At 36.7% G+C, this 576,716-nt stretch overlaps 3 protein-coding genes, 1 long non-coding RNA gene, 1 other non-coding gene and 3 pseudogenes across 16 annotated transcripts; 3 read left to right on the top strand and 5 right to left on the bottom strand.

The window, feature by feature from the left end:
• Positions 1 to 303: 303 nt before the first annotated feature.
• On the top strand, positions 304 to 60,930 carry C17H2orf74 (chromosome 17 C2orf74 homolog). Of its 6 annotated transcripts, none has more exons than XM_077134317.1 (5): positions 58,615 to 58,807; positions 58,907 to 59,119; positions 59,320 to 59,427; positions 59,526 to 59,703; positions 60,529 to 60,930. In XM_077134317.1, exons 2-5 carry the CDS (start codon positions 59,004 to 59,006, stop codon positions 60,691 to 60,693), a joined length of 567 nt encoding a protein of 188 aa, XP_076990432.1. In that variant the 5' UTR covers positions 58,615 to 58,807; positions 58,907 to 59,003; the 3' UTR covers positions 60,694 to 60,930. The 6 variants fall into 6 exon arrangements, with proteins under 6 accessions (XP_076990437.1, XP_076990434.1, XP_076990432.1 ...); XM_077134318.1 differs by having other exon boundaries at positions 58,616 to 58,807; positions 58,907 to 59,098; XM_077134322.1 differs by lacking the exons at positions 58,615 to 58,807; positions 58,907 to 59,119 and adding an exon at positions 304 to 395.
• LOC143661672 (zinc finger protein 148 pseudogene) lies at positions 23,946 to 27,370 on the bottom strand (annotated as a pseudogene).
• A 46,661-nt stretch (positions 60,931 to 107,591) lies between the features above and the next one.
• USP34 (ubiquitin specific peptidase 34) lies at positions 107,592 to 425,861 on the bottom strand. 7 transcript variants are annotated; one of them, XM_077134325.1, is made up of 83 exons: positions 425,710 to 425,833; positions 422,141 to 422,239; positions 361,518 to 361,605; positions 352,995 to 353,124; positions 351,340 to 351,760; positions 335,237 to 335,287; positions 334,916 to 335,065; positions 328,796 to 328,863; positions 325,670 to 325,862; positions 324,281 to 324,342; positions 296,521 to 296,602; positions 296,340 to 296,432; positions 286,547 to 286,672; positions 286,245 to 286,374; positions 285,541 to 285,576; positions 285,058 to 285,188; positions 284,125 to 284,768; positions 281,648 to 281,862; positions 279,197 to 279,312; positions 278,976 to 279,103; positions 260,617 to 260,706; positions 258,424 to 258,519; positions 257,118 to 257,200; positions 253,985 to 254,139; positions 252,859 to 252,972; positions 251,295 to 251,394; positions 251,011 to 251,170; positions 248,239 to 248,365; positions 247,994 to 248,141; positions 243,844 to 243,944; positions 243,412 to 243,621; positions 231,681 to 231,806; positions 217,754 to 217,876; positions 217,524 to 217,607; positions 216,953 to 217,039; positions 201,136 to 201,336; positions 198,427 to 198,509; positions 195,544 to 195,584; positions 195,285 to 195,409; positions 194,163 to 194,315; positions 193,744 to 193,848; positions 191,620 to 191,675; positions 191,398 to 191,518; positions 170,372 to 170,555; positions 169,790 to 169,950; positions 166,949 to 167,014; positions 165,529 to 165,675; positions 165,387 to 165,443; positions 165,216 to 165,293; positions 164,784 to 164,878; positions 160,295 to 160,467; positions 158,069 to 158,222; positions 156,970 to 157,048; positions 154,730 to 154,783; positions 154,514 to 154,609; positions 151,146 to 151,210; positions 150,975 to 151,050; positions 150,850 to 150,897; positions 150,671 to 150,736; positions 144,523 to 144,603; positions 142,596 to 142,681; positions 141,921 to 142,089; positions 141,742 to 141,816; positions 140,967 to 141,118; positions 137,996 to 138,044; positions 137,804 to 137,908; positions 137,680 to 137,724; positions 136,917 to 137,021; positions 135,722 to 135,869; positions 131,771 to 132,405; positions 129,334 to 129,491; positions 127,817 to 127,895; positions 126,939 to 127,034; positions 126,117 to 126,243; positions 124,324 to 124,431; positions 122,932 to 123,036; positions 122,690 to 122,814; positions 121,561 to 121,684; positions 112,978 to 113,057; positions 110,334 to 110,474; positions 110,096 to 110,239; positions 109,037 to 109,196; positions 107,592 to 108,832 (listed from the first exon to the last, which is right to left on the bottom strand). In XM_077134325.1, exons 3-83 carry the CDS (start codon positions 361,582 to 361,584, stop codon positions 108,225 to 108,227), a joined length of 10,836 nt encoding a protein of 3,611 aa, XP_076990440.1. In that variant the 5' UTR covers positions 361,585 to 361,605; positions 422,141 to 422,239; positions 425,710 to 425,833; the 3' UTR covers positions 107,592 to 108,224. The 7 variants fall into 7 exon arrangements, with proteins under 7 accessions (XP_076990440.1, XP_076990439.1, XP_076990443.1 ...); XM_077134324.1 differs by lacking the exon at positions 422,141 to 422,239 and having other exon boundaries at positions 425,710 to 425,844; XM_077134328.1 differs by lacking the exons at positions 352,995 to 353,124; positions 422,141 to 422,239 and having other exon boundaries at positions 425,710 to 425,861.
• On the bottom strand, positions 129,683 to 129,785 carry LOC143661861 (U6 spliceosomal RNA). The gene has a single exon (XR_013164898.1). It is a non-coding gene; the product is annotated as a U6 spliceosomal RNA (small nuclear RNA).
• Positions 184,794 to 189,642, top strand: LOC143661673 (DNA mismatch repair protein Msh6-like; annotated as a pseudogene).
• On the bottom strand, positions 212,420 to 216,172 carry LOC143660874 (tyrosine-protein kinase Yes pseudogene; annotated as a pseudogene).
• Positions 425,862 to 426,249: 388 nt separating the features above from the next.
• LOC143660875 (uncharacterized) lies at positions 426,250 to 480,133 on the top strand. The gene is made up of 3 exons (XR_013164290.1): positions 426,250 to 426,443; positions 470,679 to 470,799; positions 474,519 to 480,133. It is a non-coding gene; the product is annotated as an uncharacterized LOC143660875 (long non-coding RNA).
• A 28,480-nt stretch (positions 480,134 to 508,613) lies between these two features.
• Positions 508,614 to 555,103, bottom strand: XPO1 (exportin 1). The gene is made up of 25 exons (XM_077134330.1): positions 554,282 to 555,103; positions 550,811 to 550,942; positions 546,103 to 546,204; positions 542,570 to 542,642; positions 525,418 to 525,479; positions 525,151 to 525,195; positions 523,834 to 524,015; positions 522,878 to 522,926; positions 522,676 to 522,795; positions 521,265 to 521,393; positions 520,054 to 520,212; positions 518,662 to 518,859; positions 518,092 to 518,230; positions 517,733 to 517,914; positions 517,494 to 517,650; positions 517,251 to 517,414; positions 516,858 to 516,992; positions 516,344 to 516,527; positions 516,074 to 516,180; positions 513,060 to 513,254; positions 512,053 to 512,221; positions 511,266 to 511,400; positions 511,023 to 511,182; positions 510,843 to 510,939; positions 508,614 to 509,651 (listed from the first exon to the last, which is right to left on the bottom strand). The coding sequence occupies exons 2-25, from the start codon at positions 550,934 to 550,936 to the stop codon at positions 509,505 to 509,507; spliced, it is 3,216 nt and encodes a 1,071-aa protein (XP_076990445.1). The 5' UTR covers positions 550,937 to 550,942; positions 554,282 to 555,103; the 3' UTR covers positions 508,614 to 509,504.
• Between the last annotated feature and the right edge of the window lie 21,613 nt (positions 555,104 to 576,716).

Genomic DNA, 576,716 nt, shown 5'->3' on the forward strand with positions numbered 1-576,716 from the left:
CAGGAAGATGCTTTGTCGCTGTTGCAAGTATCGGAATTCCTTTTTCAAATCAAGACTGTGCCTCAGGACACTTTCGGACGGTTGGGGTCCAGAGCAGAGGCCGCAGCACCCTACGGCCACTAGGAGATGGCCCCCTAGAGCGAGGTCTTCCAGGAGCGTGGGTTTATGAGCATGCGCAACAAGTTACCCGTGAGAACTAAGGCGAGCTCTTTAGAGCATGCGCACTCAGATTTTCGGTTAGTAATCCAGCGAGCATGTGCACATCGATAGACATGCTAGCTCCGTGGTGGCAGACGAAGCACTTTGGCGCATGCGCTGTTGGGTCATGGGTCCTGGTGAGGTCGTCGGAAATCTTTTTGTATCTGTTGTTGGCGGGATTTGTGGAAGAAAGGCTGGTATGTTTGCTTTCATAATAGAAGCTTTAAGATCTTTTTTCCTCTTTAATCTTTATTTTTTCAAATACAAATATATTACATATTCGTTGTAAAATATCTAACAATTCACAAGCAGCAACCCAATAGAAGAAAATAACCAAAGGACTTGAGAACAGAGTTCACAGAAAAACAGCTACAAAAAGATCTTAAGCATACGAAAAAATGTCCAGCTTCAATTGTAATAAGCGAAATGCAAATTAGAACTGCCTAAGATACTATGTTTTACTCAATAGATTGGCAAACATTCATACTTTTAGCAAGATACTCTGTGTAGGAGGATGTGAGGAAACAGTCTTCCAGTGCTGTTTGGAGAGCAGAATGTTAGAACTTCTAGTGGTTATCAAAACCACAACTGCATTCATACTTTGCTCCAGCAATCCCATTTCTGGGAATTTTTCCTACAGATACACTTGTTTACACGAAAATGTTGTCTGTATGGTTAATGATTGTAATACCAATAGATTAGAAGCTACCCAAGTGTCCGTCGGGGGACTGATTTTTAAAACTATGATACATATGCACATTGGAGTATTATGTAATTTTGAAAAATAGTGAGAAAGTTCCCAAATACCGACATGGACAGATGTCCACGATATCATACTAAGTTGAAAAAGCCTAGGTAGAGAACAGTGTTTAAGCACCTTGCATTGGTGATGAACATTTGTTACAATTGATGATAGCATTTTATTAAAATTGTTTTATGTTTTTTAACAGTAGTAGCCAGCATTTATTGAGAGATTCTATGTCCTAGGCATTGTGTGAAGCAATTTACATGGATTACCTCATTTAAAAAACATCCAATACATAGTCCTCTGAAATGTCTTATTATATATTTTTTAATTAGTATAGTTGTAAAGGTTTACAGAAAAATCATGTGCAAAATATGGCATTCCCATTCCTGGAGAATAATCCATGTGCACTTGAGAAGAATGTGTATTCTGTTTTGTTGGCTGAAGTGTTCTATAAATGTCTGTTAGATCTACTTTGATTAGTGTAAGTCTGTTTAGTGTAGTCCTTGCTTCCTTATTGATCTTCTGACTAGATGTTCTGTCCATTATTGAAAATGGTGTGTTAAAGCCTCCTGCTATTAATATAGAACTGCCTATTTCTCTCTTCAAATCTATCTGTATTTGCTTCAAATCTATCTGTATTTGCTCTGTTGTCAGGTACATATATATTTATAATTGTTACATCTTCCTGTTGAATTGTCCCCTTTATCAGTATATGGTGACCATCTTTGTCCCTTACGACTGTTTTATATATAAAACTGTTTATATATAAAACTGTTTTATATATAAGATATCTTGTATATAAAAGATATAATCTCTTTTATCTAATATTACTATAGACATGCAACTCTCTTTTGTGTGTGTGTGTGTGTGTGTGTGTGTGTGTGTGTGTGTGTGTATGTGCATGGTCTGGGCATCGGACCTGGGTCTCCTGCACGGTAGGCGAGCATTCTACCACTGAACTACCCGTGCTTCCTCCAGCTCTCTTTTAATGACTACTTGCATGGTTTACTTTTTCCATACTTTCACATTCAGTCTACTTGTATCTTTGAATTTAAGATGCGTGTCTTGCAGATAGCATATTGTGGGTCATGTTTTTTATCCATTCTGCCAATCTCTGTCTTTTGAGTGGAGAGTTTAATCTATTTACATTTAAAGTCACCACTCATAATATGGGATTTTCTTCTGCCATTTTGCTGTTTAGCCTTTGTAAGTTTTATACTCTTTTTATCCCTCATTTCAGTTAATGCCAGCTTTTATATTTATATGATTTTTTGTGTTGCACCATATTGAGTGTCTTCTCTTTTCTATCTGGGTATTCTTTTCATGTATTTTCCTTGTGGTTACCATAGGGTTAAAATTTACCATCCTAAATATATAACAATCATATTTGGTTTGATACAAACTTAACTTCAGTAACATGAGTATATACTTTTCCTGTAATCCTCTGTCCCCCCACCGTTTTTTGTACTTGTTATTTCTTATATCACTGTACATTGTATGTCCAAAATCATAGACTTATCATTACTTTTTTATGCATTTACATTTTAGCACCTGTAAGCAGTAAGAAGAAGTGTTACATACTAAAGAATACACTACAATAATACTGGCATTTATAATTACCCAAATAGTTACCTTTATAGCATATCTTTATTTCTTTATTCCTGTTTGAACCACTGTCCGTGTCCTTTCCTTTCCATGTGAAGAACTCCCAGGACAGTTCTAGAAGTGATGAACTCCCTCAGCTTTTGTTATCTGAAAATGTCTTAATCTCGCCCTGATTTTTTTTTAAATAGTCTCCCTCATTTTTAATGAAGTCTCATTGGATATAAAACTCTTTGCTGGCCGATGTTTTCTTTAAGCACTTTCCTATTTCAACTCACTGCCATGGTTTCTGATAAGTAATTGGCACTCAATCTAATTGAGATTCCCTTGAACATAACACCTTGCTTTTCTCTTGCAGTTTTCTGAACTCTCTCCTTGTGCTTTGCATTCAATAGCATAATCAGTATATGATAGGATATATTTTTTCTTCATGTTTATCCTGTTTGGTGTTCTCTGAGCTTCTTGGATGTGTATATTCATGTCTTTTGCTAAGTTTGGAAAGTTCTCTGTCATTATTTATTTGACTATTCCTTTTGCTCCTTTTCTCCTGGGACTCCCATAACATGTATACTGATGTGCTTGATGGTGTCCAATAGCTGTCTTTGACTGTTTTTGCTTTTAATATTTCTTGTTTCTTTCTGCCTCTCGGCCTAACTTATTTCAAGTGTCTTGTCTTTGAGTTTTCTGACTCTTTCTTCTGCCAGCGCCATACTGCTCTTGAAACTCTCCTGGGTATTTTCATTTCAGTTATTGTGGCCTTCAACTCCAGTAGTTCTGTTTGGTTCCTTTGGAAAAATTTGGTGTCTTTACTAGACTCTCATATTGTCCATTCATTGTTTTCCTAATATCCTGTGGTCCTTTCTCTATACTTTCCTTCATCTTAAGTATTTTTAAGATCATTTCTTTTTTTTTTTTTTACATGGGCAGGCACCGGGAATCGAACCCAGGTCCTCTGGCATGGCAGGAAAGCATTCTTGCATTCTTGCCTGCTGAGCCACCGTGGCCTGCCCAGATCATTTCTTTAGAGGCCTTTTTTATTGTCTACGTGTCTTCATTGGTGTTTTCTGTGTTTTTATCCTCTTCCTTTGGATGGGCCATCATTTCTTATCTCTATGTTTGTCTTGTACTCTTTTGTTGCACAGTGTACATTTTAATATTTAAAAATGTTAGCTGTAGGGTTTATTTCCTGAGATGTCTGTTTCCTGGTTTTGTAACCAGCTGGTGATAAGACAGAGATTTTCTTGAGCATCAGCCCTCCTATCAGGAAGGCTTTTCCAAGGTAAATGCAATGTGCATGATTTTCCCTGTCTTTCTGGACTTTTGTTGCATCCTGGGCTTTTGCTTTTTATTTGTTTTGTAGTTCCCCTGTTTACAGAATTTGGTTGCCCCTGTTTTCCAGGAGACAAACCTTCCTCTCTCAGTATTTGAAGCTAGCAGATCTTTTCCCAGACTGTCCACCTCTATAGTTTTTATAATCATTGTCTTTAGCTGCTTTTGTCTGGAGGACAAATTCTGGGAGGAGGGCTCACCAAAGAGGACTTTCCAAAGTCAGTATTTCCTATCCAAAACAGGGCCAAGGACCCAAGAAAGGTGCACAGATTGGGTCCTACATGCCCTGAGCTTTCCTGGCCTGCCCAGCAAGTGCAGCCCTTCAGTTAACTATCTCCCAACAGCCCTAAGAAAATGCAGCGTCCTTGAGTTTTTAATGCCACTGCCTCTGCCTCTGTCTGGAGTGTGTTGAAACAATGGCTACCCTCAAACCCAGGCCTCCAGAGATCCGAATTCACTAATCAAAAGCCATGATCAGTAAATGGCTACCCCCACCTCTGGTCTTAAGGGAGAGGTTTTTTTTAATGTCCCTTTCTGTTACCAGTGAGTTATCCCGGAATTGGATCCCTCACTTTTGGTGGCCTGCCATGGGTGTGGGGGTGAGTGCCAGTAGCCACCACAAGGATAGAGCGACTTGCTGTTCTTTACCATAATTTATCAGCCTCTTTCTCCTGCTCTTCCCTGAATGTTATACAGTGCTGTTTTGGCCTCCAGAATTTCAAAATAGTTATTTCAGACAGTTCCTGCCTGTTTAATAGTTGTTCTGGTGGAACAACAGAGTACTAGAGCTCCCTATTCCACCCGCATTCCCACAATCTTCCACCCATTTCTTCCTTTTTTGCTAGCTCTGACATCTGACATTGGTCTTTCCATCCTCCTGATTTTCTCCTTCTATTCTTGGATTCCTTTTGTTTTTTAGTTGAGGTTTTTTTCTTTTCTTTCTTTCTTTTTTTTTTTTTTGTATGCTCTATGGTGGGGGTCACATTTCATTCTTTTTCCTAGTGAGTATCCCATTATTGCAGCACCGTGTGTTGATTTTTTTTTTTTTTTATTTGGCGGTGGTGGGGGCAGTGCCCGGGCTAGGAACTGAACCTGGGTCTCTCACATGGTAGGTGAGGATTGTACCGCTGAACTGCCCTTGCACACCCCCTTTTTCTTTAAATATAGGTGATGTTTTGCAAGATTGTGTTTGAATTTATTTTTCTTTGCATAATCCTAGGAATCATAAATCATGCTGGGTCTGCCATCTTGCCACATCAAAATGGGTCTGAATCTAAAGATCACTTTGACATTTGATGTGGTTTTGTACATTTGGCGTAGTTTTTCCAGAATTAATGTCTTAGGTTCTCTTGCCTTCCCACTGTGAAGAATATCTATCACCCTTTTTTCTGCTAAAACAGTAGGTTGGTCATGAGCTTCCTGGTCTATATACTTGCTGTGATGGTGAACAGCAGTGGTGACAGTGGGCATCCTTGTCTTGTTCCTGGTCTTAGGGGGAAAGCTTTCAGTCTTCCACCATTGAGTACAGTTTTAGCTGTGGGTCTTTCATATATACCCTTTATCACGTTGAGGAAGTTTCCATCTATTCTTAGTTTTCTAAGTGTTTTTGTAAAGTGGTGCTGGATCTTATTAAATGCCTGTTCTTATCTATTGAGAGAATCGTGTGGGTATTTTTCTTCATTCTATTAATGTGCTGTATTGCATTAATTGACTTTCTTATGTTGAACCATGCTTGCATACCTGGAATAAATGTCACTTGATTGTGGTATATAATCCTTTTAATGTGCTGTTGTAGTCTGTTGGTCAGTGTTTTATTGAGAGTTTTCACATTTTTATTCATAAGGGCTACTGGGCTATGATTTTCTTGTCTTATGTCTTTTTCTGTCTTTGGTGTTAGGATGAAACTGGCCACATAGAAGGAGTTAAGAAGTGTTCCCTTCTCTTCAAAATTTTTGGAAGCATTTGAGCAGGATTGGTGTTAATTCTTGGAATTTTTGGTAAAATTCAGCAGTAAAGCCATCTTTTTTGGGAGAGGTTTTTAATGACAAGTTCAGCCTCCATACTTGTTATTGGTCTATGAGGTCTTCTGTTTCTTCTTGAGTCAGTTTATGTAATTTGTGTGTGTTTCAGTTTGTTAGAGTTGCTGGAATGCAATATACCTGATATAGAATGGCTTTTTAAAAGGGAATTTATTAAATTGCAAGTTTACAGTTCTAAGGCCATAGAAATGTCCAAACTAAGGCATCCAGAAAAAGATACCTTAACTCCAGAGAAAGGGCTGAAGAAGTTTGGGGTTGCTGTCTTAGCTGGGAATGTACATGGCAAAGATGTGTGCTGCCTTTCTCTCCTCATTTCAAAGGACTCTCCAGGGGGCGTTTTCCTTCTGTATTTCAAAGGTCTCTGACTGTATGGGCTCTGTTGACACTGAAGCTTTTTCCAAAATGGTTCCCTTTAAAGGGCTCAGTTAGCAACCCCACTTTGAATGGATGGAGACTCATCTCCATGGAAACCATCTAATCAAAATTATGACCCACAGTTGGGTGGGTCACATCTCCATGGAAACAATAAAAAGGATCCTACCCAGCAATATTGAATGAGGATTAAAGAACATGGTTTTTCTGTGGTACCCAGTAGTTTCAAACCAGTACAGTAAGTTTCTAGGAATTTGTCCATTTCATCTAGGCTATCTAGTTTGTTTTCATACAGTTGTTCCATAGTACTTTAAAAATCCTTTTTATTCGTGTGGGGGTTGGTAGTAATGTTCCCCCCTTTCATTTCTCAATTAAAAGAAATACTCCACTATAAGCAACATATTTCATTTTGCCCTGTGCATCACAGCAACACATGGTGAGGACATTGGCTTCCTGGCTATTGGAATGATTTAAATGAAGGCAAACATTGTTCTTCAGGATAATAATTATAGGACTGTTGACAATAACATTAAATTTAATTTTATAATTGCCTCCATTTTAGAACTTGTTTCCCAGTGTTTGCTATTATATATGTTTCTCATTTGTGCTAAGAACACATTCTTGTCATTTCAGTTCAGCTTCCCCAATAGAGGATCACTTAGGGCCTAGCTGCATTTGACTGACCTCCATTTTTTTTCCTTGGCCAAGATTCCTTCAAGGCTTCAGCCCCACTTTCCTTGTATTGACTAGTCAAGGCCACATATCCCCTGGTATGTCACTTAATTGTGTTCAAACTGAACATCCTTATCTTCTCCCCCAAACCTCCCCCCTTCCTGGACTCCCTTTTTACTTGACTGTGTCACCATCACCAAGTTCCACAAGCTTGAAATATTAGTATCAGCTTTTTCTCCTTCCTTTCCTTTTTTCCCCCAAAAATCCCATTAGATCTACCTTAAGAGCATTTTCCAAATCAAGTGTCTTCTTTCCATTCATACTGTCAACCTCCTTATTTATCTCCTCATCACCAGTCTCTCCGCCTGTGTAGATGGGGTTTCATAGGAAATATACTCTGAGATGGAGATTTGTAGGCAGGAAGTTTGTTGGGGAATACTCTTGGAAACAACACTGAGGAAGTGAGGGAAGCAAATTCTGACAGAAGGAGAAGTTGAACTGTGATGTCATTGCACTTAATTAAGATGAGAGAGTTGGGTCTTTGTACCCTTTCCTTGTCTGGTTTTGTGGATGTGGGATGCCCATAGGACATCACTGCGATGGAGGCAGCTCTTCTGCCAAGAGTAATTTCTGGAAAGGGATCATCTGTGAACCATCAGTAGGTAGTACTCCCAGCATCTGGAAGAATGAGTGCCTCTGTCCTGTATTGAGAATCTGGCCAGTACCCCAAAGGATCTATATACCCAACTTTAACCAACCTCTACTCTGATACCAGTATTATCTTCTTGACAATAAATCATGATATCTCCAATGCCACATCCTTTGATTGGTCCTCTGCTTTTTGTAACTGTAATGTACCCCAGAAAAGCTATGTTCTTCTAATCCAATCTCATGGGTGCAGACCTATTGTGGATGGGACCTTTTGATGAGGTTGTTTCCTTGGAGATGTGACTCACCTAAGTCAAGGTGGGTCTTAATCCTTGTGCTGGTTTGAAAACATGTATGTACCCTAGAAAAGCCATGTTTTAATCATAATCCCAATTTGTAAAGACAGCCATTTCTTCTAATCCCTATTCAGTATTATAAATTTGGAACTGTAATTAGATCATCTCCCTGGAGATGTGATTTAATCAAGAGTGGTTGTTAAACTGGATTGGTTGAGGCATGTCTCCATCCATTTGGGTGGGTCTTGATTAGTTACTGGAGGCCTTTGAGAGAAAGAGATAAAAGAGAAAGCATTTTGGAGAATGAGATATTCAGAGAGAGCAGAGAAGAATGAGCCATGAGAAGCAGAGAACCCATAAGCCGGCGACCTTTGGAGATGAAGAAGGAAAGTGCCTGCCAGGGAGCTTCATGAAATAGGAAGCCAAGAGAGAAAGTTAGCAGATGATGCCTTGCTCTCCATGTGCCCTTCCAGCTGAGAGAGAAACTGACTGTGTTTGCCATGTGCCTTCTCACTTGAGAGAAGAACCCTGAACTTCATCGGCCTTCTTGAACCAAGTATCTTTCCCTGGATGCCTTTAATTGGACATTTCTATAGACTTGTTATAATTGGGATATTTTCTTGGCCTTAGAACTGTAAACTAGCAACTTATTAAATTCCCCTTTTTAAAAGCCATTCTTTTTCTGGAATATTGCATTCCGGCAGCTAACAAACTAGAACAATCCTTTTATTGGAGTCTTTTATAAAGTGAATAAAATATCAACAACTCTCCTTATTTTCAGAATGCTTAGGATGTGTCTGACGAGAAAAAACTGTTTTGTTGTGATTGAAGATATTTTGATATTGTGTAACTGTTTCAGGGAGGAAGTGTTGATGGAAACTCCAAGACCCCTTTAGTTTAACAATTGTATAGAGAACACAAGATAAGAGACATCCAATTCCATTTTCATAAAACAGGACCATAGTGCTCTGCTTTTAAAAGTCTGGGTTAGGTTCCAGGTCAAGATGGCGGCTTAACAATGTGTGCGTTTTAGTTCGTCCTCCAGAACAACTACTAAATAACTAAAAAACAGTATACAACAGCTCCTGGGGCCACGTCAGTGACCAGACACACAGCATACCCCAGTCTGAACCAGCTGGACCAGCTGCGAGCACCCCCCGAACCGTGAGTTCCCAAAGCTGCGGCGGCCAGTGCCCCTACCCCACAGGTCGCTTCCCAGAGGGGAAAGGAAAGGACTTCACCAGCAGCAGGGAATGGGCAAAATCAAATGCCAATTGTGGAACTAATTAACAAATTCTGACTACTAAAAATAGGCCCCCAGCTTAGGTGAACCTGATCAAAGTTGCTCATTTTTGCCCGGGTACCAAGGGGGCAGGACTGACAGATAAAGGGGGGGGAAGAAGGAAACAGGTTTTTGTGGCTGTGTATCTACAAAGGCTTACCTGCCTCAGGATACAGCGGCAGGACCTTTCAGGCTGCAACTGCCCCAGGCATAGGCAGAAGTGAGCTCTTTTGGGGGCTTATCTGGAGCTTGTGCCTTCCCCAGGGGAGGGGTGAAGCCCCACCCAGGTGGAATTCCTCTCTCAAGGAATTCAGACCCCAGGGCTTGGTAATTTGAAGCCATTAAAACCAGCCTACAACCTCTCCTCTGTCTCCACCACGCCCGCAGCAGGGAGAGTCTGGCAAAGTTAAAGGTCATCTTATGCTGATGGGACCTGCAGTCAGACAAGCGCCACATATTGGGCAGGATGCGAAAAACAGAGCCCAGAGACTTCACAGGAAAGTCTTTCAACCTGCTGGGTCTCACCCTCAGGGAAAACCAACACAAGTGACTCTTTCCTCCTGATAGGAGGCCAGTTTGGTTTGGAAAAAATCTGGCTGGGGTCTATAATATCTAAGTACACCCTCCTAAGTGTGTGTGTGGGGGAAAGACACCACACAATAAGGGCAAGAAACAAGAAAACAAGAACTGAAAAATTCTCCTCTGTTAAACAAAACTTAAGCTAAAGGTCCAGATAAAGCTGAGCAGAATGTCAAAGAACAGATAGACAACAGATTCATCCAGCAAGAAAACCCTAGATAAAAGAAGTGAAAGGAATCTCCAGAATAAACTAATTAAGGTAATTAAATGCCTAGATGCCAGCAAAAAATAACAAATCACACTAGGAAAACTGAAGATATGGTCCAGTCAAAGGAACAAACCAACAATTCAAATGACATACAGGAGCTAAAACAATTCAGAATGTACGAACAGACATGGAAAACCTCATCAAAAACCAAATCAATGAATTGAGGGAGGATGTAAAGAAGGCAAGGAAAGAACAAAAAGAAGAAACTGAAAGTCTGAAAAAACAAATCACAGAACTTATGGGAGAGAAAGACAGTAGAAGAGATGAAAAAACAATGGAAACCTACAATGGTAGATTTCGAGAGACAGAACATAGGATTTCAAAACTAGAGGATGGAACATCTGAAATCCGACAAGAAACAGAAACTATAGGGAAAAAATGGAAAAATATGAGCAGAGACTCAGGGAATTGAAAAACAATATGGAGCGCACCAATATACGTGTTGTGGGTGTCCCAGAAGGAGAAGAGAAGGGAAAAGGAGGAGAAAAACTAATGGAGGAAATTATCACTGAAAATTTCCCAACTCTTATGAAAGACTTAAAATTAGAGATCCAAGAAGTACCATGTACCCCAAAGAGAATAGATCCAAATAGACATACTCCAAGACATTTAATAATCAGAATGTCAGAGGTCAAAGAGAAAGAGAGAATCTTGAAAGCAGCAAGAGAAAAGCAATCCATCACATACAAGGGAAGCCCAATAAGACTATGTGCAGCTCTCTCAGCAGAAACCATGGAGGCGAGAACACAGTGGGATAATATATTTAAATTATTAAAAGAGAAAAACTGCCAACCAAGAATTCTATATCCAGCAAAACTGTCCTTCAAAAATGAGGGAGAAATTAAAACATTTTTAGACAAAAAATCACTGAGAGAATTTGTGACCAAGAGACCAGCTCTGCAAGAAATACTAAAGTGAACACTAGAGACAGATACGAAGACATAAGAGAGAGGTGTGGAGAAGAGTGTAGAAAGGAAGACTACGAGTAAAGGTAAAAAGAAGGAAAATTAGATATGACATATAAAATCCAGAAGGCAAAATAGTAGAAGAAAGTACTACCCATGCAGTAATAACACTGAATGTTAATGGATTAAACTCTCCAATCAAAAGACACAGTCTGGCAAAATGGATTAAAAGACAGGACCCATCTATATGCTGTCTCTACTCAAAGGACACGAGGCCAAGGACACAAATGGACATTTGCACACCAATGTTTATAGCAGCATTATTAACAATAACTAAGAGATGGAAACAGCCAAAATGTCCATCAACAGACAGTTAACTAAACAAACTGTGACATTTACATAAGATGGAATATTATGCAGCTGTAAGACAGAATAAAGTTATGAAGTATGTAACAACATGCATGGACCTTAAGGACATTATGCTGAGTGTGATTAGCCAGAAGCAAAAGGACAAATACTGTATGGTCTCACTGATATGAACTGACATTGGTGAATAAACTTGGAATATTTCCTTGGTAACAGACCATCAGGAAATAGAAATAGGGTGAGATATTGGGTAATTGCACCTGAAGGGATACAGGTTGTGCAACAGGACTGAATATAAAAACTCAGAAATGGACAGCACAGTACTACCTAACTGTAATGTAATTATGTTAAAACACTGAGTGAAGCTGCATATGAGAATGATAGAGGGAAGAGGGCTGGGGACATAAATGAAATCAGAAAGAAAGATAGATAGTAAAGATGGAAAGGGTATAATCCAGGAATGCCTAGAGTGTATAATAATAGTGAAATGCACAATGTACAAATTTTAAAAATAGTTTTGCATAAGGAAGAACAAAGGAATGTCATTATTGCAGGGTGCTGAAAACAGATGATAATTAATACTTTAAAATGCCACCTTATGTGAGAGACTAAAGCAAAAAATGTTTATTTGGTACAAAATTTATATTTTGACTAGAGCATTTCCTAATAAAACTCATCTAGATAGTTTGATTGAATGTCATAAGTACTTGGAATCTCAGGTAGCACATGAGATTTTGTTGGTTTGTCCAGAGTAATGCCCCGATGAATCCCAGAGTGATTTGTTCAGTGACTGGAAAAGTATTTGCAAGCCCCCTTTGGGGAATGGTGACAGTGGGGAGAAATTCAACTTCCCCAAGTTGAATTCTTGATATTCTCACAAGCAGTGTGGACAACCAAAGCTATAGGCTGAGCCCCCAGTCTTGGGGTTTGTTCGTATGAAACTTAACCCCACAAAAGATAGGTCAAGTCTACTTAAAATTTAGGCCTAAGGAGACTTCCGGAGAAGATGGCGGCTTAGTAAGACGCGCAGATCTGAGTTCCTCCTCCAGAACAGCTACTAGGGGAGTAGAAACGATACAGAACAGCTCCCAGAGCCACGACAGAGATCAAAAAGACAGCGTACCCCATCCTGGAACGGCTGACTGTCTGGGAGAACCAGCTCCAGTGAGATCGCTGAGGGGCGCGGGGTTCCCCGGGCGGGGCAGCAAAAGCGGCCGGAGTCCATCCCTTCTTCCTTCCCGAGCCAGCTGGCAGAATTGGGCAGGCGGTCCCCTCAAGCCGTGGCAGCTGGCGCCCCCACCACACGCGGCCTCCCGGACCAACTGAGAGAATTGGATCGGAAATCCCCAGGCCGCAGAGAACGGTGACGGGGGGGGGGTCCCTTCCAAACACGTGACTCCCTGGTCCAGCTGGGAACAGTGCACTTTCCCGGGCCACGGCAGCTGGCGCCCTCCCACCACGCTTGGCGCCCCAGACCGACTAAAAAATTCGGACGGGTGCTCTCACGGGCTGCGGAGGCCGGCGACCCTCCCCGCGTTCAGACCCCCAGGCCGGCTGGCACTCTTCCAAGCCGCGTCGGCTGGTGAACCCCCCCCCCCCACGGCGAGAGTTTTCCAAATTAAAGGACCCACAGCACCTTTTAATGGTGGGACCCGCAGACAAACGTGTGCCACGAGTACCACCTACTGGGCAGGATAAGAAAAACAGATCCCAGAAATTTCACAGAAAAATCTTTCAACCTGTTCGGTCCAACACCCAGGGAAATCTGACTAAATGCCCAGATGGAAGCAGAAGATAACCGGATCACGCTCAAAAAATTGAAAATATGGCCCAGTCAAAGGAACAAACCAATAGTTCAAATGAGATACAGGAGCTGAGACAACTAATGCTAAATATACGAACAGAAATGGAAAACCTCTTCAAAAACGATTTCGATAAATTGAGGGAGGACGTGAAGAAGACATGGGCTGAACAAAAAGAAGAAATAGAACAACTGAAAAAACAAATCACAGAACTTATGGAAGTGAAGGATAAAGTAGAAAAGATGGAAAAAACAATGGATACCTACAATGATAGATTTAAAGAGAAAGAAGATAGAATTAGTGATTTGGAGGATGGAACATCTGAATTCCAAAAGGAAACAGAAACTATTGGGAAAAGAATGGAAAAATTTGAACAGGGTATCAGGGAACTCAAGGACAATATGAACCGCACAAATATATGTGTTGTGGGTGTCCCAGAAGGAGAAGAGAAGGGAAAAGGTGGAGAAAAACTAATGGAAGAAATTATCACTGAAAATTTCCCAACTCTTATGAAAAACCTAAAATTACAGATCCAAGAAGTGCAGCGCACCCCAAAGAGATTAGACCCAAATAGGCGTTCTCCAAGACACTTACTAGTTAGAATGTCAGAGGTCAAAGAAAAGAGAGGATCTTGAAAGCAGCAAAAGAAAAATAATCCATCACATACAAGGGAAACCCAATAAGACTATGTGTAGATTTCTCAGCAGAAACCATGGAAGCCAGAAGACAGTGGGATGATATATTTAAATTCCTAAAAGAGAAAAACTGCCAACCAAGACTCCTATATCCAGCAAAATTGTCCTTCAAAAATGAGGGAGAAATTAAAACATTCTCAGACAAAAAGTCACTGAGAGAATTTGTGACCAAGTGACCAGCTCTGCAAGAAATACTAAAGGGAGCGCTGGAGTCAGATATGAAAAGACAGAAGAGACAGGTATGGAGTAGAGTGTAGAAAGAAGGAAAGTCAGATATGATATATATAATACAAAAGGCAAAATGTTAGAGGAAAATATTATCCAAACAGTAATAACACTAAATGTTAATGGACTGAATTCCCCAATCAAAAGACATAGACTGACAGAATGGATTAAAAAACAGGATCCTTCCATATGCTGTCTACAGGAAACACATCTTAGACCCAAAGATAAACATAGGTTGAAAGTGAAAGGTTGGGAAAAGATATTTCATGCAAATAAAAACCAGAAAAGAGCAGGAGTGGCTATACTAATATCCAACAAAATAGACATCAAATGTAAATCAGTTAAAAGAGACAAAGAAGGACACTATCTACTAATAAAAGGAACAATTAAACAAGAAGACCCAACAATCATAAATATTTACGCACCGAACCAAAATGCCCCAAAATACGTGAGGAATACACTGCAAACACTGAAAAGGGAAATAGACACATATACCATAATAGTTGGAGACTTCAATTCCCCACTCTCATCAATGGACAGAACATCTAGACAGAGGATCAATAAAGAAATAGAGAATTTGAATATTACTATAAATGAGCTAGACTTAATAGACATTTATAGGACATTACATCCCACAACAGCAGGATACACCTTTTTCTCAAGTGCTTATGGATCATTCTCAAAGATAGACCATATGCTGGGTCACAAAGCAAGTCTTAACAAATTTAAAAAGATTGAAATCATACACAACACTTTCTCGGATCATAAAGGAATGAAGTTGGAAATCAATAATAGGCAGAGTGCCAAAAAATTCACAAATACGTGGAGGCTCAACAACACACTCTTAAACAAGTGGGTCAAAGAAGAAATTGCAAGAGAAATTAGTAAATACCTAGAGGCGAATGAAAATGAAAACACAACATATCAAAACTTATGGGATGCAGCAAAGGCAGTGCTAAGAGGGAAATTTATTGCCCTAAATGCCTATATCAGAAAAGAAGAAAAGGCAAAAATGCAGGAATTAACTGTCCACTTGGAAGAACTGGAGAAAGAACAGCAAACTAATCCCAAAGCAAGCAAAAGGAAAGAAATAACAAAGATTAGAGCAGAAATAAATGAAATTGAAAACATGAAAACAATAGAGAAAATCAATAAGGCCAGAAGTTGGTTCTATGAGAAAATCAATAAGATTGATGGGCCCTTAGCAAGATTGACAAAAAGAAGAAGAGAAAGGATGCAAATAAATAAGATCAGAAATGGAAGAGGAGACATAACTACTGACCTCACAGAAATAAAGGAGGTAATAACAGGATACTATGAACAACTTTAAGCTAATAAATACAACAATTTAGATGAAATGGATGAGTTCCTGGAAAGACATGAACAACCAACTTTGACTCAAGAAGAAATATATGACCTCAACAAACCAATCACAAGTAAAGAAATTGAAATAGTCATTCAAAAGCTTCCTGAAAAGAAAAGTCCAGGACCAGACGGCTTCACATGTGAATTCTATCAAACATTCCAGAAAGAATTAGTACCAACTCTCCTCAAACTCTTCAAAAAAATCGAAGTGAAGGGAAAACTACCAAATTCATTCTACGAAGCCAACATCACCCTCATACCAAAACCAGGCAAAGATATTACAAAAAAAGAAAACTACAAACCAATCTCTCTAATGAACATAGATGCAAAAATCCTCAATAAAATTCTAGCAAATCGTATCCAACAACACATTAAAAGAATTATACATCATGACCAAGTAGGATTCATCCCAGGTATGCAAGGATGGTTCAACATAAGAAAATCAATTAATGTAATACACCATATCAACAAATCAAAGCAGAAAAATCACATGATCATCTCAATTGATGCAGAGAAGGCATCTGACAAGATTCAACATCCTTTCCTGTTGAAAACACTTCAAAAGATAGGAATACAAGGGAACTTCCTTAAAATGATAGAGGGAATATATGAAAAACCCACAGCTAATGTCATCCTCAATGGGGAAAAATTTAAAACTTTCCCCCTAAGATCAGGAACAAGACAAGGATGTCCACTATCACCACTATTATTCAACATTGTGTTGGAGGTTCTAGCCAGAGCAATTAGACAAGAAAAAGAAATACAAGGCATCAAAATTGGAAAGGAAGAAGTAAAACTATCACTGTTTGCAGACTATATGATACTATACGTCGAAAACCCGGAAAAATCCACAACAAAACTACTAGAGCTGAGAATAAACTTGAAATATGTCATTGGTAACAGAGTTCAGCAGGAGTTAAAACAGGGTAAGATAATGGGTAATTGGAGCTGAAGGGATACAGACTGTGCAACAGGACTAGATACAAAAACTCAAAAATGGACAGCACAATAATACCTAATTGTAAAGTAATCATGTTAAAACACTGAATGAAGCTGCATCTGAGCTATAGGTTTTTGTTTTGTTTTGTTTTGTTTTGTTTTGATTTTACTATTATTGCTTTTATTTTTTTCTCTATATTAACATTCTATATCTTTTTCGGTTATGTTGCTAGTTCTTCTAAACCAATGCAAATGTACTAAGAAATGATGATCATGCATCTATGTGATGATGTTAAGAATTAATGATTGCATGTGTAGAATGGTATGATCTCTAAATGTTGGGTTAATTTCTTTTTTTCCGTTAATTAAAAAAAAAAAAAAGAGAAGGGATAATTGGAGATGAAGGGATACAGACTGTACAACGGGACTGGATATAAAAACTCAGAAATGGACAGCACAATACTACCCAATTGTAATGCAATTATGTTAAAACACTGAATGAAGCTGCATGTGAGGTATAGGTTTTTTGTTTTTGTTTTTTTTGTTTTTTTTTTCTATTATTGTTTTAATTCTTATTCTGTTGTCTTTTTATTTCTTTTTCTAAATCGATGCAAATGTACTAAGAAATGATGAATATGCAACTATGTGATGTTATTAAGAATTACTGATTGTACATGTAGATTGGAATGATTTCTAATTGTTTTGTTAATTCTTTTTTTAATTAATAAAAAAAAATTAAAAAAAAAAAAACTACTAGAGCTAATAAATGAGTACAGCAAAGTAGCAGGTTACAAGATCAACATTCAAAAATCTGTAGCATTACTATGCACCAGTAATGAACAAGCTGAGGGGGAAATCAAGAAACGAATCCCATTTACAATTGCAACTAAAAGAATAAAATACCTAGGAATAAATTTAACTAAAGAGACAAAAAACCTATATAAAGAAAACTACAAAAAACTGTTAAAAGAAATCACAGAAGACTTAAATAGATGGAAGGGCATACCGTGTTCATGGATTGGAAGACTAAATATAGTTAAGATGTCAATCCTACCTAAATTGATTTGCAGATTCAATGCAATACCAATCAAAATCCCAACAACTTATTTTTCAGACATAGAAAAACCAATAAGCAAATTTATCTGGAAGGGAAGGGTGCCCCGAATTGCTAAAAACATCTTGAGGAAAAAAAACGAAGCTGGAGGTCTTGCGCTGCCTGACTTTAAGGCGTATTATGAAGCCACAGTGGTCAAAACAGCATGGTACTGGCATAAAGATAGATATATCGACCAATGGAATCGAATAGAGTGCTCAGATATAGACCCTCTCATCTATGGACATTTGATCTTTGATAAGGCAATCAAGCCAACTCACCTGGGACAGAACAGTCTCTTCAATAAATGGTGCCTAGAGAACTGGATATCCATGTGCAAAAGAATGAAAGAAGACCCATATCTCACACCGTATACAAAAGTTAACTCAAAATGGATCAAAGAACTAAACATTAGGTCTAAGACCATAAAACAGTTAGAGAAAAATGTTGGGAGATATCTTATGAAACTTACAATTTGAGGCGGTTTATGGACCTTAAACCTAAAGCAAGAGCACTGAAGAAGGAAATAAATAAATGGGAGCTCCTCAAAATTAAACAGTTTTGTGCATCAAAGAACTTTATCAAGAAAGTAGAAAGACAGCCTACACAATGGGAGACAGTATTTGGAAATGACATATCAGATAAAGGTCTAGTATCCAGAATTTATAATGAGATTATTCAACTCAACAACAAAAAGACAGCCAACCCAATTATAAAATGGGAAAAAGACTTGAACAGATGCCTATCAGAAAAGGAAATACAAATGGCCAAAAGGCACATGAAGAGATGCTCATTGTCCCTGGCCATTAGAGAAATGCAAATCAAAACCACAATGAGATATCATCTCACACCCACCAGAATGGCCATTATCAACAAAACAGAAAATGACAAGTGCTGGAGAGGATGCGGTGAAAAAGGCACACTTATCCACTGTTGGTGGGAATGTCAAATGGTGTAACCACTGTAGAAGGCAGTTTGGCAGTTCCTCAAAAAGCTGAATATAGAATTGCCATACGACCCAGCAATACCATTGCTGGGAATCTACTCAAAGGACTTAAGGACAAAGACACAAATGGATATGTGCACACCAATGTTTATAGCAGCGTTATTTACAATTGCAAAGAGATGGAAACAGCCAAAATGTCCATCAACAGACTAGTGGCTAAACAAACTGTGGTATATACATTCGATGGAATATTATGCAGCTTTAAGAGAGGATAAACTTATGAAGCATGTAATAACATGGATGGACCTAGAGAACATTATGCTGAGTGAGTCTAGCCAAAAACTAAAAGACAAATACTGTATGGTCCCACTGATGTGAACCAAGATTCGAGAATAAGCTTGGAATATGTCCTTGGTAACAGAGTCCAGCAGGAGTTAGAAACAGGGTAAGATAATGGGTAATTGGAGCTGAAGGGATGCAGACTGTGCAGCAGGACTAGATACAAAAACTCAAAAATGGACAGCACAATAATACCTAATTGTAAAGTAATCATGTTAAAACACTGAATGAAGCTACATCTGAGCTATAGGTTTTTTTGTTTGTTTGTTTTGTTTTGTTTTTTACTATTATTATTACTTTTATTTTTTTTCTCTATATTAACATTCTAGATCTTTTTCTGTTGTGTTGCTAGTTCTTCTAAACCAATGCAAATGTACTAAGAAATGATGATCATGCATCTATGTGATGAGAATTGCTGATTGCATATGTAGAATGGTATGATTTCTAAATGTTGGGTTAATTTCTTTTTTTCCATTAATAAAAAAAAATTCAAATAAACATTACTTTAAAAATCAAAAAAAAAAAATTTAGTCCTTAGAGTCACCCCCAAGAGAGCCTCTTTTGTTGCTCAGATGTGGCCTCTCTCTCCAGCCAAGATGACGAGCAGTCTCACCACCCTCCCTCTCTCTGTGTGGGACATGATTCCCAGGGGTGTGGACCTTCCTGGCAACATGGGACAGAGATCCGGGAATGAGCTGAGACTCAGCATCAAGGGACTGAGAAAAACCCTAGAATGAGCTGAAAATTAACATCAAGGAATTGAGAGAACCTTCTCAACCAAAGGGGAAAGAGTGAAATGAGACTAAATGTCAGTGGCTGAGAGATTCCAAACAGAGTTGAGAGGTTATCCTGGAGGTTGTTTTTATGCATTAAGTAGATATCACCTTGTTGTTCAAGAAGTAGCAGAGAGGCTGAACGGAACTGCCTGAAAATGTAGAGCTGTGTTCCAGTAGCCATGTTTCTTGATGATGATTGAACAATGATATAGCTTTCACGATGAGACTCTGTGAATGTGAAAACCTTACGTCTGATGCTCCTTTTAGCTACTATATCAACAGAAGAGTAGAACATATGGAATAAAAATAATAGGGGAGGGCAAATGTTAAAATAAATTTAGTTTGAAATGCTAGTGGTAAATGGAAGCGAGGGGTAAGGGGTATGGTATTATAATCTTATTTTTTCTCTGTTTATCATTTTATTTCTTTTTCTAAATTGATGCAGATGTTCTAAAAAATGATGAATATGCAACTATGTGATGGTATTAAGAGTTACTGATTGTATATGTAGAATGGAATGATATCTTATTGTTTTGTTTGTTGTTAATTTTTTTTAATTAGTAAAAAAAGTTAAAAAAAAAAGTCTGGGCTAGGAGGTAGGGCAGGATGGTGGCATAGGGAAGTATGGAATTTAATTAGTCCTCCAGAGCAGCTAGCAAATAGCAACTGTCTGAACAACTGTTTTGGGGGACATCTGAGACTGGACACACATTGTGCACCAGTTTGGAACAGGTGGAAGGGCTGAGATCACACCACAGAACTGTAAGTTAAGCCCCGAAATTGTGGAGGCTGGCACCCCTTTCTAGTGGCACTGCAGGCTGTGTTGGAGACAATTTCCCATGGGAGAAAGGAGTTTCTACTAGGAGCAAGGTAAAGTAGCTCAACCAAGCTCCAGTTGCAGTTTTGATTAACAAATGTAGACTCTTGAATATAAATTCCAAGCACAGATAAACCCAGAGCAAGCAGAAGAGGAACCTTGAGGTCTCTCCTGGAAGAGAGGAGGTGAGGCTGTTGAAATAAAAACAAAAATAAATGGATCTTTTAGAATCAGCAGAGCTCAGAATACTAGGAAAGGGCTGTGCCCCAAGAAAAGAGGTACATAGAGCTGGGTACCAATTCCGGCTCTTAACTGGTGAAACTTGGGGACTGGAGACTGCCTCTGAAAATGGATTTCTTATTTTTATTTTTTTAAACTATTCTAAGTATCTCATTAGAGAAAGCCTCAAGACATTTTCAATTGTTGGCATTGATCCATGCAAGGGCAAAGTTAAGATAGATCTGCGATATGCAGTAGCTAGTCAAGTGAAGGAGATGATTCCCTAAAGGGTGTATCTTCCCCAAGAAAAGGGGTGGGGGTGGGCAGCACAGCTCAAGTGGTAGCCCTCATTCAGAGAATTCAGAACCCAGGAGCTGCAAAAGAGAAACAGCTTAAGCCCACATACTACCTCAGCCTCTGTCTCAACCATGACCCTGGCAGGGATAGGGTCTGCTGAGAATTCAAGGCATCACACCATTTTATGTCAGTGGTGAGCTGCAGGATGACAAGTGTCACCTGATGAGCAGGATAGGAAAAACAGAGTCTAGAAGCTTCTCAGGGAAGTCTGACAACCTTCTGGGTCTCATCCTCAGGGAAGCTCGATACTGATTATATCCTCCTCTTGAGAACTGGCCCTGCCTGGTCTGAGAAAATATGATTTGTGGCTATCATATTTGGGGAGAGCCTCCTCAAAAAGAAGATTTCAAATAGACAGAGTGAAAACTAGGAAAACGAGCTAAAAAAAATTTGATCGGTTAAATAGAATCTATGTTAGAAGTCTAGAATAAATTGAACTGATTTCCAAAGAACAGATAGAGAACAAAGCCAACAAATAAGAGAATCCTAGGTAAAAAAGTGAAAATGATTTCCAGAATAAACTAATCAGGGAAATCAGATACCTAGATACCAGAAAAAACATTACAAGTCATACTAGGAAAAAGGAATATATGGCCCAGTCAAAGGAATAAACTACACTTCAAACAAAATACAGGAGTTGAAACAACGAATTAAAGATGTTCAAGCAAACATGCTAAATCTCATCAAAAATCAAACCAGTGAGTTGAGGGAAGATATGGCAAAAGAAATGAAAGACAGAAAGAAAACATTTGACAACCAAAAAAAGAAGAACTTGAAAGCTTGAAAACCAAATGGCAGAACTTATGGGAATGAAAGACACAATAGAAGAGATGAAAAACACAGTAGAGACTTTCAATAGCAGATTTGAAGAGGCAGAAGAAAGGATTAGTGAACTAGAAGACAGGACATCTGAAATGTTACACACAAAAGAACAGATAGGGTAAAGAATGGAAAAATATGAGGAGGGTTCTCAGGGAACTGAATGACAACATGAAGTGCACAAATATATGTGTTACAGGTGCCCCAGAAAGAGAAGAGAAGGGAAAAGGAGCAGAAAGAATAATGAAGAAAATAATCACTTAAAATTTCCCATCTCTATACTCATATGGAAAAAGAATGAAATGTGACCCCTGCCATAAAAGCATACAAAAAAAATTCCCATCTCTTATGAAAGACATAAAATTACAGATCTAAGAAGTACAGTATGCCTTAAACAGAATAGATCTGAATAGACCTACTCCAAGACACTTACTAATCAATTTCTCAAATGCCAAAGAGAAAGAGAGAATTCTGAAACCAGCAAGAGAATAGCAATCCATCACATATAAGGGAAGCTCAAAAAGACTATCTGTGGATTTCTCAGCAAACCCATGGAGGTGAGAAGGCAGTGATATGACATATGTATTTTTTAAGGATAAAATCTGTAGTTTATAAAAAGATTTTGAAATGCAACGAAAAGTTTCTGATCACTCATCTAGCATCTAGCTGAAAAAGAAATTAAACACTTTTGGTTTGTAAATTGTAATGAGCAGTGTACATTAAAAAGTAACTCAAGATAAAATAAGCAACTAAAATGCCATTTCTTTAGTTTCTCTGGATACTGTTTAACTATCCAATCTATCAAGATTCTAGAAAGAGAAGGATTAAACCATATTTTATAGCTTCACAAATACCCCAATTTCCTTTTATTGCCCAAAATTAAAATTGTCAATTATGAGATGATTATAACACAACCATATCAAACTTAAAAATGTAATTTTTTTGTTGAGAAATAAAAAATACCAAATAGATTCTAAGGGCTCTATGTTAAATGAAGTATATATGTAAAGTAAAATACAGTTAAGGTTTAAATGTGGAATATACATTTTGTGTAAGTATTACGTTCTTGGGAATGTAATCTACAGAATATTTTTAACTAAAATTTCAAAACCATGATATCTGCACATAAAAAATCATAAAAAAATCTAGATTCAACTTTACAAAGAAACTGACACTGATATACATACTTCCATAGAGAAGTAGATGCTTCAACAGTTGTGCATTTTGGTAAAAGTTTTTAAAGTATGTGTATTTTTTAAGTAATTAGGCTTTTAAATAGTGGAGTCTTAGACCAACAGATTTTTATTACTTTTTTCCTTAAAGAAAACCCACACATAACTATAATGCAAAATTAAAAATCAAGGGTATGTGGCATATCATTCTTTTTAAAAAGTGGGTTCTTGATTTCTTTTTCCCACTGTAAGGCACACTAACTTATTTAAGCCATAATCTCTTGATATTTAAACTTTTAAGTTCACTTTGTCTGTAAAATATACTCAGATTCCCTGCTGAAGTGCAGTGTCTATGCAGAAAAACTTGTAAACAGTATGAGTAAATTTCACACAATTACTGATCTCCTAAGAATGTACAGTTGCATCAATTAGGAAACAATTGTGCAAATGACTTTTTTTCCTTTATAACTTGGTGTAGGTAGAATAGCAAGTTTCTGATCTAAAACAAGTGAAGCATTACTTCAATGTGACAACACGTAAGGCAGTTCAAAGAATGCTGACTAACCAAACAAAATGCAGTTATTAGATTATTTTGCTATTCATGTCAGCACAATTTGATATAACTCATTGCTTTAAAAACTGTACAGCACTCCACCTTTCATAGAGTAACCCACTCTTGATTAATTTGTTCTAAAGTGCCAGTATTATATACATGGTTTTGTTTTTTTTTTTTTGTTTTTAGCAAAAGTCTGGCCAGTTTTGGCATCAGATGAAGATGACGTCCCAGCTCTATTTCATTTACATTCACCAAGTGAAATTCTGGAAATTCAGCACTTGTCCCTAAGTCCCTGAAGGTTCATCTGTCCATTGGCAGTGCTATATTGAGTAGCTGTTCCAGCTCTTGATCCATGATATGGAGCACAAAATGGCTGTTCAAAGGAGCTTATTTGGTAAGCTTGGTGAACAGGCTGAACCTCAACTTTCTTCTGAGAAGTCACTTGATCCAAAAAGTCCTGTGTTGATGTGGCAGAAGCATGCCTTATCTCATCACCTGCAAGGGAAATGAGTGTTGTGAATCACCACTATTAGTCCAAAGTGAAACTTACCTGGAGAATTCCACTAAGGTATCGAAAGCTATTGATGGGCATGGCTGCATAGACTTGCTTGTCCATGGAAGAGAATGCTGGCTGATTTGGAAGGATCTGGTTATCAGCCACAAAGTTAAGACTTGAGCTATTCAAATAGGCATCATTTTGGCTAGTTCTGTCCAACGTGTGCTGTAGAGACTTTGAGTATTCCTGCAACAGGTTGGCTTTATCTGATGAGATGCTTGGGAGCTTGATCCAAGTTCTTCTGACTGTTTGACCTCAGACACTTCTTCTGAAGAATTTATTGATATGCTCGAAAAAGCAACACTGAATGATATCTCATGCTGTCCTTTAGCTTTATGGGACTAAAGATCCAACAGAGTTTGCAGTACCTCATCTGGAATAACATTTTTGTTATGATTACTCTTAATCTCCACATTCAGTGCCTGTGAATCTAATATAGATGCTGTGATACTTTTATCAATGACACTATTTATGCTTGTGTTATAGAAAACTGAGAAGCTATGGTATCCACATTCCGTGCATACTCCCTACTCTTATTACTTGTTGCTTAAAGAAATCGCTTCTTTTTCAAAAATTACACAGCATCATCATAATTAGTACCATTATACACAGGTTTACTGGTATAATGGTACTTGCAAGTTATCAACCTGACCATTGTCAGCATTGTCTTCTGAGTTCAGCAAAGCTTGTTTATCCATCAGTTCAAAAGCTCATTTTGGAACTTTGCTATCTTCATATATGGATAAAGGTTTGATTTTGTTCCAGTGGCTGCTTCAGACTTCTCTTACTATTGATCTTTTTGAGAACCAACTTAGGTGGGTGTATTTCTCCTGATGCATCTTTTAAATGCGATATCCCAACCAAAGAATGTGGCATTTCAACAGAATATTCTGCTACTATATAGTTATCTTTCACTTTAGTACCTGAAGAATAAAGAAATAGAAAATCATTTTTGTCTTTATTCAGGTCAGATTTGTCCATAGCACTCTCTTTGTCCAACCTGGTTGATTTTTTTTCTGTTTTCTGCCTTTTTTTTTTTGGCAGTAAGTTATCTTTTTATGATGGAGAAAAGCCAGAATCTTCCTCAGATGTCAGAAGGCCACCTTTTTGTATGTGTGTGTGTGTGTGTGTGTGTGTGTGTGTGTGTGTGTGTGTGTGTGTGAAACCAAAGGGAAAGATGTTTATTTGGTGCAGGATTTATATTTTGGGTAGTACATTATCTAATTTAACTTGTAATTTGGTCAGTTTTTTTAAACACCATAATTAAATGGAATCTTGAATAGGGCGTGAGATCCTGTTGGTGTGTACAGGTTAATGTGATGCCCTGATATATCCCAGAGTAATTTGGGCAGATAATAAAAAAGTATTTGCAAAATTCCCTTGAAGGACTGGGAAGAAAGGAGGAAATATTCAACTTCCCCACCTGCGGAATTCCTGATATTCCCGCAAGCAGTGGGGACAACCAATTCAATAGGCTGAACCCTTGATCTTGGGGTTCACCCCTATGAAACTTATTCCTGCAGAGAAAAGCTTTTTATAATTATGCCTAAGAGTCATCCCAGAGAACCTCTTTTATTGCTTAGATGTGGCCTCTCTCTCTAAGCCATTTGGCAGGTGAACTCACTGCCCTCCCCCCTACCTGGGACACGACTCCCAGGGGTGTAAATCTCCCTGGCAACATGGAACAGGACTCTGGGGGATGAGCCGGGATCCAGCATCATGGGATTGAAAAAGCCTTCTTGATCAAAAAGGGGAAGAGGGAAATGAGACAAAATAAAGTTTCAGTGGCTGAGAGATTTCAAACAAAGTCGAGAGGTTATCCTGGAGCTTATTCTTACACATTATATAGCTATCCCTTTTTGGTTTGTGCTGTGTTGGAGTGGTTAGAGAGAAGTACCTGAAACTGTAGAGCTGTGTTCCAGTAGCCTTGATTCTTGAAGACGATTGTATAAACCATATAGCTTTTATAATGTGACCATGTGATTGTGAAAACCTTGTGGCTGATGCTCCCTTTATCCAGCATATGGACAGATGAGTGAAAAAATAAGGATAAAAATAAATAAATAATAGGGTGGGATAAAGTGTAAAAAATTGGGTAGATTGAAATACTAGTGGTCAGTGAGAGGCAGGGGTAGAGGTGTGGGACGTATGAGTTTTGTTTTGTTTTGTTTTTAATTTTTATTTCTTTTTCTGGAGTGTTGCAAATGTTCTAAAAATGGTCATGGTGATGAATACACAACTATGTGATGATTCTGTGAGCCATTGAGTATACTATGTATGGAGTGTATGTATCTGAAGATTTCTCAATAAAAATATTTTTTAAAAATACAATTAAAAATATATCTCCATGAAGGCCAAGCCTGACATTCCATAAGTTTATAAAAGAGGATAACAGAGATGAAATTTAGTTAATTCCAGAAGTGAAGGCCACCTTTGATGGCATGTCTGTTTAGTTTCTCTTCAGGATTTTTATGAAACATATGTTCATATTTCAATGCATGATCTGTTCTGGAAAAATTCTGTAAACAGTATTCTTACTGGTAAGGTTTTTCTCCACTATGAGTTCTCTTATGTCTTTCTATATGATATTTTTAAATGAATCGATTACCACATTCATCACAGCAAAATGGTTTTGTACCAGTATGAATCTTCTAATGTCTCTGTAGCAGGTACTGTATGAATGGAGACAGCGTTGCAGTGCTCACAAACATGAGATTTAGTGGTTTTCAAACAAAGTGATCCATCCTCATTTATTGTAACGATTTTTCCAGGAGAATATTGTGTTTCCACTTCTTTTTCTGTAAATCTACAGGCTCTCTGATTTGTTTTTTGTCTTTTATCGGTTGTTCAGATACATCAGTAAAAGTAATTTCCTGCTTTATATTAAGTGCGTACTGTAGTCCTTGAAGAAGCCTTTCGTGTGTTTCCATCTGCTCTTCATCATTTTTCACTGTCTTTTCATGGACCATAAGTTCATCATCTGCTATCATGTCTTGCTGTCTCATTTCACTTTCTTGTAACACTTCGTCTGCAGCTAGGATTTCCTGGTGAGCATACTCCAATCTTGAACACTGATTCCTGCAGTTCCCCAGACACAATAGCCTGCCCAGGCACTCCACCCATTACAACCATTGTCCTGGAAGACTGTGCTTTGTCTATATCTCCACATTTAAGAAACAATCCTTCCAGTTTGTCTTCAGTGTTTGTGCTTAACTATAATTGCTTGAGACTAAGATTAAAAATGAAGATTTCAAGGAAGGAACTGCTGTAAACTCAAAAAAGAAATCATGGCTGAATTGCCACCTTTCATAATCTTCAAAACCCCACAATATCACCTTAATCACTTATGCCATCAAATTCTTCTACAAAGTATGTCAGGAAAATGCCCATCCCATCGGATCATTTAGCTGAGTTTTCAAGGTGTTGATTCCTCTCTCACAGGCGGGTACAGAATCCTTCAGTTACCACCTGTGGGTGGTGGCAGCTCCTGCCTTTCTAGGGGCCTTGATAGGAGGGGAAGGGAGGGGAGAATTTTTGTGGTGGCAACTTTGGCAACAGCTCCCACACTGCGCCTTTCTCCTTTTCCCACCTTCTTCAGTATGACATATTTAAGATACCGAAAGAGAAAAATTGCCAACCAAGAATTCTATATCCAGCAAAACTGTCTCTCAGAAATGAGGGAGATGAAAATATTTTCAAACAGACAGACACAGAGAGTTTGTGAATAAGCAGCCTGCTTTACAAGAGGCAGATAGGAAAAGATAGTAGAGAGAGGTTTGGAGCAGTGTGTGGAAAAGAAGACTGTCAGTAAGGGTACAGAATAAAGTCATGATGCATGCAACAACATGGATGAACCTTGAGGACATTATGTTGAGTGGAATTAGCCAGAAACAAAAGGACGAATACTGTATGGTCTCACTAATATATGCTAACATTAATGAGCGAACTTTGAGAATTAAAGTTGAGAGCACAGGCTTTCAGGAGATAGAAAGAGGGTAGAGATTGGGCATTTGCTGCTGAAGGAGCACAGAATATTCAACGTGACTGATTAGTGAAGATTCAGAAATGAATACCACAATACTGTCTGAGGGCAGCACAATATTGAAAGTACACTGAACAAAGCTGAATGTGAGTATGGTTGAGGGAGGAGGGCTGGGGGCATGTATGATACCAAAAGAAAAGGTAGGATAAAAACTGAGACAGGGAGGGCCAAGATGGCGGCTTAGCAATGTACTTGTTTTAGTTTGTCCTCCAGAACAATTACTAAGTAACCAGAAACAGTACAGAACAGCTCCTGGGGCCATAAGAGTGACCGGACACACAGTGTACCCCAGTCTGGACCAGCTGGATGGGCTGCGAGCCTCCCCAGAACCATGAGTTCCCCAAGATGCAGCAGCTGGTGCCCCTCCCCCGCAGGCTGTTTCCAGAGGGGAAAGGAAAGAGACTTTACCAGCAGCAGGGGCTGAGCCCAACCAAAAGCCAATTGTGGAATTAACTAACAAATTCTGACTACTAAAAATAGGCCCCCAGCTCAGGTGAACCTGGTCAAAGTGGAGGTCGCTCATTTTTGCCCCAGCGCCAAAGGGACAGGGCTGACAGTAAAAGAAAAGAAACAGAGGATTTTGTGGCTGTGTTTCTACAAAGGCTTAACTGCCTTTGGATACAGCAGCAGCACTTCTCAGGCTGCAACTGCCCAGGCATAGGCAGAAACAAGCTCAATTGAGGGCTTGTCTGGAGCCTATGCCTTCACCAGGGGAGGGGTGAAGCCCAACTCAGGTGGAATCCCTCTCTCAAGGAATTCAGATGCCAGGGCTTGGTAATTTGAAGCCATTAAAACCAGCCTACAACCTCTCCTCTGTCTCCACCAAGCCCCCAGCAGGGAGATTCTGCCAAAGTTAAAGGTACTGCATCACCTTATGCTGGTGGGACCTGCAGGCACACAAGCACACATACTGGGCAGGATAAGAAAAACAGAGTCCAGAGACTACACAGTAAAGTCTTTCAACCTGCTGGGTCTCACCCTCAGGGAAAACCAATGCAGGTGACTCTTTCCTCCTGATAGGAGGCCAGTTTGGTCTGGGAAAATCCGGCTGGGGTCTATAATACCTATGTAGACTCTCCTAAGGGTGAGAGGACAAAGGCACCATACAAGCAGGGCATGAAACAAGAACTGAAAAATTCTCCTCCATTAAACAAAACCTAAGCTAGAGGTCCAGAAAAAGCTGAACTGAATGTGAAAGAACAGATAGACAACAAATTCATCCAGCAAGAAAACCCTACATAAAAGAAGTGAAAGCAATCTCCAGAATAAACTAATTAAGGTAATTAAATGGCTAGATGACAGCAAAAAATAAAAAATCACACTAGGAAAATAGAAGATATGGCCCAAAGGAACAAACCAACAATTCAAATGACATACAGGAGCTGAAACAATTAATTCAGAATATACGAACAGACATGGAAAACCTCATCAAAAACCAAATCAGTGGATTGAGAAAGGATATAAAGAAGGTAAGGGAGAAATCAAAAGTCTGAAAAAACAAATCACAGAACTTATGGGAATAAGAGGCACAGCAGAAGAGATGAAAAAACAATGGAAACCTACAATGGTAGATTTCAAGAGGCAGAGGTTACAATTAGTGAACTGGAGGATGGAACATATGAAATCCAAAAAGAAACAAACTATGGGGAAAAGAATGGAAAATTTTGAGCAGGGCCTCAGGAAATTGAATGATAATATGAAGCACGCAAATATACATGTTGTGGGTGTCCCAGAAGGAGAAGAGAAGGGAAAAGAAGGAGAAAAACTAATGGAAGAAATTATCACTGAAAATTTCCCAACTCTTATGAAAGACCTAAAATTACAGATCCAAGAAGTGCAGCGCACCCCAAAGGGAATAGATCCAAATAGGCATTCTCCAAGACACTTACTAGTTAGAATGTCAGAGGTCAAAGAGAAAGAGAGGATCTTGAAAGCAGCAAGAGAAAAACAATCCGTCACATACAAGGGAAACCCAATAAGACTATGTGTAGATTTCTCAGCAGAAACCATGGAGGCTAGAAGACAGTGGGATGATATATTTAATTTACTAAAAGAGAAAAACTGCCAACCAAGAATTCTATATCCAGCAAAATTGTCCTTCAAAAATGAGGGAGAAATTAAAACATTTTCAGACAAAAAGTCACTGAGAGATTTTGTGACCAAGAGACCAGCTCTGCAAAAAATACTAAAGGGAGCACTAGAGTCAAATATGAAAAGACAGAATAGAGAGGTGTGGAGAAGAGTGTAGAAAGAAGGAAAGTCAGATATGATATATATAATACAAAAGGCAAAATGGTAGAGGAAAGTATTACCCAAACAGTAATAACACAAAAGTTAATGGACTGAATTCCCCAATCAAAAGACATAGACTGGCAGAATGGATTAAAAAACAGGATCCTTCTATATGCTGTCTACAGGAAACACATCTTAGACCCAAAGATAAACATAGGTTGAAAGTGAAAGGTTGGGAAGATATTTCATGCAAATAACAACCAGAAAAGAGCAGGAGTAGCTATACTAATATCCAACAAAGTAGACTTCAAATGTAAAACAGTTAAAAGAGACAAAGAAGGACACTATCTACTAATAAAAGGAACAATTCAACAAGAAGACATAACAATCATAAATATTTATGCACCAAATCAGAATGCCCTAAAATACGTGACACTGCAAATACTGAAAAGGGAAATAGACACATATACCATAATAGATGGAGACTTCAATTCCCCACTCTCATCAATGGACATAACATCTAGACAGAGGATCAATAAAGAAACAGATAATTTGAATATTACAATAAATGAGCTAGACTTAACAGACATTTATAGGACATTACACCCCACAAAAGCAGGATACACCTTTTTCTCAAGTGCTCATGGATCAGTCTCAAAGATAGACCATATGCTGGGTCACAAAGCAAGTCTTAACAAATTTAAAAAGATTGAAATCATACACAACACTTTCTCAGATCATAAAGGAATGAAGTTGGAAATCAATAATAGGCAGAGTGACAGAAAATTCACAAATACGTGGAGGCTCAACAACACACTCTTAAACAACCAGTGGGTCAAGGAAGAAATTACAGGAGAAATTAGCAGATATCTCGAGGCGAATGAAAATGAAAACACAACATATCAAAACCTATGGGACGCAGCAAAGGCAGTGCTAAGAGGGAAATTTATTGCCCTAAATGCCTATATCAGAAAAGAAGAAAGGGCAAAAATTCGGGAATTAACTGTCCACTTGGAAGAACTGGAGAAAGAACAGCAAACTAATCCCAAAGCAAGCAAAAGGAAAGAAATAACAAAGATTAGAGCAGAAATAAATGAAATTGAGAACATGAAGACAATAGAGAAGATCAATAAGACCAGATGTTGGTTCTATGAGAAAATCAACAAGATTGATGGGCCCTTAGCAAGATTGACAAAAAGAAGAAGAGAGAGGACGCAAATAAATAGGATCAGAAGTGGAAGAGGAGACATAACCACTGACCTCACAGAAATAAAGGAGGTAATAACAGGATACTATGAACAACTTTATGCTAATAAATACAACAATGTAGATGAAATGGACAAGTTCCTAGAGGCATGAACAACCAACTTTGACTCAAGAAGAAATAGACAACCTCAACAAACCAATCACAAGTAAAGAAATTGAATCAGCCATTCAAAAGCTTCCCAAAAAGAAAAGTCCAGGACCAGATGGCTTCACATGTGAATTCTATCAAACATTCCAGAAAGAATTAGTACCAACCCTGCTCAAACTCTTCAAAAAAATTGAAGTGGAGGGAAAACTACCTAATTCATTCTATGAAGCCAACATCACCCTCATACCAAAACCAGGCAAAGATATTACAAAAAAAGAAAACTATAGACCAATCTCTCTAATGAACATAGATGCAAAAATCCTCAACAACAGGACTTCCGGAGAAGATGGTGGCTTAGTAAGATGCACGGATCTTAGTTCCTCCTCCAGAACAGCTACTAGGGGAGTAGAAACGATACAGAACAGCTCCCAGAGCCACGACAGAGATCAAAAAGACAGCGTACCCCATCCTGGAATGGCTGACTGGCTGAGAGAACCTGCTCCGGTGAGATCGCCGAGGGGCGCGGGCTTCACCGGGCGGAGCGGCAAGTGGCTGGAGTTCCTCCCTTCCCCCTTCCTGGGCCGGCTGGGAGAATTGCACAGGTGGTCCCCTCAAACCGCGGTGGCTGGCGCCCAGAACACACGCGACCCCCCGGACCAACTGAGAGAATTGGATCGGAAATCCCCAGGCCGCGGAGAACGGTGACGGGGGGCCCCTTCCAAACACGTGACTCCCCGGGAACGGTGCACTCTCCCGGGCGGGCCGCAGTGGCTGGCGCCCTCCTGCCACGCTTGGAGCCCCGGGCCGACTAGGAAATTCGGACGGGCGCTCTCCCGGGCTGCGGCGGCCGGCGACCCTCCCCGCGTTTGGACCCTGGGCCGGCTGGCACTCTTCCAAGCCGCTTTGGCTGGTGAACGTCCAGGACGGCGAGAGTTTTCCAAAGTTAAAGGACCCACAGCACCTTTTACTGGTGGGACCTGCAGACAAACGTGTGCCACGAGCACCACCTACTGGGCAGGATAAGAACAACAGATCCCTGAGATTTCACAGAAAAATCTTCCAAATTGTTGGGTCGAGCACCCAGGGAAACCTGACTAAATGCCCAGACACCAGCAGAAGATAACGGATCACGCTCAAAAAATTGAAAATATGGCCCAGTCAAAGGAACAAACCAATAGTTCAAATGAGATACAGGAGCTGAGACAACTAATGCTGAATATATGAACAGAAATGGAAAACATCTTCAAAAACGAAATCGATAAATGGAGGGAGGACATGAAGAAGACATGGGCTGAACAAAAAGAAGAAATAGAACAACTGAAAAAACAAATTGCAGAACTTATGGAAGTGAAGGATAAAGTAGAAAAGATGGAAAAAACAATGGATACCTACAATGATAGATTTAAAGAGACAGAAGAGAGAATTAGTGATTTGGAGGATGGAACATCTGAATTCCAAAAAGAAAAAGAAATTATCGGGAAAAGAATGGAAAAATTTGAACAGGGTATCAGGGAACTCAAGGACAATATGAACCGCACAAATATACGTGTTGTGGGTGTCCCAGAAGGAGAAGAGAAGGGAAAAGGTGGAGAAAAACTAATGGAAGAAATTATCACTGAAAATTTCCCAACTCTTATGAAAGACCTAAAATTACAGATCCAAGAAGTGCAGCGCACCCCAAAGAGATTAGACCCAAATAGGCATTCCCCAAGACACTTATTAGTTAGAATGTCAGAGGTCAAAGAGAAAGAGAGGATCCTGAATGCAGCAAGAGAAAAACAATCCATCACATAGACGGGAAACCCAATAAGACTATGTGTAGATTTCTCAGCAGAAACCATGGAAGCTAGAAGACAGTGGGATGATATATTTAATTTACTAAAAGAGAAAAACTGCCAACCAAGACTCCTATATCCAGCAAAATTATCCTTCAAAAATGAGGGAGAAATTAAAACATTCTCAGACAAAAAGTCACTGAGAGAATTTGTGACCAAGAGACAAGCTCTGCAAAAAATACTAAAGGGAGCACTAGAGTCAAATATGAAAAGACAGAATAGAGAGGTGTGGAGAAGAGTTTAGAAAGAAGGAAAGTCAGATATGATATATATAATACAAAAGGCAAAATGGTAGAGGAAAGTATTACCCAAACAGTAATAACACAAAAGTTAATGGACTGATTTCCCCAATCAAAAGACATAGACTGGCAGAATGGATTAAAAAACAGGATCCTTCTATATGCTGTCTACAGGAAACACATCTTAGACCCAAAGATAAACATAGGTTGAAAGTGAAAGGTTGGGAAAAGATATTTCATGCAAATAACAACCAGAAAAGAGCAGGAGTAGCTATACTAATATCCAACAAAGTAGACTTCAAATGTAAAACAGTTAAAAGAGACAAAGAAGGACACTATCTACTAATAAAAGGAACAATTCAACAAGAAGACATAACAATCATAAATATTTATGCACCGAACCAGAATACCCCCAAAATATGTGAGGAATACACTGCAAACACTGAAAAGGGAAATAGACACATATACCATAATAGTTGGAGACTTCAATTCCCCACTCTCATCAATGGACAGAACATCTAGACAGAGGATCAATAAAGAAATAGAGAATCTGAATATTACCATAAATGAGCTAGACTTAACAGACATTTATAGGACATTACATCCCACAACAGCAGGATACACCTTTTTCTCAAGTGCTCATGGATCAGTCTCAAAGATAGACCATATGCTGGGTCACAAAGCAAGTCTTAACAAATTTAAAAAGATTGAAATCATACACAACACTTTCTCAGATCATAAAGGAATGAAGTTGGAAATCAATAATAGGCCGAGTGACAGAGTATCCACAAAAACGTGGAGGCTCAACAACACACTCTTAAACAACGAGTGGGTCAAAGAAGAAATTGCAGGAGAAATTAGTAGATATCTCGAGGCGAATGAAAATGAAAACACAACATATCAAAACTTATGGGATGCAGCAAAGGCAGTGCTAAGAGGGAAATTTATTGCCCTAAATGCCTATATCAGAAAAGAAGAAAAGGCAAAAATTCAGGAATTAACTGTCCACTTGGAAGAACTGGAGAAAGAACAGTAAACTAATCCCAAAGCAAGCAAAAGGAAAGAAATAACAAAGATTAGAGCAGAAATAAATGAAATTGAAAACGTGAAAACAATAGAGAAAATCAATAAGACCAGAAGTTGGTTCTATGAGAAAATCAATAAGATTGATGGGCCCTTAGTAAGATTGACAAAAAGAAGAAGAGAGAGGATGCAAATAAATGAGATCAGAAATGGAAGAGGAGACATAACTACTGACCTCACAGAAATAAAGGAGGTAATAACAGGATACTATGAACAAATTTAAGCTAATAAATACAACAATTTAGATGAAATGGACGGGTTCCTGGAAAGACTTGAACAACCAATTTGACTCAAGAAGAAATAGATGACCTCAACAAACCAATCACAAGTAAAGAAATTGAATTAGTCATTCAAAAGCTTCCTAAAAAGAAAAGTCCAGGACCAGACGGCTTCACATGTGAATTCTATCAAACATTCCAGAAAGAATTAGTACCAACTCTCCTCAAACTCTTCAAAAAAATTGAAGTGGAGGGAAAACTACCTAATTCATTCTATGAAGCCAACATCACCCTCATACCAAAACCAGGCAAAGATATTACAAAAAAAGAAAACTACAGACCAATCTCTCTAATGAATATAGAGCAAAAATCCTCAATAAAATTCTAGCAAATCGTATCCAACAACACATTAAATGAATTATACATCATGACCAAATAGGATTCATCCCAGGTATGCAAGGATGGTTCAACATAAGAAAATCAATTAATGTAATACACCATATCAACAAATCAAAGCAGAAAAATCACATGATCATCTCAATTGATGCAGAGAAGGCATCTGACAAGATTCAACATCCTTTCCTGTTGAAAACACTTCAAAAGATAGGAATACAAGGGAACTTCCTTAAAATGATAGAGGGAATATATGAAAAACCCACAGCTAATGTCATCCTCAATGGGGAAAAATTTAAAACTTTCCCCCTAAGATCAGGAACAAGACAAGGATGTCCACTATCACCACTATTATTCAACATTGTGTTGGAGGTTCTAGCCAGAGCAATTAGACAAGAAAAAGAAATACAAGGCATCAAAATTGGAAAGGAAGAAGTAAAACTATCACTGTTTGCAGACTATATGATACTATACATCGAAAACCCGGAAAAATCCACAACAAAACTACTAGAGCTAATAAATGAGTACAGCAAAGTAGCAGGTTACAAGATCAACATTCAAAAATCTGTAGCATTACTATGCACCAGTAATGAACAAGCTGAGGGGGAAATCAAGAAACGAATCCCATTTACAATTGCAACTAAAAGAATAAAATACCTAGGAATAAATTTAACTAAAGAGACAAAAAACCTATATAAAGAAAACTACAAAAAACTGTTAAAAGAAATCACAGAAGACTTAAATAGATGGAAGGGCATACCGTGTTCATGGATTGGAAGACTAAATATAGTTAAGATGTCAATCCTACCTAAATTGATTTGCAGATTCAATGCAATACCAATCAAAATCCCAACAACTTATTTTTCAGAAATAGAAAAACCAATAAGCAACTTTATCTGGAAGGGCAGGGTGCCCCGAATTGCTAAAAACATCTTGAGGAAAAAAAACGAAGCTGGAGGTCTCGCGCTGCCTGACTTTAAGGCGTATTATGAAGCCACAGTGGTCAAAACAGCATGGTATTGGCATAAAGATAGATATATCGACCAATGGAATCGAATAGAGTGCTCAGATATAGACCCTCTCATCTATGGACATTTGATCTTTGATAAGGCAATCAAGCCAACTCACCTGGGACAGAACAGTCTCTTCAATAAATGGTGCCTAGAGAACTGGATATCCATGTGCAAAAGAATGAAAGAAGACCCATATCTCACACCCTACACAAAAGTTAACTCAAAATGGATCAAAGAACTAAACATTAGGTCTAAGACCATAAAACAGTTAGAGAAAAATGTTGGGAGATATCTTATGAAACTTACAATTGGAGGCGGTTTTATGGACCTTAAACCTAAAGCAAGAGCACTGAAGAAAGAAATAAATAAATGGGAGCTCCTCAAAATTAAACAGTTTTGTGCATCAAAGAACTTTATCAAGAAAGTAGAAAGATAGCCTACACAATGGGAGACAATATTTGGAAATGACATATCAGATAAAGGTCTAGTATCCAGAATTTATAATGAGATTATTCAACTCAACAACAAAAAGACAGCCAACCCAATTATAAAATGGGAAAAAGACTTGAACAGATGCCTATCAGAAAAGGAAATACAAATGGCCAAAAGGCACATGAAGAGATGCTCAATGTCCCTGGCCATTAGAGAAATGCAAATCAAAACCACAATGAGATATCATCTCACACCCACCAGAATGGCCATTATCAACAAAACAGAAAATGACAAGTGCTGGAGAGGATGCGGTGAAAAAGGCACACTTATCCACTGTTGGTGGGAATGTCAAATGGTGCAACCACTGTGGAAGGCAGTTTGGCGGTTCCTCAAAAAGCTGAATATAGAATTGCCATATGACCCAGCAATACCATTGCTAGGTATCTACTCAGAGGACTTAAGGGCAAAGACACAAACGGACATTTGCACACCAATGTGCAAATTGAAAAAAATTGAAAAAAAGAACTCATACATAGCATACCCCTCACCCCTCATTGACCACTAGTATTTCCATCTATGCAATTTATTTTAACCTTTGTACCACCTATTATTCATTTATTCTTTATCCGTGTTTTTTGCTTATCTTTCCTACCCTGTGTAAAAGAGGCATCAGACACCAGCATTATTAACAATTGCAAAGAGATGGAAACAGCCAAAATGTCCATCAACAGATGAGTGGCTAAACAAACTGTGGTATATACATACGATAGAATATTATGCAGCTTTAAGACAGAATAAACTTATGAAGCATGTAATAACATGGATGGACCTAGAGAACATTATGCTGAGTGAGACTAGCCAAAAGCTAAAGGACAAATACTGTATGGTCCCACTGATGTGAACCGACATTAGAGAATAATCTTGGAATATGTCATTGGTAACAGAGACCATCAGGAGTTAAAAACAGGGTAATATAATGTGTAATTGGAGCTGAAGGGATACAGACTGTGCTACAGGACTGGATACAAAAACTCAGAAATGGACAGCACAATAATACCTGATAGTAATGTAATTATGTTAAAACACTGAATGAAGCTGCATCTGAGGTATAGTTTTATTTTATTTTATTTTTTATTTTTTCGCTATTATCGTTTGATTTCTTTTTCTGTTGTCTATTTCTTTTTCTGAATCGATGCAAATGTACTAAGAAATGATGATCATACATCTATGTGATGATATTAAGAATTACTGATTGTATATGTAGAATTGTATGATTTCTAAATGTTGTGTTAGTTAATTTTTTTAATTAATAAAAAAAAAGAAGTGCAGTTCTGATACTGCTACATGAATGAACCCAGTTACATGGCCCAAATGAATCAGGTTGGATTTTAATCCGAATTAATAGAGTCCTTTAAAAGTAGAAGGAAATTCAGACGTAGAGAAAAAAATGCTTCTGGAAGAAGCCAAACGTTAACAGAATCTGAGAAGAAAGAAGTCATCACCATGTATACTGTCATGTAATAGAAAAGCCAAGGACTAAGGATTGCTGGCAGCCAGCCACAGTCCTTCTGGCAGAAATATCACCTGGCTGATGCCTTAATTTTGGACTTCTCCTAGCCTCAAAGCTGTGAGCCAGTAAATTCCCATTGTTTAACTCAACCCATGTATAGTATTTGTTTTAGTGGCTTGGAAATGAAAATACCCTCTATTAGCAGCATCCCCAGGCAGAGAAAATGCCCCAACCTCTAAGGCTTGAGCTTCCAAAATAAAACACTAAAAGAAGTCCTCATCTGCCTCAATAGTGGTTCCTATTGCTTATATGGGAAATGGGTTGCTCTGAGGATTGGAGGTGAGGAAGGGCCCTGGGAAAGATGTAATGTGCAAAAGCTCAGTCTGTGCAAATCCTGGGCACACCTTTTTTAAAAAAAATATTTTTATTGATAAATCTTCACACATATACGTTCCATACATGATTTTCAATCAGTGGCTCACAGTATCATCACATAGTTGTATATTCAAAATCATGATCATTTTTTAGAACATTTGTATCACTCCAGAAAAATAAAAAGGGAAAAAGAAAGAACTCATACATACCATACCCCTCACCCCTCATTGACCACTAGTATTTCCATCTATGCAATTTATTTTAACCTTTGTACCACCTATTATTCATTTATTCTTTATCCATGTTTTTTGCTCATCTTTCTTACCCTGGATAAAAGAGGCATCAGACACCAGGTTTTCACAATCACACAGTTACATTGTAAAAGCTATATCATTATACAATCATCTTCAAGAATCAAGGTTCTGGAACACAGCTCAATAGTTTCAGGTACTTCAGCCACTCCAATAAACCATAAACTAAAAAGGGATATCTATATAATGTATAAGGATAATCTTCAGGATAACCTCTCGACTCTGTTTGAAGTCTCTCAGCCACTGAAGCTGTATTTTGTCTCATTTCTGTCTTCCCCCTTTTGGTCAAGAAGGCTTTCTCAATCCTTGATGCTGAGTTCTGGCTCATCCCAGGAGTTCTATTCCATGTTGCCAAAGAGATTTACACCCCTGGAGATCATATCCCATGTAGTGGAGAGGGCACTGAGTTCATCTGCTGAGTTGGTTTAGAGTGAGAAGCCATATCTGAGCAACATGAGAGGTTCTCTGGGGGTGACTTTTTGGCCTAATTTTAAGTATACTTAGCCTATCCTTTGCAGGAGCAAATTTCATAGAGGTGAACCCCAGATTGAGAGCTTGACCCATTGATTTGGTTTTCCCTGGGACCACCTTCTCCTTCAAGATGGGCTGGAATGTGGCATCATCTCTTCCCTGGGTGGGAATCAGGAGATTGGGATGCCTCTGAGAAATGGGCAGCCTGGACCAGCTTTCAGACATTTCCCAGACATTTCAGGAACATGTGGACCTATCTGTTTCAAAGTCTTTGGAATTTGATCCTTACTAACCACATAGCTTGAGGTAAAGGTGGAAGATTCCCAAATACATGGCAAAATCATTCTCCTTTGCCCGTCCAGGTATGTATTCCCTTCATAAACAAGAAAGGTGGTAAGGAATGGAAGCACTGCAATGAAGCGACACTAACTGGACAGTGGCTGAACCCTCAACTCAACATTCTTTCATCTTTGCAAAGCCTGTGTGGCATTCCCCTAAGTGTGCCATGGGGTGGGTGTCTGCATGAGTGTATTAGTTTGTTAAACTGCCAGAATGCAATATATCAGAAACGGAATAGTTTTTAAAAAGGGACCTTAATAAGTTACAAGTTTATAGTTCTAAAGAAGTGAAAGTGTTCATATTAAGACACCAACAAGAGGTTACCTTCACTCAAGAAAAGTTGATGGCTTTTCTGAACATTTCTGTCAGCTAGGAAGGCACATTGCTGGCATTGGCTGGTCCCTTACTCCTGTGCTCCATTGCTTTCAGCCTCTGTTACTGTTGGGGCTCCTCACTTTGCTTCTCTGGGGCTGGTTTTCATCTCTTGGCTTTCCTTGGTTCTATCCAGGTTCTGGCTTACTTAACGTCTCTTGGGAAATCACATGGAAACATTTGCTGGGCTCCAAGCATCTCCAAACATATGTGTCTCTGTTCTCCAAGTATTGGCATCTGTGTCAGCTCTGCTCTGAGGTTTCTACAAAATGTCTCCCCTTTTAAAGAGCTCAGTAAACTAAACAAGGCCCACCTTGAACGGGCAGAGTCACATCTCTATCTAATCTAAAGGTCACATCCACAATTGGGCATGTCACAACTCCATGAAGATCATCTATTCAATAGTTCCCACCTACAATATTGAATCACGATTAACAGAAAAGGCTGCCCCCACAAGTTTGAATCAAGATTAAACATGGCTTTTCTGGGGTACATAATACTTTCAGACTGGCACAATGAGTGCGGTGGCTTTTGGAGTTGAAGTCAGGAATGTATTAACCTAATTTGGGGTGGTTACAATATAATATTAATAGTTCTTCTGTTTCTGATACTTTCTCAATGACATTTCAGTCCCAGATGAATAGATGTTAGCCATAAGGGTCCACCAACGCTTATGCAGTAAATTTTCAGGTGCTTATTCTGAACTGTGGCGTTCGTGGATTAAAGTCCATTTCCTTTCTAGGAGAAGGGCCGTCTTGGTGTCACTACACCTGCCAAAGGCAGTGTTTCCTGTTCTTTAGCTCAGTGTAACTGGTTCCATGAGAATAATAGAATAATGAATGGATTGCCTAAAAACTTTGCCAAGATATAATGACTTCCTGAAGTTTTTAAATGCCTTCTACACGAGAAAGTTAAGTGTGAATCATAAAGCAAGGGCTTTTCAACAGGCAAACCTTTCTCTTGTGTCAAAATTGGACTGAACTATCAGTCATTTAGCTTGGTGTTTACTATCTTTTTTTCTTTCATCCTCTAGTGATAACTGACAGGTTTTGGCCATTAACGCAGAAGAAAAAAACCATTTAAATCCACGTGCCTGTTAAATATCACCACTCAATGTTAATCGGTTTCAATAACTTTCACTTGGCAAAAACCTGAAATACCTCCAAAAAGCCCCCTAGCTGTAGTAGGAAAAGGGGACGACATTGTTTGATGACAGAGAAAAGGCACCTATTTCATTTCACCTGTCATTGAAGGCTGCAGAAAACCTGTTTAATGCCCAAAAGCACGTTCAGGTCATGGTTGGTGGGCTTGCTGGCTGTCCTGTGAGTCACTTGGATGAGGAATTGAGGGTCAGAAAGGGAGGCCACACAATGCTGGTGCTGGTCAGGAATCTTGGGTTACAAGGGACACAAACTACTCAAATCAGCTAATCCAAAAAGGATATTTATTGGTTCACACATCTGCAAGTCCAGCATCCAGTTCACAACTGAAAGTCAAGTCTTCAGGGGGGTTAGATGAATCATTTGTAATTTGTCTCTCTCCATCTCCCTTAGTGCTGCTTTCTTCTGTGCTATAGTTCCCGCAAATGTCTTGACATGGGGACTGAGTGAGCTGATTTAGATCACCTATCAACCCCTGAACTGTGGACTGTCAGTCATCCAGGCCTGCAGTGCATGCCCAATGCTGGCCTCCAGATCCAGGCAGCTGTGACTTTTGAGTCCCCTCAATGTTTTGTCTTGATTCTGTAGTTCAAGGATCATGTTTCTGTCAGAGGATCTCACCATATCTTATGGCCTCAGGGTGGTGGTTGGAGATTCACATGTACCAAGACCCATTTGGAACAAAAGTTGCTGCCACCCCTGTCACCAGAAGTGCGCACCTCTGGCCACCAAAGCAGCCTAGAGGCAGGATGTAGTGGCAGGACTGCTTACCCCAGGAAGAGTCAAGGTCTGGCCTAAACATAACTGATGTCAGGTGTTCCAGAAAAGCTCCCTTGCCTCCAAGGAGAATTCCCCATCTGCTGGCTGACACCTGAAATGCTACCTTCATTGTCTTGCTTTAATTTTAAGCACATGTTAAGATACAAATGTCCCTGAGAATAGAAACACTTTGTTTTATTGGGCATTCTTGGTATGAAGGACTAGAAAACAGGTTTCAGTAACAGTAGGGAGTTGAAATTTCAGGGTTCTGGGAGTGTGAAGTCAAGGAATAAGTGGGGATGGAGGGATGAAACAACAGAATATGGAAGACTTTGCCAATTTCCACCATGCCTGGGGCTAGAGCTGGACCAGGCAAGGGTTGGGGTGGAGGTGGATGACACCGTGTGTTCTATATGATTTGAGAGCTCAGAGAAAGCAAAGTTGGAAGGAAGCCCAGTAGATGGTGATGACATCATGAAAGAGCAGTCCAAGAAGCAAATCTTGAAAAATGTGTGGGCGGGGATGGCAAAGGGCTAAGGTCTGGAGGAGGACATTCACAGTGGGGTAAACAATTTGAGCAAATGGCTGGTGATCGAAATAGAATCTCTCTGTGCTATATTTGTTGTTCTTTTCTAATGTCTGCTATGTACACAGCCATATTACAGATGGTTTCCTTTCTTTTGTTCCACAAATAAATTTTGAGCACTGTCTGTGTGCCAGGTACTGTGTTAGGCCTAGATCCATGTAAGGCTCCATGACCTCCCAGAGCTTATAGTCCAGTGCATTGAAAATATAATTCAGAGACCATTTTTCAGATTTATATGAACTATACATAGAAATTCAAGATATTGATTTCCTAGCCACATTTGGTGAATGCCCTTAGGACAGAGTCATATCAGCCCCCCTCACTTGTTGCTACTGCTGTAACTTATTGAAGGTCTCTTGTCTCAGAATATGTGTAGTAAACTATCCTGGAGAAAGAACCAATTAGCAGCCCATGCATTCTAGTCCAGCGCTACTCCCCACTACTCAAATTCATGGTTGGGGATGGGCTCTTTTGTTTGTTTGTTTGAGGTGTGATGGTCACAAGTAGAGAGTGTAAAGTGCACTCATCTTAAGTAGACAGTTTGATGAGGTTTGTGCATAGATATATAGGTACAGGCCTATATCTATGTATATCTATTACACCCCTAGATCAAGATAGAAAATATTTACAACTCTCTAGAAAGATCCTTTATGTCCTCACCCTCCTTGGTCAACCTCTCACCCCAGATAACCACTACCCTAACTTATTTCACCGTCAAGTGGTTTGCTGATACATAAAATGCATAAATGCATCATACAGTGTATTAGTTGGTTCTGTTTATCCAGAACCAACAGGAGATATCTGTAAATATAAGATTTATAAAAGTGCCTTACGCAACTGTGGGTATGCAAGGGTACCAAATCCATAGGGCTGGCTGCAAGACTGGTGACTCTGATGAAAGGTTTCAATGAACTTCATAGAAGAGGCTCACTGGCTGAAGAAGGAAGGGAAATTCTCTCTTCTCCCTTAAAAGTCTTCAACTGATTGGATCAAACCAAATTGATTGGATTATCTTGCTTGTGGAAGACACTCCCTTAATTGGTCATGGATGAGGACACTCCACAAACAGGGTCAGATGAAAGATTTTTCAAAAATAAATGTGCCCTTGTGTAAAAAAATAGCAGACCACTGCTACAAGCTTGGCCCCTGGCTGGCATCTAGAAACTTCAGCTTTGGGAGGGTTCCCATCATCTACTGATAAGAGTAGCTCATTGTGCATTAGTTGTTTATACAAACAATATGGGTCATACTGAATGCCTACTTTCCTTCTGGGAATTTTGGTAGGTGCCAGGCTGAAGCTGTCTGTCTAGTAGTACCCAGTAAAAAACCTCAGCTTCTGAATGAGTCACTGATGAACTTCCCTGGTTGGCAACATTTCACACATGTTGTCACAACTTGTTGCTGAGGAGCAAATTCCAGAACTTTACTCAGGTCCCCATCATCAGTCATCATTAGCACCCCACCTGACAGTGCTTCTCTTTGCTCTTGCTACCTGGCTTGCTGCTTACCCTTAGGACAAGAACCCCACCCCACCCCCACTTGTCACACCTCAGCTCCTCTCTGGTGTATCTTCAACACATGATCACAGCCATCTCTCAGACCCAAGTCCTGCCCTTTTCTCTCCATTGGGGCTTCTGTAGCTGGGGTCCAGCAAGAGGATCTGACCATCAGGCTCCCACCTTACCTTACTCACTGGCAGGTGTGGCCAGCCCTCTGCTGGCTCCCTTAAGCTTTCAAGCTTCCCCTCCCACACAATTTGGTGGCTTCTTACTTCAGGTCCTGCAAGTGGGGTACAAATCTTTTTCCAATATTTTCAATTACATTACAGCTTAGTAACAGGACAGTATAGCATGATCTGCATGACATGTAAGGCCTCCCGAGCCAATGAGGCCTGTCCCAGAAGCTGCTGTGTCCTGAGGGGAGGCTCTGAGGCTGCCAGACTGTCTCTGCTGGTTGTCCTGCCCCATTCAACACTGTTTTCAGGGACTGGAAAGCATCCTAGAATAGCTGCTCTGATCATGTCTGTGATGGTTAAATTCGTGTGTCAGCTTGACCAGGTTATGGTGCCATTTTTGGTCAAACAAGTACTGACCTGATTGTTACTGTGAGAACATTCCATGGACTTAAATAATCTGTAAATTGGTTGCATCTATGGCTGATTACATCTACTATCCACTGAGGAGATTTCCTTTAACAATGAGAGAAGTCTCATCTAATCAGTTGAAGACTTTAAAAGAAAAAGTAATTATTTCAGCAGTCAAAAGAATTTTCGTCTCAACTTCACCCAACCAGTTTCTCCTGGGAAATTCACTGAAAACTTTTATCAGAGTTCCCAGATTGTGACCTCTACAGAATTTGGATTTGCCCATCCTCAAAGTTGCATGAGACAATTCTTATTAAAAATCTCATAATATATGCAGGTATCTCCTGTCACTTCTCTTTCCCTAGAGAACCCTGACAAAGACAATATCTGTCAATAACAAAGAGGAAAGGGAGTGACCACATCAGAAAGCAGAGTCAGGGTCCAAATGCCTCCTTAGACCCTTTAGACTGAAGAAAAGGGCCCAAAATAACAAGAGAGAAATTAAGAGGGATAAATGTTCTGTCCAGAAAACCCTCAAATAAATGCCAATCATCATTGTGGCACAACCGCCAAAAGCAGTTTTTCTCTTAACTGAGGAGCTGTTAAAAGTTGTGTTAAGGATCCAAGATGGTGGCTTAGTAAGGTACATGCGTCTTAGTTCCTCCGACTCCAAATCAACTAATAGGTGAACAGAAACAGTACAGAACAGCTGCCAGGGCTACAGCAGGGAATGGACACACAGCGTAACCCAGTCTGGACTGGCTAGTCTGACTGCGAAACTCGGCTGCGGTGAGATCCCCGAGCGACGCGCGATTTCCCAAGCAGCTGCAGCTGCGGCGGTCCGAGCTTATCCATCCTTCCTTCCTGGGCCGGCTGAGAGTCTCGGAGAGGCAAGCTTCCCAGCCAAGGCGGCCGGCACCACACTTTTGCGGGCGGCTTCGAGTCTCGGCTTCGAGTCCGTGGCTACGAGTCTCGGATCAGAGGGCTATCCAAAGTCTGGACTGGCTAGTCTGACTGCGAGACTCGGCTGCGGTGAGACCCCGAGCAGGGCGTGATTTCCCGAGCAGCCGCAGCTGTGGCGGTCCGAGCTACTCCCTCCCTCCTTCCCGGGTCGGCTGAGAGTATCAGAGAAGCAAGTTTCCCAAGCTGAGCCAGGTGGCGCCCCTCTTTTGCGGGCGGCTTCGAATCTCGGCTTTGACTCCGTGGCTATGAATCTCGGATCAGAGGGCTATCCAAAGTCTGGGCTGGCTAGTCTGACTGCGAGACTCGGCTGCGGTGAGACCCCCGAGCGGCGTGCGATTTCCCGATCAGTGGCAGCTGCGGCGGTCCGAGCTACTCCCTCCCTCCTTCCCGGGCCAGCTGAGAGTCTCGGAGAGGCAAGTTTCCCAAGCCGAGGTGGCCGGCGCCCCTCTTTTGCGGGCGGCTTCGAGTCTCGGTTTCGAGTCCGCAGATACAAGTCTCGGATCGGAGTGCTATACAAGCCGCGGTGGCCCCCCCCCACGGGAGGATTCCTGGTCTGGTGGGGAATCCCCCAGGCCTGCTGCGGCCCACGACCAGCCACAGGGTCCCCTCAAGCTGCGGCAGCTGACGCCCCCACTACGCGCGGCCCCTGAACCAACGGAGAGAATTGGATCCAAAATCCCCAGGCTGCGGAGATCAGTGACTGGGGGAGACCCATTCCAAACACTTGAGACAAACGTGTGCCACGTGCGCCACCTACTGGGCAAGATAAGAAAAACAGATCCCAGAGATTTCACAGAAAGATCTTACGACCTTGCTGGGTCCGACACCCAGAGAAATCTGAATAAATGCCCAGATGCCAGCAGCAGAAGATAACTGTCCACGCTCAAAAGATTGAGAATATGGCCCAGTCAAAGGAACAAACCAATAGTTCAAATGAGATACAGGAGCTGAGACAACTAATGCTGAATATACGAACAGAAATGGAAAACATCTTCAAAAACGAAATCAATAAATGGAGGGAGGACATGAGGAGGACATGGGCTGAATATAAAGAAGAAATAGAAAAACTGAAAGAACAAATCACAGAACTTATGGAAGTGAAGGATAAAGTAGCAAAGATGGAAAAAATAATGGATACTTACAATGATAGATTTAAAGAGACAGAAGATAGAATTAGTGATTTGGAGGATGGAACATCTGAATTCCAAAAAGAAAAAGAAATTATCGGGAAAAGAATGGAAAAATTTGAACAGGGTATCAGGGAACTCAAAGACAATATGAACCGCACAAATATACGTGTTGTGGGTATCCCAGAAAGAGAAGAGAAGGGAAAAGGAGGAGAAAAACTAATGGAAGAAATTATCACTGAAAATTTCCCAACTCTTATGAAAGACCTAAAATTACAGATCCAAGAAGTGCAGCGCACCCCAAAGAGATTAGACCCAAATAGGCGTTCTCCAAGACACTTACTAGTTAGAATGTCAGAGGTCAAAGAGAAAGAGAGGATCTTGAAAGCAGCAAGAGAAAAACAATCCATCACATACAAGGCAAACCCAATAAGACTATGTGTAGACTTCTCAGCAGAAACCATGGAAGCTAGAAGACAGTGGGATGATATATTTAAATTCCTAAAAGAGAAAAACTGCCAACCAAGACTCCTATATCCAGCAAAATTGTCCTTCAAAAATGAGGGAGGAATTAAAACATTTATAGACAAAAAGTCACTGAGAGAATTTGTGACCAAGAGACCAGCTCTGCAAGAAATACTAAAGGGAGCACTAGAGTCAGATATGAAAAGACAGAAGAGAGAGGTATGGAGAAGAGTGTAGAAAGAAGGAAAGTCAGATATGATATATATAATACAAAAGGCAAAATGTTAGAGGAAAATATTATCCAAACAGTAATAACACTAAATGTCAATGGACTGAATTCCCCAATCAAAAGACATAGATTGGCAGAATGGATTAAAAAACAGGATCCTTCTATATGCTGTCTACAGGAAACACATCTTAGACCCAAAGATAAACATAGGTTGAAAGTGAGAGGTTGGGAAAAGATATTTCATGCAAATAACAACCAGAAAAGAGCAGGAGTGGCTATACTAATATCCAACAAAGTAGACTTCAAATGTAAAACAGTTAAAAGAGACAAAGAAGGACACTATATACTAATAAAAGGAACAATTACACAAGAAGACATAACAATCATAAATATTTACACACCGAACCAGAATGCCCCAAAATACGTGAGGAATACACTGCAAACACTGAAAAGGGAAATAGACTCATATACCATAATAGTTGGAGACTTAAACTCACCACTCTCATCAAGGGACAGAACATCTAGACAGAGGATCAACAAAGAAATAGAGAATCTGAATATTACTATAAATGAACTAGACTTAATAGACATTTATAGGACATTACATCCCACAACAGCAGGACACACCTTTTTCTCAAGTGCTCATGGATCATTCTCAAAGATAGACTATATGCTGGGTCACAAAGCAAGTCTTAACAAATTTAAAAAGATTGAAATCATACACAACACTTTCTCGAACCATAAAGGAATGATGTTGGAAATCCATAATAGGCAGAGTGCCAGAAAATTCACATATATGTGGAGGCTCAATAACACACTCCTAAACAACGAGTGGGTCAAAGAAGAAATTGCTAGAGAAATTAGCAAATACCTCAAGGTGAATGAAAATGAAAACACAACATATCAAAACTTATGGGACGCAGCAAAGGCAGTGCTAAGAGGGAAATTTATTGCTCTAAATGCCTATATCAGAAAAGAAGAAAAGGCAAAAATTCAGGAATTAACTATCCATTTGGAAGAACTGGAAAAAGAACAGCAAGCTAACCCCAAAGCAAGCAAAAGGAAAGAAATAACAAAGATTAGAGCACAAATAAATGAAATTGAAAACATGAAAACAATAGAGAAAATCAATAAGGCCAGAAGTTGGTTCTATGAGAAAATCAATAAGATTGATTGGCCCTTAGCAAGATTGACAAAAAGAAGAACAGAGAGGATACAAATAAATGAGATCAGAAATGGAAGAGGACACATAACTACTGACCTCACAGAAATAAAGGAGGAAATAACAGGATACTATGAACAACTTTACGCTAATAAATACAACAATTTAGAGGAAATGGACGGGTTCCTGGAAAGACATGAACAACCAACTTTGACTCAAGAAGACAGAGGTGACCTCAACAAACCAACCACAAGTAAAGAAATTGAATCAGTCATTCAAAAGCTTCCTAAAAAGAAAAGTCCAGGATCAGATGGCTTCACATCTGAATTCTATCAAACATTCCAGAAAGAATTAGTACCAACTCTCCTCAAACTCTTCAAAAAAATCGAAGCGGAGGGAAAACTACCTAATTCATTCTATGAAGCCAACATTACCCTCATACCAAAACCAGGCAAAGATATTACAAGAAAAGAAAACTACAGACCAATCTCTCTAATGAATATAGATGCAAAAATCCTCAATAAAATTCTAGCAAATCGTATCCAACAACACATTAAAAGAATTATTCATCATGACCAAGTAGGATTCATCCCAGGTATGCAAGGATGGTTCAACATAAGAAAATCAATTAATGTAATACACCATATCAACAAATCAAAGCAGAAAAATCACATGATCATCTCAATTGATGCAGAGAAGGCATTCGACAAGATTCAACATCCTTTCCTGTTGAAAACACTTCAAAAGATAGGAATACAAGGGAACTTCCTTAAAATGATAGAGGGAATATATGAAAAACCCACAGCTAATATCATCCTCAGTGGGGAAAAATTGAAAACTTTCCCCCTAAGATCAGGAACAAGACAAGGATGTCCACTATCACCACTATTATTCAACATTGTGTTGGAGGTTTTAGCAGAGCAATTAGACAAGAAAAAGAAAAACAAGGCATCCAAATTGGAAAGGAAGAAGTAAAACTATCACTGTTTGCAGACGATATGATACTATACGTCGAAAACCCGGAAAAATCCACAACAAAACTACTAGAGCTAATAAATGAGTACAGCAAAGTAGCAGGTTACAAGATCAACATTCAAAAATCTGTAGCATTTCTATACACTAGCAATGAACAAGCAGAGGGGGAAATCAAGAAACAAATCCCATTTACAATTGCAACTAAAAGAATAAAATACCTAGGAATAAATTTAACTAAAGAGACAAAAAACCTATATAAAGAAAACTACAAAAAACTGCTAAAAGAAATCACAGAAGACCTAAACAGATGGAAGGGCATACCGTGTTCTTGGATTGGAAGACTAAATATAGTTAAGATGTCAATCCTACCTAAATTGATTTGCAGATTCAATGCAATACCAATCAAAATCCCTACAACTTATTTTTCAGAAATAGAAAAACCAATAAGCAAATTTATCTGGAAGGGCAGGGTGCCCCGAAGTGCTAAAAACATCTTGATGAAAAAAAACGAAGCTGGAGGTCTTGCACTGCCTGACTTTAAGGCATATTATGAAGCCACAGTGGTCAAAACAGCATGGTATTGGCATAAAGATAGATATATCGACCAATGGAATCGAATAGAATGCTCAGATATAGACCCTCTCATCTATGGACATTTGATCTTTGATAAGGCAGTCAAGCCAACTCACCTGGGACAGAACAGTCTCTTCAATAAATGGTGCCTAGAGAACTGGATATCCATATGCAAAAGAATGAAAGAAGACCCATATCTCACACCCTACACAAAAGTTAACTCAAAATGGATCAAAGATCTAAACATTAGGTCTAAGACCATAAAACAGTTAGAGGAAAATGTAGGGATATATCTTATGAATCTTACAATTGGAGGCGGTTTTATGGACCTTACACCTAAAGCAAGAGCACTGAAGAAGGAAATAAATAAATGGGAACTCCTCAAAATTAAACACTTTTGTGCATAAAGAACTTCATCAAGAAAGTAGAAAGACAGCCTACACAATGGGAATCAATATTTGGAAATGACATATCAGATAAAGGTCTAGTATCCAGAATTTATAATGAGATTGTTCAACTCAACAACAAAAAGATAGCCAACCCAATTACAAAATGGGAAAAAGACTTGAATAGACACCTCTCAGAGGAGGAAATACAAATGGCCAAAAGACAGATGAAGAGATGCTCAATGTCCCTGGCCATTAGAGAAATGCAAATCAAAACCACAATGAGATATCATCTCACACCCACCAGAATGGCCATTATCAACAAAACAGAAAATGACCAGTGCTGGAGAGGATGCGGTGAAAGAGGCACACTTATCCACTGTTGGTGGGAATGTCAAATGGTGCAACCACTGTGGAATGCAGTTTGGTGGTTCCTCAAAAAGCTGAATATAGAATTGCCATACGACCCAGCAATACCATTGCTGGGAATCTACTCAATGGAATTAAGGGCAAAAACTCAAACGGACATTTGCACACAAATGCTTATAGCAGCGTTATTTACAATTGCAAAGAGATGGAAACAGCCAAAATGTCCATCAACAGACGAGTGGCTAAACAAACTGTGGTATATACATACGATGGAATATTATGCAGCTTAAGGCAGGATAAACTTATGAAGCATGTAATAACATGGATGGACCTAGAGAACATTATGCTGAGTGAGTCTAGCCAAAAACTAAAAGACAAATACTGTATGGTCCCAATGATGTGAATCGACACTCGAGAATAAACTTGGAATATGTCATTGGTAACAGAGTTCAGCAGGAGTTAGAAACAGGGTAAGATAATGGGTAATTGGAGCTGATGGAATACAGACTGTGCAATAGGACTAGATACAAAAACTCAAAAATGGACAGCACAATAATACCTAATTGTAAAGTAATCATGTTAAAATACTGAATGAAGCTGCATCCGAGCTATAGGTTTTTGTTTTGTTTTGTTCTTATTATTACTACTTTTATTTTTTTTCTCTATATTAACATTCTATATCTTTTTCAGTTATATTGCTAGTTCTTCTAAACCGATGCAAATGTACTAAGAAACGATGATCATGCATCTATGTGATGATGTTAAGAATTACTGGTTGCATATGTAGAATGGTATGATTTCTAAAAAAAAAAAAATAATGATCAGCACAATACTGCCTAATTATAAAGTAATTATGTTGGAACGCTGAATGAAGCTGCATCTGAGTTATAGTTTTTGTTTTTTTTTCTCTTATATATTTTTGTACTTTTTATTTTTATTTTTGTTTTCTCTCTGTGTTATCAATTTATTTCTTTTTCTGTTGTCTTGCTATTTCTTTCTCTAAATCGATGCATATGTACTGAGAAATGATGACCATACACCTATGTGATGATATTAAGAATTACTGATTGCATATGTAGAATGGAATGATTTCTAAATGTTGTGTTAGTTAATTTTTTTATTAATAAAAAAATAAAATAAAATAAAATAAAAAGTTGTGTTAATGTGCTTCTCTCTCATGTTTATTTTAATTTATTTTATTTATTAAACATACTAACATACAAACACAAACATTCTTATCATATGATCATTTCATTCTATATATATAATCAGTAAATCACAATATGTCATGCTATTTTTTTAACATGCCTCCCAGCCCCACTATTTTGACAGAGACACACATTTTATTATTACAGCAGAAAACAAAAAAGAAAGTTAACCCTCAACTTTTAATACCCAAAATAGTATTTTTTAGTTCACTGCAAAACAATAGTCTTGGAAACATGACTTTGTCACAAGAAGAATGCTTCTTCAAATTCTAAACCCTTTCTCTTTACACATCAAGATGTAAGCCTAGGACTTCTGGGTCAAGATGGTGGCTTAACAACGTGCACATTTAGTTCGTCCTCCAGAACAACTACTAAATTACCAGAAACAGTACAGAACAGCTCCCGGAGCCACGATAGTGACCAGACACACAGCATACCCCAGTCTGGACCAGCTGGACTGGCTGCGAGCACCCCCAGTTCCATAAGTTCCCTAAGCCGTGGTGGCAGGCACCCCTTCCCAAGGGCCGCTTCCCAGAGGGGAAAGGAGAGGACTTTACCAGCAGCAGGGACTGGGCACAATCAAACGCCACTTGTGGAACTAATTAACACATTCTGACTACTAAAAATAGGCCCCCAGCTTAGGTGAACCTGATCAAAGCAGAGGTTGCTCATTTTTGCCCTGGCGCCAAGGGGGCAGGACTGACAGAAAAAGGGGGGGAAAAAAAGAAGGAAACAGAGGTTTTTGTGGCTGTGTATCTACAAAGGCTTGACTGCCTCTGGATACAGCGGCAGGACTTTTCAGGCTGCAACTGCCCCAGGCATAGGCAGAAGTGAGCTCTTTAGGGGGCTTGTCTGGAGCCTGTGCCTTCCCCAGGGGAGGGGTGAAGCCCAACTCAGGTGGAATCCCTCCATCAAGGAATTCAGACACCAGGGCTTGGTAATTTGAAGCCATTAAAACCAGCCTACAACCTCTTCTCTGTCTCCACCATGCCCCCAGCAGGGAGAGTCTGCCAAAGTTAAAGGTACCGCATCATCTTATGCTGGTGGGACCTGCAGTCAGACAAGCGCCACACACAAGGAAGGATAAGAAAAACAGTCCAGAGACTTCACAGGAAAGTCTTTCAACCTGCTGGGTCTCACCCTCAGGGAAAACTGACACAGGTGACTCTTTCCTCCTAATAGGAGGCCAGTTTGGACTGGGAAAATCTGGCTGGGGTCTATAATATCTAAGTAGACCCTCCTAAGTGTGTGGGGGGGGAAGGCACCACACAAGCAGGGCAAGAAACAAGAAAACAAGAACTGAAAAATTCTCCTCTGTTAAACAAAACTTAAGCTAAAGGTCCAGATAAAGCTGAATGGAATGTCAAAGAACAGATAGACAACAAATTCATCCAGCAAGAAAACCCTAGATAAAAGAAGTGAAAGCAATCTTCAGAATAAACTAATTAAGGTAATTAAATGCCTAGACACCAGCAAAAAATAACAAATCACACTAGGGAAATTGAAGATATGGCCCAGTCAAAGGAACAAACCAACAATTCAAATGACATACAGGAGCTGAAACAATTAATTCAGAATGTACGAACAGACATGGAAAACCTCATCAAAAACCAAATCAATGAATTGAGGGAGGATATAAAGAAGGCAAGGAAAAAACAAAAAGAAGAAACTGAAAGTCTGAAAAAACAAATCACAGAACTTACGGGAATGAAAGACACAGTAGAAGAGATGAAACAAACAATGGAAACCTACAATGGTAGATTTCGAGAGACAGAACATAGGATTTCAAAACTAGAGGATGGAACATCTGAAATCCGACAAGAAACAGAACTATAGGGAAAAAATGGAAAAATATGAGCAGGGACTCAGGGAATTGAAGGACAATATGAAGCTCATGAATATACGTGTTGTGGGTGTCCCAGAAGGAGAAGAGAAGGGAAAAGGAGGAGAAAAACTAATGGAGGAAATTATCACTGAAAATTTCACAACTCTTATGAAAGACTTAAAATTACAGATCCAAGAAGTGTCGCGTACCCCAAAGAGAATAGATCCAAATAGAGATACTCCAAGACATTTAATAATCAGAATGTCAGAGGTCAAAGAGAAAGAGAGGCTCTTGAAAGCAGCAAGAGAAAAACAATCCATCACATACAAGGGAAGCCCAATAAGACTATGCACAGATCTCTCAGCAGAAACCGTGGAGGAGAGAAGACAGTGGGATAATATATTTAAATTATTAAAAGAGAAAAACTGCCAACCAGGAATTCTATATCCAGCAAAATTGTCCTTCAAAAATGAGGGAGAAATTAAAACATTTTCAGACAAAAAGTCACTGAGAGAATTTGTGACCAAGAGACCAGCTCTGCCAGAAATACTAAAGGAAACACTAGAGATAGATATGAAGACAGAAGAGAGAGGTGTGGAGAAGAGTGTAGAAAGGAAGACTATGAGTAAAGGTAAAAAGAAGGAAAATTAAATATGACATATAAGATCCAGAAGGCAAAATAGTACAAGAAAGTACTACCCATGAAGTAATAACACTGAATGTTAATGGATTAAACTCTCCAATCAAAAGACATAGTCTGGCAGAATGGATTAAAAAACAGGACCCATCTATATGCTGTCTCTAATCAAAGGACATGAGGCCAAGGACACAAATGCACATTTACACACCAATGTTTATAGCAGCATTATTAACAATAACTAAGAGATGGAAACAGCCAAAATGTCCATCAACAGACAGTTAACTAAACAAACTGTGACATTTACATAAGATGGAATATTATGCAGCTGTAAGACAGAATAAAGTTATGAAGTATGTAACAACATGAATGGACCTTAGGGACATTATGCTGAGTGTGATCAGCCAGAAACAAAAGGACAAATACTGTATGGTCTCACTGATATGAACTGACATTAGTGAATAAACTTGGAATATTTCCTTGGTAACAGAGACCATCAGGAGATAGAAATAGGGTAAGATATTGGGTAATTGGCGCTGAAGGGATACAGGTTGTGCAACAGGACTGAATATAAAAACTCAGAAATGGACAGCACAATATTACCTAACTGTAATACAATTATGTTAAAATACTGAATGAAGCTGCATGTGAGAATGATAGAGGGAGAAGGGCTGGGGCACAAATGAAATCATAAAGAAAGATAGATGATAAAGATTGAGATGCTATAATCTAGGAATGCCTAGAGTGTATAATGATAGTGACTAAATGCACAAATTTAAAAATGTTTTTGCATGAGGAAGAACAGAAGAATGTCATTACTGCAGTGTGCTGAAAATAGATGGTAATTAATATTTTAAAATTTCAACTAATGTGTGAGACTAAAGCAAAAAATGTTTATTTGGTACAAATCTATACTTTAACTAGTGCATCTCTTAATATAACTTATGTAGATAGTTGATTGAACACCTTAAGTACATGGAACTTTGTATAGGACATGAGATTTTGTTGGTTTGTCCAGGTGATGCCCTGATGAATCCCAGAGTAATTTGATCAGTGAGTGGAAAAGTATTTGCAAAGTCCCCTTTGGGGAATGGTGAGAACGGGGGAAAACTCAACTTCCCCAAGTTGAACTCTTGATATTCTCACAAGTAGTGTGGACAACCAAAGCTATAGGCTGAGCCCCCAGTCTTGGGGTTTGTTCATATGAAACTTAACACCACAGGGGACAGGTCAAGCCTACAGAAAATTAAGCCTAAGAGTCACCCCCAAGAGAACCTCTTTTGTTGCTCAGATGTGGCCTCTCTCTCCAGCCAACACAGCAAGCAGACTCACCACCCTCCCCCTGTCTACGTGGGACATGGCTACCAGGGGTGTGGATCTTCCTGGCAGCGTGGGACAGAAATCCCAGAATGAGCTGAGATTCAGCATCAAGGGATTGAGAAAAACTCTAGAATGAGCTGAGACCCAGCATCAAGGGACTGAGAAACCCTTCTTGACCAAAAGGGGGAAGAGTGAAATGAGACAAAGTCTCAATGGCTGAGAGGTTCCAAACAGAGTTGAGAGGTTATCCTGGAGGTTATTCTTATGCATTAAGTAGATATCACCTTGTTATCCAAGATGTAATGAAGAGGCTGGAGGGAACTGCCTGAAAATGTAGAGCTGTGTTCCAGTAGCCATGTTTCTTGATGATGATTGTATAATGATATAGCTTTCACAATGTGACTGTGTGATTGTGAAAACCTTGTGTCTGATGCTCCTTTTATCTACCTTGTCAACAGATGAGAGGAACATATGGAATAAAAATAAATAATAGGGGGAATAAATGTTAAAATAGATTTAGTTTGAAATGCTAGTGATCAATGAAAAGGATCAGTAAGGGGTATGGCCTATAAATTTTTTTTTTCTGTTTGTTATATTTTTCTGTTGTCTTTTTATTTCTTTTTCTGAATTGATGCTAATGTTCTGGGAAATGATCATGATGATGAATATGCAACTATGTGATGATATTGTGAATTGCTGAGTGTATTCGTTGGGAATGTTTGTTTCTTGTAATTTTTTTTAACTAATAAAAATTTTTTAAAAAATAAATAGATAAATAATAGGGGGAACAAATGTTAAAATAAATTTAGTAGATTAAAATGCTGGTGAGCAATGAAAGGAAGGGGTAAGGAGTATGGTATTTATGAATTTTTTTTCTGTTTTCTTTTGATTTCTTTTTCTGAATTGATGCAACTGCTCTACGAAATGATTATGCTGATGAACATGCAATTATGTGATAAAAAAAGAATGTTCATATTGTATGTTGATTGGTTTTATTGATAAAATTTTTTTAAAAAGATGTAAACCTGGTGGACTCAGGGTTTTACTCTAAGCAATAATGTAGAGAGGAAGGGGCTATGACATGAGGGGAGATTCAGTAAGATAGGAAAGAGGAGGAAAAAAGTCATTTAAGATCTGAGAACAGAGAAGTTAGTCACATAAGAGATCTCACTTTCATTGCCCTCTAAGTTCAAAACTCAGGAATGGAAGGAATGGAAGGGGTTGTGCCCCCCCCCACACACACACACACACATGGTCTGGAGGAGTCCTCAAGTGGCTGGGAGAATTCCTGAAGGCAGCAGGGAAAGACAGCAAGCTTTGAGGTCAGTAGCATGTAGAAAGCTACCGAGATGGCTTTGTTTCCTGGTGGGATGCAGAGGTGCTGAGAGCCCCAGGAGAGACCTGGAGCTAGGAAAAACTTGTCAAGGGTGGTCTTGTTGAGACCAGAGGTGATGGTGGCAATGGCAGCTGTTGGAGTCAGCATGTCTAACTCTGTTAAGAGGAGATGAAGGAGGGGCACCACTGAGGAGGTGACCTTTGGGCAAGTCTTGAAAGATGAATGGGAATGCCCCAGGTGGCTAAGGCACTCCAGGCAGTGGGGAGTGTGTGCAAAAGCCATGGTGTGATGTAGCATGAGAGCTGGGTGCACGTTAGGGAGCAGAGAGGTTGCACCGGAAACTAGAGCCTGGGGGCCAAGCTAAGACATTGCAGAAGGGAGCACATTTGGGCTTTTAATGTCTTGATTTGACAGTAATGTGGGGTAAGCTGTAAGATGGGTAAAACAGACATTGAATCTTCTCTCTCTCTCTCACACACACACATACACACATATACACAAACACACACACACAGAGTCAACATTTACAGAGTAGTACAATAGCCCTGGCTCAGTGGAGCACCCAAAGATCTTAAAGAAAACACAGTCCCGGTCCTTCTGGAGGCAAGCCAATGTTCCTGCAGCCCAAAGATCCCCAGGACTCACTTTGTAAAGTCTTCAGATGTGGCTGGCAGCAGCTGCCTATACTCTATTTCTCTCCTTTTCTTCTCAGAAAATCACAGCTTCACACACACTTCCCCCTGGTTCAGAGCACCCTCTTCTTTCATGGGCATCACTCACTTTTCTGAAGTGAGATCAAGGATAGGAGCCTTCTTCACTCTGATAATTTTGCCCTGCTTCTGTCTCCTTAGCTGTGGTGTTTAGAGCCACCTGTTTCCTTGTATGTCCAGCAAGTGAATCTAGTGAAGTGAGGTTAGAAAGCCATAGACAATTTAGCCTGGAGAGAATGTGATTTGGAGATAAGTTGGTTACTGACTTTAGGGCTAGAGAGGGATTTTCTAGGAAGGAAGTGGACCAATTGAAAGAAGCAGTAAGAGAAATAGGGTTAGATTAAGAAAGAAAAGATAGTATTTGGAGAGAAGGAAGATTGTACAGAGAATGCCAAAGATGGTGCCATGCGCCTCCACCCTGGATCTCTGGGAGGAGAGGACAGACAAGTGACAGCACAGAGAGCTCAGCACTCAATTCTCCTCCCTCCAGCTGATAGGTGTGTTGGTGGGCCTGTGAAGGCTCTCCAACTCAATGGTTCCATGATTCTGTGATGTCACTGAAGAGAGAAGAATGGGGAGTTGGGCTCAGCTCCAGCTGCTCGATTCCTCTCTCCTCTGGATTCTGATAGTTTTTGGGATGAGGGGAGGTGAGCTGAGTGATCGCACGTGTCCCAGCTCAGTCTCCCCTCTGGCCACCTCAGCCCCCACCACATTTATGGAGAGGAATTAGCCAGTGTGAGTCAATTCCACTCAAACAAGCAGAACATCTTTCATGAAACTTGCACTTTTCAAAAGGACAACAATGAAAACGGCCTTTTATTCTTTTGTTTCTAGAAAATTTAAAGAACAAGAGAACCACATTCAAACTGAGTTAGAAAGGAATATTTGGACAATCTGCAATTGTGACAGTGGAGCTCGTCTAGCTAACCCTATGAGAACTGAAACCACAGCATTCACTTTCTTCATCCTTCTTCTGTTTTGCTTCATTTGCATCTTCCTTTTATTGGTGGTTTTTTTATATAAATGGTATAAATCCATGCTGATAAAGTAGGATCAGTTTTCAAGTTACACTAGCAAATGCCTCTAGAAATAATGCAAAACAATTTAAAATAGCAGAGCATATAGTAATGCTGTAGCTATCTAGTTTTTCTATTTCAGAGTTTTAGAAATGCTAATTTTTGGTTTAGAAATGAAGTTCCCACCAAACCTTAAAATTAGGATCTTTCTTTTCTATATCTTTTTTTCAGTTTCAGCGCCAAGAAAGAGATAGCAAAAATTTCTTGTACAGATGTTAATGGAGGTAAAGATTGTCCAGATGCTAAAGTGGAGACGGACAATTCAAACGACCAAGCAAAGTAAGTCTGTATCTTAGGATGTGAGGAAAAGCCATTTCTATGTATGATAATGGTGACTGAGATGCATGAAATTTTGAGCCTGCTGCTTTATTTTCCAGGACTATCCTCATGCAAATAAGGGACATGAATCCGCCGGTGAGGCCTGGCATTCTCGTCCAGAGACGGAGTAAGGACATGCTGGACAGATCCTTAGAAAATAAGGAGGACCTGGAGGCAACAGGAGAAGAGGAAGACAAAGCAAAAGAAAGGGAAGACGCTGAGGATGCTGATCAAGAGGTGATATGCTTTTCTACTCTGAAAGGGCAGTTTAAATAGAATTTAGATCGAAAAGGAAATAAATCACTCTAATAGGCATGATAATAAGGGATGGTATTCCTGTAACTTAGACTTATACCTGGAATAAGTCCAACATCCACAATTTCCTAGCCTGTAAGTTCATATTATTAAATGCATATACCAAGGCTACCTAGAAACTTGCTCCTCCTTCATTCGAACGTCTGTGTTTTTGTGTTTAATAATTCCCCTTCATTTTTTTTTTTCTTAGAATCCTAGTATCTTAGAGCTGGAAAGACCTGGGATATTTCTAGGGATCCAACTTTGTCATGTTACAAACAAGAAAATGAGATGAATTCTTCAAGGTCACTCAGTTTCACCATGGCCAGGCTCAGGGCAGACTCTGTGTCCCTCATCTAGCTCAGGGCTCCTTCTGTAGCAGCATTCAGACATTTCCAGGCCTTCTGGAGCTCCATATTTGGGGTCTCCAAATAAGAACAACTCATGTACTCTCCCACTGCATGAGCCCTGGTTCCTTACTGAGGAATAACAATCATCCAGGTGGCTCTGGGTTTGACCAAGATATCTTTATAATGACCACCTCGTAGAATAACACATGCCACCAAATGTGATTTGAATGTGGCCATGCATGCTTTTATAATCACAGGGATCGGTGATTATGACAAATTAACACTGCTTCCCTATATCATTCAGAAATACTTTTTCTGCTTCTCACCAACATAATCTGCATTTGACCTATGTTTTTAACATTAGGGCTTGTTGAAATCTTAAATTGATTTTTTATATTTTTGTCCCATTCTCTTGCAGGGTGATTACATGCCAAAGTCAGACACAGGTGCTCCTGAATTTGTTGAAAACCAAAAACGACCCCTAAAAGGAGTGACGTTTTCTAGGGAGGTAATTGTTGTGGATCTTGGGAAGGAATACCCTACACCTCAAAGCTTTACTCGAGAACATAAAGAGAGAAAATGAAGCTTGAAAAAGGCTGAAAGTGAAAGAAATGCAACCTTGAACTAACAATGAAATGACTGGGGGGTACAAAATCATGTTGAAACCACAGAATAATTGGAATTAAGCAAATACAAAATAGTATTTTACATTTGTGCTGAAAAAAGTGGGCTAGGCACAAAATTCTGTAAGTAGAATACTCAGATTGAATATAGACTTTTCAAAAACTCAAATCTGAGTTCAATAAAAAAATTGATCATATTAAGTGTCCTTAAAACTCTGTCTATTCAAGCTCTGTTCTAACATGTGAATAAAGTTAGATGTTTGCTAGATAAATCATATTCAAGATCCCAAGCATTCATGACCAAATAACATTTTTCTATCATCATGGAAACTTCCAATAGCTAAGGTCTTCTACTACATAATCCACTTTGAACTCTGCCCTGAAACCTTTCTTGTGCTGCTTTTTAAAAGACTAATACCAAAGCAAAACCACAAAACTCCCTCCACCAACAAACATAACCTGCTTCTTTAGCAAGTCCTGAGGTTGTACTTGATTCTTGATTTCAGTGGCTTAAATTTTGCTATCTGAATGTGGAATGTGACAGTAAAGACCAGCATGATATCATCCACACCAACAAACATAGGTCAACTGTGCATTTTTTGCAAGAGTCTATGAAAGGGATAAAAAGCAAAGCATAGCATTTGATTCAGGGACCTAGAACAGCATCATGTATATAGTATATACTCAATAAATGTTTGTAGAATGAGTGGGAGAATGTGATAAAGATAATGTGGAATATGTAACTGCTAAATGACACCCTTTGAAGGGAGAAGGCTCCATAGCCCACTGTGAGAAGAAGGAAGGGTTTAACCAAAGGGTAGGATTAAATAACAAAGACAGAAGGATGAGTATATTTCAGCTGGGGAAAGTCACAAGGCAAAGCAAAGGGGTGAGGCGTGTTGAGTTTGATGGGCATCAGTTTGCTGGAGCTGAAAGTTGCTGTTGAGGAATGTTGGGAGGTAACAGTGAAGTGCAGTGAGAAGTCAGAGTTAGGCCATTCTTGGGATCCCAGGCTAGGTGTATGGGGTGGAGAATGAATTAGAGAAGTCTGAACCAAGGCTGGAAATGAGGGAGTTGCAGAAATATTCTTTTGGGGTCCATGAGGTCTTTATGAGTATTTAAGATTTTTTTTTGCTTTCTATCTTTAAAATTTTAATAAAGTTTAGATGTATCTAAATGTCCATATTTGGCTCTGTATTCCAATATGATTTTACAGTTTCATTGTCCATATCTGTGTGTGTATATAGAGAACGAAGTATTGCTTCATCACATGCTGATGAGAAAAGCCAGAGGAAGTTTTATTACATAAACGACACATCTATGTCAAAGTGAAAGACAAGTTCTTTATAATTAACTATGGTAACCAAAGTTTTGCAAATGTCGAAACAGGAACTAGGAAAATTGGAAAAATTGGCCATTATGCCCATAATGATATATGCACACAGAATTCCAGAAAACTGTTGGTGCCATGAATACAATGTAAGCAGCTGAGTAGTCAACAGCATGACATCTCTGGCACTAAATATCATTTGAATTCCACTGGTTGGGTGATTTTCTTTGTATTTGATTTGCAAGTTTGTTCTGGTTTTAGAGTTGGACAAGAGCTTTAAGGATAAGGAATTGATATCTAGTTTTATGTTTCTGCACATTTTTAAAAAACACTATAACAAAAAATTGCTGGCAACACTTGGAGAGAATCCACAAGGACTCTCCATCCAGGATTAGGTCATTGAAGAGTAGCCATCAATAGATAATTGGAGATGGTGATCACAACAATTTAGATTTGAAAGGTTAAGAGCTAGTACACGGAGGTGCAGTTGGAAAGCAATGAAACATGAAGGAAAAGTGAAGCACATCAATTCCTGGTTAGATGTGGTAGGAATGGAAGGAGTACACTGGGATGACTTTGGATAACTGAAAAATATCTAGAATAGTCAAATCCAGAGAAGTGACTAAATTGGGGGAAAGGACTAGGTGGTTTTTAGTTCTGTTGAATTTAAGGTATTGGCCAGAAATTCAACTGAAGGTACCCACTGAGCAATAAAAGCTGCAGGAATCCTTGTTTCCAGTGCCTAAGCTGTGACTCCTGAGAAAAGTTGAGCATTTCCTTCTCAATGCCCTTTGGTATTTCTCTTGAAGAAAAGGATCAAGCTCACCACTTTACCTCTTTAATTAGCTGTTGATCCAGAGACTTTCTTCAAAAGACTACCCCAAGCAGGATACACCATCCAAAAGCCAAAAGGGAAAAATTTGATAAATTGTACTATTTTTTTTAAAAAAAGCTTCTGTATAGCATAAAATAATATAAAGTCAAAACACCAGCCACAAACCAGGTAGGCCTACTTTAAAAAAAAAAAACTTTATATTGAAATAATTTCAAACTTACAGAAAAGTTGCAAGAATAGTACCCCAAATGCGTCAGATTCTTCAGTTAATGCCTCATCACATTTACCTCTCTTTCTCTATATTTGTATTCATATTTTTGAAGTATATGAAAGTACTTCAGCGCATATTTTCTAAAACCTCAGACATTTTTTCACACATAACTCCAGTAACAACTGTCAAAAATTAGGAAATTAACATTGATTGCCATCTAATCTACAGACCCCATTCAAAATTTGCTAGTTGTCCCAATAATATTCTTTCTAGGACAAGGATCCTATTCAGTATAATGCTTCCCATTTCATTGTCACTTCTCTTTAGTCTCCTTCAATTTGGAATAGTTCCTCAGTGTTTCTTTTTAACTTTTCTGCACTTGATGCTTTTGAAGATCACAGGCCAGTTATTTAGTAGCCTGTTCCTCACTTTAAGGCTTGTCTGATATTTCTTCATCATCAGGGATTTAGGTCATGCACCGTTGGCAGAAGTATTCCAGGTGTGGTCCTAGGTTCTCAGTACTTTATATCAGGAGGCACATGCTGTCCGTTTATCCCATAACTGTTGATGTTAATTTAAATGTTATCACTTGGTTAATAAGATATGTATCAGGTTTCTCCATTGTGAAGTTAAGTACTTTTTATTTATTAATAATATCAGTTGGCATTTTACTGTCAAGTTGCCTTTTCCCTCCTCTCCCCTTTATTCATTCATTCATCCATTCATTTAATATATTAGTATGGACTCTTGAATTTTTGTTTTATTCAGTGGGTCACAATCCCTTACACTTATTACTTATTTTGATACTCAGATGCTCCAGATGTGGTCACTGGGGCCCCTCTAAGTTGGCTTTTGGACCATTTAGGCGTATCTCCATTATTCCTTGAGCTTGGCCTGACCACTAATCCAGATGTTCCAAGATCATGTTGTACTTTCGCTATCCAGCTCTGGAATCAGCTGTTTCTTTAGTGGATAATAGTTTCAAAAACCAAGATGTAGACACTAGGTGTATTAATTTCTTCTGTGTTATCATTGTTTCTAGACTTTCTTTTTTTTAATTAATTTTTAAATTAAAAAATATATAACAACAAACAAATGCAAAAATGAAACAAACAAAAAGCATGATTAACTTTTGATCATTCCGTTCTACATATATAATCAATAACCCACAATATCATCATATAGTTGCATATTTATCATCATGATAATTTCTTAGAACATTTGTATCAATTCGGAAAAAGAAATAAAAAGACAGCAGAAAAAAATTAATACATACCATATCCTTTACCCATCCCTTTCATTGATCACTAGCATTTCAGTCTAAATTTATTTTAACATTTGTTCCCCCTACTATTTATTTTTATTCCATATGCTCTACTTGTCTGTTGACAAGGTAGATAAAAGGAGCATCAGACACAAGGTTTTCACAATCACACAGTCACACTGTGAAAGCTATATCATTATACAATCATCATCAAAAAACATGGCTACTGGAACACAGCTCTGCAGTTTCAGGCACTTCCCTCCAGCCTCTCCATTACATTTTAACTAACAAGGTGATATCTATTTAATGTGTAAGAATAACCTCCAGGATAACCTCTCGACTCTGCTTGGAATCTCTCAGTCACTATTTTGTCTCATTTCGCTCTTCCTCCTTTTGGTAGAGAAGGTTTTCTAGACTTTCTTAATGAACAAAAGTAGGAAATACATGTATGTATGAAGACACACAATTATATCTCTATGAATTATCTATTGCTCTACGCAAATTACCCCAAAATGCAGTGATTTAAAGAATTATTATGTATTATCCCTCATGGCCTGCGTGGCCCAGCAGTTCAGACAGGGCACAGTGAGGGTGTTTGGATCCTTCAGGCTGGAACACTCAAAGGCCGGGGCTTAGAATCACGCGTGTGGCAGTCACTGCTGGCTGTCAGCTCAGCATCTAGCTAGGGCTGTCACCAGAATGGCTACACATAGCCTTAGTCCCTCTGACCTGGGCTTCCTCACAAATCGGTGACAGGTTCCAAGGTCAAGCATCAAAACAGAGGAAAGCCAGGTGAAAGCTGTGTCCATTTTGTGACCTAGCCTGGGGAGTCATCTAACGTTATTTCCACCACATTCTGTGGGTTAGATACAAGTCACTAAGCCCAGCCCACACTCAAGAGGAAGAAGATTATACTCTGCTTTTGACGTGAGAAATGTCCCAAATTTTGTGGATCTGTTTTAAAGTCACTACAATGTCCATTTCTATACTTATCTGTCCTTATGCAAGGATTGTAAACTCATACCAATACTTCCAATTCCAGTCCAACACCAAGGATTTATTTTAGCCATACCCTTCTCCCTATCTGTAACTTCCTATGGCAATAGTGAGAAACGTGGTCCCCTTTGTGCTCATTTTATTTACTTATTTGCTCAATTCTCCTGTATGTCACTATTCAAGCAAACACAGGCCAAGTGTCCCCAGCCCAGCACCACAGACCTTGGGGAAGCTTAGTTGTCTATCTTAGCATTATGACAAAAAAAATGATCTTCTAATTTTATAAAGAATTAACTAAAAATATATGGATGCATAAGAAAATATTTCACCCATAGAAATAAGGAAAATATGAATGATCTGATTTTGATATGGGCAAAGAGAATATGAATAGGCAGTCTAGAGAAAAAGACATAACCAAAAAAATGCTAAAAGTTCATCTCGACTTCATAATTACAGAAATCCAAATTAAACAATAATACACCATTTCAATCTATCAAATTGTCAAATATTAGAAAGTCTGATGATGCTGACAAAGGTGTGGGGCATAAACATTCTCATTAGGTAGAAATATTATTTAATTAATCTTTCCAGAAGATAACTGGGTAATTTCTGTCAAAATTAAAAGTGTATGTGCCGAGGTATCTGGTCCTTCCAGGCCAAGATGGCGGCTTAGCAATGTGCATGTTTTAGTTCATCCTCCAGAACAACTAGTAAAGAACCAGAAACAATACAGGACAGCTCCTGGGGCCACGTCAGTGACCGGACACACAGCGTACCCCAGTCTGGACCAGCTGGACTGGCTGCGAGCCCCCCCAGAACCGTGAGTTCCCTAAGCCACGGCAGCCGGCACCCCTCCCCCACAGGCTGCTTCCCAGAGGGGAAAGGAAAGAGACTTTACCAGCAGCAGGGGCTGAGCCCAACCAAACGCCAATTGTGGAATTAATTAACAAATTCTGACTACTAAAAATAGGTCCCCAGCTCAGGTGAACCTGGTCAAAGTGGAGGTTGCTGATTTTTGTCCCGGTGTGAAGGGGGCAGGGCTGACAGGAAAAGAAAAAAAAAAAGAAGGAAACAGAGGTTTTTGTGGCTGTGTTTCTACAAAGGCTTGATTGCCTTTGGATACAGTGGCAGGGCTCCTCAGGCTTAGGCAGAAATAAACTCATTTTGAGGGTTTGTCTGGAGCCTTTGCCTTCCCCAGGGGAGGGGTGAAGCCCAACTCAGGTGGAATCCCTCTCTCAAGGAATTCAGACACCAGGGCTTGGTAATTTGAAGCCATTAAAACCAGCCTACACCCTCTCCTCTGTCCCCACCACGCCCCAGCCAAAGTTAAAGGTACCACATCATCTTATGCTGGTGGGACCTGCAGGCAGACAAGCACCACATACTAGGCAGATAAGAAAAACAGAGCCCAGAGATTTCACAGGAAAGTCTGTCAACCTGATGGGTCTCACCCTCAGGGAAAACTGATGCAGGTGACTCTTTCCTCCTGAGAGGAGGCCAGTTTGGTCTGGGAAAATCCAGCGGGGTCTATAATACGTACATAGGCCCTCCTCAGGGTGGGGGGAAAAGGCACCATACAAGCAGGGCAAGAAACAAGAAAACAAGAACTGAAAAATTCTCCTCTGTTAAACAAAACCTAAGCTAGAGGTCCAGAAAAAGCTGAACTGAATGTCAAAGAACAGAGAGACAACAAATTCATCCAGCAAGAAAACCCTAGATAAAAGAAGTGAAAGCAACCTCCAGAATAAACTAATTAAGGTAATTAAATGCCTAGATGCCAGCAAAAAATAACAAATCACACTAGGAAAATTGAAGATATGGCCCAGTCAAAGGAACAAACCAACAATTCAAATGACATACACGAGCTGAAACAATTAATTCAGAATATACGAACAGACATGGAAAACCTCATCAAATACCAAATCACTGAATTGAGGGAGGATATAAAGAAGGCAAGGAATGAAGAAAAAGAAGAAATCAAAAGTCTGAAAAAACAAATCACAGAACTTATGGGAATGAAAGGCACAGTAGAAGAGATAAAAAGAACAATGGAAACCTACAATGGTAGATTTCGAGAGACAGAACATAGGATTAGTGAACTGGAGGACGGAACATCTGAAATCCGGCAAGAAAAAGAAAATATAGGGAAAAAATGGGAAAATATGAGCAGGGACTCAGGGAATTGAAGGACAATATGAAGCGCATGAATATACAGGTTATGGGTGTCCCAAAAGCAGAAGAGAAGGGAAAAGGAGGAGAAAAACTAATGAGGAAATTATCACTGAAAATTTCCCAACTCTTATGAAAGACTTAAAATTACAGATCCAAGAAGTGTCGCGTACCCCAAAGAGAATTGATCCAAATAGACATACTCCAAGACATTTACTAATCAGAATGTCAGAGGTCAAAGAGAAAGAGAGACTCTTGAAAGCAGCAAGAGAAAAGCAATCCATCACATACAAGGGAAGCCCAATAAGACTATGAATAGATCTCTCAGCAGAAACCATGGAGGCGAGAAGATAGTGGGATGACATATTTAAATTATTAAAAGAGAAAAACTGCCAACCAAGAATTCTATATCCAGCAAAATTATCCTTCAAAAATAAGGGAGAAATTACAACATTTTCAGACAAAAAATCACTGAGAGAATTTGTGACCAAGACACCAGCTCTGCAAGAAATACTAAAGGGAGTTCTAGAGACAGATACGAAGGCAGAAGAGAGAGGTGTGGAGAAGAGTGTAGAAAGGAAGACCATGAGTAAAGGTAAAAAGAAGGAAAATTAGAAGGACATATAAAAGCCAAAAGGCAAAATGGTAGAGGAGGGTACTTCCCGGGCAGTAATAACACTGATGTTGATGGATTAAGCTTCCCAATCAGGGGACATGGACTGGCAGAATGGATTAGGGAATGGGACCCATTTGTATGCTGTCTCTACTGAAAGGACATGAGGGCAAGGACACAAATGGACATTTGCACACCAATGTTTATAGCAGCATTATTTACAATTACCAAGAGATGGAAACAGTCAAAATGTCCATCAACAGACAGGTGGCTAAACAAACTGTGGTATATACGTACGATGGAATAGTATGCAGCTGTAAAACAGAATAAAGTTATGAAGTATGTAACAACATGAATGGACCTTAAGGACATTATGCTGAGTGAGATTAGCCAGAAACAAAAGGACAAATACTGTATGGTCTCACTGATATGAACTGACATTAAGAATAAACTTGGAGAATTTCGTTGGTAACAGAGACCATCACGGGATAGAAATAGAGTAAGATATTGGGTAATTGTAGCTGAAGGGATACAGATTGTGCACAGGACTGAATGTAAAAACTCAGAAATGGATAGCACAATACTACCTAACTGCAATACAATTATGTTAAAACACTGAATGAAGCTGAATGTGAGAATGACAGAGGGAGAAGGGCTGGGGGCACAAATGAAATCAGAAAGAAAGATAGACGATAAAGATTGAGATGGTATAATCTAGGATTGCCTAGAGTGTATAATGACAGTGACTAAATGTACAAATTTAAAAAATGTTTTTGCATGAGGAAGAACAAAGGAATGTTATTACTGCAGTGTGCTGAAAATAGATGGTAATTAATTTTAAAATTTCAACTTATGTGTGAGACTAAAACAAAACATGTTTATTTGGTACAAAATTTATATTTTGACTAGTGTATTTCCTAATATAACTTATGTAGATAGCTTGGTTGAACAACATAAGTACATGGAACCTTGGGTAGGACATGAGATTTTGTTTGTTTGTCCAGAGTGATGCCCCAGTGAATCCCAGAGTGATTTGATCAGTGAGAAGAAAAGTATTTGCAAAGTCCCCTTTGGGGAATGGTGAGAACGGGGGAAAATTCAACCTCCCCAAGTTCAATTTTTTATATTCTCACAAGCAGTGTAGACAACTAAAGCTATAGGCTGAGCCCCCAGTCTTGGAGTTTATTCATGTGAAGCTTGATCCCACAAAGGATAGGTCAAGCCTGCTTAAAATTAGGCCTAAGAATCACCCCCAAGAGAACCTCTTTTGTTGCTCAGATGTGGCCCCTATCTCCAGCCAACACAACGAGCAGTCTCACCACCCTACCCCTCTCTATGTGGGACATGACCCCCAGGGGTGTGGACCTTCCTGGGAATGTGGGACAAAAATCCGAGAATGATCTGGGACTTAGCATCAAGGGATTGAGAAAAACCCTTGTTCTAGTTTGCTAGCTGCCGGAATGCAACACACCAGAGATGGATTGGCTTTTAATAAAAGGGGATTTATTTTGTTGGTTCTTCAGAGGAAAGGCAGCTAACTTTCCACTGAGGTTCTTTCTTACGTGGAAGGCACAGGATGGTCTCTGCTGGTCTTCTCTCCAGGCCCCTGGGTTCCAACAACTTTCCCCGGGGTCATTTCTTTCTCCATCTCCAAGGGCCTGGGCTGAGCTGCAAGTGCTGAGATGAGGAATGCCAAGCTGCTAGCAATGCTACGTTGCAATCTCCCATTTAAGCACCAGCCAATTAAGTCAGACATCACTCATTGCAGCAGACACGCCTCCTAGCTGACTGCAGATGTAATTGGCAACAGATGAGGTTCACGCACCATTGGCTTATGTCCTCAGCAACAAGACTAGGTATGCTCACCTGACCAAGTTGACAACTGAATCTAACTAACACAACCCTAGAATGAGCTGAGACTGAGCATCAAGGGATTGAGAGAATCCTCTTGACCAAAAGGGGGAAGAGTGTGAGACAAAGTGTCAATGGCTGAGAGATTCCAGAGTCAAGAGGTTATCCTGGAGGTTATTCTTACGCATTAAGTAGATATCACCTTGTTATCCAAGAGGAAATGGAGAGGCTGGAGGGAACTGCCTGAAAATGTAGAGCTGTGTTCCAGTAGCCGTGTTTCTTGATGATGATTGTATAAATGGTGTAGCTTTCATAGTCGACTGTGTGACTGTGAAAACCTTGTGTCTTATGCTCCTTTTATCTACCTTGTCAACAGATGAGAGGAACATATGGAATAAAAATAAATAATAGGGGGAACAAATGTTAAAATAAATTTAGTTTGAAATGCTAGTGATCAATGAAAGAGAGGAGTAAGGGGTATGGTGTGTATGGTTTTTTTTCTCTCTCTGTTTTTGTTTTGTTTTTCTGTTGTCTTTTTATTTCTTTTTCTGAATTAATGCAAATGTTCTAAGAAATGATCATGATGATGAATAAGCAACTATGTGATGATATTGTGAATTATTGATTATATATGTAGAATGGAATGATCACATATTAAGAATGTTTGTATTTCTTTCCTGTAATTTTTTTAAAAAAATTTTAAAAAAAAGTGTATGTGCCTCAGAAATCCCACTCCCTGGAATTTATGATATAGTTACAAACTTGTAACAAGTTTGTAACTTTAATTACAAGTATATAAAATTTAGTATATAAACTTTAGTTTTATATACTTATAAACTTTTAGTTTATATACTGATTAGTATATAAACTTGCTTGCTTCCCTCAGAGCCAGAGCTTAGAGAGAAAAAGAAAGAGACAGACAGATGGGACAGGAGGGAGAATGAGGAAGATGGGAAGTCACAGTCCTTTGGTAACCTAATCCTGGAAGTGACATCCTATCACTTTTTTAAAACTTTTTTTGTTGTATAATATAACAAATTCAAATCAAAGAAAGAAAAAAGCAGTCGTTTTTAAAGCACTCTTCAACAAAAGTAGTTACAGGACAGATCCCAGAGTTTGTAATGAGCTATCACATCATCATCTCAGATTCTTTCTTCTAGCTACTCCAGAACATAAGAGGCTAGAAGGTGTAAATATATATTTTTTATCATCACAATTGACTTTTTTCTCTTTTTTTGTGAAAAAAATAACATATATACAAAAAAGCAATAACTTTCAAAGCACAGCACCACAATTAGTTGCAGAACAGATTTCAGTATTTGGTATGGGTTGCAATTCCACAGCTTTAGGTTTTCACTTCTAGCGACACCCATTCACTTTTGTCGTATTCCATTCTTTGGAAGCAAGTCACCCAAGGAGAGGGGATGACACAAGGGCATGAGTCGCAAGAGGCAGGACCTGAGGGCCTCTTGGAGGCTGCCCACCACACAGACTCAGGATGGTGATACCCCAGGTGACTGGGAAAGTCAAACAAATCCTCTGTGGGAGGACTTGACTTCAATAGAGGTCAAGAGCAGTTGAAAGACACTGCTGTTTGAGGATGCCTTCTCATTATAGACGTTAAAATGTCTATAATGTAATGCACTGGCAGAAGGAAAGTGCAGCTTTCTGAGAAGTGAAGAAGACATCAAACAAAGTTTGGCAGAAGAAGAAATAACAGCGGGAACCTTGGTGATGGAGGGGAAGGTGGACAGGGGCCTCCAGACAGAGGGCTTCAGGGGACTGCCTCCTCCACAGGAGATACAAATCAGCACACCTTGACATCATTGGCAGTGTGAAAAGTCTCTTCATAGCACCTTTCACCCCCTCCTCAAAATGCTTCACTGTAGTTTTGCTGTTCATTCTGCACTGTGCTCATGCTATTTTCCAGCCAACTCTTTCCTAACTTTCACATCTTTGCTAATGCTGTTCTTCTTTGGTGTGAAATGACCTCTCCCATCTCTACAAGCTGAAATCCCATCCATCCTTCCAAGCAGTTCTTCTCTGCCATATTCCTTCAATGAATGTCTTCTTCCACAACTTTGAAATGACTCATAAACAACCAATATATTTTGAGATCTGCTATCTGGCAGGCACTGGGAATTCCACAATGCACAACAGATGAATGGTTAGCTGTACTTATCTTGTATTCCCTAGAGCAATGATTTTCAAAGATTTTTTTTCTTTTAACACACACACCTACACACCAATGCTTTAAAAAAACAATATTTACTACACGTTGTCACCCTAATGATTTCAACACTATACTATTCTGTTTCATTAAGATAAAAATGATGGTGATATCTATTAAATTGATGTTGCAACTTATTAGTGGTTTGGGACACACAGGTTTGGGAAATATTCATTAATTTCTAACAAACATTTCCTGGGTGCCCACTGTATACCAGGCACAGCTCAGGCATTAAGATGAAGATGAGGAAGAGCTTCTTCCCTCCAGGTGACGAGGCCAGAGGGGAGATGGAACAACTGCACACAGCATGTGTGTTAGTCAGGGTTCTCTTGAGAAACAGAACCAACAGGAGATATCTGCAAATACGAGATTTATAAAGGTGTCACACCCAACTGTGGGAATGAAGAGTCCAAAATCTACAGGGCAGGCTGTGAAGCTGGTAGTTCCGATGAAGAGGCTGGAGGAAATCCATGGGAGAGGCTTGCTAGCTGAAGAAGCAGTGAAAGAGTCTTTCTTCCTCCTTAAAAGCCTTTAGCTGATTGGATTTTCTTGTGTGGGAGGCATGTCTTAGTTGATTGCAGATGTAATCAGCCACAGATGCAATCAACTGATTGATGACTTCATACACCAGCTTTCTAGTTTATTAGCCAACCACGAATATTTTTGCAGCAACAATCAGGCCAGTGCTTGCCTGACCAGACAACTGGGCATTATCATTTGGCCAAGTTGACACCAGAACTGAATCATCCCAGTGTGCTAAGTGCTATAGTGGCAGTGGACTTCAGGTAAACGTGCATATTGTTAGCTCAATGAATATTAATGGAATTGAATAAAACTCAGGCATAGACGTCAGGATTATAAAAAGAAATTTGAATAGTGACATTTAAAAGCAGTGCCTTACAACATGCGACAGAAATCCTAGAATGAGCTAAGACTCAGCAACAAAGGATTGAGAAAATTTTCTTGACCAAAAGCGGGAAGAGTGAAATGAGACAAAATAAAGTGTCAATGCCTGAGAGATTCCAAACAGAGTCGAGAAGTTATCCTGGAGGTTATTCTTACGCATTAAATAGATATCACCTTATTAGTCAAGATGTAATGGAGAGGCTGGAGAGATCTGCCTGAAAATGTAGAGCTGTGTTCCAGTAGCCATGTTTCTTCAAGATGATTGTATAATGATACAGCTTTCACAATGTGACTGTGTGATTGTGAAAACCTTGTGTCTGATGCTCCTTTTATCTACCTTATCAACAGACGAGTAAAACATATGGAATAAAAATAAATAATAGGGGGAACAAATGTTAAAATAAATTTAGATTGAAAAGCAAAAAATGTTTATTTGTTACAAAATTTATATTTCGACTAGTGCATTTCCTGATATAACTTATATAGATAGTTTGATTGAATGCCATAAGTACTTGGAATCTCAGGTAGGACATGAGATTTTGTTGGTTGGTCCAGAGTGATGCCCCGATGAATCCCAGAGTGATTCAATTAGTGAGTGGAAAAGTATTTGCAAAGCCCCCTTGGGGGAATGGTGAGAACGGGGAGAAATTCAACTTCCCTAAGTTGAATTCTTAATATTCTCACAAGCAGTGTGGACAACCAAAGCTATAGGCTGAGCCCCCAGTCTTGGGGTTTGTTCATATGAAACTTAACCCCACAAAGGATAGGTCAAGTCTACTTAAGATTCAGGCCTAAGAGTCACCCCCAAGAGAGCCTCTTTTGTTGCTCAGATGTGGCCTCTCTCTCCAGCCAACACGACGAGCAGTCTCACCACCCTCCCCCTCTCTGCGTGGGACATGACTCCCAGGGGTGTGGAACTTCCTGGCAACATGGGACAGAGATCCTGGAATGAGCTGAGACTCAGCATCCAGGGATTGAGAAAAACCCTAGAATGAGCTGAGAATTAACATCAAGGGATTGAGAGAACCTTCTCGACCAAAAGGGGGAAGAGTGAAATGAGACTAAGTGTCCAATGGCTGAGAGATTCCAAACAGAGTCGAGACGTTATCCTGGAGGTTATTCTTACGCATTAAGTAGATATCACCTTGTTGTTCAAGATGTAGTGGAGAGGCTGGAGGGAACTGCCTGAAAATGCAGAGCTGTGTTCCAGTAGCCATGTTTCTTGATGATGATTGAACAATGATATAGCTTTCACAATGTGACTGTGTGATTGTGAAAACCTTGTGTCTGATGCTCCTTTTATCTACCATATCAACAGAAGAGTAGAACATACGGAATAAAAATAAATAATAGGGGGAACAAATGTTAAAATAAATTTAATTTGAAATGCTAGTGATAAATGAAACAAGGGGTAAAGGGTATGGTGTGTATAATCTTTTTTTCTCTGTTATCATTTTATTTCTTTTTCTGTTGTCTTTTTACTTCTTTTTCTAAATCGATGCAAATGTTTGGGAAATGATGAATATGCAAGTATGTGATGATATTAAGAATTATTGATTATATATGTAGAATGGAATGATATCTTAATGTTTTGTTTGTTTGTTGTTAATTTTTTAAATTAATAAATAAAAAGAAAAGAAATTCAAAAAAAATAAATTTAGACTGAAATGCTAGTGATGAATGAAAGGGAGAGGTAAGGGGTATGGTATGTATGAATTTTTTTATGTTGTATTTTTTTTTCTTTTTCTGAATTGATGAAAATGTCCTAGGAAATAATCCTGATGATGAATATGCAACTGTGATGATACTGTGATTTACTGATTATATATGTAGAATGGAATGATCATAAGTTAAGAATGTTGGTGTTCGTTGTTATATTTTTTAAAAATTAAAAAATTGGACTTCCTGGAAGATGGCGGCTTAGTAAGACGCGCGGATCTTAGTTTCTTCTCCAGGACACCTACTAGGGGAGTAGAAACGATACAGAAAGCGCCCAAAGCCACAACAGAGATAAAAAAGACAGCGTACCCCATCCTGGAACGGCTGGCTGGCTGAGAGAAGCAGCTCGGGTGAGAACGCCGAGGCGCGCGGGCCTTACCGGGCGGGGTGGCAAGCGGCCGGAGTTACTCCCTTCCCCCTTCCCGGGCCGGCTGGGAGAATTGGAGAGGCGGTCCCCTGAAACCAAGGCGACTGGCACCCACACCACGCGCAGCCCCCGGACCAACTGAGAGAATTGGATCGGAAATCCCCAGCCCGCGGAGAACGGTGACGGGTGGGGGAGGCCCCTTCCAAACCCGTGACTCCCGGGGAACGTGCACTCTCTCGGGCGGGCCGCTGCCGCTGGCACCCTCCCGCCACGCTTGTTGCCCAGGGCCGACTAGGAAATTCGGACCGGCTCTTTCCCTGGCTGCGGCGACCAGCAACCCTCCCTGCGTTCGGACCCTGGGCCGGCTCAAGCCGCTTCGGCTAGCGAACCCCCAGGACGGCGAGAGTTTTCCAAAGTTTAAGGTCCCACAGCACCTTTTACTGGTGGGACCCGCAGACAAACGTGTGCCACGAGCGCCACCTACTGGGCAGGATAAGAAAAACAGAACCCAGAGATTTCACAGAAAAATATTACAACCTTGCTGGGTCCAACACCAAGAGAAATCTGAATAAATGCCCAGACGCCAGCAGCAGAAGATAACTGTCCACGCTCAAAAGATTGAGAATATGGCCCAGTCAAAGGAACAAACCAATAGCTCAAATGAGACACAAGAGCTGAGACAACTAATCCTGAATATACGAACAGAAATGGAAAACCTCTTCAAAAATGAAATCGATAAATTGAGGGAGGACATGAAGAGGACATGGGCTGAACATAAAGAAGAAATAGAAAAACTGAAAAAACAAATCGCAGAACTTATGGAAGTGAAGGATAAAGTAGCAAACATAGAAAAAATAATGGATAGCTACAATGATAGATTTAAAGAGACAGAAGATAGAATTAGTGATTTGGAGGATGGAACATCTGAATTCCAAAAAGAAACAGAAACTATCGGGAAAAGAATGGAAAAATTTGAACAGGGTATCAGGGAACTCAAGGACAATATGAACCGCACAAATATACGTGTTGTGGGTGTCCCAGAAGGAGAAGAGAAGGGAAAAGGAGGAGAAAAACTAATGGAAGAAATTTTCACTGAAAATTTCCCAACTCTTATGAAAGACCTAAAATTACAAATCCAAGAAGTGCAGCGCACCCCAAAGGGATTAGACCCAAATAGGCGTTCTCCAAGACACTTACTAGTTAGAATGTCAGAGGTCAAAGAGAAAGAGAAGATCTTGAAAGCAGCAAGAGAAAAACAATCCATTACATACAAGGGAAACCCAATAAGACTTTGTGTAGATTTCTCAGCAGAAACCATGGAAGCTAGAAGACAGTGGGATGATATATTTAAAATACTAAAAGAGAAAAACTGCCAACCAAGACTCCTATATCCAGCAAAATTATCCTTCAAAAATGAGGGAGAAATTAAAACATTCTCAGACAAAAAGTCACTGACAGAATTTGTGACCAAGAGACCAGCTCTGCAAGAAATACTAAAGGGAGCACTAGAGTCAGATACAAAAAGACAGAAGAGAGAGATATGGAAAAGAGTGTAGAAAGAAGGAAAATCAGATATGATATATATAATACAAAAGGCAAAATGTTAGAGGAAAATATTATCCAAACAGTAATAACACTAAATGTCAATGGACTGAATTCCCCAATCAAAAGACATAGATTGGCAGAATGGATTAAAAAACAGGATCCTTCGATATGCTGTCTACAGGAAACACATCTTAGACCCAAAGATAAACATAGGTTGAAAGTGAAAGGTTGGGAAAAGATATTTCATGCAAATAACAACCAGAAAAGAGCAGGAGTGGCTATACTAATATCCAACAAATTAGACTTCAAATGTAAAACAGTTAAAAGAGACAAAGAAGGACACTATATACTAATAAAAGGAACAATTAAACAAGAAGACATAACAATCATAAATATTTACGCACCGAATCAGAATGCCCCAAAATACGTGAGGAATATACTGCAAACACTGAAAAGGGAAATAGACTCATATACCATAATAGTTGGAGACTTCAACTCACCACTCAAATCAAGGGACAGAACATCTAGACAGAGGATCAACAAAGAAATAGAGAATCTGAATATTACTATAAATGAACTAGACTTAATAGACATTTATAGGACATTACATCCCACAACAGCAGGATACACCTTTTTCTCAAGTGCTCATGGATCATTCTCAAAGATAGACCATATGCTGGGTCACAAAGCAAGTCTTAACAAATTTAAAAAGATTGAAATCTTACACAACACTTTCTCGGACCATAAAGGAATGATGTTGGAAATCAATAATAGGCAGAGTGCCAGAAAATTCACAAATACGTGGAGGCTCAACAACACACTCCTAAACAACGACTGGGTCAAAGAAGAAATTGCAAGAGAAATTAGCAAATACCTCGAGGCGAATGAAAATGAAAACACAACATATCAAAACTTATGGGACGCAGCAAAGGCAGTGCTAAGAGGGAAATTTATTGCTCTAAATGCCTATATCAGAAAAGAAGAAAAGGCAAAAATTCAGGAATTAACTATCCATTTGGAAGAACTGGAGAAAGAACAGCAAGCTAACCCCAAAGCAAGCAAAAGGAAAGAAATAACAAAGATTAGAGCACAAATAAATGAAATTGAAAACATGAAAACAATAGAGAAAATCAATAAGGCCAGAAGTTGGTTCTATGAGAAAATCAATAAGATTGATGGGCCCTTAGCAAGATTGACAAAAAGAAGAAGGGAGAGGATGCAAATAAATAAGATCAGAAATGGAAGAGGAGACATAACTACTGACCTCACAGAAATAAAGGAGGTAATAACAGGATACTATGAACAACTTTACGCTAATAAATACAACAATTTAGAGGAAATGGACGGGTTCCTGGAAAGACATGAACAACCAACTTTGACTCAAGAAGACATAGATGACCTCAACAAACCAATCACAAGTAAAGAAATTGAATTAGTCATTCAAAAGCTTCCTAAAAAGAAAAGTCCAGGACCAGATGGCTTCACATGTGAATTCTACCAAACATTCCAGAAAGAATTAGTACCAACTCTGCTCAAACTCTTCAAAAAAACTGAAGTAGAGGGAAAGCTACCTAATTCATTCTATGAAGCCAACATCACCCTCATACCAAAACCAGGCAAAGATATTACAAAAAAAGAAAACTACAGACCAATCTCTCTAATGAATACAGATGCAAAAATCCTCAATAAAATTCTAGCAAATCGTATCCAACAACACATTAAAAGAATTATACATCATGACCAAGTAGGATTCATCCCAGGTATGCAAGGATGGTTCAACATAAGAAAATCAATTAATGTAATACACCATATCAACAAATCAAAGCAGAAAAATCACATGATCATCTCAATTGATGCAGAGAAGGCATTCGACAAGATTCAACATCCTTTCCTGTTGAAAACACTTCAAAAGATAGGAATACAAGGGAACTTCCTTAAAATGATAGAGGGAATATATGAAAAACCCACAGCTAATATCATCCTCAATGGGGAAAAACTGAAAACTTTCCCCCTAAGATCAGGAACAAGACAAGGATGTCCACTATCACCACTATTATTCAACATTGTGTTGGAGGTTCTAGCCAGAGCAATTAGACAAGAAAAAGAAATACAAGGCATCAAAATTGGAAAGGAAGAAGTATAACTATCACTGTTTGCAGACGATATGATACTATACGTCGAAAACCCGGAAAAATCCACAACAAAACTACTAGAGCTAATAAATGAGTACAGCAAAGTAGCAGGTTACAAGATCAACATTCAAAAATCTGTAGCATTTCTATACACTAGTAAGGAACAAGCTGAGGGGGAAATCAAGAAACGAATCCCATTCACAATTGCAACTAAAAGAATAAAATACCTAGGAATAAATTTAACTAAAGAGACAAAAAACCTATATAAAGAAAACTACAAAAAACTGCTAAAAGAAATCACAGAAGACCTAAATAGATGGAAGGGCATACCGTGTTCATGGATTGGAAGACTAAATATAGTTAAGATGTCAATCCTACCTAAATTGATTTACAGATTCAATGCAATACCAATCAAAATCCCAACAACTTATTTTTCAGAATTAGAAAAACCAATAAGCAAATTTATCTGGAAGGGCAGGGTGCCCCGAATTGCTAAAAACATCTTGAGGAAAAAAAACGAAGCTGGAGGTCTCGCGATGCCGGACTTTAAGGCATATTATAAAGCCACAGTGGTCAAAACAGCATGGTATTGGCATAAAGATAGATATATCGACCAATGGAATCGAATAGAGTGCTCAGATATAGACCCTCTCATCTATGGACATTTGATCTTTGATAAGGCAGTCAAGCCAACTCACCTGGGACAGAGCAGTCTCTTCAATAAATGGTGCCTAGAGAACTGGATATCCATATGCAAAAGAATGAAAGAAGACCCATCTCTCACACCCTATACAAAAGTTAACTCAAAATGGATCAAAGATCTAAACATTAGGTCTAAGACCATAAAACAGTTAGAGGAAAATGTAGGGAGATATCTTATGGATCTTACAACTGGAGGCGGTTTTATGGACCTTAAACCTAAAGCAAGAGCACTGAAGAAGGAAATAAATAAATGGGAACTCCTCAAAATTAAACACTTTTGTGCATCAAAGAACTTCATCAAGAAAGTAGAAAGACAGCCTTCACAATGGGAGACAATATTTGGAAATGATATATCAGATAAAGGTCTAGTATCCAGAATTTATAAAGAGATTGTTCATCTCAACAACAAAAAGACAGCCAACCCAATTACAAAATGGGAAAAAGACTTGAACAGACACCTCTCAGAAGAGGAAATACAGATGGCCAAGAGGCACATGAAGAGATGCTCAATGTCCCTGGCCATTAGAGAAATGCAAATCAAAACCACAATGAGATATCATCTCACACCCACCAGAATGGCCATTATCAACAAAACAGAAAATGACAAGTGCTGGAGAGGATGCGGAGAAAGAGGCACACTTATCCACTGTTGGTGGGAATGTCAAAGGGTGCAACCACTGTGGAAGGCAGTTTGGCGGTTTCTCAAAAAGCTGAATATAGAATTGCCATACGACCCAGCAATACCATTGCTAGGTATCTACTCAAAGGACTTAAGGGCAAAGACACAAACGGATATTTGCACACCAATGTTTATAGCAGCATTATTTACAATTGCAAAGAGATGGAAACAGCCAAAATCTCCATCAACAGAAGAATGGCTAAACAAACTGTGGTATATACATACGATGGAATATTATGCAGCTTTAAGACAAGATAAACTTATGAACCATGTAATAACATGGATGGACCTAGAGAATATTATGCTGAGTGAATCCAGCCAAAAACTAAAGGACAAATACTGTATGGTCCCACTGATGTGAACGGACATTCGAGAATAAACTTGAAATATGTCATTGGTAACAGAGTTCAGCAGGAGTTAGAAACAGGGTAAGACAATGGGTAATAGAAGCTGAAGGGATACAGACTGTGCAACAGGACTAGATACAAAAACTCAAAAATGGACAGCACAATAATACCTAATTGTAAAGTAATCATGTTAAAACACTGAATGAAGCTGCATCTGAGCTATAGGTTTTTGTTTTGTTTTGTGTTGTTTTGTTTTGATTTTACTATTATTACTTTTATTTTTTTCTCTATATTAACATTCTATATCTTTTTCGGTTATGTTGCTAGTTCTTCTAAACCAGTGCAAATGTACTAAGAAATGATGATCATGCAGCTATGTGATGATGTTAAGAATTAATGATTGCATGTGTAGAATGGTATGATCTCTAAATGTTGGGTTAATTTCTTTTTTTCCGTTAATTAAAAAAAAAAAAAAAAAAGAGAAGGGATAATTGGAGATGAAGGGATACAGACTGTACAACGGGACTGGATATAAAAACTCAGAAATGGACAGCACAATACTACCCAATTGTAATGCAATTACGTTAAAACACTGAATGAAGCTGCATGTGAGGTATAGGTTTTTTGTTTTTGTTTTTTTTGTTTTTTTTTTCTTTCTATTATTGTTTTAATTCTTATTCTGTTGTCTTTTTATTTCTTTTTCTAAATCGATGCAAATGTACTAAGAAATGATGAATATGCAACTATGTGATGTTATTAAGAATTACTGATTGTACATGTAGATTGAAATGATTTCTAATTGTTTTGTTAATTCTTTTTTTAATTAATAAAAAAAAAAAAGTTGCCAAAAAAAAAAAATTAAAAAATTAATTAAAAAGAAATATATATATAATATTAAAAAAAAAAAACAGTGCCTTAGCAGCTCATAGGACTACTGGGATGTGAGACTTGTAACCAAGTCCAGTAGGTGCTTAATAAATGTTATTGTGGTGTAATGTTTACCCTCTGTAGTGATGAACGGCTACAGAGGGCTTGAACCCACTGCTTTGAACTTAATGATGCTCTGATTCTTTTTTTTTTCATTCCCAAACTATCATTTTGAAAAAGACATTAAAAATTACAGAAAAGTTGCAAGAATAGAACAGTGAATCCTGATACTCTTCCTCTCAGGTAATCAGTTGTTAACATTTTTGCCACAGTTGCTTTATCTGTTTCTTCCCCTGAGCTAATTAATTGCAGACATCATATCATTTTACCCTTAAATACCTCAGCATGTACCTCTAAAGAACAAGAACATTCTTCTTCATAACCAAAATACAATATCACACTCAGAAAATTCAACATTGATACAAACCATATTATCTAATATGCAGTGTGAAGTGCAAGTTAAAATTCCCAATTATGACATTTTAGTTTGATTCAGGTCCAGAATCATGGGTTGCATTTAGTCATAATGTCTCCTGTCTTCTTTCGACATTCTTGAAATATTTACTTTTGAAGAATCCTGTCCAGACTCATTTTGCACAACTTTCCTCTTTTTGGATTTTATGATTGTTTAGTCATGATTAGCTTCAGGTTAGGCATTTTGGGGGGAATACTCGATTTTGGTGATGCTGAGTTTGTTCATTTTGATTAGGGTGCTCAGTCTGCCAGGTGTCTCCACTGTATATACAACTATCCTTTGGTGATTAAGTAAACTGTGGGTTGATTCTTTGAAACTGTGTGGATATCCCCTTCCCCAACAATATTTTACCCATTGACTCGATTTCTTTAAGGAAATATTTTAATAAGAATTGTATTAATTATGATACTTTTATTGTGAAATTAGTTCTGGAGCAAGTTCCTTTAGGTCAATTTAATTCCTGATAAATTATCTACATAGAACACCTTCCCACTTATGATTCAACTTTCTTAATTAAAATTGATCCACTGAAAGCAATTCTTTTTATATAAATGTTACAAAAAAACCCTTTTTTGTCCACGTCAAATTTTAGTGTATAATTATAGCTTCTGCCTTTGTAAGTTCTCTGAAAGTTCTCTTTCTCCCGAGGTTCTACTTATACAGACCTAAATCTTAGCATGTAGTGTTCTATGATTACTACTCTCTGTGGGTTGGATAAAAGATGAACATCTAGTTCGTGAGAAAACAGTGGGCTCTGGTATTGCTACACCAATTCTTCTCTGATTTACCTTGTGTCTATGCCTTTGGTGAAGGAAAGTGCAAAGGATGAAATAAAAATGTACTGGGGTCGAAACATTTTGAAAAAAATCTTTGTAACTTATAGCTTTTTATAAGACGGCCTTGGAATGCTGTAGCTCCAGTAAGCAAATGGAGAAAATGTTCTCCATCACTTTGATTTCCTCGATGGGCAAAAACCACAGGCAACGTCCAGGTCACCACAGCGGATTAGAACAGCCACGCACTTTCACCTTTTCTGCTAACGATTTCCATTTTCCATGCTAAATTAATATCCACATATCTCAGTAACATTATCCAAACAGTTGATGCTTTTGCTGGAAGGGGAAAATTCCTTAAAGGAATCACTAATATCCACTTTATTATAAAGTTGCATCAAGCTGCAATAGCATGCACTCACCATCACACTGTTATCTGTAAACGGTTATTCCATGAATGAAATGGAAACATTCCTTATATAACCGGGAACGTGGCACCGCGGGCTGTTTGGACAGGAGTGGAGAGGCGTGAGACCTAGCGTCCAGGGAAGAATCACAGGGCACCAACCCTGCGTGAACTTTCAGGAAAAAACACGACTGCGGCGTAGCGGATCACACCGTGACAGCGCTCAGACCTCAAAAGTTGGTCGCGCAGGCAAACGGCGTTCTTATCCCTGGGTCATATCCTCAAGGGTCAAACTCACGGAATATAGTTAGCATGGCCCAAGAAACCTGACACAGCCCGCATCCCCAGTACCACCCCCAGGGACCCCTTTATTCACCGTCCAGCTTCCGAGCCCTGAAAATAATAAAGGCAATCGTGAATCCTCGATCGGTGTCGCGGCCATTCGGAAGAGGCTGAGAAGCCCGCAGGGGGCCAGGGTCTCCCGCCCGGCGCTCCCCGGGCCCCCAGCGGGACACGCCCGGCCCCGGCACGCCGCGCCGGGCAGAGTACTGACAGGGGTGGGCGGGGCCGGGGGCGGGGATTTCTGGCAAGTTCTGGGCCCCGCGAGCGCGCGGATCCCAGGTTCCCGGCCCGCAACGCCGGCGTCGGAGCCGCAGCCGCCGCGGCCCTTCCTCGTTCGCCCGGAGGCTGAGACGCCGCATCCACTCGCGCGGTCCTGGCCGTGGGGGTGGTCAAGGGGACCCGCGTTGGATCGTGGAGGAGCTGGAGGTCGGGACCGGCATGAACAACGGGCACTGGGGCGGCGGGCGCGGCCGGGGATCTGGTGGGGGCTTCCTCTTCCCTCCTCGCTCCTCTTCCCTCCGGCACTTAGCCCGGGCGGGAGGGTGGGGGCCCCCCTGCGAGCTCCCGGCGCCCTCTGACCCTGGGGGGCCCGTCCGGGCCGAAGCGCTCCCGACGTGGAAGCGGGGATCGGCACAGGTGCACTGGACTAAGCCCCATTCCCTGCAGTTGGTTGAAGAGGCTGGTCCTTGGCCTCAGGACACGGGAGACTTGGGACCTTGTCTGCCTAGTGTCTGCATTTCAGCCTCCTCTCTCTGAAACTGGGGATGGGCCAGATGAATGATACTTTCTCAGCTTTGAGTCTTTGAGGTTTACAGTCTTTTCCCTTTCTCCTCACTCCTCTCCTGATGTTGTGGGAAGTAAAGGGGAGCTAGAAATTGTGTGCCTGTGTGCATCTCATTATGCAGGGGAAGGAACAGAAATTTGGATCTCAATTCCACAGCTTACTAACTGGGCTTCTAGACAGCCCTGCCTTCTCTGAGTTTGAGAAAGTTACTCATCCTTTGAACTTCATCTGGAACACGAGCAAAGCCTGTGAGGGAATGTGCTGGTTTGAAAGGAAGTATGCCCCCTAAGAAAAGCCATGTTTTGATATAAATCCCATTTCTTAAAGGTAGAATAATCCCTATTCAATACTATATATTTGAAACTGTAATGAGATCATCTCCCTGGCTGATGTGATTTAGTTAAGAATGGTTGTTAAACGGGATTAGGGGATGACATGTCTCCACCCATTTGAATGGGTCTTGATTAGTTTCTGAGGAGGTGAATTGGCAGTGTTGTCATGGTGTTTGCTTTTTAATTTAAAGCGTTTCTTTTTCTCTTGCCTAGTTTTTTGTAATAGTGACAGACCCCAGGAGGACTTGGGGTGTGGGCTGATTTAGGAGGAGCAGTTATTGTAACTCAAAGCCAAATAGTTTGTTTTGTTTAGTGGCCCTTTTTGATTCCTGGGGTGTGAGCTAATTGTTCAGTTAATTTGTCAGCTCAATTATGGGGACTCTTTCCCAGTCAAGTCTGTGCCTTTTTTCTAAGTTAGTAAGGTCAGGCTTTATCCTATCTATAAATATAGCATTAAAAGCAATTCTGGCTCCAGGTTCATCTAGGGATAGTCTAGAGTGCTCAGCCAACATTTCTGGTAGTCTTTCTTGAAAATCAGGTGGGTATGTCTTGGCCCTTCTTGCACCTTGGACCTTAACCCAACCACTCCTGCAGGGAAAGGCTGGAAGGAATGGTATCTGTGCTAGTTTGAAACTGTTGTGTACTCCAGAAAAACATGTCCTCTAATCATGATTCAGTATCATTTAGGGTGGAGCCTTTGATTAGCTTGTTTTCATGGAGATTGACCCCCTCAATTGTGGGTGTGACTTTTGGTTCGATTACTTCCATGGAATAATCTATCCAGTTGTGGGTGTGACCTTTAGATGGAGATGTGACTCCACACATTCAGGGTGGGTCTGGATTAGCTTACTAGAGTCCTTTAAAAAGGGGGAAATATTTTGGAGAGAGCTCAGAGCTGACACAGACAGAGATGCTTGGAGTTGTAGAAAGAAAAAACCCCTAGGAAGCTGTTGAAACCAGAAGCCAGAGGACCAGCAGATTCCAGCCACATCCCTTCCCAGCTGACACGGTTGTTTCAGATCCATCGGCATTTCTTGACTCAGGGTATCTTTCCCTGAATGCCTTAGTTTGGCCATTTTTCTGGCCTTACAACTGTAAACTTGTAACTTAATAAATTCCCTTTATAAAAGCCAGCCCATTTGTGGCATATTGCATTGCTGGCAGCATTTAGCAAACTGAAACAGTATCGAACAATTATTGAGGTATGATTTTAGCTTGCTGTAGTGCTACGGGAGCTGCTTTATTGTTCATATCTTTTACTTAGTCCTTTAATTTGCCATTCTAATTCAATTTCTGGGTGTTTCAAGACCTGACTAGTGTATAAATGAGTTGATAAAAGTCTTCAGGTCTGCTTGATAGGCCTGAATTCTTCAATAAACTTTTGAGCATTTTCCTTTGGCTTAGGGAATTCTTTAACTATGATCCAGCAGAGACCTTAGAGGTGAAAGGAGAGTGTCTTCAGATCACTTTTTTTTTTTTTCATGGGTAGGCACCGGGAATCAAACCCAGGTCTCCGGCATGGCAGGCGAGAACTCTGCCTGCTGAGCCACTGTGGCCCGCCCCAGATCACTTTTGATGCCAAAATTGCCAAAAGAACTGTTACTGCAGATAGAAAGCAGAGACCTTTGTTAACAGTATAACAGTTCACAAATTGGACAACATCAAGTAAAAGCAGATGTTCCGAAGTGTTCAGGGTGCATTGAAAATTTATAATCCAAAGAAGAAGGGGAAATTGCAGTTGTCAGCCAAGTTCTGCACTAAGGCCTACCCAGACATTGAGGCAGTCAGAAACTTGGTTGAAGCTGATTGGTCACAGCTTCTTGTGAGCGTTAAGTCTCATTCTCCCAGCTGCATACGGCTGAAGTCTGATCGCATCAGCGCAGAGTGTCCACCTTGTGTGCCTCCTCTGCCAGGAACTGTTTTGTAGCCCAATTTAGAATTCCTTTCACAAAGCCTAGGTCATTCCTCGGAATGTGGTGTTTATTGAATGAATAAATTTCTTCTATGGTGTGTAGTTACAGACTGGGTAGACAGTCCGTGCTAAAGAAATACTTGCTAAAATCACCCAAGCTGTGAAGACAAAGGAGAAGAGAGTGAGAGATGTGCTTCTGGAGGTTGTGTTATGTTATAGTTTGGGCCTTGGCCTAAGGGTCTCCTCTTTTCTTAAGGGTTTGTGTTGGAGAGCAGCCCCATGAGCAGAACTTGGGCCTCTGTCCTTGGGTCTGGTCTTTGACTCAGCTCGAGCCAGGCCAGTGGCTGGGTGGTGTTCAGCCAACATCAAAAGCAGTCCCACCATGCTGTTGTCTCTATTGATATACAGCCTTGAATGTGAATAATTATTGTAAACCATATTTTATATCTTTTTTTCTGGCTTTTTTATATGCTTTTTCTATTTGATCAATGATTTAATCATATCATAATTTAATGAGTCTGTTTATTCCCCCCTCTTTTTTTTGCCCCCAAGTATTTATGCTTTAGCTGTAGTTAATGGATGATAAATTTTCCACATAGGCTCGGTAGTCTTGTAATAAAAAAGCATGTGGAAGTTGGGGGCGGGGGAAAGGAGTCCCACTCCACCTCAGAACAGGACCTACTGGCTGGGAGTTTGCCCTCAGTTATTCTTACAGTGGCTGCCCCTGGCTGAATCATAGCAGGCGTGGCTCATCATCCCCAGAACAGGTCTCTGAGGCCCTCGAAGAACCTCGTGGCTTTATGTGTCTTCTGTCTCCCTTGGTCCAAGGCAACAACCCCTTTCTGCAAGATAGCACCAGCTGTGGCCAGACAGCAGCGAAAGGCAGGCTGGGCAGGGCCTGTGCTTTGCCCTTGTGCTTTTCTCCTCTAGCAGGTGGCAGGGGGAACAACAGGCAGGGGAGGAGGCAACTGTCTGGTCCTAAAAGAAGTCTAGCTGCATAAAGTCTGCACCGAACGTTCTGAAGTGCCAACCTTCTTCCCCTCACTTTTTCTGTTATCAGAGCTCATTGTCCCCTTTCCGTCCTCCCATCCCTTTTGTGACTTCTTCCATTCAAGATAAGCCCTTAATACTGGGGGATAAAAAAAAGAAACCTGGGTTACAAACTGACCTACCCCAGCCCATGCATCCTTGAACACTGGCCCTTGGTTTCACGTGCACTTTTATTGGGCCAGGTTCTACCCCATCCTTCTTGGCTGCTCACCTCTGATAGGGGTGGGAGAACAAGGTCAATCTCTGCACCTGTACTGAAGCTTTGAGTCTGCTGTGGCAGACTGGACGCTGAGGAAGGGTGGGCTGCTCAGTTAGGCAGGGTAGTTTTGCATAAACCAATTGTTACTTTTTAATTGAGGAAACTGTTTTTCTCATTTTAGGTACAGTGGAAGGATCTGTACGAAGCACAGGGGATTAATTAAAAGAAGATGAAGAAGATCTGAAGAAGATGAAGTAGATGACACTGAGGTTTCTGATGGTGCTTTTTCTTTTTTCTTCCTGTGTTTTAAAACCAAGCTTCTGCTGTAGATGTTGGGCATTTGATAAGCTTGATCAGATTGTATGAGTCCACTGCAATAGTGAGCAGTAGAGGCTTATTTTGCCAAGAAGAAATGCTTTACTGTGGAGACAGCATGTGGGGACATTATAAGGGAAAGAGTCAGCTACGGGGAGCCCTGGATCCTGCCTGGACCAAATGTGGGGCCTGGCAGGCGACTGTACCCTCTGTGGCCTCCTCATTTGTCAGCCGGAATCAGTTTATCTTCAGGGGGTGTTATCAGGTAATATTTGACAATGGATATGTTGCAAAGTTCTCAGTGGCTTGCATGGCTTGGTGACTGTTATTTTGTTTTCTCTTTTCCTCCATCTTTTCTGTTTTCCTTAATAGTGAAAATTCTCTGAGTTCAGCTGTGCTCTCGTTGGTCATGTTTCATGGTTTTTCTTAAAACTAGTTCACATGTGTTGTTCATGACTAGCTCTGCTAGTTATCTTGGGAAAGGAAAGCCTTTTGCAACTCCCATGCTTGGTTTGTAGTTAGTATCCTTTTTCTCTGAAAACTTGGTTCTGGGGATGAGACCCTTTGGATAGGAGCTGTATTTCCCAAGCCAGGATAGTCTGACAAAGGGTCTTTTCTGATTTGTGAATATCTTTATTGGCAGGTCTTTCAGAGATTAAAAATCAGTGATACTGAACAACATGTCTTCTGACTTTCCTTTATTGAAGGTTATAAAACAGCCATGAAAATGGTGCTCTCTTGGAATTTCTATCTTCAGATGTATGGTTGCTATATTCAGGAGCTGTACTTTTTACTTTGCTATAGTCAGATCCATCAGCTGAGAAGGTTTTCAGCATCATGTTAAAACTGGTCTTTTAGATTTAATTCCTCAGTAGCATTTCAGAACAAACTCTTTAGATTAGAACTCGGGCATGAGAGCAGGTCCAGCATAATTGAATCACCAGACACTAAATCTCAGATCAACACCTTTTCATTCTGAGAGTAACAGAGGCATCTCCCCTCTCTTCCCCAACTCCCTTCTTCACCTCTCTCAATTCTCCTCCCTGCCAAAAAAGTATAACCCAATGCCAGATACATGGGAATTTGATTTTGCTCATTACAGTGGTTTGGGGATACTAGACCAGTACTGTTAAATAGAAAGACAATGCAAGTCACATATGTAATTTAAAATTTTCTAGTAGGCATATTTAAAAAAGTAAAAAGAAATAAGTGAAATTAATAATGTTTTATTTAACCCAATACATCAAAAATACTTTAACACAATCAACATAAAAATTATTGATGAGCTAATTTACATTATTTTTGCGTACTAAATCTTTGAAGTCTGGTTTGTATTTTACATTTAAAGCACTTCTCACTTTGGGTTAGTCTCATTTCAAGTGCTCAAGAGTTGCATGTGATTATTGGCTATCATACTGGACAGCATCTTTTTAGACCCTGATCAGCCATGGATCACATCATCAAAAGGATACTTACCCATATGCACAAGAAATTTTGTATGCACGTTAAGGAGTTTGCATTCTGTAACGTCCATCCAAGATTTGGCCCTCACCCCAGTCAAAGGACTCTTGATTTAAAAGTCCTTAAGTCCTCTTGAACTATATTAAGAAGCATACCACATCTCTTTTACAACCACTTCTCCTCTCCCTACCATCACAGTTCTTTCTCATCCATATGTTCCAATGTTGTGATAATATATCATCAGATTTTTCTAGGTTTGTATTTTTCTGATTGTAAGTGAATGTGAGTAAAAAAAAAAAAAAGGAGATGGGGATGTACTGAAGGATCTTTTGAAAACTGAAGGCATGCCAAGGTCAAAGAGAGGCCCTTGGAGATTACCTGAACACTTAAGACAGGTTAAAAAGGCATCCCTTGTGAACCAGAGGGTCTATTTACCCAAGTTATCTCTGCCTTGTGGTCTGGATTCTCAGATGAGGCTGATATCTCAGGCTCCAGAAACAACTCTTTAGGCTGCAGGATAAATCGTAGTCTGGAAGTTGAGAGCTAGTCATTGTTAAGACCGTAATAAGGAATTCTCAATATTGCACACTGCATACCATTTGGCCTACAGAATTGTTAATAGCAGTTTTCTGGAATGATCATTAATTAATCACAGTTGTTTATCTAATTACTTGTTTAATGCCTGTCTTCCCCACTAGAATGTAAGCCAGGCAAAATAGCCAAACTGATAGCAGGGCATGCAACTTTGCCCTTTATCCTTGGACCCCCCTACCTGAACATCTAGGTGTTGGCATAGATGAGTTTGGAGTTCCCGCTCTTCCCATGAGACCATGCATGTGGCTTGTCCAAAGGCTGAATGTTGTGAAGCTGTGAGAAATGGGCTGTTTTCGAGAGCAGGTGAAAGCAACAAAGTCACTAGTAGTTCGTCATATAAAACCTAGCTATTTAAAAAAGGACATTTGAAAAATTTGCTGTTTTATTGAGAATTTCATAAAGTGTGGCATTTGAAGTGAGAAAAGATATTTGTTGCCATGGAACTCATGGTGGTAATCATCATTAGGAATTTTATGCATTAAAAAATGAAATAGTCTTGAAATTCTCAAAATGCTATGGGGATTATTTTTATAAATATAGATTCTTTTATTTTCTTATATACTGTTGGGTTTTCTATCGTTCTATTTGTGCTGAAAAGGAAAAAGTTCTTTATTAAAACCATTTCCCACATTTTTCTTTGTGGAATTTACAGTGGGAATGATTTTGCCGATGAAAGTTAATCAGGCAACACAGTACTTGATTGTTTAAGGGAAATAAACAATCAAGTGAGAATAATTTGGAGGTATGACCCTTGGTGGCAAGTGTGTAGGGAGGGTGAAAAGGAAGTGCTTAATGAGAGTGCCTCAGAGCTCCATATAGATGATGGGGAACTGAGAAGAGTAGTGAGTAGGGTCAGCTAATCTGACTTGTGCCCCTTTAAGCATTTAAGATCTGTCATTTTGTTATGGAAATGATAAAATGATTATCCTGATGGAAGGGGATGTATACACAGGACTTTTTGTGGGATAAATATTGAATTTATTTCAAGGCAATTTTTTAAATATATCTATTAACCATGAATCTATCAATCATATACCTTTCCATTCATTCTTTTTTTTAATTTATTTTTTATTGAGAAATCTTCACACACACACTCTTTCCATACATGGTGCACAATCAGTGGCTCACGATATCATCACATAGTTGTGCATTCATTACCATCACCCTTTAGAACATTTGCACCACTCCAGAAAAAGAAATAAAAAGAAAAAAACTCATACATGGCTCAGCACACCTTCTTGCAAGGCACTGACTTTGTAAACTGACAGTTCCTAATATAACCATACATTTTATTATAGTCACTATTAACTGAATGAATGTGGATATGGAGAGTTGAAAAAAAGGTTTTAAAAAATAAATTTGTGGAGGACTTCCTGGAAGATGGCGGCTTAGTAAGACGCGCGGATCTTAGTTTCTTCTCCAGGACACCTACTAGGGGAGTAGAAACGATACAGAAAGCGCCCAAAGCCACAACAGAGATAAAACAGACAGCGTACCCCATCCTGGAACGGCTGGCTGGCTGAGAGAAGCAGCTCGGGTGAGATCGCCGAGGCGCGCGGGCCTTACCGGGCGGGGTGGCAAGCGGCCGGAGTTACTCCCTTCCCCCTTCCCGGGCCGGCTGGGAGAATTGGAGAGGCGGTCCCCTGAAACAAAGACGGCTGGCGCCCACACCACGCGCAGCCCCCGGACCAACTGAGAGAATTGGATCGGAAACCCCCAGGCCGCGGAGAACGGTGACGGGTGGGGGAGGCCCCTTCCAAACCCGTGACTCCCGGGGAACGTGCACTCTCTCGGGCGGGCTGCTGCCGCTGGCGCCCTCCCGCCACGCTTGTTGCCCAGGGCCGACTAGGAAATTCGGACGGGCTCTTTCCCTGGCTGCGGCGACCAGCAACCCTCCCTGCGTTCGGACCCCGGGCCGGCTCAAGCCGTTTCGGCTAGCGAACCCCCAGGATGGCGAGAGTTTTCCAAAGTTTAAGGTCCCACAGCACCTTTTACTGGTGGGACCCGCAGACAAACGGGTGCCACGAGCGCCACCTACTGGGCAGGATAAGAAAAACAGAACCCAGAGATTTCACAGAAAAATATTACAACCTTGCTGGGTCCAACACCAAGAGAAATCTGAATAAATGCCCAGACGCCAGCAGCAGAAGATAACTGTCCACGCTCAAAAGATTGAGAATATGGCTCAGTCAAAGGAACAAACCAATAGCTCAAATGAGACACAAGAGCTGAGACAACTAATGCTGAATATACGAACAGAAATGGAAAACCTCTTCAAAAATGAAATCGATAAATTGAGGGAGGACATGAAGAGGACATGGGCTGAACATAAAGAAGAAATAGAAAAACTGAAAAAACAAATCGCAGAACTTATGGAAGTGAAGGATAAAGTAGCAAACATAGAAAAAATAATGGATAGCTACAATGATAGATTTAAAGAGACAGAAGATAGAATTAGTGATTTGGAGGATGGAGCATCTGAATTCCAAAAAGAAACAGAAACTATAGGGAAAAAAATGGAAAAATTTGAACAGGGTATCAGGGAACTCAAGGACAATATGAACCGCACAAATATACGTGTTGTGGGTGTCCCAGAAGGAGAAGAGAAGGGAAAAGGAGGAGAAAAACTAATGGAAGAAATTATCACTGAAAATTTCCCAACTCTTATGAAAGACCTAAAATTACAGATCCAAGAAGTGCAGCGCACCCCAAAGAGATTAGACCCAAATAGGCGTTCTCCAAGACACTTACTAGTTAGAATGTCAGAGGTCAAAGAGAAAGCGAAGATCTTGAAAGCAGCAAGAGAAAAACAATCCATTACATACAAGGGAAACCCAATAAGACTATGTGTAGATTTCTCAGCAGAAACCATGGAAGCTAGAAGACAGTGGGATGATATATTTAAAATACTAAAAGAGAAAAACTGCCAACCAAGACTCCTATATCCAGCAAAATTATCCTTCAAAAATGAGGGAGAAATTAAAACATTCTCAGACAAAAAGTCACTGACAGAATTTGTGACCAAGAGACCAGCTCTGCAAGAAATACTAAAGGGAGCACTAGAGTCAGATACAAAAAGACAGAAGAGAGAGATATGGAAAAGAGTGTAGAAAGAAGGAAAATCAGATATGATATATATAATACAAAAGGCAAAATGTTAGAGGAAAATATTATCCAAACAGTAATAACAGTAAATGTCAATGGACTGAATTCCCCAATCAAAAGACATAGATTGGCAGAATGGATTAAAAAACAGGATCCTTCTATATGCTGTCTACAGGAAACACATCTTAGACCCAAAGATAAACATAGGTTGAAAGTGAAAGGTTGGGAAAAGATATTTCATGCAAATAACAACCAGAAAAGAGCAGGAGTGGCTATACTAATATCCAACAAATTAGACTTCAAATGTAAAACAGTTAAAAGAGACAAAGAAGGACACTATATACTAATAAAAGGAACAATTAAACAAGAAGACATAACAATCATAAATATTTACGCACCGAATCAGAATGCCCCAAAATACGTGAGGAATATACTGCAAACATTGAAAAGGGAAATAGACTCATCTACCATAATAGTTGGAGACTTCAACTCACCACTCTCATCAAGGGACAGAACATCTAGACAGAGGATCAACAAAGAAATAGAGAATCTGAATATTACTATAAATGAACTAGACTTAATAGACATTTATAGGACATTACATCCCACAACAGCAGGATACACCTTTTTCTCAAGTGCTCATGGATCATTCTCAAAGATAGACCATATGCTGGGTCACAAAGCAAGTCTTAACAAATTTAAAAAGATTGAAATCTTACACAACACTTTCTCGGACCATAAAGGAATGATGTTGGAAATCAATAATAGGCAGAGTGCCAGAAAATTCACAAATACGTGGAGGCTCAACAACACACTCCTAAACAACGACTGGGTCAAAGAAGAAATTGCAAGGGAAATTAGCAAATACCTCGAGGCGAATGAAAATGAAAACACAACATATAAAACTTATGGGACGCAGCAAAGGCAGTGCTAAGAGGGAAATTTATTGCTCTAAATGCCTATATCAGAAAAGAAGAAAAGGCAAAAATTCAGGAATTAACTATCCATTTGGAAGAACTGGAGAAAGAACAGCAAGCTAACCCCAAAGCAAGCAAAAGGAAAGAAATAACAAAGATTAGAGCACAAATAAATGAAATTGAAAACATGAAAACAATAGAGAATATCAATAAGGCCAGAAGTTGGTTCTATGAGAAAATCAATAAGATTGATGGGCCCTTAGCAAGATTGGCAAAAAGAAGAAGAGAGAGGATGCAAATAAATAAGATCAGAAATGGAAGAGGAGACATAACTACTGACCTCACAGAAATAAAGGAGGTAATAACAGGATACTATGAACAACTTTACGCTAATAAATACAACAATTTAGAGGAAATGGACGGGTTCCTGGAAAGACATGAACAACCAACTTTGACTCAAGAAGACATAGATGACCTCAACAAACCAATCACAAGTAAAGAAATTGAATTAGTCATTCAAAAGCTTCCTAAAAAGAAAAGTCCAGGACCAGATGGCTTCACATGTGAATTCTACCAAATGTTCCAGAAAGAATTAGTACCAATTCTCTTCAAACTCTTCAAAAAAATCGAAGTGGAGGGAAAACTACCTAATTCATTCTATGAAGCCAACATCACCCTCATACCAAAACCAGGCAAAGATATTACAAAAAAAGAAAACTACAGACCAATCTCTCTAATGAATACAGATGCAAAAATCCTCAATAAAATTCTAGCAAATCGTATCCAACAGCACATTAAAAGAATTATACATCATGACCAAGTAGGATTCATCCCAGGTATGCAAGGATGGTTCAACATAAGAAAATCAATTAATGTAATACACCATATCAACAAATCAAAGCAGAAAAATCACATGATCATCTCAATTGATGCAGAGAAGGCATTCGACAAGATCCAACATCCTTTCCTGTTGAAAACACTTCAAAGGATAGGAATACAAGGGAACTTCCTTAAAATGATAGAGGGAATATATGAAAAACCCACAGCTAATATCATCCTCAATGGGGAAAAATTGAAAACTTTCCCCCTAAGATCAGGAACAAGACAAGGATGTCCACTATCACCACTATTATTCAACATTGTGTTGGAGGTTCTAGCCAGAGCAATTAGACAAGAAAAAGAAATACAAGGCATCAAAATTGGAAAGGAAGAAGTAAAACTATCACTGTTTGCAGACGATATGATACTATACGTCGAAAACCCGGAAAAATCCACAACAAAACTACTAGAGCTAATAAATGAGTACAGCAAAGTAGCAGGTTACAAGATCAACATTCAAAAATCTGTAGCATTTCTATACACTAGTAATGAACAAGCTGAGGGGGAAATCAAGAAACGAATCCCATTTACAATTGCAACTAAAAGAATAAAATACCTAGGAATAAATTTAACTAAAGAGACAAAAAACCTATATAAAGAAAACTACAAAAAACTGCTAAAAGAAATCACAGAAGACCTAAATAGATGGAAGGGCATACCGTGTTCATGGATTGGAAGACTAAATATAGTTAAGATGTCAATCCTACCTAAATTGATTTACAGATTCAATGCAATACCAATCAAAATCCCAACAACTTATTTTTCAGAAATAGAAAAACCAATAAGCAAATTTATCTGGAAGGGCAGGGTGCCCCGAATTGCTAAAAACATCTTGAGGAAAAAAAACGAAGCTGGAGGTCTCGCGCTGCCTGACTTTAAGGCATATTATGAAGCCACAGTGGTCAAAACAGCATGGTATTGGCATAAAGATAGATATATCGACCAATGGAATCGAATAGAGTGCTCAGATATAGACCCTCTCATCTATGGACATTTGATCTTTGATAAGGCAGTCAAGCCAACTCACCTGGGACACAGCAGTCTCTTCAATAAATGGTGCCTAGAGAACTGGATATCCATATGCAAAAGAATGAAAGAAGACCCATCTCTCACACCCTATACAAAAGTTAACTCAAAATGGATCAAAGATCTAAACATTAGGTCTAAGACCATAAAACAGTTAGAGGAAAATGTTGGGAGATATCTTATGGATCTTACAACTGGAGGCAGTTTTATGGACCTTAAACCTAAAGCAAGAGCACTGAAGAAGGAAATAAATAAATGGGAACTCCTCAAAATTAAACACTTTTGTGCATCAAAGAACTTCATCAAGAAAGTAGAAAGACAGCCTTCACAATGGGAGACAATATTTGGAAATGATATATCAGATAAAGGTCTAGTATCCAGAATTTATAAAGAGATTGTTCATCTCAACAACAAAAAGACAGCCAACCCAATTACAAAATGGGAAAAAGACTTGAACAGACACCTCTCAGAAGAGGAAATACGGATGGCCAAGAGGCACATGAAGAGATGCTCAATGTCCCTGGCCATTAGAGAAATGCAAATCAAAACCACAATGAGATATCATCTCACACCCACCAGAATGGCCATTATCAACAAAACAGAAAATGACAAGTGCTGGAGAGGATGCGGAGAAAGAGGCACACTTATCCACTGTTGGTGGGAATGTCAAAGGGTGCAACCACTGTGGAAGGCAGTTTGGCGGTTCCTCAAAAAGCTGAATATAGAACTGCCATACGACCCAGCAATACCATTGCTAGGTATCTACTCAAAGGACTTAAGGGCAAAGACACAAACGGACATTTGCACACCAATGTTTATAGCAGCATTATTTACAATTGCAAAGAGATGGAAACAGCCAAAATCTCCATCAACAGAAGAGTGGCTAAACAAACTGTGGTATATACATACGATGGAATATTATGCAGCTTTAAGACAAGATAAACTTATGAACCATGTAATAACATGGATGGACCTAGAGAATATTATGCTGAGTGAATCCAGCCAAAAACTAAAGGACAAATACTGTATGGTCCCACTGATGTGAACGGACATTCGAGAATAAACTTGAAATATGTCATTGGTAACAGAGTTCAGCAGGAGTTAGAAACAGGGTAAGACAATGGGTAATTGAAGCTGAAGGGATACAGACTGTGCAACAGGACTAGATACAAAAACTCAAAAATGGACAGCACAATAATACCTAATTGTAAAGTAATCATGTTAAAACACTGAATGAAGCTGCATCTGAGCTATAGGTTTTTGTTTTGTTTTGTGTTGTTTTGTTTTGATTTTACTATTATTACTTTTATTTTTTTCTCTATATTAACATTCTATATCTTTTTCGGTTATGTTGCTAGTTCTAAACCAATGCAAATGTACTAAGAAATGATGATCATGCATCTATGTGATGATGTTAAGAATTAATGACTGCATGTGTAGAATGGTATGATCTCTAAATGTTGGGTTATTTCTTTTTTTCCGTTAATTAAAAAAAAAAAAAAAGAGAAGGGATAATTGGAGCTGAAGGGATACAGACTGTACAACGGGACTGGATATAAAAACTCAGAAATGGACAGCACAATACTACCCAATTGTAATGCAATTATGTTAAAACACTGAATGAAGCTGCATGTGAGGTATAGGTTTTTTGTTTTTGTTTTTTTTGTTTTTTTTCTTTCTATTATTGTTTTAATTCTTATTCTGTTGTCTTTTTATTTCTTTTTCTAAATCGATGCAAATGTACTAAGAAATGATGAATATGCAACTATGTGATGTTATTAAGAATTACTGATTGTACATGTAGATTGGAATGATTTCTAATTGTTTTGTTAATTCTTTTTTTAATTAATAAAAAAAAAGGATAAAAAATAAATAAATAAAAAAAAAACAAAAAAAAAAAACAACTCATACATGCCATATACCCTACCCCTCCCTCTCACCGACTGCCAGCATTTCTATCCACCCGATCCACTTTGCCCTTTGTCCCCCCATTGTTCATTCATTTATTCATTTCTTTCCATATTTTCTACCCATCTGTCCATACCGCAGATACAAGGAGTTTCAAACACAAGGCTTTCACTATCTCACAGCCACACTGCGACGTTATATCTTCACAGTCATCTCCGAGAATCTAGGCCATCAGAACACAGCTTAACAGTTTTAGGAACTTCCCTCCAGCCACTCTAATACACCATAAACCAAAAAGGGACATCCACGTAAGGCATAAGAATGACTTCCAGGACAACCTCCTGATTCCTGTTTGAAACCCTCCAGCCACTGAAACTCTTTGTCCCACTTTTTTAGTCCCAATTCTGGTCAAGAAAGCCCCTTCATTCTCTCGATGCCAGGTGCTGGCCTGTCCGGGGATTTCTGTCCCACATTGCCAGGGAGATTTATACCCCTGGGAGTCATGTTCCATGTAGTAGGGAGGGCAGTGAGTTAACCTGCTGAGTTGGCCCAGTGAGAGAGGCCACATCTGAGCAACAAAGAGGTTTTCTGGGCATGACTCTTAGGCTTAGTTTTAAGTAGGCTTAGCCTATTGTAGGGGGTCAGGAGCAATAAATCAAGCCCTAGCAAGAAGAAGGTATCCGGAGTCACAAGATCAGGGGGGAAAGTTCTCAAGAGTTAAAAGTTGAACAATAATCATTGTTAAGAAACTAAAAGAATGGGATGTATTGTGCAAAAGCAAATAGCATTCCTCTGCTTCTGTAGATAAGCTTGCTCGCTTACAGCTGCAAACCAGGATGTGGCTCTAAAAGGATAATGTCATTTTTCCTGCTTCTGTGGATATGCTTGCGATCCTTTATAAGCCCCCCTTGAAAACCTCTCAGGGCTGCTCTCTGAATCTTCCTTCTTGGGTTTCTGAGGCAGTCGCCTACCGGCTAATATGGACTCCTAATTGGCTTGCAAATTGCTTTGACTGGTGTGGTCTCTCCTTTGGTGTGCCCCACAACATTTGGAGCCCCCAGCGAGATTATCCCTAATGGGACATCTGGTGACCACAGGTCCTGGGGCTCACCCCCAGAACCGGGGTCCAGCCTAGGGAAAGACCTTGGAGAGACGTTCCTCCGCTCCAGGCAAGGACCGGAGACCAGGCTGGTCCTATAGGACCCTCCAAAATTATACAAAATCTGGGTGGAGTCATCTGTTTCTGGAAATCTCACCGGTGAGTATAGGTCTGTTACTGAATCCAGGTCGGGGACCTCTGGAAGGCTGGACACAGCATTACTTCCGAGGTCAGGTCCCAGAGCAAGATGTTGTCTGGGGCTTCTGGTTAGGGATCAATTAAGGATAGGCTTTTGTGTGTATCTTGGTTTAGTTTGTCCCTTCTCTCATCTGTTGGTCTCATCGCATTCTGTGTCATTCTTGTCTTAATTGCCATGGGTCAGTCAAGCTCATCTGTCTGTACTCCCCTTCAGTGTTTTTTGAAAGATTTTCAGGAATTTCAGTGGAAAGCCAGAGACTACGGAGCCCCTGTCAACGCCTTAGACTTGGAGAAATTCTGCTCATGGGAGTGGCCAACCTTTCTTTCTGGGTGGCCTCCTGAGGGAACCACAGACCTGTCTACAGCTTATAGAGTCCGAAGGATGATTTTTGGTGATCCAGGCCACTCTGACCAGCTCCCCTATATACTAATTTGGATTGAAATTTTAACAGAAAAACCCAAGTGGTTACGGTCTTGCCTGGAGTCCCAAAAAGGAAGACACCCCCAGAGCCAAAACAGCCCTTTTACTAAAGAACACTCAGAAAGAAAAGACTAATGGGGTCCCAGTAGTGACGGGACCACTGGAGGATCCTCTCTTAATGAATGCTCCCCCATATCCGATAGCCTCTCCACCCACTCTGAGACCAGAGGGGAGAGGCGGCTGAGGGGCGGCAATCAGCAACTCTGATAGCCGGGAGGTGACCTTCAGCCCCCCTATAGTAAGAAATGGTTCTGCTTACCACCCTTCTTCTGGTGCACAGTCACCGGATTCTTCCAGGGCCCCAATTTTACCCTAAAGACAGGTTGGCCCTACCCCGGGGGATGCCCAGCCACCTTTCATGGTCTATGTCCCCTTTTCCTCTAGTGACCTGTATAATTGGAAAAACCAAAATCCCTCTTTCTCTGAAAAGCCCCAAGTGCTCATCTCCCTCTTGGAGACTATCTTTTTTACCCACCAGCCCACCTGGGAGGGCTGCCAACAGCTCCTCCAGGCCCTCTTCACCTCCAAAGAATGAGACCAAGTCAGGAGAGAGGCGAGGAAGTTAATTCTTAGACCTGACGGACAGCCTACTACCGAGCCAACCCAATTAGAGGCTGTGTTCTCCTCCACCTGCCCCGGATGGGACCCCAACACTGATAAAGGTAAGGAGGCTCTCGATCAGTATTGCCAGACTCTGCTCCGGGGACTATGAGCGGCAGCCAAAAAGCTGATTAATTTATCTCGGGTAAGCAAAACGTACAAAAGCCGGACGAGAGGCGGGGCCAAGATGGCGGCTTAGTAAGATACGCACGTCTTAGTTCCTCCTCCAGAGCAACTACTAGGTGAACAGAAACAGTGCAGAACAGCTCCCGGGGCCACGGCAGGGAATGGACACACAGCGTACCCCAGTCTGGACTGGCTAGACTGACTGCGAGACTCTGCTGCGGTGAGATCCCCGAGCGGCGCGCGATTCCCCGAGCAGTGGCAGCTGGCGGCTGGAGCACCTCCCTCCCTCCTTCCCGGGCCGGCTGAGTCTCGGAGAGGCAAGTTTCCCAAGCCGCGGCGGCCGGCGCCCCTCTTTTGCGGGCGGCTTCCTGGACTGGCTACGAGTCTCGGATCAGAGGGCTACCCAAGGCGCTGTGGCTGGCAACCGGCGCCCCTCCCCCGCGGGCGGCTTCCTGGTCCGTTAGCGAGTTCCCCAGGCCGTGGCGGCCGGCAACCGGCACCCCTCCAGGGAGAGGAGGGAATTTCCGACAGTGGCAGGGACTGGGTCCAACCAAACACTAATAGGGGCATTAATGATAGGAGCCACAGGGTCCTCTCAAGCCACGGTGGCTGACGCCCCCACCATGCGCGGCGCCCCGGACCAACTGAGAGAATTGGATTGGAAATCCCCAGGCCGTGGAGAATGGTGACCGGGGGGATCCCTTCCAAACACGTGAGACAAATGTGTGCCATGAGCGCCACCTACTGGGCAGGATAATAAAAACAGAACCCAGGGATTTCACAGAAAAATCTTACAACCTGTTGGGTGCGACACCCAGGGAAATCTGACTAAATGCCCAGACACCAGCAGAAGATAACGGTCCACACTCAGAAGATTGAGAATATGGCCCAGTCATAGGAACAAACCAATAGTTCAAATGAGATACAGGAGCTGAGACAACTAATGCTGAATATACGAACAGAAATGGAAAACATCTTCAAAAATGAAATCGATAAATTGAGGGAGGACATGAAGAAGACATGGGCTGAACAAAAAGAAGAAATAGAAAAACTGAAAAAACAAATCACAGAACTTATGGAAGTGAAGGATAAAGTAGAAAAGATGGAAAAAACAATGGATACCTACAATGATAGATTTAAAGAGACAGAAGATAGAATTAGTGATTTGGAGGATGGAACATCTGAACTCCAAAAAGAAACAGAAACTATAGGGAAAAGAATAGAAAAATTTGAACAGGGTATCAGGGAACTCAAGGACAATATGAACCGCACAAATATACGTGTTGTGGGTGTCCCAGAAGGAGAAGAGAAGGGAAAAGGAGGAGAAAAACTAATGGAAGAAATTATCACTGAAAATTTCCCAACTCTTATGAAAGATCTAAAATTACAGATCCAAGAAGTGCAGTGCACCCCAAAGAGATTAGACCCAAATAGGCGTTCTCCAAGACACTTACTAGTTAGAATGTCAGAGGTCAAAGAGAAAGAGAGGATCTTGAAAGCAGCAAGAGAAAAACAATCCATCACATACAAGGCAAACCCAATAAGACTATGTGTAGACTTCTCAGCAGAAACCATGGAAGCTAGAAGACAGTGGGATGATATATTTAAATTCCTAAAAGAGAAAAACTGCCAACCAAGACTCCTATATCCAGCAAAATTGTCCTTCAAAAATGAGGGAGGAATTAAAACATTTATAGACAAAAAGTCACTGAGAGAATTTGTGACCAAGAGACCAGCTCTGCAAGAAATACTAAAGGGAGCACTAGAGTCAGATATGAAAAGACAGAAGAGAGAGGTATGGAGAAGAGTGTAGAAAGAAGGAAAGTCAGATATGATATATATAATACAAAAGGCAAAATGTTAGAGGAAAATATTATCCAAACAGTAATAACACTAAATGTCAATGGACTGAATTCCCCAATCAAAAGACATAGATTGGCAGAATGGATTAAAAAACAGGATCCTTCTATATGCTGTCTACAGGAAACACATCTTAGACCCAAAGATAAACATAGGTTGAAAGTGAGAGGTTGGGAAAAGATATTTCATGCAAATAACAACCAGAAAAGAGCAGGAGTGGCTATACTAATATCCAACAAAGTAGACTTCAAATGTAAAACAGTTAAAAGAGACAAAGAAGGACACTATCTACTAATAAAAGGAACAATTCAACAAGACATAACAATCATAAATATTTACGCACCGAACCAGAATGCCCCCAAATACATGAGGAATACACTGCAAACACTGAAAAGGGAAATAGACTCATATACCATAATAGTTGGAGACTTCAATTCACCACTCTCATCAATGGACAGAACATCTAGACAGAGGATCAATAAAGAAATAGAGAATCTGAATATTACTATGAAGGAGCTAGACTTAACAGACATTTATAGGACATTACATCCCACAACAGCAGGATACACCTTTTTCTCAAGTGCTCATGGATCATTCTCAAAGATAGACCATATGCTGGGTCACAAAGCAAGTCTTAACAAATTTAAAAAGATTGAAATCATACACAACACTTTCTCAGATCATAAAGGAATGAAGTTGGAAATCAATAATAGGCCGAGTGCCAGAAAATTCACAAATACATGGAGGCTCAACAACACACTCTTAAACAATGAGTGGGTCAAAGAAGAAATTGCAAGAGAAATTAGCAAATACCTCGAGGCGAATGAAAATGAAAACACAACATATCAAAACTTATGGGACACAGCAAAGGCAGTGCTAAGAGGGAAATTTATTGCCCTAAATGCCTATATCAGAAAAGAAGAAAAGGCAAAAATGCAGGAATTAACTGTCCACTTGGAAGAACTGGAAAAGAACAGCAAACTAATCCCAAAGCAAGCAAAAGGAAAGAAATAACAAAGGTTAGAGCACAAATAAATGAAATCGAAAACATGAAAACAATAGAGAAAATCAGTAAGACCAGAAGTTGGTTCTATGAGAAAATCAATAAGATTGATGGGCCCTTAGCAAGATTGACAAAAAGAAGAAGAGAGAGGATGCAAATAAATAAGATCAGAAATGGAAGAGGAGACATAACTACTGACCTCACAGAAATAAAGGAGGTAATAACAGGATACTATGAACAACTTTACGCTAATAAATACAACAATTTAGATGAAATGGACGGGTTCCTGGAAAGACATGAACAACCAACTTTGACTCAAGAAGACATAGATGACCTCAAAAAACCAATCACAAGTAAAGAAATTGAATTAGTCATTCAAAAGCTTCCTAAAAAGAAAAGTCCAGGACCAGATGGCTTCACATGTGAATTCTATCAAACATTCCAGAAAGAATTAGTACCAACTTTCCTCAAACTCTTCAAAAAAATCGAAGTGGAGGGAAAACTACCTAATTCATTCTATGAAGCCAACATCACCCTCATACCAAAACCAGGCAAAGATATTACAAAAAGAGAAAACTACAGACCAATCTCTCTAATGAATATAGATGCAAAAATCCTCAATAAAATTCTAGCAAATCATATCCAACAACACATTAAAAGAATTATACATCATGACCAAGTAGGATTCATCCCAGGTATGCAAGGATGGTTCAACATAAGAAAATCAATTAATGTAATACACCACATCAACAAACCAAAGCAGAAAAATCACATGATCATCTCAATTGATGCAGAGAAGGCATTCGACAAGATCCAACATCCTTTCCTGTTGAAAACACTTCAAAGGATAGGAATACAAGGGAACTTCCTTAAAATGATAAAGGGAATATATGAAAAACCCACAGCTAATATCATCCTCAATGGGGAAAAATTGAAAACTTTCCCCCTAAGATCAGGAACAAGACAAGGATGTCCACTATCACCACTATTATTCAACATTGTGTTGGAGGTTCTAGCCAGAGCAATTAGACAAGAGAAAGAAATACAAGGCATCAAAACTGGAAAGGAAGAAGTAAAACTATCACTGTTTGCAGATGATATGATACTATACGTCGAAAGCCCGGAAAAATCCACAACAAAACTACTAGAGCTAATAAATGAGTACAGCAAAGTATCAGGTTACAAGATCAACATTCAAAAATCTGTAGTGTTTCTATACACTAGCAATGAACAAGCGGAGGGGGAAATCAAGAAACGAATCCCATTTACAATTGCAACTAAAAGAATGAAATACCTAGGAATAAATTTAACTAAAGAGACAAAAAATATATATAAAGAAAACTACAAAAAACTGTTAAAAGAAATCACAGAAGACCTAAATAGATGGAAGGGCATACCGTGTTCATGGATTGGAAGACTAAATATAGTTAAGATGTCAATCCTACCTAAATTGATTTGCAGATTCAATGCAATACCAATCAAAATCCCTACAACTTATTTTTCAGAAATAGAAAAACCAATAAGCAAATTTATCTGGAAGGGCAGGGTGCCCCAAATTGCTAAAACATCTTGAGGAAAAAAAACGAAGCTGGAGTTCTCACGCTGCCTGACTTTAAGGCATATTATGAAGCCACAGTGGTCAAAACAGCATGGTATTGGCATAAAGATAGATATATCGACCAATGGAATCGAATAGAGTGCTCAGATATAGACCCTCTCATCTATGGACATTTGATCTTTGATAAGGCAGTCAAGCCCACTCACCTGGGACAGAACAGTCTCTTCAATAAATGGTGCCTAGAGAACTGGATATCCATATGCAAAAGAATGAAAGAAGACCCATATCTCACACCCTATACAAAAGTTAACTCAAAATGGATCAAAGATCTAAACATTAGGTCTAAGACCATAAAACAGTTAGAGGAAAATGTAGGGAGATATCTTATGAATCTTACAATTGGAGGCGGTTTTATGGACCTTTAACCTACAGCAAGAGCACTGAAGGAGGAAATAAATAAATGGGAACTCCTCAAAATTAAACACTTTTGTGCATCAAAGAACTTCATCAAGAAAGTAGAAAGACAGCCTACACAATGGGAGACAATATTTGGAAATGACATATCAGATAAAGGTCTAGTATCCAGAATTTATAAAGAGATTGTTCAACTCAACAACAAAAAGACAGCCAACCCAATTACAAAATGGGAAGAAGACTTGAACAGACACCTCTCAGAAGAGGAAATACAAATGGCCAAAAGGCACATGAAGAGATGCTCAATGTCCCTGGCCGTTAGAGAAATGCAAATCAAAACCACAATGAGATATCATCTCACACCCACCAGAATGGCCATTATCAACAAAACAGAAAATGACAAGTGCTGGAGAGGATGCGGTGTAAGAGGCACACTTATCCACTGTTGTTGGGAATGTCAAATGGTGTAACCACTGTGAAAGGCAGTTTGGCAGTTCCTCAAAAAGCTGAATATAGAATTGCCATACGACCCAGCAATACCATTGCTGGGAAACTACTCAAAGGAATTAAGGGCAAAAACTCAAACGGACATTTGCACACCAGTGTTTATAGCAGTGTTATTTACAATTGCAAAGAGATGGAAACAACCAAAATGTCCATCAACAGACGAGTGGCTAAACAAGCTGTGGTATATACATTTGATGGAATATTATGCAGCTTTAAGAGAGGATAAACTTATGAAGCATGTAATAACATGGATGGACCTAGAGAACATTATGCTGAGTGAGTCTAGCCAAAAACTAAAAGACAAATACTGTATGGTCCCAATGATGTGAATCGACATTCGAGAATAAACTTGGAATATGTCATTGGTATCAGAGTTCAGCAGGAGTTAGAAACAGGGTAAGACAATGGGTAATTGGAGCTGAAGGGATACAGACTGTGCAGCAGGACTAGATACAAAAACTCAAAAATGGACAGCACAATAATACCTAAGTGTAATGTAACTATGTTGGAGCACTGAATGAAGCTGCACCTGAAATATAGTTTTTTGTTTGTTTGTTTGTATCTTTTTTTTTTGTTTTTTTTCTTATTCCTTTTTTATATATATATATATTTTATTAGTATTATTATTTTAATTCTCTTCTCTATATTAACATTCTATATCTTTTTCTGCTGTTTTGCTAGTTCTTTTCCTAAATCGATGCAAATGTACTAAGAAATGATGATCATACATCTATGTGATGATACTAAGAATTACTGAGTGCATGTGTAGAATGGAATGATTTCTAAATGTTGTGTTAATTTTTTTCTTTTTTTTGATTAATAAAAAAATAAAAAAAAAGCAATAGTAGGACTTTTAAGGATAATTTTGTTTCAATATGAAGTAATAAGCTTCCTGTTTTTCTTGCAGAAACTATGGTAACAGTTGTACTCAATTTTGTGCCTATTCTAGGACAAATGAAATTGCAGTTGGACGGTAAAGGAGTTCCAATCTGTAAAGAAGAGAACCTGAAATTCTGTTGGCAGAAGCAGCATTTTGAAGAAATGAAAGGTTTGCTACAGATAATCACATCAAATGGTTGACTTAGGTTTTATAAGAGCATTTTTGTAGGGAGTAAAAAAATTCAAGTTTACCTCTTCCCTATCTTTCCTTTAAAAAAAAAAACAATTTTGTGTTGAATGAAATTCCATTAACTTGTAAAAGAATTTTAAGTATTGTTTGAATCTTTATTATGACTAGACTCAGTATTGAGGTAAAGCAGTGTAGCCTGAAATCAGGTATTAATCTCATATCCCATGGCTGGTCCCCTGCAAATGGACTGAATCCCTGCACCCAGATATTTGAAGTTTCACAAGTAAGCTTGCTTTGAATTGTAGTTCAGGAAAACAAAAAAAACAAACGGATAGTGATACTATTCCTTTATTTTAATTTGGGGTTCTTAAGGTGTGTATCTCTTAGGTAGTGGAACAGTGGCACGTTGATGTGAGGACTTGTTTGCTGTTTTCTGTTACACTTCTCTCTACCAGTCTTGGTTGGCCCTGCAGTAGTTATGCATTTGGGGTTGAGAGGACTGAATAGCTTGTGGAGAGAAGTTACTAGTTGGATGGCTACTAACACTTCTGTTTAAATAGAGTATAATGGGTGTTCTCCCATTCGTGGTTTTCTAATTTTCCTGTGAGAAGACTGAAGTAAGGTATATAAACAAATGAAAAGTCATCACAATCAGTTTAATTAAGTGCACAGAATAGCAATCAGTCATGTCAATAAAAATAAAACAATTATTTTTACATCAAGTGTGCTTTATTTCCTCCACAGGTATTCTGTTAAATAAAGCACCATTTATATACTGCCAGGCCACAGCTAAAGAGGATTCTTTACAGAATCAAATTTCTTGTGGTTGTTCCGTATACAAGTAAACTTAATTTTGATAATAAGAACCACAGCGATCGGAGGCAATCTGCCTCTATTATAAGGTACAAAACTGGCACAGAGGACACCATATTATACACAGTAAAAATGCTGTAAGTTTAAATTACATTGTACAGGGCCAGGGAACCCTGTTCCTCCCAGACAGCCATAGTAAATGAAAGCCACTACAGTGAACTTTTAATTACATAAAACATATCCATTATCTGATTGCCCTTTAGAAAGTATACTGAAGATGCAAATTTTTCATCTGGAGTTCTGCCTGACCAAGAATTATGCCTAGTAAATCTATCTTGCCATTCAAGCAGAGAGCACTGGACAAACTGAAGCACAAAACAGAAATAAGCAAAACTTATACAAACAGCATTGGGGGAAGGAGGGGTGGTAGGGGGCTTAAAAGTAGACATGCTACATCTAATGTCAAGAAGCAGCTTGGTTTCCTTTGCCAGATATCCTTGTGACCACATGGATCGTAGATTCAATGGTCCTACACAGGGTATCTAAAATGTCATGTTGTTGCATGTGACTAAAGAGTCCCCTGGAATGGCCACAACTAAGTGATAAAGCAGCCTCAGGGTCCTGGGAGGGCAAAACTTGACTGTCACAGCTTCTCAAGTCAGCTAAGTCAGACAAAACAGCGGAGAGAGAAGTAGAAGGGAACTCGGATTCTTCCTCAGCTATGTTTGAATCCTTGGAACAGTGGAGGTCTTTAAATTCTTTACAATCTTCAAATCTACCATTGTTGGACTGTTCTCCTACATGCTGTGACCTGATATTTGACATGTCTTCTGAAAACGAAGATGGAACTTCCATTCGATATTCTTTAACAGAACTATTTTCAGGGGAAGGAAGATCTTGCTCAGTTCCTGGATCAATAATTGAGGAGTCTCTGGTCTCATTATCTGATGTGCTAGTTGGGGTCAGGGCTTCCCTTGTTTCAGTTTTCATGTCGCTGATGCAGCTGTCTATGGTGTGCTCCTCATCACTGCTAACACGCCTTCTTTTAACAGGAGTTGCCCCTTCATCATCTGTGAAAACAAACATTCAGAGTAAAATTTCTCTAAGAGGGGTCATTAAGATCCGTCTGGGGTAGTTGTACAAAATCAACTTCATTTTTTGTCAGTTTAGATTTAGGAGATACAACTGAATATGCAGCTATCGTAAGGTTTAGTCACACTCAGTGTGCTCACCCCCCACCCCAAAAAGTAATGATATTAGCCTATAAAGCTAACCTTTAGTTTTTCTTTCTTTGGCTTCTTGTTCTTGGAGTGAGTTTCTCTGTTGCAGACAAGTCCTGCATTTGCTTAAAAGCTCTTGCAGAGTTGGAATTAGAGCTGGGTTTAACTGTTTGGGAGTGTGTACTGACAGGAGCAAAGCAAGTGCCCGCAGGTCCTATAAAAACCCAGATAGGAAAATTTGAAATTTTAAAGGCAACATTTTGACACAAATTGTTTATAATTAAGTGTAGATGTTTAATGTTTCAGAAATCCATAATGGTTTCTCTGGCATTTTTAGAAGAGAGCCAAGTTAGGTGTTTGTGATACTACTGTATTTCACTGATTCCAACACACTAATACCATTATATTATGCATCACATCCAAAAGGAGTATGTTAAACTGATGATGTAGATCATTCTATTTATTGATCATTCTTTATCAGAAAATACTAAGGCAAACCCCTGTAGGAATTTCAAAAAATTACCTAATTATCCATGAGAAATTCAGGTTTTCGCCTTTGTAATCTAGAAACAGTTTTTACATTAAGATGATTTCTGGGAGATGTCTCAAATATGAAGTCTTCCTCACTTAGCACTGTAATCTGTTCTGACATCTAGAAATCTCAATATGTGGAAGACTGCTGCTACATAATGCTAGCACATTCCACTGTTACGTGACACAGCTATCATGGGAAAGTTTGCACAGGTAACTGATTTCATAGTTTTAAGTGGCTTTATAGTCACACAGGTCATTAATCTGATTGTTTCAGTTACTTATGAATTGCAGGCAATAGTATGACTATCATGAGTAACATTTCAAAAAAATGTAAACAAGTAGAGATAAGACTGTTCCCTTAGTGGTCTTATTGCCCTTAGCATTCAATAACATTAACTCATGTTTTCTATAACAGAAAATGTGTGCAAAGGTAGGTGCAAGGCACTGTGAACACGTGAGTTTAAGCCAGTTTTTTAAATCATGCATGACTAAGTTTGAATAGTGAGTTAAAATTATAATGATAGTAAAATCATACTAAGGCAAAATAGAGTTTTGAACTATTCCCTTAATAGCTCTTACCCCATTTAAAGAAGCACTTGCTTTGGAAATTTCAACTCGGTTGGTGAAATCAGATTGTAGGTTCTGATACTGGCTTATCAAGTTTGTAATAAGGGTGCTGATCAGATTGGCACAGTTTGCTTCAGAAAACACTTGACCTTGAATCTGAAAAAGATTAGGAAAAAAATCTCCAGAAGACCAACATAATGAAAACATAATCATTAACTAATTGGAAATGCGTTTCCAAAATGCTACATACCTTTAGGAGAAAATGTGTCATAAATGTGTAGACAATGTTGTTGTTTAGGAAAGTTCTTTCATCCATTAGAATACACTTAATATATTCTGCAAAAACAGGATCTTCACACAAAAGCTTGATGCAGTTTTTTGACATAGCAGACTAAAGTAGGGGAGAAGAAGCACTGATGGTTGAGCACTGAAATAACTGGAAACTGCTTAAGATTTATACATCTGAAGTAGTTATTTTAAATCCTATTTAAAAAGCCACTTTTAACTCATCTCTACTATATTTTTAGCTATACTGAGTGTGCTCCCAACAAACACTTGATTTCGACATTACTGGTTAGCATTGGAGGAAGAGACTTTTAAAAAGTCTGAATGGTAAATCTGAATAAAAATGTTTTAAAAGAAATCCAACTATATATATTATCTTGCACTGAGAGCAATAACAAAGATTGGCAAATAAGGCTAACAAAGAATAGGATGACAATGTTTTCAGGGGGCTGATTAATGGGTAATTAATAATTACTGAACCACCCAGAGGGAAAAAAAAACTAAGAATCAGTCTATTCTCTAAACATGGGTTAAACATTTACTGAATAATTTCACTAACAATAGTAATATATTTGGTAAATTTCCCCATAAATACCACAAAAGTAAAAAGCAAATCTCCTTTTTCCAGTTATCTCATATAGAGAAGTAGTGGGTCCCAATATACAAAAATTTTACTAAAATTTGGTTTTCCTGTTTTCAAATGGTCATGGCTCTTAAACACAAGTAGTATGTCTTTAAGCAGATCTACTTCCTAGAATATTTATATCTGTTCTCTAATCATAGATCATTTATTTATATGGAAAACAAAATGGACTATTAAAACAGGAATTTTAGATATGTGAAATTTGTATATATACCTATTTTATTAGAGTAGCCAACTGTGGTAGGTAAAGTGCTCAGAGTCACCAAAGAAATTAGGGACTAGGACTGACCCAGGTATTCAGGTCCTTCGTGCCAGGAAAATGTGCCTTATTCTACTAGACACAGCCTCTGCCTTCTGCCTATGTTTCTTACAGAGCATGGATGCTCCTATAGAGTTAGTAAGGACTCTAGAAGTCTTTGTTTGACTTTGTTTTAGGGGACATTTTTGGAAATGGGGAATCTTGTGGAAAAAAAGGAAAGCAAAAGGAAAAATATAGGGCAGAAGTAGACAAAGCAAAAGGGATGGCAGAGTACAAAAAAAAACAAACGCAACTACTCAAATCAAGAATAATGAAAAGAGCAACAGCAGCGGGGGGGGGGGGGGGGGCGGTGAGGGAGCAAAGAACTCCAATTTACTAAATAGACCACTCAGCTCAAGAATCAACCAGTAAGTCATTTTCTCAATGCCTATTATGTACAAAGCCATATATAGTAGCCTTTCAAAATCCTTACTATAAGGATAACAAAACATTTTTTCATGCCATAGAGATAAATAAGGTCCTTGCACTGAGAAGCTCACAGTTTGGGAAAAGGAGAGAAACAAACTTAACCATTACCATATAAGGTGATTCACCTCTATATATAAGAATATGAGCTGGAGGCTGCACCAGACTCATTTATAAAGTCATTCTGATACTATAATGTGGGGTTATAGTATCAACCCCACTATAGTATAGGTTTGTATAGTATCAAACCCACTATACTATAGTATAGTATACAAACCTGTATAGGTTTGTGATACAGAAAGGTTAATAAATGTATCTCTTTTCTGGGGATGGGCAGGTGCAATCAGGCAGAAAACCAAGTGTTCAGGGTCTAAAAAGGATGAAGACCCTTTATGCCTGATCTAAGGAGTGAGCCAAACAAACCTTTTTTTTTTTTTTTTTTTTTTTTTTTTAAAGAGAGAGGGAGGAAGGGAAGGAAAGACAGAGAGAAGGAAGGAAGAAAGGGAAACATCTTTAAACATTTTCTTGTTTTATTGTATTTTGTTTGTTTGTTTGTTTTTTACATGGGCTGGGGCCGGGAATCGAACCGAGGTCCTCCGGCATGGCAGGCAAGCACTTTGCCCGCTGAGCCACCGCGGCCCGCCCCCCAAACAAACCTTTTAAGATTAATCTGGTTTCTCTCTCCCTGCCATTTCCCCTCCACAATTTAACAAGCATTATAGGTGCCTTCTTTATTAAGATGCCGATGGTTCTCAGAGGCTTAAGATAGGACAGGTACAATCTTTCCTGTTTTCCAAGAGTTTACACAAGAAAACAAATCTATCAGGCTCTTGAAAAACTACTCCAAGGTAACAGATAAGCAACAGTTAAAGGACAGCTGAAATGGAGCTTTTGGAATGGTGGAGGAGTGGCGGACCAAGAATGTGGCATGTGCCTTCTTCCCCTAGTATTGCCCAAAGTTTTGCACTTTTCCCACAACTGTTGATATTGACTCTAAATAAGACATTCAAATATAAATGGCTTATATGAAACAACTGTTACATCAATCTACAAAAAGTCAAAGGGAAATTAAATGCCCAATGTTTAATAGCTAATGTTTCCATTAATCTTATTTTATCTACCAAATTCTAAAACTTTCCCAGCTTCCAGCCAGTTTAGTTTTCAATCCATTGTTCCTAAAATTACAGACCACTTGGTCAGATGAGATGAAAGACCAAATCATCTAAAACTAATTTTCTTTACCTGAGTCTGGCATAGCTCAGTCCAAAGTTTGGGGAACAGTGCAAGATGAAGTGGCAAACCTTCATAGGCAACTAGGACACCTAATATTTGAAAAGAAATCAGAATAGGTTATAATTATAAATTATACTATCAAGGTACTAAACTCTGCAGGTACAATAATAGAGTTATTTTTGGTCAAAATGATGCGTATTTTTCTATATCCTTTAGAAACTATATATAAAGTACTTCAAGATGAAGGACTGATTCCAACATTTAACCATTGACATACTTTAGAATGTGATATCATGATTGGATTTATTTATATCCCACACCTCACCTCCAAAAGTATCTGAGGCAACTTAAACTAACTCTGCTTTCTGAGTATTAGTACATTATCTGGGGCATTTTAACAAAAGCTACTGCAGTGGGTCCAAACCTTTCTTAGTTTAAAGATACCACTGCATGTAAAATAATTTTCATAGAATATTTAGACTCTGTGTATCAGAAACAGGATGTAGAGAATTACAAAACATACTATTCTTTCCTCTTTTACCTTGTTTTTCCAAAGATACAACGTGTTATCTTTGTGGTGAATATAAATAAGCATCCTGAGCTGAGACTTTAGCAACTTTTTTGCCTTGTCCCCAGAAATCTGGGTAGGTCACACTTCCTGGGTTTATGTCAGAGAGTCCTATTTGGAACCTCTATGATTTCAACTTCTCTTCTTGACTATTCCAGATGTCAATAAAAAAAAATCTGATTACCTAACTACCCTCTACTCTCTCTTCAAAGCATAAAAGATAGATCACAGTCCTAAATAAATCTACCATCCTCTACCTCCCCACAAAAACTATAATCATGGAGAAGGAAAAAAATATAACACAAACTACCTTCCTCCAATTAAACATTTTTTCTTTTAAAGGCAAACTTTTCCTGTAAAGTGCCAAAAAATAAACAATTTATTTTTTAGAACCATATCTACTGCAACTACTCAACTCTGCTGTGGCAAAAGCAGTCATAGACAATACACTAAACAAATAGGCAAGGATGTGTTTCAATAAAGCAAAATATTCTCTTCATTTGTTTTACTCCCAACTACTTAAAAATATAAAAACCATTCTTAGCTCATTCTTAGCTCATGGGGAGCTTGCTTAACATACAAAAAACAGTTGTATAGGCTGCAGTTTACCAAACTCTGAGCCAGACTTAAGATTTGAGAATATCTTAGAAAATCCTAGAAAGGCAAGTCAGAGCATTCACCCAATTTATGAAGGATTATTTATTTTCCTGTGAAGATTAATCCCTCATTTTTTTTTTTTTTGCATGGGCAGGCACCAGGAAACGAACATGACAGCAAGAACTCTGCCTGCTAAACCACCATGGCCCGCCCAAGATTAATCTCTTTTTATATATCCAAGGAAATGCTAAAATCTTTCATCCTAACCTGGTTGAGGCTGGAGGCATTTATCCACCTATATCACAATACACAAGCAAATAAGAACAAGTCATAAAAACCACTGGCTAAAAGGAAGAGCATCCTTATCTCCTCCTTTGTATCTATGCTTCATAGAGATTTATCTATGTCTTCCTTACATCTAGGCTCTGCAAGCCAAATCTGGCCCAGAGCTTGTTTTTAAACAGCCCTGTGAATTAAGAATGGCTTTGACATTTATTTATAAAGGGTTTAAACAAACAAGTGAAAGAAACCTTACATGGCCCACAAAATCTAAAATATGAACTATTTGACCCTTTAAAGAAAAAAGTCTGCCAACCACTGAACTGGAGGCAACTCTGACATAAACCTCTCATGAGAAAGCAGATTGTGTACTATAAGTTTCTGTAGTCTTTATTATTTTTTCTCCAATTATTCCCCAAAGAAAACAGTTCTTACTCGTATTTTCCACAAAAGTTCACACCACATCAACCAAAAAAATGAGGCCTTTTGTGATAAAAGATCATCTCCAAATTGTATTTTGATACTAATACCTCCAGAAAAAAAAAAAAAGGTAATGAGAAACATTTCTTGGCATCTACTATGCTAGGGATGTCACATGTCAGACAATCTACTTTTCTAATCAACCTTGGGAAGTCTTATTTTATCCTCATCTTTTATTTTCTACCTTCTCTGAATGAGGAAATAGGCTCAAAGAGATTATGTAATCTGCTCAGTGTCGTCCTCAAACCAGTTAAGTAATAGAGCAGAGAGTCCAAACCAGACCTATCTGATTCTAAAGCCTATAATCTTTTCAATAATCAGCGTTTCCTCAAACTTCAGTCATTCTTGTATCATTTTCATGGCAGCTTTTTTATATGCCCATCACCTGTACTATTGTCTACCTAATGTATTTCTTTAGATTCACTCAGACAATTACATTAAACTTATTGGAGTCAATGTAACATCCAGAAAATCATGGGTTTGATGTACCAGTTATATATTTTTGTAATTCAGTAAGATAAGTAAATCTAGTGATATAAAAATTATTTTCCCTGGATCATCTTGTGCATTGCATTCTGGAAAACACCGTGCTACCCATGGTGAGCTAAAGACATCTTTTTCAGTTCCACTTATTCTGACGCAGAGCCATACCTTCTTTGGAAGGAAGGTAGTTTATTCACAAAGCACTGGGAATGCTCAAGAGCCCCTAAGGGGTCGCATGACTCAAGGGATAGGCCTATGCCCTCCTAATCTGCACAATCCTTCTCCAGTACCTTCTGGAGCACCAATTACAGGTGCAAAGGACAGGGAGAAACCATTGCCAAAGTTCTCAGGCACAAGTTCAAGCCTTTCCTCAAACAGGATGGATAGGCTACTAAAACATTGGCTGCCACACCTGTTTCCTTATCCTATAACGATGTATTCTCAACAAAATCCATACCCTGTTACATCCCTCCTTAAGAAGGAATATATAAAAACAAATAATAAACTTTTCCAAACATATTCTTTCCTCATTAGTAACACCTCACACTGCAAAAGCGGCTGAGTGTGTTAGTAAAAGAAAAATCTATTTTCGTAGGTAAAATGGTATTTCAGATTGTATTGTACTTCCATGACTGCTATGGGGATGAAATATTTCATATGTTTACTATTAGAGTTTCTCCTATCTGAACTGTTATGATTGTCTAGTTTTCCATAGTATTGTTTATCCCACCCAAGCAATCACTATACAGGAGGAGTGGTAGTTTCCCATGACTTCTATTCCACTGTGAGACGGAATCCTCAAGACATTTTAGCCTAACAACATCACATATTCAACTATTACAATTCACCTTCTGAATTCACACCCACCCAGCAACCTACTTACTTATGTTTAGCTTCCCAAGTAGATTACTGTAAAAATATACTGGTCCTACTATGGAATATCTGGGTTTCTGTGCCAGTTCTTCCTATTTGTAAATTAACAAACTGGAATTATAAAGATGTTTCATAAATGTGATCGCTATTCATTAGCCCAAGATAAATGGATTTGCTCTTGGTAAGCTAATAAAAGCTGGTTTCTGTGTTCTCTTCTTTCCTCAAACTGTTTAAGTATGGGTATCATCTAACCTTTATCTACCTGAGTTATTTTTTTTTAAAAAGAAAGAAACCACTGTTTTCACTTTGCTTTTTTTAAGTGAGACTGGGCAACTTCTCATATAGTTTATCAACTATTTACTGTTTATGTGTATGAATTTCCTTTTCATGTCCTTTGCTTATTTTGCTTAATGTTTTTTTACCATCTTACTGAATCTAAACTCTTTTTATACTGGCAGTGTTAGTCACTTATCTCTTAAGTATGCAAATATTTTCCCTATTAGTCATATGTGTTTTAACTAATTTATGATATTTTTCCCTATTAGTCATTTGTGTTTTAACTAATTTATGATATTTTTTACTATGTAGTATTTTCAATTTTCTATAGTAAATTTGCCAATTTCTTATTTTACGGTTTCCGGGTTTTGTGTCCTGCTTACAGTGCCCTTTCACATCTCAAGGTGGTATCCATGATTCCATGTTTTCCTTTAATATTTTCAGTGATTTTACTTTTCACAATTAAATCTTCAATCTACCTGAAACCTATTTTGAACTAAGGAGAGAAGCAGTATTAAAACTTGCTTCTGATCCCAGGTAGCTAGTTAATTAGCTCAATGCCACCCATTATCTACTAATGTGATGTCATCATTATTACCTACAACTTTTTATGTATCTTAGTTTGTTTCTGTTGTTTGTCCACCGTTCTGCCTGTTTTTCTGTACCTTTACCACCCAGATTTAATCTTTTGTGTAAAAAAGGGGAGGAAAAAAAATACACCCACATTTGCTGCTTTTATGCAAAGAAAAAAAAAAGGATAAAAGTGGTAGAAAATAGGGTTGAGAGGTTTTTTTTACAGTCCAGTACAGCAGATAGGACATATGTTCCAGTTCTTTCGAAACAAAAGCAAATGACAGTGCTATGAAAGAAAGGCAAAACCACCAGAGTTCAGAAGGAATGACTAAAGGGAATTAAGACAGCTTCTTGGAGATTTTATCATCAGATATTGGGTAGATTGTGTTAGGTGGAGAAGATGGCATGAAATGAATAAAGGAATGAAGATGGTAAAGTATAGGGGAATGATTTCTTGATGTTCATGTACTTTTTTTAAACATTGTTTGAATTTAAACTATATTAAATAGTAAAAAATAAAAGTAAATTAAAAATTACTGTACCTTTAAAAAGTGTTCAGAAATCAGTAATGTTAGTTCCTTTATTCCAATTATTTTTCTGGCTAAACTCTGCTATTATTAAATATAAAAATACTGTGGTTTTCACCTCATCCCTACTAGAATAGCTAATGTTAAAAAAATTTGCAAATAAGTGTTGGAGAAGATGCAGAGGAACAGGAATCTTCATATTAAAATGATGCAGCTGCTGTGGAAAATAGTTTGGTGGTTCAACAGAAAAGTAAGAACTGTCTACCATATGACCTGGCAATACCACTTCTAGATATATACCACCAAAAATTGAAAGCAGGAACTTGAACATATATTTGCACATTGATGTTTGGAGCAGCACTCACAATCTCTAAAAGGTGGAAACAATAAAATATCCATCAACAGATAATGGATAAATAAAATGTGGTATATACATGCAATGGAGTACTATGCAACCATGAAAAGGAATGAAGTTTTGAAACATGCTACAACATGGATGAACCTTAAAGACCTCACACTGAGTCAAATAAGTCAGACCTATAGGGATAGATATTGCTTATATAACTAAAATATATAATTCATGGGAGACAGAAAGTAGAGTAGAGGTTACCTTGGCTTGCTGGGAGGTGGATGTGGAGCTAATTCATAATGGGGACAGTGCTTGTATTTGGGATCTCTGGTAATGGATTGTGGTGAGGGTAGCACAACACTGTGAATGTGATTAATCCCACTGAATTGCATGCTCGGAGTGGCCAAGATGAGAAATTCTGTAGTATATTTTTTTCCACAATTAAAAAAAAAGAGAGACTAAAAAGACAATGACAATTCAGGACAATACATGATCTTGGTCTGGATTTAAAAATGGAGGAGAAAAGCCTAAAAGGACACTATTGTGACATATGAAGAAATTGAAATATAGACTTGAGGCTTTATGTCAGTGTTAAAAGTTCTCAAACTTGATGTCTTAAAGTAGCTAATTGAGTGACTATACCTCTTCTTAGGAAATACACATGGAAGTATTAACTGTTCAAAGAACATGATACATATAACCTTAAATCAAATGTTTATAAAATAGATAAATATATGGATAGGCAAGTAGACAGAATGAAACAACAAAAGTGGCAAAATGTTAAGTTAGTAAATCTAGGTGTCTAGGCAGGGACATTAGAGTTCTCTCTATATATTTTGCATTATTTTTGCAACTGTCCTGATTAAGTCTAAAATTGTTTCAAAATTGAAAAGAAAAAGGAAAAAAGAAATGGATAGTTTAGAATGCCTCACACATAGTAAGGCATTTTTGTGAAACACACATACTCACTTAACCGTGTACTTAACCCCAATGTAATATGTATTTTACTTTGGATTTTGATCAAAAAGTTTGAACAGGAACTCTGAAAAGTTTGAATCTAGTGTGTGAATTTGGTGAGAGATGTGATACTTGAGCCTAGACCCAAAGGAAGGTATAACCAATAAAATCAATAATCCTGCTGATAATCACGCAGACACAGTGGTTTCAGAAACTATTATTTTGTATGTCAGTCAACAACTTTTTTCTTCACCCTCCTTGAATCCTCTCCCCATTTCTTTCTCTTTTTCTGCCACCCCATTACATCCCTAACCATTCTAACTTCAAGCACTCTAAGCCTTCATTTGTTTACTATTAAGTACCTGCTACTCTACTCTCCCCAGCAATTCCAACCTACAATTATTACATAATTCCTTCTTATCTCCTGACAAATCTTAAAATCTGCTTGGTTATCCATGTAAAAATTAGCACAAAGACTTTTCCTTGGAACTGCAAATGAATTGCAATCAATATAGGTCTTGAGACAATCCCATAAATGGTCACAACATTCTTAATATTCTGAACCAAACCTCAAGGCTCAAAAGATTAAGATATAACCAATTTAATTCACCCTCTCCTTGTTGGCAAATATAAAAAAATCACACGAATTTAACTATTTACTCTTTGCTCCTCATAAAGGTTTTAATGTAGGCTTTAATTTGGCACGTCCTTTCTAGGTGTCTAGAAATAGTCATTTCAGTTACAAGAGGGAATTAACTTCAAATTCTAGGACATAATAGCCTTGCTTTTAGGTTATTAATTTAGTATTCAAGATAATGTCCAATTTTCTGCATTAACTTGTATATAACAAAGAACAATTTATCTTCCTGATAAATTTGGTAAGATTTTTTACTTATATCTAGAGCTGTGCCAGTACAGTTAGGCACCAGTCATACTGGGATATTTAAATTTACATTGGTTGAAATTAAACAGTCACATATGAAATCCTCAACACTGATATGTAGCTACAGTGCTGATCAAACTGGATGGTGGTTATAGTTTGAGAATAATTTCCTAAGGAACTAAACACTATGAGGAAAAATCAATAGTGCTCCACTGTTTTAAGTGATGTGACTAAAATGTCATCACCAAAGTCGATTCAGCTGATAGCTGAATATCCTTTCCCTTCAATATTTAAATTTCCTGAGAGTGCATCTGTGTTGATAAAAAAGGCAGTCTCAAATAGGGTAGAAAATTATTTGGTCAAAGCTGTTTAAGTACCTAAAATGTCTCTTCATATAACTTTTGATATAAATCATATGAATACAATTACCAAGAACTTTTCAGAGGGTTAGCATCTTGTAAGTTCTCCTACTTATCTGGGAGCAAGGCTGTGCTACTACAGTTCTCAAAGTTTTAGCCTTTTACTAAGTACCATGAACCAGCTGTGTAATAGGGCAAGGGAGAATCTGAACCTATCCACACCCCCACATCTTGGCATTTCATCTATAAAGAAAATCAGCTAATGATAACAAGTAAAAGGATCAATCTTTCAAATCTGCCAGACCTTCTAATCACTTACACCAATAAGATGGTTTTTCTGAAGAGGAATTAATCCCTGACAGCTGTTACCTCTTCCTTCTTAATGAAAGTACAAGTACAGCTTTTGTGCTACCTTGAATGGACAGAAGACTTTCCCATAAGGAGGAGCGACTGTGCCTGTGAGGGAGCACAAACTGGACTTCTAGGGTGATGGTAATCTATTTTTTGATCAGTGTGGTGGTTACAAAGGCATTTCACTTCCGTCCCTCTAAAACAGAATTACTACAGATTAGTGGAGAGGGTGCTGGGCCATCTGAAATGAAGTCTGGAGATAGGACACATGCCTGGGAACTCTGGTGGTCCTGAGAGAGGGGCCAACTGAAGGAAGGCTATATGTCTTCATCTACCAGAGTAAAGTTTACCTAAAAGTAGCAATTTCTAACAGCTCTCAGGCAGATCCTTGGAGAAGCAATGTCACTATTTAGTAATTTGAACTACCTCTCCTGCGACACACACATAATTCACTGATAGTATTCAATGTTCTTTCTCAACTCCTCTTTAAAATTCCCCTTCTCATTCATCTGTCTATTTTATGAGACTTACCTCCTAATTACTCATATATACACCTCTACTTTACCCTGGCAAGCCCACTCAGCTTGCTTTTGGCAATGTCAAATCCAAAGCACAGCTGGTACAATAGATTTCATTTCACCCTCAAGATCAGGACTGGGGAAGTGCATCTCTAAATCTACTTCCCTAAGCAGAACAGTTTTTCTGGTTTTTTTTTTTTTTAAATGCTGCTGGGCAAATGGTGGAGAACTTAGGCTTTTATGTATAAAAGTGATCAGCCCTATTCCACACTCCTTTATAAACCAGCTGAAACTCTGGGCAGAACTATTCAATAGAAACCAGTAAGTTGGTGTTTTTTTTAATAAAAAATAAAAATATTCCCAAGAATAATTAGTATTTTTAAACATTCACTTTTTAAAAAGACCAAGAAAAGAAAAGAAAAGAAAAAGGATGGTCTCTCTCTTTTTTCCTTCCCCTTCCTGAATGGCTAGGGTCTTAAAATAATTCAGTGGAATTTACTGCTCATCTTTTATACTTACTCAGCTTAACTAATGTTTCAGTAAATTTTTCACAGTTGATTGCAACTCGGCATAATAGATGGATGAATTGATGATAAGAAAAGAAGTAGTCTAGCAGCATACGATCATAAACGTCATCTTTGCCCTGAAGGTTAAAGATGATAAAATGGTTGCACTTAAATTGTATAATAAATTAAAGAGCATATTTTGTATGTATTAAGTTTAACTTAAAAGCTGATTAAATATTTAAATTCTTTATAAGAATCTAGTTTTAAACTTCAAATTTCTAGTAATGTTAAGATCTTAATTGTTACAAGTTTATTTTCAATGTGCAAATGCTATCAATTAAGATTACCCATTATTTCTATATACTTTAATAAAATTTATGTAGGGTTTTAAAATGTGACACTTAACAGACATATCAAGAATAGTGGATTAAATTTGTTTTTTGAAATAAATTCTGCATTATTTATGTAATTATTACTACAGTGCTTGTTATTTTAAATATTTTATCTTATACAAACTTCTCTAGTATACTTGGATCCAAAGATGATGGGCAAGGGAGAGTATGAATGATGTGTAAGTGAAGAACAATAAGGGGAAAAACTATTTAAAAGAAATTAATGTTCAAACTAAGATAAATTATCCCATGTCAATGTACTTTTTCTCCATACTTTAAAAAAATTAGTATTATATTAGAATAACCATTAGAGGGCAGGAATCAAACTATTAATGATAAATCTACCAATCAGTGATATTAGAGCCTTAGGTCAAATGAATATATTTTTAAGGGTAGTAAAAGAGGTAAATGATTTTATGGCCAAATTCAAACAGTAAGTACCTAACTTGACTTTTCAGGTTTAGAAATATGACTCAGTTATAATTTAAGTCTAAAATTTTGTCTAGTGACAAATACTATGAATAGTTTTTGAGTGTGGGGGGAAAAACTTACTACTTGTGCTTATTGTTGATTTGGCAAAATATTCAACCAACATTTTAGAGCACTAAAAGGAAAAAGTCCAAATGAGTCTAATCTTCTTAGGATCCACAAAACGGTCACTTAAGTCTAACATACTCATAACTGGCAGAGGGGGAAATTTTTAATTACTTTGTACTGAAGAAACATGGTTTTCCCGGCATCCCAACATACCTTACTGGTTTCCACCATTGTGGGCAAGAGGCACATATTGAGTTCAGGGCGCGGAGGCCGAATATTGCTTTTCCCTCCTATTAGCTTGATATTTTCACGACAAGGAAAATAAGGTCCAAGAGACACTAAGACATTAAAAGTGTACAGTAAGAATAAGTGGAAAAAAATAAACCTCCATGCTTCAGTGTGCAGAAAGATTAAATGCCACCCATATTCAAGTATTGTGTTAGATAAATACATACTTGGTATATTACTGTGATGGTAAGTACAATGGTTGTGCTGTAGAAATGGAACCAGAGTATGAAGAAAGTCATGGGGACTCAAAAGCACAAGTTCCTTGAGGACATCTGAAAATAAAAACACAATTTGGATTTTAAAAAGCTGGAGTAATTTCTACCTGCTACTTTCAAACTCAAAGATCTTGTTGGGGTGACCTGAAGCAGTCTGGCAGCTGGAAGGTTTTTTTTTTTTTTTTCTTTTTCTTCTTCTTTCTTTTTGGCATGGGCAGGCTGTGGGAATTGAACCTGGGTCTCTGGCATGGCAGGTCAGAATTCTGCCCCGGAACCACTGCTGCACTACCCTGGAAGGTTTTAATCAGTTTAAAACTGTTTTAGCTCCTGACACTGGGAGAAATACAGCCTTCTGCTCAATCAAATTTCAATCAGTAGAAATACTAACCACAATAGAGTTATCATTTAAGAGGAGAAGTTAAATATACTTTATTTGTATTTTATTTAATCAAGAGAAGCATCATGAAGTACAGTGAAGAAAATATTAGTGTATACTATTATATCACTCTCTATATAAAATCAACCATAGCAGCCCAGACAGAAACTTAAGGTTCCAAGTTCTTGGGAGATCTAAAGGACGATTTTACTCGTCATGTTTTATGATGGTTCTCATCTTCTAACCACATATGGATAAAAGCTCACAATGACAGGTTACTATTATAGTTACTGGCCGTCAGAGGTTTTTGCGATGCCCTCTTCTCCTCTTGACAGAGAAGTATAAAAATGATGGCCAGTAATTACACAGGACATCAGGCCAACATTGACCAAGACTGTCTGTTCACTCATGACAATCAGTTATGTCATTCTGAGATATTGTAAATAGACAGTTACGGATATAGTCTCCAAAGATCAGGACTTCAAATAATTTCTAAGGTAGTGAAAAATTCAATATAAATTAAAAATGGAGAGTGTGTGCATGTTTTACCAACCACAAATTAACATTTTATAATAAAAATGCAATCAAGGAAAAGGTGAAATATAGAGAGCCTAAGGACTGAGAAATATTCTTTAGGCAAAATAACTCACAGTGAAATAATCACCCAAATGTCAGCTCTATCCTGTAAAAGTTTACACAATTCTACCTTGCTTACATAGTATCATAAGATTTTAGAGGTGTAAGAGACATACAGATAACCTTAGGTCAAACGTTCCAGATATATTAAGTGACCTGTTCATGATCACACACGTATTTACTAGCACTGTTCTCTCAGGACTTATTAGCCAGTATGAGTTACATGTAAGAAGTACAAATGTCTTCCAAATCTTATAGATGTTAACATAAAATATTCCACAAAAATTTCATGCTGTAGGTTTCTATGTATGTGTATTTTCCAAGAAACTTACCTATACAGGCATTTCTAAGTTCTGGAGGGCTATAGGAATTAAGAAGAGTTAACAGTTTATGGGCAAATTCAATTCGCTCCTGCCACTGGATTAATGCTTGTTTCACATCTGCAAATACAAAAAGACATAAATATGCCATTTGAGATAAAACTTCTGCACAACTATTTTCTCTTATAAATTAAAAGAACGCTAAAATAAGAAGTTCAAATTAATTGCATAAATGTTTTTGGTCAAAGTGAAGAGATTCCTTTTGTAATTTATTTACTATTGTTAAACCTACTAAATTTCTTATATACTTTAGTGATGAATATGTTTTACTTTTTAGGAATTTATCTAGGATTAATTTCTAGGAAGCAAATTCCACTTTCTAGTAATTGATATGAAGTTCAGAGATCACACTATCTGAAAGGGACACAGAGAGAGGTATTACATAGTCATCTCTTTGGAAACTAAAAATGACCTATTCTAGGGCATGAGATTTTCTTGGTTTGTCCAGGTTAGGGTGATGGCCCAACAAATCCAAAGTATTTGCAAAACTCCCTTGGGGAAATGGGGAGAAAGAAGGAAATATTTTCAACTTCCCCATCTGGAGAATTTCTGATATTCTTGCAAGCAGTGGGGACAACCAAATCTATAGGCCGAGTCCTTGATCTTGGGGTTCGCTCCTATGAAACTTACTCATGCAAAGGACAGGCTAAGCCTACTTAAAACTAAGCCTAAGAGTCATTCCCCGAGAACCTCTTTTGTTGCTCAGATGTGGCCTCTCTCTCTAAGCCAACACAGCAAGTGAACTTACTTCCCTCCCCCTCTACGTGGGACATGACTCCCAGATATATATTTTGTAAACCTCCCTGGCAAGATGGGACAAGACTGGACCTGGCATTAAGGGATTGAGAAAACTTTCTTGACCCAAAGGGGGAAGAGAGAAATGAAAAAAAAATAAAGTGTCAGTGGCTGAGAGATTTCAAACAGAGTTGAGAGGTTATCCTGGAGGTTATTCTTTTGTATTATATAGATATGCTCTTTTTAGTTTATGGTGTATTGAATTGGCTGGAGAGAAGTACCTGAACAGTAAAGCTGTGTTCCAGTAGCCTTGTTTCTTGACGATGATATAGCTTCTACAATGTGACTGTGGGACTGTGAAAACCTTGTTAAAACACTTTAACTAGGGTACGGACAGATCAGTAAAAACTATGGATAAAAAACAAATAGGGGGAACAAAGCTTAAAATAAATTGGGTAGATGGAAATTCTAGTAGTCAATGAGAGGGAGGGGTAAGGGGTATGGTATGTATGAGTTTTTTCTTTTTCTAGAATGAGGCAAATGTTAAAAAAAAATGATCATGGTGATGAATACACAATTAAGTGATGATATTGTGAGCCACTGATTTTATACCATGTATTGAAGGTTTGTATGTTTTCATGTTGTTTTATTAATTAAAAAAAAAAAAAAAAAAAAAAGACCTATCCTAAGCCTTGGAAGCTTCCAGCTGGAGAACCTTCACAAAATACCCAAACTATTAATGTGCTTGGGAGCATTTTCCAATATCTTTCCTCTTGCAATTACAATGTGCATGCTACTCTGTAGGCAAGCATAAAGAGAATATAAAAGAGCTTTCCAGGGTTACAGCAGAAGGTCATGATGAATATTTCCTAATGGTTAGCTAACTTGGGGCCCCATATTCTGTGCACGAACTAGTGATAAAGACAGTTTCTCTGGGCATGTGGTTTAAAGGCCATATTTCTCTCTTTAATAGTAGTACTAAAAAAAATAGTAAATAGGAATGACCAAACCTTTTCTCTGAAGATATGGGCGTGTAGACTTCAAAACCGAAAGGAATATTGACAGAAGTTCTACTAAGTCTCCAGTCACATGGCAAGCTGTGGCTTCATGATACATCATGTGCAGTGTGTTGAAAGACTATAAATGATTTAAAAAAATTGAAAACTTACTTTCATATTTATTTTCCTGAGCCACAAAATGGTAGTGTTTATCTTCTATGATAGATAGCTTCACATTGAGACTGCATGTACATATGTGTGCAAAGTAATTGTATTCACTTTATCAAAAAGTCAATTTTTCCCATTCAGCTTTTTATAAATAAATAAAACAGTTCTCACATTAAGAGCTCTTACATTCTGTGTACACATTCTAATCTAAAGGAATAATTTGTTTCCTCAACATTTCTTTTTGGTACTGCTATTCTAAGACTGCAAGCCTTAGGGATTACAAAATAGCAGCCAACAACAGGAAGATCAGAGAGAATTGGTAACTGATTTAACTCTCCAGGGCCTCTGTAGAAAGATAATGATGAAATGGCTGTCAGCCATACTCAAAACAGTAGATGTAAAAGCGGTAAAAGAGTTCTCAAAGGCAGGTAGGAAATTAGTTCCTTTGATCATACTAGCATTAAATCTTTTAATTCCTTTAACTGTATTGGCTTATTAAAACTTTAGTTTTTTTCCTTTTCATTTTACACTGAAACATCCTTCTTGTAATCATCTCAAGTCAGTTTCCTGTATCCTATTTACTATTCACAATTCAAAATTCAAAATTCTTAGCCTAGAATCTGTGGCAGTACATAATCTGAACAATGTACTTGTGCAGTATTTAACCTGTAAGCTGTGAGGACAGGAACCATGTCTGTCTTGTTCACTGCCGTATCCCCAGTGCCTAGCACAATGCCTGGCACATAGTAGACATTCAAACATCTGTTGAATGAAAGAATGAAATTCTCACTATTCCTCTTCACAAACCTTTTGTTTTAGCCAAACAGAAATACTTGGTATTTCTCAAACACACCCAATCCTTTCTTGCCTCTGTGCTCATAAAGTCCTTTATCTAAGTACTCTCCCACTTACCTCTGCAAGTCCAAATTCTTCAACAAGCAGTTTGAAATATACTGTACTTCTATTCTATATCATTAAATGAAAAATTATCCTACCTCTTAATTCTCAAGGTACTCCAGGCATATGTACTCTTTTGTCTTCTCCATTATTAGACTAAAGAGTATGATACATAGCTATAGCCTTAAATCATCTCTTACTTGTGGATGTTCAATAAGTATGGGTAGATTGAATGATTTTAACCACCTGTTTCCTATGAAAATGGAAACTCACTGGTTTCCTATGAAAATGTTAATCCCAGCTTCTATATTTTGTCAAATTGGGCTGCTAGGGAACTTACGTGTACTGCTGGTTAAATAACGTGAAATTTGTATGTTTCTATCCTTATTAAAAAAAAGTAAATAAAACTGGTCTCTCTCAAATGATATTGGTTCATATTCAAAATGAGGGTAAAGATGTGGAATTACTTTGAGAAAAAAAGAGTACTCTAAAAACTATGACCTAATTATCCTTGGAATACACGTTAGCATTTACTAATCTTAAATAATTAAAATTCTGTTACCAGTAAAACCGTTTCCCATAAATTCCACAAAACAATAAGTCCTGGAAGAATATTTTCCTACAGTAAAATACAATAAAATATTTACCTCAGTCATCAAGATCAACCCTCGATTGAATAAAACAAGAAGTCTGTCTTCATCAGATTCTAACAGTATTCTGAAGGCACTAGACGAATACATAAATTCTAGTTTGAGATTCTGAACCAGAAAACTTAGGTGATGAAAAAAATAAGCAGATGTAAACTGTCATTTAAGCTCTCTACTTCTACTTTCTTACTTACAGAGAAGAGACTGCTGTATCTGTTTTATGACTAAACAGAAATAATAATTAAATAAGAAAATCTCTAAGTATCTTAGAGAAAAGTTATGTTTATTAATATCCAGTCGACTCTCAATTAATCACAATTGTGGAAAAGACGCATAATGGGATTTTTTAAGTTTCAGTACAAATACTGCTTATTTTCATAACAGGCTTATCTTCTAAATTATGTTAAGTTTTGGATAATAAAGATATATACTTGTATTATCAAAGCATTCACCAGCTGGTTATTTGGAAGAATAATGAGGGGAAAAAATCAAAAATACATGTTGGCCTTAAAAATAATTTAATAGTAATCATCAAAAGCAGCCATTTAACACTTTGTTAGATGCCAGAAACTGCAGTTAAAGAATACAACTGGAAATCTGTCTACTTCAGTGTTGTCTTTGTTTTTTCAAAAAAACAAAAACAAACAAAAAAAACTAACAGAGCTCCAATTTTTTAAAAAAGCAAACTTTAAGTAGTAAACTTTTAGAACACAATGCATTCAAACATGAATGCCAAAAATTCTACAGAACTCTGTCAAAATGTCATAGTGAAAGTACAACTAATTTCATTTAGTGTATTACTAGAATTCAAACTAAAATTCTTTCTGAATAATCTGAAATAACCCTATCTTGGGTAATTGATTAGCCCAAGATACTATAATGAAGTCTCAAGAAAGCTTTGCAAAAAATTTTGTGCATAATAAAGGACATCATCTTCAAGTCTTAGATATAATATACTGAACATTTTAAGAAATTAGCCTGAACTCTATTTCTTCATGTAAAGAGAAAGAAGTGTAAAAGATTCTTTTAAAGTAGTTCATTGACCTCTGTAGCTCTGAACAATTAATTAACTGTAAAGATAATGGATCCTTATAATCTAAAGTTATACCTATCCAAAGATGGAAAAGGCTGCTTCTAGGGACCTCTGGAACTGAAATATCGAAGCATTAAGTCAGGATGATAAGCCATAAATAGCAAGATTCAAACTTTAGATGGAAGATCGTATATTAAGGTTCTTCCAATCGTAAAATTCTATAATTCTGATAAAATATATACACACACAAACTAAAAACAAAACTATTTAAAAGCAACTCATTAACTTTGAAAACTATAAACTTTTCCAAGAAGGCTAATTGTGTAATTGCATCCCCCCACCAAACCTTGAAGAATGAACAAACTTTCAGTTATAAATTATTTAAATTATACCTCTTTTAGTGTGAAGGGGATTATCCCCATTCCCTCCCTCACCTGGTCAAAAAAAAACAATAAACGAAACAAAATAGAAAACATCTTTCTACCTTATTAAAGTAGTCCAGCAGGAGCGGCCATCTAAACAACGTAAGTAACAACTTATGGTTGTTTTCTTGAATTGTTTAATATCTTCCAATTCTTCTTCTCTCATGTCTGGCCTCTGAGCTATAAACAGCTGCATCAGGTTAAATAATTCTTCTACTGCCTAAAAAGGCAAATAAGCATTATAGTAATCTTTTAACCTTATAAAATTTTAAAATGTCTGCTTATTTCTCAATGTTATACTCCTTAACCAGCACTTAAATTTACATAAATAAATGAGATTACACTACCATTCAGGAATACTTGTCATAAAATTAGAAAGGAATTCTATTTTTTTTTCCATTCCCAAATTCTAAAAATATGGAATGCTTCATGAATTTGCATGTCATCCTTGCGCAGAGGCCATGGTAATTTTCTCTGTATCGTTCCAATTTTAGTATATGTGCTGCTGAAGCGAGCCTGGGAATTCTATTTTTAACAGATTAAATGAAATACTAAAAGTAATCAAAATAATCTTAAAACAGAATCTGAGAAGATTGAAAACTACAAGTAAATATAGTTTGTTTTTAGTCTTCACACTGTTTTATATTCAACATTGTATTTATTTATTTATTTTGCATGGGCAAGCTCTGGGAATCGAACCTGGGTCTCTGGCATGGCAGGTGAGGATTCTGCTATGGAGTCACCATTGCATCACCCCTTAACACTTTTAAAAGCACTAGTTTTGTGACTTCAACTGCAGGTCTAGGTGTATATGTTATACTAATCCCCTTTAATAAATGAGGATCATTAGTTTATCAAAAATATTTTTAACCTCTAAATTACACCTTAAACTACTACTGAGAAAATCCTTTGTGCCAACATCTGAATGACTTTTCTAGATTCAATTCAATTTACCTGATGGGTGAAATGTGGGAGCTAATATTTAGTAAAATCACTACCTGTGATTTTATAAACTCATTTAATCATTGTATGCTGGCAAAGAGTTGTTCTTCTAAACATATTTGTCAATGCACTTGTAAGTTGAACTTTTCAGCTTCATATTTTCATGCAAAAGTTGATTTAAGCACTATTTTCATGAAAATCTACAACAGATCTACAATAAAGGATATATTTCACAAATATCAAGGACAAGAAACATTATTATGAGGAAAAACATTCCAACTCACTTAGCATTTTTTTGGTCAAAGGTATATTTAACTATGGAATCACATTTACTAAACGAATCAAATATTATTATGTGAATATGATAACTATAAACCCTGTCCCAACTCCATCACAGTGAGACAGATAATCTCATTTCTTTTCTTCTTCTGTATTCTTAAACCCTTGACTTTGAACCTCTTTCAGTATTTAATACATTCATTTTTTTCCTTACATTTTAGTCATCCTAACATTCTTAACGGAAAATTAGGTCTCTCTTTCTCGGTCACAGATTCTTAACTCATTACATCATCTGTAAAGGACAGTTTAAGCAGAGTCCTGCTTTCAAAAGGAAAAGCAGTAGTACAGCATACAATTCAAGGATGCCAATACTTAATTAAGCACCCTCCACTGTACTGATGTGATTGTATTATTAAATTAACATCACTGACTTGAAAAAACATTATCCCTGTCTCCCACCACTATTTAGCAAACAAATTCCTATATTTACAGGTTGTGGCCTCTGGGTTCATAATAGCCTGAAAGAGAGTACTGTACAACCCCCACCCCCACCCCACAACCCCTTCCCAGATTTAAACTCTCTTGATATAATCTAAGTTTGCTGCAATGAAAAGACAATATCCGGAAATGACAGCCTTACATGAAGGAAAACAAAATTAATATAAAACCTCTAAAGAGTTTGCAGAGAAAAAGAAAGCAGATTTTGACCACGTATACTTGTATTCTTATAGACTTTTCTAACATTTACTTGAATATAGTTTAAGTAAAAATAATTGGGAACACTACTAACTTAAGATAAAATACTCATAGCTCACAGTTTAGCATAACATGTACTTCTTGATAATGAATATTTCATTTTGAAATAGTAAAATACTCTTCCTTAAAACTATATCATAGCCCGCCTTCCATGCAGGAGACCTGGGTTCGATTTCCGGACCATGCACCACACCCCCCCCCCCAAAAAGAAAACTATACCATATAAGTCAACTTTTTTGTTAGTTGACTTTATAAAATGACATTTTTATAAAAGCACAAATTAAAATAGTTAAGTTCTAGAAGAGATAAAATTTTAACTTCAACTTAAGAAAAATTATCCACATCCTTATCAATTTTATATGTATGTTCAAGATTAAAAGAAAAATAAACATTTAATCCTTAAGAGAGAATGGTTAACGTGAGATTATGCTTCTATATTTTGCTACCATGTCTCACAAGGGTAAGAACAGGTATTTCCAATCAATTTGAGGATACAGATATAATAGCATCAATTTTACTCACTCCAGGGTATTGGCTGGCATGTGGTGTAAGATTCTTAAAGGCCCACTGGATGTTCTGGTGTGAAGCCAGTTGTCGTGTGAATGCAGGAGACTGCTCACAGCAGAGCCTCAGGATGCCGTAGTAGGCAGGCAGCATCCCACGGTTAAAAAGCACCACATCCTGATCATCATGGTCAGCAAGGATGTAATTGAAGGCAATGTTCTTGGTTACCACTGGGTTCTGAACAATAAGGCGGATATTCTCTGGACAGTCAGCACACACATTGTACCAAAATGAAAGTAAAGCCTGTTTATTGTGATTTGTAGCTATTGCTGGCTCAGAAAGTTTAGGCTGGAAAAGGTTCCACAAATCCATGAAATATGTGGAAAACATCAGCTTCTCAGTTTTGGAAATTAAACAGTAAGTCATAAAGCTAAAATAGGGCACTAGCTTTGTAGTGCCATGAACAGCAGCATCAACATAAAGTTTGGCTCTTGAGAGCAAACCAAGGAGCACGTTGTAGACCTGATGTAAGACTACTGTTGTGTCTGGACTGAGTGGAAGGTCACGGGTTGGGATGTGCAAAGACCTTGTTGACCGGAACATCTGGCGGAATGAATTGCTTGGTATAAGGGACACCAGAAGATAAGCTGCAGCTATAAAATGTAAAACACAACTGTCAGATCCTTACAAGATATAAAATAGACTGAAGAGCAGTCATTAAACACAAAGCCACTCTTTTCTTTAATAATTAAAATGAATAAAAATTAAGGGACAAGGAACATCTCTCAATATCTTTCTGCTTTGCAGAAAAAGCCCACAGGCTGATGGAAACAGACACCTTCCATTCTGCCATGGTTATTTCTAGATGACAATAACAATGGCATTAGAAGAAATAGTTTTAGATCTCTTCTGTTTAGCTTCCCAAAGATATAGGATTTTCCCACTTATTTTATCATTCATTCCTTTTGGAAAGTAGTAAGGTTTAACAGGAAAACAGAAGACCTACCCAAAGCATGTCTGCCATTTAATGTTTTTCGTTCTTAGTCTTCCTTCTCACTTACCCAATATAGAAAATTGTAAAATAATCAAATAGAATGAAATCTTCTATCTAAAAGTCCCTTCTCATATACTATATAAGATTATACATACACTAATTATAGAATATTAGTTTTAGAAAACCTAAGTCATCTAGGCTAACAACCTGTACTCAAATCTCCTTCTTCAACATACCAGTAAAATATTAATCTATGCTATAATTGTGGAAAGTTAATGACTGATTGGTTGATTCTACTTATGAAAGCAGTTGACATTGTGCTAGGTGCTTTATATATATCCTACCTCATCTAATCCTCACAATCATCCTGGAGCAAGGTGATGCTATACTGAAAAAATCTAATTCTTGCAGAAGACCAAGGTCACACAGCTAAGACAATAACAAGAACTGCTAAAATTTACTGAATGAGAACATACTTCATTCAATACTACTTTTGAATGAGAACATACTACTTTTATTATCCCCACTATCACACAGGAAGAATACCCCCAGATAGTATGGTTAATGGAAGAGGTGGGATTCAAAAGCAGACAGTTAGATATGCTTATGACATCTATCACAATGGTATTTTTCTTTTCTCTAAACATTTTCAGTCATTTATTAAAATTATTTATAGTATTTTAAAATATTTTTTATAGCTTTTCTTCTATACATGAGGCTTTAAATCTTATTTCAAGTTATGTTTATTCCATACTAATGTGGGGACAATTTTTTTAATCTGTATTATATCAAGAACACTTTTTCATGTTACTACACACAGTCATTACTATTATAATTTTAAAAGTGGAATGTAACAATTTCCTAATTTTTCAACATTTAGTATTTCATTTTCACTTATAAAGAATGCTGCTAGGCATCTATATATTAAGTGATTTACCTATATTAGAATCATGGAAATGGTATTTTTTAGTTAAAAAGGGCCTACAAATAAGTAAACAAAAAGAGCCTAAGATTTTTAAGGAGCTCAGTATATAACATTCAAACACCTTACACAGGGTTGTATTAACTTCCAATGTCACTGCCATGTATAAGAATGCCATCTCCTCAGCACTATCATGAATACAGTGTTATATTCAAGTATATGGTGTTATACTCAAAGTATAACATCTTGAGCTAAGAAAACTTTTATCTTGGTTTGGCTTAGCTTTTTAAATAATTTTCTTCCTTTTTTTAATTACTCTTCTATGGTTGGGGTCAGAACATGAATGCCAGCCAGCACACAGCAGCTCTAACAAATATCCTATTACTGTGGAGTTAACTAAATTGACAGAAAAAACTAGCCCAGGAATAGAATGCTAACGCCAATACCAATCCACGTTCCCCTCCACTGTAAAGTGCTTTTCTCAAAGAAAATTTTCATTTAATTTTAGGATAGTTTCTACTGGTATATTTTATATTGCTATATTATATCACTAGTATGTTTGTCAAGCCAAGAAAGCAACACTGCCAAATGACTATTAACTAAACAACACTTAGATTTCACTAGTTTTGCCTTCCTGTGCTCTTTCCGTTCCAGGATCCCATCGAAGACACCACATTTATCATTATATCTTCTTAGGCGACTCTTGGCTGTGACAATTTTTCAGACTTTGTTTTGGTGATCTTGAAAGTTTTGAGGAGTATTGGTCAGGTATTTTGTAGGATGCCACTGAATGTGGGCTTATTTGATAAGATTTTTTGGGGGAGGAAGACTACAGAAGTAAAGTGGCCTCATCACATCTTACCAAGGGTATATGCTATCAACATGACAGAAGTAAGTGATGATGTTCATCTCCTTAATCACATGGCTAAAGAAATGTTTATCAGTTTTTCCACTGTAAACTTCTTACGCTCCCTCCCTCCCTGGCTTTAGAAAGAAGTCACCAAGTTCCCCTAAGTGTTGGGGAGTTAAATTCCACCTTCATGGGTGGTGGTGCAGGAGTAGGTATCTACATAAATTATTCAGAATTCTTCTGTATGTGAAATTTGTCTCTTCTCCCATATTTATTTATTTATATCAATATAGACTCACAGATATTTATTATTTACTTTGGCTTATAATTCAATGATACTTAATTTTATTGCTCAAATTTTCCAGCTTTGGCCACTGGGAATTATTTCAGATTAACTCTATAACCCTTTGACACCACTCCAATTATTGTTTGCTCTTCTTTGAGTACTCTCTTACTTTCTGGCACTACAAGAGGCTCATCTTGCATGTTCATGCCCAAACCCAAGAATCAGCCATTTGTCCAAAGAACTGTGATTGCTTTGATTGTGAGAATGGTGTATAGAAACCAAAATCTGGGAGCTAGATGTGCTCACTGCTACTGGGATGTCACTGTTTCTATGCCTTCTCAGCAGACAAAATTAAGAAATACATTTTTAATGAGTAAATTCATTCATTAAGGAAATTTTTAAAATTAACTTGATTTGATTTTAAGAAGTAAACATATTCTTCTCTGTGAAATAGCTTTTTGTTAGGTGTCTTCCAAGATCTTTAACTTTTTATCAGCTTGATTATGATAAAGGTTTTTTTTTTTACTTACCTACCATAATTTTGTGAATATTTTCTCTCATTTTTTAAATTTGTCTTTATAACTACTTTATTCTTAGTCTTCTCATGAGCTACCTTTAAGAGAAGATCTCCTGCCTTTTCACTCTCTTCACTAAAGCTGATCATACCTTACCACTCTATTAAGCAAAAAGATAAAACAAAATTGGTAGTGGTAGTAGTGTCACCTAAGAAATAACCTATCCTTAAAAAAACAAAAACACTGTCATTTGTTCCCACATACTCTGCCCTTGAAGAAAACTATCTCAAGCATCTTTGTGTTATATAATAATGGGAATGTTGTGGTTACCTTAAAAAAAAAAAAACCCTTGGAACAATAACAACAACAAATGTTCTGTTAAATTTTGAATTTTTGACTTACAAGTCCTGACTCTAGGATAATTGTGAGCCAAAAGAAACCGCTCAACCCAGTTTTCCATATTTTGTAGAACCCAGCTGTGTGCCAGTTTATTTCGGGGTGTCTGTACTGCCAACCAATCCAGACACTGAGAAGGATTGTATTCAATCACCTACAAATAAAATAAGAAGAATAGAATATAAGGTCAATATATATGAGCAGTTACTTTTAAATTTTAATTTTGGTATATGCCTTTACATATTTAAACCTAATATAAGATTTCTAAGAAACAGAGAGCAAAAGATTTTCAACCATGCCTTTTACCTCATTTTTAAGGCTACTTACTTTTATCAACAGGTAATGTTCAGGAGAATTCGTCATTAATTTACAAAATAAATTTAAAGTAATCAATGACTCTAACATAAGACAAATATGAGAAGCATGACTCCTAAGTCTTAAGTTTATAAATTTGTTTAAATGTAGTTTTAATTTGCTAAAACTTCTCATCTTTACTCTTTATATTCCATGCCCAACTTAATATTTATAAGTGAGAATGAAAAGTGGCTCACTGCACTGTTGTTTCCATTTTTTCCATGGGAAAAAATCAGGAATCTAGAAGACGGGTCAGCAAACTATGGTCTATGGGGCAAATTTTGTGGCCACCGTTTTTGTTAAACACAGTCACGTCTATTCTTTACATATTGCCTGTGGCTGCTTTTGTGCTAAAATGACAGAGTTGATTAGTTGCAATAAGAGACCATAAGGACCACAGAAGTCTAAAATATTTATATTTGGCCCTTTTTGGAAGAAGTTAACAATTTAGAGGGTGGGCTTTTCCAATACTCAATAAGCAGAAATTTTCTGACCTTAGGAATAACTCTGGAAGAAGAGTAGTAGTCAGTGCATCTCAACCATTTCTGTCAACTGCTGAGAATACTAGATCTATTCATTATTTCCAGGGTTCCAAACTTCAAATTGGTTGAAGCTTGTTTATAACTCCACGAAAAAGTCTTTACAACATTTGGGAGACTAGCCAAGAACTCTTTTTTTCCCCATTAACCTGTAGTCAAAGCTCCTTCTACCCTGGACCTGTGACTTACTGAAACCATTTTGGGGTACCCAAGAATGAAGACTCTGGTACTTAAAATGGTCATGACTATATTATAAAAATAAAATCCTCACAAAAATGAATATTGAAAACATCTGCTGCAAAACTTACCTCCCATATCCTCTGCAGAATATAAGAAGCAAAGGGAGGCATTCCTGGCGGCCCACCAGCAAACTCCATCAGCATAGTTAACAATTTAAAGAAAGGATTGGCTGCCTGTAAGAAACATACATGACTGTGTATTTCTATCAATTTGATCTATTTCTTTCATGCGGAAAAAACATATATACTCTTTTACACATCATATTTAAATCTTTTGTGCTAAGTTAGCAGTGCTCAGCTGCATATGAATCCACAATATCAAAATGTACAAGATCAGCTACAGCATACCGAATAAACTGTGTAGGAGCCACATGTAAAAGAAAACACATCTTTTTCTGGAGGCCAACTGTATTTATTGGGGGAAAAAACCTTTTTGCTGTTATTGAATGTCCTATTAAAAAATGTAAGATTAGAAGTTTCCTATAGTGACCTCTGTTCTCTGAGGAGTAATTTAAATTAATATTTGACATGTTAAATTAGCATAGTAACATTAAAAAAAAAACATTTTGGACAATATTATATTTTGTTTGCCATACATTTTCTCCACCTATGCAGAGCTCTGGTTACTCTTTTATTCTTGAGCACAATTATGATAAATGTTTCAAACCAAATGGCTTTAAAGCTTAAGCATCTAGGTGGCTCTCTGATAAATTCAACTTATATGTATATTTAGAATTCATTTGGAATATATTAGTGATAAGCCATGAAGAATTAATTCAGTTTATTCAATTTTATTCAAGTTATACATTTAAATTAACAAATATCTACTTACCTCAGGAGTCAACTTTGCTATTGAAGTGAAAAGCATAGACACAATCTATAATAAAAAGAGTTTTTTTTTAGAATTTTCCTTTTAAAATCATCAAATAAGGGTAAGACAGTTTCTCAGCACTTACGTGTTCTGCGAGTCGATTATTGTATCGACAGAGACTGAAAATCAGATTACAAGTTTGTCTTATATTGATGCCATCACGAATATGTTGAAACAAGAAAGGAAATCCCTGTTAAAAGCAAAGGTTGCTCATATAAGAACTGTTACATTACTATTTTTGTGAAGATCAAATTGTGTAATATAGAAAAGATATTACCTTTCCTCCTGTTAATGCTGCCATGTCAGTTTGTGATAATGTCAAATGCCTGAAAGAAAACATCAGCTGAAATAAGTTTTTCTTCCCTCTTTTCTACTTTATAGCTGTTTGCTTCATGACATGTACCAACTACCAACTCAATTATAACTGTAGGGTCCACCATCATTAAATGAGTTTTTAACTTCCTGCTTAGCTAGACTTTCTGCTAAATATCTTCTATAGAATTTTTAAAATTCTAGGATTGAAATATAGAATCCCGAATTTCCTTTATTTTCATTTAATTGACTCAATATTTTAGTATATTGTGTAATACTAGGATGGGTTTAATTTCACTTGGAACTTTTTGTGACATGAGAATCTTCAAAGCCAAATAAACTTTAAGAAATACTAGAAAGGTTTCAAACCTCCCAGTTAAAAAAGACTTTTTTAAAAAACTTTTATTATAGAAAATTTCAGACACATATAAAAAGAGAGAAAACAGTTGAAAGTATCTCATTATTCAGTTACAAATTTACCAATTCATGGCCAATCTTGTTTCATTTGTACCCCCTCCACCCACTCAATAAATTCCTCCAGGACTATTCTGAAATAAATTTCAGAGGTTATCATTTCACCCAGAAGTACCTCATATATATCTCTAACAAAAACTTTTCAAAACATAAACCCAGTACCATTATCACACCTAAAATAAATCAACAATATCTTACTACCATACAGTATCTACTCAGTGTATAAATTTCCCCTAGTTTCTTAAAAATTTCTTATAGTTAATTTGAGTCAGGATCCAAGTAAGGTCTATACATGCTGCAATTGGTTATGTCTCTTAAATCTGTTTGTGAACTATTAGTGTCCTCTCCCACTTTTTTTATTTTGCAATTTATCTGTTGAACAAAAAAGGTTGTTTGTTCTATATAGTTTCTCACATTTTATATTTTGCTGATTGCATCTTCATGGTACTATTTTAACCTGTTCCTGTTTACGTGCATTTCTGATAAATTGGAAGTTAGAGCTACAGACTTGATCAGATCTAGGTTTGACTTTTTAATCAAGAATAATTTATAGGTGGTGGTGTGTGCTTTCATTAGGAGGCAAACAACAGAGGATGGTTTCTCTTTTGTAATGTATCAGCCATTGATGATCATTGCCTAGATTCAGTATTTCATTTGAGGTTAAAATAAAGTGATACTGATTCCAGCATTCCTTACTTTATTAGCTCATATTAATGTGAAGAACTTCCCTTCATCCACCATTTAGTTGTCATGAGATGGAATTCTTATAGTTAGTATAAATACTTCATACTGTCTCTTTATCCAAAATAATGATTTGGTTCCCCAGTGTCCTGCAAAAGTTGCTAATGAGTTTATTATTATTTTTAATTTTGTTTTTAGGTATCATTATGAACTCATGGATTTAAATATCCTTGATGTGTTTCAGTCCACTGCAATTATTATTACTATTACTGATGCTCAAATTGTCCAAACTGTGACCAGTAGAAACCTTCTTCAGTTGGCTACTGACTCCTTTTAACATGACCTAGTAGGCTTTGATAACTTCCGTGCTTTTCAGAATAAGAAAATACTCCAGTTTTCCTTTATTCATTTCTTGCTGCAGACATAGAATTGGCCATTTTTCCAAGGAATGGTGATGTCCAGGGATCATAATGAAGAGACCAAGGGAACTTACTGATTTGGGGTTGGACAGGGTCTCTAGGCCTTCCCCCCAAACAGAGGTAGGTATTTTTTGTTTAAGACAAAACACATCATGAATTTTCTCTGATAGTCATAACTATAGTTGTAAATAATAATTAATACTTATACTGATAGTTCCAATTCAAATTTACTTTTAAAGATATTACATTAAAAAAAACTAAAATTTCATATTTGTGTACTGTTTTATGCCAGAACCTTGGTTTCTAATGACATAAAAAACAACCTATTTGCTTATGCTATAATGTACATATAATATATAGCTTTGGAATAATTCAGTTATAGTACTACCAATATAATTACAAAAACCTCTTAGGATAAAAGTCCTTTTTGTTCTTCGTGCATATACCACTAGGAATTTATAATTAAAAAAACATATTTTAAAGTCACTTCAAATAATGCCTCTTTGATGGCAATGCCAACAGTTGAATATATAATTAGGTTCATTTATTTCATTCTACTTTGATTTTTAGGTACTGTTTTTTATTCATTAATTTATAATTATATAAGACATATGAGTTCAAAGTTAAATTTACAAAATAAAACAATATATCATATTCAAAGAAGTCAAGCTTCCATTCATACCTCTTCTACCCTATTTTCCTCCTCCCCCAGAAGTTTAAATCAATCCCCAGAAGATTTATTAGTCTTCTGTTTGAAAAGACAAACGAACACTGAAAAACTAAACAACTTCACACACACACATGTTCATAGCTGGTTTTTCTTAAACAGGAACATACTATGTACACTTTTTCCACCTTGCTTTTTTCACTTAATATATTCTAACAATCTCTCCACTGCAGTACAGATATATTCTTTTTTTCCTGGCTGCAGAGTATTCTATTGAGCAGATGTCCTGTTTATTCAACCAGTTCCTTTTTGATGGGCATTTGGGCTGTCTGTGTAGTCTTTTGCTATTACAAATACTGCTTCAATGAATAGATTTGGACTTGCATTTTTCTGTATTTTTACCAGTGTTTTTTTGAGATAGATTCCTAGACATGGGATGGTAGGATTAAAGGATAAATGCACATATAATTTTGCTAGATATTTTACTGTTGTTTCTTCAACTTCTAACATGAATCAGAGGCAAAACAGTTTGGTACAAAGGATTGAAATACTTATGCCACAAGGTGATGAAAGTGGTGTTATTATGGAAAAAGAATTACATAATAAAAAATATTGAATTAATAGCAGCAGAACAATTATGTAACAGGAACAAAATCAAACATGCTTTAAGCATTTTGAATGTTGGAACATTTCACCTTTCTGAGCGAGACTGTTCAACCAAAAGAGCAACTAAAGCTATCATCTTTTCAAGGGCAGCTGGCCTGTATTTTTCTTCTGCCAGAGAGAGGATATCTTCTTCCTCCTCCTCTTCTTCCCCTTCCTCCTCTGATAACACTTCAACTTGTGTCTAGAGTGGAACAAAATTCAATTTCAACACGGTATTGGCTTTAACTTTTATCTTGAGAGCAAATAATCTGATTTTTTATATATCTATGCAGGTTGACAGTGATAGGAACATATGTCATGAAAAACAACCACTGAAAGCCCTAAGCCTAACTTAAAACACAGTTTAAACCATATTCAGGACAATTTTAGACTTAACGGTAGGATGGTAAAGGACAATGATTCTCAATATTGTAACTGTTTAACCTTGCTTAAAAGTGATAAATCCTTTAATAAATTCTTTTATTTTAAATAATCAAGTCCCTTGGAAGATACTTAAGACCAGCTACTTAAGTTCTGGCAGGTTCTCAAACTTAATAACAAAGGACTTAAAATATATGATTACCAAAAATGTTCAGCAAAACAATCTGCTGTTGCTAGGATGCCAAAGTAGACAGCCGTTTTACCTAACTTATCTGCTCTGTTCCAAGGTCCTATCTTTCTTATCGCCATTAAAATTACACTGAAAACATTAACCATCTTAGACCCTTAACATTACCTAATTTTAGGGTTGGAAGTGATGCGAATATCTAATGACATAAACTACTAAAAACATGCCCTTCAAATCCCTTATGTGACTGTACTTACATTTTCAGGTCCTTTAGTTCCCATGTAAAAATGTACCATTGTAGATATGGCTTGCAATGAAAGCAAAAACTGGCTCTAAAAATAAAAATACTGGTTAAAAAAAATAAAATAAAAATAATTGAGGTCTAAATATGGAATATAAGAACATAATACAAGAAGTAAACAAGATACAGTCTCACCTCTTCTTCACCCATTTTGGCAAATTCGTAAAGAAAGGCAAAATACTCTGTAAGATGTTTACTGTGAGGTTTTACACCATGTTCCATAATTAATAATAGAGTTCTCACAAATCGAGTGACACATGAACGGCCACCAATATCTTCTACTGAAGCATCCATATCATCCGACCTTAAAACACAATTTAACATAATCTTAATATGATGATGTCTGAGGATAGATATCAGATGGGAAGTAAATTATTTTTGAAACATGAACTTATCTCTTTTAAGTCTGTAATGAGTACCCATTTCAATAAATTAGTACTATGTTGGATTCCAATTATTCTGACTGGCTAAATCAAGTCAAACAAAAAGATTAAGTCATGAAGTTATGTGTAGAGGATTTTGAAGATGGACTTAATGAAAAATCAAGTAAAAAAAAAAGTCTTTCCCTCCTGAATTCTATTATTACAGATATACAGAAGAACTTAAATATTTCAGAGTTGGTATTTAAAAATACCTTGTAGGTAGATTATAAAAAAGCTTAAAAGTATACAGGCCACGGTGCCTTAGCAGGCAGAGTTCTCCTCTGCCGTGCTGGAGACCTGGGTTCGATTCCCCTACCTGCCCATGTGCAAAAGAAAAAAGAAAAAAGAAAAAAGCTGAAAAGTAAAATGTTTAAAAGGTACTTCTTACCCATCTTCAATTCCTGGCTGTAGATAGAGGTGAGCATGTACAGGCCTAAGTCTCTGAATTACATGGATACACAAACGCTGAAACATCTATAAAGGGAAAAATATAACAATATATTTTTATTGTTATAAAATAAAACATTTTGTTTTTTATATGACATAAAGTAATAAAGGCAGTGAGAAATTAACATGATTCAAAATTCCTTGCCAACTATTTATATTCTGCTCGCAGATTATCTTTTAACATTCTAGAGTTTTCTTAGGGCTTCAGACTGATGATGTGAGGCAAAGCTAACTTGAAAACCACAGGCAGTTTTATAACAGGGGAAGGTAACAACAACAAACTATAGTTTCAGTAACAGAGATTACCAAAACAAAACTTCACAAAACTTTGTTAACTAGGAGTTACAGAGAAAAGAAGGTATTTCTTCATCCCTATCAGAAGAATGGAGTTGGGCAGGACAGCTGTTTATCAGAGGGTGAATGTCTAGGAGAGGGAAATATGGTAAGTTTACCCAAAAGAAACACGGATTAAAAATGGTCAGGTAATTATCCAAAGAAGATATATGAATGAACAATAAACACATGAAAAAATGCCTAACATTGTTAGCTATTAGGGAAATACAAACCAAAACCACAGTGAGATACTACTTCACACTCATCAGGACGGCCACAATAAAAAAGCCAGACAATAACAAGCGTTGATAAGGGTATAGAGAAAGTGAATTCCTCATACATTGCTTGTGGAATATAAAACAGCCATTACACTACCAAGACAGTTTGGTAGCTTCTCAAAGTGTAGTTCTGAGAAATATATAGTAACCATATGATCCAGTAAATGTACTCCTAGGTATATACCAAAAAGAAAGGAAAACATTTCATCCACATAACAAATGGCACATGAATATTTATAGTAGTATTATTCATAATAGCCAAAAAGTGGAAATATCTCAATGTTGTTCAACTGAAGAATGAAAAAAACAAAATGTGGTATATTCATACTAAGCAATTAAAAGTATTCAGCAATAAAAAGAAATGAAGTGCTTGTTTATGCTTCAACATGGATAAACTTTGAATAAATTATATTAAATGAAAGAAGCTAGTCACAAAAGACCACATACTATATGAAAATGAAATGTCCCGAATAGGCAAATCCACAGAGATAGAAAGTCGACTTGTGGTTGCCAGGGGTTAGGGAGTAGAGAAGAAAATGGGTGTGCCAACTAATGGGTATGGGGTGTCTTGTGTGTGTGTTTGGGGATGGGGGGGTGAGATGAAAATGTTCTAAAATTAGATAGTGGTACCAAAAAATAAAGTGTACCATTCAAAAGCAAAAAAAGAAAAAAAGTGGTGACAGTTGTAAAATAAACATAAAACCAATCAATTTTACTCCTTATAAGGGTGAATTTTATGGTAGAATGACTATTGAAAAGTGGTACAATTAAGTTTTTAGTTTTGTGTCATAAATGAATATAAAGTTAATTAAATTTTTATTATCTAATTTTCAAATAATTTAAGGAAAACAAATTATTCACGTGCCAGTTGAAATCCTGTCCCAGAAATGAGTTACAACTTTGTCTTCTAACTCTCAGGGCCATTAATATACCCTACTATGATTAGAATATTTAAGAGTCTGGAGAAAATTCCATGTAACTAGTAAAGCAGTGGAGTAGGATCTGAGAAAATAGGCTGTTATATCACAACTTCATATAATCAGGAAACATGCTTCTTTTAATCCTTTGATTAGAGTGACAGTTGGTGTGCTGAAAGAGGCCGGTGAAAACAACAGCACAATCTGTATGACAGTAGGCAGATCTTTTCTGATTACTTTCAGTGATCAGTTAAGACACATTCACAGACAAATTTAGAAAAATTAACACAGAAGCCACTTCTTTTTCAAATAAGTTTTTTTTAAATACATTTGTCCTTACCTGTCTCACAATTTGATTAGGGCACTTTATTAATATCTGCATTGGCCACCAATCATCATCAGCCATGCGGTCTAAAAACCACTGTTGAGAAAATAGTCTGATTTTAACATTCAACCAATACTTGATAAAGGGGATAAAAATCACGTAATATTTTTCCTTCTAGTTGATGTTTCAAATATTTTAAGTTGTTACCAATAGTGCTTCTTCAATTACTATAGTACAAGTTTAAAATGTCTAGAATCATAATCAAGGTGTCACCTCATTTCACAACTCTATGGATGCTATTTATGACAGTGTACAACCTGCACTTCTTCTTGTAGTAAAACCAAATACCATTTTCCTCTTAGTCTTCATTAAGCGTCACACTGTGGAATGTTTTGTTTCTAATAATAATTTATGATTTAATTACAAGTCATTCTTTGTTTAAAAATGAACTGGGGACTTACGGGAAGATGGTAGAGTGGGCAGGTGGAAGTCACCCCTACTCCATGGACAATATAGGGGACAGGGAAAGAATGACTGGTACTGTGGTGTGGGGGTGGTGGTGGTTGAGGATGAATGATTGAGGAGGATTTTCTGAGTGTTCTGGGGAGGAGAGGGGTGGGCGGTAGTGTGCAGGGAGGTGGGGATCAGAGGGAACTGACCTCCCTCTGCTCCAGCCTGTCCCAGCTGCTGAGTGGGGAGGCCTTCCAAACAGATACAAAGCTGGCAGCGCCCATTGGGGACCCTGGAAATCAGCTCTCTGCCACAAAGAACCATGTCCTTGGGGGCTGGAAGCAGCCACCCAGCTGGGTACCGCAATCAGCCACCAATTGGGTACAGTGTTGTGGGTTGGTTGCTTCTCCCATCCCAGGCGTGGATCGGCTTCCCCTGTCCCCAGCACCAGGACCGGGTATCTCACCTATGTGGCCAGAGCGGCTACCCCGGTGCAATGCATGCATCTCTCAAACTGGTCTCTGCAGGCAGGGCCTGAGGGGAGGAGGCACCTTGGGAGTGCCATCTGCTGGATGGATGTGCTAAGTGCAGGCAGGCAGACTCAATCTCCCTAGGTTTTTCTTTTTCTATTGTTTTTCCCTCAATACACATCCTTTTTAAAATTTTTTTTACTTTTTTAATTGTATACAAAGCAAAGAAAGAAAAAAGCAATAGTTCTCAAAGTACTCTTCAACAAGTAGTTCCCAGACAGATCCCAGAGTTTGTCACGGGCTACCATACCATCATCTCAGATTTTTCCTTCTAAATGCTCCAGAACATAGGAGGCTAGAAGGAATACTTTGTAATCATCACAATCAATTTTTTCTTTCTTCATGTGAAAAATAACTTACATACATAAAAAGCAATAAATTTCAAAGCACAACACAACAATTAGTTATAGAACAGATTTCAGAGTTTGGTATGGGTTACAATTTTCCAATTTTAGGTTTTTACTTCTAGCTGCTCTAAGATACTGGAGACTAAAAGATCAATTTAATGATTCAGCAACCATATTCATTTGTTAAACCCTACCTTCTCTGTATAACTCCATCACCACCTTTGATTTTTCTATCCTACTCTTTAGGGGTGTTTGGGCTATGCCTATTCTAACTTTTTCATGTTGGAAGGGGCTGTCAATAATATGGGGTAAGGAGATGGACCTGGCTGATGATGCTCTGGAGAGGCTGGGCCCTCTAGGTTTCAGGATTTATCTGGTCCAGGGACCTATCTGGAGGTTGTAGGTTTCTGGAAAGTTACCCTAGTGCATGGAACCTTTTGAGAATCTTATAGATTGCCCTAGGTGTTCTTTAGGATTGGCTGGAATGGTTTTGATTGGGTTTTGGCAAGAAGTTATGATAGACAGCAATATCGAACTGAAGCTTGTGTAACAGTAGCCTCTAGACTCTATCTGAACTCTCTCTGCCACTGATACTTTATTATCTACACTTCTTTTACCCCTTTTGGTCAGGATGGAATTGTTGATCCCAAGGTGCCAAGGCTGGACTCATCCCTGGGAGTCATCTCCTGTGCCACCAGAGAGACTTTCACCCCTGGATGTTATGTTCCATATAGTGGGGAGGGAAATTATGTCACTTGAAGAGTTGGGGTTAGAGAGAGTGAGGCCACATCTGAGCAACAAAAGAGGTCCTCCAGAAGAAATTCTTAGGCGTACCTACAGGTAGCCTAAGCTTCTCCACTACATATATAAGCTTCACAAGAATAAGACTCTATAAAGGTTATATGCACTAAATTTGCTTTCCTGGAATCTGTAATTCCCAGAGCATTCCTAGGTCAAATAAATTCTGAAACCCAGAGGGACCAACCTCTCCAAGATTATCAATTAATTACATTCCTCTATTCTTTAGTATTGACACCTCTTCTCAACATGAAAAAGTCGAAATGGGTGTTTCCTAGAGATCCCTATAGACTGGGAGAGGAATCAGGGGAGAAGGCAGAGCCGTAACAGAGAGAATAGGATTTGGCAAACCAGTATGACTGCTGAATCACTATATTAATATTTCATCTAGCCGCCAGTGTTTAGGAGCAGCTAGAAGGAAAAATATGAAATGGTGGAATAGTAGTCCATGACAAACTCTGGGATCTGTCCTGTAACTACTTATGTGTGCTATAAAAATTACTGTTATTTTTCTTTCTTTGTATAATGTTATACTTTATAATAAAAAATAAAAAACAAAAAGTGATAGGAGCTCCTAGAAGAACTGATGGGTTAAAAACAAAACAAAACAAAAACAAAAACAAATTGGAACCTAATCATACCATTTAGATCTAACAACCAGTTCAGTTTAAAAAAAAAAAAAAACTTGGGAGGACAGAGGAACATGTTAACCTGATAAGGATGCAATTAGTCAAATTCAGCATATGGAAAATTCTATAGAAAAAAAAAAAAAGACACAATGGCATGGAGAAAAAAATTAAAGAAATTATAACAGACGAAAAGAGATTTAAAAGAGAGAAATGCAAAATGTAGCCCCTTTTTGAACACTAATTCAAACAAAACAAAATTTTTTTTCACAATTGGAGAAATTAGAACACAAGACTAGGTATTTCGATGGCATTAACAAGTCACCTCTAATTTTACTGGGACTGCACAGATTTGTGGATGTTTTTCTTTAAAGTCCTGATCTGTTAGAGAGACATATTATTTATGGATGAATGATAGAACAGTATTTGGGTTCACTTTAAAATATTTCAGCTGAAAAAAGCATGGGGGATTGGAATAGATATAACAAGAATGACCGATTTATTATTTATTGGAGCTAAGTGCCATGGGTAGGTAAGAGTTCATTATACCTTTCAACTTTTGTGCATGCTTCAAAATGTTAATACAGTTCTTGGAGGAATGTATGATGATCAGCTACTCCTATTCCATTGCACCAAGGTATAATTAAATACCTTTCCAAATAAGAAAAAAATTTTCAACTACTTTCATCTATTACATACTATGCAGCTTTCTTCCACCTCTGAAAATTGTGAAACTTCCATTGTTAGAGTTTTCTCAACTATTTGGAGAATTAATAAAAAATGGGGATATTAAAACAGCAATATGGTTAAATCATAATTGCCTATTATGAATAGACTATCCTTAGCAACACATGTCTCTTAAAGTGGGAGAAGACCAAACTGTACATAAGATGATCTACTGGGGTATGTGCTTTAAAATATTTTCTGGAGACAGATATGAAGACAGAAGAGAGAGGTGTGGAGAAGAGTGTAGAAAGGAAGACTATGAATAAAGGTAAAAAGAAGGAAAATTAGGTATGACATATAAAATCCAGAAGGCAAAATAGCAGAAGAAAGTACTACCCATGCAGTAATAACACTGAATGTTAATGGATTAAACTCTCCAATCAAAAGACATAGTCTGGCAGAATAGATTAAAAGACAGGACCCATCTATATGCTGTCTCTACTCAAAGGACACAAGGCCAAGGACACAAATGGACATTTACACACCAATGTTTATAGCAGCATTATTAACAATTACCAAGAATGGAAACAGCCAAAATGTCCATCAACAGACAGCTGACTAAACAATCTGACATTTACATAAAATGGAATATTATGCAGCTGTAAGACAGAATAAAGTTATGAAGTATGTAACAACATGAATGGACATTATGCTGAGTGTGATTAGCCAGAAACAAAAGGACAAATACTGTATGGTCTCACTGATATGAACTGACATTAGTGAATAAACTTGGAATATTTCCTTGGTAACAGAGACCATCAGGAGATAGAAATAGGATGAGATATTGGGTAATTGGAGCTGAAGGGATACAGATTGTGCAACAGGACTGAATATAAAAACTCAGAAATGGACAGCACAATACTACCTAACTGTAATGTAATTATGTTAAAACACTGAATGAAGCTGCATGTGAGAATGATAGAGGGAGGAGGGATGGGGACATACATGAAATCAGAAAGAAAGATAGATGGTAAAGATCGAGATGGTATAATCTAGGAATGCCTAGAGTGTATAATAATTGTGAAATGTACAATGTACAAATTTTAAAAATGTTTTTGCATGAGGAAGAACAAAGGAATGTCATTATTGCAGGGTACTGAAAATAGATAATAATACTTTAAAATGTCTCCTTATGTGTGAGACTAAAGCAAAAAATGTTTATTTGTTACAAAATTTAGATTTTGACTAGAGCATTTCCTAATATAACTCATGTAGATAGTTTGATTGAATGTCATAAGTACTTGGAATCTCAGGTAGCACATGAGATTTTGTTGGTTTGTCCAGAGTGATGCCCCGATGAATCCCAGAGTGATGTGATCAGTGACTGGAAAAGTATTTGCAAGCCCCCTTCGGGGAATGGTGAGAGTGGGGAGAAATTCAACTTCCCCAAGTTGAATTCTTGATATTCTCACAAGTAGTGTGGAAAACCAAAGCTATAGGCTGAGCCCCCAGTCTTGGGGTTTGTTCATATGAAACTTAACCCCACAAAGGATAGGTCAAGTCTACTTAAAATTTAGGCCAAAGAGTCACCCCCAAGAGAGCCTCTTTTGTTGCTCAGATGTGGCCTCTCTCTCCAGCCAACATGACAAGAAGTCTCACCACCCTCCCCCTCTCTGCGTGGGACATGACTCCCAGGGGTGTGGACCTTCCTGGCAACGTGGGACAGAGATCCCGGAATGAGCTGAGACTCAGCATCAAGGGACTGAGAAAAACCCTAGAATAAGCTGAGAATTAACATCAAGGGATTGAGATAACTTTCTTCTCAACCAAAGGGGGAAGAGTGAAATGAGACAAAGTGTCAATGGCTGAGAGATTCCAAACAGAGTTGAGAGGTTATCCTGGAGGTTATTCTTATGCATTAAGTAGATATCACCTTGTTGTTCAAGATGTAGTGGAGAGGCTGGAGGGAACTGCCTGAAAATGTGGAGCTCTGTTGCAGTAGCCATGTTTCTTGATGAGGACTGAACAATGATATAGCTTTCACAATGAGACTCTGTGAATGTGAAAACCTTGTGTCTGATGCTCATTTTAGCTACTATATCAACAGAGGAGTAGATCATATGGAATAAAAATAAATAATAGTGGGAACAAATGTTAAAATAAATTTAGTTCAAAATGCTAGTGGTAAATGAAAGCGAGGGGTAGGGGGTATGGTATGTATAATCTTTTTTTTTCTCTGTTATCATTTTATTTCTTTTTCTGCTGTCTTTTTATTTCTTTTTCTAAATCAATGCAAATGTTCTAAGAAATGATGAATATGCAACTATGTGATGATATTAAGAATTACTGATTGTATACGTAGAATGGAATTATATCTTAATGTTTTGTTAATTTTTTTAATTAATAAAAAAGTTAAAAAAAATATTTTCTGAACACATTCAAAAACAGTTAAGAGATGTCCAGAACAATCTGTTAAATTGTTTGTACTTTTCCTCCCAAAGTAGGAAAAAATAATCCAAGGATTTTAAAATAACTTGATAATTATCTAAATAACTATATAAATTTGATACATAAAGTACAACTTTCCCAGTTATCAAGTAATTTTAGGAAAAACTTACATTGGTTTTCCTATAGTTTTTAACAGAGACAATAATCTTGTTAGGACATATCAGTTAAGAATAAAAGAAAACCCAAACAAAAAAGTGAATCTTAAGGTATACATTATTTGTTGAATTACTTATCTCACCTCACAAGCAGCTTGACTATTATTAAATTGTTTGGTCAACAGTTCAATCCACTGAAGCATTGTAGGCTAAAAAAGGAAAAGAAGTCAACCAAGACATAAGTACCTTTGAGCTAAAGATAAAAATCAAAATATATCTGATAAACGATATGATGCAAAAATCCACAAAACAAAACACATACCTTTTCTTTGGAATGAATAAATGTCTCTAGGACAAAGGAAGTGCTTAACTGTAAAAAAAGATAAATTTAAGCAAAAATTTTTCAGTAGTCAATTTCGACAAAATTATCGAAGATCTATATATTACCTTTGCCGTCATTAGGGATACAGCTTTAGGATCTGGTAATGTACTGGGAATACAACTACACAACTGCCACATAAACCTAGAATTAAAAAAAAAGTAACTTATAACTCTTGAGGAATAATTAAAAAAAAGATGTGTAGCAAAAAAATCCATCACCGAATCTACCAAGCTTACCCAAAATATGTATGTTCGAAAATGTTCTTGTCTTGAAGAAACTGCATGTTATCGTGCCAAATCCACTGAAGAAAAAAATGTAACATCAGATATCAGAAAGCAGATATTTTATTACACTGTATCAATTTTTTTTAATTAGAAAAAAGGCTTGCTCTTAGACAAAAGAAAAAAACTATGCTCTTAAAATTCATGTTGATTTGCTTCTAGGTACATGGAGTTATTTACACCAACTCTGCTGTCACTGCAGCTTACCTGAGAAGCTCAAGCAATAGTGTTTTTTTAAATGTATTTATCAAGATTTTGAAAGTAAGAACTCTGAAATTCCATCTGTCCGAAGAAGAGCAAATAAATAAATAAAACTATAAGTCATGCTGCATTTTGATAAATGGTTATAAAAGAAGTTTATGTATAAAAAATGGCAAAATAAAAAAATTAATTGAAGCTAATAAGCCTAAATGAAGGCTATTTCTTTGTTTACTACAAACTCATGTAAAATGACTATTTCTGACATTATGCTTACAAAATCGGCCTGTTGAATTCAGTTTTTCTGTTCCTTTTTCTCTCTGAAAACTTTAAGCATAACGTAAATTTTGTTAGATTGGTCCATAAAATTATTTTCAACTAGAATCAACTTATGTTCTGATTATTGACATTACTATCTTTCTTAACATTAGACAATAAAGGTTACCCCTACTTTAAGATCTCTCCAGCCCACCAGTCCAGAGCCAGATCTTAAGCTGTAGCCCAAAGCAGAGTTTGACAACATTCTTTCTATCCCACTCAGAGCCATCTCGTGGCAAGACAGCTCACTTCCAAGCTTCTTGCTTCCATTCACGAGCCTGACTCTAAACTGTGCATCATAATTTTTGTTTCCTTTGGTCCTCAAGATCTGAACTCTCAGCCACCTCTATCTGCCTCTGGACCTAAAGTCTGGTTCTGTGGTTCTGTGATGTAAAAACATCACATTTGGTGTTTTTAGCTTTGTTCCATTTGTCATACTGAAATGTTCATAATATTTTGTGATTATCTCTTTTTACATTTTATCTACTAATACAAAGTGTTTACAGTCAACTGAGTGTGTCTAAGTGTGAATTTATCACACTATGTTGTCCAGAATTCGCCTAGTTATTTTCTATATATAGTCTAACCTTGGTCACTTTAAATTCCACTTACATTACAGCTATACAGATCATCTTCCAGCTCCTAAATGATGCCAACAAGCCCTATCCTTCCTCAGAAGATATGCACATGATGGTTTCTTTCTTTCTTTCTTTTTTTTTTTTTTGCATAGGCATGATGGTTTATCTGGACATTCTTCACATGATTAACCCCTCCCTAACTTTCAAATCTCAGTTTAAAGTTAATCTCCCCAGTGAAGCATTTCCTGACTACCTTCCCCCAAATCCCTACCAATAATACCTTGAGAACTCTACTTGTTTTATTCATGCTACTCATTACAAATTGTAATTAGTTTACGTATTTAATCTATTTTATAGTTCTACAATTTGTATTATCTTTTGGGAAAGTCTGCTATTAGCTATGTTTTAACTGCATATATATGGGAACAGATTCCTATTCCTCCTAAAATTGATGATGTTAACTTACCGTGCATTTCAAAAATTTTTAATAAAATGTATATGTGGCTAAATATTTTAAATTAATAAACTGTACACAATTACAGGAAAAAATGAATACTATGATATAGTTCAGTTTAGTTTTTCTTTGTTTCAGTAAAGCAAAGATCTGGGATTTCCATTTGTTAAAATGTGAATCAGTATGATTCCATGGGCTATAGGATTCCTTGTGACCTTTTTAGGTAGACTTCAAGGTCAAAACTATTTTTTTAGCAATACCAAGGTATTATCTTTTGGACTCTCATTCTTTCATAAGTGTACAAGAGTGTTTTCTAGAGGATACACGATGAGTGATACCTAAATAGACAAGTGTAGAAGGTGCTATGAGAACCTGGCTGTCTTCAATTAAACCAGACATTACAGATTTGCAAAACTGTAGAACAGGGCCACTTTTCTCACTTAATTCTTTTTCATAAAACATGTTATCTATTGTTAGCATGTAATAGGTTAATTGTTATTTCTCTTAAATGAATATTGACAAATATAACTGACGTTTAAAAAAAGCTCTTTGATTTTTGTAATGGATGGTGATAATAATAATACAATATTATAGATAGAATTAATATCACCAAACTGTAACATGTAAAAGTGGTTAAGATGGGAAATTTTGTGTTGCATCAGTTATCACAATGGCATTTTTTTTTTAGAAAAAGATAAAAAAAAAAAGTTCTCTATGGTCTCTAATAATTTTCAAGAATGTAAATGAAAATTGAGGCCAAAAGTCCAAGAATCACTAATGTAAATATAAATGAACAGTATACAACATTGTAAAGTTTTATTTAAAATTCATTCATTGCACAAGTGGCCTAGCTGTCATTAAATTGCAGGGTCCTCATAAAGAGCAAGATCTAGCTTTTTCTGAATATTATGGGAGATGAAACCTTATATACAGGGGTGATTTACGTCTGTTTAATTGCTATTATGACAGTGCTTGAAATAAATTTTTGCATAAATAGGTAAGCTTAACAGATTTAAATCTAATGAAGACATCTATATTCAGTAGCATCTAATTGTACAGATAAATTCCAGTTAAAAGAGTTGAAGGAAAATATAGTTCTTGGCTTTTCATCAGGAACATCTGTATAGTAAGTCTGACATCAAACAAAGCCCACTTAGTAGTACAAAAAGAAAAACTCAGTAAAGTTAAACTGTTTAAATGGAAGAATACATTTCTTTCAGGCTTCCATCTCTGGAGAAGATTTGCTTTTGATGTTTCCATTAACTGAATTTATAACATTGTCACAACACATCCAGTTATGAATAATTTTTTAAAATCTTAAGACAAAGTAACATTACACTTCTTACTACACTAGAACAAAGAAAGCGTCATTACCATAAGTGAATTTTTAAATATATTTCAAATATACTATACATTTGTACGTGTCTATATCATGAAGCATAACAGAACAAACACTTGAAAACCCATCACCCAATGCAAGAAGCAGATTACCAAGAACAGTGAAGTTACTTGTATATTTATTCGCCCTGATTCAACATTTTCACCTTTCTTATTTAACTTCACTTTTTCTGATAATGATTTTCCATTCTCTTTAATCTCATTCATTTTCCTTCCCCTATATTATTTCATTATCATCAGGACTATTTGTAAATAGTCTGAAGGCCTACTCTGGATTATAGATTCTAACTTTGTAAAAGACTGATCTTATAATATTACCCCTTGAAAAAACACTTCGCAAACTTTTAAATTGGTGCAGAAGTCAAATTAATTTGTACCTCTAGCAACTCTGATGAAACATCAAATTTGTAGTCTCTGCCATTTTCTTCCTCTGGTTCCATGCGTTTGTAAAACAGCATATACGCACTGTGTGTCTTTAAGAGGCAAAAATTTAGAAAAAGTATATTTTTATTTTGATAAGCTGTAACTATAAAAGCTGACAATGTAGAGAAGAAAAACAATATAAAATTATTATATATGAAAGAAATGGTTACCTTTTCAAAAGAGAAATCCATAAATTTATCTGTAACAGAATCATAGGTCTTGGTCTGTTTAAAAAAAAAAGTTTTCCTTCTTGAAAAATAGGTACTCACAGCTATATTTTAAAACTATTTCATAGATTATTATTTTTACACATTCTAGTATCTTTGTGAATAGTTTTCAAATAGTATTACAATCATAAAATCTTATGTACTTCACAAAGTTAGGCAATGTATTATAACAGCATTCTTTTTTTTGTACAATTTTTTTTCCAGTGAGAATGTAACACTACAAAATTAAGATTGAAAAAATTTTACTGTAACAAAAGAAAACAAATAAGGTAGCTTGCAGAAAATAGTTGGTCTGGGCTTAGATTCTGTAAATATGAATAATAAGTGGAAATAAAAACTAAATTTAAAACTGTACTTTCCTAGAAACATTATAAATAAGAAAAGCAGATTACTGAAATATCTCAGACATAAAGCTATAACTTATTTCAAGATCTCACAATATTTCCAAGGAGAATAAAGGCCTAGGTATATATGTACTTCTATCTGTCTCCATCAATCAACCAAAAAATGAACAAAATTTGAACCTTAGAGCTATAAATAAGACTTTTTATTTTTATAACTAACGTTTTACAGATGAAATGGATTTGTCAGAATGAACATTAAGTAACACAACTGAAGGGTCACAAGTGAAGAAGTATCAAAGAGGGCAACAGCTAACTATAGACCATCACAAAAGAAATGATGGAAAAGTAAGAGTAAACAATGATGGGAAAAAGAACAAGAAAAGAGGCTAAAAAGGCATGATAACCTGTAGAGATCTGATATTTGAATAAGAAAAGTAAAAATAAACATAGGACGAACGGAGGCTGTAGAAAGGATGACATAGGGGTAACTGGACATGTGGAATGTGAAAATAGTTACGCGGTGAGACTTTTCAATATCTTAATGAGTGGGATGGTCAAAATTACAACAGGTAATTCTGGATAACTCCAGGTATTATGATAGAAAAGATTAAAAAACAAAAACAAAAGCTAAGGGAAGGAGACAGGCAGCATTATGAATGATACAGTTATAAGAATAGAAGACAGAGGCAGAATTTTGGCAACAGTGTTCAAAAACAATGATGCAAAACAACTTTTTTTCAAAAACAATGATGCAAAATTTTTTTTCAAGGTACTTTATCATACAGTATGTAAAAGCATAAGGAAATAAAATGGATCTGTAATTCTGAAAAATCTTAGAAAAGGTAGTTTTTACGGCCTTTGACGAAAAGAGCTTGGTAAAGTTTACTTATTTCTTTTCTGTCTTTTGGTTCTTTTTGTTGTTAAAGGAAATATCCTAGAAATAACATCTAGAGATGCATTTAATGATGGTTTGAATAGCAAATAATTAGTTATTTCCTTTTCTAAGCATTTCCAAATTGTTAACAACTGGCCTAATTTCCCTTTTTCATTCACTATAGTAGGCAAGAAAACCAAAAGGCTGAATTAAGAATGCAAACATTTGACAATAAACATGGCTATTAATGTAAAAAATAATTATCTGGGCTTATGTATGGAAACAGAAATGACTATTATAATACTTGACGTGAGGACCAATAGGACATTCTGAAATACGGAGTTTTGACAAAACTGGTACTAGGATAAATTGCTGATGAAGAAGTGAAATTACTGTAATACTACAATCATCTCCCCTTAAATCTTATGGCCAATTTTGTAACAAACAAGATGTTCTTTCTCTATCTTATAAGTAATAATAATCAGGTAGTTGCTACGTTACAAAAGCTCCTGTTAAAACTGCTTTAAAGGAGGAATTTTTTAAAGCTTAGTTCAAGCCAACTTCTTTTTCTAAGTATTTTTAGACTAAGCTAGTAAAGAGTGGTTACTTTTTGCTCTAATCTCAGAACACTCATCAACCCAATCACTCATTCAATCAAAACACCCTGCAGTAGTATAACTTAATTCCAGTACTATTATTCAACTTTTCATTTGTATTTTTAAGTCCTATTTTCACAATATTTTCATAATTAGACTCCTTGCTGAAAGAAGAAACAGTACTTTTTAATATTTCCCAGTATCTAGTAGTATACGCTGAACATTCTAAACTTCCAATAAATAACAGCTGAATATTTTTTACATTAGATCATAGCTATATTAAAGTTAAGTGACTGCTATGGATTTTATGAACATTGCAAAACACTAAGACAATCACAAATCACTGATAAATTTCTGAATAAAACTTACCGTCATTTCTCCACCAAAACATTCAGAGGCAAGTTGGGCAGAATCAAAAGGTTTCACCTCAGCATCATTAAAAAGGTACCTGAATCAGAGAACATAGTAAAGCTTAAACATGTAAATACTGAACCTCTATATGATGTCTGCTATTTTTAAAATACTTGGGTTATATACTGATATATTTCAAATATTGATAAAATAATTATTACATGAGATAAATTCTACCCATGTTCTTGTTATAACAACTTGAATCCACCAGCAAATGGGAATATAATTTTACAACATAATCATAACCACCTTAAAATGTGACAGGTCCATTCATAATCTAGAATTAACAAGAGTTCATAAAACAAGGAATAAAAATGTTGCTTAAATATAACATATACTAGAAAGATTAAGAGATGGGAGAACTTCTGAAGATAAAGATATCATTTCAAAATTTCTGGTTAAAAAAAGATTCATTTTGGAGAAACATTCAAATGATATTTTAAAAGAAAAAAAGCAAATGATATCATCACATGTGATTGAAGGAGTGAGAATGTGAATGAAACCATTCTATTAACTGCAGATCAATTTAGCAATGCACATTTTAGTCAAAGTAATTTCCCTAACACTTAGAACAATGCATGTAGTGCCTGTGCATGAGACTCTTCCTAAAAACATATGAAGATCAAAGAACAACTATTAGGAACTGATTTCATGACTTCCAACCATTAACTTAAAAAAAGGTTCTAAGAAGGATAAGGAGTGCGAAGGAGTAGGACTATGCCGGTAACATCCACCTCGCTTATATATGGATTTTGTGGCCACCCCAGAAAAGACATTCAGTAAACAGCTCTTGATTGAATAAACAAAAAGATTTAGGAAATGCAACGCTGTCTATGAATCTCCTAAACTTGTAGGCAAAACACTGTATGTGTTCATTTTTCTGGGGAGCGTATTCAACTGATTCGTGATGAAAAACTGATTCATATTATCTTTTGAATACTCTTTTGAAGGTCATCTCCATTTAAAATTTTTTTCTTAGTTTTTAAAAATTTTTATGGAAAATGTTTTAGAAAATATATCTGAAGAGGAAAACTATCATAAAATATTTTTAACTCACCATTTATTGTTTTTATAAGCATGTGGATTCACTATATCTCTGATGAAGCTATAATAGTGCCCACCATCTGCTGTTCCTGTGTGAACAGTTACTCCTATCAAGTCATACTCATAGCTCTCTGTATCTTTTGAATGATCACCGACTTCCTTAAAGCCTGAAATGATTTACATAAAATAATGGCAATTTTGAAAACCACACAGTGACATTTTAGGATCACTTTACATAATTAACATTTTATATACAGAAATAGGCACAAATACTTTATATACTAAAATAGGTAAAAAAAAACAACTCTGTTAGTCATTCACCACCTATATCCTCCTACTTTAAGGAACATATAACACAAATTATTTAAAAAAAACAAGCATGTGCCAGTGCATAATTGTGGACAATATCAAAATAATAAATAAATACAAAACGTGCTTTCTTTTTGTTTAATCTGGCTCATCCACCTCTCATCACCCTCCCTCCCACTCTCTCAGCGCTTCTCTCTTTTGATATATATATAGCATAAAATGCTTCATTCTATTTTATCTTTATTAGGATCAGCACAAGACGTGAAAATCATTAACATGTAATGCCTTTTAGTCAAGGAAGGTACAGTCTTGAGTTAAGGTACTTGTGCACTGTTTAATAACATGCTTCCAGCTGCACATCAATAGAAAACACTATATATTAGGAGCTTTTGTGTAGATAAAAACAAAACAAACAAATGATATATTTCCTGCTCAAATCATTTAAAACCTAAAGGCAACAAAAGATGGTAAGTAAAGTTACAGAATGGTATAATCAGAAGTTTGAACAAGATGGATGTTTTATGATCTGTACACCGAGCCCCACATAGAAAAGAAAAAAGCAGAATCAAGAGCACAGAAATGAGAGCAGATATGGTTTAACATCAGTGTGGTCTTAAACTGGAAATTAGGTGGAAAGAAGAAGAAATGGCTCACAGTTTCAATGAGGATTCTGGATGTGTTTATGTAGTCAATGACAGGATATGATTCTGAATGGATCACTTATAGACCAACAAATTCTTTTTCCTTGACAAAAATTTCTGCCATCACTACGGGCTTTGAAGCACTTATAAAGCACTTATTAAGCTTGACATTCATTGGATTATGGAAATAAAAAAAATTTAATGGAAATACAAAAAATAACTTATAAACCAAGTGCCATTTTAACTCACTGCAATCTGCCTTTCCATTACAGCAGCCAGATGGAACTGCTCTCTTACAAAGATAACCAAAGACCTCCTACACACACAAGATTATTTTCAGTTCTATTGTTAATGGAACTTCAGCTTCTTTTATTCAATACTGCCGACCATATTCCCTCTTTTTTTTTTTTTTCAAGATTTCTTAGAATAGTGGCCCCACTATTCACCCAGCTGCCCAAGCCAGAAACCTGAGAGTTATTTTTAACTCCTTCTCTTCTTTCTTGCCTAGTGCAAGCAGAGGCCTTACTTTGTTCTCAGTGTATTCCCATCACTCTAAGATTAAAAGAATATTGAATAGATCTCAATAAATTTTTATTGGATCCATTCATTCATTCAACCAAGTCCCATCAACATACCTTTCATTATCCACTAATCTATTCCTTACACTGTAGTCATAACCACCTTTTCCAAATGTCCATATGGTCATGTCACTTTCCTGACTAAACCTTTCAATGATTTCACATTGAATAAAAATCAAAATTATTAAAATAGCTTATAAACCAATAAATGATATGGCCATCACCTTCTGCCCTTCTCATCACCCTCCCTCCCACTCTCTCAGAGCTTCTCTCTCCCTCTCAATCTTACTCTTTCTCAAGATGCGTATCTCTGCCTAAATGTCACCTTCACATGAAAATGCTCCCTAATTTTCCAAGGCCCACGATATATTCAGCGTCCTGTTAGAAAGTATATTATGCTTGCAATTTCTTATTCAATGTAAGACTTCTCCACTAGACTCAAGCTCCACAATGGCAGACACCATGTTTATTTTCTTTACAACTATGTCCCAAATGCCTCGTATAGTGCCTCAAATACAGTCATAATAGATACAAAATAATTATTGTCTGACTGAATGTGACTTACTGTCTTTTAGGAACACTCTTCTTCCTAGGAACCATGTATTTTTTTCATTAAATACTTCGCTGATACAACTTTATAATTATAACTATCTAATTATGGAGGCTTACAGTAAACGTAAAATGAGGGAAAAGAATGAGGGAGAAAATTACCTTCTTTCCTATCGCTTTTTCCCATAAGATAATCTTCTGTATAGGGTGTCATATCCAAACGCAACGGGAAGGAAAAGTGCGTGTTCACTTTCTCCTTCATCATAGTAACCATATTGAATGTATACCGCATAGTATTGAAACTCAGAATGCGAGGCAATTTCTTAAAACATGCCCTAGAGGACAAAAACACAGAAAATATTTGTTAAAAATTGCCTTTCAAAAAAATACTTTAGTTGGTTTCATTCATATTCATACTACCCCTATTTCTATATTCAATTTAGAGTAAATAAAATAGCACTCTAAATTGCACCTATATAAATAATATACATACCCCTCTTATATAAGTTTTTCCATTCTGAAAGTTTTTCAGTATCTAGATAAGAAAAGTAATTCAATAATACAGCAGACTGTGGTAAACAGCAAGATGAAAATACGTGCAAAGAGTGCCATGGAAGCATGAAAAGTAGCCATATCATACTATAAAATTGAGGGGATCTTTAGTCAGAGTGTGATTTTCCCCCCTCAAGAAATAACAGGAATTAAGTAATTATTTTTGTTAACCAGAATTGCAAAATCTGGATTTATTACTTACTAAATGCATGACCCTAAGCAAGTTATTTAACCTCTCTGAGTTTAATTTCCAATTTATAAAATGGGGATTATAGTGCCTATCCCATACTACACTTAGAACACTGCCTAGCAAATAGATAGCATTCAATAAGTGTTGCCTACTCTACTATTACTACTACTGTTACTCCTACTGGTACTGGTACTACAGGAAATCAACTGGCTACCCAAATCTTACGGCAAAGCATATTCCTAGCTCATGGTTAAAAAAACAAAACAAAACAAAAGCATGTATTTATGAAAAATATATAAATTTTAGGGAATAATTTTCCATTGTACATAAGGGTTCAATAGGAGATCTGTTTAAATGAATAGCTCAGTTTTTAAAAAAGAAAAGGAATTCAGGAATACAAGGAAGAAGAGGAAAGATGTTATGAACAGAGGAAATATGTTTAAAAATTCAATATTACAGAGTGTTTGGGAAACCAGCAAATGATGAAGTTACAGAAGTAGACATGAATCACATAACAAAGGCCACGATGTGTGAAGTTAGAGCTTTGAAGACTCACTAAAGAACTGGTGGTGGGCAGTGGAACCCATTACCAGGAAATATAAGACAAACAGATCTGGAGACACTGGAGTTTACATTATAGAACTACTGAGTCTATGACACCCAAGTAACATAGATCACAGCAAAGCATTCTGAGTGAGGTAAGATGATATTTGAATCATTAGCATGTTAGCAGAAAATTTAGGTTATGGTGGAAAATTAAATTACTCAGGAAGAACGGACAAACTGAAAAAAAAACAGAGGTTGGAGGACAGAAGTAGAAGATGATCCTGTTGATGATAATGAATATTTTATTTGCTCCTCCAATCAGCACAAAGGACTGAATAACTAGTAAGCCTGGGTAGATGAGACAGTCATCTCAGAAACAACAGAATCAAATTAGCCAAAAGAAGAGCAAAGTTCAAAAAGGAGAGGTTCAAGAATGACAAATTTATTCCAAGAACTTATTTATTCCAACTAGCGACTCTCCAAAGAACTTCACTCAGCTTTCTCAATTATCTTTTCCTACTTCTCATTATATTTCTCTACAGTAGCTCTGTATAAGCTCCTAACTCCCATTCTAATCCAACTCTTTTCAGATAAGAATTTGTCTTTTCCCTACAACTGCTTTCACAGCTATCCTTTCATCTATGTCCACCTACAACTTTTTTCTCTTGCAGTCTACCATCTGACTGTTCCTTGAGATTGAGAAAAAGAATACCATTCCTTAAGCATTTTAAAAGCTTAGTGTATGATGACTGTTAATACTCCACCTCAAAACATGCTGAGATCTCGTTCACCTAGAAAAAAACCTTTGATTCCAAAGCGTTTTTATCTTGCCTTCTTTGCTATTGTTTATTGCCGAATTTCTACAATGAATGGTCTATACTTGAAGCCACATATCATGACAATCTTGTTTCTACTCTTAGAACCTAACAAAACATACCACTAAACTACTGTCTTGAAAAACCCAGTGCTTTTACTCAGCTGTTATTATCTTTCATTTCTGTGGACTAAGACAATTGAATACCTTTTTCTTCAATTTCTCCTCTCCAGTTCCTAAGTCACCATCCTATCCCGATTTTCTCATATTCCTTGCTTTCCTTCTATTGCTTTTCTTGTGCACCTTTAGGGTGGCTTAGGTTTTGGACCTTTCCAACAGCTATGTTCTTTATCAGGCAGAAGTTCTGAAGATTTCAATCAATTATGCAGATAACCCCCAAATGTGATGCCATTAGCATGTAACCTATCTTATTTTCTAATGCCAGTCAATTCAAACCGTCTATTCTATGCAGGCTGGACTAATCCCTGGTTTCTTGCAGATCAAAGTTCATTTCTATTTCTATACACCTTTGCTTCTAGTAACTAACTGCATAAGTTGCTCTTTAAATCCAATTTCTACTTGTCATTCAAGGTTCACCTGTAGAATTTAATCATCTTTACCCAACTACCCTGCCCTAAACTTGTGATCTAATGGTTTTTAAGAAAATAGGAAGAACTTCTCACTTTGGAGATTCAGCATTGTGCTGGTTTGAAATGATGTACAGACCCTAGAAAAGCCATGTTTTAATCCTAATCTCATTTTGTAAAGGCAGCTGTTTCTTCTAATCCCTAATTCAGTGTTGTATGTTTGAAACGGTAATCAGATCATCACCCTGGAGATGTGATTTAATCAAGAGTCATTGTTAAATGACTTGATTAAATGTCATCACCTAATGGATTAGGTGACGACATGTCTCTACCCATTTGGGTGGGTCTTGATAAGTTTCTTGAGTCCTATGAAAGAGAAACATTTTGGAGAATGAGAGAGATTTGGAGAGAACAGAGAATGCTGCAGCACCACAAACCAGAGAGTCCACGAGCCAGTGACCTTTGGAGATGAAAAAGGAAAATTCCTCCCGGGGAGCTTCATGAAACAGGAAGCCAGGAGAGAAAGCTAGCACTTGACGTTGTGCTTGCCATGTGCCCTTCCAGCTGAGAGAGAAACTGTGACTATGTTCGCCAAGTGCCTTTTCACTTGAGAGAGAGACCCTGGACTTCATTGGCCTCCTTGAACCAAGGTATCTTTCCCTGGATGCATCTGATTGGACATTTCTAGAGACTTGTTTTAACTGGGACATTTTCTTGGCCTTAGAACTGTAAACTAGCAACTTACTAAATTCCCCTTTTTAAAAGCCACTCCATTTCTGGTATATTGCATTCCAGCAGCTAGCAAACTAGAACAAGCATGTTTTCAGTTCACAAGTAGTTTTTTTTTTTACCATAGTCCAGAGGGAATAGCATAGTGCTAAGCAATAAGAAAGACCTTAGTAAATACGTGAACAATTAAAATTATAAAAAAAAAAAAAAATCTCCCAAAATTTAGGGGTGGAAAACTTCACCAACCTATAATTATTTTTTTAATCTATAAGAACACTCTTTGAAAAAAAGGACAAGTACTTCAGAAATTAAAGAAAGCCCAAATCAATATGAATGTGAATCACAAAAAAAATAAAATTTGATTTTAAAAAAACTATAAAATGTTTGGCATGCACTAGAGTAAAGCAAATGAAGATATCAAGCTATTATCTTCAAAGAAAGAGAGAAACCCAACTAAGAAGTTTAAAAGACAGAAGAACATTTATGATTAATGTACCAAAATATAACCAGTGATATATAAGAGTGACAAAGAAAAATACACATAGAAGGAAGACAAAGCTTGAACTACATAGTTCATTTAACTCAATAGCTCACTAACACCCAAATCAGATCCCATCTCAGACATCTTTCCGAGGTCCAGGAATAACAGCCAACTGTCTACAGGACCTCTCTACCTAGATGGCCCAAGACTAACTCAAATTCAGCCAGATTATCTATCTCCTTGAAATATGCTTATTTGTATTGCTATCTTAAGAACCAACACTGGGCATTCTTTACCCTTCCTATGCCTCCATATCCTCACTTGTAAAATGAAGATAATAATACCCACTGCAAAAGACAATTATGAGGATAAAGGGATTTAAATCACATAAAAGCTCTGAAAGCAGTGCTTGACAAATAAAAAATAATAGGTGGGTGTTAGCTACTATTATTATTAACTTTTAATGAGTAATTAAAGATAGACATGAGAGTAAATAAATATAATGATGAAAATAATCTTCATTTCCATGTTTCTGCCCCTAAAAATCCACTTTGTAAGTTCAGTGATTTCCACTTCCAGCTCCTAATACATCAAAAGCAATTCTAAGTTCACTGAACAACTCAATGAAAAGCTGCTGCAAGACACTGAGCTAATCCTGACTTAAAACATAATTTTCATAAATCTTTATCTTTAGTTTATCTTCCTCCTCCTTCTAATGATTTAGCAAGGTGATATATTCTCAAGCAGCATACCTTTTTTCAGCTCGCACTTTCTTTCCGCAATGGGAACAAGTATACATGTTGTCACCTTCTAAAGTGTCTTTAATAGTAACTTCATCAAGAGATTCCTGTTTATAAAATCACAGGTAAAAGTTTCATATTATTCACAGCATTTACAAACACAAAAGGCAGTAAGTAATTACAATTTTGACAGAATGCACAATGGAAAAGCAATTTTTTTTAAAAAAGGTAAATTCTCAATTTTACCAAAAAAAATTCTTTCCTCATATTTATAAGCTACTCTAATAATCTTAATGGAGTTTGAAATGGCCAAGTGTTTAAAAATTTTCCCCTAAGTCATTTTTTTGTATTTAAAATTTCTTGGGCAAAAATTAAATTTGTTGGAGCAAAATTCAATCTTAATTCTTACTTGAAGAGCACAGCAAGATGTACAACATTACTCACATAAATATTCTTCATATCAGCCACCTGGCACCTCACAGTATAAAACTCTTCAGCAGTCTGACTAACGTGTTCACAATCCTGATTAATCAACAGTCAAAAATTAGTACTTTAATAATAAGCTAAAACATATAAAAGCATCTCCAGAAAGCAAAGAACAGGTAGAATACTTACCAAGGATACAACATTGTTTGTAATTACACCTCCAAACAAACTTTTGACTGTATTTTTCTTTAAAATAAAACAAAGTAGGTAATTAAAACATGGCAAATCTATACAAATTTCAAAAAAAACTCTTCAGAGTTTAGGTACTAACCAGTTCTGGAGACATCTCTTCAATTTTGGTTATCAGATCAGTAAAAAACTCTGTCATATCTTTCTGCTCCCCAGTATTCAGTGGCTGCTTATCCATGGTGTATGTTTTACAGAAAGGTCTAGGATTATATGCTTTGCATTCACTCTCCTATAAAGGAAAAGGGGGGGGAGGGGAAGGAATAAAACAATCAAATTGAAAATCCCAATTTCAAAAATAAGAAAATTACACAAAGTTTTAAATAAACGAACAACGAAAACCACCACCACCATAAAAAACAGGTAGTAAATCCACAAGGAAAATTTTTAATTGCTCCCCTATCTATTTCATTTTTTGTTCAGTTTTCATGGCATTTTCAGCTTAAAAGGTCCAGCTTAAATTACCTTAAGTAAAGGAATTTATATTTTTTAGGTCTAGGAATTTCTAGGAAAGATTTTGGAATTCAAAGGACTCAAATTTGTATTGTGAAGAAAAACATAAAACCTTTGCAACCAAAAAAAATTTTTCTACAGAACTCTCTTTTAAAAAAACTACTGATTTGTCAGTTCAAATGGTTTGTTCTGATTCTTTCAAAAGGAAATTAAAAATAGAATGACTAGTAAAATAGCAAATTTTTAAACTTTGTTTAAAAGATTGCTTATTCAGTGTTTACTGATTATTAGAAGGTGAGACTATAGGAATAAATATGACAATCTCCGTCTTCAAGATTCAAATAAGTGAGACAACTTCAATACAAGTATTTGGAAAAACAAAGAGAAATGGTAACTTAGAAACACTCTGCTGAGTCTGAAATCTATGCTCTGTGAAAGGTGGTAAAAACCGAGCTGACCCTTGAAGATTAACAATAAGAAGAAAATAGAGAAGAGGATTGAGAAAAGAATGCGCCAGGTAGAGAGAGAAAAAAACTGCAGAAACTGTAAAGCAACGGGGTGACAGGCTTCAAAGGGCTTATAATTACTCTAGGATGAAGCCACAAACGGGAAGGGATAAGAAAGAAGGTTGATGGGTAGGGCAAGATCACAGAATACATGTGCTATGCTGATGAGGAACACTATCTGTTCATAATGAAATGAAGCTTTAATTAGGGGAGTAATATTATAAGATGTGTTTTCTATCATCTTAAGATTGACAGCTTTTATAGTTTGCAGGTGCTAGTTAAGAGGGACAAAGAGAAATTAGTCAGAAAGCTCTAGGCATAAATGGGGATGACCCTGAGGATAGGAAAAGGATCAGATACAAAGGACTCTTCAATGAACAAATTAACAGAATGTAGATGACTAACGTGATGGAAGTCACTATGACAAGGACAGATAAATTCAACTTGAAATATAAGAGTATATAGCCGGGACAAAGTCACTGCAAATGAATTTCATTTAATTCTATGGCATATCTAATTAGTTTTCCATACAAATTTCAAACATACCATTAAATATGTAAACATTTTTTGAAGCTCCAGAAGTGTGGTCTTGTGCTTCATATCTTCTGAATACTGGAAATTAGGAAAACATTAAATCATGCTGATGGCGGCAAATTAAATATTTTAGCACAGAAATTAACAAAATGTGCCTATTACTGTATCTGTTTTCATTATTTTAGCTACATATAGGAAAAATACTGACACATTCTATTCTTTTTTTTAGAAAGGATACCATTAAAAAATTGGAATACATTTTTCTTTATATATACCTGTCACTGTCGGAAACAGATGAATGAGATACTTGAATGCAAACACCTTAGGTATGCAACACTGTCACCCCCTCCCCACAAATAAATCCATAAAATAAAAAATACATTTGAGATATTAATAAATGCTCCATTGACATCTATTAATATTGTAACTTTTTCAAAAACAGCAGACCATAAACATGGAAGAGGAAAACTGGCCAACAAATTTGAAAACACTCTGAATATTCAAATACCAATAACTGAGATTTAGAAATCTGGCTACACTTACTCACCCTGAATACCAGCCTTACAGGAGACTCCCGGATTTATGCCAGACCCTTATTAAATATACTCTCTCTCTCATTCAAGTATTAAAATAAATCTATAAAGTAGATATTATCCCCACTACAAATTACTAATTGTCAAGAGCTTTTAAGAAACTCTGCTATCCTCATAGAATATTAAGCCTCCCATGTTTCAGGAGTATACTGTAGTTATGTCTGCCAATTTTGTTGCTATGGTACGTAATGTGGGGAGTCAAGTAACATGGCTCTTCCGTCTAGGAGCTTGTAATCAAGTTGGGCACAGAAGATAAGGGCTAAAACAGATCTGTTCAATATCTACAAAATTACATGATCTACAAATTTATATGACATTAAGTGCAAAAGGAAGTGAGTAAAAGGAACTAAAAAAAATTGACAAAAATAACTGTAGTATACTCCTGGCATATGGGATGCTTAATATTCCTCGATAATTTGAGAATATTCATGTAAAATAACATCCGATTCATTCAAATTATTAATTCAGAATACAATCACATTGTACTTTCTGCATGGTTTTTCTGTAAACCTAAAACTTCTTTAATATATACTTAAAAAAAGAATGCAAAAACAGTCAGAAATAAAGACCTAGTTTATATTTTCATCACCAGAAAATAAAGCATTAGTTGAAGAATAGAAATGCCTGAATTCGTTAAAATTGAGTAAAATCAAGGAAATGTTACTTAATGCGCAACTGATGATTAAATATATCCTACATATATAAGTATTTACTTCTTTAAAAAAATATATGGGGCAGGTGATGGTGGTGCAGTGGCAGAATTCTCGCCTGTTATGCCAGAGACCTGGGTTCAATTTCCAGTGCCTGCTCATGCAAAAAAAAAAGTAATAGTAATAATACATATATGTTAAGGGTGCACGGGTAGTTCAGTGGTAGAATGCTTGCCTTCCAAGCAGAAGACCCGGGTTCGATTTCCGGACCATACACCACCCCCTCCCCTACCCCACCCAAAAAAAAAGAATCAGTGTCTTGGGCGGGCCACAGTGGCTCAGCAGGTAGAGTTCTCGCCTGTCATGCCAGAGACCTGGGTTTGATTCCCGGTGCCTGCACATGCAAAAAAATAAATAAATAAAATGTGCCTTGCTTTAATATGAACATCAGAAAAAAAAGAATCAAGTGTTCATCTAAAGTATCAGATGCTCATTAGACTAGAGAACCTCAAAGTTATATCAAATTCTGTTCTTTAAAAAAGTATTTTCTAAGTAGAGACAAGTAAAAATTTAGTTTTTAACCAAAAAACCATTTATGAGCTCCACCAACAATTATTATACCTGATTATTCTTTCTGTTGCTACATATTAATTTCTGACAGTGCTAATGGCTAAAAGTTGATCAATTAATATGAAGATGAGAAACTAAGGAGGACAGACAAGTTACCAGCCAGGAAAAAAAAAAATCACTGAAAACAACTCTTCTTTGTTAATAACTATTTATATAAAACTGTGCTGATGGATCCCAACAAGCTTAAATGAAAAAAAATTCCATATGGTAAGTAAATTCTTAATTATGGCACCATATAAAGATGATAAACAAAAAAAAATCAATGCAAATGCTTGTGAAATAACCCAAACCCACTTGAGTATACAGTAAATCAGAGACTTTGAAACAAAATGAACATAGTAAGAACTCATTGAAGGTATAGAAAGCATCAAAATATTTTGTTAGGAAAAGGAAAAAAAAAAAACAAGACATAAAGATGACATGAAAGAGGAAACCACAAACCTAAGTGTGCAAGCATAAAGGAAGCTTCCCTGGAAAATCTAAAAGCAATGTAAGAGGCAAACTAAAAAATATCCCCATGGTAAGAAAGAATGAGATATAGAACAAGTGATCAAAAATAACATGAAGCAGAGCCTATCAAAACACTCAAAATCCACAATCTTATTTACTTTGGGATTAATATAAAGAAATATGTTCAGTAGTTCTGCTAATATTCCCCTACTATGTTTTAGGCTTTGTGTTTCTTCCTATATAAATACAATTTATATTTATTTTTCTTGAAAATACAAGAGACGTCTGAGTGTATCAGTTCCACAACTGTATTTTCCTTTAGGAAATAAAGATATTATACTACAATCATAGGAGTACTTTGTTTAAGTTTGAAAACAATTAAAATATACACGTGTATATGTGTTAACACAATTATACAAATTCCTATTCACAAATCTTTTCTCAAATATTTTATTAAATTTAAATAAACAAGATTTTAAAATTTTATAATTGGTTTAACAGTTTTAATTCTGAAGTAAAGAAAACTATACCTTAGCAGTGAAGACTGCCTGTCTTGCCTCAGGTATCATATAAAGTTGCTGAATAGTGGAAGCCAAGTAACAAGTGGCTCCAAGATTAGTCAAGCCAACAAATCTACATTCAGCACGGACATCCTCATGAGGCCAATAGTCCCATTTATAAGGTGCATGAGCTGTTGAAAAAAAAAGAGGGAGGAAAAGGTGCCTCCAATCCAAACAAGCTATTAAACTCAATGTATTCTACATTTATCAATGGACACTACCTTCACTAAGTTATCTAGTTAACACACACAAAACACAACACATGATGACTTTAAGAATACATACTAAAATCAAATTGGTCCTTAAATATTCAAATGAGCATCAAAACTTGATTTTATTTGGCACTAAATTTATTCCAAAGGATCCCAAAGTACTTCAAATACATATAAAAACTCCTTCATGTTCAGTTCTTAACTTCATTAACATTCTAGCAACAATAGTTTATAATGCTAAAGTGTATGAAATATGACTACTTTTTAAAAAACAATTCCCTATAAAATCCCACTTCTTTGTACAAAATTTTAAAGATTAAAGGAAAAGAAGAATGCTTACATTGCATATGTTGGGCCATAACCCAGTTGTGGATTAGCCTATAGTTCTCAACAGATCCCTTTACCATCTCAACTAGCAAATCATAAGCAGCAGCTCTAGAAGAATGTGATTTGCACTTTGGCTGTTGTCGATCTTTTAAACTAGGCAACAAAAACAGCAGATTGAAGATATCTCTCAAAAATTCCTGGTGAGAGAAAAAAAGAGACCAAAAATGTTATTTAAATCTAGATATTATATTCCAAATATAATGAATAGCTTGTTTAGAGAATAAACTAGATTATCTAACAATTAATGTTCAACTTACTAAAAGACTGCTTAAAAATTTAAAGTAACATTGAAAACCATATTCTGAAAATCTTCACAACCTTCCTTTCTCTTAGGAAAAATGTAGTAATTGAGGATTACCTTTTAATAACAATGAACTCATTCTTATCGATTCTACATCTACAATGTAATTTTCTACTCCATAAAGTGACCAAAAGTTTTTCTTAAGGCCTCATTACTCCTTACCTTAACTGTCAACATACCCTATCAGAACCTCTGTATTTACTAAAGTTTCTCTCCTTATTTTACTCCTCTAATAATTACAGCAGCAGCAAACTTAACTCACAATGAGCACTTGCTAAGTGCCAGGCAGTGTTGAAGGCCCCAAAAGAAAAAGCCAGGAAGGTTAATAAACTGCTCAGAATCACACAGCTAGCAGATGCCAGAGTAAGGATTCAATTCACCAAAGTCTTAATCTGTATACATCAATGTAGTTCAAACTGAGTTGCAAGGTTTACGTCTGACGGTTAAATTGTTTTAAAGGAATCAATTTTCAGATTCTCATTCTAGATGTACTTTTTCCTAAAATTAGCTCTTCCTGAGAAAATGGTTTCTGGGTCACATTTCCCACTTGCTCTTTCCTAGTTTGTCCTTTGTTACTTCACAAAAAAAAACAAAAACAAAAACCAAACTGGTCTCCCTCTCTCACCCCAAATAATACTATGGTACACTGCTCTAAGGAATAGAATCTCTTGTGGTACTGTGAAGAGAAGACTTAACATAGTTGGACTAAGACTGCTATCATTAGAAAGGCTTGCATGCAAAGTTGGCCCTGTAATCGGGGAATCTGGCTGGTAAAGAGTTCCTTACGTTGATTCAAAACTTTTCCTAAATGACAAGAGGGCTCACAGTAATAGTTTCTATAAATAATGTGGTTAATGTTCAACACCTGCTTTCCTCTGGGATTCTGGAATTCCAATGACTATGGTCAGTTATACAGATACAATGTGCCTATATGATTGACCCCTGATAAAAACCCTGGATTGATAAGCTCCAGAGAGCTTCCCAAAAGGCAACACTTCACAAGTGCTGGCATACTCATTCCTGGAAGAATTAAGTGTGTCCTATGAACTTCACTGGGAGAAGATTTTGGAAGGATGTACCTGGTTTCCTCTAGAATTTATTCCACGTGCATTTTCTGCTTGCTGAATTTTGCTCTGAATGTTTTCCCTATAATAAATTTAGGAAAGAGTACAACTATATGTTGAGTAGAAACCCTTGAGACAGGTATCAAAATAAAAGTCAATTTGAAATATTTTTCCATTAATAACTTCAAATCTTATATCTCACTACTGTCAAAGAACGTATAATGCATAGCTCCTGACTACGCAAAATAAAGAGAGTTTGGGAAATAAATATGAAAAGTGAACAGGGGCTTATATCATCCACTTTACAATCTAATGCTAAAACTGTACCTTATCCATATTAAGATTCAGAGGCAGGATGACTGTCATTTGGAACAAAATAACACACTTAATTTGGATTGGAAAATAAAATCAAACTCATTCAAATAGCACTTCTGAACTGGCAAATTATCAGTTTAACACTAATGAACTATGTGTGCCAGTGTGCATGAATGGAATAAGCTAAAACATCTGTTGCCCCAAAATCTTGATAAAAATAATGCAAAACTTGAGATAAGATAATAAACAAATCCTACTGAATAAATGTACAACTAGACAATCAGTTCTTACAAATCAGATCTGGCTTTCCTGTGGTGGCCTTCTCCTTTCCCTGCCACAGCGTTGTACCTGTGTGCCTGTCCATTAATATCGATGCACTTTGAAAAAGGGGCAATCATCTGGCAAAAACGTTACTCTGCTTGCTGTACTCAAGGCTCCCATTAGACCAGATACAGTGAGCTTTGTTCACACCACCTTGTGCAAAAACAACAGACAGCCCTATGCCATCAGTGAAGAATGAAGTCAAATAACGCCAGCAGCCAAAGGGGTAAAATGGTCTGTGACATTATTCTGTCTAGGACATGGAGATAGACAAGGGACATAGGAGCGATTTACACTGACACAGAGTTGTTGTACCAGCAAGCTTGCACCTCCTATACAACATATGCTCTGTTGATGGCCACCCATCTTCAAGCAGAACTTATTTACAAATATGGTCACACATTCCTTGAATGCATATAATTTAGAACTAAAATCGTTACAGTTAGATGAAAACACCAGAATATCAGGAAAATAACCACAACTCAGCCTGAACAGTGTGGTAATTCCAGCTAATACATCAGATGTGGTTTCTTTGCCCTCTTAAGTTCTTTGGATGTGGTTATAGTGTTTATTGGCTTGTGGTACAGAAGTGAAGATAACTGTGCTGGTTTGAAATGATGTATGTACCCTAGAAAAGCCATGTTTTAATCCTAACCGTAAAAGCAGCCGTTTCTTCTAATCCCCAGTCAGTACTGTGTGCTCGAAACTGTAATTAGATCACCCCCCCCGGAGATGTGATTTAATCAAGAGTGGTTTTTAAAGTGGATTAGGTGGAGGCATGTCTCCACCCATTTGGGTCTTGATTGATTTACTGAAATCCTGTAAAAGAGGAAACATTTTGGCGAAAGCTGGAGATTCTGAGACAGCAGAGAATGACATAGTCACAAGAAGCAGTCTACCAGGCAGTGACCTTTGGAAATGAAGAAGGAAAACACCTCCTGGGAGCTTCATGAAACAAGAAGCCAGGAGAGAAAGCTAGCAGATGATGCCATGTTCGCCATGTGCCTTTCCAGATGAGAGAGAAATCCTGACTGTGTTTGCCATGTGCCTTCTCACTTCAGAGAGAAACCCTGAACTTTGCTGGCCTTCTTGAACCAAGGCATCTTTCCCTGGATGCCTTTGATTGGACATTCCTATAGACTTATTTTAATTAGGACATTTTTCCCGCCTTAGAACTGTAAACTAGCAGCTCATTAAATTCCCCTTTTAAAAAGCCATTCTGTTCCTGGTATACTGCATTCTAGCAGCTAGCAAACTAGAACAATAACTGATGCTGGATAGGGAAGCCTTATTTTTTATCATGGCAGCTTGTTATTTTTGTAACATAGTGGCTGAGTTGAACACAAAGTACAAAGACTGACTTCCCCTTCTTCCTGGATGAGTGAGCAGATAAGAAAATACTGATGTAAGCATCCTTGAATATCTCAATATGGACAGTGTTTGGTTACTGCTTCTGTTTGAAATGCTGTGTTCTGGTTGTGGCCTGAAGCTTTTAATTGCTACCTGGTCTATTCTTTCTTCTTGGAGCTCTTACCATTCAAACAGACAGATTTGGCAAAATACTAGTTAGGTTGAGTCCTGCTTGCCTGCACTCTTTGTATGAATCAAATGTTTTGTTTGTTTGTCTTAAATGCTTTTGTAACTGCTATTCATGAAGAACAGTGTCCTTAGAACTGTGATGCTAATGAAAGAAAATCCTTTCTAAGAAGGTGCATTTCTTCACCAGAGCTGTGCCACACCAACTTCTGGGCCCTCTGCTGGAAAAGAAGAATCAAGTCTCAAATAATGCTTTTTTAATTGTATCTTCTAGTATTATAGATACAGGACAATAATGTATCATACCTCTGTGAATGTAAAATACCTTTTGCCTGCTTTATGATATATAGTAGTGACCATGCTGTATCAGACCTGTTTTCAATGATGTTGTTTCAGAATTTTTTTTTTTCTTTCTAGATTATGATTGAGAAGCTAATAAAAATGATGCCAGGTATCCTAACAGTAACAGAAAAAAAATCAGGTCTGAACCTTAATCATCCATTCATTCAACAGGTATTTGTTAGGTACTACAGAAAGGTAGCAGAAATAAGAAAGGTATTTATACTTTTTAAGGTGAAGAAAACAAAGAGGAAAAGAGAGAAAAGTGTATGAAAAAAGATGATGAGGGGACAGAGACAACACATGGTCTGCAAAGCCTAAAATATCTAGTATATTGCCCATTTCAGAAAAAGTTTGCTGCTACACTAAATGAACTCTAAATGGATTATATAAAAATCCTTAGGTAACAAAGTAAAATCATTAGAATGAAGAGGCATTTTTAATACCTTAGATATAATGAAGACTTTCTTAATATTACATAAAAAATGACTTTAAAACTTTTATTTAGTTATCTAACTGACATCACAAATTTAACATATCAAAACTAGAACTACTGATTTTGACCCCACCCATCTCCCAATTTACTCTATCCTGTTTTACTTTTTTTCTTTTTAGAGAATGGCATTACCATCCACTTAGTTGTTCAGGCTTAAAATTTAGGCATTATTCTTGATAAACATCCCAATTCTCTCTTAAGCCTCAACCAAATTCAAATCTAAGTTATATGGGCTCTATCTTCAATAATCCTCAAATCTGACCTCTCTGTACCATTATTCATGAGTCCATACTGATATAACAAATAACTGGATTAATAAATGTGGGAGAAGGGACAAATCTTTCACCTTGAAGTATTCCAAATCATTTATGTAGATACCTCCCATAGTCTAAGGGTATTTGATAAACCAAACACAAATGGAAAATGAAGACAATACTGAAGATAAAATGGAAGAGAACTGAACAAAATTAATAATAATACAAAGAATAAGTGAACCTAAGATGGTTGGCAACAAATTCATGTCCAAAAATCCTCCTTTTATATAAAAAAAGTAGTTAATAAACAACCAAAGCCAAGATTTGACTTATGATATCAACAAAAGAAGATAAAATTCCTAGGAAAAAAATAAAGAAATGTTTAAAATTTAGATTCTTTATGAAGAAAACTTAAAATTGAAGAATACAAAAAGACATCTTGGGTAAAACAAAAGCATATCAAGTTCTTGTACAGGCAGATTCAATATAAAAAAGATATTAACTCTATTACATCAATCTATAAATTTAAATTTAACCCCCTCCCAATAAAACATAATAGAATTTTAATTTCTTAAAGAATGAGATAAGCTAATTCTAAAGTTTATGAGGAAAAACAAACAGTAAATACTTGAAAAGGAATACTAATGAAGGTAAATTACCTCTTTAAGATATTAACAAATGTAAACGTACAGTAATCAAAGTATGACATTGGTATATATAAAGAGATCAGTGGAATAACACAGAAACACAAGAAAGAAACCAAAATAGGTATGGCAGTTTGGAATATAATAAAAGAGGCATTTCTAATCCATTGACAAAAAATAAATTAGCCAACTGGGTGGATATGGACAGTTATCTTTTTATTTCATTCTTTTCTCTTAAGTTCCTTATATAACAAACTTAAATTAAATGAAATTATGAGAAAACATGAGTTTTTAAGGTATAACACAAAACCCAGAAGGTCTGAGAGATTATTAAATATGAATACAGGCAAGGAAAGCACACCTCTGGGAAGACATCTAAAATGCTTTTGGGGGAAGAGGGCCATACGCTGGGCAGGCCAGTAAAGTGTACCCTGAGGGAGTGGAATTAAGGCATCTTTACCTGAACTTTACCCTAAGATCCCCTGGAGTTGGTATACACCCCCCACTTCATGGCCCCTGGCCGAGCCCTAGATGGATAATAATGATGAATCAAGTGCCAAAAAAGAGCATTAAGAGAAACCAATAATCAACAAAAGCCTTAACAAGAGAGAGAGAATCCAAACTTCAGAGTAAATTCACCAAGATAACTGATGCTCAGACATCAGCCAAAAAAAAAACCATATTAAGAGTCAGGAAGATATGGAGCAGTCAAAAGAACAAATAAAAATGTCAGAGGAGATACAGAATTGGGAAAAACTAACTACTAAAGATGTTCACACAAATCTCCTAAAGCAATTCAAGAACATGGCTAAAGAGATAAAGAATATTAAGAAGGCACAGGATGAGCAAAAAGAAAAATCTGAAAGCAAAGAAAAATAACAGATTTTAAGGGAATGAAAGGCACAACAGATGAAATTTAAAATACACTTGAAGCACAAAATAGCAGATTTCAACAGGCAAAAGAAAGGATTATTGAGCTAGAAAACAGAATATCTGAATTCAACAAAAACAACAGATAGAGAAAATGAATGAGAAAAAATAAGCAGGGTCCTTGGGAACTGAATGACAAGATGAAGTGCACAAACATTCAAGTTGTTTGCATCCCAGAAGAAGAACAGAAGGGAAAAGGATCAGAAGGAATATTTGAGGAGATAATGGTTAAGAAGTTTCCTACTCTTAAAAAAGGAATTGGTATCCAGGACCAATGGATACAAAACAAATGAATCAAAACAGGCCTACTCCAATATACAAACGAATCAGAATGTAAAAATATCAAAGATGAAGAGAGGATCCTGAAAGCAGCTAGACAAAAGTGATTCATTACATACAAGGGATGCCCAATGAGACTAAGTGTCAATTTCTCATCAGAAACCATGGAGGTGAGGAGTTAGTGAGTGGTATGACACATTTAAGATACTAAAACAAAAAAATTGTCAGCCAAGAATTCTCTACTGGCAAAACTGTCCTACAGAAAATGAGGGCATATTTAACATATTCACAGATAAGCAAAAGCTGAGACACACAGATACAGACTCTGAGAAGAGACCTGCCCTACAAGAAATACTAAAAGTGAGTCCGGCAAAAGGAAAGGACAGGAGAGAGAAGCTTGGAGGAGAATGTAGAAATGAAGATTATCAGTAAGGAGTAACTAAAAGGATAAAAAATAAAACACAAAAATAAGATATGATATATAAAAACCAAAGGATAAAATGCTTGGAGTAAATAACCTTCACAATAATAACAGGAATGTTAATGGATTAAACTCCCAATCAAAAAACACAGACAAGAGGCCAAGATGGCGGCTTAGTAAGGTACGTGCGTCTTAGTTCCTCCTCCAAAGCAACTACTAGGTGAACTAGTAGCAGAACAGCTCCCGGGGCCACGGCAGGGAATGGACACACAGCATACCCGTCTGGACTGGCTAGTCTGACTGCAAGACTCGGCTGCAGTGAGATCCCTGAATGGCGCGCGATTTCCCGAGCAGCGGCAGCTGTGGCGGCGGGAGCTCCTCCCTCCCTCCTCCCCGGGCCGGCTGAGAGTCTCGGAGAGGCAAGCTTCCCAAGCCGAGCAGCGCCCCTCTTTTCCGGGCAGCTTCCTGGTCCGGCTACTAGTCTCGGATCAGAGGATTACCCAAGCCACGGTGGTCCTCCCCCGCGGACGGCTTCCTAGTCCAGTGGGGAATTCCCCAGGCCGCAGCGGCCGGTGACCGACGCCCTTCCCCCGCGGGTGACTTCCTGGTCCGGTGGCGAATTCCCCGGGCCAGCTGCAGCCACAGGGTCCCCTCAAGCCGCGGCGGCTGATGCCTCCACCACGTGCGGCCCCCCGAACCAACGGAGAGAATTGGATCAGAAATCCCCAGGCCGCGGAGATCGGTGACTGGGGGGATTCCTTCCAAACACGTGAGACAAACGTGTGCCACAAGCGCCACCTACTGGGCAGGATAAGAAAAACAAAACCCAGAGATTTCACAGAAAAATCTTACAACCTTGTTGGGTCCGACACCCAGGGAAATCTAACTAAATGCCCAGACGCCAGCAGCAGAAGATAACGGTCCACACTCAGAAGATTGAGAATATGGCCCAGTCAAAGGAACAAACCAATAGTTCAAATGAGACACAAGAGCTGAGATAACTAATGCTAAATATACGATCAGAAATGGAAAACCTCTTCAAAAATGAAATCGATAAATTGAGGGAGGACATGAAGAAGACATGGGCTGAACATAAAGAAGAAATAGAAAATCTGAAAAAACAAATCACAGAACTTATGGAAGTGAAGGATAAAGTAGAAAAGATGGAAAAAACAATGGATAGCTACAATGATAGATTTAAAGAGACAGAAGATAGAATTAGTGATTTGGAGGATGGAACATCTGAATTCCAAAAAGAAACAGAAACTATCGGGAAAAGAATGGAAAAATTTGAACAGGGTATCAGGGAACTCAAGGACAATATGAACCGCACAAATATACGTGTTGTGGGTGTCCCAGAAGGAGAAGAGAAGGGAAAAGGAGGAGAAAAACTAATGGAAGAAATTTTCACTGAAAATTTCCCAACTCTTATGAAAGACCTAAAATTACAGATCCAAGAAGTGCAGCGCACCCCAAAGAGATTAGACCCAAATAGGTGTTCTCCAAGACACTTACTAGTTAGAATGTCAGAGGTCAAAGAGAAAGAGAGGATCTTGAAAGCAGCAAGAGAAAAACAATCCATCACATACAAGGGAAACCCAATAAGACTATGTGTAGACTTCTCAGCAGAAACCATGGAAGCTAGAAGACAGTGGGATGATACATTTAAATTACTAAAAGAGAAAAACTGCCAACCAAGACTCCTATATCCAGCAAAATTATCCTTCAAAAATGAGGGAGAAATTAAAACATTCTCAGACAAAAAGTCAATGAGAGAATTTGTGACCAAGAGACCAGCTCTGCAAGAAATACCAAAGGGAGCACTAGAGTCAGACACAAAAAGACAGAAGAGAGAGGTATGGAGAAGAGTGTAGAAAGAAGGAAAGTCAGATATGATATATATAATACAAAAGGCAAAATGGTAGAGGAAAATATTATCCAAACAGTAATAACACTAAATGTTAATGGACTGAATTCCCTAATCAAAAGACATAGATTGGCAGAATGGATTAAAAAACAGGATCCTTTTATATGCTGTCTACAGGAAACACATCTTAGACCCAAAGATAACATAGGTTGAAAGTGAAAGGTTGGGAAAAGATATTTCATGCAAATAACAACCAGAAAAGAGCAGGAGTGGCTACACTAAGATCCAACAAATTAGACTTCAAATGTAAAACAGTTAAAAGAGACAAAGAAGGACACTATATACTAATAAAAGGAACAATTAAACAAGAACACATAACAATCATAAATATTTATGCACCGAACCAGAATGCCCCAAAATAAGTGAGGAATACACTGCAAACACTGAAAAGGGAAATAGACTCATATACCATAATAGTTGGAGACTTCAACTCACCACTCTCATCAATGGACAGAACATCTAGACAGAGGATCAATAAAGAAATAGAGAATCTGAATATTACTTTAAATGAGCTAGACTTAACAGACATTTATAGGACATTACATCCCACAACAGCAAGATACACCTTTTTCTCAAGTGCTCATGGATCATTCTCAAAGATAGACCATATGCTGGGTCACAAAGCAAGTCTTAACAAATTTAAAAAGATTGAAATCATACACAACACTTTCTCAGATCATAAAGGAATGAAGTTGGAAATCAATAATAGGCGGAGTGCCAAAAAATTCACAAATACGTGGAGGCTCAACAACACACTCCTAAACAACGAGTGGGTCAAAGAAGAAATTGCTAGAGAAATTAGCAAATACCTCGAGGCGAATGAAAATGAAAACACAACATATCAAAACTTATGGGACGCAGCAAAGGCAGTGCTAAGAGGGAAATTTATTGCCCTAAATGCCTATATCAGAAAAGAAGAAAAGGCAAAAATGCAGGAATTAACTGTCCACTTGGAAGAACTGGAGAAAGAACAGCAAACTAATCCCAAAGCCAGCAAAAGGAAAGAAATAACAAAGATTAGAGCAGAAATAAATGAAATTGAAAACATGAAAACAATAGAGAAAATCAATAAGGCCAGAAGTTGGTTCTATGAGAAAATCAATAAGATTGATGGGCCCTTAGCAAAATTGACAAAAAGAAGAAGAGAGAGGATGCAAATAAAGAAGATCAGAAATGGAAGAGGGGACATAACTACTGACCTCACAGAAATAAAGGAGGTAATAACAGGATACTATGAACAACTTTATGCTAATAATTAAAACAATTTAGAGGAAATGGACGGGTTCCTGGAAAGACATGAACAACCAACTTTGACTCAAGAAGAAATAGATGACCTCAACAAACCAATCACAAGTAAAGAAACTGAATCAGTCATTCAAAAGCTTCCTAAAAAGAAAAGTCCAGGACCAGATGGCTTCACATGTGAATTCTATCAAACATTCCAGAAAGAATTAGTACCAACTTTCCTCAAACTCTTCAAAAAAATCGAAGTGGAGGGAAAACTACCTAATTCATTCTATGAAGCCAACATCACCCTCATACCAAAACCAGGCAAAGATATTACAAAAAAAGAAAACTACAGACCAATCTCTCTAATGAATATAGATGCAAAAATCCTCAATAAAATTCTAGCAAATCGTATCCAACAACACATTAAAAGAATTATACACCATGACCAAGTAGGATTCATCCCAGGTATGCAAGAATGGTTCAACATAAGAAAATCAATTAATGTAATACACCACATCAACAAATCAAAGCAGAAAAATCACATGATCATCTCAATTGATGCAGAGAAGGCATTTGACAAGATTCAACATCCTTTCCTGTCGAAAACACTTCAAAGGATAGGAATACAAGGGAACTTCCTTAAAATGATAAAGGGAATATATGAAAAACCCACAGCTAATATCATCCTCAATGGGGAAAAATTGAAAACTTTCCCCCTAAGATCAGGAACAAGACAAGGATGTCCACTATCACCACTATTATTCAACATTGTGTTGGAGGTTCTAGCCAGAGCAATTAGACAAGAAAAAGAAATACAAGGCATCAAAATTGGAAAGGAAGAAGTAAAACTATCACTGTTTGCAGACGATATGATACTATACGTCGAAAACCCGGAAAAATCCACAACACAACTACTAGAGCTAATAAATGAGTACAGCAAAGTAGCAGGTTACAAGATCAACATTCAAAAATCTGTAGCATTTCTATACACTAGCAATTAACAAATGGAGGGGGAAATCAAGAAACGAATCCCATTTACAATTGCAACTAAAAGAATAAAATACCTAGGAATAAATTTAACTAAAGAGACCAAAAACCTATATAAAGTAAACTACAAAAAACTGCTAAAAGAAATCACAGAAGACCTAAATAGATGGAAGGGCATACCGTGTTCATGGATTGGAAGACTAAATATAGTTAAGATGTCAATCCTACCTAAATTAATTTACAGATTCAATGCAATACCAATCAAAATCCCTACAACTTATTTTTCAGAAATAGAAAAACCAATAAGCAAATTGATCTGGAAGGGCAGAGTGCCCCGAATTGCTAAAAACATCTTGATGAAAAAAAACGAAGCTGGAGGTCTTGCACTGCCTGACTTTAAGGCATATTATGAAGCCACAGTGGTCAAAACAGCATGGTATTGGCATAAAGATAGATATATCGACCAATGGAATCGAATAGAGTGCTCAGATATAGACCCTCTCATCTATGGACATTTGATCTTTGATAAGGCAGTCAAGCCAACTCACCCGGGACAGAACAGTCTCTTCAATAAATGGTGCCTAGAGAACTGGATATCCACATGCAAAAGAATGAAAGAAGACCCATATCTCACACCCTACACAAAAGTTAACTCAAAATGGATCAAAGATCTAAACATTAGGTCTAAGACCATAAAACAGTTAGAGGAAAATGTAGGGAGATATCTTATGAATCTTACAATTGGAGGCGGTTTTATGGACCTTAAACCTAAAGCAAGAGCACTGAAGAAGGAAATAAATAAATGGGAACTCCTCAAAATTAAACACTTTTGTGCATCAAAGAACTTCATCAAGAAAGTAGAAAGACAGCCTACACAATGGGAAACAATATTTGGAAATGACATATCAGATAAAGGTCTAGTATCCAGAATTTATAATGAGATTGTTCAACTCAACAACAAAAAGACAGCCAACCCAATTACAAAATGGGAAAAAGACTTGAATAGACACCTCTCAGAGGAGGAAATACAAATGGCCAAAAGGCACATGAAGAGATGCTCAATGTCCCTGGCCATTAGAGAAATGCAAATCAAAACCACAATGAGATATCATCTCACACCCACCAGAATGGCCATTATCAACAAAACAGAAAATGACAAGTGCTGGAGAGGATGCGGAGAAAGAGGCACACTTATCCACTGTTGGTGGGAATGTCAAATGGTGCAACCACTGTGGAAGGCAGTTTGGTGGTTCCTCAAAAAGCTGAATACAGAATTGCCATACGACCCAGCAATACCGTTGCTGGGAATCTTCTCAAAGGAATTAAGGGCAAAAACTCAAACGGACATTTGCACACCAATGTTTATAGCAGCGTTATTTACAATTGCAAAGAGATGGAAACAGCCAAAATGTCCATCAACAGACGAGTGGCTAAACAAACTGTGGTATATACATACGATGGAATATTATGCAGCTTTAAGGCAGGATAAACTTATGAAGCATGTAATAACATGGATGGACCTAGAGAACATTATGCTGAGTGAGTCTAGCCAAAAACTAAAAGACAAATACTGTATGGTCCCAATGATGTGAATCGACACTCGAGAATAAACTTGGAATATGTCATTGGTAACAGAGTTCAGCAGGAATTAGAAACAGGGTAAGAGAATGGGTAATTGGAGCTGAAGGGATACAGACTGTGCAATAGGACTAGATACAAAAACTCAAAAATGGACAGCACAATAATACCTAATTGTAAAGTAATCATGTTAAAACACTGAATGAAGCTGCATCCGAGCTATAGGTTTTTGTTTTGTTTTGTTTTGTTCTTACTATTATTACTTTAATTTTTTTTTCTCTATGTTAACATTCTATATCTTTTTCGGTTGTGTTGCTAGTTCTTCTAAACCGATGCAAATGTACTAAGAAACGATGATCATGCATCTATGTGATGATGTTAAAATTACTGATTGCATATGTAGAATGGTATGATTTCTAAATGTTGGGTTAATTTCTTTTTTTCCGTTAATTAATAATAAAAAAAAAACACACAGACAAGCAGAATGGATAAAAAAAAATATGAGCCATCTGCATGCTATCTACAACAGACTCACCTCAGACCCAAAGATACAAATGGACTGAAAGCAAAAGCCTGGAAAAATATATTTTATGCACACTATAATCATGTATCAGAGAAATAGATAAAGGCAAAGCTGTTATAAGATACAAAGAAGAACATCATATATTAACAAAAGGAGCAATCCACAAAGAAGAAGCAATCATATATATATATGTATGTAAGTAGGATACCCCAAAATACATGATGAAAACGTGAGTACAAATGAAGAGAGAAACAGATGAATCTAATAATAGTTGGAGACTTTAATACATCACTCACATCAACAGACAAAACACCCAGCACACAGAATCAATTAAGAAATGGAAAACTGGAATAATCTGGTAAATAAACTAGATCTAACAGACAAATACAGAATAATACGCCCCAAAACAGCAGGATATACATTCTTCTCAACTGCTCATGGACCATATCCAGGATATACTACCTGTTAAGTCACAAAACAGATTTTAATAAATGTAAAAAGATCAAAATTATAAAAAGCAATTTCTCTGCTCATAATGGAATGAAAGTAAAAGCCACAACAGGTTGAGGATGAGAAAATGAATAAATTTATGGAGGTCAAACACTCTTAATCAATGATCCAAGAAGAAATTCCAAGAGAAATTAGTAAATATCACAAGATGAATTAATATGAGAACACACACATCAAAACTTACACATAAAGCAAAGGCAGTGCTGAGGGAAATTTAAACCCTAAACACCTACATTAAAAAGGAAGAAAGAGCTAAAATCAAAGACTTGAGGAATCTGAAAGAGGGACTGCACACTTGCTTTAATCCTAAAGCAAGTAAAAGAAAGAAATAAAGATTAGAGGAGAAATAAATGAAATTGGGAAGAACAGTAAAATCAAAATAAAAAATTGGTTGTTTGAAGATCATCAACAAAATTGACAAGCACTTAGCTAGACTGACAAAGAAAAAAAAGAAAGATGCGAAGAAACAAAAACAGAATGAGAGGAGGGACGTTACCACTTATCCCTCAGAAATAAAAAAGGTCATGGGGATACTATGAAGAATGGTACCAACAAGCTAGACAACTTAGATGAAACATACAATTTTCTAGATACACACAAACCCACAGTGATTCCAGAAGAAATAGAGAGTATCAAGAAACCAATCACAAGTAAAAAGATTGAAACCTCCCGACAGCAGTCCCTTTAGTCACTCGGACAGAGTGGGTGGGATTCATCGCTATGTTGCAACAGAGCACGCTGTACTGCTTATTCTCCAAGTCTCTTTAACTGAATAATGCCAGCAAGGATCCGGTGAGGGCCCCAAACAAAGGCAGCACCACCAACACCAGGGACTCTCCATCTCCCAAATGGGATGTGCCCTGGAGTGGCACTAGGCTTGGGCCCTTGGCGGGCTCCACATCAACACCTGAGGTGAAGAACCTCAATGGTTCAGAACTTTGAAGGCTGGAAATGCCTGCAGTCTTGGCCAGTTTTTGTGACATTTCACCAGATGACTGGGTTTTGACCAAGATAGAGGGTTACCCTCTGTGGCCTTGCCTGCCTGGTTTACTATCATCCCTTTGATGGAACACTCATTCATGAAAAAGGAAAATCAATCGTGTTCATGTACAGTTTTTGATGACAGCCCAATAAGGGGCTGGCTTAGCAAGAAAATCAATCGTGTTCACGTACAGTTTTTGATGACAGCCCAATAAGGGGCTAGCTTAGCAAAAAGCTACTAAAATCATATACAGATTACAAATCAAAGGAAGCCCAGAATGGAGGTCATTTTATAGTGCAAAGCCTGAAATACTCATGGCTATGCAATGTGCAAATGAAGCCTTGAATAAAGACAAGATTAAGAGGCCTGAATTACAGAATGAATCAGCCTCTGACTATCTGTCAAGACCTATTCTTGGCTGCCCCTTTACTTGCATAAGGGGTTTATGAACAGATTATCTGTGGTGGACATTCTTGAAGTAACATACCATTCTTGAAGAATTCATGCTATTATACTCTCAAAGAAATTAGTCAATTATCTGATGTGAAGTTGAATATATCAGACCACTTTCATGCTAAGTAAAAACAATTTAGCCTTACTGCAACTGACTTGTACTATGGATATGGGTTTGCTTTTCTTGCACTCAGGTTCCATGAGTACCACTATGTGAGAACTTTGAGGAGGCTCAATTTACTGAGGATTTCACTTAAAAATGCCTCAAGCCATAAAATCCATTTTCTTGTTGAGATGGTTTTGCAACTCCACATTCCTAACACGTGCTACAGTACTGGAAGCAGCTGGCCTGCTACAACTGTGGAATGACTTCAGCTACAGTGCTAACAAGGTTAGGACACATTCCTTGAGGTTGAGATATATGGGGTGAGTCAATGGTGAAGTAATACACAGTACTGTGTCTTCAATAGCTAGAATAAAGGGGACTAGGAACATGGAGATGAGAAGAGGAAAGATCACTCTTATTATCATTCCTCTTATATTGTCAAAAGGAGTTTTAATATATTTGATTAACTATGCACAATGTAAGACATTACACGAGTTCTCCAATTATTTCTTAGAACAAACACTTGCAATATTGTATATCCCTCAAAAAAAAGTCTCAAGGGAGCTCTATTCCATGTATTTTTTGTATATTCATCATTGTACTAAATTTTTGAAGACCAATTGGGCTAAAATAAAATCCTTGGTTCACTTTTATCATAATGTAAAAAAAAAAAAAAGAGGCTTGAATTAGCAGTGTGTGATGAACCCTGAGAACCATAAGAGGAGGAGATTGAGGTAGATATAGCCTACGCATCAGGTAAGAGTGAAGAAGACAGTGAAATTGAGAGTGAAGAAGAAGTTTGCCTAAGATGCAAGGATCTAGGCATAGTAGCCACCAAATAAAAAAAAAACGAAAAGTCATATCAGACTCTGAGAGTGACAATGGTGGCTCTGACATGGAATTAAAGTCAGATGTAATGGAGGAAAGAAGCAGTAATAAAATAAGTAGTGGAGTAGGGGACAGGGAGAGCCCACTCAAAGTGCAAGAGAACAGTGACTGCAAATGGCTCTTTCTCAAGGAAAAGTTCAAGGAAGGAAATGCCCTTAGCCTCCAAACAAGTTACTGGCATTTTGTCAGAAACTAAGAGTACTCTGAATGCTTTCTCTGTTGCTCAAAATTTTGAATCCCAAGTCCACAATCATGGAGGAGGTGATGACAGTACTCAGGCCACTCTCTGTTATCATGAAATTTTAGAATGGTTTAAGGAGGAAAAAAGAAGAGATGAGCACAGGAGGCAGCCGGATCACCCTGATTTTGGTGCATCAAAAAAAACCCTCTAATGTCCCTGAAGATTTGCTCAAATTTTGATACACCTGGGATGAGGAAGTGGTGGCAGATTAAGTCTCAGAACCTTGACCTTCATTTTTTATAAAGTAGGAAGTTTTCTGTATCACATGGATGCTCTCATTGAAGTCAATGAACTAGAGCTGGTATTCATGAAAGGCAAGTGGGGCCATTCTAGTTTCTCTGAAATTGCATTTGGCCGATATTCAGATTCCCTAGTGTAAAAGGGTTATAAAGTAGCACAAGTGGAACAGACTGAAACCCTGGAAATAATGGAGGCATGATGCTGAAGGACAGCACACGTATAAGCATGACAGAGTGGTGAGGAGGGAGATCTGTAGGTCATCATCACCAAGAGTACACAGACCTAGAGTATACAGACCTACGGTGTGCTGTAAGGTGATCCTTCTGAGAACTACAGTGAATACCTTCTTAGCTTCAAAGAAACAGAATAAGGCTCTTCTGGCCACAATTGTGTGTTGGTGTGTGCTTTGCTGATGCCTCAGTGGGAAAGTTTTACATAGGTCAATTTTCAGATGATAGCAACTGCCTCAGGTTAAGGACTCAAGTAGCAAACTATCCTCCGGGTAAAGTCTTGTTTGAGAACAGTTATCTCTCAACAGAAACTAAAATAATTCTGAAGGGTTCATTGTCCTCTTTCCTTCATGAAGGTCTGATACCTTCATGGGATGCAGCCAACTCTACTCGAAGAAGAATATTTTACAAAAAAGCTAAATGAGGACAATGGGGTGATATTACCCAAGGTGCTTAAAGGTATGGCCTCAGAATCTGATTCCATCGGATTGACACTATGAGAGGAGAACTCTCTGCTCTAGGGGGTTGTGTCTTCTACCTCAAAAAATGTTTTAATTGATCAGCTTTTATCAATGGCGAATTTTATAGAATATATTTCCTGGGATTCTGACATGGTCAGTGCCACATGGCATGGTGCTATCTTTGCTAAAGCCAATCAATGAATAATGCTAGATGCAGTGACGTTAAACAACTTGGAGATTTTCAGAATGACAAATGGTTCTAACTGAATGGACCCTTCTAGAGAGGACTGACACTTGCTACACTCCTTTTGGTAAGTGGCTTCCAAAGCAACGGCTTTGTGCCCCACTCTGCACCCTTACACTATCAGTGATTACCTTGATGCCATAGAGGACTTCATGGTTGTACCTAACAAAATTTCTGAAATTGTCAATCTTCCAAAGAAGCTTCGAGACCTTGAGAGGCTACTGAGCAAAATTCATAATATGGGGTCTCCCCTGTAGAGTCAGAGACACCCAGGGTTATAATGTATGAAGAAACTACATACAGAAAAAAAAAAAAACAGATCATTGATTTTCTTTCTGCTCTGGAAGGATTCAAAGCAATATGTAAAATTATATACAAAAAATACTAAAGGCTGTATTTTTGATCTGGCTCTTCAGTGGTAGAATTCTCGCCTTCCACGCTGGAAACCTGGATTTGATTCCTGGACCATACACCCCTCCCCCCCAAAAGAAACAAACAAACAAACAATTGAACTGATAGGACACAACAACCTTTGACCATGAAAAGACTTGAAAGACTGGACTGATTACTCCCAAAGCAGAATTTGACGCCGATTATGACCAGGCTATTGCTGATAAAAAAGAAAATGAACAATGCCTCCTGGAGTACTTAGAGAAGAAGCATAATCAAACTGGACCACTGTCTACTGGGAGACTGGAAAGAACCATTACCACCAGGAAATCGCAGTTTCACTACCTATAATTTGCCAAAAGAATATGAGTTGAACTCTACCAAGAAATGCTGTAAACAATACTGACCAAAACTATTGAGAAGAAGTTGGCTAATCTGACAAATGCTGAAGAAAGGAGGGATGGGTCACTGAAGGACTGCATGTGGCGACTATTTTACAACTTTCATAAAAATTACAAGGACTGGGCAGTCTACTGGTGGAGTGTATCATAATGTTGGATGTCTTGTTGTGCCTGGCTAACCACAATAAATGAGGGTGATGGTCCTGTGTGTTATTCAGTAATTCTGTTGCTGAGAAAAGAGACAACCCCCTTTTTGGAGCTTAAAGGATCTTATCCTGCATTACAGACTTTTTTCAGGATGACTTTATTCTGAATGACATTCTAATAGGCTGTGAGGAAGAACAGGAGGAAAATGTCAAAGCCTATTATTATACTTGTTATTGGACCAAATATGGGGGGCAACTCTACACTCACGAGTGTAATAAGCCTAGCTTATTAGCTGTAATGGCAAAATGGGCTGTTATGTACCTGCTGAAGTATGTAAGCTCATACCAATTGACAGAATGTTTTGAGACATGGGTGCCTCAGACAGAATAACGTCAGGTACATTTTTTTGTAGAGTTGAGCAAAACTGCCAGCATACTTATGTGTACACAGCACATTCTCTGGTGCTTGTGGATCAATTAAGAAGAACATTTGATGGAACAGTAATACCAAATGCAGTTGTTAAAGACCTTGCTGAGAATATATGGTATCATACGTTATTTTCTCATCAATGCCATTCATTAGAAGATTATTCTTAAAATGTTGCCATGCGACTAGGTATGCATGATGGAAAATGTGAAGACGCTGGCCAGGAGACCACACCTTCCTCTAAATTCATTAAGGGAGCTTGCCCTAAAAGCTATGGCTTTAATGCTGTAAGGCTTGCTAATCTTCCAGAGAAGATTATTAAAAAGGGACACAGAAAAGCAAAAGAATTTGAGAAGATGACTCATTCACTGAGATTATTTAAGGAAGTTTGCCTGATTAGTGAAAAGTCAACTGTAGATGGTGAAGATGACCATAAGTTGTTGACTTTGATTAAGGAGTTACGGATAACATTAGAAGCTATGAGTTGCCTTGTGACAAAGGTGGGAAATTAAGACATTATAATCTAATAAACTTTATTTTTTTTAATGAGGGAAAAAACTCACAAAAAGGAAAGTCCAGGACCAAGAGGACTTCACAGTTGAAATCTATCAATCATTCCAAGAGGAATTAATACCAATACTGCTAAAATGCTTTCAGAAAACTGAAGAGGAGAAAACGCTTCCTAGCTCATTTTATGAGCCAATATTATCCTAATACCAAAACCAGATAAAGATACTCCATGAAAGGAATATTATAGACCACAATTTCTCTAATGAATATGGATGTAAAATTGATCATGGTAAAGTATGCACAACTCTAAATAAACTAGAAAGAAGTGATTGTACACTATAGATGGACTGTATGGTATGTGAATTTATCTCAGTAAAGCTGCCTTTTAAAAAAACTAAAAAAAAAAAAAGTAGATGATAGTATTTCATTATGTAGTTTTTAATTAGGCATAATTTGAAGATAAAAATAATGCATAGGAATAATTATAGGGCAAGTGTGCGAATGTGCTCTCTGCATATTTTTTCTACAACTGGTAACAACTAGATGTCAATAAAGATATAGTGTATTGCCTTCTTTATTCAATTTTTCAAAATATATTTTCTCTCTTTTACATGTGTTTATATTTTAAGTCGAAAGGGCAGATTACAGAATATACTCACATAAGACAGGTTTTATATAAATATAAATTTTATGCATGTATTTTAACATATCTTCGGAATGTCCTAGAAAGGCACCCCCAAACCATCATAGAAAACTAAACTGCAGGGGGAACCTTCACTATCTCTATACTATCTGAAATTTTTTTCTTTGTTTACAATGATTTTTCCTTTACAGTGATATGTTATCACAAAAATAACTGATATTCAATTAATACGTTTATATTAAGTTACATATGGTTTACGTATAAGACTTCAGTCAGCAAATTTGTAAATCAAATTATTCCCAATGAGTATAATAGAAAAGCAGAAAAGTTGTAGAAGAAACAGCACAAGAGGAAGCTTTCTGAATTAGGGGAAGCAGTGCCGATGTAATATCAGACTATCAACTTGAGTTTATCTCAAGAATCCCTTAGCTTAAGCCTATTGGGAATTGGGATAACATTCTATCATTCTGGTTACTGTTGCTTCTGAATGTAACCAATAAACTGAAGATAACCCTCTGAACCCATAACTAACTTCTTCAGTACAGGCAATGATACAAATGTTAGTGTCAAGGTATATAACAATCTAAATAATAATTAGACATTTACACAAACAGGTCTTGAAACTCACTTTAAAGTTTTCCACAAAATATGAAACTAATAAAATAGGTACTTTATGGAGACTATGTAATAATTCTGTTGTGTAAGATTGTAATTTTAAATATTCAATCCTATAGAAACCATGCCATTAAAGTAGAAGTTATCTTTCTATATACAGTCATGGGAATTAATACTTATTTTTGCCTTCTAAAAATAATTCAAGATTTATAGTTCCAGAGTTCCATTTATTCAAAGTTCAGTTTTTGTTTGTAAGTATAAGAAAAATTAATAATCCACATACAACACAACAACAAGAGCAAAGAGCAGTTTTAATCATGTTTCATATAAATATTTTTAATACTTACTTGTCCTTCTCTTGAAAATTTAAAGGGTGGTTTGTGTTTAATAACACTTGTTGCAAGCCTTAGGAGTCCTGTAAGTCCATCATCTTCTATATTACCATCTTGATGATCAAGAATCTCTCTGCTAAAAAATAGCAAGACCACAAGCAAACCAAAATAATTCACATAATTATGTCTTTCAATCTTTCCTCAACAACATGGTTGTCAATTTTACATCAAATTTACCTTCGAATGCAGTCAGCCAAATGTCTTGCCAAAGCATCTAAGTCAAGAAGCGTTGTCTTAATACAAAGAGAAAATACAAAATTTAAATAAAGATTTTTTTGTTTACTAGTTCACAGACTATTTTTAAAACGCAGCCAAAAAATCCTCTTACTACAGGTAATAAGAATTTGGTTCTCACAAATCCATTAATATACTAATTAATTTATAAACTCAGTACAATTACTCTTTATGTATTAAGATCCCAATTAATAAAATTACAGTTTTAAGTATCATTGAGATTCCAACAGAAAAAGTCAATTGAACGTTGATATCAATTTATGGCAGTCACAGCAATTTACTAAGACACTAAGATGTGCTGTTTTAATTTTTCCTTTCACAACTTTATTGAGATATTATTCACATACCGTATAATTCACCAATTAAAGTTGTTTTAGTTGTTGTTGTTATATTCCTTTCTAGTGTCTAGTGTTTTAGAATAGCCAGGAGGAAATACCTGAAGTTGCTGAACTATAATCTAGTATCACTGATCTTTGAAAATGATTGTATAACTATATTGCAAAAAAGCCAGTTGCCTGTGTTTATATGGATCTCCTTATGGATGTCTTGTTCTGTTTCACAGACATATATATATGCTCTTTCAATACTACACTGTCTCAGTTAATCTACCTTTACTGTAAGTCTTAAAATTCGGTAGACTGCAGTATTAGTGGTCAATAAGAGGGAAGAATAAGGGATATTAGATATTTGGTGTTTCTTTTTTCTCTTTCTGGAGTAATGCAAATGCTCTAAAAATGACCATGGTGATGAATGCACAACCACATGATGACAATGTGAACCACTGATTGTATATTTTGGATGAACTGTATGGTGCGTGAATATATTGCAATAAAATTACATTAAAAAATACTAAATTGTAGAAATTCTGCCATAACTGCAGGCTTTGAAGAACTGAATAATTCAGTCTGTTCTTTTATTCATAAACCAGATGGAAATTAAGGTGGTTTTTAACATTACCTTTAAACTAGGCCTTAAAAACAAATTTACTATACAATTAATTTCAGAAAACTTGAATTCTCTTTATAACTAAGCAACTTAAGAAGACTCTCAAAGAAAGTGAGATCTATAAAAAGAAAAGTTTCTTCAGCAAGCAAGGAACAGTAATTTCTATTTAGCTTAAATGGGCAAACTTGGTTTTTTTTTTTTTAAAAAAATCTATGTTTATGTGGCATTAGCATTTTAAAAAACAGTATCAATTACATTTTAAAAACCTTCTCAATATAAATTTTTACCATGATATTCCAAATGAAAAGCAGACTTTTAAGAATTCAGGTACATTACTTACAAGTAGGAAATACAAACATTACAGGAATTTTAAAGGTAAAGTGTATACATTACACTTTCATTTAAATACATGGGAAAATAAAAAAGAGAAAATGTTTCCTGAATATTTATTCTAAGATCATGGATATACATCGTAGCATACTAAATTTTAAAAGGGGAACAAAATATATGTGGCAAGTTTGTCTCCAAATTTACCTGATTTAAACTTTTATTTGGATGGAAATATCATTTTGGTTTAGTATAAGAAAATTAGTATATCAGCAAAAACTGGTGGTGTTTCTCTAGCTTAAAAAAATTTCTATTTGGTTTGCAATTTCATTTTACATATTCAGAAAGTCAAAGCCACATACTATTACAGACAGTAACATATACAAGATAGTATATTTAAACTTAAAATCTGAATTTCACATTCCAAATAAGATTTTACATCCACAAATCTTATTCAGAAGAGACAAGAGACTATATGTACCAGACAATGACCTTTTTACTAAGGTGAAAGTAAGAACAAGAAAGGAATTAAACAGAGTAGGACAAAGAAACACACTTTTTATTACTAGTGTAGAAAAATCAAGATGGTACCAACTAGTGAAAAACTGATGATGGTACTATGTAAAATAAGGACATATACAGTTATAAACATACATATTAGTACAGAAAAATCAAGATGGTACCAACTAGTGAAAAACTGATGATGGTACTATGTAAAATAAGGACATATACAGTTATAAACATACATATTCATAATTATTATTAACAAGTTAACATATAATTTTCTGAACATACCTGACTAGCATCTTTTATATGTATGTTGTCAACTAATTTGCATAACAACCAAAAATACTCTTTACATCCAGGTTTTAACATTGGTTCTTCCTCATAATCATCTATCTATTAAAAAAAAATAAAAACACTTTAAAAAGGGAGGTAATATAAAATTACATTTAAGTTAAAATACATTTAAATAAACTATAAGACTTTATTAGGTCAATCAAAGCACATATATTCTCTTCTCAGATGTAATATGGACAAAAAGTATCACAATGCTGTCAGTCTAAGAACTATAAACTATTTTCCTCTTAATTAAAAACTATATATCGTAACCAAATGCTTAAAATCACTGCAATGATACAGTAAAATGATAAAATGGGGGCAAAGGAAAAATACAGAAATAGAAACCACACCTGAGCACAATGAAATCTTACCCTAATAGGTTTGAGTGCCTGAGCATCAGGAAGAAATTTCAATAATGTCGAGGCAGCCAGTAGTAGAAAAGATCGATTGATTGAGTCTCCTCCATCCAGCCCTGACAGAGATAACTTATAGAGGCCATTGCAAGACTCATGACGAACAGCAGTCTACAACATAAAAAGCAAGTTCCAAAGCAATCTGAGTTTGTATAAAGAAATTAATCTTAATGTTTATATATTGGCAGAAATAACATGTTAGGTATCTTTTATACTAATATATTTTTAAATGTCATGATCTGATCACCTTTATTTGCATGTAAATAATATATGGTCAAATAAAGTAACCTGAAGCACAAAGAAATGTGTAAAGTGTGTTAGAGATTCCTAAGTATGATCATAAAAAGAGGATCAAAACCAAATAAACACAACAAGGACATACTGACAAATATAAAAAAGATGGGGAAGAGAAGAGGATATTCATAATCATTTAATTTATTTACAAGATAAATAACAATAAAATATTTTCAGAACTAGAAGCGACTTATTACTAAATCAGAACATGTTATAGATTCTTTGTGCTTGAATGACACAAAGGCTACCTGGAAGAGAACACATATGACTAATAGTATTTAGACCATAATGTCTAAAAAAGATGAGAAAAGAACAACAACAAAAAAGAACGCAACCAGTTCTTTCTAGGTATATTAGTAAGAGTTATGTTTCTACTAAATCATTTATGATTACGCTGCATAATATCAAGATGTATAGTTATTGAAAATTAAATTGATTTCAGTGTCAACATGGAAACAAAAGAAAATATATTTAATGTCTTGCACCAAAGGGTATATTATGAAAAGAATAAGTAGAAGAAACTTCTCTAAGACATAAATAACCAAGTAAATGCTCCAGCTTTCTCACCAACAAGGAGAAGATAAAACTGCTTCCGAATATGTGTCATTCACACCTAAGTGTTGTACATTGTTCATAACATTCTAAACCTTAAAAGCACATTTCAGATAATGCAATATACTTTTGGAATCATGTCCATTTGTTTCCATTAGCATTTTAAAATTATCAATATTGACAGTATAAAAACATAAAAAAAATAAAAAAAGATAAAAGTAATCTTTATCTTACCTCAGGAATAAGAAGTGTCAATTTCTTTAGCCAATCCTGTAAACGATCACTATCAGCAAGGCTAGATTTCACTAAAGAACAGCAGTGAGCCCAACTCACCAAGAGCCACATTGAATAATGTGAAACTAAAGAAAAATTCAAAGAGAGTATGACTATAAAGGCTTGTGCTATAAACAAAATACAATACTCATTACTTTTTAAAAAAAATCTATGTATCCAAATATTTATCTATTAAAAATAAACCTTGTAGAAGCCTTACCTTCATGTCTCGACCTGTGATCAGACTGAGCTTTCAAAACTCTGTAAAGTGAAAACACACCACCACCAGTGATTAAATTCAACAATGAATTTTTAAAAATTCACTTTATTACCATGTATTTTTATTAACTTCAAAGCATAAAAAACACTAGGTTTTAAGAAAGCTACATATGTATTTTTTCTGTTATCATTCATTTAACTTGAAGAATCACTGGTAAAATCTCATTACAGCAAATACCAAATGACTGCTCTGATTTAATAAGCAAAATGACCATATAAAAAATTGAATGGAATAAGAGAACACTTACAAGGGGCTCATGATTTTGTCACTAAAGAGACGTGTCTTAGGAAGACCTCGGTTATAATGGTCTAACCTTTAAATTCCTATTAAAACATGCATAATTAGACATAAATGTTCTTCCTTCTGCATTTATAATGCCAGTTTCTACCAGGCATGGTCTGAAGCAAATTAGTAAAAAAAAAAAAAAAAAAAAGGAAACTAATTTAATTCTGTGTTTTTCATCCCCCTTTTCACCGTAACACTTAAAGTAACTTCAATGGAAAATTAGTTCACTTTGAAGGAAACTATTACATTTTTCTAGTTTAACAAAATCAATATAATAGGGAGTAATAATTTACCTTAAAATTAAACCCTGAAATAAAGCACTGATCTCCAGGATTTATATTTTGTTATAATTAATAAAATATATTTCAGAAAAGGAAGACTCTTTTGTACTACTTACTGATTTAAAGTAAAATATACTAAAAGGTTAAAACATCAGAAGAACAGAACTAAACTGGTAGAATGAAAACAAGAATTGCTGCAGAGTAAATCAAATATCAAACCTGCTATTTGTTTTGCATTGGGTAGAGTTAACAACTGAGACAACATTTATTAATTCTGAAGAAATCAAGGCAGAATCACCAGTCATTGAAGTGCCTCACTAATACTGAGTTAGTATGTGGGATAAAATGGAAGACCGTGTATTAGAGAACAAGGAAAAATAGTAAAGAATTATTTAACTATAGCGTAATTTGGTGGTGGTGTGGGGAAATGTATTTTATTGGAAAAGTCAGGGCATGTAATGAAACTTTCTTCAATTTACCATTACGCATTTTTAATTTTGATATTGGTACCTGGCACTAAAATTACCATAATCATGAGCAAAAACAGATACAGTTCTTACAGAGCTTAGACTCTAAATTGGTTTTTAAAAAAACAGGTATTAATCATACATTAATTGACAAAATTGACAAAGATACTAAAAAAGATACCTAATAAAGAAATAATCTTTATTTCTATGCATCCATTGCCTATAGAGACTTTTAAAATCAACTAAAAACAGTTAATTAGCTGCCAGTCATAAATAAGTTTAAACTTTTTAAAAGATGTTTATTATACTTTATAATTCATTTTGAGTGCAATGGAAAAACTATAAAGCCCAACAAAACACCTAAGGAATCTTTAGAAATTAATTTCACATACTCACAACCAAATTTAGGTTATTTAAAGCATACAGTCAGGACCCCATAAATTAGTCAGTGATGACCTGGCTTGAATTTCAATTTTACTAGGAAAAAAAACCCAAAAGTAGTCTAAATAAATAGGAGCATATTACATGTTCAAAATATATGTATTTTATATTTATGTATATGTATACATAGTACATGCTTAAAATATATGTATTTTATATTTATGTGTATCTACACATATACTGTCCAGCTCTGACCCACCAGTCAGTAACAATGAGTATACCAAGTACCCACATACTGGAGGTTCACCACCAACAGGCACTTGGGCTTCTTAGAAAAACGGCTGACTCCAAGATTAGGGCAAGGGAAACTACAAGATGAACCTGTAAAATCTCATAGTGAAAGAAAAAGTGGACTTTCAGCCACATAATGGGTCTATGCCAAAAGGACACATGAACAAGATTAAAGGGACTTCTGTTAACTAATCTGCAGAAATCTGAGCAAAACAAACGACAGTAAAGAATTATAAGCTACTGAATTTTTGAAAATCATGAATCCAACTTGATAATACCTAATTATATTAATAAAAGGGAGGAAAAGAAAGTTCTGTTTCATAATTGAATGTCAACTAACAAATATAAAAGGAATGGTAAAACTCAGAAAATCATCATATTGCAAATATTTACTTCAGATCAGAATCATTAGTGAACACTAAAATTAATAAATGAAAGTTAGATGAAGAACAGATTTATGCAGTTACATATATCTTCTCACAGATTATTTATTAATTACAAAGGAAACACTGGAAGTGTACAGCAGAGAAACCAGGAGGAAACCAGGTTAATAAATTATCAAAATTAAAATCATCAATATTAGGACAAGCTGGCATAACCAGGATGCACTGGGAAAGACAAATACATTACTTGATGAATGTTCTGCTAAAAATGCACAATCTGAACCTAAACATGAGGAACAATTAGGGAAACCAAAACTAAAGGATGATGTATTAAAGAATTAGTCTATATTCTTAAACTCAATATAATAAGAAAGGCTGAGAAAGTGCTGCTGATTAAAGGAAACCAAAGAAAGACGATTACTAAATGCAATGCATGGTCCTGGACCAGGGGGGGGGAAGTTATAAAAGATATTAATGAGGCAATTTGGACTGTATATTAGATAGTATTATATTATGTGTGTATACACACCGATTGTTCCATAATGTAGGATAAAATAAACATGACAAAATGTTGTTAAACAATTTGTGAATCCAATGTTCAAGGTATATGGGAATTTATTACAATATCCTAATAATTCTTCAGTTAAGTTTTAAATTTTTTTCAAAAGAAATTTTTAACAAACTATATTCTTACTACTAAAGCTTACATACATAAAATATATAAAAAGTTCATACCGAGGAGCTAGATTATCATATGTATAAGCAACAGACATAAGTCGCTGAATCAAACTGGTTCCTTGGACAAGGACAAGAAATACCTTTAAAACAAGAACATAAATTTGAAAAATATCCCTTGGTTACATAGCAAAAAACACAAACTATATTTTTACCAGAAAATTACAAGTTATTTTAATCTTTATAAGAAAAGGAATTTCGTAAGAACGGTTATTTGAAAATAGTGCAAAAAAATCCAAATGTTAGAAAACTGGAATTTTATAACCACACTTAAGAGCAACAATTTTAAAAAGAAAATATTGAAAATTTAGAATTACAGAGACAAAACTATCTTCATGTGTTATCCATAGATTCTCTGCATGTCAACCAATTAGGTAAGAAAAATATATATTGTAATTATCAGTGGTTTGTTCGGAGTGGGGTAGGTTAGGAATTTTTTTTTTTCACTTTTCAAATAAGAAAATGTAGAAAAACTAAGTGGTGGCAGACTAATCAACCATCCTGAAATATATTATATACTATAGGTACAGAGCATGCATTCTAGATTGAAAATTCTGAGTCAACATTTCTACATGCTAACAAAGTTGCAAACAATGAACTAACAATAAAAATTATTAAATCCCTTCTATAGGTTAGCACATATTCTGTGTACTTCACAAGGCAATCTCCCTGCCCTACAGTTGTTGGCCTAGCAACTAAAAACAGACAATGTAAAAAGCCCTGTAACTCAAGCATATATAAAGTGCCAAATGAAATAAAGGGAGCAACAATTAAACCTGCCCTTGACAGAACTGGAAAAGATTCCAGAAAACCTGATACTTAGGCTGGAATTTGAAGGCTGTCTTCTAACAAGTTAAGGAGACCAAACAAAGTGATGCATGACAATCACTTCTTAACCTAACATTCTTACTTACTACTACAATATATCAAAACAAGACGGGCTGTCTTCAGAATAAACAAGACAAAAATTTTAATCCCCAAAGGGGTTAGATTTACATGCGAAGTTGTAACTGTTTTTGTAAATAAACCATCACAAAGAATACACAGCATGCACCTTTTCTAAGCTACAAAAAATATAACACGTGCATAGAAAAAGCTCTGAAAAGTTAACACATTAAGTTATTGATGGTTGTCACTATTAAGAGGGAAAAGGTTCACTTGTACTTTGTCAATTATTTCCAATAAGCATGCATTTGTATATATTTTTAAAAATAATCCAACTTCTTTTGGGGGGGAGTACATGGGCCAAGAATCAAATTCAGGTCTCCCATCTATAGGCGAACATTCTACCACTGAACCACCCATGCACCCCAATCCAATTATTTTTAAAACTCCATATGTGTATGCATTTATATTTATATTAACAATCTCAGAAGCAAAAACATAAATAAAGGCCATTAAGCATTGAAATTATTAGAATTTTAGTGAGCTGATTGATGGAAGGAACAAAATCAATTTGATCATCGATATAACTTGAAAAATTTAATCTGGAGAGAAAATAAATTGAAACATTACAGTATACAAGTTTAAAGTAGTATCTCATAATATCCAACACTGTAGAGTACATTTAGATTATACCGTCCTCCCAATATGAAAACTTCAATTTTATTAGAGGCGAATAATTTACAACACTGGTAAAGATCATTTTACCCATTTAAACCCTAAAATTCCAAAAGGGAAATATATTTCTGTTTTGCATTTATACCAGTAGTTTCCAACCTTATGTTTATAATATTCCTCTATCCGTAACAACTCATTGCTCTTATGTTTCTTCGCAGGTTTAGGTAGGGTGAGGTGCTCTTCTTAAAAGGTTAGAGAATAAGGAAAACATTTCATTAAAGACTCACCTTGTTCCTTCCATACTAACCAATTCACTGATATAGAAATTGGAATGGCAATATTTGATTACAGAAAGAGAATCTAATAAATAACGGCAATCAAAAAGAAATTTATTATTATTGCTGAGAGTGCTTATTAAGCTATTTAAGTTCTAAATCTACCCTTTCATATCCTTAATCTGGGACACCTAAAGAATGCCTCCTTATTTTTCTGTCAGAATTGTTCCAGAAGTATTTTACAAGGAAGAAATAGATGGTTTTAATCTTCAGCTTCTTTAGGCAACAAAGCAGCTGAACAGAACCCCTTCTATAGAGACCTATACGGCAGAACCACTTCTAAAGAGACCTATACCTCAGTTCAAAACAACCCCTCCTGCAAGCTTCTAATTCCTAATAACCCTAATCTATTCCTTAAATTCCTCCAGCTTTAGAAACCAGGAATTTTTCCTGCATTTATTATTTTTAAGTTACCTCAGTATTCCCCTCTTGCTTTTTTGGCCCTCCAACACATATACGTAAAAACACTTTCCTATTTAAAGTTCCCTCTGTTGAAATACCTTAGTGCATGGCTTCTATTTTCCCAAAAGGACCATGGTACACTCACTGAGTCCAAATAATGGACTCAATTTTAATCATAAAACAAGAATGACAAATAAGTTATTCCTTCATTTGGGATGATGAAATGAAAATATTACTGCTTCATACTTACTAGAGCTTTAAAATGATGGCATCACTTCCACTATAATCTAGCATACATTTCTTATGTATTAGTCTATTTCATCACTTTGCAAAAAAAGAAGTTACAAGCTCTCTTTAAAAAAAAAATGAATAGGATTCATCACTAGAATTAGTGGTGACTTCTGTACTTTACCTCTGTTAATCGTGGTATGTGAAGACCCTTGGCATGATCTCCAGCAGCTTTCCTTGATTTGCCAGGCCAGGTTCTTTTCCTATGGCTTTCTGCTATACCAGACCAGGCAAAGACATCATGATAAGCTAAATCCAAATCGGATGGATCTACTGCAAACTGGCATATTAACTTCAGCAAGCAAGCAAGACAGTCTAGCTGCCACTGTGGATAAGAAGAAAATGTCATTTCCCTATTTCTATTAACTTAATATGGCTACGCTACAATTTGAAATTAAAAGGCTTTTATTAAGGATCTAACCTCATAAAAATGAAGGAAACTAGACACTAAAAGGATGTATTCAATGAAACAGAAATGACACTATCATTTTCTATTAAGGAGCATCAAAAGTAATTGCACAGCATGATGATACTGCGAATCACTGAATACACACTTTGGATGATTACATGGTATGTAAATATATAATATATATCAATAAAACTGCATTACAATTATAAAAATACTAAATGTGCTACATAAAAAAAGAGCATCAAAAGGATGAATATTACAGAGAAGTACAGAATATTTGAAAAAACTACTCAGAATTTAGTACAACTTTGAGAAAATTCTTAAAATGGTAAATAATATAATTTACTCACCACTAGCAAAAAACTGAGACAAAGTATTATCAGTTGTTTCTGTACACAAGTGGCATATACTCTAATATTTGACGGCCAAAGCAAATCTCAATAATTGTGAAGAATATTTCAACTGAAAATATTGAACTTTACATATATACATTTAAACTAAATATTTCTTTAGTAAAAACGCTGTGCATTTGGTATGAAAAGTAAAAATTTCAACATTAAATTCCACTTTAAAATTTTTTCAAATACGTCACTCTGAAATATATTATCACTTTACAAGAGTTTCAGAACTTCCGCTTCACCAATTTTTGTCCTCCTACTCACCTTTGAAAGCTGTACAAATAAATCAAACACTATTCTTTCCTCAATAGTAGCAATAACATAACTGAAATAATCTCTGACAAAAGTGGCATTGATGAAACATTTTATATAAATCAAATTATAACTTTCCACACATACATAACCAATCTCTTTCTATTCCAAAAGAATAGATGAAATGAAGACCTTTTACTTTTATTAAAAACAAATAAAGCTAGAAGGAAACAAGAATAAACAATGCATGATGCCATTTTTACCATGTATATGTACATTATACTAGAAGTCTTAACCAGTGCAAAAAGACAAACAAAACAAAAAAAATTAGAAGGGATATATATTGGAGGGAAGCAAAACTTTTACTCTTGATAAAATCTTCACATATATATAAAATTGGAATAAATCACATAAAAGGTACTATGCCTAACAGGTGAATTTATGAGCAAGGTCACTGAATACAAGATCAATATACACACACAAAAATTATTTTACTGGCATATACTAGCAACAAATAAATAGAAGAGGAAATTTTAAAACAATACAATTATAATACAGCTATAAATACAAAATCCTTAGGAGTAAATTTACAGAATGTGTGCAAAACCTGTACACTGAAAACTAGGACAGAAATTTTAAACGATACCTGAAGATATGGAGAGAAACACCATATTCATGGATTGGAAGGCTCAATATGGTTAAGGTGTCAACTGGAACCAAATTCATCTACAGATTTAATGTAATCCCAATAAAACCCCTGTTGACCTTTTGATTCTAAAAGTTCTATGGTAGTACAAAGGGACCTGGTATAGCCAAAGAATTTTGAAAAAGAAGAGTCTTAGGTTCTTCTTATGCTTTCAGCAATGATCAAGACAGTGTGTTACTGGTCTAAAAATAGAAGAGCAAGTCAAGAAATTGACTTATTATTTATATAGACAATTGATTTTCAAGAAAGATAATTCATTGGGAAAAGCACTATCTTTTCAACAAATGAAGCAAAAATAATCCAACAACAATGTTTAAAAAAAATAAACCTCAACCTTACTTTACATGTATAAAGTTAACTTAAAATGGATTAGGGACCTAAACAAACAAAAAAATAACTTGATAATGTTACAGAAGAAAATCTCTGTGACCTTGGGGCAAAGATCTCTTACTTAGGATATTTTTAAAAAAGCATGAATCACAGCCTTGCCCCAATCAAGAAGGCAGAGTGAAACACCTCAGTGCTCTATTCACCCACAAAAACTTCAAACAACAAGCAAGAACTAATAGAAACATTATTCTAAAGGCTTCAGAAAACAATTAAAGGACTTTAATAACAGGGTGAGCACATAATCAAGAAAGGCTGCTTAAAAGGGATAGGATACTGTGGTGCCCTAGCTGGTCTCAGAGGGAATAGGGTAATACTTGTGCATATACTGAGAACTTGGATATCTGGCCCAATCTGACTGGTACTGGCCTAGGGGATTTGTCATCCCAGGACTTGCCTTGTGTGCAGAAAGCAGCTGACAAAGCTTTTTTATAGAACACCATGGGAGAGCAGTTCAAGTGGATGCCCAGGGAAAGGGATTGCTGGCTGTATGACATACAACTTAGACCATAAGAAAACCATATTCAAGGGAAGAGATAACATTCAGAACCATGAAAATGGGAAGTTTCTAAGGCCAACAGTACATGACCAAGACAACACACATGCACACTAAGGATGAGGGAGGCCCTACACTTAGTCTAGAGCTATTTTCACTAAATTCACTGCTCATATAAATTCTGAAGGAGAGCGTTCCCAAAGGTCAATCTGCAAAGACAGGGCAAAGAATTTTCTTTTGTTTTTTTTTTTGGCATTCAAGGAAAGCTCTGTCATAACACTAACTGGATACAAGCTTAAGGAACAGACAACACAGAGTCTGAATTCTAGAGATAACACATCAAAATATCAAGATGTACAGATTTCAATGAAAAATCACAAAATATAGAAAGAAACAGGAAGTACTGGCCCAGGAAAGGAAAAGATTAATCCACATTAAGAAACCATTCATGAATGTAACAAAGGCATTACGCCAAAACAGATGGGGAAACTGGGAAAGTGGTATGGATTCTTTGTGGAAGAAAAGGAAATGTCTTCAGATAGAGTATGGTGGTGAAGGCATGTCTATTCACTTAGGCTGGATTATATGATGTGTGAATAAAACTTTAAAAATGAACGGGGGGGGTGCAAGGGTAGTTCAGTGGTAGAATTTTGCCATGAGGGAGACCCAGATTCGATTTCCGGTCCATGCACTTCCCATAAAACAAACAAAAATTCAATAAATGATGCTGCAATAACAGGATACTCACATGGAAAAATGAAATGTTACCTCACCATACAGTATATCAAAAAAAAAAAGAACAGACAGAAATAAGTGCTAGAGAAAACACAGAGAAACAGATACACCTATTCACTGTTGCAGGGAAACGAGAGGCCTTGGAGGGCAATGTGGTGGTTCCACAGGAGGCTGGGGGAGGGGATTTGCCATATGATTCTGAAACCCCATTGCTCAGTATAGACCTGGAGGAACTAAGTGTGGGGACATGATTGGACATTTGCACACTGGTGTTTCTGGTGGCAGTGTTCCCAATCTACAATGATGGAGGTGGCCTAAGGGTACAACAATTGAAGAATGGAAGGGAGAATCAAGGTGTATGCAAACAATGGACCACTGACTGAGTGGTCCCAAGAAAGAATGAAGTTGTGTGAGGCATGCAACTAGGTGAATGAACCTTAAGAGTTGTATGTTAAATGAAATGTCAGGGAAAAAAAGGCAAATATTATCATGCCTTAATCATATGGACTAACTATAATATAAAAATTCAGTGAACTAGAGTTGAGAACATTGGTTGGGACTTACTGTAAAGGGTCCTAGATTGTAAGTTCTTACAGCACTCATATACATTCAGGAAGTGTAACTGCTAATTGTAAATTCTGAGATACTGGACTGTTCAGCTCTAACATGGTCTTTTCCAGAAACACAGGGTGTATATGTGATACCTGGGACTCAAAGTTAGAGCTATGAAGCTATGAAAGTCAGTAGTACCCCCATATAAGAACTGTTTAAAAAGTTGAAACAATGATCACACGTTGAATCTGATCTGGATAGGACTAAGTTATATCAAAAGACTGGATAAAGGATGTTATTGTCCACACTTTAAAACTTCAAATTCTGTGTGAGACTAAAGGGAGAGATGTTTACTTGGTGGCAAGTTTATATTTTGGATAGTGTATTACCTGATTTAACTAGTCAGGTAATGTCAGTTTAGTTCGAAACTAAAAGTACATGGAATCGTTAATAGGGTATGAGATTGTGTTCATTTGTTCAGGTTAGTATGATGTTCTGATAAATCCCAGAGTGATTTGGGCAGTGAAAAAAAGAAGTATTTACAAAGTCCCCTTGGGGGAATGGGAGAGAAAGGAAGAAATATTCAACTTCTCTATATGGAGAATTTCTGATATTCTTGCAAGAAGTGGGGACAACAAAATCAAGAGGCTGAGCCCTCGATCTTGGGGTTCATCACTGTGAAACTTACTGCTGCAAAGGATAGGCCAAGTTAAAATTAGGCCTAAGGATCACCCCACAGAACTTCTTTTGTTGCTCAGATGTGGCCTCTTCCTCGAAGCCAATTCAGCAGGCGAACTCACTGCCCTCCCTACTACGTAGGACATGACTCCCAGGGGTGTAAATCTCCCTGGCAACATGGGACAGAAAGCCTGGGATAAGCTGGGACCCAGCATTAAGAGATGGAGAAAGTCTTCTTGACCAAAAGGGGGAAGAGAGAAATGAGAAAAAATAAAGTTGCAGTGGCTGAGAGATTTCAAGGTCTAGAGGTTATTCTTATGCATTATACAGACATCCCTTTTTAGTTTATAGTATATTGGAGTGGCTAGAGAGAAGTACCCAAAACCGTTAAGTGTGTTCCAGTAGCCTAGATTCTTGAAGACAATTGTATAAAGACATAACATTTACAATGTGGCTATGTGATTGTGAAAACCTTGTGCATGATGCTCCTTATTATATCCAGTATATGGACAGATGAGTAAAAAATATGGGTAATAAATAAATAAATAATGGGGGGGACAAAGGGTACAAAAAATTAGGTAGATAGAAACACTGGTGGACAATGAAAGGGAGGGGTAGGGTATATTATATATGAGTCTTTTTCTTCTTTCTTTTCTGGAGTGATGCAAATGTTCTAAAAAATAATCATGGAAGTGACTACACAACTATATGATGATACCGTGAGCCATCGATTGTATACCATGTACGGAATGTATAAATGTGTGAAAATTTCTCAATAAAAAAAAGAGAAATCATCAGTGAGGAGGATCAGACCTGGGACATCCTAGACAAAGATTTAATAAACCAGTCCTAAATATACTCAAAAAGCTAAAGGAAAACATGGACAAAGAATTAAAGGAAATCAGGGAAGACAGAGGAACACAAAGAGAGTATCAACAGAAAAATAAAAGTTCTGAATAGGAACCAAACAGAGCTGAAGAGCACAAAAAAATTAAAAATCCCCAAGAAGGATTCAAGGGCAAATTTGAGCTAGCCAAAGAAAGAATCAGTAAACTTGAAGAAAAGACAACTGAAATCATCCAGTCTGCAGAGTAGAAAGAGGAAGGAATGAAGAAAAGTGAACAGAATCTGAGAAACCTATGAACAATGGTGTATACTTATGAAAGAAGGCTGTGCTGCTACAAAAAAGAACAAGGTCGTGAGGCATTCAACAATGTGAATTGAACATGTAGGACATTTGGTGAGACAAAATAAGCCAAAAACAAAAAAGCAATGTATGGTCACCTTTAGAAAACACTTATACTAAAATAGGGGCCTAGATTGTAAGCTTTTAGAGCAGACACATTAAGTCTGGAGTGGTGATTATTATTTTTGGATTTTGAGAGACTGTTCATATAACCTGATATTTAGAGGTAAGAATGAAGTTGAACAGGTTGGGGTTAAAGCAACTCAGAACATAGCGGTAAGGAAGACAGTGTCTATGTTTTAGAACCACACATACTCTTTGAGACCAATGGGAGAAAGGTCTATTTGATCTGGAACTGAAATTTTCTGTAGGGCATAATCTAATTCATCCTATCTGTATAGCTCATTTGAACAATGGAAACAGCACAGAAGAAGAAAGAGGTCTTTTAATCCTGTATAGATTATTGTAATGCCAGGAAATATCCTAGAGTATATTAACCAGATAATCAAAAAGTATTGGCAAAGTCCCCTGAGGGAGGGGAGAAAGACTATGGAACTATTAAACCTTACCATCAGGGAATCCCCTGATACTGTGTCAAACTTAAGGGATACCTTAAGTATCCTTAGGTACTTCAACGAGGCTTACTCTTGTGAAGCTTTTGTAGGTAGCGGAGAAGCTTAGACTACCTATAGACATGCCTAAGAGTTACTTCTGGAGGACCTCCTTTGTTGTTCAGACATGGCCTCAGTCTCTCTAAGCCCAACTCTGCAAGTGAAATCACTGCCATCCCCCCTACATGGGACATGACATCCAGGGGTGAAAGTCTCCCTGGCGATGTGGGAGATTCCTCCCCTAGGGATGAATCCAGACCTGGCACCATGGGATCAACAACTCCATCCTGACCAAATGGAGAAACAGAAGGGTAACTAATAAAGAATCGGTGGCAAAAAGAGTTCAAATAAGAGTCGAGAGGCTACTCTGGAAGTTGTTCTTACACAAGCTTCAGGTAGACCTTGCTACCTATTCCAATCTGCCAACCCCCATCCAGGACCATTCCAGCCAATCTTAAAGAACACCTAAGGCAATACATAAGATTCCACAAGAGTTCCAGGCACTAGAATAACTTTCCAGAAACCTACAACCTCCAGATGGGTCCCTGGTCCAGATAAGTCCTGAAACGTAGCCCAGCCTCTCCAGAACATTAGATAGTTCCATCTCCCTACCTCACATTAGTGACAGACTCTTTCAATATCAAAAGTTTAGAACTGCCATGGCCCGAACAACCCCAATGAGAGGTATGGAAAGATCAAAGGTGATGGTGGAATTATACAGAGAAGATAGGATTTACCAAATGAATATGAATGCTGAATCATTAAACTGATATCTCTTTTAGTCTCCAGTATTTTAGAGCAGCTACAAGTAAAAACCTAAACTGTGAAATTGTAACCCATGTGAAAATCTGAAATATGTTCTACAACTAATTGTGGTGTTGTGCCTGGAAATTTATAGTTTTGTACATATGTTACTGTTCACCAAAAAAAGAATGGAAAAAAAAGTCCACTGTGATGATAAAAAAGTATTTAAGCCTGCTAGCCTCCTATATTCTGGAGCAGCTAAAAGGAAAAATATGAGAGGATCATATGGTAGCCCATGACAAACTCTGGGATCTATTCTGTAACTACTTTTTTAAGAGTGCTTTGAAAACTATTGCTTTTATATTTCTTTGCTTTGTATATATATTATGCAGTACAAAAAAGTTTAAAAATAAATAAATGAATACATGTTTAAAACAAACAAAAAAAAATCATCAAAACTGGCTTTGAAAAATGAGGTTAAGTCTCAGTTAACAAAAAAAACATTAGTATTGTATTTTGGGTGTGTAATTATTTTTAATTCTGACAGGATGTAGAAGGAGAATCCATAAAAATGGAATGACAAATCAGTGGTTTTGGACTCAGTGTCTACACATATATTTCGTGTAAAAGTAATACTTAAAGTAGGGAAGGGAGGGCCGTAGTGTCTCAGCAGGCAGAGTTCTCGCCTGCCAGACCGGAGACCTGGGTTTGAATCCTGGGGCCTGCCCATGCAAAAAATGTAGGGGAGACTGAGGGGTAACAAACATAGTTTGTGTATGCTATTGAAATTAAAGTTGATATCAAAGCAAATGAAAAAGTTATAAATTTAGGATGTTAAACTGAAGCCCAGGAGAACCAAAAGGAAATATCAGATTATAGGTTGCCAGGGGTGAGGGGTAGGGGCAACACAAAATGGGTGTAGGGTTTCTGTTTGGGGAGACAGAAAAGTTTTAGTAATGGAAGTGGTGGGGATACCGTAATATTGTGAATGTGATTAATTCCACTGAATGGTGTGCTAGGGAGTGGCTGAAATGGGGAAGTTTATGCTTTATATATGTGTAGAGCATTAGACAAAGACAAGTAAATGCAATACATGATGCTATGCTGGACCTAACAAGTGAGGAGAAAAGGCACAAAAGGATATAACTTTGACTATAAGCTTTATATCAATATTACATTTCTTGAACTTGATAACTGTATTTAAAGATGGTTACCTAATGGAATATCCTTTTTCTTAGGATATGTACATGACAGTAGTAAATGTTCAAGGGGCATGAGGTATACAACCTACACTTAAAGCGTTCACAAAATAGACTGATGACTAGATAGAGGGAGGGAAATATGAAACATGATAAAATGTTGAAACTGGTGGATTTGGGTATCTGCGAGGATTGAGGTCATTTGAGTTTTCTGTATGGGTTTCAAAGTATTACAAAACAAAAGGAAAGAAAAATAAAACACAAACCACAGAAGAAAAAAGTAGTAAATTAGATTTCATTTAAATTAAAAACTATGCTTTAATAACCACTATTAAACACACACACACACACACACACACACACACACAAGCACCACAGAATGAGAGAACATACTTCTAACATATAAATCAGAGAAAAACCGTCCAAAATTGAGTAAGGATCAAAAAAGTCTTACATCTGTATGCGAAAGAGGAAAAAAAATCAGTTAAAAAATAAGAAAAATATTTAATAGACATGTCACAAAGGAAGATACATTCTTCCAATAAGTAGGTACATGAAAATACGACCATCAGGTAAAAGCAAATCAATACCACCACGAGACAGTACATGACACCCAACAGAAGGGCTTAAATTAAAAGACAGACAATACCAAACATTCATGAGGATGTTGAGCAAACGGAGCTCTCATAAGATGCATGGGTACCTACCCTGGAAAACAGTGAGGCAGCTTCTTATAAAGTTAATTTTACACTAACCAAATTACTCAGCAATTCAATTCTCAGTTCAGTTACTTAAGAGAAATAAAAACATATATACACAAAAAAGTCCTGTACGTGAATGTTTATAGCAGCTTTATTTGTAAGAGTCTAAAACTAAAAATAACTCAAATGTCTACCAATGAGTGAATGGAAAAACAAATGGTGGTATATCTATACAATGGATATAATCTACGCAGCAATAAAAAGAATGACCCACATTTTATCAATCTCAAAATATGTGTTGAATGAAAGATGCCAGACACAAAAGAGTACCTACTTTGTTATCCCATTTGCATGACATTCTAATATTTAGCAATAAAAAGCTCTGAGAGGTTGCCTGAGGCTTGCTGGGAGAAGGGACAATGACTGGAAAAGGGAGAGATGGCACATAATGGTAATGGAAATGGACTTAATGAAAATGTCTTACATCTTGACCAAGTTGGAAGATTACATGAGCAAATATATTTTTTTCAAAACTTGAACTCTACATTTAAAATGGGTACATTATTTTTTGCATGAAAAATACACCTCAACCTCATACAATATACAAAAATGAACTCAAAATGGGTCAAGGGCCTATATATGAGAGCTAAAACTATACAATTCTTAGAAGAAAATAAATGTATAAAATTTTGTGACCTTGGATTAGGCAATGGTTTCTTAGATATGATATCGAAAGTGAGAAACTGGTTTTCACTGAAACAAAAAATATTTCTTTCAAAGGATATTATTAAGAAAGTGGAAAAAAACTGAAAAATTGGAGGAAATATTGGCAAATCATACATCTGGTAAGAGATTAGTATCCAAAATATATAAACGACTTTGACAACTCAACAACAAAGAGAAAACTCAATTAAAAATGGGCAATGTTTTTTTTTTTTCCAAATGTACAATGTTGTTTATTTTTTTTGGCAATTTAAAAATACATAACTGAAATTCCTTACTATACAACTGTTATTACAAGGAATTGCTCCATTCAGTTAAAACCTAACGAATACCATCAACTTTTCCTATCTTATTTTTCTTAAGAGCATTAGCACATATATAATTTGTGACTCTTGGTAATTTCTTACAATATCACAGTTCACAGAAAACCCTTTAAAAATCTTATGTTACAGGTTGTAGAAGTTAAGGGTAAATAATGATGCACTCTTCTTAGGAAGACTCTCTTGGTAGAGGAATTCAATACTAAGCAGGTTACATAAACATAAGAAACAATCACAAATTTTAGTACCAGAACGGTTGTCACTTGCACAAAGTTCATTTGTCACATTTTAAAATGGTATGAATTTCAAATAGATCAAAAGCACAGAATTTTTAATTTCATAATTAAATCAGTTGAGTGATGCTAGTTAAAAATTACAGTCCTGTAATTCTTAATATCACATAGATGTATGATCATCATTTCTTAGTACATTTGCACTGATTTAGAAAAAGAAATAGCAAGACAACAGAAAAAGAAATAAAATGATAATATAGAGAAAAAATAAAAATAAAAAATACAAAAAATATATATTAAAAAAAACAGAACAAAAATTACATTCCTAAAATATGGGGACCTGATGTTATTGCTCTTAAGTGTGTCTATGAAATTGAGTATTTTAAAACATAAATACCATATTCTTATTTGTTAGATTCAGTTTATCCATTGCTAGACACTTAAACCAGTAATCCTGCTATTCAAATTCACATTTTAGAATTTTTTTCTGACTCAGTCAAAAAAATCAATCTTTTGGGCAATGGTGGCTCAGTGGAAGAATTCTTGCCTGCCATGCCAGAAACCTGGGTCGATTCCTGGGGCCTGCCCATGTCAAAAAAAAAAAAGAAAAAAAAAATCACTCTTTGGGCAGTGCAATGGTGTTTCAATGGCAGAATTCTCACTTTTTTTTCTTCCCAAAAAGAAAATAAAAATGATCTTACTTCATGTTTCATTTCTACATTTTAAATGGAGTTTGCACTATTATTATTATTCTGAATTAGTTTCCTTCCTGAAATCAATTATATTCTAAAAGAGAAAAAAGTCATTATTAACGTACATTTAAAAAGTGAATGCAAGATAAAACAGAAATTTAAAAACGTTTCGAGTAAAAGCTGTATTACTGGAATAAGTGTGAAGCCTTATCTTCGCTATTTTGAGGCTAGAACACTCATGTGTATACTAAGAAAATTATAGTCATACCTTATAATTCTTAAAAAGTCTCAGAAAATAGATAAGTGAGCAGCTTTGAGTGCAGCAAAGCCATTTTGTCAGTCCAGGACATCGACATTAAACATACATTCCATCCATCTACCTGTAAAGATTTCATATTTTCTTTTCTCATATTTCTTTTAAATACATTTTTCTCTCTTAGTCTATATTCATTAACAACAAAAGTGCATACAAGTCCCGACTCTAGTGATATAATCTGTAGCACCCTTTACCATAAGTACATATTGGAAACATCTACAGTACTGGGTCTATTTCCTTGAGAAAGCATTGTTTAGATTCTGGGTCTTATCTTCCATGCTATCTAAAGATTATAAGATTTCCCCTTAGATTGGACAGTACAATTTCAATCATATTTTGCCTTCTTTTTAAATCAAAGCAACTTTATAAAAGATTAACTCACTTTCCAGTTATCTTCATTATTCTAATTTAAACTATTCGGAAAACGGTTAATGTGAAAAATTTCTTATTCTACTATTCAGTTCCATGAGTGAGTATTAAACATAGCACATTATACTTCCAAATTCCATTGTTGAGATCTAACATTTAATAAAGTTTTAGATGCTGTTTATATTCCTTTTTGCTTCCAAGAAACTTAGCCCATCTCCATGCAAAAGGAGGCATATATTAAGACTGCATATTAACTGTTCAATTTAATGAATGTAAGAAATTTTTAAAAACTGGAATGGAATTGTTTGATCCCATGAAGTTCCTTGATTTCAGATTTCATCATGGTATAACTTTTTATGTCCCAAGTTTTGTTTATAATGATAAATAACTTTCCCTTAATTCTGAGTTTGGGAGAAAAAAGGAGAGGATTTATAAACAGTAGGCCTTGTTGCGCTTCATCGTCATGCTATCACTCAAACTTTGATTAACATCTGGGCTATACCTTCTTTGGGCCCTGAAATAAGTTGGAAAATTCATCATCGGTTTAACACTTCTAAGAAAAAAAAATTTTTGTGCAATCATATCTGGAATTCCAGTTTACCATTAAAAAACATGCACAGTGAAGATTTTCTTCTTTTAATTCCTGTACACAGTGAGGAACTTTACAAAAGTTCTTTGTATTTTGGTAGATTTGTGCATAATAGGCTTCTTAATTTGAATTTTCTCCTGGCTGGTACTGTGGCTCCATAGCAGTGAAGTAGTCTTCCAAGAAGGAGTAAATATAGTCACTTGTCAGTCATTCATCAGGGTCCTTCTTCCAGCGAAGTTGAATTCACATAGGGATTCTGGACAGCCATAAAGGCAAGGAATCCTGTATCCTCGTTCCACAGGCTCTAGCACTTCACAGTTTAAGGTGCTGAGATGTAGTACTCTCTCTGCCCTTCATTACCAGCTTTGTCTGTAGAATTCCAAATGTCTACACCTCAGACTTTATTGTAAATCGAACATACAGTACAGCCTCAGGAGCTGTCCATTGTTTGGAAATTTGGCACCTTCTCTTGCAATATATTCATGTCTTCTACTAACCTTGCCAAACCAAAATCTGCTGTTTTGCACACAAGGTTTTCTCCTACAAGAATATTAGCAGCCCGAAGGTCACCGTGAATACAGTTCGTTCTCTCAGCATATGCCATGCCATAAGCAATCTGAGCAGCCACATTACCCACTGTGGGAGCTTCAAATACCTTCCATCTCCCTCTTTAAGGAAATCTAGTCAACTCCCTTTTGACATAAATTCAGCAACAATGTAAATTAGCTCTTAGATACAACAGCATATACGGGAACAAGTTAATCATGTCTTAATTTCTTCATGATCTGAGCCTCTTGAAGAAATGCTTCTGGCATCACTATACCTGGTTTTAGTGTTTTGATTGCTACTTTTGTGATTCAATCACATGTTCCATCCATACTTCACCAAAATATCCTCGTCCTAGTTTAACTTCTAGCCACAAACATTCTTGAGGGATTTCTCAAGATCACAGTTCGACAAAGTTGTCAACTTACAGCATAAAACATCAGAAATTGTGTAGGGTTCAACAACTTTTGCAGAGTATCCACTGCTGTCAAGTTTTCTAATTTTGTAGTATTTCACACTGTCACCTCTTACCTCATCCCAATCACAAATAGAGAGGGAATAAGCATCTTTAGTAGTTTCACTCTTTCTTACCAAGAATATATCTCACTGATTCTCATGATTCAGAAGTAATCTTTCAGCATCTTTTCTCCCCATTTTGCCAAAGTACCATCCTTCTGCCTGAATGGAATATGCTGGTGCTCCACAATTGCAAGGGATATAACCATTCTTTCCTGTAGCAATTTATCTTGTTTCCCACCAGATGCCTTCCATATTAATTCTTTGAAATCTTCCACCCTTCTTAAATGAAAGGTAGTCTGTAGTTCTTGCTTCATAATCTATAAGGCCACAAATACAGTAACAGCACCTGTTAAACCAATAGGATATGAACCTGGCACTACCAAGAATGAGGAAGATGCTCTTCCAAAAGGTGTCACCCCTGAGGATCCTCCAAATGGTGTTTCGGGAAGATTGCTGAAATTAACAGAGGGTCCCTTTGCAAATGATGAGGGTGACGCTGCAGTGTGTTCTGTTCCATAAAGGCTGACACTGTGCTGACAGACTCCGGAGTGTTTTCAGTTCTATATTTAATGGCTGGACTATTGCTCTCTTTACTTTTAATGCAGCCCATTATCAAATCTGTTTCTTCACATCAGGCACTGTCAAGGGAGCTCAGGTCAGGGGGGTGGGGGTGTCAATGGTGACAAGGTATTCAGCCTCCTTTATCCTTTAGCTCTGCATCCAGGGACACAGGCAATGGTGACCACCACATGGGTTTTAATTGATATTTCTCCAAAGAAAATAAACAAATGGCCAACAAACATATGAAAAGATATTCAACATCATTAGTCATCAGGGAACAGCAATTGAAAACTATGATGAAATACCACTTCACACCCATTAGGATGGCTATAATCAAAAACCACAGACAATAATATGTCTTGGGGAGAATGTGGAGAAATCAGAATCCTCACACGCTCCTGGAGGAAATGTTTAGCATTGCAGCTGCTTTGGAAAACAACTAGGCAGTTCTTTAAAAAGTTGAACACAGAGTTACTATATGACCCCTCAGTTTCACCTATAGGTATATATACCCAAGACGCAAACATTCACAGCAGCAATAGTCATCCTAGTCCAAAAGTGGAAAGAACACAAATCAAATGATGATTCTCCCTCCCTGAATTTTAAAAAAGTCACAGCTGAATACACATTTTACCAAAAAAGGTATATCATAAACAATACTCATATAAAAGATGAATCAAGATCATGAGCATTAGGGAAATAAAATTCAAAACTAACATGAGACACCACTTCACATCACCCACTAGTATAAAGAAGAGACAATAACAAGTGTTCACAAAGCAACAACACTTAGGTATATATTCAAGAACAGGGAAGAGCTACGTTTTTATAAAAATTTGCACACAAAGGTTCATGATAGCAAAAAAGTATAAGTAACAAAATGCATACCAGTTACTGAATTGATAAGCAAAATGTATATTCACGCAATGGAATATTATTCAACCACAAAAAGGATAAAGCACTGACACATATTATTTTCAGGGATGAACCTTAAAAACACTATATTAAGTGAAGTCAGGTACAAAATCACACATTATACAATTCCATTTATGTGAAATGTCCACAACAGGCAAATTCATCAAGACAGAAAGACTGCCAAGTGTCAAAGGCATAGTGGGGAAAAAATGAGGAGTGACTGCCAATGGACATTTTGGAGGTGCTGAATTGAGTAACAGTGATGAATGCACAACTTTGTGAATACACTAAACACATCTTCTAATTGAACACTTAGAAAGGGTGAATTTTTTTTTTTTTTTTTTTTTTTTAAAGAGAGAAGGAGGAAAGGAAGGAAAGAAGGATGGAAGGAAGGAAGGGAGGAAGAAAGGGAAACATCTTTAAACATTTTCTTGTTTTATTATATTTTGTTTGTTTGTTTGTTTTTTACATGGGCTGGGGCCGGGAATCGAACCGGGGTCCTCCGGCATGGCAGGCAAGCACTCTTGCCCGCTGAGCCACCGCGGCCCGCCCCCATTTTTGTTGAAGACCAAGACTTGTAAAATACTATAAAAGATATTGCAGCCATGTCCAATTGCTATGAAAATTTCTAAAAGCTCATTCTCAATTTCTGTACCTATCTCACCACAAGATTATTCACAAGGGTTTGCAGACATTTTTCAGTAGTACTGTTTTAAGGGAAGAAATACTCAAAGCAAAAGGAAACAATGAAAAAGAATGCTTCCAAAAATTTAAAACAGATACAACTGTTCAAAAAAGGAACCAAACTTTTAAGTTGTAGAAATATTATTATAAAATATTATTAACCTAAAGGAAAAATGCTTATGAATTATTCACAGATCAGTCATCATTTCTAGAACTTAAACGTTTTTTTAACAGAAGAGATGAAGAACTCTTATTCCACAATTAGTTTACCAAACACTGTATTTTTTTTCTATTTCCACTATACTTCATATTCTCCTTTATTACAAAGATACACCAAAAGTTACACATGCTGTTGGAAATGAATGTTTTAAAAGGGATAATAACAACTGTAACAGACTGAAACAGTTAATTTCCACTTACCACAGTCCATGATTCCTGTTCTTTAGGCTCTAGAATTCCAGAATTAAAAATTTCTAGTAACTGTTGAAGTCCTCCAGCAGTAACAAACTGAAAGTAATTGTAAGAGAAAAGCATTATTTGTAAACTGCTTGTTGATGCAAGAACTGGACAAATATATACATAAAATATTATATATATCTTTCATCTACTTAATTACTCCTTGATTTAAACCACTGAAATAACGTCTATATAAAGTAACATAAACCCTACTATCAAAATTTTTAAAAAGGTTTACCAAAATCTATAAATAAATCTTCATATTTCATTAACCATTCAATTCCAGACATTGGAATGTCCTTACAGTTTTCAATGGAGGGAAAAAAAAAAATCAGTGCTGAAAATGGGAGCTCCTGGAGATTAAATAATTTCAGTTTATATTATTATCATTTAAAGTAATAGAAGATTTTCTAAAATACATACTTTATTTTAAATAGCAAATTAGTTTTAAAACAATTTATGGTACATCTTTTTAGAAAATTACAGATAAATTATTTATCATCAGTATACTGTAAAACACATAATGTGTTCAAACCTTGCAACTCCAGGAATTTTTACTATTTTCCACTTGATCCTCACTTGAATCATCTGAATCTGGATAAAGATCACTATAACTTCCCTGTGGGAAAGGTAAAATAAATGAATAAATAAATAAAGGAGGAAGGGAAGCAGGAACAAAAATTATTCTAGAAAGAAAAAGATACATTGTAATTTTGATAGAGAGAAGGTGATAAATACTTAATGACATAATGTAAACGCAATTACCGTAGACTCTCTCCTTATTCTTCTGTTAGGTTTTCCCAGTGCTTCAATAATCTCCAGGGCATACAATAGTTTATGGGCACTCTTAATTTTGAGAAGTTCTTTCCAATTAAGTCCATCATTACTCTTAAATTAAATAAAAAAGAAAAAAGTAAGTTTCCCAGGCAAATTTACAAAAGGAAACCCCAAAAGTAAAACTCTAAATAAACTGACAGTACTAAAGATTTTATGTAAAATATACTTTGAAATTTAGTCAAACATATGAAGATCAATTTTGTAATTGGTACCAATAGTATGCTTAAAATATCAATTACTAGTCATCAAATTGTCTTAAAATCAATGAAATTAATATAAAATGGGAAAAAAACTGTAATCTGTTAATCTTCACAACAGATGAGCCAATTTACCAAGTTCCCAATTAAAAAGAAATAGCACCTTAATTGTATATATGAACTTTTAAAGATGTAGATGAACTAGTTAAATTTAATACTTAACTTACAGCTACACATTTAAAAACTAATGTACATACTTGAATTTAGAACTATTAGTCTTTCCTACCCTCAATTTAAGAAATAATTTTATCTGCACTTATACATCTTTGACAACAATGTTCTTACTCAAACTACTGTGAGTCATCAAACCCCATTTTCCTGAATCTACCTTCTTCCATTCTAAATTGTATGAGATACTTGCAGAGTGAAATTACATGGTAACATCTTAAATCATAGATAACCTTTAGCCTAACATTAGGTTATCTGCTTTTTCTTTCATCCTATAATTGCTATATTGATGGTCTCCACAAATTAACCCCTTCTTATACAGCTTTTTAATAACTACCACTTTAGAATGATATCTAACACTTTTACATTGAAGTCATATCTGTAGGAAAGAACTACCAAACACATATTAAATTTTTTTACCTCATCTACTCCTAATTTTATCAAGTGACTTTTATAAGCATCCAAAACACAGAGATGCAAGTAATTTCACCTTCGTATGTTTTTGTCTCATCATTACTTTTGTGATGGAAAATGGAGTAGTATTTGGAACATTCAGTAATACGAAAGGAACAAATATAAAGGCAAATCATGATTTTCTAAAGATAACTTTAGAAAGCATTCTGGCATTGTATTGAACCTATACTAATTGGCACTTTTAAGCTATAAAAGGAGCAAAAACTCTATTCAGATTTACTGAGGGTATGGGACAAAAAGCAATCTCAAACACTGCTAGCAAGAAGATAAACTGGTACCATTCTTTAGGAGTATAAAAAGCCCTGATGCAAGTCTTTTGAATGAGCAAAAACACGCAAATTTAACCCAGGGAATAAATGGAAAGAAGTAAGGAAAACTAAGCGTATCAGAATGTCAACACCACCTTATAAAAGCAAATATTGCTAACAATCTCAATACAGGAAAATAGGGGGTTACTTAAATCAATTATGAATTATAATGGCACATGAGGTACTACAAAAAATAAATACATATCTTATGATAGAAATATGTTCATGAGACAATTGTCCAACAATTGGAAATTATTAGTTACGTAAAAATAATTACAATATAATACAATAATATTCACATAGGGATTAATATTATAGTAAAATATCTAAAGCAGTGATGCTCAGACTTTTGGGTTTCAAACACAATATAGATATATATATTTTATGTGAAAGGCACATATTGTTAACAATTTGCTTTATCATCACACGTAGAGACTTGTTTAAGAAGATTATCAAGATCAATTTCTAGCACAACAGTATGAGGGAGGTCCATAGATCAGTCCACCAGTAAAAGTGGTGAAAATTATTTTAAAAAACAACCATTTAAGGGGGTGCAAGGGTAGTTCAGTGGTAGAATTCTCGCCTGCCATGCAGGAGACCTGGGTTCGATTCCTGGCCGATGCACTTTCCAAATGAACAAAGAAATCAACAAAAGCAAAAAATTCAACAAATGGTGCTGCAATAACAGGATACTCACATGGAAAAAGAATGAAACATGACCCCGCCATACAGCATACACCAAAAAACAAACAAACAAACAAAAAAACACGACCATTTACAGCCTCTGGAAATGGTCCTGTATGCAAAAAAACAAATGAAGAACTATAGAAAATCTACGAAAATTTGGTAAGAAAGGTGTAAGAGTCTGTGGAATTTGAACCAAAACCATTCCATCACCCCCTTCCCTATCCCAGCTCAGCAAGGCAAAGACATCAATCACTCCAGACTCATGCAGTAAGTCCTGAAGACTTGACAATGTTTCTCACTTTCCATGTTATATCCTGATACTGATACAGATCATGGAAACAACCAAATTTACTTGTCAGCAACCTACCTTGCTCTAATGCTTCTCTAAAAATATATGTGGTCAATAAAAACAGGCTTTAAAAAGAGAAGCAAGGTAAGTAGGCAAATTATGTTCTATACGTTATTTAACTTAACCTAGTAAATGTGAGACAGGAAAAAATTTCTCCTATGGTTTGTGGTTGGTGATCCCAATATAAATCAATTGTCAAATCTTTTAATTTCTGGAAATAGCTTCATTTAGAAAATACTTATGAGAAAACTAGGGCCTAGACTGTAAGCTCTTATAGCAGTCACACTTACTCCTAAGCTTTAATGGTTATTTCTAAATTCTAAGATGCTTAGATCTTTAACCTGGTAGTCCCCTGGAACTTTGGTTATCTGTGTCATACCTGAGTCTAAGACTTAGAGTTCTCCAGTTGTAGAAATACTAAAGAAGCAACATTACTCCATGTAGAAACTGTTAAAGAAGCTGAAAATGATTAGACTTCAGTTAGGGATATAAATGAGGCTAAGCTGGTTAAAGTAAATCAGAATACAGGGTAAAAGATGATATTGTCTGTACTTTAAAACTTTCAGTTCTGTGACCAAAGGAAGATAGATTTATTTTGTTGAAAATTTAAATTTTCTGCGGCATGATATCTAATTTAACCTGTCTGTTCACTTTATTTAAACAGACTAACTCAGCTTTATGTGGCACGGAACCTAGAATATGGAAGGAGCGCTTAGTATTCTGAACAAGTTGGTGTAAGACTGTGTTGTATTTCAGAGTGCTTGGGGCATAAAATAAAAAAGTATTTGCAAGGTCTCTTGACAGACTGAGGAAAGAAAGCATGGCAATATTAAATTTCCCTGCGTGGGGAACTGAAGCAGTAAGGGCTTGAAAACAGAAGCTAGTTTTCCATAAGAATTTTTCTGAAATAAGAATTATATTCTATACTTTGTGCTCTGATTTTAGCTCCCACCATGCTGTTCTTCAAAGTCTTCAGTGAAATCATACAGCAAATGTAGGGCAAAAATATCTGATGGTCTTAGAAGGCTTGGAAAAAATCTATTTTTTTTAATATGGTGTTTTCCTACCCCGCATGAAACAAAATATTATAATAAAAAGAATGTCACAGGAAAACAAAAAAAAAAAGGATAGAAAATTTGCTGCTACCAGACTAAACTTAAAAGAAGTACTGGGAGAAATTCTTCATGCTGAAAGCAAGTGACTGCAGGCAATAAGTGAAACGTAATTATACCAATTAAGGTAATTATATCAAAAAATATAATACAGTTACATATTATTCTTAATTTATTATTTGAAGAGCAACTGTATAAAATAATACATATAAAATAGACTACTGGGTTCTAAATATATAGAAATTTAATAGTGGTTATATTCTTGCCCAATAAAAGCACAAAAGAAGTGGGTAGAAACAAAACGTTAATGAGGAAAAGAAATGACAGACAGTACAAGTCTCAAATTCAAAAGGATAAAAATAACACAACGTTTTCTGACAACAATGGCATGAAATTAGAAGTAAGTAATGGGTAAAACTTGGAAACTTACAAATATGAAAAATTAAACAATATTATCTGAAACAACTAATAGATAAAGGAAGAAACCAAAAGACAAATGAAAAATACTCTAAAATGAATGAAAATGAAAAGAATATGACAAAACTTATGGGACAAAGCTAAAATACTCACAAGGACATTTATAGCTATAATGTCTACAGTAAAAATAAGATTACAGCAGAAATTAATGAAATAGAAAATAAACAAAGAAAAATCAATAAAATCAAAAGCTAATTCTCTGAAGAGATCAATGATATTGACAAATCTATTTAGATAGTGTGAGAGGAACAGAAAGAAGACTCAAATTATTAGAATCAGAAACAAAACAATTTCATAGAAATAGAAAAAGATTTTAAAGGAATACTATGAATAAATGCATGCCAACAAATTATGTAACCTTGATAAAATTGACAAATTCCTAGAAAGACACAGACTACAAAAAATTGACTCAAAAATATATAGTATGTGAGCAGACCTACAACAAGTAAAAAGACTGAATCACTAATCAAAAAACTACCAACAGAAATAATATTAAGAAGATGGTACTTTTAAGACGCTCTAGGATTCCAACTGACAGAATCACTTTCTTAAAGTCTCCAAAGTAGTTAATGGGTAGCAACAGCTGAGAAAATGCCAAATCAGGAAATAGGTGACTTTAAAATAGAAGGGGGTGGGCCATGGTGGCTCAGCAGGCAAAGTTCTCACCTGCCATGCCAAAAAGTTGAAAACAGTAGGGAAAGAAGAGTTGGAAGTAGTGACACACACAGACTTTTGCACACTGATATTCATAGCAGCATTATTCACAATTGCCAAAAGATGGAAACAGTTCCAGTGCCCATCAACAGACAAATGGATAAACAAAATGTGGTATATACATACAAAGGAGTATTATGTGGCAGTAAAATGAAATGATGTTCTGAAGCATATGACAACACGGATGAACCTTGAGGATAAAATACTGAGTGAAATAAGCCAAGCACAAAAGGACATATACTAAATGATTTTGCTTTTATGACCCTGGTAAATGTAAACTCAGAGGTTTGTAATACAGATAACAGGGGACAAAGAGATTAAACGTAAACTAGAGATGGGTGAACAGTTAGCTAATGAGGTTGAACTGAAATATAAAGGAACAGATAGAAGTGAAGGTAGTTCACTGGTAGGTCTGTACATAATACTGGCATATTGAAGGTGAATATGATTCAAAGGGGTTGTGTAGAGCCATGTACCACAGCAATTAACACCACAAGGATAAATACTTTTTTTTTTTTTTTTAACATGGGCAGGCACCGGGAAATGAACCTGGGTCCTCTGGCATGGCAGGCAAGCATTCTTGCCTGCTGAGCCACCATGGCCTGCCCATAAATAAGTTCTTGCATGATTTCAAAAGTGTGAATCTTGTACAAAGAGATTATAATATCAGGGTATGGGGAAAAACTACTATCGTACACTGTGTGCTTATTTGTTTTCATCTGGAAATTAAGTATGGTTTAAGGTGATATATATATACAGGTGCCAAGTTGACAAGGGGTGGACTGTCATGGTTAGGGACATGTGTCAACTTGGCCAAGTTGTGGTACCTGTTTATCTGATTGTGCAAGGGCTGGCCTGTCTGTTGCAATGAGGACATTTCATAGGATTAGATCATGATCACATCAGCTGCATCCACAGCTGATTCCATTTGTAATCAGCCAAAGGAGAGTGTCTTCTACAATGAGTGATGGTTAATCTAATCATGGGAAGCCTTTTAAGAAGGACTCAGAGGAGACAGGCCCCATTCCTGATTCCGTTGGTGAGCCTCTCCTGTGGAGTTCATCCAGACCATCCATCGGAGTCGTCAGCTTCACAGCCTGCCCTGTGGATTTTGGACTCTGCGTTCCTGCGGCCACGTGAGACACTTTTATAATTTTTATTTGAAAGTGTTCCCTGTTGATTCTGTTTCTCTAGAGAACCCTAACTAATACACACACTATAGGCTATGTTTAAAAGGAAGATGTTAACAGTACCACAGCAATACCAGGGGTAAATAACTGGGTGGGGAGGACTAGAGTTAAGGGGAGGTCTGGATTTTCTATTTGGTGAGGGTGTATTTACTGGTTATCCTTCACTTGGGAACAATGAAAATAGTCTAACATTGAGAATGTTGATCATTATACCACTACGTGAGGATAATGTGGGACATGGACTGTTGACTTTGGGCATTATACATGATGCCCAATGGAGGAAGGTAGCTGAAGAATACACTAGGTAGAAAGGTGAACTGTGGTGCATACATATAATCAAATATTGTGCTGCTACAGAAAGGAATGAAGTCATGAGGAACGCAATATGGTGAATGAACCTGGGGGACATTGTATGATGCAAAATAAACCAAAACCAACAAATATTGTATGTTCGCATTTAGAAAACACTTAAAAGAAAATTGGGGCCTAGATTGTAAGCTCTTATAGCAGTTACAATTAGTTCGGAGATGTAATTGTTATTTCTGGATTTTGAGAGCCTGTGCTATATATGTATAACCTGTTATTTCTCTGGAATTCTGGGTACCTGTATGACAAGAGTAGGTGTTCTGCAGGTCTAAAAGGCAGTGTGCCACATATAACAACTGTTAGAGAAATTGAAAAAGAGATTAGTATTCAATTAGAGATGAGTATAAAGCTGACTGGGTTAGAACTAAGGTAAATCAGAATAAAGGGATAATAAGGATACTATCTTTATTTTAGGACTTCACTTATTATCTATGAGACCAAAGGTTTATTTTGTCCAAAACCTAAATTTTCTGCAGCACATAATCTAACTCAACCAGTCTGGACAGATGTTTTAAACAACCCAAACACATGGAGCCCAGAATGGGAATGAGGGCTTATAACTGTGCATAGCTTAATGTAATGCCCAGACACACCCCAGAGTATGTTGAGCAGATTATTAAAAAGTATTGGCAAAGACCCTTGAGGGATGGGAGAAAAAATATGGATCTATGAAACCCCTGATACTGTGTCAAACATTAGGAACTCCCAAGTCAATAGGCCAAGCCCTTGATCTTGGGGCTTGCTGTTGTGAAGCTTAATTATGTGGCAGTGAAGCTAAGCCTATCTATAGTTAAACAAAGAGTTACTTCCAGAGGAACTCTTTTGTTGCTCAGATGTGGACTCTCTCTCTAAGCCTAACTCTATAAAGAAAATCATTACCCTCCCCAATACATGGGACATGACATCCAGGAGTGAAAGTCTCCCTGGTAAGGTGGGATATGACTTCCAGGATGAACTGGCCCTGGCACTGTGGGATTAACAATGCCTTCCTGACCAAAAGGGGGAAAAGATTTTTTAACAAAATTAGGTATCAGTGGCTGAGAGAGTTCAAATAAAGTCAAGAGGCTATTCTGGAGGCTACTCTTATACAACCTTCAGCTAGATATCACCATTTATCATAGTTTAACAAATTTCAACCCAAACCATTCCTGCCAATCCTAAAGAACACCTAGGGCTCTATCTTGAGATTTTACAAAGGTCCCATGCACTATGATTACTTTGCAGAAACCTACATCCTCCAGATGGGTTCCTATGCCAGAAAAGTTCCCAAACCCAGCGGGGCTAGTCTATCTAGGACACCACTACTTTCATCCCCCTTCCTATACTATTGGAACCTTTTTCCAATTTGAAAAAGTTAGAATGTGCATAGCCCAAATACTTGTAAAGACTGGGAGAAAGATCAAAGGAGAAGGTGGAGTTATAACAGAGAAAAAGGGATTTAACAAATAAGTGTGATTGCTGAATCATCATACTGATATTTCTTTTTAGTCTCTAGTAGCTTGGAGGAGCTAGAAGGAAAAAACTAAAATCGTGCAACAATAATTAATACCAAACTCTGATACCCGTTCTATAGCAAATTGCTGCAGTGTGCTTTAAACTTTATTGCTCTTTCGTATATGTTATTTTTCAGAAAAAAAAACTAAAAAACAGTGGGAAAACCTTGTGGTGCCTTTACTGGCACTTTCGATAGTCCTCCCCAGCTTGGTACAGTGTCAAACCAACATTCCCAGTACAAGTCTCTAGTCCCAGATTCAGAAGGAAGCAGAGTAACACATATGTATATATATGTGCATGCAGGGATACAAATCCATTGGGTGGCAATCTAAAGAGCTGATCAAGGTCACTTGTCTCTGTGTTTCTTGTTCCAGAAATTACACCGGGCATGGAAGCACTTGACAGGCCACTAAAACATCATTAAAAAACAATCAAACTGAAACTATCTGGAGCAAAGAAAGTATACCAGTTAAGACATATAACATACAGCCCTGGACCAGGAGGAAAAACTGGAAATTCGCTGGGGATATGTGGAGCATTCCAGTAAACAAAAATGATAAAGTGACACTCAGCTGGACGAACATATGGGCAGGACAAGACACATGCTCAGAAAATACCAGTAAGGACTCTATGCTTTCACCCAATACTGTTCTTATAGAGTCACTGAAAAGTTGGCTAACCAATGAAAATGATCACCAGCACAGACCCAACTGCAAAGTCTGGGAAAGGTGTTTTTCTTTCGGTTTTTGTTTTCTTTTGTTTTGTCAGCACTGGCATTCAAGGAAATCTATGCAGTAATACTAGGTTTACTAACTAAATAACTATGCACTAACTAATGTTTAAGGAAAGGAGACTTCATTAAAAACATACGTCAAGGGATAGTCTATATATAGTTTGGAAAACGCACTAAGTACATACAATATGGACTTCAACAATAAGAAAGTGAAATGTGTGCCAGTAGCCATGTTTCTTGAAATTGACTGTATAATGAGCTTTCACAATGTGACAGTGAAAACCTTCTGTCTGATGCTCCCTTTATCTACCATATGGACAGATGAATAAAAAAATACGGATAAAAAATAAACAATAGGGAGAACAAAAAAGGTTAAAATAAATCAAGTAGGCTAAAATACTAGTGGTCAATGAAAGGGAGTGGTTAGGGGTATGGCATGTATGAGTTTTTTCTTTCTTTTGCTGGAGAGATGCAAATGTTCAAAAAAATGATCATGGTGATAAATATACAACTATGTGATGATATTGTGAGCCACTGATTGTAACCACATCAAGAATGTTTGTATGTCAAGAATGTCTGTGTGTCTGTTCGTTGTTTATAACAAAATACTTTTTAAAAAAAGGGGGGGGGGGTAGGAACAACAAACCCTTGACAGGGAGAAGAATCTGATTTCCAGAGTTAACACCTCACAATATTCAAATGTTCAATCTGAAAACAAAATATAAAACAAAAAGAAATAGGGAAAGATTTCCAATCAAAGGGACAAACTGAAGAACAAGAACCACAGATGAGGAATGTAAGACACTGGACATGACAAAAAATCTAAAACTGCCTTAAATAAGCTCAAAAAGCTAAAGGAAAACACAGGTAACTAAAGGAAATGAGGAAAATGAAATAGGATTAAAATAAGAATTTCGATAAAGAGATACAAATTATTAAAAGTAACCAAACAAAAATACTGGAAGAGCCAAAATTACAAAAACTGGAATGAAAATTCCCTAGAGAGATTTAAAAGTAGACTGGAGAAAGATTCAGACAAACTGAAAATAGGATAACTGAAGTGATGCAGTCTGAAAACAGAAAGAAAAAATAAAATAATATAAAAAACAACATGGCCTATCGGACCTGTGGGACAGTACAGTATACTAGAAGACACATTATGGAAGTCCCAAAAGGAACAAAAAAAGAGGCAGAAAGGATAGCTGAAAAAATAATGGCTGAAAACTTCTCAAATTTAATGAACATATGAATATATACATTGTTCTAGTTTGCTGGCTGCCAGAATGCAACACACCAGAGACGGATTGGCTTTTAATAAAAGGAGATTTATTTCGTTAGTTCTTCAGAGGAAAGGCAGCTAACTTTCAACTGAGTTTCTTTCTTACGCAGAAAGGCACAGGGTGATCTCTGCTGGCCTTCTCTCCAGGCCTCTGGGTTCCAACAACTTTCCCGGGGTGATTTCTTTCTGCACCTCCAAAGGCCTGGGCTGAACTGCAAGTGCTGACATGAGGTATGCTGAGCTGCTTCGGTTGTGCTAAGTTGAACTCTCTCATTTAAGCACCAGCCAATTAACTCAAACATCATTCATTACAGCAGGCATGCCTCCTAGCCAACTGCAGATTTAATGAGCAACAGATGAGGTTCATGTACCACTGGCTCATGTCCACAGCAACAGAACTAGGTACCTTCACCTGGTCAAGCTGACAACTGAATCTAACTACCACACACATCTAAAAAACTCAATGAACTCTAAAAAGGATAAACTTAAAAAGATCCACACCAAGATACATTATAATGCCAAAGAAAAAAAGAGAATACTTAAGGAAGAGAGGAGTATGTCATATACAAGAGACTGTAAGTAAAATCAAATGCTGATTTCTCACCAGAAAACACAGAGGCAAAAAGGGAGTGGAATGACTTGTCAACTGAGAATTTTTATCTAATAAATCTATCCTTCTAAATTAGAGGAGAAATTAAGACATTTCCATAAGACAAAAGCTGAGTGAATGCCTCACCACTAGCCTGACCCTAAGGCAATGATTAAAGGAGTTTTTCAGGATGAAAGGAAAAGAGGACAGACAGTTGTTCAAAGCTATATAGAAAAAATAATGATCTGTGGTAAAGGTAACTACATGTAAATATAAATGCCAGTGCTACTGTATTTTTTCTTTGTAAGTATATTTTTTCCTCTTACATGATCTAAAAATAAATGTAAAAAAAGCAGTTTATTTAACTATGGTGCTGGTTACATAATATATAATGTAATTTGTGACAAGAACAGTTAGAGGAGTGAGGAGGCAGGGGGCAAAGGAACATGAGTTTCTATATGCTATTAGACTTAAGTTGCTATCAAATAAAATCAAGTGAGATTCCTAAAAATTTAGTGTTATATTTAAACACCATGGTAACAACAAAGAAAATACCTAAAAAATATGCAAAAGGAAATGAAATGGGATTAAATGGTTCACAACAAAACATTAACACAAAACCAGACAATAATGAAAGACAAAAAGGGACAAAGATACATAATTTCTAAAAAACAGAAGGAAACAAATCCTGCATTCTGAGTAATTACTTGAAATTTAAACGGTTTAGACTCTTTAATCAAAAGGCAAAGATTGATAGAATAGATTAAAAAGCATGATCCTGCTTTTTTTACAACAGATTCACCTCAAATTCAAACATGTAAATAAGTTGAAAGGGAAAGGATGGAAAAATACATACCATGCAAGTAGTAACTAAAAGAGGTACAGAAAATAGTATCAGACAAAACAGACTTTTAAGGCAAAACTGTTACAATGGCAAAGAAGTATGTTATATATTAACAAAAGGGTTAATCCATGAAGAAAATATATCAATTATAAACATATATGCACCTAAATATATGAAGAGCACCAAAATATATGTAGTAAACATTGACAAAGTTGAAGGTAGAAACAGTCACTTCTATATTACTAGGAGACTTTACCACACCACTTTCAATAATGGACAGAACATTTAATTAGAAGATCAAAAAGAAAACAGAGTACTTGAACAATATTTTAAGTCAACTACACCTAACAGACATTTCAAAAACAGAAAATAGTCCTCTCAAATGCACATGGAACATTTTTCAGGAGAGATATGTTAAGTCACAAAAAGAACTCTCAATAAATTTAAAGAGAATGAAATCTTACAACAATAGAATGAAGCTAGAAATCAGTAACAGAAGGAAAAATGAATAATTCACAAATATTTGGAAATTAAACAATTCAACCAATCAATATACCAAGAAAGAAATAACAAGAGTTAGAAAATACTTTGAGATAAAGAAACTAAAACATAATGTACACTAAAAACGTGCCCCTCTGTTCACACATTTTCCCCTTTCCTTTCCCTAATATGCTCTTCTGTGATCTCTTAGTAGACCCAAAGCAAGATAGATGTTTACAGGCAACTTTCTAGAGGTTCCTTGGAGAAGACAGATCAACCCATAATCCTTTGATACTACCTTGAACATTCTTGTTGAGGTAATTGGACTGTTTGAAAAATAATAGTAAATGATTGACAAACAAACCACAATGTACTAATAAAAACTTATGGGATGCAGCAAAAGCATTGTGCAGAGGGAATTTATTGCCATAAAGACAATCAAAATAGAAGAACTATCTAAAATTAGTAATCTGGAGAAATTTAGGAAAAAAGAGGACAGAAAAGATTAAATTCAGAAACGAATCTGGAAAAACAGCAGAAATGGAAAGGATTATAAATAGAGCCAATGAGCAATTAATTGTATACCAACAAATTGGATAACACAGATGAAATGGGTAAATTTCTAGAAACATACAAACTACACAGACTAACTAAAGAAGAAAAAGAAAATCTCAACAGATCTATAACAAGAAAGAGATTGTATAAGTAATCAAAAACATTCCAACAAAGAAAAGTCCAGGACCAGATGGTTTCACTGGGAAACATCCACAGAAAAAATAACACCAAAGGTACTCAAACTCTTCCAAAAAATTAAACAATAGCGACCATCATCTTAACTCACATTATGAGGCCAGTATCACCCTAATTTTAAAGTCAGATAAAGCCAACACAAGAAAAGAAAATTACAGATCAAAATTTATTGAGAACATAGTTGCAAAAATCTTCAGGAATATACTAGCACACCTAATCCAACAGCACATTCAGAGGATTAAACACCATGATCACGTAAGGTCCCCAAAGGACAGGCTTGATGGCTGAAGAAGCAAAGGAAATTCTCTGTTCTTCCTTAAAACTCTTCAAACGGATTAAATCCAATCTGACTGACTGGATTATCTCCCTTGCAGAAGACACACCCATTGTTAATTGTAGATGTAATCAGACACAGCTGCAGTCAACTAGCTGATGATAATAAACCAGTTTCTGCTTATCAACCAGCCATGAAATATCCTTACAGCAACTGCTAGGCCAGTGCCTGCCTGATCAGACAACTGGGCATCTTCACCTGGCCAAGGTGACACCAGAACCTAACCATCACACTAGGTAAATACTGAAGAGAAAAGAAAACATACGTCCACACAAGAACTAGTACAGAAATCTTTATAGCAGCATTATCCGTAATAGCCAAAAGGCACAAACACCTCACATCTCCATTAATGGATGTACAGATAAACAAAATGTGTTCTATCCTTGAAATAGAATATTGTTCAGCCATGAAAGCAAATGATGTATGGCCTCCTATGACAACATGAATGAACCATGAAGACATTACGCTAAGTATATGAAGCCAGTCACAAAAGATCACATATTATATGATCCTATTCATATGAAGTAGATTAGTGGTTGTTTAGGAAGGAATGGGGAGGTTGGGGGTAGATGGGGACAAAGGTAAATAATATGGGGTTTCTTCCTGTGCTGATGAAAACACTCAAATTCACTCTGGTTATGTGTGCATACATACGTAAATATACTAAAAATAACACAATTGTATACTTCAAATGAAGAATTTATGTTATAGGAAAAATCCCAATAAAGGTGCTAAACAATGTAAAGTAAAAGGCCCAAATAACCCTAAAGATTGGGAGAAAGATCAAAGGAAAAGGTGTAGTTATAACAGACAAAACAGTATTTCACAACGGAGTATGACTGCAGAATAATTATATTAATGTTAGTCTACAATATCTTGGAGCAGTTAGAAGGATACGCCTAAAATTGTGGAATTGCAGCCTACACCAAACTCAGAAATCTGCTCTACAACTTATGTGTGGTGTGCTCTCAAATTTATTGTTTTGTATATATGTTATTTTCACAATAAAAAAAAGTGACAAAAAAAGCTTTCATATCACAATGACTTTTCTGGTGAAAATGTTTTTTCAAAATGGAAAGGAATAATTTCAGAATAAAGAACCAATTTCTTAAATAGAATAAAAGTACCTTCATGATAACCTCAGTGTTTTGTCTATGTCAATTTTCTATGGACTAAAAGAAATAGTTTTTTGGAAAAAGAAGAGGAAAATATTGAATATCACTAAATACAATGCAGATTTTTGAGCTCACCTGTTCATCTGAGATATTCTGGAATGCTGTCAACATGTTAGGACATGTAGGAAGAAGCATCAGTAGTTCCCAAACGCGCCTCGACAAATTTTCTGCATGAAGATGAAGTTCTTCACACCTTAAACTCTACAAAAATAAGAAAAATTTCTTACTAAGACAGAAGAGTGAATAATCTTAATCCTCAAATTCCACTTTTCTACATAAAATCATTAATTATCAAGAATGTTAATGTATTTTGCTCTCATTTTTTTAAGTGAGAAATAAAATATTCATTACGTTGGTAAACACAATTTATTCAATAAACTAATAGTTGAATAACTAAAGGCACCAGATTTTCAACTTGTTTTGGAACGCTTTTCAAGAATAGCCTTTCTACTTCTGGGTCAAGATGGCAGCTTAACAACGTGCGCAGTTTAGTTCGTACTCCAGAACAAGTACTAAATAACCAGAAACAGTACAGAACAGATCCCGGAGCCACGATAGTGACCAGACACACAGCGTACCCCAGTCTGGACCAGCTGGACCGGCTGCCAGCACCCCCCAGAACTGTGAGTTCCTAAAGCTGCGGCAGCCAGTGCCCCGCCCCTACAGGCGGCTTCCACAGGGGAAAGGAAAGGACTTTACCAGCAGCAGGGACTGGGCACAATCAAACACCAATTGTGGAACTAATTAACACATTCTGACTACTAAAAATAGGCCCCCAGCTTAGGTGAACCTGATCAAAGCAGAGGTTGCTCATTTTTGCCCCAGCGCCAAGGGGGGCAGGACTGAAAGAAAAGGGGAAGAAAAAAAAAAAAGAAGGAAACAGGTTTTTGTGGCTGTGTATCTACAAAGGCTTGACTGCCTCTGGATACAGCGGCAGGACTTTTCAGGCTGCAACTTCCCCAGGCAAAGGCAGAAGTGAGCTCTTTAGGGGGCTTGTCTGGAGCCTGTGGCTTCCCCAGAGGAGGGGGGAGGCCCCACCCAGGTGGAATTCCTACATCAAGGAACTCAGACACCAGGGCATGGTAATTTGAAGCCATTAAAACCAGCCTACAACCTCTCCTCTGTCTCTACCACGCCCCCAGCAGGGAGAGTCTGCCAAAGTTAAAGGTACCGCATCATCTTTGCTGGTGGGACCTGCAGTCAGACAAGTGCCACATACTGGGCAGGATAAGAAAAACAGAGTCCAGAGACTTCACAGGAAAGTCTTTCAACCTGCTGGGTCTCACCCTCAGGGAAAACCAATGCAGGTGACTCTTTCCTCCTGATAGGAGGCCAGTTTGGTCTGGGAAAATCTGGCTGGGGTCTATAGTATCTAAGTAGACCCTCCTAAGTGTGTGTGGGGGGGATAGGCACCACACAAGCAGGGCAAGAAACAAGAAAACAAAAACTGAAAAATTCTCCTCTGTTAAACAAAACTTAAGCTAAAGGTCTAGACAAAGCTGAATTGAATGTCAGAGAACAGATAGACAACAAATTCATCCAGCAAGAAAACCCTAGATAAAAGAAGTGAAAGCAATCTCCAGAATAAACTAATTAAGGTAATTAAATGCCTAGATGCCAGCAAAAAATAACAAATCACGCTAGGAAAATTGAAGATATGGCCCAGTCAAAGGAACAAACCAACAATTCAAATGACAAACAGACATGGAAAACCTCATCAAAAACCAAATCAATGAATTGAGGGAGGATATAAAGAAGGCAAGGAAAGAACAAAAAGAAGAAACTGAAAGTCTGAAAATACAAATCACAGAACTCATGGGAATTAAAGACACAGTAGAAGAGATGGAAAAAACAATGGAAACCTACAATGGTAGATTTTGAGAGACAGAACAAAGGATTAGTGAACTAGAGGATGGAACATCTGAAATCCGACAAGAAACAGAAACTATAGGGAAAAAAATGGAAAAATATGAGCAGGGACTCAGGGAATTGAAAGACAATATGAAGCACATGAATATACGTGTGGTGGGTGTCCCAGAAGGAGAAGAGAAGGGAAAAGGAGGAGAAAAACTAATGGAGGAAATTATCACTGAAAATTTCCCAACTCTCATGAAAGACTTAAAATTACAGATCCAAGAAGTGCAGCGTACCCCAAAGAGAATAGATCCAAATAGACATATTCCAAGACATTTAATAATCAGAATGTCAGAGGTCAAAAAGAAAGAGAGGATCTTGAAAGCAGAAAGAGAAAAGCAATCCATCACATACAAGGGCAGCCCAATAAGACTATGCGCACATCTCTCAGCAGAAACCGTGGAGGCGAGAAGACAGTGGGATAATATATTCAAATTATTAAAAGAGAAAAACTGCCAACCAAGAATTCTATATCCAGCAAAACTGTCCTTCAAAAATGAGGAATAAATTAAAACATTTTCAGACAAAAAAAATCACTGAGAGAATTTGTGACCAAGACACCAGCTCTGCCAGAAATACTAAAGGGAACACTAGAGACAGATACGAAGACAGAAGAGAGAGGTGTGGAGAAGAGTGTAGAAAGGAAGACTATGAGTAAAGGTAAAAAGAAGGAAAATTAGATATGACATATATAATTCAGAAGGCAAATAGTAGAAGAAAGTACTACCCATGCAGTAAGAACACTGAATATTAATGGACTAAACTCTCCAATCAAAAGACATAGTCTGGCAGAATGGATTAAAAAAACAAGACCCATCTATATGCTGTCTCTACTCAAAGGACATGAGGCCAAGGACGCAAATGGACATTAACACACCAATGTTTATAGCAGCATTATTAACAATTACCAAGAGATGGAAACAGCCAAAATGTCTATCAACAGACAGTTGGCTAAACAAACTGTGACATTTACATAAGATGGAATATTATGCAGCTGTAAGACAGAATAAAGTTACGAAGTATGTAACAACATGAATAGACCTTAAGGACATTATGCTGAGTGTGATTAGCCAGAAACAAAAGGACAAATACTGTATGGTCTCACTGATATGAACTGACATTAGTGAATAAACCTGGAATATTTCCTTGGTAACAGAGACCATCAGGAGATAGAAATAGGGTAAGATATTGGGTAATTGGAGCTGAAGGGATACAGATTGTGCAACAGAACTGAATATAAAAACTCAGAAATGGACAGCACAATATTACCTAACTGTAATACAATTATGTTAAAACACTGAATGAAGTTACATGTGAGAATGCTAGAGGGAGGAGGGCTGGGGCATAAATGAAATCACAAAGAAAGATAGACGATAAAGATTGAGATGGTGTAATCTAGGAATGCCTAGAGTGTATAATGATAGTGACTAAATGTACAAATTAAAAAAATGTTTTTGCATGAGGAAGAACAAAAGAATGTCATTACTGCAATGTGCTGAAAATAGAAGGTACTTAATATTTTAAAATTTCAACTGATGTGTAAGACTAAAGCAAAAAATGTTTATTTGGTACAAATCTGTACTTTGACTAGTGCATCTCTTAATATAACTTACGTAGACAGTTGATTGAACACCTTAAATACATGGAACTTTGTATAGGACATGAGGTTTTGTTGGTTTGTCCAGGTGATGCCCTGATGAATCAGAGTGATTTGATCAGTGAGTGGAAAATATTTGCAAAGTCCCCTTCAGGGAATGATGAGAACGGGGGAAAACTCAACTTCCCCAAGTTGAATTCTTGATATTCTCACAAGCAGTGTGGACAACCAAAGCTATAGGCTGAGCCCCCAGTCTTCGGGGGTTTGTTCATATGAAACTTAACCCACAGGGGATAGGTCAAGCCTACTTAAAATTAAGCCTAAGAGTCACCCCCAAGAGAACCTCTTTTGTTGCTCAGATGTGGCCTCTCTCTCCAGCCAAAACCACAAGCTAACCCACCACCCTCCCCCTGTCTACGTGGGACATGACTCCCAGGTGTATAGACCTTCCTGGCAACGTGGCACAGAAATCCTAGAATGAGATGGGACTCAGCATCAAGGGATTGAGAAAACCTTCTCGACCAAAAGAGGGAAGAGTGAAATGAGACAAAGTGTCAATGGCTGAGAGATTCCAAACAGAGTTGAGAGATTAATCCTGGAGGTTATTCTTATGCATTAAGTAGATATCACCTTGTTATCCAAGATATAATGGAGAGGCTCGAGGGAACTGCCTGAAAATGTAGAGCTGTGTTCCAGTACCCATGTTTCTTGATGATGATTGTATAATGATATAGCTTTCACAGTGTGACTGTGTGATTGTGAAAACCTTGTGTCTGATGCTCCTTTTATCTACCTTGTCAACAGATGAGAGGAACATATGGAATAAAAATAAATAATAGGGGGAACAAATGTTAAAATAGATTTAGTTTGAAATGCTGGTGATCAATGAAAGGGATCAGTAAAGGATATGGCCTGTAAAATTTTTTTTTTCTGTTATATTTTTCTGTTGTCTTTTTATTTCTTTTTCTGAATTGATGCTAAGGTTCTGGGAAATGATCACGATGAGGAATATGCAACTATGTGATGATATTGTGAATTGCTGAGTGTATGTGTTGGGAATGTTTGTTTCTTGTAATTTTTTTTAATTAATAAAAAATTTAAAAAAAGAATATATGTTTATATGTTAAGTTTTTACAATAAAAAAAGAATAGCCTTTCTCCAATAATTTCAGTCATTTTCCTCAGGAAAGTTTTCAAATACTTATTATTAAGGCCATATCAGAAAATTTCAGTAAGAGTATTATCTACTTTCACCTTTTCAGATAAGTATTCTAAGCACAGAATGGAGAATTAAGTCCTTAATCTTCTACTTGGGAAGAGGACACTTCTATTTCTTACTTTGGAAATATATACTATACTTACCAATCTTACACAAGCAGAGATTAAGAAGAAAGCAAACAATTTTAAATAACCAGCTAATTTTTTAAATTATCAGTTGTTAAGTCTGAATTCAGGAAGGTACTAAGACAGTATATTAACAAATGTTTCACAAAGTATTTAAAAAATAAGCTTCCATTTTTTATTAAAAGACACTACCTACCCCCCCCCACCCCCACTTTGGGGTTAAATTTACAGGTTTGGAATTTTCTACACCATGAATCTGAACATTATTATACCACTAATGCTCCTGCCATAACGATTCTTTGTATAACATAGTCTAAGAGATGCTAAAGGAGTCTTCCATAAGTCTATAAAAAGTAACTGTTGTTTTTGATAATTTTAGAGCAAGTACTCTTTGAAGGTACTTAGAGATGGTGTTTCATGGTAAACTTAGTGTTTCGTAAACCTGAGAAAGAGAAACGTTCCTGAGTAGCATTTCTGGATTTGTGAGGGGAAATGGCATTAATAGTTTTCAGTAAGATAGATTTCCTTATAAACCCCAGTTTAAAAAAACATGAATAAACATTAGAGCTAAGACTGTAAAACTTTTAAAAGAAAATGTAGGGAAATATCTTACAGATATTGAGATAGGAGGTAGTTTCCTAGATCTTAGACAGAAAACATGAGCAATGAAAAAAGAAATAGATAAATGGGATCACCTCAAAATAAATGCACCTTGTATACATCAAAGGACCTAGTCAGAAATGTAAAAAGGCAGCCTAGGCAATGGAAAACAGTATTTGGAAACCACATTATCAGATAATAAGGGTTTAATATCTAGAATACATAAAAAGATTCTACAGTTCAACAACAAAAAGACAACAATCCAATTAAAAAATGGGCAAAAGACAAGAACAGACAATTTCCAGAAAAGGAAATACAAATGGCTCAAAAACATATGGGGGGAAAAAAAACATGAAAAGATGCTCAGCTTCACTGGCTATTATGAAAATGCAAATCAAAACTGCAATGAGATATCATCTTACATCCACTAGAATGGGCATTATAAAAAAAAAAAAGAAAGACACAAGTGCCGGAGAGAATGCAGAGAAAAAGACACACTTATTCACTGTTGGTAGAAATGTAGAATGGTTCAATCACTCTGTAAGACAGTTTGGCAGCTCCTCTGAAAGCTAAGTACAGAATTGCCATATGATCCAGGAATCCCACTATTAGGTATATATTTGGAGGACCTGAAGGCAAAGACACAAAGAGACCAATGTTTATAGCGGCATTATTCACAACTGCCAAGAGAAGGAAATAGCCCAAATGTCCACCAACGGACAGGTAGGTAAACAAACTGTGGGATATACATACAGTAGACTATTACACAGCTGTAAAGGACAATGGAATATTACAAAGCTGTAAGACAGAATAAAGCCATGAAGCAAACAACAACATAGATGAATCCTGAGGACATTATGTTGAGTGAAACTAGCCAGAAACAAAAGGACAAATACTATACAGTTTCACTAATATGAACTAACATTAATGTGCAAACTTTGAGAAATAAATTTGAGAACACAGATTGTTAAGAGATAGAAAGGGGGTAGATATTGGGCATCTGATGCTGAAAGAGAGAATAATGTACAACAGAGGTGATTGCAAATATCCAGAAATAAATAGCGCAATATTATCTGACGGTAATACAATATTCTAAGTTCGCTGAACAAAGCTGAGTGTGATTATGGTTGAGGAGAACTGGGAGCATGTATAACAGAAGAAGAAAAACAGAGTATGAAGATTGGGACAGTATAACTTAGTGAAGTCTAGAATGGAAAATGACAGTGATTAAGTGTACAAAACATAAGAGTGTTTTTGCGTGAGGGAAAACGAATGCCAAACAATAAAAGGCTTGTAAATGAGATGGTATACAGAAAAAATACAATCAATGCAAACAGGAATCTATAGTTAACAGTAACATTATAATATGCTTCCACTGAGTGCAACAAAGGCAATATGTCAAAGCTAAATGTCAATAAGCAGGGGATTTGGGGGAGAGGTAAGGAATTCTTTGCAGAAGAAATGGAAATGTCCTCGTAGAGACTGTGGTGGCGACGGCATGGCTATTTCATTATACCGGGATTCGCTGATTTTTCACTTAGGTTAGATTGTAAAGTATATGAATAAAACTGTTTAAAAATGAAAAGAAAGGTATAAGTGCCAGAGAAAATGTGGAGAGGGATGTACCTATAAAAGTATTTTCAAAAGTATTAGCAAAGTCCCTAGTGGGACTCTTTTTTGGAGTAATGAAATGTTCAAAAATTGATTGTAATGATGAATACACTGCTATGTGATACTGTGAACCACTGAAAATACACCCTGGATAATTCTAAGTACCTGAATATGTAATATATCTCAATTTTGGAAAAAAAAGGTACAGAGTTACAAGTGCTGAAGAAAATGTGAAAAGAGAAATATGCCTAGTCAATGCTGATAGGGAAGTAGAGTTGTGTAGACTCTCTGGAGGGTAGTGTGGTAACTCCACAGAAGCTAGGGATGGGGTTGTCGTATGACCCTACAACCCCGTTGTTAGGCGTATACTTGGAGGAACTGAGAGTGGAGACATGAATGGACATTTGCATACAGTGTTCATGGCAGCAGTATTTGTGATTTGCCATGGATGGAGCTTTTCTAAGGGTACATCAACTGAGGAACAGAACAGGGAACTGTGGTGTATACAGACAATGAACTACTGAGCAGCTGCAAGAAGGAATTCAGTTATGATGCATACAACTAGGTGAAAGAAACTTGAGGACAGTACATTGAATGAAATAAGCCAGAAACTTAAAAACATGTATCATAATAGCTCACTAAAATGGACTAACTATAATGTGCAAACTCTGAGAACTGAATTCGAGAGCACAGGTTATCAGGGGAAGACATACTGTAAAGGATCCAACACTGTAAACTCTTACAAGTCAAATCTATTCAGAGTGGTAATTTTTATGTCTAAATTCTGAGATGCAAGTTCTTCGTGTATAACCGAGTTGTTCCCTAGAACCTTGGGTATGTGTGCAACACCTGAGACTCAGAGCTAGAGTTCTGCAGCTATGAAATTCAGCACTACCCCATACAGCAAACGTTAAAAACACTGAAAAAGTGATCAGACTTCAGTTACACATATGAATGAAGCCAATCTGGGTAAATCAGACTAAAGGGTAAAAGATGACATTGACTGTTAAAACTTCAACTTCTGTGTGAGACCAAAGGAAGAGATGTTTATTTGGTGCAAAACTTTGTATTTTCAGTAGCACAAGATCTAATTTAACATGCACAGTCATGTTATTTTAACACCATAATTACGTGGAACCTTGAACAGGATGAGATCTTGTTGGTTTATACAGGTCATTGACAACTTGATATAACCAGAGTAATCTGACAGAAGATTGAAAAGTATCAGCAAAGCCCCCTTGAGTGACTGGGGTAAAAGGTGGAAATATTAAACTTTCCCAACTGGGGAAGACCTGATACTCTTGCAAGTACTGGGGACTGCCAAATTGATGGGCTAGGCCCTCAATCTTGGGGCTTGCCTTTATGAAACTTATTCCTGTAAAGCAGCTAAGCTTACTTATGAGAGTCACCCCCAAATAACCTCTTTTGTTGCTCAAATGTGGCTTCTCTCTCTAAACCAACTCTGCAGGAGAAACACTGCCTTCCCCACTATGTGGGACATGACTCCCAGAAATGAGCCTGGCCCTGGCATCATGGAATTCAGAAAGCCTTCTTGACCAAGAGGGAGAAGAGAAATCAAACAAAATAAAGTTTCAGTGGCTGAGAGATTACAGATAGAATTAAGAGGTCATTCTGGAGAGTATTCTTATACAGTATATAGGTATTCCTTTTCAGTTTTTGGTGTATTGGAATATCTAGAAGGAAATACCTGAATCTGGGGAACTGTAATCTAATGGCTGATTCTTGAAGTTGACTGTATAACTACAAGCTTTCAAGGCGTGACTGGGTGATTGTGCAAATCCTGTTACTGACACTCCCTTTATTTACCCATTGTATGGAAAGATCAGTAAGAAAACAAAAACAAAAAACTAAATAATGGGTGGGGGATATGTTTTGGGCATTCTTTTTTATTTCTATTCCTAATTTTCTTTGAGTAATGAGAATCTTCAAAACTCGAGTAGATGATGAATGCACAGCTATATGACAATACTGTAAACCACTGATTATATATTTTTGATGATTATATGGTATGTAAATATATATCAATAAAACTGCATATAAAAAAAAAAGAGATATGGGGAATAGAAACCTCAGCTCTGCTAGTCCAACTCTGCAAGTGAAGTTGTTGCTTTCCTGCCTATGTGGGACATGATGTCCAGGGGTGAAGGTCTCCCTGGTGGCATGGGGGATGATTCCCAGGGATGAGTCCAGCCCTGGCACTGTGAGATCAATAAGGCCATCCTGACCAAAAGGGTGGAAAGAAGTGTTAAGAGATGGGGTGTCGGTGGCTGAGAGAGTTCAGGTAGAATCAAAAGACTACTCTGGAGGTCATTCTTGTGCAGGCTTCAGCTGGACACTGCTGCCTGTCATGGCTTGCCAGATCCCAACCAGGACCATTCCAGCCAATCCTAAAGAACACCTAGGGCAATATATAAAGATTCTGCAGGGGTTCCATGCACTAGGGTAACTTTTCAGAGGCCTGCAGCCTCTGAACGGGTCCCTGGACCAGATAATTCCTGAAACCTAGAAGGGTTAGCCTCTCCATAACATCAGTTAGTTCCATCTCTCTCTACCCCGCATTATTGACAGCCTCTTCAAAAATGAAAAAGTTAAAACGGGCATAGCCTAAATACCCCTAAAGAGTGGGATACAATGATGAAATGCGATGGTGGAGTTAGAAAGAGAAGGTTGGGTTTAACAAACAAGTATGACTGCTGAATCATTATATTGATATTGTTGTTTTAATCTCCAATATCTTAGAGCAGCTAGTACAAACCTAAAATTGTGGAACTGTAACCCATACCAAACTCTGAAATCTGTTCTACAACTAATTGCTGTACTGTGCTTTGAAATTTATTGCTTTTTTATTTCTATATATCATTTTTCATCACACCAAAAAAGTCAATTGTGATGATAAAAAATATTCCTTCTAGCCTCCAATGTTCCCGAGCAGCTAGAAGGAAAAATCTGAGATGATGGATTGGCAGCCCATGACAAACTCTGGGATCTGTCCTGTAACAAATTATTGAAGAGCTCTTTGAAAACTATTGCTTTCTTCTTTCTTAGGTTTGTGTGTGTGTGTGTGTGTGTGTGTGCGTGTATAAAACATATAAATATGTTATATTATACAATAAAAAAAGTTAAAAAAAAAAAAAAGAGAGAGTAAGACTGTGCAAGAAAAGATCTGAAGGAAAAAAATGTAATTGTATACAACTATGTAGTATGCAATAACTGAAAGGTCCTGTGGCATGGGCCACACTCAGTTAAATCCCTTATTTTTTAGTTTTTTTTTTTTTTGGTAAACCTCGTTAGGACTGAATCAGTCTTGATCAACAAAAAATCCCCAAGTTAAGTATTCAAACCTGCTACAGAGCTAGTATTTCAAAAAAAAGAAAATCTTTTAGTAGTATGACTTGCTTTACCTCTTGATTAGGCATGAGGAATGGACTATGACAATGATATCATGACTGTCCTCCTACCTCTGCTCTTTGCTTTCTCTAATACACCTCTACACTAACACCTGAGCTTTCTTCCTAAAAGCATAGGAGAGATCTTATTTTGCTGCTTAAAACCTTCCATGATGCTAGCAATCTGCTTTATAAATAATAAAAAGTCATGTATGGTCCTTTTGCAGTAGAGGTCACAATCTCCCTTTCTGTGCTTATATTCGAATTACACTTGCTTACACCCCCAATTTTATCAGGAAAATTTTTTCTTTATTTGAGAAACTGTAGGTTTACAGAACAATCATGCATAAAATACAAGATTGCCATATACCATCCTATTATTAACAACTTATGTTCGTGTGGAACATATTTTAGTTGACAATAGCACATTTTTATAACTACGATATTAACTATAGTCCATGTTTCAATTTAGGGTTCACTGTGTAGTGCAGTTTCGTATATTTTGAAAATTTTTTATCCAGTTAATCATTTTTTTTCCTAAATCTGAAATGCTTTTCTGCACTCTCATCCACAGGAGGAAAGAGTTGGAATGAGTCCTGGTCTACAAAACCCTGCCCAAACAATCTTTGTTCCCATTCCTAAGTTCCCATAATATTCTACATGGAATAACAATACCCTCCTTGAACACTAAGGAATGGTTTTATTATCTTTCTCTCTTCTAAACTGCCAATACTAGCTCACATGAACTAAAAGGATAACAAATGTTTGTGGTATGAAGTAAACAAGATGAGGAAACAGAGGTTCAGAAGAACATATTAAGCGTTCTGCTTAAACAAAAGGCAGATTACTGAGGAATTAAATACTGTGCTACCACAACAAAAAGTAGCTAACACTGTATCCATAATGAAAAATCTTAGAAACATGGAAAGCACTCCCTTAGGGAAGAATAAAAAGAACAATAGACCGTCATAAGGGAAAAACCATGAAAGTATCAATATTTTATTTTCTATGAAATCTCAAAATAGACTCACTGGATGAGGTTCATGAATGAACAAGATCTTAGAATAAGTCATTTTAAAGGCATAAAACAAAAGTCAATAGACTGAGAATGACTCCTTCAGGTATCTCATATAGACTCCTGAATTTCAAGAACATCTTTATGGTGATGACCCATAAACTTATTTCTCCAGACCAAACTTTTTCTCAGAACTATTTAGGCACATAAATACCTAATGAATGAATGGGTTCCTCAATCTAATCACTCTTAAGAAATTAGTGAGAAAAATATTGTTCTCTAAACAGGACTTTGAGAAAATAAAATTTGCTATAGTCACCTCACTATCTTCCACTGTGACTTTTCCTGAAGGTGGTTTAAATGATGCAAGCATCTCTAATAAATCAAACAGAGTAGTTAGGTGAGGTTCTTGTAAAAGCAAAAGCATTGGAATGTTGTCCTTCTGAGGGGGTGGAAGGCAAGAAGCTGGCAGCTGAACACCTTCTCCTTTCCTTTCTCTCCTTGGTGCACCCAAAGATACAAATACCATCTATAAAAATAGGAGAATGGGGGGGGGGGGGAACAACCAATAATTATACAAATCAAGTTTTGGTTTGAGACAATATTAAATCTTTTTTAGTATAAAGTAATTTAACTTACATCTTTTAATATAACAAAAGCAGTAAGAGCTGATTTAAAATTTTATTTTTACCTACTCATCTAATGACTAAAATAGCATGATTAAAACTCAAAGCATGTTACAAATGTGTACCTGCATATCCTTGAAACCAAGCTCATGTAGTGCTTTTTCATCATAATCTGTTGTTAACTCATGTCCAGATGAAATCATCCTGACAGGTCCCATGAGGCCTCCTTAAAAATAGCAAAAAATGGGGGGGAGGGGGGGAAGCAGAAAACGGAAATGAACTTTTATACTGCAAGAACTTTCTAGTAACATGAAGCATTTCTTCCAGCAATACATGCAGCAGAATCAGATGCTTTAGGTACACAAGAAACTAGCAGGTATTTATGACTGAATTCTCTCCCCACTGTTAATTATTCACCAACCATCCCCCTGACACAAAACAAAATACAGATTATAGAGCAGAAATAAAAATGACAAGAGGAAAATAAAATCAGCTACAACCTTCTAGAACTAGGCTAAATTCCAATAAATTCAATAAACTGAGGCAATGTTTCTAGAATGCTGAAAGACTCGTGCTGCTTCAACCTCATTTTTCACTACCACCCCTACCTCACTACGCTTTAGCAACCCTGACTTTTTGCTTTCTTGAAAACACCAAGCAAGTTCCCTTCACACCCCCTCAGATGCTCCTCCTCCAGGAATTTGCATGGCTCAATCCTTCACTTCAAGTGCTTGCTCAATTGGGAGCTCAAAAAGGACTTGCTCAATCTAATTGCTAAATTTAAAGAGCCTCTTTTCACCATTAAAGCTCTTACTCTGCTTTATTTTTCTTTAAAGCACCTTTATATTACCTAATATGTATTTTTTATGCTTATCCTCTCAAAATATAAGCCACAGTTTCACTACAGCAGAGATTTTGCTATGTTCACAGATACATTTCCAACACTAGAATATAACAGGTATTCAAGTTAATTATTGTTTAATGTATGAATTTTTTAACGAAATGCTTAAGAGCAGGAAAACTAAGCAAAATTATGAAAGGGATGATGAATAATTTAATTAATCTTATGCATATACCTTGTTACATTTCCTTTTAATGTAGAAAAACTCCACCGAATGGGCACTAAACACTATTTTCAAGAGTAGTAAGTAGGGCAGGGCTACTGCTTTATATAATTACATACAATATTTTTAAATTACCTTTTGCTATCACACAAATAAGGAAACTATACCAAGGAATATTTGAAACACAGAGAAGGAAAGTGCTTTCCCCTAGTATTATTCATCTTGGTAGTTTACCTAAAAACAAAGCTACTAATTATTGTGTTGATTTCTTTTCCTTCTTATTATTTCTAAGCTTAGAAATCTTGGTCCTCCCAAAGGTCTGAAAAATATTCAACTGGGATTTTCTTCTGAATTTCTTATCCTTTATTTTGTTTATATACACACACACCTTTAAATTCCATTCTCAGTGTTAAAAAGAACTGGGATTTTTCTTTCTTCCTCCACCTAAACAAGTCATATATTAAGATATTACTGTTTATGCATTATCCATTCTGTCATTTACTTAACTCTTTTACCACAATCACAATATTGTGTAATTTTATAATGTTTGTAATAGCTACAATAGAAGCTCATTTCTCTATTATCATTTTGGATATTTCTCCTAGAAATGAAGCTCTGATCTCCATATTTCATATGGATAACTTGCAAGTAATTTTCTTAAATTTAAAATGGAAATTTCACCTGGGATTTGAGGTAGAACAGATTTAAATATAAGTTAATTTGGCATCTTTACGATATTTAGTAGAAATACGCTAGGAATCTCCACATATTCAAGTATTCCTTGTATTTCAGGTTTTATCTCATACATTTTACAAACATCTCACATCAATAGTAAATTCTTTTAAATTAATTGCAAATTATTTAATTACAATTAGTTTACTACAATTATATTATTTTAAATTCTTTATAATTAATTTCAAAGAACAGCAATTCTGGAAAGAATGTCTACCTTTAAAAATTAAAATCTTGATGCATTAAATGTTTCAGAACAAAAAAAGGAAATATGATAGACTGAACGATGCAACTCAATTTTATCTGCAGAGACTCCAAAGAAATAAGGCAGAAAAATTTAAGACATAAACAGACAGAGAACAAAAGGAAAGAGGTGTTCCAATCAGGTTTGCAAGTTGGAAATCAAAAGAACTTGAGGAAATTGTCAAGTCACCCCCACAAAAGAAAAATCCCAAGCCAGAAGTAAAGAAAGTTAGTAACCTATAGCCTGATTTACATTTATTTGGCAAAGGGGCAATATCAATACCCAATACCCCTAGACCCCTCAACACCCACACATACACAAACAATGCCTCAGGCAGTAACAGTCTAAAGTACATATAATTAGAAACCCAGAACAACTAAAGTAAGGTGGAAGGGTAAATACGTCGACCATTAATAAATATATAACTGCCAAACTTTTTGAAATTATAATTTCTCAGAACCAAGAAGGTGAAGGAAATCAAGTTAACAGAAAGAAAGCTAGAACAAGGCAGATCCATATTTAAACTACCGAAAAACCAAAGTTAAAGAAAAATCCCAAACCACCAACTGGAGTAAAAAAGACCACTGGATACAAAGGAAGAAAGATCAGAAAACGAGACTTTCGATCAGAAACTTGTCGAGCCAAAAGATAACAGAACATCTATAAAACTATAAAGAAAAAAAGACTATATATCTAGAATTTTAACCTTTAACAATGAAGACAAAATAAAAATTTCCTAAAATTCATCACCAGAAGACCTGCATTTAAAGGAACATCATTACAAAGGGGAAAAAATATGCAACTAGATGAGTAACTCAGATCTACACAAACAATGAAGAATGCCAGAGGTGGAGGGGAAGGGGGGAATGGAATGAAGTTCTGATACTTGCTACAACATGAACCTCGAAAGCATCATATTGAATGAAATAAGACACAAAAGGACAAATATATATTATATGACTTCACTAAATGAAATAACTAGAATATGCGTATTCATACAGATAAAAAGTAGATTAAGGATAATGGGGTGGGGATGGGAAATGGTGAGATAATGCTTAATGGTCACAGAGTTTCAGCTGGGGTGATGAAAATGTTTTTGTAATGGATGGTTGATAATGGTAGCACAACACCATGAATGTATAATTAGTACCACTGAACAGTATATCCAACTGTTGTGAAAATGGGAAACGTTACACTGTATATACCTTATCATAATAAAAAAAGTGCATCATGGGATAGAGAGAGAGCAATTTTTAGAAACAGAACATCTGTATTCAGGACTCAATTTTCTTACTTAGCATCTGTAAAACTTTGATTAATTCACTCAACAAGCATTTACTGAGATTTTAAATTTTTAATAGCAGAGGAAAAGAAGATTTGCTATTTTAGAATTACTTTCTACTTAGAATACCTAAGTATTCACTTTCAGCATGCTATAGGCAAATCTGTGGCTCCTCACTAAAAAACGTCAAGAAATGATCGCTCTGCAGAGGCAGGTTAAAAGCTGTACCTTTTAGAACATTACAATTTATTGGCTCAATGTATATTCAACCTTACTTATATTTTCAGATCTTTAAATTGTAAGTGAAATGTATCATCTTTCTATGATGCTTCTTTCAATAGCTGTTTCTCTGGTTAACTCTTATGTGCTATAGAAAGATACTAAGTATGTATTAGTGGTAATAGTAATGCAAGAATCAAATATACATTTCAGGCCCACATGAAAAGATCCCTAATATGATATTCTTATGGAGGAAAGAGAGATGAAAAGTTCCTTAGTATGATATCTTTATGGAGGAAAGGGAGATGCACAGGTGGGATCTGAGAATGTACTAATTTCGATTATTCATAAAAATACAACAAAATGGCAAAAACAAAACAAAATTTTAAAACATATTGGGTAAAATCGGATCATGAATGGTATTTGGAAATCTGAACATATCAATATTTCCAATTTGTTTGTCAATCAAATAAGCTCAAAAAACGTTCTGACAATTACATCAAAAGTCTAAATAGATATATTTCCGGGTAGGGGGTTCAAATGACAAAGAAGGTCTGCAAATAATATCTCATAATAACTTTTTGCCTAAGAATTAATGGGACCAAACCAAAGTGCAGAGAGGATGGTGGGGAATTATAAACATGGGTGGCAGATATTTAAAGAAGTAAAGGTTCAAAACTGGTACATAATAGAACCTGGGAGTGAAAAATTAAAATATGAACTGTTGGACTTACCAGGAAAGTCTCCCTTTCTGCAGCTTTGACCAAACTCCTGAAGCTGAGCTTGTTGGTTTATTTGTTCTTTCTGTAAATTTTCATACCAATGAGTTACTTCAGCCCTAAGATCAGCTACCTGGTCACTAGGATACATTTCAATAGTCATCTGAAATATGAGATGCAACCAATTTAAAACATAAAAAAGAACAGATATTTGGGACTGGGAAATATTAACAATTTGGAAATTAAAACTATGTAACTACCTTGTCAGGAAGTCCAGCTGGCTGGCATACAACCCTTAGTGGCAGGGACTGTTTGTCACTCAGAGCTTTCAAATGACTACTAATACCAGTACCTTCAATTTGCCACTGTCGAAGATGATATGCAAACCTAAAACATGATAAAAATCACATACAGAAAGAATACAATTTTAAGCCACTTTAATGTTTCGCAAACTGAAAAAGTCCACAAAAGGTTCTAGAGTACGTTTCAATTTGATATAAAAAAGCAAGTTTAAATCCATCATATTGTACCAAACGTAAATGTATCAATAAAGCTAAGACTTGCTAACAAAGTAGTATCAAAGAAAAATAACAAAGGAAACTCCCATAAGAACAGCATTTTTTTAAGGGGCGCGTGTGGGGTACTGGGAGCAGCGCTGGTAGGAGAGGCAGGAGGAATTCAAACAAAGTAATCCGGTAAATGAAATGGCAAGCTATCACTTCAACATTCATAAGAGAAATAAAAGATATTAGGAAATATTTTTCATAGACATATATTCTAGTAAATATAATTCCGTATATGTTATCCAGCCCTACAAAATTTGAGTCAATTCCCTGAATGTTAAAAATTTTTAAATAAATCACAAAGACTCATATTTCAAAAGAGACAGGCATCTAGCATGACACTCACTCAATACTTAACAATTTTCTAAGTTATTTTCATTTGCTGAAGACAGGATCCAAGGTACCTGAGTTAGTTAAAATAAGAAAGTATCAATGTCTAAAACTAATCAGCAATTCTGCAATAGAATGATAGCAAGTGAGGGAATGAATGAACTTGCTTTATTTCCTAGAAGTGATCCAATGGCCAGCTTCTGGGGTTGTTACTGCCAGGTCTGAATAGGAGTAGAAACAGATCTTTTACTGAGTAAAAGAGTAATCTTAAAACAATCGTTCTGTTGCATATTTTAAGACCAGCTCTTCTCACAATCTTAATACTAATGACATTCTGAGCCAAATATTTCCTGGTTGTGGAGAGCTGTCTTGAGGTTTGTAAGATGTTTAGCAGCTTCCCTAGGCTCCTACCCAATAGACGCCAGTAGCATTCCCCCTATCTTCAGCTATGACAAGCAAAAATGTCTCCAGCATTACTTAATGTCCCCCTAGGAAACAATATTACCTCCAAATGAAAAAAAAATTTAAGATGACCACTTCATCTCTTCTTAAAAAAAGATATTTTTGTTCAATCTCAATATAAGGAATACACAAGCGTACAACAATAATTTTATATTTTCAATCTTATAATTGTCAGGCAATTTTAAACTAGTAGCAGCACTGAGCACGTTAAGCATTTGATATTGTACAAAGGTAGTAGACAAGGACTTGTATGTTTAGATCTTTTTTTAATACTGCTTTTAGTTTTTTGAATACTCAATTTTATATTTCTTGGTTTCTCTACAACCAAGTTTGTAGGTTTCTCTAAAACCAGGTTTCCTGGTTTTAAAGTATTACTGAATTCTAGGAAAGTTCATAAACTTTTCAAAAGGCTATTTAAAGAAATAAAGAATTTTTTGGAGTGTTTTTAAAACATTGGATTAGGATTAAAACCTTGAACCAACAGGTCCTTTTGGTTTGTTGTGTGTTGCTTACAGCAACACAGAAAATTTTTGAGTACATATCATAATCAAACACAGTAACTATATCTGACAGAGAGAAGTACTTTACAGGGCACATTTATTTTCTGTATTATAGCTTAATGTGATGTCTTAATTTTATAATGAATATGTATTAATTTTAAATTAATTTGAAGAAGTTGTGTCATCACATTTGCTTATTTTCATTTTTAAAGCTGGAAAAGTTACAAGACAGTGCAGTTTCTGTGTGAAAAACTGAGGAGTTCCCTAACACATTCTTTAAAAACACAAGGAATTATGTAAGTAGATATTAAATGAATTTCAGTCACAATCAAAATAAGGAATTTTGCAGTGTCCAAATATTATTAATAATGGAATAATGTTATTTATAAAGAATGTGTAGAATGTCTTGATTATTCAATATTTCCTTATACTTTAAATAAAATGTCAATAAATACCTATTTTAGTCAAACTTAGATGGAAATTGAAAGAAGATATTACTTTTAACATTTTCCAAGTTATTTGTACTTTTACATTTATTCACAGTCAATGATTTTTAACAAACAGAATTTCTAAATTAAAACTATCTACTCACCTTTCATTTCAGTCGATATATTCATAAATGTTAATTTGCTTTATTTCTGTATTACACAGGGTATGTCTAAATTAATAATACAGATATTCATTAACAGAATTTTTTTGGTCATGTTTCCATGGTAAATGGAAATTCAAAATTAAAATACTGTCTCCTAGTCCAGGAAGAAAAAAAAAAACAGCAAATGAAACAAATGACTCAACTTGATTCAACTATGAGATTATTTGATGTTCTTGGTGAGAGTTTCAGTGATACTTTTGTGGATGTGTTCAGCCTTTTCAATCACAGCAATACTTTCTAGAATGGTCTACAGACTGATTCTTATTCATGCATATCTCTTCAGAGTCTAACGGATTTTTTAAGCTCCGTAATAGTTACCAGGATCTATAATGCAAATTCCACAGCATTATGGTAAATATTGTTAAAAGAATTACTTCTATTATGACCTTTCACTTTTGGTAAATTATGCTTTCTACCTGTGTACATGAAAAAAAATTTTTTTTAACTTTATATGTACTTTCAGACAGGGTAGAAATTTCAGCAAAACTGAAATTTACTCTCAAAATGTGGTATAAAAACATTTACCTTCTTCTAAATGCTTCCAGATGGGTCTTCAGCATAAGGAGTCCTCTTTCTATAACAGTGAGACTTGAGTGTGACTCCTGCTCAAGACTGCTAGAAGCAATCATAAGACTCTCCATACACTTACTAATAAATTCTTGTTCCTTCTCCAAACCTGTTTTACCTGAAAGCCAGATGTTTAAATATCTAGATTAATCTTATATTCTTGGTTAGCTAAGTTATTTGTATTTTAACATAATATCCTCACATAATATATCACTTATTTAAGACTATTTCAAATCACTTACCGTTAATATAATAGGAGTTAATATACTGGATGGCTGCTCGACTGACATCACCAGATTGTGCTCTCAAAGCAATCCCCCAAAATTGGTCCATACCACAGAGCTAAGGAAGAAAATATGGCCAAATCTGTAAATTTTATCATTTGTCAAAACAATGTAACTGATTAGAAGACTGAAGTATTAAATTGAAAATCCATAAAAAACAAAACGTTAATATTTTGTAATGAATTGAAAATAAAGTATTTAGGCCATTACCATTATTTAGAGTTACTAAATAATTTTTTAAAGTGATGAAAGCTTTGGAAATGTCTCAGCTATTGAAATGTATCTGTGATAAAAATACTTAAAAAGCAGCTACTTAAATATGGGATGTTGAGTTTAACTCAATAGTGTGACTACACAGTGGGGAAAATCTCATGTCCCCCCAAAATATGCTGAAAAGGAATAAAATCAACACACATGAATTAGCATAACAATGTCAATGCTTTTGTCCAATTTATACTACAAAAGAAGCTGTTTTCAGGTATTCACAGAAAATTTAAGGAACATACCCACACTCTCATTTAAATTTATGTTAACTGTAAGATGACAAAGACAATGTTTTCACTAAAAATTATTTTAAAAGTGGAGAGTGAAAGCTTTCATAAGTTAGGGTGAAAAAAGATACCTTCTGATAGGTGAATGAACAGTTATCATTTTAATACCACCTACTTAAAAAGCAGTATCATCTCAAAATTAGAGTATGACTACTTCTTAAGTAACTCAAATCAGGTTATCTGAATTTCCCAAATTCAAACTTAACACAGTGAGAAACAACGAGAAAGGTGACAAGATAGCAGGGAGAGCATTATAGGTACAAATTAAATTATCTGTAACTGTATAAATTAAAATTAGTTTTTCTACCTTTTTCCTCATAACAGCACCAATTTCTGAAGAAAAACTAATAAAAAATATAAATGGATAAAAAGCTACTATTAATCAAGGGAATGTCTAACAAGGAAGACTTCCAAATAACAAGATCTATGCTAGGAGAGTCCACACAATGCATTCAACAAAACCTAGGGACCGTCAAAATAGGCAAATGTAACTCTAAGCCAGAAATAAGCTAGCAATTTTTGAGTTTTCAGAATCAATGAACGATCACCATGCCTCATGGTCAGAAATGATTTACTTAGATTCTATGAAAAACAGAGTCTACCAACAGGTAATTCTAGAGCATGATTTTCCAAGAATAATTAAAAGTATGTCTGTAATAAATAGAAAAAAATCAGACAAATAAATCTACCACCTGACATAAAATACTTGACTCAATATCTAGAAGCTTCTAGGGGACAAAAAAAACACTTCAAAAATCAAAAAACATTTTCAATGAGCAAAACCAAGGTTATTTTTTTAAACTGAATTTATATTTTAAAATCAAAAGATAAAGCATCTGAAACCTAAGAATAAATGTCTTCATAATAAATTCAATGCTTGCTAGACTAAATAAGATAATCAGGTAATCTAATTGGAGGGATAACAGGAAAATTTCACAAATTGACCTAATACAACAAGTCTAAAGCCATACCTCAGAGTTTGAACCACCATCGTAAGCACTGGTGGCCAATCGAGCCAAGTTACAGAGATGCTGAAACAGATTTAAGCCAGTCATGCTGATTGTTTCAGGTTTTAGCTGTGGCATCTTGAAAACAAAATTTTTTAAAATTAGTTTAAAAAGTACAATACGTTAACAGAAAATTTAACTTACAAGATTTAATTTTACTGAAAACATTATTGAAGGAAATCAATCAGCTCTGATTTTTAGTGCTAACTGTAAGAATTAAATAGATAACAATTTACTGAAAATTTTTATTCAGGTCATAATTAAAACCCGCCTGGTAAGTATTTCAATTTTAGAGATGTATATAGATTCAATTCAATAAGAGGAAGTGAATAAAAACATTTTATCATTTGTTGTATACTTACACATACACTTTATGATATTTACAATTTATGCATAATAAATCAGGGATTGAGATTAAGATAACTGAAGTTTTATTTGTAGCTTTGTCTTAAGACTTATTAAATGATAATGATAAAAGCTGTAAAAATTATTAAGAGGAAAAATGTGATAAAGTCATTTAGGAAAGCTAACAACTTTCTAATTGTGGTATCTGGTTAAAGAAAACAAAAATTAGAAGAACATTTTTCCTCTTGTAACAGCGCTTCCTAAAATGCCTTCCCAGGATCTACAAATCTGAAGACTGGCTTATATCTACCAAGAAAATTGGCTGAAACTGGAGTCATTTAATGGCAAAGACCCACAGAACTCAGTTCTCACACTCGTAAATGAGGGACCCACACCTGAAAATTGGACAGTGTTATTATTGACTTAAAAAAAAGCAAACACCAAAAATAACCATTTCTAATTAATGTCAATTTCAAGAGCTATTCTGATTATTGTCAGTTCAAACATTTTTAAATATATATATTAAGTATTCATTTGGACATAAAAACCATAAAGAACAAAATTAACAGCAAAATCTGCATGGAAAAAATTACATACAGACTGCTGAAAAACAGTACATTTGTCTAGTTTTTTATAAATTGTGTCAAAATGGAAAAAAGTGACAATGCAGATTTCATATTTCAAGACACAAAAAGGGAATATGAAAAAAACAATATAAAATAAAACTGTCAAGAAATAAAATTACCTTCTCCAGGAAAAGATGTTTATATGTTTCCATTCCCATGGCATGTTGATCTTTACTTCGAACTTGATTTAAAAACCAATGGAGTGCATCATCGTAACACTCAGAATCTTCTACTAAACAATGCCATAAAATATCGACTTGCTCTAAACTTAATCCTAGATTTAAAATATCACATTTTATATTTTATTAACTATATAAAAATCAATTACACATCTTCTCAGGTATGTATATGTAAATGCATATAATTAATTATATATAACGTATTCAATAACATAACTCAATACCTTATGCTTAGAAAAGTTTCTGTCATGGTACATAATTCTGTGTCATTGGTCATAATTCAATATACTAGACCACGAGTATAGCCAGAAATATAAAGAAGATTATTTTATAGTATTTTACAAAAAAAAAATTTCATGGGAAATTCTACATAATTTTTACTTTCAAAGTGTAGTGAAACATAACCCATAGATAAATCAACTAAAAAAACACAACTTGTAAAGTGTCCTTGAAGAGCCATTTGGTCTGGAAAATTACTATCCCTAAAATATGAAATGTCAGTGTTCCATAATAAACATGATTTTATTGGGCGGGATGAAGGGTAAATCCAAAAAGTTGAGAAGCCAGTTCTAATAGCTCTGTAAACAGAAGATAACCCAATAAGCATTCTTTTTGTAAATTATGAAAAAGAAGATCCTTATGATGAACCAAGCAAAAAGGAATTGAGTGCCTAAAAGGACTAAACAACAAGATCCATTAAGGATGGAGTCAATGCTGTAAGGTGAAACCTCTACGGTGCTTTGACTCAAGAACTAAAGGATTCCAAAGTGTGGGAGATGAAAAAGAGAACAACTCATTAGATACAAAGAGAAGGCATTATTGGTAATCACCAGTCTAATTATGGATAAAGAAGTCCACACAAAAGGTTAGAATAGGGTGGGCAACGATGGCTCAGTGGCAGAGTTCTCATCTGCCATGTGGGGAGACCGGGGTTCGTTTCCCAGTGCTTGCCCATGTAAAAAAAAAATAATAAGGATTAGAATAAAAGCATCTAAAGAATATCAAAGAACATTCCAAAGCCTCGGGTGGTTTCCTGATGAGAAGTGTCATGATGGATTGTGAAAGTCTTAAGAAACTTTGCTGTTACTTGCCTGGGAAAAATTAAATGCAATATTAGACCTAAGAGTTTAATCAGGAAAAGGTATTCTATCAATTTCTCATAGAAACAGGTAATGTGTAGACTATTCTAGTAAGAACTTGTATCCTTGAGATTCTTCATAAATACACTAGAAACCATTGTTAGTACATAGTATAAATTAAACACATTAAGTAATTAAGATGAGAGAGGAAAAGGAAGAAAAGAGGTTTAAAAAAAAAGGAACCAGATTAATTACGGTGATCTAATTAATAAAATATAAATGTTTTCTTAACTGGATAAATCACCAATCCACATTCAATAGGTAATGTATAAGGTTTTGCTAAAGTTTTTAGAAGAATGTAGTTACTGATATATTAAAAATCAGTATAAACATATCAGATGCAATTACACATAACTTTGCAGCGAGCACATTTCACAAACTATGCCAATAAGATAAATACAACTATGATGTGAGAGAAGTGAGGTTTTCAATTTGGTTCTATCTGGACAGTAGATATTGTAAGCCCATACACAGAGAATTTACACTGTGTAATATTAAAAAAATATGTAATTTAATGAATAATTATTTATGCTGATATTTTCTTTGGTTTTACTTCTCTCTGTATAAGATCAGTTTTGTTATATTTTATATTATTTATTTATGTTATCTGCTATGATGGATATTGGTAAATGGCCTCATAACATGAAAAGGAAGTTTCCTATCAAAAAGATGACTCTACAATTCCATAATTTTGGGTTTTTCTTTTGGCTGCTCTAAAATACTGGAGACTAAAGGAAATGTCAATATAATAATTCAGCAATCATAAAAAAATTGGTGACTTACTTTTGAAATCAGTTCATATACTTTTGAAATCAGTTCATATCACAGTTGTAGTGGCATTTGTTATAAATAGTTAGAACTTGAAGATGAAATTAAGTTATGTATTTAAACAGTAAGATAAACACATGACGTATCCCAAGCTTAGATAAGTACTTTAATGAGACATGATGACAATTCTCAGGCTACCCAGACACTCAACAGTTTGACTATATTAATCATAGTGAAGAAAGATAATGTTCTTATAATAAGGGGACTTTAACATGAACAAAAAAAAAAGAAGAATGTGGAAAATGAAAGATGACACAATTAGCTTAACAAGAAAAAGGAGCTTGGGCCAAAAGAAATCAAGCTCCTTTCTCTTTTGTGGGAAGAGTTAACGTGGATTTGGATACAGTCTAGACTCTGAGTATATCAGTTTAACTCCCACCCCTTTATGATTTCTTTTTAAAAGATTAACTGTTAATGGAACTTGTTTGAGACATACCTAAATAAAATAAAACTGACATCTTTAAATGTCTCTACTACTACCTATAAAGTCAAGCAATGCTGGAAAAGATTAATTGATGATAATTCACAGACAACAGCTGTTTCCAACCAAAGTAGCAAGATTCTTTAATCAAAGATCTGTAGCTAGCAAAACTATATAACCAAAGATAACAAAAGATGCAATTGCTCTAAAATGACATGTTCTCCTATCCCATCCTTTATCAAGACACTAGCATTTTCAGAGATTGAAGTAAGAAAGAGAATGTGCCAGGGTCATATTGAAAGAGATTGGTCATATGCTCATATTGCTATACCATACTGGGAGAACATTCAGTAACTAGAACTTTAGGCATCAGGATGCTGTAAAATAGAAAATATATATTTAATACTGTAATGATAATCATACAGCTTGCAAGAAAACTTCAAGGGTAAAGTGATTTTTCAGTTGTATCAGGCCAAAGATTTGTAAAAGGTTTTTTAAAAACAAGACTAAGGAAAGATTTATTGGAAAATGTAAAAAGGAAGTCAAATATTTTTTATAAAGTAAAATTTATAAGTACATTGTAGACTAATTTAATCACCAAAGAAATCTAAAAGTACAAGTAGATCTGACTGGACTTTCCCAAGAGTTAATACAAATTTAAAATCATACTAATAAAAAGTCTTACTGAAATGATCAGGTGATCCCAAAGTTGAAAACACACAAGTCAAGAATTGAAGTCGAACTTGAACTTCGGCACTATGGCTGTACCTATATTTTTGAAAGTCATTAAAATAATAAGTATAACACCCTATTTCTTAATTATTTTTAAATAAAGATTTAATGGACCTAACTTAACTGAGAGTAAAAGAGAAAAATTTCATTCAAATAATTTATAATTATTAAATACTTGAATAATATATAACTTCAGTTATAGGAAAAAGTATTTATAAACCCAAGTATTAAGTTTCAGACTTATGTTACTTCATACATTACCAAAACTGTCACACAGTTAAAAAAGGTACTTCACTCTCAAATTAGATAATGCAAAAAGTACACGAGAACTCAACATGGGAGACAGAGAAATAATGTCATTTTGAAATAATGTAATATTAAAAGTTAGACTACATCTCTATCTAAAAACTGCATGCTTTATAGCACTGCCCCTACAGTGATATTACTATATTCCTTAAAAGAAAAACACTAATAAAATACCATTTCCATAAATTTATTTCATAAACAATACAGCTTATACAACAGTGACATATTTGAACGTTACTTCAAATAACTCTAACTCCTGTGTACAAAATTCAGTGGTTAATGTTAATTAGAGATACTGTGGAAGCTTAAGAGGGCAACTTCATATGGCTCCTCTTACTTGCATGTATCAACTTATGAGAAGCTTTAAACATGAATTATATCATTACTATTAAATTTCTACCAATTCTTATCCAAAGTCACTCAAATATCTAATTAATGTTTTTTAATGATAAAATATTAGCCAGTTATACCTCCATAAACTGATAACATATTCTTATACCAGTTATTAAATCTTCTATACATGGCCTAAACTTTCTAATACTAGTACTCAATATAAAAAATAAAATGCTTTAAATCAACAGTATGTTAAATATATTTGGAAGCAAATATTTACACTACTTAGAATCAATGCCCTAATACATAAGACAACGACACAGATTCCTGGGAAAAAAATGTACTTTTGATTCCAGAAAATAATGACTTTGAAGAGAACTCAAGAAAAAAAATTAACAACATCCAGAAATGTTACATAGCCTGCATTTAACAAAGGATTAAAAATAAAAGTAATCTCCTAAAATCAAAGAACTTAAAATTCTACAAACCTCTTTTCTCTTACAGTTCCTATAACTAAAAATTTCTGTTTGAAACAAAAGAGAAGGAAAACTGAAAAGTTATCTTTCAGAAAAAAGAAAATTCATGCCAAAACATATTCACCCTAGTCGAGAGATACTTACAGTGCATGTTTTTGTCTTCCTTCTCGTACAGCTTGAATGTAGTATATTAAATTATCAAAAAAAAGCTTCATCATGTTCAGTTCTTTTTCTGCCCACCTGGACCAATTAAAAATTTTACTTTAAAGGGGGCAGGGTAAGAGAATAAATTTCTGCTGAGACAAGAAAAATATCTATTTAAAAAATCTTCCAGTGTGAAACTTTAAAATGATCAAAAGTTTATAAATTCTACTAACCTGCCCTCTACTGAAGTCTATTTGCTGATGACCTGAAGTAAATTTGAGAGGATGAAGGTAACATTTTCAAATTTTAAAATATGGGTCATTGGAGTGAGTTTTAAGAGATGTTTCAAATGTGAATACTTCTGCCTAGCATATAACACATTCATAATACATTGTTTTTGTTATTAATGCTAACAGAAGTTCAGGGCTCTTTTAAATAATCCATTTTATGAGATTTAAGATACCAGTCTCATGTTATAATGAAACCCTGGAATTGCCCTAAGTGAACTTATTTATTTACATTTAATTTTTAAAACAAGCTAAAAGCATTTCAACTCAATATACTTAGATTCAGGTACTTGATAAGTAATTAAATATTCAGAGTACCTCTTTTATTACCTCTAAAATAATCTGCCACTTACTCCTTAATATGAACCATCGCTATAATATCAACTAAACTTTAGGCAAATCCCTCTACTGCATTAGAATTTTATAATTCAGCACTGAAAAATTTGGGTAACAATCAATGAAATAGAACTTACCCCATTCTTGTACTTAAGGAATGCTAAGTGCTTGTTCCAACTCTCTTTTTTAGCAGCTTAAGAACCCTCCTTGCATTCACAAATACAACTGTCACTGGCTTCATACTATACTATGTACTCTTAACCAAAGAGTTACTTCTTAAGTTATTCATTACAATATCATTAAAAAACAATAAAAGTTCAGGCTAAGTATGTTCCTTTAAAAGAACAATAAACACAGCAGGAAATATGACTTAGAAGAATTAATTTCATCATATTTGGAACCATACTACAATACATTTGAGAATTCAAACAAGTGTTCTTATCACCTACTCTTAGATTTGAGAAGGAAGTAGGTAAAAAGCCATACCCCTAGACCTCACAAAGGAATCCTTCTAGAGACCTAAATCTTTTCCTAAATTTCAAGTGTTTCTCACATCTCTCCTAAAGTCTTTATAGAATAAAGCAAGTAATACAATTTCTTAGATTGTTGTGGTAGCCAACTTTCTCTAAAAGATTACAAGTAAATCAGATCAATTTCTTATCAAGGTAGTACTGTGAAAGAATTTTTTGTTTTACATTTATTAATAATAGTTCTCTCACAGTTGAATTATGTTCCAGTAGGTTTGGTTCTTAAAGACAACTGTATATGGCTTTTATAATGTGACTGTGTGATTGTGAAAACTTTGTGTCTAATGTTCCTTTTATCCAGCGTATGGACAGATGAGTAAAAAAAATAAGGATATAAATTTCATCAATAATGGGGGAGTTAATAAAGGGTAAAAAATTGGATAGACTGAAATACTGGTGGTCAATGAGAGGGAAGGGTAAGGAGTATGGGATGAATGAGTTTTTTCCTTTTTATTTCTTCTTCTGGAGGTAGGATACCAACATTCTAAAGATGATCATGGTGAAAAATACACAACTATAAGATAATATGGTACTGACTGTACAATATGGTTGGACTGTATATGTGTGAAGACTTCTCAATAAAAAATGTTAATAATTATTATAATAATAATATTAATAACAGTAACAAGTTCTCTCAGTTAAAGGAGTAAGGTGATGTCAAGATTATCCCTAATATGAACCAATGCATAGTAAGGTCATCTCTGACTAGAATAAATCCCTAGTAATAGGAAAAATTAAAGGCATCCCACATGCACCTCTCCAAGAATGCTCTGCTATGACCAGATACACTAAAAATCTTCTCCTTAAATGAGTGCTTTAATTAATTCAGTGTACAATACCTACAAAAGTCAGATTTCCCGCTGTACTGAGAAGGATATCATCTCTAGGGTGCAGAAATCCAAGAAAACATTTTGACTTAAACTCAAAATTTCCTGCTGTAGCAAAAAAACCAGCTAAACAGTAAGTTAAAATTCAAAACCTTGATTGTTATTAACTATAATTTGAAAAACTCATAAATATTTTTATTTCTTTCATATACTTACATTGTAATCCAATGTGTATCATAACTGCTCCCAAACTGTTGAAAGGTACCAAACAGTTTTGGTAGAAGACGAAGTGAAATTACTACTGATCTGAAACAGGAAAAACAAGTATTTATAGAAAAAAAAAGGATAACTTTAATAATTTTCACTGATTCATTTTTACAGAAATTTGACTATTCATAATCTTAAAGACAAAAGATTTAGTGAGCTTTACCTATAAATATTTAATATTTAGGGCAAGAAATAAAATTTTTAAAATTCAAATGTAAGACTTTTAAAGTTTAATACAACATAATTGTCTGGGTATAAATATAAGAAAATACTCCAAATTTCACAGTGGCATTATTTACAAGTGTCAAAAAGACAGAAGCCACCCAAGTATCCATCAACAGATGGATAAACAAAACATAGTGTATATATACAATGGAATATTATTAAGTCATAAACAGAAACGAAGTTCTGATACATACTATAAGGATCAACCTTAAAGCATGAAGTTCAGTGAAATAAAGCAGACCTTTTGGTATCAAGTACTGCATGATCTCCCTGATATGAAATAATGAGAATATGGAAATTCATTAAATCAGAAATTTAAATATGATTATCAGGGGTTGGAGTAGGGATAGGAAACAAGGTGCTTAATTGCTATGGAATTTCTGCTTCATGTGATGGAAAAGTTTTGGGTGACAGCAGCATAATATTGTGATTGAAATTAATACCACTGAATTGCACACCTGAAAGCAGATGAAATGGGAAACTGTACACTGTATAAATGTTGCCAGAATAAAAACTTTAAAAAAACATAGAACTAAACCGCACAAAAATAAACCCTAATGTAAACTATGGACTGTGGCTTATGGTATAATTATAGTGATGCTGTTTCACCAGTAGTGAACAGAGGTGCCACAGTGGTACAAAGTGTTTGTGGTGGGAAAGACTATATGTGGTGGAGTAGGCAGCTCCACGATTCAGTCCTTCCACAACTATCAAACAGGCAGGAACTGTCTGATATAACTATTTTGAAACTCTGTAGGCCAGGAGAACACTATACAGCATCCAGGGAAGACCAGGAAGAAGAAGCTGGGAAACTATGGTAAAGACCAGTAAACTGCTATCTTCTCCCAACATTACCAGTGCCCATCTCCTAGGCCACCATGGGGTCTGGACACTGGCTAGCTCACTGGGTAACACCAAAGAATGCAAAAATACTTTTCCCCAAGACTTGGTATATTAAGGCAGACTGCTAACTACAGCTTTAGATTCTGGAATTCTGATGGGTGGGGGTCCCAGCTCTGAAGTCCATCATTGTCTCAACCCACTGCATGCAAAGGCACAGTGGGAAGAAGATTTAGAGAGGCTATGCTTCCTAGGTACTGTGGGTGACAAGATCAAGGGCTGCATTTGCTAGGACAGTCAAGAAAGCATGGCTCTGGGAAACCATGAAAGTAACATCTGGCACCCTACCCTTCCAGAGCCCCTACCCAGGGCATAATTTAGAGCTAGTCCACATCTCCTTTCTGGATCCCAAGCACTGTTTCATCAGGAAAATCTTCAGCATGGCCCCCTCCCAGAATTTGTCTGCCAAGAAAAACAACTTAAGAAATCAAAAAGAGGACCATCGACTTCCGGGTCAAGATGGCAGCTTAGCAACGTGCATGTTTTAGTTCATCCTCCAGAACAACTAGTAAATAACCAGAAACAATAGAGAAAAGCAACTGGGGCCACATCAGTGACTGGACACACAGTGTACCCCAGTCTGAACCAGCTGGACTAGTTGTGAGCCCCCCCAGAACCATGGGTTCCATAAGCCGTGGTGCCCCTCCCCCCACAGGCTGCTTCCCGGAGGGGAGAGGAAAGGGACTTTACCAGCAGCAGGGGCTGAGCCCAACCAAATGCCAATTGTGGAATTAATTAACAAATTCTGACTACTAAAAATAGGCCCCCCACTCAGGTGAACCTGGTCAAAGTGGAGGTCACTCATTTTTGCCCTGGCACCAAGGGGGCAGGGCTGATGGAAAAAGGAAAAAAAAGAGATGAAAACAGAGGTTTTTGTGGCTGTGTTTCTACAAAGGCTTGACTGCCTTTGGATACAGCTGCAGGGCTCCTCAGGCTGCAAATGCCCCAGGCATAGGCAGAAACAAGCTCATTTTGAGGGCTTGTCTGAAATCTGTGCCTTCCCCAGGGGAGGGGTGAAGCCCAACTCGGGGAATCCCTCTCTCAAGGAATTTAGACGCCAGGGCTTGGTAATTTGAAGCCATTAAAACCAGCCTACAACCTCTCCTCTGTCTCCACTATGCTCCCAGCCAAAGTTAAAGGTACCACATCATCTTATGCTGGTGGGACCTGCAGGCAGACAAGCACCACATACTGGGCAGGTTAAGAAAAACAGAGCCCACAGACTTCACAGGAAAGTCTGTCAACTTGCTGGGTCTCACCCTCAGGGAAAACCGACACAGGTGAATCTTTCCTCCTCATAGGAGGCCAGTTTGTTCTGGGAAAATCCAGCTGGGGTCTATAATATCTATGAAGACCCTCTTCAGGGTGGGGGGAAAAAGGCACCATACAAGCAGGGCAAGAAAAAGAAAACAAGAACTGAAAAATTCTCCTCTGTTAAACAAAACTTAAGCTAGAGGTCCAGATAAAGCTGAAATGAATGTCAGAGAACAGATAGACAACAAATTCATCCAGCAACAAAACCCTAGGTAAAAGAAGGGCAAGCAATTTCCAGAATAACTAATTAAGGTAATTAAATGCCTAGATACCAGCAAAAAATAACAAATCACACTAGGAAAATTGAAGATATGGCCCAGTCAAAGGAACAAACCAACAATTCAAATGACATACAGGAGCTGAAACAATTAATTCAGAATGTACGAACAGACATGGAAAATCTCATCAAAAATCAAATCAATGAATTGAGGGAGGATATAAAGAAGGCAAGGAATGAACAAAAAGAAGAAATCGAAAGTCTGAAAAAACAAATCACAGAACTTATGGGAATGAAAGACACGGTAGAAGAGATGAAAAAAAGATGGAAACCTACAATGGTAGATTTCGAGAGACAGAACACAGCATTTCTGAACTGCAGGATGGAACATCTGAAATCCGACAAGAAACAGAAACTATAGGGAAAAAAATGGAAAAATATGAGCAGGGACTCAGGGAATTGAAAGACAATATGAAGCGCATGAATATACATGTTGTGGGTGTCCCAGAAGGAGAAGAGAAGGGAAAAGGACAAGAAAAACTAATGAAGGAAATTATCACTGAAAATTTCCCAACGCTTATGAAAGACTTAAAATTACAGATCCAAGAAGTGCAGCATATCCCAAAGAGAATAAATCCAAATAGATGTACTCCAAGACATTTACTAATCAGAATGTCAGAGGTCAAAGAGAAAGAGAGAATCCTGAAAGCAGCAAGAGAAAAGCAATCCATCACATACAAGGGAAGCCCAATAAGAATATGTGTAGAATTCTCAACAGAAACCATGGAGGCAAGAAGACAGTGGGATGATATATTTAAATTATTAAAAGAGAAAAACTACTAACCAAGAATTCTATATCCAGCAAAATTGTCCTTCAAAAATGAGGGAGAAACTAAAACATTTTCAGACAAAAAATCACTGAGAGAATTTGTGACCAAGACACCAGCTGTGCAAGAAATACAGATACAAAGGTAGAAGAGAGAGGTGTGGAGAAGAGTGTAGAAAGGAACACCATGAGTAAAGGTAAAAAGAAGGAAAACTAGAAGGACATATAAAAGTCAAAAGGCAAAAAGCCCAGGCAGTAAGAACACTGATGTTGATGGATTAAACTTCCCAATTGCGGGACATGAACTGGCAGAATGGATTAGGGAACAGGACCCATCTATATGCTATCTCTACTCAAAGGACATGAGGGCAAGGACACAAATGGACATTTGCACACCAATGTTTAGAGCAGCATTATTTACAATTGCCAAGAGATGGAAAGAGTCAAAATGTCCATCAATAGACGAGTGGCTAAACAAACTGTGGTATATACATATGATGGAATATTATGCAGCTGTAAGACAGAATACAGTTATGAAGCATGTAACAACATGGATGGACCTTAAGGACATTATGCTGAGTGAGATTAGCCAGAAATAAAAGGACAAATAGTATACAGTCGCACTGATATGAACTGGCATTAGTGAATAAACTTGGAGAATTTCATTGGTAAAAGAGACCATCAGGAGATAGAAATAGGGTAAGATATTGGGTAATTGGAACTGAAGGGATACAGATTGTGCAACAGGACTGAATGTAAAAACTCAGAAATGGACAGCACAATACTACCTAACTGTAATACGATTATGTTAAAACACTGAATGAAGCTGAATGTGAGAATGATAGAGGGAGGAGGGCTGGGGGCACAAATGAAATCAGAAAGAAAGATAGACGACAAAGATTGAGATGATATAATCTAGGATTGCTTAGAGTGTATAATGACAGTGACTAAACATACAAATTTAAAAAATGTTTTTACATGAGGAAGAACAAAGGAATGTCATTACTGCAGGGTGCTGAAAACAGATGGTAATTAATATTTTTAAATTTCAACTTATGTGTGAGACTAAAGCAAAAAATGTTTATTTGATACAAAATTTGTATTTTGACTAGTGCATTTCCTAATATAACTTATGTAGATGGCTTGGTTGAACAACATAATTACATGGAACCTTGAGTAAGACACAAGATTTTGTTGGTTTGTCCAGACCCAGAGTGATTTGATCAGTAAGTGGAAAAGTATTTGCAAAGTTCCCTTTGGGGAATGGTGAGAACGGTGGAAAATTCAACCTCCCCATGTTGAATTCTTGATATTCTCACAAGCACTGTGACCAACCAAAGCTTTAGGCTGAGCCCCCAGTCCTGGGGCTTAACCCCACAAAGGATAGGTCAAGACTACTTAAAATTAGGCCTAAGAGTTACCCCCAAGAGAATCTCTTTTGTTGTTCAGATGTGACCTCTCTCTCCAGCCAACACAACAAGCAAACTCACCACCCTCCCCCCTATCTATGTGGGACATGACTCCCAGAGGTGTGGATCTTCTTGGCAACATGGGACAGAAATCTGAGAATGAACTCGGACTCAGCATCAAGGAAATTCGAAAAACCCTAGAATGAGCTGAGACCCAGCATCAAGGGATTGAGAAAACATTGTCGACCAAAAGGGGGAAGAGTGAAATGAGACAAAGTGTCAATGGCTGAGAAATTCCAGAGTTGAGAGGTTATCCTGGAGGTTATTCTTACCCATTAAGTAGATATCACCTTGTTATCTAAGAGGAAATGGAGAGGCTGGAGGGAACTGCCTGAAAATCATGTTTCTTGATGGTGAGTGTATAATGGTGTAGCTTTCAGTGTGACTGTGAAAACCTTGTGTCTCATGCTCCTTTTATCTACCTTGTCAACAGACGAGTAGAACATATGGAATAAAAATAAATAATGGGGGAACAAATGTTAAAATAAATTTAGTTTGAAATGCTAGTGATCAATGAAAGGGAGGAGTAAGGGGTATGGTGTGTATGGTTTTTTTTCTGTTTTCATTTTATTTTTCTGTTGTCTTTTTGTTTCTTTTCTGAATTGATGCAAATGTTCTAAGAAATGATCATGATGATGAATCTGCAGGTATGTGATGGTATTGTGAATTACTGATCATATATGTAGAATGGAATGATCACATATTGGGAATTTTCTTTCTGTAATTTTTTTCTCAAAACTAATTAAAAAATTAAAAAAAAAAAAAAAAAGAGGACCATCTATGGTCCAAGTCTTGCCTACCCAGGAGAGGTCCTGCATCCTGGGAAATAGAGGGGTATTCAAACTCCTATAAACAAGGGAGATGCAAAACAATTAACAAGCACAGGTCCAGGATAAAGACCCACACACTATACTCACCTTGGGGAGACATTACTGATAGGAAGGCTAAAGCTCAGGAAATCTTTTATCATCAGCTGATTGCACAACCAAGAAAAAGACATTTAAGGGGATAAATCCCGGAGTTAACATTTTCAAACGTTAAAATGTACAGGGTGAGACAAAAGAGTACAAGACAAACAAAGGAAAGAGGTGATGGTCCACCCAAAAGAGGATAAAAATCCAGAAAACAACAGGGAAGGCCACAATGTAAACATACCAAACGAAGATCTTAAAAAAAAAAGACCTTAAAAATGCTCAAGGACTTTAAGAAAAATACAGATAAAGAACTAAAGCATATCAGAAAAACAATGAATAAGCAACATGAAAATCTTAGTAAAGAGGCAGAAATTTTAAAAAGGAGCCAACAGCATTGGAGTTTAAGACCACAATAATTTAAATAAAAATACCGACGAGAGGCTTACAACAGAAGAAATAATCACCTAACTCAAAGACATGACAATAGAAATCAAGATGAGAAGCAGAAAGAAAAAAGAATTATTAAAAACAAAAGTGGTCTAAGATATTTCTGGGATACCATTAAACATACCAATATACGCATTATGGGAGTTCCAGAAGGAATATTCAAAGAAATAACAGAGAACTTCCCAAACTTAGCAAAACATTTGAGTATACACATCCAATAAGCCCAGAGAACACTAAACAAAATAAACATGGAGAAAACTATACCGTCACATACTGATCACACTATCAAATGCAAAGGACATAAAGATTTCTAAAACCTGCAAGACAAAAGCAATGTGCTACGTGTAAGTGGAGTCCTGATTATATCATGTGCCAATTTTGCATCAGAAACCATGGAGGCAATTCTATATTAAGTAATACCTTTCACCCCGAGACCTCTCTATTACACTTATCCTGATTAATTTTTCTTCATTTACCCTAATGAGTATTTCTTTTTTTAACGTGTCTACCATAAAAATGTGTTCTATGACCACAAAGACTGTGTGGTATTCATTGAAAATCCCGGGCACTTGGAACACATTGAAAATATGTTTGTTTAAATAACGAACAAGGATGAACAAAGGAACAAAATATCTTAGAGGCAAGATATTTTTTAAGGGAGAAGGAAGAGCAACAGTGTAAAACATATAACATTTATGAAGAATGAGGACAGAAAAAACACTAGCTGTCAAAAGAAATAACAAGAGAGTAGGAAAAAGACTATGAAATTGGTATGATACAGTTAAAGATTTAGAGACAGACAGTAAGTAAGTGCCTGCTATTCATCAATTGCAAAAAATAAACAAACACATGCTGTTTTTCTGTTTGTTTCAAACACTGGCACGTTAACCGTACTGGGGAAAATGGACCATAGGGGACCATGGGGTTAATTTTAGATTCTTACCAAAAATCATTTATCAAAACTTCAGAAAGATTAGTACAGTGTTTTTTCTAAAATTTAAGAGATAAAAATACAATGAATATTTATTGAACCTAAGTCTTCACGAACATAAAATCAATGGGAGAAATGACAATGAAAAAAAAGATATAGGAAAATGTCACATTAAATCAAAAAAGCAAATGGGTTTTAAAATACAGGCAAACAGAGACTTTCAGGAAGATGGCTGAATAGAGTAGCTTAAGTTAGCCCTGCTCCATGAAAAAGTTACAGAAGGGGCAGAAGGGCAACTGAGGTGGTAATTCAGGAGTTCGGCTTACCTGGGAGAGCTTTCTGCACCTCACAGGGCACCCTGGTTGCAGAGGCCAAGGAACTGAGAGGTAGAAAGCTGGAGCCTGGCACAGAGGCGCAGAGATTGCGGGGAATGCACAGACGGGAGCTGGGACTAAGAAGTAAGCTAATACCACGTTCCTTGGGCATGCTACCCTCACCAGCGCAGCCCTGTGACCGGCATCTCACCCCACATCCCACACACATGAACCCTGTCACTCGCTCCCATTCCCTGCACTCCAGGCACCCCCACCTCACCAGCCCCCAGTGTACATACCTGCCCCACCTCCCCACCCCAAGTGCAGCCCAACCCACCTCTCCTGCACCCCTCCCAAGCACTACCTCCCTCTCCCTATTCCCTGCAGGCTGCTAACAGCACATAAAGGCTATCAACAGCACTAAACTCGATACCTAGGTTACTCCTGCCTCCCGCCCCCCATAGTGTCGCACAGCATCACTCCACCCCACCTGAGCTCTTCGCATCTGTTTACAGCATTCCCAGGCCCACACATGCACACAGGCAGCCAATCACGTCATTCAGCTTTGTAAACACACTTTACAGCAGTTCTAGAAACCGTACATGCACAAAGCCCTCAGCAATACTTCCCAAGTCTGAAATTAAGTGCTGACTTGCAGAGCCACATCACATCTGCCCCAAATCAACAAAGGCATAACACTGATGTGCTGCCACAGCTCTATGCATGAGCACAAAGGGCCCCAAGCCTTAGATCAGAGCACACCAGGTTTATGCCCCCGAGACCGGTGGACTTGCACAGCTACATCCTCCCTGGCTGCTGAGCACCCATGTTCACAAGCATCGGTGTAATATGCCCAATCTGCGCCTATACCTGACCTGAAACAAATCACCACGAGTGTCCCACGCTGTACCCTGCTCCCTGCTGTACATCTATCTGCCAAACACAAGGCCTGAGACAACTGAAAGAAATCAACTCCCAAGTAAATCAATCAAGATATTTACATGCCAGGAACACAGCATATCACAACACAGACAGAGACAGCCCTGCCTAATGACCAAATTAAAACACCTAAGGAGACACAGAAGTTGGAACAACTAATCAAAAATGTTCATACAACTCTACTTAATAAGTGGGATAGTAAATGACATAAAGGAGATTGAGAAGACAGTAGAAGAGCATAAAAGGAATTTGAAAAAAATACATAGAAAAATAGCAGATATCAGAGATTAAAGACTGTTGACGAAATAAGAACATTCGAGAAGCACACACCACCAGATCTGAAGAGACGAAAGAAAGAATAAGTGATATAGACAACAGGATAATTTGTTTTAACCCTTGGCTCCTACATAACTAACTTAAAAGACTCAAAACAGCAAATGTCAAAAAAAAAGGAAAAAATTGAAGGAGAACTCAGGGAAATGATAGACAAAACAAAGCATGCAAATATAAAATTTGTTGGTTTCCCAAAAGGAGCAGAGAGGAGTAAAGGACTAGAAAGAGTAGTTGAGAATATAATGGGGGAAACCTTTCCAATCCTCATAAAAGGCATACAAGTCAAAGAAGCCCAACAAACTCCAAACAGAATAAATCCAAATAGGCCTTTCCCAAGGCACATACTAATCAGTCTGTTGAATGCTGAAGAGAAGTAGAATATTCTGAAAGCAGCAAGAGAAAAATAATTTAGTACATACAAGGGAAAGTAAATAAGACTGAGTTCTGACTGCTCAACTAGCACCCTGGAGGTAAGAAAGCAGTAGTATGATATATTCAAGATCCTGAAACAGAAAGACTTTCAGCCAAAAATCTGTAACCAGCCAAACTGTCCTTCAAAACTGAGGAAGAGATTAAAGTTTTCACGGACAAAAAGTCCTGAAAGAATGTGTCAGCAAGAGACTGGCCATATAAAAAAGAGTAAAAGGAGTTCTGCCAGTTGAAAAAAAAAAGACTGGAGAGGGAGATCTGGAGGAGGGCACAGAACTAAAGTGTATCACTAAGAGCAATTTAAAGAATACAAAGAGAAAGAGGGAAAAGAATATAGAGATCCGACAAAATAAAAAAGATGATGGGATCAACAAATGCATTTTCAGTAATAACTCTGAATGTTCATGGACTAAACTTACCAATTAAAAGATACAGATTGGAAGAATGGATTAAGAAACATAATACAGCTATATGCTGCTTACAAGAGACTCATCTTAGTCATGAGGATACAAATAGATTGAAAGTGAAAGGATGGAAAAAGATTTTCCGCGTTGTAACCAAAAGAAAGCAGGAGTAGCTATACTAATATCAGAAAAAGTAGACTTCAAATGTAAAGACATCACAAGAGATAAAGAAGAATACCATATACTAAGTAAAGGGTCAATTCATCATGAAGGTAAAAACAATAATAAATGTTTATGCTCCCAATCAAAAAGCACCAAAGTACATGAGATAGACATTGGCAAAACTGAAGGGAGCAACAGATGTTTCTACACTAATAATAGGAGCGGTGTAATAATTCAATACACCACTCTCCTCTATAGATAGACCAACCAGACTGAAGATCAACAAGGAAAATGACAAGTTAACTTGATAAATGAATGAAACCTAACAGACATATATAGATCATTGCACCCAAAAGCACAAGGTTACACATTCTTCTCTAGTGCTCATGGAACATTGTCCAGGACAGATCATATGCTGGGGCTTAAAACAGGTCTTTATAAGTGTTTAAAACATTGAAATTATTCAAAGCACTTTCTCTGGTCACAATGGGATGAAGTTGGATCTTAATAACCACCAAAGAATGAGAACATTCACAAATATATGGAGATTAAGTAACACACTTAAACAACCAGTGCGTCAAAGAAGAAATTGCTAGACTAATCAGTAGCTATCTGGAGAGGAATGAAAATGAGAATATAACTTTTTAGAACTTATGGGATGTGGAAAAGTTTGTGCTGAGGGAGAAATTTATTGTTTTAAATGTCTATATTAAAAAACAAGAGCAAAAATTGAGGACTTAACAGTACACCTGGAGAAACTTGAGAAAGAAGAGCAAACTAACCCCAAAGCAAATAGGAGAAGAGAAATAACAAAGATTAAAGCAGAGATAAATGAATGGGAAAACAAAAGAACAGAAACAATCAATAAAACCAAAAGTTGGTTCTTTGAGAAAATCAATAAATTGATAGGCCACTAGCAAGAGTGACCAAAAAAAGAGAGAGAGAGAATGCAAATAAAGAAAATCAGAAATGGGGGAGGGGGGTGCATTATCAAAGACCATAAAGAAATAAAAGAAATCATAAGAGGATACTATGAAGAATTATATGCCAACAAACTAGATAACTTAGAGGAAATGGACAAATTCCTGGAGACACACAAATAAGCTACACTAACTCAGAAAGAAATAGAAGATCTCAACAAACCAATCTCAAGTACAGAGATTCAATCAGTCATCAAAATTTTTCTACAAAGAAAAGCCCAAGGCCAAATGGCTTCACAGGGGAATTTTTTCAAACATTCCAGAAAGAACTAACACCAATTCTACTCAAACTTTTCCAAAAACCTGAGGAAAAAGGAATTCTACCTAACTCATCTTATGAATCTAATATCATTTTAATTATCAAAACTGGGTAAAGATGCTATAAGCCAGGAAAACTACAGGTCAATCTCCCTAATGAACAGAGATACAAAAATTCTCAATATAAAATACTAGCAAATCGAATCCAACAGCACATTAAAAGAATTATACACCATAACCAAATGGGGTTTATACCAGGAATGCAAGGATGGTTCAGTACAAGAAAATCAATAAATGTAATCTGCATATTAACAAATATGGTGCAAAAGGGAAAAATCACACGATCATCTTGACTGACGCTGAAAAAGCATTCAACGAAATTCAGCATCCTTTTCTGATAAAAACTCTCCAAAAGATAAGAATCAAAGGTAACTCCCTCAATATGCTAAAGGGAATATATAAACTGAAAGCCAGTATCATACTCAATGGAGAGAGACTGAAAGCTTTCTTCTTAAGATCAGCTACCAGACAAGGATGCCCACTGTCACCACTATTATTCAACATTGTGCTACAAAGTTCTAGCTAGAGCAATCAGGCAGGACAAAGAAATAAAAAGGCATCCAAATTGGAAAGGAAGAAGTAAAACTCATTATTTGCAGATGATATGATACTATTCTTGGAAGAGCCTGAGAAATCTACAGCAAAGTTACTTGAACCAATAAACAAATTCAGCAAGTGGTAGGATATAAAATTAATGTGCCAAAATCAGTAACATTTCTATACACAAACAATGACCTAACTGAGGAATGAGCTAAGGAAGAATGACACTCAAAATAGCAACTAAAAGAATCAAATACTTAGGAATGAACTTAACGAGGGACATAAAGGACTTGCACACAGAAAACGGCATAACATTGCTAAAAGAAATCAAAGGAGATCTAAATAGTTGGAAAGACATTCCCTGCTCATGAATAGGAAGGTTAAATATAGTTAAGATGTCATTTCTCCCCAAGTTGATCTACAGATTCAACACAGTACCAATCAAAATTCCAACCAACTACTTAGAAGATTTGGAAAAGCTAACCACCAAATTCATCCGGAAGGGAAAGAGTCCCTGAATAGCTAAAAGCATCCTAAAAAAGAACAAAGTGGGAGGATTAACACTCCCTGACTTTAAAATGTATTACAAAGCCACAGTGGTCAAAACAGTATGGTACAGGCACAAAGATAGAAGCATTGACCAATGGAATCGAATCGAGAGTGCAGAAATTGGCAACCAAATCTACGGTCAACTCATTTTTAACAAGGCCCCTAAACCCTGTGAACTGGAACAAAATAGTCTTTTCAGTAACTGGGCATGGAAGAACTGCATATCAATAGTCAAGGAATGAAAGAGGACCCCTATCTTACACCCTACACAAAGGTGGCTCAAATTCAAAGTGGATCAAACATCTAAATATAAGCACCTAAATATAAAAACTAGCACCATTAAGCTTCTACAAGAAAATGTAGGGAAATATCTTCAAGAACTCGTAATAGGAGGTAGCTTCCTAAATTTTACACCCAAAGTACAAGTAAAAAAAAAAAACCAGATAAATGCGAATTCCTCAAAATCAAATGCTTCCACACCTCGAAAGACTTTGTCAGGGCAGCCACAGTGGCTCAGTGGGCAGAGTTCTCGCCTGGCATGCCAGAGACCTGGGTTCACTACCCAGGGGTATCGAAATGGGTCCCTCCTCATTTAAAAAAAAAAAAAAAGACTTTGTCAAAAAAGTGAAGAGGAGTGGCTTTTAGCTTCCTCTTGGTGCCCTAACCACCTTCTGGGCCTGGTTTGTTGTGTGCGTATGTGTTTTAATACTTTTATTAATGAAACAACATAAAAAATGCAAACATTCTGAGCATACAAACATTCCATATATGGCGTACAATCGGTGGCTCACAATATCATCACACAGTTGTGTATTCATCACCATGATAATTTTTTTGAACATTTGCATCACTTCCTAGGTCTGTTTTGAATCCTGGAGATCCCATTATCTAAGCTTATTCTCTTAGGGAAGTTGCTTCTCTTATTTCTCCATTTGCAAAATGGGAATCATAATACCTCACAGGGTAACAGTGAGCATTAAATGAGACTGTACTGTAAAAGACTTGACCTGGAACCTAAGAAAGTTCCTCTTTAAGTAACTATTATTACATATTCTGAACTGTTTTTACAAATGATAGTGAAGGTGAGCTCATCAGTTTCTGCAGCTTTTGCGTTTAATGAATGGCTATTAAGACTTTTACAAATAAAACTATAGCAAAAGTTAATTAAAAAAGTGAAAAGGCAGCCAACTCAATGGGAGAAAATATTTGGAAATCATACATTGAACAAAAGTTTGATTTCCTATATATACAAAGAGATCATACAATTCAACAACAAAACACAAACAACCCAATTATAAAATGGGCTAAAGATATGAATATTTTTCTGAAGAGCAAATACAGATGATTCAAAAGCACATGAAGAGATGCTCATTTTCACTGGCTATAAGGGCAATGCAGATCAATATTATGAGATACCACCTCACACCTATGTGTGAGGCTGCTATTAAACAAACATGAAACTATGTTCGAGAGGATGTGGAGAAACCTGTTCCAATTCAAATTATGCTGTATAATTCCTCCCATAAAAACTATTAGATGTTACAATGACTTAACTTTTCTGCCCCATGTTATTTTGATGCTATGCCTACCTACAACTGAAGCTCACAATTCAGAAATTCTTCCAAGAGTGAAAATTTTCAAATACCAAAGCTCACAATCCTAGACAACATTTCAGAATAAAAAGGGCAATGATCAAGATTCAAGAAAAAAGATTTACCCTAACTGCCCTAGTTCTCTGTTTGCACATAAGAGTTTCTATTCTAAGCAAAAGCTTGCTACTAGGCAACTTTAAATTGCTTTAGCAGAATAGAGACATTTTTTGGAAGTCTTTACAGTTGATGTCATCTGGACAATTTTTTCTAGTCATGGACAGCATACTTTAAGAACACTGAGGTGCTCTACAGAATGCCATCAGTCACTATATATTAAAGTATATATCAACAGTTGACATGAAAATTCTATTATACACAATGTAGTTTTTAATGAGGGAAAACAAAGCAAAATATATTTCTTAATTATATGAGTTTTTTATTATATGACCGTTTCTTAATTATATAAGTAAAGATTTATGTGAACAGAATCCCTGATACATGCAGTCATTTTACTCAAGGAATCTTTTGTACACATAAGCAAAGAATCTGAACACAAAAGTACCTACAGTCTTCAAGAAGGGCAAAAACAGGAGATAGGATAGGTTTTCCCAGACATAGACTCAATTCCATTCTTGGGAGGTCAGAGAATTTTAGGGGTGCCCAGACACAGAAGGATGTTGACTTGACTTCAGTAACCATAGACTGTTAAAAGGGTAACTACAATTGAATAGTCTTATCTCACATATTCTTGGCAACAAACACCAAAGCCTGAAAAATAATGGGATTTTTCACTGCGTGCCATCTGCCTCATTCTCTTATTTTATGGCAACATTCTACAAACCAGTCTCCTATGTGTATCTGTACATAACTTTCATCTCTCTGTATTGCTAAAATATTATTTCGTGCCTTATAAAACAATCTGCCTAAAGCTAAATGTGCATATAATCTATGTTCCATATCACAGGGAAACACTATTTATGCATAAAAAATATCCTAAGTGTTTACATGGCTCTGTAGATTGTGAATCACAAGTGATTTATGGGAGAAAATCTTTCTTTTACATATATCTACACTTCCTATGAACTAACAGGCTTATATTGCAAAAAAGACTAAGTTCCTTTCATAAAATAAACTGAAATATGACATAGAAAAACAACACTGCTGACCATTTTACCATGGCAAGTGAAAGAAAATGAAAGTTTACATAGAGATAACAAAAAGAAAGAAGAAATATAAAACCTCCTAAAGCACATTTAAAAATTCACATCTTGACTAAGAAGTAGATTTATGATATTTTTGTCACATCAGGACTACAGTAAATGAGCTATGGCTGCAGTAGCCCAATTGTTTGTTTCAATACAAAAAGCACTTTGCTACTTAATATCAGTACCCTTGTGCAACATTCCTCCTCTCTTCTGTAAAGGTAAACTCAAGGGGAGTACGTGTGGAGAAAGGATTCTTCAGCAGGGTTTCTCAACCTCTGGACAGGTAATTCTTTGGACTGAGGGGATGCCTGTGCTTCACAGAATATTTAGCAGCATTCCTGGCCTCTGCCCACTAGATACCAGTTGTAGTACTACCTCCAATTCCTCCCCCAAACCCTATCTGTATCCATAAAAATGTCTCCAGACATTGCAAAATCACACGGATTGAGAACTGGTTTATCAAGAAAACCAGACAAATGACATTTAAAATATGTTCAATACCATCTTTTTTTCAATTGCACAAAAACATCAGTAAGTTCAGCTGTTATACAAGGAATGCGTAGCAAATTTCAAGGACTAAAAAATATCACTATGCTCCAAGTACCGTTACATATGACCAATGTCATTCACAGTAAGACTTTTATGATGCAGCAATTCTTTGAGAAATAAAAACTGAGGACGAAATTAACATCAACATAATAGTGAGGTACACTAGATATTCAATAAACCATTAAATTAACCACCATTAGGGTACAAAATCACGTTGAATAAAAAATGCTTCATCTGCAAGTAATTTAGGGGTAGACAAACTAAACCTCAATTAATAAATTCCAGATTGACAATCTTCCATTCTTTCCAATTTCTTCTTTTGTCCCATTAAATAGTCCATAAAAGAAAAATATATTTTGGGGGGAGGGGAAGGGTGGTTAGGAAAACAAAAAAGCACAAAAAGTAAAACATAGCTCCTCCCAGAAATGTGGTCACTTTTGCTTGTGATCTTTTTTAGCACTAGCTTATGAGTATATGCCCATATCATTATAGAATCTTTTCTGAAAACGGTATTCTTACTGACAATGTGGTATTTCATTTTTCACAATGTGGTATTTCATTTTTCACATTTTTTCATCTTTTTACTGACATATAAGGAACATGCAAAAGTGTACAAATCTAGACGGTGCACAGGTGGCTCAGTGGTAGAATGTTCACCTTTCATGTGGGAGATCTGGGTTCAACTCCTGGATGATGCACCCCCCCCAAATTTTTTTTTAAGTGTACAAATTTGAATGCACTCCATATCAGTGACAGACCCTTCCAATATAAAAAAGTTACAACTGCCATAGCCCAACAACCCCAATGAGAGGTATGAAAAGATCAAAGGTGATGGTGGAATTATACACAGAAGTTAGGACTTAACAAATAAATTTGAATGCTGAATCATTAAACTGATACCTCTTTTAGTCTCCAGTATTTTACTGCAGCTAGAAGCAAAACCTAAAATTGTGAAATTGTAATCCATGTCAAAGTCTGAAATACGTTCTACAACTAACTGTGGTGCTGTGCTTGGAAATTTATAGCTTTTTAAAATATATATGTTATTGTTCACCAAAAAAAGAAGGGGAAAAAAGTCGACTGTGATGATAAAAAAGTATTCAAGTCCTCTACCCTCCTATATTCTGGAGCAGCTAGAAGGAAAAATATGAGAGGATCTTATGGTAGCCCATGACAAACTCTGGGACCTATCCTGTGACTACTTTTTGAAGACTGCTTTGAAAACTATTGCTTTTTTATTTGTTTGCTTTGTATGTTATACTATATGATTTAAAAAGTTTAAAAAGAAATCTGAATGCATAGCTCAAATTTTTAACAGATCTGTACAGCCAACCCCCAAAACAAAAAAAGTCATTACCAGCATCCCAGAAGCTTTCATTGTGCCCCTTTATAATTATTAACGACCCAAGAATAACAATTTCCCTATTCAATTTAATAGTTTCCCTGTTTTTAACATTTTGTAAATAGAATTTTGGAAATAAACTCTTTTGTGTCTGGCTTGTCTCACTCAACATTATGTTTGGAAGATTCATCTGCACTGTTCTGTGAAGTTATAGTTCGTTCACTGCCATTATCATATAGTATTTCATTCTACAAACACTCCACAATTTAGCTATCCATCCTACTGATTTTCTGGCATATGGATAGCTGAACCAAGAATACTTATCTATTTTGAAGAGTACTGTTGTATTAATAATGTGTCTTTTGATGACCATTTTGATGTATTTCCATTAGGCACATACTTAGGGAATGGAATTTCTGGGTCACAGGGAACACAGATGCATATATGATATTCATAAATTGGTATAATCACTTTTAAAAACTGCTTGGTGGTTTCGTGAAGATTTTAAAAGAAACTAAACATATTTAACTTCTACTGAACGTATGTAAATAATGAAGTACCATCCAGCCATTAAGAGCATTCTTTTCAAATAATATATGCCAAATGAGGCAACTGATTCACTAAAGAGGTCTATTACTGGCTTCTTAAACCTACATGAATAAGCAACTTTTTCACTGTGATTTTTCAAATAATACAGCCCTTTAAAGAAACAAATGTAGAAAATATTATATGTACTTTTTTATAACTCTATAGGGAAAACAATATTGTGAAACACTTAAATATCCAATAAAATCACACATTTATAACAGGCCTGGCCAGATACAGGGTGGAAACCATATATTATATTAATAACCCAAACATTAACACCAGAATCATGTCTTCACTGTCAGAGAATGGAATATTATCAAAGTAGTGTAACTCAAGGGAAACCAAAATTGTATTAACTATGAAACAGCACTGAAAATCAATAAATAAGTATAATATACTATGAGGCAAAATTCAAACTAGAGAAGAAATATTAATCTTCATTTTTTTATACACTAAGTCAAGATACAAAAGATTCAACCATATGTAAAAATAATGCATTATATCAAAATTGTAGTAATATTTCAGTTTAAGTTAAAATTATCTTATTTAGCTTCCTTTATGTATAATATGACACAGATCAAGAACATTTAACTGCAATTTGTAAAAAGAATGTTTCAAGAATCAAGAGGAGAAGTATGGTTACTGTTCTTTTGTTTCTATTAGAGGGGATCTAATGAAGAGAGTGATACCTAATAAAACTATAAATTCTAAAATTTGATTTGATAATGGTACATTATATCCTATGAAACACCACAACCAAGTAACTAAGAATATACACAAATAACTTTCACTGCATAAAAAATGTTTAAATTCCTATTTACCTGTTGTTTCCTAAATTTTCAAGGCAACCTTCAATGAATCTCATTCGAATCTGTCTATCCGTAAACCAACATACTAAGGAACAGAGAAGTTTCTCTGCTTCATTTATTAATCCTTCAGAAAGATTAACCTACAAAAAATACATATGCATTAAAAAGTTATTGTTTATTATGATTGCATTATGCTATAATTATGTAGTCTTTTGTTGTATTTAATAACTTACTGCATCATCATCTTGGACTATATCCCACAGCAAAGTGTTTCCTTTCTTGCAAACATTATCCAAATTAATGTCTGTCACAGCATTACTGTTGAATTGATGTTTATGAACCGCAGGTCCTGAAAGGGTAAAATAGAACACTCTTGCAGAGGAATGCAGCTGAATGAAATTGTGAATTGTTAACATTCATAATCCAAAATTATGAATGTTTGAATTAAACATTCAAATCCAAAGAAAAGTAACGCTAAAACTCTTCTTAGAGATCACAAAAATGAAAACAATACATTAGTACAAGTATGAATGGAAAAACAGATTATTATTTAGAGTTAGATAAGACTAAAGTGAAATTAAGAAATTTCCTTTTCAAAGTCTCTTCATAATTCCTAACAAATTTGATTATTCCATATTTTTCATGTCAAGAAAGTTATGCATAAACACCTGGAATCTAAACTAAGCATAAAGAAGACAATTTATTTGAAATAATAACTCTGTAACCTGGGTGCTTTCCTCTAAATGACTTTGTATATGGTCCTATAATCCCTACATTTAAAAAAAAAACATCTATTTTTATTGGATATGATTTACATAAACCATTCATTTCAAAGACTCTATTACAGATTTTCTGAGTGCCAGGATAAATAAATTCTCTCTAGTGCCATTACAGTGAGCAAAACAGTTCTCCTTTTTTTTGTCCTAACATTTTTAAATGTTAAAATTCACCCAGTGTTTAAATGTGTGAGCATCAACACAATCCAGTTTTAAGAACATTTTTATCATCCAAAAAATATCCTTATGCTATTTCTAGTAATTCCTGACCCCACTTCCTAGCCCCCATTTGTTTTTCTGTGTACATAAATTTGCCTTTTCTAGAAATTTCATATAAATGAGATCATACAATATGTAGTAGTCTTGCTTCTCTTAACATGCTATTTTATGGGGTTCATCCGTGTTGAAGTATATATGAATAGTGTCTTCCTCTTAATTATTGAATAATATTCCATTATATGAAAACACCACATTTTACTTATATATTTAACCAGTTTATAAATACTTGGATTATTCCCAGTTTTTTACTATTACAAATAATGCTACTATGAATTTCTGTGGAACAAGTCTTTGCAGGGACATATGTTTTCCTTTCTCTTGAGTAAATATCTAACAGTGGAATTTCTGGGTCCTGTGATAAATTTTAACGTTTTAAAAAACTGCCAAACTTTTGCAAATTGGTGGTATCATTTAATATTACCATCAGCAGTATTTGAAAGTACCAATTCCCTCATATCTTAGCCAATACTTGCTATGGTCAATCTTTTTAATTTGAGCCAATCCTGTAAGTACATAGTGGAATTTTATGGTGGTTTCCATCTTCATTTTCTTAATGACTAATGATGATGTGCATCTTTTCATGTGCTTTATAGTCATTTTGTTAATTTCTTTGGTAAAATAAACCATTTGCCAATTTTAATAACTCATTTCTCTTAGTATTAAGTAGTAAAAGTTCTTCATATATTTTGGGTATATGTGCTTTATTAGATATATGATATGCAAATACTTTTTCCCAGTATGTGGCATGTCTTGCTTTTTTTTCTTTGTTTGATAAAACATTTCTATCATCCCCCAAAATTCTCTCATGCCCCTAGCAATCAATCTCCAGCCCCAAACCCTAGTTAATCATTAATTAAGTTTCCACCATTATAGGTTAATTTTGCAGTTTATATAATACACATGGCCCACAATTTATGCATTTATAGTGTACAATTCAATGGCTTTCAGTATATTCAAAGAGTTGTGCAGTCATCACCACAATCAATTTTAGAACATTTTTATCATTCCAGTAAGAAGTCCTGTATCCATTAGTAGTCACTTCCCTCCCATTTCTCCCCTCACCCTCCCTAGCCCTGAGCAACCACTAATCTACTTTCTGTCTCTATAGATTTGCTACTGTAAGTATTTCACATAAATGAAATCAAACAATGTGTTTTTTCCATAATGTCCTATTACTTTTATGTCATAAGATTTCTGAATATAAGATCTAATATAGCCATATATTTTCTAAAATATAAACCTATAATTTTCTTAATTATTATTATTTTTCCCCCAGATTGACATTTTCTTCTAGGTATAACTGCAGCCCTTATTTATGTTCATGATGGAAGTAGTTATAATAATTCCATTGCCTTAGAAAGAAAACTACCATATGAAAACTGTTTTGGCAAAAACATTTAAGTATCTTAAACATTAACTGTTGATTCCTTTTAACAACGGAATATAAATTACTCTTGTTTTTAAGAAAGTATTGTATTTTATTTACTACAAAACTTTACCTTTCTGAATAAACCTCAGATTTGTGATTTTTATTTTTAATCTTGACGTAAATTTATACTATTTTAAATACAAATTTAATGCTTTAAAATAATTTTAAAATAAATTAAAATAAATTTTTTAAAAACTTACCTTGACTAAGATGTTCATGGTAAATAGATGCTAAGTTGGGAAGATGTTGTTGAAGATGAGATGTTAGCTCTGCATGTGAATTAATCTGAACTAGCTCTTCTTCACATCCAGATTCCTCACCATCAAAATCAGCCATGTTTTTTTCTGATTTTGCACTAACCTGGGAACTACTGCAACTGACATCATCTGCACTTAGCATATCATCAACCATATGTCTGTAACATAGAGGCAAGCACAAAGTTAGTAATTTCAAGTTTAAACACACTTTGTGAAATTACAGAAAGTCCCTCCTCTTAAAATAGTGGGCACAAATTACAACACACTCAAGAATGGTTATATATGGCAATATCTGCTATATGTGTTTTTAATACAAGGAAAACTTAGAACTTTACAAAAACTAAAAAGCCCACAACAGAAGAAATACTTATTAATTTTACAACATACATGCATATTATTAGATCCATTCACATACTTCACTATAACAACTTCAAAGAGAATTTTAGGCAATGTTAGCAATACTTACTGTTACTTATAATTTCATAGACTCAAAGGCACAATATGAAACCATAATATTTGCTTGCATTTATTCATACAACTGCAGAATCAAATCAGATTATCAGGAAAAGACTTCAATTCAAGGTTGCAATCCAAATGTAGTTAATATTAATCGGGGAACTTACTTTTACAGCATTATAAAGGATATAAAGATGAACAATACCACAGAGAAGGAAAACTAAGGGTTGATTTAGAGATTCATAATTAGTACCATATACCTGGAGCACTCAGAACACAGAAGGGGATAAAATAAAAAATTACATCTTTAGGTCTTATGGGTGCGGAGTCTTAAAATTAAAAGAGATATGCAATGTGCCAAATGGAATATATTTCACCCAAGTTTTCTAAACAAATTGTTTCGTCTTCAATATTAGCTGTGATGGGGAGAACTTTGAATGCCTCTAATTATGATGTCAGACCTTAAACCAGTGTTATCAGGCAATTGTGGCCCCCTGGGACATTTTGCAATGTCTGGAGACATTTTTGGTTTTCACGAATGGGAGGGCAGCTACTGGCATCGAGGGGTAGCAGCCAGAGAAACTGCTAAAACATCTTACAATTCACAGAGCAGCACTCATATTGTTATAAATTCACAACAAAGAATTATTTGGCTCAAAGTGTCAATTAGCTCCAAGGTTGATAAAACCTGCTTAAAACTCTTATCCTAGGTTATTCATAAGAATAAAATAAAAAAGCAAAGCAAACATTAAGGAATATGCATAGACATGTAGTTCCCCTAAAACAATCAAATTGACTTTTGGAAGGCCTGGAAAATTGTCAAGACTAAGAATCATCATCTTGATTAAACACATAATCAAAAAAAAAAAAAATCGAAAAAAAAAGAAAACACATAATCATATTTTATAGTCAACATAAATAATACTGCTTATAAACAATAATAATCATAAACAGCAGCTAACATTTACTGAGCATATAAACCCATAAGATAGGCACTACTTTTCCCATTTTATAGATGAGAAAGTTGAGGGAAAGACAAGTTAAATACTTTGCCCAATAACATATCACCAGTAAATGGCAAAATCACTGCTAAATAACATGGATATACTTCATAAATAATGAAAAGCTTTATATTGGACGTTGGGGGTTAAAACACATACTCCACAAAAGGCATGTTCAAGTCCTATACCCTGGTCCCTTGAGGCCAAACCCGTGAGTAAATAAGACCACTGAAGATGTTATTAGTTAAAGTGTCTAAACTGAATGAGGGTGAGCCATAATCCAATATGGCTGAAGTCCTTAAAAGCAAAAGAAATTGGACACAGATAGAGGCGCCACAGGGAGTAAGTAGCCAGAAGCTGGAAAACTGTGGGTCAATAAATTTCTGTATGGTATTTGCCTTAGCAACCAGGAAACTAAAATACTGAGGTAAATCTTCATTAATAGCTAAGTACAAAGTTCTTTTTGTGTGATCCCATTTTAATGAAAATTTCCATAAGCAATCTCATATGTGCTTTTAGGAAATTACTCTAAGAAGTTGAAGATCTAGATCTGTGCTATACAATATGAAAGCCACTAGCCACATATGGTCATTGCCATGGAGAACACATGGCTGCTCCAAAATGAGATGTGCAATTAAGGTAAAATATATACTGAGTACTGAAGACTTAGTAAAAAAAAAAGACAGAAATGTATGATATCTCATTAAAATTTTTATATTATTACATGTGCAAACAATAATATTTTGGGGCATTGGTTCAAATAAAATACATTAATAAAATTAATTTCACCTATTTGATCTTGCTTTTGTAAATGTGGCTACCAGAAAGTTTAAATTTCTGTATTTGTAGATTGCAATTATATATTGCTATTTGATAGCACTGATCTATAATAACATAACATTGAATAACAGGCTATAATTGCTTCCCTAAGGGAAATAAAAACTGGAAATTAAGTAGGCTTACCCATCGTGGTGGTGGTGGTGGTGGTGGTGATGGTGGTGATGGTGGTGGTGGTGGTGGTGGTGGTGGTGGTGGTGCTGTGGACCAATAAACTGCCGACAATTAAATAATTCATTCCCAATAGTCTCCCCAAGAAAATCCCCAGTTCGTGCAATACAAGAATCCTGAGACCCTTGTGCTATATGAGCAGCATTTATTTCCCCGGAAACATCATGCTCTGCGTCTTCAGAATGTGAACAGGCATCTAGCATTCGAATTCGATTATCTACTGATGGGAGAGAGTCAGTATTAAAAACCAGGTCCTTTCCAGTTCCATTGCTTGCCCCACTTCTTTCTGATGGGCCTTGAGAATCTCCCAAGCAAATGCCTGCTTGAGTTTCTAATTTTCTGTTCCGAAGATCTGTACCACAACTGCCTTTAGAAGGATTATGGCCATGTTCATCATCTTCGTCTTCTTCTTTAAGAGCTTCAATATCTGCAATGTCTTCTGACTGTACCTCACTGCCAGGGCTCCCAGCTGACTGGCTTGCATGGCTAGAATTCACTTCATTGCTAGAGCCATCACTATGGCCACTACTGCTACCAGGACCACTGCTTCCATCTTCACCACTGTTGGCAGTTTCATCAGAACTTCCCTGCATGGATTCCTATTTTAGAAGCAAACATTTTTTTTAAAAAATTTGAAACAGAAGGGCAAAGTCATTAAGACATAAAAACAATGTACTTTTTAAAAAGGTTTCCACAGTCTTGTCATATTTCTTTGGACAATACAAAATGGAATTAAAAACTCAAAGGCAAGTAAAGGAACTCAAAAATACTCAATGGTACTGTTAGGAAGAGAAAAGGAAAAATAGGAACACAGATTATGTTTATATTCCCAGTTCAACACGGCAGAAAGCCACAAGTCCCTTTTAAAAGGGGAGAAACTTTTCATACCTCTGTGTCAGAAAGTCGTTGCTGTACATGTTTGGTTCTATTAATCAGTTGCTCATCCATTTCAATGTCACTTCCTCCACTTTGATGGGTATCACTATTATCACTGCTTTGAGGACTAGCTGCAGGAGACCCTATATGATATAGATTTTCTGTTTTTACTTATAATTTGTATAAACATGGGCTGGACATTACCCTTGATCCCTAGAACTAACTGTCAAAGCTTTAAGCCAGTAATCAAAGATATAATCTAGAACTATATTAACATATGTCAATTATTTCCAAAATAGATATACATGATTTCAATTTAAAAATCAAAGAAACTAATGGTTTTAATGGGTAAGATGTGTAACGAGTTAAGGATTTATATATTCTGAAAATGAACTTAATGACTGATACAAATATACTTATATGTAAAATCAATTAAACTAGATCACCAAAACAAAACTAAATCATACTGCCATGTGTTTTTAAGATTCAACTTACAAGGTGATGGAGCTGCTCTTCTGAGCTCTTCTTCCTCTGAAGGAAAAGGAAAAAACAGCAGGGAAACATTCTAAGTGATTGAGCTTCTCTGGGACAGCATATCAGTTGTTCATATTACATGATCAACAGAGATACCGGTAGGGAAACCTGCAGTAATGTAAGTCCCCACCACCTGTGATAGCTGTTGTAGGTGCCTACACAGAAAAGCCTAAGAAAAGAGTAGTATATGATGTCAGGAGAGATATGGTGGGGTAAAGACAGATAATGTTTTAGAAAGTCTTTGAAAGCTATAGCATCAAAGGTATACCTAGAGCAGATGACATGGTAAAAACTAAGAAGTAGAAAATGTAGAAAGAAAAGTATAAAGGTATGTTCTGCTCTTAAAATTATTTCTAAAACAAAGCTATTCGTTCTGGTCTGTTTTCTAAGTAAAAAAGCTCCAAAGTATTTATGAAACAATGTTTTTTAAAAAAAGAAAGAACACTAAATTTGAGAAAATTCAGTAACTACTCAAATTTTATCACTTTACTTTAAGAGTAAACCAAAAACATTAATCAAAGTATTAACTTTTTTATATACTCTCTAGCTCCCATCCCAAACATTTTAAAATTAAGAGTGAATTGAAACTACTAGCAGAAAATACTTCAAATTAAAGACTAATCAACTTTGGACAACTTATTTCAAAATGCTTTCCTTTTACTAACCTTTCTTATTTCCTATGGGAAGATTCGTATTTAATAAAGATGCAAAAGAACTCTGTTTGGACAGCTGAGTCTTAGCGGCTAGTGCATTATTCCATAATGCTTTAATTAGCATGGATGCCAAGTACAATGTCTTAAAAAAAAAGAAGTTGAAGTTAGAGGCTTACAGGCAACACTATAACTTCAATTTAATATTCTTTTGGCCTAATTGAAATGCCAACGGTAACAAACTACAATTTAAATGATCACAAACAAAAAAAAGACTTCCACTTCACAAAACACAAGTTATGTCTTAAATGTATTACCTGTTCAGTATGAACACTTGGCTCAAGAGCTGAGACCAGGTTAAGAAGATGTCTAAGTGGTACTGGATCCAAATTCTTGATGAGTGAAGGAAATAAATCATGTATATATCGACTACAATGTTTCAACTAGAAAATAAAAGGATTTTAAAGAGTCAAAAATAACTGTTCTCTATAAATAAATTAGCTGATATGAAAAAAGCTATACAGATTTAAAAGCCAAGAAGCTGACCAATTCACTAAAATTTTTATTATGTTGGTAAAATGCTGATTACGTAGTATTATAGAAGGAAACATATTAAACAGTGAAAACAGTATTTCCCTTTAATAGACCTTTATCTTAATCAAGAAAACCACAAGCTTAATTTTCTACCAACAAAATGGAAGCCAGCAATAAGCATAGTTTCCCAGAATCCCAGTATGAACTAGATTCCACTTCAATGTTTATACAGTCATTAATGTAAAAATAAGTTAAATAATATGTAAAAATGCAGGTAATTACAAATTAAAATAATAAATTACAACTAGAAGAAAAAACAAACTATTTTAGGTATACTATATTCCATATTAAGTGTTTATAAAGTGTACATACAGCACTTTAATTTTACTAGAACACACAATAAATCTCATCATAAAGGGTTATATAGTAATACACCAGGGGACAGAAAGATCCTTTTGATAAAGTAAATAAATGTGTAAGCATATGAGGGAAAGTATAATACTTGGAGTGGTATGACTCCTAAACAATGTCATGCAAAATGAATGTCTTTTATAGCCACAAAACTGCTAAATGCTAAATCAAGATAAAGATAAGATGAATCAACAAATATAAGGGCAGACCAGTAATTCCCAATTTGGGAGTGCTCAAAAATAAAAGCTGCAATGTCCTATTTATTTAAATACCTCTTCAATAAGTCTATAAGACAATGCAGATTTTTGTGTTCTAAAACACTGATTTTATATTTCATATTTCCTAAACTGTATGAACGTTCTTCTGTTGCCTTCCTGATTAGAGAAAATATGCACAATGTAGTTCTGAAACGGGGTGGAATAAGGGTAATAAAATAACACTAGAGGAATTCTATGTTGGTATGATTTCTTATAAACTATACTGTTTACTTCAAAGCTAAAATTTAATTCAACACTGCTAAATGTCCATTTAAAAAAATTACAGCACTCCAAAACTACAAACATCATTTAATTTAAGGAGAAGTGAATCATCAAATTATAAGTTTACCCCATTATAGGCCTTATCAAAGAATGCTAATTTTAATATACTAAGTGATTTTAACTCAATTATAAATAATTAACTTTACATACTGTTTTTTGCCAACTATTAAACTATAAATACTTTTGCTAACTAAAATGTAATAAAAACAGAGTACATGATAAATTACTGACTTGCCAGTCAATTTACTTACTTAAGAAAATGGGATTTTATACTGTAAGTGTAAATAACAGTGCCAATTATAGATGCGGGTACTGTTACAAAGTGATATATAGGAAAAATATAACTAATGCAAACTATGAACTACAGTTAATAATAAAATGGTAATATTCTTCCATCAAGTGAAACAAAAGTATCATACCAATGCTAAGCATCAATATTGGGGGGTATAAGAGGCATGTTTTTTTTCTTTGGCTTTCGAAGCAAAGAGAATATTCTCAAATTGACTGTGATGGTGAATGCACAAATCTGATTATACCGAGAGCCACTGATTGTACACTTTAGATGTGAATAAAACTGTTTAAAAAAAAGAAAATGAATTTTTATAATAGACTATTTTAATAATCAAAGTTGTTTATCTTTAAGTAACAAGACCCTTAAGAGAAAATTATGAAATCCTGAAACTGAGGCAAAAAAAACATGCTAGGCTCTTTTAGATGTGCATACTATGAAAACAAATTCAAAAAGTATAGAAAAGAATTAATTAAGAGTCCATATCTAAAGGTCCTGGTAAAGATGGCATTGTGAAGTTGTTTTGCAGAATCTCCTTCCACGACTCTTCAAAAACAAAAGAGAAGAAAAAATATATACAGATATATGTTTAAACTCATTAATCAAAAAACTCAGAACAAGTAGGAAAAACTTTATGGCATCAATGAACTCTTGAAAAAAAACTACAAGGGAGAAGAATCAAGTCAAGTCAACAGAAAAACAGGATGTATACATCTTGGTAAAAGATTTTTAAAAAAGAATTATATGTCAGAAAATAATGGACAAATAATAACGTCTACTACAAATTTCTGAGGAAAAATAAAAGAGTAGCTCCAGTATCTTATATTCAATCAAGTTCTTCTTCAAATGTAAAGAAAAAAAGATTTTCTCAAACAGGCATAAACCCAGAAAATAACATTCACAAATTTCTCTTCGCAGAAAAGAAAAGGCTACTGTAAGAAATCCACAAGAAAAATAAAACAAATGACTCAGGTATGAGGAAAACAGAAATGAGGAAGAAAAAACTGTGATGAGCTATACACCTAAATACAGAATACTAGTACAGAAACTAAATGTACATGTCGGGAACTACAAATGACAAGGTTGGAGAAAAATGATACAGAATTTCCTCATCTTGTGAAAAAGAGAATCAATCATTAACGTATTTAGAAATACATGAAGAAAACATTGAGCTTCACAACAGATGTGAGAATTCAACAAATTTCCAAAAGACTAAAAGGAATGGTAATATCTTTAAAAATGTAATAGGTAAAGAGAGTTGTAGCTCACAATAAGCTGTGAGGGAGTGGAAGAGGAGGTAGGAGACAATCTTCCTAATGAAATGGGGAAAAACTGTGGACCCAGTAGATTTGATGGCAGCATAACAGGATTTAAATGAAGTTCTCTAGAGAAAATAATTGTGTCTGTCAGTCAACCATCAACCAGCAGCCAATATATACTATCCACCCACAAAGGCTCTTCCCTGGGATAGGGGGAGCTGAGGAGGATTATATAAAGCTGTAATATTTAAGAACAGACAATGGAACCCCTTTACAGTCTCTTGTTTAGAAGATCCACAAGTTGAAATTCAAGTGACGATAAAAAAGTAGAAGCTGTTATGCCTCCATCCTACCCACAAAAAGTAGCCGAGCAGAAATCCCATTTGACAGAAAGATCTAATGGAAAAATATTTCACAACACCCCAAAATTTATATCTACATCAGTTACCTAATCATCTCTTAAATTTGACAGCAAAGGCATATGAAAGGACCCAATAACATAAAGGAGAAAGAATCAAGCTGTGGCAAGTAGTTTGAATATGTGAGAGGAAAGAATAATCATTCAAATTAACAGTTCTTGACAAGGCAGGAAAGGATAGCATACAAATACTAAAATATAGGATATGGAATACAATGGGAAGGAATGTTGCTGTGACCAGATTATAACTCTAGTACAGTCATACCTTTACACGATAGCACGGCAATGTCTCACAGGTAATAATCTAAATATGTCTACAAGTACACATACAGATGCACATACTATCAGGATGAAAAGCAGTATTTCTAATGTTAGGGATCACAAATCCCTTTGAAAATCTGGTGAAAATTATGGCCCCTTTACCCCAAAAATGTGAATATACATCTGAATCAGAAATCCTAGAGAATCTGGCTCCTGTCCACTGAAATATGAAAATCTATCCCCCAAAAGCTATTAGATCCATTTTAAAACAGAACCATTATTCCAAAAAGTTACATAAACTTATGTATATGTTCTTCAGCCTTGGAAAACATTTAACAATAAATCCCAAGATTTTGAAGTTTATTATTTAAAGTCCTCTCATAGAAAGATTTTTATAGTGGAAGTATGGGAAGAAGGAAGTGGAAAGAGGCAGGTAACCCAATCAACCAGGGATAGTAATAAATGTAAAATGCTAGTGAAAATCATTTATATGTTAAACACATACTGTAATTTATATACTGATTTTTACATTTATTGAAAAGCTGATATATACCACATACAAAAGTTTACAAAAGAACAGTCAATAAAAAGAACATCTCCCATCTATCCCAGGTCCCCACCCCAGAAGCTGTTAATATTTCTTACCCATTTCCAAAATAGCACAAAAAATACGTGCGTAAATGCATCCCTCTTGTTTTCTTTCACCACACACTGGGGAAATACACTTCTGTACTTGCTGTTTCCTCTAATTAAGTTATTATGTATACAGTACTTAATAAAAATATTTTATTTCTTGGTGATTATTCCATCTAAACATAATAGATCAACTTCTAGCCTTCTCTCAGCTATACAGCATTCTATTATATGGACTCCCCAAAACGTATTTAACAAGCCCCACATTGACAGATATTCCTAAGGTGCTATTGTGTTAGTTAGATTCAGTTGTCAACTTGGCCAGGTGAGCATACCTAATCTTGTTGCTGCGGACATAAGCCAATGGTATGTGAACCTCATCTGTTGCCAATTACATCTGCAGTCAGCTAGGAGGTGTGTCTGCTGCAATGAGTGACGTTTGACTTAATTGGCTGGTGCTTAAATGAGAGATCGCAACATAGCACAGCCTAGCAGCTCAGCATTCCTCATCACAGCACTTGCAGCTCAGCCCAGGCCCTTGGAGATGGAGAAAGAAATGACCCCGGGGAAAGTTGTTGGAACCCAGGGGCCTGGAGAGAAGACCAGCAGAGACCATCCTGTGCCTTCCACGTAAGAAAAGAGCCTCAGTGGAAAGTTAGCTGCCTTTCCTCTGAAGAACCAACAAAATAAATCCCCTTTTATTAAAAGCCAATCCGTCTCTGGTGTGTTGCATTCCGGCAGCTAGCAAACTAGAACAGCTATTATAATCCATACTGAGTGAACATACTCATGGACATGTACTTGCAAGATAAATCACCAAAAACTGAGAATTGCTATACTGTCACCCAGAATAAGTTATACCATACCCTGGCCAACACAGCACATTATGAAACATAATGGATTTTACCCAGTAATTGAAAAGTACCATTTTGATAAGTTTACATTCCTTGAATTATAAACAAGGACAAGCATTTTTCAAATATTTCTAAAATATTTGCATTCATTTTCTATCAACTTTCAGCTTGTCAGCTTTGTCTATGTTCTCCTTGGATTCTCATGTAAGTGTGGTAATACAAACAATGCAAATAGCACACATCCAGTTAACACTAAACAATCATATAGGTGAATTGTGTGTAAACATATTAGATGAACATGCGGATCACAAGAATTTACTGCATAGAGAAGGGTGGAAAGCCTCAAATTGTATAGCCACTCGAAAGACTGTTTGAGACACATTCTGGCCACTCTGAAATGAGGTAATTATATTTGGTGCTCAAGTTAACCCAAAACGAATATAAGCAAAAGACAGGACATCTCTCCAAAGAAGATATACAGATGGTAAATAACCATATGAAAAGATGCTCAACATCACTTGTCATTAGAGAATTGCATATTAAAACAAAATATACCCCAATAAACCTAATAAAACAGCTAAAATCCAACACCGACAACATCCAATGGTGGCAAGGATGTGGAACAACAAGAACTCTCATGTCTTGCTGATGAGAAAACAAATTGTACAATCACTCTGAAAGACAGACTGGCAGTTTCTTACAGGCTTACAAGGCAATCAGCAATCATGCTCCTAAAATGAACTAAAATTTTATGTCTATAAAAAAAGAGTACACAAATGTTTACAGCAGCTTTATTCATAATTGCCAATACATGGAAGCAACCATGCTGACCTTCAATAGGTGAATGGGCAAACTGTAGTGCATCCATACAATGGAATACTATCACCAAAGAAAGCAATAAGGTATCAAGTCACAAAAAAGACACAGAAGCACCTTAAGTGCAAATTGCTAAGTGAATGAAGCCTGAGAATGCTACATACTGTATTTTTCCAGTTATATGAAATACTTCAAAGACAGTAAAAAAGATCACTGTATGACAGGGATTCAGGGGAAGGAAAACAGGGGTGAACAGGTAGAACACAGGATTTTTAGACCAATGGAACTATTTTGTAAGATTCTATAATGGTGGATACATGATACTGTACATTTATCAAAAGGTACAGCAAAAAGAGTAAACCTAATGAAAACTATGGAATTTATTTAGTTGTGAGGTATCAATATTAGTTCATCAATGTAACAAAATGTAGGACACCAAGGCCAGACGTTAAGAAAACTGGAAAACGGGGGCGGGGGATAGGGAAGACAGTGAAGGAGCCTCAAGAAATCTGAACCTTCTGCTCAATTTTTTTAAAAATACCTAAAACCACTCTAAAAAGTAAAGTTTATTTAAAAAAAAACTCAAAATGTAAAAATTCATTGTTGCAGATCTGTAGCAGATGATAAAGCAATAGCAAAGCACACAAACAATTAAAATAACTTTAAAAACAAACATACACAGTAAGACCTTGCTACTTATCATAACCTGCCAATCCCCAACCAGGACCATTCCAGTCAATCCTAAAGAACACCAAGGGCAATATATAAGATTTTGCATGCACTAGAGTAATTTTCCAGAAACCTACAACCTCCACATGGGTCCCTGGTCCACATAAGTCCTGAAACCTAGCCCAACCTCTCCAGAACATCAGAGAGTTCCATCTCCCTACCCCATATTATTAACAAACCCTTCCAGTATGAAAACTTGGAATCACCACAGCCCAAACACCCCTAAAGAGAGGGATGAAAAGATCAAAGGTGACGGTGGAGGTGTACAACAGAGAAGATAGGAGTTAACAAATGAATACGAACGCTGAATTATTAAATTGGTATCTTTTAGTCTCCAGTATTTTAGACCAGCTAGAAGTAAAAACGTTAAATTGTGAAATTGTAACCCATGTAAAACTTTGAAATATATTCTACAACTAATTGTGATGTGATGCTTTGAAATTTATGGATTTTTTGTGTATATACACTATTTTTCACCAAAAAAATTAGGGTCTGAAAAAAAGTCAGTTGTAACGATAAAAAAATATTTAAGCTTTCTAGTCTCCTATATTCTGGAGCAGCTAGAAGGAAAAATCTGAAAGGATCTTATGGTAGCCCATGACAAACTCTGGGATCTGTCCTGTAACCACTTGTTGTAAGAGTGCTTTAAAAACTACTGCTTTGGGTGGGCCACGGTGACTCAGCAGGCCAAGAATGCTTGCCTGCCATGCCAGAGGACCCGGGTTCGATTACCAGTGCCTGCCCATGTTAAAAAACTACTGCTTTTTTTTGCTTTGCTTTGTATGTATGTCATACTGTACAATAAAAAAAGTTAACTTTAACAAAGCACAGAAACCCTCAATTAAAATAACTTTAAAATACACTCTTAATTATTTCACTTTGCTAGCACACCTTTATACTTAAATATCATGCACCTCATAGGATTGAGAAAGCCTTCTTGACCAAAAGGGAGAAGAGAAAACTGAGACAAAATGAAATTTCAGTGGCTGAAAGATGTCAAACGGAGTGGAGAGGTTATCCTAGAAGTTATTCTTCTGAATTATATAGATATCATCCCTTCTTAGTTTATGGTGTATTGGAGTGGCTAGAGGGAAGTACCTGGAGCTGCTGAACTGCATTCCAGTAGCCTTGATTCTCAAAGACAATTGTAAAAACCTTGTGTTTGATGCTTCCTTTATCCAGGATATAGACAGATGAACAAAAAAAATAAAAGAACAAAAAATAAATAACTAATGGGGGGGAGGGAGGGGTAAGGGATAAAATAAAACTGGGTAAACCAAAATATTAGTGATCGATGAGAGGGAGGGTAAGGAGTTTGAGATATATGAGGTTTTTCTTTTTCCTTTTTATTTCTTTTCCTGGAATGATGCAAATGTTCTAAAAATGATCATGGTAATGAATACACAACTACTTGGTGACACTGCGAGCCACTGATTATATACCATGTATGGGCATTATGCATGTGAAGAGATCTCAAAAATACATGTTTTTTAAATCACTGCAACCCTTATGAGAGACTATGCCAAATATTTATAATCATTCCCTTCCTTATTTAGGTTAGCTCCAAATTTTTGTTAGTGGAAAGTTAGCTCCAAATTTTTGTTAGTGGAAAGGGCTAAAAGTTTTAATAGACCTTATTATCAATTATAAATTCGTTAAATTTCAATTTTGTAAAAGCAACTTTTCACTAGGCCTAGTTAGCTGCTATATATACTATATAATGCATCATTATATATATACTATATAATGTATACTTTGTAGTCTACCTATTACCAATAATAAAATATCTACTAAAAACAAAAACAGCTCCAAAGGTTATAAAAGAAAATTCTCCTTAACTCTGAAATATCCATTCCTCTGATTAAATGAAAGTGATACAGAAATAAACAATGCTAAGTATTTATTATATTTTGTTAATGAGTATCTCTCAATCAATATGAATTGTTAGGGGAAAAAGACTTTCAAAAATACTTGAAAATTGTTTTAGATTTCTGTTTAGGAGAAGTCCATGTTAAAAGCACTGAGCCATAAATTCCTTCAAGAAATGACAATCTATATAGCCATCTGACAAGAGAAAGAAATTAATGGTGAAAAAAAATTAAATAGGAAAAAGTGAAATTATCACTACCACTAGAACAGAAACCTAGAAAGTCAAAGAAAATGTTAATGAAAAATTACATAATCAATCAAGAAATCAATGGGTATCAGAGGACACAATTAATAATCAAAAAATTAAAAATTCATACACACATACAGCCATCACTATACATAGTGGAAAAATATATACCACTGACAATAGCAATAATAAAAAACTAAATTCTTGGGAATAAACAATATAAAATATGGGAGATCTATATACAAGTAACCTGGAAACGCTAAATGACAAAGAAACCAAAAGGAAAGAAATGTTCTTAGATAAAAAGACTTTCAATATAAAAATGAACTGAGAGAAACAAATGCTAGAGGAAAGAAAAAAGACCTTCAAGTCACCTCAAATTAAGCATTATCTCAATAAAAATGAAAATATTTTCAAAGAGTAAGCCACACTAAAATCCATATGAGAAAATAGTTTGAAATAAATAAGGATATTCTGAAGTATTACACAGATGAAAGGTAAAAGTCTTTTAGTATAGACCCAGGGATCAGCAAATTTTTTCTTAAAGGGCCAAAATATAAATACTTTAGAAGTGCAGGCCAGATGATCTCTGTTACAATTACCAAACTCTGTCACTATACTGTGGAAGCAGCCATAGACCATACGTAAAACAAGGGATAAGGCTTGTTCTAATAAAATTTTATTTACAAAAATAGGTGGCCAGCCTGTAGGCCATAGTTCACCAATTCCTAGTATAGACCATGGCTAAACATATCAATGTGCCAGACTAGAAAGTTCAGAAATTGTCCTAGTCAAGGTAAAAGTGATATTTCAAATAAGTGAAGAAAGGAGCTAATTACCAAGTTAAAACTGGGAAAATTAGTTAACAAAAAGAATAGGGAGAAAAAGATGGATCTACATATGACACCTAAGCCAAGATAGATTACAGCTGGACCAACAAATAAAATATAAAATGAAAAGAGAAAAAAACAAAAAGAAAATACAGGAGAATTCATAATCTTGGGAGTGGAGAAGTCATTTCAAACCATGAAGCAAAACCACACACCACAAAAAAACCTGGTTTCCTTCAATTTTACCACTAATATAGCAAGCCACAGATTCCAAAGCTTGACATTCTAAATTTCACCCCAAATTTTCCATGCCATAGTTTCTTCTATAAGATAAGGATAACCGAACTTACCTCAAATGGAAGCAAAGCAATCACAACACAATATAAGGAAACATTCAATAAATGTAATTTGTTACTATTACCTGTGCTGCAGCCCAAATGCAGTCAATATGTTGAGTACTCAGTCGCCCTTCTGCTGCCAAAAAATTCAAAATCACTTGGCACTGTTTGATAATCTGCAAAAAAGAAACTTATCTCAGTTAATTTTTAAAAAATATTCTTCTCTATCACTAGAACAGAGAAGCTATGTAACCATTAACAAACCTCAATATGTAGATTTGGTCCAAATATATGCTCTACCACATTGTTGCTAATAAGCCAGTCCGCAAGTTCTTTTGCAATGGACCTAAAATTAATTAATAAAAATATTGAGTACATTAAAGAAGGGGGAGAAAAGGAGGAGGATAATGCAAATTTTCAAACTATTATTATTGTTAACCTTTCCCATGTCTATATGTTCAACTCAGCTGTAGAACTAAATTTATTCCAAAACAAATTATATCCTTCAGTTTTAGGTAAAAAGATATAAAAAGTCATTTACAAGTAAAGAAAGCAGACCAAGTGCTTAATAGAATGCAGGTTCTCAAAGTACGGTTCCAGGACCAGCAGCACACCCTGGAAATTTGTTAGAAATGCCTTCTTACCCCATTCCATTGCACCCTACGGACCTCAGGAGTAGCATCCTACAATATGTGTTTTAACAAGCTCTCCACAGTGATTTTCATACCTGCTATAACTCGAAAACCACTGCACTGAATGAATGCAAACAATTCAAAACTATTTCATGAACCTGTTCTTTAGGACAATGCTCAAAAACAGAGTTAGTGAGCACTTCTGGGCACAGAAACTCAAAGAGCCGGAAAAAAAGAAAACTGAGGAAATTAATGATATTTTCCTAACACCAAATAATGTCGAATACTATTACTGCATTGACAGAATATTGTCTTTATTTTATTAACTTAAGATTGAAGTTACAAAATTTGTTCATGTAACAAATGCTTCATTTTATAAAAAAATTATAAAGAGGTGGTTTTATTCAATTAAATGTTCAGAATACTACAAAGCCTAATTAAAATGAAATATAAGAAATGCTATCATGCCTTGAATTAAAAACAAGTCACAACAAACTGAAATTTTATGATTAACAACTTTCACCAAGTAAACAGGTGATAATAATAACAAGTGAAACACCTAACTAGCAATGTATTTTCCTACCCAAGGACTTTGCCTTCCTACTTCTCCACTGTGGGCACTTCAGTATTCAGGAAAAATAGCAACCAGAAGAATCAGGCATATCTAGCACTATGCCTAACCAGGGATGTCAAGGACTTATATGCAGAAAGTAACACAAAAAATTGCCAAAAAAATTAAAAGTAACAAATAGATGGAAAGACATTTCCATGCTCATGGATAGGAAGTCTGAGCGTCATCAAGATGTCAATTCCACCCACACTGATCTACAGATTCAATGCAATACCAATCAAAATCCCAAGAACCTACTCTGAAGACTTGGAAAAGCTGATTATCAAGTTTGTATGGAAAGGAAAGAGACCCCAAAGAGCTAAAGATATTCGAAAATAGAGCAAAGTGAGGGGACTATCACTTCCTGACTTTAAAGCTTACTATAAAGCCAAAACGGTCAAAACAGTATGGTCTGTATAGGGTGCTGAAAATAGATGGTATATGGGAAAAAGTACAATCAATGTAAGCTAGGGTCTATAGTCAACAATAACATTGTAATATGCTTCCACTTAACAAAAGCATTATGCCAAAACTAAGGGAGGCACTGGGAAAGGGGTAAGAATTCACTGTGGAAGAAAAGGAAATGTCTTCAGATCGAGTAAGGTGGTTCATATTCCTGCTCCTTTTCTCACTGCCATCCCCCTTGCCAGTTCCTTGGACATACTTCATCAAGGTAGTCTGCAGTCAGAAGGGACTGAATTGATTTGAAGCAAAGCATGGAAAACCCCATACCCAGGGCCACTGTCACAAATAATGACAGTGAGATCTCTCTCACTGAACAGGGAGAGATCAGATGAGATCAGGTGCACTGAGGGTGGTATGGCCATAGATTGAAATTGCAGACGCTTGGAAGCAGTTCTCTCAACTGAAGGGGAAGTGTGACGTTTTGTTTTACTTTTTTTTCTTTTCTTTCTTTTTTTTAAATAAAGACGTTCCCTGCATTTACACCCAAACCATCTTAGAAGGACAGGTTCAACGTGAACCCCCCCAAAAGATATCAATATAATCAGTTTTCAATAGGTTCTAAGGTTAAGACAGCCCAGAAATGAGACAAGGAAGTATTGGAGAATGCCTGGTCCTGGGACTTCTTTTCCTTAGTGATGTTGCTTGCTTGCCATCATCTCCCCTTTATTTAATATATTGCTTGGCGTAGGTAGTACAGTCACATGTTTCCGAAATCAGAAAATAAAAAACAGTGTGCTGCAAAAGCTCTCTTTCCTTCTCCTCTCCCTCACAGTCCAATTTCTCTCAACATACATAATGATCATTTTTATTAGTTCCTTGTTCATCCTTCCAAAGGTTACTTATGCAAAGGTAAGCAAATATAAATACAGCCATCTTTGTTCCCAGATCTTTGTTTTACAGAAAAACTAGTAAATTACTGAGCACCTTGAACTTTTCCAGTCAACAATGAAAATCTCCTGTCAACCCAGAAAGCCTAATCACAAATGCAGAAGAGAAAGAAAAAATTTTTACTATTGAGTAAACATTAAACCAGACTTCAGCAACCCTCTAGCACCACAAAGATAGACACTGTACCCTTTTATATAGCCAGGCAGAGGCAACCTGCTATATACGACAATGAGTCATCAATTAAGATGACTAGACAGCACCATCTGTCACATATACTTCATCCTAAACTCCAACCTGATGAATGGAGTATCCACCTGTGTTTGTTAATCAAAGGAAAAATTACGCTCAAATCTTTATGACTGGGGGTAATTTTACAACTTGGAGTCAGGCACCTAAGTTAGGTTCTGCTCTCCCATGGAAACCGGGAGATAAGGGTGCTAACTTCCACTATGATTACATTTCAAAGAGATTGCTTCCAGATCCTTCAAAAATATTCCTGGGTTGTAAAATTGGCAAGAAGCTTATTTAGCTTTAAAAAAAAGATTTATTTATATCTTAAAGAGGCAGAGAAAGTTTTTACCATTATAAATTTTCAAAAATAAATACTCTAAGAAAGGGGGGCAAGGGATCTCCTGTGCAGGAGGTTAACCTGAGGCACATGTGTCTCTCGAGACCACTGAATGATGAACCAAGTTACATGAAGAACTTCAGGACCTGAGGTTCAGCCTGAAGTTGGCAGGGTGTGGGCATTCCTAAGGTTGATACCGAACAGATTCGGGATTCTCTGTCTGATGTGCATAACAGCCAATCTATGACAATGAGGTTTCAAAGAGAGAAAGAGTTCAATACTACACTCAAAGAAGGAAATCAGATAGCCTGTCAGCCCCAAATTCTGTCTCCTTGAGTCTAAGGTGTTTAGGACTTTTATGGTTTCAAACAAGGGAGAATGGAGTTGTTACCATTACAATAATAAGTATACATAGGACTGAGTCTAGGCTAGAATAACTATTACAATAGTAACTGTAAACAGGGCTGAGACTAGATTAGTTTCAGTAATCTGAGGTATTAACATCTGCCTATTTTACAATATAGAAGGAACAATAGCTACATAATTTATAATTCTTAATATCCTGGTTGCAATTCCTCCCTTTTGCTTTCGTTCTTTCTTCAATCTTGAGTTATCTGGTGATAACTCAATGGTGATGACCATTCTAACTTTCTCATGCTGAAAAGGGGCAACAGCATTACGGGGCAGAAGAATGAAACTGGCTATCACTCTTGGAGGGACTGGTATCTCTGGGTTTCACGGCTTAAGCGTCTTAGGAACAATCTGGAGGCTTTAACTCTGTGAAAAATAAACTTAATATGTAAATTAGTAATTACAGGTTTAAATAAAAGAAGGATAAGGAAGTAACTTCTTATAGATTTCTAGATAGAACCTGAAGTATTCCTTAGGGTTGGCATTATCTGGCTGAGAACTACATACAAGTACCTCCAGAATGATCTCCTGACTCTGTCTGAACTCTCTCAGACACTGAAACTTGTTTCCCCATTTTAGATCACAAATCCATTGCTTATTCCACGGTATCAGGGAAGTTTACACCTGGGAGTCATGTCCCATGTTGGGGGGAAAATACTGGGTTTATTTGCAAAGTTTGGTTTAGATGAAGAGACCACATTTCTGCAACATGGAGATTTTCAGGGAGTGATTCACTGGGTAGGGCTCATATATTTTAGAGTTAATTAGGAGCCTCTATCACTCGAATTCTGCAAGTGGGGAATTTTAAAAGTTCCAAACTTTCTTTCCCCAAGACTCTCAAGGTACCTTTAAAACATTTTTTTCATTTTGTACCCCAAACACTCTGAAATACATCAGGGTGTTTCATTAACTTCTCCAGAATACTAGGATCTCATTTTCTATTCCAGGTTCCATGGCATATAAAGTAGAATTAGGGTGTTAGGGTGTTTAAGTGAATTGACTAGTCAGGTTAAATTAGACAGCGTATCAAGAAAATCTAAATTTTAGACAAAATAAATCACTCTTTCTTTGGTCTCAAGCAGAAGTCAAAGCTTTAAAATACAGAGAATATCCTCTTTTCCCTTGTATTCCAATTTGCTTTATTCCTGGCCAGATCAGCCTCATTTATATCCCAAATTGAGGTCTAATATTTTCAGCCTCTTTAACAGTTGCTGTATGGAGTAGTATTACTTTTTTTAGTATAACTGGAGAATTCTGAGTCTCAGGTATTATACAGATCACCAAAGTCCAAGGGAACTATGAGGATATACACAAAGAGCAAAGTATCTCAGAATACAGAAATATTAATTTCTGCCTATTTAACAATATAGAAAGAACAACAGCTATATAATTTTTAATTCTTAATTAAGGATTACTTTAATTCTTAATTATTTAAATTCAGGAACAAGTGTTAAGTGCTGTGATAGTTAACAATCTAAGCCATAATTTTCTTATAAACATTTTCTAAATAAAGCTATTTCCAGAAATAAAAACATTTTATAATTAATTTATATTGGGGTCCTGAACCACAAACCATAGAAGTTTTCTCCTATTTCATCTTTACACATGGACCAATCAGGGCTATATTAATTAACATGATTTATATACTCATTTTGGTTCTCTTTTAAAGTCCCTTTTTGTTGACCACATATACTTTTAGAGAAGTAAATTTAGACAAGTAAATTTGGTTGTTTCCATTATACATATCACTATTAGGATATAATACGGACAGTGAGACCATCATCAAATATTAAGAATCTTATGCAATCTCTACATATCTGAATAACATTTCAGACATACAAATTTAGGCAACAGAAGGACAAACTATCCCTTTTACTTATTGGAATACCTCCCAAATACTTCCTATGTAATATCCCCTTCAGTATAAGGTAAAAGAACAAATTCTTTGCAACTGTTGGAAATAAAAGACATCATTTAGGATATGATTGGGGGGTGCAAAATGTTAAAAGTTGTCAGGTTTGAACACTATGCAGAACAGGAAAATGGCTTACTGTGAAACACCGTTTGGATCTTTATTTAATGAAAGTGATCAAAAAAAGTCTTCTCAAATACAGTATAAGATCAACAAAAAAACAAACAAAAAAGAAAACATAGCGAATAAAGTCATCCAGCAAGAAAACACTAGATAAAAGTGTGAAAACAATCCCGAGAATAAACTATTAAGGAAATTAAATGCTTAGATGCCACCAAAAAATAATATGGGCAAACATAAAGAACTCAAAAGTTTGAAAAAACAAATCACAAAACTTATGGAAATAAAAGGCACAACAGAAGAGATGAAAAAATAATAGACCTGAAGAGTCAGAAGAAAGGATTAGTGTACTAGAGGAGTGAATATCTGAAGTCCTATGCAAAAAAAGAAAATATGGGGAAAAGAATGGAAAAATATGAGCAGACTTTCTGCTGAATGGTAACATGAAGTGCACAAATACACGTTATGGGTATCACAAAAGGCAAAAAAGAAGGCAAAAGAAAGACAACTGGAGAAAATAATCACTAAAAATTTCCCATCACTTATGAAAGACATAAAATAACAGATACAAGAAGTTAAGCATACCCCAAACAGAATAAATCCAAACACACATACTCTTAGAAAACTAGTCAGACTGTCAAATGTCAAAGACAGAGAATTTTAAAAGCAACAAGAGAAAAGCAATCCATCACATACAAGGGAAGCTCAATAAGATTATATGTGGATTTCTCAGCAGAAACCATGGAGCCAAGAAGGCAATGATATGATATATTAAGATTCTGAAAGAGATAAACTGCCAACCAAGAATTTTCTATGCAACAAAATTGTCCTTCAAAGAGGACGGGGAGGGCAGGCAATGGTGGCTCCATGGCAAAATTCTCGCCTGCCATGCTGGAGACCTGAATTCAATTCTTGGAGCCAACTCATGCCAAAAAAAAGAAAAAAAGAAAATATTTTCAGACATAGAGTCACTGAGAGAATTTGTGACTACAAGAAATACTAAAGGAAGGACTACAGTCAGATAGGAAAAGACAGGAGAAAAAGGTGTGGAAAAGAGTATAGAAATGAAGACTATCAGTAAGGTAAAAAGAAAAAAAATTAGATGGCATTTGAAGTTCAAAAGACAAAATGGTAAAAGAAAGTCCTTCCTTCACAATAATAACATTAAATGTTAATGAATTAAACTCCCCAAACAACAGACACAGACTGGCAGAATGGATTAAAAAGCAGGGACCCCTTTATATGCTGTCTACAGAAGACTTACTTTAGACCCAAGGGCAAAATGAGTTGAAAGTGAAAGGCTGGGAAGAGATTTCATGCAAACTACCACCAAGAAAGAGTAAGGGTAGTTATACTAACATCTGACCAATTAGACTTCAAATGTAATACAATGAAAAGAGACACTGAAGAACACTATATATTAATAAAAGGAACAATTCAATAAGAAGACATAATAATCACAAATATTTATGCACCAAGCCAGAGTGCTCCAAAACCCATTAGGCAATGAATGGAGAAATAGATATTGCTACTGTAATAGTTAGATACTTCCATTCCCTGCTCTCATCAATGGATAGAATATCTAGACAGAGGAACAATAAGGAAATAGTTTATTATCATAAATAAACTGGATTTAACAGACATTTACGGAACATTGCATCACACAACTGCAGGATAAACATTTTTTCTCAAGTGCTCAAGGATCATTCTCAAGGACAGACCATATGCTCGGTCACAAAGCAAGTCTCAAGAAATTGAAAAAGACAGAAATGATACAAAGCACTTTTCCTGATTATAATGGAATGAAATTGGAAATCAAAAACAGGTAGAGGGCAAGAAAATTCACAAATATATGGGAGGCGAAACAACACACTCCTAAACAACCAACACGTCAAGGAAGAAATTACAAGGGAAACCAGTAAATATCTCAAGGCAAATAAAAATGAACCACAACATATCAAAATTTATGGGATGCAGCAAAAGTGGTGCTGAGAGAGAAATTTACTGCCTTGAATGCTTATATTAAAAAAGAAGAGCAAAATTTAAGGATTAACTTTTTACTTGGAACTACTAGAGAAAGAATTGCAAACTAACCCCAAAGCAAACAAAAAGAAAGACATTACAAAGATTAGAGCAGAAACAAATGAAACTAAGAATACAAAGACAATCGAGAAAATCAATAAAATCAGAAGTTGGTTTTTTGCGAAAATCAATAAAATCAAAGGATCCAAAGCTAAGCTAAGAAAAATAAAAAAGAGAGAGGATGCAAATAAATAAAATCAGAAATGGAAGAGGGCATATAACTACTGACCATGTAAAAGTAAAGACGATAATGAGAGCATACTATGAGCAACTACATGCTAATAAACTAGACAAAACAGATGAAATGGACAACTTCCTACAAAGGTATAAATAACCAATATTTACTCGAGAAGAAATGGATGACCTCAATAAACCAATCACAAGTAAAGAGACTCAATCAGCCATCAAGAAGCTCCCCAAAAATGAAAGTCCAGGACCAGATAGCTTCACATGTCAATTCTATCAAGTATTCAAGAAAGAATTAATACCAACCCAACTTTGACAAAACTCAATACCATTTCTTGATGAAAACATTTCAAAGGTAAGGAATAGATAGAAGAGACCATCCTCAACATATAAAGCGAATATATGAAAAACCTACAGCTAACATCATCCTCAAAGAGGAAAGACTGAAAGCTTTCCCTTTAAGATCAGGAACAAGACAAGGATGCCCACTTTCACCACTGTTATTCAACATTGTGCTGGACATTCTACACAGAGCAGTAAGACAAGAAAAAGAAAAGTCATCCAAATTGGAAAGGAGGAAATAAATTCCCACTGTTGCTGAAGATATGATATTATATATCAAAAATCCTGAAAAATCTACAGCAAAGCTATTAGAGCTAATAAGTAAGCACAGCAAAGTGGAAGGGTATAAGATCAACGCCCCAAAATCAGAAATGTTTCTATGCACTAGTAATGAGCAATCTGAGAAAGAAATCAAGACAAAAAATCCATTTAAAATAGCTACCTAATGAATCAAATATTTAGGAATAAATTTTTAACTAAGGACACAAAAGACCTATACACACAAAACTACGAGAAAATGCTTAGGGAAAAAAAAAAAAAACATGGAAGACCTAAATAAATGGAAGGGCATCCATGTGCATGGACTGGAAGGAAGACCAAATATAGTTAAGATGTCAATTCTACCCAAACTGATCTATAGATTCAATACAATACCAATTAAAACTCTAACAACTTACTTTGCAGAAATATAAAAACCAATAACCAAATTTATTTGGAAGGGCAGGGTGCCCTGAACAGCTGAAAATATCTTGAGAAAGAAAAATGAACTGGAAGGTCTCACACTACTTGACTTTAAAGTATATTACAAAATTACAGAGGTCAAAATAGCATGGAAGTGACATAAAGACACATATACTGACCAATGGAAAAAAATGAGTGCTCAGAAATAGACCCTCTTATCCATATATAATCGATCTTTTATAAGGCGGTCAAGCCTATCCACCTGGGACAAAGTATACTCTTCAATAAATGGTGTTTGGAGAACTGGATTTTCACAAGCAAAAGAATGAAACGGGAACCATATCTCACATCCTATACCAAAATTAGCTCAAAATGGATCAAAGACCTAAATATTACAGTTAAGGCCATAAAAGTTTTAGAAGAAAATATAGGGAAAAATCTTACAAACCTTGTAACAGCAGGTGGTTTCCTAAGCCTTACAACCAAAACAACCAAAGAAAACACAGATAAATAGGATCTCCTCAAAATTAAACACTTTTTATATGGATTATAAATAAATAATAAGGGATAAGGGTAAATAAACTAAAGAGGGTAGATTGAAATACTATACAAATAATATACAAACTTGGGGAACTGAAGTCAAGAGCATGGGTTATCAGGTTGGGGCATATTGTAAAGGGTCCTAGATTGTAAGATCTTACAACAGTCACATATATTCAGGAGTTGTAACTATTATTTCTAAATTTTGAGATACTTAAGTATTTGTATATAGTCTGGCTGTTCCCTGAAACTTTGGGTATTTATGTGACACCTGAGACTCTGAGTTAGAGCACTGAAGTTATGAAAATCAGCATTATCCCCATACAGGAACTGTTTAAAAGTTGAAAAAGGGATCAGACATCTACTACAGATATAAGTGAGGCTGATCTGGATAGCACTAAGGTAAATCAGAATACAGGGTAAAGGATGATAATGTCTGTATTTTAAAACTTCAACTTCTATGTGAGACCAAAGGGAGAGATGTTTATTTGGTGCAAAATTAATATTTTGAATAGTGATTAGCTAATTTAACTTGCATGGTCAGTTTATTTGAACATCATAATTACATGGAATCATGAATAGAGTTTGAGACCTTGTAGGTTTGTACAATACTGTGTTACCCCAATACATCCCAGAGTAATTTGGGGAGAGAATAAAAAAGCTATTTGCAAAGTTCCCTTGGGGAGACGAGGAAAAAGGAGGAAATATTCAACTTCCCCATCTGGTATAATTTCTTGATATTCTTGCAAGTAGTGGGGACAACCTATTCAATAGACTGAACCCTCAATCTTGTTCACCCCTTAAAACTTATTTCTACAAAGAAGCAGCTAAGCCTACTTATAATTATGCCTAAGTGTCAACCCAGAGAACCTCTTTTGTGGCTCAGTTTGTTGCTCTCAAAGCCAATTCAGAAGGTGAACTCACTGTCCTCTCTCCTACGTGGGACATGACACCCAGGGGTGTAAATCTCCCTGGCAATGTGGGACAGGACTCCTGGGAAGAGCTGGCACCTGGCATCATGCGACTGCGAAAGTCTTTCTGACCAAAAAGGGGGGAAGAGAAAAATGAAACAGAATAAAGTTTCAATGGCTAAGAGATTTCAAACAGAGTAAACAGTTTATCTTGGAGGTTATTCTTATGAATTATATAAATATTCCTTTTCAGTCTATGGGGTATTGGAGTGGCTAGAGGGAAGTAACTGAAACCACTGGACTGTGTTCTAGCAGCCTCTGATTCTTAAAGATGAATGTATAATGATAAAGCTTTTACAATGTGATCGTGTCATTGTGAACCTTGTGTCGGATGCTTCTTTTATTCAGGGTATGGAAAGATGAGTGAAGAATAAGAATAATAAATAAATAAATAAGAGGGTATAAGGGTAAAAAATTGGGTATTCTGAAATACTAGCAGTCAATGAGAGGGAGGGGTAAGGGTCATGGGATGGATGAGTTTTTTTCTTTTTATTTCTTTTTCTGGAGTGATGCAAAGTCCTAAAAATGATCATGGTGATGAATATATACAACTGTGTGATGATACTGTGAACCACTGATTGTGCTCCATATATTTACTCTATGTGTGTGAAGATTTCTTTTCATTTTTTGGCATGGGCACGCTCCAGGAACCAAACTGGGGTCTCCAGCAAGAGACCGGCAGAAATTGAATGGAGCAATCCAGTGTTCAAGGCAGTCATAAAAGGTATTGGTTAGCTCCCACATATCTCTGGGGATCTTGGAGACTGTGCATACTCATAATTCAGAGTGAGTACACCATTTATTTCAAATGGCCAGTTTTCAGCAAAAACAACGAGACTCAAAACAAACAAAAAAAACTAGCCTCAGTGCATATGGTCTGAAGGGACCAAGCTATCAATTATAAAAGATATTATCAAAGAATTAAAAGATACTATCAAGATATTATCAAAGAAATTTTTAAAATCTACTTGATATTCAGAGAAGATTAAAGTAAACTATGTCTAGGGATTAAAGGAAGCAAAAAATAAACACAGACTAAACAAAGATTATAAGAAGCAAATACAAAACTGAATCACAGTATCAAAATTCAATTTAAAAACAGAAACAGGACAGGTCCAAGATGGCAGATAAGTGAGGTGTGGGATTTAGTTTGTCCTCCAGAGCAGCTAGTAAATAGTCAGGAACAGTACAGAACAACAGCTGGGGCCACATCAGTGATCGGATAATCAGCGTACATCAGCCTGCACAAGCTAGCCCAGCTGCGATCCCCACCAGAACCATGAGTTCCCCAAGCCACACAGGCTGGCGCCACTTCCCCACAGACTGCTTCCCAGAGAGGAAAGGAAAGAGACCTTATCAACAGCAAGGGGCTGAGCTCAACCAAACTCCAACTGTGGAATGATTAAACAAATCCTTGCTACTAAAAATAGGCCCCCTGCTCAGCTGAACCCAGAGTAAAAGCTGAGATTCCTGGGTTTTGCTCTGGCACAGAGAGGGCAGTGTTGACAGAAAAAGAAAAAAAAAAAAAGGTTTTTTTTTTTTTTTATCAGATAGCACAAAACACTAGGAAGGGTTTGGGCCCTGAAGGAAAGGAGGGGGCACACAGGACCTGAAGATACAAACAGCAACGTACCAACTCTTGACTGGCAAACCTGAAGAACAAGAGTCCTGATCTGAAAAAGATTTTTTTTTCTTTTCTTTTTTTGTGGCTGTATTTCTACAGCTTGACTGCTCCTTGGATACAACTGCATGGCTTCTGAGTTTCCAACTGCCCTAGGCAATGGCAGATTTAAACTTGTCTGAGACAAAGTGGCTGGTCAGGTGGAAGGAAGCAATTTCCTGGAGGTGTGCCTTTCCCAGGAGATGGGTGGGGCCCAGCTCAGGTGGAATCCCTCCCTCAAGGAATTCAGACACCAGGGTGTGGAAAACTGAAGGGATTAAAGCCAGAGTACAAACTCTCCTCTGTCTAAACCATGGCCCCAGCAAGGAGAGTGGTCTACTGAAGTTAAAGGTACTGCATCACTTTATGCTGGTGGGACCAATAGGCAGACAAAGCCAAATACTGAGGAGGATAATGAAAACATAATGTCTAGAGGCTTCCTAGGAAAGTCCTTCAACCTGCTGGGTCTCACCTTCAGGAAAAACTGATGCAGGTGACTCTTTCCTCCTGAGAGGAGGCCAGTTTGGTTTGGGAAAATCTGACTGGGGTCTATAATACCTAAGAAGACCTACCTAAGGGGGGAAAAAAAAAGACACCAAACAGGTAAGGCAAGAAACAAGAAAACAAGAATGGAAAAATTCTGATCTGTTAAACAAAACCTAAGCTAGAGGTCTAGAATAAACTGAACTGAATGTTAAAAAACACACAGACAACAAAGTCATCCTGCAAGAAAATTCTACGTAAAAAAAGTAAAAACAATCTCAAGAAGAAGTTAATTAAGGAAATTAAATGTCTGGACACCAACAAAAAAATAATCAATCATACCAGGAAAAATTGAAGATATGGCCCAGTCAAATGAACAAATCAAAAATTCAAATGAGATACAGCAGTTGAAACAATTAATTCAGGATGTTCAAATAGACAGGGAAAATCTCATCAAAAATCAAATCAATGAATTGAGGGAGGATACAAAGAAGGCAAGGGATGAACAAAAAGAAGAAAACGAAAATCTGAAGAAAAAAATCATGGAACTTATGGGAATGAAAGGCAGTAGAAGAGATGAAAAAAACAATGGAAACCTACAATGTTAGATTTCAAGAGGCAGAAGATAGGATTAGTGAACTGGAGGACAGGACATCTGAAATCCAACAAGCAAAGGAAAATATAGGGAGGGCGGACCACAGTCACTCAGCAGGCAGAGAGACCCAGGTTCAATTTCTGGTGCCTGACCATGCAACAACAACAACAAAAAAGATGAGGAAATCAAAATATTTTCAGGCAAAACAATCACCGAGAGAATTTGTGACCAAGAGACTGGCTTTGCAAGATATACTAAAGGGAGCATACACTACAGGATGCACTAGAGACAGGTATGAAAAGACAGCAGAGAGAGGTGTGGAGAACAGTTTAGAAATGAAGACTATCAGTAAAGATAAAAAGAAGAAAAATGAGATATGACACAAAAAATCCAAAAGCCAAAATGGTAGAAGAAAGTACTGCCCTTACAGCACTAACACTAAATGTTACTGGATTAAATTCCCCAGTCAAAAGACACAGACGGCAAGCCACAGTGGCTCGGCAGGCAGAATTTTCGCCTGCCATGCCGGAGACCTGGGTTTGATTCCCACTGCCTGCCCATGTTTTAAAAAAAAAAAAAAAGAAGACACAGATTGGCAGAATAGATTAAAAAACAGGATCCCGCTACCCTATATGCTGTCTACACAAGACGCATTTTAGACACAAGGATAACCTTAAGTTGAAAGTGACAGGTTGGGAAAAAATATTTCATGCTAACACAATCAGAAAAGAACAGGAGTAGTTATACTAATACCCAACAAATTAGACTTCAAATGTGAAAGAATTAAAAGAGACAAAGAAGGACACTAGGTATTAATAAAGGAACAATTCAACAAGAAGACATAACAATCATAAATATTCATGCACCAAGCAAGAGTGCACCAAAATACATGAAGGAAACACTGAAAAGAGAAACAGACACATCTAGCGTAATAGTTGGAGATTTTATTTCCCTGCTCTCACCAATAGATAGAACATCTAGATAGAAGATCCATAAAGAAACAGAGAATCTGAATAACACAATAAACGAACTACACTTAGCAGACATTTATACAACACTACATCCCACAACAGCAGGATACACCTTTTTCTCAAATGCTCATGGATCATCGTTAAGGATAGACTATATGCTGGGTCACAAGGCAAGTCTCAATAAATTTAAAAAGACTGAAATCATACAAAACACTTTCTCAGACCATAAAGGAATGAAGTTGGAAATCAGTTAACAAGCAGAGGGCGAGAAAATGCACAAACATATGGAGGCTCAACAACATACTCTTAAATAACCAGTGGATCAAGGAAGAAATTACGAGAAAAATTAGTAAATACCTTGAGGCAAATGAAAATGAAAACACGACATATCAAAATTTATGGGGGATGCAGCAAGGGCAGTGCTAAGAGGGAAATGTGTTGTCCTAAAATGCCTACATCAAAAAAGAAGAAACGGCAAAAATCAAGGAATTAACTGTTCACTTGGGAGAACTAGAGAAAGAACAACAAATGAACCCCAAAGCAAGCAAAAGGAAAGAAATAATGAAGATCAGAGCAGAAATGAATGAAACTGAGAATATAAAAACAATTGAGAAAAGCAACAAAACCAGAAGCTGGTTCTATGAGAAAATCAGTAAGACTGATGGACTCTTAGCAAGGTTGAAAAAAAAAGAAGAGAGTCCTTCTGCAGAGCTTTCCTTCTGAATTCCTTCCCTGTTGACTGTGCTGGAATCCATTCCACTGAGTCTGACATTGAGGAGTCTCAGCCCCATCTTAGAGATTCAGCCAGAGGGAGAGGAAGGGGTGCATCCTCCAGTAAACACACAAATCCACCTTCTCCACCCCATGATGACTCCAATTGTGCAAGAAATGTCTTGTAGTTCAGTTCCCGAGAGTGTGGTGCTGCTTCCACACTGAAGATGGAGCTTTGTGCCCACAGGACCCACCAGGGAGACAGCTCAACTGTTGGATATCTTGGCCATTTTTCCTGCTAATCTTGTTGTGAATGAAAACCCAAAGGAAGAAAGTTGTCAGCTGAGCTACTGACAATGCAGCCACTGGAATTAGGAACTTGGAAGATATAAGTACAGACTTCACCCAAGAAGAGTGGTTCCTCCTAGACACATACAAGAGAAAGCTGTTAAGAGATGTGATGCTGGAGAATATCAGTCACCTGGTTTCTGTGGTAATTTATCATGAAAGTAAAATGGCTTCCTACATGATGGGAGAATTTTTTGGAAACCACATACCCAGTCATGGATTAATATCCAGAATATATTTTAAAAAATCCTTCAGCTTACAAGAAGAGGATAAACAGCCCAATTAAAAAGGGACAAAAGATTTTGAAAAACATCTCTATAAAGGAAATACAGTAATGGCCAGAAAACACATGATAAGATGCTCAACATCAATTGCTCTCAACGATATCCAGTCATCAAATCAGACATACTTTCCCACTGGGAGCAAGGAATTGGATTTTTCCAATACCAGAATTCAGGCAAGAAAAGTGGTCTTAAAATTTTAAAAATGCTATCTGTGCAACATACTGCAGGAACAACACACTGACCATCATATCACTGAGGCAGAGTTTCCATATTAAAAAGAATAGCATTATATATAGTGAATTCCCAGAAGATTTGACTTGCACATCCACAATCAAGAGGTGTTAACACTCAGTGGAAATGAATCATATTAAACAATTTCATTGGAAAAGCCTTCAGTGACCAGTCATCAGTTAGTAAACAAAAGCAAATATGCATCAGAAATAAATCATCTGAATGTCAGCAAAACAGTAATTCTTTTACTCAAAAATCTGGCCTTACACATTACAATGAATCTGACACTGGAGAAAAACCATATGAATGCCCCGTATGTAAGAAAGCCTTCACTCTGTATTCGTCCAAAAGACAACATGAGAGAACCCACACTGGACAGAAGAGATATGAATGCCATGTACATGGAAAAGCCTTCATCTATTATCTTATGTTTAGAGAACATGAGAGAAGTCACAATGAAGAGAAACCATATGAATACCACCTATGTGGGAAAGCTTTCTCCCGGTGTTCTAACCTGAGACAATTAAGAGAAATCCCACAATGGAGAGAAACCATATGAATGCCATCAATCTGGGAAAACCTTCACTTATTTTTGTCGACTGAGAGTATGTGAGAGAATTCACACTGCAGGGAAACCGTATGAATGCCATCCTTATGGGAAAGCGTTCTCTCGCTATGGTTATTTTACACAACATATGAGAACTCAAACTGGAGAGAAGCCATATGAATGTCATTGATGTGGGAAAAGCCTTCACTGATAGTTCTTCCCTGAGTCAACATAAGAGAACTCACACTGGAGAGAAACCACATGCTATCTTTGTAGCAAAGCCTTTCGTTGATGTTCTAACCTGAGACAATATGAAAGAATTCACAGTGAATAGTGACCCTATGAATATCATCTTTGGTTAAAGCCTTCACTTAGCATTTTACCTTTAAAAAGCACAAGAAAATTTATTCTTCAGTGATACCGTAATATCCTCTATGTGGGGAAACCTTAGCTTATTTATGTAACCTTAGACAACATGACAGAACCAAAACTGGAGAGTAACCCTCTGAATGCCATATTTGTGAAAGGCTGCAGTTACCATTTTGAATTTAGATGTCAGGAGATAATGCATAATAAAAATATTTTGTATTTGGAAGAGATTTCAGCCCTTGAGTGAACCTTTAAAATTGCGAGAAAACTCAGATACTGGAAAAAATCATTGTAATCAATCTGGTAGATTTAGTCATCCTGAAAATTGTGTCAATCTAAGCCAATTTACATTGGAACACATCAACGTAAATGTCACATTTGCATACAGGCCTTTAGTAGATGGTCATACAATATGAAGGAAATCACAGCATATATGTAACTGATGTGGAAGTTTTTACATTGACTGTCCCACTTGATACACAGAAAAATGTTTACTAGAAGATGAAGCCCCTTGAAATAGTGCAGATAATATAAGCTGGAGATGTTATTAATGAAATGTCACATACAATCATTCATAAAACAACACTTGCAGGGAAAGTATAAATTCACACAGTATAAAAATTATTCATTTCATGAATGATAGCATGTCTTCAGAGATCACTCATTCCTTAGCGTTCATATATTTATGCTGAGGAAAGAGCAATCCTAAAGTCAATTTAGATAAACGTTGAGCTTAATTTCACCTCCTAGTATTCATCGTATTGAATAAATTCATAGTATTAAATGAAATCTTTTACTGGAGACCTTTCATAGTCAATTCAGTAAAGAGAAAAGAATTTTTAACAAAGTTTAACTGTTAAAACTATGTGACATAACAATAAAGAATTGTGAAGTGTCACTGGCACTAAACTGAACAATGAGTTTTGGAAAAAGTAAAATGAAGTAAAATTAATTCCCTAAATCACCATTTCCACATTTGTAAGGAATATGTATTGTTGCTGAAAATCTGCTATGCTGGGCTAATTCTGGTTTTGCTTTCATGCAGTTCTAAACAAAAATAAATGAATCAATCATAAAAAACTTGGCATGTTAACTCAAAGTTATAATTTTTAATTATTATCTTTACATATATTTTCATTCCTATGATGCAAATAAACTTTAATGACTAAAAACCATTTAGATGTAGAACAAAAAAAAGAAAAAAAGAAGAGGATGCAAATATATAAAACCAGAAATGAAAGAGGAGACATAACCACTGACCCTGCAGAAACAGAGGTAAAGAAAGGATACCATGAACAACCTTATGCCAATAAACTAGACAACATAGATGAAATGGACAACTTCCTAGGAAGACATGAACTACGAACACTGACTTGAGAAGAAATAGATGACCTCAACAAACCAATCACAAGTAAAGAAACTGAACTAGTCATTAAGAAGCTCCCCAAAAAGAAAAGTGCAGGACCAGATGGCTTCACATGTGAATTCTAGCAAACATTCAAGAAAGAATTAGTATCAATCCTGCTCAAACTCTTCAGAACAACTGAAGAGGAGGGAAGTCTACCTAACATTCTATGAAGCCAACATCACCCTCATACCAAAGCCACACAAAGATACTACAAGAAAAGAAAATTACAAACCAATTTCTCTAATGAATCGAGATGCAAAACTCCTCAACAAAATTCTTCAAATAGAAACCAGCCCATTAGGACGTTAATTCTATCTAAACTGATTTCTAGATTCAATGCAATACCAATTAAAATCACAAAAACTTACTTTTCAGAAACCTAAAAACCAATGACCAAATTTATTTATTCAGGCAGGGTGCCCTGAATAGCTAAAAATATCCTGAGAAGGAAAAATGAAGTTGGAGGTCACACTATCTGGCTTTAAGGCTTATTACCCTACCATCTACGGACAATTGATTTTTGATAAGGCAGTCAAGCCATCTCACCTGGGATAGAACAATTTCTTCAATAAATGGTGCTTAGATAAAAAGTGAGAGGCTGGGATTCGAATCAAGATGGCAGCTTAGCAATGTGCGCGTTTTAGTTTGTCCTCCAGAACAACTACTAAATAACCAGAAATAGTACCGAACAGCTCCTGGGTCCACATCAGTGACCGGACACACAGTGTACCCCAGTCTGGACCAGCTGCAAACACCCCCCAACAACCGTGAGTTCCCCAAGCCACGGTGGCTGATGCCCCTCCCCCACAGGCTGTTCCCAGAGGGGATAGGAAAGGAACTTTACCAGAAGGAAGGGATGAGCCCAACCAAACGCAAATGATGGAATTAATTTAAAAATTCTGACTACTAAAAATAGAACCCCAGCTCAGGGAACCTGGCCAAAGTGGAGGTCGCTCATTTTAGCTCCAGAGGCAAGGGGGCAGGGCTGACAGAAAAAGAACAAAAAAATGGAAACAGAGGTTTTTGTGACTGCATCTGTACAAAGACTTGACTGCCTTTGGATTCATTCAGTGGCAGGACTTCTCAGGCTGAAACTGCCCCAGGCATAGGCAGAAACAAGCTCATTTGAGGGCCTGTCTGGAGCCTGTACCTTCCCTGTGGGAAGGGAGAAGCCCAACTCAGGTGGAATCCCTCCCTCAAGGAATTCAGACACCATGGCTTGGTAATTTGAAGCTATTAAAACAAGACTACAAACTCTCCTCTGTCTACACCATGCCCCCAGCCAAAGTTAAAGGTACCGCATCATCTTATGCTGGTGGGACCTGCAAGCAGACAAGCATCAAATAACGGGCTGGATAAGAAAAACAGAGTTCACAGACTTCACAGCAAAGTCTTTCAACCTGATGGGTCTCACCCTCAGGGAAAACCAACGCAGGTGAATCTCTGTCCTGATAGGAGGCCAGTTTGGCCTCGGAAAATCAGGCTGGGGTCTATAACACCTAAGCAGACCCTCCTAAGGGTGGGGGGAAAAGGCACCACACAAGCAGGGCAAGAAACAAGAACACAGGAAATGAAAAATTCTCCTCTATTAAACAAAACCTAAGCTAGAGGTCCAAAATAAGTTGAACTGAATGTCAAAGAACAGACAGACAACAAATTCATCCCGCAAGAAAACCCTAGGTAAAAGAAGTGAAAGCGATCTCCAGAATAAACTAATTAAGGTAATTAAATGCCTAGATGCCAGTAAAAAATAACAAATCACACTAGGAAAATTGAAGATATGGCCCAGTCTAAGGAACAAAGCGACAATTCAAATGAGATACAGGAGCTGAAACAATTCAGAATATACGAACAGACATGGAAAACCTCATTAAAAACCAAATCAATGAATTGAGGGAGGATATAAAAAAGGCAAGGAATGAACAAAAAGAAGAACTGGAAAGTCTGAAAAAAACAAATCACAGAACTTATGGGAATGAAAGGCACAGTAGATGAGATGAAAAAAACAATGGAAACCTACAATGGTACATTTTAAGAGGCAAAAGATAGGATTAGTGCCTGGAGGACAGAACATCTGAAATCCGACAAGAAAAAGAAAATATAGGGGAAAAAAATGGAAAAATATCAGCAGGGACTCAGGGAATTGAAGGACAATATGAAGTGCACGAATATATATATTGTGAGTGCCCCAGAAGAAGAGAAGGGAAAAAGACAAGAAAACTTAATGAAGGAAATTAATTATCCCTGAAAATTCCCCAACTCTTACGAAAGACTTAAAATTACAGATCCAAGAAGTGCCATGTACCCCAAAGAGAATAGATCCAGGTAGACGTACTTCAAGACATTTACTAATCAGAATGTCAGAGGTCAAAGAGAAAGAGAGAATCTTGAAAGCAGCAAGAGAAAAGCAATCCATCACATGCAAGGGAAGCCCAATAAGACTATGCGTAGAATTCTCAACAGAAACCATGGAGGAGGGAATACAGTGGGATGATATATTTTAATTATTAAAAGAAAAAAACTGCCAACCAAGAATTCTACATCCAGCAAAATTGTCCTTCAAAAATGAGGGAGAAATTAAAACATTTTCAGACAAAAAATCACTGAGAGAATTTGTGACCAAGAGAACAGCTCTGCAAGAACCAGTAAAGGGAGCAATAGAGACAGATGAAAAGACAGAACAGAGAGATGTGGAGAAGACAGTAGAAAGCAAGACTATGAGTAAAGGTAAAAAGAAGGAAAATTAGATATGACAGATAAAATTCAAAAGGCAAAATGGAAGAAGAAAGTACTACCTGGAGAGTAATAACACTAAATGGTAATGTATTAAACTCCCCAGTCAAAAGACATAGACTGGCAGAATGAATTAAAAAACAGGACCCATCTATATGCTGTCTCTACTCAAAGGACATGAGAGCAAGGACACAAACGGACATTTGCACACCAATGTTTACAGCAGCATTATTTACAATTGCAAAGAGATGGAAACAGTCAAAATGTACATCAACAGATGAGTGGTTAAACAAGCTGTGGTATATACATGTGAGGGAATATTATGTAGCTGTAAGACAGAATAAAGTTATGAAGTATGTAACAACATGGACAGACTGTGAGGACATTATGCTGAATGAGATTAGCCAAAAACAAAAGGACAAATACTATATGGTCTCACTGATATGAACTGACATTAGTGAATAAACTTGGAGTATTTCATTGATAACAGAGGCCATCAGGACATAGAAACAGGGTAAGATATTGGGTAACTGGAGCTGAAGGGATACAGACTGTGCAACAGGACTGAATGTAAAAACTCAGAAATGGACAGCACAATACTACCTAACTGTAATACGATTATGTTAAAACACTGAATGAAGCTGAATCTGAGAATGATAGAGAGAGGAGGGCTGGGGGCATAAATGAAATCAGAAAGAAAGATAGACAATAAAGATTGAGATGGTATAATCTAGGAATGCCTACAGTGTATAAAGATAGTGACTAAACGTACGAATTTAAAAAATGTTTTTGCATGAGGAAGAACAAAGGAATGTCATTATTGTAGGGTGCTGAAAACAGATGGTAATTAATATTTTAGAATTTCAACTTATGTGAGACTAAATCAAAAATTGTTTATTTGGTACAAAATTTATATTGAGACTAGTGCGTTTCCTAATATAATTATTGTAGATAGCTTGGTTGAACACCATAAGTACATGCACCCTTGGGTAGGACATACGATTTTGTTGGTTTGTCCAGAGTGATGTCCCGATGAATCCCAGAATGATTCAATGAGTGAGTGGAAATGTATTTGCAAAGTCCCCTTTGGGAAATGGTGAGGATGGTGAGAAATTCATCTTCCCCAAGTTGAATTCTTGATATTCTCACAAGCAGTGTGGACAGTCAAAGCTATAGGCTGAGCCCCCAGTATTGGGGTTTGTTCATATGAAACTTAACCCCACAGGGGATAGGTCAAGCCTACTTAAAATTAAGCCTAAAAGTCACCCCCAAGAGAACCTCCTTTGTTGCTCAGATGTGGCCTCTCTCTCCAGTCAACACAAGAAGCAAACTCACCATCCTTTCCCTGTCTACGCTGGACATGACTCCCAGGAGTGTGGACCTTCCTGGCAATGTGGGACAGAAATCCTAGAATGAGCTGAGACTCAGCATTAAGGGACTGAGAAAAACCCTAGAATGAGCTGAGACCCAGCATCAAGGGATTGAGAAAATCTTCTTGACCAAAAGGGAGAAGAGTGAAATGAGACAAAGTGTCAATGGCTGAGAGATTACAGAGTCGAGAGGTTATCCTGGAGGTCATTCTTACACATTAAGTAGGTATCACCTTGTTATCCAAGATGTAATGGAGAGGCTGGAGGGAACTGCCTGAAAATGTAGAGCTGTGTTCCAGTAGCCATGTTTCTTGATGATGATTCTATAATGATACAGCTTTCACAATGTGACTGTGTGATTGTGAAAACCTTGTGTCTGATGCTCCTTTTATCTACCTTGTGAACAGACAAGTAGAACATACGGAATAAAAATAAATAATAGGGAAAACAAATGTTAAAATAAATTTAGTTTGAAATGCTAGTGATCAATGAAAGGGAGGGGTAAGGGTATGGTACGTATAATTTTTTTTTCGGTTTTCATTTTATTGTTCTGTGTCTTTTTATTTCTTTTTCTGAATTGATGCAAATGTTCTAAGAAATGATCATGATAATGAATATGCAACTATGTCATGATATTGTAAATTACTGATTACATATGTAGAACAGAATGATCATATATTAGGAATATTTGTGTTTCTTGTAATTTTTTTAATAAAATAAAATAAATGGTGCTTAGAGAACTGGATATCCACATACAAAAGAATGAAAGAGGATCCATATCTCACACCCTATACAAAAATTAACTGAAAATGGATCAAAGACCTAAACATCAGATCTAAGACCATAAATCTTTTACAAAGAAAATGTAGGGAAATATCTCATAAATCCTATAACAAGTGTTTTCCCAGATCTTACACCCAAAGCCACAAGCACGGAAGACAGAAACAGATAAATTAGAACTTCTCAAAATTAAACACTTTTGTGCATCAAAGAACTTTGTCAAGAAAGTAAAAAGACAGCCTACACAATGGGTGACAATATTTGGAAACTATGCATCAGATAAGGTTCTAGTATCCAGAATATACAAAGAGATTGTTCAACTCAACAACAAAAAGACAGACAACCCAATTACACAATGGGCAACAGATAACCCAATTACACAATGGGCAAAAGACAAGAACAGACACTTCTCAGAAGAGGAAATACAAATGGCTAAAAGGCACATGAAAAGACGCTCAACTTCACTGGCTATTAGGGAAATGCAAATCAAAACCACAATGAGATATCATCTCACACCCACCAGAATGGCCATTATCAATAAAACAGAAAATGACAAGTGCTGGAGAGGATGTGGAAAAAGAGGCACACTTAGCCACTGTGGGTGGGAATGTCAAATGATATAACCACTGTGGAAGGCAGTTTGGCGGTTCCTCAGGAAACTAAGCATAGAACTGCCATATGACCTGGCAATACCGTTGCTAAGTATCTATTCAGAGGACATGAGGGCAAGGACACAAATGGACATTTGCACACTGATGTATACAGTAGAATTATTTACAACTGCCAAGAGATGGAAACAGCCCAAATGTCCATCAACAGACGAGTGGCTAAACAAGCTGTAGTATATATCTATGATGGAATATTATGCAGCTGTAAGACAGAATAGCATGTTACAACATGGATGGACCTTGAGGACATTATGCTGAGTGCGATTAGCCAGATACAAAAAGACAAATACTGTATGGTCTCACTGACAGGAGCTAACATTAATAAAATTAACCTGGAGAATTTCAGTTAAGAACAGAGGCCATCAGGAGATAGAAATAGGGTAGATTTTGGGTAATTGGACTGAAGAGATACAGATTGTACAACAGGACTGATCGTAAAAATTTAGAAACGGATAGCATAATACTACCTAATTGCAGCACAATAATGTTAGTACACTCAGTGAACTGAATGTGAGAATGAGAGAGGGAGGAGGGCTGGGGGCACAAATGAAACCAGAAGGAAAGATAAGACAACTGATTCGAACAATGAATAAAAAAGTATTTGCAAAGTACCCTTGGGAGAACAGTAAGAAAGGATGAAAATTCAACTTTTCCGTTTGGCGAATTCCTGATATTCTCACAAGCAGTATGGACAACCAAATCAATAGGCTGAGCCCTCAATCTTGAGATTTGTTCATATGAAACCAATCCCTGCAAAGGACAGGCTAAATATATTTAAAATTAGGCCTAAGAGTCACTCCTAGAGAACCTCTTTTGTTGCTCAGTTGTGGCCTATCTCTTTCTCAGCCAATAGGGCAAGCAAACTCACTGCCCTCCCCCTCTCTGCATGGGACATGATTCCCAGGGGTATAAACCTCCCTGGCAATGTGGGATAGAAATCCTAGAATGAGCTGGGACTCAGTATCAAGGGATTAAGAAAACATTCTCTACCAAAAGGGGGAAGAGAGAAATGAGATAAAGTGTCAGTGGCTGAGAGATTTCAAACAGAGTCGAGAGGTTATCTGGAGGTTATTCTTCCACATCATATAGACATCCCCTTTTCAGTTTAAGGTATATTAGAGAGGCTAGAGGGAAGTGCTTGAAACTGTAGAGCTGTGTTGCAGTATCCATGTGTTCTCGTTTGCTAGCTGCCAGAATGCAACACACCAGAGATGGACTGGCTTTTAATAAAAGGGGATTTATTTTGTCAGCTCTTCAGAAGAAAGGCAGCTAACTTTCAACTGAGGTTCTTTCTTACATGGGAAGGCACAGGGTGACCCCTGTTGGCCTTCTCTCCGGGCATCTGGGTTCCAACAACTTTCCCCAGGGTGATTTCTTTCTGCACCTCCAAAGGCCTGGGATGAGCTGCAAGCACTGAGATGAGGTATGCTGAGCTGTTTAGGCTGTACTACGTTGCACACTCTCATTTAAGCACCAGCCAAATAAGTCAAGTATCATTCATTGCAGTAGGTACGCCTCCTAGCCAACTGCAGATGTAATGAGCAACAGATGAGGTTCATGTACCATTGGCTCACGTCCACAGCAATAGAACTAGGTGCCTCCACCTGGCCAAGTTGACAACTGAATCTAACTACCACACCATGTTTCTCGAGGATGAATGTACAGCTTTTGCAATGAAACTTTCTGAGTGTGAAAACCTTGTGTGTGGTGCTCCTTTTATCTACACTATTGACAGATGAGTAAAAAAATATGGATTAAAAATAAATAAATAATGAGGGAACAAATGTTAAAAAAAATTGAGTAGACTGAAATACTAGTGAACATTGAAAGGGAGTGTAAGAGGTAAAGAAAAAAATAGGGGGAATAAAGGTCAAATTATACTGAGTAGATGGAAATACTAGTGGTCAATGGTATGTATAAGTTTTTTTCTTTTTTCTTTTTATCCGTTTTTCTGGGGTGATGCAAATGTTCTAAAAATGATCATGGTGATTAATATACTATTATGTGATGATATTGTGAGCCACTGATTGTACACTATGGCATGGAATGTTTGTATGTTTAGAATGATCACGTTTGCATGTTGTATTAGTTTGGTAATAAAACATAAATTTTTTAAAAATTGAAAATGGAAAAAAATAAATAATACCAACAAAGAAGAAAAAAAGGAAATGAAAACTCTGGAGTTGAAAAGCATGACTAAAATGAAAAATCTGCTGAGAGTCTTAGCAAATTTCAGAAGGTAGATTAATAAAAAAGGAATGACATTGTTTGTGGTAGTAGCAAACAAACAATTTAAAATTTCTCATTTTAATCACTTCAAAGTATACAATTCAGTTGCATTAATTCTATTTACAATATTGTTCTACCATTACTAGAATCCATATCTCAACTTTTTTCATCATCTCAAACAGAAATTCTGTACCCACGTAGCAATAACGCCCCCTTTGCCACACCTACAACCCTTCCCCAGCACCATGGCCACTGGTATTCTGTAATCTATCTGTCACTACAATGTTTGCTTACTATATATATTTCATATAAATGAGAACATACAGTCATACAAAAAAATTGTTTTAATTTTTAAAAAGGAATAATGTATTGATATATTTTACAACACATGAACCTCAAAAGCAGCAAACTAAGTGAAAGAAGCCAGATGAAAAAGAACACAGAATGCTATTATTCTACTTAAATGAGATATCCAGGGTAGGGTAACCTAGATAGATAAAGTAGATTAGTGAGGCTGTGAAAAAGATGGAAATTGATGAAAAAAGGTAAAAGGGATCTTTTTGAAATGAGAGCGATGTTCTAAAACTGGATTGTGATGAAAGCTGCACAACTCTGTAAGTTTACTAAAAATTATTGCACTGTACCTTGAAAACAGATAATTTTATGACATATAAATTATACCTTACCCACCAGTCCTCAAAACTCTTCCTCTATTCCCTGTTTACTCAGTGATATCTTTGGGATGTATATTCCTTATACTTTTTTTGAGTAAAATTCTTTCTTATTCTCTATCCCCTGTATCAGGAACCCAAAGACCTGTGTATATATGCATGGGGTTATTCCACTGACAACTCAGGGATATCCGAGTATTTGTACTTGGAATTACAGAATTCTCTTATGCAATCCTACAGGTGGGTATCAAAGGATCAAACAGAAATTCAGAGCTGTAGCTTTACACACATTAGACATAATATATGTAATGTCCTGATGGTAGGAAAAAACACTTTTAATATAATCCGGAACTTAGAAAGCTTTGACCAATTCTGGGCAATATATTTTAAGGGGAGCAGTGACAAAGAATGTTGCCAGGTGAATAACTGGTCTGATGAGGAATCTAAAACCCATACCATATGGAGAACTACTGGAGTAATGAGAACTCTTTAGCCTGGAGAAAAAAAAGAAGAAGAGTAAAGACAGTCTCTGATTTTCAAGTTCATAAAGGGTTAAGTTCAACTAAGATCAGTTCCAGACAGCAGAACCAAGATCAATGCACAAAAGTTACAGTAAAGCTCAAATATGACTCATTCCTATAATTATGAATTTTCTAACACTATAAACTTACCCAAGTCTGCTTGTATACAGAAGATATATTACCTGTGTTTGAGTTTTTAAAAACTGGATGGATGACTAAATTGAATATATTTCTTAGAACTTGAAAAGCCCTAAGAAATGAAAACTACTTCTTTTCATGTTTCATTAACTTGGTTTCTCCTCATAAAAATGTGCAAATGAGGTTTCTTTTCTTTTTCTGCATTAAATGTGCCTTTTGAAAATTATCATTTACACTAAATTCTCCTGTACAAATAGTATGCATTCTTAGGCCAGCCAAGTCCTGAAACCCAGAGAGGCCAGCTTCTCCAGAATATCAACTAGCTCTATCTCCCTATCCCATATCATCGACAGCCCTTTCCAACGTGAGAAAAGTTAGAGTGGGCATAGCCCAAATACCTCCAAAGATTGGGAAAAAGATCACAGGAGAAGGTGGAGTTATGACAGAGAAGACAGGATTTAATAAATGAGTATGATTACTGAAGCATTATGCTGATATTTCTTTTTAGTCTCTAGTGTCTTGGAGCAGCTAAAAGGAAAAACCTAAAATTATGGAATTTTAACCCATACCAAACGCCAAAATCTGTTTTACAACTAATTGCTGCAGTGTGCTTTAAAATTTATTGCTCTTTTAAATGCTATTTTTCACAATTAAAAAAAATTGTATGCATTCATATTTGGAGATAAATAGCAAAACTACCAAGTTTAAAAACTGCTTAAAAAAAAAACAGCAAAATGTTTCAACATATTGTTTTGAGAGCTTATTCATTAAACTCAGTAAAGTGAAGCTATGAGGCAAAGTATTTCTAGCCAATATTTCAAATCTAATAGTCACAATTTTATATACCATATAAACAGCTGCACATTTAAATGTTATGCATAAATTAAGGCTCTACTTACGTTTCTGTGTCTGAAACCAGTGACTCATTATTACACACATCATTGAAGGTGTGAAGTTGATTCTGTGATTTAAAAAAAGTTTTTTCCAAAATTATTCTTCGTAAGTGTAAAGAAATATGATAAAGTGATTGTTTGGTGCTTGTAAACTGTAATCAATAACCAGATCAAAAGTATAAAAAATATCAGCTATATATACACATACACACATAATTCCCAATTTAATATGACTATTTCCCTTATTATATTTAATCACTAAATAAATTAATTCCACAAATAACATATAAGCTTTACCACAATAATAAAAACATTAGAGAACACAAAATTGAATAAGGGAAAAAATACAAAATCCAATACATCATTAGAGACAAAGTTTCAAGAAAAGCTCCCTAGATAAACATATTTAAGACAATGTATCTGGGTAACTATGATCAAGTATTTTCTTTATTTATAAAGTCTAACATACAGGCAAAAATCCAGCAACTGCAGAAATACCAACACTTAAAAAAAAAAAAAAGAAAACAGAATCTTTTCTAAAAAGCTCAGAGCCCTCAGAATGTCAAACATTATTTAATCCAGAATAAGATGGTGAAAAATTAACCCAAAAAGATATATTTCAATGCCTCTGGAAAATACATTCTGATGGGCATGTACAAAAGTGAGGAATAACAGATAAATCTAAAATTTGGGGGATTAGTTCACCAGTACCATTTTACACATGCATCTCTGGCTAAAAGACATAATACAATTATAGCCAACCTAATCTGGATTAATTTGGCTCTTAGGTAACAAACTCAAATAACTACACTACTGCCAATCAAAAAGTGTAAAGGAGTAACGCTAACAGGCACTGAAGCAAACCAGTGAAATCCTGTCTCCTCTAATGGACAAAACTACTTAGCTATAGTAAATTACTGTTATGCTGGAATACAGACCCAAAGATATTAAGCCTTCCATTTTTTTTCAAGAGTAGAATTTTTTACTGTGAATTCTCCCCACTTAAAGTAATATTTAATACTGCACAATCCAAACAAAACATTTTGACAGTCAAATCTGCTCTACAGTCTAATAATCTGTACCCTCTGCTTGTGGAAAAATCAGTTAATTTTCTTACGGTAGCCTTCATTCTTCTCTGAAAACACTGCTTTGTAAATTAAAAAAAAATGAATAGCTAAAAAATATCTGAAGGAGGAAGACCATGAAAAATCAAACTTAAGATCTAACCTAGGCTCAGTTTCCTCATATTTATAATAGAGAGAGTAACAAATTATTTGTGAGAACCATACAGAGTAATGAATGTAAAATGCTTAACACAGGGCCTAGCTATGGTAAATCTTTCATAAATAGGTATGGCAAATAAAAACAAACAAAAATAAAACAAATACAGCTTACTGTTATCTGACTCAGTCCAGCCAACCTCATAGTCAAAGTAGGTGACATAAAGTACTTAAATGCAAGATCTAGGCTTTCTTTATCAAAACATAATGTAGTATCCAATGGTTCTTTCACTGTACTCCACATTAAATCAGCCATGTTGCGAGCTGCACTCTGGCGTAACTCCTGATCAGAGAGCTTGCACAAATACCTGAAATGATTCAAAAAACAAACAAGAAATAATAAGTCACAAAACATTCCTAAAGACCACTCACTAACTCTACGACATTCCTATGCTCCATACCTCCAAAATGTTTACTGCAGAACCTGGGATCCTTAAACCTAACATTCCCCATTTAAACTATTTCAAAGTGATGCTTAAATGATACAACCTGTGACGGTGTCCTTTTGCTGAGTCCAAATTGAGTCAAAAACTCCCAAACAGCCAAATCATTTAACATAGGATTACGTACCTCCAGTAAAGCTTTATTGTCACATATATAGTTCCAAAAATGTTGATATCTGACTTCATCCTGCTTTAATAAATTTCAGCTGAGTACATAAAAACAGTACATCTCCTCCTCACAGCCAAACTTCTCTAAAATGTATACATTTTAAACATGATCCCTTTTTCGTTTCCAAAAGCCACAAACCTCTGGTTCTTTTCTTATCTCTCAGGCCCCGCCTAATTTCTTCAACTGGTTCCTCCTCATCTACCCATCCTTTCAATATGAGAACTCCTCAGGTTGAAATGGATTCCAAAATGGACACAAATATCCCTTCCCAATATACAGAAGTCTTTACAATGTGACTCTGCTACTTCTCCCATCAAAAGAGAGAGTCTACTTCTCCACCCCCTTAAATTCTGGGCTTTGATATGTAACCTGCTTTGGTTAATGGCTCTTTTACAAATAGGACATAAGTAGTAGCCTGAAAAGTCTTTGAACACTATCATTTTAAGCCACTAAGTTTGAAGCGGTTGGTTTCTTACACAGCAAAAGCAAACTGATACAAGGCACTATCCTAGATTCTTCTATTTTCTTTCTATATTCTCTACCCAGGTTACCTCACTTCTTCCCATGGTTTTTAAAAGCTCTCTTTAAGCTGACAACTCCTAAAGCACTAATGTTCTGAAATATAGGCTCATCCTCCCATCGTGCCAGCACTACCCATCGGTATCTAAAAACTTTACCCTTTAAGTTCTCCCAGATCCTTTTTTTTTTTTTGTATTTTCAAACATTTTTTATTGTGAGATGTAACAAAATTTACAAAAAAGGAATAAATTTCAAAGTACATTTTAACAAGCAGTTATAAAACAGGTTTCAGAGTCAGCATAGGCTACAGTGCCACAATTACAGGTTTTTCATTCTAGCTGCTCCAAGACACTGAAGAATAAATCAGTACGATTCAGCAGTCAGACTCATTTGCTAAATCCTATCTTCTTTGTTGTAACTACTACTTCTCCTTAGATCCTTCTCCCAATCTTTAGGGGTGTTTGAACTATGCATGTTGGAAAGGGGTGTCAGTAATATGGGACAAAGGAATGGAACTAGTTGATGTTCTTGGAGAGGCTAGCCCCTCTGGGTTTGAGGACTTATCTGCCCAACGAACCCATCTGGAAGTTGTAGGTTTCTGAAAAGTAATCACAGTACATGGAACCTTTGTAGAATCTCAAACACCTAGAGCCCTAGGTGTTCTTTATGGTTAACAGGAATGGTTTTGGTTGTCTCCCAGTCTGTTACATCTTGGTTGATGGAGTACAAAAGAGAAATTGGCATGATGGTATGAGAGGAAGTGTCACCCAAGATGCTCCCTTTTCCTCCTATTCTATAATCACTAGTGTGGTCAACTTTATTTTCACTGATATTCGTTCAATTTTCAAGATCACAATAAACAAACCTAGCACAAGTAACTTCCGTTTCTTTCTAGGGCCAATTAAAATCTCCCAGCTTCTACTTCAGCCCCCCTGTAATTTATGATCCACTTAAAGGTGAAAGTGATCTTATAAAAAGTATCATGACTCATCCATTTAAAACCTTTCAATAGATTGTCATGGCTAAAATTAAATCTACCCTTACATGGCCACAATGTCCCAAATAATCTAACTCTGCTTATCACTCAAATGTCGCATCACAATTACACCTCTTGACACACTATGCTCCATCCCATCCACATCCGACTGCTTTTAATTCAACATGTCATACTGTTTCCAACTTCAGAATCTTTGCCCATATATTCCTTCTGTCTAGGATCATCTTAGGTCCTTCTGATCATCACTCGATTAGCTGACTGATGTCCTTCAAACATCACTTTTTAGAAAGGCCTCAGATGCTCTATTACATTACCTTGCACAGTTACCTATCATCTTCAGAGTGTTTTCCTGATAGTTTTCCCCAATAACTAGAACACTTCTGCGAAACAGCAGGCACTCAAATAAATTGTGAATGAATGAATGAAGATAAAAAAGTATAAAGAGCACATGTTTTCAAGAAAGATAATTCTTAGAACTCTAACATTCCACAATCTAAGAACTCTAATCAATACATTCCTTTCACTCTGTCTCCTTCTTAGGCTGAGACCTAGAAAATTCAAATGTCACCTCCTCCATTAGTGAGACCTTCCTTATCTTATTCAAAACTGTAACCCATGCTCAAGAACTCTCAATCCGCCCTCTGATGATCTTTTCTTCTGTAACACTTATCACTTTGATGTGCTATGTCATTAACTGATTCATTTTGTCTGGCTTCCTCTACTAGACTGTATAAGAGAGCAGAGTTTTTAATCCATTTTCTTCTCTCATATATTCCCAGGCCTAGAACGGAATGGATTCAACATTTGTTGAATCAATACATATACTGCAGTGCCACAGAACCATTATTAAGTTCTCTATTCTATTATACAGTTAAATGAAAAAAAAGTCTAGCATAAATTGCTTAAAAATAAACATATTCAATATAAACCCATATTATGTGCATTAAAACAAAAACATTATACACCAAACTGTTACTTGAAATCTTCTCTAGAGAATGGGACTACAAAGGACTTTGACAGACTATAACCTGTACTATGTTACAAATTATTGAAACATGCATTATACATTGATAATCTGGGGGTGGGGGTGGGGAGAAGAGATTTAAAACTTACCTGATAACATAGGTCCTAAAAGGTATAATGTGCTGCATGACAGCAGGGATATGCAGCCATATTCTAATCTATAAGGGAACATAAAGTTATATTAATATATAACAAATATATGAAATACACATTTCTTCCCTTTAATAAAAAACAAGGATTTAATATTTTGTTGCCTTTAAAACTACATATATTTTATTATCTATTTTGGAAAGGATAAACTTGTTAGAAATATTATTATACAAATCAGGTAAGTAATTTAACCTAATATATCTTACTAAAAATTAACCTGAAGAATTAGTAGTAGCTTCTTTCTGAAAAGGAAGAATCATCTATCTAAATAATATCTATTTATTACATGTTTCTCTATACCCCTTTGTATGGTAGCAATCCAAATACTATAGCACTGAATCAGTTTTTCAATAAAACCATCACATCCTCATTTGTTTAAATATCAAATTACCTAGTGTCTAGTCACTTCAATACCCATATAAACAAATATATTTTACAGTCATGAACTACAGTAATATAATATACTCAAATGAGCTCTTACTATAAATAGCCTTTTCCCCTGTTATAATTTTAAAGATTATAGTAAATTCATTTCTATACTTTTCTGCAAGATACTCCAAATCATTTCTAAATCTAAAACACTTACATTATAGTAGTTTATTCTCACAGAAATTCTAACCAAATCATCAAATGAATTATGATATTAAACCTTGATAGGTAAATTGAATGCAAATTTGAGAATAATGAATGTAGGACTTCACTCTACAAAAAATATCTACCAAAAATCTACAGCAAATGTCATACTAATGATGAAATGCTGAAATCTTTTCTTCTGAGACAAGGAACGAGACAGGGTACCTCTCTATGGTAACTTTCCAGAAACTACAACCTCCAGATGGGACCCTGGATCAGATATGTCCTGAAACGCAGAGAGGCCAGCCTCTCCAGAACATCAACCAGTTCCATTTCCCTACCCCATATTACTGACGGCCCCTTCCAACATGAAAAAATTAGAATGGGCATAGCCCAAATACCCCTAATGAGTAAGAGAAAGATCAAAGGTGATGGTGGAATTTTACAGAGCAGGTGGGGTTTAACAAATAAATATGAATCATTATTATATTAATATTTCTTTTAGTCTCCAGGATCTTAGAGCAGCTAGTAGTAAAAACCTAAAATTGTAAAACTGTAATCCAATCCAAACTCTGAAATCTGTTCTACAGCTAATTATTGCGATGTTTGCTTTGAAATTAATTGCTTTTTCGTACAGATGTTATCTTTCACAATATATATATATTTCTTCTAACCTCCAGTGTTTGAGAGCTGCTAGAAGGAAAAATCTGAAATAGTGGAATGGTAACCCATAACAAATTCTGAAATCTATTCTATAACTACTGGTTGAAGTTTACTTTGAAAATCATTGCTTTTTCTTTCTTTTCTTTGTAAAAAAAACTTTTTTAATTAAAAAAAGAAAAAGCATAGGAATGGGTAGGTAGAATTAAACATTACTTTTAGATGATATGATTAGATAAATAGAAACTCAAAGTAAATTTCAGATAAACTTTTTTGGAATTAACAAGTTTAGCAAGATTGTTGCTTAGGAAGTTAATACAAATAAATAAATATACACATATATACATATACACAAAGTACATTGTGTATTTACTATATACTAAGAACAAAGTTTTTTTAAAAGATCAATTTACAACAGCATCAAAAAGTGTCAACTACCTAGGAATGATCTAACAAAGACATACAAAGATCTCTACACAGAAACACAGAAAATGATAAAATGATACTTAAGGAAAATTAAAGAAATTATAAATAGAGACATATTTATAGAAGACTGAATATTGTAAAGATCACAGTTCTCCCTAAATTGATATACAGATTCAATGCAACCCAAAAAGGTTTTTATTTGAAACATTATAGAGCTTCAAAGATGAAGACAGTGTGGAAATGGTACGAGATTAAGTGAAGAATAATGGAACATGCTAGCCCAGACCCATATACACAAAGTACATTTGGATGTATGACAAAAGCAGTAATTCGGAGTAAGGAAGAAAGGTTTTTTTGGTAATTTAAGACCAGTGGAAAGAAAATGAATCTTGATTCCTCCCTCATACCATGCACAAAACTTAACTGCAGTTGAACTACACATCAAAATATGAAAGGTAAAACAATAAAACTTCATTGTAGTTTATTTCTATTTTTTAAATGACTGAGAGATTAAGCACCTTTTAATAGGCACATTATCCGTTCAGATAGGTTTTTGTCAAGTGCCTGTTCAAGTCTTTAGATTGTTTGCCTTTTCCTTACTGACTTGTGGCAATTCTTCATATATTTTGGGTGCAAGCCTTTTATCTGACATATATATACTGTCGATGTATCCTTCCTTTCTGTGGTGTTTCACTCTTTTAACTATTATTCACCACACTTAATGATGTATTATAATTCACTAATCTTTCTCTTTATGGCTAATGTTTTTATTTCTAGTTGAAAATGTCTTTCCCCATGCTAGGGTCATTCTTCTGAATGTGTGATTTACTTTAATAAAAATCAGGTACTAGAAAAGGTCAGTTTTTAACTATCTAACTGTAAAAGTCACTTTTAATTCGCAAAGAAAGGATTGCCATAAAATCAATTGTTTTCACTGTATGAATGTAGGAGTTTTCATTCCTATGTAAAAGTCTGCTTAAATTCATAGTTCCCAAATAGGGACTCCAGCCTTGTTGATGCTGAAACAGTTTGGCTAAACAACCATTTCTCAAGAAAAGAAATGGATATATAAAAATGACAGTGATATAGTTTCCACAGGAGGAAAATGTGTTCTAGATAACCTAAAATGTTATATCCTAAAATGTATAGTTTCCACAAGAGGAAAATGTGTTCTAGATAACCTAAATGTGGCTAGAAAATACTGAAATGTAAAGGCCCTGAAGTTTCTTAAATGAAAGGGATGTCTATTTTAAATTTTTTAAAGAAATCACTAAGGGTTTATATAAAACACTAGGCAGGGTGAAATTCTAATGCTTTAAATGACATTAATCCTTTAAGAAAAACTCTAAAGATTATGAAAAAAGTACAGATTCTGTATTAATTCTGATTGCAAAAAGAACTCTAATTTAAGCTCTTACTCTGCACCAAAGTATTAACTACATTAAAGAAATTAGCATGCAAAGAGCCAAAACAAAAAACGTTTTATAAAGGGAGAAAAAAAAGCCAAGTTTATAATCAAGTTATAAAACCTTTTGTTGAAAAGTATGTATTATACTCTCAGGAAAAAAAAATAAACACACATTACCATACAAAGTCAACTACACTATTAATTAAAATAGTATGACTTTATGAACAACTACACACCAACAAACTAGACAATTTAGATGAAATGGACAAATTTCTGGAAACACACAAACAAGCTACACTGATTCAAAAGTAATAGAAGATCTCAACAAATCAATCGCAAATAAAGAGATTCAAACAGTCACCAAAATCTTCCTACAAAGAAAAGCCGAAGGTCAGATGGCTTAACAGGGGAATTTTATCAAACATTACAAAAAGAACACCAATCCTACTCAAACTTTTCCAAAAAACTGACGAAAAAGGAACACTACCTAATTCATTTTATGACACTAACATCATTTTAATATCAAAACTGTGTAAAAATGCTACAAACAAAGGAAAACTACAGATTAATATCCCTAATGAACACAGTTGCAAAAATTCTCAACAAAATATTAGCAAATCAAATCCACAGCACATTAAAAGAATTATACACCAAGACCAAGTGGGGTTTATAGCAGGAATGCAACAATGGTTCAACATAAGAAAATCAGTTAATGTAATATAGCACATTAACAAATCGAAAGGGAAAAATCATCTCAACTGATGTTGAAACATCACTGAACAAAATTCAACATCCTTTTCTGATAAAAACACTTCAAAAAAGTAGGAATCAAAGGTAACTTCCTCAACATGATAAAAGGCATATATAAAGCAGTGTGACTAATTTTAAGCCTAACTTTGGTTTAATGACCTCAGTGTCTACTGCTGGGTTACAAGAAAAAAAAACTATTCACACTGACAACAGTCCATCAATTAACAATCATAAAAAGGCTGAAAATACAGATAAGAAAGATTCTAAGCCTAAACCTCTTCTTAGTAATGGAGAAATTTTAAAGATACCATAATAAACTAAAGTCTTTCACAAACCTTTCCTAATAAGACTTTTAGCCAAGAATTAGCAAAATAAATTCAAGACATACATTTAATCCAATTTACTTAATATATCCTAAAAAAGGTTAAACCTCTGATAAACGGTTTTGTGATTCTGACTTCTCCAAAATTACTGCCATATAATATAAATGTCAACGTAAAACTTTAGATTTTATTTTTTTCTCTCAAAGAAAGACAAACTGAATTCAGTATTTTGAATTCTGAAATTTCCTATCAAACAAGTAAGGTGAATCAGAATAACAGAATCAGATAAATACTTACCAACAACTACCAGTTAATAAGTACATACTATATATCAGGTGCTATAGAAGAGCTTAAAAGCTATCTTCTCATTTTAAGCCTCACAATAATCCCGATATCATCATTTCTATCTTATAGATAAAGAACTGTGTGGCAGTCTGAAGCTGTATGTACCCCAGTAAAACAAGTTCTTAAATCTAATACATTCCTATGGGTGTGAACCCATTATAAGTATGATCTTCTAATGAGGCTACTTCAGTTAAGATATATGCGGCCTAGGGCGGGCCACGGTGGCTCAGCAGGCAAGAATGCTCGCCTGCCACGACAGAGGACCCGGGTTCGATTCCCAGTGCCTGCCCATGTTAAAAAAAAAAAAAAAAGATATATGCGGCCTAGTCCAATCAGGATGGACCTTAATCCTATTAATGGAGTCTTTATAAGAGGGATGAATTCAGACATGAGAATGAGAAAGTCTCAGACATAAGTAGCTGAAATCAATGAGCCCAGAAGAGAAGGGACAGACCAGCAGATGCCACCATGTGCCTTGCCATGTGACAGAAGAGCCAAGAACTGCTGGCAATCAGTTCTAGAACACTGGTCCTTCAGGAAAAAAGCATTGCTTTGATAATACCTTGATTTGGACTCTTTCTTGCAGCATCAAAACCATAAGCTAATACATTCCCATTGTTTAAGCCAACCCATTTTCATGCTATTTGCTGGAGCAGCCTAGGAAGCTAAAACAATGAGGGGTTCAGAGTCAGGATTCAAATGCAAGTGTGAATCTGAAACCTACATTCTTAACCTACATGCTATACTGCTACTGTAAATACTATTTTCAACCTATCAGAAACCACAGAATTTTGAACCTAAATATGACGCTGATGTAAACCATTTTTTCAAAAACAGAAAAATGGAGGTCCAGATAATACTAGTAGGGTACTACTCCCCTGGAAAGCAAGTATCAATGGATTAACATCTAACCCAACACTTTAACTTTATATGCATCCCTTAATTATACATTTCATATTAGTTATTACTCACAGGATTCAGTTTCTCAAGAATACAGGATTTGGTAAAGTTAGATTAATTTTTGCTAAGCCAATTTTTCAAATGATGCACAAAATAGGTTATTCAATACTGAATTTTAATATATCTGGTTAAAATTATTTCTGCTTCCACACTTAGTGAGCTTCACAGTAAATGTCATTCATAATAACATTAAAGAATTTCCTTCTTTGCAAGGCAAAAAGAAATGCCTGTGAAACAGAGGTAACTGTAGTATTACCTAGGCTAACCACAATTCAAGTCATCAAAACCTCTAAGAAACCAAAATTTTCCCATGACACAATCCTAGGCAAGGAAAGTTAAAATCAACTAAAACAAAGTTTGGTACATAGCTACTACCTGATATTTACAACAAAATTTTTAAAACAAATGGCTAAATTTATATATTTTTAAACAAATTTCACCTTTACTATAACAAAGATCTTTAAACACACTTTCACACTCCATTTTTCCAAAATAAAATCCAGAAAAGATTGCTATTCTACATGCAAGGCTTGCCTTTCTCAGGAAATAAAATTCATGCTATTGAAACATCAGGCTTTTTTCCAAAGATTAAAGCCAATGTTAAACAATACTTACATTAGATACAACTGTAATAAATGCATGTGCTATGAGAAATGGCAAAGTTTCAGGAGTTCCATATTCAAAGCAATCCTTCATAAGAGAAAGGCCATTTTTCCCACAAAACAAACATACATAACGAAGCAAATGCAATGGTACTTCTACATCCTGTGAAAAAGAAAATATATCATTATTTTAAAACTTATCAGGTATAATATTCATTTTATTACCAATATTGGAAAGACAATGATTGAACATAAACTCAAAGCCATATATGAATAACAAAACCAGTCATAAAATATTCCAGAAATCTTAAAACAGAGAAAAGTAAGCACTTACATTCATATCACAAAATGCCCCTAATATGTTGCTTTCTTGGGTTGATATATCCTAATAAAAAAAAAAAAGGTAAATACAATAAGATGGCAAGTACTAAATAACAATATAATTAACTGTCTTAAATAAACCTATTTAAACTTTTCTTAAAGAACTGGGATAACTTAAGTAAGTGGTTTTAAAATTTTTTCTCTGGAACACCCTAGAAATATACTTCAGAATTTCATAAACACTGATGTATTTTCCATACATAATATTTGAACTGAAAGCACATTCACCCATTGTGGTGAGAGTATAAACTCCTATGACGCTTCTCTGAGTGGAATTTAGCAATATCTGTCAACATTTAAAAGACACATTCCTTTTGACCCAACAATTCATCTTTTGGATATATATATATTTTTTAACTTTCTTATTGTATAACTAACATGTATCTTTTGGATATTTACTCTAAGAAAATGATCAAAGAAGTGCTGGGAAAATTATGTACAATGGCACTCACTGTAATTATTTACAAAACCCCCAAATTAGAAGCAACTTAATATCCATCAACAGAAGTTTTGTTAAATAACCAGTGACATAACCAACCAAACTCATAAGAATCAGTAAAACTAATAAACTGAAATGGGCAAGAGGGATCTTTTTGGAATGATAAGAAATGTCCTTAATTGGAATCTGGTGACAGCTGAGCAGCTCTGTAAATTCACTAAAAATAATTAAATTGTGCACTTTTTAAGGGAGTCATTTTTATGGCATTCAGTAAGTTATACCTTAAAAAAAGTAAGACAGAGAAGGAAAAATCTGAAATGATGGTATGGTAGCCCATGACAAACTCTGGGTTCTGTCTTATAACTACTTGGTGAAGAGTGCTTTGAAAACTATGGCTTTTTCTTTCTTTGCTTTATATATATGTTATGTTATAAAACAAAAAAAATTTTTTTTAAATGTGGTGGACTGATATGCAGAGGCATGAAGATAGTATAGTACATATAAAAAAAACTTATGAACATAATCAGATATTCTTAATTTTTTCAATATCTGAAAACACCTGAAATAATTGAGTAACAATGGCTTTCAGGAGAAGATGATATAGAAAGGAGAGCATTCAAGGCTTTTTAAAGTCTATATTTGCATATTCTTTATTTTTTAATTTGTTACTCTGAAAAGGCTGATTCCATAATCAGAATGCTTTATCCTTTCATTTGAAAATGTTAGCTGCCAAAGCAACCCATTAATTACTTGCTATTACCTGTGTATTATATATTTAAGTCCCTCTGCTGAGATAAAATTTGAAAACCACGGAATGAGAGCAATCACATAAGAACTCCCTAGAACATTTCAAAGAACTCGAAAAGTGTCCTTAGAAAAGCCAAAACACTTGACAAAATATACCAAAGCTACCTAAATCTGTTCTTGAGCTTCTACTACTAGGGCCACACTTGGAGCTTAAGTTATTCTCAACAGATCTTTTCATTGTCTTCGAAGTCTTGATTAAAGAATCCCTGTGGTATTATTAAATATAGATTCATGCGCCAGGTGAAACATGCTTAAATATTAGAACTAGAAAAACTCTTAAGAGAATTTTATCCTGATGTGCATGCAATATAGTATTCATGGTCTTGGTAGCATCTATTCCAGCTACTCAGAAAACTGTTTGCTTACTTATCAGTTCTTACTTCTACTCTGGATATATGAAGATTATTATTATAATTTCACTTTAAATAAAGAGTTTATGTAGATTGGTAGGGTAATATTAGGACCATGAGAAATAAAGTCTCACTAAAAACTGAATCAAAAAAAAAAACTGAATCAAGAACATCATTTTTCTTTCAAAAGTTCTAATTTTAGAACCATCAGGGATTTTTTTAAGTTTTTTCAAAACTTCACTCTAAGTATGAGATGCCACTCTATTTCTAGAAGTCAACAGAAGAATTTGCCTATTATTTTAAAAGAAAAAACAAGCTTTCGAATATACCAAAAACCCTCCAAACTGTACACATTAAAAATGTGAATTTTATACTATCAATAAAAAGACAAAAGAAGAATCTGTAGAAGTTGGTAAGAGGAAACCAGCCTAGGTTTAGAGATCTGTAAGATAAAATAACATACAAATTTAATCTACTTGATCACATCACACATACATTTAACAGAATAGCTGTGGATTCTCCCCTTTCTACAATTTTTAAACTCATTTTCACTCTATTTAGAAATAACTCAAAACACTACTAGAAACTTCATTTCACAGAATTAAATGTAACTATTCAGGTTAAAGAATTTAAACTGCCAAAAATATTTTTTTAATCTGCATTAATATTACCTACTTCCACTTACTTGATCTTGAACTTTGATAAAGAAGAAAGGAAGGTGGGAAGGAAGGTGGGAAGGAAGGGAGGAAAGGAGGAGCCCATATTCTCATCTTACTCAGTATTGGCAGTGGATGAAGTAACAGTTCTAAACGACTGAAAAGCAGTGTAGAAGAATAAGACCTGACTTTTTCAGCAACATGCCATGCAAACCTGAACAAATCTGGCTTACAGAAGTTATAGGAGTCGCCTCTTCTCTAAAATAAGGCTGTTGGCTAGGTTTTAAAGTCATAGCTATTAAAATACTAATATCTTTTCCTTTAAGAGTTTCTGCCAATTTGTGCTCTAAAGAAAAAAAAAATCAAAATTAAAGGACTTTTTACAAGAGCCCACTCTATACAAAGACCATGGGAAAGTACAAAGGGAAGAATGGATGGACATAAACTACAAATTTTTGAAACTCAGTTTAAAAAAAAAAACTGATGAGCAAATTGATTTCAGGAACACTATAACTGCAGATTGAGTACTGTTACAGTTATAGTGTTAAGAGACTTTTAACTACAGCGCACAAAATGATGCTGGACATCACTAGCCATTAGGAAAATACAAATCAAACTCATAGTAAGAGAAACACTTCACACAAAGAATAGCTATTATTGGAGAAATGGAGAGAAAATGGGGAAATAAATTCTTGTGCATTTTGCTGGGTGCAGCCATTGTGGAAAACAGCTGGGCAGTTCCTCAAATAGTTAAACAGAATTAACATATGATACAGCAAGTCCAATGCTAGGTATATACCCAAAAGAATTTAAAACAGAGACTCAAACAGGTACTTGTACAGCAACATTCACAGCAGCACTATCACTTACAATAGCCAAAAGGAAGAACAACCCAAATACCTATCAACCGACGAATGGATAAACAAAGTGTGGTATAAACACACAATGGAATATTAATCATCCAAAAAAAAAACCAGAATGAAACTCGGATACATGGTACAACATGGATGAACCTTGAAAACATTATGTTGAGTAAAATAAGGCAGACACTGAGGGACAAATATTGTACGATTCTATTTATAAAATGGTTAAGAAGGCAAATTTTGTTATATATATGCTACCACAATAACTGTTTTGAAAAAAAAGTTTTTAAGTAGTATAAAATGTTTCTAAGATGGACAGGCCACAGTGGCTCAGCAGGTAGAGTTCTGGCCTGCCATGCCACAGACCTGGGTTCAATTCCCAGTGCCTACCCACTTAAAAAAAAAGTTTCTAAGGAACTTTGAATGAATTCCATATATTTAGGTCCCTAACCAAATTATTTCCAGCATATTTCAATTTCCAATTTAAGACATTAAAACACTATTCATATGATGTTCTTAGGAATAATTTTTTAAAAAGTCACACAAATTGATCCCCTTTTACTTTTCACTGAAAAAAAGGATTCTGAGATAACACTTTTCAGAACGTTTAATTAAGTATCTTATGTGATGTAAGAGATTCCTTAAAAGGTTTCTATGTGGGAAGGTAGGCTGAGAATTCTAAAAGATGGAGAACAGTCTGACTTAAAATATTCTTACGGGAAATTCTAACAGGGAAAATATCCACCTTCTGGGGTATATTTTCCTGCAATCTCAATTCAATGTGAAAATATACTCTTTTAAAGAAAATTTGTTTTCTCAATAAAGAAACAGAAGTCTTCTAGAAGTATGGAGATGACAGAAAATAAGTTGGAGAAAGCAGGCAAACTTTTTAAAAACATCATGTGGTAGATTCTTCATTGGCTACAACTCTTCCCAATCCAGCATGCACTAATTTTGCGATTAAACGTGCCTCTCCTATCCAGAGATAGAGTCAACTTCCTCACGCCTTTAAATATGGGTTGCTCTTACAAGTTGTCTCAATCAACAAATCTGGCAGGAGCAACACTGTGAGATTCCAGAGGCTGGACTTTAAGAAGCTTTAACAGCTTCTACTTTCGCCCTCCTGCGGCACTGATGTACCACGTAAGTGTCTCAATTTCCACCGTGTCCAGAAAGAAATCTCACTGTCTAAATAATTCTAAAGTGGGTTACTAAACTCTTAGAAAGGCTTGTAAAAATACCACTAATGGAAAGAGTCAAGCACTTGCCTTACAAAAGAAAATTCTATTATTTGAAACTAGGACTTCTAGTAATTAGGACTTCTGGGAAAATGGTGGAATAGGATAGGTTGAGGTGTGCCCCTGCTCCACAGAACGGCTAGAAAAGGGGCAAAAAAACAGACAGGAAGAGAGATTCCAGGATGTAAGTGACCTGAGAGGGTTTTCTAACCACAAAGAGAGGCCCTGGTTGAAAAACTGCAAGAATTAAGATGCAGAAAGTCAGAGGCCAGCCAGCTAGTGCAGACAGCCTAGTACATCCATTTCCAGATAGAGGCCTGGAACCATCAGGAGTGCACAATCACGGAGACGGGGACAAGGAAGTAAGTTAAGCCATGTTCCTTGAATGTGTTACCCACACACACATTGCTCCTGCCCCAAAACCTGTGATTCCCTCCACATCCCACGTATCTGAACACCATCACCTGCCCTAACAATCATGCTCCAAGCACCCCTGCCCTGTTTCCGTGATTGCACATCCCCACACCACACCCATCTTCCCATGTGAGCGAGCCTGTCCAAGCCCAACCTACCTCTCTGCACAAGCAGTCTTGCCCCTTCTCTCCCAAGACCCACATACCAACAAAGAGCCCCTCAACTCCCACCTCTCCCTCACTGCCTCTTGAAGGCACACATCCATTCATGCCATGCCCTCTCAGCTCTGGGCATGCGTTGATCTACTCATCCAGGCCATACCCAGGGCCTGCCCCCAAGATCCACACAACGGCACAGCCACATCCTTCCTGCTGGGCACCGACATATCCATACACGAACCTCTTGAAGCCTGCACCCACCCCACAACTAAGCACATACACACACACACACACACACACACACACACACACACACCCTTGCCCCACCCCCAAGCACAAGTGCCCTTCTCCTATACCCAGTAGGTGCCCTCAGGCACATCTGTGCCACATAATCTCCATCCTGCACAAGCAGGTTCCCCTAACCCATGCCACCCCTGGAAGTGCAGCTCTGTGCCAGAACCCTGTCCACCCATCATCACCCACCCAACACATGTCCACAACCTCCACAACCCGTGCCCCACCCCTACACACTCAAGCATCTGCATCTTGGCCCCCTGGACCCTTCCCCTGTGCAATGACATTCTGCACCCCAACCTCCCTCTGCCCAAACGAATGTGCCCTGTACCTCACACCCTGACATGCACAACCTACACGTCTCATGTGTCCACCTGTATTCTGTTCACATACCAGCCCCGTGGTAAGTGTCTCAATTTCCACCGTGTCCAGAAAGAAATCTCACTGTCTAAATAATTCTAAAGTGGGTTACTAAACTCTTAGAAAGGCTTGTAAAAATACCACTAATGGAAAGAGTCAAGCACTTGCCTTACAAAAGAAAATTCTATTATTTGAAACTAGGACTTCTAGTAATTAGGACTTCTGGGAAAATGGTGGAATAGGATAGGTTGAGGAAGCCCAGCAGGAAGGATGTGGCTGTGCCGTTGTGTGGATCTTGGGGGCAGGCCCTGAGTATGGCCTGGATGAGTAGATCAACGCATGCCCAACAACTAAGCCCCAACATCTGCCTCCTGTATGCCATACCTCTGTGCCCCCAAGCCACACCATGCTCCTGTGCTCCAAGGCCTGCCTGAATTGAAACTTGCCCACACAGCCCCCTTACCTCACATCCACAACCCAGAATCCACACCCCATGCTCACAGCCACCAGTGTAAAGTCCCCACCCCATGCACATACTGCACCACAAGCCATCACCGCGCTGTTGTGGCCCTGCTCAAGCCCACATCCTACTCCATACCAGTCACACAAACAAAGCTTTAGACTACTGAAGGAAATCAATATACAAAGTAAACCTATCAAGAAATTTACCTGCCGCAAACACAACAGACGATCACTAACTATGTGAAAATGCAGACAGATATAGCCCAGTCTAACGTCCAAATTAAAACACCAGAGGAGACAAAGACTTTGGAATAACTAGTTAAAGATGTCCATATAACTACTAAATAAAATCAGTGGGATGACCAATGACATAAAGAAGATCAAGAAGACCCTAGAAGAGCATAAAAAATGAATTTGATTCCAAACAGAGTCGAGAGGTTATTCTGGAGGTTATCCTTACACATTAAATAGATATCACCTTTTTAGTTAAGGCGTAATGGAGAGGCTGGAGGGAACTGCCTGAAAATGTAGAGCTGCGTCCCAGTACCCATGTTTCTTGAAGATGATTGTATAATGACATAGCTTTCGCAATGTGACTGTGTGATTGTGAAAACCTTGTGTCTGATGCTTCTTTTATCTACCTTATGGACAGATGAGTAAAACATACAGATTAAAAATAAATAATAGGGGGAACAAATGTTAAAATAAGTTTAGTAGACTGAAATGCTAGCTATCAATGAAAGGGCGGGGTAAGGGGTACGGTATGTATGAATTTTTTTCTGTTTTCTTTTTATTTCTTTTTCTGAATTGATGCAAATGTTCTAAGAAATGATCATGATGATGAATATACAACTATGTGATAAAAGAAAAATGCTCATATTTTATGTTGAATGGTTTTATTAATAAAAATTTTTTAAAAAGTTCTTGTCAAGCAGCATTATGACAACCTTTCCCATTATTTGGCTTGGAAATATCTAAAAACTCTCTCACTATTTCCTACTATTCATTTTCACAGTTCCTTGTTATAAAATTCATCTTTCTAGTCCTCATATACAGGTTTGTTGGTTTATACATTATAAAAGCGATACATGCTCAATACTGGAAAATACTGAAAAGCAAAAATGACTCATCCTACTACCTGAAGATGGCTATTTTAACATTTTGGTAATTGGTTTCCAAGTTCTTTTAATATGCATATAATTTCATTTAAAAATATGCTTACTCTGCACATATAATTTTGTAGCCTTCTGAACAATTTATTGTAATCATTCCTACTTCAATAAATATATTTCTCAAAGAAAAAAAAATGAATAGAAAAATAGCAGGCATCACAGAGATTAAAGATGCTGTACACCAAATCAAAAAAATACTCGAGAGACACAATAATAGATTTGAAGAGGCAGAAGAAAGAATAAGCAAACTAGAGGACAGGACAATTGTTTTTTTAACACACAAAAGAAGAAATGACAAAAAAGATGGAAAAATTTGTATTGGATCTCAGGGAACTGATGGACAAACCAAAGCAGGCAAATATTAAGTATCATCGGTGTCCCAGAGGGAGAACTGGGGAAAACTTCCCAAACTTTATAAAAGACATAAATAAGCAAATTATAGAAGCCCATTGAACTCCAAATAGAATAAATTCAAATAGGGCTTCTCCAAGACACATACAAATCAGAATGCCAAATGGTGAAGAGAAGCAGAAAATCCTGAAAGTGGCAAGAGAAAAACAATCTATGACACGCAAGGGAAACTACATCATACTGAGTTTGGACTGCACAACTGGCACCATGGAGACAAAAAGGCAGTGGTATGACATATTTAAAAACCTGAAAGAGAAAGACTTCCAGCCAAGAATTCTGTACCCAGCCAAACTGTCCTTCGAAACTGAGAGAAGGATTAAAATTTTCATTGACAAACAAAGGCTGATAGAATATGTCAACAACAGACCAGTGCTACAAGAAACACTAAAGGGAGTTCTGCCAACAGGAAAAAAAAGACAGATGAAGGAGGCCTGGAAGATGGCACAGAATTGAAGAGTACCAGTAAGAGTAATCTAAAGGATAAAAAGAGAAAGAAGGAAAAGAACATATATATCTGACGAATAAAATCCAAAGATAAGAAGATAGACTCAAAACATGCAAAGTTATTGCTATAAAATAGACTTCTTAACAGAATAAACTTACCAATTAAAGGATAAAGATTTGCAGAATAGGTTAAGAACTATAATTCAGCTACACACTGCTTACAAGAGACTCATCTTAGACACAAAAATACAAATAGATTGAAGTGAAAGGATGGAAAAGGATGCTCCACGCAAGCTGTAACCAAAACAAAGCATGAGTAGCTATATTAATATCAGAAAAAATAAACTTTAAATCTACAGACATCATAAGAAACAAAGAAGGACACTATATATTAATGAAAGGGACAATTCACCAAGAAGAAATAACAATGTTAAATGCGCATACTCCCAATCAAGGACCTCCTAATTACATGAGACAGATAATGACAAAACTGAAGTCAGTGATAGACGTTTTAACAATAGTAGGAGACTTCAATACACCACTCTCCTTTATAGGCAGAACCACCAGATAGAGGATCAACAAGTAAGTAGAGAACTTAAACAATCTGATAAATGAATTATACCTAACAGACACATATATAGATCATAACACCCCAAAACACCAGGATATACATTCTTTTCTCTAGTGCTCATGGAACATTCTCCATGACAGAACATAGGCTGGGGCACAAAACAGGTCTTTACAATTTTAAAAACACTGAAATTATTCAAAGCACTTTCTCTGATCACAATGGAGTGAAACTGGAAATCAATAACCAAAGAACAAGAACTTTCACAAACATATGGAGATTAAATAACATACTCTTAAACAATGAGCGGGTCAAAGAAGAAATTGCTAGAAAAATCAGTAGCTATCTGGAGACTAATGAAAACAAGAATATAGCATATCAGAACTTATAGGATGCAGCAAACACTGTGCTGAGAGGGAAATCTATTGCCTTAAATGTAAATATCAAAATAAAACAAAGACAATGGAGACCAACACAAATATCAATGTGTCTAAGAGCAACAAGAAGAAAAAACAAAAAATCATGGAACTATAACCCATACAAAACTTTAAAACACGTTCTATAACTACTTGCTAAAAATGTACTTGGAAATACATTGCTTTTTCACATATATGTTATATTTCACAATAAAAACAATTTAAAAAAATTTGTTTTTCACAACAAAAATTGACTTAACTGCTCACCTGGAGGAACCTGAGAAAGAACAGCAAGGTAACTCCAAAGAAAATAGAAGAAGAGAAATAACAAAGATAAAAGCAGAGTAAAACAACTGGAAGAACAAAACAACAATAGAAAGAATAAAACCAAAGGTTGGTTCTTCAAGAAAAATCAATAAAATTGACGGGCCACTAGCAAGATTGACAAAGAAAAATGAGAGAAGATGCAAATAAACAAAATATGAAATGAGAAGGGGGTCATTACCACAGACCCTGAAAAAATAAAAAAAAATAAGAGGATACTATGAACAATTATACACCAACAAACTAGACAATTTAAATGAAATGGACAAATTCCTGGAAACAAACAAACCAGCTACACTGACTCAAGAAGAAAGAGAAGATCTCAACAAACCAATCACCTGTACAGAGATTCACACTCATCAAAAACCTTCCTACAAAAAAAAAAGCTAAGCACCATATGGTTTCACGGGGGAATTTTATCAAGCATTCCAGTAAGAATAACACCAACCCTGCTCAAACTTTTCCAAAAAACTGAGGAAAAAGAAACACTAATTCATTTTATGAAGATAGCATCACTTAATACCAAAACCACTGGGGTAAAGATGCTATAAGAAAGGAAAACTACAGGTCAATCCCCCTAATGAACATAAAAGCAAAAATTCTCAACAAAATATTAGCAAATCAAATCCAACAGCACATTAAAAGAAGTATACACCACAACTAAGTGGGGCTTATACCAGGCAGGTAAGGATGGTTCAAACAAGAAAATCAATTAATGTAATATAGCACATTAACAAATCAAAAGGGAAAATCACATGATCATCTCAATTGATGCTGAAACATCACTGGACAAAATGCAACATCCTTTTCTGATAAAAACACTTTAAAAGGTAGGAATCAAATGTTAACTTCCTCAATATGATAAAAGGTATATATGACAAACTGAAAGCCAGAATCATACTCAATGGAGAGAGACTAAAAGCTTTCCCCCTAAGACTAGGAACGAGACAAGGATGCCCTTTGTCACCACTATTATTCAACATTGTATCAGAAGTTCGAGCGAGAGCAATCAGGCAGGAAAAAGAAATAGACAGCATCAAAATTAGAAAGGAAGAAATACAACTTTCATTATTTGCAAGTAAAGTATTAAAAAATTTCTGAGAAATCTACAACAAAGTTATGTGAGCTAATAAATTCAGCAAGGTGGCAGGTTATAAAATTAATGTGCAAAAACCATCAGTGGCAGGATGCTTGCCTGCCATGCCAGAGACGCGTGTTCAATTTCTGGTGCCTGCCCATGCAAAAAAAGAAATCAGTAATGCTTCTAACCACAAACAATGACCTAACTAAGGAGTCAATTAACAAAAAAATACTCAATTAAAAGAATCAAGTATCTAGGAATGAACTTCATAGGGATGTAAAGGACCTGTACATAGAGAACTACATAACACTGCTAAAATAAATAAAAGAAAGACATTCCCTGCTCATGGATAAGATGGTTAAATTTTGTTAAGATGTCAGTTCTTTCCAAACTGATCTACAGATTCAACGCAGTACCAATCCAAATTCTAACAATGTACTTTGAAAAGCTAGCTGCCAAATTCACCTGGAGGGAAGGAGAACCCAAATAGCTAAAAGCATCCTAAAAAGAAGAACAAAGTGGGAGGATTAACACTCCCTGATTTTAAAACTTATGATGAAGTCACACTGGTCAAAAACAGCATGGTCCTGGCACAAAGACAGAAGTATTGACCAATGGACTTAAATCATGAATGCAGCAATAGACCACCAAATCTATGGTAAAGTGATTTTTGAGAAGGCACCTAAAATCACTGAACTGGGACAAAAAAATCTATTCAATACATGAGCATGGACAATCTTGAGGTTCATCTCTATGAAACTTATTCCTGGAAAGGACAGGCTAAGTCTACTAAAATTAGTCCTAAGAGAGTCATCCCCAGAGAACCTCTTTTGTTGCTCAGATGTGCCCTCTATCTATAAGCTGACATGGCAAAGACACCCACTGCCCTTCTCACCTACGTGGGACATGACTCCCAGGGGTGTGAATTCCCCTGGCAACATGGGACAGAAATCCCATGATGAGCTGGGACACAGCATCAAGGGATTGAGAAAACTTCTTGATCAAAAGGAGAAGAGAGAAATGAGAAAAAATAAAGCATCAGTGGCTGAGAGGTTTCAAACAGAGGCAAGATTTATCTTGGAAGTTATTCTTATGCATTATATAGATATCCCTTTTCAGTTTATGGTATATTTGAGTGTCTAAAGAGAAGCACCTGAAACTGTAGAGCTGTGCTCCAGTAGCCTTGTTTCTTGAAGATGACTGTAGGAAGATATAATAATGTGACTATGTGATTCTGAAAACCTTGCATCTGGTGTTTCCTTTATCTAGGGTATGGACAGATGAGTAAAAAATATAGATAAATAACAGGGAGAACAAAAGTTAAAATACATGGGGCAGATGGAAATATTAGTGGTCAATGAGAGGGAGGGGTAAAGGGTATGTTTTTACTTCTAATTTTTATTCCTTTTTCTGGAGTGATGCAAATGTTCTAAAAAATGGCCATGGTGATGAATATACAACTATGTGATGATATTGTGAGTGATTGATTGTCTACCATTTATGGAATATTTGTATGTTAAGAATGTTTGTGTTTGCATGCTGTTTTGTCAATAAAATTTAAAAAAAAAAAAATAAATGGGCATGGGAGAACTGAGTATCAATAGCCAGAAAAATGAAAGAGAACACTTAATTTACACCCTATGCAAAAAATGTACTCAAACTGGATCAAACACCTAAATATAAGAACCAGTATCATAAAGCTCCTAGAAGAAAATGTAGGGAAACATCTTCAAGACCTACTAATAGGACATAGCTTCTTAAACTTCACACCCAAAGCACAAGCAAGAAAAGAAAAGAATATATAAATGGGAACTCCTCAAAATCAAACGCTTTCTGGTCTCAAAAGACTTGGTCAAAAAGCTGAAGAGACAGTCAACTCAATGGGAAAAAATATCTGGAAATCACACATAGGATAAAGGTTTGATATCCTGCATACATGAAGAAGTTATACAACTCAATGACAAATGAACAAGCAACCCAATGATAAAAGCAGGATAAAGATGTGAATATATATTTTTTCAAAAGAGCAAATGCAGATGACTAAAAAGAATATGAAAAGATGCTCATTCTCATTAGCGGTAAGGGAAATGCAGATCAAGACTACAATGAGATACCACCTCACACCAAGAGTGGCTGCTATTAAATAAACAGGAAACTCAAATGTTGGAGAGGATGTGGGGAAGTTGGGACACTTATGCACTGCTGGGGAGAATGTGTAATGGTATAGCCACTATGGAAGATGGTTTGGAAGTTCCTTAGAAAACTAAGTATCAAGTTGCCCTATAATGTGGCAATACCACTACTCAGTATATACCCAGAAGAGCTGAAAGCAGTGACACAGAGATGTGCATACCAATGCTCATAGCAGCACTATTTACAATCACCAAAAGATGAAAACAATCCAAGTGCCCATCAAAAGACAAGTGAATTAACAAAATGTGGTATATACATATGGACTATACTATGCAGCAATTAAGATTAAATGTCATCCTGAACCACATGACAAGACGGCTGAACCTTGAGGACATAATGCTGAGTGAAATAAGCCAGACAAAAAAGGACAGATACTGTATAATTACACTTTTATGACCAGGTAAATGTAAAATCAGAGGCTTATAATACAGAATATAGGGGACCTAGAGATACACAGAAGCTTGAAATAGGTGGACAGTTTGCTAATGAGGTTGAACCTAAGGAAATAGATAGAAGTGAAGGCAGTTTATTAGTGGGTCTATATAGAATATCACCATATTAAAGGTGAACATAATTGAAAAGGTTTGTATAGACTCATGTGTCCCACTAACACTACAAATATAAGTAAGTTCTTGCGTGAACTAATGCAAAGGTATGAATCTTGCAGGAAGAGTGCATAATTTAGGGGTATAGGAGGAAAAATGTTATTGCATGCTATGGGCTATGCTAAACAGGAAAATATCAACAGTACCACAGCAATACCAGGGATTTATAATGGGGGGAGGGACAAGAGTAAGGGGGAGGTTTGAATTTTCTATTTGGTAAGGGTGTGTTTATTTTTCCTTGGGGCAATGAAATCATCTGAAATTGAGAGTGTTAATGGACTGCTGACTTTGGACATTATACATGAGGCCCAGTAGATGAGGTGGCTGAAAAATGCACTGACAAGAAGATCTGCATATGTATAAACATGTGATCAAACACAGTATAGTTACAAAAAGGAACCAAGTTGTGAGGCATGCAACTTTGTGAATGAACCTATGGGACATTCGGTGAGGCAAAATAAGCCACAAACAGAAGAGTAAATATTGTATGATCCCTTTTAGAAAATACTTATAAGAAAACTGGGGCCTAGACTGCAAGCTCTTATAGCAATCACATTTTAGTCTGGAGTGGTAGTTTTTATTTCTGGGATCTGAGGAGCTGTTTTATATATGTATAACCTGGAATGAAGCCGATCAGGTCAGGATTAAGGTAATTCAGAATACAGCAGTAAAGAAGACACTGACTGTATTTTAGAACTTCACTTACTCTTTGAGAAGAAAGAGAGTTTTATTATGTCCAGAACCTCAATTTTCTATAGCACATAATCTAACTCAACCTGTCTGGATAGATCATTTAAACAACCCAAATACAGAAGAGCCCAGAATAAAAATGAGAGCCTTTAATCTTGTATAGGTTAATTTAATGTCTGGATACATCCCATAGTATATTAAGCAGATAATCAATAAGTACTGGCAAAGTCACTTAAGAGATGGGAGAAAAATTATGGAACTATTAAAATTTACCAAGAGGGAAACCCCAGATGTTGTGCCAAACATTAGGGTCACCCAATCCCTTGATCTTGAGGCTTGCTCTTACGAAGCTTATATTATGTAGCAGAGATGCTTAGCCTACCTATAGGCATGCCTAAAAGTCACCTCTAGAGGACCTCTTTTGCTGCTCAGATGTGGCCTCTCTCTCTCTAAGCCCAACTGTGCAAATGAAACCATTGCCCACACACCACCCCCACCCTCCGTACATGGGACATGACTTTCAGGGATGAAAGTCTCCCTGGTAGTGCAGGAGATGACTCCCAGGGATGAGCCTTAGCCTGGCCCTGGCACTGTGGGATCAACAACATCATCCTGACAAAAAGGGGGGAAGGAAGTGTTAGCAAATAAGGTATCAGTGGCTGAGAGAGTTCAACTAGAGTTGAGAGGCTACACTGGAGGTTGCTTACACAAACTTCAGTTAGACATTGCTACCTACCATAACTTGCCAAACCCCAACCAAAACCATTCCTGCCAGTACTAGAGAATACCTAGGGCACTATATAAGTTTCTACAAAGGTTCCATGCACTCAGATTAACTTTCTAAAACCTACAACCTCCAGAGAGGTCCCTGAAACAGATAATCCTGAAATACAGAGGGGTCAGCCTTTCCAGAACATCAACTAGTTCCATCCCCGTATCCCATATTATCAACAGCCCCTTCCAATATAAAAAGTTAGACTGGCCATAGCCCAAATATCCCTAAAAAGTGGGAGAAAGATCAAAGGTGATGGTGCAGTTATACAGAAACAGTCAGATTTCACAAATGAGCATGAGCTGAATTTTTATGCTGATACTTCTTTTAGCCCCCAGTATCTTAGAGCAGCTAGAAATAAACACATAAAATTGTAGAACTGTAACCCATACCAAACTCTAAAATCTGTTCTAAAACTAATTGTGATATACTTTGAAATTTATTGCTTTTAGGTATATATGCTATTTTAAAAGGAAGGGTATAATGGAGAAGATAGGATTTAACAAATGAGTATGACTGCTGAATCATATTGGTATTTCTTTTGGTCTCCAGTGCCTTGGAGCAGCAAGGAGAAAAAACAAAAAATCGTGGACTATAACCCATACCAAACTTTAAAATCTGCTCTATGAACTACTTGTTAAAATGTACTTAAAAATTTATCGCTTATTCTGTATATATATTTCCCAATTAAAAAAAAACTAAAGATAACTTATTTTTTTTTTTTTAGATATGTTATATGGTAGGGTCACATTTCGTTCTTTTTCCATGTGTGTATCCCAGTACCATTTGTTGAATTTTTGCTTGTTTGGTTTTTGTTTCTTTCTATCTTTGCCTGTTTGATTTGGGGGGAAGTACATGCGCCAGGAATCAAACCCGGGTCTCCTGCATGGCAGGCGAGAATTCTACCAATGAACTACCCTCGCACCCCCCAGATAATTTGTTATTTCTTGACAAAATGATTTCTAAATTCTGTTTTGTTTCTAAGAATGAGCTTCAGAATTAAGTGCTTCTTCTTCCTCAAGAATTATTTTTTAAACTCACAATAAAGTACAGAATAGATCTATAGCACCAAAATGTTTAAATCAATAACAAACTATCTGAATTTTTATGAGTTCAGTTTACAAAATTTTCCATAATAGGAGTTTACTGAGCAAATGTTCAACACAAACTGTTACAGAAATGTTCTGAAGAAAACTGGATTAATTTTGTTAGAAGTAGTGATTTTTATAACATTTTCCATTGGCAATAACTGAGTTCCTATTTATTCATATGTGAGAAACAGACTGCCAAACTATCACTTGGGTATTACCTAAAATTCAAAATACATTTTTTTACATACCTCTATAGTAGGATGAGTGTTATGTTTGTAAGCAGTATATAAGGGAAACTGAATTTGGAAAATTTTTGCCACACATAGTAAGAGTTTTTCCTTTTCATCTGTACTCCATAAACTAAAAGGATCAGAACCCGTTGAAGATTCCTCCTCAGTCCGATTACAAATTCTCGTAGAGTTTGATTTTTTGTCTATTGATTTTTGTCTTTCTGCACTTCCATCATTACACTCTTTTTCTATAGTCAATGGTTCTTCCGCGTGATTATTCTCATCTTGCCACGTAGAGTCTATGTTAATGGTAGTACAATGTTTACAAAGCTGGTCCCGGAGCACTTGAACTTGGGCGATCACTAAGTTAATAAGTGCACAAACTACTTGGTTAAAAATCTCCAAATGCTTATATTCCTTGAAGCAGCACAGACATTGCCTATCAGAGAAAAAAAAATTAATAAATAAATGCTTCCCAGAGAGGCAACAATTATATTTTTCTACTTAAGTAATACACAAAAGCCAATAAGCAAATATTAAAATACTTTTTTTTCCCTAAACTTCAGTTATCTCCTCTTTCCTGCCAGAGTAGCACCATAACAACTTATAAAAATAGCATCACAGCAACAACTGGTATTTAGTATAAAGTTGTCACATGAGGTTTATAACTACATCCTTAGTTTTGTGTTATGTGTTTATCTGTCCTATAAAGAAGCGACTCATTACAAAACTTGTGGCATATTTCTTTGCTTCTCCATGAACTAAGTACTCAATATCTGTTTAGTAAATATAAGGAAATTGGCTATTATAAAATACCTCATCAATAAAGTCAGCTGGTTTTATTGAACAGCTAGCTTTACTGATGAAATAGCTACATTTTCAAATTAATCATAATTTGCTTAATGCTACTGGGGAAGGCCATCCTGACCCTATTCAAGTAGGCAGCATTAGGAACACACACACATACACATCAGCTCCAATAAAAAATTAAATAAAAATGAGAGTCAAGAAGCATTACACACAAATCTAGTTCTCTTAGGCATGCTCACTGAGTAACACAATGCCTAGATGTTAGAGATAATCATAAGGGTCTGATGAATCAAAAATAAATAGTACATATGCATACACACAACAAAAAATGTTTCCAATATTTGTATACAATGATGGATGATAGTTAAACAACTATTACTTATAATCTGCACCTAGCAATATTATCAAAACATCTACATTGTATTTCAAATATAGATCACCAGCTCCCTGAATGTTTAAATAATTTTATCTTTCCTGGTATGATGGATTTGAGCTATGGCCACAAATTCTATGATACTCCTCTCTCCAAAATGTGAAGCCCAATTGTACTTGAATATGGACCAGAATTACTGAATAGTAGTCTAATGAATAGAATGTTGTGGAAATAAAATGTATGACATCCAGGAGTAGGTCATAAGATACAGCCACTTCTGCTTTGCTCTTATTTGGGTCACTCACTCTGGGGGAAGTGAGATGTCATGTTATAAGCACACTCAAACAGGCTGGGAAGAGGCTCAAATGAGAAAGAACCGAGATCTCCACTAAAAACTTGCAAACAAATTATATACTGTATTATGTTCACTTCTGAAAGTCTAGGTATACAAATTCTCAATATCCTATTTCACTCTACAAACCATACTCACAATGCTGGCGGGGGGGGTGAGGTGTTGTTTTTATTAATTTTCTTAATAAAAACATCAGCTTCAGTTAAGCCCAGCTGGATTTTACAAATAAACTTATCTCTGCTCTGTTCCAAACCCTTCTGCAAGTAAACTAAAGGGAAAAAAATAAAGAAAAGATGACATGTCAACAAATTTTGGATGGTAAAAAAGGAGGGAAGAAATAAACTTGGAAGTAGCAACAAAGGGATATAACAACAAAAAAGGAAAGATTCGCCCCTACAGAACACTGGAAAGGCTCAGGAGTTAAGAGGTATGAGGTATCTCTGAAGGAAGGTATGAAGTATGGGACTGAAAATAGAACTAAATGAAAGCTACAGTTAAAACCTTCAAGAACTCATCCCAGACAGCCAGTACACTATTCCTATGTGAGCCAGAGAAACAACTTTATTCTATATATACAGAGTGAACAACAAAAACACAGGAACACTAGATACTAAAGAAAGCAAGTAACGAGAACTGAAAGCAAGAGTTCAGTCAATGGTGAACCTCCTCAAGTATCTTTCCCAGCCCAACCACCAGACTGACATAACTCAAAGCTAAAGACTAAAGGATAATTCCTTAAGAGAATCAATCTGAACAGTCCAGGACAAAAGCCAACTTAACCCCTATTAAGAAAGCCTGTTCAGCATCTTACCAGTATACAGCACAAGCCATCATCTAAAATGTCCAACCTATACAGAACTTTCAATCAGCTTTTAAGTGCCCCATCTCAAGCATTAACATATAAAAAAGGATAAAAAGTCTCAAGAAAAACTTACATCACCAAAGGCAGAACAAACAGTAAAAGCAATTTAGAGGAAAAAGATAAAATGTAGGAAGGGGGAAATATTAACTGCAATTTTTATTCTCAAACATATGCAAGATACTAGATTACTGAAATAAGAACAGAATGCTATGAGAAATAAATTGAGGTTACATAAAAGAATCCGTTAATGCACAAACATATACCTTATATACATTCTAATATAGTATTCTTAATTTTGGATCACTCTGAGCTTAACCTATTTTCTTCTGAGTCCTACCCCTATGCCTTCTACTCTGACAAGACTTTGCCTATCTAACTGTAGTGAGCGTAAGTTTAATATTCAATAATAAAAATTTTTAATGACTAATAAACAACTTACCTCCATTTAATACAATAAAACAATATAATATTAACTAAACAATCATGAAGAAAGGAATTTTGCCAAACATTCCAAGAAGAATTAACAGCTTTCCTGAACAAACTAGGTCTTAATACTGAAGAAATAAAACACTCCCTAATTCATTTTTTTAACCTTTAACAGAGAATTCTTTATTTTGCCCAGAGCAGCACAACAAAAACATCTCACCCAATACATAAACCTGTATGTAAAATATAGACTATCTCTTATATTTTTCCTTTTTAAGGCAGCTAGATAGTATATGTGAGAAAAAGCATTGTTGATGGGGAAAGTGGAAAACTGATTTGGGCAATGAACTAATCAGCCAGGCACTAACATTCAAAGACCAGGTAAACATCAGTATTAATCAGAAATGCAGTATTTAAAGAGAGTTCCTGTTGATGTTTTATTTGGTTTAAGTTTTTTAATTAATAAATAAATTAAAACAACAACAAAACCTGAGGGTTAAATGGAACCGAACAGAAATTCAAATATGATTAAATAAAATTTTCTCTTGGGCTTAAAAAAAAGAGCGTTCCTATGAGGCTGGGATGCAGACTCCACCCATGGCAGACCTCCAGGCCTGTTTGTTTTGTGCACAGCCTGATTCTTCTTGGTCATGGTTCTTTGCCATCTTTCATAGATGAAGTAACGTTGATTTGGAGGAATGGTATTGCAAAGGTAAGGGCCTATCTAGCCTGACATCAATTTCTGACCCAAAAAGAATCATAAGAAATAACAAGTTTAAATGGTATGATGGATTTCAGAAGTATTTACTCTAACAATTTTAAAGAAAACACACCATAAATACTTCAAAAAATAACAGGATTTTCAAAATATTGTGCAGTGTCCTGTATATAGGAGTAAGCATCTACTCAGGTCACTTGTTAAATTCTGTTTAGAAATATACTCTCAATTCTCTTCAATCATATAAATTGTTCCCTAATTCATTTTATGAGATTTATGATCCCCCTCATACGAAAAGCCAGATATAGATACCACAAGAGGTAACAGTAGCTCGTATTAGGATTATAAGTAATAGAGCTGAACTGTAGGTGAATACAGTTTGAAAAGGCTGTTAAGAGTCATGTATGCCAGCAGAAGGAAAGACAGAGATTAAAACATGGGAACATAACACAGCAAAACTTGTGGAGGAAGATGTTTACTATCAACACTACAAATACAATATAAATAAGATTTCATGAACCACAACGCATGTACAACACTTGTACAAAGAACTAATAATAAAATTGTATATTAGGAAAAAAGTATTGCCAACAATAGGCAATAATTAACATTAATATCTTAATATTCTTTCATCAACAGTAGCAAATGTACCACACTAATACTAGGGGTCAGTAATGGGGGGAATCACATTTTGGGGATTTTCTTTTTTATGTCTATTTGTTATTTTTCTTTTTGGAATAATGAAAACATTCTTAAGTTTACTGTGTTGATCACTGCACAACTAAGTGATGATATTGTGAGACAATGATTGTATACTTTGGATCAATTACATGGTGTTTGAATATATCTCAATACAATGTGACATTAAGAAAACGATACCACCAGAGAATAAAACTACACACCTGTATTCTTTATGAATACAGATTTAAAAATCCTCAGCAAATACTGGCAAACCAAATCCAAAACCACATTAAAAGAATTCTTCTCCATGATCAAGTGGAATTTATCCCAGGTATGGAAGGGAAGTTCAACAAGAAAATCAATTAATACAATACGCCACAGTAACAGAATGAAGTAAAAAAAGTTGTCATGATCAAGCAGAAAAGACATCTGACAAAATCCAGCACCTCTTTTCTGATAAAAACACTTAGAACAGAAGAAAACGTTCTCAACGTAATAAAAAGCATATATAAGAAACCCAATGCTAATACCATATTCAATGATCAAAGACTGAAAGCTTTCCCCCTACAATCAGGAAGATGACAAGGAGGCCCATCATCACCACTGTTAATCAAACTGTACTGGAAGTACTAGCCAGAGCAAGTATGCAAGAAAAATAAACAAAGGTATGCAAATTGGAAAGAAAGAAGCAAAAATTTCCTTATTTAAAGATGGCATGATCCTATACACAGAAAATCCTAACAAAGCTACTAGAGATGATAAATAAATGGCAAAATGGCAAAGTACAGGATACCCAAATATCAGTTTTTCTACACACTGGTCATGAACACTGAAGAAATAATCAAGAAAAAAAGCCCATTTATAACAACAACAACTTCAAGTATCAAATAGCTAGGAATAAATTTAACCCCATCAATACCAAGGGGTAAAACTTTAGGAAAATAATTGTATTTCTCTGGATTTAATTTTATTCACTGGCACAACCATAAATCCTGAAATTAGAACTGTGTTTTTTCTAGTATAGGATGTTGTGATCTGGCTATAGTTAGAATAACATAAAAATTATGACTCACATCTGATTATTTCTCACATGGAAATCTACAAAACATTGCTAAAAGAAATTTTTTAAAAGACCTAAACAGGGCAGGCCACGGTGGCTCAGCAGGCAGAGTTCTCCCCTGCCATGATGGAGACTGGATTCGATTTCTGGTGCCTGTCCATGCAAAAAAAGATATAAAAAGACCTTAGCAAAGTCCCAAGAGTGGCTGCAGAAAACATATGGAACTATCAAAGGGATCCATTCGGTAAACCTCTGACACTCTCTCAAATACTAAGGGCTCCCAAGTTAATAAGCCAAGCCCCCAATCTTGAGGCATGCTCTCATGAAACTTTTTTCTGCAGCAGAGAAGCTAAACCTACTTATAATTATGCTTAAGAGTTAACTTCCAACGAACCTCATTTGTTGCTCAGATGTGACCTCTTGCTCACTGTCTATCCAACCTCAACTCTGCAAGTAAAATCACTATTCTCTTCCCTATGTGGAAAATGACATCAGGGGTGTATCTCCCTGGCAACACGGAACATGACTCCGAGGAATGAGCCTGGACATGGCACCACCGAATTGACAATGCCTTCCCAACCAAATGAGGGAAAAGAAATTTAACAAAATAAGGTATCAGTGATTAAGACTTCAAATAGAGTCTAGAGGCTACTCTTATGCAAGCTTTAGCTAGATATTGCTAACTGCTACAGTTTGCCAAACCCCTACCAACATCATTCCTATTAATCCTAAAGAACACCCAGGCCTCATATCTGAGGGTCTGCAAAAGTTTCATACACTAACTTCAATTTTCAGAAACCTAAAACCTTCAGATGGTTCCTAGGCCAGATAAATCCTGAAACCCAGAGGTGGCAGTCCCACCAAGAACATCAAAAAGTTCCATCATCTTATCCCATACTGTCAACACCCCTTTTCAACATGAAAAAAATTAGAATGGGCAGAGCCTGGGCAGAGCCCAAATATCCCTAAAGAGTGGGAGAAGGATCAGAGAAGATGGAGTTATAACAGAGAACACAGTATTTAACAAATAAGTTAAATAAGTGTTATTTAACAAATATGTGTTAAATATCTATTACATAGATAGTTTAGTCTCAAGTATGTTGGGACAGCTAGAAGGAAAAACAAAATTGTGGAATTTTTTCTAAAAAAGAAAAGTTAGTGCTTTTTTCTTTCTTTACTTTGTATGTAATCTTATATTTTACAATTTAAAAAGTTAAAAATTAAAATAAAAATATTTCTAAAAAATGTTTTTTAAAAAAGTGTACTTTGAAGTTTACTGCTTTTTTTGTATATGGTATATTAATTAGAAAGATTGTATTAAAAAAAAAGACTGAAGTAAATGGAAGGACATCTGTGTTCACAGGTTGAAAGATTAATTAATTGTTAAGATGTAATACTACCTAAAGCGATTTACAGATTAAACACAATCCCAGGTTAACTTCCATTGCCTTCTTTGCAGAAACAGAAAAGCTAACCATCAAATTTATATGTAAGGGTAAAAGTTCCTGAATAGGCAAAAACATCAGACAAAGAAGACTCACACTTCCCAATTTTATAACTTATTACAAAGCTACAGTAATCCAAATAGCATAGTACTGACACAGGAATGACATATACACCAATGGAATTGAACTAAGAGTTCAGAAATAATTCCTCACATCTACGAACAATTGATTTTGGGGGGAGGGGGGCAGTGTATGGTCTAAGACTCAAATCTGAGTCTTCCGCATGTAAGGCAAGCATTCTACCACTGAACACCCATGAATTCACCAACTGATTTGTGATAAGGGTTCCAAAGAATATTATCTTCAATAAATAGTGCTTAAAAAACTGGACATCCATAAGCAAAAGAATAAAGGAGGACCCCTACTTCATACCATATACAAAAATCAACTCAAAATAGATAAAAGACCTACATATAAAAATCCTAGAAGAAAATGTAGAGAAGTATTTCCAGAAACCTGTGTTTGGCAATGGTTTCTTAGACTTTAAACCCAAAGCCAAGCAATGAAAGAAAACAATAGATAAACGGGATGTCCTCAAAATAAAAAACTTTTGCACAAAGGACTTTGTCACAAAAGTGAAAAGACAATCTATAGAATGGGAAAAAAATATTTTGAAACCACCTATCTGCTATGGTTTAATATACAGAATTTTATATTAAACTCCAACTCAAGAGCAAAAACAAACAATTCAATTGAAAAATGAGTAAAAGTCCTGAACTGACATTTCTCCAAAGAGAATAAAAAAATGGCAAATAAAAGCAAAAAAAAAAAAGATGCTCCACATCACTAGCCACAGGGAAATGCAAATCAAAGTCATGAGATATCATTTCATACCTACTAGAATGGCTATATCAAAAACTGAAAATCAAGAATGTATATGTGGAAAAACATGGATACTCAACACTGTCATCAGTGGGAATGTAAAAAGTTGTACCTGTAGAAGACAGTTTGGTCACTCCTCAAAAAGTTAAGCACAGAATTACCACATTACCTGGCAATCTCACTTCTAAGCATATACCCAAAAGAACAGAAAACAGGGACAACCCAATATTTAACAGTTATGTTCATGTGGCATTATTCATAGAATTATTCACCTATAGAAGCAACCCAAATGCCCATCAAGAGAAAAATGGAAAAACAAACTGTGGTATACAATTATAGTAGAATATTATTCAGCCATAGAAAGGAACAAAGTACTGATACATGGAAAAACTTGCATCAACTTGAATACATTGTGTTGAGCCAAACAGTCAGACAGATATTGTATGATCTCACTAACAGGAGATAATTAGGGTAAGTAAATTTGAAGAGTCAATAATTATACAGGTCACCAGGGATAGGAGTAAAGGTAAGGAATGGGGAGTTAATGTTTAATTAACAAAGAATTTCTGCTTGAGGTGATGGAATGATTTTGTTAATGGACAATGGTGAGGGTAGCACAATACTGTGAATGCAATTAGCAGCACTGATTTATATATTTTAATGTGGTTAAAAGGGGAAATTTTAAGTTGTATATAAGTAACCAGAAAAAAAATTTTTAAATGAAAAATATGAACGCAAACAGTGAACCTTAAGTTAAAATATGGACTATAGTTAATAGTATAATTATAACTATTACATCAGTTGCAAAAGTACTTTCTAATGCAATGTGTTAATGAGAGGAGTGGTATATGGAAAGTAGATATTTTCTACCAATATGACTTCCCTAAATTAAACCTATTTCTCTAATTTAAACTACTATAAACTTATTACTTCTCTAACTTAAAAAAAAATATATTAATAAAAAAGAATTCATAATGTAGGCATTAAAAGTATTATCTATGATAAAAGTGGACCAGCAATGAAAAAATGCAACTCTTACCCAACTCTATCAATACCAAGGGGTGAAACTTTAGGAAATTATTCCATTTCTCTGTATTTAGTTTTATTCAGTGGCATAACCATAAATCCTGAAATTACAACTGTGTTTTTTTCTAGTATAGGATGTTGTGGTCTAGCTATAGTTAGAATGAACTCAAAATTATGACTCACATCTGATATTTCTCAGCAAATCTCTTTAGACTTCTAATATTAATTTTAAAACGTTAACATATTAGGATCATGAAGAACCTATCAACTGATGTCTCCCATAATGAAAGGAATAGCCACCACTGCTAAATCAATCAAAAGAAATTCAGATGGTTGATACTCAGGAAAGAGATGCAATGATGATAATATCTCATTTAAAGTTACTAAAACCTACAAACCTTTTTGGAGTAAATACACCTACTATTTTTTTTTACAGGAAAAAAAAGGATAACATTTCATAGCAAGTTATGTTTGGCATTACACCATTCTACTAAACCCTTTATGATCAGCTGGACTGTGCCTCAGGACATTAAACTATGTATCACCGCATTTGGTATGCTAGCTAATTACTGTTAACAATGCTTCAAATGCTGTTTTAGAAGGACTGAGAAGTTTAACTCACTAGACGCACAGGTAAAAAGGATTATTTTTCTCTGCAAGACAAAATCACTTTGGGGAACAGGAATTTGCAGATCCTTGATATAAAACTTTGTTTATATTAAGACAACTATTGCATTTACTAAAGCTTTATTTTCTATGTTCTCAATATAGGTATTATTTAAAGTTAGTCAAATATACATAATCATCATGGAAAAGAAGTAAACAGCAAGTGGTTTCTGAGGCAATTAGATTAAGGAGAAGAGATGAGGGAGTGACCCTAAAACCTCTAACAAGAGGTTCCTTTTGGTATGTGCACAAATAGCCTTCATTCAAGTCATCTCTCGAAAAGAAGGAATGAAAAGTATAGCTCATCAATCCCTTATTAGCATAACCAGAGGGAGAAGATCCCCTCAAGTCCTACACTGCAGGGATCTTGTCCTCAGAGGGTTTCTCTTCCTTTGGGGAATGCCACACTCACTCCCTTTGAGCGTGCACTTTCGCTACACTATCATCTTTTTGGCTGTACACACTGCCTAGTCCTTGAATTCTTTCCTACAACTGAATCAAGAACCCTCACAGCACGAGCCCCTGGTTGAGGTCTCAATCTTGCTGAGAACTCACAGCACTCTCCAGCATCAGTTTCCAGAAAGATCAGAGGGCCCCTGCCAAAACGGTGATGCATTTATCTCTCAAAGTAAATATTCGTCAGAATTTCAAAACATTCCTACATTCCCAGATAATGAAGGAGAGGTGAAAGAAAGACATTTATGTTTATTATCATGTTTAAAAAACAGAACTATGAGAGATCAGTAAACAAGGAGAAAGGAAAATTTAATCATAATAAACTGTGATTTTATGACTAAAAGTACCCAATATACTAAAAGGAAAATGTGATGACAAATAATGACAATCCAAAAGGTGACTCACAAAATTAGTCTTTAAAATAGTTAAAGATGCATACCTTTGAGTCCAGGAATTGATATAAGCAAATATTTTGAGAGTATGTTCCTTTCTGAGCTGCAACCCATCACCACCTTCTATATCCGATACTGAAATAAAGTACAAAAAAGGAATTGTAAAAAATATAAATGAATATTAATGTTAAACTTATACTGAAAATTTATTTTCAAAATTTATTCTCTAGATTTACAAAAGCAAATATTTCATATAATTTCTCTTTCAGCATCACACGCAAAAAAAATTATTCATTTATATAATTAATAACTAATGTGAGAACAGACTATAGCTACATTTTATAGAGAAAAAAAGAAAAACACTCTTCCGGTTATTCTGGCTATGGTTTTCTCAGCCCCAAATTCGTCCTTCTGTTCTATATGTTGTGATGCTGGGGCTGAAAATCTGCAAGTTACATTTTTCATTTTTCGACTGGCTCCCTGGTAGGATCTTCCACAAAGTCAAAAACATAAAGGCTCTAAGATTGATTAGCTTGCTATGTCTGACTCCAGCATCATGGGAACCTTCTTAGAGTTACAGACAATAGTCAGGCAGGATCACTTCTTTGAGGTCTGTGTCATCTCTTAGTTAACCAAGCTCTCCTATAAGCTACTAGGGTCTGACAACTTCAGTCTCTTTCCTTTATCTCCCAACCTCAGGGCAGATTGGCTGCTTCCTGTAGTTATTATCACCTCCTGATTCCTGGAGGCTCCCTTTTTGCCCTTTCAAGCCTCCAACATCTGTGTAATTATTTCCCTTACTTGTAAATTCCCTCTTCAATTCCCTGTCTGAACCCTAACTGTCATTCTGGCATTTCATATACATTTCGTACTGCTATGAAAGGAATCTGGAAGGATATTTTAGTTTGACTCTGGGCCATATGTGTTATTGTATCACCAAAGCAGTCCTATACAATAAATAAACAAAGAACATATTACAAAAACAAGATGGCTAAACCAATTTGGCCCACGGGCCAAAGTTTGTCAACCCTAGGATAAACAAATAAAGGCCAATGAGAATATATAACCATGGCATTATGATTCTTCACTGAGTCTCAGAGTGGTCATTTACTTATTCAGCACTTATTGAGCACAGTATGTGCTGAGTACTCAATACACAACAGGTAAAGACAGAGAGACAGTACCTGCCTCATGGAATTTAGTGATGGAAAGGAAGGACAAAGAGAGATGAACGAATAAAAATGTATATAGAGATTGTGATAAATGTCAAGAAAGAAACAAGTAAGGTGATGTTAGCAAATAGTACAGGATAAGTCCCCTTAGAAACTGGAATAGAAAGGAACTCAATGAGGAGGTGAGATTTTTAAGCTAATACTGGAACGTTAAGAAATCACATGTTTTTAAAACAAGGGGAGAATTAAAGCAATCTAGATAGAGAAGTTATTGTTTAAAACGTGTGCCTAGCATAATATAAATAGAGGTCTAGGATGATCACTATACAATCACCCCAAGAACACTAGTTCAAATAGAAGTAAAAGAATAAAGCGCTGAAAGTAAGAAAGTGTCAAAATGATAGAAAAGGGGGGCTAAATTTAAAGAGTAGTTTACATTTTATAGAAATGAAAATAATCTTTAAAGTCTCAAACTTACAGAGGAATTATAACAGAGGACGACAAAAAACAATTATAGGAATGAAAAAAATGTACAAGTCAGGAAAAATAATGAAAGCATGCCACCTACCACAGCATTAAACAATATTTACATAGTTCTAAAACCAAAAACACAATACTGATACAAAAGAAAAAGAAAAAAAAACGGAAAAGTATGACAATGAAGAAGTCAAGAGACGAAGTCAAAATATTCATCAAAAAATAACAAAATAAACATGTTATTTATACACAAAGAAGTAACATTTGGGGGGGCAAAATAAAAGCTGATAAAATATAAAGTTATTGCCTCTCTAGGAAAGAAAACTGGGTGTACAGCAAGACTGCAGTTGTTTATTTTAAGCCTTGCAAAACTATCACTTACAGCTTTCGCAATGTGACTGTGTGATTGTGAAAACCTTGTGTCTGATGCTTCTTTTATTTATTCTTATGGACAGATGAGTAAAACATACGGATTAAAAATAAATAATAGGGGAACAAATGTCAAAATAAATTTAGTAGACTGAAACAGTAGTGATCAATAAATGGGAGGGATAAGGGGTATGGCATGTATGAACTTCTTTTTCTGTTTTCTTTTTATTTCTTTTTCTGAATTGATACAAATGTTCTAAGAAACAATCATGATGAACATACAACTATGTGATAAAAAAAGAATGTTCATATTGTATGTTGATTGGTTTTATTAATAAACTGTATCACTTTTTTAGAACGTATATATACCATTAAATATAAGCTAAAATAAAACAAAAATGGAATTAGGCCCAATAAACAAAAGTTACTTCTTGTGAACAAAATTCAAACTATATCTTTTGGACACTGACATTAAAGAAAGGTTTAAAACATCAAATTATTTGTATCTCCTTTTCCTGGGTAAATCACAAGTATATAATGTAAGTCAAAATTGTAAATTTCATACAGGGGATATGTAAAAAAATAAGAAAAGAATATTAGTTGAATGTCTGAAGAATATAGACTGAGATGAATAAGATGAAAAGTACGTCCATTAGAAGGTATATGGATAGTTAGTAAACTAAATCACCATGTATTAAAATGTCTAATAGCAAAATTGAAAACTGGGTAAAAAAAAAAGGGAAATTGCAAAAAAAACAGTACGATGTCATTTACTGAGTTTCAACACTCACAAAAACACTATGTGCTATTATAGACTCATACAATTATACTACAAATACATATATTGTATTAGAACACCAACCTTAGGACCTATAGGTAAAAAGGAGGAGAAATAGGAGGACGATGAGAAGGGTAGACAGGATTCAGCCCTGCTCCACAGAAAGCAAGGTACAGAGAAAAATGACCAGGATTGCAGTCCCGCGGGTGAGCGATCAAAGAGGATCTTCAATATTTCATGGGGAGGAGAAGGACAAGGAGACCGGGACAATGACAGCAGGGTGGGTCTCTTCTCTTGGGGCATGATGCCCAAGGGGATGGGCAGCGAACGTGGGAAAGTGCAGATTCGAGGGAACTGATTCACCCTTTACTCCAGCACGACCCAGCTAATGCCTGAGGAAATCAACCTGCAGCATTCTACAGTTGGCAGCACCTATGGGGAGCCCAGAAGCGTGCTTAGCCATCCCCGCCAAAGATCTTAACCCCCAGGTGCTGGGATCAGTTGCCCAACCAGGTGCCACAAATAATCATCCCATCAGGGCAGTGAACAATGGATCCACCAGGCACTAGGATCAGCTTTGCAGTCCCACTATCACATGCCGGGAGCAGCCATGCCCTGCCACGCACACCAACTTCTCAGCTAGCCACTGAACTCTGGGACCGGCAGGACCAAGTATAGGAGGTACCTTAGGAGTGACACCCACTGGGAAGAAGTAGTAAGTACTATTTGTCAAACTCCATATTGGCCTAGTTTGTTATTTAAAAATATATATGTTTTCTATATTTCTTTATTCATAGTAATTTTTTTTTCCTCACTCTTTTGTGGAAAACAGTTCAAGTTCATTCCCAATATATTTTGGGCTGTCTCCTGACAATGGAGCCTGCTACTGCTAAGGTGTGTTATTGGGGGGGGGGGCCCTGCATGGACTGAGATTTGAGCCCAGGTCTTACATGTGGAAGGCAGGCATTCTACCACTGAAATACCCATGCACACATGCCTAGCTTTTAATAGACCCTCAAGTAGAATGGCACCCCTTACATGAGATCCAGGCCCAGGTTTGGTGAGGAATTGCTAACAAACCAAGGGCAAAAGGGAACTTTCAATGCAAATCCAAGTAAATACAAAACTAACTTTAGACAAGTGAAGGAAAACACTTGGCAAAACAACAATAGTAAGATAATCAAATGCCCTGGACAGAACACAAAATCACAAAGCATGGTAAGACCATGGCAGAAACAGCCCAGCATAACAACAAAATTAAAATACCAGAGGGGACACAAACTACAAACTACTCAAGGATATTCGTAAGAAATAAAGTATATCAGATTGACATTAGAAGAGCATAAAGAAGAACTGTAAACTTAAATAGAAAAATGACAGATCACACAGAGATGAAAGATCAACAGAACAAACATATCTCCACTGTTTTGAGCAGCTAGAAGGAAAAACCTAAAATTATGGAACTGTAACCCATACAATAGTCTCCAATCTGTTCTACAACTAATTACTGCGGTGTGCTTTGAAACTTATTGATTTTGTTTATGTTACTTTTCACGATAAAAAAAACTTTAAAAAACTAAAAATTTAAAAGATATGTATGTTAGAGACCCACAATAGCAGATTCGAAGAAGTAGACAGAAGACTAATACGCTAGAAGAACAACTGAACAGGAGAACACAAAAGAACAAATGGCAAGAAAAAAGGAAAAAATGGAACTCGATCTTAGGGAAATACAGGACAACAAAAGGTGTACAAATATAAAAATCACTGGTGTCAAACAAGGAGAACAAAAAAGTAAAAATCTGGAAGTTGGATCAAGAAATAATTAAGAAAAACTTATTAAACCTTATAAAAGACATAAATACGTAAATCATGGGCCAAACAACACAGACTAGTCAAACTCAACTATTGAAGAAAAGCAGAAAGTCCTGAGAGCAGCACAAGAAAAACTTTCTACTGTATGCAAGGGAAACTACATGTGCCGGTTTGAAGCTATTATGTACCCCAGAAAAGCCACGTTTTAATCCTGATCCAATCTTGTGGGGGCAGCCATTTCTTTTAATCCTGATTCAAAAACTGTAGGGAGGGACTTCAGGGAAGATGGTGGGGCACAGTGGAGTTCACGCTTGCTCTGTAAAACCAGATGGGGAGAAAATGACCAGCACTGCAGTTCCCAAGGTATGAGTAAACTAGGAACTGATGCTTCAGTTCTGCGGGGAGAAGCATCATGGTCGGGTGGAATGAGTGGTTTGGTGACCAGGATCCCCCCCTAAGTGGGCTGTGTTGTACTGGGGAGGTATGATAAGAGGGAACTGACCGTCCTTGGCTCCACTATGCACAGCTGCCAGCGGGGGAAACGTTTCCACATGGCTGTAGTTGGAGACCAGGGGTGGGCCAATCATCCACTCCTGGGGCGGGCCTTGGGGCAGGAGAGTGAACATCCAGCAGCTGTGGGAATAGCTGACCACAGGCACAATGTCTCACAGAACCGCCAGCCCTGCAGATCAGATGATCCTTTTGGTGATGGTTGGCTGCCCAGTCCCCCGAGCAGAGACAACCCAACCAGCTGCCGAGAGCCAGGAACAGCCACCCTACTGAGCACACCGACCTTGAGAAGCTTCCACCAGGATGGGTGGGGATGAGAGAAGAGGAAATTCAGACTCACCATTTGCTACCCAGATGCAGAAAGTGCAGGTCAGCTGTACCAGACAAGGACGGGAGAGTGTAAGGGAGGAGAAGCCATTCTGCCACTGGAGTATCTGTACACCCCCCTAACTACTAATAGACGCTTATGTTGAATTGAATCCCCTACATGAAATCTGTACATTGATTTGACAGAAAATAACTAACGAAGTACAAAAGGAAACACTCAGCAAAAACCAAGTAAATACAAATTTTTTAAATAGTTGAGGAAACCAACTTGCAAAATAACCATATCAAGAGAGTCAAATGCCCGAAAAACACAAAGTACATGAAGATCCAAGCACAAACGGCCCACCCAAATGACTAAATAAAAATTCCAGAGATGAAACTGAATATGGAAAAACTACTCAAGGGTATTTATAAGGAAATAAAGGATAAAAGGAAGGCACTAGATGAGCATTAAGAATTCGGGAAAATTAAATAGAAAACTAGCAGATCTCACAGAAATGAAAGATATCACAGACCAAAGTAAAATATACTGAAACACACAATAGCAAGTCCAAAGAAGAAGAAATAATTAGTGAGCTAGAAAATAGAACACTAGAACTAAAGCACACAAACAACAAATGCAACTGGATCTTAAGGAAATGATGGACAACAAGAAGTGTACAAATATATGAATCATTGGTGTCCCAGAAGGAGAAGAGTAAAGGGTTGTGAAATTAAATTGAAGAAATTATCAGAGACAACTGCCCAACCCTTACAAAAGACATGAATATGCAAATCCAAAAGGCCCAGCAAAGTGCAAACAGAATAAATCCGAACAGGCCTATTTCATGACACATACTAATCAGACTGTCAAGTGTTGAAGAGAAACAGAAAGTCCTGAAAGCCACACACAAAAAAACAATCTACTATACACAAGGAAAAACACATAAGACTGACATCAAACCACTAAACAGGCACTATGGAAGCAAGAAAGCAGTAGTATGATATATTTAAGATCCTGAATGAGAAAGGCTTTCAACCAAGAATGCTGTATCCAGCAAAGTTATCCTTCAAAGTTGAGGGAAGAAATTACAATCTTCAAAGGCAAAGAAAGATTAAGAGAACTGGTCAACAAGAGACCAGGTCTATAAGAGTCACCCCCAAGAGAACCTCTTTTGTTGCTCAGATGTGGCCTCTCTCTCCAGCTAAAATCACAAGCTAACTCACCACCCTCCTCACGTCTACGTGGGACATGACTCCCAGGTGTATAGACTTTCCTGGCAACGTGGCACAGAAATCCTAGAATGAGCTGGGACTCAGCATCAAGGGATTGAGAAAACCTTCTTGACCAAAAGGGGGAAGAGTGAAATGAGACAAAGTGTTGAGATTCCAAACAGAGTCGAGAGGTTATCCTGGAGGTTATTCTTATGCATTAAGTAGATATCACCTTGTTATCCAAGATGTAATGGAGAAGATGGAGGGAACTGCCTGAAAATGTAGAGCTGTGTTCCAGTAGCCATGTTTCTTGAGGATGACTGAATAGTGATACAGCTGTCACAATGTGACTGTGTGATTGTGAAAACCTTGTGTCTGATGCTCCTTTTATCTACCTTGTCAACAGATGAGAGGAACATATGGAATAAAAATAAATAATAGGGGGAATAAATGTTAAAATAAATTTAGTTTGAAATGCTAGTGATCAGTGAAAGCAAGGGGTAAGGGGTATGGTATGTATAATCTTTTTTTTCCTGTTTCCGTTTTATTTCTTTTTCTGTTGCCTTTTCTTTTTCTGAATTGATGCAAATGTTCTAAGAAATGATGAATATGCAACTATGTGATGATATTGAAAATTACTGATTATATATGTAGAACAGAATGATCATATGTTAATGTTTTCGTTAATTTTTTAAATAAACAAATTTTAAAAATAAATAAATAAAATTTAAAAATTAAAAAAAAAGGCAAAGGACTTGAATAGATATTTTTCCAAATAGGAAATACAAATGGATGAAACACACATGAAAAGATGCTCAAGATGACTAGCTATTGTGGACATGCAAATCTAAATCACCATGAGATATCATTTCACACCCTCTAGGATGGCTAGTACTTTAAAAATGGAAAAATACAAGTACTGCAGAGGATGTGCCGAAATTCCTTGCTAGTGATAACGTAAAATGGTGCAACCACTGTGGAAAACAATTTGGCAGTTTCTCAGGAAGCTAAGTATAGAACTGCCATATGATCCAGCAATACCGCCTCTTAGGTATACACCCAGGAGAATTAAAAGCAGGGACACAAACAGACACTTGCACACTAATGTTAATGGAAGCGTCCAAAATCTGCAGGCCAGACTGGGAAGCTGGCAGCTCCAATGAAGGGTCTGGACGAACTCCACAGGAGGGGCTTGCTGGTTGAAGAAGCAGTGAAAAAGCCTCTCTTCTTCCTTAAATCACTGAATAGATTATCTCACTGATGAGAGACACACCTTTGTTTGATCACAGATGTAATCTGCCACCAATGCAATCAACTGACTAATGATTTAAACACCAGCCTTCTGATTTATTGACCAGCCAGGAAATATCCTTGCAGCAACAGTCAGTCCAGTGCTTGCCTAACCAGACAACTGGACATCATCATTTAGTCAATTTGACAGCAGAACCTAACCATCACAATGGATTCAGTTGTAGAAACAGTTAATTTCTGTGCATGCAAAATGGATTAATTTATTATTCAGCTGTAAAAAGAATGAAGACCTGTCCATATAACATGGATGAACTTGAGGATATTACGCTGAGTAAATCAGCCAGACACAATAGGATAAATATTGTTATGATCTCACTGATAAAAAAATAATTATAATAAGGAAACTGAGAGAGCTAGAATCTAGAACATAAATTACCAGGTGGGACTAGGGGTAGAGAACGGTGAGCTGATATTTAATCTGCACAGAATTTCTATTTAGGTAGACTGTAAAGGCCTGGAAAAGACTATGCTGACAGAAACACATTACTGTGCAACTAATAATGCTGAATTATGTATGCAAATGTGGTTGAAAGAGGAAGATTTGGGTCATTTATGTTACTAGGATGAAAGAAGATAAAATATGGGACTATACAACACGGTGAATCCTGTTGTGGAAAAGGTACTGGGATTAATAGAATAGGTATAAGAATGTTTTTCATGAACTATAACAAATTACCACATTAATACAGGTGTTAATAATAGGTGATATATGGAAAAAAATTCACCTAATGTAAACTATGACTATAGTTAATAGTACTATTTTTATTCTATAGTTATAATAATATTTTAATATTCTTTCATCAGTTGCAACAAAGTTACCACACAAATGCAAAGTATCAATGATAGGAAGTCATGGGAATGCTGTATTTTTACATGATGTTTTTGTAAACCTACAACTTCTCAAATTAAAAAATAATTTTAAAATGGAGCTATACCATAGTAAAACTGCTGAAGACCAAAGACAAAGAGGAAATCTTAAAAGCAGCAATAAAAGAATTTATCTATAAAGAATTGCAAAACTGAAAAATGACTTCTGAGCAGAAATAATGCAGGCCTTGAAGACAATGGAATTACTTGCTGAAACAAGTAACCAGTAACTGCCAACTTTTTGCAACATGATACTGTGATTTTAGTGCTTAATCCTCTAAAAGGTATCTTATTTTCATTTTAGAAAACGAGCAAAACAGGGAAACAAGTCTACAGCAGACCAACTCTAAAGGAAATACTCTGGAAAATGATCCCAGATGAACCCTCACTGATGCATAAACAGAGTAGAGAGCAACAGAAAGAGTATGTGCAGGAAAATCCAAATGAATCCTAACAGTATAAACAATAATAGCATCTTATATGGTTTAAAAGGTATAAAGAATTAAAACATTACACAGTAGTACAAAACATGAATAGGGTTAATGGAAGTAATATGTTTCAAGGCCATACTATTCCAAGTATATTCTAAGGACCAGTAACATCAGCATCACCATCACCTGCTAGCTTGTTAGAATGCAGAAACACCCCAGACTGATTGCTCAGAATCCACACTTTTAACAAGACTGTACGGTGATTTGTATGTACACAGACACTGTTTCTAGATCTGGAAAGTAGTAAAATAGATTCAAGTCTGAGAAATTCTGATGATTAAAGAAGCAGGCAGGAAAATAAATATGTGTAAGATAAAGGATTCAATTTCAGTTTTGTTGAATTTAAGGACAAAGCAAAATATGCAAATGTCTAACACTAAGTTATTAGACTGAAGCTCGGAAATCTGGTCAGGACGGGGAAATACATTTTTGACAGTTGTCCAGAATGTGATTAAGTGATGTGAGCAAATTCAATCTTCACTTCTACTTCTTCATAAAATACAAACAAAGGACAATACCTTGGGTAATACCCATTCTTAAGGGGCTGGAGAATAACAAAACCCTGGGCAAGAAAGAAAAAAAAATTTGAAATTATGCAGCCTGGTGGATCTCAAACGTTTTGGACTCAGGAACCTTTCATCGAGTTAATAATTTAAGACTTAAAAAAGTTTATGTTTAAGTGATTTATACTTATCAATATTTAATTTACTAGGGATAAAATCAGATATGTTTACAAAAATTCATCACATACGTGTTTTCCTTTTAAAAAAGCAGTGAGACAAACGGCACTGTTTTATATTTTTGTAAATTATCTTTAGGGTTTGGCTGAATAGAAGATATCTGGATTTTCAATGACTGCTCCTTCATTCTTCTTGTAGCCATATACTGTTTTGCTTGAAGAAAATGAAGAAAACCCATACTTAAAAGGTCTTTAGTTGGAAAAGTGAGGTGTATTTTAATAGCCTTTTCAGACAATTTTGATATTCTTCTCTGATATTATGCCAAAATGACATGGAGTAATTTCTTAATGATTAGTTTTAATGTGGAATCTGAAACTGCATCAGTACTCCTGATACATTAAAACCCATCAATCTGTTTTGCCCTTTGAATCAATCTTTTTCCCATGACTATGAAACATCATACATTGATCACTTACTTGGAAACAGGTTCGCCTATGTCCTGCGTACCTTTCAACTGTTATCCTTATCCAAATCAAAATCATTACCCAAATTAAAAATTTACACTAACAGCCCCAATAACCTCATCAGCAGCTGTCAAGGTCACAGAGTCAGATAAAAGTTTTCCAAAATTCTACTTACAATTTCAAAGCTCAAATGTTATCACTGGCAACTAACACCGTCACTTTTCCTTAAAAAGACAATCCCAATTCATTCAGTCTAGAAAATCTCCGTCAAACACCCAAATCTGGAAAACTTTATGAGTCATTCTTACTAAGAAAAATGGTAAAAAGTCATTCTTACCTGAAAAAAAGCTGTTTGTTCAGCTCACAAATCACTCAAATATGTGCTCATCCTCAAGGCAACTATCTAACTACAGAAACACTTTTCATGAAAGATACACACAAAGAAATGCTTTCTGTGTACTTCTCATTTCATCACATGGAATAGTAAAAACAAAACTACACAAGGTTTGAGAACAGTAAAATTAATAATTTATTCTTTATCAATATATGTGATTAAAAAAAAAACAGTACATCATCAGTGGTAAAAAATACAAAAGCAGCTTCAAATATAACTGCCTTCTTTTGAACAAGGGTGCCAGTGATTTCATCCACCATGCTTTTGCACTACCAATGAAAACGTCAACACAAATGAAAAAAGCAAACAATGTTTCCCCTCACAAACCCACAAGAAAAGTGTCAGGACCCCCAGGGGTCCACATATCATACTGTGAAAACCACTACTACAGCAAAATGAAGGAACAGTTTTAATAATAAAGGAATGCATGAAATAAAAGCCATCCAGATTGGAAAAGAAAGAAAACCATCTCTATTCATAGACAACATGTTCTTTTATGTAGAAAACCATGAAGAATCCATTAAAAAATTATATAAACTAATGAAAAAGTTCAGCAAGATTATAAAACAAAACATCAATATTCAAAAATCCATTCTATTTCTATATGTCAGCAATGAAGAATCCAAAAACAAAAGTAAAACAATTTCATTTATACTAGCACAAAAATTATTAAAATACTTAAGAATATCCTCCTGTCTACATGGAACATGACTCCCATGGGTGTGGACCTTCCTGGCAACATGGGACAGAAATCCTAGAATGAGCTGAGACTCAGCATCAAGGGACTGAGAAAACCTTCTCGACCAAAAGGGGGAAGAGTAAAATAAGTGTCAATGGCTGAGAGATTCCAAATAGAGTCGAGATATTAACCTGGAGGTTATTCTTACCCACTAAACAGATATCACCTTGTTAGTCAAGATGTAATGGAGAGGCTGGAGGGAACTGCCTGAAAATGTAGAGCTGTGTTCCAGTAGCCATGTTTCGTGAAGATGATCGTATAATGATATAACTTTCACAATGTGATTGTGTGATTGCGAAAACCTTGTATCTGATGCTCCTTTTATCTACCTTATCAACAGACAAGTAAACATATGGAATAAAAACAAATTATAGGGGAAACAAATGTTAAATTTAGTAGACTGAAAAGCTAGTGATCAATGAGAGGAAGGGGTAAGGGGTATGGTATGTATGAATTTTTTTCTGTTGTCTTTTTATTTATTTTTTGAATTGATGCAAATGTTCTAAGAAATGATCATGATGATGAATATGCAATTATGTGATGATATTGTGAATTACTGATTATGTATGTAGAATGGAATGATCATATACTAAGAATGTTTTTGTTTGCTGTTATAGTTAAAAAAATAAAATACTTATGAATAAATTTAACAACGTAAAACACAGGCTTTAAAAACTAAAAAAGAAAAAAGAAAAGAAAAATAATTGTTTGAGGTTAAAGGAAACACAAATAAGTGGAACATTCCATATTCACACACTAGGAGACCCAACAATGTTAAGAGTAAACTACTCCCCAACTTGATCTAAATATTCAATGTAATCCCTATCAGAAATCTAACTGGAGTCTTTGTAGAAACTGACAAGTTACTCCTAAAATTCATATGGAAATTTCAGGACCAGGAATACCTGAAATAATCTTAACAAGAACAATGTTGGTGAACTCAATCTTCCTGGTTTCAAAAGTTATTATAAAGTAATCGAGTATTATTCCAAGTATTATATAGTAATCAAGACAGTATGATACTGGCATAAATATGCACACACACAGCAATGTAACGACTGAAAGTGCAAAAAGAAGTATCTTTGGATACTTTATTACAATGGTACCAGGACCATTCAAAAGAAAAAGAATAGACTTTTCTACAACTGGTGCTTACATGAAACAATCAACTTGGACCCATAGCTCACACAATTTCCAAAAATAAATCAAAATGGATCATAGACCTAAATAAAAGAGTCAAACTATAAAAACTCTCAGAGGAAAACATGGCCAAAACCTTTGTAAGCATCAATCTGGCAATGAAAAATTATATTTGACACACAAAGAACAATTTCTTTTAAAAAAGGACAGAAAGACAAATCGAATTTATCAAAATTAAAACACATACTTCAAATGACCCCATCAAGAAAGTAAAAATAAAACCCACAGAATGGGAGAAAATATTTGCAAATTGTGTATGTGATAAAGGACTTAACATCTAGAGTATATAAAGAACACTTACATTTCAATAAAAAAGGGAAATAACATAATATGGACAAATAACAAATGGACAAACGTTTCAGTGGACATGTGTCTCCACCCATTCAAAGTGGGTCATCTACTGGAGTCCATTAAGAGGGAACCATTTTGTAAAAACCTGGGAGAGAAAGCTAGGAGACGCTGCCATGGGCCTTCCAAGCTGAGAGAGGTGCCCAGAAGCCAAAGACCACAGCAGACACCCGCCATGTGCCTTCTCAGCTGACAGGGGTATTCCAAATGACATCAAACTTTCTTGAGTGAAAACAATCTCTAGGTGGTGAAAATGTGAACATTTTTATGGCCTTAAAGCTATAAATTGTAATGCGATAAAGTCCCTTTTTAAAAGCCTTTCCAGGGTGGACTTCAGTGGCTCAGCAGGCAGAGTTCTCACCTGTCATGCCAGAGACCTGGGTTTGATTCCCGTTGCGGGGCCATGCAAAAAAAAAAAAAAAAAAAAAAAAAAAGCCACTCCATCTCTGGTATATTGCATTCTGACAGCTTTAACAAACAGAAAACACAAACAGTACCTTGGATAAAGGTTGGCTTACCTCTGACTTACTCTGTCACATGGGAAGGCACACAATGACATCTGTGAGCCATTCCTCCCCGCGACTGGGTTCAAACAGTGTTCCCTGGGGCAATTCCTTTCTACATCTCCAAACATCTCTGTCATGTCAGCTCTGAACCTTTTTTTAAGCGTTCAGCTAATCAAATTAAATGTCACTCACTGCCACTCAAAGCAGAAGGCACTCCCCTTAGCCAATCGCAGATGTAATCAGCAATACATGAGTTTCACATGCTGATGATTTAAGTCCACAGCAACAGAACAATTGGGCAACATCACCTGGCCAAGTTGACAACTGAATCTAACTACTGCACCCACAATGAACTGGGTGGGTCCCATTTCCATGGAAACAAACTAATCAAAAGGTTCCACCCACAACAGGTCTGCAGCTGCAAGATCAAATTAGAAGAATATGGCTTTTCCGGGGTAGACAAGAGTTTCAAACAAGCACAGGGAGACGCACAAAAAGACATATATTTATGACTGAACTTACATGAAAAGTCCTGAATATACAGTGAGAGACAGAAAACTGATAATTTTTCAGGGATGAAGGAGATGGAGGATTAAGGGGTGGCAACTAAAGAGTACCGTTTTTTTTAATTGTATGTTATGTTTTTCTAAATCATTTTCATTGTGGGAACATGAGCATACCATAAAATAATCCCTTATAGCCATTTTTGGAATTCTATTCAGCAGTATCGCAGTATTAACTATATTCAAATTGTGCTACCATTCATTACCAAATCTTATATCACCCCAAACAGTAAACCCTATTCCCATTACACAGTAACTTTCTATCCCTAAACACCGAGCCCCAGCCCTTGGAAATATCTAATCTGCTTTGGGCTTACATAAAAATGCCAACTCCAAATACTTCATATAAGTGAAATCATACAATATTTGTTCTTTAAAAAATGTCTTATTTTATTCAAAATGTTTCCAAGGACTCTTCAGGTCGGATCTTATATTAGAACTTCTCTCATTTTTATGGTTAATTAATATTGCACTGTATAAATATACCACATTTTCTTCATGCATTCATCTGTTGATGGGCACTGGATTGCATCCACCTGTTTTCAATTCTGCATATGTATTCAGAAAAGGCATATTTCTTTGAAGTCCAGACTTGATGGGGGTGATGGTTACATGTTTCTGTGAATATACTGGAAGCCATTAAATCATACAATTTGAACGGGTAAACTGTAAGGTAGGTGAACTTTGTTATCAATAAAGCTGTTGCCAAAAATACTGAATTAAAACTGAAAATCAATTAACAAAAAGGTGGAAAAATTGCATTTCTAATAGAAACAAGAATAAGAAACTACTGGGAATGAATATAAAAGAAATATGTGTAGATTTTGGCCATATGGAGGTGTAGGGAAGGGTGAAAGTTAGTGTCTCCTCTGGAGTACGTAGTAAACAGCCAGGAACTGTGTGGAAAAGCTGTTAGAGGGACATCCGTAACCAGACACATATCATACACCGGAATCACATCACAGAACCGTGTGTAAAGCCCTCCAAATTCAAAGCCCACCGTTCCTTCACTGGCACTTCAGGCTCAGTCAAAAACACTTTCCCTTGGGGAAAAGCAGTCTCTGCTGGGAGTAAGGGAAGGCAGTCAAGTCAAGACCCCATGGTGGTTTTAATTAACAAATTTGGACTACTGAATCAAAACTCCAAGCATAGATCAATCAAGAGCAAGTAGGAAAGGGATCCTGAGGTTTCTCCCCACAGAAAAGAGGTAGGGCTGACGGGGGAAGGGGGCACAGGAGAAGGGGAAGAAAACGAGACTTTTGGACTCAGCCTAGCTCAGAATACTGGAAAAGGGTAGGGCCCTAAGAGTCAGGTAACAACTCCAGCTCTTAGGGATTGGGACTGGCTCTTCTGAAAGGGGATTTTTTTTAAAAAAAAAAACTATTCTAAATAGGTCATTAGACAAAGCTTCGGGTATTTTCAATTGTCAACCCTGATCCAGGCAAGGGCAGAGTTAAGATAGGTATGAGAGACAAAGGAACAAGTCAAGTGAAGGAAATAATTCCTTAAAGGGCTTATCTTCCTACGGAAAAAGCCACCTCAAGTGGCTGCCCTCAATCACAGAATTCAGACTCCAAGGGATAAGCCCTAAGCCCACCATCTACATGAACCTCTGTCTCAACTACAACCATAGCACCTACAGAATCAGCTTAGAATTAAAGGAACTGTACCACTTTATGCCTGGAGAGAGCTGCAGGCTGACAAGCACCACTGGCTGGGAAAGATAGGACAGTCACAGAGCCTAGAGGCATAACAGGAATCTCTAACAACCTGCTATATCTTATCCCCAGGGAAACTTGATACTAATTACAACTTCCTCTGGAGACCTGGGCCTGTCTTGTCTGGGAAAAATTAACTGGAGTCCATGATATTTGAGGAGACCACATCCCACTCCACTTCCCCAAAAAAAGGATTCCACTTATATAGGGCAAGAACCAAATAAACAAGAGCTGAGAAATTTTGAACAGTTAAATAGAAGCTATGATAAAAGGTCTAGATAAGATGAACAGAACATCAAAAAAACAGAGAACAAAGCCAATCAACAAGAAAACCCTGGGAATAAGAGTAAAGAAAAAACCGTGAGAATGAACTACATTCATTCTAGAATGAATGCTGACAAAAAATTGTGACATACAAAGGATGTTCAAAGGAACACACTAACACTTGGAATGAGATACAGTAGTTGAAACAACTAATGTTCAATCAAATACGCTACATCAACTCAAAAAATCAAGTTACTGAGTTGAGAGGAGATACAGCAAGAGATGAACAATTTAAAGATATTGGGTGACTGTGCTGGTTTGAGAGAATTACGTACCCTAGTGTTCTAGTTTGCTAGCTGCTGGAATGCAACACACCAGAGACGGACTGGCTTTTAATAAAAGGGGATTTATTTTGTTAGTTCTTCAGAGGAAAGGCAGCTAACTTTCCACAGAGGTTCCTTCTTACGTGGGAAGGCACAGGATGGTCTCTGCTGGCCTTCTCTCCAGGCCCCTGGGTTCCAACAACTTTCCCTGGGGTGACTTCTTTCTGCATCTCCAAAGGCCTGGACTGATCTGCGAGTGCTGAGAAGAGGAATGCGGAGCTGCTTAGGCTGTGCTACACTGCAGTCTCTCATTTAAGCATCAGCCAATTAAGTCAAATGTCCTTCATTGCAGCAGGCACACCTCCTAGCTGACTGCAGATGTAAATAAGCAACAGATCAGGTTCACGTACCATTGGCTCATGTCCATAGCAACAAAACTAGGTACGCTCACCTGACCAAGTTGACGACTGACTCTAACTACCACACCTAGAAAAGCCATGTTTTAACCCTGATTCATCTTGTGGAAATGGCCATTTCTTCTAATCCCTACTCAGCACTGTAGTTTGGAAACTTGACTAGATTATCACCATGGAGAAGGCTTGCCCAATTGTGGATATTAATCTTTGATTAGATGGAGATGTGACTCCACTCATTTCAGGTAGGTCTTGATTAGTTTACCGGAATCTTTTAAAAGCGGAAACATTTAAGCTGCGCCCATGTGATTATGAAAACCTTGTGACAATCCCTTTACCCAGTGTATGAACAGATGTGTAAGAAAAAAAAAAAAAAAGTAAATAAATAATGGGAGGGGGGAGGAGTACAGGGTTTTAGAGGTATTCTTTTTTAATGTTACTCTTTTATTTTTTTTTGGAGTAATAAAAATGTTCAAAAGTCTACTGTGGAGACAAATACATAGCTATATGATGATTCTGTGATCCACACTCATGGTACAATTTGGAAGATTATATGGTGCGTGAATATACGTCTCAATAAAATTGCATTAAAAATATGTGGTGGGCAGGCCATGGTGGTTCAACAGGCAGAGTTCTTGCCTGCCATGCGGGAGACCCAGGTTCGATTCCCAGTGCCTGACCATGCAAAAAAAAAAAAAAAAAAACCAATAAAAAAATGCAGAACCTACAAAAAGGGGGTAAAAAACCTGCAAAAGTTAAACACAAAAGATTATGTACATGGGAAAACACATTCTTTCTCAAAGGGAACAATTAATGCCCCTATATAGAAACATAACGCAATTTCAATAAAAATTCCAATAAAAGTTGAGTGGAGATGGGGAAGGACAAAGGAAATGTGACAAACGGAAGGGAGTTAAAAGTTTTTTGTTTTATACTTGTTTGTTTGGCTTTTCCCTAGGAATTTAAAGTTTTAACTCAAGGCACAGATAACTTGTCGCCAGCTATTTGGGTTCACACTAGCAAGTACTAAGACACTTTAATAAAGTATTAATAAAGTCACTAAATTAGAAACACAAAATTAAACAACAAAAAACTTGAAAACACATCTTCAAGGATATCCTCAAGAGGGTACAATAAGCCATTCCAGGATTCCATCCCCCTGACAGAAGCTTTAACCAACAGGCAATAAAACAGAAAGAACCATCTTTGTCAGAGCTCTAGGAGACAGTTTTGACTGGTCTTAAGCATACTGTAAGACATGCTTAGCTCTAGAGGAGAGCACAAATGCTTCAATCTGCAAAGACTAGGAAAGGTGTTTTGTTTGGATTGTTACCTCCTACTAAGAACAGCTCAATACAGACACCCCAAGAACTAATTCAGTAATATATTAAATTATTAAAATATTCACTTGTGCACAAAAGATTACCAGGCATACAAAAAATCTGGGGAAAATGTCCCAAGGAAAATGAAGGACAGTATGAGACATTCTCAGACAAACAAAAGCTGAGGGTCTTCACTACTTTAATGGCCCTACAAGAAATGATAACGAAAGTGCTTCAGGTTGAAAGGAAGAACAATATATTGAAGTTGCATGAAGAAATATATATCTCCAAGAAAGGTAAACTATATGGGTAAATACAAATGCTACAGCTATTGTATTTTCAGATTGTAACTCCACTTTCTACAGGACCCAAAATAAAAATACATAAAAAGTAAAGATATATAGGTCAGACCCTCCCATGATCAAAATGGCAGAATGAGATACTTTAGGGATTCCACATAAGCTAACAGCAAGAACGGGCAAAAATTCTTCTTTCTCAAAGTTCAAAAAAAAAATAGTTAAAGGACTGCAGTCATAGGGAGAGCGTCAAATCAAGAAAAAGCCTATACAAATGGTGTATACTTATGATCAAATATTGTATGGCTACAAAAGGAACAAAGTTGTGAAGCATGTAACAATGTGAATTAACCTGTGGGGCATTTGCTGAGACAAAATAAGCCAATAACGAAAGAACAATGATTGTATGGTCTCCTTCAGAAAATGCTTATAAGGAAACAGGGGCCTAGACTGTAACCTCTTACAGCAGACACAGTCCAGAGTAGCAGTTATTATTTCTGGATTTTCAGAGGCTGCTATAATCTGCTATTCAGAGATAACAATGAAGCCAATCAGGTCCCAATTAAGGTAATTCAGGGGTAAGGAAGACACTGTCCTTGTTTCAGAACTGCACATACTCTTTCAGATCAAACAAAGAGGTTTATTTTGTCAGTAATCTAAATTTTCTGTACCACATAATCGAAGTCAACCTGTCTGGACAGTTCATTTGAACAATGAAACACAGTAAGAATGAAGTCCTTTAATCCTGTATACCTTAATATAATGCCTGGATACGCCCTAGAATATATTAAGCAGATAATCAAAAAGTACTGGCCAAGTCCCTTGAGGTGAGGGATGGGAGAAAAAAATTCTAACTATGAATCTTTACCACCAAGGAATCCCCTGATACGGTGTCAAACATTAGGGACACCCAAATCAATAGGCCAAGCTCTTGATCTTGAGGCTTACTCTGGGAAGTAGATGTAGATAGCAGAAAAGCTAAGCCTACCTATAGGTACGCCTAAGAGTTACTCTGGAGGATCTCCTTTGTTGTGGTCTCACTCTCTCTAAGCACAACTCTGCAAGTGAAACCACTGCCCTCCCCCTACGTGGAACATGACATCCAGGGATGAAGGTCTCCCTAGTGGCATAGAAGATGACTCCTAGGTATGAGTCTGGCCATGGCACCATGGGGTCAACAATTCCATCCTGACCAAAAGGGGTAAAACAAGTGTAACTAATAAAGGATCCAGTGGCTGAGAGGCTTCAAATACAGTGAAAGGCTACTCTGGAGGTCACTCTTATGCATGCTTCAGTTAGACACTGATACTTAACCATAACTTGGCAATCATCAAACAAAATCAATCCTGCCAATCCTAAAGAACACCTAGGGCAATATATAAGATACTACAAGGGTTCCATGCACTAGGGTAACTTTTCAGAAACCTACTACCTCCAAATGGATCCCTGGACCAGATAAGTGCTAAAATGTAGAAGGCCCAGCCTCTCCAGAACATCAGCTAGTTCCATCTCCCTATTCCATATTACTGACAGCCCCTTCCAAAAGGAAGAAGTTAGAATGGCCATAGTCTAAATAAAGAGTGGGATAGAAAGATCAAACGTGGAGAAGGTGCGAAGATGGCAGTTTAGCGAGGTATGGAGTTTAGTTCATCCTCCAGAACACCTACTAAATAAGCAGGAACAGTACAGAACAGCTCCTGGGGCCACGACAGTGACCGGACACACAGCATTCCCCAGTATAGACCAACTGGAACAGCTGTGAGCCCCCCCAGAATTGAGAGCTCCCCAAGACACCATGGCCGGTGCCCCTTCCCCACAGGCTGCTTCCCAGAGGGGAAAGGAAACAGACTTTTATCAGCAGCAGGGGCTGAGTACAACTAAGCTTCAAGTTTGGGATTAATTCACAAATTCTGACTACTAAAAATAGGTCCCCAGCTGAGTTGAACCTGGTCAAAGCAGAGGTTGCCGATTTTCCTCTGGGTGCCAAGCGGGCAGGGCTAACAGAAACAGAACAAATAAGAAACAGGTTTTTGTGGTTGCATTTCTACAAAGGCTTCACTGCCTTTGGATACAGCGGTAGGGCTTCTCAGGCTGCAATTGTCCCAGTAATAGGAAGAAAAAAGCTTGACTGAGAGCTTGTGTGGAGCCTGTGCCTTCCCTAGGGGAGGGGTGAGGCCCAATTCAGGTGGAATCCCTCAGTCAAGGAAATCAGACCAAGGGCTTGGTAAGTTAAAACCATTCAAGCCAGCCTACAACCTCTCCTCTGTCTCCAGCACACCCCCAGCAGGAGTCTGCCAAAGTTAAAGGTGCCGCATGATCTTATGCTGGTGGGACCTGCAGGCAGACAAGCACCACATACTGGGTAAGATAAAAAAAAAAAACAGAGTCCAGAGATTTCACAGGAAAGTCTTTCAACCTGCTGGGTCGTACCCTCAGGGAAAACTGACGTAGGTGACTCCTTCCTCCTGACAGGAGGCCAGTTTGGTGTCGGAAAATCCAGCTGGGATCCATAATACCTAAGAAGACACCTCCTAAGGGTGGGGAGGGGAAGGCACCATACAAGCAGGGTAAGAAACAAGAAAACAAGAACTGAAAAATTCTCTTCTGTTAAACAAAACCTAAGCTACTGGTCCAGAATAAGCTGAAGGGCATGTCAAAGAACAGCGAGAGAACAAATTCATCCAGTAAGAAAACTCTAGGTAAAAGAAGTGAAAATGATCACCAGAATAAGCTAATTAAACGCCTAGACACCAACAAAAAATACAAAATCACACTAGGAAAGCTGAAGATATGGCAAGGTCAAAGGAACAAACCAACACTTCAAATGAAGTGCAGAAGTTGAAATAATTAATTCAGAATGTACAAGCAGACGTGGAAAACCTCATCAAAAATCAAATCAATGAATTGGGGGAGAATATAAAGAAGGCAAGGAATGAACAAAAAGAAGAAATCAAAAGTCTGAAAAAACGAATTACAGAACTTATGGGAATGAAAGGCACAGAAGAAGAGAGAAAAAAACAATGGAAACCTACAATGTTAGATTTCAATAGGCAGAAGATAGGATTAGTGAACTGGAGAACGGGACGTCTGAAATCGGACAAGCAAAAGAAAATATAGGGGAAAAACAGGAAAATATCAGCAGTGACTCAAGGAATTGAACGAAAACTTTAAGTGGACAAATATACGTATCATGAGTGTCCCAGAAGGAGAAGAGAACGGAAAGGAGGAGAAAAACTAATGGAGGAAATTATCACTGAAAATGTCCCAACTCCAATGAAAGACCTAAAATAACAGATCCAAGAAGTAGAGCATACCCCAAAGAGAAGAGATCCAAATAGAGTACTCCAAGATACTTACTAATCAGAATGTCAGAAGACAAAAGAGAAAGAGAGACTCTTAAGAGTAGCAAGAGAAAAGCAATTGATCACATATAAGGGAAGCCCAATAAGACTACACACAGATTTCTCAGCAGGAACCACGGAGGCAAGAAGACAGTAGGATGATATATTTAATTATTAAAAGAGAAAAATTGCAAACCAAGAATTCTATATCCAGCAAAATTGTCCTTCAAAAATGAGGGAGGACTTCTGGGCCAAGATGGCGGCTTAACAATGTGCGCATTTTAGTTTGTCCTCCAGAACAACTACTAAATAACCAGACACATTACAGAACAGCTCCTGGGGCCACACCAGTGACCGAACAAACAGCGTACCCCAATCTGGACCAGCTGGACTGGCTGGGAGCCCCCCCAGAACCGTGAGTTCCCCAAGCTGCGGCAGCCGGTGCCCGTGTCCCACAGGCTGCTTCCCAGAGGGGAAAAGAAAGAGATTTTACCAGTGACAGGGGCTGAGCCCAACCAAATGCCAACTGTGGAACTAATTAACAAATTCTGACTACTAAAAATAGGCCTCCAGCTCAGGTGAACCTGGTCAAACTGCAGGTTGCTGATTTTTGCCCCGACACCAAGGGGCAGGGCTGACAGAAAAAGGAAAAAAAAAAAAAAAAAAAGAAACAGAGGTTTCTGTGCTTGTGTTTCCACAAAGGCTTGACTGCCTTTGGATAGAGCAGTGGGGCTCCTCAGGCTGCAACTGCCCCAGGCATAGGGAGAAACAAACTCGTTTGAGGGCTTGTCTGCCGCCTGTGCCTTCCCCAGGGAAGGGGTGAAGCCCAACTCAGGTGGAATCCCTGTCTCAAGGAATTCAGAAACCAGCACTTGGTAATTTGAAGCCATTAAAACCAGCCTACAACCTCTCCTCTGTCTCCACCACGCCGCCAGTCAAAGTTAAAGCTACTGCATCATCTTTTTTTAAAATTTATTTATTAACTAAAAAAATTAAGAAACCAAATAAAACAACATATATAATCAATAATTCACAATATCATCACTTAGTTGCATATTTATTATTTCTTAGAACATTTGCATTAATTCAGAAAAATAAATAAAAAGACAATGGAAAAAGAGATAAAACGAATGCAAGAAAGAAAAAAAACAAAACAATATTATACCTACCTTACCCATTACCCATTGCCTTCACTGATCACTAGCATTTCAAACTAAATTTATTTCAGCATTTGTTCCCCCTGTTATTTATTTTTATTACATATGTTCTACTCATTTGTTGGCAAGGTAGATAAAGAGCATCAGACACAAGGTTTTCACAATCACACAGTAACACTGTGACAGCTATATCAGTACTCAATCATCCTCTTTCAAGAAAACAGGGCTACCGGAACACAGCTCTACATTTTGAGGCAGTTCCCTCCAGTCTCTCCATTACATCTTGAATAACAAGATGATATCTACTTGATGCATAAGAATAACCTCCAGGATAACCTCTCAACTCTGTTGGGAATCTCTCAGCCATTGACACTTTGTCTCATTTCCCTCTTCCCCCTTTTGGTCAAGAAGGTTTTCTCAATCCCTTGATGCTGAGTCTCCGTTCATTCCAAGATCTCTGTCCCACGTTGCCAGGAAGGTCCACACCTCTGGGAGTCATGTCCCACGTACAGAGGGGTAGGGTGGTGAGACTACTCGTTGTGTTGGCTGGATAGAGAGGCCATATCTGAGCAACAAAAGAGGCTCTCTTGGGGGTGACTATTAGGCCTAAATTTTAAGCAGACTTGACCTATCCTTCATGGGGTTAAGTTTCATGTGAAAAAAAACCCAAGACTCCAGGCTCAGCCTATAGCTTTGGTTGTTCACACTGCTTGTGAGAATATCAAGAATTCAACTTGGGGAAGATGAATTTCCCCCGTTCTCACCACTCCCTGAAGGCGGCTTTGCAGATACTTTTCCACTCACTGATCGAATCACTCTGGACAAACCAGCAGAATCTCATGTCCTACCTGAGATTCCAAGTACTTATGGTGTTCAATCAGACTATCTACATAAGTTATATTAGGAAATGCACTAGTCAAAATATAAATTTTGTATGAAATACACATTTGTTGCTTTAGTCTCACACAGAAGGTGACATTTTAAAATATTAATTACCATCTATTTTCAGTACACTGCAATAATGACATTTCCTTTATTCTTCATCATGCAAAAACATTTTTAAAATTGTACCTTGTACATTTCACTACTATTATACACTCTAGGCATTCCTGGATTATACCATCTCAATCTTTAACATCTATCTTTCTTTCTGATTTCATTCATGTCCCCAGCCCTTCTCCCTCTATCATTCTCACATGCAGCTTCATTCAGTGTTTTAACATAATTGTATTACAGTTAGGTAGTATTGTGCTGTCTATTTCTGAGTTTTTGTATTCAGTCCTGTTGCACAGTCTGTATCCCTTCAGCTCCAATTACCCAATATCTTACCCTATTTCTATCTCCTGATGGTCTGTTACCAACGAAATATTCCAAATTTATTCACTAATATCAGTTCATATTAGTGAGACCATACAGTATTTGTCTTTTGTTTTTGGCTAGTCTCACTCAGCATAATGTTCTCAAGGTCCATCCATATTGTTACATACTTCATAAATTTATTCTGTCTTAAAGCTGCATAATATTCCATCTTATGTATACCACAGTTCGCTTAGCCACTCGTCTGTTGATGGACATTTTGGCTGTTTCCATCTCTTTGCAATTATAAATAATGCTGCTATAAATACTGGTGTGCAAATGTCCATTTGTGTCTTTGCCCTTATGTCCTCTGAGTACCTAGCAATGGTATTGCCAGGTCATATGGCAATTCTATATTCAGCTTTTTGAGGAACCACTAAACTGCCTTCCACAGCGGTTGCACCATTGACATTCCCACCAACAGTGAGTAAGTGTGCCTCTTTCTCCACATCCTCTCCAGCACTTGTCATTTTCTGTTTTGTTGATAATGGCCATTCTGGTGGGTGTGAGATGATATCTCATTGTGGTTTTGATTTGCATATCTCTAATGGCCAGGGATGTTGAGCATCTCTTCATGTGCCTTTTGGCCATTTGTATTTCCTCTTCTGAGAACTGTCTGCTCAAGTCTTTTTCCCATTTTGTAATTGGATTGCCTGTCTTTTTGTTGTTGAGTTGAATAATCTCTTTATAAATTCTGGATACTAGACCTCTATCTGATATGTCATTTCCAAATATTGTCTCCCATTGTGTAGGCTGTCTTTTTATTTTCTTGATGAAGTTCTTTGATGCACAAAAGTGTTTAATTTTGAGGAGTTCCCACTTATTTATTTCTTTCTCCAGTGCTCTTGCTTCGGGTGTAAGGTCTATAACACCACCTCCAATTATAAGATTTCTGAGATATTTCCCTACATTTTCCTCTAACTGTGATATGGTCTTATACCTGATGTTTAGATCTTTGATCCATTTTGAGTTAACTTTTGTATAGGGTGTGAGATACAGGTCCTCTTTCATTCTTTTGCATATGGATATCCAGTTCTCAAGGCATCATTTATTGAAGAGACTGTTCTGTCCCAGGTGAGTACCACATCATCTTCTGCTGGTGGGACCTGCAGGCAGACAAGCACTACATACTGGGCAGGATAACAAAAACAGAGTCCAGAGACTTCACAGCAAAGTCTTTCATGCTGCTGGGTCGCACCCTCAGGGAAAACCGATGCAGGTGACTCTTTCCTCCTGATAGGAGGCCAGTTTGGTCTGGGAAATTCTGGCTGGGGTCTATGATACCTAAGAAGACCCTCCTAAGGGTGGGGGGAAAAGGCACCATACAAGCAGGGCAAGAAACAGGAACTGAAAAATTTTCCCGTGTTAAACAAAACTTAAGCTAGAGGTCCAAATAAAGCTGAATTGAATGTCAAAGAACACATAGACAACAAATTCCTCCAGCAAGAACACCCTAGGTAAAAGAAGTGCAAGCAACCTCCAGAATAAAATAATTAAGGTAATTAAATGCCTAGACGCCAGCAAAAAATGACAAATCACACTAGGAAAACAGAAGATATGGCCCAGCCAAAGGAACAAACGAAAAATTCAAATGAGATACAGGAGCTGAAACATTTAATTCAGAATATATGAACAGACATGGAAAACCTCATCAAAAACCAAATCAATTAAATGAAAGTGAGGGGTAAGGGATATGGTATGCATAATCTTTTTTTTCCTGTAATTGTTTTCTTTTTCTGTTGTCCTTTTATTTCTTTTTCTGAATTGATGCAAATGTTCTAAGAAATGATGAATATGCAACTATGTGATGATATTGAGAATTACTGAATATATATGTAGAACAGAATTATATGTTAATGTTTAATGTTTTTGTTTATTGTTCTTAATTTTAATAAATTTAAAACAATAATAATAATACAAAAAAAAAAAACAAATCAATGAATTGAGGGAGGATATAAAAAAGGAAAGGAATGAACAAAAAGAAGAAATCCAAGGTCTGAAAAAAACAAATCACGGAACTTATGGGAATGAATGGCAAGGTAGAAGAGATGAAAAAAATAATGGAAACCTACAATGGTAGATTTCGAGAGACAGAACATAGCATTTCTGAACTGGAGGATAGGACATCTGAAATCTGCCAACAAAAAAATATATAGGGAAAAAAATGGAAAACTATGAGCAGGGACTCAGGAAACTGAAAAACAATATGAAGTGCACGAATATACATGTTGTGGGTGTCTCAGAAGGAGAAGAGAAGGGAAAAGGAGGAGAAAAACTAATGGAGGAACTCTTATGAAAGACTTAAAATTACAGATCCAACAAGTGCAGCATACCCCAAAGAGATAGCTCCAAATAGACATACTCCAAGATATTTACTAATCAGACTGTCAGAGGTCAAAGAGAAAGAGAGACTCTTGAAAGCAGCAAGAGAGAAGCAATCCATCACACACAAGGGGAGCCCGATAAGACTACACGTAGATTTCTCAGCAGCAACCATGGAGGTGAGAAGACAGTGGGATTATATATTTAAATTATTAAAAGAGAAAAGCTGCCAACCAAGAATTCTATATCCAGCAAAATTGTCCTTCAAAAATGAAGAAGAAATGAAAACATTTTCAGACAAAAAATCACAGAGAGTATTTGTGACCAAGAGACCAGCTCTGCAAGAAATACTAAAGGGAACACTAGAGACAGATACGAAGACTGAAGACAGAGGTGTGGAGAAGAGTGTAGAAAGGAAGACGATGAGTAAAGGTAAAAAGAAGGAAAATTAGATATGACAGATAAAATTCAAAAGGCAAAATGGTAGAAGAAAGTACTACCTGGACAGTAATAACACTAAAAGGTAATGGACTGACTTCGGGAGAAGATGGCGACTTAGTAAGACGCGCGGGTCTTAGTTCCTCCTCCAGAAAAGGAACTAAAGAAACAGAAACAATACGAAACAGCTCCCGGAGTCACGACAGAGACCAAAAAGACAGCGTACCCCAATCTGGAACAGCTGAACGGGCAGGGAGAATCTGCTGCGGTGAGATACCCGAGGGGCGCGCATTTTCCCGGCCGGGGCGGCTGGCGACTGGGGTCCCCTCCACGCACGTGGCTCCCCGGTCTGACTGGGAACGTTGGATAGCGGGGCCCTCCCGTCACGCTTGGCGTTTCGGGCCAGCTGGGCAATTAGGACCGGCACGCTCCCAAGCCGCGGCGGCCAGCGACCCCCGCCTCCACGCGCGGTTTCCCGGGCCGACTGCCGTGCAGACAGACGAGCACCACGAGCGCCACCTACTGGGCAGGAAAAGAAAAACAGAGCCCAGAGATTTCACAGAAAAACCTTTCAACCAGCTGGGTCCCACACCCAGGGAAATCTGATCAAATGCCCAGACACCAGCAGAAAATAATGGATGACGCTCGGAAAATTGAAGATATGGCCCAGTCAAAGGAACAAACCAATAGTTCAAATGAGATACAGGAGCTGAGACAACTAATGCTGAATATACGAACAGAAATGGAAAAACTCTTCAAAAACCAAATCAATAAATTGAAGGAGGACATGAAGAAGACATGGGCTGAACAAAAAGAAGAAATAGAAAATCTGGAAAAACAAATCACAGAACTTATGGGAGTGAAGGACAAAGAAGAAAAAATGGAAAAAACAATGGATACCTACAATGGTAGATCTAAAGAGACAGAAGCTACAAGTAGTGAACTGGAGGATGGAACATCTGAATTCCAAAACGAAACAGAAACTATAGGCAAAAGAATGGAAAAACTTGAGCAGGGGATCAGGGAACTGAATGACAATATGAAGCGCACAAATATACGTGTTGTGGGTGTCCCAGAAGGAGAAGAGAAGGGAAAAAGAGGAGAAAAACTAATGGAAGAAATTATCACTGAAAATTTCCCAACTCTTATGAAAGACCTAAATTTGCAGATCCAAGAAGTGCAGCGCACCCCAAAGAGAATAGACCCAAATAGGCGTTCTCCAAGACACTTACTAGTTAGAATGTCAGAGGTCAAAGAGAAAGAGAGGATCTTGAAAGCAGCAAGAGAAAAACAATCTGTCACATACAAGGGAAACCCAATAAGACTATGTGTAGATTTCTCAGCAGAAACCATGGAAGCTAGAAGACAGTGGGATGATATATTTAAATTACTAAAAGAGAAAAACTGCCAACCAAGACTCCTATATCCAGCAAAATTGTCCTTCAAAAATGAAGGAGAAACTAAAACATTTATAGACAAAAAGTCACTGAGAGAATTTGTGACCAAGAGACCAGCTCTGCAAGAAATACTAAAGGGAGCACTGGAGTCAGATACGAAAAGACAGAAGAGAGAGGTATGGAGTAAAGTGTAGAAAGAAGGAAAATCAGATATGATATATATAATACAAAAGCCAAAATGGTAGAGGAAAATATTATCCAAACAGTAATAATACTAAAAGTTAATGGACTGAATTTCCCAATCAAAAGACATAGAATGGCAGAATGGATTACGACCCAACAATACCACTGCTAGGTATCTACTCAAAGGACTTAAGGGCAAAGACACAGATGGACATTTGCACACCAGTGTTTATAGCAGCATTATCTACAATTGCAAAGAGATGGAAACAGCCAAAATGTTCATCAACAGACGAGTGGCTAAACAAACTGGGGCGTATACCTACGATGGAATATTATGCAGCTTTAAGACAGACTAAACTTATGAAGCATGTAATAACATGGATGGACCTAGAGAACACTATGCTGAGTGAGTCTAGCCCAAAACTAAAGGACAAATACTGTAAGGTCCCACTGATGTGAACCGACATTCGAGAATCAACTTGGAATATATCATTGGTAACAGAGACCAGCAGGAGTTAGAAACAGGGTAAGATAATGGGTAATTGGAGCTGAAGGGATACAGACTGTGCAACAGGACTAGATACAAAAACTCAAAAATGGACAGCACAATAATACCTAAGTGTAATGTAACTAGGTTGGAACACTGAATGAAGCTGCACCTGAAATATGTTTTTTTGTTTGTTTGTTTGTGTGTTTGTATCTTTTGTTTTTTTTTTCTCTTTCCTTTTTATATATATATATATTTTATTAGTATTATTATTTTAATTCTCTTCTCTATATTAACATTCTATATCTTTTTCTGCTCTTTTGCTAGTTCTTTTCCTAAATCAATGCAAATGTACTAAGAAATGATGATCATACATCTATGTGATGATACTAAGAATTACTGAGTGCATTTGTAGAATGGAATGATTTCTAAATGTTGTGTTAATTTCTTTTCTTTTTTTTTGATTAATAAAAAAAATTAAAAAAAAAAAAAAAAAAAAAGGTAATGGACTAAACTCCCCAGTCAAAAGACATAAACTGGCAGAGTGAATTCAAAAACAGGACCCATCTATATGCTGTCTCTACTCAAAGGACATGAGAGCAAGGACACAAACGGACATTTGCACACCAATGTTTACAGCAGCATTATTTACAATTGCCAAGAGATGGAAACAGCCAAAGTGTCCATCAATGGACAGGTGGCTAAACAAACTGTGGCATATACATACGATGGAATATTATGCAGCTGTAAGACAGAATAAAATTATGAAGTATGTAACAACATGGATAGACCTTGAGAACATTATGCTGAGTGAGATTAGCCAAAAACGAAAGGACAAATACTGTATAGTCTCACTGATATGAACTGACATTACTGAATAAACTTGGAATATTTCATTGGTAACAGAGACCATCAGGACATAGAAATAGGGTAAGATATTGGGTAACTGGAGCTGAAGGGATACAGGTTGTGCAATAGGATGGAATGTAAAAACTCAGAAATGGACAACACAATGCTACCTAACTGTAATACAATTATGTTAAAACACTGAATGAAGCTGAATGTGAGAATGATAAGAGGGAGGAGGGCTGGGGGTACAAATGAAATCAGAAAGAAATATAGACGACAAAGTTTGAGGTGGTATAATCTAGGATTGCCTAGAGTGTATAATGACAATGACTAAATGTACAAATTTAAAAAATGTTTTTACATGAGGAAAAACAAAGGAATGTCATTACTGCAGGGTGCTGAAAACAGATGGTAATTAATATTTTTAAATTTCAACTTATGTGTGAGACTAAAGCAACAAATCTTTATTTGGTACAAAATTTATATTTTGACTAGTGCATTTCCTAATATACCTTATGTAGATGGCTTGGTTTAACAACATAATTACATGGAACCTTGGGTAAGACACAAGATTTTGTTGGTTTGTCCAGAGTGATGCCCCAATGAATCCCAGAGCGATTTGATCAGTAAGCGGAAAAGTATTTGCAAAGTCCCCTTTGGGGAATGGTGAGAACGGGGGAAAATTCACCTCCCCAAGTTGAATTCTTGATATTCTCACAAGCAGTGTGGACAACCAAAGCTCTAGGCTGAGCCCCCAGTCTTGGGGTTTGTTCATATGAAACTTAACCCCACAAAGGATAGATCAAGCCTACTTAAAATTAGGCCTAAGAGTCACCCCCAAGAGAACCTCTTTTGTTGCTCAGATGTGGCCTCTCTCTCCAGCCAACACAATAAGAAAACTCACCACCCTCCCCCTGCCTACATGGGACATGACTCCCAGAGGTGTGGATCTTCCTGGCAACGTGGGAGAGAAATCTGAGAATGAACTCGGACTCAGCATCAAGGGATTGAGAAATACTCTAGAATGAGCTGACACCCAGCATCAAGGGATTGAGAAAACCTTCTCGACCAAAAGGGGGAAGAGTGAAATGGGACAAAGTGTCAATGGCTGAGAGATTTCAAACAGAGTCGAGAGGTTATTCTGGAGGTTATTCTTATGCATTAAGTAGATATCACCTTGTTATCTAAGAGGACATGGAGAGGCTAGAGGGATCTGCCTGAAAATGTAGAGCTGTGTTCCAATAGCCATGTCTCTTGATGGTGACTGTATAATGGTGTAGCTTTCACAGTGTGACTGTGTAATTGTGAAAACCTTGTGTCTTATGCTCCTTTTATCTACCTTGTCAACAGATGAGTAGAACATGTGGAATAGGGATAGATGATATGGGGAACAAATGTTAAAATAAATTTAGTTTTAAACATTAGTGATCAATGAAAGGGAGGAGTAAGGGGTATAGTTTGTATGGTTTCTTTTTTCTGTTTTTGTTTTATTTTCTGTTGTCTTTTTGTTTCTTTTTCTGAATTGATGCAAATGTTATAAGAAATGATCAGGATGATGAATCTGCAGCTATGTGATGATATTGTGAATTACTGATTATATATGTAGAATGGAATGATCACATATTGGGAATGTTTGTATTTCTTTCTGTAAATTTTTTTTAATAAAAAAATTTTTTAAAAAAATAAGTAATGGAGAGGCTGGAGGGAACGCCTGAAAATGTACAGCTGTGTTCCAGTAGCCATGTTCCTTGAAGATGATTGTAAAATGATATAGCTTTCATAATGATACTGTGTGATTGTGAAAACCTTGTATGTGATGCTCCTTTTATCTACCTTATCAACAGACGAGTAAAACAAACGGAATAAAAATAAATAATAGGGGTAACAAATGTTAAAATAAATTTAGATTGACATGGTAGTGATCAATGAAAGGGAGGGGTAAGGGGTATGGTATGTATCAATTTTTTTTGTTTTTATTTCTTGTTCTGAATTGATGCAAATGTTCTAAGAAATGATCATAATGTTAAATATGCAACTATGTGATATTGTGAATTACTGATTACATATGTAGAATGGAATGATCAAAAGTTACGTATTCTTGCGTTTGTTTGGTGTTATATTTTTTAAAAAAATAAAGAAAATTAAAAAACAAAAGATCAAAGGTGATGATAGAGTTATACAGAGAAAGGTAGGATTTAACAAATATGTTTGCAGAATCACCAAATTGATATTTCTTTTAGTCTCCAGTATCTTACAGAAGTTAGAAGTAAAAACCTAAAATCGTAGTACTGTAACCCATACCAAATTCTGAAAACTTCTCCAGCTAACTGTTGTGTTATGCTTAGAAATTTTTTGTTTTTTGCATGTATACTATTTTTCACAAAACAACAACAAAAAAGTCAATTGTGATGATAAAAAATATTTATTCCTTCTAACCTCCTATATCCTGGAGCAGCTAGAAGGAAAAATCTTAGAGGATGGTATGGTAGCCCGTGATAATTTTGGGGATTTGCTCTGTAACTACTTGGTAAAGAGTACTTTGAAAACCATTGCTTTTTTCTTTCTTTGCTTTATACATATATTATATTACACAGTAAAAAAAAAGCTTAAAAAAATAAACTTTTTTAAAAAAGCAGTAGGGTGGCAAGGCACCAATCCCAACCCTCACTTACTTCACACACAGACAGGCTGCACACTCCCAGTGAAGATCGCTGGTCCCAGTTCCAGAGGGAGCAGAAAAATTCTTAACTGAGTATCTGATCTAAAGATGTGAACAGCATTCCTATATACAAACCAAGAGCTCACTGAACTTCTTCCTCTAGTCACTATTAAAACTGCAGAACCAAATATGCTGATACAAATAACACAGTAAGTCTCACTATCCGTATTGGCAAGAATATATTTGTTTAGGGAAGTGATTGCATCTGTTTTTATCTACTATATGGGTCTATAAAATAAAATTAAAGTCAAATGCCAAATCAACAGAACATAGGTTCTCATGGCACCACACTTAGCCCTCTCCTATGCCCTCACTGCCTAAGGGCAGAACTGGTCCCCACTCTCAGTGCAGGTCCCTGATTCCAGTCCAGGAAGGAACACAGTAACCCTCATGCACATACTGAGCCCACGCATATATGTCTGTGCCAATCTGTCTCTTGGCATCCTAAAGACAAAACTAGGGCATTCATCACAGCCTCACTTGCCCTGCATGTAGAGACTGTTCACTGAGCTTGCCTACAGACTGCTGTAGAAGAATACTCAAGTCACAGCAGACTGGGACATACCAGTTGTGGAATATATATTAAGTACCGTGCCAAGGAACATGAAGAAACACACATTCCTAGGAAAAAAGGCATTCATATCCATGCAAACAGGATTTCTAAGGCCACTTTAGTAGTTAGATTCAGGTGTCAATTTGACCAAGTGATGGTGCCCTGTGGGTCTGTGGCTGTGGACCTAAATCTCAGCATGTGAAGTTCATCTACGGCTGATTACATCTGCAGTTGGCTAAGTGGAGTGCCTCCAGCAACAAGTGAGGCTTAAATACAGGAGTCATTAGTGAGGAGTTCAGAACCAGCTCAGACCTCGACATTTGGGGATGCAGAAAGGAATCGCCTCACACTTCAGCCGTCTGAATCCAGAAGCCAAGAGGGAAAGTCTGAAGACATCCCCTTGAGTCCTCCTATATGATAGAGAAAGCTAGAGGAAAACCAGCTATCTTTCCTTCAAAGAACTGTAAATTTGTGTGCTGGTTTGACATGATGTATGTACCCTAGAAAAGTCATATTTTAATCATAATTTCATTTTGTACAGGGCAGCCATTTCTTCTAATCCTTATTCAGTATTCAATGTCTGAAACTATAATTAGATCATCTCCTTGTAGTCCTATAAAAGAGGAAACATTTCGGAGGAAAAAAAAGAGATTCAGAGAGAGCAGAGCAGAACAACATAGGTACAAGAAGCAGAGTCCACCAGCCAGCGACCTTTGGAGATGAAGAAGGAACAGGTATCCCGGGGAGCTTCAGGAAACAGGGAGCCAGGAGAAGAAGCTAGCAGATGACGCTGTGCTCACCATGTACCCTTTCAGATGAAAGAGGAACCCTAACCGTGATGAACATGCGCCTTTCCAGATGAGAGAGAAATTCTGTGTTCGCCATGTGCTCTTCCACTTGAGAAAGAAACCCTCAACTTCATTGGCCTCTTGAACCAAGGTATCTTTTCCTGGATGTCTTAAATTGGACATTTCTACAGACTTGCTTTAACTAGGACATTTTCTTGGCCTTAGAACTGTAAACTACCAACTTATTAAATTCCTCCTTTTAACAGCCATTCTGCTTCTGGTATACTGCATTCCAGCAGCTAGCAAACTAGAATAATTTGTAACTAAATATACTCCCTTTATAAAAGCCAATCCATTTCTGGTATACTGCCTTCCAGAAGTCTTAGCCAACTAAAACAGACATACAAACACACCTAGGACAAGATGCATGCATAGTAAAGAACAGAAAGGACCCTATGCTTTTACACCTCAGTCAGTTATCTAAACTTACTGTTAGGAAAGCTATACTCTGATGGTAATTGTAGGCAAACAGGAAAGCATGAAGCTCCAGCATTCAGTACTCTTCAACAACTAAATGGACAAGAAATGCCAGGAAAAAATACATGTTTTTGAAACTCCGGAGTACAATAAGACACTGTACAGCATCCAAGGAAGATCAGGAGTTAGAGGCTGGTAAATTAAGATAAAAAGTGGTAAATTACCCTCTCCCCACAGCAGCTACAGGCATCCATCTGCCAGACGACCATGGCTCTACCTCCTAAGTTAACTGATTACACAAAGGGATTAAAAAATCCACTAGTCCAACAGCTAGAGAAGTGACAAAAAGGCAACTGAGACAGTGATTCCATGGTGGATCTGGGTATTGCATATCACACAGGGAAGCCCTGATTGTAAAAGCTTTAGAACTGGGACACAGAGAATCATATACCACCCAGCTAATGCAAACAGCCTAATGCACCCCTTACCAAATGGAAGTCCAAAGGCCTCCGGAATGCAAATAAGCAGAAGGGACAAGAAAGTATACCAAGCCGTGTATACTCACTACCCTAATGCGCATCACCCCCACCCTGAGATTCATCATACACCCGAACCCTGTCACCTGCCCGCTACACCATACTCCAAGCGCCCCAGCCGCAAACCCAACCCCATCCCACGTTCCTGCCCCACATCCCCACTCTGGGCACGCCTGCCCAGCTCACGACATCCACACAAGCACACAGTCTAGCCCCATGTGCTGGTTTGAAAGGATGTATGCCCCCTAAAAAGGCCATGTTTTAATTCTAATCCCATTTCGTAAAGGCAGAATAATCCCTATTCAATACTGTATGCTTAAAACAGTAATCAGATCTTCTTCCTGCGGGGCGTGATTTAACCAAGAGTGGTTGTTAAGCTGGATTAGGTGATGACATGTCACCACCCATTTGGGTGGGTCTTGAGATGTTTCTGAAGTCCTATAAAAGAGAAAACATTTTGGAGAATGAAGGAGATCCAGAGAAAGCACAGCAGAATGACACAGCCATGAGAAGCAGAGTCCACCACCCAGCGACCTTTGGAGATGAAGAAGGAAAATGTCTCCCAGGTAGCTACATGAAACAGGAAGCCAGGAGAACAAGTTAGCAGATGATGCCGTGTTCGCCATGTACCCTTCCAGATGAGAAAGAAACTCTGACTGTGTCCGCCACGTGCCTTCTCACTTGAGAGACAAACCCTGAAATTCATCGGTCTTCATGAACCAAGGTATCTTTCCCTGGATTCCTTAGATTGGACATTTCTCAAAACTTGCTTTAATTGGGACATTTTCTCAGCCTTGGAACTGTAAACTAGCAACTTATTAAATTCCTCTATTTAAAAGCCATTCTGTTTCTACAACACCCCATCCCTCCCAAGCCCCTAGACTCTCCCTGACCCCTGCAGGCAGTTGCTTGCACATCCAGGCTGTAGGCACTCACCTTCATGACTGAGTCACACCTGCACCCAGCCAATTCAGTTGCACAACCATGCCCCATTTCCTGCTGAATTCTGCGCACGCTTACATCAGCATGTGCCCACTCCCCAGATCCATGCAGTCACACACCCCTGCCACAAGCCCCAGCTCTCAACAAGAACTGACCTGCATGTCCAGGCCACACCTGCCCCCACCACATGCAGGCACAACCCTTCCATGCTGCCTCTGAGCTCCGCATACCAGGACCTGCCCCCAGACCCACAAACCAGAGCCCTGCCCATGTGCATAGCCACATCCTTCCCGCCAAGCACACATGCATCCATGCACTTACCTCTTGACCCCTGCACCTCACCCCACCCTGTCCCACACACGTGCACACTCCTGCCACACCATCTGGCACAAGCACCCTGCTCCCACACTGGACAGGTACTCAAGTACGCATCTGTGAACTCCCAACCTGGACATGTGTGCACTCCTGACCCAACTGCCCGGGCCCTGCAGAGCTGCATCATGGGCCCAACCACTTGACATACACACACCTGATCTATGTCTCGCAACCCCCACAACCTATAATCTACCCATACACTCATGTATCTGCATCCCAAGCAACCGGACACCTCCCTGCACCCTACTCTCCCTGTGCTCTGACTTCTTTGCCCCATACCCCACACCCTGATACCCATGATCCTCACTCCACATGACCATCCACATCCTGTATGCACACCACCCACCCATGCTGGTCTGCACAGTCCTATCCAACCACCTTCTATTACACCCTAGCTCTGTGTGCCCATGCTGCACCCTGCTCCTGCACTCCAAGTCCTGCCTGAGCTGCACCCCACCCCCATGGCCCCCACACCAAACCTCCACAACCCCATGCCCTGCACTCCATGCTCACAGGCACAAGAACAGCAAGCCCAATCTGTGCCTATACCTGAGCCACAACCCATTGCCACACTGTTGTGCCCCGCCTAATGTCCTACATCCTGCTCCACAGCCATTCCACAAATACAAAGCTTTTGACTACTGAAGAAAACCAACTTCCAAAGCAAGCTTATCAAGACACTTACACGCCTCAAAGGCAATAGAAGATCACACATATATGAAAATACAGACAGATATACCTCAGCCTAATGATTAAATTGCAACACCAGAAGAGACTCAGACTTTGCGCCAACTAATCAAAGATGTTCATACAATTCTACTACCTAAAATCTAAAGTATGATGCTCTAGTTTGCTAGCTGCCGGAATGCAATATACCAGAAATAGAATGGCTTTTCAACAGAGGAATTTAATAAGTTGCTAGTTCACAGTTCTAAGGCTGAGAAAATGTCCCAATTAGAACAAGTCTATAGAAATGTCCAATCAAAGGCATCCATCCAAAAGATACCTTGGTTCAAGAAGGGCCGATGAAGTTCAGGGTTTCTCTCTCAAGTGAGAAGGCACATGACGAACACAGTCAGGGCTTCTCTCTCCGATGGAAGGGTACATGGCGAACACAGCGTCATCTGCGAGCTTTCTCTCCTGGCTTCCAGTTTCACGAGCTCCCCGGGAGGCGTTTTCCTTCTTCACTGCCAAAGGTCACTGGCTCATGGACTCTCTGCTTCGTGGTGCTGCAGCATTCTCTGCTCTCTCCAAATCTCTTCCATTCTCCAAAATGTTTCCTCTTATATAGGACTCCAGAAATTTATCAAGACCCCAAATGGGTGGAGGTATGTTGTCACTTAATCCAGTTTAACAACCACTCGTGACTAAACCAAATCATCCAGGGAGATGATCTGATTACAGTTTCAAACATACAGTACTGAATAGGGAATGGGATTTTGATTAAAACAGGGCTTTTCTAGGGGACATATATCCTTTCAAACCAGCACATATGACTAATGACATAAAGAAGACAAAGAAGACTCTAGAAGAGCATAAAGAGAAATTTGAAAGAATAAATAGCAGATATCACAGAGATTAAAGAAACTGTAGACAAAATAAAAACTATACTACAGACATAAGCAGATTTGAAGAGGCAGAAGAAAGAATAAGCAAGAGAACAGGAAAACTGACTTTTAACACACAAAAGAGCTAACGGCAAAAAAGATGGAAATATATTAAAACTTCAACTTCCATGTGAAACCAAAGAGATGTTTATTTGGTACAAAATTTATATTTTGGATAGTGCATTACCTAATTTAACTTGTATGGTCAGTTTAGTTAACACCATAAGTACATGGACTCTTGAATAGGACATGACATTTTTTGGTTTGTCAAGGTTAATGTGATGCCCCCATAAATCCCAGAGTGACCTGGACAGTGAATAAAGAAGTATCTGCAAAGTACCCTTGAGGGACTGGGGAGGAAGGAGGAAATATTTAACTTCGTCATTTGGAGAATTTCTGATATCTTCGCAAGCTGTGGGGACAACCAAATCAACAGGCCAAGCCCTTGATCTTGGGCTTTGCCCCTATGAAACTTACTTGCAAAGGACAGGCTAAGCCTACTTAAAATTATGCCAAGGGCAGGCCATGGTGGCTCAGCAGGCAGAGTTCTCACCTGCCATGCCCGAGACCCAGGTTCGATTCCCTGTGCCTACCCATATAAAAAAAAAAAGAAAAAAAATTATGCCTAAGAGTCACCCCCAGAAAACCTCTTTTGTTGCTCAGATGTGGCATCTCTTTCTAAGCCAAACCAACAGATGAATTCATTGCCCTCCCCAATATGTGGGACATGACTTCCAGGGGTGTCCATCTCCCTGACAAGATTACATAGAAATCCCAGATGAGCCAGGAGCCGGCATTGAGGGATTGAGAAAGCCTTCTTGACCAAAAGGGGGAAGAGAAAAATGAGACAAGATAAAGTGTCAGTGGCTGACAGATTTCAAACAGTCAAGAGGTTATCCTGGCAGTTATTCTTAAACATTATATAGATATCCCTTTTTAGTTTACAGTGAATTAGAGTGGCTAGAGGGAAGTACCTGAAACTGTAGGGCTGTGTTCCAGTAGCCATGTTTCTTGAAGATGACTGTATAATGACATAGCTTTTACAATGTGACTGCATGACAGTGAAAACCCTGTGTCTGATGCTCCTTTTATCTGCGGTATGGAAAGATGAGTTAAAAAATGCATAAAAAATAAACAATAATAGGAGGGACAAGGTTAAAATAAACTGAGTAGGCTGAATACTAGTGGTCAATGGAAGCGAGGGGCAAAAGATGTGGTATGTATGAGATTTTTTTTTTCTTTTTTATCTCTTTTTATGGAGTGATGCAAATGTTCAAAAGAAGATCATGGTGACAAATACACAACTATGTGATGATATTGTGAGCCACTGTACACCATGTAGAGAATATCTGTATGTTTGTTAAGGTTGACAATAAAAATATTAAAATATATACATGTATGACTAAAAATAAATAAATAATAGTGGGGATAAGGGGTAAAATAAATTGGGACATTTCACCAAGAAGAAATAACAATCATAAATGTTTATGCTCTCAATCAGGGACCTGCAACGTACATGAGACAAACGGCAAACCTGAAGGGAACAGATGTTTCAACATTAACAGTAGGAGACTTCAATATTACTGCTCTCCTCCACATACCAAACAACCAGACAGAGAATCAAGAAGATAATAGAGAACTTAAATAACTTGATAAATGAATTAGACTTCACATACATATATAGGTCATTGTACCCCAAAACCCCAGGATATACATTCTTCTCTAGTGCTCATGGAATATTCTCCAGGATTGATCATATGCTGGGGCACAAAACAGGTCTTTATAAATTTAAAAACACTGAAATCATTGAAATCCGTTTCTCTGATCACAATGGAGTGAAGCTGGAAATCAATAACCACCAAAGAACAAGCACTTTCACAAATACATGGCGATTAAGCAACACATTGTTAAACAATCAGTGGGTCAAAGAAGAAATTACTAGAGAAATCAGTAGCTTTCTGGAAACAAATGAAAATGAGAATACAACACACCAGAACTCAAGGCATGCAGCAAAGGTGGTACCAAGGGAAATTTATTCCCCTAAATACCTATACTAAAACAGAACAAAGATCAAAAACTGAAGACTTAAATGTTCACCTGGAGGAACTTGAGAAAGAACAGAAAACTACCTCAAACAAAACTGAAGAAGAGAAATGACAAAGATTAAAATGGAGATAAATGAATGAGAGAACCAAAGAGCAACAGAAAGAATCAATAAAACCAAAAGTTGGTTCTTTGAGAATATCAATAAAATCAATGGCCAATAGCAAGGTGGACAAAAGGAAAAAAAAGGATGTAAATAAACAAAATCAGAAATGAGGGGGTTCATTACCACAGACCCTGAAGAAATTAAAAAAGAAAATCATAAGAGGATACCATGAACGACTATATGCCAACAGGTTATCCGCTCAGACGAAATGGATAAATTCCTAGAAACACACAAAGAAACTACACTGACTAGAGGAGAAATAGAAGATCTAAATAAACCTATCACAAGTAAAGAGATTCAATCATTCATCAAAAATCTTCCTACGAAGAAAAGCCCAGGGATAAAAGGGCTTCACAGCAGAATTTTATCAAACATTCCAAAAAGAACTAATACCAATTCTACTCAAACTTTTCCAAAATGTTGAGGACAAAGGAACATTACCTAACTCATTTTATAAAGCCAACATCACTTAAATACCAAAACTGGGTAAAGATGCTATAAGAAAGGGAAACTAACTACAGGCCAATCTCCCTTATGACAACAGATTCAAAAATTCTCAACAAAATACTAGCAAATCAAATCCAACAACACATTAAATGAACTATATACCACAACCAAGTGGGATTTATAACAGCAATGCAAGGAACCAATACAAGGAGATCAATTAATGTAATACAGCACATTAACAAATCAAAAGGGGGAAATCACGTGATCATTTCAACTGATGCTGAAAGAGCACTGCACAAAATTCAGTATCTCTTTCTGATAAAAACACTTCAAAAGGTAGAAAACATCATCCCAAGTATGCAAGGATGGTTCAACATAAGAAAATCAATTAATGTAATACACCATATCTACAAATCAAAGCAGAAAAATCACATGATCATCTCAATTGATGCAGAGAAGGCATTTGACAAGATTCAACATCCTTTCCTGTTGAAAATACTTCAAAAGATAGGAATACAAGGGAACTTCCTTAAAATGATAGAGGGAATATATGAAAAACCCACAGCTAATATCATCCTCAATGGGGAAAAATTGAAAATTTCCCCCTAAGATCAGGAACAAGACAAGGATGTCCACTATCACCACTATTATTCAACATTGTGTTGGAGGTTCTAGCCAGAGCAATTAGACAAGCAAAAGAAATACAAGGCATCAAAACTGGAAAGGAAGAAGTAAAACTATCACTGTTTGCAGACGATATGATACTATACGTCGAAAACCTGGAAAAATCCACAACAAAACTACTAGAGCTAATAAATGAGTACAGCAAAGTAGCAGGTTACAAGATCAACATTCAAAAATCTGTAGCATTTCTATACACTAGCAATGAACAAGCGGAGGGGGAATCAAGAAACGAATTCCATTTACAATTGCAACTAAAAGAATAAAATACTTAGGAATAAATTTAACTAAAGAGACAAAAAACCTATATAAAGAAAACTACAAAAAACTGCTAAAAGAAATCACAGAAGACCTAAATAGATGGAAGGGCATACCGTGTTCATGGATTGGAAGACTAAATATAGTTAAGATGTCAATCCTACCTAAATTGATTTACAGATTCAATGCAATACCAATCAAAATCCCAACAACTTATTTTTCAGAAATAGAAAAACCAATAAGCAAATTGATCTGGAAGGGCAGGGTGCCCCGAATTGCTAAAAACATCTTGAGGGAAAAAAAACGAAGCTGGAGGTCTCGCGCTGCCTGACTTTAAGGCATATTATGAAGCCACAGTGGTCAAAACAGCATGGTATTGGCATAAAGATAGATATATCGACCAATGGAATCGAATAGAGTGCTCAGATATAGACCCTCTCATCTATGGACATTTGATCTTTGATAAGGCAGTCAAGCCAACTCACCTGGGACAGAACAGTCTCTTCAATAAATGGTGCCTAGAGAACTGGATATCCATATGCAAAAGAATGAAAGAAGACCCATATCTCACACCCTACACAAAAGTTAACTCAAAATGGATCAAAGATCTAAACATTAGGTCTAAGACCATAAAACAGTTAGAGGAAAATGTAGGGAGATATCTTATGAATCTTACAATTGGAGGCGGTTTTATGGACCTTAAACCTAAAGCAAGAGCACTGAAGAAGGAAATAAATAAATGGGAACTCCTCAAAATTAAACACTTTTGTGCATCAAAGAACTTCATCAAGAAAGTAGAAAGACAGCCTACACAATGGGAATCAATATTTTGAAACGACATATCAGATAAAGGTCTAGTATCCAGAATTTATAATGAGATTGTTCAACTCAACAACAAAAAGACAGCCAACCCAATTACAAAATGGGAAAAAGACTTGAATAGACACCTCTCAGAGGAGGAAATACAAATGGCCAAAAGGCACATGAAGAGATGCTCAATGTCCCTGGCCATTAGAGAAATGCAAATCAAAACCACAATGAGATATCATCTCACACCCACCAGAATGGCCATTATCAACAAAACAGAAAATGACAAGTGCTGGAGAGGATGCGGAGAAAGAGGCACACTTATCCACTGTTGGTGGGAATGTCAAATGGTGCAACCACTGTGGAAGGCAGTTTGGTGGTTCCTCAAAAAGCTGAATACAGAATTGCCATACGACCCAGCAATACCGTTGCTGGGAATCTACTCAAAGGAATTAAGGGCAAAAACTCAAACGGACATTTGCACACCAATGTTTATAGCAGCGTTATTTACAATTGCAAAGAGATGGAAACAGCCAAAATGTCCATCAACAGACGAGTGGCTAAACAAACTGTGGTATATACATACGATGGAATATTATGCAGCTTTAAGGCAGGATAAACTTATGAAGCATGTAATAACATGGATGGACCTAGAGAACATTATGCTGAGTGAGTCTAGCCAAAAACTAAAAGACAAATACTGTATGGTCCCAATGATGTGAATCGACACTCGAGAATAAACTTGGAATATGTCATTGGTAACAGAGTTCAGCAGGAGTTAGAAACAGGGTAAGATAATGGGTAATTGGAGCTGATGGGATACAGACTGTGCAACAGGACTAGATACAAAAACTCAAAAATGGACAGCACAATAATACCTAATTGTAAAGTAATCATGTTAAAACACTGAATGAAGCTGCATCCGAGCTATAGGTTTTTGTTTTGTTTTGTTTTGTTCTTACTATTATTACTTCTATTTTTTTTCTCTATATTAACATTCTATATCTTTTTCGGTTATATTGCTAGTTCTTCTAAATCGATGCAAATGTACTAAGAAACGATGATCATACATCTATGTGATGATGTTAAGAATTACTGATTGCATATGTAGAATGGTATGATTTCTAAAAAAAAAAAAAAAAAAATGGACAGCACAATACTACCTAATTGTAATGTAATTATGTTAAAACACTGAATGAAGCTGCATCTGAGGTATAGTTGTTTTTTGTTTTTTTTCTTATATATTTTTGTATTTTTTATTTTTATTTTTATTTTTCTCTATATTATCATTTTATTTCTTTTTCTGTTGTCTTGCTAATTCTTTTTCTAAATCGATGCATATGTACTAAGAAATGATGATCATACATCTATGTGATGATATTAAGAATTACTGATTGCATATGTAGAATGGAATGATTTCTAAATGTTGTGTTAGTTAATTTTTTTTAATTAATAAAAAAAAAAAGGTAGAAAACAAAGGTAACTTCCTCAATATGATAAAAGGCATAGATAACAAACTGACAGCCAGCACTGTACTCAATGAAGACTGAAAGCTTTCCCCTTACACTGGGAACGAGACAAGGCCCTCTGTGCTGGTTTGAAAGGATGTATGTCCCCCTGAAGAGCCATGTTTTAATCTAAATCCCATTTTATAAAGGCAGAATAATCCCTAATCAATACTGTATGTTTGAATCTGTAATTAGATCATCTCCCTGGAGATGTAACCCAATCAAGTGTGGTTGTTAAGCTGGATTGGGCGAAATGTGTCTCCACCCATCTAGGTGGGTCTTGATTACTTTCTGGAGTCCTATAAAAGAGGAAACATTTTGGAGAATGAGAGAGATTCAGAGAGAGCAGAGAATGCTTCAGCACCACGAAGCAGGGAGTCCACGAGCAAGCGACCTTTGGAGATGAAGAAGGAAAACTTTGCCTCCCGGGGAGCTTCAACCAGAAGCCAGGAGACAAAGCTGGCAGATGATGCTGTGTTCACCATGTGCCCTTCCAGCTGAGAGAGAAGCCCTGTGTTCGCCATGCATCTTCTCACTTGAGAGAGAGACCCTGAACTTCATCGGCATTCTTGAACCCAGGTATCTTTCCCTGGATGGATGCCTTTGATTGGACATTTCTATAGACTTGCTTTAATTGGGACATTTTCTCGGCCTTAGAACTGTAAACTAGCAATTTATTAAATTTCCCTTTTTAAAGGCCATTCTGTTTCTAGTATATTGCATTGTGGCAGCTAGCAAACTAGAACACCTTCTGTCACCACTATTACTCAACATTGTACTAGAAGTTCTAGCGAGAGCAATCAGAGAGGAAAAAGAAATAAAAGGTATCCAAGTTGGAAAGGAGGAAGTAAAACTCTTCCTTTATTTGCAGATGACATGGTACTATACTTGGAAGATCCTGAGAAATATACAGCAAAGTTACTTGAGCTAATAAAGTCAGCAAGGTGATGGGATAAAAATTAATGTGCAAAAATCAGTAACATTTCTATACACAAGCAATGACCTGAGGAGTCAGTTAAGGAAAAAATTCCATTCAAAATAGCAACTAAAGAATCAAGTACCTAGGAATGAACTTAACTAGAGACATAAAGGACTTGTATACAGAAAACTACATAATACTGCTAAAAGAAATCAAAGATCTAAATAGGTGGAAAGACATTCCCTGCTCATGGATAGGAAGGTTAAATGTAGTGAACCAAACTGATCAACAGACTCGATGCAGTATCAATCAAAATTCCAACAACTTACTATAAAGACTTGGGAAAGCTAGCTACCAAATTCATCTGGAAGGGAAAGAGACCCCAAATAACTAAAAGCACCCTAAAAAAGAAGAATGAAATGGGATTTCAAAACTTTGTAATGCCACAATGATCAAAGAGTACTGGCACAAAGAAGTATTGACCAATGGAATCACGTCAAGAGCACAGAAACAGACCACCATCTACGGTAAACTGATCTTTGACAAGGCTCCAAATCCACTGAAATGGGACAAAATAGTCTTTTAATAAATGGCCTTGGGAAAACTGTATATCAATAGCCAGAAGAATGAAAGAAGACCCTTATCTTACACTCTATACAAAAGTTAATTCAAACTGACTCAAACATCTAAATATAAGAACCAGTACCATAAAACTCCTAAAAGAAAATGTAGGAAAACATCTTTCAGTCTTAGTAAAAGGAGGTAGCTTCCTAAACTTTACGCTCAAAGCACAAGCAAGAAAAGAAAAAATGAACTCCTCAGAATCAAATGCTTTTGCGCCTCAAAAGACTTTGCCAAAAGGGTGAAGATGCAAGCAGCTCAATGGGAGAAAATATTTGGAACTCACACATCAGATAAAGGTTTGATATCCTATATACATAAAGAAATCATCCAACTCAACAACAAAAAAACAAGCAACCCAATTATAAAATTAGCTAAAGATATAAATAGATATTTTTCTGAAGAGCAAATACAGATGGCTAAAAAGCACATGAAGACATGCTCATTCTCATTAGCTATAAGGGAAATGCAGATCAAGAGAAGAGTATAAGATACTCTTGATTGGTATAATCTAGGAATACCTATACCGTGCAATGATAGTGACCAAATGTACAAATTAAAAAATGTCTTTGCAAGAGGAAGAACAAAGGAATGTCAATATTGCAGGGTGGTGAAAACAGATGATCATTCATATTTTAAAATTTCAACTTCTGTGTGAGATTAAAGCAAAAAATGTTTATTTGGTACAAAATTTTTTTAAAAAGTATGAGATACCATCTCACACCTATAAGAATGGCTGATACTAAACACACAGGAAACTACAATGTTGAAGAGGATGTGGAGAAATGGGACACTTATGCACTGTTGGTGGGACTATATAATAGCACAGCTGCTATGAAGACTGTTTAGCGGTTCCTCAGAAAACTAAACATCAGGTTGCCCTATGACCCAGTAATACCACTACTCGGTATATACCCAGAAGAGCTGAAAGTAGTGACCCAAACAGAGATTTGCACACCAATGTTCACAGCAGCATTATTCACAATTGCCAAAAGATGGAAACAATCCTAGTGTGCATTAACAGATGAGTGGATTTACAAAATGTGATATATACATACAATGGAATATTATAGAGCATTAAGACACAACAACATCCTGAAGCACATGACAAGATGGATGCATCTTACGGACATAATGATAAGTGAAATAAGCCAGACACACAACAATCGATATAGTATGATTCCACTTTTATGACCATGGTAAAGGTAAAATCAGAAGCTTATAATACAGAATATAGGGGACCCAGAGATACACAGAAGCTTGAGATGGGAAACTGCTACCTAATGATGTTGAACTTAATTGTAAGGGAAAAGATAAAAGTGAAGGTAGTTCACTAATAGATATATAAGTAATATATATTGAAAGGGGTTGTACAGACTCACGTGCCCCACCGATTAACACTACAAATATAATTAAGTTCTTGCAAGAACTACTGCAAAGGTATGAATCTTGTACAAAGAGTCTAATTTCAGGGTATAAGGGGAAAAATGCTACTGCATGCTAAGGACTATATTTAACAGGGAAACATCAACATAATGCAGCAATACCAGGATTACATAATGGGGGGAGGGACAAGAGTTAGGGGGAGGTTTGGATTTTCTATTTGGTGAGGGTATGCTTACTGGCCATCTTTCTCTTCTTTTGGGAACAAGGAATTTATCTAAAATTGAGAGTGTTGATGGACTATTGACTTTGGACATTATATATGAGGCCCAGTAGATGAAGGTCGCTGAAAGATACACTGACTGAGCAGTAGACTGGCGAAGACGGTGTTATTCACATGACTGACCATTGTGCTGCTACAAAACGGAATGAAACTGTGAGGTATGCAATGATGTGAATGAACCTATGGGCCACCTGGTGAGGTAAAATAAGCCAGAAACAGAAGAGCAAATGTTGTATGATCTTATTCAGAAAATACTTATAAGAAAACTGGGGCCTAGATAGTAAGCTCTTACAGCAGTCACATTTAGCCCAGAATAGTAATTGTTATTTCTGGAATCTGAGAGACTATTTTATATATGTAAAACTGGTATTTAGAGATAAGAATGAAGCCGACCAAAACAGGAATAAAGTAATTCAGAATACCGGGGTAAAGAAGACATTGCTTCTATTTTAGAACTTCACTTACTCTTTGAGACCAAAGACAGAAAGCTTTATTTTGTCCAGAACCTAAATTTTCTATAGCACATGATCTAACTTAATCTGTCTGGAGAGATCATTTAAACAATTTAAACACAGGGAGCATAAGAATGAGATTCTTTAATCCTGTGTAGCTTAATGTAATGCCTGGATACATCCCAGAGTATAATAAGCAAGTAATCAAAAAAGTATTGGCAAAGTCCCTTAAGGGATGGGAGAAAAAATATGGAACTATTAAACTTTACCACCAGGAAAATTCCAGATACTGTGTCAAACATTAGGGTCACCCAATCCAATAGGCCAAGCTCTTGAACTTGAGGCTTACTCTTGTAAAGCTTAACCTACCTATAGGATGTGCCTAAGAGTCACTGAATGAAGCTGCATCTGAGCTATAGGTTTTTTTTGTTGTTGTTTTTTGGGTTTTTTTACTATTATTATTACTTTTATTTCTTTTCTCTATATTAACATTCTATATCTTTTTCTGTTGTGTTGTTAGTTCCTCTAAACCGATGCAAATGTAGTAAGAAACGATGATCATGCATCTATGTGATGATGTTAAGAATTACTGATTGCATATGTAGAATGGTATGATTTCTAAATGTTGGGTTAATTTCTATTTTTTCCCGTTAATTAACAACAACAAAAAAAAAAAACCCAAGGCAGGAGAACAGAGTAAGTCATAGAGAAATGAAGTCCTGATAATTTTATGAATGCCTCGATTAAGATTAAAACATGTCTGACGATAAACACATCTGGGCTGCTTAGTTATAACTTTAAAAAGAAGAAAAAAGGGTCCTTTCTTTTGAACCTTGAGACAAAGTCTGACCTATAAAGTAATAAATTCCCAACTTTAGATTTTTAATCCATGGATGATAGTATCAAGGGATGCTAAGGAATTACTTTAAACACACACACACATTCTGTCAAAGTGAATTTTGTGTGTTTGTTCTTTTTTAATCAACGCAATCTGCTTTTTTGAAGGGGGAGAGCAGGACATCACAAAAACAAGGATTGGCATACTCAAAAAATACAAGAAAAGTAAGAAAACAGGAAAAAAATCACCACATCCTGCCTACCCTTGTCTTCTGTTCCATTACCTACCTACAGTGATTTTAAGATTTTTCATTTATTGAATAAGTATCAATCCTGGTACACGCAGGCACTGAAACTTAGTAATAACAGACATGACAATCATAAAACTTATAGTCTTGTAGAAGAAAAAGATGTTAAACAAGTAAACACAGAAATAAATTTTAATTCTAAATTCTAATAAGTGCTATGAAAGAAAAGAACCAAGAAAACCACTATAAATTCGGTGTTCAGGGAGACATTCCAAAAAAAATAATAATAACATTTAAGTCAATACTTAGAGGCATAGGAAAGGGATAAAGAAAGACGACAGCAAAGAACAGCACTGAAAGAAGGCAAAGTGAGCCAAGTAATGAGACTTGGAGTAGGTGTCACGCAAAGCCTCACAGGTCAATGTAAGCCATTCATTCCATTCCCCTAATTTTCAACAACAATGTGATCTGGTTAAAGACACAATTCAACCTTCTATCTTCCTTGAAACCTTGCCTGATCTTAAATGAATTATCAATTTATAAAACAGAAGAGAGCTATTAATTTTGAAAGAAAGACCGATGGTCCAAAGACCCCTCACTCCTTTGAAATCAGGCCATTTCCATTCCAAGAGATGGTTTAAAAACCAGTGATCATTAATGCTAACAAAGGCAATAAACCAAATCTAAACGTCAATAAGAGAAAGATATAAGGAAGTGCAATGAGTTTTTTTTTCTTTTTTTCTTTTCAGAAGAAATGCAAATGTTTTCATATAGACTGTGGTAGTGAATGCATAACAATGTAATTATAACAGAAGTCAGTGACTGGACACTTAGGATGGACAGGATGGATTGTATGATGAATGAATAAAACTGTACAAAAAAATAAACAGAAAACTCTAAGTGCAACAAAGATGTGGAAAAAGAGGTATACCTATTCACCGTTGGTAGAGAAGTAGCATGGTACAGTCCCTCTAGAGGGCAGGTGGCAGTTTCACAGGAACCTAAATATAGGGTTGCCATATGATCCTGCAATTCCGTTACTAGGTATATAATCAGAAGAACTGAAAGCAGGGACATGAACAGACATTTGCACACCAATGTTTATGGCAGCATTATTCACAACTGCCAATGGACAGAGGCGGCCCAAGAATCCATCAATTGATGAGTGGAAGGACGAACTGCGGTGTATAGTTACAATAGAAGATTGTGTGACTGCAGAAAGGAATAAACTTGCAAGGCATGCAACAAGGTGAATGAATCTTAAGAACATTATGTTGACCAAAATAAGCCAGAAACAAAAGGACAAATATTGAATAGTCTTATTAAGATGAACTATAACGAGCAACCTCTGAGAATTAAATCTGAGAGCACGGGTTACCAGGACACAGAAAGTGAGGCAGAAATTGAGCAATCAGTGATAAAAGAGTCCAGAATGTTCAATAAGGTTCATTGTAAAGATTTGGAAAAGAATAGCACAATACTGCATGATGGTAGCACAATACTGTAACTGTTATTAACAAAGCAAAGTGTGAGTACGATTGAAAGAGTCGTGTATGTCACTAGAAGGAAAGCTAGAGAATAAAAACTGGGACTGTATTTCTTAGCAAAACCCAGAGTGGACAATGATGGTGGTTAATTGTATAAATATAAGAAGGTTTTCACCAGAATGAACATACATCACTATTACAAAATGTTAATAATAGGGTACTAAATGGGGGGAAAATGTAATTAACTTAAACTAAGGTCTATAATTAACAGTAACACTGTAATATTTTTTCAGTAATTGTAACAAAGGCACTGTAACAAAGCTAAATGCCAATAACAAGGAGATATAAGAAAAAGGTATGGGTTTTTTTTTTTTCCCATATCAACTGTAATGGGAAATACGTGACTACGTGATTATACCAAAAGCCATTGATTATACACTTAGGATGGACTGTATGGCGTGAATAAAACTTTAAAAATTAAAAAATTTTAAAAAAACAATGGTCATTATGGGAAATCCTGAAGAGGAAAGAACGAAAGACAAGATCCTGTGGCTTGCAATAAATCATGTCCTTCCAGGTTGAATTTAAAAATCTAATTTTTCCCAAAAGTATATCATCATATTTTGTGAAGTTCTTGATGTACTCAAATGAATGTCATCCTACAGAGGCATTTCCATAGTTTACCATTAACAGATTCTAGATCAAAGAAAATGAGATTTGTTTAATATAAGTTACTTACTAGTGCCATGCCAACTCTGCTACCCCTTTCCTAAGTTTAATTACTAATAGCAGCAAGTTCCTCTTGCAGTTTTCAAAATGAGAAGGGGAAAAAAAACTTCTGCTATGGGTTGAACTGTGCCTCCCTCCCTCCACCCCCCAATGCCAAATGACTAAGTTCAAGTCCCATCCCCTGGCCCTGTGAACGTGAATTTATTTGGAAATAAGACCTTTGGAGAGGTGATTAAAATGAGGTCAAACTGGATTAAGGTGGGCCCTAATCCAATACTAATAGTGTCTTTATAATGGGAGAACTCGGCAAAGATACATCCAAAGATGGAGAACACCACATGACAACTGAGAGAAAGCTTTTAAGCCCAGGGATTGCTGGCCACTGCCAGAAGTTGGAAAAGCAGCATGGAAGATTCTTCCCTACAAATTTCACAAAAAGCATTGCCATTTATTTCTTGATTTCAGACTTCTAGCCTCCATAACTATGAGATAATAAACTTCCATTGTTTTATGACACTCAGTCTATGGTACTTTGTTACAGCAGACCTAGGACACTAAGACACAACCTGAGACAATATTTGCCAATACTTGCTCTCTGGAAACTTAACACCTAAAGCTCTTTTTCCTTCAACAAATACAACAGGCGAAGTTAACTCTTAACACCACTAACAAAGCTCTCATTGTTTCCTCACTCATCTTGAGATCAGATTTCCTCTTAATATATGATCTATCCTGCCAGTTTGGGGACTACCCTTGGAAGGGAAGATGAAAACAAATACCAGAGTAGAACAACTTTCCAACTGACCATGTCAATTATACCACTGCACCAAGTACCTAGGTCCACTGTCTACTTCTTACTCTAAATGTAACTTCAAAAGCCCTACTGACGAGCATTTTTCTTAGACTCCATGTATTCTGTGCTCTTACACTGCACATTCATTGGAGGTTACTGAACATCTCTCGATAACAGAATATGGTTCATGAGTCTGGTAGCAAATTTAACCAGAATAAAAAGTACCTCTCTATTTTGTCTTACGGTGGTTTATAGCCTATATATCACACTCTTACATTTTTAGAACTACCCACAGCCCTAGAACTGTTGGAACTTTAAGATTAAGATGAACATTTTAGAATAAATATTTGCAAGGTCCCCTTGGGGCACTGGGGAGAAAGGAGGAAATATTCAACTTCCCTATTTGGAGAATTTCTGATAACCTTGCAAGCAGTAGAGGCAACCAAATCAACAGCCCGAGCCCTCAATCTTTGGGTTCATACCTATGAAACTTGTTCCTGCAAAGAATAGACTAAGTTTACGTAAAATTAGGCCTGAGAGTCACCCCCAAAGAATCTCTTTTGTTACTCAGATGTGACCTCTCTCTCTAAGCTGATGCAGCAAACGAACTCACTGCTGTGCGCTGCTACGTGGGACATGACTCCCAGGGGTGTGTGTAAATCACCCTGGCAATATGGGACAGAAATCCCAAAATGAGCTGGGACCCAGCATCAAGGGATTGAGAAAGGCTACTTGACCAAAAGGGGGAAGAGAAAAATGAGACAAAGTTTCAGTGGCTGAGAGATTTCAAACAGAGCCGAGAGGTTATCCTGGAAGTTATTTGCATGCATTATATAGATATTCCCTTTTTAGTTTATGGTGTACTGGAATGGCTAGAGGGAAGTACCTGAATCTGTTGAGCTGTGTCCCAGTGCCCTTGATTCTTGAAGACAACTGTATAATAATACAGCTTTTACAATGTGACTGTGTGACTGTGAAAACTTTGTGTCTGATGATGCTCCTTTTATCTAGGGTATGGACAGATGAGTAAAAAATATGGATTAAAAAAAAATAACGGGGAAAACACATAAAGAATTATTTTATACAAAAAAAAATGAACACCTTAAGACTATGAAACCAATACACTTAGTCTCTGATGTTGAAAAGTTTACTTTTAAATTTTAATCATCCTGCCAGATTTCCTTCCAGTTATGTTTGTATGAGCTACCCAGCAATCGGTCCTCATAAACTTTTATCTGCGGAGATAATCAGACAATTCACAAAGAGATGAAACCCAAATGTCTGTCAATAGAAATCTGGTTAAGTTAAAGTACGACCAAATAATGGAATCCTAACTACACTGAAGCCATTAAAAGTTTTATTTAATGTAAGCCATGTTAATATGGAAAGATGCCTTCACTTTATTAATATAAATAATAAAGAATAAAACCAAATATGGATTCATTTATACACAAATAGTGTGTGAAGAGATGTTTACCAAAATATGAACAGTAATCTTTGGTAAGCAGTGTGCCAGATTCTTCTTTATCATTTCCTATACTAGTTGATTTTTTTTTCCAAACAAGCAAGTATCCCTTTTAGAATGATAAAAAAAACAAAACTACTTTCATTGTTTTGAAGGAGACTCAACACTCTGGTAGAGAATTAAGTAGTCAATGATAAGGGTTCTTAGTTTTCTCCTGCCAGGAAACATTACAGATGACACTTCATATACTCAACATGTTCCATGAACCTAACTCAAATTATAATGAAGCATTCACAACTAAAGATTACATCAAGCCTTGAATACAAAAGAGCTCACCAAAGGGCAATACAGAAATCAAAACTCTTGGTTGCATGCATAACATACTGGCATGTATGAGGGGAATTGCCAGTTCAACAGGAGATCTAGTTTGGGTACTGGAACACCACCAGGGTACTCTCTTCTGTTTCTTTGTGGAGCTTGAATGTCAGTCATTTCCACAAAATTTTGTTCCAATTTTGTCTGCAAACAACTTCCTACATCTGCTCAATGCTTCTGTCTCCCTGCACCCTCCAACCCCATCAGCATGCCAAAGCATTCAGCTTTTATATTTGCTACAAAAAGCTTTATTGTTTATACCTGGCTTACAGCCTAAGCACTCATTCTTGTCTACCTGCTCAGAACTGGCTCTTTACTTCAAATAATCTGACAGGAAAAATGTGACTGATCAATCCGTGAGGAACCTCTCTGTAATCCAATCAGCAAAGACCAGGGATGGGATATTCCAGGGAATATAAGCAAGATAGGTTCCCTAGAAGAGGCTATGAGCAGAACAGGAAGGGAAACCTGTCTTCTATCAAAGGAATGAAAGCGTAATAGAAAGTTTATAATACACCAATTCATAATTCACTAAGTAACTTGCATTTGGTAACTGTTTTTACTTTCTATGGAATTTGAGAGAAAAATAACATTAACAGGTCTTAATCACCTGTTACACAAACAGTCCTAAATAAAAGTAACAGTCAAATTACATCCCATGGACCTGAATCTCATCCCCCATGTGAAAACGGTACTAATTTTTGCCTTTCTGCACTGCCTATTGACTGACTAGGAAGGCTGTCTTTTACAAACATAATATATACTTACTGGTTCATGAACAAAGGTGATAAAAAAGAACTACGTATAGTACAATCTGCAGATGCAAAATACTTCATTCAGAAACTCGAATTTCTAAATTACTAGTGATTTCAGGCCCAAGCATAACGATTTACACAGGCAAGCACATTCTTCTGTGACACAGGTTTTCATTAATTAAAATGTTTACTAAAAAAATAAAACTAAAATGTTTACTAAGCACCTACTCTGTACAAGATACTACATCATGACTGGGAAAAGAAAGAATAAAATATGGCCTCTGACTTTGAGCACACACCCTCCAGCAAGGGAAACTGATACTTCTTTTTAACAAAGAAGGAAAAGAGGGGCTATAACATAAGCATGTATTCTTAACTAAAGGGTAGAAGTCATTTTTTATTTAAGAAGCTGGAAGAAATTTCTACACTGTAAAGAGAAGTTCGGGCCAAACTTAGCTATAATATATATGGCAAGCTAAGGAGTAAGGATTTTATTCTTCAAGCAATGAGGAACTACAGTGGTTGAAGGATGTAACATGGTAATCACATATTGTATTTTAGACAGGCAACTGTGGGGAGAAAAAGCTGAAAAATACGAAAAATTAAATCTATAATTAAAAATATCAAAAGCAAAAAGACATACAAAAAAGCAAAAACAAATGTATACAGCAAATACGACCAAAGGTTGAATACTTAATAAGTGAACAGCTCTTATAAACTATTAAAACCTGAAAGCGGGAAATGAACACAGACAATTCATTAAAAAAGAAATGAAAAATGAAAAAAAGTACAAATGTCAACAAAAATATTAAAGTGTTTAAATCTGAAAGGTGACATTAAATTTTACCAAAATAACATTTTTTAAGTATAAAAATTCAGTTAAAGGTGGAGTGCCCAAGTTGCATAGACACTGCTAAAGAATGGAAATCAATATGATGTTTTTTGAAAGTAAATGGACAATGTGAAGAAACCTCATAAGTTAACACACACCAAGTCCCACCCCAAGATGACAGAGTAAGACATTTCACGGCTCCGTCCCTCCACAGAAGACTTTGGACCAGCAAGAACTGGGAGAAACATCTTTCTTAAAGCTCCAGAAAAAAGTTAAAGGTTGCAGTAACAAGGTGAGCACCGATCATGGAAAAAAAACACTTAAAAGCCATAGGATTTCTTGCACTCTAGCTGGCCCTCTCCCACTCCTTACCGTTTTGAGGGAGTAACCCTCATGTGTATCTGGAAGCCTGTATTTCTGGCCCAATCTGTGTGGTGGTAGCCTGAGAGACTCCTCCTAGAACCTGTCTTCCCAGAATTTGCCGGTACATAACAGGCAGTCATGTAACTCTTCTACATAATACTACAGGAGTAGTCAAGCTGTGCTGCCTGGGGCAAGGCATTGCTGGCTATACACATACACAGGACAGTGAGGACACTCCTTCCTAGGGAAGAGGGGACATTTGTATCCATGTAAATGAAGTAATTCCTAGTACCATCCAAGCATGCTAAGAAAAAGACACACAGAAAGGTTCAGGGAGGTCCTGAACCTCAGGCCTGAGGCTGTTATCTAAACTCACAGTATGGATAAACCCTGAAGGAGAGCATCCTATAGGTCAATCTGCAAAGGCTGGAAAAGTTTTTTCTTTTTTAATTTGTTCCTAGCATATAAGGAAAGCCCTGTCATAACAGTAACAGAATACAAGCTTAAGAGACACTTCAGATTCTAAATTCCAGCAATAACACATTAACATTTCAAAATGTCCAGGTTTCAATAACAGATTACAAAACATACAAAGAAATAGGATGCAATGGCCCAGGCAAAAGAGATTACAGCATTAGAAATCATCAGTAATAAGGCCCAGACCTGGGACATATCAGACAAAAAATAAAAAAAAAAAAAAAGGTCCCCATCAAAGTAAAGGAAAACATGAACAAAGCACTAAAGGCAATCAGGAAAACAATAGATGAACACAAAGAAAACATCAATAGAGATGGAAATTATGAAAAGGAACCAAACAGAACCAAAGACAATAGTAAAAGAAATTAAAAATTCCTTTGGGGTTTTAACAGCAGGTTGGAGCTGGCAGAAGTAAGAATCACTGAGCTTGGAGGTAAGACGATCGAAACTATTCAGTGGGGTGGAGAAAGAAGAATGAATGAAGGAACGTGAAAAGAGTTTGAGGAACCTGTGGGTCACCATCAAGTCCAACAATTTATGCATTGTGGATATCTCAGAGGAAGAGAAAGGAGCAGAGAGAATATTCAAAGAAATAATGGCTGAAATGTCCCAAATTTAATGAATGGGATGAATATACATATCCAACGTGCTCAATGAACTCCAAACAGGATAAACGCAAATAGATGCAACAGGCCAAACTGTCGAATGCTAAAGATTGAAAAGTCTGAAAGCCACAAGAGAGAAGCAACAGGTCCCATAAAAGGGAGCCTTATAAGAATAAGTACCAATTTCTCAATAGAAACCATGCAGAAGGCAGTGGGATGACATTTAAAGCACTGAAAACAAAAATCTGACAAAGAAGAATGTTATATATGGCAAAACTACCTTTCAAAAATGAGGGAAAGAAATTTGCTTTCTGGTCCATGCACTTCCCAAAAAAAACAAAAAAACAAAATAAAAATGAGAGAAAGATCAAGATGTTCCCAGATAATCAAAAGCTGAGGAAGTTTGTTACCATTAGACAAGCCCTACCAAAACTGCTATGAGTTCTGCAGATTGAAAAAAAAGGACAATACACCTGTAACTCTTCCACCATTTTCTTTAATACATTCAGTGACTAAGCATGTAAACAATCTGCGCGTGCTCAATAATAATCAGATCACCCCTAATTACATCATCTGGGGCTACTGTGTTCATTATCCTAAACCCTGCCCATTATTTCTCTAATAAAACTACCCAAATTACTGCAGTTCAGGGAGACAGATTTTGGGCTGCTAGGCCATCTGCTCTCCTACTACGCACATAGTAATAATTTCTTTCTCTCTGAAAAAAAGAAAAGGACAACAGAAAATAAATCAAAGCCACAGGAAGAAACAAAGATCTCCAGTGAGGGTAACAACATGGGTAACTATAAATGCCAGTACTATCGTATTTTTTATTTGTAACTCCACATATTTTTTTTTTAACTTCCTACAGGATCTAAAAGGCAAATGCATAAAACGTAGTAATAAATCAGTGGTTTTGGACTCTGTATAAACATGTAATCTGTGATAAGATAAGGGTAGGGTGACAGAAGGGTATCAGAACATAGTTTGTGTGAAGTTTGTGTATACTACTGCAACAAATGAGATTGTTATATATTTAGGATGTTAAACTGGAATCGCACGGTAACTACAAAGAAAATACAGGAGAATATGCAAACACATAAAGACAGAAATTAGAGTACAGGTTGATGAGGGCATGGGGAATCTCAGCAATGGGGAATTAATGCATAGTGGGGATATGGTTTCTGTTTAGGAAGACAGGAAAGTTTCAGTAATGGAAGATGATGCGATACAATACTATAAATTTGATTAATCCCACTGGATGGTATTCCGGGGAGTGGTTGAGATGGGAAAATTTATGATATATGTATTTCCCACAATTAATTTTTTTAAAAAGGAAGAACCAACAACTAAAGAGACAATGACAACTGAATGCAATACCTGAGCCTAGATGGGATCTAACAGGCAGGAGAAAGGCTCAAAGTTAAATTATTAGGACATTTGACAGACTGCAATATGAACTGTAAGCTTTATATTAACATTAAGTTCAAGTTTTTTTAAAAATGCCTATACTGTAAAAAAATGTTGATACCAATTGCACATCTAAGAATCTATCTTAAAGAACCAGAAATGTAAGTGAAAGATTTATATATAAGGATGCTTAGTTGCAGCATTATTTATAATATGGTAGAACTAGAAATAAATAACCTATAGGGAAATATTGAATTTCATATGAAACAGAATATTATACAGACATTAAAAACTTTTCAAAAAAGGGAAATGATCAAACAATATTAGGTGAAACAGCTAAATATTAAGCTACATATCTCATTCTTAATTTTATAAATGTATATATCTATAAAAAATGGGATGGACAAGGGATTGAGAAAACTTTCTCGACCAAAAGGGGGAAGAGGGAAATGAGACAAAATAAAGTGTCAATGGCTGACAGATTCCAAACAGAGTCGAGAGGTTATCCTGGAGGTCATTCTTACACATTAAGTAGATATCACCTTGTTATTCAAGATGTAATGGAGAGGCTGGAGGGAACTACCCGAAAAAGTAGAGCTGTGTTCCAGTAGCCATGTTTCTTGATAATGACTGAATAATGATACAGCTTTCACAATGTGACTGTGATTGTGAAAACCTTGTGTCTGATGCTCCTTTTATCTACCTTGTCAACAGACGAGCAGAACATATGGAATAAAAATAAATAATAGGGGGAACAAATGTTAAAATAAATTAAGTTTGAAATGCTAGTCATCAATGAAAGCAAGGGGTAAGGGGTATGGTATGTATAATATTTTTTTTTTTCTGTTTTCGTTTTATTTCTTTTTCTGTTGTCTTTTTACTTCTTTTTCTGAATTGATGCAAATGTTCTAAGAAATGATGAATATGCAACTAAGTGATGATATTGTGAATTACTGATTATATATGTAGAACGGAATGATCACATAATGTTTTAGTTCATTTGTTGTTAATTATTTTTTCATTAATAAATTTTTAAAAATGGGATGGAAAAATACTTCAAAACATTGACAGTAGTCACTGCTGGGTGGTAAGATTATGGGTGAAAATTAGAATAGTTTTCAATTTGTCTATAATGAGTACATACAACCGTTACCATCAGGAAAAGATGAGAATGTGAAAAACAGAAAACAAACCAGCTCATTTTGCTAGTAGTCTGGCACATACTAGTCAAGTCATTATTACAAAATTTTGTACTTTATTCTGAAAATATAAGGTGTTACTACTCAGTCAATCTACAAATAAGAACAACCTATAAAGTAAATCCACAGATATCATTATTAAACATAGAAGAGATATTAACATGTTTCATGAATATGCTAGAAGCTGCTTAACATTAGTAATTGCTACAAGGGCCAAGACAGAAAACTCATATATTTATTAATATTCAACTATATACTTGCATGGTACCTTACAGTTTATATAAAGACATTTGAATTGAAATTGTGAATACTATTTCCTTTGAAAACCAGTATTCCAAATATTATTTGGTTTAGAGTATGTGTATGTGTATACACATATAGAGAGGGAGCAAAGTTAATTTGTGGAATAAAAATACATGATTTGGAACTTATATACTGGCAGTAAAATCAAATTTTCCAATTTTAAAAATCAGTTCTAATTTTAGAGTTAAATATCTACCAAAAAATGTTATGGCTCAGGTGGCACAACAGCGGCTCAGTGGCAGAGTTCTCACCTGCCATGCCAGAGACCCAGGTTTGTTTCCCGGTGCCTGTCCATGTGGGGGAAAAATAAAAATATATATAGCTACTAATGATTTCCTCATGCACTTAGTACTTATATACTTATCCTATGGAAAGAACCCTGGAAACGTATAGTTGATCAAAGGGTTTATTTCAGACAAACAATATTAAGATTCTCATTCAACTACATTGACCACCACTTTGAAATTCCTACTACAGTTACCATGGAAATATGCCTGAATTTTTGAAGATACAGAAAAATATGGTAATTTTTTACTCTGCTTACCAACGTACTCATGATAATGTCTTCCATCCAAACAGATCATCATAAAGTTCATACAATGTGGCTTAACTATTAAAAGCATGGACTTTTGGCCTAACCTGGGATTAAGTCCTATTCAAATCCTGGCTCCACCAGATAATAGTCATATGACCGCTAAGCAAGTTATACAAACACTCTAAGCCTTGGTTCTCTCATCTTGAAAGGGAGATAAAATACCTACTTTGCAAAGTTTATTAAATAAGATACACACACAAAGGAAAAGCACCTGGTATTAATTGCTCAAAAGGTATTCTGCTTTACGAGGGGTAAGGGGTATGGTACGTATAATTTTTTTTTCTCTATTATCATTTTATTTCTTTTTCTGTTGTCTTTTTATTTCTTTTTCTAAATCGATGCAAATGTACTAAGAAATGATGAATATGCAACTATGTGATGATATTAAGAATTACTGATTATATATGTAGAATGGAATGATTTCTAAATGTTTTGTCTATTAATTTTTTTTAATTAATAAAAAAGTTTAAAAAAGGTATTCTGCTTTAAAATGCAAATGGAATTTTTTTTTTAATTTAGGTATCAGAGTACCTCAATTCTAGCTTAAATATGACTACTTACTAAGCACGTAAGAGACGATCTTTGGCAAGCCACTTAACCTTTCTGAAGTTCAATTTCTTCACCTTTAAAATTTGGATACCAATACTTTCCCCTGTCTGTCTGAAAGGATAGTTAAGAGGAAAAAATGAAATTGTCCATTTTAAACATTTGATAAACTATAATCCACTAAAGCAGCACACAAAATGAAATCAATGGCATACAAATGGTTTAAAAGATTGACGTACATTTAAAGCCAATTTCTTTCTGCTCTCAGAGGAATTTACCTTACCAAGGCAATAATGACCTCAATTTTCCAGTTATCTAGTTACCTATGGTCAGAGCGAAAAGCATAACTTAGGCCTGAAACTTCTCACAACATACAGAAATGCTTTGGGCTTACCTAGGAACCGGTTCACAAATGTAACTTATAAAACGCAGCTAATATCCAAATTTAACAGAACAAGCATAACAATTTACATTTAAAATTACTTCCTAAACTGAATGCAACCCCACAAACTGACAGTAACAAAATTCACTTAATATATTCCAAGCTCTTTAAATTGATTCCTTTCCTATTAAACACAAAAGCATTCAAAAAATATATATAAACTCAAACATGTCATTCTATTGAGATTGATTATTTTAACACTAAAGCCAAATGCTATTTTGAAATGTTATGTCAAGTTTTAGGACAGCAGTGAAGACCAAAAACAAAGCCAGGAGAGAGGTTCATAATCGTGGGGTCTTTAGCCTGGTTTCATGGGCAGGCTTAAATGGGCTCTTAACCTGTACACAAAATTATGTGCCTGTATATGTATGTTTCGCTGGTAAGAGTTTACAGCTTTATATTTTCAACAGGACTAGAAATATAACTGGTAATATTAATACCCTCACCAACAACTGATGACAAAAGGAAGATGCTTACAGTCTTCTGTTACTATTTTTTTACATTACATTCTTCCAAAATTTAAAAAAAAATTTGTCCTCACCCTCACCAAAAACTCTATGTATATCTGACATGAAACCATATTACCCATATTATCTCTATCCTTTTATTCAAAACATGAAATTTTTAGATCATACTCTTATAGTATGGCCAGGCAGACTTCTTTAAGTATGATCACTGTAAATCTGACAAAAAAATAGGTTTTTTGAAGTTTTTGCTCTTAAAAAAAAGAACTGCCTTAACATCAAATTGAAACTTAACACCTAAAAATATATAGGACGTTACTTCTTCTCTTAGTTGTTTAAACTGTAACAGGGAATTAAACATTGAGAGATAAATATGAACAAATTATTTTGAGACTTTAAGTGAATTTCTAAACAAGGCTGAATTGATACTCATCTTTGCATAACCTATAGGGGAAAAAATGACAGATTTACTAAATTTTTGTAAGCAAGATTAAAGACATAAAACCTACTTCAATTCAACAAGTTCTATCAAGCTCCAACCACTAGGCCCCCTACCCAGTCATGGATAAATGTAACTGATCAGATATAATATCATCTGATCTCATGAACTTATGTTGATCTTTGCAGGAACTACACAAAGGAAAAATGAAAAAATAATTTTAATGCAACTACAAAAAAAGTTGTAATAGCTCTGTATAAGCTACATATAAAATTGCTGAAGTAATTTTAAGAAATGAAAGGATCATTGTGAGATTCATGGGTAGGAAGAAATTTTAACTGGGCCTTAAACAAAATCTTAAATTGTCTAAATATTTTAGAGACATCCATTTGCTACTTACCCACAAACAGAAAATCTTTCTTATCTTTTCATTAAAACAGGTTTCTTAGAGGCTGTGCATAGCCAGATTTTGTCAATCAGGTTCAACTAATTGTATTTCTTAAAGGTAATAAAAATGAAACTCTTTTTCAATACTCCATATTTCTAATACTCCCATAATTCCATTACATTTTTTGGTCCTTCCAACCAAAGTCCTAGGGGCTTCCCAGATAATCTTCAAGAGGATTTTTCACTATGAATGAGATGCCATCTCTTTTCAAAAGATCATTAGTAAAGAATTACAAACTTTAAGTGATATCTTTTGGTACTATCATGTTTAGAAAATCTAAGTTTAACTTTAATAAAGTTTAAAATAATTTTAAGACTTTCAACACATTGAAATTGTCCTTTTTCCTATTAGCAAAGTTTTTTGCTTTCCAATTTGAGAATAACGAAGTCATAATCATCAAGTCATAAATATGCAACTAAGAGCTGGGACATAAATTATTTACTGAAATAAGTACTTACATTTATCATCCTATCATGAACCACGTCCATCAAAAATAAAAGCCTCTTAAAATACATACAAATGTAGGTAACCTTAAAATTCTAAGAAAATTTAGGATGACACAAATATTGGAAAGCATGTGGCTCGAATAAGTGTAAAAGCCTCCTTTTACCTGTCAAAAGGTAAATGCACAGCTGAAAGTAAGCGAGAACCCTTCCACTTTTATTATTTAGCCTTTGGTCATTAAAGTGAAATTCAAACACAAGACAGTACACTCATAAATCAATTGTTTTAAAGAGTCCTGTAGGATATAGGTCTTCGGACATCTTTCAAAAAATCACAGGCAGAATTCAAATCCAAAACTCACATAAACTGTAAATGAGCATTTTCTTCAAGTTTTTTGAAAATTAATCTTTTCATCTAATTCACTTCTTTCAACTAGGCCTTTGGGCCCAGAAGTCGTTGACTTACAATATACCTTGTTTCTTTACGTCAAAATACTATCTTTCAAGGGTTTGGGATAAAATAAATGAAAAGAACTCAGCTAGGAATGTAAATGCACCTCTTTAATAATCAAAAATATAAGGAATAAAGCCTTTCATTGCAGGAGAAAAGCGCAGAGGCCATGGCTGGATATCCTAGGATGGTATCTGTAGTACAATGTCTCCTTAGTACAGTGAAACAGAATTAACCACTAAAACGACAACTGATATACACAGAACCATTAATTAGAAAAAAAAAAAAAAAGAAAAGGTATGAAGGGTCCAATCACTATCACAGCTCATTTTCAGCTATTTAACTACTGGCACCAGGGTTTAATACACCCACCCACCCACACACACACACACACACACACACACACCAAAAGGCGGGGGGCAAGGGGGAAACACCACCCTCCTTCCAAGGAGTTTAATGAAAATTAGTAGGTAAGAAAGGCCTTGGCAGCACGCTGAAAACCAAAGAGGGCGGCCGGAGCGTCGAAATGCGGGGGAAAGCCTCTTCCTCGGTCCCCACCTCCCCGTACCTTCCCGGCTAGGCGAGGGAGAAGAGCTCATTAGTACCTTCGTTAATTGACACCTGTAATGAAGAAACTTTCCAAGAGCCGAGGCCGTTCCGGCCCTGACCATCCGGGCCTCCGCGGTGGCCGCCTCCTGGGCGCGCAGGTAAGCCAGCCGAGCTGGGCCCGAGGCGCCGCAGGAGCCGCGCCACCGCGCACCTTCCCGGGACGCTAGGCCCGCACGCCGCCCGGCCCGATTCGCGCCTCCCACAGGCCGAGGCGCCCGGGGTAGGCCGGGGAGCGGCGCGGGGACCCCAAACCGTGCACCCCAACAGGCCGCCGCCGCAGCTACTTACTTTCATTTAACACCTCCACCAGGTCTGCGCAGTTCTCGCACATCGTTCGGCCGCCGCCCCCCCCCTCCCCCGCTTCGGTTCGCACTGACTGATCCCTACCGGCGGGGGGGAGGGGAGAGAGGCGGAGGAGGGGGCCGGCCGGCCGGCGGGGCGGGGAGGCGACGAGGGCGGGCGGCGGCGGGGACGGGGCGGGGAGCAAGAGAATGGGGGAGGGGGCCGGCGGTCCCCGGAGCGGGCGGGGGAGAGGAGGGGGGCGAGGGGAGGTGCGCAGGCCGGAGGGGCGCGGAGGCGCCGGCGGCGCGGAAGAGGGGGAAGGACAAGGGGAGGGGAGAGGGAGGGAGGGGACGGGTTGGGAGAGAAGCAGCAGAGTCACTTCACCGACCAGACGCCGCGGCCACCGCCGACGCCGCCGCCATTTTAATAGAGCGCTCGGACTGCGCTCGGCTCTTTCCGCCCGGGCGAAGAAGCCGACGAGAAGCGCCTCGCGCTCTCATTCCTCCGCCTCCCGCCCTCTCCTCCCCTCCCGCCTCCCACCTCCCACCTCTCCCTCCGCACACACGCCGCACGCTCCACACCCAGCCGTGGCTGCCTCGCCGCCCTCCCTTTCCTCTTCCGTCCGGCCTCTCCGCCCTCGGTCCACCCCCTCGGCGCGCTCGCCCACCCCGCCCAGCCCGGATCTCTGTCAGCGGCCGGAAGGGAAACGCGAAGCCAGCGCGGCCGCGGGGGGAGTCCGGGTGAGTAGAAGATGGCGGGAGGCGCCAAGTGGGTCGTGGTTGCCCGGCGTAACCCACCGTGGCCCACTCCCCAGGCCCGGAGGCCTGGCCAGTACCAGGTCGCTCCAGCCGCCCCATGTCCCGCCCCTGCGCTTCGCCATTTTTCCTCCGGGCGCACGAAGGGGAATCGGTGATTTCTCCCGTGTCCCCCCTTCCCCCGCGCTCAGGCTTAGGAGTGGGGGATACCGGGGTCAACGAGGGTGCCAGTCCTGGCGACGCCGCAGTCCAGGTTCAGGCACGCGGCCTCTCCCCACCCGGCTTTGTGGAAATGGATCGACCCACAGTCTGGCTTCACCTGCGTCTGCGTTTATCGATAGCTTGCAACTCTGTAAGGCTCGTGCAGCCACGAGCGGTAAGGTACCATGATATGGCAGAAATGGCGGGGCAAACAGTGCTCACATGGCATCTCCTCGTTTTTACACAAGAGGGCTCCTCACGAATTGCCAGTCTGCAGTTCATCACCAGAAATGGCATGTTAACGCTTCTCGGCAGAGCAAATCACAAGAACATTAAAATGAGGATGGGAAATGAACAGGTGACAGGAAAGACATTCTGCTGAAGTTTGGTATTGGCTCTAGATACTATCAGAATAATTTTCATCACACCTTCACCTTTTCTTACACCTTCCTTACTGGTTTCTGTAACCAACATGTAAGCCTGGAAAGCCCGAAAGGTTCGCTAGTGTACATAATATAATTAGAACTATAACAGCAACTAATGAGACTCTGTAGTAACTCTTGTAGTTTTCGTCGAGGTTGTGGCTTTGCCTCACGAGCCTTTGCTAGGACGATCACGCCCATCTCTCTGTCCCGTAAGACCTGCTGGGAGTAATTTTCCTTTCTGCTGGTTGAAGTTAATGCTGTAAAGTTTCTGCCCAACCTTTTTAAATTTGTATCATATAAGCTGCAGAACTATTCTGCCATCAACTTCCCACAAAACTTGAGTGACTGCACACTTGATTTTGGTTCCTGTAGTAGCCATTGTCTGTCCGACATCCACTCTTCTTCCTACCTACCCACCCCTCTTCTTCCCTGAGAACAGAGCCTCAGTTTTTTCGAGTGACACCTAAGAGGCCTTGATCTCAGGAAGGAAAGCAGCAAGGCATATCTGATTGTTTTAAGACCAGTCATAGGAATCTCATTGCCCTTGGCCAAATGCATTTATTAGGAGTGACCATATGATACTTAACAATGAAGTGTAAGCAGAAATCTGCAGGGTGGGTCTCCTGGGAGGAGTTGCCCTTTCCTAATAAAGGTACAAATTAACTGGCATGCTCCTTAGCCCTTATTTTTTACTGCCTGAAACATGATCTTGAAACATGTAGTACTACATCAGGATAAAAGCCAACCTTTAAGTTGATGATACAGAATAATAAAGAATGTGGATCACTGGTCAGTTTTCTATCCCCAAACTGCTTATGTAAGGAAAATAACCCCTTTTTCTATAAGCCAATCTTAAATTTCCATTGCTGTAGTGGAACACATTCCTAACTGATAGTGATTCCTTGATAATTATTTGTAAGCATCTCTCAGCTATGCTAAAACTATAGGGAACCCATGACAGCACTTGAAAATGAGGGCGACTACCACTTTATAGACATGGAGTACTAAGACATGTTGAAGACCCACTCTGAAAACAAAATTTTTTAACAGGCACTTCCTAGTTTGTTTTTTCCTTTTTAAGAATGCCTGTGATAGGATACTTGGTTTAAAATGTATTTGGTATCTAAAATAAAATAAAAAGAATTTAAGAAATAAATATTTGGTATCTATAGAATCAATGCCTATGCTATGGACTATGTTTAACAGGAAAACAGCAGTGCCACAGCACAGCAGGAGTAAATGATGCGGGGGAGGGACGAGAGTTAAGGGGAGGTTTGGATTTCCTACTTGGTGAGGGTGTGTTTATTGGTTATCCTTCTCTTGGAAACAAAGAAGTTATCTAAAATTGAAAAAAAAAAAAAAGAATAACCTCAGGGCAAAAAAGAATCAGTGCCTAAATGATCATTGTTGTTCAATCATCTGCCTCAGGGCTCAACAAACTTTCTGTAAAGGGCCAAATAGTAAATATTTTAGGCTTTTTAGGACTTAGAGTCTCTTATCACACATACTCAACTCTGTTGTAGCACAAAAGAGACATAGACACTACAGAAAGGAATGATAAGTTTGGTAAAACTTTATGGACACTGGGAATTTGAAATTCATATGATTTTCATGTAGCACAAAATATTTTTCATTTGATTTTTTTAACTATTTAAAAAATGTAAAACCATTCTTGGGTCATAGGCCATACAAATTAAATGTAGCAGGCCAGAGTTAGCCCAAGGCTATAGTTTATCAACTGCTTAACTTAGTAGAAACACTGTTGCCTGCCTCCTAACTCTAAACTCACTATTCTCTACTGACTTAGAATATGTATCAACTGTGACCTTTAATGTACTTGAAAGTTGTGCATTCTAAAAGAATAAGGATGGATGCAGAATCTGGTAAAGTATTCCCTAAATTCTTGTAAATCTGAATTTTCAAACCAAAAATCATCAATCACCATTTGATCACTTTGATAGAAGAGGGATATAAATGACCTCAATATTTTGTTTACATGTCACCATCTAGTGGTAAAATTATTCCTTTAGTAAAATTAAACAATCTACTTGTGAAATTTCTCACTCTCCAGTTTGTAGTATATTCCTAGGTACTTGTCTGAAAACCATCCCCATATACAACTTTGAAAAAGTAACATCACTATAGAAATTATTTGCCCTTCTTAGCAAACATATTACTGGATATAGGGTTATCATTTTACCATTTTTCAAGTTTGGGGTTAAAACCTACTGTTGATATTGGAGACCAGAGTTACTACAGATTTTACTCTTCCCTGTCACACACAGAACAGTCACTGTTATGAGAAACTTGGAACCAATATTAGAAAGCATGTGTGCTATTTTATTCTTTCCACAGTACCAAGCCCAGTACTTTGAACATAAGCTTGGAAAATTGCACTTTGATTAAGTGCTGGTGATTATTTTTAAACATAAATTGGATTATATCACTTCCCTGTTTCTGCTTAAAACTCTTCAACAATTTCCTGTTGCATTTATAATAAACTCTTTACTTGGGCCTTCTCCAACCTGTCTCTCCATTTCTTAATGTCATTCTTGTTACATTCCAGCTACACTTATATCCTTTCTCAAAAATAAAACTTTTCCTGCTCCAGGTCTTAGAAAATGCTTTTTCTTTTTAGGACACACTGTTTAATTTTCAAATGCTTAGCCTTTTTTCTTCAAGGCTTCAATTTAAATATCTCAAATATTCTTTCACAATAGTCTATTTCCATTGTAGCTCTTGCTATAGTCTATAAAGACTTTATTTTTATGTTTACTTGTATCAGGAACACATTAGAATGCAAGTAAAAAAAAAAATCAAGAATGGCTTAAACAAATAGAGTTTACTTTTCTCATGTAACAAGAGTAGGTAATCCAGGGCTGGTTAAGTAGCTCAAGGATATAAACTCAGGTTGCTTGTTTCTTTCCACTTCGTAACTGCAGGATAACCACTGCCACACCAACATTACATCTGCTTTAAAGACAGAAAGAAGAGTGATGATGGCTTGTCTTAGTTTAAATTTCCCCTGAAGAAAGACCCTGAGACAAGGATATCCAAGTGAAATAGTTTATTTTGAGATCATCCCAAGAATGACTGATAGGATAATGGAGAAGTAAGGAAAGGGTGGGTATCCAAAAAACATCCCAAGAACTACTGATAGGATAATGGAGAAGTAAGGAAAGGGTGGGTATCCAAAAAAGTTTTCATTATCAAGCCTTTTACTTCTGAGCTAACTGAAACCAAATCCCACCTCAGAATTCTGTTTACCAGTATAAAGCATGTATCTCAAAGTTTCAAGGAAGCTGGATGTGTACTTATATACCAACATTCTTTAGTCATTGACTAAAAGAGACTAAAAGGAGAAAGATGTGTTGTAGGTAGTGAGGCAGGCTCCTCTTTTCTCAGGAAGACAGAGAAAACCCTCAGGCATAAAAATGCAGGTACCAGTTGGAACTCTGGCCATTGTGCAGTGAAGTGTTAAGAATTAGGGAATATGGGCATGACACTGACAACATCTGGTACACTCCCTTACTCTATCTATCTACTTAGAATAGATGTAATATCTGCAGTAGAAGCAGCCATACAGGCAAGAGGCAAAAGCCAAAGCACTGATTGATGGGAGAGTTGAAAGAGAATAAGCCTGAGTCCATGGTAGCATTGTTGGGCAACCGAATCAGTGCTGACAACTGCCTACTACTTGTTGCTACAGAAGAATTTTGACCAATAAAATAGAACCCTAACATCTAGGTTTCTTTATAGCCCAGTGCAGTCAGTGTGGAAGGCAGAATAATTACACTCGCACACATACACGCGAGATGCCCCCATCTTAATCCCTGTAATCCATGAATATGTTACCTTACATGGCAAAAAGGTCTTTACAGGTGTGATGAAGTTAAGGATCTTGAAGATGGGGAGATTTATTCTGCATTACTCAGGTGGAACACAACCTCACTGACACCTTGATTTTAGCCCAGTGAACCCCACGTTGGGCTTCTGACCTACAAAATTTTAAGATAAATTTGTGTTATTTTAAGCTACTAAGATGAGGTGATGCGTTACAGCAACAGTAGAAAACCAGCACAAGTAGCATCCAAATATAGGAAATTTCATATGCAAAAACACTGAGACGGAAAATGGTGTGACTGTTAGAGGAACAGAAATAAGGCCACAGGACTAGAGCATGGTTGGTGGAGAAGCACAGTGCCAGACCTTGCAGAGCCATGTAGATCTTGCTTAGATTTTGGCCTAGATCCTAAAAGCAATGGGAAGCTTTAAGTGGCAGCAATACAATCAGATTTGTATTTTTAAATAGTACTCTGACTAATCAATGGAGAATGGATTGAAGTTATGGTCAACCAAAAGCTAATAACATTAGAAAGATGATGATAGCTTGGACTAGGGCAATAGGAAAGAAATAGAGAAAAGAGAGTCGAGTCTAAGGATGTTATAGAAATAAAAAAAAAACTTGGTTGAATGATTCTAAGAGTAGGGGAGGAAGGTATCAAGGCTGTCTCTAGAATTTTGGTTCAAACAACTGGTAGGGCCATTCACTAAATTATGGATCACTTAAAGGAGGACCAGACAGAGATGGGATCATTAATGATGAGTACTATTTTGGAAATCTCAGCTTTAGGTGCATGTGAGGTAACCAAAAGGGAATTAAGTAAGCAGTTATTTGAGTTTAAAGCTCAGAGGAAAAGTCTGGTCTGGAAATATAAATATGAAAACAATTCTTAGTTTGCTGACTCTTTGCTTTATGGGCATAAGAGGAACTGCTCACCTCTAGCATTGCTTACAAGTTCCAAGCATGAAGAAAAGAGCCAGTTCCCTTAACTGACCTGTTTTATCAGGAAAGCAAAAGCTTTCCAGAAATCCCTACAGCTAACTTTACTATAGATCTCATTGTTATCCAGAACTCTGTCACCCTTAGCCTCAACACCAAAACCATAAGTAAGCCTATCTATGTGTTTCGTTTTCTTCCACAATTTATAAGTGTTTCTGAGTAGTCTGTTAGCACCATCTTCAAAAAACTCAGTTCTAAGTGTTGATTAAATTAAATATCAGTCAGATCTGGGGTCTTCAAATGTTTTTGTCTGCATACCACGAAGTAATTTTGCCAAATTAAGTATCCCTTGCAGATTTTTAATTTGGCATCCCACATTTTTCATCATAACCTTTAAGAATTGTAAAATATGTAATTTCTGATGCAAATATTAATATTTTAAATGAAACTTATCCATTATAAATGTATCCAATGAAATCTAAAAACGCTTGCAATGTGATACAATCATCCATTTGCAAAAATGTACGAATATGCTCTGCTTTCTACTTCCTCCATATGATTTTATCCTAATATAATTACTGCCAAAGCATAGGTTGCCAAAAACAAGAAAATTCTCCTACATAAGCATGATACAGTTCTTATTCTCAAAAAATTTAACAACTATATGTTTTAAGTGATGTCTGACATTAAATGATTTTCATTAAAACAACATAAATGTAATTTGGTAAATTGTCATATATAAAAAGTAAAATCTTAAGGTTGGTATGAAGGTAATTCAAAATATAGGGGTAAGGACGACATTGCCTGTATTTTAGAACTTCACCTACTCTTTGAAACCAAAGGAAGAAAGTCTCAAAAAACTATTAAACTTTACCACTGGGGAAACCCTGGATACTGTGCCAAACGTTAGGGACACCTGAATCAGTAGGCCAGGCCCTTGATTTTGACACTTGCTCTTGTGAAGCTTATGTATATAGTGAAAAAGTTTAGCCTACCTGTAGGTATGCCTGAGAGTCACCTCCAGAGGACCTGTTTTATTGCTCAGGTGTGGCCTCTCTCCCTCTAAACCCAACTCTGCAAATGAAACCATTGCCCTCCCCCCTACATGGGACTTGACATTCAGGGATAAAAGTCTCCCTGGTGGCATGAGAGATGACCCCCAAGGATGAGCCTGACTCTTGCACTGTGTAATCAACAATGCCATTCTAACCAAAGGGGAAAAAAGAAGCATAACAAGTAAGGTATCAGTGGTAGAGAGAGTTCAGATAGAGTCAAGAGGCTACACTAGAGGTCACTCTTGTACATGCTTCAGTTAGATATTGCTACCTATCATAATTTGCCAAACCCCAACCAAAACCATTCCTGCCAATCCTAAAGAATACCTAGAGCATTATATAAGATTCTACAAAGGTTCCATGCACTAGGGTGACTTTCCAAAACCTGCAGCCTCCAGGTGGGTCACTGGACCAGATAAGTCCTGAAATGCAGAGGGACCAACCTCTTCAGAACATCAACTAGTTCCATCCCCCATCCCATATTATTGACAGCCCCTTCCAATATGGAAAAGTTAGAATGGGTATAGCCCATTGTTACATGTTATTACATATAAAGTGCTTAAAACCACGCCTATGCATAAGCACAGAATTAAATGGACATACTATTTTGTAAGAAAGAGAAAATTTGCATCCTTAAATTTCTGATGTCTAGCTGGTTACTCTCAAATTACTTGCAATAACTCTTATACTTTGGTTTTCATTGAAATATTTTGGAGTGCCTTACATTATTTTAGAAAAAAAAAAAAAACATTCCTTTTCTATCTCCCAGAGATTCCATAGGCTGAGTTGGAGCCAGAAATCAACTGTTTCACAAGCATTTCAGGTAATTCAGTTGCAGGTGGTCCTTGCCTAACCTTATGAGAAATAACTTTACTTAAACTTGACCGTTTCCTCAAGATACTTCTTCCAATATTTGAGAGCAGAAAGGCTGATTTCCCTTATAACTTTTCTTTGGCCCAAAACATCCAAAATTCTTTTACCTTTCCTCATGTAATGTGGTTTCAGGTCTATATGTAATCCTAATTGAGAAGTTAAACCTTATCTAAAGAATAGCAATCTTTAAATAAAATATAGTGTCTAGATGCTCCCAGATGTGGCAAAGACTACTCCACTTCATCTCAAGTCTTGATTGAGCATATGGCCTTCTGAGCCGGAAGTTACTGGGCAGATAAGCAGTAAAATGAAAGATGCTGTAGCTAACAGACCCATTAAGATCAGAAAGCTATAGCCACAGTAAGCTCAATAGATTAACCTTGGAATACTTAGAATGAGATCTGATTTCCAGGGCTTCATTATTAATCTGCCTGTTTTTTGAGGTCTTAACTTGTATTGCTGGTCCTATTGAAGGTACCCTGCTTGCCTATTTACCTAACAGCCCTTACCTACCTTTTTTGATATGTTGCTGCAAATCAGACTGGCTGCTCTTGAAAAGAATACAACTAGCCTCAGCCTATTTTGTGCCTAATTCCACCAAGGATTTTGAACAGAAGCAACCCAAACCTCAACCACCAGGACTTAAAGTTCACAGCAGGAAGGACCATGCTGTATACTTCTTGACCAGCAGTTTTGTTTTGGTCTGGTTTTTGGGGTTTTTTGTTTTTTTTTTAAGTACAGAGTAGGCTTCTATGCCTCTATGTATTTGATCCTTTTAAGCACCTAGGACCTTTTCTACCAGATCTGAAAGGAATACAGATTCAAATTACTGTTGAGTCCACTTCTCTGCAGTAACATAGAGATGAGTCTGATTTGCCAGTACTCAAAGAAATGTACCAGTTCAACTTAGCAAAAGACTTAAACACAAGGAAGATTTTCCACTGAACTTAAAATCTGCACCTGACTCAACCTCACAGAACTACTTGCCAGTGGAGGCTTCACATCAGCAAGACAGTTGGACTGTCAGACTTGTGACCACTGAGTTTGCTTAAAGTATTTTATTGGATATGGTCATTATTCCTTTCGAGTGGATTAAAGGCTTCCTGAGGACAGGACCGACTTATTTATCTCTCATGGTGTTTTCAGAATACTTTTTATTTATTATCAAGAAATAATTCCAGCTGTTACTATTCAACTTCATGAGCAGAGATTAAAAGTTTTTCAATATCTGGTCTCATCACAGACATCATTTGTTTTTTGATAGCCTAGCATCCATTCCATGTTCTCACAACAACTTGATGTTTCTTGAAACAACCTTTCCCTAGTCTCAGTCATTGTGGTTCAGATAGGCCAATCCAACCTTGGATTTCGTGGAGGGACTTATAATTCAGACTTGATCATTCAGAAAAAGTTCATCTCCTTGACCATAGCAGTTGATTCAGGAATGGTCATGTTATCCAAGTTGGTCCAGTGATACTCAACTTTATTGAACTGTGGAGAAGAACCTCCCTTTGCTGCGGTTGCTAAGATTTGTAGCATGAAAAGCTGGAACCAACAGGGCCCACTACATGGAGTGAGGCAGTCAGAGAATAAGCCAGTGCAAAGGAAAGAGCCAAAAGATAGAGACTTGTGTTCCTGATGATGTCATTTGTGTCCCTGGATCCATCCGTGCCTGAAGCTAGTATATTCCCTGGACTTTTCAGTTATGTGAACCAATAAATTCCCTTTTTTGCTTTAAAAAAAAATATATATATATATATATAGTGTCTAGAAATATAGTCTGACAGAATAGAGTAGCTTAGAATTATGATCTCTCTTGTACTGGACTTCAACTGATAAAACATACTTCAATTGATAAAATCAGATAATACTATTTGGCCACACTAAACTGTAATTAATTAAAATATTTACTTCTTTTTCACATGTCTTGCTGGTAAGTTCAATCTATCCTATGTTTGTGCAATCGTTTTTTTAACCTACTTGACAATCTTTTGCAATTATTTCTTATTGTAACCTCTTTTCTGTTTATAAAAGTAATATGTGCTTCCTGTAAAAACTAAAAAAGAAAAATGAAGAAAGTAAATATTCATTATCCCATATGAAATTATAACCACTATTAATATCTTAATACATGTCTTTTCAATCTTTTCTAGGCATGTATATCTTTTTTACTAAAATGGGACTTAAATAGGACTAAAGAACTTGAGAATTTTTTCATGTTAACATATATAGATACATACTACTTTTATTGTGCATATGTATAGCATTTCAGTATATGGAAGCACAGTAATTTCTTTAAATTGGACCCAGTTGATGAACATCTGAATTCCAAGTTTGTGTTCATATGCAACACTGTAATGAACTTTCTAGTAAATACATCTGTGTACTGTTCCACTTATTCTCTTAGGATAAACCCTTAGAAATGGAATTGCTATATAATCATCTTCAAATGGACTCTATGTCCTGGATATTCATCCTCTATTTCCTTCATTGGTTTCTTTTCATCTCACTGACTTCTGAACACTGGAGTGCCCAGAACTCATTTACTCCATGAGTGAGCTGCATCCAGTCCCAAGATTTTCAAATACCACCTAAAAACTACCAAATTCATATCTCCAACCCAGCTTTTCCTCTGAACCTAATTGTTGACCTGAAATCTCCACTTGCCTAGTGACTATCTCAAATTTTACAGGTCTAACATTGAACATTTGATTATTTCTACCAGACTTACTCCATTCCTGGTCTCCCCCGTTTCAGTAAATAGCAACTACATTTAACTAGTTGCCCAGGCCAGAAATCTTGGCTTTCTTTCACACTCCAAGTAAAATGCAAATCCCATTGACTCTGCTTACAAAAATTTTTCCAAAATCTGACCAATTCTCACCATTTCCTACTACAAGCCACAGTCGTTCCAATTCTGGATTATAGATTGGATAATATTATTTTGCTCAGAACCTCCAATGGCTTCTGTTCTCCTTCAGAATAAAATGCATAGTCCTTGTCATGACCTTTAAGTCTCTACACGACCTGAATTCTAACTTCTTCCTAACTCATTCTAACTCTAGCCCAAGTAACCCTTGCTGTTCTCTAACACAGTGGTTTTCAACCGGAGGCGTTTTCTCCCAGAAGACATTTGTCAATGTCTGGAGACAGTTTTTATGGTCACAACTGGAAGGATCTGGGAGAGTGGACAGGGCAGAGTTTGCTGCTGCCTTCTAGGGGTAAAGCCCAGGGATAACTACTGTATATGTTACAATGCATAGGACATTCCCACCCCCACCTGCCACAAGAAATTAATCTGGCCCAAAATGTCAATAGGGTTGAGGGTGAGAAACCCCACTGTAATACAACAAGGATGTTCATCTTGTGGCCTTTATACTCAGTGTGCTTGAATGTCTTTTCCCCAGATAATTACATGGCTTGCTTCCTAACTTCCTTTTCAAATGTCACCTTATCAGAGAAGCCTTCACTGACCCCCTCCCCACCAAAAAAAAAAAGTCACCCCTACAGTCACTCTGATATAGCTTTGTTATGTCTATAATATATTTTATTTTCTGTCTTACCCCATCTGCAACTAGAAAATAAGTTCCATGAGAGCCAGACCTTTGTTTTAGTCATTGCTATATCCTGAGCACGTCGTAAGCACTATTTAAATATTTTTTCAAATTAAATATTTGTTGAATTAATGAATGCATTAAGGTTGTATCATTTTATCCTCCTATCAGCAGCAAATTAGAGATCCCATTTCCTTATATCTTTTTTTTTTACTTTTTTTTATTGTATAATATAACATATATACAAAAGCAAAGAAAGAAAAAGCACTCTTTTTTCAAAGACTGCTTTTGTTTTCAAAACACTCTTCAACAAGTAGTTACATGACAGATCCCAGAGTTTGTCATGGGCTACCATACCATCATCTTAGATTTTTCCTTCTAACTTCTCCAGAACATTAGAGGCTAGAAGGAATATATATATATTTTTATCATCACTTTTTCCTTTTTTGTGAGAAATAACATATATACAAAAAAATAAATACAAATAAATTTCAAAGCACAGCACAATTAGTTATAGAACAGATTTCAGAGTTTGATTTGGGTTACAATTCCAACATGTTAGGTTTTTACTTTTAGCTGCTCTAAGATACTGGAGACTAAAAGAAATATCAATGTAATGATTCACAGAACAATCTCTTCAATAAATGGTGCCTAGAGAACTGGATATTCACATGTAAAAGTATGACAGAGGATCCATATCTCACACCCCATACAAAAATTAACTCAAAATGGATCAAAGACCTAAACATTAGATTTAAGACCACAAAACTTTTAGAAGAAAATGCAGGGAAATACCTTATCAATCTTATAATAGGAGGCAGTTTCCTAGACCTTACACCCAAAGCACAAACATTGAAAAAAGAAATAAATAAATGGGAACTCCTCAAAATTAAACACTTTTGTGCATCAAAGATCTTCATCAAGAAAGTAAAAAGACAGCCTACACAATGGGAGACAGTATTTGGAAATGATATATCAGATAAAGGTCTAGTATCCAGAATATATAAAGAGATTGTGCAACTCATCAACAAAAAGACAACTCAATTACAAAATGGGCAAAAGACATGAAAGACACTTCTCAGAAGAGGAAATACAAATGGCCAAAAGGCACATGAAAAGATGCTCAACTTCTCTTAGGGAAATGCAAATCAAAACTACAATGAGATATCATCTCACACTCACCAGAATGGCCATTATCAATAAAACAGAAAACGACAAGTGCTGGAGAGGATGTGGAGAAAGAGGCACACTTATCCACTGTTGGTGGGAATGTCAAATGGTACAACTGCTGTAGAAGGCAGTGTGGCAGTTCCTCAGGAAGCTAAGTACAGAATTGCCATATGATCCAGCAATTCCATACCATCTACTCAGAGGACATGAGGGCAAGAACACAAACAAACATTTGCACATCAATGTTTATAGCAGCATTATTTAGAATTGCCAAAAGTTGGAAACAGCCCAAATGTCCATCAACAGACGAGTGGCTAAGCAAGCTGTGGTGTATATGTATGATGAAATACTATGCAGCTGTAAGACAGAATAAAGTCATGAAGCTTGTAATAACACGGACTGACCTTAAGGCCATTATGCTCAGTGAGATTAGCCAGAAACAAAAGGACAAATACTGTATGTTCTAACTGATATGAACTGACACTAGCAAATGAACTTGGAGAATTTCAATTGGTAACAGAGACTATCAGGAGATAGAAATAAGGTAGATATTGGGTAATTGGAGCTGAAAGGATACAGATTATGCAACAGGACTGATTTTAAAAATTCAGAAATGGATAGCACAATACTACCTAACTGTAATACAATAATGTTAGAAGACTGAATGAAGCTGAATGTGAGAATGACAGAGGGAGGAAGCCTGGGGACACAAATGAAATCAGAAGGAAAGACAGACAATAAAGACTGAGATGGTATAATCTAGGAATACCTAGAGTGTATAATGATAGTGACTAAATGCGCAAATTTAAAAATGTTTCTGCATGAGGAAGAACAAAGGAATGTCAATAAAGCAGGGTGTTGAAAATAGATCATAATTAATATTTTAAAACTTTAATGTATGTGTGAAACTAAAGGAAAAAATGTTTATTTGGTACAAAATTTATATTTTGACTAGTGCATTTCCTAATATAACTTATATGGACAGCTTAATTGAACACTATAGTATTTGGAACCTTGTGTAGGGCATGAGATTTTATAGGTTTTTCCAGAGTTATGCCCAGATAAATCCCAGAGTGATTTAAACAGTGAATAGGGAAGTATTTGCAGAGTACCCTACAGGGAAATGCTGTGAAAGGGGGAGAATTCAACTTCCCCAAGTGGAGAATTCTTGATACTCTCATAGGCAGTGGGGACAGTCAAAGCAATAGGCCGAGCCTCCAATCTTGAGGTTTGTTCATATGAAACTTAATCCCACAAAAGATAGGCTAAGCCTACTTAAAATTAGGCCTAAGAATCACCCCCAAGAGAACCTTTTCTGTTGCTCAGATGTGGCCTCTCTCTCTCGGCTGACACAGCAAGCAAACTCACTGCCCTCCACGTCTCTACGTGGGACATGACTCCCAGGGGTGTGGACCTTCCTGGCAATGTGGGGCAGAAATCCTAGAATGAGCTGGAACTCAGCATCAAGAGACTGAGAAAATCTTCTCGACCAAAAAGGGGAAGAGATCCAGCCCTCCTCTCCCTCTTTCTCCACCGGCGGTGCTCCTGCCGCCTCCAGCCCTCCTCTCCCGCTTTCTCCGCCGGCGGCGCTCCCGCCGCCATCCAGCCCTGCTCTCCCTCTTGCACTGCCGGCGACACTCCCGCCGCCATCCAGCCCTCCTCTCCCTCTTTCTCTGCCGGGCGCTCCCACCGCCATCCAGCCCTGCTCTCTCTCTTTCACCACCGGCGGCGCTCCTGCCGCCATCCAGCTGACCTCTCCCTCTTTCTCCACCGGTGGCGCTCCCGCCGCCATCCAGCCCACCTCTCCCTCTTTCTCCGCCGGCGGCGCTCCCGCCGCCATCTTGCCCTTCCCTTTCCCCTTCTGCTCCGGCGGCGCTCCATCCGCCATCGCATCCTTCCCTTTCTCCTCCTGCTCCGGCGGCTCTCCAACCACGACCGTGCCCTCTTCCTGCCTTCACCAGCTCCTCCGCCACCGTCCTCGACAGCCTTGTGACCCTCACCTTTCCTCCTCCAGAACAGCTACTGGGGGAGTGGAGACGATAAAGAGCAGCTCCCGGAGCCACGACGTAGATCAAAGGCACAGCGTACCCCATCCTGGAACGGCTGACTGTCTGGGAGAATCAGCTCCGGTGAGATCGCCGAGGGGTACGGGCTTTCCCAGGCGGGACGGCAAGCGGCCGGAGTCCCTCCCTTCCTCCTTCCCAGGCCAGCTGGCAGAATTGGGCAGGCGGTCCCCTCGGGCAACGGCGGCTGGCGCCCCCACCACGCGCGGCCTCCCGGACGAACTGAGAGAGCTGGGTCGGAAATCCCCAGACCACAGAGAAGGGTGACCAGGGGGGTCCCTTCCAAACACGTGACTCCCCGGTCCGGCTGGGAACGGTGCACTCTCCCGGGCTGCAGCGACTGGCGCCCTCCAGCCACGCTTGGCGCCCCGGGCCGACTAGGAAATTCGGTCAGGCGCTCTCCCGGGCTGCGGCGGCCGGCGACCCTCCCCGCGTTCGGACCCCCAGACTGGCTGGCACTCTTCCAAGCTGCTTCGGCTGGCGAACCTCCCCCACGGCGAGAGTTTTCCAAAGTTAAAGGACCCACAGCACCTTTTACTGGTGGAACCCGCAGACAAACGTGTGCCACGAGCGCCACCTACAGGGCAGGATAAGAAAAACAGAAACCAGAGATTTCACAGAAAAATCTTTCAACCTGTTGGGTCCAACACCCAGCAAAGTCTGACTAAATACCCAGATGCCAGCAGAAGATAACGGATCACGCTCAGAAAACTGAAAATATGGCCCAGTCAAAGGAACAAACCAATAGTTCAAATGAGATACAGGAGTTGAAACAACAAATGCTGAATATACGAACAGAAATGGAAAACCTCTTCAAAAACGAAATCGATAAATTGAGGGAGGACATGAAGAAGACATGGGCTGAACAAAAAGAAGAAATAGAAAAACTGAAAAAACAAACCACAGAGCTTATGGAAGTGAAGGATAAAGTAGAAAAGATGGAAAAAACAATGGATGCCTACAATGATAGATTTAAAGAGACAGAAGATAGAATTAGTGAACTGGAGGATGGAACATCTGAATTCCAAAAAGAAAGAGAAACTATAGGGAAAAGAATGGAAAAATTTGAGCAGGGGATCAGGGAACTGAATGACACTATGAAGCGCACAAATATACGTGTTGTGGGTGTCCCAGAAGGAGAAGAGAAGGGAAAAGGAGGAGAAAAACTAATGGAAGAAATTATCACTGCAAATTTCCCAGCTCTTATGAAACACCTAAAATTACAGATCCAATAAGTGCAGCGCACCACAAAGAGATTAGACCCAAATAGGCGTTCTCCAAGACACTTACTAGTTAGAATGTCAGAGGTCAAAGAGAAAGAGAGGATCTTGAAAGCAGCAAGAGAAAAACAATCCATCACATACAAGGGAAACCCAATAAGACTATGTGTAGATTTCTCAACAGAAACCATGGAAGCCAGAAGATAGTGGGATGATATATTTAAATTACTAAAAGAGAAAAATGCCAACCAAGACTCCTATATCCAGCAAAATTGTCCTTCAAAAATGAGGGAGAAATTAAAACATTCTCAGACAAAAAGTCACTGAGAGAATTTGTGACCAAGAGACCAGCTCTGCAAGAAATACTAAAGGGAGCACTAGAGTCGGATACAAAAAGACAGAAGAGAGAGGTATGGAGAAGAGTGTAGAAAGAAGGAAAGTCAGATATGATATATATAATACAAAAGGCAAAATGGTAGAGGAAAACATTATCCAAACAGTAATAACACTAAAAGTTAATGGACTGAATTCCCCAATCAAAAGACATAGACTGGCAGAATGGATTAAAAAAACAGGATCCTTCTGTATGCTGTCTACAGGAAACACATCTTAGACCCAAAGATAAACATAGGTTGAAAGTGAAAGGTTGGGAAAAGATATTTCATGCAAATAACAACCAGAAAAGAGCAGGAGTGGCGATACTAATATCCAACAAATTAGATTTCAAATGTAAAACAGTTAAAAGAGACAAAGAAGGACACTATATACTAATAAAAGGAACAATTAAACAAGAAGACATAACAATCATAAATATTTATGCACCGAACCAGAATGCCCCCAAATACGTGAGGAATACACTGCAAACACTGAAAAGGGAAATAGACACATATACCATAATAGTTCGAGACTTCAATTCACCACTCTCATCAATGGACAGAACATCTAGACAGAGGATCAATAAAGAAATAGAGAATCTGAATATTACTATAAATGAGCTAGACTTAACAGACATTTATAGGACATTACATCCCACAACAGCAGGATACACCTTTTTCTCAAGTGCTCATGGATCATTCTCAAAGATAGACCATATGCTGGGTCACAAAGCAAGTCTTAACAAATTTAAAAAGATTGAAATCATACACAACACTTTCTCGGATCATAAAGGAATGAAGTTGGAAATCAATAATAGGCAAAGTGCCAGAAAATTCACAAATACGTGGAGGCTCAACAACACACTCCTAAACAACGAGTGGGTCAAAGAAAAAATTGCTGGAGAAATTAGCAAATACCTCGAGGCAAATGAAAATAAAACCACAACATATCAAAACTTATGGGACGCAGCAAAGGCAGTGCTAAGAGGGAAATTTATTGCCCTAAATACCTATATCAGAAAAGAAGAAAAGGCAAAAATGCAGGAATTAACTGTCCACTTGGAAGAACTGGAGAAAGAACAGCAAACTAATCCCAAAGCAAGCAAAAGGAAAGAAATAACAAAGATTAGAGCAGAAATAAATGAAATTGAAAACATGAAAACAATAGAGAAAATCAATAAGACCAGAAGTTGGTTCTATGAGAAAATCAATAAGATTGATGGGCCCTTAGCAAGATTGACAAAAAGAAGAAGAGAGAGGATGCAAATAAATAAGATCAGAAATGGAAGAGGAGACATAACCACTGACCTCACAGAAATAAAGGAGGTAATAACAGGATACTATGAACAACTTTACACTAATAAATACAACAATTTAGATGAAATGGACGGGTTCCTGGAAAGACATGAACAACCAACTTTAACTCAAGAAGACATAGATGCCCTCAACAAACCAATCACAAGTAAAGAAATTGAATTAGTCATTCAAAAGCTTCCTAAAAAGAAAAGTCCAGGACCAGACAGCTTCACATGTGAATTCTATCAAACATTCCAGAAAGAATTAGTACCAACTCTCCTCAAACTCTTCAAAAAAATCAAAGCGGAGGGAAAACTACCTAATTCATTCTATGAAGCCAACATCACCCTCATACCAAAACCAGGCAAAGATATTACAAAAAAAGAAAACTACAGACCAATCTCTCTAATGAATATAGATGCAAAAATCCTCAACAAAAGTCTAGCAAATCGAATCCAGCAACACATTAAAAGAATTATACATCATGACCAAGTAGGATTCATCCCAGGTATGCAAGGATGGTTCAACATAAGAAAATCAATTAATGTAATACACCATATCAACAAATCAAAGCAGAAAAATCACATGATCATCTCAATTGATGCAGAGAAGGCATTTGACAAGATTCAACATCCTTTCATATTGAAAACACTTCAAAGGATAGAAATACAAGGGAACTTCCTTAAAATGATAAAGGGAATATATGAAAAACCCACAGCTAATATCATCCTCAATGGGGAAAAATTGAAAACTTTCCCCCTAAGATCAGGAACAAGACAAGGATGTCCACTATCACCACTATTATTCAACATGGTGTTGGAGGTTCTAGCCAGAGCAATTAGACAAGAAAAAGAAATACAAGGCATCAAAATTGGAAAGGAAGAAGTAAAACTATCACTGTTTGCAGACGATATGATACTATACGTCGAAAACCCGGAAAAATCCACAATAAAACTACTAGAGCTAATAAATGAGTACAGCAAAGTAGCAGGTTACAAGATCAACATTCAAAAATCTGTAGCATTTCTATACACTAGCAATGAACAAGCAGAGGGGGAAATCAAGAAACAAATCCCATTTACAATTGCAACTAAAAGAATAAAATACCTAGGAATAAATTTAACTAAAGAGACAAAAAACCTATATAAAGAAAACTACAAAAAACTGCTAAAAGAAATCACAGAAGACCTAAATAGATGGAAGGGCATACCGTGTTCATGGATTGGAAGACTAAATATAGTTAAGATGTCAATCCTACCTAAATTGATTTACAGATTCAATGCAATACCAATCAAAATCCCAACAACTTATTTTTCAGAAATAGAAAAACCAATAAGCAAATTTATCTGGAAGGGCAGGGTGCCCCGAATTGCTAAAAACATCTTGATGAAAAAAAACGAAGCTGGAGGTCTTGCACTGCCGGACTTTAAGGCATATTATGAAGCCACAGTGGTCAAAACAGCATGGTATTGGCATAAAGATAGATATATCAACCAATGGAATCGAATAGAGTGCTCAGATATAGACCCTCTCATCTATGGACATTTGATCTTTGATAAGGCAGTCAAGCCAACTCACCTGGGACAGAACAGTCTCTTCAATAAATGGTGCCTAGAGAACTGGATATCCATATGTAAAAGAATGAAAGAAGACCTATATCTCACACCCTACACAAAAGTTAACTCAAAATGGATCAAAGATCTAAACATTAGGTCTAAGACCATAAAACAGTTAGAGGACAATGTAGGGAGATATCTTATGAATCTTACAATTGGAGGCAGTTTTATGGACCTTAAACCTAAAGCAAGAGCACTGAAGAAGGAAATAAATAAATGGGAACTCCTCAAAATTAAACACTTTTGTGCATCAAAGAACTTCATCAAGAAAGTAGAAAGACAGCCTACACAATGGGAAACAATATTTGGAAACGACATATCAGATAAAGGTCTAGTATCCAGAATTCATAAAGAGATTGTTCAACTCAACAACAAAAAGACAGCCAACCCAATTACAAAATGGGAAAAAGACTTGAATAGACACCTCTCAGAGGAGGAAATACAAATGGCCAAAAGGCACATGAAGAGATGCTCAATGTCCCTGGCCATTAGAGAAATGCAAATCAAAACCACAATGAGATATCATCTCACACCCACCAGAATGGCCATTATCAACAAAACAGAAAATGACAAGTGCTGGAGAGGATGCGGAGAAAGAGGCACACTTATCCACTGTTGGTGGGAATGTCAAATGGTGCAACCACGGTGGAAGGCAGTTTGGCAGTTCCTCAAAAAGCTGAATATAGAATTGCCATACAACCCAGCAATACCATTGCTGGGAATCTACTCAAAGGAATTAAGGGCAAAAACTCAAACGGACATTTGCACACCAATGTTTATAGCAGCGTTATTTACAATTGCAAAGAGATGGAAACAGCCTAAATGTCCATCAACAGACGAGTGGCTAAACAAACTGTTGTATATACATACGATGGAATATTATGCAGCTTTAAGGCAGGATAAAATTATGAAGCATGTAATAACATGGATGGACCTAGAGAACATTATGCTGAGTGAGTCCAGCCAAAAACTAAAAGACAAATGCTGTATGGTCCCAATGATGTGAATCGACATTCGAGAATGAACTTGGAATATGTCATTGGTAACAGAGTTCAGCAGGAGTTAGAAACAGGGTAAGATAATGGGTAATTGGAGCTGATGGGATACAGACTGTGCAACAGGACTAGATACAAAAACTCAAAAATGGACAGCACAATAATACCTAATTGTAAAGTAATCATGTTAAAACACTGAATGAAGCTGCATCCGAGCTATAGGTTTTTGTTTTGTTTTGTTTTGTTTTGTTCTTACTATTATTACTTTTATTTTTTTTCTCTATATTAACATTCTATATCTTTTTCGGTTGTGTTGCTAGTTCTTCTAAACCGATGCAGATGTACATGTACTTAACATGTGATGATGTTAAGAATTACTGATTGCATATGTAGAATGGTATGATTTCTATGTGTTGGGTTAATTTCTTTTTTTCCATTAATTAATAAAAAAAAAAGAGTGAATACTGAATTTTAAAACAAAAAAAAAAAACCAAATCAATGAATTGAAGGAGGATATAAAGAAGGCAAGGAAAGAACAAAAAGAAGAAACTGAAAGTCTGAAAAAACAAATCACAGAACTTATGGGAATGAAAGACACAGTAGAGGAGATGAAAAAGCAATGGAAACCTACAATGGTAGATTTCGAGAGACAGAACATAGGATTTCAAAACTGGAGGATGGAACATCTGAAATCCGACAAGAAACAGAAACTATAGGGAAAAAAATGGAAAAATATGAGCAGGGACTCAGGGAATTGAAAGACAATATGAAGCACACAAATATACGTGTTGTAGGTGTCCCAGAAGGAGAAGAGAAGGGAAAAGGAGGAGAAAAACTAATGGAGGAAATTATCACTGAAAATTTTGCAACTCTTATGAAAGACTTAAAATTACAGATTCAAGAAGTGCAGTGTACCCCAAAGAGAATAGATCCAAATAGACATACTCTGAGACATTTAATAATCAGAATGTCAGAGGTCAAAGAGAAAGAGAGGATCTTGAAAGCAGCAAGAGAAAAGCAATCCATCACATACAAGAGAAGCCCAATAAGACTATGTGCAGATCTCTCAGCAGAAACCATGGAGGCGAGAAGACAGTGGGATAATATATTTAAATTATTAAAAGAGAAAAACTGCCAACCAAGAATTCTATATCCAGCAAAACTGTCTTTCAAAAATGAGGGAGGGCGGGCCGCGGTGGCTCAGCGGGCAAAGTGCTTGCCTGCTATGCCGGAGGACCTCGGTTCGATTCCCGGCCCCAGCCCATGTAACAAAAACGGAGAAACAGAATACAATGAAACCAGAAAATGTTTAAAGATGTTTCCCTTTCTTCCTTCCTTCCTTCCTTCTATCCTTCCTTCCTTCTCTCTGTCTTTCCTTAAAAAAAAAAAATGAGGGAGAAATTAAAACATTTTCAGACAAAAAATCACTGAGAGAATTTGTGACCAAGAGACCAGCTCTACAAGAAATACAAAATGCCTACATTAAAAAAGAAGAAAGATCAAAAATCAATAACCTAACTTCACACAAAGATATTCAAATATAAAGAGCAAACTAAATCCAAAGATAGTACAAGGAAAGAAATAGTAACAATTATTGCAGAGACGAGTGAAGAAAAGAATTATAGAATCAACAAAATGAAAAGATTATGTGATGGTGAAGTTCTAGTTTCAACTTGATCAGGTGATGATGCCGAGTTGTCTGGTCAGGCAAACAGTGGCCTAACTGTTGCTGCAAGGATATTTTGTGCCTGGTTGATAAATCAGAATCCTGGTTTATTAAATCAGTCAGTTGATCACATCCGAGGCTGATTACATGTACCATCAACTAAATTAAAAACGGGCAAAAGGCTTGAACAGACATTTCTCCAAAGAAGATTTACAAATGGCTTAATGCACATGGAAACATGCTCAACTTTAGTCATTAGGGAAATGCAAATCAAAACCAGTAGGATAAGCAACACATTAGAATGGCTGTAAAAAAAATGGAAAATAGCAAATATTGGTGAAGATGCAGAGTAGTTATCCAATTTTTGTTCTTTTGTGTCTGGCTTCACTTAAGGAGTCTTACAAGTTGATTCATACTGTAGCATGTATCAGCATTACACTTCATTTTTTTCCATTTATTTTTATTAGAGCAGTTACAGGTTTACAGAAAAATGCGGAAAGTACAGTTCCCATATATCCTTCATCTCACACATAGAGATTTCCCTATAATTAACATTTTGCATTAGTGGGCTACCTTTGTTATGGTTGATGAAACAGTATTAACTATAGTCCATAGTTTACCTTAGGGTCTACTCTGTATTGTACAGTTCTATGGCTTAAAATCTTTTTCAAGTAACATATGCAACCTAAAATTTCCACTTTCCGTTATATTCACTTTCAAAAATTCAGTACTGTTGATTAACAATCCAGTGCTGTTAATTTGCATTTACAATGTTGTGCCATCATTACTACTGTCCATTACCAAAGCTTTTCCACATACAATATCCAACAAATTAGACTTCAAATGTAAAACAAATAAAAGCGGTAAGAAAACTATGTCTTAATACAAGGAACAATTGAACAGGAAGATATAACAGTCAAATATTTATGCACCAACCCAGAGTTCCCCAAAGTACATGAGGCAAACACTGACAACACTGAAGTGAGAAATAGACACTTCTACATAATAGTTGGAATTCTCCAATGCCCTGCTCTCATCAATGGATAGAACATCTACACAGAAGATCAATAAAGAAACAGAGAATTAGAATAATACAATAAATCAACTAGACTTAACAGAAATTTACAGAACATTAGACATCACCACAGCAGGAAACACAGTTTTTCAAGTACCATAATAGCTAGAGACTTCAACTCCCCACTCTCAACAACGGATAGAACATCATTCATCTCTTGATGGACACTTGGATTGCTTCCATTCTGAGCAAGTGTGAATAATGCTGCTATGACTATTGGTGTACAAATACCCATTGAGGAAGTTTCCTTCATAATTTTTTTAGTATTTTTATCAAGAAGGGAGCTGAGTTTTTTCAAATGCCTTTTCTGCATCAATTGAGGTAGTAATGTGCATTTTTTTCTACTTCATTCTATTAATTGTATTAAATTGACTGATTTCACAATCCTGTGATAAATCCTACTTGATCATTGTGTATTATCCTTTTTTTTTTTGCATTGGCAGGCACCGGGAATCAAACCCAGGTCTCTGGCATGGCAAGCAAGAACTCTGCCACTGAGCCACCATTGCCTGCCCTCTATTATCTTTTTAATGTGCTCTGGGTTTGGTTTGCTAGTATTTCGTTAAGAATTTTGCATACATATTAATAAATAACAGGTATTGATCTGTTATTTATTTTCTTGTGATGGCTTTATCTGACTTTGGTAATATAGTAAAGCAGGCCCCATGGAATGAAGAAGTGGTCCCTTCTCTTTAATTTTTGGGGAGTGTTTGAGCATAAATGGTGTTAATTCTTCTTGGAATGTTTGATAAAACTCACCAGTGAATACTGATTGCATATGTAGAATGGAATGATTTCTAAATGTTGGTTTGGTTAATTTTTTTTAATTAATAAAAAATAAAATAAAAAAAATTAAAAATCTCACCAGTGAAGCCATCTGGTCTTGGACTTTTCTTCATGGAGATTTTTGATAACTCTTTACTTGTTATTGGTCTCTTGAGGTCTTCTATTTTGAGTTGAGTCCATTTAGGTAATATATTTTTAGGAATTTGTCCATTTCATCTGTGTTTTCTAATTTCCTGGTATGCTATAGTTCATAATATTTTCTTATAATCTTTTTCACTTCTATACAGTAAAGTAGTAGTGTCCTTTCATTATTTTTGCTATTTGCCATCTACAATGGTTAATTACATGTGTCAATTTGTCTAGGTTATAGTGTTCATTTCTTTAACCAAGCATGGACTGATCTGGTTGTTATTGTGAGGGTATTTCATAGATGGAGTTAAGTCACTAATCAATTGATTGCATCTAGGACTGTTTATATCCACTCTCAACAAAAGACATTACTTAAGCAATGAGAGGAGTCTTCACATCTAATTGATTGGAGAACTTAAAGTAAGAACTGAGGAGCTATCTCTACTTCAGACAGTCAGCTTCTCTTCAGAATTCGACATTACCTTCATTAGATTAGAGTTGACAACTTGTAGCTTCTTCTAGGAAGTTCAACTTCACCTTCATTGAGTTTCAAACTTTGGACTGCCTTACAGAATTCAGACTTGCCTATTCCCAAGGTCACTTGAGCCAATTCATAAAATCAATCTCTCTCGATATATATACATCGATTATATCAGATTTTTGTTACCAGGAGGAACAGAATCGTAAAGATAACATTTCTGCATTGATTCTGGGGGGGTTGGAATTAGATTTCTAGCCTGATTATTAATGATTCCATTTCAAATGATCAAGAGACTATCATAGTCAAAGACTATTGTAGTCCATGATGTGAACTGACAGTAGAGATATGCAAAATCTCACCATTACATACTGCTCAAATGCTGATAATAGTCAAGGTGCTGGGTGACAGAGTATTTGATATCTTAGCAGTTTCATGAAATTTAAAAGTCTAATGATATTAGCTAGTTTCTAAATATGCTGGATTACATTGTTAAAAGGGTGAGCTCAGTTTCAAATTCTATCTCAAGTGCTGCATGAGGGTCAAGAAAGTTTCTATTCAATTAATGTTAAATTGATATTTCTTTTAGTCTCCAGTATTGCAGAGCAGCTACAAGTTAAATCCTAAACTTGTGGAATTGTAACCCATACCAAACTCTGAAATCTGTTTCACAAGTAATTGTTGCAATGGGCTTTGAAATTTATTGCTTTTTTGTATATATGTTGTTTTTCACACTAAAAAAAGTCTATTGTGATGATAAATGCACAACTCTATGATGAACAAATTAATGTAATCATGCACTGCATTAAAGAATAGAGAATTTAAAATCTTTAAAAAAAAAGTTTGGTATGGGTACAGTTACACAGTTTCAGGTCTTTTCTTCTAGCTGCTCCAAGACATTGGAGAATAAAAAGAAATATCCATATAATGATTCAGTAGTCATACTAATTTATTATATCCTATCTTCCCTATAACTCCCCCCTCTCCTTTGATCTTTCTTCTAATCTTTAGGAATATTTGGCTATGGCCATTGTAACTTTTTTCATGTTAAAAAAAAGGGATATCAACAATATAGAGTAGGAGGATGGAACTGGGTGATGTTTTTGGAGAGTCTGGCACCTCTGGGTTTCAGGACTTATCTGACCCAAGAACCATCTGCAGGTTTTAAGTCTCTGAAAAATAAACTTAGTATGTGCAACTTTTGTAGGATCTCAGAGGCTTGGGTATTCTTTAGGGTAAATGGAATGATGTTGGTAGGGGTTTGTCAAACTGGCAATTAACAATATCTAGCTGAAGCTCATGTAAGAGTAGCTTCTGAATAGCCTCTCGACTCTATTTGAACTCTCTTAGCCACTGATACCATATTTTGTTACATTTTTTTTCCCTCTTTTGGTCAGAATGGCATTGTCAATCCCATAGTGCCAAGACCAGGATCATCCCTGGGAGTCATGTCCCATGCTGCCAGGGAGACTCAAAACCCTGGATGTCATGTTCCATGTAGGGGGGAGGGTAATATTATTATTATTATTATTATTATTATTATTATTATTATTATTATTATTATTAAACATAACAACATACAAACACGAACATTGTTACCATATGATCATTCCATTCTTGGTATATAATCAATAACTCACAATATCATCACATAATTGTATGTTCATCATCATGATCATTTCTTAGAATACTTGCATCAATTTAGAAAAAGAAAAACATTCATACATACCATACCTCTTACACCTCCCTCTCATTGACTGCTAGTATTTCCATCTACCCAATATATTTTAGCCTTTGTTTCCCCTATTTTTTTCTATACCCTTTACCACTCTCTTTCATTGATCACTAGCACTTCAATCTACTAAATTCATTTTAACATTTGTTCCCCCTATTATTTATTTATTTTTAATCCATATGTTTTACTCATCTGTCCAGAAGGGAGATAAAAGAAGCAAGCCTCAGACACAAGGCTTTCACAACCACACAGTCACATTGCAAAAGCTATATCATTATACAATCATCTTCAAGAAACATGACTACTATAACACAGTTCTACATTTTCAGGCACTTCCCTCCAGCCTCTCCATTATACCTTAGCTAAAAAGGTGATATCTATATAATGTGTAAGAATCCTCTAGGATCACCTCTCAACTCTGTTTGAAATCTCTCATCCATTGACACTTTATTTTGTCTCATTTCTCTCATTCTCCTTTTCGTTGAGAAAATTTTCTCAATCCCTTGATGCTGAGTCCCAACTCATTCTAGGATTTCCGTCCCACTTTGCCAAGAAGGTCCACACCCCTGGGAGTCATGTCCCACATAGAGAGGGGGAGGGCAGTGAGTTTACTTGTCGTGTTGGCTGAGAGAGAGAGAGACCACATCTAAGCAACAAACGAGGTTCTCTTGGGGTGACTCTTAGGCCTAATTTTAAGTTGACTCCCCTATCCTTTGTAGGAATAAGTTTCATATTAACAAACCTCAAAATTAAGGGCTCGTCCTATTGATTTGGTTTTGTTTTTGTTTTTTTTTAAATTTTTTTTATTAATCAAAAAAAAGAAAAGAAATTAACACAACATTTAGAAATCATTCCATTCTACACATGCACTCAGTAATTCTTAGTATCATCACATAGATGTATGATCATCATTTCTTAGTACATTTGCATCGATTTAGGAAAAGAACTAGCAAAACAGCAGAAAAAGATATAGAATGTTAATATAGAGAAGAGAATTAAAATAATAATACTAATTATATATATATATAAAAAGGAAAAAGAAAAAAAACAAAAACAAAAGATACAAACACACAAACAAACAAAAAACCATATTTCAGGTGCAGCTTCATTCAGTGTTCCAACCTAGTTACATTACACTTAGGTATTATTGTGCTGTCCATTTTTGCGTTTTTGTATCTAGTCCTGTTGCACAGTCTGTATTCCTTCAGCTCCAATTACCCATTATCTTACCCTGTTTCTAACTCCTGCTGGTCTCTGTTACCATTGATATATTCCAAGCTGATTCTCGAATGTCGGTTCACATCAGTGGGACCATACAGTATTTGTCCTTTAGTTTTGGGCTAGACTCACTCAGCATAATGTTCTCTAGGTCCATCCATGTTATTACATGCTTCATAAGTTTAGTCTGTCTTAAAGCTGCATAATATTCCATCGTAGGTATACGCCCCAGTTTGTTTAGCCACTCGTCTGTTGATGAACATTTTGGCTGTTTCCATCTCTTTGCAATTGTAGATAATGCTGCTATAAACACTGGTGTGCAAATGTCCGTCTGTGTCTTTGCCCTTAAGTCCTTTGAGTAGATACCTAGCAGTGGTATTGCTGGGTCGTAATCCATTCTGCCATTCTATGTCTTTTGATTGGGAAATTCAGTCCACTAACTTTTAGTGTTATTACTATTTGGATAATATTTTCCTCTACCATTTTGTCTTTTGTATTATATATATCATATCTGACTTTCCTTCTTTCTACACTCTTCTCCATACCTCTCTCTTCTGTCTTTTTGTATCTGACTCTAGTGCTCCCTTTAGTATTTCTTGCAGAGCTGGTCTCTTGGTCACAAATTCTCTCAGTGACTTTTTGTCTATAAATGTTTTAATTTCTCCTTCATTTTTGAAGGACAATTTTGCTGGATATAGGAGTCTTGGTTGGCAGTTTTTCTCTTTTAGTAATTTAAATATATCATCCCACTGTCTTCTAGCTTCCATGGTTTCTGCTGAGAAATCTACACATAGTCTTATTGGGTTTCCCTTGTATGTGACAGATTGTTTTTCTCTTGCTGCTTTCAAGATCCTCTCTTTCTCTTTGACCTCTGACATTCTAACTAGTAAGTGTCTTGGAGAATGCCTATTTGGGTCTAATCTCTTTGGGGTGCGCTGCACTTCTTGGATCTGTAATTTTAGGTCTTTCATAAGAGTTGGGAAATTTTCAGTGATAATTTCTTCCATTAGTTTTTCTCCTCCTTTTCCCTTCTCTTCTCCTTCTGGGACACCCACAACACGTATATTTGTGCGCTTCATATTGTCATTCAGTTCCCTGATCCCCTGCTCAAGTTTTTCCATTCTTTTCCCTATAGTTTCTGTTTCTTTTTGGAATTCAGATGTTCCATCCTCCAGTTCACTAATTGTAGCTTCTGTCTCTTTAGATCTACCATTGTAGGTATCCATTGTTTTTTCCATTTTTTCTTCTTTGTCCTTCACTCCCATAAGTTCTGTGATTTGTTTTTTCAGATTTTCTATTTCTTCTTTTTGTTCAGCCCATGTCTTCTTCATGTCCTCCCTCAATTTATTGATTTGGTTTTTGAAGAGTTTTTCCATTTCTGTTCGTATATTCAGCATTAGTTGTCTCAGCTCCTATATCTCATTTGAACTATTGGTTTGTTCCTTTGACTGGGCCATATCTTCAATTTTCCGAGCGTCATCCATTATTTTCTGCTGGTGTCTGGGCATTTGATCAGATTTCCCTGGGTGTGGGACCCAGCTGGTTGAAAGGTTTTTCTGTGGAATCTCTGGGCTCTGTTTTTCTTTTCCTGCCCAGTAGGTGGCGCTCGTGGCGGTCGTTTGTCTGCGGGGCAGTCGTCCCGGGAAACCGTGCATGGAGGCGGGGGTCGCTGGCCACGGCTTGGGGGAGTGCCGGTCCAAATTGCCCAGCTGGCCCGAGACGCCAAGCGTGACGGGAGGGCCCCGCTATCCAATGTTCCCAGTCAGACCGGGGAGCCACATGCGTGGAGGGGACCCCAGTCGCCAGCCGCCCCGGCCAGGAAAACGTGCACCCCTCGGGTATCTCACCGCAGCAGATTCTCCCTGCCCGTTCAGCCGTTCCAGAATGGGGTACGCTGTCTTTTTGGTCTCTGTTGTGACTCTGGGAGCTGTTTCGTGTTGTTTCTGTTTCTTTAGTTGCTTTTCTGGAGGAGGAACTAAGACCCGCGCGTCTTACTAAGCCGCCATCTTTTCCCGAAGTCTCCTTGATTTGGTTTTTCCCATTGCTTGTGAGAATATCAGGAATTCTCCACATGGGGAAGTTGAATTTTCCCCCTTTCTCACCATCCCCGCAAAGGGACTTTGCAAATACTTTTTTATTCACTGTTCAAATCACTCTGGGATTTATTGGGGCATCACTCTGTACAAACCTACAAATTCTCATGCCCTACTCAAGTTTCCATGTACTTATGGTGTTCAATTTAAGTGTCCACATAAATTATATTAGGAAATGCACTAGTCAAAATATAAAAATAAAACGAATAAACATTTTTTGCTTTAGTCTCACACATAAGTTAAAGTTTTAAAATATGAATTACCATCTATTTTCAACACCCTGCAGTATTGACATTCCTTTGTTCTTCCTTATGCAAAAACATTTTTAAATTTGTACATTTGGTCACTATCATTATACATTCTAAGCATTCCTAGATTATACCATCTCAGTCTTTATTGTCTGTCTTTCCTTCTGATTTCATTTGTGCCCCCAGGCCTCCTCCCTCTATCATTCTCACATTCAGCTTCATTCAGTGTTCTAACATTATTGTATTACAGTTTGGTAGTATTGTGCTATACATTTCTGAAATTTTACAATCAGTCGGGAGGGTAATTTTACTTGTACAGTTGGGTTCAGAGAGAGGCCACAGTGGCCATATCCTGAGGACCGGCCTCTCGCCTTCCTCCCCAGACAACATTAGATTGCAACCTGCTCCACCACCTTCTCCATCAACTACCAATCTCTGGGCTCCTTCTGGTTTCCCAGCCTTCCAGGTCTGGCTAGTTAGTCAGCAGCATGGTCAGCATCTATGCAGTCACCTGTGGCTTGGGCTTCCGGATCTCTGTGTCCTGTTCTTCTAACTCCTGGAGTGGTTGGGGGCCAAAGGCCTGGCTGGTGGGATGACTGGGGGTCAGGCAGAAATGGAGGGCATCCAGGGTGAAATGAGACTATGTAGGCCCTGAACAACCACCTGGCCTCCTACCTAAACAGGTTAAGGAGCCTGGAGACAGAATCAGAGATGGGAGGGAAAAATTCGGGAACACCTGGAGAAAAGGGGACCCCAGGTCAGGGACTTGGCCACTACCTAAAGACCATCAAGAACTGAGGGTTTAGAGCTTTGAAAATTCTATGGACAATGTCATTATCCTTCTGCAGATTGACAATGCCTGACTGGCTGCTGCTGACTTCAGAGACTGAGCTGGCCATACACCAGTCTGTGGAGAGTGACATCCATGGACTTTGTAAGGTCTTTTTTTTTTTTTTTTATGCTGTATGGCGTGGTCACATTTCATTATTTTTCCATGTGAGTATCCCGTTATTTCTGCAATGTCATTAACATCACTCAGCCACAGCTGCAGACGAAGATCAAGGCTCCCAAGGAGGAGCAACTCTTCATGAAAAACCATAAGGAGGAAGCAAAGGGCCTATACACCCAGATTGCCAGCTCTGGGCTGACCGTGGAGGTAGATGCCCCCAAGTCTCATGACCTCAATTAAATCATGGTACACATCCAGGCCCAGTATGACGAGTTGTCTCAGAAGAATCAAGAGGATCTGGACAAAGCACAGGTCTCAGCAGAGTGGTCACCTCTCAGTCTGCTGAGATAGGAGCTGCTGAGATGACATGCATGGTGCTGAGATGTACTGTCCACTCCTTGGAAATCGACCTGGACTCCATGAGAATTCTGAAGGCCAACTTGAAGAACAGCTTGCAGGAGGTGGAAGCCCACTATGCCCTGCAGATGGAGCAGCTCAATGGGCTGTACCTGGAGTCAGAGCTCACACAGACCCAGGTAGAGGGGCAGTGCCAAGCACAGGAGTACAAGGCCCTGCTGAATATCAAGGTCAAGCTAGAGGCTGAGATCACCACCTACTGCTGCCTGCTAGAAGACGGGGAGGATTTCAGACTCAGTGATGCCATGGACAGCAGCAACACCATGCAAACCATCCACAAGACCACCACACGCAGGATCATGCATGCTAAAGTAGTATCTGAGACCAATGACACCAAAGTTCTGAGGCATTGAGACAGAAGAGTCAGGAAATGGGTGGCCAATAAAAACTTCTGCACCTTCAAAACAAAACAAAGCAAAAAAACACGAGAGAGAGAGAGAGAGAGAGAGAGAGAGAGAGAGAGAGAGAGAGAGAGAGAGAGAGAGAGAGAGGCCACATCTGAATAACAAAAGAGGTTTTCTGGAAATAGCTACTTCCACAAGTAGTTACAGAACAGATTTCAGAGTTTGTTATGGGTCACCACTCCACTATTTCAGATTTTTTTCCCTTCTAGCTGCTCTAAAACACTGAAGGCTAGAAGAAACTTTTTCTTTTTTGTGAAAAATAGCATACATAAAAAAAGCAATCAGTGTCAAAGCACAGCACAACAGTTAGTTGTAGAGCAGATTTCAGAGTTTGGTATGGGTTACAATTCCACAACTTTAGATTTTTACTTCTAGCTGCTCTAAGATACTGGAGACTAAAAGAAATATCAATATAATGATTCTTACTCATTTGTTAAACCCTACCTTCTCTGTAAAACTCCACCATCACCTTTGATCTTTCTCCCACTCTTTAGGGGTATTTGGGCTATGCCCATTCTAATTTTTTCATGTTGGAAGGGGCGGTTGATAATATGGGATAGGGGAATGGAACTAGTTGATGTTCTGGGGAGGCTGGCCCCTCTGCATTTCAGGACATATCAGGTCCAGGGACCCATCTGGATGTTGTAGGTTTCTGGAAAGTTACCCTAGTGCATGGAACCTTTGTAGAATCTTATATAATGCCCTAAGTGTTCTTTAGGATTGGCAAGGATGGTTTTGATTGGGGTTTGGTAAGTGTCATGGTCAGGTTCATGTGTCAGCTTGGCCAAGTGGTGGTTGGGCAAATGCTAGCTTGTCTGTTGCAATGAGGAGATTTCATAGAATTAAATCATGATCATGTCAGCTGCTTCCACAGCTGATTCCATTTGTAATCAGCCAAAAGGGCATGTCTTCTGCAATGAGTGATGCTTAATCTAATCACTGAAAGCCTTATGAGGAGGATTCAGAAGAGACAGGCTCTTCCTGTTTCGACTGGTTAACCTCTCCTGTGGAGTTCATCTAGACCCTCCATCAGAATCGTCGACTTCCCAGCCTACTCTGTGGATTTTGGACTCTGCGTTCCTGTGGTCACATGAGACACTTCTATAAATTTTATATTTGCGAGTGTTCCCTGTTGGTACTGTTTCTCTAGAGAACTCTAACTAATACATCTTGGTACCAGGAGTGGTTCTTAAGAAACAAAATCTTAAAAATGGGTTTTTATGAATGGTTTTCTACTCTGACTGGACTCAAAGACACTAAGGACTCTGATTCCCGTAATCAGAATGGCACTCCCAATCCATGGATTGAGTTGGCAAAAGAGATAGTCAAAATATCACCATTCGATTCTCCTAATGCTTCGCTTGTACGAAGCCAGGCTCTGGGGAATAATGTTTTTGACACCTTTACAGAGTTTTGTACAAATAAGAGGTATAGAGATGTTGGTTGGTTGTTGTTAGATACACTGGCTACATTAAGGGGTGAAAGGGATGGGCCTAAGTCTTCAAACAAGAAACTTAAGTGCCGTCTGAAAGATGTAGACGTTTCTATGAGTATACTGAAGGAAAATCTTATTTCCTGTAGCCGTAGAATTGAGATCTCTGAAAATCAGACTCAGAATCTTATTGTTAGAGTAGCAACTTTACAACATAAACTGAAATCTCAGTCTTGCATGGTGTCTGCTGTTAAAGTGAGGGCATTGATTGGAAAGGAGTGGGACCCTGAAAAATGGGACATATGGATTGATAATGATGTCGGGGGTGAGGTTGAAACCATAGATCATGCTGAGTCTTCTGTAGATAACCCTGTAACAGTTTGCCCTGAGGACATAACTGCCCCACATCCAGCCTGCCTTGAGGAATTGACCACACAACCTCCTCCTGAAAGGATTAGCCCTAGAGTGATTAATCCTGTTTCACCAGATGAAACTATAAATGAAGGCCCTGAAGCAAATGGCTTGGAAGATATTTCTAATTCTTTTCATGAACCACCACAGCCACCCCTCATTTCCTCCAGACCTATAATTAGACTAAAGTCCGAACAGGCCCCTAAAGGTGAGGTACAAAGTATCACACATGAGGAGGTACGTTATACTCCAAAAGAACTGTGTGAGTTTTCCAATTTATATAAACAGAAATCAGGGAAATATGTGTGGCAATGGATTTTAAGGGTGTGGGATAATGGTGGGAAGAATATAAGGCTGGGTCAGGCTGAATTTATTGATATGGGCCCACTAAGCAGAGATTCTGCATTCAATGTTATAGCTCAAGTGGTTAGAAAAGGTATTAGCAGTTTGTTTGGATGGTTGGTTGAAACATTGATCAAAAGGTGGCCAACATTACCTGAGGTTGAAATGTCAGAACTTCCCTGGTATAATGTAGATGAGGGGATCCCAAGGCTTAGAGAGATTGGAATGTTAGAGTGGATTTATTATGTAAAACCTGCTCTTACACCCCAGGAATATCCGGAGGATGCACCTTTTACCAGAACAGTGAGAAATAAATGTGTGAGACTAAAGAGCTCTGTGGTTGCACTTCTCTGTAGGTCAGATATTACTGTAGGAACTGCTGTCACTGAGCTGTAATCCTTAAACACAATGGGGATGACAGAATCCTGAGTTGGCAGAAGCCAGATGGCAGCACTTAATTGCCAAGACAGGGTAGATGTGGCTATTATAATAGACAGCAAACTCAAAGCAGGCATCAAAATTATATGACATGCAGAGAATTGTGGCATTGGCTAGTAAATAGAAGAGCAGTCTTGTTCGAGCTGTATAAACAAAAGAGTTTTAGGTCAAGTGAACAGAAATCTAACCTGAATTACAAAAACACAGAGTCATGGCCCCTTAATCAATATCCAGACTTGAAACAGTTTATAGACCCAGAGTCTCTTGAATGAAGGGGAGGCCAGGTCCCTTTGGGGGAGAACCCTGTTACACTGCCACAAATTTTTACTGTTAATCTTCCTCCAAGCCTTCCCCAAAGGAGACTGACAATCTTTTACCAGGGTAACTGTGCATTGGGGAAAAGTAAATGATCAGATATTTTGGGGATTATTAGACACTGGTTCAGAAGTGACATTAATTCCAGGGGACCCAAAACGTCACTCTGGACCACCAGAGTGGGGGCTTATGGAGGCCAGGTGATCAATGGAGTTTTAGCTCAGGTCCATCTCACAGTGGGTCCAGTGGGCCCCTGGACCCATTCTGTACTTATTTTCCCAGTTCCAGAATGTATAATTCGTATAGAAATACTGAGCAACTGGCAGAATCCCCACATTGGCTCTCTAACTCATGCTTTGAAGGCTATTATGGTAGGAAAGGCCAAGCGGAAGCCACTAGAACTGCCCCTACCAAGCAAAATAGTAAATCAGAAGCAATACCAGATTCCTGGAGGGATTGCAGAGATTACTTCCACTCTTAAGGACCTGAAGGATGCAGGGGTGGTGATTCCCACCACATCCCCATTCAACTCTCCTATTTGACCTGTGCAAAAAACAGGTGGGTCTTGGAGAATGACAGTGGATTATCGTAAGCTCAACCAGGTGGTAACTCCAATTGTAGCTGCTGTTCCAGATGTGATATCATTGCTTGAGCAAATCAATACATCCCCTGGTACCTGGTATGCAGCTATTGATCTGGCAAATGCTTTTTTTCTCAATAGCTATTAGTAAGGACCACCAGAAACAGTTTGCTTTCAACTGGCAAGGTCAGCAATATACTTCGCTGTCCTACCTTATATGAACTCTCCAGCCCTATGTCATAATCTTGTCCACAGGGACCTTGATCGCTTCTCCGTCCCACGAGACATCACACTGGTCCATTATATTGATGATATCATGTTGATTGGACCTAGAGAGCAAGAAGTAGCAACTACTTTAGATTTACTGGTAAGGCATTTGCGTGTCAGAGGTGGGAGATAAATCCAACAAAAATACAGGGGCCTTCCACCTCAGTGAAATTTCTAGGTGTCCAGGGTGTGGGGCATGTCAAGATATCCCTTCTAAGGTTAAGGACAAGTTGCTGCATCTGGCCCCTCCTATGACCAAAAAAGAGGCACAATACCTAGTTGGTCTTTTTGGATTTGGGCGACAACATATTCTTCATTTGGGTGTGCTACTCCGGTGCATTTATCGAGTGACCAGAAAAGCTAATTTTGAGAGGGGACCTGAACAAGAGGAGGCTCTGTGACAGGTCCACGCTGCTGTACAAGCTGCTCTGCCACTTGGGCCATATGATCCAGAAGATCCAATGGTGCTGGAAGTGTCAGTGGCAAAATAGAGATGCTGTCTGGAGCCTTTGACAGGCCCCTATAGGATAATCACAATGCAGACCCTTAGGATTTTGGAGCAAAGCCTTACCATCTGCTGCAGATAACTATTACTCTCCTTTTGAGAAACAGCTTTTGGCCTGCTACTGGGCCTTAGTAGAGACTGAACGCTTAACCTTGGGCCACCAAGTTACCATGAGACCTGAGTTGCCTATCATGAGCTGGGTGTTGTCTGACCCACCAAGCTATAAAGTTGGGCATAAACAGCAGCACACTATTGTAAAATGGAAATGGTATATATATGAGATAGAGCCAGAACAGGTCCTGAAGGCACAAATAAGTTACTTGAGGAAGTGGCCCAAATGCCCATGGTTTCCACTCTCACCACATTACCTTCTCTTTCCCAGACCAGAGCTATGGTTTCTTGGGTAGTTCCTTACAGTGAATTGACTGAGGAAGAGAAAACTCAGATCTGGTTTACAGATGGTTCAGCGCGATATGCAGGTTCCACCTAAAAGTGGACAGCTGCAGCATTACAACCCCTTTCTGGAGTGTCCTTGAAGGACAGTGGTGAGGAGAAATCCTCCCAGTGGGCAGAACTTCGAGCAGTGTACCTGGGTGTTCATTTTGCTTGGAAGGAGAACTGGCCAGAGGTGTGTTTGTATACTGACTCATGGGCTGTTGCTAATGGTTTGGCTGGATGGTCAGGGACTTGGAAAGACCATAATTGGAAAATTGGTGACAAAGAGGTCTGGGGAAGAAGTATGTGGACAGACCTTTCTGAGAGGGCTAAAAACATGAAGATATTTGTGTCCCATGTGAATGCACACCAGAGGGTGACTTCAGCAGAGGAAGATTTTAATAATCAAGTGGATAAGATGACCCATTCTGTGGATACCAGTCAGCGTCTTTCCCCAGGAACTCCTGTCATTGCCCAATGGGCTCATGACAAAGTGGTCATGGTGGTAGGGATGGAGGTTATGCATGGGCTCAGCAACATGGACTTCCACTTACAAAGGCTGACTTGGTTACAGTCACTGCTGAGTGCCCAATCTGCCAGCAGCAGAGACCCACACTTAGCCCCCATTATGGCACCATTCCTCGAGGTGACCAGCCAGCTACATGGTGGCAGGTTGATTACATTGAACCACTCCCTTCATGGAAGGGGCAGCAATTTGTTCTAACTGGAATAGACACATACTCTGGATATGGGTTTGCTTTCCTTGCATGCAGTGCTTCTGCCAAAACTACCATCTGTGGGCTTACAGAATGCCTTCTCCATCGTCACAGTATTCCACATAGCATTTCTTCGGATCAAGGAACACATTTCACAGCAAATGAAGTGCAGGAATGGGCACATGCTCATGGAACTCTCTGGTCTTACCATGTTCCCCATCATCCAGAAGCAGCTGGATTGATAGAACGGTGGAATGGCCTTTTGAAAACTCAATCACAGTGCCAACTAGGTGGCAATACCTTGAAAGGCTGGGGTAATGTTCTCCAGGAAGCTGCATATGCTCTGAGTCATCATCCGCTGTATGGTGCTGTTTCTCCCATAGCCAGGATCCATGGGTCCAGGAACCATGGGTTGGAAATGGGAGTGGTACCACTCACTATTACCCGTAGTGATCCACTAGGAAAATTTTTGCTTCCTGTCCCTGCGACTCTGAGCGCCGCTGGTCTACAGGTTTTAGTTCCAAAATGGGGAATGCTTCCTCCAGGAGAAACAATGATTCCATTGAACTGGAAGTTAAGACTGCCACCTGGTCACTTTGGACTACTTATGCCACTGGATCAACAAGCCAAGAAGGGGGATTACATTATTGTCTGGGGTAATTGACCCTGAGTATCAGGAGGAAGTAGAACTGCATCTACATAATGGAGGTAAAGAAGAGTTTTCTTGGAATATAGAAGATCCTCTAGGGCATCTTTTAGTACTACCATGCCCTGTGTGATTAAACTCAATGGAAAACTGCAACAACGCAATCCAGTCAGGACTACCAATGGCTCTGAAACTTCAGGAATGAAGGTTTGGGTCACCCTACCAGGCAAAGAACCATGGCCAGCTGAAGTGCTTGCTGAGGGTAAAGGGAACATGGAATGGGTAGTAGAAGAAGGTAGTGATAAATATGAACTTTGACCATGTGATCAGTTACAGAAATGAGGAATGTAATGCTGTTTTGTTCATATTGTACTATTTAAGTTGTAAGATATCAAGTTTAAGAATGAATATTACCCAAGGATTTGGACCCTATTCTGGAGAGATTTAGTGTGTTTCCAGTTATATGCAGGACAGTTGAGTATCATTAGGTGAAAGAAAAAAAATGTGTTTTATTGTTTTTATTTAGAAATTAGGTATGGTTTAAGGTGGTATGTATAGTTGCCAAGTTGACAAGGGGTGGACTGTCATGGTCAGGTTCATGTGTCAACTTGGCCAAGTGGTGGTTGGGCAAGTGCTGGCTTGTCTGTTGCAATGACGACATTTCATAGAATTAAATCATGATCATGTCAGCTGATTCCATTTGTAATCAGCCAAAGGGGTATGTCTTCTGCAGATGGGTGATGCTTAATTTAATCACTGAAAGCCTTATAAGGAGCATTCCAAAGATACAGGCTCTTCCTGTTTCGGCTGGTGAGCCTCTCCTGTTGAGTTCGTCCAGACCCTCCATTGGAATCGTTGGCTTCACAGCCTACTCTGCAGATTTTGGACTCTGCATTCCCATGGTCATGTGAAACACTTTTATAAATTTTATATTTGCGAGTGTTCCCTGTTGATTCTGTTTCTCTAGAGAACCCTAATACAGCAAGGTATGGTAGGTAGCAATGTCTGACTGAAGCTTGCCTAAGAGTGACCTCCAGAGTAGCTCCTTGACTCTCTTTGAACTCTCTCAGCCACTGATACTTTATTTGTTATACTTCTTTTTCCCCTTTTGGTCAGAATGGGATTGTTGATCTCATGGCATTGTTGATCCCACAGTGCCAAGGCCAGATTCATCCCTAGGAGTCAGCTCCCACACCACCAGGGAGATTCAGCCCTGGATGTCATGTTCCACATAGGAGGGAGGGCAATGGTTTCACTTGCAGAGTTAAGCTTAGAGAGAGAGAGAGATTCTGGCTCACTTTTTACAACGTAATGTCCCCAAAGCTCATTCATCTCGTAGCCTGCCTCACTACTTTGTTCCTTTCTGTAGCCACACGATATTCCATCATATGTATATACCAAGTTTGCTTTTTTGCTTCATTTTACCCTTCAGTCTCCTCCATCCATTGGGCATCATGGATAATGAATGTCCATGTCTCACAATATCCTCACTTAGTTGTACAATCATCACCACTCTCAATTTTAGACAATTTTCATTACTCCAAAGAGAAAAACAGATAAACACACCCTCACCAAAAAGGAAATTAAAAACATCCATTAAATTTTGTCTCTACCTTGGTTATTTAGCCCTAGTATTGCTGTGATACTGGTGATGTCTTCCTGCTAAATATAGGCCATAGCATGCAATAGTAGTTTTCCCTCAATATCTCTCTATTATTGACTGTTCAAAATTCATACCTTTGTAGTGGTTCATGCAAAAATGTATTTATATTTGTAGTGTTAATCAGTGAGATACATGACTTTCTACATGCCCTTTCTATCATATTCACCTTCAACATGGCAATATTATTTATAAACTCACAATGAACTACCAACAATTCTATCCATTCCCATACATTTAAGTTCTACCTCATTAGTACACTCTTATTTCTTTTAGTGGCAGACTTGAGGTTTTTTGACAACCACATGCAGAATCTCATCATGAGTACTGCTGGATTATAATGTAAATTGAATTACCAAACATGTAGGATGTCTGCTGTTAAGTAACACTGATTGGGAATGAAAGAGATCCTGAAAATTAAAATGGAGACATGGACTAATAATGATGATGGTGGGGTCATTGAACCCCTAAATTCTGCTGAGTCTCCTTTGCCAGATAAACCTATAAAGGTATGTCCTGAGGAATTATTCATCCTACCTTTTGTCTGCCCTGAGGAATCAGTCATCCTAACCCTGTTTGAAGAAATTGACCCTGCTTTGATTGATAAACCTGTAATTGCTTCACTGAGGAAACAGCCCTCATACCTATTTGAAGAGATTAAGCCTGTTTTACCAGATGTAATTACTGAATGCCTTTAGGTAGTTGACTTGTAAAATACTGTTCATTCCTCTTGTTACCCACACCATCACCCCTCTTTTCTTTTCTTTTTTTTTTTCTCACCCCTCTTTTCTTCCAAACCTAAAACAGACTGAAGTTCCAACAAGCCTCAAAAGTTGAGATATTAAATATGACCCATGAGAAGGTGTACTACACTCCAAAAGAAATGCATATTTTTCCATCTTATACAGATAGAAATCAGAGGAATATGTGTTGGAATGGATAGTAAGGATGTGGGATAATGGTGGATAGAACCTAAATTTGGATCAGGCCCACAAAGGAGATCTGGGGTTCAGTGTTGTAGTTTGAGGACTTAGAAAGGGCTCTAATAATTTGTTCAATTGGTTGGCTGAAACATGTGCCAAAAGATGGGCTACATTAAATGAAACTGAAATTTGCCAAAACTTCCCTGTTCTGTGAATCACGCTAATCCATTATGTTGAGGACATTATGCTAATTGCTCCTAGTGAGCAAAAAGTATAAGAAAGCCATTGGACCCTCAGTCAATTTCTAGACTTGAGACAGTTTATAGACCCAGAATCCCTTGAATACCAGGTCCCCCAGGGGAAGGACCTTACTACATTGCCAAAAATGTATACTGTTAATCTTTCTCCTAACCTTCCCCAAAGGGACCTACTGTCTTTTATTACAATGACTGTGTACTGGGGAAAATGAAATGATCCAATATGTTGGGGATTACTAACTCTGAACTGACATTAATTCCAGGACACCCAAAATGTTATAGTGGTGGTCCAGCAGTCAGAATAGGAACTTATGGAAATCCGGGGATCAATGGGCTTTTAGCTTGGCTCCATCTCACAGTGGGTCCACTGGGTCACTGAACCCATACTATGGTTATATCCCCTGTCCAGGAATGCATAATTGGAATAGACATACTCTGTAACTTGTAAAATTTGCAAGTTTTTACAACCAATTTATACTGGTTCTCTGTTCTATGGAGTGAGGACTAGAACTTCCTCTACCTAACAAAATGGTAAACCAAAAGCAACACCAAAATAGTGAACCAAAAGCAATACCCCACTTTCAAGGATGTTCTAGTTTTCTAGCTGCTGGAATGCAATATACCAGAAATGGAATGGCTTTTAAAAAGGGGAATTTAATGAGTTGCTAGTTTACAGTTCTAAGGCCGAGAAAATGTCCCAATTAAAACAAGTCTAAAGAAATGTCCAATCAAAGGCATCTAGGGAAAGATACCTTGGTTCAAGAAGGCCGATGAAGTTCAGGGTTTCTCTCTCAAGTGAGAAGGCACATGGTGAACATGGCATCATCTGCTAGCTTTCTCTCCTGGCTTCCTATCTCATGAAGCTCCCCGGGAGACGTCTTCCTTCTTCATCTCCAAAGGTCGCTGACTGGTGGACTCTCTGCTTTGTAGTGTTGCTCTCTCTGAATCTCTCTGAATCTCTCATTCTCCAAAATGTTTCCTCTTTTATAGGACTTCAGAAACTAATCAAGACCCACTCAAATGGGTGGAGACATGTCATCCCCTAATCCAGTTTAACAATCATTCTTAACTAAATCACATCAACCAGGGAGATGATCTCATTACAGTTTCAAATATACAGTATTGAATAGGGATTATTCTACCTTTAAGAAATGGGATTTATATTAAAACATGGCTTTTCTTAGGGGACACACTTCCTTTCAAACCAGAACAAAGGACTTGAAGTATGCAGAGGTGGTGATACCTATCATATCCCTATTCAACTTTCCTATTTTGCAGAAAACAGATATAACCTGGAGGATGACAATGAATTATTGCAAACTTAACTGGTGGGAACTCCAATTGCAGCTGCTATTCTAGATGTGCTATCGTTGCTTGAGCAAATGAACATATCCCCTAGCATCTGATAAGCAGCCATTGATTTGGCAAATGCTTTATTATCAATACATCAATACCTGTTATTAAAGACCAGGAGAAATAGTTTGCTCTCAGTTGGCAAGGCTTGCAAGTCATCTTTATAGTCCCACTTTAGGAATATATCAACTCTATAATCCTATGTAATAATCTAGTCTTCAGGAAACTAGATTGAATTTCCCTTCCAAAAACATCACACTAATCCATTATGTTGAGGACGTTATGCTGATTGCTCCTAGTGAGCAAGAAGTAGCAACTACTCTAGATTTATTAGTAAGACATTTGTGTGTCAGAGGGTGGGATATAAATCCAACAAAAATTTAGAGATCTTCCACCTCAGTAAAATTTTTAGGCATCCAATGGCATTAGGCATGTTGAGAAATACCTCCTAAGGTGAGGGATAAGTTCTGGCCTGTCCTACAACCAAAAAAGAGGCAGTGTCTTTGGATTTTGGAAGCAATAAATTCCTCATCTGGGTGTGCTAGACTGGCCCATTCATTGAGTCCAAAAAAAAGGTACTAGTTTTGAGTGGGGACTGGAACAAGAGGAGGCTCTGCAACAGGTCTAGGCTGCCATTCAAGCTTGTCTACCACTTACTGCTATGTGGTGATAAAAAAAAATTGAATGTGGTGATAAAATAAGTGATGATGCTGTGGGTCATAGATTATACGCTTTGGAAGAATTATCCTTCTTCCAAAGTAAAGATTGTATTATGTGAATATATCTCAATAAAATAGCATTAAAAAATAAAAAACAAACAAAACAAAAAACACTGTTAGATGAAAGAAGCAAGACAAAAAGGAATAAATTTATGACTGCTGTATTAGTTAGGGTTCTCTAGAGAAACCGAATCAACAGGAAACACTCGCAAATATAACATTTATAAAAGTGTCTCGCATAACTGTTGGAATGCAGAGTCCAAAATCCGCAGGGCAGGCTGTGAAGCTGATTATTCCGATGGAGGGTCTGGATGTACTCCACAGGAAAGGCTTATATAGACTGCATTAGAGAGAAAATTTGGAGTTTTGCCCAAAAGTATAGAACGATTTCTGGATATTTTAATTCATTAATAATCTACTGTATTCAATTAATATTAGATGATGTAATAAAGGATATCAATCAAATTAATCACTTTAAATAGCTCTGAATGTGCTTGATTTTCTGTCATACATCAAATAAGCATCAAAGAGAATTAACTCATAGTGTTCAAAGTCAGTGAATTGAAATAACATAAAAAAATTTGGAATTTTATGAGTAGCCTATGGTGTTTGAGCTGAAAAATCAGTTTAGAAATTGAAGTAAGCTTTGTTTCTTTAGTTTAATAGAAATTATAAAGTCAGAGTAAACTTTTGGAAAATGAAATTTTCTTTAAAGACTTGTCTTTAATAAGCAATATGCTCACAGATGTCAATTGTTTTTACTTTACAAAGAAGAATTGTTTCAGTTATTAAAGCTAATAGATTAACCCATTAAGTGATAAAAGTGATTAAATATATAAAACTAATGAAAGAAACTATGAAAAACAAGTGAGATATACAATAGCAATTAGGAAATGTGAGATAAAATATAAAATAAAATAAAACATTTAATTTTAAGTGAAAAATAATCCAGTAAATTATGTTAACATGTTTGTTGTTTGATCATTAAAGGAAATAAAGAACATAATGAACTTTCAAGTTCTTTTGATTTGAGTCCTTAAACTTGGCCAGATTGTAATTATGACATTTTGTGGATTAAAGGTGAACAAAAATTGATAAAATTAAGGCAAGTAATTAACTATGTTTTTGAATAAGTGACTTTATGACTTAGTTGGTGGTAGATATTTTAATAGTATGCATGCATCAAAAGTAAATTCATAGTGTCATGTTATCTTCCAAAATTATCTAATGGCCTGCAAGTTTCTGCCATTTTCTTCCAATAGTTAGGTACCCAAATGTTAGTTGTTGGTCTTGTAGTTGTAGCCATATCACCAGAGCAGCCTTGTGAGTTTCTGAAATTCTTGATGAGGTAAAATTCAGAAAAGTGCTAGGGGGTAAGTGTTCTTCAGTTCTACAAATGCTTAGTTAGAGTCTACTTAAGTACTGATCCTAATAGGTGGTGCAATTACAAGGATGAGTAAAACATCTAAGACCCTAACTTTCACCATAATACAGAAAAACATAAAGTGTTAAGTGCTATGACGGAGTGTACACAAGTAGTGATGGGGTGTGGAAGAGGGGCACCTAACCTAGAATTTCCTGGGGGCCTAGGGGAAGGCAGGGAACTCAATTTTGGACAATCTTATTTAAAGAACCAAGGAGTTAGCTTAGTGAAGAAGGCAGGAAGGTATAAGGCATAGAAAACAGGAAGAGCAAACACTCCAAAGCACAGAAGCCATGATTTGTCCATGGAATATAGAAGTAAAAAAATTGAAGTGGGTAGTTTGGGGATACAAAGCTGACTAATAATAATTTGATGTAACACAATTCTCTTAAGAACTCTGTGGACTTTGGATGCCCACACAGTCTTGGTGCATAAACTATTAAAACTTGGGTCTTACAACTTTGTTCTTTGCTTCTTCTGGATCCAAGTTCTCTGCTACAAATGTGTTCCACCCAATCCTCTGTCAGACCAAGAAGCACTCAATCTTGATCCACCTGTTCGTTTTATTGGAGCTGGAGGTACAGGAGAGCACTGTATGTCTTGTGCCTGGCAATGTTCAATCCGGATGGCAGCTGGGACAGAAAGAATAACCTAGAACCCTGGAACAACCTGGGTCCCAATGATCAAAACAAGTTCAACTCTGTGAATGTGGATTACAGCAAACTGTGTAAAGAAAGCCCAGCCATTTAAATGAAATGTTTCCCCTTAAAGCTACTTAAAATGAAGGTTTTCCAAAAGCCACCTGCACAATTTTCCACCTAACCTGGGTATATTTTCCCTCTAAGTGAATAAATCATGTTGGTATATTGTGTATGGGGTCACACTAATTAGTAACAATGATTAATATCTGAAACTTGAAAAAAAGGAAAAAAAGAACAGGAATAACAGTGAGATGCTGCCATCCTTGTTTTACAGAGGAAGGCATTTGGGCAGATCTGGTTTTTACTTCCCACATTCACAGAATTTAGGAGCCACAGAGCAGCCATGGTGTATATCCAGGACTTCTGATCCCATGCGTACCTTCCACCACTGTTAGGTAAGCATAGGCTGTCCAACTGAGAAGGAGAGCAATGTGTAAGTATCTAACAGAAATACTAATATAGTGTTACAATAATGCTTTGGTGTCAGAGGGAGATGGATAATTCTGTCTAAATTAATGGCATTGAGTCTTTTAAGAGTGAGTTTTTGCTCAACTTCAGTAATAATCTTAGAAATGCAATTTAAAATAATGAGATAGCATTTCATACAAAGATTTTAACAGTCTTATAACATCAAGTTTGGTGAGGATGTGAAGAATCATTGTGGTAGGTTTGAATCTATTGTGTACCTCAGAAAAGCCAAGTTCTTTAATCCTTATTCAATGTTGCTGGGTAGGAGCTTTTTTGATTGTTTCCATGGAGATGTGACCCGCCCAATTGTGGGTGTTGACTTTTGGTTAGATGGTTTCCATGGAGATATGTCTCCACCCATTCAAGGTGAGGTTTGCTTATTAGAGCCCTTTAAGAGGGAACCATTTGGGGAAAAGCTTACAAGATTATTATTGAGGGTGGAAACTTGAAAGGTGGATGAAGAAAGGAGGTAGACAGATTTTGTTTCCTTGAGAAAATAAAGCAAATACAGATAATGGTTTGAGTGGAGCAGAGTAGTTGATAAAAGGGTATTTGTGTTATTCTCCATATTTTTCTGTATGTTTGAAATTTATTTTTAACTTTGAAAAACTAGGAAATTGGCAGCTTATCTGTAAAATGAGGGTATTGACTAATTGTTTTCAAACATTAGTTTGCAACCCACTAGAGGGTTCTAAAACCAATTTGTACTTTTTAATGACTAATTTAAAAATAAAATAGACTATATCAGTTTTATTGCTATAGTAAGGATAAGTATTTCAGGAAACTTTGTTTCTATTATATGTATATTATGTATTTACGTGTATATGTAAAATGTATTGGCTTGATAGGGTAACCACATGTCTTGGTTTGCCTAGAATAGTACTATTTTATGCCTGTGATCTGAGGGTATTTCAGTATTGCTACTTTTCAGTCTAAAAAATGTCCTGGATACAACAATAAATTATATGGTTACTCAGGTTTTAGGTCTTGATGTAAATTGATAGATTACAGTAAAAAATGAAAAACAGATGATCTCTGAAGCACTATTCCTTCCACATACACATGGGATTGTATCAGTGTGCTATTGACTCAAATGTAGAAGTTCATATACTGAAATGTTTTACAGTGAAATCTCCTATATAATCATTGTTTATATTTGTGCATATAATTATATCCATATTTTCTAATATGCATACTAGCAACGATTTATAGAGCACTTATAAGATACCAAGTGTTGTGCTAAGTATTATACATGTATTATTTCATTTAATTCTCATGGTCCCTCTATGAGATAGATTCTATAATTATCCCCATAACCAAATAAGGACACTGAAACAAATTAAGTAACTTGCCCCAAATTATACAGAGAGTATATGGTGGAGCTATATGGAATTCTTACAGTATTGTCCATATGTTCCAATATTAATATGCTTGCTGTTAAAAATAGTTTTAGAGTATAGTAGAGGGGAGTTCCTAATGAGTGCTTAGACATGACTCTCTTTGAAAAATTACATGGACATCAATTCTATACAAATCACCAAAAAAAAGTACACGTCTCCATTAAAAATGTATTTTGGCATTTTGCTCAGATTAATATTGAGTGGTTATATGATTCTGTCAAAATGTAACAATCAACCAGGCGGGCCATGGTGGCTCAGGAGAGTTCTCGCCTGCCATGCTGGAGACCCAGGTTTGATTCTGGTGCCTGCTCATACATTAAAAAAAGATAAAAACGATTACCTCAGAAAAGAAAAAAAGGTTATTACCACAAGTCATTTTTTGCTTTTATTATGATTTTATGCTATGCCAATTTGATTAAATGAACTATCTTCCAGGATCCCCCTTCCTGTCTGGTTTTAGGTTGGAATTGGCTCAAAAGATTTGGCTAGATTTGGATGATAGAAGTGAAGTAGTAGCCATTGCTCTCTGAAGGCCAAATTGGTTACAGGTGGTGAGAGAGAGTAGATTCCAGATTTTCCTCACTTTCTTCCACTTCGCGCTGTGTTAGTCAGGGTTCTCTAGAGAAATAGAACCAACAGGAGAGATCTGTAAATATGAGATTTATAAAGGTGTCTCACCCAACTGTGGGAATGGAAGAGTCCAAAATCCACAGGGCAGGCTGTGAATCTGGCTGCTCTGATGAAGGGGCTGGACGAACTTCACAGGAGAGGCTTACTGACTAAAGAAGCACTAAAAGAGTCTCTCTTATCCCTTAAAGGCCTTCAACTGATTGGATTTTCTCATTGTTGGAGATATGCCTTAGTTGATCACAGATGTAATCAGGTACAGATGCAATCGACTGATGACTTACTCAACCAGCCTTGAAACATCTTTGTAGTAATGGTCGGGCCAGTGCTTGCCTGACCAGACAACAGGGCATAATCACTTGGCCAAGTTGACATCAGTACCTAACGATCACAGTCCACCCCTTGTCAATTTGGTGGCTATACTCATCACCTTGAATCGGGCTTAATTTTCAAACAGAACACAATAACAGACATATGTTTCACCTAACAATGCTCAACTGTCCTGCATACAAACAGAAATGCACTGCATCTCTCCAAAATAGGGTGCAAGGCCTTAGGTAATATTCACTTTTTTTTGGTATGCTGTACAGTCAGGGTCACATTTCATTCTTTTTCAATGTGACTATTCCATTATTGCAGTGCCATTTGTTGAATTTTTTTGTTTTTTGTTTTTTTGAGAAGTACATGGGCTGGGAATTGAACTCGGATCTCCTGCATGGTAGGCAAGAATTCTACCACTGAACTACTGTTGCTCCCCCAACATTCATTCTTTTTTTTTTATTATTTGTGGAGGAGAAAAGAATTTATTAAAGATCTTGCAAGAATGGGCATGCAGCCAAAAAACCAACATTCATTCTTAAACTTCATATCCTATGACTTAAATACATAACATGAAAAATACAACTTATATAATAAGTGTAAAACAAGATATTTGTTTATGTACAAAAATGCAAATATACTCGTAACAAAACAGGGAGGAAACACAGTCCTCATTTCTGTAGGTGGTCACATGTTCATAGTTCATATTTATCATTACCTTATTCCACTACCCATTCCATGTTCCCTTTACCCTCGGCAAGCACTTCAGCTGGCCATGGTTCTTTCCACATAGCATGACCCAGACCTTCATTCTTGAAGTTTTTGGGCCATTGGTGGTCCTGCTGGATTGGGTTGTTGCAGATTTCCGTTGACTTTAATCACAGGGCCTGGTAGTACTAAGAGATGCTCTATGGGATCTTCTGTATTCCAGGAAAACTCTTCTTTACCTACATTGTTTAGTTGCAGTCCTATTTCCCCTTGATAATCAGTATCAATTACCCCAGACAGAACAGTAATCCTCTTTCATGTCTGTTAATTCAGTGGCATGAGAAGCCCAAAGTGGTCAGGTGGCAGTCTTAATTTCCAGTTCAATGGAATTATTATTGTGCCTTCTGGAAGAGCACTCCTCCTTTTGGAACTAAGACCTGTAGACCAGCAAATCTTTTTTTTTTAAATTGTAAAATATAACATATATACAAAAAAGCAATAAATTTCCAAGTACATTTATACAAGTAGTTATAGAACAGATTTTAAAGGCTGGTGTGGAATACACTGACACAATTTTTTGTTTTATCTTCTAGCTGCTCCAAGACACTGGAGACCAACAGAAATATCAATATCATGATTCAGCAGTCATATTCATTTGTTAAATCCTATCTTCTCTGTTATGCTCCTCCTTCTCTTTAAATAACATATATACATAAAAGCAATACATTTCAAAGTACATCACAACAATTAATTGTAGAACAGATTTCAGAGTTTGGTATGGGTTACAATTCCACAATTTTAGGTTTTTATTTCTAGCTGCTCTAAGATACTGGAGACTAAAGGAAATATCACTATGATTCAGTACTCATACTCATTTGTTAAACTCGACCTCCTCTGTAAAACTCCACCATCACTTGATTTTTCTCCCACTCTTTAGAGGTATTTGGGCTATGCGCATTCTAACTTTTTCATGTTGGAAGGGGCTGTCAATAATATGGGCTGGGGGATAGAACTAGTTGATGTTCTGGAAGGGCTGGCCCCTCTCCATTTCAGGACTTATCTGGTTTAGGGATCTATCTGGAGGTTGTAGGTCTTGGAAAGTTACCCTAGTGCGTGGAACCTTTGTAGAATCTTATGTAATGCCCTAGATGTTCTTTAGGATTGGCAAGAATGGTTTTGGCAAGGGTTTGGCAAGTTATGATGGGTACTAATGTCTAACTAAAGCATGCATAAAAGTGACCTCCAGGGTAGGTTCTCGACTCTATTTGAATTCTCTCAGCCACTGATACCTTATTTATTATACTTCTTTTCCCCATTTTTGTCAGGATGGCATTGTTGATCCCATGATGCCAGGGCCAGGCTCATCCCTGAGAGTCATCTCCCACCCTACCAGGGAGACTTGTATCCTAGATATCATGTCCCTTGTAGGGGGGAGGGCAATTATTTCACTTGCAGAGTTGGGCTTAGAGAGAGAAAGCCACATCTGAGCAACAAGTGAAGATGAGCAGATCTTAAGATTTCAGGGACAGGAAGCAAAAATTTTCCAGGATCACTAGGAGTGTTAGTGAATGGTACAACTCCCATTTCCACCCCTTGACTCCTGCATCCATGAATCCTGGCTATGGGAGAAACAGCACCATAGATGAACGCTGATTCAGAGCATACATTGTCCCAGCCCTGCAAAGTATTGCTTCCTAGTTGGCACCATAATTGGGTCTTCAAAAAGCCATTCCACTGTTCTCAGCTGCCTCTGGATGGGGGAGCATGGTAAGACCAGAGAATTCCATGAGCATGTGCCCATTCCCGCACTTCATTTGCTGTGAATTAGGTTCCTTGATCAGAAGCAATGCCGTGTGGAATACCATGATGGTGGATAAAGCATTCTGTAAGTCCACAGATGGTAGTTGGTTTTTTTGTTTATTTGTTTTTGTTTTGTTTTGTTTTCACATGGGCAGGCACCAGGAAGCGAACCCGGGTCTCCGGCATGGCAGGCAGAAAGATTGCCTGCCGAGTCACCATGGTCTGCCCCACAGATGGTAGTTTTTACAGAAGCATTGTGTGCCGGGAATGCAAACCCATATCAGAGTATGTGTCTATTGTAGTTAGAACAAATCACCGCCCCTTCCATGATAGAAATGGTCCAATGTAATCAACCTGCCACCAGGTGGCAGGCTGATCACCTTGGGGAATGGTGCCATATTGGGGAATGAGTGTGGATCTCTGCTGCTGGCAGATTGGGCACTCAATCAGGTCGACCTTGGTGAGTGGAAGTCCATGTTGCTGAGCCATGCATAACCTCCATCCCTACCACTGTGCCCTCTTTGTTCATGAGCCTTTTGGGCATTGGCAGGAATGGCTGAAGAAAGAGGATGACTTTTGTCCATAGGACGGGTCATTTCATCTTTTTGATTATTAAAACCTACCTCTGGTGAACATTCACATGGGACACAAATATCTTCAAGTTCTTTGCCCACTCAGAAAGGTCTATCCACATACCTCTTTCCCAAACCTCTTACCAATTTTCCAATCATGCTCCTTCCAAGTCCCTGACCATCCAGCTAAACAATTAGTAACAGCCCATGAGTCAGTATAAAAACAATGCACCTCTGGCCAGTTCTCCTTCCAAGCAAAATGAACAACCAGGTGCACTGCTCGAAGTTCCACCCACCAGGAGGATTTCCCTTCACTACTGTGCTTAAAGGACATCCTAGAATGGGATTGTAGTGCTGCAGCTGTCCACTTCTTGGTGGTTGCTGCGTGTTGTTCAGAACCACCTGTAAACCAAGTGTTTTCACTTCCTCAGTCCACCGACTATAAGGAATTCCCCAAGAGGCCATAGCTCTGGTCTGGGAAAGAGAAAGTAATGTGGTAGGAGTGGGGACCATGGGCGTTTGGGCCACTTCCTCATGTAACTTACTTGTGCCTTCAGGACCTGCACGAGCTCTACCTCTAATATACCATTTCCATTTTATGATGGAGTGCTGCTGTGCATGCCCAACTTTATGGCTTGGTGAATCAGACAACACCCAACTCTATGATAGGCAACTCAGGTCTTATGGTAACTTGGTGGCCCATGGTTAAGCATTCAGTCTCTACTAATATCCAATAGCTAAATGCTATTTCTCAAAAGGAGAGTAGTTATCTGCAGTGGACAATAAGGTTTTGCTCCAAAATCCTAGGGGTCTTTGTTGTGATTCTCACATAGAGGCCTGCCAAAATCTCCAGACAGCATCCCTATTTGCCACTGACACTTCTACTACCATTGGATCTGCTGGATCATATGGCCCAAGTGGCATAGCAGCTTGTACAGCAGCCTGGACCAGTCACAGAGCTTCCTCTTGTTCAGGTCCCCACTCAAGATTAGCAGTATTTCTGGTTACTTGGTAAATGGGCTGGAGTAGCATACTGAAATGAGGAATATGTTGACTCCAAAATCCAAAGAGGCCAACTAGGCCTTGTGCCTTTTTTTTTGGTCATAGGAAGGCCCAGATGCCTTCACTTTAGAAGGGATATCTCAACATGCCTCACACCCCTGGACACCTAGAAATTTCACTGAAGTAGAAGGCCCCTGTATTTTTGTTGGATTTATCTCCCATCCCCTGACCTGCAAATGCCTTACCAATAAATCTACAGTAGTTGCTACTTCTTGCTCATTAGGTCCAACAGCATGATATCATCAATATAATGGACCAGTGTCATGTCTTGTGGGAGGGAGAAATGATCAAGGTACCTGCAGACAAGATTGTGACATAGGGCTGGAGAGTTGATAACACCCCTGATGTAGGACTGCTGGCCTTGTCAGCTGAATGCAAACTGTTTCTGGTAGTCCTTACTGACAGCTATTAAGAAAAAAGCATTTGCCAGATAAATAGCTGCATAACAGGTACCAGGCAATGTGTTGATTTGCTCAAGCAATGATACCACATCTGGAACAGTAGCTGAAATTGGAATCACTGCCTGGTTAAGTTTACAATAATCCACTGTCATCCCCTAGTCCCATCTGTTTTCTGCACAGGCCAAATAGGGGAGTTGAATGAGGATATGGTGGGAAGCACCGTCCCTACATCCTTCAAGTCCTTAAGAGTGGCAATAATCTCTGTAAACCCTCCAGGAATGTGGTATTGCATCTGATTCACTATTTTGCTAGGTAGGAGCAGTTCCAGTGGCTTCCACTTGGCCTTTCCTACCATAATAGCCCTCACTCCACGAATTAGAGAACCATTGTGGGGATTCTGCCAGTTGCTGAGTATGTTGATTCCAATCATGCACTCTGGAACTGGAAAAATGACTACAAAATGGATTTGGAACCCATTGGACCCACTGTGAAAGAGACCTGGGCTAAAATGCCTTCAATCACCTGACCTCCATAAGCCTCTACTCTGACTGGCAGACCAGAGTGGTGTTTTGGGTCTCCTGGAATTAGTCTCACTTCTGAGCCAGTGTCTAAAATCCTTGAAATATCTGATCATTTCCTTTTCCTTGGTAAAAGGCCGTAAGTATCCTTGGGGAAGGCTAGGAGGAAGGTTAACAGTGTAAATTTTGGGCAGTGCAAGAGTCCTTTCCCAAGGATACTTGGCCGTCCCCTCATTTGAGGGGCTCTGGGTCTGTACAGTGTTTCAATTCTGGGAATTGATCAAGGGGCCGTGACTCTTTGCTTTTGTAATTCAGGTTATACTTCTGTTCACTTGACCTAGAATATTTCTGCTTGTACAGCACAAGCAAGAATTTAGTTCACTGCCAATCTATTTTACTTCTAGCTACCCCATGATCTACTAGCCAATGCCACAAATCTCTGTGAGTCAGATTATTTTGACTGCTGCTTTGAGCCTACTATTTGTTATGGTGGCCACGCCTACCTCGTCTATGGTGATTAACTGTCGCCACATGTCTTCTGCCAACTCGGGATCTGATCATCCTCTTCGTGCTTAAGATTCCAGCTCAGTGACAGCAATTCCTACAGTAATATCTGACCTAAAGAGAAAGGCAATTACAGAGCTCTTCTGGGATGATGGAGCTAGTCTCATGCATTTATTTCTCAAGGTTCCGGTGAAAGATGTGTCCTCTGGACACTCCTGGGGTGTGTGAGCAGGTCTTCCATGATAAATCCACTCTAATATTTCCATCTCTCTAAACCTCTGAATCTCCTCATTTACATTATACCAGGGCAGTTCTGGCATTTCAACCTCAGGTAATATTGGTCAACTTTTGATCCATGTTTCAGCCAACCATCCAAACAAACTGTTAATGCTCTTTGTAACCCCTCGAACTATAACGTTGCATGCAGAATTTCTGCTTAGTGGGCTCATATCAATAAATTCAGCTTGATCCAACTTTTGTGTGTGTGTGTGGATTAACAATAGGAATTTATTAGTTCATGGTTTTGGAGGACACAAATTCCAAATCAAGGCATAAGGAAGGCCTGCTTTATCCTTGTGCAGGTAATGTTCCAGTGATAGCATCCTCCATCAAGTACTGATGTAACTCTCCTTTCTCACTCCTGAGACTTTCAGATCTTTTTTATAAATTCTCCAGTAAACTGAATTAAGACCCACCTTCATTCAGTTGGGCCTGACCTTAACTAAAAATAATAACTTCAAGAGGCCCAATTTACAATGGGTTCATTCTCACAGGAATGTGATGAGGATAAAGAATGTATTTTTTTCTAGAGTACTTAATTCAATCGACTACACAAAAACTAACCCCTGGGAAGTAGGCAATGAAGTCACATTTCCCTAATAGCTGAATAGACAAGAGTCAGGGTCATCCACTACAGTGAATCATTGGTGATCCCTAAAGGTGAGCATTTCTGCCCTTGTACCCTGGCAGCTGGGCTTTGAAATCAGGGAAATAGCCCTGTTTCTCATCTTAAAGAGCTCTTGTGAAGAAGTCTTTGCACACCATAATGAACAGATTTAGTATAGATTCCTCTCTCTTTTGTATAGAAATGTAATACCCCCTTCTATGCCTTCCTAGGACACTGGTTAAGGACCACTAGCACTAAGTAACTTCTGCTGCTAAAACCCAGTCAACAGGTGACTTCAGTACCTGCTCCTTGCTTATTTGCAAACATGTGTTTGAACAAAGTAAATGACCAGAAACCACTTTTTTTTTGTAGCTCAGATGCAGCTTCATTCAGTGTTTTAACATGATTACATTACAATTAAGTATTATTGTGCTGTCCATTTTTGAGTTTTTGTATCTAGTCCTGTTGCACAGTCTGTATCCCTTCAGCTCCAATTACCCATTATCTTACCCTGTTTCTAATTCCTGCTGGTCTCTGTTACCAATGACATATTCCAAGTTTATTCTCGAATGTCCCTTCACATCAGTGGGACCATACAGTATTTGTCCTTCAGTTTTTGGCTAGACTCACTCAGCATAATGTTCTCTAGGTCCATCCATGTTATTACATGCTTCATAAGTTTATCTTGTCTTAAAGCTGCATAATATTCCATCATATGTATATACCACAGTTTGTTTAGCAACTCCTCTGTTGATGGACATTTTGGCTGTTTCCATCTCTTTGCAATTGTAAATAATGCTGCTATAAACATTGGTGTGCAAATGTCCGTTTGTGTCTTTGCCCTTAATTCCTTTGAGTAGAAACCTAGCAGTGGTATTGCTGGGTCGTATGGCAATTCTATATTCAGTTTTTTGAGGAACCGCCAAACTGCCTTTCACAGTGGTTGCACCATTTGACATTCCCACCAACAGTGGATAAGTGTGCCTCTTTCTCCGCATCCTCTCCAGCACTTCTCATTTTCTGTTTTGTTGATAATGGCCATTCTGGTGGGTGTGAGATGATATCTCATTGTGGTTTTGATTTGCATTTCTCTAATGGCCAGGGACATTGAGCATCTCTTCATGTGCCTTTTGGCCATTTGTATTTCCTCTTCTGAGAGGTGTCTGTTCAAGTCTTTTTCCCATTTTGTAATTGGATTGGCTGTCTTTTTGTTGTTGAGTTGAACAATCTCTTTATAAATTCTGGATACTAGACCTTTATCTGATATGTCATTTCCAAATATTGTCTCCCATTGTGTAGGCTGTCTTTCTACCTTCTTGATGAAGTTCTTTGATGCACAAAAGTGTTTAATTTTGAGGAGCTCCCATTTATTTCTTTCTTTCTTCAGTGCTCTTGCTTTAGGATTAAGGTCCATAAAACTGCCTCCAATTGTAAGTTTCATAAGATATCTCCCTACATTTTCCTCTAACTGTTTTATGGTCTTAGATCTATTGTTTAGATCTTTGATCCATTTTGAGTTAACTTTTGTATAGGGTGTGAGATACGGGTCTTCTTTCCTTCTTTTGCATATGGATATCCAGTTCTCTAGGCACCATTTATTGAAGAGACTGTTCTGTCCCAGGTGAGTTGGCTTGACTGCCCTATCAAAGATCAAATGTCCATAGATGAGAGGGTCTATATCTGAGCACTCTATTCGATTCCATTGGTTGATATATCTATCTTTATGCCAATACCATGCTGTTTTGACCACAGTGGCTTCATAATATGCCTTAAAGTCCGGCAGCGCGAGACCTCCAGCTTCGTTTTTTTTCCTCAAGATACTTTTAGCAATTCGGGGCACCCTGCCCTTCCAGATCAATTTGCTTATTGGTTTTTTTATTTCTGAAAAATAAGCTGTTGGGATTTTGATTGGTATTGCATTGAATCTGTAAATCAATTTAGGTAGAATTGACATCTTAACTATATTTAGTCTTCCAATCCATGAACACAGTATGCCCTTCCATCTATTTCGGTCTTCTGTGATTTCTTTTAACAGTTTCTTGTAGTTTTCTTTCTACAGGTTTTTTGTCTCTTTAGTTAAATTTATTCCTAGGTATTTTATTCTTTTAGTTGCAATTGTAAATGGAATTCGTTTCTTGATTTCCCCCTCAGCTTGTTCATTGCTCGTGTATAGAAATGCTACAGATTTTTGAATGTTGATCTTGTAACCTGCTACTTTGCTGTACTCATTTATTAGCTCTAGTAGTTTTGTTGTGGATTTTTCCGGGTTTTCGACGTATAGTATCATATGGTCTGCAAACAGTGATAGTTTTACTTCTTCCTTTCCAATTTTGATGCCTTGTATTTCTTTTTCTTGTCTAATTGCTCTGGCTAGAACCTCCAACACCATGTTGAATAATAGTGGTGATAATGGACATCCTTGTCTTGTTCCTGATCTTAGGGGGAAAGTTTTCAATTTTTCCCCATTGAGGATGATATTAGCTGTGGGTTTTTCATATATTCCCTCTATCATTTTAAGCAAGTTCCCTTGTATTCCTATCCCTTGAAGTGTTTTCAACAGGAAAGGATGTTGAATCTTGTCAAATGCCTTCTCTGCATCAATTGAGATGATCATGTGATTTTTCTGCTTTGATTTGTTGATGTGGTGTATTACATTAATTGATTTTCTTATGTTGAACCATCCTTGCATACCTGGGATGAATCCTACTTGGTCATGATGTATAATTCTTTTAATGTGTTGCTGGATTCGATTTGCTAGAATTTTATTGAGGATTTTTGCATCTATATTCATTAGAGAGATTGGTCTGTAGTTTTCTTTTTTTGTAATATCTTTGCCTGGTTTTGATATGAGGGTGATGTTGGCTTCATAGAATGAATTAGGTAGCTTTCCCTCCACTTCAATTTTTTTGAAGAGTTTGAGGAGAGTTGGTACTAATTCTTTCTGGAATGTTTGGTAGAATTCACATGTGAAGCCATCTGGTCCTGGACTTTTCTTTTTAGGAAGATTTTGAATGACTGATTCAATTTCTTTGCTTGTGATTGGTTTGGTGAGGTCATCTATTTCTTCTTGAGTCAAAGTTGGTTGTTCATGCCTTTCTAGGAAGTTGTCCATTTCATCTAAATTGTTGTATTTATTAGCGTAAAGTTGTTCATAGTATCCTGTCATTGCCTCCTTTATTTCTGTAAGGCCAGTGGTTATGTCTCCTCTTCCATTTCTGATCTTATTTATTTGCATCCTCTCTTTTCTTCTTTTTGTCAATCTTGCTAAAGGCCCATCAATCTTATTGATTTTCTCATAGAACCAACTTCTGGTCTTATTGATTTTCTCTATTGTTTTCATGTTTTCAATTTCATTTATTTCTGCTCTAATCTTTGTTATTTCTTTCCTTTTGCTTGCTTTGGGGTTAGTTTGCTGTTCTTTCTCCAGTTCTTCCAAGTGGACAGTTAATTCCTGAATTTTTGCCTTTTCTTCTTTTCTGATATAGGCATTTAGGGCAATAAATTTCCCTCTTAGCACTGCCTTTGCTGTATCCCATAGGTTTTGATATGTTGTGTTTTCGTTTTCATTCGCCTCAAGATATTTACTAATTTCTCTTGCAATTTCTTCCTTGACCCACTCGTTGTTTAAGAGTGTGTTGTTGAGCCTCCACATATTTGTGAATTTTCTGGTGCCTTGCCTATTATTGATTTCCAACTTCATTCCTTTATGATCCGAGAAAGTGTTGTGTATGATTTCAATCTTTTTAAATTTGTTAAGACTTGCTTTGTGACCCAGCATATGGTCTATCTTTGAGAATGATCCATGAGCACTTGAGAAAAAGGGGTATCCTGCTGTTGTGGGATGTAATGTCCTATAAATGTCTGTTAAGTCTAGCTCATTTATTGTAATATTCAAATTCTCTATTTCTTTATTGATCCTCTGTCTAGATGTTCTGTCCATTGATGAGAGTGGTGAATTGAAGTCTCCAACTATTATGGTATATGTGCCTATTTCCCTTTTCAGTGTTTGCAGTGTATTCCTCACGTATTTTGGGGCATTTTGGTTCGGTGCATAAATATTTATGATTGTTATGTCTTCTTGTTTAATTGTTCCTTTTATTAATAGATAGTGTCCTTCTTTGTCTCTTTTAACTGTGTTACATTTGAAGTCTAATTTATTGGATATTAGTATAGCTACTCTTGCTCTTTTCTGGTTGTTATTTGGATGAAATATCTTCTCCCAACCTTTCACTTTCAACCTATGTTTATCTTTGGGTCTAAGATGTGTTTCCTGTAGACAGCATATAGAAGGATCCTGTTTTTTAATCCATTCTGCCAGTCTATGTCTTTTGATTGGGGAATTCAGTCCATTAACATTTAGTGTTATTACTGTTTGGATAATGTCTTCCTCTACCATTTTGCCTTTTGTATTATATATATCATATCTGACTTTCCTTCTTTCTACACTCTTCTCCATACCTCTCTCTTCTGTCTTTTCGTATCTGACTCTAGTGCTCCCTTTAGTATTTCTTGCAGAGCTGGTCTCTTGGTCACAAATTCTCTCAGTGACTTTTTGTCTATAAATGTTTTAATTTCTCCCTCATTTTTGAAGGACAATTTTGCTGGATATGGGAGTCTTGGTTGGCAGTTTTTCTCTTTTAGTAATTTAAATATATCATCCCACTGTCTTCTAGCTTCCATGGTTTCTGCTGAGAAATCTACACATAGTCTTATTGGGTTTCCCTTGTATGTGACAGATTGTTTTTCTCTTGCTGCTTTCAAGATCCTCTCTTTCTCTTTGACCTCTGACATTCTAACTAGTAAGTGTCTTGGAGAACGCCTATTTGGGTCTATTCTCTTTGGGGTGCGCTGCACTTCTTGGATCTGTAATTTTAGGTGTTTCATAAGAGTTGGGAAATTTTCAGTGATAATTTCTTCCATTAGTTTTTCTCCTCCTTTTCCCTTCTCTTCTCCTTCTGGGACACCCACAACACGTACATTTGTGCACTTCATAGTGTCATTCAGTTCCCTGATCCCCTGCTCAAATTTTTCCATTCTTTTCCCTATAGTTTCTCTTTCTTTTTGGAATTCAGATGTTCCATCCTCCAGTTCACTAAGTCTTGCTTCTGTCTCTTTAAATCTATCATTGTAGGTATCCATTGTTTTTTCCATCTTTTCTACTTTGTCCTTCACTCCCATAAGTGCTGCGATTTGTTTTTTCAGATTTTCTATTTCTTCTTTATGTTCAGCCCATGTCTTCTTCATGTCCTCCCTCAATTTATTGATTTGGTTTTTGAAGAGGTTTTCCATTTCTGTTCGTATATTCAGCATTAGTTGTTTCAGCTCTTGTATCTCATTTGAACTATTGGTTTGTTCCTTTGACTGGGCCATATCTTCAATTTTCTGAGCATGATCCATTATTTTCTGCTGGCGTCTGGGCATTTAATCAGATTTCCCTGGGTGTGGGACCCAGCAGGTTGAAAGATTTTTCTGTGAAATCTCTGGGCTCTGTTTTTCTAATTTGCCCAGTAGGTGGCGCTCGTCTGTCTGCGGGTCCCACCAGTAAAAGATGCTGTGGCTCCTTTAACTTTGGAAAACTCTCGCTGTGGGGGAGGGTCACCAGCCGAAGCGGTTTGGGGGAGTGCCAATCCGGATCTCCCAGCCGGCCCGGGAATCCGCGCATGGGGAGTGTCGCTGGCCTCCGCGGCTTGGGGGAGTGCCGGTCCAAATCTCCCAGCCGGCCCGGGACGCCAAGCGTGGCGGGGGCGCGCCGGCCGCCGCAGCTTGGGGGAGTGCCTATCAAATGTTCCCAGCCAGACCGGGAAGCCACGTGTGTGGAAGGGACCCCGGTCGCCGGTCTCCGCGGCTTGGGGGACCTCCGATCCAATTCTCCCAGCCGGTCCGGGGGGCCACGCGTGGGGGTGGGCGCCAGCCGCCGCAGCTTGAGGAGACTGCCTGTCCTGTTCTCCCAGCCAGCCCGGGAAGGAGGGAGGGAGGGACTCCGGCTGCCAGCCGCCCCAGCCCGGGGTAGCTCACGCTCCTCGGTGATCTCACCGCTGCGGATTCTCCCTGCCAGTTCAGCCATTCCAGAATGGGATACGCTGTCTTTTTTGTCTCTGTCGTGGCTCCAGGAGCTGTTCTGTACCGTTTCTATTTCTTTAGTAGCTGTTCTGGAGGAGGAACTAAGACACGCGTGTCTTACTAAGCGGCCATCTTCTCCGGAAGTCTCAGCTTGATCCAACTTTATATTCCTTCCAGGATTATTCCACACCCTTAATACCCATTCCTACACATATTCCCCTGATTTCTGTGTATATAGATTGGAAAATTCATGCAATTCTTTTGGAGTATAGCATACCTCGTCATGGGTCACACTTTGTGCCTTTCAGGGCCTGTTGGGACTTTAGTCTAGTTACAGGTCTTGAAGAAAACGGGTGGTGGGGGTGGGTCATGAAAAGAAATAGAAGTGTCTTTCAAGCCATTTACCTTGGGGCATTCCATTGCAATTTCATCTGTGAAATAGGGTTAGTCGCTCCAGAGGACTGAGGGCTGTTTCCCCAGGGTTAGCAGGCAGTGAAGGGTTAATCTTGTTATGTGGAGGTTGGATGGCAGACTCCTCCGAGAAGACTGGAGGCCCGGAAGCTGTTTCCTCAAGGCAGGCTGGAGGTAGGAGGTTGGAAAGCTGTTTCCTCAGGGTAGTCCGTTACAGATCTATCTAGCAAAGGCTCAGCAGATTCCAGGGATCCCATCTCCATCACCATCATCATTAAACCATATATCACCATCCCACATTTCAGGATCCCATTCTTTTACAATCAAAGCCCTTACTTTAACAGCAGACACCCTGCAAGGTTGAGATTTTAGGTTATATTGTAAATCTGTCACTCGCACAATTAGGCTTTGTGTCTGGTTTTCAGAGATCTCAAGTCTATGACCACAAGAAATATGATTTTGTTTATCCATTCTTCTGTTGATGGACATTTGGGTTGCTTCCATCTTCTGGCAATTCTGAAAAATGCTTCCTGAACATTGGTGAGCAAGTATCTGTTTGTGTTCCTGCTTTCTATTCTTCTGAGTGTATACCTAAAGATGGCATTACCAGGTTAGGGCATACGCTAATTCTATGTTTAATTTTGTGAGGAACTGCCAAACCATCTTCTACAGCATCTGTACTGTTTTGTAGTCCCACCAACAATGAATGAGTGTTCCTATTTCTCTATATTCTCCAAACACTTGTGATTTTTGTTTGTGTCTTTCTTTTTTTTAAAAATATATTAGCCATTCTAGTGGGTGTGAAATGGTATCTTATTGTGGGTTTTATTTGCATTTCTATAATGGCTAATGATGTTGTGCATCTTTTTATGGGGCTATTGGCCATTTGTAAATCTTGTTTGGAGAAATGTTTACCCAAATCTTCTGTCCATTTTCCAAATTGGATGGTTTGTCTTTTTGTTGTTGAGTTGTATATGTTCTTTATGCATACTGGACATTAAATCCTTATCAGGTGTATGATTTCCAAATATTTTCTCCCATCCTTCAGGTTGTCTTTTCACTTCCTTGAGAATGTCCTTTGTTGCACAAAAGTTTTAAATTTTGATGAAGTCTCATTTGTTTTTTTTTCTTTTGTTGCTCATACTTTTGGTGTAAAACCTTGATATGAATTCTATCTTTATATAGGTCATATTCTTTTGTTTTTAACTTTCTTGGTGCCTTGCTTCCCATTTATCCTGCCTTGGCTCCTCATCCTAGAGAGAAGGAAAACAAACATCCATAAGTGTGGCCTTTCTGAGTTCAGTGATGAAAATTTTCTGCCTGAGTTTCTACTATGAGTGATGGGAAAGTTTTGGTAATGGTTGGTATTGATAGCAGCACAAAATTGGAATGTAATTAACAGCACTGAATTATATATTTGTTTGTGGTTAAAAGGCTATATAAATGTTACTAGAATAAAATTTAAACAAATAAATATAGGATTGTACAACACAGTGAACCCTAATGCAAATCATGGACTATAGTTAATGAGTACAATTATCAGAATATTATTTCATCAATTGCAACAAAGATACTACACTAAAGCAAGGTGTTAATAATGGGGGTAGGGTAATAGGGAGACTCTATTTTCTGCATGTTTTTTCTGTAAACCTATAATAAATGGTTTTTTTATCAGTAAAATAAAATTCCCAACCTCCTTTGCTGCCTTTCATACATCCAACCCCATGCAACAAAAACACAAACCACTGATGGCATCTGTTCTAGTTTGCTAGCTGCTAGAATGCAATATACTGGAAATGGAACAGCTTTTAAAAAGGGGAACTTATTAAGTTGCTAGTTTACAGTTCTAAGGCTGTGAGAATATCCAAATTAAAGCACGCCTATTGAAATGTCCAAATTAAGACACCAACAAGAGGTTGCCTTCACTCAAGAAAGGCTAATGAAGTTCAGGGTTTCTATCTCAACTGGAAAGGTACATGGTTCACACAGCGATATCTGCTGACTTTCTCTCCAGGCTTTCTGCTTCATGAAGCTCCCCCGGGGGCACATTTCTTCCTCATCTCCAAAAGTTTCTGGCTACATGGGCTCTTGTGGTTTTCATGGCTCTCTTGTGGTTCTCTAGCTTTCTCCAAAATGTTTTCTCTTTTAAAGGATTCCTCAGAGGACTGAAGTAATCAAGACCCACCTGGAATGGGTGGAGTCACATCTCCATCTAATCAAAGTTAATACCTACAATTGGGTGTGTCACACCTCCATGATAATAATCTAATCAAAAGGTTCTGACCTACATTATTGAATAGGGATGAAAAGAAAGTTATTCCCACAAGATTGGATCAGGATTAAAACATGGCTTTTCTAGGGTACATTATCCTATCAAACAGGCACAATATCTGAGAAACAGTTTGGGTCCTAATTCTTATAAAAACAGTAGCCTGAAGGAATCTATTTTAAGCTTCTAATAGAACCAGAGGAAGATAAAAGGGGGAAACACAGTGTTGTATGGGTGGATGCTCAAGAAAACCTTAGTTATACTCAAATATTAGTTTAGAAAATATTAATTTAGGCTTTGGTTAAAGAAAAGAAGAGGGCAGGTAGGGAGAAGGCAAGAGTGAGAGCATGAAGGGTAGAAGTAAAATTAAGACAAAAAGTGCAGGAATGAAGAGAGAGATAGAAGGAGAGGGAATGGATTGATTTGCCTTTGTACCTGTAAATTCTAGGGTGAATATTAATTGGTGGTAAACTGGTCTGTGGTTCATTTAGGTTGTGGTAAATAGTTTAACAACTGTCATAAATGGTCTTCAAAATGGTGATGAGCAGTTAGATGAACTTATTAAACTTTCAGCTGTTTCATTCCTAATGAAAGATCCATTATTTTTATCTTGTAGTGACTGATGCCCAGGCAATATATCATAATAAGACCAGATGAAATAAAGCAGAAGTCTTGTTCCCTTAATCACAGTATGAAATTTAGTCTATAAAATATCAGTCTGGCTTTGGTACTAACTCAAATGGGTGAGTTTTAGGAGTACTTTGACATTATAATTCAGTCTTCTGGCTAAGACTGAGAGGTGGAATTATAGCTAGATACTCCACCTTCATCTAAAACTGTAGCACCACAATAGCCAATAGTAGGAAACAACCCACTGTCCATCAACAGATGAATGGATAAATACAATGTGGTATATCCTTACAATGGCATATTATTCAGCTATAAAAAGGTAAGAAGTACTGATACATGGTACAGTGTAAATGAACATCAAAAAACATAATGCTAAGTGAAAGAAGCCAGATAGAAAAGTTCACATATTGTTAAATCCATTTATATGAAATATTCTGAACAGAGACAGAAGCAGGTTGGTGGTTGTCAGGGGCTAGCAGGGGTAGATGAAAAGGGGAGCAACTGCTTTATTGGTGTGAAGTTTCCTTTTAGAGTGATGAAAATATTTTGGAACTAGGTAGAGGTTGTGATTGCAAAACGTTATGAAAGCACTAAATCCCATTCAATTGTTCATTTATAAATGGTTAATTTTATATTATGTGAATTTCACCTCAGTAAAAAAAAAGGTAGCACATTTTAATTTTATATTGTGCCTTATTCTGAACTTCAGCTACCAAAGATAGCTCTGCTTTATGATAGATAAAGGCAGGAAATTTGTAGGAAATAGGTAAAATAAAGCAATTCGTTTATAACATTATATATTTGAAAATTCTTCATAATTTTAAATCATGGACTTTAAGGAAAGCACCTAAATGGGCATCTACCTCATTGCTCCCTTCTGAGGCATCCAGCCAAATGGTCATTTAGCTACCAAATCACCTAAACAATGTATCAGCCTGTTGGCATGGTATAATAGGGGGAGGTGGTGATCTTGGATCACTGGAGTACTTCAAACTGATGAGATTCTTGGGACAAACATTTCTAAGATCCTTCTATGCCTTTGAATGAAATAAAGTAAAAGTAATTTTCAAGAACTACTTCATGTTTGATGGTTCTAACAGTATTAAAGGGCCATTCTTTTGGATCCTCCTTACTGGTGTGAGACTCCCTTGGCCCAATTTTAAGACTTACAGTATTCAATGTTCCTAAGAAGGGGCTAGAGAAAAACAGGAAGCAGAAACATAAAAAAGTGATGGAGCGGAACATGTAAAAAGATAAAAGAGATTAAGAGAGTCCAAGGGTAAAACACAAGGGGACAAAGAAACAACCTGTAAAATACAGGAATTTGGTCTCTCTGTGCTCTTAGTGTGTAGTGGTTAACTAGTAATATAATATCAGATGGAATTTTACTGTTGTCAGTTGTATATATTTGACAACTAAATAGATGAGAAGAAAACCATTTGGGGGAGGGGCCAAGATGGCGGCTTAGCAATGTGGGCGTTTTAGTTCGTCCTCCAAAACAACTACTAAATAACCAGAAACAGTACAGAACAGCTCCCGGAGCCACGTCAGTGACAAGACACACAGCATACGCCAGTCTGGACCAGCTGGATCGGCTGCAAGCCTCCCCAAAACTGTGAGTTCCCAAAGCCATGGCGGCCGGCACCTGGCGCCCCTCCCCCACAGGTGGCTTCCCAGACGGAAAGGAAAGAGACTCTAAACCTGGTCAAGGCAGAGTTCGCTCATTGGGCTCATGGAAAAAGAGGAAAGGGGAGGAAACAGAGGTTTTAGTGGCTGTGTTTCTAGGGAGACTTGGCAGCCTCTGAATTCAGCAGCGGGACTTCTTGGGCTGCAACAGCCCCAGGCATGGGCAGAAACAGGCTGCTTTCAGGGCTGTCTCCCACCTGTGCCTTCCCCAGGGGAGGAGTGAAGCCCAACTCAGGTGGAATCCCTCTCTCAAGGAATTCAGACCCCAGGGTTTGGCAATTTGAAGCCATTAAAACCAGCTTACAACCGCTCCTCTGTCTCCACCTCACCCCCAGCAGGGAGAGTCTTCCAAAGTTAAAAGTGCCACAACGTCTTTTGTTGGTGCAACCTGCAGGCAGACATACTGGGCAGGATAAGAAAAACAGAGCCCAGAGACTTCACAGGAAAGTCTTTTAACCTGCTGGGTCTCACCCTCAGGGAAAACTGAAGCAGGTGACTCCTTCGCCCTGATAGGAGGCCAGTTTAGTCCGGGAAAACCGGCTCGAGTCTATAATACCTACGTAGACCCTCCTAAGGGTGGGGAGGGAAAAGGCACCATACAAGCAGGGCAAGAAACAAGAAAACAAGAACTAAAAAATTCTCCTCTGTTAAACAAAACCTAAGCTAGAGGTCCAGAAAAAGCAGAACTGAAGGTCAAAGAACAGATAGATAACAAATTCATCTAGCAAGAAAACCCTAGGTAAGAGAAGTGAAAGCAATCTCCAGAATAAACTAATTAAGGTAATTAAATGTCTGGATGCCAACAAAAAATAACAAATCACACCAGGAAAATTGAAGATATGGCCCAGTCAAAGGAACAAACCAATAGTTCAAATGAGATACAAGAGCTGAAACAACTAATTCAGAATGTACAAACAGACATGGAAAACCTCATCAAAAACCAAATCAATGAATTGAGGGAAGATATGAAGAAGGCAAGAAATGAACAAAAAGAAGAAATGGAAAGTCTGAAAAAACAAATCACAGAACTTATGGGGATGAAAGGTACAATAGAAGAGATGAAAAAAACAATGGAAACCTACAATATTAGATTTCAAGAGACTGAGGTTAGGATTAGTGAACTGGAGGACGGAACATCTGAAATCTGACAAGCAAAAGAAACTATAGGGAAAAAAATGGAAAAATATGAGTAGGGACTCAGGGAACTGAATGATAATATGAATTGCACAGATATACGTGTTGTGGGTGTCCCAGAAGGAGAAGAGAAAGGAAAAGGAGGAGAAAAACTAAAAGAAGAAATTATCACTGAAAATTTCCCAACTCTTATGAAACACCTAAAATTACAGATCCAAGAAGTGAAGCATACCCCAAAGAGAATAGATCCAAATAGATGTTCTCTAAGACATTTACTAGTCAGAATGTCAGAGGTCAAAGAGAAAGAGAGGATCTTGAAAGCAGCAAGAGAAAAGCAATCCATCACATACAAGGGAAACCCAATAAGACTATGTGTAGATTTCTCAGCAGAAACCATGGAGGCAAGAAGGCAGTGGGATGATATATTTAAATTATTAAAAGAGAAAAACTGCCAACCAAGAATTCTATACTCAGCAAAACTGTCCTTCAAAAATGAGGGAGAAATTAAAACATTTTCAGACAAAAAAATCACTGAGAGAATTTGTGACCAAGAGACCAGCTCTGCAAGAAATACTAAAGGGAGCACTAGAGACAGATACGAAAAGACAGGAGAGAGAGCTGTGGGGAAGAGTGTAGAAAGAAGGAAAATTAGATATGACATATAAAATACAATGGGCAAAATGGTAGAGGAAAGTACTACCCAAACAGTACTAACACTAAATGTTAATGGATTGAACTCCCCAATCAAAAGACATAGACTGGCAGAATGGATTAAAAAACAGAACCCATCTATATGCTGTCTATAGGAAACACATCTTAGACCCAAAGATAAACATAGGTTGAAAGTGAAAGGTTGGGAGAAGATATTTCATGCAAATAACAACCAGAAAAGAGCAGGAGTGGCTATACTAATATCCAACAAATTAGACTTCAAATGTAAAACAGTTAAAAAAGACAAAGAAGGATACTATCTACTAATAAAAGGAACAATTCAACATGAAGACATAACAATCATAAATATTTATGCACCGAACCAGAATGCCCCAAAATACATGAGGCAAACACTATAAACACTGAAACGGGAAATAGACACATCTACCATAATAGTTGGAGACTTCAATTCCCCACTCTCATCAATGGGCAGAACATCTAGACAGAGGATCAGTAAAGAAACAGAGAATTTGAATATTACAATAAATGAGCTAGACTTAACAGACATTTATAGGACATTACACCCCACAACAGCAGGATACACATTTTTCTCAAGTGCTCATGGGTCATTCTCAAAGACAGACCATATGCTGGGTCACAAAGCAAGTCTCAACAAATTTAAAAAGATTGAAATCATACAAAACACTTTCTCAGATAATAAGGGAATGAAGTTGGAAAAATCAATAATAGGCAAAGCATCAGATAATTCACAAATATGTGGAGGCTCAACAACACACTCTTAAACAACCAGTGGGTCAAGGAAGAAATTACGAAAGAAATCAGTAATTATCTCGAGGCAAATGAAAATGAAAACACAACATATCAGAACTTATGGGATGCAGGAAAGGCAGTGCTAAGAGGGAAATTTATTACCCTAAATGCCTATATCAAAAAAGAAGGGCTCTTTCTTTCTCCGCCGGCCCGCCCCATGGCGCCCATGCCCCACAGCAGCCGACGCGCCCACCCTCCTTCTCCCCTCTCTTTCTCCGCCGGCCCGCCGCGCGGCGCCCACACCCCGCAGCAGCCGACCCGCCCGCCCTCCTTCTCCCCTCTCTTTCTCCGCCGGCCCACCGCGTGGCGCCCACGCCCCACAGCAGCCGACCCGCCCGCCCTCCTTCTCCCCTCTCTGTCGGCCCGCTGCGCGGCGCCCACGCCCCGCAGCAGCCGACCCGCCCGCCCTCCTTCTCCCCTCTCTCCCCTCTGCCCCCTCCTGCTCCGGCGGCTCTCCAACCACCACGGTGCCCTCTTCCGCCTTCACCGGCTCCTCCGCCACCAGCCTCGACAGCCTTGCCGCCCTCACCTTTACTCCTCCAGAACAGCTACTGGGGGAGTGGAGACAATACAGAGCAGCTCCCGGAGCCACGACGGAGATCAAACAGACAGCGTACCCCATCCTGGAACGCCTGACTGTCTGGGAGAACCAGCTCCGGTGAGAACACCGAGGGAAGCGGGCTTTCCTGGGCGGGATGGCAAGCGGCCGGAGTCCCTCCCTTCCTCCTTCCCAGGCCAGCTGGCAGAATTGGGCAGGTGGTCCCCTCAGGCCGCGGCGGCTGGCGTCCCCACCACGCGAGGCCCCCCGGACCAACTGAAAGAGTTGGGTCAGAAATCCCCAGACTGCGGAGAACGGTGACCAGGGGGTCCCTTCCAAACACGTGACTCCCCGGTCCGCCTGGGAACAGTGCACTCTCCCAGGCTGCGACAGCTGGGGCCCTTCCGCCACGCTTGGCGCCTCGGGCCGAGTAGGGAATTTGGTCGGGCGCTCTCACGTGCTGCGGCGGCCGGCGACCCTCCCCGCGTTCGGACCCCTGGGCCAGCTGGCACTCTTCCAAGACGCTTCGGCTGCCAAACCTCCCCTACGGCGAGAGTTTTCCAGAGTTAAAGGAGCCACAGCAACTTTTACTGGTGGATCCCGTAGACAAACGTGTGCCACGAGCGCCACCTACTGGGCAGGATAAGAAAAACAGAACCCAGATATTTCACAGAAAAATCTTTCAACCTGTGGGGTCCAACACTCAGGGAAATCTGACTAAATGCCCAGACACCAGCAGAAGATAACGGATCACGCTCAGAAAATTGAAAATATGGCTCACTCAAAGGAACAAACCAATAGTTCAAATGAGATACAGGAGCTGAAACAACTAATGCTGAATATACGAACAGAAATGGAAAACCTCTTCAAAAACGAAATCGATAAATTGAGGGAGGACATGAAGAAGACATGGGCTGAACATAAAGAAGAAATAGAAAAACTGAAAAAACAAATCACAGAGCTTATGGAAGTGAAGGACAAAGTAGAAAAGATGGAAAAAACAATGGATACCTACAATGATAGATTTAAAGAGACAGAAGATAGAATTAGTGATTTGGAGGATACAACATCTGAATTCCAAAAAGAAACAGAAACTATCGGGAAAAGAATGGAAAAATTCGAACAGGGTGTCAGGGAACTCAAGGACAATATGAACCGCACAAATATACGTGTTGTGGGTGTCCCAGAAGGAGAAGAGAAGGGAAAAGGAGGAGAAAAACTAATGGAAGAAATTATCACTGAAAATTTCCCAACTCTTATGAAAGACCTAAAATTACAGATCCAAGAAGTGCAGCGCACCCCAAAGAGATTAGACCCAAATAGGCGTTCCCCAAGACACTTATTAGTTAGAATGTCAGAGGTCAAAGAGAAAGAGAGGATCTTGAAAGCAGCGAGAGAGAAGCAATCCATCACATACAAGGGAAACCCAATAAGACTATGTGTAGATTTCTCAGCAGAAACCATGGAAGCTAGAAGATAGTGGGATGATATATTTAAATTACTAAAAGAGAAAAACTGCCAACCAAGACTCCCATATCCAGCAAAATTGTCCTTCAAAAATGAGGGAGGAATTAAAACATTTATAGACAAAAAGTCACTGAGAGAATTTGTGACCAAGAGACCAGCTCTGCAAGAAATACTAAAGGGAGCACTAGAGTCAGATACAAAAAGACAGAAGAGAGAGATATGGAGAAGAGTGTAGAAAGAAGGAAAGTCAGATATGATATATATAATACAAAAGACAAAATGGTAGAGGAAAATATTATCCAAACAGTAATAACTCTAAATGTTAATGGACTGAATTCCCCAATCAAAAGACATAGACTGGCAGAATGGATTAAAAAACAGGATCCTTCTATACGCTGTCTAGAGGAAACACATCTTAGACCCAAAGATAAATATAGGTTGAAAGTGAGAGGTTGGGAAAAGATATTTCATGCAAATAACAACCAGAAAAGAGCAGGAGTGGCTATACTAATATCCAACAAATTAGACTTCAAATGTAAAACAGTTAAAAGAGACAAAGAAGGACACTATATACTAATAAAAGGAACAATTAAACAAGAAGACATAACAATCATAAATATTTATGCACCGAAACAGAATGCCCCAAAATACGGGAGGAATACACTACAAACACTGAAAAGGGAAATAGGCACATATACCATAATAGTTGGAGACTTCAATTCACCACTCTCATCAATGGACAGAACATCTAGACAGAGGATCAATAAAGAAATAGAGAGTCTGAATATTACTATAAATGAGCTAGACTTAACAGACACCTATAGGACATTACATCCCACAACAGCAGGATACACCTTTTTTTCAAGTGCTCATGGATCATTCTCAAAGATAGACTACATGCTGGGTCACAAAGCACGTCTTAACAAATTTAAAAAGATTGAAATCATACACAACACTTTCTCGGATCATAAAGGAATGAAGCTGGAAATCAATAATAGGCGGAGTGCCAGAAAATTCACAAATACGTGGAGGCTCAACAACACACTCTTAAACAACAAGTGGGTCAAAGAAGAAATTGTAAGAGAAATTAGTAAATACATAGAGGCGAATGAAAATGAAAACACAACAAATCAAAACTTATGGGACGCAGCAAAGACAGTGCTAAGAGGGAAATTTATTGCCCTAAATGCCTTTATCAGAAAAGAAGAAAAGGCAAAAATGCAGGAATTAACTGTCCACTTGGAAGAACTGGAGAAAGAAGAGCAAACAAATCCCAAAGCAAGCAAAAGGAAAGAAATAACAAAGATTAGAGCAGAAATAAATGAAATTGAAAACATGAAAACAATAGAGAAAATCAATAAGGCCAGAAGTTGGTTCTATGAGAAAATCAATAAGATTGATGGGCCCTTAGCAAGATTGACAAAAAGAAGAAGAGAGAGGATGCAAATAAATAAGATCAGAAATGGAAGAGGAGACATAACTACTGACCTCACAGAAATAAAGGAGGTAATAACAGGATACTATGAACAACTTTACGCTAATAAATACAACAATTTAGAGGAAATGGACGGGTTCCTGGAAAGACATGAACAACCAACTTTGACTCAAGAAGAAATAGATGACCTCACCAAACCAATCACAAGCAAAGAAATTGAATCAGTCATTCAAAAGCTCCCTAAAAAGAAAAGTCCAGGACCAGACGGCTTCACATATGAATTCTATCAAACATTTCAGAAGGAATTAGTACCAACTCTCCTCAAACTCTTCAAAATAATCGAAGTGGAGGGTAAACTACCTAATTCATTCTATGAAGCCAACATCACCCTCATACCAAAACCAGGCAAAGATATTACAAAAAAAGAAAACTGCAGACTAATCTCTCTAATGAATATAGATGCAAAAATCTTCAATAAAATTCTAGAAAATCGTATCCAACAACACATTAAAAGAATTATACATCATGACCAAGTAGGATTCATCCCAGGTATGCAAGGATGGTTCAACATAAGAAAATCAATTAATGTAATACACCACATCAACAAATCAAAGCAGAAAAATCACATGATCATCTCAATTGATGCAGAGAAGGCATTTGACGAGATTCAACATCCTTTCCTGTTGAAAACACTTCATAAGATAGGAATACAAGGAAACTTCCTTAAAATGATAGAGGGAATATATGAAAAACCCACAGCTAATATCATCCTCAATGGGGAAAAATTGAAAACTTTCCCCCTAAGATCAGGAACAAGACAAGGATGTCCACTATCACCACTATTATTCAACATGGTGTTGGAGGTTCTAGCCAGAGCAATTAGACAAGAAAAAGAAATACAAGGCATCAAAATTGGAAAGGAAGAAGTAAAACTATCACTGTTTGCAAACGATATGATACTATACGTCGAAAACCCGGAAAAATCCACAACAAAACTACTAGAGCTAATAAATGAGTACAGCAAAGTAGCAGGCTACAAGATCAACATTCAAAAATCTGTAGCTTTTCTATACACTAATAATGAACAAGCTGAGGGGGAAATCATGAAACAAATCCCATTTACAATCGCAACTAAAAAGAATAAAATACCTAGGAATAAATTTAACCAAAGAGACAAAAAACCTGTATAAAGAAAACTACAAAAAACTGCTAAAAGAAATCACAGAAAACCTAAATAAATGGAAGGGCATACCGTGTTCATGGATTGGAAGACTAAATATAATTAAGATTTCAATCCTACCTAAACTGATTTACAGATTCAATGCAATACCAATCAAAATCCCAACAACTTATTTTTCAGAATTAGAAAAACCAATAAGCAAATTTATCTGGAAGGGTAGGATGCCCCGAATTGCTAAAAACATCTTGAGGGAAAAAAACAAAGCTGGAGGTCTCGCGATGCCGGACTTTAAGGCATATTATGAAGCCACAGTGGTCAAAACAGCATGGTACAGGCATAAAGATAGATATATCGACCAATGGAATCGAATAGAGTGCTCAGATATAGACCCTCTCATCTATGGACATTTGATCTTTGATAAGGCAGTCAAGCCAACTCACCTGGGACAGAACAGTCTCTTCAATAAATGGTGCCTAGAGAACTGGATATCCATATGTAAAAGAATGAAAGAAGACCCGCATCTCACACCTTATACAAAAGTTAACTCAAAATGGATCAAAGATCTAAACATTAGGTCTAAGACCATAAAACAGTTAGAGGAAAATGTAGGGAGATATCTTATGAAACTTACAACTGGAGTTGGTTTTATGGACCTTAAACCTAAAGCAAGAGCACTGAAGAAGGAAATAAATAAATGGGAGCGCCTCAAAATTAAACACTTTTGTGCATCAAAGAACTTCATCAAGAAAGTAGAAAGACAGCCTACACAATGGGAGATAATATTTGGAAATGACATATCAGATAAAGGTCTAGTATCCAAAATTTATAAAGAGATTGTTCAACTCAACAACAAAAAGACAGCCAACCCAATTACAAAATGGGAAAAAGACTTGAACAGACACCTACCAGAAGAGGAAATACGGATGGCCAAGAGGCACATGAAGAGATGCTCAATGTCCCTGGCCATTAGAGAAATGCAAATCAAAACCACAATGAGATATCATCTCACACCCACCAGAATGGCCATTATCAACAAAACAGAAAATGAGAAGTGCTGGAGAGGATGCGGAGAAAGAGGCACACTTATCCACTGTTGGTGGGAATGTCAAATGGTGCAACCACTGTGAAAGGCAGTTTGGCGGTTCCTCAAAAAGCTGAATATAGAATTGCCATATGACCCATCAATACCATTGCTAGGTATCTACTCAAAGGACTTAAGGGCAAAGACACAAACAGACATTTGCACACCAATGTTTATAGCAGTGTTATTTACAATTGCAAAGAGATGGAAACAGCCAAAATGTCCATCAACAGAAGAATGGCTAAATAAACTGTGGTATATACATACGATGGAATATTATGCAGCTTTAAGACAAGATAAACTTATGAAACATGTAATAACATGGATGGACATAGAGAATATTATGCTGAGTGAGTCCAGCCAAAAACTAAAGGACAAATACTGTATGGTCCCACTGATGTGAACAGACATTCGAGAATAAACTTGAAATATGTCATTGGTAACAGAGTCCAGCAGGAGTTAGAAACAGGGTAAGATAATGGGTAATTGGAGCAGAAGGGATACAGACTGTGCAACAGGACTAGATACAAAAACTCAAAAATGGACAGCACAATAATACCTAATTGTAAAGTAATCATGTTAAAACACTGAATGAAGCTGCATCTGAGCTATAGGGTTTTTTTGTTGTTGTTTTTTACTATTATTACTACTTTTATTTCTTTTCTCTATATTAACATTTTATATCTTTTTCTGTTGTGTTGCTAGTTCCTCTAAACCGATGCAAATGTACTAAGAAACGATGATCATGCATCTATGTGATGATGTTAAGAATTACTGAGTGCATATGTAGAACGGTATGATTTCTAAATGTTGTGTTAATTTCTTTTTTTTATTTTTATTTATTTTTTCTTTTTTTCTTTCTTTCCGTTAATAAAGAAGGAAGGGCAAAAATACAGGAATTAACTGTTCGCTTTGAAGAACTGCAGAAAGAACAGCAAACTAACCCCAAAGTAAGCAAAAGGAAAGAAATAACAAAGATTAGAGCAGAAATAAATGAAATTGAGAACATGAAAACAATAGAGAAAATCAATAAAACCAGAAACTGGTTCTATGAGAAAATCAATAAGATTGATGGGCCCTTAGCAAGATTGACAAAAAGAAGAAGAGAGAGGATGCAAATAAAGAAGATCAGAAATGGAAGAGGAGACACAACCACGGACCCCACAAAAATAAAGGAGGTAATATCAGGATATTATGAACAACTTTATGCCAATAAATACAACAATGTAGATGAAATGGACAACTTCCTAGAAAGGCATGAACAACCAACTTTGACTCAAGATGAAATAGATGACCTCAACAAACCAATCACAAGCAAAGAAATTGAATCAGTCATTAAAAAGCTTCCCAAAAAGAAAAGCCCAGGACCAGACGGCTTCACATGTGAATTCTACCAAACATTCCAGAAAGAATTAATACCAATTCTGCTCAAACTCTTCAAAAAAATTGAAGTGGAGGGAAAGCTACCTAATTCATTCTATGAAGCCAACATCACCCTCATACCAAACCCAGGCAAAGATATTACAAAAAAAGAAAACTACAGACCAATCTCTCTAATGAATATAGATGCAAAAATCCTCAATAAAATTCTAGCAAATCGAATCCAGCAACACATTAAAAGAATTATACATCATGACCAAGTAGGATTCATCCCAGGTATACAAGGATGGTTCAACATAAGAAAATCAATTAATGTAATACACCATATCAACAAATCAAAGCAGAAAAATCACATGATCATCTCAATTGATGCAGAGAAGGTATTTGACAAAATTCAACATCCTTTCCTGTTGAAAACACTTCAAAGGATAGGAATACAAGGGAACTTCCTTAAAATGATAAAGGGAATATATGAAAAACCCGCAGCTAATATCATCCTCAATGGGGAGAAACTGAAAACTTTCCCCCTAAGATCAGGAACAAGACAAGGATGTCCACTATCACCACTATTATTCAACATGGTGTTGGAGGTTCTAGCCAGAGCAATTAGACAAGAAAAAGAAATACAAGGCATCAAAATTGGAAAGGAAGAAGTAAAACTATCATTGTTCGCAGACGATATGATTCTATATGTCGAAAACCCTGAAAAATCCACAGCAAAACTACTAGAGCTAATAAACGAGTACAGCAAAGTGGCAGATTACAAGATCAACATTCAAAAATCTGTAGTGTTTCTATACACTAGTAATGTCAATCTGAGGGGGAAATCAAGAAACGAATTCCATTTACAATTGCAACTAAAAGAATAAAATACTTAGGAATAAATTTAACTAAAGAGACAAAAAAACCTATACAAAGAAAACTACAAGAAACTGTTAAAAGAAATCACAGAATACCTAAATAGATGGAAGGGCATACCGTGTTCATGGACTGGAAGACAAATATAGTTAAGATGTCAATTCTACCTAAATTGATTTACAGATTCAACGCAATACCAATCAAAATCCCAACAATTTACTTTTCAGAAATAGAAAAACCAATAAGCAAATTGATCTGGAAGGGCAGGGAGCCCCGAATTGCTAAAAGTATCTTGAGGAAAAAAAACGAAGCTGGAGGTCTCGCGCTGCCGGACTTGAAGGCATATTATGAAGCCACAGTGGTCAAAACAGCATGGTACAGGCATAAAGATAGATATATTGACCAATGGAATCAAATAGAGTGTTCAGATATAGACCCTCTCATCTATGGACATTTGATCTTTGATAAGGCAGTCAAGCTAACTCACCTGGGACAGAACAGTCTCTTCAATAAATGGTGCCTAGAGAACTGGATATGCATATGCAAAAGAATGAAAGAGGGCCTGTATCTCACACCCTATACAAAAGTTAACTCAAAATGGATCAAAGATCTAAACATCAGGTCTAAGACCAAATCACAGTTAGAGGAAAATGTAGGGAAATATCTTATAATCTTATAATTGGAGGCGGTTTTATAGACCTTACACCTAAAGCAAGAGCACTGAAGAAAGAAATAAATAAATGGGAACTCCTCAAAATTAAACACTTTTGTGCATCAAAGAACTTCATCAAGAAAGTAAAAAGACGGCCTACACAATGGGAGACAATATTTGGAAATGACATATCAGATAAAGGTTTAGTATCCAGAATTTATAAAGAGATTGTTCAACTCAACAACAAAAAGACAGCCAACCCAATTACAAAATGGGAAAAAGACTTGAACAGACAACTCTCAGAAGAGGAAATACAAATGGCCAAAAGGCACATGAAGAGATGCTCAATGTCCCTGGCCATTAGAGAAATGCAAATCAAAACCACAATGAGATATCATCTCACACCCACCAGAATGGCCATTATCAACAAAACAGTGAATGAGAAGTGCTGGAGAGGATGTGGAGAAAGAGGCACACTTATTCACTGTTGGTGCGAATGTCAAATGGTGCAACTGCTGTGGAAGGCAGTTTGGCAGTTCCTCAAAAAGCTGAATATAGAATTGCCATATGACCCGGCAATACCATTGCTAGGTGTTTACTCAGAGGACATAAGGGCAAAGACACAAACGGACATTTGCACACCAGTGTTTATAGCAGCATTATTTACAATTGCAAAGAGATGGAAACAGCCAAAATGTCCATCAACAGACGAGTGGCTAAACAAACTGTGGTATATACATACGATGGAATATTATGCAGCTTTAAGACAGAATAAACTTATGAAGTATGTAACAACATGGATGGACCTTGAGAACATTATGCTGAGTGTGACTAGCCAAAAACAAAAGGACAAATACTGTATGGTCTCACTGACATGAACTGACATTAGTGTATAAACTTGGAATATTTCGTTGGTAAGAGAGACCATCAGGAGATAGAAATAGGGTAAGATATTGGGTAATTGGAGCTGAAGGGATATAGACTGTGCAACAGGACTGGATACAAAAACTCAGAAATGGACAGCACAATACTACCTGTTATACAGTTATGTTAAAACACTGAATGAAGCTGCATGTGAGAAAGATAGAGGGAGGAGTGCTGGGGACATAAATGATATCAGAGAGAAAGATAGATGTTAAAGATTGAGATGGTATAATCTAGGAATGCCTAGAGTGTATAATAATAGTGAAATGTACAAGGTACAATTTTAAAAATGTTTTTGCATGAGGAAGAACAAAGGAATGTCGTTATTGCAGTGTACTGAAAATAGATGGTAATTAATATTTTAAAATATCACCTTCTGTGTGAGACTAAAGCAAAAAATGTTTATTAGTTACAAAATTTATATTTTGACTAGTGTATTTCCTAATATAACTTATGTAGATAGTCTGATTGAACACCATAAGTACTTGGAATCTCAGGTAGGACATGAGATTTTGCTGGTTTGGCCAGAGTGATGCCCCAATGAATCCCATAGTGATTCAATCAGTGAGTGGAACAGTATCTGCAAAGCCCCCTTCGGGGAGTGGTGAGAACGGGGAGAAATTCAACTTCCCCAAGTTAATTCTTGATATTCTCACAAGCAGTATGGACAACCAAAGCTAAAGGCAGAGCCCCCAGTCTTGGGGTTTGTTCATTAGAAACAACCCCACAAAGGATAGGTCAAGTCTACTTAAAATTTAGGCCTAAGAGTCACCCCCAAGAGAGCCTCTTCTGTTGCTCAGATGTGGCCCCTCTCTCCAGCCAACACAACAAGCAGTCTCACCACCCTACCCCTCTGTACGTGGGACATAACTCCCAGGGGTGTGGACCTTCCTGGCAACGTGGGACAGAGATCTTGGAATGAACGGAGACTCAGCATCAAGGGATTGAGAAAAACCCTAGAATGAGCTGAGACTTAGCATCAAGGGATTGAGAAAACCTTTTGGACCAAAAGGGGGAAGAGGGAAATGAGACCAAGTATCAATGGCTGAGAGATTCCAAACAGAATCGAGAGGTTATCCTGGAGGTTATTCTTATGCATCAAGTAGATATCATCTTGTTATTCAAGATGTAATGGAGAGGCTGGAGGGACCTGCCTGAAAATGTAGAGCTGTGTTCCAGTATCCATGTTTCTTGAGGATGATTGAATAATGATACAGCTGTCACGTGACTGTGTTATTGTGAAAACCTTGTGTCTGATACTCCTTTTATCTACCTTGTCAACAAAGGAGTAGAACATATGGAATAAAAATAAATAATAGGGGGAACAAATGCTAAAATAAATTTAGTTTAAATGCTAGTGATCAATGAAAGCAAGGGGTGAGGGGTATGGTAGGTATAATCTTTTTTTTTTTCTTTCCTGTGTTCGTTTTCTTTTTCTATTGTCTTTTTCTTTCTTTTTCTGAATTAATGCAAATGTTCTAAGAAATGATGAATATGCAACTAAGTGATGATATGAATTACTGATTATGTATGTTGTTTTATTTTGTTTATTTTTTAATAAATAAATAATACGTCGCCTAAACTGAACACAGAAAAAAAAAAAAGGAGCAGAGGCCCACAAGCCAGTGACCTTTGGAGATGAAGAAGGAAAACGCCTCCTGGGGAGCTTCATGAAACAGGAAGCCAGGAGAGAAAGTTAGCAGATGACACCTTGCTTGCCATGTGCCCTTCCAGCTGAGAGAGAAGCCCTGACTGTGTTCCCAATGTGCCTTCTCACTTGAGAAACCCTGAACTTCATTGGCCTTCTTGAACCAAGGTATCTTTCCCTGGATGGATACCTTTGATTGAACAGTTTTATAGACTTGTTTTAATTGGGACATTTTCTGAGCCTTAGAACTGTAAACTAGCAACTTATTAAAGTCCCCTTTAGAAAAGCCATTCTGTTTCTGGTATATTGCATTCCGGCAGCTAGCAAACTAAAACAACCATCTTCCTGCAGATCTCTCCTGACATGATTTTTGTTATGTAAATTTTACATTAAAATTTAGAAAATTACTCTAAAATTAAAAACAATAACTTTGAATGCAAAGCCTAAACCAAAAGTGGATTCTCATCTGGAAAAACAAATGCATGAAAGATATTCTTAGGACAATGGGGACATGTGAAGATGGAATAGATTTATTATAAAATTACTGGCAATTATGTTAACCTTGAGAGGATTTATCCGAGTCAGAAATTTTAAATCCAAAGATGGTTAGAGAAATTTTATATTACTGTTTAAGATTACCAAAAAGTACTATTTATAGATGGTATACAAACATTTTTATAGTCAAAAGATTTTGACATTCAACATTTGGGGCTTTTAAACATGCCACCAAATAAGACTTATATGCTTGGTATTTATATGCACCTTTTATCAACAAAAGTTTAGACTTTCCGTCATTATAGAATGAATATATAGCTGTAAACTTTTTTTGGAGGAAAATTCAATTTAGTACACCACCAAATTAGACCAATTACTTCACCTCAATAATTTACATCGTGGTTTAAAATCTCAAATTGTTGCCTATAAACCAAATGTCTGCACCCTAGTAAGCCATTTCCACAAAATAAATTAGACTCACAATGGGGAAGACTAAGCCTATGAAGAGTAAGGTGACATTTGGCTTACTTTTTTTTCAGCAAATCTAAGATGACATCGACTATAAGATGTATCATTATTTTATGTACCACTAAGATTAAACACTGCAAACCCAATTATCTTTATGCTTGTCATGAAAATGTATTAATTGGTTATAGCAGCCTTTTTAAATATCTTTAATTTGTTCAGCTTTATTTAGCAGTTTCTCCTGATTAAAATCAAATAGCTTTGAATTTGGAAGATAATTCTTTTGCACATAGCTTGTTGCATCTCCCTTGCTAAGATCACATGAAAATTTTGGTTGCTGCTTCCCAAGAAAATATATAATTTTGGTTATCCTTCCAACAATGAGTATTTGCTTCCTTGATTATATTAATGTCCTATTTTTACATGCTTTTTGAAGTAAACAGCAACATTTTATTTTGATGCCAATCATCTTTTAAAAGTTTTAGCATAATCTATTCTTTACTGAATGATAAAGAGGAGGCAACACATCATATTAAAACAAAGAAATAAAAGTTATCAAGTGGACTGTTTGTAACTCTAACAGTCCTCCATCAAATGATTTTCATGGAGGAAAAAATACGGGGTCACACTCAGGATCAGAATTGCGACCTAAATATCTTTTGTGGAGGACATAATTCAATCCCCAACAGTCTGCCCTTTGGATCTTCAAAACATTGTTCTTCCTATATGCAAAATACAATAATTCCTTCACAATATCCCCAAGCCCCTAATCCACTTTAGAAGAATGCTAAGTACAGAGGCATAGCAAGATCTGTTACAGGGTTGGTTCAAGACAGGGGCAAAATCCCTGTTCAATGGACTGTGAAACCTAGAAAATAAATTATCTGCTTCCAATATACCATGATGGTATAGCACAGACATCCCTAGTCCAGAAGAAAAAAAGTTAGAAGGCAAACAGGGGTCTGGATCCCAGCAGGGAATACTTCATTAAATTTCAAGGTCTTTAAGTTACCTGTGGATTGATGTTTGGTCCTCTGGGTCTAATGTAGCAGTAGCCTCACCCCTTCCAAGCACTTGCAGCAAGGCCATGCACTTCTCAAATACCGGAGGTAAGAGGCTTTCTCAGGTTATCCACAAATGCCAGGGTATAGGCCCAATCATCTCCCAGCACTGGGGTGGCTGCACTTCACACGACCCAAACTCCCTGAATAGAGGAGGAACTGCTGCCTACTCTGAGATCTTTTCATTTCAGACCTTTGTTTCCATGGCTCTGCGCTGAAGTCATTTTTCCTTCAATTCATCCCTTCTGTTTCCTTCCAGGCTGTCAGTGGTTCTCCTCACATAAATTTATAAGAACCTTGTTGGCTATGTGTGCAGTTCAAGTAGGTCCAAAGCAAAAATTTAATACCCCACATAGAACCCTGGCTTCTGGGTATCCCTGAAATGTCAGAGGTCATTGACATTGAGCCACGTCTGGGGCTAGTCTCAAAGTATGCTACCTAAACGAAAATTTCCAAAAGCTATCAGTTTCTGGATCCTTTGTGCCAAAGAGTTCAGTTCTCACCTCATTTATCCCTTTCCTCTCTCATTTTACTTTTTTAAGACATTTGTTACAGCAGCATCTAACTTTCCATTGCAAAAACTGTCTTAATTTCTCAGCAGCTAAAACAAATATCATACAATGGGATGGTTTAACAACAGGAAATGTACTGGCTAAGTTGCAAAGGACAGAAAGCTTGTTTCCTCCAGTGATTGCTATCTTCAGGTTGTCTGGCAACCTTTGGGGTTCCTTTTTTTTTCCATCACGTGGCAGCACCTGCTTCTTTCTCCTCTGGTTCTGAAGAGTTCCAATTTCTTAATAGTTCACACCCACAGGACTAAGGATTTGGACCTGAATATGCCTCCCATGGTGAAATGATTTCAATACTTAACACTTTATGGTTCAATTTTAAAGATAACACTAAGTTCAATAACTTGGCCAGAATTTCCTTAAGTATTCAAAATTCAGGCCTATTTACCATAAGGCAACCAATTAACGGCAGCTGAGATTCTTCCTGCCTTTTCCAAAAGTAGCTAGCATGCTTTGTTGCCATTTATCTGGAGGCTGACCCAAATGTGTAAACTTTCAGAAATTTACATCCTAGATTTAATTTGCTGTCACTATTGTTTCCTCTAGCTTTAGTTCAATCTCCTTTTCTTTCCTCAATATGCCACAGAACAGTTTTCAGAGTTAAGTATGGAACAGTTTACCTCGAGGAGATCCACTTTAAAGAAACGAAATATTTAATATGTGATGCTTCTTGTTAATCTACTTTTTCCTCATGTACTAATTTGTTTTGGAAATTATTCTTTTGGCTATAGCATTAAGTAACCTAAATAATATAAAGGTGAAAACTTACTTTTGGCAATTGAGCCCCAAGCTGCCAACCATTTCTAATTGACAGTAGACCACACAGTTGGTCCCAAGCCAAAGCTTGATTTCATGCAAGATTCAAAACACTTCAAGAGCTCTGAGCAGGGTTAATAATACTATATATTGCCCTCAATAGAAATTGACAGCTATTCTTAGCTAACAATTTAGACTTTACAGCCAATTCAAACAGAATTAACAACCTGGACTTAAACCCTCAGCTGAATTATGGGGACAATCCAAGAAAAACTCTCTAAAAGACTGTTAGGGAGAGAACAATAATAAACTAACAAGCTCAAATGTTATCTGAAATTGTAAATATATTAGTGGTCTAACCAAGGCCTCTGAGAAGCAAAGACCCGACTTCCAATACTTCTTTCTTTGAAAGCATTCAAATTCTTTCCATTTGCTGTTCTAGAAAAAAATTATCTTAGGTAGGATTACACTCATTTATAATAACAATGGCTAAAGCACAATTGGCTTAACACCTATTAGAAAAAAATGATCTCTATTTCCAAATCAAGGTAAAACTCACAAAAGACATTTGTTTCTTGGGAGCAGAAGTTATCTCAGAAGCATATTCATTTTACACAATTGCTGCCTATATTATTCCTCAATAAGCTTAGAAATCTTATTTCTAAATCAACAGGTATCAGACTTGATTTAATGCTAACTGATGCTTAAACACAAATAACCACATTCATTAATGTAGGAATAACTGTGAGTCAATAAAGGGAAAATTAATGTAAACCAAGTTTATTTTGCTTAAGTAGTGTTCTTAAAGCACTACAGCTTGGTAAACAATGTAAATTAGTATAAGTCATCTCAAAAGCCAGAGTTTTGTTTTGTTTGTTTTTTTAATGAGTTGTTAAAAAGATGCAGCCTATTCTAACAGGATAAATATTTTTAACCATTTCACTTCGAGTTAATGAAGGCTCACAAATGAGCAACACTCCTCATTGAGGAAAACAAAAAGCTGTTGTCGACAAGCGACAGCACACACACACAAAAACAAAAAGAACTGTGTAAAAATAACTAACTGTGTTCCCATATTTTTTGAAGTTGCTTTACAATGGGATGATATGCACATGATCTTGCTGCAAACCTGCCATACAGACTTGAAATACATGTAGTCTAGACAAACGATTCAGTTCAAGAGGTGCTAACTTCAGACGGTGCAGCACTATAATCCTTTTAACAACGCAATTTGTTTTACTCATTACCTTTTCTTCTAGACTTCTACAGGCTAGAAGAAAATGCTCCCTAATTAAAAATTGGTATTGTTTACATGAAAAATTGTATAATTTTGCAATAGAATTTACAAGTATATGCTCAAATTAAGTTTGTCTCCTCCCCCCATCCCAGCCACAAAATGGGCATGAAGTAAAATTTAAAAAATGCCTTAATTTTCAACTTCATGCAAACTAAATAAAGATGACCCAAACAAAAGCTTAAACAATGGAAGGATAATTTCACAGAAAAATTTTGTATACAAAAAACACATAAGAAAAAGGGCCACTAGGTGACATTTTAATTTACAAATTGGCATCATTTTGGTCGACAAATATCCATATGCTGTTTTCTTCTGCCACAAGAATTGTACAGAGAAAAAAACAGCATGACTTTTGATTTTAATCACACATTTCTTCTGGAATTTCATGTGGATTAAGGATGCCAGGGACAGACATTTGAAGTTTATGTTTCTCTTCTTGAGCCTGTCGAAGGGCTGTTTCTCGTTCTTCCAAAAACAGATCAGATGTATCTTCACCTGCAAACTCCTGCGAAAACAAATAGTTGAAACATCATAGTCAATTTCAGCTTGGGAAAATGACTTGTCTCGGGAAAAAACCAAAAAAAGCAACTTTTCCACACATTACAAGGAATATACACTTCAATCAAATGGTTAGGTTTTCAATTTCAGTATATTAGTATAATAAAATGTAGTTGAATTAAATTCCAGAGTTGTTGGTGTAAAGGAAAAATAAGTCACAAAAGAGACATAGGCAGTGTCACCCCACATATAATATATACTTCATAAATATATACATATATATAAAATGTATATATATAAATACATACTTCATAAATGAAGATATTTAGAAAGATCTAATTAAATCACGTATAGTTGTATCATCATCACCTACATAGGTGGATTTCATTTTCATATTTTTTGTATTCTGGGTCTATGAATTAATTTTTATACACTTAGCTAATGTTTTCACCATAAAAGAATTATTTACTGGAGGAATACATTTAAAAAAAAAATTTTTTTTAATATGGGCAGGCACCAGGAATTGAACCTGGGTCCTCTGGCATGGCAAGCGAGCATTCTTGCCTGCTGAGCCACCGTGGCCCTGGAGGAATATATTTTGAAGGCTTAGTTTTCCAAGATCTAATGTGATAGATTTTTTATTTAACAGTCACAGTTAATATCATTTACAAACTACTCAGTTCTATGAAACTTGTACATGTCTATAAAATAAAATGATTTCTTTAAAACAACAAAAATACTTTTTCCTACAAATCAGACTAAAGGAAGCATTATATAACAGCTATAAAAAAATAAGTTTCTATCTCCTAGCTCTCAGGTTCCCAATGGATTCCTCACTTTCTTAAAATGGACATAAAATCCTAAAAGAAACTGCCCATTTGTTTCCTTACCCCCATTACATTTCTTAAAAATGTCTGCGGGATTTAACCACCAATTTGACACTAGATATTTAGATGATTTAAAATGAATTATATTAATAATAGTGTTTCCAAAAACAACTTTTCAAAGCTAACTTTTTCTTAGCCCTGATTTATAGTTTTTCATTATGTAATCACTCTCAGATGCTTTGGGTAGTGAGACTGTATACTATAAAAATCCCACAGATTTTGCATTACAAATCATAATGATTAATTCCATATGATACAACAGTTAAAAGATCAGATTTACTTTTAATATTTCTGTAATTACAAATACATACCTTTATTTGTACTAGGAAATCCCTAAGATGTTCCTTGAATGCAGGAATATCCTGATTTAGGCTGAAAAGCCCTGTCACAAAGAGCTTAACTTGAGCACTACAAATCAAAATACAATGATTTAATAATCACTTAAAACAAACAAAATAACTGAAGAAAATTTGATTAAAAAAAATATTCACTCTTGCAGATGAGGGAATGCAGATTTAAGGAGATTAGCCACATATTCCTGAATAAACATTTGGTTGTTGACTGGATTTCCAGGATTTAACGGTGTACTGATTTTTCCTTCTTCTACCAAATTAAACATATATGCGAGAATTGATGCATGCATTGTTAAACCTGTTGATAAAAGGAAAATCATTAACTACAAGATGTAATAATAATTAAAACATATAACATTTTTATGGCTTTAAAGTTCTAACCAGCAGTATGTGAGGTGTCTGTCACAACAGAAAAGATGTGCTGAAGAATGTCACAAAAATACGTTTGATAGAAACTCTGAGCTGCAGCTTCTTCTTGGGCAACATTTTGTAAGAGTGTAAAAAGTATCTGTAAGCCTAAAAGAAATAGAACACCAATATAAATTATTATAGACTTAACATTTATATAGCATTTTAGCTCATGAACTATTCTAATTCAAAGCCTGTTCTCCCTTTTTAATGATGAACAATCACTCGCCTATTATCTTAAATTAGTAAAATGGACTTCAAATAGAAAGAATGCCTGCTTACTTACAGACTTATCATCTAAATAATGACCATTACCAACTTCCCATTATTACTGAAGGTTTAGTTGATTCCCTCTCAAAACAGCATAGCGCAACTAAGTAGATGTTCTTATCACATAAACCAATTATTTAAAAAAAAAACAAAAATCCCCTATCCTTAGTTGACCCTTACTATTGCAGAGGAAAAGCGTATAAGAGAACACTTCAAATTATTAATGAGGACGCAGAACCAATAAGTCTCTGAAGTGATTACCTTAAAATGTAGCTCTATTCCCAAGCTCAATAGCATCCTAACCATGGATGAAACTAGTAGATTGGCTCCATACTGTATATGCTATTTAGGCACTCAAAATTATGAAAACAAGTGAAGTGATGCCTAGCAATCTACAATATACATCTATCTATATCTTTGTTCCTATATGTAGTTTTTGGGTTGGTAGGCATATGAATAAAAGGATAATGTTTCCATATATCCACTTTACCTGTATCTGCAACATTCCTCATAGTATGCTTGAAAGCCCAAATAATGGAATCCAAAACAAGTTTGAACTGTGCAGGTGGAATAGCCAAGAATGCTGGGAAACAATGAGAATTGACAGCCTGAAGTAGTAAGAAAAAGTTTGTTCTGTGTTCAGGATATTCTTCAAAGTCCTAGAAATAGGTGGTGGGAACAAAACCGAGTTTCAATGCTTTAACTCAGTCAAACGGAAGGTAAACGTTTGGGATTGTGAATGGAATGTTCATTGAAAGGTAAACCTAAAGAAAATATAATTCACCTCTCACAGGACATGAAACTACTACACATATGAATTACCAAACTGAAGGTAAAGCTCACTAAATAGTAAGAGGATAGTAAAATGATTTGGCATATAAAAATTAAATTTGAGAATAAACCAAAGATCAAGACCCATATTTTTACCATGACAAATTTAACCTAATCTTTTATTCATGAACTCTTAAAAACTTATTGAGGAACTATTTAGAGTTTTTTGGTAGTATGAGATTACTATTATTCTTTGGATTGTGAAACTAACAAAGACTGGAAAAATAATTAGCCAAAATATTAACCATTGTGTAAATTTGTACATTTCACATCTGCATTTTTCCTTCTTTGATTTTGTTCTTCTTGGTTTCTCATGTCTGTATACAATATATTCACAACCATAAAACTGTAGAGGTAGCTATTCATTTATTTAAACAATACAACCAAGTTCTTACAATGCCCAAAGCAGCAAGTTTTCAATAAATGCTAGGTGTTCCCTGAATAAATATTACAATCTCTCCTACAAATAAATTCTTTTTGCTGTGAGGATTCTTTGTAGTAAATTACTTAAAAACTGATTAAGAATTTCCCTGATCTACAAGTTCAAATATTTAACTCTAAGGAAATAAAGCTAAGCTATATTTATAAATATCATTTAAACTTTAAGAAGTTATGAAGATATACCGCAAAACTTCCCATTACGTAAGTGAAACATAAATCACAAACCTTATTTATCATATTTAATGTGCATTCAAAAACAGCATCAAATATTTGAGGTATTTCAGCTGTTATATGTCCTCCTAACTTATTGACAATGATAGCCATGGTACTAAGCACTTCTGGTTCTCTAGCAGCTGGGACATTTCTCTGATAATCAATGAGAACTGCATCCAACAGAGGAGGAACAAAATTTTCAGCTACCTGTTGAAAAAAATACAAATTTAAGTTTTAAGCTAATTAACTTATTCACTGTTACCTGTATGATTTAGGTTGATCATCTGTGGAAATGGGAATAATCCTGTACTTAGGTTTTCCCACCTCAAAATTGCTTTTTAGGGCGGGCCGCGGTGGCTCAGCGGGCAAAGTGCTTGCCTGCTATGCCGGAGGACCTCGGTTCGATTCCCGGCCCCAGCCCATGTAACAAAAACAAAGAGAAACAAAATACAATAAAACAAGAAAATGTTTAAAGATGTTTCCCTTTCTTCCTTCTATCCTTCCTTCCTTCTCTCTGTCTTTCCTTTAAAAAAAAAAAAAAAAAAAAAAAAAAATTGCTTTTTAATAATTTCGTGTAAAAGAAACCAGAAATCATACAACAGGTCAGAGAGAGCTATGTATTTCAAATATACTCTCACAGAAAAGGAATTTGAGGCCCAAAATTAAAGGCAGCAGGATTCCAGGAGTACAGTAAATTTGGGGGATGTATGATCTAAAAGCAAAGAAAAGCCTTTCTAACCACAGTCGTATCAGTCTTAAATGGATAATGTCAACATGAACCCAAAACTACTCATTGGTAAAAATATTAATAAACAGAAATAAAAATAATCACCTATTCTATAAAAGGAACTAGAGCTATGCAGAAAAGACTGTGGTTCTGTAATCCTAAAATTAAGCAGTTCTACTATGGAAATAACCTTCATGTTTTCAGTAGGCCTTGGGATATTCTGATTTTTTGACTTGTGATAAACTATGTTTCATCTGATTTAAGATTACTAGTATCATTGGTGGCCTACTAAACAAGTTTATGAGTATTTGAAAGATGAGTAAAAAATTAGAATAGATTCTCATTTCTACTCTTGACACTATTCAACTGACATCATTCTTTCCCTATATCCTAAACCTTGCAGGTTATCTTTGAATTTGATATACTAACTTTCCACATAAATCTGAATTTGTATAACATAATAACCTTCTTTGTATCACTCCCACTGATGTTCCTGAAATTTGCCCAAGCTACTTTAAATTAGTATCTCCACAATTTTTTCAATTCAAACTACTTGGTACTTTCAAACATCAAGTTCAGCCCCGAATACATAACACTTCTATAAATCTTATATTTAAGGATATTTCCTATTGACCGTTTCTCTAGCGAACCATAGCTAATACAGCTATCTTAACACTTGTACTGAACAAGTTTCCTCAAAAATATTTCCTTAATACTGTGTCAAAAATTAGGGACTCCCTAGTCAACACACTTGCTCTTGTGGAGCTTATTAATGTAGTGGAGAAGCTTAGCCTACCTATACATGCCTAAGAGTTACTTATAGAGGACCTCTTTGGTTGCTCAGATGAAGCCTCTCTCTAAGCCCAACTCTGAAATCACTACCCTCTCGCCCCACGCCATATGGGACATTACATCCAGGGTGAAAGTCTTCCTGGCACCATGGACCAACAATGCCATCCTGATCAAGAGGGAGAAAAGAAGTGTAACAAATAAGGTATCAGTGGCTGAGAGAGTTAAGAGGCTATTCTAGAGGCTACTCTTATGTAAAGTTCTGTTAAACACTGTTATCTATGCCAAATACCAAACCAAAGCCACTCCTGCCAATCCTTAACGAATACCTAGGGACTTATCTGAGATTATACAAAGGTTGCACGCATTATGACTACTTTCCAGAAACCTACAACCTCCAGATAGGTTCTTAGGGCAAATAAGTCCTGAAACCCAGAGAGGCCAGCCTCTCTACAACACCAACTAGTTCCATTTCCTTATCTGTATTATAGATAGCCTGTTCCAACATGAAAAAGTTAGAATGGGCATAGCCCAAATATCCCTGAAGATTGGGAGAAAAATCAAGAGACCCTGTAGTTATACAGCAAAGGCACGCTTTAATAAACGAGTATGACTGCTGAATCATTATATTGATATCTCTTTCAGTTTCCAGTGTCTTGGAGCATGCTAGAAGTAAAAACCTAAAATTGTGGAATTGTAACCCATACCAAACTCTGAAATCTGTTCTACAACTAATTTTTGTTGTGGTATACTATAAAATTTATTGCTTTTTTGTATATACGTTATTTTTCACAATAAATATGTACTTCCTGAACAAGGGAATATTGAAAATTCAAAATAAAGAAAGTAAACAGTACATGTGTCAACCGCTATTCCAAGCAATTGTAACAATATATGATTTTTTACAGCACAAAGGCTCAAGAGAAGATGTTCAATAATACCTAACATGTAAAACTAATTCAATAAAAAAAAGAGTGAAGCAGGAGGATTAACACTTTCTGATTTTAAAGCTTATTACAAAGCCACAGTTGTCAAAACACATGGTATTGGCACAAAGAAGTACTGATCAATGGGACCAAATCAAGAGTGTGGAGATTGACTACCAGATTTACGGTTAATTATCTTCAACAAGGCTCTTGATTGCTAAAAGAATGAAGCAATCCAAGTGCCCAACAACAGATGAGTGGATAAACAAAATACAATGGAGTATTATGCAGCAGCAAGACAAAATGACATCTGGAAGCACCTAAAATTATCTATACAAAATAAAGATGACCAATCTTCTTAGCCACATCCTCCCACATTTCCTATCACTGACTAAAAAGCAACTTCTCTGGAAGATGTTAGATGATGATTAGTATTTTCAAGTGCTTCATGACTCCCATAAATTGAATGCTATAAAATAATCTCACATGAAAGCATATTATCTTTAAATTAGCTATAGAGAAAGTATATTCCAGATAATTCAGCATCAAATTAAAAAACAAAAAATTAGAACTCTCTTACTTACCATCTGTGGATCATTGGACCGGCTAACCCATCCAGATATTAACTTTAAGGTTTCCCTTTTTACTGTTCGCATACTTCTAATCAGCGGTTGCTTTGTAACCATCTCACCTGAGAAACAGAATCACATGAGATTTAATTTGACATTTAAAATTCTACAATGATAGAGATAGGTGCTTCAGATGCTGCTGAATACTAAATGCTTGAATTCAGGCAGTGAGGGGAGAACTGGTGTGCCATCTACATCATTTGATAAGAAATGAGAACATCCTACCATTAGCTTGGATAGCTGCTGAAATATTTTCGCTGAGGCACTTGTATACATTAAGCATATCTAAATAAATTCTTCCAAGTTGAATTACAAAGGGGTGGCCAACAGCTTTGCAAGCTCTCACATTTGTTTTCAATATGCTACCAAGTTGCTTGACTGTTTCAGGATCTTTAAGTATATCCACATTCTACAAAGAAAACAAATACCAAATAAAAGAGAACTGTCCATGTAATTACTAAAGCAAAAACACTACCTTCCTTTGTAAAAAACTCCTATCCTGTTTATAAACCTAAATGGTAAAAACAGGTTATTATTAATATATGCCTATCCTAATAATACAATGAATTATTTTCAATGCCCATCTAAACAGAAAATATACTACATAAAAATTTTTATGTGTAAAATCACTTGATCAGGCAAATACATATATCAAATTCTGAGTTCAGTCCTTTAAAAAATAATCTCACTGCTGTCTTCAATCCCATTAAAATTTTAAATGAAGATTAATAAAACTTACCTTGGTAGCCTGCTGGATTATACTGTCCCACACTTGATTAGGAAGTAGCATGTATTTTTCTATCAAATGTTCCTGTACTGTCTGGTCTGTTTGTGCACCGATCATGTACCCCACAGCTTCATAAAATGTATGAACCTATTTAAACAACAGACATTTTACTCATACTTTTATCCATCTCAATAACAATTTTAAAAAGAAACTACAAGTCAATTTACATTGCTGAAATTAATTTCTTAATTGTTAAGAATAATTTCGATTTGGTAGGACAATAATAGCCTAAAAAATTCCCAGTTTTTTCGACTCAATCTAGTAGTGACTCTCTTCATATTCCCATCAAGAATTCTGATTAAATCAGTGGTTACTTTCTAAAACTAGGCTTAGTGTTTTACATACCTGTTGAGGCTGAAGATCACAAATTATAGTGTTAATGTTGTTCAAAATCTCATCAATAAAAGGCATTACTTCTCCAACCTGAACCTGAACAAAATGTCTGCGGCATTTCTGAGCAATTTTAATGAAAGTATCACAAGCCATATCCTGGACTCCATCATGGGTCTCTAGCAAAAGAAAAACACTCATCTATTTTGTTCAACAAAAACAGTCATCAAAATAAATATATTAAGTGTAGAGATTTACCATGCATGAATTCAAATAGCTTATTAACCACAGTCTTCAAAAATTTCCAGTGAGCTCTCAAAAATCTTGGATATTGACCAACTATGTACATGATATTTGATGCAATGATAGCTTTATTATCTTTGCCTCTTTTCTGTTCACATAATCCTAATAGATCCTGAAAGATAGACAAATATAGATGATTTATAGTAATGAGATACACTTATTTAAAGGTTCTGATTTAGACGTACCATGCATACCTTTATAACGGTAACAAGAAATCTTTTTTCATCCTCTTCATGCATTGCTCCACTAATGGAACCTATTGCCCAACACAATGTATTCAAATTTTTCCATGACCACTCTGTACCATTCACTTGATTGTGAAGCTTCTCAGTCATTATTCTTTCTGTATCTACATAATCCAGATGAGTAAGATAAACTACAAAGGAGGAAAAAAGTCTCAGATGTTTCAAGCGATGAGGAAAAAAGATTTTTACCACGAAACTACAGCACATTAATAGACATGCTATTCAGATTCAGAAATTAAATATGTCCCTTTTCCTAAAAACTATTTACCACCCCCCTAAAAGTATAAGTTAATAATTTTATTACTTACCTAATGTTTCTCTCATATTCTTATACAAATTTATGGAATCTGTATCCTTCATGAATTCTCTTACAACTTCTCCTTGATCATTTTCTACAACCAATACTTCCTCAGGTTTAGCCATACGACTAACCATCAATAAACGGACCTATTCAACAATAAACCAATCAAGAAACGTATCAGAAAACTCTGAAAGCAACCCACATCACATTTAGAAAGGAAAACAAACAAAACATAAGTTATACACTCAACATCACCAGAGCAAACAAAATGTTATCACAAGAATTACAAAATACAAATATACTTAAAAAGTAACTGTCTTTTCAACTTTATTTAACATGAATCATGCAGAATACAATTTCCTAGATCCTGTTGCTAGAATGAGGACTATATTTTTTGCACTACTGCTCAAAAAACAACCCTTCATTTTCTAGTTTTCAACCTTCATATTGAAGTTGTTGGATTCTCTTAACTAACAAATCGAACAAATTAGCAAGAAAATAAAAGTATTTGCATTTAGCACACAAAAGCACACAGTAAGGAACAGGAAGAGCACTCAACCATCCATTGTAATGTTACCTTGGATAACACAGGCAAATAGAGCTGTCTCCTAGGAGGAACATCAAAATGTTGACTTCCAGATAGCAATGGAGAGGCAGATGTAGAAAACGGGCTCTCTCTATAGAGTTCAGCTGCCAAATGATTCCAGTACTCAAGACAAATTTTAAAGATTTCAGTTTCTTCCACTTCTGATACCAACAACATGTAGTGAAGGGCCTACATATATATATAATACCAAAACTATTATGATAATCCTCAGACATTATTAATCAACCTCAAATCCCTTTCACTTGCTACTTTAATGGGAAACAGAAATACATGCTTTATTTTGCACAACTCTGAGATTATTTATACAGCAGACTGTATATTTTCTAAGACCAAATTGTGCATTCCTTTGACATGCCCCGGAGCACCTACAAATCTATTCCATAGTTGTTGATCAATACATTTTAAATATAGTCTCTTATAAAGGTGCGGAGTTTAAAAGACCTTTTGTCATTTTATGCCAAAAGATAGTCTTCCCCAAGTGTCCTCTGACAGAAAAATGGATAAACAAAACATGGTTTAACTATAAGGGAAATTATTCAACCATAAAAAGGAATTTCATTACAATGTGGATAAACCTTGAAAACATTACACTAAAGTTAGCCTGATACAAAAGGTCACGCAGTAAGGGATTCCAGTTACATGAAATCCAGAATAGGTAAATCCATAGAGACATAAAGCAGACTAGTGGTTTCCAGGACTGGGAGAAGGGTTAACAGGTAAAGGGTCAGCTTTTGAATGAAATGTTTTGTAATGAAAATGTTTTGTAACTAGATAGAAGCAATAGTTATACAACTGTGAATAAAATCCCACTGAATTATACACTTTAAGATAGATAATTTTATGTTATATAAATTACACCTACATTTTCAAAAAGGTCTTCAGTTTTTCTGTCTTGGAGATGACTAGTGTAATATGTGATGGGGAAAATCTGTCATTTTTGAGTCACATCCTATTTTAAACTGGTGAAACAGAATCACTACAATCATATAATGGCACTATGTAAGACAGTGCTCCATTTAAGGAAGTGGTATATGTATGTTCTGAAATAAAACTGTCTCTCCAATGTGCCACTTTCATCTTAGCCAAGAGGCATCATACCACAGCATATACACCAATCTTGTAATACATATGGGACAATATCCCTTAGATTTCAATTTTCACTATGAATTATAGGCCTTGGAATTAGGTAAAACACAAAATCAGGGAACTCTTCTTGTAGCAGTAATTCAGAATTAACATGTATTTATAATATACACAGATAAGAAATCTGAAAAGACATTTTGGAAGATGAAACACTTTTTTTTAGGAGTTGTTTATATTATGTAGAAAACAACTTAAGAAGTCAAAATTTCCAAATCCTACCTCCATCAGAGTTTCCCTGAGATGTAATCTTTTTTCTATAAGTTGACCATGTTCTTTAAGAAAGGTGCAGAGAAACAAACTGAGATTTTGAATAAAGTTCTGTTCATCATCTTTTCCATTTGAGTATGCAAGTCGAATATTAGTATTTAAGGGAAGCATCTGCCAAATTTAAAAGGAGACCATTAGCCTGTCATTTTATAAAAAATAACTAGTAAGTCCTAAAATGCCATCATTCTTGTGGCAGGCCACAGTAGCTCTGCAGGCACTATGCTCGCCTGCCATGCAGGAGACCCAGGTTTGATTCCTGGTGCCTGCACATACAAAAAAAAAAAACAAAAACATCATCCTTTTACTAATATTAAACCATACAGAGTACAACAGTTTATTCTTCACTGAATTCCTTGGTCTACTACACACATCACCTATTCTTGAATCTTTGGGACCTAAATTCTTTTTTTTTTTTTAATTTTCAAAAAATGTTGCGGATGGTAAAGTAACACTTTCTGTCTTTATTACATCCTTTGAACTTCCCTATATCAGATCTGTCCCTGTGTTGGTATCATTAAAAACAGAAAAATTCACACAGCAACAATCATATACAGTAAATTAGAACTATGACATTACATTTTGGATCACTGTATATATACCCAACCAAAATATGTCACTGATATGAAGCAGTTGGTGTAATTTAGAGATAAGTCACTAAAACTCTAGACCTCAATTTCTCAATTTCCTCAAAATAAACCAAGTGAGTCCCTGAAGTGTCTCTCTTCTAAGTAGCTTATTCCAACAATATGGTTTTATTAAAAAGATTAATACCGATGGTATGACTTACAACAGTTTTTATTCAAAGCAGTATGTCCACAAATCTGTTTGAAATAAATCCTACCCGTTTTAGAGAACAAAACCAGTACATTAGGGCTGAAAACAATTGCTTCACTTAAGAGACAAGGTGAAGGTGAGTAACAGAGTTAGTATTAGATCCCAGGTTTCCCCTTGTTTGGCCAAGTTATGAAAAGACTAAGCTTATAAAATCTGTAGAAATAAGTCACACCATGGTACTCCTAAAAATTTCAAAATATCTCCAGAAAGCTCCTAATTTCTCATTTACCGAGTTTATGTAATAAAACATACAAAGATAGTTCAACCGTAACCCAACATTTTCTAAGGCACTAAATGGTTCAGTAATTTTCAAGATAGAGTTGTATTACCTGTTTTAGCTGAATCATTGTCAGTGTAAATAGTGTTACAAATTGCTCCTCATACTGGCTTACACTCACACCAGCAATCTCAGTGAGGCACTTCAGAGAGACATTTCGAAACATTGGAACATTCAGGAACTATTAAAAAAAGAAACAGCATATAATTCAATGGCTTAAAACACACTTTGTTTACAACTAACAATTAAACCAAGAATGGATTCAATAACTGAGAGCACAGGCATATGAGATAAGAGCAGATAAATGGGTATATATACTTTATTTTGTAGATATCATCTGAGGAAACCTCATTAGCAACTAAATGCTTTGAGGGAAAACTGTTTTTTTCCTCACACATCTAAAAAATACAAAATTGTTTAGTAACTTTCCAAAGACATACTATGTGATTTTTAGGGACAATTCAGTTACTTTGTGGTCTAAAGAGCACTCAAGATTTATGATTGCTCAGAATTCTCAGAAATGGGAAATACACTTTGGATTCATAAGGGTGGGGCAAGGGCGGGCCATGGTGGCTCAGCAGGCAAGAATGGTTGCCTGTCATGCCAGAGGACCTGGGTTCGATTCCTGGTACCTGCCCATGTAAAATAAATAAATAAATAAATAAGGGTGGGGCAAAACTGACTTTCATATTCTGTTCCTAAAAGGTATAAAAATGGCATAAGCATTTGTAGATGACAATCTGGACATACCCATCGACCTGATGATTGCATGTATAAAGATTTTACAAAAGAAATATTTGGATAAGAGAAGAAATAACCTGTGTATAAGAATATCCATCCCCTACAGTACTGATGTCAGTGGCAAAAAATTATTGTAACCTGCCAATTAATAATATGATGGCTCTAACAGAGTAAGTTCCTATTAGAATGGTAATACAGCATACAAAATCTAACACAGAAGTTTATAATACAGTCTACGTTTATCTAAAGTCCCAATTAACTACATAATTTATCCATTAAATCTGTCCAGAAAACATCTAGAAAGATAATACAACCAATTAGTTATAATAGTTATCACTAAAGGAACCATTAGAGGGTTTTACAAAGGAATTACCTGTTGCTGCTTGAAAGTCATCAGGGAAAAAAAGCTTTTCATTTTTTATGAACATCATTTACTTACCTCACTATAACCTATATACTCAGTTAAAAGATGGTAATATTAAAATTACAGTTGCTTGAATTTGTAAAATTACATAAAGTGGGAAAATCATAGGACTTCAAGACCCATTTCAAACAATTTCCAGCTTTAACTATGGAAGAGTGCTTAATTCTTCCAGTTTCTCATTTTAGAAATAACGTTGGTTATGATTATGAATGAGGAATGGTCTATCTATAAGAGATTGACAAATGAAAAGAATATAGGTCTATCAGTTAAAAATATAACTGAAATATATTAATTGTACCTTATAAATTAATGTGCTGATTAACTTGGTTTCAAAAATATATCCAAGTGGAATCCAGTTAAGAAATCTGAGCAATGTTTCCAAGGTTGCATGTACAAGTGGAGCATTCTGCGAATTTTCCTGCAACAAAAACATATCTGCAAGTATTTATCTTCCTATAATTATTTGTTATTTTTAAAAATTAAATTTAAAAATCACTTACCATCACAAACTGACAGAGCTGAAATATTTGTGAAAACTCATTGCACATGCTACAAAAAAAGTGATCAGATTTAGAAAACAGAAATAAACATATTTGCATACTAACAAAAATGATAAATTTTAGCAATCTTATTTTTAAAGACTTGAATGACATCTATTTAAAATAAAATTATATACCATTAATTTCATCAAAAGCTACAAAGCCATTAAATTCACATTCATTATCACTTTAAAACTCTCCAATGAACACTGCAAGAGTATATTTCAATCAAATTAGTGTTTTTAATCAAGACATTGAAACAAACTCTCAAAAATAAGGAAAATGGCATTAAATATCATATATCCAAAATCCTAAAATACGCTTATATACCAAAGAAAAAACTGCAAATTTTGAAGATGATTTGAATACATAAAGGTAAAACTGTACCTAGTCTAATGACTAGAATAAATTCTTATTATGAAGTAGAAGAAATAATTACCTGAACATACCACCTATACCTTATCCTGATGTTTATTACCAAGACAAATCTGTCTTGTTTCTAGTGACATGTACAGGAGAACTTATTAAGAAGCAGAGCTAGTAAGGATTAAGTAGACATTTGCATATAAGTAGTTTCCTTTGAAACTATAATTAGTCACCATATCATAAAACAGTTCAGTTCCCAAGGTTTCTGAGAACTCTTGAAATGTATTCCTTTTTCAGAGATGCACGAGATATATATGCTATGATCATGGAAGAAATATATAGTATATTTTTCCTAACCCACCACATACCATCCCCCTTCAGATCCACCATATTAGGCTAAGTTTGAGACTATTTGTTAGTTTGTACTCCAAAACTACCACAAGAAATTTACTTATCACAGTCCCTGAAATATTTACAATTCACCTCCAAATTACATGCAATAGTTTGAGAAGTGTCTTAAAAACTCAAAGAAAAAAAATTAAGTTACTTGCCTGTCCTTTAAGTGTTTGGCTTTCACTTGGGTTATCTGTCCACTAGAGAAATCAAATACTTCTTCGCTTAGGAGTTTAAGAATCACCATATTATTCTGACAAAGACTTTCACTGGTCCTGCTTGCTCCTACAATGTCACTGATAAAAGTTGGCCAGTGCTTGGGCCATTCTTGTTTCAGTATCTAAAATCAGACACAAATGTTAATTTCATTTGTTTGTTAAGGCAAAGAAAATAATCTTCAAACAATCTGTGAAATAATGCAGGCGGAAGCATCATCCACTTTTCCTTTTCTTCCCTTAATTATGACAGGAAAGATGTCACCCTTCATATCATAAACTGGGTAGAAAATACGGCACAGAAGATCTCATAACTAATTATCTAATCTGGCTCTAATGTGTATGCCTATCAATATTTGTGAGATGGGTAAGGCAAATTATCCTCAAAGACTCCAATTTAACTGTTTAAAAAGCTAGAGATTTAGAATATCTGATAGGAGTGAGAAGAGAATATTTTCTTCAGAAAACAGTAAAGGGAAACAAGACAGATTTCCTTTGGTTAGAGTCTCGGATGTAAAATATACAAGGGTTTAGACATAAATTGCAAGAAAGAAGGTACTATAATTGGGGGTAGAATCTTTTTTGACAAAGGGCCTAACGGACTGAGGGATTTATATGCAACAGATTGACACTCTCGTCTGTCTACTGTGTACATTAGAGATTTCCCACACAGATATTCTCTAACAGGACCTGTTAATAAAAGCTAAGTTGCTACTTTCTTTATACTACTTCCTCCCCATTCAGAAATAAGCTAAAAGAAGTTCTCAAATATAAAAGACAGTTTAACTTGGTAAAAACCCAGTTGTTTTGGGAATGTTTCCAAAACTTAAATATGAAAATATTTTTCCCTCAAATACCTATTAATGTTCGCTGAAAAAATTTCCTAAAATACTATAGAAAAAAGAAAAATTCAAATTTTGGGATATATAGCAAGTTTAAGGAATAGACTAAGTGTAGAGATCAGTTTAAAGGACACACAATTCAAAAGGTAATATATATGACTTAGGACTGAGACACATTGCAAGGTAAGGACACACGAATTTATATAAATCTAAGTGATGGGTTTACAGTAATCAATGTTTCTTATACCACAGCAAATCAGTAATTTCAAATGCTATACAGTAGACCAGTTACTATAATTATTACTAGCTTAGTTATTCAATAAGAGAGCAGTAGATTTCAACATTTGTTTCAGAAGTAAGTCTACATGAAGTATTTAATTCTTCTGGGGAATACAATGGATCAAGAGATAAGACTTACCTGAACAAGAATCATATTTAATTTCCCGATATACACCTTCTCTTTCTAAGAAAAGAAAAAAAGTTTAAAAAAAGGCCTAAATAAAGTAGGTAAAATAAGAACATAAGGACAGGCATAGGCAAATTACCATAAGAGAAAAATACTTGCAGCTCTCTTGTAAATGTGCATGTATGTGTTTGTCTACATTTCTGTGAGTAGGGTCTAGTCAAAGACTCAATATTTAAATAATGTTCCATTCTCCCAATAATCGCCAAAGAAACCTCTTACCTCTACACAAGTTGGGTCAGATGACGTCTTGATTATGAGGCCAACAACGTATTTTTTTATTCCTATTTTAAAAAAAAACAACAAAAAAATGCACATAAAGGATAAAAAAAATTGCTCAGCACTTCATAGCATACCAAATCTTCAAGACCACTGAAAATCAGAATAGATGTCCCATCTCTATCACCAATGTCAACACTTTTAAAAATGACAATGTTAGCATAATATTACTACTTTTAAAATTTTCACTTTTTAATTAACTTGTAACAGAACAGGTTAACAATTACAGGAAAAACTTTGGCAAACCATTATCTTCCAAGATATTCTTTAACCCTTTACCAGTGAAGCACATTAAGCAATTTATCTAATGCCTTATCTGAATGAATACATGTCATTTTTAATTTTAAAATGTGATCATGGATAAGTGTTTTTCATTTAAATAAACATACATCAACTAATTTTATAGGTTAAAATATCAAAAGGCATGAAGAACTAAGTTATGTAATATATTTATAAATCAGGATTAGCTATTACACTTTTTCTATGTATTTTTTACCACATTAAGCTAATACCACAAATATAATTTTTTTCTTTAAGGACAAAGTTTTTGTTTCCAATGTCCTTTACTTACTATTAATAGTACAACCTATCTCTTAAACACTAATTTATGCCTTTGATTTTAATCTGCATCATTCAGAATTTACTGAGCATCTACTATAGGTTTCATTTGGAGACCTATTCGCAACCCCCTTGGAGTCAAATGTTTTAGAATTTCAAATTTTGAGAAATTCTTTTAGGAAAAGTAATGTGGTCCAACTACATGAACTTCCCCAATGGGTCTGAGAATGCACCCTTAATTGAACAAATTCATATTTTCCAGTTGGTGGAATAAAAACTATTAAGTACTCTCATACTGCTCAATGTAGGCTTTGCTACCAAACAAATTACAAAGACTTTCAGTTTTCAGAGCTTTCTAACTCCTGAAATTCAGAATTAGTGGAGCTCTCTGTTTCAAGGCTCATCTAACAAACCTGGAATTCCAGACTCAGCTTCTCAATGAGAAGGGATTTGTTAAGAAATTTACCCACAAGAATTAGCATAAAACACAGCCAAATTGAAGACAACAAAATACTTACACAATTAAAGCTACCTTAATATAATAATCTTCATTAGCTGATGTGTTAAAATTCAATCTTTTAAACTATAGTTCCCCTCTCATAAGTTCTTGAAAATAGTTTATAAATTATAATGAATCTGGTCATTTCCCCCAATGTCTTAATTAAAGCAAAACAAACTTTTTAATTATGGAAATACTTTTCCAATTCTGGAAAAATTTTATTAATGCAATGTAGCCATATAATATTACTAAATCAAATGAGAATCTATTTGATAAATGGTATCAATATACATGGTATGAGAAAAGTTTAAAGAACTGCCAGCCAGGTGCCAAAAATTTAACTGAGCAATACACAGGAATACATATAATCTAATGAAAACTCTGTTATTTACATTTAAAAAAGCCAGGTCTACATCAGCAAAGACCACACACTGTAATAACCGTGGCAGACAAAATCCACCAAAGAATGCTAAAACCAATGGATAAAAGTTTGAGTAAAATACAATACTGGCATAGTCTCAAATGATCTCCCCACGATACAAAGAGTACAAACACAAAAGGGTAAAACAGTAATTCTGTAAAGAGAAAAAAGCCAGAAGCCACCACCAAAATCAACATATCAAAGGTAATAAAAAATAAGTATTAAAAACACAGTGGCATCATATACCCCCTGGAATCAATGACTGAGAAGCATACGTCATCATTTCTTTTTTTTTTTTTTTTTTTTTGCGTGGGCAGGCACCCGGAATCGAACCTGGGTCTCTCTGGCATGGCAGGCGAGAACTAAGCCTGCTGAGCCACTGTGGCCCACCCATTTCTGTGTATTCTTGACCAAAACTGTGGAACCTGAACCTAATCATGAGAAAACAAGACGGTCCCAAACTGAAACAGTCTACAAATAAGTGAACAGAACTCAACAAAAAATGTAAAGGACAAAAAAGACAGGAGTCTGCCACAGATGAGAAGAGAATAAGCAGACAACTAAATGAATTATAAGGATTCTGAAACAGAAAAAGGACATTAGGGAAATAACTTCTGAGATGTGAATAAAGACTGTAGGTCAGTACTGAACCAATGTTAATTTCCTGCTCTTGATAAGTGCACTCTGTATTCTTTTTTTTTTTTTGAAAATTTTCTGTAAGTAAAAAATTATTTTAAAATAACAGAAGGTTTTTTTGGACATATACAGTTAGATCTAGTTTTAAATAAGTAGATTGTTAAAATAAGGAGGGTGGGCAACGGTGGCTCAGAGGCAGAGTTCTCACCTGCCATGCCAGAGACCCAGGTTCGATTCCCGGTATCTGCCCATGCAAACAAACAAACGAACACACACACACACACACACACACACCAAGAGAAAGGGGTACACTGGTAGTTCAGTGGTTAGTATGCCGGCCTTTCATGTGGGAGACCCAGGATCGATTCTTGGACCATGCACCCCAAAAAACAACAAGGGAAGCACATTTATATAAGAATGAGCACTGAATTAAAACAATTATGGAAATCACACAACTACTTTTACAACAATACTTTACAACAAATTACTTCCCATGTGTCTTTAATATCCATGAAAATTAATCTAAAATTAACTCATAGCTTTTTTTTCTGTGTTTTTAATAGGTAAATTACTATTATTAAGAGTCCACTAGAGGCAAGAATGATTCTAAAAAGAAAGAAAATAGGATCAGACAGACATCTTAATTCGTCTGTTACCAATTTAAGTATCTTCTCCTTTCTTTTCAAAGGCTTCTGAAATTTAATGTAGATGGGGCAGAGAGCAAAAGATGAAAATAGGAAGAAAAGTGAAATAGGTAGTTAAAAATTGGGAGGGTTCTGAAGGCAAACATTAGACTCAATTTAATATTGAGTACAAATACCCTTTCAAAACACTGGAACTGTCTATAAAACCACAGCACATTTTTGACCAAGTACTGTTCCACATAATGACATCTGTCTAGAACCTCCTACAGTTTAGTATATGGCTTATCTAATCAAGAACCGTAATTCCCTCCCCAGATCACTTCCTCATGCTCTGTTCAAAATTTAAAAAGATAAAAAGCATTTCAGTTAAGAATAACTTTATAGACTGTGAAGTGCACCTTCTTAATGTCATTTATTCTTTCTCTATCACAGTCAAAAATTTATTCATGCCAAATGAATTAGTATCTGTTATTTGAAAATTTGATATTTGTGTTAAATGGTTTTTTAAAACAAGTTACCACCTTCGGAGACTTCATATTAAGAAAAAACAAATTAATTTGAAGTTATCAGTTTCCAATAATTCAGAAAGTGTAATGAGACCATTTTTTTTTTACAAAGTATATGGGGTACTAAAGGATACGCTGACTGGAAAGCAGGAAGGTAAACTGTGGAGTATATATATGATGGAGTACTACTACTGCATGGCTACAGAAAGGTACAAAGTTGTGAACCAGGTGAATAAGCCTTGGGGATATTAGGTGATACAAAATAAGCCAGAAACAAAAGATCAAATACTGTATGGCCTCATTTAAAAAAAAATAAAAGAAATCAGGGCCTAGATTGTAAGTTCAGATAGCAGTCACATTTAGTATGGAGCTGCAAATGTTATTTCTAGATTTTGAGAAGCTGTGCTATATATGTATAACCTGGTATTTCCCTGAAACTCTGGGTACCTATGTGACACCCAAGACTCAGAGCTGGAGTTTTGCAGCCCTGAAAATCAGCATTCTACATACCACAACTGTTTAAGAAACCAAAAAATTAGAGATAAGAATGAAGCTGATCAGGTCAGGCCTAAGGTAAATCAGAATATAGAGTAAAGGATGACAGTGTCTGTATTTTAGAACTTCATCTACTCTGTGAGACCAAAGAAGAAAACTTTATTTTGTCCAAAATCTAAATCTTCTGTAGCATACAATCTAAACCAACCTGTCTGGATAGCTCATTTAAACAACCGAAACACAAGGAGTCCACAATGGTAATAAGGGCTTATAATTCTTTATAGCTTAATGTAATACTCAGATACATTCTAGAGTAAGGTGAGCAGAAAATTGAAGAGTATTGGCAAAGTCCCTTGAGGGACTGGAGAAAAATTATGGAACTATAAACTTCCCCACCAGGGAAACCCCCGATACTCTCTCAAACATTAAGGACTCCCAAGAGGCCATTGCCCTTGATCTTGAGGCTTGCTCTTAATGAAACTTATTTCTGTAGTGGATGAGAAGCTAAGCCTACCTGCAGTTATGTCTAACAATTACTTCCAGAAAACCTCTTTTGTTGCTTAGATGTGGCCTCTCTCTAAGCTCAACTCTATAAAGAAAATCATTACCCTCCCCCTCTATGTGGGACATGACGTCCAGGGGTGAAAGGCTCCCTGGCAGCATGGGACATGACTTCCATGGATGATCTTGGTACTGGTACTGTGGAATCAACAATGCCTTCCTAACCAAAAAAGGGAAAAGAAATGTAACAATAAGGTATCAGTGGCTAAGAGAGTTCAGTGGCTAAGAGAGTTCAAAGAGCATTAAAAGCCTATTCTGGAAGTTACTCTTATGCAAACTTCAGCTAGATATCGTTAATAGCCATGGTTTGCAAAAACCCTACAAACATCATTCCTGTTAACCCTAAAAAAACACTGAGGGCTCTATCTACAAAAGTTGCATGCACTAAATTTACTTTTCAGAAACTTAAGCCTTTAGATGGTTCCTAGGCCATATAAGTCCTGAAACCCAGAGGGGCCAGCCTCTCCAAGAACATCAACTGGATCCATCCCCCTATCCCATGCTGTCAACACCACTTTTCAACATGAAAAACTTATAAATGGACATAGTTCGAATACCCCTAAAGAAAGAAAAAAAAGTATTGACGAGAATGCAGAGAAAAAGGAACCTTTTAATCTGTTGGTGAGAATGTAAAATTGGGCTTCCATTTGGAAAACAGCTGAGCTATTCCTCAAAAAGTTCAACACCATATGACCTGGTGATTTCACTTCTAAGTATATACCCCAAAATAACAGGAAGCAGGAACTTGAGTAGATATTAGTATACCAATATTCATACCAGCATTATGCGGGAGAAATGCAAGTATTCATCAATAGATGAACAGATAAAAAAAGATGGAATGGAGTATCATTCAGCCCAAAAAAGAAGTTCTGATACATGCTATAAGTGGATGACCTGGAAGGCATCATGTTGAGTATAATAAACCAGACTCAAAGGACAAATATTTTATGATTTAACTTATATGAAATACCTAGACTATGCAAATTCATCAAGACAGAAAACAGATTTTAAGTACCAGGATTGGGAAAAGGAGGGATTTGCGAAATTACTGTGTAGTGGGTACAATTTCTGTTTGTACCCACTACAAGTTTTGATAATGAATGATCATGATGATAGCATAACATTATAAATATGATTAATACAACTGAATTATACACTTGAAAGTGGTTAAAATGGGAAATTTTATGTTGTCTATGTTACTACAGTATGTAAGAATTACAGAAATACTTATTAGGAGGAAATACACCATAACATTAAAAGGGGGGAAAAGTATATGGTAAGCTGGGCTATTTCTTCTAACAGCTTTCAAGGCTCTTTCTTGTGAATAAAGAAAACCTAATATAAAAATGAAGAACATTTCAATGAAAAGGTCTCATTAAAATTTATGTGTCTTTGAAAAATCCAATTATCTTCTCATGGTTACTATGTCAAGTTTTTCAAAGGATTCACACACTAACTGCACTCTTATTACTATAGCCTCCAAAACAATGTTTTCAATCTGAACAAAAATTTGTTGTAGATTTAACCAATTTATTCAAGTGTTGTTATTTTTTTTTGTATGCTGTATGGCAGGTTCACATCTCATTATTTTTCCATGTGAGCATCCTGTTACTGCAGCACCATTTGTTGAACTTTTGTTTGTTTTGCTTGTTTGTTTATTTTTGGGGAAATGCATGGAACGGGGAATCGAACCCAGGTCTCCCACATGGCAGGCAAGAATTTTACCACTGAACTACCCTCACATTCCCTCAAGTGTTATTTTTAAAAGAAGACCAGTCATGTATAATCCATTCAAAGAAAGATATACTAGTGTAAAAATGCCTTACTAGTCACTGGAAGGCAGCTTGTTACATGTAGATTATTGCAATTTAAGAATTTATGCATGTATAACTAAATTAATTTTCTTAATGTCCTTGTTAGACCCATTCCAATGAAAAAACAGTAATGTCTAACAGTCAATATAAACTTCCAACTGGATATCAACTTTCCATGTGGACCTGGAAGTTACAAATCATCTTGCAAGTTGTTTACACAGCCAAATATCAAAAATCTTTGCCCACAGGAATGCTTTGTAAATACTGGGCACTTAATGATACACTAAAAGACATGAGTCTTATTACTGAGACTGATTTTTATACAGAGAAGATTCACAAAAACCCTTAAAATTATAAGAACAAATTAACACTGCAAACCACATATTGATGGTACCGTATTCCTATGGAGGCAAAAAGATCTACTTTAAAAACTGAAGTCATTAAGTTGTACATTAGCACTGTAGTTAGTCAGTGGTGGACTGTCACGCCTAAGTTTTGAATCAGATAAAGATTTACCTATTAAAAGAAAAGTGCATTCCTCAACAAACTATAAAATATTTGAAGATAAAACTTGCAAATTCTGTAACATCTACTTCCCACCTGCTAATCACATATCACAGAAAATGGAAAGCAATACTACAAAGGCAAAACTACAATCAGGAAAAAATTAGTTTAATACAGTTCAAATCATTGTGTAAAACTTCAAGTATCCAATCAATTTCAAAAGCAAACATCAATCTTTGGAAAGATGGTCACTAAAATATAGCTGTCTGTACTCTTTATCTTGACTTACAAGAGAATAATATTGCTCACTCACTCACTGAAATACTTATGAAAAGAAATAGCTAAATGAGACTCAAATAGCAAAAAACAGTTCTGAAACAGGGGTTCCCAGAGATAGGCTGGAATTAAAGTATAAATTATGCCTACATGTTTAATGTTTAATGCCATACAAACATTAATCATTCTTAAAAGGATAGGTTTATGGCCTAAAACGTACAGAATACGAACTTTAAAGGATATGTAGCAATTAAAATTTTATTGAAGATCTAATAATTGTCCCTATAAATAGCAAAAACAAGTTTATATGACCTTGGAACAAACTCCAGCTGCTTTTAATAAAGCCTGACTACAGGCAGTTCCTGTCTACTATTGCTAAGCAGATGTAAGAATTAAGTATTGCTAGGTCAAGTATAGGCCTCTTCTGAATATCACACATAAAGAGGATATACAGGAGGGACCAAACTGTTACCTAACCAGAAGTGGTAGGAAAATAATTTCCACCTATAGCAACAAAATTCCTTTCAATTTTGTGTGATGCTGAAAAGTAACAGAGTATACCCAAAATACTGCCTTGTTTCCTTAGACATAAAATGTATATTCAATCAATATTAATTTTGCACCTTTATTATCCAACCATGGTATAGGCTGGCAAAAATATGTGAATAGGAGGGTGTATGGGTGGTTCAGTGGTAGAATGCTCGCCTTCCATGTGGGAGACCTGGGTCAGATTCCTGGACCATGCACCCCACCACCACCAAAAAATGAATAGGAACAACTGTCAAATCATACTGATAAAGTGTTTCCTTTTCAAACACTGCATTCTGTGGAATTTCTCATAGATTCACTTCAGACACAAGGGCTTAGGAGGATCAAACATTAAATTTTCATTTCAAAACCACCAACAAAGGAAACAGTCACCTCTATTCAATACAGTAACATTTATCAACATTGTCACTGCTAAAATAATAAGCCACTGATTTACAGATCAACTAGTCCTGTGAATTACTTAAGCAAACTACAAAGTAAGTTTTCTGCTATGAACGAAACACTCAAGGAGCTATGAAGAGACTGAATGCCACACATAAAAGAATATATAAAGCACAATCAAGTATTATGTTTCAAGAGCATTTACAGATATGAGATGATTTCGAACTAGAGATAGGAAAATGAATTTAAGTGGGCTTTGACTGGCCAGGGCAAACCGTATATTCATTCAGGACAACCTGAACAAATTTATTTCTATATAATAACAATGAACAATCCAAATTAAAATAAAAACATTTATAAAAGCATGTACTTTTTAATGCGTAGTTCAGGGAAAAATGACAAAAGATCTATATCTATCTGCATACTAGAAAATTACATTCACTGCTGAAATTAAAGGCCTAAATAAATGGATCAGACTCAATTTTTTAAAAAAAAAATGTCAATTTTCCTCAAATTGATCTACAGAGTCAATGCAATCTCAATAAAAATCCGAACAAGATTTTTATACAAATTAGCTAGCTGATTCTAAAAATTTTATGGAAAGGGAAAGGCTAGAGAATAATCAAATTTTGAAAATAAAGTGTACTGATTTCAAGACACAGCTACAGTAATTAACATAGCATGATAAAGGCTTAAAGTTGGATCAACGGAACAGAATGAAATCTAGAAATAGACCCACATATATATGGTCAACTGAACTGTGGACAAAAACCTTGTGGCCTTGGCTCTGAAAAAGACTTCTTAAATATGACACACAAAAACCATGAAATGTATAAGGAAAACATTAGGAACTTGAACTTCATCAAAGTTAGAAACTTGTTTTTCAGATGAAAAGGCTCACCAGTACAGAGAAAACTTTTTTTATTTCAGTAGTGATAATTTTCTAGTATGCAGATAGATTTGACAAAGGACTTTTCTAGATTATAAAAAAAACACTAACTCAATAAGGAAATAGCCCAATAAAAAAATAGGCAAAATATTCTAAGACACTTTGCCAAAGAACATATACGGATGCAATTAAACACATGAAAGCATGCTCAACAGCATCAGTCAATAGGGAAATGTAAATTAAAACCACCAATGCTATTACACATGCATAACAACAGCTATAATAAAAAAACATGGAGTATCAATTGTTGGGAAGGATATAAACATACTCATACACTGCTGGTGAGAATGTAATATGATACAACTATCTGGGAAACTGGGCAGCTTTATTTTTTTTAAATAAACATATACCTGCTGTATGATCCAGCCATTCCACTACTAGATATTTACTCAAAGAGAAAGCTAATCTAGTGAATTACAGAAAGCACATGAGAGTGAGGACAGAGAAGGGGCAGAGCTTGATTACAGTTGATGGATTCATGGGAGTATGCATAAACCAAAATACATCAACTTACACATACATAGCTTACTGCATACATTAATTATACCTCAAAATTGAAAAATGGCGAATGCTAGAAAATAAAGCCAGCATTACTCAAAAGCAACACATTAAACATCCGAATTCAGGTACAATGGGAGAGCTTAAGTATGGGAGTGAGTTGGTTCTGTGTTTTAAAATAGTTTGCTGTGAATAAATTATAAGGGATAAAAGGGGGTATGAGAGAGCCCAGTTAGGAAGCTACTGTGGAAGTTTCAGGAAGAGGATGATAACTGGGACCAGGATATGGTTAATAGGTAGAATGGAGGGAAATGGAGCTATTACTGGAAAAAGGCTACATCACCTATGCTATTTACTCATACTCAGCATCTAGAAGCATAGGGCTTTATATACATTAGGTCTAATCCCAATAACCTTGCAAGACAGCCAAGATTCAAGAGTAAAGGAACTTGATCAAGATCACACAGCTAATAAACGTACCAGAGGTCTCACTCCAAAGAAAAGTATTGATAAAACCTAACAGTAAATGCATACAAAGCCACAATGAGATACCATCTAACACTTACTAGAATGGCTACTATTTAAAATATGGAAATAAGTGTTGGAGAAAATGTGGAGAAATAGGAATATTTGTACATTGTTGCTGGGAATGTAAAATGTACAGCCACTGTGGAAAAGTTTGACTGTTCCTAAGAAAGTTAAGTATAGAATCACTGTATGATCCAGCAATCTCACTTCTAATACCAAAAACAACTGAGAGCAGAGACTAGAACAGATATTTGTACACTGATATTTATAGCAGCGTTATTCACAATTAGCAAAAGGTGGAAGCAACCCAAGTGTCCAAAAGCAGATGAATGGATGAACAAATTGTGGTATACACTTACAATGAAATATATATTGAAGCATGCTACAACATGGATGAACCTTAAAAACATCATGTTAAGTAAAATGGCCAGACACAAAGGGACAAATACTGTATGATCTCACTTACATGACTTAAGCAGAATAAGCATATTCTTAAAGCCAGAAATTAGAATACAGGTTACCAGAGCCAGAGGGGAAAGTGAAGCTAATGTTTAATTGGTATGAAATTTCTGTTTGGGGCAATGGAAAAATTTTGTCAATGGATGAAGGGGACTGAGGTAAAACACTGCAAACTGTGTATTTGGAAAGGGAAATTCTAGGTTGTATAAACATTATCGCACAACCATATACACAGAACTACATAATATAAAGAATGAACACTAATGTAAACAGTAGGCTAAAGTTAATAGTGTAATTATAAGAATACCGTTTCATGGTATTCTTATACCATGAAAGTGTCACATTAATACAAAATGTTAATATGGAAAACTGAGTGTGAGAGGGAGGTATATGGGAACTCTCTATCTTCTGCCTATGTTTCTGTATAAACCTACAACTGCTCTAATGAAAAAAAATTTTTTAAATCTTGTGGGCTTTGGTCTATGAACTTTGGTCTATGATCTCCTAAATTAAGACACAGAACTGGGCAGCTCTGAAATATTAATGGCCCAATTACTATTAAGTAACCACATCTCCAAAATGCCCAATTTTGACTTTGTCACCTCGGAATGTTCCCTTCATAAATTCTCCACTCCTCCATTAAACTCAGCAAGTTTGTATCAATTCACGAAATGAAATAATCTATAAAACATATGCTTAACAGCGATCAAAATACAATCCTTTGGTTTAAGTAACAAACATAGGGACATTGTAATACAGATCCAGTCATCAATTTTTTTTGAGAGAGGGGACAAAGGAAGATTTTATTTTTTCCTTCTTCATGGCTTGAATTTTCTAAGTACACTGTTTACTTTCAAAAGGGAGAGGGGGTTTAGTGGCATCTTACAGAGCCAATCCTTATAAGACCTCAGAGAATAGTATCAACTCTCTAAGCAGAAATTTGTCCACTTATTAAAATTTCTCCTTCACTTTTCTTAAACTAAAATATTTAAGAGTCCCTGGCCTATAATAACTCCAACCCCTGAAATACTAAATTAAGAAAACGTTCTCTTCAAAACCCATCTTCAATGGGAATATAAAATGATACAGGTGCTATGGAAAACAGTTTGGCAGTTTCTCACAAATTAAACACAGAATTACCTTATGACCTGCAAAATGCCACTCCTGCATATACCTTATGGATTGGAAATAGGGACTCGTGAAGATACTTGTACACCCATGTCCAGAGCAGCAGTATTCCCAATAGCCAAAAGGTGGGAGTAAACCAAGCGCTCATTAACAGATGAGTAACCCAAGTGTGGTATATACATCCAGTGGAATGTTATTCAGACAAAAAAAGGAATTAAGTTTTAATACATAACACAGCACGGATGAACCGTGAAAACATGCTGAGTAAAATAAGGCAGGCACAAAAGAAAAATATGTGAGTCCATTTATATGAAATATCTACAAGGGGGCTGATTTAGAGGCAGAAAGTAGAATACAGGTTACTAGGAGTTAGGGGGAAGGGGGAATGGGAACTTATTACTTAATGGGCACAAAATTTCTATTTGGGATGAAAGAAAAGACTGGATAATGGATGATAGTGATGGCAGTACAACACTGTAAACGCAATTAATGCCACTAAACTGTACATTTAAAATGGTAATAATGGCAAATTTTGTTACATATTTCTTACCAAAGAAAATTCTTAAAAAAAAAAAAAAACCTCAGTCATTAAACATTTTATTTATATTTATCTTAAGAACAATATTATTGAGGAAATCATAAAGCCCTTAATGTAGACGAATGAAGCAAACAAGGGAACACTATGTCAAGATTAATAGTGTGAGACTAAAGGGAGAGATGTTTAGTTAGGGTAAAATTCATATCTCGGGTAGCACATTACCTAACTTAACTTGTATGGTCAGTTTAGTTGAACACCGTAAGTACAAAGAATATTGAATAGGACGTGAGATCTTACTGGTTTGTACAGGTTAATGTGATACTCCAATATACCCCAGAGTAATCTGGGCAGAGAATAAAAAAGTATTTGCAAAGTCCCCCTAGGGAGACTAGGGAGAAAGGAGGAAATATGCAACTTCCCCATTTGGTGGACTACTGATTTCTTGCAAGTAGTGGGGACAACCAAATCAATAGGCCAAGCCCACGATCTCGGAGTTTGTCCTTATGAAACCTATTCCTGCAAAGAACAGGCTAAGCCTACTTAAAATTATGCCTAAGAGTCACCCAAGAGAACCTCTTTTGTTGTTCAGATGTGGCCTCTCTTTCTAAGCCAAGTCAGTAAGTGAACCTACCACCCTCCCCCTTATGTGCAACATGACTCCTAGGGGTATAAATCTCCCTGGCAATGAATTCCCAGGATTCGCTGGGACCCAGCATCATGGGATTGAAAAAGCTTTCTTGACCAAAAGGCAGAAGAGAGGAATGAGAAAAAACAAAGTTTCAGTGGCAGAGAGACTTCAAACAGAAATTTTCAGGTTATCCTAGGGGTTATTTTTATGTATTATATGGGTATCTTTTTAGTTTATGGTGTACTGGAGTGGCTGGAGGGAAGTACCCAAAGCTGTTGATTCTTGAAGGTGACTACATAACAATAAAACTTTTACAGTGTGACTGGATGATTGTAAAAACCTTTTATCCAGGATATGGACAGATGAGTAAAAAAAAATGTGGTTAAAAAATAAATAAATATTGGGGGGAAAAGGGGTAAAACAAATTGAAATAGATGGAAATACTAGTGGTCAATCAGAGGGATGACTAAGAGGTTTAGGATGTATGAGTTTTTCCTTTTCTTTCTTTTTCTGGAGTGATGCAAATGTTATAAAAATGATCATGGTGATGAAAACACAACTATGTGATGCTACTGTGAGCTACTGATTGTACACCATGTATGAATTATATGTGTGTGAAGATTTGTCAACAACAGTATTTTTAAAAGAACATATAAATATATAATAATTTGGTTTTATTAATAAAAATTTTTTTAAAAGATCAATGTAATTCATAACCATCATCAGATTTAAAAAAAAAAAAATTGAAACATAGGTCCTATTGACACCGAGGGCAAATGTCCTTTTCAAATATCAAAACCTGAGAAGTGTAGGGCGGGCCACAGTGGCTCAGCAGGCAAGAATGCTTGCCTGCCATGCCAGAGGACCCGGGTTCGATTTCCAGTACCTGCCCATGTGAAAAAAAAAAAAAAAAAGATTAGTGGGCCACGGTGGCTCAGCAGGTAAGAGTGCTTGCCTGCCATGCCTGGGGACCCGGGTTCGATTCCCGGTGCCTGCCCATGTAAAACAAAAAACAAAAAACCTGAGAGGTGCTGCAAAGAAGCAGAGCTCTGGAGTGTAGGGAAGAATTGCATTGTTTAGGAAGAATATTCAACCCCTATAACAAAAGCCAAAATAACAGTGGCTTAAGCAGGATATAATTATGTTTCTCTTTCATATGAGAGTCCAAGTGTAAAAAATACAAACAAAAAAACATAGATCTACAATAAAAAGAGAGAACCCGAATATAAACTACTGCCTACAGTTAATAGTATAATTATAATAATATTGTTTCATCAATTGTAACAAAGGTGCCACACTAATGTGAAATGTTAATAATAGGGAAAACTATGTGTATGGGGGCAGGAGTGATACATGGGAAGTTTGTGCTATCTGCATGATTTTTCTGTAAATCTACAACTGCTCTAAATAAAAAAAAATGTAATAAAAAAAGAACATATAAATATTTAATAATTTCCATACTGAGAAAAAGATTAATAATAACTTATTAATTGAATAATTATATATTGAACACCTTGTATACCAAGCAGTAAAAATAAAAGAATAAAGACATTCTCTGATTACTGACATCATGGAGCTTATAGTCTGGGAGAGGGCGGAAGAGGAAGGAGAAAAACAGTGATAGCTAAGTGGGATAAATACTATGTTGGGGAGGCAAAAACAAAAAACTGAATAGACACATTTTTCTGTTTTAAAGCAAAATGAGAGAAGTCAGAACGATGTAGTAAATGGGAAAATTTTATATAACACAGGCTAAATTTATTAAAATATTTTATTATTAGTTTACATCTCGCTTGCTCTTCTGGTATTTAAAAGACTTTACTTGGATAATTCTATCTATGTACAACTTTTGCTCATTTGTATTTTATTTATCTGTGATCTACTGGTACCAGGAATACTAAGGGAATATACAGCAAGAGACAGCCATCCCAGTCTAGACTGGTCAAAAATTTTCCTGCAGAATGCTTTCGACAGAAGGTAACTGAAAATGCTATTATTACTCTAAAAGAACATGCTAACATTAATATATGCTTATAGACAAGAATCTGAAAGCAGACAAAAGAAATGCTAGATTGGAAAATATGTAAGAAACTTATTTTGGCATACTGTTTGTACAGCTAAACGTGTCCTTCCCTTAAAATACATGAAGTATTACAATCTGTGTGAATGAAACTTGCCAAAAGGGCGCAGCCTGGTTTTATCTTCTTTCTTTTAGCACCTGCAGCACTCATTACACAGACCTCATTTAATGACAATACAACATTTCTTTTTTACATCCATGTTTTACCCTCCCAACTGTAACAACTCTGAGGTAGGGGGTTATCTATATATATCCTTAACACCTAACAGTGCTTTGAATAAAGCAGATATGCAACATATGTCCCAAGTAAATATCTATGTTAAGGAAGCTGGAAAAGAGGAGTTAGGCAAGTAGAGAAAAAAACTTTAAAAAATTCAGGTATGCCAGTATATTTTGTGAGATAAAAAAAATCTTAAAATTGGAGAAGCTTTTAAAATATTGCATTGATTTTCTTATACTGCAATGTTTTACAAATGAGACCAAGTTCTTCAAAGCAAAACATGAATCATTAAATGCAAAATTCAAGTTGCTAGTTGCATATCTAAATTTAGAGAGTTCATTAACTACTCTGGGAGCCATTTACCAAGCTCTTCTAAAATGAACTTTTGAAAGTCCCTACAAGTTACACCATACTCTTTCTTCTACCTATGCACTGACCTTCCTAACAATGGCAATGTCTATGGGTTATATCAGAGTAACTTCAGACACTTCTAGAAAATGTACACAACTTAATTATATCACTAGTATGGGTAGAAATATATATGGGGTAGAGAAAGGTGATTCTGATAGATGTTTTCAACATAAATTGCTTGCAGAATAATGAAGAAATACCACAGCAACATAAAATAGAAATGTGAATAAAAGAGCTCCCTTAGGCCAGCCTGAAAATCACCACCATTTAGTTCTTTCAAACAAGATAAGATTCTTATAAGTAAACAGATGTGATACTTAAACACAAATATGGGGTGATGGTGACTTTATGATAAAAACAAAATAGGCCACTCTCATTCATGTAGAAAGCAAAAAATGTCATATCCTCAAGGCAGCTTTGGCCTCAATTTTTCAGAAACAAATATAACTATATATATTGACAAACTAGTACAATGATACAACTTAAAAGCTGGAAAAGATCTTGAAAGATCACCTAGTATAATCCTTACTTGGTAAGTGGAATCAGGTGTTTAAAAACAAGAGGGACTTTAACTTATACAATAAAAAGGGTACAGAGGTTAAAAAAAAAAATTAATCACTTTGCTGAATGGCCAAAGTTAAATCTGGGGCTGAAACTACAGGTATAAAACAAAAGCAGTAAATAACAAAGAATGACTACCAAAATTATGAAGGACGTATTTGGACCACACCGTCAAACTGAACTTATTCATTTCTCAGGTCACAGAATATGATTTACAATGGTTTCAACTAATAACAGAACATTTAAAGAAACAAGATATTCTTTTGGGGTGCCATTTCCTCCTGTTTAATCCTTATTAATTTATGGTATATGGTATATTAAGGACACTGCCATTACCAATTCTGTCTCACTCTTTCTGTGCTACAAAGAAGTCAGGTTTTAAGTCAGACAGGCTGAGTAAATATAGGTCACTATCCTACCATAAAGATAACATGGAGAAAACAGAATAACAACTCAGAGATTAATAATCAAAGATGGAGGACATAAATTAACAGAAAAAAATGCCACCAGAAGTAACATATCCCTATTATGGAGTCCAACTTTTCAGAGATAGGACAGTGATATCATGTAGGTAAATGAAGGCAGTGTGTGACAGCTGGAAGTAAATGCAAAGAAGTCCAAGACAAACCTTGCTCCAGGTTTCTTAAACTATTACTACCTTTCCCAAGATGGTTAAAAAGAGAAGTTAGACATTAATACCAGGTATTACCACTATACCTTCATTTTCTGATCTCTTTCCTTACTTTAAAAATCAATCTCTCAGAAGGTATACCCAGAACTGGAAAGGTTAAAGCTTTATGATTTTTAATCTTTGGTTCCCCTTTGCCATATTTCATTTACACATTATTCCCTACGTCGTTATATTTATTACTTCTCAGTTACTTCTTAGTGAACTTAAGACAATGTAAAAGGGCAGATAAATTTCATTCACTTCAAAGCATCATCCAGATTCTTTCGCTATACTGAATTTATAATTTGTAATAATGATAATCAGGAATAAGCAAATTTTACTATGAGTTGATACATATTTTGTTCTGTGAAAGGTTGTGACCAGCCTGGTGTTCCTCTTCTCCCCAAATATAAATAAAACCTGGCTTGCTACACGATGAAAGCAGTAATCTCAATTAGAGCAAAATAAACTATTAAAAGATTCAATACACCCCCCCCTCGCCCCCAATACTCAACTATAATAAAAGTGTGCCAGGAATAATAAAAATTCTGAATTTACAATTCTTTAAAACATTTTCCTACCTTCACATTGGTTCCTTGGAAGAATCTTCCACCTTGTTTTTATCACATTTTCCAAAATTTGTAGTCCATAGTACTGAAAATTGGAGAACAGAAGCATGTGAATATATTGCTATAGGACTGGCAATTTTCAGGATTCACAAATGGACAGACATTCACACATATACATCTAAAGTTTCAAAAACATATTACGCTACCAAGTTTAATTACATATATTAAACAAGGATCTAGTCACCCATATACTGAGTTTTCATGCATTTTTCCTCATTTTATTGTTCACTACTCTAAATAACGTCCTGCTGTTTGTACATGCTCACACCAGGAGAAAAAACAAATAAGAAGCCCTTTAAGCAGCCAAATGGGCTATCTGTAGAAGAAAAAACAACAGCCAGATATGAATTCACAACATAAACGACTGCTCATAGGCTCACGTACTTTAACACGACCAGGCTCCTAAGAATTTAGCAGCTTGGATGCTATCAAGCTTCCTACCATCCTCTAGGAGTTGTAAACTCTTGGCCAAGTATTAAAGTAATGTCACAGATACTTTCTACAGAATGTGTTTACAAACATCACTGGTGTGTTATTTAAGGAGCAGCAAGACAACCCACGGGTTTACTTTAAATTTTAACCCCACCCTCATAGTGCTATTTCTACTAATTTAAAGATAAACTTTTGTGCACAGTCAAAATGATACACAAATGTATATTGCAATCTGTATTTACCTTTCAGGTATTCCTTCCTAAATATAAAAGCTGTAACTGGAAATGTTAAGAGTGTAAAGGAAAAAAAAAAAAAAAGATACCACTTTACACAAGCCATTTTGTCCCTCCTGCTGATTACTCACTCTAAATAGTCAATAATGCTTATAAGAATTCATTATACTCCAGAGTTACTAACTAAAATTATTACTATGACCAATTAGTGTGGATAGGCAGGAGGAAGAAAAGGAACAAAAATGTTGTGGTACTTTTTAACTGATAGAATTAGGGAAGAATTAGCTACAATACTTGAAAGGTAAACTCATTCATATTCATAGATATATAACCTCAGATTGCAAGTTTTGGCTGAGAATAAGAGTTCATCTTTAAAATGGTTAGTCATTACACAATAAAATAGGAGCATTAGTATTTCAACCAAAGGGATCATGTGAATGCTCATTTTATCTAAAGCACAATATAGACTGTCCCAAACTACATTGTGCTCAAACAGTGAATGTTTTTGCTGTTTTAACATCTCACTTTTCAGGAAAATTTTGCCATTTCAACTCAAATCCTACATTTGCAGAACATTCCTTAAAAAGACTTCCAAAATAAAGCCAAAGTAGAATTCTGAAATTACAAATTTGATGCCATTAAAAATTTTCATAATCAGCAGTAAATAGCGAAGCTTTCTATCCTATACATTTTTAAGAATGTGCTTCTCTATAGGTCTAGGTCTCTCAAAAAAAAATGTAAATAAAAACACTACCCTAAATTTTTTCTTAATATTAGTTTTACAGGCAAAAAATAAACTTGTCATAATTTATTAAGTCAAAGCAATGTACTTTTTACTACACAGTACTGTACCCTCTCCTGCCAATTCTCAATTTACCTTAAAAAACTAAGAAACAACCGACACACAAAACGTACAAGAGATAAAAATAACCATAAAAGAAAGCTTCACCTTTTAAAATCAAATCTTTTCAGTTAACATTTTTAAAACTCAACAGCATTCCTATTATTGTTATATTAAGGTATTTACTTTTTATTGTTTGATACTTTGTTACCTACATTACCTATTTACTAACCTCTAGTCCTTTTTCCATCTGTAAAAAGGTAGCTTAAGCTTGTTGAAGATAAACTCCTATTTCATCTTTCTGCCAAGTAGGCTAAGGCAGGGAGCCCAATAAAACCTTTCCACAAGTTAAGGTAAGGAATACAAAATACATCACCATCCTAATATCTTAAAACCCAGTTTCTTCTAGACATTAAGACTCTGTATATGAAACCAGGATAGAAAGAATTCACATTCCTTTGAAAAGCTATTTTGGTTCGAAAATATGAAGTGACAGCCAAATCTGAAAATCAATGATCAATGACTACTTTGGTAATATCCATAAAGAATCCAAACATCATTCTATTAAATAGTTACATTTCTGCTTTACACCTCAGAACTTGTGAAATCCACTGCTGAGTTATGAAGATGAGGGACAGATAACAGCAAAGACTAAATGAAAAAAAAAATGCATGAAATGATCCCTATGGCAGAAATTTCTACTGAGCCCTTAGAAATACTTTTTATGCATTGAGTCCCCCTTTCCCCACCCACCGCCCATGAAACAAAAACAATTGATGAACAGAATTCAGTTAAAGGGAATCAAAAGGGTAGACCTTGTGGAGGCCTGCCGTCAAAGCCTAGCTGTGTCAGTTGCACAGGAAGACACCCCTTTTCTTCCTATTACAAGCAATCAACATAATGGAACATTATGATTAATATCAGGTAGTGTTAACATCTTTAAAGAAAAAAAATGATCGCATAAAAGCCAAATGTCATAGTGCATAAATTTAGCACCAAATCATTTGTAATTTATGTAAATTGAAGAATTCTTTACCTGTTGCTTTCTTTCTGTTCCTCTAATCATCTCATTTTTCACAAGACAAATTTGAGTTTTTAAAAATACTGTTGATAAATCAACTTAAACATTAGTAATGTCTGTCAGTATAAAAAGCAAAATTTACCAGGCAAGCAAACAGGCAAACACTGTTATGTTACTTAAGGTTAGCACTTTGAGGAAGTTCTGGACTGTATTTTTGCCCTAAAATTTACAAGATGTCAAAACTAATTAATATTTTAAAACTGTTAATTAACACAGTCTGATTACTGAAACAGACGTGGACATGGCTATTTTCTGTTTTAACACAACGTACATCAAGTGAAAACCTTATGTGTATTAAACAGAATGCCATGCATGATATTTTATTACTTTAAGACAGTTTAAAGAGAAGCGTGAATCATAAAGCCTAAAACAGTCAAAACACATTTTGATCAACCCTTCTGTTCAAACTTAAGAAAAAAAGGACCCAAATTATAACATTTTCAATTGAAAATAAAAACTGAGTGCTGTCCCATTAAAAGCATTGGTACCACGGAGTAGGATTTTAAGCTGTCCACACAACTTGGTGTTGGAGGTGCCTAGCCTGTATTATATTGATTACTTGCCCCAAATAATTCCTCTGATGTTATGGTTCATCTCTGAGTAACATTCAGAATTTATGCTTAGACCTGTATACATAATTCTAAAAAGAAGAAAAAAACAAACAACAACCAAAAAGCCACCTTGCATACTAGTCCCGATTATAAAACTGCAGTCATAATTCTTAGGACTATTTGCAAGAATTAATTCTATGTGTCTTAACACTAAAATTTGAAATAAGTTAACAATATAAAATGATTTGAGATAACAAATGCTAATACTAAAAATGAGATACCTTCCTCAAAGTTTATGACTGGAAGAAAAGGAGAAATAATGGATTTTAAAACCACCACTTGCTTACTTTCGTGTTCATATTCTGTGAAAATTCCAAAATTGTGTCAACTCTTGTCCATGCATCAGGATGCTCCTTTAAATGTGTCAGTACTTCTTGAGCCATTCTTTGCTAAAATATTACATAAAAAGAATTTTAATCTTGTTTGTTCTTTTGATTCATTCATAAAATGAAAACTATTGGCACATTACTAATTCTATTAGGATGGTGATTCTATCAATTTTAAGGAAAATGAAACAGTCCTTACAGAAATAAAAATGTCCACTATTCTTAAACTTCAATTTAAAATTGGGAATATTTTATTCCTTAGAAACAGAAGGGTTTTTTTTTTGCAACCTGATTTATTTGGTATTTCAAAACTGAACTTAATTAATTCGACCAATGCTAACAAAGACCTACGCTGATATGTTCTCAGCATTTTCAATCAACCAAAAGTAACATAAAATTTCACTTCTAGCCCAGATAAATTATGTAGTAGTATGCTTTAACAAGTCACCAAGCTATCTCTAATAAATTCTATTTATACAAATACATTTCATATAATAAGAAACTAGATTTAAAACAGTAAATTTCAAATATCTGTAGATATAAAACCTTAAGACCCGCAGACCTTTAAGACGGTCTCTTAAATTTATTGAATTTCCATTCTGAAATTTCACTCATTTCATATACCAATTCTTTACCTATTTGGAAAATTATTTTCTTTTTGCTTTCATATTTTAAAAATGTGAGTCCAGATATTAATTTTAGTCTGTGTACCATCACCTAGAATTAAGAAATGTTAATTTTATTGTACTTGTGTCATTTTTTTTTTACATGAAGCAGCTAAAACTATGGAAATCGTTTTACTTCCTTTTCCCAGTGCCATTTCTTCCTTTGTCCATTATTTAGAGACAATCACTTTCATGCATTTGATGAATCTTTTTGTGTCCATAATTTTAATGGCATCTTATGAATTTTCATAAATTATACTTGTATAGTTTTATATAATATAGTATACAAAACATTCTGTAATTAGTTTTTTTCATTTGGCCATTTTTGCTATACTGCCATGTCAACATACATATATTCTAATTTCTTCATTTTAACCCTAGTTTTTCAAATGATATGAACTGTATTTTACTAAAGGCTTTTAATTCGCACTGATGTTTTAAAGAAGCAATAGCTTACTCTTCTTCACTTTTAAAACTGTTTTGTAGCTCAACTGCATCCTTCTTCCTATTTATCTTTTACTTATTTCTATCATAAGTTTTAAGTTTGATGGTTTTCAAAAGTTAATTTGTCAACTGCCCTTTTCTTAGACTCTTAAATTTCTACAATCAAGAGCCTAATGCTTATAAAAGAAAAAAATGGTCTAATGCTATTGGTTATATATAAGAAATCTTCAAAAGGAGAGAAGAGTATCCTTATTTTAACTCTGAACAGTGACCCCAATCTTCTTTACCCTGGTCATTTAATTCCAAGTTAAAAATATATAGCATATGCCTATTTTGGCTTTGATGTTAACAATGATCTTTTCCTCAGGGTCACATTCATGAATGTCCTAGTAATTAAACCAGCAGTACATGTTTCTTGCTGTTTAAAAAGAAAATTGTGAGAAACATAACTCAGTAAGTTATGCAGTGGTTCACCACTCTAAAAACACCATCAAAACCATCGTCAAACTTGAAAAAGTCACCATTACTGGTGAGGGTCTGTGGTTAAAAGTCAGGAACCATAGTTTAAGTTCTTTAAACACAATACAGTTTGAATTTGATGTCATTAAGGGACTGGTAACTTTAAAGGGCATAACTGATCATATTAAGAAATGACAAAAGTAAAAATAGTGATGTTTGAGTTGTCTAGGGCCAAAGCGTATTTTTTCAGAAGTGTTTTGCTCCTCTTCCTTAGAATACCTAATTAGATATTCTCCATATCTAACTAGAGATATGGTCTTGTACAATAATTAGTAATAAATATCAAATGGGTAAGACATATCAAAGATCCAGGCCTTCTGTCAAGTCTTAAAATAATGTACATCCTAAATATAAGTGAATACTTTCCACTAAATACTTCCTACACTAACACCATTCATTTCAATCTCTACATAAATCATATTCTTTCCTGTTAGTGGTAATTTGACTCTCTGAAACTACTTCTATATTTGCACTCTTTATTTCGTCCTAATCTCACCATCCTTATGTAATATGCTCATATTAACTAAAACCCCAGGAGGGGGTTAAAAAAAAAAAGAACACAAAAGGAAACTAAAGAGGGAGAAAATTTGGCATCTCCCTGTGCTACTAACTGAATGGTGAAAGCATTTTAGTTGCTAAGCAATAGATTAAAGAGTTCAAGATACTTAATACAATATTGGAGAAAACATTCAACTCTTCCTCATAGCTTTTTTTTCCCTGGCTGTCTACTTGGCTAAAAATACAAAAACGCATAAAACAGAAGGTAGTCCTAATATTATAGTGCTAAATATACTACTATACTACCCATCTAGGCAGAAATTCTATCTACACATTAAGAGCCACTCTTGTAATAATTTCTTCCCCTACTTTTTAAAAAAGTAATTAGCATACAGCCTAGTTACCTTTGTTAGCATGGTATACTTCATGAGATTAGCAAACCTGTAAACTACACCGTGTTTTGAGGAAACAATGAATTTACATCATATATCTTAAATTTTCATTATATATCCAAAAGTACCCTTTAAACAGTCCCTTCTACCTAACAGGTCTTACAAACCTCATCACTAATCCTCCAATTTCTTCTAAGGTAACACTTTACAGATGGGACTCAAAAGTAACGACTAGAGAGTGATGGAATAAAATTAAGATACCAGAGCATTCCTACAGATAATTGTTCATTATCTGGCTTATATGTATCTACGTATCCAAAACCCAATTCTGATGCAAAACTTAACAAAAGTTGAAGCCCCTTGCATAAATCTCCCAACTGCATTTCCCTTCTTGAATTCCCAATAACCAGAGTCTTGATATATGTCATGCCCATACATGTCCTCCTAATTTTACTACACATATATACGTACCCTTAAAATTTTCTATTGTATTGTTTGGCATGTTTGCTTCCCTTTCTTTTGGTTTGGTACATTTTAAAACTTTATATAAGTGGTGTTATTCCTATCTTAATACTGTGAAAGTAATTAAAAGCAGAAATTACTACATTTTCAAGATAAAAATTACTACTACTTTTAGTTACAAACCTAGAACCCTGATCTGTAAACTTTTAGATATTGTGAATTAAGTTAAAAGAGTGATAATTAAACAGAAGTTGTTGAAAAACGTGAAAAAATTAAATGTCCATCTTCCTATTGGCATAGACCCAGCTTCTGATAATATAGTCAAACTTGAGCTCCAACTTACTTTTCACACTTTCTTCCAAAAGCATACTTTTTTATGCATCTGTGAGGTTAAGAATGAAGCTTAAAGCCCCATGTTGAATGTATAACATGAGGAAACAACTACATTATATGTAATAAATACCAATGAAAGAAATTTTACAGGAATGCTTCTGAAGACAGGCACATACTGACAAAAAGTCTCTGGCCTAACAACTTTTACAGAATTACTGCAGACTAAATTTTCCCACACTCACAACTTCTGTAGCCATTTTCTCTCTGTTTGTTTTTTTTTTAATTATAGAAGTTGTGGGTTCCCAGAACAATCATGCAAATACAGGGTTCTCTTATATATAACTTAATTTTTTCTTTATAATAGGAAAAACCAATGTAGTTGGATTTCACAAGAGAATAGAAATATGTGCATACATTTTATATCATGCTTTTTGGCCAACCTATAGAAGAGTTCTATACCTACCTTTGAAGTCAAGGTTTTTAAATTATGCAAATATAAAGTAATATCTCAAAAATATAATTTTATTCGTACTAACTGAAACTTATCTAACCAGGAATCTAATGCACTACCATATATATTTGTCACCTTAAAAGATTTTTGACCCAACAACAGAAACTTGCTCATTCAAAAACTCTTCTACATCTTTAGCTCTACAGGATGATCTAGGTCTGCCTAATATCTTACATGACAAATATAACTAAAAGTTTATAAACATTCCCATTTTGTCTACCTTTTAACTGGGTTGTTAAAAAAAAAATCCTTTAACTGATCAAACACGAATTTATGTTTAAGACCAGTCTATATTAATACCACTTTAACAAGTATTGAAATTCAAATAACACAAGTTGCTCATATTGCTGGATTTTTTTTTCTTAACCAGTTTTTATCTGTTAAGTACCTTTGTAACTTAATGTTTCAAAAAATTGAAAAATCATATATAAAGGTACATATATAATCTTTCATATCTATAAAGCATTTAACAGACTGGGCTCTTTTATTAAACGGGGTAAAGATTTTGGAAGTAAGGAAGGACAGAATCACAGGAGAGTGGAAAGGAGGTTGAAATTCCCTGTGGGGGTTTTACTATTTGTGCAACTGTCTGTAAGTTTGAAGATATTTAAAAATAAAAAGTTTTTTTAAAAAAGGACTAGTTAACAACATACCAAAAACATCCTACTCTTAACATGACAAAGCCTATTTGCAATTTCTCCAAATCAATCATTACAGTGAATACACAATTCCAAAATTAATATAAATTATGGAATGAAGTTGTAAAAGGTGATAATTAGAAATTTCTAAATCCAGCAACTCTGAACATTGGAATTATGTTATAAAGTTTCGGTCAGCTACTTTACCTGGGCTCCTTCTCCATGGTATAAGCAATTCACCACATTATCTAAAAGGTTGATATCCAGTTTTTGGCTGAAATCGAGCAGCTGGCGAGCTGCATGGTCTGCTAACATTGTCATAATTGCTGGCATAGATTACTGAAAAGAAAGAAAAGAAAATTGAAGCTGCCTATGAAGTTTTGATATTAGTCCAAAAATTTCTATTCAAAAGTTATTTTACTTCAATTGTGTTATTACAACATTTTAATAACCACTTTAAGGAACTTATCTAATTATTATAAAACAATTGAGATAGTAAAAACAAATAAAACTGAAATTACTTAGCTACTCCATAACTGCAGAAATTATTAGGGTCCGTCCAACTTCTTAAGTGTCTATTTTTAAACTAGAGAAAAACTTACTGTTTTACTAGTATTTTACGTAAACAGTTACCCTATTTTTAAATCAAATCCATTTTTAGAATTTTATGGCCCTATAAATGGATAAAGTTCAAAATCTTGATCTCAAATTGTAAACAGAGACGATGTTCAAGTAGATGGTTTTTTGTTCTTCCCAAAGTAGGGTCCTTCTACAGAATTCAGTAAAAGCTCATTTTCCCTCATTTCACATTATCTTAATTTTTAAAGATATGCTTAAAGGGCAGGAGATATTAAAAATTAAATGCAGATATATAAGACTTTCTATTGTACATAACAATGATTAGCAGGAACTACAAGACTAACAAATTTTGGTACCAATTCCCTTACTTAACACCTCTATAAAACTTACGCTTCTACACTCCATAAAAATCATCTATACTTGTTACTTTCAACCCTCAATGAAATCTGGGATCAAAATTACCATACAAGATTAGCAATTTTTTCTATACATGATATAGGAACAAAACTTATGGCAATGTGCCAAACAAGATTTCAAAAATTTTACAGGTATTCTTCGGCAGCATAAAAACTTGCCAACTATTTTCCAAACAAAAGCAAATTTTATCATAACAAGAACTACTTAACTTCAAATAAATATACTGATTAAAATCTACTGGTTTATATGCAATTTTATCCTTTTAAGAGGATTCAACTCTACAATGCTGGCACATACCCACATTTTTGCTGCCTGGCATTATAAAATATCGTCTCTCCAATTTCTCTCTTTAAAGCTAATGCCACTCAAGTCTGTCTAGTTAAAGCAGTAGTCCTTAACCTTTTTTGGGTCAAGATGACTTAGAATCAGAGAACACTATAGCTCTTACCCAATAAAAACTGACAATTTCGTGAACAATTACAAAGGATTTAGGACACCTTGAAAGTCACCCATGAAACCTCAAGTTTAGAAACCCTGGTTTAGTGTTATTGAGAAACAAGGTCAGATGGTCATCTCTACTTCTACCCCTCTTGAAAACTTTTCATTACCAGGATTTGACTGCTTGAGTCCACCTTGGACAAACTAGCTTGATATGAAAAATGTGTTATTTCTTGACTATTTCACAGTAGTTTAACTAAAAAAAATTTTAAAGATAATTTTAATTACAACAAACTAGAAATCTAAAAAATTAGTTATTTAAATTAGATATAATGTTAAAAAAATCAAGTAATAATTCAAGGATATTTTTTATTCCTTTGAAGTCTTATGGTTCATTAGTGGCAACTAAAACTTACGAGATTTCAAAATTGTTCATAGCAGGTATTAAGCAAGCATGTTTTAAAAACCATGTCTGTTATATACACCATAATAAATGCTTTAGGTCTAAATAGCTAATATAAAAAAAGAAACACATTCCACAAATAAATGAGCAATTCCCTTCAAGTGCCACAGAACAATCTTAAAAACGTGAGACTGAAAAGCCTATCAAAAATAAGTTTTCAATTATTTTGGTTAAAAATGCAAAGAACTTTCTCCCTATTTAGCTGTCAGTTTTTAAAAAGCTAAAATAGAAAAAGGATCAATCAAGTAACTCGTGAAAAGTTTCACTTTCAAGTACATTGTCCTTGCAGAATTCTCCTAGCTACAGTCATGTGAAAAATCACGTTTGGAATAGGAGCCTTTAAATACAATAGTTTTGCCATTATTAGAACTAGCGGTTATGTTCAAAATGACCTACCTATTCTTGAACTGTACTAATACAGACATGGCGGCTTTGTGGTCAACGCCAAGCACATTTAGTACCCCAAATCAAACAGCTTCCAAAACATTCTTTCCACAACAGCAGTGTCCCGCTCAAGATATACAACCAAGCAGTTAGTAAACAGCTATAGTGGGTGGGAAGAAACCACTAATGCTTTCTTTTCTCCTTGGGCCCTCAATCCTAAAATCCACTCACTGGATAGCACATTTGAGGGATTATCCAGCAAAGTTGTGACTCTACAAGTGACTACCAAAACATGTTCACTGCCACTTCAAACTAACTAGGCAGGCAGCGTACACACTGCCAGGTACCATCCAAAAATTAGAAAATCATAACCACTGCTTAATGATTATGATTACTTCACACCAGGTCAAAAAACAAGTCGCTACAAGGCAACAGACTGCTACTTAGGTGTATGGGCAATCGCCTGCTTCATTCAGTAGAAACACACCTCATTAAGGCCCGCCCTCCCTTGCTTCCCACTCGAACCGATTTGCAGCACTTCTAACTATAGCATACTGGAGCACGCACTCACCCCGCCCATACTCGGAGGAGGCTTTTAGACCAGCAGCCTTAAGTTCACCGCCCCGTTCTCTATGCAGCATGGCCTCGGCCTGTTCAGAGGTCCCGGCTCGGCAAATATTTCATGCTTCCTCTACCACACCACTTCCTCCCACCTCCCCAAACTGGGAGACATCGGGATGAAGGAGGATCAGGGCATCATACACTCTACAATGCCAGCAGTAAACGATTCCATCTCTTTACACTCTCATGTCGGAACAAGAAAGTACAACACGGAACCCCGCTCACAGAGCCGTGAAAAAAATTAATCTTTCCTACTTCTCATCCCACTCTGATAAAAGCCAGAAAGCTTTTGAGTTTCCTTGCAGGAGGAACAGGGACTCGGCAGCCCCTCCCTCGCCAGATCCCAAGCTCTCCACTGGAGCGGGCCACGTGATGCAGGCGGACGTTTCAATGCTGCTGCACTAAATATTTCTGGAAACTTCCACTCCTGATAATTTAGAGATGTTCCTGAAATCACCCCAACTTCTCTTCCACTCCCGCGCAGGGCCTCGCTCCACTACCACGCTCCTTGCCTTCTTCCACGGCCACCCGCACACGCGAGTGACCGAGCAGGCGCTCCCCTCCCGCGGCCGCCTCCCCGCCTGCATCCCCCAGCGGCAGAAGAGGCTCCATTCAATCGCAGGATCCTCTCTGGGCCCGGCGCGCCCCCGGCCCGCCGCCGCCGCCGCCGCCGCCTCCCAAGCTCGCCTCCCGCGGCCGCCGCCCGCCCCACGCCGGCCTCCTCCCGCCGGGCCACCGCCTCCCGCCCCTCGGCCCCGAAGACACAGTCGACTTACCGAGAGATTGAACCAACTGCTTCTTCCTTCCTTCTCGGGGAATTAGGGCGAGGGAAGGTGGGAAGGGGGAGAGGGGAGGAAATCAAGGTGGGTTTCTCAGTTTTCCCACCTTAAAAAAGGAAAAATTTTAAAAAGGAGAGGAAAATGGCAAAAAAAAAAAAAAAAGCTGAACAATATTTACTATTTCAGGGGCACCTCCCCCCAACACACACACACACACCCGCCCCCCCCCCCCAAAAAAGAAAGGGGATTAATCTGTGGAACAAATGCTCCCGCCCGGCCGGGGAGTGAGGGAAGGGGGAGGGGAACGGGGTCAAGTCCCAAAGATTCAGCCCCAGGGGGACCCTCCAGCCACAGGCAGCAGCGGGAGCGGCAGGAGTAGGGGGTGTAGAGTCCACACGGTCGGGGGGACGCTCTGCTGCCAGTTGCAGTCCGACTCCCCCCACCACCAAAATACGGCTCCCTCTCTCACGCGGCTCCGGCGCTGGGCCCCCCCACCCAGGCTCGCCTAAACTTTCCCCCCTTCTCCTGCTTCTCAGCGGCTGGTGGTTCCCCCCTCCCCCTCTGGGTGGTTGCACGGACTGCAGCAGCAAAGACGGGAACAGGCACCGCCGCCGGGGCTGTAGCTACTGTTGCTCTTGCTGATGCTGTAGCTCCCGCTGCTCCTGCCGCGGCCGCTGCAGCCGCTTCTCCCCCTCCTCCTAGTGCCTCAAACTCGGAACCGGTTGAAACCGGTTCAGACTGGGAGATTCCATCTCGGTTGAGTTTTCAGCCCATGGCGCCGCGGAGCGTTTGGAACCTGGGCCTCCGCCCCCAGCCCACCCGCCTATTGGTCGGTTCCAGCCACAGCCGCGCCATCATTCTAGCTCTCATTGGCCTGATCGCCCGTCAGTCCCACCTCAAGGCTCCATACGAGCCCGCCGCTTCGGCCCCCGCCTCTTTCCAGCAGCGATTTGCCCGCAGAGTGGGGGAGGGGAAGTGGGGCGGGTCGAAAGCGAGAGAGAAGGGGGGGTGGAGGAGGAGGTGGTGGGGCATAGAGCTGAGCCCAGCAGAGAAGGGAGAGAGCGACGCCGCGTGGAGGATTGGTTCAAGAGAGCTGTCAGTCAAATGCAACCCGCCCCCCAACTTCCCTTCCCCCTCCCGCGGCTCCCCCTCCCAGTTCTTTGCCCGCAGGCTCAGCCTTTCCGGCCCGTTCATTGGCTGGGCGCGTTTGGTGACGGAGAGGGTGGGGCGCAGCTCGGGAGCTGGTGGCTGCGCGAGTCTCCTCGCGGCGCGCGGCTCCGTTGGGTTGACTTCTCCCGGACCTGCGCCGACCCGCCCCCTCCGGCTCCCGCCAACCTGCGGGGGGCCTGGTCATGCGGGGATCTGACCCGCCTCTCGCATGCGGGCTACGCTCCCAAAACGGAGGGCACGCCTTTTTTAAATTTATTTTTTAAATCGGGAGGGGTGGGAAAAAAAGGTTAAAATTTTTTGTAAAAATCGGAGGCCGATTGTAGGCCCCGGACCACTTTAACCCACTTTAAGAGTGGGTTTGGGCCAGAGAGTTGAGGGTGAGAATAACCGTGAAAGAGGTCTGGATAAGGTGGGGCGTGTACCCCCTGCGCTTGGTAATCTCATTATCCTGAAAAAGATACCCGAGTAGTTCTTGGGCACGAGTCTCTTTAAATGTTAGCGCTATGTCTCTTCAGGCTGGAATTTGGCTGCTTCAACAACCAACCCTGCCTGGTTAGAAGTACATTCTAAAAACTAATTGTACCCCGGCAATTGGTTTAACAGCGTTTATTTTTGCTTGTTAAACTTGCATACCAACTGCCTCCCACCTGGTGTCCTTGATCTGCCCCCACTCTCCGTTTTTCTTTTCAGCTTAGATGCCCTTCACAACTTCATCATCATCAAATGGTATTTTCTATGAAAATTACACGCTCGTGGCCTTTCACGTGGTTACCTCTTGTTTGTCCTGAAGTGCCCTCCAAATCAGCTTTGCTAATTGTTCTTTGCTTGAGAACAGCCCACCAAAACTTTCACTGAGCCCGCTCTGCCACCAAGAGGTTGATAAATAGTTTATTAAACCAACGGAGTTTTCTTCAGTAAATGCAAACAATGAGCAATGGCTAATAGCACCACTTAAGAATGACTCCTGCCCCTCCACTACAGAAAACCCCAAAAACAACCCAACACTTAGATTTACCAAAATGATATTGGATGAGTTTCAGACATAGAGTGTTTATTCATTGTCTAAGGGAATCATATCAAATCGTAACAAATCTAATCCAGAGGATATGTAATATATGGTATAAGATATAATGTATGTGATATATACTGATCATTTGGAATACTTATGTTCTATTACCAGAAAAACTGGGACTGTCCTGTTTTAAAAATGTTCACCCTCCCACCATTTTAAGCTCTAGAACCAGGCCACAAGGTCCTGATTTTTGAGATTGGAAGCATAGTAGGAATAAAAACAGCTGGGAGTAAGACCTGGCTTTACTTGGAATGTGACCTTGGGCAAGTCACTTCACCTCTTTGGGCCTCAGTTTCCTTCTTCCCCATTTAATGAGGCTGACATTCTCCATGCCTCTCTCACAGAATTAGTGTTGAGAATCAAATGAAATAATGTTAGCAAGGGAACAGTGTAAATCATAAAGCACTTTGTGGATTGTAAAATTCAGATAGTCTCTGTTTACTATCCCCAACTTTAACCTTTTCATCCTATCTTTAAATCACACCCCAAGAGGTCATATCTGTCTGACCATAGTGAATCAGATGTAAATATTTGGTTCATCTTTTGCCTGGGGTTAGCTGAAGAGTTTGTGGCAGAAAATGGTACATTCAAAATAAATTTGTTGTCTAATTAACAACTACAAAAAGGACTGACTTGCATGCACCTTCCCAGGAGATGCTAAGCAAGCCAGAACCCAGAGTTATATTCTCTAGGAGCTAAGTGATGGCCCATAAACACTTAAAGAGGAAATCACAGCAAACAGGCTGAAAGCAAGGATCCTAGGTGCTAAGGACCAGCAGATGCCAGCCATGTGCCTTCTCAGCTAACAGGAGTGTTCTGGTTGGCATCAGCCTTTCGTGAATGAAGATAACTTCTTGTTGGTGCCTTAATTTGGGCATTTTCATGGACTTAGACTGTAAACCTGTAACTTTTTAAATTCCCTTTTTAAAAAGTCATTCCATTTCTGGTATATTGCATTCCAGCAGCTTAACAAACTAAAACATCATATAAAATATTTTGAATTAATAATAAATTAAAAACTTAAAAGTGAGTTAAAAAAACAAGAAAAAAAGAGAGTGGGGCAGATAATTGAGTTTGATCATATTTTCAGAATCAAAATCGAAACACGAGGTCTGACGTATTAATTGTCTAGTACTTTTTTCATTTGTTGGAAGCAAACAGATTTTGAACTTTAGAGTGAGATATGGATAGGGAAATGTATATAAACCATATTGAATGTGTATCTGGTATCTAGCAGGGTGTTAGGACTTTTTGTACAGTATTTCACTGAATTCTCACAGCAGTTTTGTGAGAGAGTTATTATTTTGTAGATTTTTCTCTTTCTCTGTCTCTCTCTAACATACTCTCTCCCCTGCCACTCCGACACACATATACCACCCCAAAGTGGTTGGATCACTATTAGAACTAAATTTCTGGTCTTTCTATTACTCAACATTGTCTCACAAAACAATAACATTGTTAGAAATAAGAGAAAGAGAAGTCCATAACTACAGTAAAAATTTAAAGTCCTCCTTCGTATACTTCCCCCAACCTTCTGACTCTCAGAGATAATCATTAACAGAATACCGTGCATACTTTGAGATATTTTCTAAGCATTTATAAACATATTTGCTTTGTGTTTTGTTCAACATATATGATGTCATACTACATATATTCAGTGACTTACTTTTTACTCAACAAGCCAGAATGTGTAAATCCACCTCATCCTTGTTAACAGCCTCATAGTCTTCCACCTTGTCTTGGTACTGTAACTGATTCAACCATTCCGCCGAGGCCTATAGGCTATTTCTGGTTTTCTCTCTTACAAATAATGCTGCAGCGAATATCTTGGTACATTTATCCTTGTGCACAAATGTCAATATAGTTCTAGGTTAAAGTCCTAAAAGTGGAATTATTGTTTCAGAAGGTACATATATTTGTTATTGTTATAAATATTGGAAGATGTTATCAATTTACATATCAAACAAAATGTGTGAACAGTGCCTGTTTATTTCACATAAAACCCATCGGTATTTGCTGTTTCCTAAACAGATGATCAGATCATAATACATATCTATAAGGAAGTTCTTTATAGTCACAAACAGAGTCTGATGATTCAAATGGGCAATCTTTGCATATACATTTGACCTTTGGGCTGTGAAAGCAACATCAATGACTCTGCATTCCTCAAGGAATATATAAATAATAATATTAAATGCACATGTAATGTAGTAAGAAAAATAAGGAAAAGATAAGCAATAAATCTATTACTTTAATAATGGCATTGGTCTTTTCACTGTTTTTGAGGAAATTAATACCACTTTTTTCTGAGGGATATAGTAGTGGCCTTCCAACATAGATTTCTTCCAACCAGAGATAAAAAGCAGGCACTTGAACTAAAAATACCATGAGTCTAACTAATCACATATTCGGGTATTGAGCTCAAATTGTATTTCACTGGGCTTTTTCTTCCAAGGAGTCTAACTTCATATGATCTGAAGGGATGCACTGGACAAAATGCTTCTCTGTAATATCTTATTAGGAGATAGTTTTTTTATTTGCTTTTAAAAAATACTTCACAAAATTGTATACAGCATCACATACTTAGATTTCAAAAACATTGCCGATTTAACTTCGTCACCAATAGAATTGTATCTGATGCTGAAGTATGATGCAGGGAGGAAAGGGATACCCTTTTCAAGAAACAATTGACCTGGGATGTCTTAATTCAGGTTGCAACCCTATTCTTATTGACAGTGTTGAGAATGTTTATGGAAAATCATGAATATTTTGTCGGTGGAGTGAAAGGCTGTGTCACTAAGACCTCAATGAACTATCTACATGGTGTCTAAGAACTTCGAATCAATCAGGAGCAGAATCAGCAATTGTCTGAAAATGAGTTGCTGCCTTCCTGAGAACATAGTGAAAAAGTGTTTGGCAAGGCTGCTAAATCTAGGAGTTATAGCTTGATGTTCTGAGAAATTCGTACTGTTCTCCTCGCTCATCAATAGGTCACAAATTCTCTTAATCATGGAGAAAAGAGAGATGAAGTATCATTTATCTAGGACCATTCTCAGACAGGCCAGGGGAAGCTATAGAGTTGCTTTTCAAGAAATATTTCCAAGCTAAAAATAATAATAAGCTGGGATTATAGGTCTACGTATATAAGAAGTAAAATAAAGCAGGGAAAGTACAGTTGATGCCTGTGGTTTGGAAAGATATGTCATCTCTTTCACTCACAAAAACAGTCCATTATGTATTAGGCAATAAGAAACAATGAATGAAATAAAATAAAAGACATGAAAAGGCGTAACACTAATCTATTCATTCGACAAATACATTGAAAGCCCACTCTTTGCTAGTCTGTGTTCAAAGTGCTAAGGGTTCAATGGAGAATAAATCTTGTGGGAATTTTTGCTTTCATTGAGTGTCTAGTCTGATGGAAGACACACGAATTAAATAATATAAATAAGTCAGAGAAATAATGTGTTATATGATGTTAAGTGCTAAGGTTAAAAATAAGAAAAATAAAGCAAGGTAGGAAATGCAATGTGTGGCGGTGGTGGTGGTTACACTTTTAGGGTGGCTGGGGAAGGTATTGCCTAGAAGGTGGCATTCAAGTAAAGACCTGAAGGAAAAGAGGGAGGAATTCCTTACCAATAATTTGGGAGAAGACAGGTGGAAAAACAAGTTCAAAGGCCCTGAGGCAGAAACATATTTAGTGTGTTACTTACAGTGGTATGGTGGAGCCAATTGTTAAGTTTTCAGGAATTTTGTAAATTGGTTGTTAAGCACAGCCATTAAAAAATTAAATTATGTGATCTTACTGTGAGATAAATTACATTAAAAGCAAAATAATAAATATTAAAAACTCATCTAATTATTAGTGCATTTTACTATTATCTATCTTCTTGGAGTTATTTGTGTCTATTGTATCTGCCTGATGGAAATACCATATAATGGTGTGCTGCTGCACGTCTCTTCACAACTCTGCAATGCATGACATCACCTTGGGGAGCTTGAAATCAGCCATAGTGGGAGTATTTACACCATGGAAGTTAGCTAAAAATCAAGCCATCTTTTCTGAGAGTTGGTAGTTAAACATTTACCAGTGCACCTCTAAGTGTTAAGGACCACCAAGGAGGCTAGAGTTGTGATCAGAGTTGACTGAACAAGAGAAAGACAAGTCAGAGCAATAAAGGGACAGGATGGGGGGCAGGTTGTAGGGCCTTAGGATAGGCCATTATGAACCCCGTGCCTTTTCTACTGAATGGATTCTGGAGCCATCCTGACTTCTAATTTTAACAGGATCCTTCTGGCTGTGGAGATGAGAACAGCCTGGGGGACCAAAGGGTAGAAGTAGGAAGAACTGTTAGGAGACCCTTAAATAATCCAGGAATTGATTTGGCTTGGAGGAGTGTGGTAGCCACAAAAGTGTTCTGATTCTGAATGTTTTGAAAGTCGAATCAAAAGGACTTCCTAAAGGATTGGATTGGGATGTGTGAGAAAGGGAGAATTCAGCAATGGATTTCTGCCTCAGTGACTGGAGGGGTGGAGTTACCATCTTCTGAGATGGGGAAATCTTCAGGAGGAATTAGTTGGTAGGATAGTAGAGAGTTAGGAGCTCAAAAAAAAAAAAAGAATTAGGATCCCAATTGCTCATCAAACCATAAATTCCTTAAAGGTAATGGCTTTGTGCCAAGTTCTTAGTTATACTTAATAAATATTTATTGAATTCATGCATTAATCTCTTTTAGCCTTTGCAATGAAATGAAGTCCTGGAAATTAATGTTGATGAAAAGATGCTAGCAGATATGATATTCTGTGACTCTATACTCTGAAGAAAAGGAGAAATGCCATTATATGCCACTCCAAATTAGGCTCATTATGCTTCCTTTAATTCTCCCCATTTAATAGGTCTATCTGACTTTTTGCTCTATGTTGGCATTGCCTGCCAGGGGCACTAGTTTTCTGATCACTAGCAGAGATTCAGGTATAATCACCATTAGTAGAAAACTTAAAGAGCAAAAAACTGTAGGAATATATTACTAAATTTTGATAATCTATTATCAAAATCATGGTATAAAAACCACGGCAGTCTCAGTGCAGGCAATGAGGCTCAGTGGTAGAATTCTCGCCTGCCTTGCTGGAGACTCAGGTTCGATTCCTGGAACCTGCCCATGCAAAAACAAGAAACAAAATAAATAAACCAAAAACCCTTAGTCTCAAATAGGAAATGGATTATATATGCTAACAATAACAATTTTAAAATGTTCTATCAGGTGCTCTGACTCTAGAAGAAATGAAAAACCTACCAAAATTAGTGGATCTATTTCAGTGATTCTCAACAGGGGGTAATTTTGCCCCCACACCCTGCAGACATTTAACAGTTAAACATTATTTCACAAAACAGTGACACTGGTAGTTTGATTGTTGGTCAGAATCAAACAGACAGATCAGAAGGAAAAGGTAATAATAAAAAGTATAATAATGGGGTGCAGGTAGTTCACTGGTAGAATGCTCGCCTTCCATGCAGGAGATGCGGGTTTGATTCCTGGACCATGAACCACCACCAACCCCCCCCAAAAAAAGAAAGCATAATAATGGTTACATGGAGACATTTTTGGCTGTCACAACTGGTGGGGGCAGGTAGTTGCTACTAGCTTCTAGCGAGTAGGGCCGGGGATGCTGCTAAACATTTTGCAATGCCCAGGACAGCCCCTGACAACAAAGAATTATTTGACCCAAAATGTCAATAGTACCTTAGCATCTGTGACCAAATGATTTTGATAAGGGTGTCAAGTCCATTCAACGGGGAAAGAAGAGTCTCTTCAACAATTGGTACTGGAAATATTGGATAGCCATGTGCAAAAGAATGAAGATGAACATCATGTACAAAATTAACTCAGAATGGATCAAATACTTAAATAAAAGAAACAAGGATATAAACATAAGAAGAAAACATAAGGGAGGCACATTCAGGTTGTCGTGTTAAGCTGTGGTTTCTTAGACTTTATACCAAAAGCACAAACAACAAAAGAAAAAATATATAAATGGGACTGTGCTGGGTTGAAAGGATGTATGCCCCCTAGAAAAGCTGTGTTTTAATCTAAATCCCATTTCGTAAAGGCAGAATAATCCCTATTCAATACTGTATGTTTGATTCTGTAGTCAGATCATCTCCCTGGAGATGTGATTTAATCAAGAGTGGTTGTTAAACTGGATTAGGTGAAGACATGTCTCCACCCATTTCTATGGGTCTTGATATGCTTCTGGAGACCTATAAAAGAGGAAACATTTTGGAGAATGAAAGCAATTCAGAGAGAGCAGAGCAGAATGACATAGCCATGAGAAGCACAGTCCACCAGCCAGCAACCTTGGAGACGAAGAAAGAAAACGCCTCCCAGGAAGCTTCATGAAACAGGAAGCCAGGAGAAGAAGCTAGCAGATGATGCCGTGTTTGCCATGTGCCCTTCCAAATGAGAGCGGAACCCTGACCATGTTCACCATGTGCCTTTCCAGATGAGAGAGAAACTCTAACTGTGTTTGCCATGTGCCTTCTCACTTGAGAGGGAAACCCTGAACTTCATCGGCCTTCTTGAACCAGGGTATCTTTCCTTGGATGCCTTAGATTGGACATTTCTATACGCTTGTTTTAATTGGGACATTTTCTCGGACTTAGAACTGTAAACTAGCAACTTATTTAATTCCCCTTTTTTAAAAGCCATTCTGTTTCTGATATATTGCATTCCAGCAGCTAGCAAACTAGAATGGGGACTACATCAAAATTAAAACCTTTTCAGCAACAGAGGGACTTTATCAAGAAAGTAAAAAGACAACCTACAGAAAGGAAGAAAATAATTTGGAAACCATATATCAGATCTGTCTGATAAGAGTTTAATATCCAGAATATATAAAGAAATCTTATGATTAAAAAACAAAGACAATTAACCCAATCAGAAACTGGTCAAAACCAGAGAGATTTGAACAGTGAATAAAAAAGTATTTGCAAAGTCCCCTTCAGGGAACGGTGAGAAAGGGGGAAAATTCAACTTCCCCAAGTTGAATTCTTGATATTCTCACAAGCAGTGTGGACAACCAAAGCTATCCCCAGTCTTGGGGTTTGTTCATATGAAACTTAATCCCACAAAGGATAGGTCAAGCTTACTTAAAATTAGGCCTGAGAGTCACCCCCAAGAGAACCTCCTTTGTTGGCCTGCCTCTCCAGTCAACACAACGAGCAAACTCACCACCCTCCCCCTGTCTATGTGGGACATGACTCCCAGGGGTGTGGACCTTCCTGGCAACGTGGGACACAAATCCTGGAATGAGCTGAGACTCAGCATCAGGGGATTGAGAAAACCTTCTCGACCAAAAGGGGGGAAGAGTGAAATGAGACAAAATAAAGTGTCAATGGCTGAGAGATTCCAAACAGAGTTGAGAGGTTATCCTGGAGATTATTCTTATGCATTAAAAAGATATCACCTTGTTATTCAAGATGTCATGGAGAGGCTGGAGGGAACTGCCTGAAAATGTAGAGCTGTGTTCCAGTAGCCATATTTCTTGATGATGACTGAATAATGATATAGCTTCATAATGTGACTGTGTGATTGTGAAAACCTTGTGTCTGATGCTCCTTTTATCTACCTTGTCAACAGACGAGTAGAACATATAGAATAAAGATAAATAATGGGGGAACAAATGTTAAAATAAATTTAGTTTGAAATGCTAGTGATCAATGAAAGCTAGGGGTAAGGGGTATGGTATGTATAATCTTTTTTTTTTTCTGTTTTCATTTTATTTCTTTTTCTGTTGTCTTTTTATTTCTTTTTCTGAATTGATGCAAATGTTCTAAGAAATGATGAATATGCAACTATGTGATGATATTGTGAGTTATTGATTATATATATATGTAGAGCGGAATGATCATATGTTAATGTTTTTGTTTGTTTGTTGTTAATTTTTTAATTAATTAATTAATTAATTTTTAAAAAAAGACATCACCTTGTTAGTCAAGATGTAGTGGTGAGGCTGGAGGGAACTGCCTGAAAATGTGGAGCTGTGTTCCAGTAGCCATGTTTCTTGAAAATGATTGTATGATACAGCTTTCACAGTGTGACTGTGTGATTGTGAAAACCTTGTGTCTGATGCTCCTTTTATCTACCTTATCAACAGATGAGTAAAACATTTGGAATAAAGATGAATAATAGGAGGAACAAATGTTAAAATAAATTTAGATTGAAATGCTGGTGATTGGTGGGGGGGAGGAAGAGGGGGTATGGTATGTATGATTTTTTTTCTGTTTTCTTTTTATTTCTCTTTCTGAATAGATGAAAATGTTCCAAGAAATGATCATGATGATGAATATGCAACTATGTGATGATATTGTGAATTACTGATTATATATATGAAATGGAATAATCAACAGTTAAGAATATTTGCGTTTGTTTGGAGTTTTTGGTATTAAAAAAATAAAAAATTAATAACAAAGAAAAAGGAAACGGGTCAAAAGACTTGAATAGGATTTCTCCAAAGAGATACACAAATGGCCCAAAAGCACGTGAAAGATACTCAAATATCATTAGCCATCAAGAAAATGCAATTGAAAACCAGAATGAGATACCACTTCACACCCACTAGAATGGTTACTACTATAAAAAATAAAAATAATAATAATAGCAAATGTTGGAGAGGATGTACAAAAATTCATTCATTGTTGGTGGGAATGTGAAATGGTGCAGCCACTACAGAAAAGAGTCTAGCACTTCCTCAGAAGGTTAAGGATAGAGTTACCATATGACCTAGAATCCCACTTCTAGGTAAATATCCAAGAACTGAACGCAGAGAATTGCAGACCAATGTTCATAGCAGCATTGTTCACAATTGGCAAAAGATGGAAAGAACCCAAGGGTCCATAAACAGATGAATGGATGAACAAAATGTAGTATATAAATCTACAGTGGAGTTTTATTTAACTGCATAATATTGATGCATACTAAAACATAGATGAACCTTGAAGATGTCACATTGAGTAAAATAAGCCAGATATAAAAGGACATATATTGTATGGACTCATTTTATGAACTAATTAGACTATACAAAATCACGAAGTCAGATGTGTGATTGTGAAAACCTTGTGTTTGATACTTCTTTATCTACTTTATGGACAGATGAGTAAAACAAATGGATTAAAAATTAATAAATAATAGGGGAACAAATATTGAAATAAATTTAGTAGATTGAAATGCTAGTGATCAATGAAAGGGAAGGGTATGAGGTATGGTATATATGAATTTTTTTCTGTTTATTTCTTTTTCTGAATTGATGCCAAATGTTCTAAGAAATGATTATGATGATGAATATACAGCTATGTGATGGGAAAAAAAAAGAGTGTTCATATTGTATGTTGATTGGCTTTATTAATTGAAATTTTTTTAAAAATCACAAAGTCAGAAACTAGAATAAAAGTTACTAGAGGCCTGGTGAGGTGGGGATGTGTAATGGGGGGTTAATGCTCCCTATTGGTACAGAATTGGTGCTTCCATGGATTTTCTATTTGAGTTGATGGAAAAGTTTTGGTAATGGATGGTGGTGATGGTGGCATAATATTGTGATTATAATTGACACCACTGAACTGCATAATTAAAAGTGGATAAAATGGGAAATTTTCAGTTGTATACATGTTACTAGAACAAAATTTAAAAAAATCCATAGAACTATACAACATAAAGAGTGAACCCTAATATAAACTATAGACTGTAGTTAATACTCTAATTATAATGATATTGTTTCCTCACTTGTAACAAAGGTGTTGCACTAATGCAAAACATTAATAATGGGGAAAATAGTGTGTGTGTTTGAGGAGTTATATGGGAACTCTGAACTAGCATGATTTTTCTATAAGTCTACAACTACCCTAATAAAAGTATTTTTAATAAAAAAAAAGTTAAAAGTGCTGAGGTTGAGAAATCCTGATCTATTTGTAAAACACTTGAAGTATTCCTGACCCTTACAAAGAAAAGAAAAGCTAAATATCAAAAGGTCAATGCTTCTCAAACTTTACTGTGTACACAAATCAACTGGGAATCCTGTTGAAATGCAGGTACTGATTCAGAAGGTCTGGAGCAGTTCCTGAAATTTTGCATTTGTAACCAACTTTCAGGTGACACTGATGTTGCGACTACATGGTCCATATTTTAAGCACCATGGCACTGGATTTTGCATGTCTATTAGGGTAGGATGGGAATAGAGATTCTTTAAGAATTTTAACTGAGAAGCCCAATAAATAACATTAATGGCATTGAATGTGCAAGTTTGTAGTGAGCTCATAGAAATAGGTTGTATGTTAAATGAAACGTCAGGAACAAAAAGACAAATATTCTCATGGCTCATTTATATGGAGTAACTATAATGTAAAAACTCGGTGAACTAAAGTCAGGAGCATGGGTTATCAGGTTGGGGCTTATTGTAAAGGGTCCTAGATTGTAAGCTCTTAATAGCAGTCACATATATTCAGGAGATGTCATTGTTAATTCTAAATTCTGAGATATTGAGGTGTTTATATATAACCTGGTCTTTCCAAGAAACTTCAGGTATTTATGTAACACCTGAGACTCAGTCAGAGCTCTGAAACAATGAAAGTCAGCAGTACCCCATACAGGAACTGTTTAAAAAGTTGAAAAAGTGATTAGATATCGAATAGAGATATGAATGAAGCTGATCTGGATAGGACTAAGGTGTATCAGAAGACTGGGTAAAGAATGATATCAGCCACATTTTAAACCCAACTTCTGTGTGATTAAAGGGAGAGATGTTTATTGGTGCAAAATTTATATTTTGGGTAGTGCATTTCTTAATTTAAATTGTATGAACAGTTTAGTTGAACACCATAAGTACAGGGAATCTTGAATAGGACCTGAAATTTTGTTGGTTTGTCCAGGTTGCTGTGATGCCCTTATAAATCCCAGAGTGATTTGGACAGTGAATAAAGAAGTATTTGCAGGGTCGCCTTAGGGGAATGGGGAGAAAGGGGGAAAGATTCAACTTCCCCATTTGGAGAATTTTTGATACTCTTGCGAGCAGTGAGGACAACAAAATCAATAGACCAAGCCCCTGATCTTGGGATTTGCCCCTATGAAACTTATTTCTGCAAAGGATAGGTTAAGTCTACTTAAAGTTAGACCTAAGAGTCACCCCCACAAAGAACCTCTTTTGTTGCTCAGATGTGGCCTCCTTCTCTAAGCTGACATGGCAAGAGAACCCAGATTACCTTCCCCTCCTACATGGGACATGACTCCCAGGGATGTGAATCTCCTTGGCAACGTGGGACAGAAATCCCAGGATAAGCTGAGACTCAGCATCAAGGGATTAAGAAAACCTTCTTGACCAAAAAGGCAAAGGGAGAAATAAGAAAAAATAAATTGTCAGTGGCCGAGAAGTTTCAGACAGAATTGAGAGGTTTTCCAGGTTTTCCTGGAGGTTATTCTTACCCATTATATAGATATCTCTTTTCAGTTTATGGTGTATTTGAGTGTGTAAAGGGAAATACCTGAAACTGTAGAGCTCTGCTCCAATAACCATGTTTCTTGAAGATGATTGTATGAATATGAAATGTTTACAATGTAACTGTGTGATTGTAAAAACCTTGTGCCTGATGTTTCCTTTATTTAGGGTATGGACAAATGAGTAAAAAATATGGATAAAAAATAAAATAATAGGAGAACAAAGGTTAAAATATATTGGGTAGATGGAAACACTAGTGGTCAATGAGAGGGAGGGGTAAAGGGTATGGTATGTATGAGTCTTTTCTTTTTATTTATTTTTCTGGAGTGGTGCAAATGTTCTAAAAACTGATCATGGTGATGAATGTACAGTTATGTGATGATATTGTAAGCCATTGATTATACATCATGTATGGAATATTTATATGTTAAGAACGTCTGTGTTTGAAAGGCTAAAATATATTGGGTAGATGGAAATACTAGCAATCAATGAGAGGGAGGGGTAAGAGGTATGGTATGCATGAGTTTTTTCTTTTTTCTTTTTATTTCTTTTTCTGAATTGATGCAAATGTTCTAAGAAATGATCATGGTAATGAATATACAACTATGTTGTGATATTGTGAGTTATTGATTATATACCAAGAATGGAATGATCATATGGTAAGAATATTTGTGTTTGTATGTTATGTTAAAAATTTTTAATAAAAAAAAGAATATCTGTTTTTGCATGTTGTTTGCTAATAAAAATATTTAAAAGAAAAAAGAAATATGCTATTTGAGGGCTGTACTTTGTAATTCTTTCCTCCTGGGAGAAGCTTTTTTTTTTCCCCGGGAGAAGTTTTAAAGGTTAATTGTAGAGTAGAACTTCCTCTATAAACAGATCAAATTAGCATCATAAATGCATTAGTAGAAAGTTCTCCACATCTCACCCTACTTTCAGGTGATACTCAATGTGCTGGTTTGAATCTGTGGTGTACTCCAGAAAAGCCATGTCCTTTAACCCTCATTCAATATTGCTGAATGGGAGCTTTTTGATTGTTCCCCTCGAGATGTGACCCACTCAGTTGTGGGTGGTAACTTTTGATTAGATGGTTTCCATGGAGATGCATCTCCACCCATCCAGTTGCTTACTGGAGCCGTATAAGAGGGAACCATTTTGGGAAAAGCTTAAGAGCCACTAGAGCCCATGCAGCCAGAGACCTTTGGCAATGAAGAAGGAAAATGTCCCCTGGGGAGCTTCATGAACTAACAAGCCTGGAGAGAAAGCTAACAGATGTTGCCATGTTAGCCATTACTTTTCCAGCTGAGAGAGAAACCCTGAATGTCATCGGCCTTCTTGAACCAAAGTATCTTTCTCTGGGTGCCTTAGATTGGACATTTCTATAGCCTTGCTTTAATTTGGACTTTTTCATGGCTTTCAAACTGCAAACTTGCAACTTAATAAATTCCCCTTTTTGAAAGTCATTCTGTTTCTGGTATATCACTTTCTGGCATCTTGCCAACTAGAGCAGATTTTGGTACTGGAGAAATGGGGAGCTACTGTGGCTTGCAAATACCAAACATGCTAGAATATTTTTATAAATGGATAAGGGGAAGATTCTGGAAGAGTTGTGAGGAGCTTGATAGAGAAGGCTTAGAATGCTTTGAAGAGACTGTTGGTAGAAATGTGGATGCTCAAGATACCTCTGATAAGGCTCTAGACAGAAATGAGGCATGTGTTATGGCAGACTGGAAGGAAGGTGTACCAGTTTGAAAGGGTTTATGTACCCTAGTAAAGCCATGCTTTTCTGTTTTGTTTTGTTTTGTTTTGTTTTCCAATCTACTCAATTTATTTTAACATTTGTTCCCCTATTATTTATTCATTTTTAATCCATATGTTTTACTCATCTGTCCATAAGGTAGATAAAAGGAGCATCAGACACAAGGTTTTCACAGTCACACAGTCACATTTTGAAAGCTACATCATCATACAGTCATCTTCAAGAAACATGGCTACTGGAACACAGCTCTACATTTTCAAGCAGTTCCTTCCAGCCTCTCCGTTACACCTTAACTAAAAGGTGATATCTATATAATGCATGAGAATAACCTCCAGGATAACCTCTCAACTCTGTTTGGAGTCTCTCAGCCATTGGCACTTTATCTCATTTCTCTCTTCTCCCTTTTGGCCGAGAAGGTTTTCTCAATCCCTTGATGCTGAGTCTCAGCTCATTCTAGGATTTCTGTCCCATGTTGCCAGGAAGGTTTACACTCCTGGGAGTCATGTCCCATGTAAAGATGGGGAGGGCAATGAGTTTAATTGTTGTGTTGTCTGAGAGAGAGAGGCCTCATCTGAGCAACAAAAGAGGTTCTCTGGGCATGACTCTCAGGCCTAATTTTAAGTAGGCTTAGCCTATCCTTTGCAGGGATAAATTTCATATGAACAAACCCCATGATTGGGGGTCGACCTATTGGTAAAGCCATGTTTTAATCTTGATCAGTCTTGTGGGAGCAACTATTTTCTTCTAATCCCTATTCAGTACTATAGGTTGGTAACTTGATTAAGTCATCTCCACGGAGATGTGACTCATTCAATTGTAGGCATTAACTTTTTTTTTTTTTGGCTTTTAAAAAGGGGAATTTAATATGTTGCTAGTTTACAGTTCTAAGGCTGAGAAAATGTCCCAATTACAACAATTCTGTAGAAATGCCCAATCAAAGGCATCCAGGGAAAGGTACCTTGGTTCAAGAAGGCTGATGAAGTTCAGGGTTTCTCTCTCAAGTGAGAAGGCACAGGGCAAACACAGTCACAGTTTCTCTCTCATCTGGAAGGGTACATGGTGAGCAAGGCATCTTCTTCTAGCTTTCTCTCCTGGCTTCCTGTTTCATGAAGCTCCCAGGAAGGTGCTTTCCTTCTTCATCTCCAAAGGTCGCTGGCTTGTGGGCTCTCTGCTTCTCATAGCTATGTCATTGTTCTCTGCTCTCTGAATCTCTAGCTTTCTCCAAAGTGTTTCCTCTTTTATAGGATTCCGGTAAACCAATAAAGACCCACACAAATAGGTGGAGACACACCTCCCCTAATCCAGTTTAACAACCACTCTTGATTGGGTTACATCTCCAGGGAGATGATCTAATTACATGCAGTATTGAATAGGGATTATTCTGCCTTTACGAAATGGGATATTGATTAAAACATGGCTTTTCAAGGGTAGATACATCCTTTCAAACCAGCACATTCAACCCTCTGGACCCTAAAATAGACATGCTTTTCCCAGATACAAAATACATATCAGAAATCCTTAAACCATTTCAGTAGCAATACAAATGAAATGCAAACTTAGAAACAGTACAAACTTCTATCAAAGTTAGTTACAGGCATGGTCTGCTCTAAGGCAAGGTTCTCCTCTGGATCTGGACCTATAAAAAACCAAAACAATTCTTTTTTCCGTTAATTAATAAAAAAAAAACAAAAACCAAAACAAGTTATTTGCTGCCAACTTACAAAGGAGGAACATTCATAGGATACATATACCCATTTTCATAGGGAGGAAGGAACACAGGGATCACCAGACCCATGCAATTTCGAAAACCTGCAGGGTTAACTCCATTAGATTTCAAAGTTTGAGAATCATTTATCTTCAGGACTTTTGAAAGCGGCAGTCCCATTCTTTCCAAAGGCCTATGCAGAGGCCTGCCTCTCTCCTAACATAACCTTGGGGTGTATTGGGGAGACCACCTTTTTCTTGGCTCCACCATCTCCAAGGATCATGGTTGCACCTGGGCTCTCTGCCAATCTCCAGGGCACACGCTCAATCACTCCATGTGGTGATAGCCAGGCTCTCCCCAAATCCCAAGGAATGTTCTTCACCCTCTCCGGTATTAACTTTTGAATAGAGGGATAAGTGACTCCACCCATTCTAGGTGTGTCCTGATTACTTCACTGGAATCCTTTAAAAGAGGAAGCATTTTAGAGAAAGCTTGAGAGTGACAAGAGAACCACAGGGCCCATCAGCAAGCGACCTTTCAAGATGAAGGAGAACTTCCCCAGGGAGCTTCATGAAGTAAGAGGTCTGGAGAGGAAGCCAGCGGATGTGGCTGTGTTCACTATGTGCCTTTCCAGTTGAGGGAGAAACCCTGAACTTTATTGGCCTTTCTTGAGTGATGGTAACCTCTTATTAGTGCCTTAATTTGGACATTTTTATAGACTTGCTTTAATTTGGACATTCTCAGACCTTAGAACAGTAAACTTGCACCTTATTAAATTTCCCTTTTAATGTTCCAAGAAAGGATCATGATGATGAATATGCAACTATGTGATGATATTGTGAATTACTGACTATATATGTAGAACGGAACAGTCAAAAGTTAAAATTTTGTGTTTGTTTGGTGTTTTTGGTATTTTTTAAAAAAATTTTAAAATTAATTTAAAAAAAGGGGAAAAAATTTCCCTTTTAAAAAGCCATTCCATTTCTGGTATATGGCCTTCTGGCAGCTAGCAAACTAGAACAGAAGGTGACCCTTGTTTTAAAATGACAGGTAATCTGGCAAAATTGACTAGTGGCTTTAGCTGGAGGGCAGATTTTAAAAGCCCTGAATTTGGATATTTAGCAGAAGAGATTTCTAAATTAAATGTGGAAAGCACAGCCTGATTTCTCCTTGCAGTTTATAGTGAAATGCAACAGGAAAGAGATAAAGTGAGCACTGAACCCTTGGCTATAAAGAAACCAGAAATTGATGGCCTGGAAAATTCTGGGTTTCCAGAAAGGGAGACCCCAGATAATAAATGCGGAACCAGTCAGCCATTGCTGAGAAAGCCAGGATTGGAGATGTAGTTATCCAGGAAGGAATTGTTAAAACTCTTTCTGTCTGATAAGCATGATCCTTACTTACTACATATAAAGCCAACAAGAGTGTTGTGATACCTGTATAAACAGAACCACTGCCAGTCTGGATTAAGAGACTCAGAAAAGGGAGAAAGTGAAGGTAAAATGTTTTCAGAAGCAGAACCATGGAGATTAAGGTCTGAAGTCAAGAAATCTTGGTTGGGCCAAGAGAACAGACCCACCAAGTACTTGGAGAGGGTGAATCTGCTGCCAAATCAGAAGGTGGGTCTTTCTCTTCATTGCCGTGGAAGAGTTGTATTGCCTCAGGCCTTGGAGAGGGTGGAGCACATTCCCTGGGGATTGCAGAGAGCCTGGGTACCACCACGTGGAGGGGTTGAGCATGTGCCCTGGGGATGGCAGAGTGCCCGGGTGCAACCCAGATGCTCTGAGAGAGTGGAGCCAAGAAAAAGGTGGTCTCCCCAATGTCCCCCAAGGTTGCATTTGGAGTGAGGAGGGCCACTGCCTAGACCCTTGGAAAGGGCGGGGCTGCTGCTTGCTAAACCTGAAGATAAATGGCCCTCAGACTTTGAAATCTAATGGAGTTTGCCATGCAGGTTTTCGAAATTGCTTGGGTCCAGTGACCTCTGTATTCCTTCCAATTTCTCCCTATGAGAAATGGGAATACATATCTTATGACTGTCCATCCCTCATTTGTGCTTTGGCAGCAATAACTTGTCCTGAGTTTTACAGGTCCAGAGCCAGAGGAGAATTTTGCCTTAGGAAAGACCATGCTTGTAGCTGACTTTGATGAGTTTTTGTACTGTTTCTGACTTTTTGTTGTATTTGTGTTATTACTGAAATGGCTTAAGGCTTTCTGATGTTGTTATGGAATGAACGCAATTTACATTTGGAAAGAATGCATCTTTTGCGGGTCCAATAGGTGGAATATGCTGGTTTGAATCTGTGGTGTACCCCAGAAAAGCCATGTCCTTTAATTCTCATTCAATATTGCTGGATGGGAACTTTTTGATTGCTCCCTTGGAGATGTGACCCACCCAGTTGTGGACGGTAACTTTTGATTAGATGGTTTCCATGGAGATGCATCTCCACCTATCCAAGGTGGAGTTGCTTACTGGAGCCATTTAAGAGGGAACCATTTTGGAAAAAGCTTAAGAGCCACTAGAGCCCACACAGCCAGAGGTCTTTGGGAATAAAGAAAAACTCCCCCTGGGGAGCCTCATGAATCAAGAAGCCTGGAGAGAAAGCTAGCAGACCTTGCCATTGTTCACTGTGTGATTTTCCAGTTGAGAGAGAAACCCTGAATGTCATCAGCCTTCTTGAACCAAGGTATCTTTCCCTGAATGCCTTAGATTGGACATTTCTATAGCCTTGCTTTAATTTGGACATTTTCATAGCTTTAGAACTACAAGCGTGCAGCTTAATACATTCCCCTTTTTAATAGCTATTTTGTTTCTGGTATATCACATTCTGGTAGCTTGCAAACTAGAACACTATGTGTAAAACATTTCAAGCTGATTTCTACATACATATTGAGAAGGTCATAATCAAACGGAGAACTAGAACTATAAAACACTAGAAGAAAGCACAGGGAGATATCTTTAGGACCTTGTATTAAGCAATGATTTCTTAGACTTTATACCAAAAGCACAAGCAACAAAAGAAAAAAAGATAAATTGGAATTCATTGGAATTAAAAACTTTTATGCATCAAAGGATATTATCTAGAAAGTGAAAAGACCAGCCTAAAAAATGGAAGAAAATATTTGGAAACTACATTTCTGATAAAGGTTCAATATCCAGAGTATATAAACAACACCCATGACTCAACACCAAAAGACAAACAACCCAATTAAAAATTGGGCAAAGGACTTGAATAGAAATTTTTCTGGAGAAGATATACAAATGGCAATAAGCTATGAAAAGATGATCAATGTGATTAGCCACAGGGAACAGCAAATCAAAGCTACAATAGATACCACTTTCCACCCATTAAGATGACTAATGTTTAAAAAACAAAAGTGTTGGCTAGGATGGGGACAAATAGTAACCCTTGTACATTTTTGGTGGGGATGTAAAATGGTGCTGCTGCTTTGGAAAGCAGTTTGGCAATTCCTCAGAAAATTAAACCTAGAATTTTTCATATGATCTGGCATCCCCACTGGTATATACCTCAAAGAATTGAACGCAGGGACTCGAACAGATATTTGCACACTGATGTTCACAGCAGCATTATTCACAATAGCCCAAGAGTGGAAGCAACCCAAGTGTCTATCAATGCAACAACAGATACAAAAAATGTGGCATACATATACAATGGAATATTATTAGCCATAAAAAGAAATGAAGTTTGATGCACGCTACCACATGGATGAATCTGACAGATGTCATGCTGAATTACGTAAGCTAAACACAAAAGACAGATATTGTATGATCTCATTGAAATGAAATAATTAGAATATGCATGTTTATAGAGTCAGAAATTAGAATACCAGTCAAGGTAGGAGTGGGAATGGGAAGTTAATGCTTAAATTGATATGGGGTTTCTGTTTGGGGTGATGGAAAAGTTTTGGTAATGGGTGTTGTAGATAGTAGCACAACATTGTGCATGCAAGCAGCACCACTGAATTGAATAATTGAAAGTTGTTAAAATGGGAAATTTTAGGTTGTATATATGTTACCACAATAAAAATTAAAAATAAAAAAAACACATAGGACTGTACAACATGAAGAGTGAACCTTAATGTAAACTATGGACTAAAGACAATATAATTTGAATAATATTGATTCATCACTGATAACAAATATACCACACGACCAATGCAAAATATTAATGAAAGGGAAAATTTTGTGTATGTTGGGGGGGATGGGTATGTGGGAATTCTATATTTTCTGTATGATTTACAACTGCTCCAAAAAATAAATTAAAAATTTTTTAATTATCAAACTAAGCACATAGATTATAACCCCAGGTAGATCAAGAGGTGAAGATAATGATAAAATAATAATAATAAAAACAAGTACAATATTGGCTAACATTTACTGAGCACTTACTATGTGCCAGGAACTTTTCTAAACATGTTATATTTTCTCATTTAATTTTCATGACAACCTGATGAGGTAGGTTATTATATTACCTATTGTTGTTGCCATTTAAAGATGAGGACATGAAAGCAGGCGGTTAATGTAATTGAAAATATAGTGAAAGAATACAAAAAAATAATTAATTGATTAATCAATCAAGAGGGTAGACATTTTATAAATTTCAGAATATTGGGCGAAAGAAAATAAACAGAAATACAATACTCCAGAAGGAGTGGAGCATGTAGATATAATGGGATCTTTTTTAAGCTTTATTGTAGCCTCGCTAGCTTGGTTAAACCAGAAACCTCCAAGTTCTCTTAGAATGTATTTCAGACCTATGTTCAAAATCCCAAAGAGAAAGAGTTAGCATAAATCCTAGCATTTAGCCATGTATTTATTTAATACTATTCTATTATCTTTATAAAAGTAGATTTATTTCAGTAACAAGCACCACATTTTGCTCAGGCGTTTTGAAAATAGCCATCATTCATGGAATATTTTCTTAAGAATACCAGTATAATCCGCATTTCTAATATATCTAGAATCTGAGGATTTTCACAAGTAATATTTAAATCTCTTTTCACATGAAGAGTAAAGTAAAAAATATTACATAAATATATAGGCCATGTTCTAGTTTGCTAGCTGCTGGAATGCAATATACCAGAGATGGAGTGGCTTTTAACAAGAGGTAATTTAATGAGTTGCTAGTTTACAGTTCTAAGGCTGAGAAAATGTCCCGATTAAAACAAGTCTATAGAAATGTCCAATCAAAGTCATCCAGGGCAAGATACCTTGGTTCAAGAAGGT

Source organism: Tamandua tetradactyla, chromosome 17, assembly GCF_023851605.1.
Source record: "Tamandua tetradactyla isolate mTamTet1 chromosome 17, mTamTet1.pri, whole genome shotgun sequence".
Taxonomy (NCBI): Eukaryota; Metazoa; Chordata; class Mammalia; order Pilosa; family Myrmecophagidae; genus Tamandua; species Tamandua tetradactyla.

What these genes read in the sequence shown, in the direction of transcription:
- C17H2orf74 (XM_077134317.1), top strand. Translation starts at nt 59,004, where the DNA reads ATGAGAACTGAAACCACAGCATTCACTTTCTTCATCCTTCTTCTGTTT. An exon ending in TATAAATCCATGCTGATAAA is followed by an intron (nt 59,120 to 59,319) that starts GTAGGATCAGTT and finishes TCTTTTTTTCAG; the next exon opens with TTTCAGCGCCAAGAAAGAGA. An exon ending in AATTCAAACGACCAAGCAAA is followed by an intron (nt 59,428 to 59,525) that starts GTAAGTCTGTAT and finishes TTTATTTTCCAG; the next exon opens with GACTATCCTCATGCAAATAA.
- USP34 (XM_077134323.1), bottom strand. Translation starts at nt 400,663, where the DNA reads ATGCATTTTTTAACTCATCTTTCCATACCGCAGATAAAAGGAGCATCA. An exon ending in GTTTTGGTGGAGAAATGACG is followed by an intron (nt 154,784 to 156,969) that starts GTAAGTTTTATT and finishes TTTTTTAAACAG; the next exon opens with ACCAAGACCTATGATTCTGT. An exon ending in TGGATTTCTCTTTTGAAAAG is followed by an intron (nt 154,610 to 154,729) that starts GTAACCATTTCT and finishes TGCCTCTTAAAG; the next exon opens with ACACACAGTGCGTATATGCT.
- XPO1 (XM_077134330.1), bottom strand. Translation starts at nt 550,936, where the DNA reads ATGCCAGCAATTATGACAATGTTAGCAGACCATGCAGCTCGCCAGCTG. An exon ending in CACAGAATATGAACACGAAA is followed by an intron (nt 542,643 to 546,102) that starts GTAAGCAAGTGG and finishes TCCAATTTTCAG; the next exon opens with TACTATGGACTACAAATTTT. An exon ending in ATTTGCCTGTGTTATCCAAG is followed by an intron (nt 518,231 to 518,661) that starts GTAACATTACAA and finishes ATTGTTGAATAG; the next exon opens with GTCCGTTTATTGATGGTTAG.